Source organism: Macaca nemestrina, chromosome X (genome assembly GCF_043159975.1).
Source record: "Macaca nemestrina isolate mMacNem1 chromosome X, mMacNem.hap1, whole genome shotgun sequence".
Lineage (NCBI taxonomy): Eukaryota > Metazoa > Chordata > Mammalia > Primates > Cercopithecidae > Macaca > Macaca nemestrina.
Window position 1 is genome coordinate 597,860 of NC_092145.1, and position 562,627 is coordinate 1,160,486.

Sequence of the window (562,627 nt, forward strand, 5' to 3'; positions counted from 1 at the left end):
GTCTCTCTTTATCTTAATAGGCTGGAAGTGATGGAGAGAGTATTGGAAACTGTCCCTTTTGCCAACGCCTTTTCATGATCCTCTGGCTTAAAGGAGTTAAATTTAATGTGACAACGGTTGACATGACCAGGTAAGAGAAATCAGGACATGTTAAATTCTAGGAATTGAGATTGGTACATACCAATAAAATATTGGTGTTTATTTAATGTGTACTTTATCTAGAGACCTAACTCTGCTTATTTTTAATAATCATAGAAAGCCTGAAGAACTGAAGGACTTAGCCCCAGGTACCAATCCTCCATTCCTGGTGTATAACAAGGAGTTGAAAACAGACTTCATTAAAATTGAGGAGTTTCTAGAACAGACCCTGGCTCCTCCAAGGTACAGCACTTACAGGATACTATTTTGCTGAAGATAATCTATTTTACTGGCTTGTTTATTGCAGATTGAGTATTCTTACCAATTTAAGTACTTTTGGATTTCTGGGCCTACATGTCAAATGACACACATGCATAAACATCCCCCTCCAACTTCAAATACAAAAGGATGATATGTATAATATTTCAAATAATGTTTAAAAGCTGCATAACATACATAACACAAGAAGGTAAGTTCTCGGTGGTCTAGAAATAGAGTAGGAACATATAGTAAGATAGGAGTAGGGAGTGGGGTACTAACACTATGTTATGCATAAGGATTGGTCATGACTGGTCCTTAACACCACTGATGAAATGAAAGAACATACCCAACACAAGGGTTAGTGGCCAGGAAATAGACTTCAAGCAGTTAACCAGAGGCCAGAACTGTACTGCCTACACTTGAATGACAACCGCACATCTCTGTCTACCCAGGATAGGTCTAGAAACAAGAAGCATGCTGTATTAATTTTCTATTGCTGTGTAACAAATTACCACAAACTTAGTATCTTAAAATAACATCTATTTATTATCTCACAGCTTCCATTGGTCAGTTGTCTGGGTATGACCTGCTGAGGTCCTCTGCTCAGGGTATCAAAAAGCTGCATTCAAAGTGTTGGTCAGGAACACAGTTATCATTTGGGGCCCAGGTGACTCTTCCATCTTCATTCAAGTTTTTGGCCGAATTCAGTTCCTTGAAGCTATATGACTGAAGTCTTAGGTTATTGGGTAGCTGTTTGTTGGGGTTGGCATTCAGTTACTAGAGGCTACCCCTCTGTATAGGCATTTCACAACATAGCTGATTGTTCTCTTCCTCTAAAACCCACGGGAGAATGTCTCTCTGATGGTTCACCTTCTTTTAAAATGTTTTTATCAGCACAAATTATGGGACACATATGAAATTCTATTATGTGTATGTAATGCATAGTGATAAAGTCAGGGTATCTATGGTGTCCATGACGCAAGTACAATACATTTTTGTAACTATAGTCACCCTACTCTTCTATCAAACATTGAATTCATTCCTTCTATCTTATTTATGTGTGTACTTTTTAACACACTTCTCTTCATCTTCCCTTCTCCTCCCAATCACCTTCCCCAGCCTCTGTTATCTATCTCTCCATTCTCTATCTTCATGTGATCAACTTTTTTAACTCCGACATATAGGTGAGAACATGCTATTTTTTTCTTTTTGTGCCTGGCTTATTTCAGTTGACATAACAATTCCAGTTCCATCCATGTTGTTCCAAATGACAAGATTTCATTCTCTTTTATGGCTGAATGCTATTTCATTGTGTATGTGTGCCACACTTTCTTTATCCATTTATCTGTTGATGGACACTTAGGTTGATTCCATACCTTGTCTATTGTGAATAATGCAACAATAAACATGAGAGTGCAGGTATCCCTTTGACATACTGATTTCTCATGCTTTGGGTAAATGCTAATTAGTGAGATTTTTGGATCTTAGGGTAGTGCTACTTTTGGTTTTTTCAGAAATCTCCATGCTGTTTTCCATAGTGGCTATATTTATATTCCCAAAAACAGTGTATAAGAGTTCCTTTTTCTCCACATCCTTGCCAACGTCTGTTAATTTTTTCGTCTTTTTAATAATAACGATTCTGACTGAGGTGAGATGATATCTCATTTTGGTTTTGGTTTGCATTTCTCTGTTGATTAGTAAAGTTGAGCATTTCTTTGTGTACATTTTCGCCATGCCCTTTGCCCATATTTTATGAGATTTGTTTTATTGTTGAGTTGTTTGATTTCCTTGTATATTCTGGATATTAGTCCCCTGTTGAATAGTTTGCAAACATTTCCGCTCATTCAAAAGATTGTCTCTAACTAAGATCACAGCAGAACTGAAGGAGATAGAGACACAAAAAACTCTCCAAAAAATCAATGAATTCAGGAGTTGGTTTTTTGAAAAGATCAACAAAATTGACAGACCACTAGCAAGACTAATAAAGAAGAAAAGAGAGAAGAATCAAATCGACGCAATTAAAAATGATAAAGGGGATATCACCACCGACCCCACAGAAATACAAACTACCATCAGAGAATACTATAAACACCTCTACGCAAATAAACTAGAAAATCTAGAAGAAATGGATAATTTCCTGGACACTTACACTCTTCCAAGACTAAACCAGGAAGAAGTTGAATCCCTCAATAGACCAATAGCAGGCTCTGAAATTGAGGCAATAATTAATAGCCTACCAACCAAAAAAAGTCCAGGACCAGATGGATTCACAGCTGAATTCTACCAGAGGTACAAGGAGGAGTTGGTACCATTCCTTCTGAAACTATTCCAATCAATAAAAAAGAGGGAATCCTCCCTAACTCATTTTATGAGGCCAACATCATCCTGATACCAAAGCCTGGCAGAGACACAACAAAAAAAGAGAAATTTAGACCAATATCCCTGATGAACATCGATGCAAAAATCCTCAATAAAATACTGGCAAACCGGATTCAGCAACACATCAAAAAGCTTATCCACCATGATCAAGTGGGCTTCATCCCTGGGATGCAAGGCTGGTTCAACATTTGCAAATCAATAAACATAATCCAGCATATAAACAGAACCAAAGACAAGAACCACATGATTATCTCAATAGATGCAGAAAAGGCTTTTGACAAAATTCAACAGCCCTTCATGCTAAAAACGCTCAATAAATTCGGTATTGATGGAACGTACCTCAAAATAATAAGAGCTATTTATGACAAACCCACAGCCAATATCATACTGAATGGGCAAAAACTGGAAAAATTCCCTTTGAAAACTGGCACAAGACAGGGATGCCCTCTCTCACCACTCCTATTCAACATAGTGTTGGAAGTTCTGGCTAGGGCAATTAGGCAAGAGAAAGAAATCAAGGGTATTCAGTTAGGAAAAGAAGAAGTCAAACTGTCCCTGTTTGCAGATGACATGATTGTATATTTAGAAAACCCCATTGTCTCAGCCCAAAATCTCCTTAAGCTGATAAGCAACTTCAGCAAAGTCTCAGGATACAAAATTAATGTGCAAAAATCACAAGCATTCTTATACACCAGTAACAGACAAACAGAGAGCCAAATCAGGAATGAACTTCCATTCACAATTGCTTCAAAGAGAATCAAATACCTAGGAATCCAACTTACAAGGGATGTAAAGGACCTCTTCAAGGAGAACTACAAACCACTGCTCAGTGAAATAAAAGAGGACACAAACAAATGGAAGAACATACCATGCTCATGGATAGGAAGAATCAATATCGTGAAAATGGCCATACTGCCCAAGGTAATTTATAGATTCAATGCCATCCCCATCAAGCTACCAATGAGTTTCTTCACAGAATTGGAAAAAACTGCTTTAAAGTTCATATGGAACCAAAAAAGAGCCCGCATCTCCAAGACAATCCTAAGTCAAAAGAACAAAGCTGGAGGCATCACGCTACCTGACTTCAAACTATACTACAAGGCTACAGTAACCAAAACAGCATGGTACTGGTACCAAAACAGAGATATAGACCAATGGAACAGAACAGAGTCCTCAGAAATAATACCACACATCTACAGCCATCTGATCTTTGACAAACCTGAGAGAAACAAGAAATGGGGAAAGGATTCCCTATTTAATAAATGGTGCTGGGAAAATTGGCTAGCCATAAGTAGAAAGCTGAAACTGGATCCTTTCCTTACTCCTTATACGAAAATTAATTCAAGATGGATTAGAGACTTAAATGTTAGACCTAATACCATAAAAATCCTAGAGGAAAACCTAGGTAGTACCATTCAGGACATAGGCATGGGCAAAGACTTCATGTCTAAAACACCAAAAGCAACGGCAGCAAAAGCCAAAATTGACAAATGGGATCTCATTAAACTAAAGAGCTTCTGCACAGCAAAAGAAACTACCATCAGAGTGAACAGGCAACCTACAGAATGGGAGAAAATTTTTGCAATCTACTCATCTGACAAAGGGCTAATATCCAGAACCTACAAAGAACTCAAACAAATTTACAAGAAAAAATCAAACAACCCCATCAAAAAGTGGGCAAAGGATATGAACAGACATTTCTCAAAAGAAGACATTCATACAGCCAACAGACACATGAAAAAATGCTCATCATCACTGGCCATCAGAGAAATGCAAATCAAAACCACAATGAGATACCATCTCACACCAGTTAGAATGGCAATCATTAAAAAGTCAGGAAACAACAGGTGCTGGAGAGGATGTGGAGAAATAGGAACACTTTTACACTGTTGGTGGGATTGTAAACTAGTTCAACCATTATGGAAAACAGTGTGGCGATTCCTCAAGGATCTAGAACTAGATGTACCATATGACCCAGCCATCCCATTACTGGGTATATACCCAAAGGATTATAAATTATGCTGCTATAAAGACACATGCACACGTATGTTTATTGCAGCACTATTCACAATAGCAAAGACTTGGAATCAACCCAAATGTCCATCAGTGACAGATTGGATTAAGAAAATGTGGCACATATACACCATGGAATACTATGCAGCCATCAAAAAGGATGAGTTTGCATCCTTTGTAGGGACATGGATGCAGCTGGAAACCATCATTCTTAGCAAACTATCACAAGAACAGAAAACCAAACACCGCATGTTCTCACTCATAGGTGGGAACTGAACAATGAGATCACTTGGACTCAGGAAGGGGAACATCACACACAGGGGCCTATCATGGGGAGGGGGGAGGGGGGAGGGATTGCATTGGGAGTTATACCTGATGTAAATGATGAGTTGATGGGTGCAGCACACCAACATGGCACAAGTATACATATGTAACAAACCTGCACGTTATGCACATGTACCCTACAACTTAAAGTACAATAATAATAAATAAATAAATAAATAAAATAAATAAATAAATAAATAAACAAAAGGTTGTCTCTTCACTCATTTCCTTTGCCGGGCAGAAGCTTTTTAGTTTAATTGAGTCCTATTTGTCTATTTTTGTTTCTATTGCATGTGCTTTTGAGAATCATAAATTATTTGTCTAGACCAATGTCCAGAAGAGTTTTCCCTAGGTTTTCTCTTTTTATTTTTATAGTTTTGAGTATTATGTTTAAGTCTTCAGTCCATTTTGAGTTGATTTTTGTATATAGTGAGAGATAAGGATCAAGTTTCATTCTTCTGCATATGGCTATCCAATTTTCCCAGTACCATTTATTGAAAAAGGTGTCCGTTCCCCAATGTTCTTGTGAAATTTGTCAAAGATAAGCTGGCATTAAATATGTGAATTTATTGCTAGGTTCTCTATTCTGACCATTGGTCTATGTGTCTGTTTTTATACCAATAACATGCTATTTTGGTTACTATAGCCTTGTAATATATTTCAAAGTCAGGTACTGTGATGCCTCCAGCTTTGTTCTTTTGGCTTAGAATTGCTTTGGCTATATGGAATCTTTTTTGGTTACATGTGAATTTTAGTATTCTTTTTTTCTAATTCTGTGAAAAATGACATTGGTATTTTGACAGGGATTGCATTGAATCTGCAGGTTACTTTGGGAAAATTACAATGTTAACAATATTAATTTTTCTGAACCATGAGCATGAGATGTTTTTCCATATATTTTTCCATTTTCAATTTCTTTCATTAGCATTTTGTAGTTTTCATTGTAAAGATCTTCTACCTCCTTGTTTAAAATTATTCCCAGATATTTTAATTTTTAGCTATTGTAAATGGAATTGCCATCTTCATTTCTTTTGTGGATAGATCATTATTGGTGTATAGATGCTACATGTTTTTTAGTGTTGATGTTTTTAACCTGGAACTTTACTGAATTTACTTATCAAATGTAAGAATTTTTTGATGGAGTTTTTAGGTTTTACCAGATACAAGATAATGGCACCAGTAAAAAGAAACAGTTTTACTTCCTTTTTTCCAATTTGGATGCCTTTTATTTCTTTCTCTTGGCTGATTGCAATACCTAGGACTTTCAATACTATGTTGAATAGGAGTGGTGAAAGTGGGCATCCTTGTTTTTTTCCATTTCTTGGAGGAAAGGCTTTCAACTTTTCCCTATTCAGCATGATATCAGCTGTGGGTTTATCATATATAGCCTTTATTATTTTGACATATTTTCCTTCTATGCCCCATTTGTTGAGAGGTTTTATTATGAAGGGGTATTGAATTTGATCAAATGCTTTTTCTGTATCTATTGAGATGATGATATGTTTTTTGTTCTTTAGTCTATTGATGTCATATATTGAGGTTATTGATTTGCACATGTTGAACCATTCTTGTATCACTGGTATAAATCCCACTTGATCATGGTGTATTATCTTTCTGATATGCTATTGGATTCAGTTTGCTAGTATTTTGTCGAGAGTTTTTGTATCTATGTTCATCAGAAATATTGGCCTGTAGTTTTCTTCTATGTGTGTGTTCTTGTCTGGTTTTTGTATCAGGATGGTGCTGGCTTCATAGAATGAGTTAAGGAGAGTTCTCTCCTCTTCCATTTTTTAGAATAGTTTCAGGAGAATTGGTATTAGTTCTTCTGGTAGAATTTGTCAGTGAATTCATCCAGTCCTGTGCTTTTCTTCATTTGAGAGACTTTATTACTGACTCAATCTTGCTACTCATTATTGGTCTGTTCATGTTTTCCATTTCTTCTCAATTCAGTCTCAATACATTGTACATTTCCTGGAATTTATCCATTTCCTCTAGGTTTATCAGTTTGTCAGCATACAGTTGTTCATAATGGTCTCTGGTGATCTTTTGTGTTTCTTACATGTATGACTTAATGTGTCATTTTTCATTTCTAATTTTTTTGTTTGGGTCTTCTACTTTTTTGGTTAGTCTAGCTGGCAGTTTATCAATTTAACAAAAACCAACTTTTTGATTCGTGATGCTTTGTAGTTTTTAGTCCGTATTTCATTTAGTTCTGTTCTTTATTACTTCTTTTTTCTGCTAATTTGGTGTTTGGTTTGTTATTGCTTTTCTAGCAGCTTCACATATATTATTAGATTAATTTGTCATTTCCTACTTTTTTGATGTAGGCATTTATTGCTATAAACTTCCCTCTTAATGCTGCTTTTGCTGTATCTCACAGGTTTACGTATGTTGTGTTTCAATTTTTGTTTGTTTCAAGAATTTTTTTTCTTCTTAAATTCTTTATTGGTCACTGGTTGTTCAGGAGCATGTTGGTTAATTTTTATGTATTAATGCAGTTTCTAAAGTTCCTCTTGGTGTTTATTTATAGTTGATTTCATTGTGGCCCTAGAATATCCTTGCTATGATTTTGATTTTGTTAAATTTATTGAGACATTTTGTGGACTAACATGTGGTCCATCCTGGAGAATATTCCATGTGCTGATGAATGTATATTCTTTAGTTGTTGGATAGAGTGTTCTGTAAATGTCTGTTTCATTCATTTGGTCTAAAGTCCAGTTTAAGTCTAATGTTTATTAGCTGATTTTCTGTCTAGATTATCTATCTAATGGTGACAGTGAGATGTTAAAGTTTCTGCCTATTATTGCAGTGCAGTCTGTCTCTACCTTTAGATCTAGTAATGCTTGCTTTATGAATCTGGATGCTCCAGTATTGGGTGCATATATATTTAGGATTGTTATATCTTTTTTGCTGGGTTGATCTCTTTGTCATTATATAATGATAGTCTTAGTCCTTGTTTCCACTTTTTTTGATTTAATGTCTGTTTTACCTTATATGATTATAGCTAATCCTGCTCACTTTTGGTTTCCATTTGTGTGAAATATCTTTATCAACCCCTTTCAGTCTGTATGTGTCTTTACTAGTGAGGTGAGTCTCTTGTAAGTAATATGCAGTTGGATTATGTTTTTTAAGTTTAGTCATCCAGTGTATGTCTTTTAAGTGGAATATTTAATCTGTTTATGTTTATATGTGAAGACTTATTTCTGTCATTTTGTCATTTTTTTCTGATTGCTTTGTATATTCTTTTTTTTTTTTCTTTCTCTCTTATCATTTATCATTACAGTTTGGTGGTTTTGTGTACTGGTAACATTTGAGTCCTTTATTTTCTTTATATCCAGGCAAGAAGGATGGCCACTATTCTCACATTGGGAGCAGTGTGTAAGTGATTCAGCCTTTCCTTTCTTGTTGGACTCCTTACCCTTCAGAGAAATTCTACATATAGCATTTGGAATGACCTTTGGCTTGTACCCAGGAACTGACTTGGGCAGTACAGAATGTTTGGGACCATCTTTTCTTGGAGTGGCAGCTGTGTCTTTTGATTTCTGCCTTCCCTGGAAAGAGTCCTCCTGGCTGTCAGGAGAGCTTTCCCCTTCAGATTCATTGCCAGAGGAGCTGTCCGAAGTGCCTTTATTTTTCTGTTTCTCATCACCTCAACCATCTTCGCCATCATCTGAATCACCGTCACTGTCTAGAGCAGGGAGCTTGGGATCCAGAGTGGCCTCGTGCAGGGCTGTGTTTAATGGCAGATACCGCAGCGCATCTGGCGAGTACCTTTTAAAATATTCCTGGAACTGTCCGGGGATGAGAGCCGCTGGGTAAGAACTGACGTTTGTTCGCCCTGTTGGCAAAATTTCCTACTTCCCTTGAGGCAACTGGATAACGTGTATGCAAGTCAAAATAAGCTCTTCTTTCTTCCATGCGTTCCTGGTTTAAGTTGCTGCTTTTTTTTTTTTTTTTTTTTGGCAGCTTTCTTTCTTATTTATTTATTTATTTATTTATTGAGACGGAGTCTCGCTCTGTCGCCCAGGCTGGAGTGAGTGGCGCGATCTCGGCTCACTGCAAGCTCCGCCTCCCGGGTTCACGCCATTCTCCTGCCTCAGCCTCCCGAGTAGCTGAGACCACAGGCGCCGCCACCACACCCGGCTCATTTTTTGTATTTTTAGTAGAGACGGGGTTTCACCGTGTTAGCCAGCATTCCCCTTTAAAAGAGGCACAAGACAAGGATGCCCTTCTTACCACTCTTATTTAAAACAGTATTGGAAGTTCTAGCCAGAGCAATCAAGCAAGAGAAAGAAAGAAAGGGCATCCAAATACGAACATAGGAAGTCAAACTATCCCTGTTTGCAGACGACATGATTCTATATCTAGAAAACCGCATACTCGGCTGCACTCAGCATCGGAGCCAGGAGCTAGTGGCCGCCGCCATGTCCCACCAGACCCGCATCCAAGCAAGTGAAGATGTTAAAGAGATCTTGCCAGAGCCAGAAATGGAAAGTACAGACTTCTGAAAATATCTATTGAAAATGAGTAACTTGTGATTGGGTCATATAGTCAGGCTTCAGATTCCTGGGATAAGGATTATGATTCCTTTGTTTTACCCCTGTTGGAGGACAAACAACCGTGCTATATATTATTCAGGTAAGATTCTCAGAATGCCCAGGGACATGAATGAATATTCATTGCATGGTTTCCAGATCATTCTCATGTTCGTCAAAAAAGGTTGTATGCAGCAACAAGAGCAACTTTAACAGCCTTAGTAAATTATCTAAGGCTCTGTGAAGCCAAACATTTATGTTCAGATTGAAATTTAAAATAATATCATCCAAAAGGAAACAAAAAATGTTGAAAGAGTTTTAAAAATCAGGATTGACTTTTTTCTCCAAAACCATACTTTTATAGGCAAATTGTGTTCTTTGTCACTTCTGAATAAATATTCAGATTTAAAATTAAAGTCCTAGTGCTTGACAGGCTAACACAGATAAATACCTTAATAATCTCCTTTCAATTAATACTGTATTTCAAACCACATTTAACTGTCTTCTAATGCTTTGCATTTTCAGTTACAACCTAGAGAGATTTTGAGCCTCATATTTCTTTGACGCTTGAAATAGAGGAAGCTAGAACAGTTAGTGTTTACTCTGTTAAACCTGCTACAAGAACCATAACTTTGAGGCATTTTCTAAATGAACTGTGGGGATCCAGGATTTGTAATTTATTGATCTAAACTTTATGCTATGTAAATCAGTTATCAGAAATGCATATTTCAAAGGGTGAAGCACACTTTTTTTTTTTTTTTTTTGAGATGGAGTTTTGCTCTTGTTGCCCAGGCTGGAAAGCAATGGCACAATCTCAGCTCACTGCAACCTCTGCCTCCTGGGTTCAAGTGATTCTCATGCCTCAGCCTCCCAAGTAGCTGGGATTTACAGGCATGTGCCACATGCCCGGCTAATTTTGTATTTTTAGTAGAGATGGGGTTTCTCCATGTTGGTCGGGCTGGTCTCGAACTCCTGACCTCAGGTGATGCGCCTGCCTCTGCCTCCCAAAGTGCTGGGATTGCAGGCATGAGCCACTGCGCCTGGCCAAAGCACTCATTTCTAAACCTTATTATCTAAGGTAATATATGTACCCTTCAGAAATTTGTGTTCAAGTAAGTAAAGCATATTAGAATAATTATGGGTTAACAGACTTTTTATATAGAATTTAGAGTATTTTTGTGAGGTTTTGTTTGTTTACAAATAATCAGACTATAGTATTTAAACATGCAAAATAATTGACAATAATGTTGCACTTGTTTATTAAAGGTATAAGTTGTTCCATGGGTACACACAGAGACAGACACACATACACCCAAATTATTGCATTAAGAATCCTGGAGCTGTGTTGCAGACCATAGCTGAAGTAGTTATTTTCAGTCAGAAAGACTACCTGTCATGAAGGTATAAAATAATTTAGAAGTGAATGTTTTTCTGTACCATCTATGTGCAATTATACTCTAAATTCCACTACACTACATTAAAGTAAATGGACATTCCAGAATATAGATGTGATTATAGTCTTAAACTAATTATTATTAAACCTATGATTGCTGAAAATCAGTGATACATTTGTTATAGAGAATAACTCATCATTTACAATATGTTTTAGGTGGCATTATCATACCTAGACAGTGAATAACATATTCCCAATAGATTTATATAGCAGTGAAGAATTACATGCCTTCTGGTGGACATTTTATAAGTGCATTTTACATCACAACAAAAATTTTTTCTCAAAGAAAACCCCATACTCCCAACCCAACAGGTCCTTCAGCTGATAAAACAACTTTGGCAAAGTTTCAGGATGCAAAATCAATGTACAAAAATCACTAGCATTTCTATACATCAACAACAGCCAAGCTGAGAGCCCAATTGGGAAGGCAATCCCATTCAAAATTGCCACACAAAAAAATTTAAAACCTGAGAATACAGCTAACCCAGGAGGTGAAGGATATCTACAATGAGAATTACAAAACACAGGTCAAAGAAATAAAAGAAGACACAAACAAATGGAAAAATGTCCCATGCTCATGAATAGGAAGAATCAATATCAACAAAATGACCACACTGCCCAAAGCAATCTAAAGATTTAATGTTATTTCTAAAAACTAACAATGACATTCTTCACAGAACTAGAAAAAACTATTTTAAAATTCATATGAAACCAAAAAATAGCCCGAATAGCCAAGGCAATTCTAAGCAGAAAGAACAAAGCTAGAGGTATCGCATTAGCCAACTTGTAACTTTACTGCAGGGCTACCGTAAGCAAAACACAGAATGGTACTGATACAACACCTGTAATCCCTGCACTTTGGAGGCCGAGGCAGGTGGATCACCTGAGGTCAGCCATTCCAGAACAGCCTGGCCAACATGGTGAAACCCCATCTTTACTAAAAATACAAAAGTTGGCCAGGCTTGGTGGCACATGCCTGTAATCCCACCTACTTGGGAGACTAAGGCAGGAGAATTGCTTGAACCTGAGAGATGGAGGTTGCAGTGAGCCAAGATCATGTCATTGCACTCCAGCCTGGGCAACAGAGTGAAACTCCATCTCAAAAAAAGAAAAGAAAAGGAAAAAACAGGCACATAGACCAATGGGACATAGTAGAGAGCCCAGTAATAAGGCCGCACACCTACAACCGTGTGATTTTTGACAAAGTTGACAAAAACAAGCAATGGGGAAAGCACTCCCTAGTCAATAAATGATGCTAGGCTGGCTAGCCCTATGCAGACGATTGAAGCTGGACCTGTTCCTTATACCATATACAAAAATCAAGATGGATTAAAGACTTAAGTGTAAAATCCAAAACTACAAAAACCTAGAAGACAACCTAGGCAATGCCATCCTGGACATAGGAACAGGCAAAGATTTCATGACAAAGATGTCAAAAGCAATTGCCCAACAAAAGCAAAAATTGACAAATGGGTTTTAATTAAACAAAAGAGCTTCTACACAGCAAAAGAAACAATCAACAGAGTAAACAGACAACCTACAGAATGGAAGAAGATTTTTACAAACTATGCGTCTAACAAAGGTCTAATATCCAGCATCTATAAGGAGCTTAAACAAACTTACAAGAAAAAAATCGCATTCAAAAGTGGGCAAAGGACGTGAACAGATGAACAGACACACATGGGGCAAACAAGCATATGAAAAAAAAGCTCATAACTGATCATTGGAGAAATGCAAATCAAAACCACAATGAGATACCATCTCACATGAGTCAGAATGGCTAAAAATAAAAAGTCAAGAAATAACAGATGCTGGCAAGGTTGTGGAGAAAAGCAAACACTTATACACTGTTGGTGGGAGTGTAAACTAGTTCAACCATTGTTGAAGATAGTGTAGTGATTCTTCATAGAGCTAACAGCAGAACTACCATTTAATCCAGCAATCTCATTACTGGATATATGCCCAGAGGAATATAAATCATTCTACCATAAAGACACATGCATGAGAATGTTCATTGCAGCACTATTCACAATAACAAAAACATGGAATCAACCCAAATGCCCATCAATGACAGACTGAATAAAGAAAAGGTGGTACATATATACCATGGAATAGTATGCAGCCATAAAAAGAATGAGATCGTGTCTTTTGCAGGAACATGGATGGAGCTACAGGCTATTATTCTTAGCAAACTAACACAGGAACAGAAATCCAAATACTGCATGTTTGCACATATAAGTGGGAGCTAAATGATGAGAACTCATGAACACAAAGAAGGGAACAATACACACTGGGGTCTACTTGAGGGTGGAGGGTTGGAGGAGGGAAAGGAGCAGAAGAGATAACAATTGGGTACTGAACTTAGTACCTTGGTGATGAAATAATCTGTACAACAAATTCCCATGACATGAGTTCACCTATGTAACAAACCTTCACATGTATCCGAAACCTAAAATAAATTTTTTTAATGAATTTTGAGGGGCCTCCTCTTTCGGCTTTGGAGCCCTCCTCCCTCTGTCTCTGTACGGGGGAGCTTCTTCCTTCTGTCTTCTCCCTTCCTTCTTGCCTATTAAATTCTCAGCTCCTTAAAACCAAAAAAAAAAAAAAAACAAAGAAGAAAAGAGAGAAAGAAATATGGTTTTTGTTTTTCTCACATAAGAAACTCAGAATGAACCTGGGATGATAGCTCCGTAATTTCATTAGGGATTTCAACTCCTAATCTTTCTTCTCTGCCATCCTTTAAGTGAGGCTTCCAGTCTCAAAGTTAACTGATGGTGACAATATGTCTGCTGGAACTCCAGGCAACAGATCTAATATACAAGCCAGCTCTAAGGATTTTTCACAGAAGCCACACCCAAAAATTTCCATTTACATCTCATTGTCCAGAGGTAATTCATGTGGTCATATCTAAGGAGTGGTATATAAGTGTGTTATCTGCCATAGTTTGCCCCTCTGACCACCTAAATAAACGTATGTATCCTTCTTCTCATATATGGAACACACAGTTACTACAGTCAGCTCAAAGTCCAGGACCTTTGGATGATGTGCGATATCTCTATTAGATACTAATGGTCAAGCAGTCAAATATATTAAAAATTATCTCCACACACTCTTTGACACACCCATTTTTAAAAGTGAAGATTCGATAACACACAACAACCACTGGTTCATAATACTTCATAATAGTTACCATGACTTGAAAAAGGACTAAAATATTGTTTCTAAGTCAAAAAGGACTAAATATTGTTTCTCAGTTTTATTGTTACAAACACTGCTAAAAGGAATTGTCTATTTACAAGGCCCTCCACAGCGGTTGGTCTTCCATATTGCTGGATATGGGAACCCTTCCATATGAACTTTGTTTTATCTACTTTTTAAAACCTTGTAAACACCCACATTAATGGAAATGGTGGAGTAGGGAACTCCAGAACTCCATTCTTTCATAAAAGCAATGAATAGGCTGGCAAAAACGGTCAGAAACAACTTTTTCAGCACTCTGAAATCTAAGCAAAAATTACAGCAGCCAGGAGAACACTTAATGAATAAAAAAATCTAAATTTCAGTGAGAGTTCTGTGGCATTTTTGGTTACCTTGATACCATCCTCCAACCCTCAGTCCATCAATAGCCTTAAAAATGGCAGCTTATATTGCGGGTGCAGGTTACTGGTACCAGAGGAAGTGATATTGACCTTACTTTCAATGAACTGTGATTGTGTGGTTTGACCTATCTGGTGGTTCCCTGAAGGATTACTTCAATGGTTTACCTTTTTGTCACCTGCACTAGAGCTTCCCCAGGGCTGAGTCACCTTCCCTGGTGGTGTTTGTGGAAAGCATTTTAAAGCAAATATATTAGTCACAGCTACACAGGACAAGGAATAACATTTGGGAAAAGCAATAGGCAAATTGAAAAATCCCAGGAAGGGCCAGGCGCAGTGGCTCATGCCTGTAATCCTAGCACGTTGGCAGGCCGAGGCAGGCAGGTCACCTGAGGTCAGGAGTTCACCACCTGCCTGACCAACATAGAGAAATCCCGTCTCTACGAAAAACACAAAATTAGCTGGGCATGGTGGTGCATGCCTGTAATCCCAGCTACTCGGGAGGCTGAGAAAGGAGAATCACTTGAACGCAGGAGGCCGAGGTTGTGGTGAGCCAAGATCGCGCCATTGCACTCCAGCCTGGGCATGGACAACAAAAGCAAAACTCCATCTCAATTAAAAAAAAAAAAAAAATCCCAGGAAGAAAGAGGCTGGGATACTTGGGAGATGCTTAGGGAAATGATGGCTTCAAAACGTTTTATGTATTCTGAGGACTATAGAAGACTATGCATGGACCCATTTCTAGATGTGTGCCCACAAAAGAACTGACAAGATTCTAGGCTCTTGATTCTGGCTAAACTTCAGGTACCGCACAAGCAGAAAATGAAGGCTAAGGCAGAACTTTAAACTGTGTAGCTAAGCAATGAAGGAGAGCCCCAACACAGAACCAACCCTCAAAAACATAAAAAAGGATGAGTTTGTGTCCTTTGTAGAGACATGGATGCAGCTGGAAACCATCATTCTCAGCAAACTATCGTAAGGACAGAAAACCAAACACCGCATGTTCTCACTCATAGGTGGGAACTGAACAATGAGATCACTTGGACTCGGGAAGGGGAACATCATACACCGGGGCCTATCATGGGGGTGGGGGGGAGGGATTGCATTGGGAGTTATACCTGAGGTAAATGACGAGTTGATGGGTGCTGACGAGTTGATGGGTGCAGCACGCCAACATGGCACAAGTATACATATGTAACAAACCTGCAAGTTATGCACTTGTACCCTAGAACTTAAAGTATAATAATAATTTTTAAAAAAACTAAGAAAGCTTTTTCTTTTCATAGTTTGTTTCTTTGTTTTGCTTCCAGGAGTTTAATAAAATCTCTGTAAAATCGATAGCTGACTAAAGCTGATGGAATAAAGATTTCAGAGGCCACGCATACCAAAAAAAATATAGGCTTTACAAAATTAGTTAAGAAAATGCACTAAACCAACAACAACCACAATAAGCAGCAACAACAAGACCAGGGGAGTGGGAGAATCAATCAGATTTCCAGAGTTTCTACATTATAACATTCAAAACATCTGGTTTTCAAGAAAAAAAACTGAGGCATGTGAGGAAACAAGAAAGTATGGCCCATTCTCAAGGGGAAAAACAAATTAATAGAAATTGTCCCTGAGGAGACACGGACATGTGAATTAATAGACAACGACTTTTTTTTTTTATTATTATACTTTAAGTTGTAGGGTACATGTGCATAACGTGCAGGTTTGTTACATATGTATACTTGTGCCATGTTGGTGTGCTGCACCCATCAACTCGTCAATCAACTGTCTTGACTATGTTTTAAAAGCTATAGAAAGCCAGAAAAAAAGTCTCAACAAATAAAGAATATCAATAAAAATATAGAAATTATAAAAATAAGCCAAATAGAAATTCTGAAGCTGAAAAGTATAATAATGTTCAAAAAGTTCACTAGAAGTTTTCTTTTTTTTAATTTTATTTTAAGTTCAGGGGTATTTGTACAGGTTTGTTACATAGGTAAACTTGTATCATAAGGGTTTGTTGCACAGATTATTTCATCACTTTGGTATTAAGCCTAGTACTCATTAGTTATTTTTCCTAATTCTCTCCCTTCTCCCACTCTCCACCCTCTGATAGGCCCCAGTATGTGTAGTTCCCCTCTATGTGTCCGTGTTTTCTCATCATTTAACTCCCATTTATAAGTGAGAATATGCATTATTATTTGGATTTATCTTTCTGCATTAGTTTGCTAAGGATAACAGCTTCCAGCTCCATCCATGTCCCTGCAAAGGACATGATCTTGTTCTGTTTTATGGCTGCATAGTATTTCCTAGTGTATATGTACCACCTTTTCTTTTATCCAGTCTATCATTGTTGAGCATTTCGGCTGAATCCATGTCTTTGCTATTGTGAACAGTGCTACAGTGAACATACATGTGCCTCTGTCATTATAATAGAATGATTTATATTCCTTTGAGTATATACCCAGTTATGGGATTGCTGGGTCAAACTGTATTTGTTTTTAGATCTTTGATGAACCATCATACTGTCTTCCACAATGGTTGAACTAATTTACACTCCCACCAACAGTGTATAAGTGTTTGCTTTTCTCCACAACCTTGCAAGCATCTGTTATTTCTTGACTTTTTAGTGACAGCCATTCTAACTGGTGTCAGATGGCATCTCATTGTGGTTTTGATTTGCATTTCTCCAATGATCAGTAATGCACTTTTTTCACATGCTTATTTGTCGCATGTATGTCTTCTTTTGAAAAGTGTCTGTGCATATCCTTTGCCCACTTTTTAATGTGATTTTTTTCTTGTAAATTTGTTTAAGTTCCTTATAGATGCTGGATGTTAGACCTTTGTCAGATGCATAGTTTGGAAAAACTTTCTCCCATTCTGTAGGTTGTCTGTTTACTCTGTTGAGTTTCTTTTGCTGTGTAGAAGCTCTTTTGTTTAATTAAAACCCATTTGTCAATTTTTGCTTTAGTTGGGCAATTGCTTTTGGCATCTTTGTCATGAAATCTTTGCCTATTCCTATGTCCTGAATGGTATTGCCTATGTTGTCTTCTAGGGTTTTCATAGTTTTGGGTTGTACACTTAAGTTTTTAATCCATCTTGGGTTAATTTTTGTATATGATGTGAGGAAGGGGTCCAGTTTCAATCATCTGCATATGGCTAGCCTGTTATCCCAGTACCATTTATTGAACAGGGAATCCTTTCCCCATTGCTTGTTGGTTGCTGTCAGGTTTGTCAAAGATAAGATAGTTTTATGTATGTGGTGTTATTTCTGGGTTCTCTTCTGTTTCATTGGTCTCTGTGCCTGTTTTTGTACCAGTGCCATGCTATTTTGGTTACTATAACCCTGTAGTATAGTTTGAAGTCAGGTAGTGTGATGTCTCCAGCTTTGTGCTTTTTGCTTACAATTGCTTTGGCTATTTGGGCTCTTTTTTGGTTCCATATGAATTTTAAAATAGTTTTTTCTAGTTCTGTGAAGAATCTCAATGGGAGCTTAATAGGAATAGTATTGGATCTATAAATTGCTTTGGGTAGTATGGCCATTTTAACAACATTGATTCTTCTTATCCATGAGCATGGAATGTTTTTCCATTTGTTTGTGCCAAGTAGACTTTATCCCTGGAATGCAAGGTTGGTTCAACATACAAAAATCAATATATGTGATTCGTCACATAAACAGAACTAAAGACAAAAACCTCATGACTACCTCAATACATGCAGAAAAGGCTTTTGTTAAAGTTCAACATCCATTCATTTAAAAAAACTCTCAATAAACTAGGTATTGAAGAAACATACCTCAAAATAATAAGAGCCATATATGAAAATCCTACAACCAACATTATACTGAATGGGCAAAAGCTGGAAGCATTCCCCTTAAAGATGAGCACAAGACAAGTATGCCCTTTCCCACCACTCCTATTCAACGTAGTATTGGAAGGCCTGCCCAGGGCAATCAGGCAAAAGAAAGAAATAAAGAGCATTCAAATAGGAAGAGAGGAGAGGAAAGTATCCCTGTTTGCAGGTCACATGATCCTATATGTAGAAAACGCCGCGGTCTCAGCACAAAAGCTTATTAAGCTGATAAACATCTTCACTAAAGTCTCGGGATACAAAATCAATATGCAAAAATCACTAGCATTCCCATAAACCAAAAACAGTCAAGCCAAGAGCCAAATCAGGAAAAAAAAAAAAAAAACCATTCACAATTGCCACAAAAAGAATAAAATACCCAAGAATACAGCTAACTAGGAGGTGAAAGATCTCTACAAGGAGAACTGCAAACCACTGCTCAAAGAAATCGGAGATTACTAGAGGTTTTCTACAACAAACTTGAACAGAGAAAAAAAAATCAGCAAAATGAAACATAGGTCAGTTGAAATTATTTAGTCTGCAGAAAGGGAAGATAAAGAATAGAACTTGAAACCTGTGGAGCACCACCAAATTTACCAAGCTGTACATAATGAGAGTCCCAGAGGGAAGGGATGAGGAGAAAGAGGTAGAAAGAATATTTGAAAAAAATAATGGCTGACAATTTGATGAAGGAACTTGCTCTACACATCCAAGAAACTCAATGAACTCCAAGTAGAATAAACTCAAACTGATCCACAACAAGATGCACTATAATCAAATTATATAAAGCCAAAGCCAAAGAAAGGATTTTAAAAGCATCAAGGAAGAGGTAATTCATCACATAGAAGGGATCTTCAATGAGATTAACAGAAGATTTCTCATCAGAAACCATGGTGGCCAGAAGCAGAGAGAAGACATATTTAAAGTGCTAAAAGAAAAAAAAACTTGTCAACCAATAATTCTCTATTTGGCAAAAATGATCCTTCAAAAATAAAGGAGAAATTAAGACACTCTACATGAACAAAAATTGAGGAAATTTATTGCTAGTAGACCTGCCCTACAAGATGCTATAGAGAGTCCTCTAGACAGAAATGAGAGGACACCAGACAGAAATGTGAAGCCATATGAAGAAATAAATAATACCAGTAAAAGACAAAAAGTACATGATTATCTCAATTGATGCATAAAAAAGCATTTGACAAACTCTAACACCGTTTCATGATAAAAGTACTTAACAAACTAGGAATAGAAAATAGCTTCTACAATCTGATAAAGGCCATATATGAAAAGCCTGCATTGCCAAGACAATCCTAAGTCAAAAGAACAAAGCCGGAAGCATCATGCTACCTGACTTCAAACTATACTACAAGGCTACAGTAACCAAAACAGCATGGTACTGGTACCAAAACAGAGATATAGACCAATGGAACAGAACAGAGCCCTCAGAAATAATACCACACATCTACAACCATCTGATCTTTGACAAACCTGACAAAAACAAGATTTGGGGAAAGGATTCCCTATTTAATAAATGGTGCTAGGAAAACTGGATAGCCATATGTAGAAAGCTGAAACTGGATCCCTTCCTTACACCTAATTAATTAATTAATACAAAAATTAATTCAAGATGATTAAAGACTTAAATATTAGACCTAAAACCATAAAAACCCTAGAAGAAAGCCTAGGCAATACTATTCAGAACATAGGCATGGGCAAGAACTTCATGACTAAAACACCAAAAGCAATGTCAACAAAAGCCAAAATTGACAAACCAGATCTAATTAAACTAAAGAGCTTCTGCACAGCAAAAGAAACTACCATCAGAGTGAAGAGGCAACCTACAGAATCGGAGAAAATTTTTACAATCTACCCATCTGACAAAGGGCTAATATCCAGAACCTACAAAGAACTCAAACAAATTTACAAGAAAAAATCAAACAACCCCATCAAAAAGTGGGCAAAGGATATGAACAGACACTTCTCAAAAGAAGACATTTATGCAGCCAACAGACACATGAAAAAATGCTCATCACTCACCATCAGAGAAATGCAAATCAAAACTACAATGAGATACCATCTCATACCAGTTAGAATGGCAATCATTAAAAAGTCAGGAAACAACAGGTGCTGGAGAGGTTGTTCAGAAATAGGAACACTTTTACACTGTTCGTGGGACTGTAAACTAGTTCAACCATTGTGGAAGACAGTGTGGTGATTCCTCAAGGATCTAGAACTAGAAATACCATTTGACCCAGCCATCCCATTACTGGGTATATACCCAAAGGATTATAAATCATGCTGCTATAAAGAAACATGCACACGTATGTTTATGGCGGCACTCTTCACAATAGCAAAGACTTGGAACCAACCCAAATGTCCATCAATGATAGACTGGATTAAGAAAATGTGGCACATATACACCATGGAATACTATGCAGCCATAAAAAAGGATGAGTTCATGTCCTTTGTAGGGACATGAATGCAGCTGGAAACCATCATTCTCAGCAAACTATCACAAGGACAAAAAACCAAACACTGCATGTTCTCACTCATAGGTAGGAATTGAACAATGAGAACACTTGGACACAGGAAGGGGAACACCACACACGGGGGCCTGTTGTAGGGTGGGGTGAAGGGGGAGGGATAGCATTAGGAGATATACCTAATGTAAATGATGAGTTAATGGGTGCAGCACACCAACATGGCACATGTGTACATATGTAACAAACCTGCATGTTGTGCACATGTACCCTAGAACTTAAAGTATAATAAAAAAAGAAATGAAAAAAATACATTGCACAGATGAAATATGATCATGCATTTATAGCACTTAGCACATTTCCTGACATAATAAAATACCCAATAAAACAACAAAAAAAAAGAAAAACCCACAGCTGACATTGTACTCAATAGTGAAGGACTGAAGTTTTTCCCCTTAAGATCAGAAACAAGACAAGGATGTTCATTGTGGTTGGAAAAAATAATTGATATAATTTCAATCTTCTTAAGTGGTTAAGAATTGTTTTGTGGCCTAACATATGATCTATCCTGGTGAATATTCTGTATGCACTTGAAAATAATGTGTATTCTGCTACTGTTGCTCAAAGTCTGGGGTTGAAGAGGCCAGCTTAGTACTGGGTTGGACCTGAAGCCTAGGGCTGTGTGGGCCAGCCTTTTTTGGGCTGGGTTGGAGCCTGGTCTGGGCCTGAAGCCTGAGCTTGAATGGGCCAGCCTGAAATCTGGGGCCACCGGGGATGGCCTGGAGTCTGTACCCATAAGGGCTATATTGGAGGCTGAATCTTTGGGTGCTGACCTGGTACCTGAGGCCATGGGGGCCAGCCTGGAGCTGAGGTCCATGGGTGTCAATGTGGCACTGGGACAGACTCAAAGCCTGGGAGTGTGAAGGCCAGCCTGGAGCTGAGTTGGTCTGGATACTGGGTCTGTGGGTATTTGCCTTAAACTGGGGTCCAAACATGCTAGTCTTGTGATGGAGAGGGCCTAAAAGCTGAATCTGGGGGTACAGTGGCTGTCCTGAAGTGAAGGGGCTGTCTTGGAGGGGTGCAAGCCTGGAGGTATGACCTGCTGCTGAAGGAAGTCTGGAGTCTGGGGCTACTGGCCCAAGGATGGGAGACTACATCTGCAGGGATGGCCTGGACATTGGGGCTACAAGGGCTGGCCTAGTGCCCAAGTCTGTGGGGACCAGCCTAAAGTCTGGGGTAATCATGGCCTGTCCAGGGCTAGACTTTTTGGGCTCAGTGTTTGGGTCTAAGGCAAAGTCTGGTGTTCACTTACTTCTTCTTCTCCCAAAGAAAGGGCATCTCTCTCCATACTGTGTTGCCTGGGGTTGGGGAAGGCATAACACAGGTAATTTAAAACTGTCCTGCTAAAGAGAAAAATAAAGCAAAAGAGAGAAGTAGTGATATTATGGAAAGGAGTGACGTTGCAGTGTTACATTGAGCGTCCAGAGAAAGGCTTCACTAGAAAGAGATACCCTTGAAAAAGACCTGAAGGAAAAGTGGGAGCAAGGCATGCACATATGTGAGAGAAAATGCATATGTCTCCCTCATCTAAGGGCAGACCAAGTTAAAAGGCTCTGGGGCAGGAGCTTTCCAGGCCTATTTGAATGATAGCAAGAAAGTCTGTGTCATAATTGAGCGAGTGAGGGATATGAGAGAAGAGAGGTAAGGTGGGATCATATCATGTGGATCCTTATAGGCTACTGTAATGAATTAGGCTGTGACTCAATAAGATAAGACAATTGCAGAGTACTGAGTAGGGGAAAGCCATCACTCTGGCTTCTGGGTGGTTAATTGGGTGGGAAAGAAGGTGGCTCATATCATGTGGGTTCTTGTAGACCACTATGAGTACTTGGGCTCTAACTCTGAGATGAGGACATTGCAGGATAATGAGTAGGGGAAAGGCATGATATGACTTACATTTTAACATGATTGCTCTGTCTATGGGTGGAGAATATTCCAGGTGTATGAGGGACAAGTATGGGAGTAGGGATAATGGTCAGGAGGATGTTACAGTAATATAGGCTTTGAACTGGGCAGGGGCAGGGGAGGTGGACAGATTCTGGATACATTTTGAAAGGTAAGCTGACCAGAGTTGCTGATAGATCAAATGTCAAGTTAGAGGGAAAGAGAGGAATCAGGTTAGATACCTAAGTTTTTGACCTGACCACTTCTAGCTTGCAGTGAGTTTTTTGTGTTATGAAAAGGAATTGAGTGTTTTAGCCTTTGTTTGTATTGTATATATTTAAGGTATATCACATGATGTCTTGATATACATATACATAGTGCAATGATTACTACAGTCAAGCAAATTAACATATCCATCGCTTCATATAGTTACCCTTTTTATATGGTAAGAGCACCGAAAATCTATCCTTTGCAAATTTTCAGTATGCAATATTATTAGTCTTCATATTATACATTACATCTCTAGACTTACTCATTCTACATAACTGTAACTTTGTACCCTTCGACCTACATCTCCCTATTTCCTCCCCCCACTGTCCGTGGTAATCACTGCTCTATTCTTTTTTCTATATATTTGACCTTTTAAAGAAGCCACACGTAAGTGAGATCATAGAGTATTTGTCTTTCTGTGCCTGGCTTATTTCACTTACCACAATGTCATCCAGGTTCATCCATGTTGTTGCAAATGACAGGATTTCATTATTTTTAAGGCTGATTCATATTCTAGTATACATATATATATCACAATTTCTATATCCATTCATGTATTGATGGGAACTTAGGTTGTTTCTATATGTTGACTTTTGTGAGTAACGCTGCAGTGAACATGGGAGCACAGATATCTCCATGAGGTGCTGATTTTTTCTTGAATACTTTTCCACATCTAGTCATTATCATATAGGTTTTCTTATTGCATTTGTTAGTGTGGCGAATTATATTATTACATTATTTTATTTAATTATGCTAACTGAGCTTTGTATTACTAAGAGAGGATATCTTGGCTACTTTTTTCCCATTTTCTCCATCCAATTTATTCCATCATTTGTTTTATAAGTTGCAATATTTGAAATCATATTTTTCTTTTTCTTTTCTTTTTTATTGAGACTGAGTTTCACTTTTGTCCCCCAGGCTGGAGTGCAATGGCGCGATCTCAGCTCACTGCAACCTCCACCTGCCAACTTCAAGCAGTTCTCCTACCTCAGCCCCCTGAGTAGCTGGGACTACAGGCGCCCACTACCACGCCCAGCTAATGTTTGTGTTTTTAGTAGACGCGGGGTTTCACCATGTTAGCCAGACTGGTCTCAAACTCCTGACCTCAGGTGATCCAGCCACCTCAGCCTCCCAAAGTGCTGGGATTACAGGCGTGAGCCACTGCGCCCAGCCGAAATAGATAAATGAGCTTTGGATTCCAGACAACTGATTTCCCTGTGAACTTTAGAAACTAAAGTGTTCTGAGATTGGAAAAAAATATAAACTTCTACTGAGAGACTTCTAAGGGTGTTTAGTTTCCAGCGCAATTTTCCAGAACTTCCATTTTCAGTATAGTGCAAGCTAGGGCACCTGGTCTCTGTCATGTTATGTGCAAATGATAGTTGACTCGTGTTTCTTTTTAAGGTACCCTCACCTGAGTCCCAAGTACAAGGAGTCTTTTGATGTGGGCTGTAACCTCTTTGCCAAGTTTTCTGCATACATTAAGAATACACAAAAGGAGGCAAATAAGAGTAAGATACCTTTCTTTAAATCTCCATTTTTCCTCACTTTTCATACTCTCACTCAGCAAAAATAGAATTTTCCTGAATATATAGTATATTTGGGGGACTAGCCTAGTCTTCCCCTCATTGTCTGTTCTCTCCTCTGAAATTCCCTTGCATGAAGTTTTATTAGATTTAGAACTCAAGATTCAATATAGCAATTACCAGATGTGAACTAACTGCAAGACGGTGTACCTTTAAGGTTTCTTAAACTGTAGCACCTACCATTTCCCATGAACATTCTTAAATAGGTTTATTGTCCTCTGAGTCACAAGAACTGTGTTTTTTCTTTCACTTTCTAACTCTTCTGAGTTGGATAACATGTATCACTTTTCTTTCTTTTACTCTCCTGACAATGCACCTCCCTAAGAAAAGCCCAAAAGATTTACACTCACTATTTGATCTTACTTTGTCGTATCAGTGAGTAGTTGAGCATTCTAAATAGTTAACTAGATGTTGAAGAGCCAGTGTAAGCAGTATGTATAGATAGAGGTGTCTAAATGTGAGGAAAGCATATTTAGACTGTATTTAGTCAAAAGACAATACATTTACAAGTCCTTCATTGCCTCAGATTTTGAAAAATCTCTGCTCAAAGAATTCAAGCGTCTGGATGACTACTTAAACACACCACTTCTGGATGAAATTGATCCAGACAGTGCTGAGGAACCCACAGTTTCCAGAAGACTATTCTTGGATGGGGATCAGCTAACACTGGCTGATTGTAGCTTGTTACCCAAGCTGAACATTATTAAAGTAAGTCTTTATAGGGCAGGCTGAATGGGTGGGAGGGGTTTGCCAGTTGCCAGCACAAAGCACAGTGACCTTCCAGTGCAGTATTATTATATTATAGCTTTGTCATTATCATCATCATCATCATGTGTAGTATCTACATCTCTTTTTTCTCTTTAGACAGAAAATCCATAATGATCTCTTCTGGGAAGTATTAAAACTTGTTTCTTTTTTTTTTTTTCTTTTTTGAGATAGGATCTTGCTCTGTCACCCAGGTTGGAGTGCAGTGGCATGATCAAGGCTTATTGCAACCCCCACCTCCAAGGCTCAAGCAGTCTTCCCACCCCAGCCTCTTGAGTAGCTGAGACTACAGGTGCATGCCACTACACCTGGCTAATTTTTTGTACTTTTTGTAGAGACAGGGTTTCGCCATGTTGCGCAGGCTGGTCTTGAACTCCTGGGCTCAAGTGATCCGCCTGCCTTGGCCTCCCAAAGTGCTAGAATTACAGGCATGAGCCACCGCGCCCGGCCAAAACTTGTTTCTTTCTTTCTAAATCAGAAGGTATTTTCCACTGTCTTGTCTTTATTTTATAAAGGATAATAATATTACCTATTTTACAGAATTGTTAAGAGAATTAAATAAATTAAAGCATTTAAAATGCTTAGAACAGTGCCTAGATCATAATAGGGAATAACCAATTTGGGCTATTCATATTATGATGAATTAATCATAAATTTAACAAATATTTATTGCACAGACTTATGCAGAATTTACTCTCTGAGTCCTATGCCAAACACAGAGAATACATAAAGAAATAAGACAGGACTCTAAATAAACTCTTAGTCTAGTGGTGGTGGATATGTGCTCATTTTCTGTGCTTCCTTCCACTAAATAGAGTCATAATTAAATATAGAATCAATATAAACATGATTGTAAGCATATGGTTTTGTCAACATTTGTAGACAAAACATCAAAATAGTCCAAGATTCGAGTCTGCTTCATAGTTTATTTTATAGTGCTTTTTGTGTCGATAAGATGCCTTTGATAATCTTGACTTCTAAGATATATTTCTACATAGTAGACATATTACTGATGCCTTTCTTTTTCCTCTTTTTTTTTGCAAAATTCTAGGTTGCTGCCAAGAAATATCGTGACTTTGACATTCCAGCAGAATTCTCAGGAGTCTGGCGTTATCTCCACAATGCCTATGCCCGTGAAGAATTTACCCACACGTGTCCTGAAGACAAAGAAATTGAAAATACTTATGCAAGTGTAGCTAAACAGAAGAGTTAGGACAGCTCTTACAGGAGAAAAGGCTGTATTTGTGATCAGATTTTACTTAATGACATATTAGAAAAGTTTTTGCAAATAAGAATATGAAAAATACTGTTTCTTCTGTCCAACTCTCTTATGAAAAGGAACTCTGTATTTTCTGTTAGCCATAAACAATCTGTCCACTGTATTTTACAGGTCTTCCCACTTTTACTTAATTTTCTTTATTTGTATGGCAAACCACTGCAATCCTGAATGACATGGAAAGCATCACGATCTTTTGCCCTTTGCTTGAATTCCTGGAATGCATACATATAAGCTAAATAGATGTCTGCAGTTATAAATGTCATAAGTAGAGGTACAATCTCACCCTGCTCCTTAGAAACATTTCCATACAAATTGCTAAAATAATTCCACATTTTTGCTAGTTTAATATATACATGAGTTTATTTCTGATACAAATAACAAATTCAGAGTGAGCATATCAGAGAGGCAGATTCTAAAAGAATGATTTTTTAAAATCAGCTCTAGGAAGAGATCAAGATCAATTGGTCGTAGAACAGCATTTGACGCCTAGAACTATGACCATCTCATGGCCAGAGATGAGAATGTAGCCTTTGTGACCAGATTATATTATTTTTAAATGAAGAAGCACTCATTAAATAAAACATAATTTTAAAAAACCAGAAACAAAGTCAACTGAATCTTTTATTCATAAAAATGAAAAGGAAAATAAGAAATGTGACTGACCAAAAGGTCTTGTTGTTGTCCATAAAAGGATAAGGTAAACAGTCTTTAGATAATTATAAAACTTTCTGCAAAAGTTAAAATGTTACATTACTATACATATTCAGATTCACTTGTTAAAGTACTCTTAAATCATTCAAATCTGGAAACAAAAGCTGAACTAAACTACTGCTCCCTCAAAGGAGAAACACAAGCATAAGTGCAGCATCTAAAAAGGAAAATATGGGGTTATTTTAGGTTTTGGTGGAAAGGTGGAGTTTAGATAAAATTTAAATGAAGTAGCGTTTTAATAGGTTCAAAGAAAAGTAAGGCAATGAGCAAGTTCAAAGTACTGTCCTTGAAAACCACAGAGTCAAGATAAATGTATAGTGTATGGTTAGGTGGCAGAGAAATGCAATCATGTTGATAACCTTTGAGATACATCCTCTCATCAGCATATTTCAGAATACATGCAATATACTAGCAAGTTACAATTGATAGAATACATTTGAAATGTTAAATGAAATAAGCCAGGCACAGAAAGACAAACACCACATGATCTCACTCATATGTGGAATTTTAAAAAGTTGATGTCACACAAGTAGAGGGTAGAATCGTGGTTACCAGGGGCTGGGCAGAGAAAGAAGGCAGAGGCACTGAAAGATGTTGGTCAATGGGTATAAAGTTACACTTAGGAAGAATAAATTTTGGTATTCACCACAGTTGGGTGACTATAGCAAATAATAATGTAGCATATATTTCAAGATAGCTAGAAAAGCAGATTTTAAGTGTTGTCACCACAAAGAAATAACAAATGTTTATTATGATGGATATGGTCATCACACCTATTTGATCATGATACTGTGTATACATGCATTGAAACACCACATTGTATCCCATATATATGTACAATTATGTGCCCATTATACATTTTAAAATAAATTTTGGAAACCTTCAATTAAACAACTCTTGGTTTAAAGGAAAAATATAAACCAAAACTACAGTACCTCTAAAACAAATAATGATGATGTAAACACTTCATATCAGAATCCATGGGATAAATATAAAGCAGTGATCAGAGGAAATTTTATAACACTAAACACTGCTATTAGTAAAAATAAAAGATTGAAAATAAATTGATTAAATATTGAGCTAACAAAAATATTTAAAATGTGCACAACAATGTGAATATACTTAACACTTCTCAACTCTCTGCTTCAAAATAGTTAAGATGATGAGTTTTAAGCTATGTGTTTTTAACAGAACTTTAAAAAAAATGTCCAAAGGGATGTTGGTAGAGCACCAGCAAAAAACAAAAAGAAACTTATAATAAGTACAACAAATTAAGTAAAAGAACACAAGAAATTAACAAAAAAAGTAAGAATTAACAAAAGAGAATCGAAATAGCATACACCTAGTTAATGAATCAAAATCCTTATTTTTTAAAAGATTGATAATATAGACAAACCACTAGCTACATTAATCAAAATAAAACAGAGAAAGCAAAAATATGCAAATAAAGAATGGGGAAATAACTATTAGAAGAAATTTAAGACTTTATAAGAGACTACTTTGCACACCTCTATGCAAATAAATTTGAAAATCTAGATAATAGAGATAATTTCCTAGGAAAGTAATGATTACCACAAACAACTTTATTAGAGATATAAAAATTAAAGAGATCAATCTTCATAGAAGAAACAGAGAACATTTTTTAAAAAGTATCAAAGAAGAGAGTTTCACAGGGAAATTCTACCAAACTTTAAAAGACCATATAGTCTCAAAGTAACTTTGTGAAACAGTGTTTCTTCTGGAAAATATAAAACAAAATATAAAGAAACTATACATAAACATTACACTCTAATTGGCAAAGTTGTTTCTCAAGGAGATAGGTGTAGACAATTCTGAAACAGCCATACATGTATACTAAGATTGAAAAAATAAGTAAATGATCTATAGGTGGGAAGTACAAATAATCAAGAAAAGAAGGCTAGGATGAACTATGTGGTACTGGATTCGATTCAGAGACATCAGTATGTACTCACGTTTAACTTAATATTGACAGAAGTGAATAGATACAAAAATAATTACACATGTGTATGTACATGAGGCAGTATACATATGTATATTTCCTAGCCCTGTGTCCTGAGAGGGCCTGGAAGCAATAGTACCCTAGTAGCAACTAGCACACCCAGTGCTAAGACCTTGGATTCTAATATCATTCTCCAATAAAAGGAACTAGAGCTCCTTGGAGAAATAACTGATTCTACGACCAGGACAGGGGAAATATGAGATGGACCTGGAGAATCTCATAGTACCAGAAAGTAAGGAATTTAAAAAAAAAAAAAAAAGATGAGGGCATGGCAAAGGGATAGAGGAGTCATCCTGAAAGATTGCCAAATTTGGAAAAATTCCAGCAATAAGATATAGATACTCCTCACCTTCTGATGGGGCTATGACTTGATAAACCCATCATAAGTTAGAAATATTATAAGTTGAAAAGGCATTTAATACCCCAACAAACCCATCATAAAGTCAAAAAATCATAAGTCAAACCATAAGTCCAGATGCTCCTCAGCTTACCATGCAATTACATCCCAATAAACCCACCATAAACTTGAAAATTTGTAAGTAAGCCAAATGGTCATAAGCTGAGGTTTGTCTGTATTGCAGTATTAGAGTATAACACAAAGTATAAAATAGATAAGTCCATAGGGAAACAAATGACTAAATAAATAAATGGAGGAAAAGAGGTAAATCTCCCATTACAGAGGACTTCCAAATAGTGTATGTAGATCTTTCCCACTCAAGCTGGTGGAGCTTCAGTTCTTAAGCTTAGAGTATGAGCTGTACTTAATGACTTGCTTCTAAAGAGTAGAGTATGACAGTTTGTATGGGGATGAGTAACTTTGCAGTAGAGAAACCTGGCAAACACTACCTCAAAACACATGATCAAAGTCAATATCAACAGACAAGCCACATTGATAGTTTGTATCCTTGATATATGTGATGAAAATAGCAGTTTACCTCTGATCTTTACGAGAAAAACAAAGTGATTTGAGAATTCTTATCCCAAAGGACAGGTTTTAAAGAAATACTTTCTTCTTTGTAGTCAACTCTCAGTTATTTCCAGCACAGTACCTCCAATGAATTATTCTTCACTGTTACCATCATATTGTTTGTTTTGTGGCCATGTTCCTGCTAATTAAAACTTTCTAATCAATATCAGAAGGCTGGCAAAGAAAAAAAAAAAGAAGTAGAAACTAAGATTCGTGTTCATCGTGAGTTTATTCCTTTCTCCTTACTGTTGAAATGTTCAAATTCTGATCTAGAATACTTCTAAAATTACCCAATGTTCAAGTGTCATATACTTTTCAATTAACTGGCAAAATTAATCGAACACATATTATGAATGAGATGTGATGTAATGTTGTGAAGGAAACCAGAAAATGTTGAGACTTTGTTCTTGTCCTTTTGACATGATGAAACACTAGTAGAGAAGGTGTCAAAACATCTGCTTAAAATCGTGGTAACATTGGGCAAGTGACTTGACCAATCTAAGCCTCAGGTTCCATTTTTTATAATTTCAACTTTTATTTTCAATTCAGTGGTTACATGTGCATGTTTGTTACATGGGTATATGCATGATGCTCTGTTTTTAAGTATGAATGATCCCATCACCAGGTAGTGAGCATAGTAGCCAATAGGTAGTTTTTCAACCCTTGCCTCCCTTCCTTCCTGCCCACTCCAGTGGGTCCCAGTGTCTATTGTTCCCTTCATTGTGTCCATGTGTACCCACTATTTAGCTCCCACTTATAAGTGAGAACATGTGGTATTTTGTTTTCTGTTTCTGCGTTAATTCACGTACGATAACAGTCTCCAGCTGCATCCATGTTGCTGCAAAGGACATGATTTCATTCTTTTTTGTGGCAGCATAGTATTTGATGTAGGTATATACGTACCACATTTTATTTATCCAATCCTCTGTTGATGGATACTTAGGTTGATTTCATGTCTTTACTATTGTAGATAGTACTATCGTGAATATACAAGTGCAGTATCTTTTTGGTAAAATGATTAATTTTCCTTTGGGTAGATACCCAGTAATGGGTTTGCTGGGTCGAATGGTAGCTTGTTTTAGTTCTTTGATAAATCTTTAAGCTGCTTTCCACTGTGGCTGAACTAATTTACATTCCCATCAGCAGTGTATAAACATTCCCTTTTTTCCACAGCCTTGCCAGCATCTGTTATTTGACTTTTTAGTAATAGCCATTCTGACTGGTGTGAGATGGTATCTCATTGTGGTTTTGATTTTTCTCTAATGATCAGTGATGTTGAGCTTTTTTTCATATGATTGTTGGCCATATGTATCCTTTTTTTTTTTTTTTTTTTTTTTTTTTTTTTGAGACAGAGTCTTGCTCTATTACCCAGGCTGGAGTGCAATGGTGCAATCTCAGCTCACTGCAACCTCCACTTCCTGGGTTCAAGCGATTCTTCTGCCTCAGCCTCCCAAGTAGCTGGGACTATAGGAGCATGCCACCATGCCTGGCTAACTTTTGTATTTTTAGGAGAGATGGGGTTTCACCATATTGGCCATGCTGGTCTCAAACTCCTGACCTCGCGATCTACTTGCCTTAGCCTCACAAAGTGCTGGGATTACAGACATGAGCCACTGCGCCCAACCGTATGTCTTCTTTTGAGAAGTGTCTGTTCATATCGTTTGCCCACTTTTTAATTTGGTTATTTGGTTTTTGCTTGTTGAATCATGTAAGTTCCTTATAGATTACAGATATGAGACCATTATGAGATAGTTTGAAAATATTTTCTTCAATTCTGTAGGTCATCTGTTTAATCTCTCATTAATTTATTTATATTTCAATAGCTTTAGGGATACAAACGGTTTTTGGTTACATGGGTGAATTGTATAGCAGTGAAGTCTGGGCTTTAAGTGTATCTGTCACTTGAGTAGTGTGCATTGTACCCAACAGCTGGTATTTTTTATCCTTCACCTCCCTCCAGCCCTCCCTCACTTCTGAGACTCCAATGTCCGTTATACCATTGTGTAAACCTTTACATACCCATCGCTTAGCCCACACTTGCAAGTGAGAACATGTAGTATTTGATTTTCCATTCCTGAGTTACTTCACTTAGGATAATGGCCTCCAGTTTAATCCAAGTTGTTGCAAAACACATTATTTCATTTTTTTATGGCTGAGTAGTATTCCATGGTGATAGATAGATGATAGATAGATAGATAGATAGATAGATAGATAGATAGATAGATAGATAGAATCTCACATATATATATCACATATAATATATATATATACTATTTTCCTTATCTACTCATCAGCTGATAGACACTTAGGAACTTAGGTTGATTCCACATCTTTTTAATTGTAAATTCTGCTGTGATAAACATAAAAATGCAGGTATCTTTTTATATAGTGACTTCTTTTCCTTTGGGTAGATACCCAGTAGCAGGATTACTGGACTCACTGGCAGATCTACTTTTAGTTCTCTGAGAAATCTCCATACGGTCTTCTGTAGTGATTGTACTAGTTTACATTCCCACCAATAGTGTATTAAGTCCTCCCTTTTCACTGCATCCATGCCAGCATATATATATATATATATATATATATATATATATATATATATATATATATGTTATTTTTTGAGAGACGTTTATCATTCTTTAGGGATTGGCAACTCTGCAGGAGTTGGCAATCTTCTACAGAGAAATAAAGAATAATATTTTTAACTTGATGGGTCAAGAGACAAAATTAAGAATATTATGTAGATGCCTATATCATAAGAAAGTTTTAAAATTCCACAAAATTCTTATTGATGAAATTCAAAATATAATAACAATCAAACACAATCTTTTATAATATGGGTCTACTAATGAGAAAGCTACAATTCTTTCTTGGGAAAACATTAAGTTAGTGTTTCCTATCTTCAAAATCAATTCAAATGTTTATCTGTTAATGCTGATCTATAATGAGATTTCACAGATTTCATTTTTCAAAATATATTCCTTAATGAATGGGTACTGTCAAATACTGACATAAATCCACAAACACATCATTTTTATTAAAATAAACTTTATTTTGTAATATTTTTACATTTACAAAAAGTTGCAAAGATAGTACAGAGAGTTCTGTATCCCCCTCACCCAGTTTCTTTTATTGTTAACATCTTATATAATCTTGGCACATTTGTAAAAACTAAGGAAACAACATTGGTACATTACTATTAACTAAAGTCTCTACTTTAATCAAATTTAACTACTTTTTCCCTAATTCTTTGTTCTGGGACACCATCTAGGTACCACATTATTTTTAGTCATCGTGTTTCCTTAGCCTTCTCTGGTTTGTGACACTTTCTCAAATGTTCCATATTTTTAATGATCTTGACTATTTTCAGAAGTACTGGTCAATGATTTTGTAGAATATCTCTCAATTCGGATTATTCTGATTTTTTCTCATGTTTAGAGTGGTTAGGATTAGACTGGGGTCTGGGTTTTTAAAAGATCACGGAGACTTCAAACTATACTATAAGGCAACAGCAACCAAAACAGCATGGTACTGATACAAAAACAGACACATAGACTAATGGTACTATATATATGTAACCAGTTAGAGGATGTATAGTAGAGAAAACACCACTTACAATAACAGCAAAGAAGATAAAATATTTAAAAATAAACAACAGGAAATATATAAAACCTATACAAAAAGAAGCTTAAACACTCCTGAAAGGCACACATTAAAACTTAAGCATATGGAAAGGCCTCCTTTGGTTCTTGGACAGGATGACTCAACTACATAATACATCAGTTCTCCATAAGTTAACTTATAAATGTATTGCAAACACAACAAAAATACCAACAAGCTTCTTTATGGACTTATATATGCCAAAACTAAGTTCATATGAAAAAAGAAACATGAAAGAATAGCCAGGAAGACACTAAAAAAGAAAAATCATGAGGAGGAATTAGCCCTACCAGACATTAAAATATACAATAAAGTGTCTTTAAGTAAAACAGTGTAGTGCTAGTGTACAAATAGACAAATAGACTCGTGAAATAAATAGAAAGTTCCTAAGTAGGTCATTTGGTATGAAAATTTAGTTTAGGATAGACAGCATCTTCAATCTCTGGAGCAAATATGGGCCTTTTAAGAAATGGTGCTGAGACAAGAGAAAAGCTATTTGTAGATGATAAAATTGAGGCAAAGAGAGGTTAACAAACGATTCAAGGTCATTCATTTAGTAAGTGATATCAGTATAGCTGATATTTGAATCTAGGCAATCTGACTCCATAGTCTATGCTTTTGATCACTAGTCTATGATATTTTTGCTGTGCCACCCCTCTTATTCTTCAAAACTCAGATCAGAAGTTGCCCTGTTATAAATGTACCTGTATCCTCACATAGCATTACTCATCCATTCCTCAATATACCCTGTAATTGTACTTACTTATTTTGCTGAACCAGAGGGATAACTTGAACAATAACAGATATTGGGAAAGCAGATTGACTTCTGGCTAGTTTTGTTGGTGGCAGAGAGGGATAGAATATAGAGACCAGTTTTGGACATAGTAAGTTGAAGGTGATAGCTGAATATGCAAATACAAAAGACGAGGAATGCAAGGATGATTCAACATATGCAAATAAATAAATGTGATACATCATATCAACAGAATGAAAGATCAAAAACCATCTGATCATTTCAATTGATGCTGAAAACACATTCAATAAAATTTAACATCACTTTATAATAAAAACTCTCAAAAAACTGGGTGTACAAGGAACATACCTCAATATGATAATGCCTTATACAACAAACTCATAGCTAGTATATTGAACAGGGGAAAACTAAAAGCCTTTCTTCCTAAGATTGGGAACAAGACAAGGATACCCACTTTCACCACTGTTATTCAACACAGTGCTAAAAATCCTAGCCAAAGCAATTAGACAAGAGAAGGCAATAAAAGATATTCAAATTGGGAAAGAAGAAGTCAAATTATCCTTGTTTGCAGATGATATAATCTTATATTTACAAAAACCTAATGAGTCCACAAAAACTGTTAGAACTAATAAGCAAATTCAGTAAAGTTGCAGAATACAAAATAATACATACAAAAGTCAGTAGCATATGCCAAGAGCAAACAACCTGAAAAAGAAACCAAAACAGTAATCCCATTTATAATAGCTAAAAATAAAATAATAAACTTGACCAAAGGAATAAACTTGACCAAAGAAGTGAAAAATATCTACTATGAAAACTGTAAAACATTGACAAAACATTGATGAAAGAAAGAAAAAAAGAAAGGATATTGCATATTCATGGTTTGGAAGAATAAATATTGTTAAGATATCCATACTACCCAAAGCAATCTACAGATTCAATGCAATCACTATCAAAATTCCAGTAACATCTTCACAGAAATAGAAAAAATAATTCTAAAATTTATGTTAAACCATAAAAGACCCAGAATAACAAAAGCCATCCTGGGAAAAAGAACAACACTGGAGGAATCACAGTACCTGACTTCAAATTATACTGCAGAGCTATAGTAACCAAAATAGCAAGGTACTGTCATAAAAGCAGACACACTGACCAACAGAACAGAAAAGAAAATCCAGAAATAAATCCATGCATTTACAGTCAACTCATTTTTTATAAAAGTGCCAATAACATACATTGGGAAAAGGACAGTCTCTTCAATAAATGGTGTTGGGAAAACTGGATATCCATTTGCAGAAAAATGAAACTACCCCATATACAAGAATCAAATCAAAATAGGTTAAATAATTAAATCTGAGACCTGAAATTATGAAACTACTACAAGAAGACATTGGGGAAACATACCAGGGCATTGGTCTGGGCAAAGATTTCTTGAGTTAAGACCTCAAAAGCACAGGCAAGCAAAGCAAAAATGGACAAATGGGATCACATCGAACTAACGAGCTTCTGCACAGCAAAGGAAACAATCAGCAAAGTGACATAGAATGGGAGAAAGTATTTAAGAATACTCATTTGACAAGAGATTAACAACCAGAATATATAAGGAGCTCAAACAATTCAATAGGAAAAAAACAAATAGTCCAATTTAAAAATGGGTAAAAGATCTGAATAAATGTTTCTCAAAAGAAGACATATAAATGGCAAACAGGTATATGAAAAAAAGTGCTCAACATCACTAATCATCAGAGAAATGCAAATCAAAACTACAATGAGATATCATCTAACGCCAGTTAAAATGGCTTTTATGCAAAAGATGGGCAATAACAAATGCTGGTGAAGATGGTGAAAAAGGGGGAGCCTTCTACACTGTTGATAGGAATATAAATTAATACAACCACTATGGAGAACAGTATGGTGGTTCCTAAAAAAAAAAAAATAGAACTACCATATGATCCAGCAGTCTCACTGTTAGGTATATATCCAAAAGAAAGAAAATCAATATATTGAGGAAATATCTGCACTCCCATGTTCATTGCAACACTATTCACAATAGCCAAGATACAGAAGCAACCTAAGTGTTCATCAACAGATGAATGAATTTTTAAAATATCTGACAGGTACACAATGAAATATTATTTGGTTATAAGAAAGAATGAAATCTTGTCATTTGCAACAACATGAATAGAACTGGAGTATATTATATTAAGTGAAATAAGCCAGGCACAGAAAGACAAAAATCTCATGTTCTCACTCATATGTGAGCACTAAAACAAAATTGAACTAATGGAGATAGAGAGTGGAATGATGTTTTCCAGAGGGTGGGAAGGGTAGTGGGAAAAGAATAAAGTGGGGATGGTTAGATAGAATGAATAACATCTATTCTTCAGTAGCACAATAGGGTGACTACAGTTAACACTAATTTATTATGTATTTCAAAATAACTAAAATAGTAGAATTCTAATGTTCCTATCACAAAGAAATGATAAGGGCTTGAGGTGTTGGATACCCCAATTACCCTGATTCAATCATTAAACATTGGATGCCTGTATCAAAACACCACATGTAACCCATAAATATGTACAACTATTTTGTACCCATAATACTTAAAAATAAAAAATGAAAATTGGGAAAAAATGATTTATCACTTACAAGGGAACCCTAATAAGATTAACAAATGACTTCTCAGCAGAAACGATGGAGGCCAAAAACAATGAGGTAACATATTCAAAGTGATCAAAGAAAAAAAGTCACCCAAGAATTTTATATCCAACAAAGCTATCATTCAGAAAAAGAAAACAAGTAAAGACATTCCCAGATAAACAAACAAAAACTGAAGAATTTGTTGCTGGCATATCCACCTTACAAGAAATACTGAAGGAAGTTATTCAGACTGAAAGCAAGTGATCTCAGATGATCATTCAAATCCACAGAAACAAATAAAAAACCAGAACACCAGTAATTATGTAATTATAAAAGACTGCATAAACGTATATTTTTCCATTAATTGATTAACAAAGCAATTCCATAACATATGTATATAATGTATTATTCAGTCCATAACATAGAATGCAGTATATTTGCCAAAAGCAACACAAAAGAGGTGGCTGAGAGCAAAGCTATATTGGGATAAGGAAATATAGATGATAAAGCAATAATTATAACAATGTATTGATAGGTTTGTAACATTAATAGACATAATATGCATAATAATAGTACCATAAAAAGACAGAAAAGACAATCAAACTATATAGGAGTCTGGGCATGGTGGCTCATGCCTGTAATCCCAGCACTTTGGTAGGCCCAGGCAAGTGGATCATTTGAGGTCAGGAGTAGCCTGGCCAACATGGTAAAGCCCTGTCTCTACTAAAACTACAAAAATTGGCCAGGTGTGGTGGCGCACGCCAGTAGTCCCAGCTACTTGGGAGACTGAGGCAGGAGAATTGCTTGAACCTGGGATCTGGAGGTTGCAGTAAGCTAAGATTGCACCACTGCACTCCAGCGTGGGTGACAAAGCTAGACTCCATCTCAAAATAAATAAATAAATAAAAGAACTATATAGGAATAATGTTTCTATATGTCACTACAATAAAGCTAGTGTAAATCTGAAGGTGATTCTGATAAGTCAGGATATATATGGTAAGCTCTAAAGCAACCACTAAAAAATACTTCAAAATATAGTGAAAAAATTTTAATCAAGAATTAAGAAACTCAAATGGTTGCCTGTTCACTCTGATGGTAGTTTCTTTTGCTGTGCAGAAGCTCTTTAGTTTAATGAGATCCCGTTTGTCAATTTTGGCTTTTGCTGCCGTTGCTTTTGGTGTTTTAGACATGAAGTCTTTGCCCATGCCTACGTCCTGAATGGTACTAACTAGGTTTTCCTCTAGGGTTTTTATGGTATTAGGTCTAACATTTAAGTCTCTAATCCATCTTGAATTAATTTTCGTATAAGGAGTAAGGATCCAGTTTCAGCTTTCTACTTATGGCTAGCCAATTTTCCCAGCACCATTTATTAAATAGGGAATCCTTTCCCCAAATCTTGTTTCTCTCAGGTTTGTCAAAGATCAGATGGCTGTAGATGTGTGGTATTATTTCTGAGGACTCTGTTCTGTTCCGTTGGTCTATATCTCTGTTTTGGTACCAGTACCATGCTGTTTTGGTTATTGTAGCCTTGTAGTATAGTTTGAAGTCAGGTAGCGTGATGCCTCCAGCTTTGTTCTTTTGACTTAGGATTGTCTTGGAGATGCGGGCTCTTTTTTGGTTCCATATGAACTTTAAAGCAGTTTTTTCCAATTCTGTGAAGAAACTCGTTGGTAGCTTGATGGGAATGGCATTGAATCTATAAATAACCTTGGGCAGTATGGCCATTTTCACGATATTGATTCTTCCTATCCATGAGCATGGTATGTTCTTCCATTTGTTTGTGTCCTCTTTTATTTCACTGAGAAGTGGTTTGTAGTTCTCCTTGAAGAGGTCCTTTACATCCCTTGTAAGTTGGATTCCTAGGTATTTTATTCTCTTTGAAGCAATTGTGAATGGAAGTTCATTCATGATTTGGCTCTCTGTTTGTCTGTTACTGGTGTATATGAATGCTTGTGATTTTTGCACATTAATTTTGTATCCTGAGACTTTGCTGAAGTTGCTTATCAGCTTAAGGAGATTTTGGGCTGAGACAATGGGATTTTCTAAATATACAATCATACAGAATGGGAGAAAATTTTTGCAATCTACTCGTCTGACAAAGGGCTAATATCCAGAACCTACAAAGAACTCAAACAAATTTACAAGAAAAAAACAACCCCATCAAAAAGTGGGCAAAGGATATGAACAGACATTTCTCAAAAGAAGACATTCATACAGCCAACAGACACATGAAAAAAAGCTCATCATCACTGGTCATCAGAGAAATGCAAATCAAAACCACAATGAGATACCATCTCACACCAGTTAGAATGGCAATCATTAAAAAGTCAGGAAACAACAGGTGCTGGAGAGGATGTGGAGAAATAGGAACACTTTTACACTGTTGGTGGGATTGTAAACTAGTTCAACCATTATGAAAAACAGTATGGCGATTCCTCAAGGATCTAGAACTAGATGTACCATATGACCCAGCCATCCCATTACTGGGTATATACCCAAAGGATTATAAATCATGCTGCTATAAAGACACATGCACACATATGTTTATCGCGGCACTATTCACAATAGCAAAGACTTGGAATCAACCCAAATGTCCATCAGTGACAGACTGGATTAAGAAAATGTGGCACATATACACCATGGAATACTATGCAGCCATAAAAAAGGGTGAGTTTGTGTCCTTTGTAGGGACATGGATGCAGCTGGAAACCATCATTCTTAGCAAACTATCACAAGAACACAAAACCAAACACCGCATGTTCTCACTCATAGGTGGGAACTAAACAATGAGATCACTTGGACTCAGGAAGGGGAACATCACACACCGGGGCCTATCATGGGGAGGGGGGAGGGGGGAGGGATTGCATTGGGAGTTATACCTGATGTAAATGACGAGTTGATGGGTGCTGACGAGTTGATGGGTGCAGCACAGCAACATGGCACAAGTATACATATGTAACAAACCTGCACGTTATGCACATGTACCCTAGAACTTAAAGTATAATAATAATAAAAAATAAATTTAAAAAAAAGAAACTCAAATGGTACATCAAAAAATATTTGCTTAGTGCAAAAGAAAGCAATAAGAGAAGACTAGAGGAACAAAAATATTAAGACATACAGAAAAACAAATAAATGGCTGACATAAATCCCACTATATCAATAAATAACATTAAATGTGAACAGATTAAACAATCGGTTTAAAGAAAGACAAAGATTATATGGCTAGATGTTTCGAATGATACAACTATATGCTGTCTACAGCAGACACTTTATATTCAAAGATACAAAGTGATTGAAAGTAAAATGATGGAAAAATATATATCATGCAATCACCAACCACAAGAAAGCTGAAGTGACTACACTAATATCAGAAAAAATAGACCTCAAAACAAAAACAGCTACTAAAAAAGGACATTTCATAATGATAAAAGGGTCAATCTATCAGAAAGATACAACAATTACAAACATATGCATCTAACAATAGAGCTCCAAAATATATGAAGCAATAACTGACAGCTAAAGTGAAAAATCATTCTACAAGAATAGTTGGAGGCTTCATTCTCCATTTCCAATAATATGTAGAACAACCATACTGAAGATCAACAAGGAAACAGCAGACTTACATCTAAGTCTTTATAAACCAACTAGACATAACATATATATATAATATATGTTATATATATAATATATTAAATATATATGTTATATATATTATAACATATATTAATATATAATATAATAATATTATATATTAATATATAATATATTATATATATATAAAACAGCAGAAGATATATTCTTTTCAAGTGCACATAGAGCATTACCAGAATAGATGATACACTATGCCAAAAAAACAAATCTCAAGAAATTTAAAAGGATAGAAATAATACAAAGTATGTTTTCTGACCACATGGAATGAAACTAGAAATCAATAGTAGGAAAAAGATATGAGAAACTCACAAATATGTGAGAATCAAACAAAACACTCATAAATAACAAATGGGTCAAAGAAGAGATCAAAAGGAAAATCAGAAAATAGTTTCAGATAAATGAAAATGACACAAGAAAGATACCAAAACTTATGGGGTTCAGATAAAGCAGTGCTCAGAGGGAAATGTATAGCTGTAAGTGCCTGTATTAAGAAAAAAAAATCTCAAATCAATAACTCAACCTTACAACTTAAGAAACTGGAAAAAGATGAGCTAACTAAAAGAAAATCAAGCAAAAGGAAGGAAATAATAAATATTAGGGCAGAGATAAATGAAACAAAGGGAATAGATTAACAATAGAATCAATGAAACCAAAAGTTGGTTCTTTGAAAAGAACAACAAAACTGTCAAACCTCTTTTTTGGTTCCATGTGAAATTTAAGGTAGTTTTTTCTAATTCTGTGAAGAAAATCAATGGTAGCCTGACTGGTCATTAGAGAAATGCAAATCAAAACCACAATGAGATACCATCTCACGCCAGTTAGAATGGCAATCATTAAAAAGTCAGGAAACAGTGGCACGTGCCTGTAATCCCAGCTACTTGGGAGGCTGAGGCAGGATAACTGCTTGAGCCCAGGAGATGGAGGTTGCAGTGAGCTGAGATCATGCCACTGCACTTCAGCCTGGCCCATGGAGCAAGACTCTGTCTCAAAAAAAAAAAAAGGAAACAACAGATACTAGAGAGGATGTGGAGAAATAGGAACACTTTTACACTGTTGGTGGGTGTGTAAATTAGTTCATCCATTGTGGAAGACAGTGTGGTGATTCCTCAAAGATCTTGAATCAGAAATACCATTTGACCCAGCAATCCTATTCCTGGGTATATACCCAAAGAATCATAAATCATTCTACTATAAAGACACATACACACATATGTTTATTGCAACACTGTTCACAATAACAAAGACTTGGAACCAACCCAAATGCCCATCAATGATAGATTGGATAAAGAAAATGTGGCACATATACACCATGGAATACTATGCAGCCATAAAGAAGGTTGAGTGCATGTCCTTTGCAGGGACATGAATGAAGCTGGAAACCATCATTCTCAGCAAACTAACACAGGAACAGAAAACCAAACACCGCATGTTCTCATTCATAAGTGGAATTGAACAATGAGAATACATGGACACAGGGAGAGGAACATCATACACCAGGGCCTGTTGGGGAGTGGGGGTGTAGGGGAGGGATAGCATTAGAAAAAATACCTAATGTAGATAACAGGTTGATGGGTGCAGCAAATCACCATGGCATGTGTATACCTATGCAACAAACCTGCACGTTCTGCACATGTATCCCAGAACTTACTATTTAAAATAAATAAATAAAAACTATTAGGACTAATAAGCAAGTTCGGCAAGGTTGGAGGATATAAAATCAATATACAAAAATTAATTGCATTTTATAAACTTGCAAGGAGCAATCTAAAAATGAAAATAAGAAAACAATTCCATTCACAATAGCATCATAAATAACAAAACACTTGAAGTACAAAACTTATACACTGAACACTATGAAGCATTGTTAAAACAATTTTTAAAAACCTAAATAAATGGAATGATATCCATCTTGTGCTCATGGATGGAAACACTTAATTTTGTTAAGACAGCAATACTCTCCAAATTGATCTACAGAGTCAAATCAATACCTACCAACATTCCAACTGCTTTATTTGCAGAAACTGATAAGCTGTTCTTAAAATTCATATGAAATTGCAGAGGGCTCCAAATAACCAAAACAATCTTTGAAAAGATTGGATCCTCCACAGTAGGAGGACTCACACTTTCTGATTTCAGAACTTTCTACAAAGCTACAACAGTCAAGACAGTGTCATACTGGCATAAGGGAGACATATAGACCAATGTGTATTGGCCATTTCATTTCCTCTTCTGGGAATTGTCTCTTTACATACTTTGTATTTTTTATGTGTAATCTTCTATCACTGCCTTACTGTTTTTTTAAACAATCAGCTTTATTAACATAGAAATAGAAAGTCCAAAAATACATCCATACGTCCATGGTCAATTGATTTTCCAGAGTATCAAAATCATTCCATAGAGAAAGGATAGTATCCTCAATAGAGTGCTGGGATAGCTGGATATCCACATGCAAAGGAATGAATTTGAACCCCTTCCTCACACCATGCATAAAAATAAACACAAAATAGATCATAAACCTAAATGAATGAACGAAAACTATAAAACTCTTAGAAGAAAGCATGAGTAAATCTTCATGACCTTGGATTTGGCAAAGTATTCTTAGACATGACACCAGAAGCATGAGCAACAAAATGGAAACTCGATAAATTGTACTTCTTGAAAATCTAAAACTTTGTTTGGACACCCTCAAGAAAGTGAAAAAAAAAAGAACACACCGAATTGGAGAAAATATTTACAAATCATATATCTGATAAAGGACTTGTATCTAGCATATATAAAGAACTCTTACAACTCAATAATACAAAGACTAGTAATCCAGTTTAAAAATGGGCAAAAGATCTAAGAATATTTTTCCAAGGAAAATACACAAATGGCCAATAAGAATGTAAAAATATGCTTGAAGTCACCAGTCATCAGGGAAATGCAAATCAAACTAGAATAAGGTACCACTTCACATCCGTGTTAGATAGAATGTGGAGAAATTGGAACCACATACGCTGCCAGTGGGATGTAATATGGTACAGCCACTGTGAAAAAGTCAGGCATTTCATCAAAGGGTTAGACATAGAGTTGCCACAGGACTGAGGAATTCCACTCTTAGGTATAAATCCCAAAAAACTGAAAACAGATATTTTTGAAAAAGCTTGTACATGAATGTTCAACGGTAGGATTATTTAGAATAGCCAAAAGGTGGGAACAACCCAAATGTCCCTCAATGAATGAATGGATAAACAAGATGTGGTCTATCCATACAATGGAATAGTATTCAGCCACAAAAAGGAATGAAGTACTGATACTAGCTATAGTGTGAATGAACCTTGGAAACATTATGCTAAGTGAAAGCAGCCAGTCACAAAAATGCACATATTATGTGATTCCACGTATATGAAATGTTCAGAATAGGGAAATTTATAGAGACAGAAAGTACATTAATGGTTGCCAAAGGCTGGAGGAACATGGGATAGAGAGACGATAGCTAAAAGGTTCTGGGTTATTTTTTGAAGTGATAAAAATGTTCTAAAATTAACCGTGGTGATAGTTGTACATATCTGTGAGTATATTAAAAATCTATGCTAAGAATTTTTCACTTTAAATGGGTGAATTGTACAGTATGTGAATTTCCATGTTAATAAGGCTGAGTTTTTTAAAGAGTAAGGCAACGATAAAAGATTACACACAAAAAATACAAAGGATATGAAGAGACAATTCCCAGAAGAGGAAATGAAGTGGTCAATACACAAGACTTGTTATTGACCTCATCAGTAGTCAGAGAAATGTAAAATAAAGCAATGAGACATATTTTTATTTAACTACATTCTATTGACAAGAATTAAGAAAGAATAAAACATACATATGATGCTTGAAATAATGCAGAGCAATGACCTTTTCACACATTGTTGGGTAGAGTTTAAACTGCTAGTTTTGAAAGGTAGAATGGCCATGTCCATTAAATTTAAAGTACTCATACTCTTTGAATTCATGGCCTCTCTTTTAAGACTCTAGCTCATAGAAATAAAATACGTGTGACTACACTTTAAAGAATCTTTACTGCAGCATTGTTATGACAAAAGGGAAATTAGGTGGAAATGGAAAGATATTTATGATGCTTTATTAACTGCAGAAAGCAATTATTAATTGAAAGTAAGGCCTCAGTTTAATTTTTGTAAAAACAAACAGCAATAAATGTATATGGGAATACAAACACATATAATATTTGTGTGTTTACGTGAGCATGGAAACACTTGTAGACTAATATATAATTATGTACCTTCCCTTTCTTGAGTAGTTTTGTATTGCTTTGCTAGTTTCAATGAAAAGGTATGACATTTGCAGTTTGAACGACAGAAAACATTTTTAATTAACAGAGGGTGGGTGGGGTAATTAGAAAGGGAGGGAACGCGCTAATTTTGCAGCCATTTTGTGTGCGCTCCTCTTACAGACAGTGCGGCGGCCCAGGCGTCGCGTCTACGCTGGGGATTACAGTAACCCGGTTGTCAGTGATGAGTCAGAGTGCGTGGTGCTGATGCTGCTGCCATTTCATCACCTTTGCAAGCGCAGCATCCATCCCTCCGCTATCCGGGCGCCTGGGCCTACCCAGCTTCGGGTTCCCAGGTCAGCGATGCGCTCGCGGCTGAGCTAGATCCTGCCGAGCCGCGCTCTCTGAGGCGTCGGCGGGGCGCCCCCTCCCGCCGTCCCGGGTCCGAGCCAAGGAGACCTGCCGAGCCGCGGCCATGGAGGCCATCTGGCTGTACCAGTTCCGGCTCATTGTCATCGGGGATTCCACAGTGGGCAAGTCCTGCCTGATCCGCCGCTTCACCGAGGGTCGCTTTGCCCAGGTTTCTGACCCCACCGTGGGGGTGGATTTTTTCTCCCGCTTGGTGGAGATCGAGCCGGGAAAACGCATCAAGCTCCAGATCTGGGATACCGCGGGTCAAGAGAGGTTCAGGTGGGAGCGCAGTCCGGGCCCGCAAGCAGTGGGAGGGTCTTCGGGGTTTGCACAGCCTCTGGGGAGAGATAACTTCCTGGTCCTAGTCGCGGTCCAGGAGGGCAACACTAAGGGTCTTGGGGAGTCTACCGAAGCCCACCTTTGGCTAACCCGGAGCAGTGCAAGTAAAGAAGCGCCCTGGCAGGGAAGGCCGGTCAATAACACATATTGCTTGCACCACAACTCCACCAACCTGCCCCTTGGTGGCTAATAAACTAGCTGGAATTGATTTCTGTATCTGTAATTCATCAATCTCAGTCCCTATGTTACGTACTTTCAAAAATGTTCCCAGGTCATCCTAACATAACTGACAGAGATTTAGATACATAAATACATGTGTATTATGTTTTATTTCCATATCTGTGTGTGTGCACATATATATGCTAACATATGTTCTAACATAAAGGAAATACATAAGATTGATTCCTTCTTGCAACCAGCACACATTCAGTGATCATCTACTATGTGCCAGACTCCGGGCTTGTTTCTGGGAAAACAGTGTGAGGAAACTCATACAAGGGGATGCCATGTAATCAAAACAGACAAAGCCCCTTCACTCTTGGAACTTCTGTGCTAACATAGTTGAGGGAAATAATAGATAATCAGCAATTACAAAAATGTGTCTTGCTCATATTTGTATGCCCACTCCTTACTGTAACACTTGGCACATAATGAATATGCTTAATTTCAATGAATTCATTGAATAATCAATGAATATGTTTACTTTCACTCAAAACCCTTTGCTTTTCTTTTGTAGCATGTATTATTTGTAATTATATGTATGAACACAGAGGAGGAAAGGTTAACTGGAGAAGATGAGACCGGATGAGTATGACTGCCCAAGCAAAGACAGGAAACGCCCAGGGATAGGAAACAGGATGAATAAAGACAGAAGTGAGAGGGAACAGAGTGTACACAGAAAACTTTGCAGGGAACAATTTGAACTAAAGTAGAGCAGCAGGAACCAGATCAAGAAAACTCAATAGCCCAAGTTTATGATCATTTGCTCATTTATCTATTGAAAACTAACTAACCATAGAAGATACGGGTTGGATAATTGAAGAGTGGTAAGGAGAAATAATTACAAACTTAAGTTGCCTCCAGCTCCTCACTTCCACAAACAACACTGTGGAAAATATCCTTGTACAGGTTCACTTTGAACTTGTGATTACATTTCTCCTAAGCAAAGAAAGGTATCTTTTATGCGTTTGTTGGAATTTCTTTCTATATGAACAGCCTGTTCACATCCACTGCTTATTATTTATTGGGCAGTATGGACTTGTAAGAGTACTTTATAGATTAAGAATATTAACGCTTTCCTGTCATGTATGTTGTAACATATATTCCTAGTTTATCATTTGTCTTTTCACATTATTTAAGATTTTTTAATGTAGGGAGGAATTTAAGGTTTATGTAGCCTTATGTCCATGCTTAGAAGGCCTTTGTCACTTTCTTTGCTAAGTACTCACAAACAATTGATTTCTTGAATCAAGCTTTTCACAAATCAAAACCTTTGTTTGTTCATGTCTAATTTTCTGGTAAATCTACCATTCTCCATGAATATTCAAACCTAAGAGACAAGAAATGCTTTCAGTCCCCAGGGCTGATTTGCCTGATTCTGGAGACTTAAACTCATTTGTAAGTTTTACTTTTACCATCATCTAGCTTGGACTGTAGGTCCCTGGACAATGCTTGTTCTGTTAACACTGGGCCATTTCCCCTAAGCTATTGAGTCCTTCATTGTCTATCTTCTTTATCTGAGGAGACAGAAAACCTAAAAATAGACATAGATTTTAAAAATCACAGTAGTCTAAAGCAAGTGATTGCAGAGACAAATAGGTCTATACCCTGTAATAAGCTTTAATACACTGTAAGCAAAGTGCCATAATGTATATTTATAATGAGGCTCCTCAAGTCAAGAAGTTAAAACATGTGAAGTTTCATCTGATGGCTCCTGAGTTGGCCTCTCTGAAATGTGTCAGGAAATAGGGCTGGGAGGCACTTTGCCTGAACCCTTCACCATCTTTCTTTTTCCATTCCCACAGGCCTGGAAAATAAAAAATAAAATTGTGTTTCTCCTCACAGAAGAGATTGAGGATCCCTGTTAGCTAATAATAATAATAATTAATAATAATAATAATGGAAAGAGAAAAACATGGTAATGATAAATGGAAAAAATGGAGTATATAGCAAGATACCTACTTAAAATATTTTGTTAACTATCATAAATTCATTTCTATGTTTTAAAAATCCTGTTTCAACTACTAGCATTTGTAATGAACTCTCCACGTCACAGAACACTTTAATATCCATTGTTTCATTTTGCCTCATGGTGACACTGTGACTTAGGTATCCTATTTTGCAGAAAAGGAAGTCTCTGTCAGTTATTCAGATTTGGGGGGTGGGAGAGTTAGTTGTAGTTTTACCTGAAGGCAAGAAATAGAACTAAATTATGTCCCAGGGTCACTCTCCAGTGCTGAATCCATGGAAAATGCCTAAAAGTTCATGAGCATTCATTTCTAGAAGATACCCATCTCAAAGTTTTGCCCAATTGGAAACTCACATATTAGTATTACTATTGAGTGCCATTTGTATTCCCTTGTTTAAAAAAAAAAAGAAAATCACTTTTATCAAAGGACTGTGTCAATAACCAGGAACACTTGAATGTACTGAGTTCATTGACATGCAGAAGTTTGGGCACGGCCTTTATTCTTTACTTCTTTCTTGTGTTTTAGATCCATCACTCGCGCCTACTACAGGAACTCAGTAGGTGGTCTTCTCTTATTTGACATTACCAACCGCAGGTCCTTCCAGAATGTCCATGAGTGGTTAGAAGAGACCAAAGTACACGTTCAGCCCTACCAAATTGTATTTGTTCTGGTGGGTCACAAGTGTGACCTGGATACACAGAGGCAAGTGACTCGCCACGAGGCCGAGAAACTGGCTGCTGCATACGGCATGAAGTACATTGAAACGTCAGCCCGAGATGCCATTAATGTGGAGAAAGCCTTCACAGACCTGACAAGAGACATATATGAGCTGGTTAAAAGGGGGGAGATTACAATCCAGGAGGGCTGGGAAGGGGTGAAGAGTGGATTTGTACCAAATGTGGTTCACTCTTCAGAAGAGGTTGTCAAATCAGAGAGGAGATGTTTGTGCTAGTCAGCTCTTTTATTTCCAAAACATGCTCTCCTACTTGAACTGAAAAGTAAGAGAAATAAATAGAATCTTTGTGTAACTGACGAGAACTCAACCTCCATTTGGATACCAAGTGAGCCTCCTTCTCAGGGGGACTCTGACAGACTCATGTGCGGGTGGATGGGGGTGCCTGAGTGCTGTGACCAAGGGACTGAACTGTGGCCCATGCTAGGCAGTGGCTGCTCCATGAGCCCTTTGTGGACCACATGTTAAGGGCCTGGGGTTTAGGAAGCTAAGTCCCAGGAAAGCATACCTACAGACAGGACAACTATTACTTGGTATTTGAGCTCACTTATAGGCCATGAACATAAAGAAACACATAAAGGGGAAAAAAGTATCACATTGGGGACAAAGATTATGAGCTCTACTTATTCCATGAGAATACCCTGCACCAAAGGTGTTTGCTGGGTTTGGTTAAAAGGTACCAATTAGCTTTTAACAGCTCATCTGTAAAATGAGGAACATAGACCAAAAGGTCTGGTATTCAAGTAAAAATGATGTGAATATGAAAGAAAGGCTATCTACACAGTTATTAGCACATTTGAACACTCTTGTGGTAGAATTACCAGCTGTATGAAACAAATTGTCCCGTGCAAATTACCCTATAACTAGGAAAGGGACAAATAAAGCCCATTCAGGTATTATTGACAAGAGGGCTTTAAACAAGTGAATAATTGCATAACTAAAAAGACATTAGAACTGTGTGGGCTATAAGTGTTCTTATCACCGAGACACTGGATTTTTATTGAAAGGAACCACATACAGCAATGGCAATGGGGAGTGGGATAGGGATAAAATACTCACCCCAAAATGACCTTGGCCACCTGTCTGCCGTATACGTACACTGAGCTCCTGTCTACCCAACAGAGTCAGCCCTTAATTCTCAGGTGAACAAACAGCTAACTGCATCAGCAAATTGGAATGGCTGGCTTGAAGTTTCCATTATTTTCTTGAAGAGAGGTGATGCTTTAAATTACTTTTTGGATTGTAGCCAGTTCAGCTAGGCAAAAGCCATACTTTTCACAATTAAAAAAAACTATTCTGATTAGAGTCAGGTTTCTCATATCCATTGTGATAGGAAGGCCTAAGAATGGCAAATCGCTTTGAGATATAATATTGAACTTCTGTATGAATGTGACTGAATCTGAAAGTTTGGGAATTTGCTTCAGCCAGAATAAAGAAGCCAAATCATGAAAATTATGGAAGACTGTTCTGCCACCTGTGCCCCAAGTTGGATGAGCAAACCACTTTGGATCAATTCACAGCATTAATTACAAGTGAACTGATCATCTTCTCTATATTCATTTCACAAGAGCTGGCTTAGGTGGGGTAATTAAATTGCCACCTTTATGGTTGTAAAAGACAAATAAAACATGGCAAATTTGATTAACACAAAATTTCATCAACTGCTATACTTAAGTATATTTAGAAGATTCTGAAAGCAAGATTATCCAGTGGGTAAATGAGAGTTGAGTGGATTCTGTCAGTTCAAAAAAGGAAAGAAACAAAACTTCTCTACAATTTTCTTGACTAAAATTTATTGTATGTACACTATTCCCACTCCTGGCATTTTTTGGCAGGTTTAAAAATATTCAGCATAAATCCAGCAGAGGTGGCTGAGCTTAATTGCTTAAATAAGTTCTAGAAAATTTAAAAATCATTTTAGTAGAATTCAGTACCGTTGTCACTGCAATAAGTGGGTTTTAGAAAATAAGTGTGAAAAAAATCAGGTGTTAATATAATACTAAGGATAAAGCTTTAGAAGCTATTTTACTACATAGGTAAAGAAAAGATAAACTAACTTGTAACAAAGACCACAACTGCATGTTGGATTAGATTGTCTCATATTTCAGAATAAAATGTACTGTATACTTTTCCTCACTTTGTTGTGCACTGTAATGAAATGTGAACAATGCTTTATTTAGCTGTATGTGAATGAAAATATGCTTGTATTTAGTAAAATGATTGATTATGTGACTGTGAGATTCCAAGTGTGTGTTATAGCTATTTCCAGAATCTGTTACTACAGTGTAGCAACTCTACTACCAAGGATATCAATAAGATGTAACATATACCATACACAATCGTATTCACCATTATCTTAAAGTCAGAAAGAGAATGATTTTTGAAAGTTATCTGATCATTATATCAAAAGTCACTGGGACCTCAGTACTTCCTGGTGAGCCTAGGCAACTTTGAGAAAAGTTGGTTCCGTCAAGCCTAAATCTTCATCATGGTGATTTTAAATCAAGAGTCTTAATTCTGTTGCCAGGTAGTTGATTACAACTATTATATTCCCTGGAAAGTCGTCTTTTTTCCAGGCTAAGTTACCTCAGCTTTTTCAAATCCTACTATGGCATACTTTTTATGCCAGGATCACTTACAGTGTGGCACCAACATAAGAACACAATAGTTTAGCACATTTCCCTGGTGGACTGATAGTACACATGTGGGTGGGGGGAGGGTAAGAAAAAAAGGAAAGATAATAGATTCTGAGTCTGGGCATATAGATAGGTAGGCTAAGTTCTGTACAGCTTTATCACTTTTATAGTTAAGAGGGAATGGAAGGGAGGGAAGGGGAGAACAAGGAAAGAAGAAAGGAAAAAACAACAATGTAATATCCCCGTCTTAAAATGCTCCCCAGGGCTTGATCATTTTTTCTTCATTTATATTAATTCTCTTGGTGGCTTCATTCAGTCCCATGGCTATAAATTAAATCTATAAGCCAATGAGTCCTGGACTTTTATCTTCAACTTGTCTATTTCCCATGGACTCCAGACCCTTATAACCAACTGCTTGCCTGACATCCCCACTTGAATGTCTATCAGGCATCACAAATTTAACATGTCCCAAATCAGGCTCCTAATCTTCCTCCCCAAATATGTCCCTCTCATAGTCTTCCCCTCCTCAGTAAATGGCAACTTTGTCCTTTCATCTACCTTTGCCAAAAATCTTGGTATCACCCTTGACTCCTTTCTTTCATAGTCCACATCTGATCTATTGGGAAATTATGCTGGCTCTACCTTAAAAGTATAACCAGAATATGACAGCTTTTCACCATTCTCAATGCTAACGCACTGGTGCTGTCCACTATCATTTTTCTGAATTATTGTGATAGCTGGTCTCCCTGCTGCCACTCTTGTCATCTCCCTTTCCCCACCCCTGCCATGCTTGCAGTCTATTCTCTACATAGCAGCTAGAAGGAGCCTGATAAAACATTAGTTATAAGCAATCATCTCCTCATAATTCTCCAGTGGTTACACATTTTACTCAGCTTAAAACCCAAAGTCCTTCCAATGGCCTGCAGAAGAACCCTTGGAAATAAATTCTATCTATCTCCATCTCATCACCTCTGTAACCCTCTTTATTTTACTCCAGTTGCATGGGTTCCTTTCCTGTTCTTCAAACACACTAAGCACATTCCCACCTCAGGGACTTTGTATTTCCTTTTCCCTCTGTCTAGAATTCTTTTTCCTGAGATATCTGCATGGATTGCTCTCTCACCTTCATCAAGTTCTGGAGCCAGCAGCTTCCAAGAGTTGGAAGCAGTTTCCTCATCCTAGGGAAGACGTGGCTCCAAAAGCGATTGCTGACAGCTCAACCTAGAGTCTTACTCTTTAGTCTTCCCTGGGTAACAATAAAGTGTAGGGCACACAGAAAAGGGAAAGGAAACGTACAAGGAGACAATGAAATCCTGGAGAGTATAGTTTTACAGGATGGCATGAACAGTAGTATCAAAATGCAGCAGCGGATTCAGAAAGATAAAAACTAAAATGAATCCCCAGGATTTGAGAGAACAGGAAGTCATGAGTGGCCTTTGCCAGTACAGTATTGGTGGGATGATTGCTGCCTATATCAAGCCTCTCAGGAACTTGGTGTTCTCAGTTCTGTCAGAGGACCAATTCTCTTCTCTCTTTCTTCTCTCTATCCTCTCCTCTCCCTAGACAATCTTACCTACTCTTGTGACTTCAGTTACCATCTTTGCATTGCTGATTCCAAAATCAGGAACTCTAGCTCACTTTTCTGCACGTTATACCAATACAGCCAACTTGCCTACTAAACACAGCCACAAATTTCTCAAACTCAACATATCCAATACTAAAATCAGTGTCTATCAAAATGTGCTCCAACCACCCCAGTCTTCCTCAGCTCTATAAATGACACCACCTGACACCACCATTCACAGAAATTGGGAGTTATTCTTAAGTCCTCACTCCCCCTCACTTCTCATATCAAATCCATCATCTAGCACTGTCAACTCTAACTTCAAAATATGTGTCTGACCCTGGGCAACATAGTGAGACTCCATCTCTACTAAAAAAAAAAAATTAGCCCAGCATGGTAGCACATGCCTGTAGTCCCAGCTACAAGGGAGGGTGAGGTGGGAGGATCACTTCAGTGAGCTCTGATCACACCACTGGACTCCAGCCTGGGTGACAGAGCAAGACCCTGTCTCAAATATATATATATATATAATCTGTGCATATATATATGTGTATATATATGTCTGCCATTTTTTCTCCATCTCCACTGATATCACATTTGTCCAGGCCACTATCAACTCTTACCTGAACTACTTCATTATCTTCCTAACTAGTCTCCATACTCCTTGTTCCCATTCCCATGATACATTCTCAACATAACAGCCAGAGTGATCTTTTTACAACATAAGTCAGATCAAGTAATTCCTCTGCTTAAAACTCACTGGTGGTTTATTGTCACATTTAGAACAAAATCCAAATAAACCCTACGTTTCTTAACATGGCTATAAGGCCCTGCATGATCTGGCCTGGGTCTACCTCTCCAACTCTGAGGTCTACAAAAGCAGGAATCTTACTCATCTTGTTCACCAGTATTTCTCCAACTTGTTGCAAGTTAGGTGCTTGAATAATCTATACATACTTGAATGAATGATTGTTTTCTTGCTCTACTTTAATCCAATGACCTTGAGTCTTACTTCACATCAGTAAAATACACACATGTCCCTATCTTGAAGCATTACCAAATTTTATACAGCCTCTAGAGTTCTGATTATAAGTTCTGGTTGCTCACTGTCTCCTATGAGCCCTGCCTTTAAATGTCTTTAGGACGTTTTAGGCAATCAACCAGTCCCCATTGCCAGTCTATTAACGTACCCCTTGATTTTGTTTTCCTCCCCCGTTTTCCTGGCTCTTGTAGCCAACAGCATTCAACCATAAGTTCCTAAAGAAAATGACTGCTTAAAGCTTGGTCTATTTCTTTCTATATATTTTTATTTCAATTTTCAAAAGGTTGTTTAACATAGTGGTTAAGAGTATGGATTTTGGAATAAAACAGACATTGAGTTCAATTTCTGGCTGCCAGTTATGTGTGATTCAATCTCTCTGAGTCCCAGTTTACACATATATCAAATTGGATAATAACAGTATTTAATTCATAGAGTTGTTGTGAGGATGAAATGAGATAATCCATATAAAGTACTTATCACAGGCTCTGGCATTTGGTGAACATCACATAACAATCTTACTCAGAAAAGGTTACGTACTATAATATGTTTGCACCTAAATGAATCTTTTTCATAAAGGGTATCATGTAACACATACTATGCCATTACCTTTTTCACATATTGTATATTCTCTTCAAATACACAAGGACAGAAGCTATGTCTGTTTTTGCTAACCATTATATCTTTACAGTTTATCAGTACCTGTACACATTTGCTGAATGTGATCAAGAGTTAGTTGACATACTAAAGATGACAGAGCAAAGACAGACGAAAACTGGGTCCTTGATAATGTCATTGAGCTACAGATTTAACTACCCTAGAGTCACCCTATATTAACATTCCTTGTTACATGAGAAATAATCCCATTTTAGTTTGTGCAATTTTTTTTCCACCTATAGCTGAAAGTCTCCTGAAACGAAAGTATTCCACTGTATGGATATACAAGTTATTTAATCAATCCTCAGGTTATGTGCAAATTTTGCTGTTATAAAGCAATTCTAATTATGTCCTCAAGTCAAAATCCTAGAAGTAGAATTTATGAATCAAAGAAAATATACATTTAAAATTTTGATATATTGATTAGATCAGTATTTTTAAATGTGCATATCTTGGTTACTGGTTTTCTGTGGCTTGCAGCTGAAGCAGTCCTATTTATTAGTATGATCTCCTTATATATGTAAATTAGTTTTTTATTCATCACATATGTTGCAAATTTTTTTAGGTTTTTCTGATTTCTTAAACTTTCTGGTGGTTGTTAATACAGAAGTCTCTCATAAATAGGTGATTAAATCTGTTGTCTACAATAAACTGGAAACAGTCTTTGTCTCAGAATTGGGGAACTGATGCCTGGAAAACAAGCTGTGAGGAAGACTTAATTTCCATTGGATGACATTTGTATCTTTTGATTTTTGTGCCATGTAACTTATGTTCTCTTTCTTGTATAGTATGTTGTCTTAATGTTTTTTGGCAATAGTGTTAGGTTGAGATAGGCCTTCCCCACTCAAAATTAGAAAATGGTTTTCCTATGATTTCTTATAATGAATTTGGAATTGACTTAGGTATAGGAAGTAGAGATAGGGATAAGAACTATTTTCCCAAATGACTAGCTATTTGTCCCTCCACCATCTGACACTGATATATGGCAGGAACAAGTGTCTTTACAATATTTGCCCAAGAGTATGTCATTCAATCTTTGTCTTTTTCCTGCTGTTATATGTTTCTGGCATTTTGACCTTAAATTATCTTTAATAGGCTATGGAACTTTTCACTGCATTATTATTTTACTAGGTGCTTTTAGAAAGAATGCATATTGACTTTTTCAAATGTCTTTCTGGTACCCATTGAGGAAATCAAATGGTTTTCTTCCCTTAACCTGTTAATGTAATTAATTATATTAGTAAATCTGTTTATGTTAAACCATATTTATTTACATTCTTGGAATAAACTCTACTTGTTCATAGTGTATTTTTTAAATACTGCTTAATTTAATTTACTAACATTTTATTTAGGATCTTTGCATTTAAATTCATGTTTCAGACTGGTTCATAATACCATTTCCAGAAATGTATTCCATGGGGATTACAAAGAATCTAGGTGTGTGTTGGGGCACCTACAGTCAAACAAATTCAGAAAATTGTGGATTAAACAAAGAAAAATAGTATTCTGTAGGACTACTGAATACTATGGTATATTGGGACTCTCCATTGGGAGGTAATTTTATACAGCATCTCCTCAACTTATATGACAAAATAACTCACTTTCTGAAGTATCTTAACAGACATTTCAGTGAAAAACACATTGGCAAATGTTGATCTTTTGTGCTTTCTGTCAGGTTTTGGTATCATGGTTATGCTGGCCTCATGAAATGATGAAATGATTAGAAATCTGTCTTCTTCTATACCCTAGAATATTTTAAATAACGTGGAGTGGTCTGTTTCTTGAAGGTTTGATAGAATTCACTCATAAGAGCTTTTTGCTCCAGCATTCCTTTTTTGTGTGTGTGTGGAAAGGGATATAGATCTTTGACAATCCTTTCCATTTATTTCATGGTTATGGCTAGATTCCGTTTTCAACCATAATATTGACTGTTTTCATATATGTTCATTGCCCTTCCCTGAAACAGGATTATATTTCCCTCTAATGATGTAGGTTTGGCCATGTGACTGGCAATGTCTCAGCTAGAGGTTTTTCTACTAGTTTGGATTCAGGAGTAAAGTCAACATGGAGCAGAGCAATCCTTGACCTGTAATAGACATGTAGCCACCAGGACTGGGAATGACTACCACAGCATGTCATAGCCTATCTAGATTAACACCCACATCTGGCTGGGTGTGGTGGCTCGAACCTGTAATCTCAGCACTTTGGGAGGCCAAGGCAGGAGGATGGTTTGAGGCCAGGAGTTCGAGACCAGCCTGGGCAACATAGTGAAACCCTGTCTCTACAAAAACAAAAACAAAAACACCACATACATCCTCATGAGTAAATTTTGGTAATTTATGTTTTCCTTGAAAATTATCTATTTCATGTAGATTTTCGAATGCATTGACATACAGTTGTACTTAGTATAATTTAAAAATTTCTGTAATGGTGGATAGAAACCTCTCTATCATTTGTAGTCTTGTGTGTTTTCTCTTTCTATTGCTTATTTTGATCGGTATTTTCAAATAACCAGCACTTAGTTTTATCCATTTTACTTTCTCTGCATTCTAATTTATTGATTTTTAATGTTATCTACATAAAGTCATACTTTGTCCTTTTCTGTGTGAATGAATATTTCCCTGGTTCTTCATATGCCAACTAATTTTTTACTGTACTCTGAACATTTTGAATATTATGAGATTCTGGGTCTTGTTTAAGTCCTATGTAGGATTTTGATTTTTTGCTTTAGCAGGCAATCGACCTGAGTAAATTCAAGTCATACGTTCCAACCTGCAGTGGTCTATCCTTTTGTTCACTTCTTAGTCTTCAATATACTAATTAGGAACACATCCAAGCTTGTGCAGCTATGGGGTTGCTTTTCAGAGCTCCTCCCTCTCCTTGTCCTCCATCTCCAGCACTTTCCACTTCCCTGAAAATCCCCTTTTGGGTGCTCTAGGCAGAAATCTTGGGCTTTAGCTATCCTGCTCTGCTATGCTGTGTCAGGGGCCATGCGGCAGGAAAACTAAAGGAAAAACTTACCGGTTAACTCACTGTGGGTTCATTGGTACTCCAAATTCAGTTGTTCTTTCCTGATAGCCTACTAGTATTTTATTTTCCCTGTCTTTAAATAGCTGTTCCATGCATTCTGCAGTGAAGTGTGCTCCCTCTATCCTATCCACAAGTCAAATTTTACTCAATGCATTTTTACAAAGGTGCCAAGGTATTTATTAATTTAATGGGGAAAGGATAATATTTTTAACAAATAGTGTTGAAAGAATTGGACATACATATGCAAATAAATGAATCTGAACCCTTACTTCACACCATACACAAAAATAAACTAAAAGTAAATCACACACCTAAATATGGGGGCTAAAACTTTTTTTAATTTTTATTTTACTTTAATAAAGTAATAAGCATACTAATAAAAAAATTGGACTGCCTTATTGTGTATGCCTCATAGGGTTAGTTATAATGATAAACAAGATAAGCAAACAGCAGTAAATATATGTGCAGAACGTGCAGGTTTTTTACATAGGTATACTTGTGCCATGGTGGTTTGCTGCACCTATCACCTGGGTTTTAATGCCTGCATGCATTAGCTATTTGCCCTGATGCTCTCCCTCCCCTGCCCCCACCCCACAGGCCCTGGTGTGTGTTGTTCCCCTCCCTGTATCCATGTATTCTCATTGTTCAACTCCCACTTATGAATGACAACATGCAGTACTAAAACTAAACTTCTAGAAATTTAGGATGAAAACTTTAAAAGTTTTTAAAACTGATAATATGATTTTATCAAAATTGGAAACGTTTTGCTTTTCAAATGACAGTTAAGAAAATGAAAAGTCAAGCCACTGACCTGGAGGAAGAATCTGCAATATCTGATAAAAGACTTATATGTCTAGATTATCTGAAGAACTCTCAAAACTCAATAATACAAAGATAAACAACCCAATCACAGTACATGATGAGTATTAATAGGAAGGCCATAGAAGAGACAGGTATACTTCTTGCCATTCACTAAAAATGCAATTTTCTTTCACAGCTATATTAATATATATATAGCACTCCCTATGCCATCAAATGCTTTTCCCTTTCTAACATTTTAAGCAAATTGCTATTCAAACTATAATACTCAATTCAAGCACCACCTTCTTAGAAAATTTATCCACCTGATTTAAGTAACATTAAAAGGTCTCTGCTTTGTGGAGATACAAACACATATTTCTCTGTTAAAGCAAATATCACATTTTTTTACAATCGCATCTACTATACATCTGATTTTCTTACAAAAACACAAGTTCCTTGAAGGTAGAATCTTACTCTCAATTGGGGAAGTAATAGAGCTGAAACCTGAAAATACATCTGATTTCAAAGAGGCACTGACAAACCACAATGGAAATAATTAATTTTGATTTTTAAGAAGTCTCACCTTTTCCTTGGGACATAATGTAGTATCAATGAAGCATCACATCTCAGACCAATTATTGAACTTCTGCACTTTAAATCTCCACTAGTTTCCAACAGCAATTTCACAAATATGTTTTTTTCACACCAATAGCACTTTCGAAGACATCTGTCCTCATAAACTCTTCTTAAAGAGGTCAGACTTATTTTTAAACATCTGAGCATATTTTATCATGAAAGAACAGATTTTGCTGGGGGTGGTGGTTCACACCTATAATCCTAGCACTTTACAAGGCTGAGGTGGACAGATTGCTTGAGCTCAGGAGTTCAAGACCAGCCTGAGCAATATGATGAAACCCCTATCTCCACAAAACATACAAAAATTAGCTGGGCATGGTGGCATGTGCCTATGGTCCCAGCTACTTGGTAGGCTGAGGCAGGAGGATCACTTAAACCCAGGAGATGGAGGTTGCAGTGGGCCAAAATTGCACCAGCCTAGGTGACAGAGGAAGACTCTGTCTCCAAAGAAAAAAAAAAGAACAGATTTTTAAACAATGTTTCAAATTAGTATGCTTTATTAGTAATAAGCATACTAATAAGATGCATGCAATATATGAATCCTCACTGTATGCAAAGCACTGCTGTAGATACTAGGGATAGGTGAAGATTAGAACAAAAATTTCTGCCCTTATACAACTTCAAGTTCTAGGGTAGGGACACAGACAATGAGTAATATAAATATATACCATGTAAAATAGTGATGAGGAGACTAACCACATAGTTTATCATCCAAGCTGGGCTTCTACTGAAAGTACAAAGAGGAGCTAAAAATAATTAATAGTTGTGAACAACACAAATAAACCAGACTGTCCCATGGCATACAATTACCCTAGAGTTAAGCACTAAAGGGAAAACAAAGCAAGGAAGAAGGATAATGATATGCATTTGTGTGAGGGAGGGGGGTAGTAATGAAGCTCATATTTGAAGTTATATTTCAGTGAAGACCTGAAAGTGTTAAGGCGTAAACCGTGTAGATATCTGTACATTCCAGGAAAAGAGAGTAACAAGTAGAAAAGTCCTGTGGCAGGAGCAAAACAAGTATGTTTCAAAAACAGCAAAGGAACTGGTGTGCTAGAGCAGAATGAGCCAGGGAAGAATGAAAGGGGGGTAAATGAAGAGAGAGAGAGAGTGGGGGCAGGGGGCTGAGTCATGTAGATTAATTTAGAGAGGGGGTGTGGGACCCAGATCAGGTAGGGCTTGTACATCATTGTAAGGACTCTGGCTTTGCTCTGAGTAAGACAGAAGTCACTGAAAGGTTTTAAGCAAAGAGACACTTGATCTGACTTACAATATCAGAATTCCTCTGGCTTCTTGTAGAGACTGAAGAGGAGCGACTGTGGAAGCAGGCCAAATCAGGAGGCTGTTGCAGTGATCCACATGAGAGATGTTGGTGACTTGGACCAGGATGGTAGCTGAAGAGGTGATGAGAGGTGGTCAAATTTTGGATACACCATGAATTTAGTCAGGAATTGCTGATGAACTGAATATGACGTATAAGAGCATGGGTGGGATTTGAGGTGAGGGGAGGAAGGAGGAAGAATCAGTTTAGTTTTCAACACATTCAGTTTGAGATGCCTATTAAGTTTCACATATGGAGATGTCAAGTAAGCAGTAGGAAATGAGAGTCTAAAATTCTGAGGTTTAGAGGTCCAAGCTGGAGATAAAAATCTGGGCATTATCAGTGCAGGGAGGACAATCATTTACATGAGATCGGATGAGTTCCTCAAATACACAGAAAAGAGGTCTGAGGAGTAAACCTTTGGGAACACTAAAATTTAGAGGTCATAGAAGATAGAACTCCTACATGAAACTGAGAAGGAGCAGGCGGGGAGGTGGGAGGAAAACCAGGCAATATACTAGAAACCAAGGAGGCAGAGTTAAAAGGAGAGAACAATCAACTGTGTCAAATGCTGCTGATAGATCTAATAAGATGAAGATGAAGACTGACCATTGGATCTCACAATGTGCATGTCTGGAGACCCTGACAAGAGCAGTTTCTGTGGAGTATAGCATAGAAAACCCTGGTTAGAACAGGAAGGAAAAAAAGGAAAGTGAGTACAGAATACTTCCAAGGAATTTTCTGTGAAGAAGACAAGTAAGGATGACAGCTTGAGGGGATGTCAGGCCAAGAGAGTTTTGGTGGTGTTGTTTGTTTTTTGTTTTTAAGATAAGAAAGATTCAGTGGAGAAAGACTGAGGATTCAGGAGAGACAAGTTCATGGGAGAACCTTTCTTCTCTTTAAGATTGCAGGGACACTTTATCAATGCAAACAAAAAGTAAAGTACAGAGTGTTCCACTGTGTACTATAATGCAATGCATGTGCTCCTAAAACTTTAAAATTCTGCAAAATTGCACAGCAGCTAAGTAATTTTGAATTACCTTATTTGTATTCTTGAATTATATGTTGAATTATAAAAATTCAACATGTACAAAGAATGAATTCAATTATTTAGAATTTGTAATTCTAAATTCTAAATAATTTAGAAATAAATTATTTCTAAATTCTAAATAATTTTGTAATTATACTTTTATTCTGACCTAAAAGTTCTTTAACATAGTGCTTAATTTTGAAATGCTTCAATTTTTCTCATTTAAACTATTATTCATTCCAATTTTATCTGCGTAAGTTGAATTGTGTCCCCCAAAGATGTCAAAGTCCTTGCCCTCAGTACCTGTAAATGTGATCCTATTGTGGGGGTGTGGGGCAGTCAAATTGTAGATGTCATTAGTTAAAATGAGGTCATACTGGAGTAAGGTGGGCCCCAATCCAATGACTGGTGTCTTTATAAAAAGGGGAAATGTGCGCACAGGAAAAACACCAGGTGAAAATTGGAGTTCTGCTACCACAAGCCAAGAACTACCAGAAGTTAGGAGAGAGGCTTGGAACAAATCTTTCCATAGAGCCTTCAGAGGGAGCAGGGCTCTGCGAACACTTGACCTCAAACTTCAATTCTCCAGAACTATGAGGTGATAAATTTCTGTTTATTGTTTATCATACTTCGTAACAGCAGCTCTAGCAAACTAATATACTAACAGTAACAAGGCCTAAGGGAAAAATAGGTTTGGGGTGTATCACTTAAAATCAATACAATTTTGTGGCCAGAGCACTCAACAGAAAAAGTCATTGGTACTTAGGAAACAACATGTGCACTGCCAAGCCAGAGCTCCTCTAACTGGAGGCTGCGCCAGGCAATGTTAAAAATACACCATACATTGCCCTGGAAATGTTTATAATGCTTTGGTTAGGGCAAGACTGGGGGCTGAGATGAGGATGAAGCAAAGGTTTATGAATATGGGCAGATGGTGGGTAGATGTGGGGTGGAGTGCATGAAGAGTCCTCTGGTTGCTTCAGTCTTCTTGGCCAGCTAGAAAGCAGGAACATCAGCTGTGAGCAACAACCAGAGAGGGAGTGTCAGGGTTTGAGACCAGGAGAGGGTATGAAACTATCTTGTAGAGTAAGGGAATGAATGGATCACTGCACAGCATCACTGCCCTCTTGCGACTTGCAGTGGTGACCTTTTTTAGTTACATTAAGCTGCCTGGGAATTGGCACAGTTGGTCTGAACCAAGACAGTGACTCAGCTAAGTCAGTATAGCAAAGCTGGATGACAAGAACATTGACAACATGTACAAAGAATGAAACACAAAAGGAAGAGAAGTAAGGATGTGCAGGGCAGTGAAAACCTGAAAAGGTAGGAGGTGGTGGTCAGGGAGCAGAATGACTTGAGGCTGAAATTAGGAAGGAGCTGCAGTGGTTGGTAATGACAAGGATTCACATAAATACGACAGAGTTAAGACAGAAGACACACAGTATTATCCTAAGAGACAGATTATCCTTACTTTTAATGATGGAGGCAGCAAATGTTAGTGTTGGTCACTTGATTTGCTTTTTATTCTTTTGAGTTTAGCAACAAAGGCTTATATTTTAATCTGAATCCCCTGTTCTTAAGCTTTTTAGTGTTCTCATTGCACCAAATTCTAAATAATTTTGTAATTATACTTTTATTTTGACCTAAAAGTTCTTTAACATAGTGCTTAATTTTGAAATATTTCATATTTTTCTCATTTAAACTATTATTCATTCCAATTTTATCTGCATTATAGTCAGAAAATGTGGCCCAGATGATTTGCACTTTTGGAAATTTGGCCTTTTTTATTAGCTTAATATGTGCTCACTTTTTGTAAATGATTTTTGAGAACTGGGTTTGTAGGTGCCAACATTTATTAAATTAGCATTACTAGCAGTCTTGCCTAATTAACCTGTAAATGACTGCGATTAATATATTAGGACTCCTATTAATATTTCTGTCCATTTTCCTTGCATTTCTAACACTTTATACATTTTCACATAATGTTATCCACCAGATACATGTTCACGAAGATTTCATCTTTGTCATAAACGGTAGCCTTTACCAATGCAAATAAATAAATGAAAGGAAAAAGAAAAATTACCTTAAGAAAACAGCAACTTGAACTTCTACCACAAATTCTCAGGTGACCTGGCACTTTGGAACCCACAACAGAATGAAAGCTGGCAAGCTCTACACTTTAATAGAAGACCCAAAGATTGCTTGATTTTCCAAAATATCCAATTGCCATCTCATCCGAAGTTTTGAAAACATTTTTTAAAATGTATGTTGCTCTGAAATACTTCACATATACTAATTGTAATTCTGTAGAAATATTTTCTGGGGTTGGAAGACTTCCCTGAAGTAGGCAGGTTAACAAAAGTCATATTAAATCATGTTTATAATATTTAATATGGTTGATAATTGCCATAAGCAGTGTTCAGTAATTCAGTACAGCCTGCCACTTTTAAGTACTAAAATACTGGTATCTATTTGCCATTATTCAGTAATAATCTGAATAATTTTGTCTCATCACATATGTAGTCATGCATGAAAAGTTTGAGCTGCCCAGTACTCTGATCATATTCCTCTCCCTTAAAAAAAAAAAAACTTTTGAAGGTGTATTCTTATTATCAGCTTTTTAAATGATCCTTTCCTTGGTCATTAGTATCAGTAATCCGTTTTCCCTACGGTTACTGGATTTCTCCCAGAACTAATTTGGGCCCCATCTACTTTCAAAAATTCCTGATGTAACTAACTTTTCACCAAGGAGAAATGGGACAGGTGGAGGTTAGGGGCTGGGGTAGAGAGATGTGCCATTGGATATATAAGGAGGCGGGTGTGGTAGGGACCAGAGAAAAAGGGAAGGGGCTCAGTCCTTAGTTTCCAGCTTTCCTGCCTCTACCTATTTTCAGGGCCAGACTCCCATCTCTGCTTGCCTTTTGTCTTCCAGAGTCATCTTTGTTTTGGGACTTGCCCACTCCTTCCCTAGGATAAAATTTATTTTCTCTGGACCTTCTTCCCCCAACATCTGACCTGCACAAACTCTAGCCAGAAAAGTTAAAAGAGAAAGTCCTAGACCATGGTCATCTCTCAAATAACCAGAGTAATGACCCTTTCCTTGGTCATTAGTATGAGTAATCAGATTTCCCTATAGTTGCTAATTACCTGGATTTCTCCCAGAATCAGTTTGGGATCTGGTGGCTGAGGACCAAGTGGAGAAGAAAAAGGCAACTGCAGTCCACTTTTTATTTTTATTTTTAAAGGTTCAGAGGGTACACGTGCAGGTTTGTTACATAAATATATTGCATACTGGTGATGCCTGTGCACCACACTGTTTAATGCATCACTGGTATCAGTGTCTCAGTGTGACTCGAAATAAAAAAAAAGGCAGCACAGCCATTTTACTCTGGTATTGCAACCAATAGCTACAGTAAAGTTGAAAATTGGTTAAAAATCTAACACCAATGAAAATTTAAATACCTAGGAATACATTTAAGCAAGGAAGTGAACGATCTCTACAAGGAAACTACAAAACACTGATGAAAGAAATCAGAGAAGACACAAACAAATGAAAAAACATCCCATGCTCATGGATCAGGATAAATATCATTAAAATGACGATACTGCCCAAAGCAATTCACAGTTTCAATGCAATTCTTATCAAACTACCAACATCATTTTTCACAGAATTAGGAAAGACTCCTAAAATTCATATACAACCAAAAAAGAGCCTAAATAGCCAAAGCAATCCTAAGCAAAAGAACAAAGTTGGAGGCATCACATTACCTGACTTCAAGTTATACAAGGCTACAGTAACCAAATGAGCATGCTACTGGTACAAAAATAGACACATAGATCAGTAAAACAGAATAGAGAACCCAGAAATAAAGCCACATGCCTACAACCAGTTGATCTTCAACAAGTGCTATGGAAAATGGCTAACCATATGCAGAAGAATGAAAATGAAGCCCTCTCTCTTACCATAAACAAAAATTAACTCAAGATAGATTAAAGACTTAAATGTAAGACCTGAAACTATAAAAATCCTCAAAGAAAACCTAGGAAAAACTCTTCTGGATATTGGCCTAGGCAAAGAATTTATCACTAAGACTTCAAAATCAAATGCAGCAAAAACAAAAATAGACAAATGCAGCTTAAGTAAAAAGTATCTGCATAGAAGAAATAATCAACAGAGTAAACAGACAACCTACAGAATGAGAGAAAATATTAGTGAATTATGCATCCAACAAGACTAATATCCAGAATCTATGAGGAACTCAAATCAAAAAGAAAAAAACCAATGACATTCTTCATAGAAATAGAAAAAATAATCCTAAAATTTATATGGAACCACAAAAGACCCAGAATAGCCAAAGCTATCCTAACTAAAAAGAACAAACCTAGAAAAATAACATTATCTGACTTCAAATTATATTACAGAGCTATAGTAGCCAAACAGCATGGCACTGCCATAAAAAACAGACACATACACCAATAATTGGGAGTAGAATAGAGAACCCAGAAACAAACCCACACACCTACAGTGCAGTCAAATTTCTTGAGCAATACCCCAAAAGTACAGGCAACCAAAGCAAAAATGGACAAATAGGATCACATCAAGTTAAAAAAACAAAGTCTCCCATCAAAGGAAAGCTCCAGACCTTATGATTTCATGGGCTGAATTCTACCAAACATTTAAAGAACTAAAACCAATCCGTCTCAAACTCTTCCAAAAATACTGAAGAGTATATTTCCACACTCACTGTATGAGGCCAGCATTACCCTTCTCAAGAAAATACTAGCAAACTGACACCATTATCAAGTGAGGTTATCTCTGGGATGACAAGGATGGTTTAACATACGCACATCAACAAATATGATATACCACATTCACAGAATGAAGGACAAAACCCTATGATCATCTCAATGAATGCGGAAAAGGCATCTGACAAAATTCAACATCCTTTCATCATTAAAATTCTCAACAAATTAAGATGGAATGCATCTCAACACAATAGAGGCCATATTCAATAAGCCCACAGCTAACATTATGTTCAAGTGAAAAGCTGAAAGCTTTTCCTCTAAGATCAGGAACAAGACAAGGATGCCCATTCACCCCACTTCCATTCAACATTGTGGCAGAAGTGCTAGATAAAGCAATTAGTAAAGTAAAACAAATAAAAGGCATCCAAATCAGAAAGGAAGAAGTTAAACTGTCTCTGTTTACAGATGACATGATCTTACATATTGAAACTGTAAAGATCCCACCAAAAACTGTTAGAACTAATAAATAAGCTCAGGAAAGTTGCAGGATACAAAATCAACATACAAAATCAGTACTACTTCTATATGCTAACAATGAACTATGTGAAAAAGATATCAAGAAAACAATCACATCTACAATAGCCAAAAAGTACTTGGAAATAAATTGAACCAAGAAGGTAAAAGTCTATACACTGAAAACTGTAAAATACCAATGAAAGAAATTGAAGAAGACACAAATAAATGGATAGATACCCCATGTGCATGGACTGAATAATTAAAACTGTCAAACTGTTCATACTTCCCAAAGCAATCCATAGAATCAATACAATCCCTATCAAAATTCCAATGACATTTTGCACAGAAATAGAAAACTCATAAAATCACACTCTCTGATTTCAAAATCAACTACAAAGCTATAGTAATCAAAACAGCATGGTACTGGTATAAAAACAGACATGTAGACCAATGGAACAGAATAGAGAGCCCGGAAGTAAATCTACACATTACAGCTAACTCATTTTCAACAAAGGTGCCAAGAACACAAAATGGGGAAAGGGAACGTTCTTCAATTAATGATGCTCGGGGAACTGGATATTCACATACAGAAGAATGATACTAGACTCCTATCTCATTCCACATATGATAATCAACTCAAAATGGATTAGACTTAATCGTAAGGCCTGAACCTGTAAAAACTACTGGAAGAAAACATAGGGGAAAACCTTGATAACATTCATCTGGGCAACGATTTTTGGGGATGTGACTCTAAAAGCACAGATAATACAAGCAAAAATAGACAAATGCAAGAGATTGTTATCCACTGACCTTTTACTTTTAAATTTTTTACTTTTACTCTAGAATCCACAGCTTTGGTCTAGGGAAAATAAACTGATTCAGTCTAAGATGGGTGTACTTGGAAAATCTGGAAAAAAAATCCTATTTGGTCATTGCCTACCTGTATATCAAATATCCACGGAAGGCAAACAGAGTTGTCACACAATCAACTAACACATAAAATTATTTGAAAACCATAATCAAGAAGCATGATCCTTTATAAAGAAACTGCTCAAAAATACCATGCACACCAGGTCTATCCTTTTTGACATGGCTACACCTAAATCTGACATCAGACAAGAGAGGAACACAAATACAAGTATATCCTCTAGTTAAACTTCAGAGCACAATCCATGATTTTTCATGTGCAGATGAGATCCTGGGCCATCTTCTCCTAACCAAACAAGAAAAGTAACTCTGTGCACATAATACGTGAATCAATTTCTCCATCCTTGGACACTTCCAATCTCAAACTGGTACCTTCTCACAACTGGTCATACAAGCAGTTCTCCCTGAGTACAGAAAAGAGTATTAATATATAGGAAATATGGTTAATTAGCAGGCCTAACGATGACACTGGTCATAGTTACAACATTTCAAAATAAAAAGTGTGAAAATGAAAATTTTAGTTATTGCCTAGTTTGGGCCACAAGCCTTAAAAGCTTGCACTCTGCATTAACTTCATAGGTTCACTAAATTTATAACATCACTTGGTTTTGAGTTGAGAAAAACGTTTTCAGATCCATTTATTAAGGAACTTTGGAGATTAACTACTTGGACCGCCTGGCTGTCTTTCACCTAACCCAGACAGAAATGTTTCCATCTGACCCTTAAAATTTACTAAAGACAGTATTACTACATTTTCCGCAGCTATTAGCTAAGAGGCCTTACAAAAGGAACTGAAAAGGGAAGCAGGCCAATGACAAAAACTGGGCCATGATTATGCAAGATTCAACAGGTTATGACTGAGGTGTTTCAAATCCCTTTCTCCTCTGAGATTTGGCAGTGACGTTGGATAGCTTTCTAGCTTGGTTCCCCTGGAAACCTGATGAAGGTAGACCACCAGCTGTGTGACAAGAGACTGCTTCTGGTAAAACGCTCAGCGAAGCATCCTCTGTCCAAGCTAGGAAGGCTGCAAATGAATGTAAACACCTGCTAGGAGTCACAGCTTGGGCTCCAAGAGTGCAGTGTACAACTTCTTCCTGGGCCTTGTCCCTAGCCAGAACCCAAGGATGCTATATGCACAGGGAACTGTTAAAAAGAGGGTGGTCCCTTATGGCTTCTAAAGTCAAGGTGACTCCTACGTCCTTTTGTGCAGTCTGTGGGGACTGCCAAGATAATTCCCATAGAACTCTGCCTAAAGCCATCCTCTGGCATGCTGTCTTGCCTGCCCAATGTCCTTCAGAGCAAACTGGTAACAGAGGAGGCCCTTCCATGTCATGGGAGTTTGTGTAGTTGAACCCAACACCAGCTCTACGTCATGGCTATGACAATTTGGTGCTAATGTGGGATGGGGTTGCCTCTTAAGACACTCCTGAGTGCTAGGGCAGCCATGACTATCACAAGAGTATGGGATTAGAACCAATGAAGGCAAACCTTTAAAAAATGGTTTAAGATCTTTAAAGACATCACTGAAGTTTAAGGCTGAGAATAGCAAATATACAGAGAAAGGCAGATTGTTCATTCATTAAAAAATGGAACTTAACATTTTCCCCAAACTTAGCTATCACTAAGTAAAGGAGCAAGGCATCATGGTATAGAGGGGGAAATTTTCCCAGAAGCAAGGAAATGTGGCTCTCATTCTGACTGTGCACATAGCCGCTGTATGGCCTTGAATAAGGTGCTTCTCCCTACAGATGTCAGTGTCTTTATATGGAAGAGGATGGGTAGTGGGAGCAGGGGATGAAGGAAAGCACAATTGAAGTATGGGAAAAACATGAATTTAGAAAAATGTTACATTAATAACAGCTGGAACAAAGAAAACACAAATTTGGCTTGTGTGTTTTAATTGTAAAACCTGCAAACAAACACCTATGATTCTGGGCTTTTAAAGTGAGAACAAAAACAACTTCTTAAGTTTTTGCCTGTTGGTCTTAGTTAATAATGCTTCATTCAATTCTCAACATACCCGTTCGAAAACTCATCAGCCTCACAGCCTCTATGTCAAACAAGTTCTATCTAACTAAACAGTACTTTCAGTTAACCCCAGGTAATGAAATGCTATGATCATTGACTCCATAATTCCATTGGTAATCTAGTCTCAGGAAAAACCTTAAATATAGGAAGAAGTCTTATGTAAACATAAACTGCTCAGTTCTTTACTTACAATAGAGAAAAAGTTTCAAAAACAACCCACAAATTTCATGCTAAGAAAGTAGGATTAAATAAAGACAAAATCATTTCAGCTATGTTTTCAAAAAACCTATGCACATAAAAAGAAACAGAATACATAGAAATGTCAAGGGGGGACTGCAAATAGAACATCTTTTTTTCCAGTTTTCTAAATTTTCTTAAATGAACATCCATTTTATAATGAAAAACAGTTCAATTTAAGTTGCATTTCCAACACATTTCTCAGCATCAAGTTCTGTAGTCAATCTTTTGCCCATATCCTCTCCTAGTACGCTATACTAATATTAAACTTCAAAATATGTCAAATCAGGATGGTTATGTTATTCTGAAAATGTAAACCACTCTAACAGAAATTATCTGGCAGAGGTAAGATTTAAATATCTTTCATTTAATTAACAGAGCCTAACACAGTTCCTGACACATAATGGGTGTTTTTAAATACCTGTTAAATAATTACCTTAATTTTTGGCCTGTAATTCATATCTCAAAAGAGTTTTGTTTCTTCATAGTCCTTGTAATTACCTAAAAATCCATATTCATACTTTCAAAGACAAAATGAAGATCTTCAGAGCAAACCATTCCTGTTCTAATATTAACAGGAACATTTCATATCAATATATACTTACCATAATAAAGTTTGGGGGAAATGAGCACATACAATATCTCAAGATGCTTACAAACCTCAAATTCTAAAATACGAGAATTTAAAATTATGAAAGAAAAATTCAATCAAGGAACTTTTGTTATATTTTCAATGAACTTCTCAATTGTTTGCAGATCTGTACTCCTTCCAAAGGGATTTTATGTTGTTTCTAGAAATATAAGAAGTTATTAGAACATGCTAGTATATGTACAAGTAAACTTTACAAAAATGTGAAAAGACCCATGATAACTTTAAAAAGGTGTATTGTCTGAATCTCCGTGTCACCCCAAAATTGTTATGTTAAAATCTTAACCCCCTAGGTGATGGTATTAGGAGCTGGGGCCTTTGGGAGGTGAGTCTCATCACGATGAGATTAGTGCCATATTAAAGAGGCCCAAGGGAGCTCCTTGCCTCTTCTGCCACGTGAGGGCATAGTGAAAAGGTGCCATTTATGAACCAGGACACAGCCCTTACCAGATACCAAATCTGCCAGCACCTTGATCTTTGACTACCCAGCCTCCAGAACTGGGAGAGATAAATTTCTGCTGTTTATAAGCTCCCCAGTCTGTGGTATTCTGTTATAGCAGCCCAAACATAGTTAGACAAAGAGTAACATGAAAAAAGTGCTCTGCCATAGTTTTAGCATCACTGTTTTAATATCATGAAATACAAGTACAAAACATTGTATAAGTATACTTTTTACTACACGGAGATGAACTAATACATTTATGTTTTTATCAGAATCTATATCACCCAGCACTGACCAATGTACTAGGAGCTTTCCACAGGGATTTTTTTTTTTTTTACTATTCATATAAGGTTTTATCATGAATAAAAAAGCTCACAACTCTTTTCAGCCATTGCAGATTTACATTTATCTTAATATTCCTGTTTAAGATGCTTTGGAGAACTGTTAAGAACTACAAAATCACCTTAGGAAGAGTTTTGAATGAGTAATTTTATTTCACGTTGGCCAAATCTCCCTTATGTTGGCATTGCAAAGACACTGCACTTATCTGAGGTTAGAAAAAATGTTGTCTTAATAGCCCCCTTACTGTGTAACAAGGCAAATTACCATTTCCTGAAATGTCCAGAATATCAGAGTAGATAGTTATTTGTTAAGCAGTGAGTCATGAAACCCCACTTACAGAAGACAACAGCAACAGAGGACCACTAAGTCCTAAACACACCAAAGAAAAACAAGTTTACAAATATTCAAACTGTCTGTCTTCTCTACATCTAAAACGGTTTAACCATCAAGTGAGAGTAACATAAGCCAATTAGAAAGGGAAATAGCAAACTGTGCTAGTGTCCGACATTCAGCTTCCATAGCATGTCTCACAGTTTTCGGCCATTTCAGCTAAGAGTTTTCTTATAACAGGCAAAAATAATGATTAAAATACCATTAGCTTTGCTGAGAAATGTGAAAAAAAAAAAAAACCACAATGTCAAAAATATTTGAAACTAATTTTGTTTTTATAAATAAATAAAATGGTGCTTATCTTTTCTTAAAATTCTTGCTGTTAAAACATTCAAAGTTATGTCAACCTGTAAGGATAAAGGGGTATTTAAGATAACATGTTTGGAAAACTGAACCACATTTTTAATTGCCAGCATTATGCTTTATTCTTGGTAGAATCATCCTTGTTTCTTCTTTTTACATCCCAATTATAAACCCTGGCCATATCTGCAAGAATTGTCAAAGAAAATGCAAATGCAGTTCTAAAGATAATGCATGCAATGACTAACTATTCACTCCACTTGCACAATGAATCAAAGAAACAGAAATCACACATACACAAATACTGGTAACAAATAGTATTGTTAAGACATCCTGCTATAACGTCAATTGCTAGGAAAATACTGTAATTAAACTCTACCAAAACTAAGGACTCAAATCAACAACTGTTAACCAACTGTTTACTACGGTATTAGTCAACTGTCAACTAGTCAACTATGATATATTTAACAAATATGTACTAGACACTCTCAATAGTTTTAAAGACAGTCCCTCATCCAAGAAATTTCAAAGATTGCTCAACCTATATCCTGCCATGTAATATTTGTATTAGTACAATTATCAACAATTTTATCTCTTACCTTCCCTTTGGCTTAATAAGTTTGTTAAGCATCTACTGTGTTTCTGACTAGGCGCTGTACAAAGCCCTGAATAAGACAGGTGAAGTCCTTTCCCTCATGGAGCTTAGACTCCAGTAGAATAGTCAATATGACAGAGACTGTTCGCCCTAGCTCCCTCACTTGTCTGTACACCTTCCTTTCCTACCTTTTGCAGTACTAACAATAACAAATGGCATTTAACTAAACTTGTAGGACTCATCTGAGAGGATTTCCTCTCTTTTGGCTCCTGTACCCATCTAAGTCACTGGATCCTGTTTTTTCTCTAACGTTTAATATCTTTTCCTTTCCACAAGCACCACCGTCCTAGACCCTCATCATCTCACAGCTGGATGAAGTTTCCACACTACCCGTCAGATGATGATGATTAGTGCACTAGGCCCCAACAGGCCTGCCTTCCCTCAGCCAACCATGAACACCTGCCACATGCTGCACACTGGAAAAGAAGAGAAAGTGCAGCTCCTACATTTGAAGAGCTCATGGTTTGGCAAGGAAAAACTAAGCAGTATGTGTTAAGCAAGCACACAAGAAACACTCTGAGGATCAGAAAATGTTCAGGAATGCTGATGCTTGAACTGAGATATTTAGAGTAAAAGGGTAAAAAAAGAGCACCTCCTGTAAATATGTGAAAGCCATTCCAGTTAGGAGGAACAAAGGGTAGAAATACAAAGGGTGTGGCACATTTGGGGAGTGTGTACAATAACTGATTGGAGTTATCTGGAACCTGGAATGCACTGGGGAAAGTCAAGAGGAGGTCAGTGGCATGAGGTGAGACAGGCTGGGGTCACTTCACAAGAGTGCCTATATGTATATCTTGTAAGTAACAAGGAACTGTTGAAATATTGTAACCAGAGGAATAAAAATGAGTGACTTAGTAAATTCATACTAGAGATAGTGGGCAGGACAGATGGAATGAAAGGAACCTAAAAAGCTACTGAGTGCAGGTTTTGGAGTCCCAGAACGAGAACAGTAATGGTCAGAGAGATTTATGAGGGAAATTTGATGTGAATCTGGTGATCGATTTGTTATTGGTAGCGAAGAAGAGAGAAGTGTGAAAGGTGACTCCCGTGATTTTGTCTTGGGTGACTGTGACAGGAAGTAGGAGGAAAAGACAGGCCAGAGAAGAAAGGCAAAGAGCTTGCCTTCCCTCTTGACCAGAATACCCCACTCCCATCTCTTCTCTCTGCTGATCTTTAAATCCTACGCTGCCTTTAAAAAAGCAGCCTAACTTTTATCTTCTCAACAAAGCCTTCTTTGAACTAACTCCAGCCTACATCTATCTTTCCCAAAGTTTAAATTGCCTTGGTGTTGCATATGTTAACTTACTTATAGTTTGCTATGAATTATCATTCAGCTGTTTTACATGTACGATTCTAACAAACAGAGAAAGACACTGCCGCTCTTTTCTAAAATTGATTTTCATGCCCCATATGGCTTAACACAGTTGCAGGAACATAGAAGACCCTCAACAAATGCTTGTAAAATTAAACTACTTAACCAGTTACAAAGTTGTCTTGGGAAAATATTTGGAAGAAAAATACTCATTCACCTATGTGAATTTGCTGTTTCCACATCACATTTCAAAGTCACTAATCTATCTACAAACTTATTTAAGTACTAGTTCCAAATATCTTATTTATTATCTTATAAAATCTATAACCTTATGTTAGCCTAATAAGGAAATTCTTCCCACTAAAGCAATGTAAGAAAGAATGTGGGAGGTTTTTTGCATTCTAATTTTTTTTAGTTCTAGGGTACATGTGCAGGATGTGCAGGTTTGTTACAAAGGTAAACGTGTGCTGTGTGGTTTGCTGCACCTATCAACCCATCACCAAGGTATTAAGCCCAGCATGCATCAGCTATTTTTCCTAATGCTCTCCCTCTGCCCACGAAAGAATGTTTTTTTAAAAAAATCTTTCTCCTTTTTTTCCCTTGCTTTTTGTTTTAAGAAAGGATACTGACTTCTGTGGTAGTAAATTGATCTCGAAGAAAGTCAAGGTCTTCCTCAAGGGAATCAAGATTCTTTGTGGCAGTCGATAAATTCTTTTCCAACAATGCCTGAGCTTCATCAATATCATATTCAAGCATTACATTAGCCTGAAGAGAGAAAGTCATGACAATTACTCAATATTTACACAGAGCTTTATAGGTTAGAGTAAGTGTGGGCAAACTACAGCCCTCAGGTCAAATCTAGCCTGCTGCCTTTTGTTGCAAGTTAAGTTTCACTGGAGCCCAGCTATTCTCTACTCAGGCTTTCATACCACAGTGGCAAAACTGAGTGGTTGAGACAGAAACCATGTAATCTACAAAACCAAAAATATTTACTTGACCTTTTACAGAAAGTTTGCTGATCCCTTGGTTAAAGAATATATTTACATACATTGTATCATTTAATCCCCAACCCTGCTGAGGCCAAAGTTGTCTTCTTCACAGTTAAAGAAATGAAAGCTCAGGTTGCCTTGGCTGGCATAGCTAGTGAGAAAATGGGAGAATCAGGATAAGAAACCAGTATGTTTAGATACAAAATTCTATCTTTCTACTACCTCCATCGTGACACTAAACAGTGTTAAGTTTGTATCAATTTAAATAAATTCTGAGCTTCAGATACGGTATTAATTTAAAATTTTTCAAAGACATTTTTTATCATCTATATTTGACAAGGTAAGAAAGACAGCTAGCTTTTACTTGTCCCTTCCTACTACTTCCGACAGATATTAGGGATTAAGGCAAGGTAATGTGTCTGTCATTCTGAAGATCTAGTGTTACTGCCAATATTCAGGGATGCATGTACCCTGGAATTGGGAAGCCATACCTTTTACAGCTTTGAACTCCCCCATCACCTGACTGACCACTGGGCATTTGCTAAACCACTTTCCTCATCTCACAAATGCAATCTTAAAATTACTCAAAGAATTGTTGTAAGGATTAAACAGGACAACATGAAAGTATATGGCACAAAGTAAATGCCAAATAAATACTTATTGACTGAATAATCCAATCCATAATTAGAAAACTGTATTAAAGTTCAGATAGGACAAAAATATTCAACATAAGCAAAGACTGAACATAAATATAATAAGAATCCACAAAGAAAAAAACCAAAGCAGGGGACACAAAAATTTCTAAATCCTTCATTTCAATAAAATGTTCCTGAAATGTGACACATGCACATACTACACACACACACACACACGCACACACACACTGGGTGAAATGACACACAAAATGAAATGAAAGGGTACACTGTATACCTTGGGGAAATTGACCCAAAAGTCTTTGAGCATCCAGGCAAAAAGAACACATCACTCGGAAAGAAATCAGTTTGCCATTACACTTTTTGACAGTGATGCTTTACAATAAAAGAAAACGGAGCACTGTATAAGATGCTGAAGGAAATAAAATGTGAGTTTAAGATATTATATCCAGCAAAACTGAATCTCAAGTACAAAGGCCACAGACAAGTTGTCAGCAACATGAGATAACTCAGGGAATATCATTCCCATAAATCTTAAGGCAATCTACTTATCAGACGAATGAGTAACATACAATCAAAATGACTGGGGGGACATCAACATAAAGACTATGATGTGCATTCAATATTTACACGAAGAACAAAGATAAATGAAAGACACGAGAGAGAGCAAACGGTATATAATGGCTCTGTGCTCCAACAATATGGGAACAACCTTATAAAGAATGGGTAAGGACAGGAAGAACATAAGCAAAACTGTCAGTGGTAACAGTGTTGGGTGGTGTTATTCTAAGAATGCTTTGTGTGTGAATAGTAATGTTGTCTAGTTCAATTCTATCACCCTTGGTATTTCTGAAAACCAGGATTCTTGATATAGAAGAAACAGGGGGCCCGGGCGCGGTGGCTCATGCCTGTAATCCCAGCACTTGGCAGGCTGAGATCGTGTCACTGCGCTCCAGCCTGGGCGACAGAACAAGACTCCGTCTCAAAAAAAAAAAAAAAAAAACAGAGGAACAACTAAAGTGAAAACTCTATTGTCCTGAATTTGAATTGGAGGTAACAGTATGATTTCATGAGGTACACACATAGTAACCTGCACCTTTGTACACAAGTTTATGCAGGCTAGCTATATCCTACTGGTTCTATTTCTCTGGTTGAACCCTGACTGATAACAGATTCGTTCACTTACACTTTGCTTTATGCAGTTTTCTGATTTTTTTGTTTATATTTAACATTATATACATATAGAAAAGTATTCATATCATAAATATATAGTTTGATGTATTTTCACAAACTTAACACATTCATGGAACCAGCATTGAGATCAAGGACAGGTTATCACCAACACCCCAAAGCTTCCTTGTGAACGCTTCCAGTTACCACCAGCACCCCCACCCCAAAGGTAACCATTATCCTTAGAGCATAATTTTGCCTGCATTACAACTTTACATAAACAGAATGACACAGTATATGCGCTCTTTTGTGACTGACTTCTATAGTAGGCAAGAATTATGGCTCCCATAACAGCTGTCCCATTCTAATCTCTGGAACCTGTGACTCTGATGAGATATTTACATCATTTGTCAGAGTTGAACTTAATATACAGACTGCCTAGGTAGGCCTAATTTAGTTTTATGAGCACTTAAGAGCAGAGAACTTTTTCTGGCTGGAAGCAGAATGAGAAGTTTGAAAGATCTGAAGTGTAAGAAAGACTAGTCATATCACTGCTTTGAAAATAGAAAGGACCACAAGCCAAGGATTGCAAGTGGCCTCTAGAAGCTGAGACTGACTCCTGGACAACAGGCAGCAAGGAAACAGGGACCTCAATCACAGAGAACCGGATTTTGCCAACAACGTGAATAAGGCTGAAATCTAATTGTCCCCCAGAGCTGCTAGTAAGGAGTACAGCCCTGTTGACAATTTAATTCTGGCTTTGTGGGACCCTGAACAGAGGACCCAGCCAAGCCCATCTGGATTTCTGACCTATACAGCTAGGAGATAATGGATATTGTTTTAAGCCTCTAAGTTTGTGGTAATTTGCTATGCAGTTTCTTTCACTCAACCTTGTTTGTGAAAATCACCCTTGCAGTGCTGGTGTGTAGCAGAAGTTCATTCCTCGCCTGTACTGTATAGTATTCCATGGTCTGAACACATCATGATTTAGTCATCCATTTGACTGTGATGAACATTTGGGTTGTTTCCAGGTTTTGGTTACTACAGAGTTGATATGAACATTCTTACACCTTTCTCTTAGTTAATATTTATACACTTCTTATATATAGCAAGAGGCAGAAAGAGATGGAGACAGGCATGGAACTGCTATGGCGTAGGCAATGCATATCTTCTGCTTTAACAGACACTGCCAGTTTCCCCAGCAGCTGTGTCCATTTACACCTTCACCAACAGTAAATCAGTGTTTTCACTATTCCATGTCCTACCATCACTTAGTATCACCCTACCTTAGTGGGTACACAGTGAGATCACATTGTGCTTTTAATTTGCATTTCCCTGTTTACTAATGAAGTGGGACAACTTTTCATATGTTTACTGGCCATTGGGAGGCCCTCTTTTTGGAAGTCACTCACTCATTATCCTGAAGAGTTACTTATCTTTTTCCATGTTATCCTTAACAAAAAAGTTTTCTAAAAAATTTAAGTATATAAATATTAGGAAAAATAAAATGTTTGCAGATTTGGTGAAAGGAGTATATTGTTAAGATAAAATTATAAATATCTGATAAAGTTGATTACATTAAAATTTAAAACTTCCAAGAGGTACCACAAAAGACAAGTGACAGATGATGAGAAAAAGTATCAGCAATATTAAGAGAAGACTCTGCATCCAAAATACATAATATGTAAAGAAGACCTAAATGTCTGTCTGTCTGTCTGTCTGTCTATCTATCTATCTCTCTCTCTCTCTCTCTATATATATATATAAAGAATCCAACATCTATCTATCTATCTATCTATCTATCTATATATATATATATATAAAAAGAATCCAACAGAAAAATGGAGCAACAACACAATCAGGAAGGCAAACAGAAGAGGAAATACAAATGAGCATTTTTGTCATACAAAAACCTGTAAGATGATAATATTTTCACCTATAAAACTAGCAAAAATCTACATATGTGGGTGAGACTGTTAATAAAAGGGTATTTTTATATACTGTTGGAGAAAATGAAAATTGGTAGTCTTTTCTGGAGAGCAATTTGATGGTATTCATCAACATGTTAAATGTGCATACTCTTAGACGCAACAATTCCATTTCAAAGCAGCATACAAAAATATGCCTTTGTGTACAAGTCTAGATGTGCCAAAATATTTACTACAGCACTGCTCACTCTACAAGAAACTTTAAAACAATCTAAACACCCCTTGACTTGGGAATATTATCACATAGCCCTACCATAGAACAGTAAGCCAACAAAACCAAGAAGGCAAACTCTGTGTCTACTCACAAATAAAGACATCTGTGCTATTAAGTGAAAAGTCAGGTGCTGAACAATATATATCCCATTTTTGTAAAAACAATTAACAAAATCCCCAATATTTATGTACGTACAGATGTACAGACATGATTAAAAGTGGGTACATCTGGGGATGGAGGAGTAGCCTGCTGCTTTCTATTGTAAAACTTTTTGTCCTATTTGCTCTTTTAACCATTAGCATGTATGAACTCTGATAAAAAACCAACAAAAATGTCATTCACCCAAGAAAAATTTTTACTGAGCACTTATTATGTGTCAGGGAACTGGTAAATACACCAATCAATAACATATCAGGGAGTGCTAAGTACTTTGAAGGAAAACAGTACAAGATAAACAGGGTGAAACCAAGGAATGCTGACAGACAAGCCATAGCAGGTCCCTGGGGGAGCTAACAATTGGAACTGAGAACTCAAAGGATTGAGTGTGAAGAGCACAGAAGTAGAAATGTGGGGCCACACTGGCAGGTTCCAGGAACAGTTAGGGGGCCACCATGGCTACAGCAGAATGAGCAAAAGAATGAGCACAAATGAGTGCTGAGAGGGAGTAGGGCCGTCCTGTGGAAAGGATACCTCTGTATTCCACCCTTGGTGACAGGGAAACCACTGGGGTCTTGAGCAAAGTGGAATGATCCGACATGTTTTAAAAGCATTACTCTGGCAGCTTAAGCAGAGGAAAGAGCTAGAATAAAGGTTCTGAAGCAGAGCCATTCCCAGCATGCTCTAAGTCCGGCAAGAAGTCCAAGTGTGGTCAAGCAAGGAAGTAGGGCATTAGGTAAGAGAAGAACAGAGAGACTGGACACGGTGGCTCATACCTGTAATCCCAGCACTTTGGGAGGCCAAGGTGGGCAGATCACCTGAGGCCAGGAGTTCGAGATCAATCTAGCCAAAATGGCGAAACCTCGTCTCTACCAAAAAATTTAGCTGGGCGTGGTGGCACATGCCTGTGATCCCAGCTGCTCAGGAAGCTGAGGCACAAGAATTGCTTGAGCCCAGGAGACAGAGGTTGCAGTGAGCTGAGATCACACCACTGCACTCCAGCCTGGGTCACAGAGTGAGACTCTGTCTAAAAAAAAAAAAAAAAAAAAAAAAAAAACAGAGAGAGAAGTAACAGAGAGTACCAGGATGTGCAGGAACTTGTCAGCCACTCAAAGAACTTGGACTTTTCCTTGGAACATGATAAGAAACCATTCAAAGATTTTGGGCAGAATAATGGAATGACCTGATTGAGATTTCAAAGGATTAATCTGACCACTGTGCTGGAAAGGCTTTGGGAATTCCAGCAAGGGCAGAAGCAAGACAGTGAATTAGGGTATTATTACAGGTTAAAGAGTGTCGCCAAAAAAGATACATTTAAGTTTCAACCCCTTATACTAGTGAATGTGACCTTATGTGGAAGTAAGGTATTATGGATTGAATTCTGTCTCCCCAACAAAAAGTAAGTTGGACTCCTAACCCCCAATAGCTCAGCATGTGACTTTATTTGGAAATAGGGTCTTTCAAAAAGAGAAATTTGGACACATGCATGCACACATGTGAAGATGAAGGCACAGATCACAGTGATGCTTCTACACATCAACATGCCAAAGACTGTCCGCGAACACCGAAGCTAAGAGAGAAGGCTAGAACAGATTTTCCCTCACAGCCCTCAGAAGGAATTGACCCTGATTCTGGGGCTGATCACAGACTTCTGGCCTCCAGAACTGTGAGACAATCCATTTCAGTTGTTAAAGCCACCCAGTTTGTGGTACTTTTATTATGGCATCCCTAGAAAACTAATACAGACATTATTCCCACAGTCCTGGCAAGAGACAAAGGTGGCCTGGACCATGGTAATAGCGGTAAGGAAGTGAGAGATAGTTGGTTTCTCAATCTATTCAGAAGAAGGAACCAGTGGGGTTTGCTGAAGAACTGGTTGAGAGAGATAAAATAGAGAAGAGTCAAAGAAGACTCAAAGATTTTTGTTCTGAGCAACCAGGCAAAAGATTCTGCCATTTACTGAGATGGGGAAGATTGCGGGAAGTGGGAAGTGCCAGTCTATGAGTGATAAAATAAGGATTTAAGCATTCAAGAGGAATAAAAGAAGAAAAACATGAAAAGAGCAAGAAGAGCTCAGCAAAGAAAATGAAGAGAAAGAGAAACAGAAGAACAGTTACGAAAGACAGAGTAAAAGCAACAAAATAGAATAACTAAAAGGGAAAACACAAAGTCATGGGGAATCAGCCAGAGGAAATCACACAAAATGAAACAGATCAAATAACTGAAAACAGAGAACATGATAGGTACTGAAAATAGATAAAGGAGATCCAACATATGCATATTTATTATTCCCAAAAGATAATAAAAGAAATGGGGCAAAAGTCACATTCAAGTACACAACAGAAATTATCTTTCCTGAAATAAAGTAGCACTTGAATTTGTGAATCAAAAAGTCATGCAATTTCTACAAAAAAACTGAATACAGAAAAATCATTCAACCCTTAGACACTCAGGTATAGTTGCTATGCTTCAAAGTTATTTTTTAAAAAGCCTTAGTGATAAACACTGAATCCTTCCTTTCAATACAGAACTAAGTGTAGAAATTATGATTGTAGAGTGAAATGTAAACGTTGTACAAACTTTGAGCAAACCTCCTTGGGCTAATCTAGAGTGCCTCTCCGGAGTGATTCTACAGGACAGCAGCTAGGGGAAATCCTCCCAGTAGGACAGATGGTAGAAGTACACTCGGCTTGCTACTTTGTATGAGAACTCGCCTGAGGTAACAAGATCCATGGACAGGTAGCTGGATAGTCAGAGGACTGAGAAGAGCAAGACAGGTAAATCACAGATAAGCTCAATGAAATCATTGAAAACTGAAATATATGGTTTTAAAAAATAAACTCTAACCTCAAGCTTTTTGTAATACTTTTTCCCCTTAAATTCAGAGGGACCTTTCTAGAATTATTAAACTCTTATGGGAAGAAGCATTTATCCAAAGTTCAGCAGTACCTTCTATTTTACTTCTCTTGCTCTTCCTCCATTATATTTAAGAGAGATAAAGCATTAATTGGAAGAGAAGCAAGGTTTGTTTGATCAGTTTTATCTTGACTGGGAGAGACTTCAGTATGTTTTTGCTGCGATCTTCATCGCACTCCTGACTCTAGTCAGTTTCTAATATGAACCACTTGAACTCTGCCCCTGTGTCCCTTCCACAATCAAAAGGAGATGAACACTTTCACATCTCGAGCAATATTATTAAAATACTAGCAAATACTAGCAAAACCAGTGTGCTTGCTGGAGAAAACACACTGGTTTACAAATATATCAGCTGTGGCTATAACATTTACTTACCCCCAACCACAGACACACTTTATCAGTAGGAGGAACTGAAGCTTTGCAATACAAGTTATCTGCCAGTAAGAATCTGGTCTCCATTGAGTTGGTAGACTCCTTCAAAACAAAAAAAATGACACTACCATAAACAGGTCAGTTTGATATCAAGGTTATAAAAGAGAGATCACACAGTTGAACCTAGGACATTTAAAACAGTACCATCATGCAGGTTAAGTGTAGTGGTAGAAGAAATGAATGCTAGACCCAGGTGGCTGGGTATGGACTCTGGCTCAGCTACTAGCTGTACAAATCTGGTACCTCACTTAACTTTTGTGTCTCAGGTTCTTCATCTGTAAAATTAGGATTATAACAGTCCCTACACCTATGAAGTCAGTGATAAGCACTGAGTAACACGTACACACACACCCCATCGAGTGCCTGACATACAGAGAAAGCGTTATTATAAGAATTAGCCATTCTTCTATTATTTCACTGGTGCTTCATGCCCAATCAATCAGTTGCTGAAGTCTTACAAAGTTCACCACATATTAAAATGTACTAGAAATAGTTATTCTAACAGTCAAGCAAAATTGTAAGCGCACACACAATCTTTTAAATACAATATGCTTATGAGATTTAATCTTTACAACCTGCTTTTATTTAATGAATACTGGATTAAGACTTAGAAGACTCTCAAATTCAGTTCTGCCAGTAACTAACTACATAGACACTGGTCAAGTATAACCTCTCCGTAAGCATTTCCTCAACTATGAAATGAGAACCTGAAACAGATGATCTCTAAGATTTTTCCCAGTTCTATAAATCTTGGACTAACTCCTTATTTTTAGGGAGAAAGACAACAACAAAGAAAAAACCCTAGATGCTGCTAGCACAGAATAAGACATTTTCTTTGTACACCTAAAACAATTTCAAATTGCATTTAAGTTTCACAAGTACTAAAGATAAGCAAAATAATCCAAGTGTGGGCCCTAGAATTAAACCTGACTTTTGGGGGAAGGCTGCAAAGCCACATTTACTACAGAATCACATCATAACATTAGCGTATGTGCTTAAGAAGGCAGACTGGATTCCACAGCACAGATCAAATATCAGTGACCAAAGAGTCAAAGAAGACGAGTTTCTGCTGACATATCCTAGTTTGTTCATATTTACAAATAAAAATGCACTTACTTTTTTCTTCTGCATGTATTTTAGAATTTCCAAAGTCTGTTTAATTTCAGGAATCTGACCTTTTAGCCTGTGAACAAGAAAAAGACTAACTTAGTATTTTGCAGGCAAAAATAAACAACAGGGCATGGTCTTACTAACTTTGCATTTTCTACTAATGTGTTCTTGAGGACTATGTACAGATATAAAATACTTAAGATGTTTTTAGATATGAGATAAAATAAGATATATTTATAAAAATAAAATATTTAATGAAATATTTACTTAAAGAAAATACATTTAGTAAAATATTCATAAAATATTTAAAGTATAAATACTTAATAAAAATATTTAAAATATACAAGCAAATGTTTATGGAATGCCTATTCCATGAAGACAAAGCTCTGTTCTATTATGTCAAATACCCCATTGTTATTTAACATTTCTAGAGCAGACTATATTCCACAGAGGTGATTCATAGGTTCTACATTTGATTAGAATGACATTTTAAATAGATTAATTTAAAAACTAAATTTAAAAATAACATGGATTCAAAAGTTATATTCTAAAATTGAAGACACCAATCCCCTAACCAGTGATGCACATAGCTGCTCCTGGTGTGTGCATTCGGTATACACACATGCACATCACAGTCAGCTAAAAGCCAGGCAAAGCACAGTGACACCTTCTCAGTATATGCACTTGTCACACTGTAAAAAATGTACACCATCATCTGAATGCCAAACACACCACATTATGATACAGTATAATTTGGTGATTCTTTTTAAGCTTTGGGTACTTCTTCCTTAAATGCTCTTCTTTTCAAATTAGGTAACAATCATTCTTAAAATTATAAATAGATCACTGATTTAAACATAATAAATTAAAAAAAACAATGATGGACATGATCCGACTGATTCGACTTAATGGATAAGTTATATGATGGCTACTAGTAAAAGGCTGGTAAGTGACTCCCAAATGCAATCAACCTCACTGACAAGAACATAAAAGAAAAACATAGTATGCTAAAAACATTCAGTCAATTAAAGAGAGAAAACAATGACACCTTTTTTGTCACTGGGGTTTAGTTCTTTATGGTGATTAGATGCATGTGTTTTGCATGGCGATATATGCAAAACAGTTATAGGGTCTCTGTCAAATCACAATGTAATTTCTAGCAAAACAGACTAAGGATATAATAACAAAGCTCTGGTTCTTTCGAGGTAAATTTACTAAATATTATTAGAGACCAGAATGTAAACAAAATTTAAACACAACAATGAAAATGAACTTATTGCGTCACATAAAGGAAGTCACTCCATGTGTGCAGGAGGTTGGCAGGGCAAATTTACTACACCCTGTGCTACTGACCTGGCAAGAAATGTGTTAAACGAGCCTGCTGCTTAAAAAAAAATATAGTGTCATCATTTGATAATACAGTCCAGTGAATAACCTAGAAACACCTGGCATTCATTTTTTCACTACAATTCAATCTGGATGCCATAGATTGCTCAAGTTTGCTTATTTTTGTATGGTATGTTCATATAGGTAAACACCACAAAGATGTTATACATTTGTAAAATATGTGATACACATACAACATAAGGAGTATGTTCAGATCAAGATTTTTTGGTCATGTAAATGACTTTTAAGATGCATTTTGTATATATAAATATTATATGTAATACATTATAAAGCATATTAATCAATCAAGCAGCTGCAGCCCTAGCTAACTTAGGAACCAGACAACCAATGACATTGTACGTGCCCAAGAAATACACTCCTCCCTACCCTGCTTCACCTGAAGAGAAAGTAGCTTGGCTGGGCAGAGTGATTCACACCTGTAATCCTGGCACTTTAGGAGGCCGAAGCAGGTGCATCACCTGAGGCCAGGAGTTCCAGACCAGCCTGGCCAACATGGTGAAAACCAGCCTCTACTAAAAAAAATACAAAAAAATTAGCTGGGCATAGTGGTGCATACTTGTAATCCCAGCTACTTGGGAAGCTGAGGCGTGAGGATCCCTTGAACCCAGGAGGTGGAGGTTACAGTGATCCGAGATAGTGCCATTGCACTCCAGCTTGGAGTGCCAGAGCGACACTCCATCTCAAAAATAAAAAACAAATAAAAACCAAAAAGAAAGTAGCTTGCCTGAACTGTGTGTTTACAGTCCTGTTTTTTCTTTTTCAATTAGTTTCACCCTATTCGTGTGTATCCCTAAACAAAATATTCTTTAACATTGGTGGCTTCTGACCTTAATTCAAATGGTCTCATGCTGTATGCATTTTTCTGGGGTTTGCTTTTATATTATTATTATTTTATTTTTTTGAGATGGAGTTTCGCTCTTGTTGCCCAGGCTAGAGTGCAATGGCGTGATCTCGCTCACTGCAACCTCCGCCTTCTGGGTTCAAGCAATTCCCCTGCCTCAGTTTCCCGAGTAGCTGGGATTACAAGCATGCACCACCAGGCCCGGTTGATTTTGTATTTTTAGTAGAGATGGGGGGGGTGGTCTCTCCATGTTGATCAGGCTGGTCTCGAACTCCCGACCTCAGGTGATCTGCCCACCTCTGCCTCCCAAAGTGCTGGGATTACAGGTGTGAGCCACCGCGCCCGGCTGGGGTTTGCTTTTTAAACTCAATCAAGATCCTAAGATTTGTTCATTCATTTTCACTGCTGTGTACTATTCCATTACAAATATAACAAACACAACTTCTTTATCTACTCTTCTGTCAAAGGGCACTTCTGCCAGCTCCAGGTCATTGTTACTGTAACAACAATGGAAACCTCCAGGTTCTAGGAGGGGCTAGAGCTGTGAAAGGGGAGACAGTAGCTTAGAAGGAAAGTGAATCAAGCCTTCAAAAGAGGAATAAAGCTAAAAGAAAATGTTCTAGCTGTGTTCCTTTTCTCCCTCTGAACTGCCCCCAGGGAGTCCTACATTACCTACCTCATCACTGCTACACGGCAGAAAAATGGCAGAATTGGCTACTGGCAGGGGGAAGGCCAAGTTAGGAAGCTAAGAATTACAAGTACTAGTCCCCAGCAGCCCACCTCTCCCGACTCCCTTTCCCTCCTGTGATGATAATGAAGACAGCAGAAATGGAAAGAATCCCCCAGAGGTAGAATTATCTGGTTGGGGAGAAGTATTTGTCTGATGGCTATGCCCTTAGACTGGGATACCAGCAGCATTCCTCCCACCCCTACCCACCAGGAGTGACTTAAATTACCCCCACCTCCACATACATTACTGGCCAAAGTAGCTGATATCCCTGAGGGAATCTAAGCTGACAGGGAAAATAAATTAGAATTTGATCATTATAATAAATAAAGACAATAAATTCAACAGACTCTACGATATGAAACAAAATTAACAAATACCAAAAGATAAAATTATACATTAAATACTTGAAGATACCACAAGGAGAAAAGAAAGAATATTGGTAATATGAAGAAGAACCAACCAGAACTATTAGGTATAAAAATTGTAACAGCTGAAACAAAGAACTCATGGCTATCCATCTAATTGCCAAAAGATAAATGACAAAGACAGAAAAAAGGGAAATAATATAAAGAAATGGAAGGCAGAATTAGAAGTGTCAACATCTGTAAACAGGTATCTCAGAAAGAGGAAAAAAAATTAACAGATGATAAAAAAAAGAAGTGATAATCACAAAATTTCCAATTAAAGAAAGATAAAAGATCTCAGATTCAAGTGTCAAAAAAGAGATTAACACATGAAATACTAAGGAACTTTTACACAGCTTGAAGGTAAAGTTACATGACAGGCTGCAAGAAAAGATTTAAAACATATATAAAAAGGTTAGCATCTAAACTACAGAGCCATCTGCTGCAAAACAACTAGATCATGGCACAAAAATAGTTTTGTTGCACAGCTGACATCATAGGGATGAGAGAAATTCCAGAAAAATAAAAAGAGAAAAATAGCCCTCCAACTACTTGGGAGGCTGAGGTGGAAGAACTGCTTGAACTCAGGAGGTCAAGGCTACAGTGAGCTGTGATCATACCACTGCACTCTGGCCTGGGCAACAGAGAGAAAGCCTGTCTCAAAAAAATAACCAACCCACTATTAAAATAGGTAAAACTCAAGAAAGTTTTCCTAACTCACTATCTCCAACTCTACCATTCTCTTTTAAAACACTAGACAAACACTGTTCTCATCCAGAACACCAATGTTCACTGATGCTTCCTCAGTGCTTCGAATTTTTACCCCTTCTCCCCACATTTAGGCCTAGACCATATGTTAAGCTAGAGTGAGTATCCTGCTATATACCACAGTTGTAGAGTTAGCAATATAACTTTTTTCTTTTTTTTTTTTTTCGTCTATCATTAATTTACTAGTTAGAAGAGCAATGTAACTTTGATACACAAATTTCCCCCTCTCCCAGGACTCGGTACCAAGGCTCATTTTCTTTTCCTTTTTTTTTTTTATCTTGAGACAGGGTATCACTCTGTTGCCCAGGCTGGAGTGCAGTGGCACACTCACAGCTGACTGCAGCCTCAACCTCCCTGGCTTAAGCAATACTCTCACCTCAGCTTCCCTAGTAGCTGGAACTATAGGCATGCACCACCACACCTAGCTAATTTTTGTAGATATAGGGTTTTGCCACGTTGTCCACACTGGTCTTGAACTCCTGGGCTCAAGTGATCTGCCCACCTCAGCCTCCCAAAGTGCTGGGATTACAGGCATGAACCACTGCACCCCACCCCAAGGCACATTTTCTTCTCTATCTGTAACCTCCCTGTAGATGATCTCAAATCCAATGGCTTTTTCTTTTTCAAATAAACTTTTACTATCACAAAAGCAGTACATGTACATTGTAAAAAATTAAGAATACAGATAAGCAAAAACAAGAAAAATGCCATATTCTAACTACCCAGAGATTACCACTGTTAATATGCCTTTAGTGTGGACTTCTCCAGATACTCCTGTGCATATATACATTTTTTTCCAAAATAAGAGTATACTGTTCTTAATGATTTCTATCTTGCTTCTGTCCATTAACACCCTCCATCTTTCCATGTCAATGACTTTTCATCTCATCTAATACAAAGTACATATTCAAATTTCTACAACTGTCACCAAAATCAAATGAGAAAATACATCTACAAACTTCTGTACCTTTGCATAAATGGTGCCTTATGCCCAGACCACCCTTCCTCACTTTAGTCTGCCTCCAAACTCATAACTAATCTTTGAAATTCTACACAGGTATCTGTTCCTCTTAGAAGCTTCCTCTGAACCTCCTTGGCCCCTCCAGATTAATGAGGTGTTTTGGTACAAAGTAATGAGTTACCATCCCCTGTAACTCATTACTTTGTACCGAAGTACCTCCACTGCTCTACTTTGTGTGCTAATTTTATTTATATACCTATAATTTCCCCCAACCTGTGTCCCTGGTTTTTTGTGTGGTTTGTTTGCTTTTTAGACTGGATCTCGCACTGTTGCCCAGGCTGGAGTGCAGGGGCATGATCACATCTCACTGCAGCCTCAACGTCCTGGGTTCAGGTGATCCTCCCACCTTAGCCTCCAGAGTAGCTGTGACCACAGGTGCATGCCACCATACCCAGCTAATTATTATTATTATTATTATTTTTGAGACAGAGTCTCACTCTGTTGCCCAAGATGGAGTGCAGTGGCGCAATCTCGGCTCACTGCAACCTCCACCTCCCGGGCTCAAGGGATTCTCCCAACTCAGCCTCCCGAGTAGCTGGGATTACAAGCCCGTGCCACCATGCCTGGCTAATTTTTTTGTATTTTAGTAGAGACGGGGGTTTCACCATGTTGCCCAGGGTGGTTTCAAACTCCTGAGCTCAGGCAATCCGCCCACTTCAGCCTCCCAAAGTGCTGGGATTACAGGCACAAGCCACCACGCCCAGCCTAATTATTTTTTAATTATTTGTAGAGACAGGGTCTCCCTAAGTTGCCCAGGCTAGTCTTGAACTCCTGGACTCAAGAGATCCTCCCACCTCAGCCTCCCAAAGTGCTGGAATTACAGGTTTGAGCCACCATGCCCAGTCCTGTGTCCTTGTTGAAAGCAGATACTGGATGTTATTTCACCCAAAACAGTATGTGGCATCTAGCTGGCATTCCATAAATATTTATCTCACAGAAGAATGCTGGCACATGTACAAAACAGAGATCTATAAATATTTATTACAGTGAATTGACTTTATAAGCTATATAAAATTATGTAGGGAAATAAAGAGTTGAGAGTAAGGATACCTTTTTTCCTATGCCTATTAGTTATGAAATCTTGGGATTTCATAACTAATTAAGTCTTGTGCCCCAGACCCTGTGGGTCTCTAATCTTGTTGGCAAAATTAGAAGGATGAACTAGACATATAAGATGTTATGATTTTGAAAGCTTTGGAATACAGTCTTTAATAACCATTCTATTATGTTTTCAAAACCACATTTAGACTGGCAATACCAAGTGTTGGCAAGGATATGGAACAACTGGAACTCTTGTACATTGCTGGTGGGAATTTCATATGGTACAGCCACCTTGGAGGACTTGACATCTGAATATTTTATCATATGTAAATTATATCTCAATTTTTTTAAAGTTCAAGCCATATACGATTTTCAAAACTTAGAAAGTTTTACACTTACCTTCTTTTCTTTTGAGCAAGGTTGAGTTCCATAAACTTATACTTCTGGTACTGTTCATCCAACTTCTTTAATACTGTATCTGCAGTCTCATTCCCAGGCTGTTTCATGAAGGAATCTACATCTTCCTTTAATATCAGAAATAATACTTTACAAATTTTAGAATTCATGCCACTCATCAGATTTTTTGACTGCTTTGTTTTTAAAACATAAAAGAAAAACAGCTTTTCCTCCAAAGGTTTGTTTTTAACTAAAAGTACAGGTTAAGCATCCTTATCTAAAATGCCTGGGACCAGAATTGTTTTGGATTTTAGATTTTTTTTTTTGATTTTGGAATATTTACATTATACCAGTTGAGCATCCCCAAGCCAAACATCCAAAGTCAAACATGCTCCAATGAGCATTTCCTTTGAGCATTATATTGGTGTTCAAAAAGTTTTGGATTTTAGAGCATTCTGGATTTCAGATTTTCAGATTTAGGATGCTCAACTTGTAGTTATAAAAAGTTAGAGACAATTTCAGACCGTATATATATATTATATAGCTAACTTATTCTTTCACTTTCCTCTTCATTTTTTATTTATAAATAGGAAAAGAAGAATGACTTTGCCCACCATTTATGCATTTCCCATGCATCCCTAGTAGTAAATATGAAAATACTAACAATCAAATACATTGCCTATTCATGCATCCTATTCACAAAATGATTTTACAGGTTGTATGTCAAGATTATCAATTTTATTACTTATTTTTAATTCAACAAGTTTTGCCATAGAAATCATACTAAATATGGTTACTGGGTTCCCAAGGCAATCCACAAATGCTTCCTTCAGTATCAAATAACTGAAACAAAGTAAATCTAAAAGGCAAACAGAATAATCTTTTGTAACAGAAATAACTGATCAAAAGAAAAGCAGTAAAACTGACGTTAAAATATTTTTATACCACATGCTGATCCTTGAAGAAAGGCTAATTAGATAAGAATCAGAAACAAGATGAAAATATATGGAAACTTAAAAAGATGCTACAAGAGCTGTCTAGTACTTTACAGAAGTCTAGTTCTTTATTATAAGTAACTTCAATTATCTTATAGCTTTTAAGATCTTCAAATCATTATTCTCATCCATATTTATTAGCTACCAGAGAATATCTTAGCTGAAATAAGGAAGAAAAAGGAAGAGAAACACAGCAAGGGAGTGAACTACGAAGCCATCAAACTAGAGACAGTAAAGGAAATTGAAAAGGTGAGGCTGAGTTCTGTATCTAAAAGAGAGATGCCATCTTCCTAGAAGGGTCACTGGAGGGAAGAGAAAGAAGTGTAAGTTTCTAGCACATGATACATGTTATTAGGTGCTGGAGTTCAGCAAGAATTAACTATAGCAGCATAGGCTGTGGTTAAGAGACAGGAGGTGCCTGGTTTGAATCCTGGCTTCACCACTCACTAGATGAGTTGACCTTAGGGAAGTTAATTAACCTCTCTTTGCCTCAATCTCCTCATCATCTGTACAAGTACCTTTTCATCACCAGAAATTAGCATAGGTGAGATGCCTATAAGAGTACGTGACACCTATCTATAGCATAATGTGCCACAGGAACACAAAGTGCCAGGGATTTTGTTTTGGGGTAGAGGTCAGCAAAAACTACAGGGGGATGATAGCTGAACTAGATGTGGAAAGATGAAGAGGTCATGAAATGGACAAGGGTGAAAGAACAATTCAAGCAGAGAAAGAAAACAAATTACTGCCTCAGTGGGGTTGGGGAATGGACTAGGTCTGACTTCTAACCACTATGGTACATTGCCTCCTATCACCATGAACATTAATATCTATTTGACACCTACTACACTGCAATACTGCAAGCATGTCCTCTGTTTCCCATAACAACTCTCTAAGTATTGTCATCCCTATTTCAGTTAAAGAAACTCAGGGCCGATAATATTTCTACAATACCATGTCACTTCAATTATTAATAGTTTAGAAACAAAAACAGTTATATAAAATTTGGGTTGCTTATTACATTATGCAGGTAGAAATTTTAAGGTCTAGAAAAAAATAACCATGACATTGTAGGGAAAAAGCATTTTAAGACATTATAAAGCCCTCAGATAAAGTGTCTCCTCCCGAGTTAGATTTCTGAGGCCATCTCTAGCTGAGCACTATGAATGTAACATTTAAGGCACTATGGAAATTCAATTAGACACCCAGTTTGAACTTATACTATGTGTCAGGCACTGTGCTATGACCAGGAGGAGTGGGGCGATGCATGAGAACTCTCTGCTACTTACACTACCCAGTAGCAGAGCATGAGGGGTAAGCCGCCGGTCTGGACCTCCACAGATTGCCCAAGTTCAAATCCTGGATTCCTCACTTATATCCTGTGTGGCCTGGGCAAGTTACTCAAGGGCCAAGGGCCCCGTACCTCAGTTTTATCATCTAAAAAACGGGCATAACAGTAGCTACCACCTCGAGTTTTGTAAAATCATTAAGAAAGTGCCCGGCACTCAACAAATTTTATTCTTTGTTATGATTAGATAATAGGTCAATGTAGAGAAATAAATGACACAGCTCATAAAAACACAAAACAATAACCAAACAATTACGAAATTCAATCAGCAAATGCAAATATACAATATCAAGTGTGGTATAAATAAATGAGTCTTTAGGATATAAGACGTGGTTAGTGAAAAAGGCAGAGGTAAGGTAAGGTACAAAACAAACGGTTGAGAAACTTCCATGAAGATTTTATAGTAGCTAAGTGGGGACAGACTGATGACCTGGCCTGGAGGGCCAGTCAGACGTTTTCTCTCATTAGTCAGATAGTTTTCAACTACTATTTCTAAATTAAATAAACAAAACGAAAAATTTTTAAAGCCACCCAGAACAGGCAGCGCCCTCCAGAACGGCCTCTGGAGCGACCCGATCCCCTCTCGGACGCTAGCGAACCTGGGACCTAGCGCCATCACGAGGGTTCAGTCTCCTCTCTCAACAATTCATTCTCCACTAAGTTGTCAGAATGATGTACCTAAAACGAAAGGCCTTCTGCTGACAGCCCGTTGCCTACCGGAAAAACCTCAATTCTTTAGCAAAACACAGAAGGACTTTACACTCTCACCCCTATCATCCTACTTTCCCATCGGTCTCTTCTTCCATTTTCCCCGAGGCAACAGACCACTGCATTCCTTCAACAGACAAGGTGATATTCCGTTTTCACATCTTAGCATTGGCTGTTCTGCCTATTCATTGTACTGTCTCTCCAGCATCCATGCTGAGTCGAGCTCCTCACCACCTCCCCTTTTCCAACCAGCAGGGGGACGAAAACCGGCGGCAGCCCGGAGGTCCCTCAGGCCGCCCTGACCCGCCGCCCTCCGCCCCTCGCCCCTCGCTCCGGCCCCACACCCCGTTCTCTTCTAGGGCCTTCTCGAGCTACGTTTCTTCCGGGCGGGCCCCAGCAGAGCTCAATCTATCCAGGTGCGAAGAGTGAGAGCAGACCGAGCGCCCCCTCCCTGAACATTTAGCTCAGCTCCTTCCAACAATCGAGGCCTGGGTGGGAGCCGGGAAGAAAGGGGCAGTCCGCGGCCTCAAGCCAAGATGCCAGGTAACAGCGTGCCTCTTACCACAAAGACGGCCTCAGGAATCCCCAGGTGGAGCCGCCGCCCATTCCCTGTGGCCATTTCTCCTTTGCCACAACTGTCCTTAGCGGCCGCCATCTTGGGGATGCGAGCGCGCGACTGCCTCCCGGGCCGCCGGCCGCCGGGATTCCGTGATTGGCTTGTTAGCACTTGCAGGCCCGCCTCTCCATGCACATTCATTGGTGCGCAGGGAGGGTCCCCCATAAGCCCCCGTTCTCCTATGGCCGAAAGTAGCCCAACCTGTAGGTGCTCATTGGCTGCCCTCAGGTAAGTGACAAGCGTGGAAGGGCCGCGGAAGAGAAGCTAGAGCGACAGGAAAAACCCTTACGCCCTCCTGGGAAAAGGGGATTTGTGAGTGAGCGGTGCTAAAGCCCTAGGAATAGGGACCTAGCCTGACCCCACCCCGACCCTAGAACTGGCAGCAGCCTTCACAATGGCCTCTGGAGCGACCCAATCCCCCTCTCGGATGCTAGCGAACCTGGGACCTAGCGCCATCACGAGGGTTCAGCCTCTGTGCCTTTCTGGTCTCACCATCCCAGGGAGCTTTCTGCCCCTTGAAGGGAACTTACTTTGTGTCTGTTTCAGAGTGGTCACTGGCCTCATTCTAATAAATACCCTGCCTGTCGCACCAGCCTTTCCTGAAAGCCACCTTTGAACAGAATGTCTTCTCTCCAGCTCAAACGTTTCCAAAACTTCATAGTCTACATACAAAATCCTAAGAACTCCACCTAGGCTTCTAGGACCATGGACTTACCCAATGTCATCCTACACTACAACCCTTTAAAAGCACATGTGTCATACAGAACCAAGTAATTATTCCTCGGGCTGTTTTCTGTCCTTTCTCTTCTTTCACTGGAGTGTTTTCCAGTGAGGCAGTGCTTCATCCACTTGCACAAATTCTACCATGAGCCTAAGAATTATGCAACGGAAAGTCTCTCTTCTCAGAGGCAATCACTGTTACCGGTTTATCTACACAGATAATGTACGATCAAGCATATAGACATAGATATGTCCTTATATATAATATGAGGAAGAAATTGGTATCGTCATATTGTGAATGAGGAAACTAAAGCTCAGTGAACCTGTACAGCTTCTCCAAAATCCTACAACTACATAGTAGTGAAGCCGGAATTCCAAACTAGTTCTCCAGTGGCTTCTATGCGATTTGGCTTGGGAGGATGAAGACATGTTAACTAACCATGACTCTGACTTTTTCTGGTCAGCAGCTTTGTGAGATAATGTCTCTGTTCCTGGAGAGAAAAGTATATGGGAACTCTATTCTTCACCACTTTCCCCCACCTCAATGCCTTCCAAAAAATTTTTTTGTTTTTGAAAAGTAGGTAATGTTTCTACAGAAAAACATTGAAATATCAGACACACATGCAAATTTGGTTCAACTTCACTGATCCCTATCTATATTAATCATTATTAAAACTAATCAAGGACTTACTTCAAACTTTAGGAAATAGTTCTCCAAATTATCACTAATTCTAATCTGGAATAAATCCCTCTAAGAGATATGATTTGACACTTCGGGCCAGGTTTTTCTTTTGGAGCCAAAAGCCTTATCAACTTATCACTCGTGTTTTACTCCCTTAGAGGTACAAACAGAAGATTCCCTTATTTATACTGCTGAATGTATTTCCTTTCTAGTCTTCTCTTAATTAGAAAGTTGTATACCAATTCTTTCTAACTCCTCTATTTCCTTCCTGCCATGGCTACAGCAGCTTTTCCAAGAGTACACTAAGCTTATCAACTCTATAGGTGGTCATTTTCTTATCTCTTGGCAAAAAAAAAAAGAAAGAAAGAAAGAAAGAAAAGAAAAGAAAAGAAAAGAAAAGAAATTTCTTTTGCCAGATCCAAATCTAGCTATTACCTGATCTTAAATATGATTGATCTTTAGTAACCCTTCAGTAGGCCACACTTTTTACAGCTTATCTTTAGATTGCTTTAGTAAAAGCATTTTTTAAAACAGACTTTAAAAGGTTGTAGTTTTTCACCATGGACACTTTTGAAACAAAACAAAACAAAATGTAAAGAAAATATGCATACAGCAGGAAACAACAACTTTAAAAAAATCATTTCACATAGTGTTGTGCTGATAAATGTTCAACTAATTCTCTTTAGAAAGGGGGTAGGTATTTATTATAAATTGTATTGATATAAAAGGTGTATAGCACACAATTTCATAAATGATAATAAAATATACAATACTCTTTATCATAAATTCCGTATAACCAATTCTGGCAGGATGCTTTTGATTTTTGCCAAATACATATCTCCCTAGACAACCTATAGTTGCAATTGATGAACTAGTGTAGTTCTGACATAAATGTTGGTTGATATATTCATTTATGTTAAGTAATAAAAAAAGTAATTCAACAATTATTTTTATATTGGTACTTGGATCATTCATCAACAATGTGAGTGACTTACTTGCTGAATTGGATAATGGTTTTCAAATACCAGAAAAATATTGCCTCATTTTTTGGTGCTATTCACAATAATGGCTACAGACACAACTCACTTTTAAGCTGAATCTGCATTAGTAACATTTTCTCCATTGCTTTCAAGTCTAGAGTTACAAACATAGATCAAGCCGTAGTTTGTAGCATCTACCAATTTCTGTTGCGTAGATACTCTCACAATGGCTGATTTCAATCCATGTCGAGTTGGGAAGACATGCCCAGTAGCATACAGATAAAATCGACGTAAATAACCTCAAGAGCACAGGTAACATTCAAATGTCAAAAAATAATTAGAAGGTGATAAATTTTGAATATTTATTACCTTTGCTTTTAAAATAATTTAATTGTAAATTTTTATAATTTAATTTTGAATGATGACTGTGTTTAACAACCATCTTGCAGAATTTCTAGAAATTTAACAATTGGTTCTCACAAGCTGATACAAGCCAGCTCTAGTGCACCACTGGCTCATATTTTGGGAAGCCAGAGTTTAATGACTTCAGCGAATAGTACCTGCAAATGTCACACTAATGTGCTCTGCAGAGAAGGAAGAAAATGATATGATATGCAATCGGAGTTCCCTGGAAGAAGAGGGTGATATCCTTAGCAACTTCCATAACTCAGAGGACCAAGAGCTGACTTAAATTTGTACAGCTGGGAACCCACAACTCTCACTCCATGTTTGCTCTGTGCAGGTAACAGGTTCTGTCCCAATCTCCACAAGCCTCTGAAATTACTCCGAAGAGCTGCAAATCCTGAGGCTGGGGGAATGTGTCTCCTTTTTCCTGAGCCTGGTCACTGGGGTCATTTCCTCTCAGGAAGCCCACTGGGAAAGAGCCCAAGGCCTTCAGAGAGATGCCAAGCATTTCAGGATGTTCTGAGACAGCCTCTGCTCGACCTTCTGATTCAGTTTCTAATCCTGACTTCTGAGAGCAGAAAGTGCAGTTTCCCCTAGGTGCTTTGGAACTCCCCTGGAGGGCTCTCAATTGTGATAGTGCTCCTGCATGCTAAGCTGTCCCAGCCTCTTGGGGCTATTTCCTAGTAAGTCAGAATACATGTTTCTTCTATTTCCAGACATGCCAATGGGCCTCCATACTCACTACCCTGGGTTGCTGAATGTGCTGGTGGTGTTCTCACTGTGTATTGTTATTGTATCTTCCGTGTTTTTGTTCTGTTTATACAAGAGAGGACAAGGTAGGATTTTCCTAGACAAGGTAAAATGTGGCAATGTGATTTCCTTTTTCCTGGGACTGACGTTATTTATCCAAGGTGATGTGGAGAGGTCCTTTGTTCCAGGCAACTAACCCTTCTGCAACCTGACCCCACCACCTCATCAGCCAGAATGATGGCCCTGGGGACTCCCAGACATTACCCTGCTTTATTTCCAGAATCCATTCCTAGGCTTGCCACTGCGTAATAGGCCCTAGAACCTGGGTTCTAGTTTAACCCTGTCATTAACAGGCTGTGCCTCATTAGACAAGTGTCTTCACCTATCTAGCTCAGTGTCCTCACATGTGAAATGTGAGCTTTGGACTAGAGGATCTCCAGACTCACTTCTAGTGCTAATACATTTTGACTACGACCTCTGGTGAGTCATCAGGGCACTAGTATTAATTCTGCATCCCATGGTTGTCACTAAATCCCACTGGGTCCTCCGGGTTCCTTCCGTAACTATGCAGTTCTCAATTTAGAAAACCTGATCTTGGGCCCCAAGGTGAGTAATTACACCCCTCCAAATACCTCTGCCCCTATGTCCACCCAAGCTCTTCCTTTCCCACCAAACCCAATAAAAAGCATGGATGTAAAAAGGTTTGAACTCTGCTTTCATGTTCCTGAATCTTCTTTGGGCCGGACTCCTCAGGCTACACGAAGACCTTCAGTATAAGCCATGGTAAATTCCCAGTCACAAGGTTTCCTGGATAATAATTGGGAGAGATGGTGCATTCAGCATAATGGTTAAGGCTAAGAGCATGTACTTTGCAGTCAAGCTTGATTATTTATTGGCTATGGGATATTAGGTTAGTTACTTTAACAGTGTCTCAGTTTTCTCCATTGTAAAATAACCATAATAATGGGGCTTTGGGCACATATTATTAAGTAGATTGAATGGAATTACACATATAACATACTTGATACTGTGCCTAGTACCTAGTAAGCCCTCAATAAATTTCAGCTACTGTCCTGATAATTGAAAGGCATGGATATGGCACAGAATAAGAAACTCAGGGGTTTGAGACATGAGCCATAACATGTCATGATAAAGGCCTCATGATGGGGAGAAATCACACAGCCTCCTGATAGCATGGGAGATCTGCAGGATCCCTCAGATAGACATCTGTTTTAAATCCCTCACAGCCTCCTGGGGAGGAAGAAGGGCTATTCTTCACATATATAGATAAGAGAGGGCATTCAGTCTGGCTCAGGACCAAAGCTCCTAAAACATTGGAGCCCCATGATATTGCACAGCTCACTGGGCCTGCTATTTGTGGATATGTTGAAATGCCTTGAAATATGAAAGCCCAAAAATATGACCAACTCTTTTCAACTTGACTCTAAAATGTCTGATGTCAGTACCAAAGAAAAAGAGAAGCTGAGATGAGTGCCTCTATCAGCCTATAAATTATTAGGGGTAGGGACTTGTTTCTCTTGCCTTTGTTTCTCTGGGCCTCACACTGAGCCTGATACATAGCAGCTTCGTCATTATTTATTGACTGTGTGAATCAATCAAGCAACAAATGTTTGTGGAGCATGTACAATGTGCTCAACATTGAGGTAGTGAAGATAAGTTACACTAGAAGAATTCGATGCAGTGTATAACTGGAGATAATAAATCTAGTTAAGAAACTAAGACACTCACATGAAAAACCACCTAGCTGGGCAAGACAGTCAATGCTAAGTGCCAGAGACACTAAGTGTAGTGGGAATCCACCTTGCATGGAAGGCCTGCTTTTGCCCACACATTGGAAAAAATTATGGATTTGAAGCCAAGAAACCTTGGAAGTCATCTCTCTTAGGGCCTCCATTTCCTCTTCCTAAAGAGGATTTTGGAATTGCTAATCTCTAAAAAAATTCATCACCTTTCACATATTGTAGTCTCTGTTTACAGATGATGGCTCAAAAATAACGGTGTGTGGGCACATTATAGTTTCAAGAAAGCCAAGCCAGCAGAGACCAGAATATTTGATGAAATTTCCCATGCCAAGGTGAGCTTATGTTACTCAGGGATCACCCTCCCCGCCCAAGACAAGAAATCCTAGGCAACCATTGCTCTTGCTGTTGCCTAGAGAGCAGCTACAGCAATTACATGGTGGGAGTCTGGAGACTCTGCTCAGGAAATCCATTTTGGCAAAATGATGCCACCCAAAGGATTATAAATCATGCTGCTATAAAGACACATGCACATGTATGTTCATTGCGGCACTATTCACAATAGCAAAGACTTGGAATCAACCCAAATGTCCATCAGTGACAGACTGGATTAAGAAAATGTGGCACATATACACCATGGAATACTATGCAGCCATAAAAAAGGATGAGTTCGTGTCCTTTGTAGGGACATGGATGCAGCTGGAAACCATCATTCTCAGCAAACTATCGCAAGAACAGAAAACCACCGCATGTTCTCACTCATAGGTGGGAATTGAATAATGAGATCACTTGGACACAGGAAGGGGTCATCACACACCAGGTCCTATTGTGGGGAGTGGGGGAGGGGATAGCATTAGGAGACATACCTAATGTAAATGACGAGTTACTGGGTGCAGCACAGCAACATGGCACAAGTATACATATGTAACAAACCTGCACGTTGTGCACGTGTACCCTAGAACTTAAAGTATAATAATAATAATAATAATAAATAAACTTAAAATGAAAAAAAATGATGCCACCAGCCTTGCTATGAGAACAGGAAGGAAGTAAATTGTCACTCCATTTTTCTCATTATCTAACACCTGAAGCTTCGTCAGTCCTCCTAAAACAAATGTTCAGGTATCAGGGGGCTCAGCACATCAGTTGAAGACTGAAAGAAGAAACCTTGTAAAGTCTTCTAGAATACAATACTCTGAGACAGTGGACACCTGGATCATGACACTCTCCCATACACTTCAGCTATACTCCCTCACATTACCACTGCCTACTTCCACTTCTTTGTTCAACCTATTCTTCCTGCCTGTAATGCCAAACTTCTTCTATCCACTATACATCTACTATTTGAAATCTTCTTTATCATTTAGTACTTGCAAGCTTCCTTTACTAAATTAATCGTTCTCTTCTTTGAGTTCCCATGGTGCTTTGTACTTCCCTCTCTGCGTATATGTTTATCTGGAGCATCCTTTCTCACTCTGTTAACTCTGTCTATTTTTAAATATTATCATTAAACTTAAGTATCAGTTCTCTGGTAAGTCATCCTTGAAATCTCCAGACTGGGTTAGCCATTTCTCCAATACTAATTACAGTTGGGTTTGTCGAATGAATAAACAAATGAATGAATAAAAGGATGGCTGAATAAATATAAGAAGCAGTTGAGGCTTAACAACACAAGTTTATAAAGGTCTGTACCAGGTCTGCACAGTTCTGTGTCTTTCTATGATGATGAAAATGTTACAATTAGGCTTTCTTCTATGAGAGACCAACAGTACACAAAAGATGGCTATGTTGCAAAACTCCATTATAACACTGATCCTGCCTCCACTGATTGCCTATCTTTGCCAAGGCGCTTAGCAACAACAACCCAAATGTACCTGATGTTCTGGGGATGGAGTGGAAGGACTACTGGTCCTTAGGCCTTGCTGGGTATGAACAATGGGTTGAGGTGCCATTAGAGAAGAAGCTCCCAATGGAGTTGGAACCTATGAATTTTAAAAGAAAATAAACAGTTAAAAATTAATTAGTATTTAATTGCTCTCCTAACATAATAGTACCATGAGAACAAGTAGCCCCCTAAAGTAAATATTATATTAATATTTAATAAGCATCACCTGAAAGGAATGCGAAATGCCAGATGCAAAGAAAAAGAGGAAAATGTATTTGTGAAGGGGCTGCTAGTGATAAAGTATGACAGACCAAAGAGTGTGGAAAACCTAAAGAACAGTTATTGAAAAGCAGGGATGAATTAGCCACAAAGTAAGGCCTACAAAGGACTCTTTACAAGACAGAACTCCAACATCTCAAGGCCAATAATACTCATAGGAAAAAGAAAGGAAGTTTGTAGGTGGACATGGAACGTGTTAAATATATACTGGTATGTATGTATCTTTCATGAAATACTTTAGTATGAACATATGACTTGATATGGCGATCTACAGGTTAAATGTGAAGGATGTATAGAAATTTGCCAGATGAAAGTAGTGAAGAAAGGGCAAGCACATCAAGTCAAGGAGGTAGGTGGAACTAGAAAGGCATGTGACATCTCTTTAGTTTGTTTTACTTTTCTAGTTACTTTATGAGCTCACATTTTAAATTATATTCAAAAGATGAAAGAATGGCAATTAATGAAGAACAAACTAAGGAGGTTGCACAGACCCATTAATATAAGACTGTGACCATCTCCCTCCACTGTTTAAAACCATTAAATGGACCCTCATTGACTATACATAGTGTGTAAACTCCTTGGCATGGCTTACCAAACCTACTTCTTTCTCATCTTGATCTTTTCCCTCACTTCTCCCTCACTTATTGAGGAAATATGGGCTTACTTAAGAACAACTGGGTAAATTAGAAACTGTTCGAATGACTCATAACCAAAGGCTAAGGATTAATGTGTTGACCTGCTGGGAGGCTTCTGGTGATACGCTGCAGGGTTATATTCTTAATCTTCTTGTTCATCTTTATCTATCAATGAAAATGTTGTAGAGGACATGTTCACTGAGCACGTGAATAACATACCCATTGGAAAGGATAATGAATACATTAAATATAATCAGAAACATTAATTTTCTTGACAGACTAGAGATAGGGTCCCAAATGAATAAGATGAAGGTTAACAGAGTCTTGCACTTGGATCTTAAAAAAATACCCACATATATATATAGAATGGGTGAGAAGTGAAAATGAAGTTAAAAGAATTTTAGTTGATAGTAACATTTAAGTTTTCCAGTCCTTCCTCCTGTCTTAGCCCCATCCCAGCAATTTGGAAGCAGTTCCTAGCTATCTGCAGTGTGCAGGGATGCCACTTCTGCAGTATCAAACAAAGGGCCTAAGTGAGCAAGGTACCTCTTGCCTTACAAACCAGTGCTGCCTAGAAATCCTTGAAATTGCTCTTGCCTGAGGATGAAGATCTTGGTCCACTTCTGTGATGTTATCAGATAGTACACTCTGGAATAGCCCCATGTGGTGACTAGACCGAGCACCTAGTCCTTTTAGGAAACCTAGGTGAATATGCCTCCTTCAATTCACCTGGGTCCACAGTTATTCATGCCAGAGGAGTGGGAGTCTCATTCTGTAGTCAAGTCAATGCTAGGGTCTACTTTATACCTGATTCCTGTCAGCTTCTCTCCCTGGGAAATGGGCCCTGTTCTGTTCACCATTATTTGGAAAGAATCTGAAATAACCTGGCTCTTTACGTAGCCCTTCATAGTTTTCTCTGCAACCCATACTTTTTGCCTCAAGCCCTGTTATACTAATAAATAGACTTTGGTTACTGATGCCTAACCTGGAATCTACCACACTCCTTTGGCACTTGGACCCTGACCTGTGGAGTATCTCAGTTCTTCTCCTTCTACCTTAAATTCCTACTAAGTCTATTTTTTCTGGGCTTGGGTTCACTCATAGTTCTAGCATATATGCACACCTAGTGTCATATTATACTCTAATCCTCTTCTGGAAATTAACTGGCACATACAGTATATTATTATAGAGGATGTAGAGAAGTCCACAAACAGGACTCAAAAGAGATATGAGGTAGGAGGAAAACCAGGAGAAAATGGTGTTTCTAACTCTAGGAAGGGAGAGTGTTTCCTCCTCTCTCACTGGCCACTCCTGTTCTACCTCTTTTGCAGGTTCCTTCTCATTTCCCTGCCCCAATGACAGATGACCCTTGGGCTCAGTCTCCAGTCACCCCTAGGTGATTTCATCCATTCTTTCTCTCAGCACATTCTTACTTCAAGGCATTTGCACTGATTATTCCCTCTCCTGGAATGCTCTTCCACTTGACTTGCTCCTTCTCCTCTTTAAAATTTCTACTCAAGGCTGGGCGCGGTGGCTCACACCTGTAATCCTGCACTTTGGGAGGCTGAGGCAGGCGGATCACAAGGTCAGGAAATCGAGACCATCCTGGCTAACATGGTGAAACCCTGTCTCTATTAAAAGTATAAAAAAAATTAGCCGGGCATGGTGGCAGGTGCCTGTAGTCCCAGCTACTCGGGAGGCTGAGGCAGGAGAATGGCGTGAACTCGAGACGCGGAGCTTGCAGTAAGCCGAGATCGCGCCACTGCACTCCAGCCTGGGTGACAGAGCAACACTCTGTCTCAAAAAAAAAAAAAAAAAAAAAAAAAAAAATCTACTCAAGACTGAGTCACCTTTTCAATAGAGTTCCCACAGATCAGCCTATTTAAAATGGAAACCTACTCCAATACCCTTAATTCTTCTTCCCTGCTGCAATTTTCTCCATAGTACTTGTCACCTTGTTTATTTATTTCTTCCCCCCACTAGAATGTACATCCCGCAGAGACATAGGTTTTTCTTTCTTTTAATTACTTCCATATTTCTAGAATCAGAATATGTGCTAGTTGAGTGATAGGAGAGAAGGACTGAGTAAGACAAGGACAGAGAAGTAGCTATTCGATTAGGTCACATGAAAGTCATTAGAGACCTTTATGTTAGCAGTTTAGTGGAACAGTGAGGATAGAAGTCACATTAAAGTGAGTTGAAAAGTGAACTGGGGAGACAACCTCAATGTCCTTTAATACAAACATGGGTTGTTTCTGCCTTACTTCAAGAATATATACTGAGTAGCCCTATGCCTAGAAAGAACTAAGCAAGGCAAGAGTGTCAGGAGATGGGAGCAGAGAGGCAGCATGGAGGATCTTGGCTTTTGCTCTGGGAGAAATGGGGGCAATTGCAATGAAGTTGGTTGATCTGACTTACACTGTAAGCCAATCACTCTGGCTGCAGTGTGAAGAAAATTGTAGGGAGCAAGGGCAGAAGCAGGGAGCCCAGGTAGAAGGCTACTGCAGTGAACCAGGTGAGAGAAAATGGATTAGGAAAAAGTTAGGATGCATTCTGAAAATAGAGGCCATTGCATTTGCTCATGAATTGTATGTGGAGTGAGAGAAAGATGTATTAAGGAGGATTCCAAGGCTTTTGGCCTGAGCAACTGGAAGGATGGAGATGTCATCAGCTGTGATTGGGAAGGCTGCAAGTAGAACAGCTTTGGGGAGATCAAGGGTACAGTTTTGGACACGTGCAATTTGAGATGTGTCAGAAACATGGATATTTGTTATCCTCTGCATGTTCCTGTATATTTACCATTTTCTGGAATGGACCAACAGTAAAAACAACATGAGCAAATTGGTGTATGGCTGGAGCAACTAAATGTCTTCAGAGTTTCCATTACCTGTATTGTATTGCATAAAATATATGCAGTGCACTGAAGCTATAAATAGAACTAGTGATTACAAAAATATTTTAACTAAGAAAAATTTTAAACCATGAAAATATTGCCAAATAGGCAGAATATAAATAATAAACTAAAAATGAGTTAAAAGAAGGTTAGAATCAGAAAAATTCCAGATATTCTATCTGTATTAACAATTTCTCCCATTAGAAGTTTTATATGATAACAGCAAAATCAGTTCAAGTTTTTAAACCTGATTGATATAGACTAGAAGTGATCCCGAACAGCAAAATAGCAAATAAAACAAAACAAAATGAAACAACAATAAAATCCTTGCAGAAGGGGAAAAAAACCAGCAGCAAACAGTAGTTCATAACTCTTGGGATAAACCAAGAATGTAACCTAAACTAAATTATATTAATACTTGAATCTCTATTATGTGAATGTTGGTAATTCCTATTTTGGATTATCTATTAATTCTGAAACAGCTTTCTCTTGACTATTCCACTTCTGTACATCTCTTTTTATCCCCATTTCCAGGGTTCTTTTCTCTATTCCTGTTAGCCATCTCACAAGGCATGTGCTTATTATTTCTCAGACAGCTGCCATTTTTTCCAATGCAAGAAAAGAATGTGGATGGATTACTTTCCATTTAAAAATAACTGTATAATTTTTTTTTCTGTTAGTAGTTGTAACCATATATCCAACTCTTGATATCTTAAAAGAGGCTTTTCTGGCCAGGTGCGGTGGCTCACACCTGTAATTCTAGCACTTTGGGAGGCTGAGGCGGGCGGATCACCTGAGGTCAGGAGTTCGAGACCAGCCTGGCCAACATGGCAAAACCCCATCTCTATGAAAAATGCAAAAATTAGCCAGGCATGGTGGCAAACGCCTATAATCCCAGCTACCTGGGAGGCTGAGGCAAGAGATTCACTTGAACTCGGGGGGTGGAGATTGCAGTGAACCGAGATTGTGCCACTTCACTTCAGCCTGGGCAACAGAGTGAAACTCCATCTCAAAAAAAAAATTAATTGTTTTCAAAACCCTTCCTTATGGTTCTCTAGCAAACAGCTGCACAAGATAAACAAAGTGAATAATCATACAGTATAGATGCTCTGTGCAGAGCCTAAATAAAACAAGCTACAAAATTGACAAATTCCTTCACAAACCATTTCTAACATAATGCATAATCCATGTGTTACACCACAAGGTCCCATAGCTTTGCAAATCATTCGAATTTGATCTTGATCCCAGGGTGTTTCCAATCTTGTGATATAGTCTTTCCACTATATTACTCAAACTATCCTTGTGTTATATATTTTGTATACTATGTCCTCTTTGACTACTCAAGCAAGGTATAGCATGATAAATTGGAGAAATTTAATTGCAATTGGGTGTAATTGATTCAAAATTTTCTAATAATCTCATATGAATTATATAAAAAGAAAGAGCGTTTTTTCTTCCTATACATAGGCATTTGCTAGGGAGTCACTGGAGGTAGAACCTTGACAAAACGTGTCAGTGACCATATAGTAAATTTTCTACTAGTATTTAATAAGCAATATTAAAAGATACAGAAAATATTCTGCTGTATGTTTAACACTGAGAACAAATTCATAGTGAACTTTCTATAGCCAAGACAGTGATCATTCCTTAAGCAATTATCCTTCCTTAAGAGGTTTAAAGACATCTAATTATTGCTATGTTGTTTTAGAAGGCAGAGCAGAGTTCACAATAGCTCAAATTTCCTGAGGAACAGGAATTTGCTTGGAAAACATTCCACATCAGAGAGTAATGTGAACTTAGCTAAGAAAGAAAGAGTTGTGACTCTTTTCTGTACTGCATAAACAAAACAATAACAATAGACAAAAATAAAGAAACATTTGAACCATAATTGCATTACCTGCAACAACTAAAACTTTCTCAGTTTTTCAGTGTTCACTTCCAGTCTTCGTTTATAACATGTTTTAGATGTATACAATAATGTGAAAAATGATAAGTTGGCTTTCAACACAGCAGATGACAAGCGGAGTAATACCAGTCATAACTTTAATCCCTGTCTTAGTTTCTTTGTCCATTACTAGGTGATACAACATGAGACACAGTGACTTCTGACTTTAGAAGTACTCCAGAGAGCTAGTGATCAGCTACAGGGACTCGAATAAAGAGGCAGATATACATTTTTAATATCAGTCTTTCTGATCCTTCCCAAAGTATTCTTACACCCTTGCTTCCAATTCTGCTATAAGAAATTCGTTCATTCTTTATATATATCATGTGAGCTAAAATTGAATGTGCAGCATCACACCCAGCTAATTTTGTATTTTTAGTAGAGACAGGGTTTCGCCATGTTGGTCACACTGGTCTCGAACTCCTGACCTCAGGTGATCCACCCGCCTCAGCCTCCCAAAGTGCTGGGGTTGCAAGTGTGAGCCGCTGCAGCCAGCTGAATAATTTCTGTTCTTGGTGCTGGTGTCCTGTGCATACTGGGCAGTTGCCATTAGACATTGCTATTGAAAGTCTAATATATGAGAGCGTTCCCACTGACATCAGGTTGGTGCCCCTCTGGGACAGAGCTCCCAGAGAAAGGGGCAGGCAGCCATCTTTGCTGTTCTGCAGCCTCCATTGGTGATACCTCCATGTGCAGGAGGGACCCAGGTGACTAGGATCTGGAGTGGACCCCAAGCAAACTGCAGCAGCCCTATGGAAGAGTACCCTGACTGTTAAAAGAAAAACAAACAGGAAGCAACAGCAACAACAGCATCAACAAAAAAGTCCCCATAAAAACCCCATCTAAAGGTCAGCAGCCTCAAAGATCAAAGTTGATAAACTCATTAAGATGAGAAAGAATCAACAAAAAAATGCTGAAAGCTCAAAAAGCCAGAGTGCCTCTTCTCCTCCAAGTGATCACAACACTTCTTCAGCAAGGGCACAGAACTGGGCGGAGGCCAAGATGGATGAATTGACAGAAGTAGGCTTCAGAATGTGGGTAATGATGAACTTCACTGAGCTAAAGAACCATGTTCTAACCCAATGCAAAGAAGCTAAGAACCATGATAAAACATTACAGGAGCTGTTTACCAGAATAACCACGTTAGAGAGGAACATAAACGACCTGATGTGTTATGGGAAGTCAGGGACCCCGAACGGAGGAACCAGCTGGACCCGCAGCAGAGGAACATAAATTGTGAAGATTTCATTTTAATATGGACATTTATCAGTTCCCAAATAATACTTTTATAATTTCTTATGCCTGTCTTTAATTTAATCTCCTAATCCTGTTATCTTTGTAAACTGAGGATGTACATCACCTCAGGACCACTGTAATAATTGTGTTAACTGTACAAATTGATTGTAAAACATGTGTGTTTGAACAATATGAAATCAGTGCACCTTGAAAAAGAACAGAATAACAGCGATTTTTGGGGAACAAGGGAAGACAACCATAAGGTCTGACTGCCTGTGGGGTCAGGCAAAAAGAGTCATATTTTTCTTCTTGTAGACAGCCTATAAATGGACATGCAAGTAGGAGAGATATCGCTAAATTCTTTTCCTAGCAAGGAATATTAATATTAATACCCTGGGAAAGGAATGCATTCCTAGGGGGAGGTCTATAAATGGCCGCTCTGGGAATATCTGTCTTGTGCAGTTGAGATAAGGACTGAGATATGCCCTGGACTCCTGCAGTACCCTCAGGCTTACTAGGATTGGGAAAACTGCCCTGGTAAATTTGTGGTCGGACCGGTTCTCTGTTCTCGAACTCTGTTTTCTGTTGTTTAAGATGTTTATCAAGACAATATGTGCACTGCTGAAAATAGATCCTCATCAGTGGTTCTGCTTTTGCCCTTTGCCTTGTGATCTTTGTTGAACTCTTATCAGTAGTTCTGCTTTTGCCCTTTGCCTTGTGATCTTTGTTAGACCCTTATTAGTAGTTCTGCTTTTTGCCCTTTGAAGCATGTGATCTTTGTACCTACTCCCTGTTCTTACACCCCCTCCCCTTTTGAAACCCTTAATAAAAACTTGCTGGTCTGAGACTCAGGCGGGCATCACGGTCCTACTGATATGTGATGTCACCCCCTCAGGCCCAGCTGTAAAATTCCTCTCTTTGTACTGTCTTTCTTTATTTCTCAGCTCGCCAACACTTATGGAAAGTAGAAAGAATCTACGTTGAAATATTGGGGGCAGGTTCCCCCCATACTGATGGAGTTGAAAAACACAACATGAGAACTTCACAATGCAACCACAAGTACCAATAACCAAATAGACCAAGCAGAGGAAAGAATTTCAGAACTTGAAGACTATCTTGCTGAAATAAGACAGACAGACAAGATTAGAGCAAAAACAATGAAAGGAACAAACAAAAGCTCCAAGAACTATGGGATTATGTAAAAAGACTAAACTAATGAATAACTGTGATACCTGAAAGAGAGGGGGACAATGGAACCAAGTTGAAAAAACATACTTCAAGATATCATCCAACAGAACTACCCCAGCCTAACAAGATAGGCCCAACATTCAAATTCAGGAAATCCAGAGAACCCCAGTAAAATACTCCATGAAAAGATCAACCCCAAGACACATAACCATCTGATTCTCCAAGGTCAAAATGAAGGAAAAAATGTTAAGGGCAGCCAGAGACAAAGGCCAGGTCACCTACAAAGGGAAGCCCATCAGACTAACAGCAGACCTCTTTGCAGAAACCCTACAAGCCACAAGAGATTGGGGGCCAATATTCAACATTCTTAAAGAAAAGCATTTGTGGCCGGGCGCGGTGGCTCAAGCCTGTAATCCCAGCACTTTGGGAGGCTGAGACGGGCGGATCACGAGGTCAGGAGATCAAGACTATCCTGGCTAATACCGTGAAACCCCGTCTCTACTAAAAAAAAATACAAAAAAAACTAGCCGGGCGAGGTGGCAGGCGCCTGTAGTCCCAGCTACTCGGGAGGCTGAGGCAGGAGAATGGCGTAAACCCGGGAGGTGGAGCTTGCAGTGAGCTGAGATCCGGCCACTGCACTCCAGCCTGGGTGACAGAGCGAGACTCCATCTCAAAAAAAAAAAAAAAGAAAAAAAAAAAAGAAAAGCATTTGCAACCCAGAATTTCCTATCTGGCCAAACTAAACTTCATAAGTGAAGGAGAAATAAGATCCTTTTCAGACAAGCAAATACTGAAGGAATTTGTCACTACCAGGCCTGCCTTGCAAGAGCTCCTGAAGGAAGCACTAAATATGGAAAGGAAAAACTGTTAACAGCCACTACAAAAACACACTGAAGTACAAAGACCAATGACACTATGAAGCAATGACATAAACAAGTCTGTGAAATAACCAGCTAGCATCATGATGACAGAATCAAATTCACACCTAAAAATATTAACTTTAAACGTAAATGAGCTAAATGCCCCGATTAAAAGACACAGAACGGCAAGCTGGATAAACAGTCAAGAGCCAGTGGTGTGCTGTATTCAAGAGAACCATCTCATGTGCAAAGGCACATATAAGCTCAAAATAAAGGGATGGAAGAAAACTTACCAAGCAATGGAAAGCAGTAAAAAGCAGGGGTTGCATTTTATTTTATTTTTTTGATATGGAGTCTCACTCTGTCGCCCAGGCTGGAGTGCAGTGGCGTGATCTTGGCTCACTGCAAGCTCTGCCTCCTAGGTTCACACCATTCTCCTGCCTCAGCCTCCAGAGTAGTTGGAACTGCAGGCACCCACCACCATGCCTGGCTAATTTTTTGTATTTTTAGTAGAGACGGGGTTTCACAATGTTAGCCAGGATGGTCTCAATCTCTTGACCTCGTGATCCGCCCGCCTCAGCCTCCCAAAGTGTTGGGACTACATGCTTGAGCCACCGCGCCTGGCCGCAATTTTTAACAAAACAGACTTTAAACCAACAAACATCAAAAAATACAAAGAAGGACATTATATAATGGTAAAAGGATCAATTCAACAAGAAGAGCTAACTATCCTAAATATATATGCACCCAGTACCAGAGCACCCAGATTCATAAAACAAGTTCTTAGAGACCTACAAAGAGATTTAGATTCCCAGACAATAATAGTGGGAGACTTTATCACCCACTGTCAATATTAGATAGATCATTGAGACAGAAAATTAACAAGGATATTTAGGACTTGAACTCAGCTCTGGATCAAGTGAATCTGATAGATATCTACAGAACTCTCCACCCATAAACAACAGAATACACATTCTTCTCAGTGCCACATGGCACTTACTCTAAAATCAATCACATAACTGGAAGTAAAACAGTCCTCAGCAAAGGCAAAAGAACTGAAATCACAACCAACAGTCTCTCAGATCACAGCACAATCAAATAAGAACTCAAGATTAAGAAACTCACTCAAAACCACAGCAACTACATGGAAACTGAACAATGTGCTCCTCAATGACTCCTGGGCAAATCATGAAATTAAGGTAGAAATCAAGAAGTTCTTTGAAACCAGTGAGAAAAAAGAGACAATGAGCCAGAATATCTGGGACACAGCTAAAGCAGTGTTAAGAGGGAAATTTATAGCACTAAATGCCCACATCAAAAAGCCAGAAAGATCTCAAATTGACACCCTAATATCACAACTAAAAGAACTAGAGAACCAAGAGCAAACAAATCCCAAAGCTAGCAGAAAACAAGAAATAACCAAGGAGCTGGAACTGAAGGAGATAGATACACATACCAAAAAACTTTAGAAAATCAACAAATCCAGGAGCTGTTTTTTCAAAAGTTAATAAAATAGACTACTAGCTAAACTAATAAAGGATAAAAGGGAGAAGAATCAAATAGACACAATAAAAAATGACAAAGGGGATATCACCACTGGCCCCACAGAAATACAAACAACCATCAGAGAATACCTTACAGTATTATTTATAGACATATTATTTGTTATTTATAGACATCTCTATGCAAATAAATGAGAAAATCTAGAAGAAATGGATAAATTCCTAGACACATATACCCTCCCAAGACCGAACCAGGAAGAAGTTAAATTCATGAATAGATCAACAACAAGTTCTGAAATTGAGGCAGTATTAAATAGCCTACCAGCTGAACTCTACCAGAGGTACAAAGAGGAGCTGGTACCATTTCTTCTGAAACTATTGCAAATAATTGAAAAGGAGGGACTTCTCCCTAACTCGTTTTAGGAGGCCAGCATCATCCTGATACCGAAACCTGGCAGAGATACAACAACAAAAAAGAAAACATCAGGCCAACATCCCTGATGAACATCAATGCAAAAATCCTCAGTAAAATACTGGCAAACAGAATCCAGCAGCACATCAAAAAGCATATCCACCACAATCAAGTTCACTTCATCCCCAGGACACAAGCCTGGTTCAACATATACAAATCAATAAATGTAATTCATCACATAAACAGAACTAAAGACAAAAAACACATGATTATCTCAATAGACACAGAAAAGTCTTTTGATAAAATTCAACATCCCTTCATGTTAAAAGCTGAATAAACTAGGTATTGATGGAACATACCTCAAAATAATAAGAGTCATTTATGACAAACCCACAGCCAATATCATACTTTATGGGCAAAAAGCTGGAAGCATTTCCCTTGAAAACCAGCACAAGACAAGGATGCCCTCTCTCAGCACTTCTATTCAACACAGTATTAGAAGTTCTGGCCAGGCCAATCAGGCAAGAGAAAGAAATAAAGCCTATTCAAGTAGGAATAGAGGAAGTCAAACTGTTTCTGTTTATGACATGATCCTATATCTAGAAAACCCCATCATCTCGGCCTAAAAGCTTCATTAAGCTGATAAGCAACTTCAGCAAAGTCTCAGGATACAAAATCAATATGCCAAAATCACAAGTATTCCTATACACCAACAACAGACAAGCAGAGAGCCAAATCATGTGAATAAATTCCCATTTGCAATTGCTACAAAGAGAATAAAATACCCAGGAATACAGCTAACAAGGGAAGTGAAGGACCTCTTCAAGGAGAACTACAAACCACTGTTCAAGGAAGTTAAAGAGGACACAAGCAGATGGAAAAACATTCCATGCTTATGGATAGGAGGAATCAATATCGTGAAAATGGCCATACTGCCCAAAGTGATTTATAGATTTGATGCTATTCCCATTATGCTACCATTGACATTCTTCACAGAATTAGAAAAAACTATTTTAAAATTCGTATGGAATTTAAAAAGAGCCCATATAGCCAAGACAATCCTAAGCAAAAATACAAAGCTGGAGGCATCATACTACCTGACTTCCAACTACAGTACAAGTTTACAGTAACCAAAACAGCATGGTACTGGTACCAAAACAGACACATAGACCAATGGAACAGAATAGAGATCTCAGAAATAAAACTGCACATCCACAACCATCTGATCTTTGACAAACCTGACAAAAACAAGCAATGGGGAAAGGGTTCCCTATTTAATAAATGGTGCTGGGAAAACTGGCGAGCCATATGCAGAAAATTGAAACTGGACCCTTTCTTATACTTTATACAAAAATTAACTCAAAATGGATAAAATACTTAAATATAAAACCCAAAACTATAAAAACCCTAGAAGAAAATCTAGGCAATACCATTCAGGACATAGGCATGGGCAAAGATTTCATGACAAAAATGTCAAAAGCAATTGCAACAAAAGCCAAAATTGACAAATGGGGTCTAATTAAACTTAAGAGCTTCTGCACAGCAAAAGAAACTATCATCAGAATGAACAGACCACCTACAGAATGGGAGAAAATTTTTGCAAGCTATCCATTTGACAAAGGTCTAATATCCAGAATCTACAAGGAACTTAAATTTACAAGAAAAAAACAACCCCATAAAAAACTGTGCAAAGGACATGAACAGACACTTCTCAAAAGAAGACATTTATGTGGAGAACATATAAAAAAAAGCTCACCATCACTGATTGTTAGAGAAATGCAAATCAAAACCACAATGAAATACCATCTCACCCCAGTCAGAGTGCAGATTAAAAAGTCAAGAAACAACAGATGCTGGCAAGGCTGTGGAGAGATAGGAATGCTTTCACGCTGTTTCTGAGAATGCAAATTAGTTCAACCATTGTGGAAGACAGTGTGGTGATTCCTCAAAGACCAAGAACCACAAATACCATTTGACCCAGCAATCCCATTACTGGGTATATACTCAAAGGAATATAAATCATTATGTTATAAAGATACATGCACACGTATGTTCACTGCAGCACTATTCACAATAGCAAAGACATGGAATCAACCCAAATGCCCATCAATAATAGACTGGATAAAGAAAATGTGGTGTATATACACCACAAAATATTATGTGGCCACAAAAAGGAATGAGATCATGTCCTTTGCAGGGACATGGATGGAGCTGGAAGCCATTATCCTCAGCAAACTAATACAGGAACAGAAAACCAAACACCACATGTTCTCACTTATAAGTGGGAGCTGAACAATGAGGACACATGGACACAGAGAGGGGAACAACACATACTGGGGCCTGCAGGAAGTGTTAGGGGAGGGAGAGCATCAGGATAAATGGCTAGTGCATGAGGGGCTTAATACCTAGGTGATGGGTTGATAGGTGCAGCAAACCACCATTGCACACGTTTAGCTATGTAATGAGCCTGCACATCCTGCACACGTATCCCAGAACTTAAAATAAAATAAACATTTAAAACTAAATTTAAAAGTTTTTTCAAAAAAAGAAATGCAGAATCTCAATCTCCATCCCAAACCCGCTTCATTTTAAGAATTCTAGGTGAACCATATGAATTTTAAAGCTTGAGAATAATAAAGGATAGCAAGGTTCTAGAAAATTCTGTCAAGGGAGAACTATACCCAGTGTGTTCTCAATACCAACAGAGCTTCTTAATTGTTGTTAGGGGAAATGGTTATTCTCCTTGCCCTCTTATTTCCATATCCCTCCCTGAGGACTGAGGGGATTTAATTAATGGTTTATGTCTCATATTTTAGTGGGCAGGAGGACTGTGCCACACAATCTCCATCATCATTATCATCATCATCATCATCATCATCATCATCATCATATCACTAAAATTTTTTGAGCACTAACTGTGACCTAGACACTATTCTGAGCATTTTACATGTGTTACCTCATTTAATCCTCATAACAACCTATAAGATGGGTGACATATTAATCCCCATCTTACAGGTAAGAAAACTGAGGCATGGAGAGGTTCTGTACTTTGTCCAAGGTTGCACAGATATTAAGTAGGCTCTACCTGGTTTCCAAGTCAGGCAGTCTGGTGCCAAAGCCTGTACTCTTAACCACTATGCTACAGTATTACATAAAGTCCTCCTAGTCTAAAGCCTACTAGCCAGTAGCATGCATTGTTACTACCTCCTTCTTAAGAGGTTGGCTCATCTTTGCAGAACTTCCTGTTCCTTTGAAGTCTCCATCATCCAGTTCTACAGTTTTCACAAGAGTGACTGGGGGAGTCAGTTCAATTTGAAGTGGTAGGTAGAAGCCCTTGCTATCTTCTCTAATCTAGCTTTACTGCAAAGTTCTACATTTTAGGTCATAAAGCTAGATCTGAATTTTAACTCCCACCTGGCTCCTTTGTGTATTTCTTAAATTTCTGAGAACTCATATCAGGAAACATGATTAATCAAAAATGCTCCTAAACCACTAATTAATACTTTCTTGAAAAAGAAATGTCACAAAGAGAAAAAAATATGGGACATAGAAATAGCTGACAAAGGAATAGTATCCAGAATTTGTAGAGAACTCATAAAGCAATAAGAGAATGACAAATAACCCAACAAAAAACAGGTGAAAACTTAAGTAGGTATTTCATTAAAAAGTGAACTTAGTGGTTAATAAATATACGAAAAGATGCTCAAACAGATGTTTTGTTTTTCCTAGATGAGCAAAAACTGAGGGAATTTGTCACCAACAGACTGGCCTTACAAGAAATGCTCAAGGAAGTCCTGAATCTGGAAGTGAAAAGACAATCAGCATTATGAAAACACACAGAAGTATTAAAACTCATTAGTAGAGCAGATATAAAAAGAAACAAAGAATAATCAACCTTATTACTATAGAAAACCACCAAACCAGAATGACAAGCAGTAAGAAGGGAAGAAAGAAACAAAGGATATACAAAACAACCAGAAGACAACAAAATGACAGGAGTAAGTCCTCATTTATCAATAATAATCTTGATGAAACTGACTTCATCTGTAAAGACACATACAGACTGAAAGTGAAGGGATGGAAAAAAATATTTCACACAAATGGAAAACAAAAGTGAGCAAGAGTAGCTACACTTATATCAGAGAAAACAGACTTTAAGTAAAAAACTGTAAAAAGAGACAAATAAGGTTATTATGAAACTGAACAGGATGTTACGAAAAAGAACAGATCATAAGAATATATTCTTGGAAATTAAAAGCATAACTAATGAAATTAAAACTTTAATGGAAGGATTGAATTACAAGAACACAAACCTTCAATGGATGGGCTAAATTGCAAATTAGACATAGATGGAGACAGAATTCATAAAGCAGAATATAAATTTGGAGATAATATCCAAAATGAAGCACATAGAAGTAAAGAGATAGAATACATGAGAGAAGTCTTAAGAGATAAAAAGGAGAGTGAAAAGACATAAAAGAAGTCTAATTGGCTTGCCAGTGAAGGCACTAGAGCACAAGGAAGAAAGCCAATATTTACAGGTATAACAGCTAAGAATTTTTAGAACTGAGAAAAATCATAATTCTCAGATTCCAGAATCCCCAATAAATTTTAAGCAAGTTAAATCAGTCAATCAATCTATCAATAAACCAATCTACCTGTAGAAATATCAAGATAAACCTACTTATTAAAAAGGCAAAACTTTAAAAGCAGCAAAAAAAAAAAAAAAAAAAATTCAGAATCACTACATTAGTTTTCTACTGCTGCCATAGCAAATTACCTGAAACTTATGGGCTTAAATGATACAAATGTATTATCTCACAGTTCTGGAGCTCAGAAGTCTGACATGGATCTCATTGGGCTAAAACCAAAGTATTGGCAGGGCTTCATTCCTTCTAGAAGCTCCAGGGGAGAATCAGTTTCTTTGCTCCTTCCAGCTTCTGGAGGTCACCCATATCCCTTGGCTTGTGTCCCCCTTGCTCTATCTTCAAAGTCAGCAACTGCAGCATTAATCTTGCTTCCATTATCACATCTGTTTTTATGTCCCTCTTGTCCCCCTCTTTCACTTTTAAGGACTTTTGTGATTATATTGGGCCGGCCAAGATAATCTCCCGATTTTAAGGTCATTTGATTAGCAAACTTAATTCCACCTGCAACCTCAAGACCCCTTTGCCATGTAACCAAGCATATTCACAGATTCCATGGATTAGGGCATTGACTTCTGGGGCGGGAGGGGGGGCATTATTCTGCTTACAAAGCTAATATAATTAGACTGAAAGCTGTCTTATCAATGGTGGTGGTAGAAGCCAGAATATAGTAGAATGATATCTTCAGAGTACTAATAGAAAATAACTGTCAAACTAGAAGAGTATACAGAAATAAATGAAAATTGAGTTGACCACCAATACACTCTTCTCAGTGGAAATTTTAAGGATGTACTTCAAGTGATCCCATCCAGAAGGTCTAAGATAGAAGAAGGAATGATGAGAAACAAAATGGTAAATAATGTGTTTAAATCTAAACAAACACTGACTATATAAAACAATGATATTTATGTCTAATTTGTGGTGATCAAAAAAATAAGATACTGACTCATGAAGAAATAGAAAATCTGAATAGATCTATAATTAATAAAGAGGTTGAATCTGTAAACAAAAACTTCCCAAAGAGAAAAGCCTGGGACCAGATGAATTTTGAATTTGATGTTTGTCGAATTCTAACAAACATCAAAAGAAAAATTAATACCAAATCTTCTCAAAGTCTTCCAAAAAACTGAAGCGTAGAAAACATGTCCTAACTTATTCTATGAAACTACTATATTTTGATACCAAAGCCAAAGACAATAGAAGAAAACTGTAGAGCAATATTCTTTATGAACATTAATGCAAAAATCCTCAACAAAACACTAGCAAACTGAATCCAGCAGCTTATTAAAAGGATTATACACCATGACCAAGTAGGATTTATTCCTGGAATGCAATGATGACTCAACATACAAAACTCAATCAATGCAATACATGACATTAATAGCATGAGGGGAAAAACATATGATATATCAATTAATGCAGAAAAAGCATTTGACAAAACTCAATGCCCTTTAATGATAAAAGCACTCAATAAATTTAGAATAGAAGGGAACTTCCTCAGTATAAAAAAGGCCATATATGAAAAGACCACAGCTAACATCATAGTTAATGGTTAAAAACTGAAACATTTCCTCCTAATATCAGGAACAAGACAAGGATGCCTACTTTCACAACTTATATTGAACACAATATTGAAAGTCCTAGCTAGTACAATTAGGCAAGAGAAAGAAATTAAAGGCATCCAAATCAGAAAGGAAGAAGTAAAATTATCTGTTTGCAGATGACATGATCTTATATGTAGAAACCCTAAAAATCACACACACAAAAACCTGTTAGAGCTAATAAAGAAATTAGGCAAAGTTGCAGGATACAAATTTAACACAAAAAAATCAGTTGCATTGCTATATACTAGCGATGAACAGTCCAAGAAGAAATTAAGAGGCCGGGCGCGGTGGCTCAAGCCTGTAATCCCAGCACTTTGGGAGGCCGAGACGGGCGGATCACAAGGTCAGGAGATCGAGACCATCCTGGCTAACATGGTGAAACCCCGTCTCTACTAAAAATACAAAAAACTAGCCAGGCGAGGTGGCGGGCGCCTGTAGTCCCAGCTACTCGGGAGGCTGAGGCAGGAGAATGGCGTAAACCCAGGAGGCGGAGCTTGCAGTGAGCTGAGATCCGGCCACTGCACTCCAGCCTGGTCAACAGAGCGAGACTCCACCTCAAAAAAAAAAAAAAAAAAAAGAAATTAAGAAAACAATCACATTTAAAATAGCACCAAAAATAATAAAATACTTAGAAATAAATTTAACCAAAAAGATGAAAGACTTGTATACTGAAAACTATAAAACACTGCTAGAGAAAATTAAGGAAGGCTTAAGTCAATGGAAAGGCATCCTATGTTCATGGATGATAAGACTTAGTATTGTTAATATACCTTTACTACCCAAAGTGATCTACAGATGCAATGCAATTTCTATCAAAATCCTTAAAGTGGTTTTTTTGTAGAAATAGAAGAAACCATCTTAAAATGCATGTGGACTATTAAGGAACCCCAATTTGTCAAAATAATCTTGAAAAACATGAACAAAATTGGAAAACTCACACTTTCTGATTTCAAAATTTACTACAGGCTGGGCACAGTAGCTTACACCTGTAATCCCAACACTTTGAGAAGCTGAGGTGGGAGGATCACTTCAGGCCAGGAGTTTGAGACCAGCCTAGGCAACACTAAAAAAACAAACAAACAAACAAAAACAAAACAAAACAAAAGAAAAAAACTACCCAGGTATAGCAGTGTATGCTTGTAGTATGCCCAGCCCGGGCAACAGAATGAGACACTGTCAAAAGAAAAAAAAAAAGTTACTACAAAGCAACAATAATCAAAATAGTGTGGTACTGGCATAAGGACAGACATATAGTCCAGTGAAATAGAACAGAGAGCCCAGAAATAAACCCTCACATGTACAGTCAATTGATTTTTGACCAAGTCCATTCAATAAGGGAAAGGACAGTATTCTCAGTAAATAGTGCTGGGACAACTGAATATCGACATACAAAAGAATAAAGTTGGGCCCTTACCTCATACCAGGGACAAAAGTTAACTAAAAAGGAATCAAAGATCTAAACTTAAGAACTAAAACTACAAAAAATTTTCTAAGAAAACAAAGGGGAAAACTTTGATGACACTGGATTTGGCAATGAATTCTTGGATTTGAGACCAAAAGTACAGGCAACAAAAGGAAAAATAGATAAATTGGACTTTATATCAAAATTAAAAACCTTTGTGCATCAAAGGACACTATTAAGAGAGTAAAAAGATAACTCATAAAATAGGAGAAAATATTTGCTGATTATATATCTGATATAGGGTTAATATCCAAAATACACAAAGAACTTCTACAAGTCGACAACACCAAAGCAACCACATTAAAAAATGACCAAAGGATTTGAATAAAACTTTCTCCAAAGAAGACATACAAATGGCAAATAAGCACATGCAAAGATGCTCACCATTAATCTTTAGGGTAATACAAATCAAAACCAAAATAAGATACCACTTCACACCCATTAATATGACTATTGTTATGGACTGAATATTCCTGTCCACTCCCCCAAATTCATATGTTGAAATCCTAACCCCTAATGTGATGGTAATAGGAGATGGGGCCTTTGGGAGGTAATTAGGTTATGAGGGTGGGACCCTCATGAGTGGAATAAAAGGACCCCAGAGAGCACTCTTGCTCTCTTTCTGCCATGTGATGGATACAGCAAGAAGTCTGGAAACCAAGAAGAGGACCTTCACCAGACAACAAATCTACTAGTGCCTTAATATTGGACTTTCTAGCCTCTAGAACTGTGAGAAATAAATTTTTCTTGTTTAAGCCACCTAGTCTACGGCAATTTATTATACCAGCTCAAACTGACTAAGATAGCTGTCATCAAACAAACACCCACTCCCAAAAAACACAGAATATAACAAGTATTGAGGATGTGGAGAAGTTTGAACTTTCATATGTTGCTGGTGGAAATGTACAATGGTACAGTTGCTGTGATAAATGGTATGGTGGTTCCTCAAAAAATTAAATACGAAATTACCAGATGATCCAGCAATTCCACCTCAGGATACAGAATCAAAAGAATTGAAAGATTCAAACAGGTATTTGCTCACTAATATTCATAGCAGCATTATTCACAATTGCCAAAAGGTTGAAACAACCCAGATGTTCTTCAGCAGATGAATGGATAAACAAATGTGAGATATATATATATATGTATATATATGTATGTATCACAATTATATATATCACAATTATATAATATTCAATTATATATAAAGAATATTATATACAATAGAATATTATATATATAATATTATATATTATATATAGAGAGAATATTATGGAACCATTGTTTAAAACTCAAATATCCAAAGCAATCTTGTGCAAAAAGAACAAAGCTGGAATCATCACCCTGTCTGATTTCAAACTATATTATAAAGCTATGATAATCAAAACAGCATGGTACTGGCATAGAAGTAGACACATTGACCAATGGAACAGGATAAAAAGTCTACAAATAAACCCATGCATTTACAGTCAATTGATTTTCAACAAAGGTGCCAAGAACATTGATGTGGTTTGGATTTGTGTTACCACTCAAATCTCATGTCAAATTATAATCTCCAGTGTTGGAGGAAGGGCTTAGTGGGAGGTGACTGGATCATGGAGATGGATCTCCCCCTTGCTGTTCTCATGATAGTGAGTGAGTTTTCACGAGATCTGGTTGTTTAAAAGTGTGTAGCACCTCCCCCTCACTCTCTTCCTCTGGCTCCGGCCACGTAAGACGTATCTGCTTCCCCTTCACCTTCCAATATGATCGTAAGTTTCCTGAGGCCTCCCCAGCCATGCTACCTGTACAACCTGCAGAACTATGAGCCAATTAAGTCTCTTATCTTTATAAATTACCCAGTCTCAGGTATTTCTTTACAGAACTGTGGGAATGGACTAATACAAACATACAATGGGGAAAGGACAGTGCTTTCAATACATGGTGCTGGGAAAACTAGATATCCACATGCAGAAGAATAAAACTGGACCATTATCTCAAAATCTTGTCAACTGCAACAACCTGGATGAAACTGGAAGACATTAGGTTAAGCTAAATAAGCCAGGCACAGAAAGACAAACACTGTATGATCTCACTTACACGTGGAATCTAAAAATTTGTCAATCTCATAGAAACAGAGAGTAGAACACTGGTTTCCAGAGATGAAGGGTGGGGAGGGAAGGGAAAGGAGATATGTCGGTCAAAGGGTACAAATTTTGAGTTAGACAAGAGGAATAAGTTTTAGTGATCTACTGCACTGCATGGTGAGCATAGTTAATAATGTATTATATACTCCAAAATTGCTAAAAGGATATATTTCAAATGTTCTCACTGCAAAAAAAGTTAAAGAGGTGAAGTGATGAATATGCTAATTAGCTTGATTGAATCTTAAATGTGTACATACATCAAAACATTACATCGTACTCCATAAATATATACAATTATAGTCAATTTAATTAATTAATTTTGAAAAATGAAATTCTAATACATGCTACAACATGGATAAACCTTGAAGATATAATGCTGAGTAAAAGAAACAAAAGGACAAACACTGTTCTGAGGGAGAGAAATATTCATTTCCATTAGGTGGAGCTATGGCTCCATAAGGGCAGGGACAGAAAACTTCTCTTAATAAATCTATCTCTGTCCTAACACCCCTCAAAAGCTTGACTTGTCTTTATCACAGAAGTAGGTGGTTTCTGACCAGGAAACTGAAAAATACCAAAGGGAAACTTTACGACTCCTTGGCTCACTATCATTGCCCCCATGCATGGGTGGATTTAATCTTGAGCATAGCAAAGACTCTGATTACTAAACCAGTGAAGAAACCAATGTGCAGGTCCCCAGCTGACCACTGAGTAGTGCACATGCAGGACAGACCTGAAGAACAGCAAGAGGCTGTGGAAACTGGGCTGACATTAGAACCAGGGACCAGAGAAGCAGCTAAAACTTGCTGCTCAGACCTAATCAGGTGAAACACCTGTTAAAACACAGATATCAATATTTTCCATAAAATTTAATAAAAGATGGAGTCTTACAAAATAACGTCAATATGTACAAGATGCAATCCAAAATTACTTGGCACATGAAGAGCCACAAAAATCTCAATTTGCACAGAAAAAAACAATCAACAGATGCCAATGATGAGATGACACAAATATTGGAATTATCTGACAAAGACATTAAAGTGGTTGTTATAAAAATAATTGAATGAGCAATCATGAACACTTTTGCAACAAAAGTTAAAATAGAAAGCATTGGCCAGACGCGGTGGCTCACGCCTGTAATCCCAGCACTTTGGGAGGCTGAGGCGGGTGGATCACCTGAGGTCAGGAGTTCGAGACCAGCCTGACCAACATGGAGAAACCCCGTCTCTACTAAAAAAAAATTACAAAATTAGCCTGGCTTGGTTGTGTATGCCTGTAACCCTAGCTACTCGGGAGGCTGTGGCAGGAGAATCGCTTGAACCTGGGAAGCGGAGGTTGTAGTGAGCTGAGATCGCGCCATTGAACTCCACCCTGGGCAACAAGGCGAAACTCCATCTCAAAAAAAAAAAAGAAGAAAGAAAGAAAGAAAGAAAGAAAGCATTATCAAATAAATGGAAGATACAGAGAAAAACCAAATGGAAAGTTTAGAACTGGAAATACAATAACACAATTAAAATATTCCATGGAAGGACTCAATAACAGAATGGAGATGGCAGAGCAAAGATTCGGTGAACTTAAAGACAGACCAGTAGAAATCATTCATACTGAAGGACAGAAAAAAAGATTTGAAAGAACCATACAGAGCTTCAGGGACCACTGTTACAACATTTAAACGTCTAGTATTTGTGTTATTGGAGTCTGAGAATAAGGAGTGAATAAGCGCAGTGCTGAAAAAGTATTTGAAGACATAACAGTAGAAAATTTCCCAGTTATTCCCAAGTGTGGCAAAAGACATAGAAATGAAGATTCAAGCTGAATAGACTCCAAACAGCATATGCCCCCCCAAAACCCATGCCCAGACCTCATCGCCAAACTTCTGAAAACGAGAGACAAAGAAAAAGAAAAACATCTTGAAATCAGCCCCAGAAAAAAATGATATAGGCTATAGAAGAACAATGATTCAAATGATTGTAAATTTTTCATCAGAAACCACAGAGGCCAGAATAAAGTGGCACATTTTTCAAGCGCTGAAAGAAAAGAATTATCAATCCAGAATTTTATATCCAGTGAAAATTTGCTTTAGGAATAAAGGTGAAGTAAAGCCATCCTCAAGTGAAAGAAAAATAAGAGAAGTCATAGCTAGAATTGCTAACACCAGAACTTCCATTGCTAAGCTCTTCAGGTAGCAAGGGAAATTATACCAGAAGGAAACTTGAAATATCAAGAAAAAGGAAGAGCAACAGAAATGTCAATTACCTGGGTAATTATACCAGACTATTTGTCCACTCTTTTTTTTTTTGAGATGAAGTCTTGCTGTGTCGCCCAGGCTGGAATGCAGTGGCACAATCTCGGCTCACTGCAACCTGTGCCTCCCGGGTTCAAGTGATTCTCCTGCCTCAGTCTCCCAAGTAGCTGGGATTACAGGCACCCACCACCATGCCCAGCTAATTTTTGTATTTTTGTTAGAGACGGGGTTTTGCCACGTTGGCCAGGCTGGTCTGAACTTATGACCTCAAGTGATCCGCCCACCTTGGACTTCCAAAGTGCTGGGATTACAAACGTGAGCCATCGCGCCTGGCCACTCTTGAGTTCTATAAAACATGTTTGATGGTTGATAACAAAAAGTGTAAGATTGTCTGCATGGTTTTTCAATGTATGTAGATGTAATCAATAGACAGCTATAACATAAAGGGAAAAAGGTAAGCTGGACCCATATGGTGCTAATGTTTCTACATTCCAACTGAAGTGGTCAAATATTGATTCTAAACTCACTGTGAAATGTGTTTGGTAATGGCCAGAGTAAGCACTAAAGGAAACTACATGAAGATATAATTCAAATCACAATGTATAAATTAAAATGAAATACTGAAAAATATTGTGGGCTTCCCCAGTTCCCCGCAACTTTCTTTCTGAGTCTTGACAGAAAATCACAGAGTGGCTTGATCACTCTGTGACCCAGGCCACTCCAGGTTTTTGCCAGGAGGCCTGAACAAAAACTGGGGCCTTGAACAGGAGCAGAGGAGTTCCCACAATGGAGTGTCCCAAACTGTCCTGAGATGGGGCTGTTTGGGATTCCAAAGAAAGAAGTACTAAGTGCCAGGGTGATCAGTCCAAAGGCACCTAGGTTGTTATCCAACACAACTGCTCCTGCTTTTGAGGTGACTCCAGCCACAGGTCCTGTGGGACAAAACAAATGTTCAAAGAACCAGAAGGCAGGAAAAAGGAAACAGAGGAACAACAACAAAAATAGAGAGGATAAACAGAAAATAATAAAATGGTAGACCTAAATACAAACATCAATAATGAAATTAAGTGCAATTGCTCTAAATACACCAAATAAAAGACAGAGGTTGTTAGAATGGATTTTTTAAATAACCCAACTCTGCACTATAGACAAGACTCACTTCAAATACAATGATATAGGCAGCTTAAAAGTAAAAGAATGGAGAGAAGATATAACACACAAACACTATTCAAAAGAAAGCTGTTACATTAATATCAAAGTAGACTTCAGAGCAAAGAAAGTTGCCAGGAATAAAGGGGAACATTACTTATTGGTAAAAGGATCAATCCACCAAGAATACATAATAATCCTGAATGTGTATACACCAAATAACACAGCTTCAAATTATATGAAGCAAAAACTGACCAGACTGAAAGGAGAAATGAACAAATCCACAATAACTGGGTACTTAATACTCTATTCTGATGTATAGAAGGACTCTGCAGAAATCAGCAAAAAAAAGAACAATGCAATCAACCTACGGAATCTAATTGATGCTTACCTAACATTTCACCCAACAATAGCAGAATATAATTGTTTTCAAGTGCCCATGAAATGTTCACAAAAACAGACCATCTCCTGTGTCATAAATCAAAACTTACCAATTTAAAATAATTTAAAGCATACAAAATATTCTCTCTGGCCACAAATGAATTAAACTAGAAATCAATAATAGAAAGATAAGAAAATTGTCCAACACTTAGAAATTACACAACACAGCCAGGCGCTGTGGCTCACACCTGTAATCCCAGCACTTTGGGAGGCCAAGGCAAGTGGATCACTTGAGGTCAGGAGTTCCAGACCAGCCTGGCCAACATGGTGAAACCCCATCTTTACTAAAAATACAAAAACTAGCCGGGCATGGTGGTGGGCACCTGTAATCCCAGCTACTCAGGAGGCTGAGGCAGGAGAATTGCTTGAGCCCGGGAGGCAGAGGTTGCAGTGAGCTGAGATCATGCCATTGCACTCCAGCCTGGGTGACAAGAGCAAAACTCTGTCTCAAAAAAAAAAGAAAAAAGAAAAAAAGAAATTACACAACACATGTCTAAATAATGGGTCAAAGAGAAATTAGAAAATATTTTGAACTAAGTGAAAATGAAAATATAATAAAATGTTTGGTTTATACCTAAAGCAGGGCTTAGAGGGAATTTTATAGAGTTAAACACTTGTATTAGAAAAATATCAACCCGATAATCTAAATCTCCACCCCAGGAAACTAGAAAAAGAAGAGCAAAGCAAACCCAAATCAAGCAGAAGAAAGGAAACAACAAAGAGTAGAAATCAATAAAATTGAAAACAAAAAAATCAATAGAGAAAATTCACTGAAACTAAAATGTATAATCCTTGTATTAGTCTGTTCTCGTGCTGCTGATAAAGACATACCTGAAACTGGGTAATCTGCAAAGAAAAAGAGGTTTAATGGACTCACAGTTCCACGTGGCTGGGGAGGCCTCACAATCATGGTGGAAGGCAAATGGCAAGTCTTACATAGAGGCAGATAAGAGAGAATCTGAACCAAGCAAGAGGAGTTTCCTCTTATAAAATCATCAGATCTCATGAGACTTATTCACTACTGTGAGAACAGCATGGGGGAAACCATCTCCATGATTCAGTTATCTCCCACCAGGTCCCTCCCACAACACGTGGCAATTATGGGAGCTACAATTCAAGATGGGATTTAGGTGGAGACCCAGCCACACCATATCAATCCTCTAAGCCAGGCAAAGAAAAAAAAGAGAGAGAAGACATAAATCACTAATATCAAGAAATGAAAGAGTAGAGAACACTACAGATCACATAGACATTGATTAAAAGGAAAATAAGGGAATACTATTAACAGTTCTATGCATATAAATTTAAACCAAATTTTTATGTTATTTCTATATTTCATCTTCTTTACTGAAAACACATTTCTTTGCTATAGCTTTTCTAGTATTTCTTAGTCATCTGTGTCCTCTATTTTCTAAGCATCCATTTCCCTCAAACTGCCTTACCTTATTTTCAAATCTATTGCAGTAGCACAGTCACACCTTTCCTCAGTATGTTTCAAAGTTACTCCTTCCTTCTTCCCAAACCCTACCAAAATTTTCATTCCTAGACACATCTCAGTTGGATATTAGAAAAACAAAGTCACTATCTACTCAATAGTTAATGTACAGTTTGTTATATCTATGGAACAAGGAAGTTTTAAAGCAAAATCATACAAAAAAATAGCACAGGTCCACAATCCTATATTTTAAATCCTTGGGATCAAAAGTGTTTTGAAATTCACAATGTTCTGTATATTAGAAAGACAATTTGGAAAATACATATAAAACATATGATGTAACACCTCAGGGGGGGTGGGATAGTACCCTATAATCGAATGCATTAATATTTATGCAGCAAAATGCAAACAAGATCATAAATAATGACTATAGACTCATTACAGTTCAGGTAACATTTTGCAGCCAAAAGAGTTTATCACAAACCTTAACTAAGTAATTAAACTTGTTGTCCAGAACTTTTTGGATTTTAAAATTGCATAATTTATAGGAGACCTATCTTTCAACTTTCAATCTACTAGCAAGTCCCATTAATTCTATCTGTGTATCTCTGAAATCTTTCTTTCAATGTCCACTGTCACTACTCTAAACCGGGCCATTTGAGACCTCCTGCTTGGACAACTTGAAAAGACTTTCTAATTGACTTCTTCGCTCTGTCTTACTTGCCTACTATCCATCTTCCATACTCTTCCCAGACTAATCTTTCAAAAATGTAAATATGATCATGTTATAGCTTTGGCTCCCCACTGCCAATAAATAAACTTTTATACAAGTTCCTACGAGTTCTGGCCTCTATTAACCTCTCTACCTTTATCTCTTATTGCATCTGTCATATATTATGCTACAGCCATGTTAAGCTATTTACACTTTTCTGAATATCCCATTTGGTTTTCTGCTCCCTCTGCTTGTGATGCACTTGCCCTATTTGTCAACTGCTTGGAAAAGGAATTAAAAGAAATTGGCCAAGCGCAGTGGCTCACGCCTGTAATCCCAGCACTTTGGGAGGCCGAGGCGGGTGGATCACGAGGTCAGGAGTTCAAGACCAGCCTGGCCAAGATGGTGAAACCCCGTCTCTACTAAAAATACAAAAAATTAGCCAGGCGTGGTGGCACGCACCTGTAATCCCAGCTACTCCAGAGGCTGAGGCAGAGAACTGCTTAAACCTGGAGAGGCAGAGGTTGCAGTGAGCCGAGATGGCGCCGCTGCATTCCAGCCTGGGTGACAGAGTGAGACTCTGTCTCAAAAACAAAAAAAAAAAAAAAAAGAAAAGAAAAGAAAAAAAAAGAAATTAAAGAATTTGTAAGCAGAAACTCAGTTGTATGTAAGAAAACCCAATTCCCCTTAAGAAAGAGAAAGAGCTGGAGTCCTTTAAAAATTAACTGCTGCCTGTTTTTCTGTGGCTAGTGAGCCTTATCTCTCCTCCTTTCCCAGGCATTGTAAAGACCCTGTTTCTCTAGCTGTGCAGCTGCAAGGTCACTAAAAAGATAAACTCGAGTAGTAAAACATTTTTTTCCTTAAAAAGTAAGAAATGATGTAAAGCATGTCTCAATTAATTGAATAACTGTCATTGTTTCTTGCTCTGTAATATGCTTCCCCCTGCCCAGATCTCTCTCCATCCCCACAAAATGCTTAAAAGGTAACTTAACTCTTTGTTCAGGGCTCAGTCCTTTGGATGTTAATCCAAACTGGGCTGGTGCACCTAAATAATAAATATCCTCCTCAACCCCATTGGTCTGTCTAATTCCTTATCGATCCTGCTACATGGTGACTATCAATTTACCTCATCCCCTTTCTGAAAAAAATTTTTATTGATACATAACAAATGTACATATTTCGGGAATACATGTGATAACACATTCATGTAATTTGTAAAGATCAAATCAGGGCAATTGGGATATCCATCACCTTAAATATTTGTCTTTTCTTTATCTTAGAACCACTCAAATTATTATTTTCTAGCTATTTTGAAATATACAATAGATTCACCTCATCCCCTTTTACCTCATGTTCAGTTTCCTTGTAAAATTAATCAATATACCCTCTGAAGTGTTCCATCTTAGCACTTAAAATATTCAATGTCTTTATTTCATCTACCCTTACAGTAGCTCCTTGAGAGTAGAACCTAGTTCCTATTTGATTCTGTGTCTTTACCACTTAGCACAGTGCATGGTACCTAATAGGTGCACAATAAAAGTAGAGCAAAATAGTGGAAGTGTAGATTCTGTGATGAGAAGAGAACTGTAGGCCTTATAGAGGTCCTAATGTGAATTTTCACATTTCAATTTATGAAATAGTTTAATATACTTATAAGTATTAGTGCAATACATTAAAAATGATTAAAAAGAAAACATTTCTTGCTCTACTTACATCCTTAATACAATTTTCTATGTTATATGCATATATCAAAAAACTAGAGTAATAATACAGCACAAATGTTACTATGTAGGGAAGAGGAGCAGCAATGGAATTCCATATGGTTGATGTGCAGGTGAAGGTATTCAACTGCCAGTTTATTCCATCATTAATTTCCATCTCTGAAGGCTGACACCACTTCATGTCAGATGTAATGGGAAAAGAACACTCTCTTCAATAAACGGTGCTGGGAAAACGTAATATTCACATGCAGAAGAATGAAATCAAACCCTTATCTCACACCATATACAAAAATCAACTCAAAATGCATTAAAGACTTAAACATAAGGCTTGAAATTGTAAAACTACTGGAATAAAACACAGAGGAAAAACTATATGACATTAGTTGGGGCAATAATTTTTTGGATTTGACCCCAAAAGCACAGGCAACAAAAGCTAAAATAAACAAATAGGATTAAATCAGACTAAAAAGCTTCTGCATAGCAAAGGAAACAATTAACAGAGTAAAGACAAAACCTATAGATTGGGAGAAAATATCTGAAAGCAATACATCTGAAAAGGGGTTAATATCCAAAATACATAAGGAACTCAGACAACTCAATAACAAGAAAAGAGATAACCCAATTATGGGCAAAGGACCTGAACAGTCATTTTTCAAATAAAGACATACAAATGACCAACAGATATATGAAAAAATGCTCAACATCACTTATCATTAGGGAAGTGCAAATTAAAACCACAACAAGATATCAGCTCATATCTGTCAGAATGGCTATTATCAAAAAGATGAAAGGTAAGTGTTGGCAAGGATGTGGAGACAAGAAAACCTTTGTACACTGTTGGTGGGAATATAAATTAGTACAGCCATTATGGAAAACTGTGGTTTTCCTCAAAAAGTTAAGAATAGAACTGCCATATGATCCAGCAATCCTACTTCTGGGTATATATCCAAAAGACTTGAAATTAGTATATTGAGGAGATCTCTGCATTCCCATGTTCATTGCATCGCTATTCACAAGTCAAGATACAGAATCAACCTAAGTGTCCATCAGTGGATGAACTGATAAAGAAACTGTGGTATACACATAATGAAATACTATTTCATTATAAAAATAAAGAAATCCTTCCCCTTCAGTGGGGAACTGAAGCTATAACATGATCATGTTTACATTTTTGAAAGATTAGTCTGGGAGGAGTATGGAACATGAACAGTGGGCAAGTAAGATAGAGTGAAGAAGTCAGTTAGAAAGTCTTTTCAAGTCATCCAAGCAAGAGGTCTCAAGTGGCCTGGTCTAGAATAGTGACAGTGGACATTTGCAACAACCTAGATGAAACTGGAGGACATTATGCTAAGTGAAATAAGCCAGACACAGAAAGATAAATACTGTATGATATCACTTATATGTGGAATCTAAAAAAAGTTGAACTCATAGAAGCAGAGAGTAAAATTGTGGTTACCAGGGGCAGTGAGGCTTGGGGAGAAAAGGGATTGGGGAGATGTTGATCAAAGGATACAAAGCTTTGGCTAGACAGAGGAGTAAGTTCAGGAGATCTATTGTACAACACATTGATTGTAGTTAATAAGAGTGTATTGAATATTCAAAATTGCTGAAAGTAGATTTTACATGTTCACACCACAAAAAATGGTTTAAAATGGCCGGGGGTGGTGGCCCACGCCTGTAATCCCAGCACCTTGGGAGGCTGAGGTGGGTGGATCACCTGAGGTCAGGAGTTCGAGACCAACCTGACCAACATGGTGAAACGCCATCTCTACTAAATTTAAAAAAAAAAAAATTAGCCAGGTGTGGTGGCGCATGTCTGTAATCCCAGCTACTTGGGAGGCTGAGGCAGGAGAATCACTTGAACCTGGCAGGCGGAGGTTGCAGTGAGCCGAGATTGTGCCATTGCACTCTAGCCTGGGCAACAAGAGCGAGACTCCGTCTCAAAAAAAAAAAAAAAAAAAAAAAAAAAAGATTAAAAATATGAGGGAACTGACATGTTAATTCATTTAATCATTCCACAATGTATATTAAAACACCTGTTGTACAACATAAATATATAAATTTTGTCAATTAAAAATAAATAAATGTTCAAGACACATTTTTAAAAGAAAGGTTGTCATTGGTAAAATAAAAACTGGAATATCTTCAGAGTTGTCAGCATTAAATGTAATACAGGCATACAATTTTTTATACCCAGGTTTACTAGTCAATCAAGTTTATATTATCTTTACTAGATACTTAAGATTATAAAACTATATATTCTTGGATTTTATTTGTTAATATTTTTTGTAGGATTCTGCCAAATATAATGACTACATGAGACCAGTCAGCAGCTTCCTTTCTTTGTTAATTTTCAAAGACTTATGTGGTAATTGGTCTATGCATCTTTCTGCTTCTTCTTGGATGGTATATAGTAATTTATATTTTGCTTGGAAATCATCCATTTCCTCTAGATTTTCAAATAGGCTGTTGCCAAATGGTTGCACAATCATAATTATTTTAATCTCTCTTCTAGCTGTCAGCTCTTTTATTCCCAATGTTGTAAACTTTTGCATTCTCTTTTCTATTTAATCAGAGGAGCTTATTTTATTAGACTTTACAAGGAATTTTGTATCTGTTTTTGTTGGTAGTGTTATTAATTTAAGTTTTTATCTTTAAAAATTTTATCTTCCTAATTATTTTATTTTCTACTTTCTTAAGATAAAAATGAAATTTTCTTAAAATTTATCTTTTTTAAACAATAATGATATTTAAAGCCACACATTTTTATTTAAGTTTTAGCTCTCACAGTGCCCTATTAGCATTGGTATGAAGTTTTCTTCTTCATTGCCTTAGATAGTTAATAATTTTCCTTTGATTTCCTCTTGGGCAAAAGAACTATATTTTTAAATTTCTAAATAGTTAAAATTTTCATGGTCAAATTTTTATTAATTAGTTCTAATTTTATTGAATTACGAGAAAATATAGACTGTAAAATTCTTCAAAATTTTGTTACGGTTTTCTTTATGGCCAAGTATATTACTGCTTTAAAGAAAATGAACGTTCTCTCTGTGTGTGTGTGTGTGTGTGTGTGTGTGTGTTCTGGTTTATTACTGTTATTTATTTGTTACGTTTTATTTGAATTCCTTTGTCTTTACTTATGTTTTATCTACTAGACCTGTCTAATAATGAAAGAAGTGATTTGAAAATGCCATTATAATTATATTTTTCTCAAGTTCTCCATGTATTTCTAATAACTTTTGCTTTCTATATTTAGCTTAGTGCTACAGCATTAATACTGTTATGTCTTAATAAATAGTGCCTTTTATCATTATATGATATCCCTCCTCATCCTTAAAGGAGGAAGTTTTAGGTAGGCCTAAAACTCCAGGTAAGAAACATCCTTATGTCTGAAGGCAAAAGGTCACAGAGAAGAATCTGAAGAAACAGGCCATGCTGTTTCCCCCAGCTGATTAATATCAGATCATGCCCTTTTTGTCAGATAAGGCCTAAAAATCCTTATCCTTACCCTCTTTACCTGGCTTTTAGCCTTACATTCTATATTATTTGTTGTTAATATTATCACTTCTGCCTTCCTTTGGTTTCCATTTCCCTGTTATTTTTTTGGCTGAAATTTTAGGAGTTAACTCATTGAAGTTGACATTGGTTAACCATGGAGAATCGTAATACAGTATACTTTAACCAAGAACTTTACCTACAAAAGTTAGGATAGTGCATAATAAATAAATTTTCCACTTTAATTATTTAAGTTTAAAAAGTCCACATTATAGAGTTTCATAACAAGTAGTTATGATATCTAATTTGAAAATTATTTTCTAGTTCTTACTCTTACAAGCCCTTTCCTCTGGCATATATTTATTGGTTGTCCTTTTTTTTTTTCTTTCCTGCCCAGCCATCCCTCTCTGTCTTTTCTTAAATAATAAAAACTTACCTGTTGACTGGGATTTCTTCAAAGTTAAAATCTGTTTCATAAAACAAACACAAGTTTTACATTATTTTTGTGTAAATGCTTTTTCTTAAAATGCATTTTAAAATATATTTAAAATATTAATTTAAAAATAGATGTTTACTTCCTACAAGGCTAGCAGGTGAGCCATTTAGGTTGTTTGCTATAATCGTTCCACCTTGCTGTCTGGTTCCAACAGGTTCGTGGGCTTGCGAAGATAATGATGGTTGTAATGTATCATGTAGTCAAAATAATCTAAAAATAAGAGACAAAATGAGATGAAAACATAAACCTAGTTTATGTCAATACAGTAATGACATATGCGTACCCTCCCATTACAAACTAACAGGACCTCAAATTATTAGGTAAAAGAGGAGTGATTTTAAGTTATTTATTGAATAAATTTTAATTAAGCCCTCGTTATGTGCCAGACATTGTACTAGGTGCTAAACATACAGCAGTGAGGAAAAAAAGATAAAAATCCCTGCCTTCATGTGATTTACATTCTAATGGAGACAGTAAACAACAAAGATGAAGTATATGCTATGTCGGATACTGATAAATGCTAAGGATAAAACATCAGGGAAAGAGACATGACATGTCAGTGGGAGAGATATGTCCAATAATGAAAGAGATGGTTTGAAATTGCCCATTATAACAGTATTTTTCTCAAGTTCTCCATGTATTTCTAATAGTTTTTGCTTCATGTATTTAGCTTGGCACATGCAGTAATTTAAATTTTAAATAGGAATGGCTCACCAAGAAGGGTGCTTTTAAGTAATGACCTAAAGGATGTGAGAAAGTGAACCATGGTGATCCTGCAGGAGAAGTATGAGTAAAAGATCTGAGTAAAATTATAATTTGTTGAATATTATAAAAGAAGAAGTACAGAATATTACATGAATGTATCAAGGAAATTTAACTTCATCTAGGAAGTCAAGAATTAGTCTTCTGTGTTAGTTAATCTGTGACTTAAAGGATAAAATATAAATTATATAAGCCATGAGGATTAGGGCCAAGGGAAGGAGAGAAAAGGATTCCAGCCTGAGAATTAGAAAGACCCTAGGGGATGTGTAAATAAGTGAAACAACTCCAGTATCCCAGAAAGTTGAGCAAGAACAACACAAAATGAAGCTTGTAGGCTACATCCTTGGATAACTGAAATTCTCTTAAGGGTTTTGATCAAGGGAACAGCATGATTATATTTGACTTTCTAAAATATCACTCTGATTGCCATATTCAGAATGGGTTATAGGAGGGCAAATGGATGTAGGGGGGCCAGTTATGTAGTTATTATAGTAATCCAGGAGAAAAATGACAGTGGTTTTAGCTAAGGTTGAGGCAGTTTGGACAGATAGAAGTGGAGAGAACTGACACATCATTGAGCAGTAGAATGAATAGGATTTGGTAATGGGTTGCATATGGAAGTGAGGGAGAAGGAAGTGTCAAAAATAATTCCCTGGTATCAACTGAGCACCTGAATGGACAACAGTGCCATTTACTAAGCACACGCCAAAGGCAAAGGAGCAAGGTTTGGGAGATGGTAAGTGAGCCATTTCGTTTTGTATAAATTGAGTTTGAGATAATTGTAGAACATGCAAGCAGAAAAGTCCAGTAGACAGCTGGATATATAAGTTTGGAGCTGTAGACATAAATGTAAACAGAAATATAATCTCTCTCTTTCTCTCTCTCTCTCTCTCTCTCTCTCTCTCTCTCTGTCTCTCTCTCTCCAGAATATACATAGTAATTAAAACCCTAAGGGAAGTATCTCCAACCAAGGCCAGAGATAGAGAAAAATCATTCAGTTAAACTGCCAAGGATAGAGCTTTTGGTTTACCATGGAATAAGTTGGTAAGAGTGATAGAAGGATAGAAGTACAAAAACAACAATAACAGCACTTACTATGGGCCAGGCACTGTTCTAATCACTCTACGTATATCAACTCATTTAATTTTGCCAGCAATCTTAAAAGGATAAGGAAGCTGAGGTACAGAGAGGCTAAATGATCTGCCCAAAAACACAATCTATGAATGGCAGAGTGAAATTGGAATCCAAGCACTCTGGCTCCATGGCCAGCATTTTAAAATTACAGTAATTTAAGAGAAAAAGTGGTTTCAACTGGTCACAGGATTGTCAACAGAATTGGTTGAAGCAATGAGGGTGACACTACTGTGGAGATCACTAGTAGTCAGTATTGGTCTGTTGGTAATCACGCCTATAGGCCTTTAGAATACATGCACATCGAACTGAATCCATAGCTTATTTTCTTAACCACCGTATTAAACTGTCTTGTAACATCTGTTGTAAGCACTAATAATTCCCAAAGCACAGCGACTCAGAAAAGTGACAGTAGTTATTCTTTTGGAAATAAATCAAGTGTATAGTTTTTCTATACACATTGTTTTACTCAAAGAACTTATGTTCATCATAGCTTTGGTTGAACTCACCATTAAAAATGCAGAAGATTTGTCCATTGAAAATATATATATATCAGAAAAATAAAAACATTTAAAATACAGTCTAAATATTTAAGTTAAAATACGAACAAAATTTAATTCAAATGCATATAAACCCTATGATAATATTGCTATATAAGCCCTATGATAATATTGCTCATTATTACATGGATTTGTGTCTAGAGTAGAGATAACCAAAATATGGCTGCCTATGAGCAGTTGTGTGCCAGTAAATGTATAACAAACAGCTCTCAAGGAAAAGGCTGGGTTTAGTGGCTCATACCTGTAATCCCAGCACTTTGGAAGGCCAAGGCAGGCAGATCACAAGGTCAAGAGATTGAGACCATCCTGGCCAACATGGTGAAACCCCATCTCCACTAAAAATACAAAAATTAGCTGGGCGTGGTGGCGTGTCTGTAGTCCCAGCTACTCCGGAGGCTGAGGCAGGAGAATTGCTCGAACCTGGGAGGCAGAGGTTGCACTGCACTCCAGCCTGGTGACAGAGCAAGAGACTCCATCAAAAAAAAAAAAGGCTTAATTTGTAGTGTTTGCCCATTTCTGTAGTGTAAATACTCCCATCGTGACCAATTTCAAGTTGCCAATGTGACATCAACCAGCTAGAAAAATTCCTGGAAATTTATGGCTCCAGAACACCACTTAAGTATGAGGTAAACTAAATGTAAGAAATTACAAAGGATTTCCACAAAGTATCACACTGAATGTATGTATATTTTTGTTCCTCTGTAAACTTTATATATTAATCATAGGTAATTATTTTCATGGCATAATTTCAAAAGTTAGAAAATGGTATATGGTGGAGACTCACCCACCCATCTCTTTCCATGAACCACCACACTCTTTTTGGAAGCAGCCCATTTTAACTCATTTCTTATATATCCTTCCAGGCATTACATACATATTCTTTCTTTTTACTATCTTAAAAAACAAAAATGATAGTATACTATATTTTGTTTCACATCTTGCTCATTTGTCATTTAACAATATAACTTGGAGATTGTTCCATTTCAGTATAGAAAAACAAGCCTCTTATTAATTGTGCCATTGCCATTATAATGTTGCAATGAATATTCTTGATCATATATCATTTCACAATTGTGAATATATATGTGGAATAAATTCCTAGGAATGAAAATGCTGAGTCAAATACTGCTTCAGGAAGAGGCAGTAGACACAGTTGGTAGTTTAGCAGTGAAAAAAATTAAAGATTCTAATCCCATCTTCAGTTATTACTGACATAATTATGTAATAATGCCATATTACCTGCAAACCAAGCTCTGCTTGCTGAAGCTGTCACAACTGGACTATTTGGGAAGGATGGAGTCAATGCAGGTTGGAGACTTAAAAGATCACAATAAATATGAGGCACACTGGAGAACAAATAGAATTACATATATTCTACCTAGCTAAACTTACATTTCTTTGATTTATCCATCTATCCATCCATCTCTCCAACTATATACTAACTATATGTCAATCTGTGATAAAGATAATTAAGAAATAGTCAATGGGCTTGTGGTCTAAGAGAAGGTGATAATATAAATAGATTACAATCAATACAACCTTAAAAAGTCTAATGAATTAATATTACATGACCTTTGTAGTGATTGTGGACAATATAGAAAAATACAAACAAGAAAACTGAAATCAGCCATAATTGTTACACTCACAAATAGCTAAGCCTGGGTGCAGTGGTTCACGCCTGCAATCCCAGCACTTTGTGAAGCTGAGGGCAGCGGATCACCTGAGATCAGGAGTTTGAGACCAGCCTGACCAACATGGTGAAACCCCGTCTCTACTAAAAATACAAAAATTAGCAGGGTGTGGTGGCGTGTGCCTGTAATTCCAGCTACTGGGGAGGCTAAGGCAGGAGAATCACTTGAACCCAGGTGGTGGAGATTGCAGTGAGCCGAGATCACGCCACTCCACTACAGCCTGGGTGACAGAGTGAGACTCTGTCTAAAAAAAAAAGAAAGAAAAAGAAAAAAGAAATAGCTAATGTGAACAGTTTGGGGTGACATACTTCAAATTTTGTATTATTCAGTTTATATGTATATGCACATATAGCAGAGTACATGTATGTGTATGTGTAGATAGATGCGTGTATCTGTACACATGTCTTGAATGTTACTATGTGTTCTATTTAATGAATGAGCACTTTGACATGTCATTAAATAATTTTCTACAATAATAGTTATTCTCACTAGAGGAGCCCCTAGGGGAAGGAATCAAATTCTTGAATATTCCCATCCCAATCTCTGACTTTGCAAATCATTCAGTGTAATAAAAGATGTTCCTTTGTGAAGCATATCATCCTGTGAAGAATGTGGAATCCCACGAAAGACTGAAAACTTCGGTCCCATATCATCATTTAAAATAGCTGAATAGTATTCCATCATATTCATAGCCCATAATTTATTTAGTTGATCACATATTATTTAAGATGCAGAAAATTATCTAGAGGGAAACAAAATTAACCTACATTAAGACATTATTAACTTACCAGTAAGGAGGTAAAGTGTCATTTTTCTCTTCCAAAGAAGCTAAATGTTGTTTTAGTACTTCAAGTAAACCGTGGGGTACCTAAAAAAGTTATTATGAGCAAAAATTAAGGTGCCTCATTAAAGCTAAAATTGCTACATGTAAATTCATTATTAAAAGTAGCATCTTGGTATCAAATCAGATTTTCAAACTATGATCTAAAACACATTGTTAGGCTAGGTGCAGTGGTTCACACTTGTAATCCCAACACTTTGGGAGGCCAAGGCAGGAGGATTGTTTGAGTCCAGGAGTTTGAGACTAGTCTGGGCAACAGTGAGACCTCATCTCTACAAAAAATAGAAAAATTATCCGGGCATGATGATGCACACCTGTAGTCCCAACTACTTGGAAGGCTGAGGTGGGAGAATCACCTAAGTCCGCAGAAGTCAAGGTTGCAGTGATTGACCCACTGCACTGTAGCCTGGGCCACTGAGTGAAACCCTCTCTCAAAAAAATAAAATACGTTTTTAAAAACAAAAAAAAAAAAGTTTCTTAAAATGATCAAAAAACTGCTAAAATATTTATCTCCTCAGAAGGCATTGGGCTTCCAACGATCTCATTAACAATAAGCTTTATTTTCACCAAGGCACTAATTTTCATTAACATAACGGATTTCATTCCTGTATATGTTTATGTCTGTTTCCCTGCAATAGACTACAAGCTCCATGAAGACAGGGATTTTGTCTGTTTTGTCCACTGATGAATCTTAAGTGCCTGGCACATAGTAAGTGCTTAATTAATATTTGCTGAATGAATGTGGATGTATATTTTTATTCTGTTTCCATTAAAAATAGACTAGAGGACTAGATTGCAGCTCCCAGGTGGACAGACAGAGCAGTGTGAGACTCTGCATTGTGAACTTTTGCTCCAGAACTACTGAAGGAATCAATTAGAAAAGCCGAGAGAACCCGCAGACCCTCTGAAGGAAGTGGATTGCTCCTGCAGGACCCAGGAGACACCCTGAATACTGTGACTGCCCAAGCTGAACACACACCCTCACTGGGGAACCTGAAGGTCTAGATCACAGGAGAAGATTCTGACTTTACTGGAAGCTGAGTCAATTTAGAGAGCTGAACAAAATACAGGGGTAGAGGAAACAGCAGAAAAAACCCTACGAGCTCACTGGGTTCCCTGGGAAACCATTTCTGCTTTGTCTCATATGGATCCTTGGGGAGGACTAGCAGAGGTACTGGGAAAAGGAAACCTCCAGCTGAACTTTGTAAAAATTCCAACTGATCGTGAAGTCTCCTGGCCAGAACTCAGGGGAGGGCATAAATCCAGTGTACACACTCCACAGGCGGGGAGGCACAAAAGCCATCCTTGCTGTCGTAGCTGGGAGGCTGGTAGCCTGGGGCAAGTTCTCAGCCCTGCTCGCCCACTCCCTGGAAACAGACTTGGTGCCTTTGGTGGGGGCACAGTGGGAGTTAGATGGGCGTTTGGGGTTGCTTGGGAGCTGGGTAAGGTCTGTGACTGCCAGCTCTCCCCCACTTCCCTGACAACCTACATGACACAGCAGAGGCAGCCATAATCCTCCTGGGAAGATAACTCCATTGACCTGAGAACCACACCCCCATCCCCCACATAGCCGCAGCAAGACTCGCCCAAGGAGAGTCTGAGCTTAGACACACCTAATCCTGCCCCCAACTGATAGTCCTTCCCTACCCACCCTGGTAGCTGAAGACAAAGGTCATATTCTCTTGGGAGTCCTAGGTCCTCGCCCACCACCTATTCCTCCCTATACTACCATAGCTGATGCACTCTTAAAAGCACCACTTCCTGGCAGAAGGCCAACCAGCACAAAAACAGTGCATGAAACAACCAAAACTAAGGACCCCCACAGAGTCCATTTTTCCCCGCTGCCACCTCCACTGGAGCAGGCGCTGGTATCCACAGCTGAGAGACCTGCAGACAGTTCATATCACAGGACTCTGTGCAGACAACCCCCAGTACCAGCCCAGAGTCTGGTAGACATGCTGGGTGGCTAGATCCAGAAGAGAGAACAATCACTATAGCCTGGCTCTCAGGAAGCCACATCCCTAAGAAAAGAGGGGGAGTACTAACTACATCAAGGGAACACCCCGTGGGACAAAAGAATCTTAACAGTAGCCTTGAGCCCCTCTGACATAGCCTACCCAAATGAGAAGAAACCAGAAAAACAATTCTGGTAATATGACAAAACAAGGTCCTTCAACACCCCCTAAAAAAATCACACTAGTTCACCAGCAATGGATCCAAACCAAGAAGAAATCCCTGATTTACTTGAAAAAGAATTCAGAAGGTCAGTTATTAAGCTAATTAGGGAGGCACCAGAGAAAGGTGAAGTCCAATTTAAGGAAATCAAAAAATGCTACAAGAAATGAGGGGAGAAATCTTCAGTGAAATAGATAGCATAAATAAAAAATAATCAAAACTTCAGGAAATAATGAATGCACTTAGAGAAATGCAAAATGCTCTGGAAAGTCTCAGCAACAGAATTGAATAAGCAGAAGAAAGAACTTCAGAGCTCAAAGACAAGGTTTTCAAATTAACCCAATCCAACAAAGACAAAGAAAAAAAGAATAAGAAAATATGAACAAAGCCTCCAAGAAGTCTGGGATTATGTTAAATAACCAAACCTAAGAATAATTGGCATTCATGAGGAAGAAGAGAAATCTAAAAGTTTGGAAAATGTATTTGGGGGGTCTCTAGCAAGGTCTCTGACCTTGCTAGAGACCTAGACATCCAAATACAAAAAGCTCAAAGAACACCTGGGAAATTCATCACAAAAAGATAATCGCCTAGGCACATTATCATCAGGTTATCTAAAGTTAAGATGAAGGAAACAATCTTAAGAGCTGTGAGGCAAAAGCACCAGGTAACATAGAAAGGAAAACTTGTCAGATCAACAGCAGATTTCTTGGCAGAAACCCTACAAGCTAAAAGGGATTGGGGCCCTATATTCAGTCTCCTTAAACAAAACAATTATCAACCAAGAATTTTGTATCCAGTGAAACTAAGCTTCATAAATGAAGGAAAAATACAGTTATTTTCAGACAAACAAATGCTGAGAGAATTTGCCACTACTAAGCCAGCACTACAAGAACTGCTAAAAGGAGCTCTAAATCTTGAAACGAATCCTGGGAACACCTCAAAACAGAACTTCTTTAAAGCATAAATCCCACAGGACCTATAAAACAAAAATGCAATTAAAAAAAACATATACACACAACAAATAGCACGATGAGTAGAATAGTACCTTGCATCTCAATACTAACGTTAAATGTAAATGGCCTAAATGTTCCACTTAAAAGATACAGAATTGCAGAGTGAATAAGAATTCACCAACCACCTATCTGCTGCCTTCAAGAGACCCACCTAACACGTAAGGACTCACATAAACTTAAGGTAAAGAGGTGGAAAAAGACATTCCATGCAAATGGACACCAAAAGCAAGCAGGAGTAGCTATTCTTATAAAAAACAAAACAAACTTTAAAGCAAGAGCAGTTAAAAAAGACAAAGAGGGACATTATATAATGATAAAAGGACTAGTTCAACAGGAAAATATCACAATCCTACATATATAGGCACCTGACACTGGAGCTCCCAAATTTAGAAAACAATTACCACTAAACCTAAGAAATGAGATAGACAGTAACACGATAATAGTGGGGGACTTCAATATTCCACTAACAGCACTAGACAGGTCATCAAGACAGAAAGTCAACAAAGAAACAAGAGGTTTAAACTATACCCTGGAACAAACGGACTTAACAGATATTTACAGAACATTCTACCCAACAACTGCAGAATATACATTCTATTCATCAGCTCATGGAACTTTCTCCAAGATAGACCATATGACATGCCACAAAACAAGTCTCAATAAATTTAAGAAAATTGAAATTAGATCAAGTAGTCTCTCAGGCCACAGTGGAATAAAGCTGGAAATCAACTCCAAAAATGAACCTTCAAAATCATGCAAATACATGAAAATTAAATAACCTGTTCCTGAATGATCATTGAGTCAACAACGAAATCAAGATTGAAATTTAAAAATTCTTTGAACTGAAAGACAATAGCGACACAACCTATCCAAACCTCTGGGATACAGCAAATGCAGTGCTAAGAGGAAAGTTCATAGACCTAAATGCCTGCATCAAAAAGCCCGAAAGAGCACAAATAGACAATCTAAGGTCACACCTTAAGGAACTAGAGAAACAAGAACAATCCAAACCCAACTCCAGCAGCAGAAAGGAAATAACCAAGATCAGAGCAGAACTAAATGAAATTGACACCAAAAAAATGCAAAAGATAAATGAAACAAAAAGCTTGTTCTGGAAAAGATAAATAAAATTGATAGACCATTAGCAAGACTAACCAAGAAAACAAGAAAGAAAATCCAAATAAGCTCAATTAGAAACAAAATGGGAGACATTACAACTGACACCACAGAAATACAAAAGATAATTCAAGGCTACTATGAACACCTTTACACTTATAAACTAGAAAACATAGAGAAGATGGATAAATTCCTGGAAAGATACAACCCTCCTTGCTTAAATCAGGAAGAATTAGATACCCTGAACAGACTAATAACAAGCAGCAAGATTGAAATGGTAATTTTAAAAAATTACCAACAAAAAAAGTCCAGGACCAGATAAATTCACAGCTGAATTCTACTAGACACTCAAAAAAGAATTGGTACCAATGCTATTGACACTATTCCACAAGATAGAGAAAGAGGGAATCCTCCCTAAATCATTCTATGAAGCCAGTATCACCTTAATACCAAAACCAAGAAAGGACATAACCAAAAAAGAAAACTACACACCAATATCCTTGATGAACATAGATGCAAAAATCATTAGCAAAATACTAGCCAACTGAATCCAACAACATATCAAAAAGATAATCTACCATGATCAAGTGGGTTTCATACCAGGGATGCAGGGATGGTTTAACATATGCAAGTCAATAAATGTGATACAGCACATAAACAGAATTAAAAACAAAAATCATTTTATTTTATTTATTTTTTTTTTTTTTGAGACGGAGTTTCGCTCTGTCGCCCAGGCTGGAGTGCAGTGGCCGGATCTCAGCTCACTGCAAGCTCCGCCTCCTGGGTTCACGCCATTCTCCTGCCTCAGCCTCCCGAGTAGCTGGGACTACAGGCGCCCGCCACCTCGCCCGGCTAATTTTTTTTTTTGTATTTTTTAGTAGAGATGGGGTTTCACCGTGTTAGCCAGCATGGTCTCGATCTCCTGACCTCGTGATCCGCCCATCTCGGCCTCCCAAAGTGCTGGGATTACAGGCTTATGATCATCTCAATAGATGCAGAAAAAGCATTTGACAAAATCCAGCATCACTTTATGATAAAAACCCTCAGCAAAATCGGCAAACAAGGGACACACCTCAATGTAATAAAAGCCATCTATGACAAACCCACAGCCAACATAGTACTGAATGGGGAAAAGCTGAAAGCACTCCCTCTGAGAACCAGAACAAGACAAGGATGCCCACTCTCACCACTTCTATTCAACATAGTACTGGAAGTTCTAGCCAGAGCAATCAGACAAGAGAAAAAAATAAAGAGCATCCAAATTGGTAAAGAGGAAGTCAAACTGTTGCTATCTGCTAATGATATGTTGGTATAATGAGAAAACCCTAAAACTCCTCCAAAAAGCTCCTAGAACTGATAAAAGAATTCAGCAAAGTTTCAGGATACAAAATTAATGTACACAAATCAGTAGCTCCCCCATACACCAACAGTGACCAAGCTGAGAATCAAATCAAGAACTCAACTCCTTTTATAATAGCTGCAAAAATATAAAATACTTAGGAATATACCTAACCAAGCAGGTGAAAGACCTCTACAAGGAAAACTACAAAACACTCCTGAAAGAAATCACAGATGACACAAACAAATGGAAACACATCTCATGCTCATGGATGGGTATAATCAATATTGTGAAAATGACCATACTGCCAAAAGCAATCTACAAGTTCAATACAATTCCCATCAAAATGCTACCATCATTCTTCACAGAACTAGAAAAAAAAAATCCTAAAATTCATATGGAACCAAAAAAGAGCCTGCATAGCCAAAACAAGACCAAGCAAAAAGAACAAATCTGGAGGCATCACATTACCTGACTTCAAACTATACTATAAGGCCATAGTCACCAAAACAGTATGGTACCGGTATAAAAATACACGCATAGACCAATGGAACAGAACAGAGAACCCAGAAATAAAGCCAAATGCTTACAGTCAACTGATCTTTGACAAAGCAAACAAAAGCATAAAGTGGGGAAAGGACACCCTTTTCAAAAAATGGTGCTGGGATAACTGGCTAGCCACATGTAGGAGAATGAAACCGGATGCTCCTCTCTCACCTTATATAAAAATCAATGCAAGATGGATCAAAGACTTACACCTAGGACCTGAGTCTATAAAAATTCTAGAAGATAACGTCAGAAAAACCCTTCTAGACATCAGCTTAAGCAAGGATTTCATGACCAAGAACCCAAAAGCAAATGCAATAAAAACAAAGATAAATATCTGGGACTTAATCAAATGAAAGAGCTTTCGAACGGTAACGGTAAAAGGAACAGTCAGCAGAGTAAACAGACAACCCACAGAGTGGGAGAAAATCTTCACAATCTATACATCTGACAAAGGACTAATATCCAGAATCTGCAATGAACTCAAACGAATTATCAAGAAAAAAAAAAAAAAACAATCCCATCAAAAAGTTGTCTAGGGACATGAATAAACAATTCTCAAAAGAAGATATACAAATGGACAACAAACATATGGAAAAATGCTCAACATCACTAATTATCAGGGAAATGTCCATCAAAACCATAATGAAATACCACCTTACTCCTGTAAGAATGGCCATAATAAAAAAATAATAGATGTTGGCATGGATGCGGTGAAAAGGGAACACTTCTACACTGCTGGTGGGAATGTAAACTAGTACAACCACTATGGAAAACAGTGTGGAGATTCCTTAATGAACTAAAAGAACTATCATCTGATCCAGCAATCCCACTACGGGGCATCTACCCAGAGGAAAAGAAGTCATTATACGAAAAAGATACTTGCTCATGCATGTTTATAGCAGCACAATTCGCAACTGCAAAAATGTGGATCCAACCCAAATGCCCATCAATCAACAAGCGGATAAAGAAACTGTGGTATAGATATACGATGGAATACTACTCAGCCATAAAAAGGAATAAATTAACAGCATTTGCAGTGACCTGGATGGGATTGGAGACCATTATTCTAAGTGAAGCAACTCAGGAATGTAAAACCAAACATCGTATGTTCTCACTAACAAGTGGAGTTAAGCTATCAGGATGCAAAGGCATAAAAATGATACAGTGGACTTTGGGGACTTGAGAGAAAGGGTGGGAAGGAGGTGAGGGATAAAAGACTACAAACTGGGTTCAGTGTATACTGCTTGGGAGAGAGGTGCACTAAAATCTCACAAATCACCACTAAAGAACTTACTCATGTAACCAAATACCACCTCTTCCCCAAAAACCTATGAGGAAAAAAAATTTTTTAAATAGAAACAGTAGACTCCCTCTTATATAAGACGAATTCCTCACCAGGATTCTATATTCCACCAACTTCTGTGAACCATTCACTGATTCTTTGTTCAAGAAATATTTATGATAATTTACCATAAGAAATTGGGATATAACCATAAGCACAAACAACTTGATCCCAAGCTTCATAAGATTACAGTCTACAGATAAGGAGAAGATATATCAAACAATCACACAAATAAATGTAAAGTCATTTTAAGTTATAAACGGTAGCATGAAAGAGAGGTACACAATACTCAGTGTTGAAGCAGGGGAATCTAACCAAGTCAGGGAAGTCTGGGAAGCAAGCCCTCCTGAAGAAAGTAATAGTTTGTGCTGTGTATACTTATCCTTATGAAGGATAGTTCAGGAATAAGTAGTAGGTCAGTATGGAAAGAAAGAGCATTGTAGACAGAGGAATAACATGTGCAAAGGCCCTGGGGAAGGCATATGGCACAGATGAACCCTGTTGCTAGAGCAGAAAGAGCAGAGGGGAGAGTAAGGGAGATGAAGCTGGAGAGTAGGCAAGGATTCAACAATGCAGGAGCTTAAATTAAAAGCAATGGTGAGGAGCTTGCACTTTGTCCTAAGAATCCTGGGAGACCTTCGAGGGCTTTTAAGTGAGAAGTGAAATGACTAGATCTCTATTTTGGATGTTATCAGATCTGCATTCTGGATGCACTGCGTAAAACAAACAGCAGGGGGCAGAGTATATGGAGACAGACTGGTTGGAAGGTGAGAGAGGATGGAAGTTGAAGCTAAAATGCAGAAAAGAGGAGGCATTGCAGACAAAGTCGTTAGGATTCAGTGTTGGATTGTAAGGGGAGTTGAGGGAGAGAGTATCAAGGATGAGAAGGGTACACAGAATGAGAAGCAGATCTGGGGGGAAGATGGGTTATATAAACTGCTGAGCTAGCAGTGGGAGAAGCGTTTAATGAACTACTTACAGAGGTGTGGACAGAGCTAAGGAACAATTCTGAGAGAATAAATAACAAAAGGTGTCAGTATTTGAATAATGTTGGAAACATTTTATTCCGTCTGATTTGCTTTGGGACAATTCACTGCCAGCTATAAATTTGTGGAAACACTGCCCCACAATCTTAGCAGACAAGATTGGCAGAAAATCGCTTAGAAACACTGAAAACATGTGACAAAGGGCTTTCCGTGAAAAGGGTGGATGTAAAGCAGTAAGGACCCCCTTCGTGAAGCACGCAGTCACCCTCCAGCCACCAGAACCACAGGAACGAGGTGGTAACTGAGGGAAAACACATCTAGGCACACGTCACGGTGGCACCTTCCAGCAGGTCCCCAGGGTTGTGCCCCTGGAGCTCTGACAAAGAGTGTGGCCCAGAAATGTCATGTTTGGACTGCGAGTTTTGGTGAAAAATAACAATGCATCAGGTTGCAGACAAAGCAGACCCTGCTATGTGCGTTTATGGGAGCCACGCCCAACAGGAACCACAGGGAATGATCCAGAGGAGAGCGATGGACAGACACAAAGAGACACACCAGAGAGAGGCTCTCAGGAGGAGGCTCTGTGGCCTCCAGACCATGTCAAAGCCAAGACAGAAAGGATGAACTGAGGAAAGGAGGAAAATTTCCCCTTAAGGAAGGTAAAATCCAGAAGGGATCCCTAAAATGGTGAGCAGTTTAAACCTAGCAGTTTTGCATTAATTCACATAAAGTGTAATGAAAACTGTTAAGACACACAAGGAGAGACTGGCCAATCTACAGTCACAGAGGAAGACCCTTCACACCCCTTCACAGGATCTCGCAGCAGATTGGCTGAAAAGTATCCTTGAAACTGCAAACCTCTCTCAAGGAGACCCACTGAGTTGGGCAAAGGTGGGGCTGACTTAATTCTCGCCTCCCTGCTCTCCCACGTAGCCCTGCATTTCACTCCATTCCAGGGTTTCTGGGACACCCGAGAAAGCGTGTAGTCCAGGGAGCACGTCTGCCAACTGAAGGCCTTGACAAATGACTTTCTGTACTGGCTGAAGGCCAGGGCCCAGCGTACTGATAAGGAAGCTCTTCCAGAAAAAGAGTTGATTTACAGAGGAGTGAATCTGCATGAAAGTTTACCAACAAGATCCCTGCCTGCCTTTTGCAGGCTCTCCTGCAGCCATCTACTTCATTTTTGATCTCAGGGAGACCAGAGCTGAGGTAAGGAGGAGGGTGGACTGGTGGGAAATGTGGCCCTCCACTCAGGTACTCCTCCTGGCAAATGTCCCTTACAGCGCAAGCCACAGGTGCTGGTCAATTAATGCTCATCTGTATCCTGACAAAGGCTGAGACTGTGGTTCCTAGCAAAGGTCCCCTCGCTGCCCCCACCACTTCCCTTAGGGAAGAAATGTCAATGTAGAAAAAAATCAGAGGGCTACATATAATGTAGATATCTAGTGATTCTTCATGTGTAATTTTTGTTCAGTCTTTTTCGGGAACTCAGGGGCCGGAATTGTGTCTCATTCATTATAACTGAAAAGGAGTCAAGCATGTTTATGAATGCATGTTGATTGAAATCAACCGGTTATGTCGCCATGAGGCAATGAAACTCTACTCACCTACTAACCCAGATATTCTCATTGTCTCTCTCTCTTCCCACCACTGGTCATCTGAAACTTCTCATTCAGGAAGCCATGCATTATTTCACCCAACAGTGGTTCCCATTGTGGACCACTTTGTGGGATTTCAGGGCTACGTGCAAGCTGCCTTTGTACTTGTCTGCACATGAAGGAATATTTGTGCTGTGTATACTTGAGAGAACACATTCCTTTCCTTCAAAGACTTATAAGCCATCAGCCAAAACCTCCCTCTTTCTCTGCCACTAAACTTAACATTTTATTTGCATCTGCAACCATCCTCTCTCCCCTACATCTTCATCTTCTCTCTCTTCACAGGCTTCTTCACATACACATGACTGCCACATGAACCAGACTGTCTGAGCATTCCACATGTGTTATCTCAGATAATCCTTCATTCTTCTAGTCCCAACCAAGAGAGGTCTGCCACACCAGTCCCTGATATATAGGATGGGGACAGCTGGGGGATGGCTGTGAAAGTCCTGAGTCTCCAGATTTTCCAGAAACCTCTGAGCCTCCTTTGTTGCAGATGATACAGAGGCCTCTACTCCACAAGTTACAAGCCCCATCAGGATCTGCTCCCACCTCCATTCCTGTCCTCTAGGCCTATGACTATAGTTAAGTCACAGCAAAACTCAGCTAGGGGCATGCCTCTGATATAGCCCCCAATCACCCTCCAAGCAAAATAGTAGATTCAAAAACAAAACAAAACAAAACAAAAACAAACAACAACAACAACAACAACAACAAAAACCACAGGACTACCTCCCAAGAGGATGGCAGAAATTAGCACAAATCTAAATAGTAGAAAGGATTATATTAGTGGTGATAGTCCCCATTCCCCATCAAAACCAGTTGGGTTCTGGAGATTAACAATTACAGCAAAATCAATCAAGTCGTAGCCCAATTGTAGCCACTATGCCAGCCATGATAGTTTCTTTGGTAGAGGTAGAGTTAATGCAGCTTTAGGTACATGGTATGTGGCTGCTGGTTTGGTGACTGTATTGCTTTCTATCACCATCAGAAGTGTGACTTAGAAAGAGTACACAGGCACATGGAATGAACAGCACTTTATATTTTCAGTTTTGTACCCATAGCTGTGTTAACTCTCTCATCTTCTGTCATAATAAAGTTAGAAGTCTAGACCATCTGGTCACTCCTCAGAACATGAAATTGATCCACCGTATCCATGATGTCACGCTCACAGGATCAGATGAGCAGGCAGTAGGCAATATAGTGAAAGATACATGCAGTCTACATTCTTTTCACACTGATAAAATTTGGGGGGTTCCAGTGGTCAGAGGCATACCAGGACATCACATCCAAAATAAAAGATAAAGTATTGTATCTTGTACCTCCCACAACAAAAAAGGATACATGATACCTCGTAGGCTTCTTTGGGCTCTGTAGACAGCATATTCCCAAAGGAGGGAAAACAGCTCTCACCCATACCCCAGGTGGCCTAAATTTTAGACCTGCCACCTAAATTTGGGGGCCCAGAGCAGGAAAGCACTCTGTAGTAGGTCCAGGCTGGGTCAGAAGCCCTGCTGCTCAGGCCCCATGGTACGTCTGGGTTGGAGCACAGGCAGGTCCAGAGGGCTAAGTAGGATGCACAAGCAGGTTGCCTGAGGCCCATCTTGTCCACACCTCCAGCACTGCCACTTCTACCTCAGGTCACACCTGTGCCCCTGAGGGGATCCCTGACAACTAGTTGCTGAGGAAGAAAAAAGCCTGAGCTCATTTGATTCTTACAACACTACTATGAGCCAGGTGGTGCATCACACCCATTTTGCAGTTGCAGAAATGAGGAACAGAGAATGGAAATGAGTTGCTTGAGACCATATACCTGAAAGGTGGACAAGGCAGCCATCAAACCTAAGTTCATTATTCCAAATACCTTGCTGTTTCTACTGATAATATTACAAGCATGGTCTAGTAGTTATACACACACACACACACACACACACAATAAGCACACATATATATGTTACTTATGGAGAAATGAAAATGCACACACATAAGTATATCGCAAAGGATGGAGAGTCTCAGATGATGATTAATATAATAAACACATAAACAAAGACAAAAACATCACTTAAATACATAGGAGAGATACACTGACCTGAGTAATACATGGAATGTTGCTCTGGTCAATTCCAACTTGCTGAAATAAAAAATGCGGGTGAAAGTACACATTACAGCAGAGAGTGGCAACAACAAAAATGTAACTGAGAGACCATTGTGTGCATGAAAGAGAAAATACCCCAAGAGTATGATGTCTTCCTGGGCTGGTACTTTGCCAGGCTAAAGTATGCCTTGCACACTTAAGTACACCCTTATATTTGTCCTAAGGATAGACTTTGTTATTATTATTATTATTTTATTATTATTATTATACTTTAAGCTCTGGGATACATGTGCAGAAAGTGCAGGTTTGTTACATAGGTATACACGTGCCATGGTGGTTTGTTGCACCCATCAACCCGTCATCTACATTAGGTATTTCTCCTAATGCTGTCCCTCCCCTAACCCCTCACACCCTGACAGGCCCCAGCATGTGATGTCCCCCTCCCTGTGTCCATGTGTTCTCATTGTTCAACTCCCACTTATGAGTGAGAATATGCGGTGTTTGGTTTTCTCTTCTTGTGTTAGTTTGCTGAGAATGATGGTTTCCAGCTTACTGAGTTTTTGCTGATTTGAGAAGAGCTAAGCTGTATTTTGGATATCATACAAATGTGTTCTGATTTTTCAAGTAGTCAGAAGTCAGCCGTTATTCATATTGTCATTCTCCCATGGATAATATGTCTTTGTTCTCTTTGGTTTTCAGAAGCTTGACTATCACTCGCCTCCGTGTGGTTCTCCTTGTATTTATCCTGCTTGGGTTCCTCTGAGTGTCAGAGAGAACATAGGGCTCACCTCAAGTGTTTCTCTCACTGACCACAAACCTACCTATTGTTCACTACCTAAAAAGACTTATGTCATATATATTTTGGTCTACTTTTAGAGTTGTTTCTGGTGGGAGGGTAAGCTTGGTACTGGTTATCTTTATGGCTGCAAACAGAAGTCCTTGTAAGATTGCTTTTGAGTGCAAGTCCATTGGATAATACATTTGAAGTACCTAACTTTAGCTTTAGTTTTACTGTTTACAAAGTAGTTAAAACAACTACCAATTACTGTGTGTTTGTGTGGTTATGGTGGTGGAGGGAAGAGGTATAGTTTCAACTGATACTAAATTATTGCAAAAAAAGAAACACCGTAAGTAGAAATGGATTTCTGTACCTCTGCAACTTTCAGAAACTGTGTCAATTTGGTTGTTCCTCCAAGGAACTTGATGTAAATATCCAAACTTTCCCTGCATTGGTTCTTCCTCATGTCAAAATATTTGTCTAAAAATAGAAAAAAATTACCATAAAGGAGCCAATATCTTAGCAATTTTCAAGTTTTACTCCATTCTGATTATTCTATTTTAAGCTAATTCTGGATATGAATTTAACCTGTTCAAAACAATTATAATTTTAATCAAGTTATTTTCTGTTTTAATAACAAAGAAATAGCACTGCTCAATCCCCATAATCAACAAATTTTTATGGAGTAACTACCGTATACCAAATACTGGTGCTGGGTATGTGGAATTTAATAGCATGCACAGATAGTTTAGATTTTAATTTCAACGACTTCTAGTCTATAGTCTTTTTGATTAATACAAAGCTCTGCAACCCTCTGAGGGAAAGGGCTGTGTTTCCTACTCTCTTATAACTCTACAAACGTATAATACTATGTATTTCTTCAGTATAAGAAAAGTTATCAAATTCCCGTCAATAAAGTTTAGAGAATAATTGCAGCTAAATGAATCATTCATTAGGGCTAAATGATGACAGCAATTTCCTGAAAAGTCTAAAAATATATGCTTGTATATCATCAATAACAATTACTTATGTTATAGGCTTTACCTTCTTAGGAAAGTCAAAACTGTGTTATTTGACCTTGGTGGAAATGGACCTTATTAACATATAATGAATAAACATGACAACCTAGGTTGATTCCCTGACAAATTTCCCAGAAATATCAGTTAGCACTTACATAAAAGTGGAAAAGTTTTGTGGCTAACTAGCCAAATAATGTTTAACCAATGAAGCAATATGATATCTGTATTTAAAAGTATACATGACCCTGCAAAGATTTTCTATTTTGTATCTAAAGCAAATGTGAGTCTAAATGTAGAGATAAGGGATTTTTACAAATAAATTATTTTACCATCTTACGCTTTAAAAAGTAATCATTTAAAAAGTTTATTCTTTATCCTACCTAGCAGATTAAGGATCCCTTCATTATAAGCTGCAAAGAGACGAAGAGAATCTTTTTTTTTTTTTTTTTTTTTTTTTTTTTTTTTGAGACGGAGTCTCGCTCTGTCGCCCAGGCTGGAGTGCAGTGGCCGGATCTCAGCTCACTGCAAGCTCCACCTTCTGGGTTCCCACCATTCTCCTGCCTCAGCCTCCCGAGTAGCTGGGACTACAGGCGCCCGCCACCTCGCCCGGCTAGGTTTTTGTATTTTTTAGTAGAGACGGGGTTTCACCATGTTAGCCAGGATGGTCTCGATCTCCTGACCTTGTGATCCGCCCGCCTCGGCCTCCCAAAGTGCTGGGATTACAGGCGTGAGCCACCGCGCCCGGCCGAGAATCTTTAAAGAGGAGCATAAAAGCAGCATGTATTATACCATTAGTGAGTTCATCAGGATTTGCCTGAAAATTAAATAAAAAGAGTAACCAATTAACACCACAGCTAGAAAATTATTTCTCCCACCTGGAGTTACAGGATGCTATTTACTATATTTTTAAACAAAATTTATAAAGCTCTTACGTTAAAACTAAAAAGAGCATTAAACTGGGTTTGAATAACTGGAAGTGTGTTTAGCAGTTCTTCACTATTCATAGTTCTTATCACACCATCTGTCCTATAAAAGATAAAAGAAAATCATGAACCTCAATAACTAAGAGTTTGAGGAGCACTGTGACATCAGCATCTTGAAATAGGGCTGTTTTTGACAAACTACAAAGCAGACCACATGTAAGTCCAGTACTTCTTGCTTACAAACTAATGATATTTACTGACCCTCTCTTGGTTTTTGTGATGTCAGATGAGATCATTCTATATGCAAGTGACTTTTCATTCAAGTACCTGCTGTATCGTCTGATGAAGGTTGACATAGTATAGCCTAAAAATGAGATATTTTTATTATTTCCAATTAAACCAACAGTAGCTTTTTACAATACGTCAATAAATGCAAAGACTTATTCCATATTCACCTGTATACCTCAATAATATCTTTGAAGCACAAAAGCTAGAATGGCCTTTATTAATCACCTATTCCAACATTCTTCAAGCTTTCTGTTAAAGTTTAATTTTTATTTCCTTAGAGCCTAGATATCATCCCTTAATGGGGTATTGATGGTGATATTCCTGAACAGATGAAATAATTGAACTGTATCAGCTCCTTTGACATTTTCACAGAAACTATTATAAATTGTTAGCATTTTCCTTACTCTCCTCATCCCACTGCCACCATCCCACCTCCTCTCTCCCTCCACTCAGCAAATGACCTGCCGCCTACTTCACAGAGAAAAAGGAGAAGAAGGCCATGGTAGAAACTCAACTAATGTCTACTCAACCTCCAAATGTATGCTGATTCCCCTTCAATTTATTCATTCATTAAACAATCACTGAGTGCCTACTATAAGCCAGGCGATGTACTAAGTGCGGGAAGTTCAGCAGTGAAAAACAACAGACAAATATTCCTGCCCTCATAGGGCTTACATTTCAATGGGAAATGACAGACAATTACGTTAAAAAAAAAAAAAAAAAAAAAAAAGGGAACACAGAGACAGTCAGTGAGAAGGGGAAATAATAAACCCAGTCAGAGAACTGGTGTAAAGGTGCTGCAATTTTTGGTAGGCTGGACAAGGCTTCGCTGAGTAAAGACCTGTAGCTCTCATTAACTTTTCTGTCTCTAGCACATGACATATTCTGTTATTCTTAGTAAGCTCCAAAATATATGTTGTATCAATGAATTTGGGGATTATTTACATTCTTAAAATGTATAACACATCGCAGCCTTCATAATTTAGAACCCTTTTTTAACTAGGCATGATTTTCAGAATTTTTCCCTCCTTGGCATACGGAAATATTTCCATCAAAGAATCATCTTACCTTCTATGACACTTTTATCCAGGAAATTGTGTAAAGTGAACAAAGAGTTCCGACATGAAACATGTTTAATGAAACGCTGTCAAACAAATGTGTCAAATTCTAAAATTAGTTTCTGTACACACAAAAAGTTCATTAATGATTGTCATTATGAACGTATACTTAATTCTATCACACACCTTGTATCTATTTCAGGAGCATTGATTAAGTTGCACACAATCATATCCTGTGCTGGCCAACATAAGGATTTGCAGTGCTGCCGACTCTCCTCTGTTTATATACTCCCCAAATAAACAAGGAGTTAAACATTAAAGCTCATGTGAATACACACTGTTTCCCTCTAAGACTTTCTATCTAGCCATGCCCCACGCTTGATTTTGAGTAATTTTAAGTTACAGAAGTATGCAAATAATAATATGATACATCTGTGGACCCCACTACCTAGAAATGATAACTGCTAACTTTCTGACATACCTGCTTCAAGTCTATTTTTAAAATAAGAGAAAATAAATGGTTACAGATAAAGCTGCATCCCCAAGATCTATTTCCTGCTTCTACCTAGAAGTAACTGGTATCATAATTTTAATGTGTTATCTTTACAGTCTATTTTCCTTATAGTTTCACATGTATTTGTTCCATGGACAAGTACTGTGTGTATTTTAAAATTTTTTACATAAGTAGTTTTGCACTCTGTCATTCTACAATTTGCTTCCTCTATTAGCATTGTTTTTGAGATCTAGCCTTGTTGGTATACAATCCCATTTAATGTAATACAGCATTTCATTGTATAACCACACTAAATTTTATCTGTTCTCTACTGATGGAAATTTAGGTGATTTCTAGTTTTTCATTATTATAAACATGATGTAAGAAGTGGATTTGCTGAGTCACTGGGATGGGCATTTTCAACTTTTTAAATGTGTCTCAATGTTCTCCTCTCCACAGTGATAAACTGCAGCAGCTACATGTATCCACAGAGTATGTGAATTCCCATTACCTCAATGTCCTCCCAACTATTCATACTGTCAGAAATTTTAATTTTTGCTAATATGAGCATGTTTGCAGATGGTTATTAGACATTCTGGTTTCCTTTTGTATAAATCCTCTGTTCATTTCTTTTGCTCATTAGTCTATTGTAGTGCCTTTTTCTTACTAATTATGTATTCTGAATATTAACCTTTGGTCTATAGTATATATGTTGCAAATATCTTCTTTTAACTATGGTGCCTTTGCTACCCAAATGTCATAAGCATATTCTCCTACATTTTCTTCAATTTTATCTATTTTTTGAATTTAGATATTTCATCCACGTGGAATTTATTTTTGTATATGGAGTAATATAAGCATCTCATTCTATTTTTTCCATAGGGATGTTGTTTGTGCCAATAGGCTTTATTTTAAATTCTTTCCCCCATACTTTTCCCCACATGCTTACAGTCCTTTGTACTAAGGAAGGAAACGACTACCATTGGAATATACATCATGCTCACCTCATTTCCATGCACCATGAGGTGGTGTACAGTAACCAGGGCTTTGAACACCACCACCCAGCTACTGCTCCGAGTTTTTTCAGAAAGAATATTAGCCAGATGTTCAACACTCATGTTAGTTTCATTGATGTACTGTATTAGATCTAAATGAGAGACAATGATAAGCATTAGAATACAGACTGAGAAATACTTTTCAAAACCAAAATTGGTAATTTTAACTTAAGTACAGATGCAATCAAATGTTGGAGAAATGACATAGGGAACCCTCAAAAATATTTTCTTCGTTACATGTATTACAATTTGCACTGTTATATGTTACATGATATTTAATGCTTTTAATTATCTTGCATACTTGATGAGGGCAGGGAATGAATCCATTTTGGTCCTCAAGGCCCAGCAAAGCAGATGGCACATAACAGGTTCTGGTCAATACTTATTAAATGAATGAACAGTACTGAAGAAGGTGACATACCCAAGATCATACAGGTAGTTAAATGGCAGGGCTGGGATTTGAAATTAGATTTGTTTGACCCTAGAGATCAAGCTATTAACCACTGTCACTGCTTCTCTCAAGAAAACTGTCATTCCATGAAGGTTCAGTTAGGAACTTTCTTTGTACTGTCACCCCATCTCTGACCCTTTTATCTGCATCCTGTATCCTTTTATTTATTGCTTCTATTTCTTGAGTTCAGTAGCTCATAGCTTTGTACCTAGTTTATTGTGACAGCTTTTAAATTTCTGGTCTCATGCCTATAACCATTCATGAATTCATTTCATACAGCCCCTCAAAAGTTAAGTTTCATAATTCGATTTTCACATTCAAGAACAAGCAATGATTCCCTCCTTTTTACCAGTTCAAAATCTTCTTTGCTTTCAAAACTGTCTACAAACTATCATTATGCAACAACTTCATCCATGGTACTTATTAATTAATGAGCATTTCTTTAGGTTTTCAGAAGCCAATTCTGGCATATATTACATAAGTACCCAGGACTGTGTAATATATACAGAGACTCTAGTATGTGACCTGCTGAGAATAATGCTTAGCAAACATATATATATGAAATTAATCTCTGTTTAACTTAGTAACTTGCTGTAACACATGCACATTATCATGATGATAAGAAGATAAAACTTCAGAAGGCAAATACAGATTAAGTCAATGAATAGTTTAAGCAAAATACCAAAATAAAGGGGTGATCAAAAGAATGAGTTAGCTATGAAGGTTTCAATAGCAGTAAAATTTAATTATATTACCAATAACACACATTGTTTGTGAAGTCACTGCTCACTATAAGCTCAAACAACAGGGAGTGGGGCTAGACTGGATAGATTGGGAGTCTATCCTTTGAGCAACGGGTCACTCTAGGAATCAAAAATCTTCCTCCTAGAAACATACACAGGGCACAAAAATTATGCCATGGACACTCTAAAGCCTATTCATGGACGTTAGGTTAGGAATACCTAAGGGAGAATCTATTCAATAGACTTTCCTTCAGAAGACTCGCTGAATGTTATAATTTATAAGAGCACTGCGGTGAACTTGGGAAAAGAAACCTTTCTAAGAAGCCTGGGTTATTATTCCACCCTCTTTGTCTCCTATCTTAGTTGAATAATTTCTAAATATTTTGGAATTTGGAGTTAAAAACACCAGAGGTCGCTTTGGGAGGCCGAGGCGGGCGGATCACCTGAGGTCAGGAGTTCAAGACCAGCCTGACCAACATGGAGAAACCCCGTCTCTACTGAAAATACCAAATTAGCTGGGCGTGGTGGCGGGCTCCTGTAGTCCCAGCTAATCGCGAGGCTGAGGCAGGAGAATCGCTCGAATCCGGGAGGCAGAGGTTACAGTGAGCAGAGATCACCACTGCACTCCAGCCTGGGCAACACAGCGAGACTCTGTCTCAAATAAAAAAAGAAAACCACCAGAGGTTCCCTTCTGTGCTCAATCAAAGATTACTAGAAATGACAGTTCAAACTCCCCCTCCTGCAGGGACGTGGAAAAGGGGAGGGCATTGAGGTGAGTGGGAGGGGAGTAGCGGAAGGGGAGGGGAACAAGGTGCCGTCATTAGGAGGTTCTTCCCCACTCAGACTGCACTAGCGGTGTGGGCTGCCCATACCCGGCCTCCTACTCACCAGCCAGTTGTTTCGGCTCAGGCTCCGTGGGCTCATCGTTGGTTGCCCTGAGGGCAGCCTTGGATGCAGATAACCCCATGGGCGAGTCGCAGACTGCCAGTCACAAGGGTGATGGCGACAGAGTCCAGCCCCACCTCTTCCAGACCACAGAGGACCGCATCCCTGAGCAGGGTACTGGCACCCCTGGTGTTGGACGAGGAGCCCCAGGTGATGGAAGAAATGCCTGACCCTGCAGGGAGCCCTCACCAGGCGACCTTACTTCATGCAGCCTGACGCAGACATCCAGCATTATGAGGTGGGATTTGAACTTACGAGGAGCTCGGGCTCTGCAAGAATGCTGGGAAAGATGGCTGCCCGGCCCAAGAAGGCATGTACCACGAACTTGCTTGGTTTCTGAGGGCAAGTCCAGGTTTGGGGCAGGGCATCTCTAGAGGAGCTAGGGCACTTTGCATACTACATGGCACAGTAACAAAATAAACAACAACCATTAATGAACATTATGAGGAAGGGGGACATGTTGGGGACTCCACATGCAAGGTCACGAGATCTTCAGGTCTTGGAAAGTTAGGTGATCCTGTGACAATACCTTGGAAATTCTTGATATGGCATTGTTAGGGAAGCTTCAGTCACACATTATCAGGGCTGTAGCCTGCATGAGGTCATGTCTTCCTACTCTTCAGGCAGCATCAAATCCACAAGTCCATAGAGTTGTTCATAGTATTTCTTTATTATCCTTTCAATATCTGTAGACTCTTTAGTGATGTTACTTCTCTCACTCTTCATATTGGTAATGTATGTCTTTTTTTTCTCTTGATTGGTCTGCCTAAAGAGTTAATTGTGCTTTGGGAGGCCGAGATGGGCAGATCACGAGGTCAGGAGATGGAGACCATCCTGGCTAACACAGTGAAACCCCGTCTCTACTAAAAATACAAAAAATGAGCCGGGCGAGGTGGCGGCGCCTGTGGTCCCAGCTCCTCGGGAGGCTGAGGCAGGAGAATGGCGGGAACCCGGGAGGCGGAGCTTGCAGTAAGCCGCAATCGCGCCACTCACTCCAGCCTGGGCCACAGAGTAAAACTGTCTCAAAAAAATGAATAAATAAATAAATAAACCAACTTTTGGTTTCATGAGGTTTCTCTGTTTTCTGTTTCTATTTCATTAACTTGTGCTTTTTTTTTTTTATAGAAAGATTTTTATTTATTTATTTATTTTTAATTTATTTATTATTATTATACTTTAAGTTGTAGGGTACATGTGCATAACGTGCAGGTTTGTTACATATGTATACTTGTGCCATGTTGCTGTGCTGCACCCATCAACTCGTCATTTACATCAGGTATAACTTCCAATGCAATCCCTCCCCCCTCCCCCCTCCCCATGATAGGCCCCGGTGTGTGATGTTCCCCTTCCTGAGTCCCAGTGATCTCATTGTTCAGTTCCCACCTATGAGTGAGAACATGCGGTGTTTGGTTTTCTGTTCTTGTGATAGTTTGCTAAGAATGATGGATTCCACCTGCATCCAAGTCCCTACAAAGGACTCAAACTCATCCTTTTTTATGGCTGCATAGTATTCCATGGTGTATATGTGCCACATTTTCTTAATCCAATCTGTCACTGATGGACATTTGGGTTGATTCCAAGTCTTTGCTATTGTGAATAGTGCTGCAATAAACATACGTGTGCATGTGTCTTTATAGCAGCATAATTTATAATCCTTTGGGTATATACCCAGTAATGGGATGGCTGGGTCATATGGTACATCTAGTTCTAGATCCTTGAGGAATCGCCATACTGTTTTCCATAATGGTTGAACTAGTTTACAATCCCACCAACAGTGTAAAAGTGTTCCTATTTCTCCACATCCTCTCCAGCACCTGTTGTTTCCTGACTTTTTAATGATTGCCATTCTAACTGGTGTGAGATGGTATCTCACTGTGGTTTTGATTTGCATTTCTCTGATGGCCAGTGATGATGAGCATTTTTTCATGTGTCTGTTGGCTGTATGAATGTCTTCTTTTGAGAAATGTCTGTTCATATCCTTTGCCCACTTTTTGATGGGGTTGTTTGTTTTTTTCTTGTAAATTTGTTTGAGTTCTTTATAGGTTCTGGATATTAGCCCTTTGTCAGATGAGTAGATTGCAAAAATTTTCTCCCATTCTGTAGGTTGCCTGTTCACTCTGATGGTAGTTTCTTTTGCTGTGCAGAAGCTCTTTAGTTTAATGAGATCCCGTTTGTCAATTTTGGCTTTTGCTGCCGTTGCTTTTGGTGTTTTAGACATGAAGTCTTTGCCCATGCCTATGTCCTGAATGGTACTACCTAGGTTTTCCTCTAGGATTTTTATGGTATTAGGTCTAACATTTAAGTCTCTAATCCATCTTGAATTAATTTTCGTATAAGGAGTAAGGAAAGGATCCAGTTTCAGCTTTCTACTTATGGCTAGCCAATTTTCCCAGCACCATTTATTAAATAGGGAATCCTTTCCCCGTTTCTTGTTTCTCTCAGGTTTGTCAAAGATCAAATGGCTGTAGATGTGTGGTATTATTTCTGAGGACTCTGTTCTGTTCCATTGGTCTATATCTCTGTTTTGGTACCAGTACCATGCTGTTTTGGTTACTGTAGCCTTGTAGTATAGTTTGAAGTCAGGTAGCGTGATGCCTCCAGCTTTGTTCTTTTGACTTAGGATTGTCTTGGAGATGCGGGCTCTTTTTTGGTTCCATATGAACTTTAAAGCAGTTTTTTCCAATTCTGTGAAGAAACTCATTGGTAGCTTGATGGGGATGGCATTGAATCTATAAATTACCTTGGGCAGTATGGCCATTTTCACGATATTGATTCTTCCTATCCATGAGCATGGTATGTTCTTCCATTTGTTTGTGTCCTCTTTTATTTCACTGAGCAGTGGTTTGTAGTTCTCCTTGAAGAGGTCCTTTACATCCCTTGTAAGTTGGATTCCTAGGTATTTGATTCTCTTTGAAGCAATTGTGAATGGAAGTTCATTCCTGATTTGGCTCTCTGTTTGTCTGTTACTGGTGTATAAGAATGCTTGTGATTTTTGCACATTAATTTTGTATCCTGAGACTTTGCTGAAGTTGCTTATCAGCTTAAGGAGATTTTGGGCTGAGACAATGGGGTTTTCTAAATATACAATCATGTCATCTGCAAACAGGGACAATTTGACTTCTTCTTTTCCTAACTGAATACCCTTGATTTCTTTCTCTTGCCTGATTGCCCTAGCCAGAACTTCCAACACTATGTTGAATAGGAGTGGTGAGAGAGGGCATCCCTGTCTTGTGCCAGTTTTCAAAGGGAATTTTTCCAGTTTTTGCCCATTCAGTATGATATTGGCTGTGGGTTTGTCATAAATAGCTCTTATTATTTTGAGGTACGTTCCATCAATACCGAATTTATTGAGCGTTTTTAGCATGAAGGGCTGTTGAATTTTGTCAAAAGCCTTTTCTGCATCAATTGAGATAATCATGTGGTTCTTGTCTTTGGTTCTGTTTATATGCTGGATTATGTTTATTGATTTGCGAATGTTGAACCAGCCTTGCATCCCAGGGATGAAGCCCACTTGATCATGGTGGATAAGCTTTTTGATGTGCTGCTGAATCCAGTTTGCCAATATTTTATTGAGGATTTTTGCATCGATGTTCATCAGGGATATTGGTCTAAAATTCTCTTTTTTTGTTGTGTCTCTGCCAGGCTTTGGTATCAGGATGATGTTGGCCTCATAAAATGAGTTAGGGAGGATTCCCTCTTTTTCTATTGATTGGAATAGTTTCAGAAGGAATGGTACCAGCTCCTCCTTGTACCTCTGGTAGAATTCAGCTGTGAATCCATCTGGTCCTGGACTTTTTTTGGTTGGTAGGCTATTAATTGTTGCCTCAATTTCAGAGCCTGCTATTGGTCTATTCAGGGATTCAACTTCTTCCTGGTTTAGTCTTGGAAGAGTGTAAGTGTCCAGGAAATTATCCATTTCTTCTAGATTTTCCAGTTTATTTGCGTAGAGGTGTTTATAGTATTCTCTGATGGTAGTTTGTATTTCTGTGGGGTCGGTGGTGATATCCCCTTTATCATTTTTAATTGCGTCGATTTGATTCTTCTCTCTTTTCTTCTTTATTAGTCTGGCTAGTGGTCTGTCAATTTTGTTGATCTTTTCAAAAAACCAACTCCTGGATTCATTGATTTTTTGGAGGGTTTTTTGTGTCTCTATCTCCTTCAGTTCTGCTCTGATCTTAGTTATTTCTTGCCTTCTGCTAGCTTTCGAATGTGTTTACTCTTGCTTCTCTAGTTCTTTTAATTGCGATGTTAGAGTGTCAATTTTAGATCTTTCCTGCTTTCTCTTGTGGGCGTTTAGTGCTATAAATTTCCCTCTACACACTGCTTTAAATGTGTCCCAGAGATTCTGGTATGTTGTATCTTTGTTCTCATTGGTTTCAAAGAACATCTTTATTTCTGCCTTCATTTCGTTATGTACCCAGTAGTCATTCAGGAGCAGGTTGTTCAGTTTCCATGTAGTTGAGCAGTTTTGATTGAGTTTCTTAGTCCTGAGTTCTAGTTTGATTGCACTGTGGTCTGAGAGACAGTTTGTTATAATTTCTGTTCTTGTACATTTGCTGAGGAGTGCTTTACTTCCAATTACGTGGTCAATTTTGGAGTAAGTATGATGTGGTGCTGAGAAGAATGTATATTCTGTTGATTTGGGGTGGAGAGTTCTATAGATGTCTATTAGGTCTGCTTGCTGCAGAGATGAGTTCAATTCCTGGATATCCTTGTTAATTTTCTGTCTCGTTGATCTGTCTAATGTTGACAGTGGAGTGTTGAAGTCTCCCATTATTATTGTATGGGAGTCTAAGTCTCTTTGTAAGTCTCTAAGGACTTGCTTTATGAATCTGGGTGCTCCTGTATTGGGTGCATATATATTTAGGATAGTTAGCTCTTCCTGTTGAATTGATCCCTTTACCATTATGTAATGGCCTTCTTTGTCTCTTTTGATCTTTGATGGTTTAAAGTCTGTTTTATCAGAGACTAGTATTGCAACCCCTGCTTTTTTTTGTTCTCCATTTGCTTGGTAAATCTTCCTCCATCCCTTTATTTTGAGCCTATGTATGTCTCTGCGTGTGAGATGGGTCTCCTGAATACAGCAGACTGATGGGTCTTGACTCTTTATCCAGTTTGCCAGTCTGTGTCTTTTAATTGGAGCATTTAGTCCATTTACATTTAAGGTTAATATTGTTATGTGTGAACTTGATCCTGCCATTATGATATTAACTGGTTATTTTGCTCGTTAGTTGATGCAGTTTCTTCCTAGCCTCAATGGTCTTTACATTTTGGCATGTTTTTGCGATGGCTGGTACCGGTTGTTCCTTTCCATGTTTAGTGCTTCCTTCAGGGTCTCTTGTAAGGCAGGCCTAGTGGTGACAAAATCTCTAAGCATTTGCTTATCTGTAAAGGATTTTATTTCTCCTTCACTTATGAAACTTAGTTTGGCTGGATATGAAATTCTGGGTTTAAAATTCTTTTCTTTAAGAATGTTGAATATTGGCCCCCACTCTCTTCTGGCTTGGAGAGTTTCTGCCGAGAGATCTGCTGTTAGTCTGATGGGCTTCCCTTTGTGGGTAACCCGACCTTTCTCTCTGGCTGCCCTTAAGATTTTTTCCTTCATTTCAACTTTGGTGAATCTGGCAATTATGTGTCTTGGAGTTGCTCTTCTCGAGGAGTATCTTTGTGGCGTTCTCTGTATTTCCTGGATTTGAATGTTGGCCTGCCCTACTAGGTTGGGGAAGTTCTCCTGGATGATATCCTGAAGAGTGTTTTCCAACCTGGTTCCATTTTCCCCCTCACTTTCAGGCACCCCAATCAGACATAGATTTGGTCTTTTTACATAATCCCATACTTCTTGCAGGCTTTGTTCATTTCTTTTTCTTCTTTTTTCTTTTGGTTTCTCTTCTCGCTTCATTTCATTCATTTGATCCTCAATCACTGATACTCTTTCTTCCAGTTGATTGAGTCGGTTACTGAAGCTTGTGCATTTGTCACGTATTTCTCGTGTCATGGTTTTCATTTCTTTCATTTCGTTTAGGACCTTCTCTGCATTAATTACTCTAGCCATCAATTCTTCCACTTTTTTTTCAAGATTTTTAGTTTCTTTGCGCTGGGTACGTAATTCCTTCTTTAGCTCTGAGAAGTTTGATGGACTGAAGCCTTCTTCTCTCATCTCATCAAAGTTATTCTCCATCAAGCTTTGATCCGTTGCTGGCGACGAGCTGCGCTCCTTTGCCGGGGGAGATGTGCTCTTATTTTTTGAATTTCCAGCTTTTCTGCTCTGCTTCTTCCCCATCTTTGTGGTTTTATCTGCCTCTGGTCTTTGATGATAATGGTGACGTACTGATGGGGTTTTGGTATAGGTGTCCTTCCTGTTTGATAGTTTTCCTTCTAACAGTCAGGACCCTCAGCTGTAGGTCTGTTGGAGATTGCTTGAGGTCCACTCCAGACCCTGTTTGCCTGGGTGTCAGCAGCAGAGGCTGCAGAAGATAGAATATTGCTGAACAGCGAGTGTACCTGTCTGATTCTTGCTTTGGAGGCTTCCTCTCAGGGGTGTACTCCACCCTGTGAGGTGTGGGGTGTCAGACTGCCCCTAGTGGGGGATGTCTCCCAGTTAGGCTACTCAGGGGTCAGGGACCCACTTGAGCAGGCAGTCTGTCCCTTCTCAGATCTCAACCTCCGTGTTGGGAGATCCACTGCTCTCTTCAAAGCTGTCAGACAGAGTCGTTTGCATCTGCAGAGGTTTCTGCTGCTTTTGTGGTTGTTTACTATGCCCTGTCCCCAGAGGTGGAGTCTACAGAGACAGGCAGGTTCCCTTGAGCTGCTGTGAGCTCCACCCAGTTCGAGCTTCCCAGTGGCTTTGTTTACCTACTTAAGCCTCAGCAATGGCGGGCGCCCCTCCCCCAGCCTCGCTGCTGCCTTGCAGCAAGATCACAGACTGCTGTGCTAGCAATGAGGGAGGCTCCGTGGGCGTGGGACCCTCCCGGTGTGGGATATAATCTCCTGGTGTGCCTGTTTGCTTAAAGCGCAGTATTGGGGTGGGAGTTACCCAATTTTCCAGGTGTTTTGTGTCTCAGTTCCCCTGGCTAGGAAAAGGGATTCCCTTTCCCCTTGCACTTCCCAGGTGAGGCGATGCCTCGCCCTGCTTCAGCTCTGGCTGGCCGGGCTGCAGCAGCTGACCAGCACCGATTGTCCGGCACTCCCTAGTGAGATTAACCCAGTACCTCAGTTGAAAATGCAGAAATCACTGGTCTTCTGTGTCGCTCGCGCTGGGAGTTGGAGACTGGAGCTGTTCCTATTCGGCCATCTTGCTCCACCCCTGGCTTTAGACATTTTGACTATGAAGTGTCTAGGTGTGGGTTTATCCCACTCAGAATACTTAGAGTTTCTTGAATATGTAGATTCATAGCTTTCATCAAATTTGGGGAGTTTTTGACCATGACTTCTTTACGCCCCTTCTTTAGTTAGAACTCCCATTGTGGGTGCATTGTTATGCTTAATGGTGTCCCACAGGTCTCTGAGGATGTTTGTTTTTCTTCATTCTTTTTTCTTTGATACTTGGGTCTCTGATAATTGACCTATCTTCAAGTTCACTGATTCTTTCTTCTGTCTGCTCAAATCTGTTAAGTCTCTCTCATGAATCATTCATTTCAGTTATTATAGTTTTTAGCTCCTGAATTTCTATTTTGGTCCTTTAAAAATTTTTATCTTTGTTATCTCTATTTGGTGAGATATCCTTTTCCTGATTTAATTGTTTATTCATGGTTTCCTTTTGCTCTTTGAGCATATTTACAACTGTTGACTTAAGTTATTTGTCTGGTAAATCCAAGACCTGGGCTTTGTCTGGGACAGTTTCTACTTTTTCTTTTTCCTGTCAGTAGGCCATACTTTGTTTCCTTGCATGCCTCGTAATTTTTTGTTTAAAACTGGACATTTTGTTATAATGTGGTGGCTCTGGAAATAAGATGTCCCTCTCCCCAGGGTTTGCTGCTGTTGTTGTTGATTTAGTGAATCATTAAATCATGGTATTGCCACCAGATAGGAGAGTAAGCTACAATTATAAATTATGAAACCTATACAACATATTAAATTTTTAGAATTTAAATGAAGAATTATGAATTTAGAATTATGTTAAATGAAGAATTTAGAATTATGTTAAATGAAGAAATCCACATGCAAAACTATAAGATGCATTAATACTAGAAATGAATAACAAATAAAATAAGAGAAAAGCAAAAGGACTATTAAAAATGATAGTTATTTTGAGGAAATTATAGGTTTCTCTTCACATTTTTCAAGTTTCCTTTATTATATTTTGTGATTTTAAAAATTGGACATTTTAATTTTATATTAAGAAAGTAATAAATAGTCATTGTAGAAATTCAAAAAACAATTTACAGAAGAGTTCAAAGTGAAAAATAAGACTCCCCCCTGGCCTTAAGCTCAGTCACCAGGGGTAATGAGCTAGTTAGCATTTTCTCATGTAGCCTTTCAGACATTGTACATTATATGTAGATTTTAAAAAGTAACTTGTTATGAACTTACCAAAAAGTTGGAGGAATAGTACAAAGAACTCCCATGTTCACTTCATCCAGATTGTTCAATTGATAACACTTCACATTTCTGCAGTGTGCATGCCTACGTGTGTGTACCACCATTATCATATGGCTTTTTCTTAACCATTTGAGACCAAGTTGCAGACATATTCCATCACTCCTAAACACTCCAGTGTGCAAGTCTCAAAAACAAAGACACTCTTGTACATAACTACCACATTGTCAAAAAAAGGCCAAGCCCAAGAGTGATTGATTTGGCTTCTAAAGTAATGACATGTCCTTTTAAGATTGTTACCTACATAGACAGCAAGAGGAAGATGGGCCAAAGGTGCCAGCTCCCCATATCCTTGTTCCCTGCACCAAACAGGACAACTTCTGAAAGTTGCTGCACCAGTTATGGGACACCCCATTGCTGAGGAGCCCCTTTTAGACTGCAGCTAGCAGTTTTATATTCTGTAGCTATACCCTGAATGGGGCAGGGCAGATAGCCTCAGACCTCAACAGTACTCAGGAGATGAGAAATTGTCTGTCTCAGTGAGTTTAGGAGGTTAGAGATAGCCTTGAAACAGCACCTCATCACCCTCCCATCCTCTTGTGTTCTGGGAGGACCACAATACATCCTGCCAAGACTCAGATAACTTGCAATTCAAGCCTAGCTTGCATAGATATACGCATGCCAGGTCACAAGGGCACCATGGCAGATCCACTCTCTACAACTCCATCCTTCACTTTTCAAATAGCTAGTTAAGAATTCTCAGGAGCACAGGCCACCCCATCAAATATACTCTAACTAATCATGCTTATAGGGGCTTTAACCAAATTCTGATTATTTTGGGCAACATATACAAGAATGCTTCTCTAATTAGGCCCACTTGGAGGATACACTGAAGCTAGGCTCCGCAACTGGAGCCAAGCCAGTTAAATATTTCATTAACCCAGGTGCAGTAAGGGATGCTGACAGTTGCACATATCCTGCCTTGACTGACCAGCAGGAAGTCCTGGGTAATGTGTTATTGTCCCATTACCATGTACATTAGAGAAAATAGACCAGTTTGTGTGTGGCACGCTACTATAGGTAGCTTCTTATTCACATAAGAAGTTGTAGTGACCTCAGCAGTGCCATTGTGCTAAGTTGGGATCAGGGTCCAATTCTATTAAGCTCTTGTACAAAAGAGTTTTGTCAGTTTCCAGAAAGTTAATCTCATTCTATCATTTTGAATTGAGGTTACTTGAGTCAGAAGTTCCTGGGAAGTTTCTGAGAGTCCTTAGATTAAGATTTGTTGGCCAGCCATTGAGTTGAAAGTGGTGATGGCAGTCTGGGCTAAATTGTCCAGAGGCTCTGCAGACAAGTAGCTGAGATGTTAGCGGCCCCTCCCTCCACCTCTGCCTTCACAGAGTTTAAAGTGTGCTCTCTCCAACCGTCAGGACTGTTGCCCTCCTTTCACAGCCATGTGATTGATGTTATCAGTCCTTGCAGCAGTCACTTCACCCTTTTCCAGTCCTCTCCTTGTCTTACCTACACCTTGCTCCTAAATTGTGTATTAGTCTATTTTTGCATTGCTACAAAGGAATACCTGAGGGTGGATAATTTATAAAGAGGTTTAAATGGCTCACAGTTCTGCAGGCTGTACAGGAAACATGGCATCAGCATCTGCATCTGATGAAGGCCTCAGGAGGCTTACAATCATGGTGGAAGGCAAAGGGGGAACTGATGTATTACATCATGAGTGGGAGCAAAGCGGCAAGGATGTGCTACTCTTTTAAACAACCAGATCTCACATGAACTCAGAGCAAGAACTCACTCATCATCGTGAGGACAGCACCAAGGTATCCATGAGGGATCCGCCCTGATGACCCAAATGCTTCTCACGAGGCCCACCTTCAACACTGGAGATCACATTTCAACATGAGATTTGGAGGGGACACACATGCAAACCATATCAACTTGTCCCTGATGGCCCAGCAGTTCTTTCTTTGTATCCCTTGTACCTGTAACATCTCTAATCTCTGATGCATGGAGCACCATCATCTCAGGATCATTATCGTCAATGTCTGTAACTATCCAAATCCAGCAAGCATACCCAGGTGGTAAAAGGAGTACCAGGTTAGAATCACTAACCCCTGGCTCCTTTTTGCTACCCCAAATCCCAGTGGCCCATGGTCCTAGAGGTAGGCAGGAAGGAACAAAGGTAGAGTGAGAAGGATTAATTATGCAGTGCTAATTACACTTGTTTCATTTGGTCTCTTACAGCCATCTAAGCTTCTTCCTCCTTCCCCACTTCATAATTAAACATTACATTTTGACAGGTATCCTTCTGTCACATTTATAGCCCAAACTGACTGTCATACGTGTGTGTTACACTGGAGGCTGAGCCTTGGCCATCCAACTGTCCTTTCAGTTTTTCCTTTGAGTCCATGCCATCTTTCAATAGTGCCTGCTGCCTGGGCAGCACAGATCTGATGAGTGTGTGGATTCCAGTGACGTTCATCCCCAGGCTCCTGGGTCTTGTGCCATCTGCTGCTGTAACGTTTGTCTCACAGAGGCTGAAACATGATCATCCAGTCATCTTGCTGAAAACTTCCTAAGTCTAGTAAGAGATTTAGACATCCAGATACAGGAAACTCAGAGATCCCCAAATAGATACAATTCAAACGGTATAAGGAGTTGAGTCTTTTTTCCTTTTAAACAAAAGCAGACATTACAATAACCAATAGCTGTTGCAGACCAGGAGCTCATTTTATCTCCTTCGCAGGGAGCTTAGGGAGCACAGGTCAGAGTGGAAGAGGCCAGCCTGCAGGGTCAGCTGGAGCTGCAGGAAAGTTTCTTTTGTGTCTTTTAAAAAAAAAAAGTTTTATTGAGACATAATTTACATACAACACAATTCGCCCATTTAAAGTGAACAATTTAATGGCTTTTAGTATAGTCATTGACCTGTACAACCATCGCTGCACTCAACTTAGAATATTTTCATCACCTCAAAAAGAAACCTCATCCCTCTTAGCCATCAACCCTCTATTCCTGCTCCTCCTACCCCTCATTCCTTTTTATGGCCAAATAAAATTCCATTAAAGAACAGACCACATTTTGTTTACCCATTCATTGGTTGATAGACATTTGGGTTGTCTAGTTTTTATTTAAATTTCTGTCTTCAGTTCTGTGGGATATACACCTAGAAATGCAATTGCTAGGTCTTATGGTAATTCTCTGTTTAACTTTTGGAGGAACCATCAGCCAATTTTCCAAATTGACTATACCATTTTATATTCCTACCTGTAGTGTACAAGAGTTCCAATTTCTCCACACCCTCACCAACACTTGTTATTCTCTTACATTTTTATTCTGGTTAGTATAAAGTTGTATCCCATGATTTTTATTTCCCTGGTGACTAGTAATGTCAAGCATCTTTTCATGTGCTGCTTCGCAATTTGTAGGTCTTCTTTGGAAAATTTCTATTTCGGTCCTTTGCCCATTTTTGAATTGTGCTGTTTGGTTTTTGTTGTTTTCAGTGTTCTTTATATATTTTGCATACTAGACTCTTATACATAGGATTTGCAAATATTTTCTGCCATTGTCCTGATGTCTTTGGATGCACAAAATTTTCTAACTTTCATAAATTCCAATTTGCCTATTTTTTATTTGTTGATTGCACTTTTGGTGTCATATCTAAGAATCCATTGCAAAAACCAAGATCATAAAGATTTACTACTGTTTTCTTATAAAGTTTTTATTGTTTAGGCTCTTGAATTTAAGTCTTCAATACATTTTGAGTCAATATTCATATATTGTGTGGGGTCTCGGTCCAACTTCATTATTTTGCAGGTGGATATCCACTTGTCCACTCACCAGTTGTTGAAGACTATTCTCTCCTATAGTCTTGTACCCTTGTTGAAAATCAGTTGACTGTAGATGTGTGGGCTTATTTCTGGACTCTCAATTCAATTCCATTTTTAGTGGAGGATTTGAAAATCAGCATCTTGGTGCTAGGTGTGCTCAAAGACACTGGATGTCACTTTTAGTTTGTCTTGGTGGACACAGCTGAGAAAGGTATGCACAAATACACATACACATACCTTTCTCAGCTCTGAGATATATATGTATAGGGTTTGTGTGCATATATATATACACACACACGTATATGTGTGTATATATATATACACACACACACACACATACACACACACATACACACATACTCTTTTTCCTTTGAAAAATAGTTCATATTAATGAACTCTTTTCCAATTTTAATCCAATACCATGAGATTCATTTTACCCTTCCTCTTTTCCATGCTTTCTTTTTTTTTTTTTTTTTTTTTTTTGAGACAGTCTCGCTCTGTCGCCCAGGCTGGAGTGCAGTGGTGAGATCTTGGCTCACTGCGAGCTGCACCTCCCGGGTTCATGCCATGCTCCTGCCTCAGCTTCCCAAGTAGCTGGGACTACATGCGCCCACCACCACGCCCAGCTAATTTTTTTTTTTTTTTTGTATTTTTAGTAAAGACAGGGTTTCACTGTGTTAGCCAGGATGGTCTCTATCTCCCGACCTCGCGATCCACCCGTCTCGGCCTCCCAAAGTGCTGGGATTACAGGCATGATCCACTGCGCCTGGCCTTTCCATGTTTTCAAATAATTTCTCTGACACTGAGAAACCTAGCTCCCATTTTCCTCAACAGATTTACTTCTTCGCTCAATCAATTTAGTTATTTGCCTAATGTAGCACATTGCTGGCTGCCTCCTCACCCTGAGGGCACTGGCACAACATGGCTTCCACTGGATCTCTCCCCCTGCCCCTCCACCCGACCACGGAGCCACAAAGCTGGAAACTTTGATACCTCCACGCAGTAATCCCAGCCTGCTTCCTCAGCCATCAGGCACTGACACCTCCATGTACCTGCCCCTCCCCTGACATGCTTATCCTACAAATTACTCAGATTACTAGGTTAGAAAAAGAATTTCAAATTGCTATAACTCTATCAATATAAGTAGTTTAGAAGGTAATGGAGAGAGGTGTTAAGAATGTCTATTTGGTTTCCGGTTTGTGCAAATAGATGTTACATTCACTATTCACTGAGGTAAGAAATGTTGGAAGGGAATATAGTTTAGATTGAAAACTATGATTTCAGATTTAGATATATTAATTTTTATGTGCCATTAAGGCAGCCAAGTGGAGGCCAGGCACGTGCTCGTGCCTGTAATCCTAGCACTTTGGGAGGCCGAGGCAGGTGGATTGCTTGAGCCCAGTAGTTTGCCACCAGCCTGGGCAATGTGGTGGAACCCTGTCACTTCAAAAAAATACAAAAAAAAATGAGTGAGGCATGGTGGTGCATGCCTGTAGTCCCAGCTACTTGGGAGGCTGAGGTCAGGAGGTCGAAGCTGCAGTGAGCCATGATCATGCCACTGCACTCTAGCCTGGGCAACAGAGTGAGACCCTGCCTCAAAAAAAAAAAAAATTTAGAAATTTAAAAACACAACCAAGTGAAATGTCCAGTAGAGAGGTGGAAATGTAGGTCTGGAGTTCAGATAGAGGCGTGGACAAATACAGATTTGTATGTCAACTGCATATAGGTAAGCAAAGATAGAGAAGTCTATGAATGAATTTGAGAAGGAACAGCTAGAGAAGAAAAGAACAACAGGAAGACTAGCCAGAGAAGAAAATAAGAGAAGCCAAGGAAGTAGATTTCAGGGAGGAGTGACCAACTGTGTCAATACTGAGAGGTTCATTAAGGATGGGAGAAGCAACTATTGACTTTCACTGTGTAGAGATCATTGGTGACTTTGGCAGGAGTAGTTTCAGTGAAGTGCTGTGGGCAGAGGTCACAAGGCAATGAGCTGAAATTATAGGAGATAAGAAAACAGAACAAGTATATGCAGTTACCATGAGACCCTTGGATGTGATTGAATATAGAGAATCTAGTGTTCATAAGGGGATACAGGGTTGTGTAAAGGTAAGCCAGATTGGTGCAGCTGGGAAAATAATGATACATCTTGTTCACACCACTGTTTTTTGTGATGCTCAACACTTTTAAAGACTGGACACTGAGCTAAAAGAAACCTTGGTGGTCAACTACTCTAATCTCATTCTATTCCTAAAGAAAATGAAACCCAGAAAAGGAAAAGGACTTGTGCGAAAGGTTGGCCTGTAAAAATATTCCAATTGTTTTATTCCCCTCAAATTTTCTATCACCCTTTTCTTACTTCATAAAATAGGTACCATACGTCCCAGTTTCTTACTTAAAACTTACAACTTTTCATTTTGCAATAATTATATACTTATAGTTGCAAAAATAGTACAGAGTCCCACGTATCCGTTACCCAGTTTCCTCCAGTGGTACAGTTTTGTAACTATAGCACAACTTCATATCCAAGATATTGACAATGATATTATAGTGCTATCTAGACTACAGACTTTATTCAGTATCACCAGATTTTACATGCATTCATTTGTGTGTATGTAGGTCCATACAACTTCAGCACAGGTATAGATTCATGTGCTTAACTTCATAATCAAATGCTATAATCATCATCACAATCATCATAATCACACAGAACTGTTCCATCAGCACAAAGGAACTCCTTGTGTCATCTCTTTACAGTCATACATATCCCACACCCCCTCCAATTCCTATCCCTGGCAACCATTAATCTGTTCTTCATTTCAATAATTTTGTCACCTCAAGAATATTATATAAATGCAATCATACAGTATGTGACCATTTGAGACTGGCTTTTTTGTTCACCATAATACCCCTGAGGTACAACCATGTTCTTGTATCAACAGTTAGTTCCTTTTCATTCCAGAGTAGTATTGCAAGTTAGGGATGGTTTGTTTAACCATGTACCTGTTGTAGGACATCTGGGTTGTTTCCAGTTTGGGGTAATTACAAATAAAGCTCCTATGAATGTTTGGGTACAAGTACAATATAGATTTTCATTTCTCTGGAATGAATGTCCAGGAGCACAACTGTGGGGTCTTATGTTTAACTTGATTAAAAAATTATGTTTAACTTGATAAGAAATTTATAAACTCTTTTCCAGAGTGGCTGTACCATTTTACATTCCTGTTAGCAATGTATAAAATATTCAGTTTGTATCCTCATTGGTATTTGGTATTTTCACTATTGTTTCTTTAGCCATTCAGATAAGTAAGTCATAGCCTCACTGTGGTTTCAATTTGCATTCCCTCATGACTTATGGAGTTTAACAGCTTTTCATATGCTTACTTGCCATCTATAGATCCTCTTCAGTGAAACATCTATTCATGTCTTTTGCCCATTTTCTAATTGGACTGCTTGTTTTTATTGTTGAGCTTTTGTGGCTTTTTTTGAGACAAGGCCTCACTCTGTTATACAGGTTGGAGTGTGGTGGTGTGATCATAGCTCAATGCAGCCTCAAACTCCTGGGCTCAAGTGATCCTCCTGTCTCCCTAGTAGCTGGGACTACTGGTGTGTGTCATGGTGCCCAGCTAATTTAAAAAAAAAATTTTTTTGTAGAGACAGAGTCTCACTGTCTTGCCCAGGCTGGTCTGGAACCCCTGACCTCAAGCACGCCTCCTAAAGTGGTGAGATTATAAGCATGGGCTACCATGCCTGACTACAGTTGAGTTTTTAGCACACTTTATATGTGCCAAATTGATCAGATATATGGTTTGCAAATTCATCTCAATCTGTAGCTTATCTTTTCCTCTTCTTAAATCACAAGTTTTTAAATTTTTAAGAAGTCCAATATATCAGTTTTTGTCTTTTATGGATGTGCTTTTGGGGCAAAGTCCAAGAACTTGTCACCTAGCCCAAGATCCTGAAGCTTTTTCTCCCGTGGCTTTTTTCCAAGTTATATAGTTTTATGTATTACATTTAAGTCCATTATACATTTTGAGTTAAATTTATATAAGATGTGAGGTTTAAGTAGAGGTTCTTTTTTCTCCTCGCTATGGGTGTCTAATTGCTCCAGCATAATTTGTCAGAAAGGCTATTCTTCCTCCATTGAATTGCTTTTGCACTTTTTCAAAATCAGTTGAGCATATTTATATGGGTTTATTTCTGGGTTCTCTCATCTGTTCCATTGATTTATGTGTCTGTTCCTCTGCCAATACCATCTATCTTGATTACTATAGCTTTTTAGTAAGTCTTGAAGTCAGGTAATGTGAGTCCTCCAAGTTTTTCTTCTTCAAAATTGATTTAGCTTAAGTAACTTTATACTGGATATTTTCATCTTTCCTATAGGGAAATAAAAAGAATAGAGAAGAACAGTGGCTGTGGGAAATTCGGGACAATATAGTATATACATTCCATATGCTCAAGGCTAGTGGTTTTCAAATGTGAGTATGCCCCAGAATCAGCTAAGGAGTTCATGCAGATTTCTGGGTTTTATCCCTAGAGATAGGGTTTGACCTTCAAGTGATTCTGATGTAGGTGCTTCTGGACAACACTTTGAAATTTGAAAAATAAGAAGGATAAACAAAAACCAAAATCAGCCTTTATCACTTAACTTCCAGTATCCAACAAGCATACTTTGTTTCCAGTATGCAACAAGCACACAGAAAAGTATGTCTTTTCTGAAGACACATTTATCATTTGTGCTTTTACATGATAAGAGTAATGCAACCAAACTTTTTAAAAGCATGATTTTTATTACATCCTAAATCCTAAATGTTTCTGGAGAAACACATTTATACTATAATGGAAATTCCTAGGCAGATAGAATCTGCTCAGTAGGAATTTACTTCAGAGTCAAATATGCTAGAACTCATGTTTGTTTAAAGAGTACCTTCAGAGATTCAATGTTTGATAGGTATCTCGGAACATATATTTTAGAAATTAAGAAGGAAGACACTGCCCTCTCAATGAGGGCATAGAGGTGGGGTGCTTCCTTCCACTGACACTAGATTTATTATTTGCTTGTCCAACATAAGCATCATACCTACAAAATTGAAACATAAAATATTCTAGCGAGTGAATGTATTTGAAAATGAAGACTTCCAAGTTAAAAGAAAGGGAAATATGTTTAAAATATACTCCCCAGACATTTTATTCTAAGATATTCCTTGCCGATGTACCACCTATGCCCTTTTTAAAAATAACTTTCATATTCTACTTAAATTCTCTTGCATAAGCTCCTTATAGGTCAGTTATAGGTAGGAGGGTTCAGTGAACTCTAATTAAACTGTCAGGAAGACATCCTGTGCTGATTGCATGTGAAAACTTATCTACTGGGATATAAAAAGAACTACTCTATTGTCTGCCTGGATGTGAGCTGTGTGCATTTTCAGACTGTGTTTAGTACACAAATTGAAAAAGAAGTTTTTTACCCCATTTTGTCTCCTGATTTATTCTAGAGAAGAAAGTTCTTGCATAAGCTCTTCCTTTTCTTGTTGCAATTCCTGCAAATGCTGTTGGTTTTGCTCCAGTCTGTCCTCCAGCCACTGTAGGAGAGGCCCGCTGACTGCTGACATCTGACTGCACAGATTCTTGGTAAACACTTCAATAGGAAAAATAAAGATGAGAATAATTGTGGAAAAGCACCATCCACTAGCATGTCCCCACTCCATCACCAGCAGACCCCCAACCATGAGCACAGAAAGAAGGGGTTGGAGAAGGAAGTAGAAAAAGTGTAATAAGTAGGACTGGTAAACAATTTTTCTGGGCCCAGCCAGGGGAAAAACAGAAGAGCTGAGCATAGAAAATACCCATTCTGAGGCTATCTTGAATCCATAAGCCAGACGGAAGCCTGGCAGAAAGATGGCCAGCTCTTTACTCCCTTAGGCAAAAGGGCTAAGAGCCACGAAAGGGTTCCTTTCCCCAGCCTTTCAGACCTTCCCTTGCTATAAACCATCAAAACCTCCTAATGGGCCAGAAGTCTGCCTTCTGCAACTTACGTTTCCAGAGCGCCCTGTAGGCATATAAACTGTTATGTATATTGCAGAAATGTACATTAATTGAATACGCCTGAGAGCTCCTCTTTTAAAATGAAGAACAGAGGAATGAAGAGTAAGGGAGTTACCATCTTTTATGCTTTACTGTGAATGTTCAGCTTCATGGTAAGACAAAGATTCTAAGGTACTCTTTTAAAACAAATTCCATCTAATGTAAGTATCTTTTTCTCTCTCATAATATGTGACTGTCACTGAAATGACCACTGTCCAGTTTTTTGCTATTTTAAAGACTGCAGTTAAGTGAAATTGCTAGATCTAAGTACACGTACACTTTAAAACTAATTATCCAGTATTTTCCAGATTGTACCAAATTATATCTCCAGGAACAGTGAGACTGTTCACTTCCCTCACATCCTCACCTAATAGTCTCTCAATTTAATCTTTGAAAGGTGAAAAACTGATCATCTTATCTTAATCCGTACTTCTTTTAAAGATAATAATTAACATTTTTATTTTTGTAGGGGCCTATAAAAGTCTTTAATTTTTATTTAGTCAGTCTTTCCTTTTGTGAGTTCAGGTTTTCACATTATACTTAGGCCATCATCTTCCTAGAGTCTGAAAAAAATTCTTTTTTTTTTTTTGAGACAGAGTCTCGCTCTGTCGCCCGGGCTGGAGTGCAGTGGCCGGATCTCAGCTCACTGCAAGCTCTGCCTCCCGGGTTCACGCCATTCTCCTGCCTCAGCCTCCCGAGTAGCTGGGACTACAGGCGCCCACCACCGCGCCCGGCTAATTTTTTGTATTTTTTAGTAGAGACGGGGTTTCACCGTGTTAACCAGGATGGTCTCGATCTCCTGACCTCGTGATCCGCCCGTCTCGGCCTCCCAAAGTGCTGGGATTACAGGCTTGAGCCACCGCACCCGGCCGAAAAAAATTCTTATATTTTCCTCCTATATTTCTTTAACTTATAAAATGAGCTTTTGTGGGTATAATTTACAGACAGTAAAATGAACCAATTTAAAGTATACAGTTCTATGAGTTTTGACAAATGTATACCCCATGCTATAATTTGGATATTTGGCCCCCCAAACCTCATGTTAAAATTTGACCCCCAATGTTGGAGGCGGGGCCTCATGTGAGGTGTTTGGGTCATGGGGGTGGGTCCTTCATTAATAGATTAATGCCCTCCCTCAGGGGTGAGTTCTTTCTCTGTTGGTTCCCACAAGAACTGGCTGTTAAAAAGAGCCTGGCCCTTCTCCCATTCTCTTGTTTCCTGTTGCCACATGGTATCTGAATACATAGGCTCCCCTTTGCCTTCTGTAACGAGTAGAAGCAGCCTGAAGCCCTCACCAAATGCAGGTGCCAGCACCATGCTTCTTGTTCAGTCTGCAAAACTGTAAAGCCAAATAAACCTCTTTTCTTTATAAATTACCCAGCCTCAGGTATTCCTTCATAACAACACAAAATGAACTAAGACATCCCATGTAACCAGTGCTAGTCAAGATATATACCATTTCCACCACCCTCAAACAATCCCCTCTGCAGTTCCCTTTGCATCCAATGCCCCTTTATCCCTGGGCCCAGGCAGCTACCACATCATGGATTAGTTTTGCTTATTCTTGAATTTGGAACCATAGAGTATGTAGCCTTTCGTGTAATGCTTCCTTCACCTGGCACAATGTTCTTGAGACTCATCCTGTTTGTTCATGTTTCAGTAGTTTGTTCTTTTTATTGTTGAGTTGTACTCCATTACACGGATATATCACAGTTTATCCATTCACCCACTGATGCACATTTGTGTTGTTTCTACCTTTTGGCTATTGTGAATAATGCTGCTGTAAACATTTGTGTACAGGTTTTTCTTTGAGCAGCTGTTTTCAATTCTTTGAGGTATATACCTAGGAAAGGAACTAGTATGACATATGGCAGATATAATTGCCAACCTCTTTTCTAAAGTGGTTGTACCACAATAGTAAAAGTTTAAATATATCTGGAATTTATTTTTTGTGTAGGGTATTAGGTAGGAATCCATTTTCCCCCAAATGGAAATAAAAGAATGTTAACTCCATGAAGGTTAAGACTGTCTCTTTTGTTCAGCACTGTACCTCAGTGCCTAGAATAGCACTCAAATGTTTCCTGAATGAACAAAGGAGTGAACTGTCCCAATCCTATTTAATAAATAATTCATGCTTTTTTCATTTATTTAAAGTAATATCTTTGTTAAATATAAATTCTTATATATACATAGGCCTATCTCTGGACTCTGTTCAGTTCCACTGATCTATTTGTTTATTTTGAGCTATTATTTATACTTTTTTAAATTACTGTGGCTTTAGAATATGGTTATATATCATACATTACCAACTTTTAGCTTTGTCATGTTTTATCCTGAGACCAAAATTATGGGACAGATAGACCAAGCCATTTCTCCTTTTCTTTGAAAAGTAACTGCCTATAACACTCAAAAGCCTCCCTTTCTTCCTCACTGGTGACTTTGCAAGTAACTGGGGAAGAGTGCACAGAATGACCCAGAAGTCAGGGTTACTCAGACAGAAAGTGAGGCTGGGGAAATGTGTATGTTAGGAACAAGTGAATTAGTATAAATATTGTATTCAGCTTTTTGTTCCTTTGCCTTGTATAAAAATTACTTTTATATTTATTGACATCAAAAGATTTTCTCCCTCATGCCTTCCCTTTTATCTGTCTATCTGTCTATCCATCCATCTCTTTCAATTCCCACCATGACAGGCCCTGGTAGTGTTATGCTGGAACCAATTCATGCCAGCTCACAAAAGCCAACTATTAAAATTCCAAGAAGCTTGTAAGCTAGTTGATGCCATGTTAGTTGCTTGAAACCAGCCATGCCAGGGGCATTACACCACAGAAACCGCCAAACACAACAAACCAGGAACAAACCTCTTGCTCCTTGAGAACTGGTTGTTAAACGTGTGCCAGTATATCACTGAGTAGGTCTATCATAAAGCTCTTTCCTGTCTTTCCTCCTGTCTTACTCTAAGCTGTATTTATAGTATTCATGGATCCCCAGAGTTCAAAAGAAATGTTGGGATCAGGATCAGGATCAGGAAAACCCTTGGGAAAGGAAATCTGAGGACAACTTGTACCCATCACTTCACTCACTTAAACTAAATTTGCTTCTGTCAGCTGAGTATTTCAGGGAAATACTCAGAAAAAATGCTGAGTACTCAAGAAAAAATTCTTACCCGAGCCATTATGGATCTTGGTTACTGAGTCCAGATGTGTAAGGCTAAAAGAAAATAGAGTAGTTTAGTGGCAAAGCAGCACTGAAGGGAAAGCAAAATGGCCATGGACTATACCAACCATAAACTGCATCACACCGTTGCCAACTGTATTAGATGAATATGTAGTATTTAAATCCCCAATATTAACTTCCTGACGATTTGGGGGATGTGATTTTATTCAAAGATAATTCAAAGCGATAATTTTGAAATTGCTGTCTCTCACCAAAGCTCTGACTTAGTACAAATTTATTGGGCAAAACCTAGCGCTTGGCAACAGGATTAAGATGTTGTGGATTATCTTCTTTTCTTAACCAAAAAAGAAAGTATCCTTGCCCTTGAAACATCCAAAGTAAGCAGGAGAAAAACAAATGTTGAAGAAATTATCATACAATGTGAGAAACATTATGATTGGAGACTGCTAGAAAGCTTTCCCAGAGAGGCAAAAGGAAAGGGGCCTCAAGAGTTGAGCTGCTAAAGACAAAAGGACAGAAGAAGAAAAGAGAGACTAGGTCCTGAGAAGTAGAGAAGAGGAGTGAAGAGGGTCTCTACCTGTGGATCCTCCTATATGCATCCTGCTCCTCCTGGCACAGGATCTTGGGCAGCTCTACTGCTGATTCAAGGCACACTTTCCCGATAGTGACATGAGGTACAATATGGATTGGGATTTCGATTCTCTCATACCTGTGAGGCAATCAGTTCAGGTCAGTTTTTAAACCCTGAGTTGTCATAATCAGAAGTTCTCTACAGTTTTAATTGAAAGTTTGGAATATGGCGTACTTCAAAGATTAAGCATTGTGTAATTCGTTTAGTGACGCAACTTCAAAGTGGATAGAGTTCAAACCGGGTTTGTCTGGAGAACAAACTAAAAGCCCGTTTGCAGAGCCAGTATTCCCTAGTCCCATAGAGAATGTAAGGCCACTTCTATAAATTTAAGAGAAGCCTTGAGAGCTCAAGGTCCTTAGGTCTGCTCCGCAGTCAGGGGAAATAGCTAATTAATACTGTTTTCAGTCAAGAAGTTGCCAGTGAGGTTGAACAAATTAATCACAAAAGTCTGGAGAAGAGGAACTACAGACTCTTCAATGGCTCCATCACATTCATTATGTAGGTGGGATTACTCACTTGTTCTAACTCAGTGTTTACCAGTGGCCCTCACTTCCCATTTTCTCCCCTGGGGGGAAATAGGTAAGAAATTCACAAATATTCACATGTTCATGCTAGAGTGGGAGAAACAGAAATGTTTGTTACTAAGGCCAACCAGTCTACCTCTACCCACTTATCACCCCAAATACACCTAAACTCTACCTACCAGCGGGTTCAGTGGAGAATTCAGGTTGAAGGCCCCTGGCACTGTGAGGCCGCACTGGCACATGGTGGTAAGGCAGCTTAAGATCTAGCTTCCCCATCCCAGCAGAACATGCCTAGTCCCCAGACCACAACCTAGATGGCACACAAATGATGGGGCATTACAAGCCCTCCCCTCCCCACACCCAAGTAGTCAGGGTATGCTTCCATCTAAAATCATATATTTTCAGTCTGAAGAACTTTTAATATTTCTTGTAGTGAATTCTCCAGATTCTGCCTGCTTTTTTCCATAAAAATGTCCGGTTTGTCTTAATATAAAATTCTGGGATTGATAGCTTTTTTCTTCATGCACATTAAAGATGTCACCCCATCATCTTCCAGCCTCCCAGGGTTCTGACGAGAAGTCAGTCATCATTCTTATCGTTTTATTGCTCCACTATTTGTAATATATCTTTTATTCCTTTAGCTGCTATAATGTACCTATTTTAGTTTGCTTGTATTCGTATTGCTTTTGATTGGCTGAGATTCATGAATCTATGGGTATGAATCAGTTTTTAGAGAATTCTTAGCCACTATCTCTTTAGGCATTCTTTGTCTACTTCTGGTGCTCCAATTACATGTAAATTAAAATGGTTCATACTGCCTCACAGTTCTGTCACACACCATTCTGCTAGTTCATTCTCTCTTTTTTTTTTTTTTTTAACTCTTTGCTTCACTTAGGGTATATTTTATCAACATTTGTGCTCACTGATCCCTTCTGCTATACCTGAGTCTGCTGCTAGTCCCTACGATGATTTCTGAATTTTAGGTATTTTCCACTTTTACAATGTCCATTTGGGTTTGTTTTTCTTTTTAATTTAATTGTGCTTAAAAAATAAAATTTACTATCTTAACCATTTTAAGTATACAGTTCAGTAATGTAAATATATTAACATTGTTATGAAACAGATCTTCAAAACATTCTCATCTTGCAGAACTGAAACTCTATACCCATTAAACAACTTCCCCTTTCTCCCTTCTCCCAGCCCCTAGTGACCACCATTCTACTTCGTATATCTATGATCATTAGACACCTTATATAAATAGAAAAATGCTGCATTTGTTCTTTTGTGAATAACTTATTTCACTTAGCATAATATTCTCAGGGTTCCTTCATGCTGCAGGTTGTAACAGGTTTTCCTTTATTTTTAAGTTTGGATAGTATTCCATTATATGTTACATTGCATTTTGTTGGTCCATTCATCCATTAATGGACATGTGGGTTGCTTTTACCTCTAGACTATTATGAATAATGCTGTGAACATAGGTATGTAAATAGCTATTTGAGGTCTTGCTTTTAATTCTTTTGGATATACACCCAAGAAGTGAGACTGGTGGATCATATAGTAGATCTATTTTTTAGTTTTTAAAGAAACCACATGCTTATTGCACCACTTTACAATCTCAACAATAATGTGCAAGGGTTCCAACTCCTCCATATTCCCAACACTTGTTATTTTCTGATTTTGTTAGATAGTTGCTGTCATAATGGGTGTGAGGTGATATCTCATTGTGGTTTTGATTTGCATTTCTCTGACAATTAGTGATATTGAGCACTCTTTCATATGCTTATTGGCCAAGAGAAATATCACTTTAAGTCCTTTGCCCATTTTAAAGTCAGGTTTTTTTTGTTGTTGAGTGTTGGAGTTTTCTATATATTCTAGATATTAACCACTTATTAAATATACGATTTGCAAATATTTTCTCCCATTCCATAGGTTGCCTTTTCACTCATTTCATTGTTTCTTTTTATGCACAGAAGTTTTAAAGTTTGATGTAGTCCATTTGTCTATTTTTGCTTTTGTTAGCTGTGCTTTTGGTGTCATATTCAAGAAATTATTGTCAAATCCAGTGTCATGAAGCTTTTTCCCTATGTTTTCTGCTAGTTTTGTAGTTTGGGGTCTTATGTTTTGGTCTTTAATTCATTTAAGTTTTATATATGGTGTAAGATAAGGGTCCAGCTTTTTTCTTTTGCATGTGAATATTCCATTTTTCCAATATCATTTATTAAAGAGACTGTCTTTTTCCAATTTAGTGGTGTTGGCATCCTTGTTGAAGTTTGCTTGACCATATATGCAAGGGTTTAAATCTGGGCTCACCATTCTGTTTCACTGATAGCACACTGTTTTGATTACTGTAGCTTTGTAGTTACTTTTGAAATCAGGCAGCGTGAATTGTCCAAATTTGTTCTTTTTTGAAATTGTTTTGGCTATTCAAGGTCCCCTGAGAGTCCATGTCAACTTTAGGATAGATTCTTCTGTTTTTAAAATGGCCAGCCTGGGTGACAGAGTGAGACTCCTTAAAAAAAAAAAAAAAAAAAAAGCAAACCATTGGGATGTTTACAGTGATTGCATTAAATCTATAAATCACTTTGAGTAGTATGATATCTTAACAACATCATTATCCAATCCATGAACGTGAGATGTCTCTCCATTTATTTGTATCTGTAACTTCTTTCAGCAACATTTTGTAGTTTTGAATATATAAGTCTTTCACCTCCTTGGTTAAGTTTATGCCTAATTATTTTATTCTTTTTGACATTATTGTAAATGAGACTTTCTAAATTTCCTTTTCGGATTATTTGCTGTTAGTATATGCAAATAAAATAGATTTTGGTTTGTTGATTTTTGTATCCTGCGACTTTCTTTTTGCTTATTAGTTCTAACAGTTTTGTGAGTTTTTCACATATATTTCATGTGTGAACAGAGAGATAAACTTACATCTTCCTTTCCAATGTGGATGCCTTTTATTTCTTGTTCTTGCCTAATCGTTTTGGCTAGGAATTCCAGTCCTGTGTTGAATGCTTATTTTTAAATGGAAGTGTATGCCCTTTTATTTTTGAGTTGTAAGAATTATTTACCTATTCTGGATGCTATACCATTATCATATGTGTAGTCCTCCCTTATCCTTTGTTTTACTTTCTATGGTTTCAGTTATCTGTGGTCAACCACAGTCCAAAAATATTAGATGAAAAATTCTAGAAATAAACAATTCATATGCTTTAAGTTACAGACCTTTCTGAGTAGCATGATGAAATCTTACGCCATCCTGCTCTAACCTGCCCAGGATATGAATCAGCCCTTTATCCATCTGATCCACCTTGTATATGCTACCTGCCCATTAGTCACTTGGTAACCATCTTGGTTTCAGATTGACTGTCATGGTATTGTAGTTCTTACGTTCAAATAACCCTTATTTTACTTAATAATGGCCCCAGAACATATGAGTAGCAATGTTAGCAGTTCTGCTATGCCAAAGAGAAGCCCTAAAGTGCTTCCTTTAAGTGAAATGATGAAAGTATACAACTTAACTTAAAAAAAAAAGCAAAAACATCATATGCTAATGCTGCTAAGACCTATAGTAAGAACAAATCTTCTATCTTTGAAATTGTGAACAATATATTGTTATAATTGTTCCATTTTATTATTGGTGTTGTTAATCTCATACTGTGCCTAATTATACTAAACTTTATCACAGCTGTGTATGTATAAGAAAACATGGGGTAATAGGGGTTGGTACTATCTGTGGTTTCAGGCCTCCACTGGGGTTCTTGGAACATATTCCCCAAAGATAAGGAGAGACTGCTTTTTGTAATTTGTCACTATTTTTCTGATTCTGTAGGTTGTTTTTTTCACCTTCTTGATAATGTGCTGTGATGCACTAAAGTTTTTAATTTTTATCAAATCCAATTTATCTGGTTTTTTCTTCCTTTCTCCCTTGTGCATTTGATGTCATATTTAAGAAACTAGTGCCAAATTGAAGGTCATGAAGATGTACCCCTACGTTTTCTTCTAAAGTTTTATTGTTTTAGCTCTTCTATTTAGATCTTTGATCCATTTTAATTTTTGTATATTGGGTGAGGATAGTGGTCCAGCTTTATTCTTTTTGCATGTGGTTATCTAGCTGTCCCAGCACCATTTGTTGAATTGCCTCTTCTTTCCCTGTTGAATCATCATGGCACAGTTGTTGAAGATCAACTGACGAGAAATGTACAGGTTGACTTATGGACTCACAGTTCTACTGCACTGATTTTTATATCTATCCTTTCTGAAACTCTGTCCCTTTTTTTCCAGTCTTTTCTATCTGTTATCCAGCTTGGATAATTCTGTTAATCTATCTTCAAGTTACTGACTCTTTCCTCTGGCATTTCCATTACATTCTCACTTTTAATCTAGAGTTTAAAAATTTTGGTTATTATATTTTTTCAGTTGTAAAATTTACATTTGCTTCTTTTTTATCTTCTATTTCTTATCTGATGCTTTCTTTTTAAATATTTGTTGCAACATTTTTGGGACTGATAGCTTGAACATTTTCATAATGGCAGCTTTTAAAGTCTTGTCAGATATTTCCAGTATAAGTGTCATCTTGCCTTTTGTATCTGTTGATTATCTTCTCCCATACAAAATGAGATTTCTGTGGTTCTTAATATGTTAAATAATTTTGGTTTATGTCCTGGTTATTTTGGATATTAAGTTATGAGACTTTGGATCTTGTTTATATCCCCACTTCTGTGGTATTTTAAGCTTTGGGGCCCTTCTCCAAACTGCCTGTTATTTACATTCCAGAGTTCACAAATAGCTAGGCTTGGCATTCTTTCCAGAGTATATAGTTGAGTTCAGTGAGATATAGGGGCAGCATGTGCTGATGTCATCTTATGTGTGAAATCATCCAATGCTTTGAAATTTAATAATATATTTCTAAGTAACACCTGCATCAAAGTAAATCACAAAGGTAATAATATCACAAGGGAAATACTTTGAACTGAAGGATAGTTCTTTTAAAAAATAAAAATTATGGATGTACCCAAAGCAGTGCTTAAAGGGATATTTATGGCTCTTTTGAAAAGACTGATACGTTTATTAATAAACCCCCACCAAGACTGATCAAGGTAAAAACAGAGGACACAAAAATTACTAATATAAGGAATAAAAAAGGGGAAATCACTTCGGATCCTACAAACTTTAAAAGGATAGTAAGAAGATATTGTGAACCATGTAAACTAAAGTTCTAGGATAAATTCCTAGAAAAGCACAACTTGCCAAAACTAAAAAGATACAGAAAATCAGAATAATCCTACATATTTTAAAGAAACTGAACTTATAATTTAAAACTTTTCACAAAGAAAACTCCACACTGACATTGCTAATCTGTTACATTCTATCAAACATTTAAAGAAAAAATCCAAACTTACACAAAACATTTCAGAAAATCGAGATGTGGGAACATTTTCTACTTTGTACTATGCAGCCAGCATAACCATGATATCAAAATCTAGCAAAGGTGTTTAAAGAAAAGAAAATTATGGATCAATCTTATTTATGAACAAAGATATAGAATTCCTAAAAAGGGTAGCCTAGTGAATACACTAAAGAGATAATATACAGTGACTAACAAATGCAAAGCTGGGTTAAGATTCAGAAATCAGTTTATGAGACTTACCACATTAAGGCAAATAATCACATGATTATCTTAATAAATGCAGAAGAAGCATTTGATAAAATTCAACATTCAGTCATAAAAAAGAGGCTTAGAATACTAGGAATACAAGGGAACTTCCTTAATATAATAGAGGCTAACTACAGAAAAGCTAAATTAAACACCAGCGATAACTGGGAAATTTTGAAGCATTCTCTTTACATTTTATGTATAAATTTTACTGGAAGACTGAGCCAGTATAATAAGGCATGAAAGAGAAATAAAAATGTGTAAAGATTGGAAAGGGTGAAATTAAATTGCCCTTGTCTATGTAAGACATGACTGTTTACACAGAAAATCCCAAGGAAATAAAATCTGCAGATAAATCATTAGAATTAATAAGTACATTTATATCCATAAGGCTGCTGGATATAAAGCCAATATACATATATCAATTTGCTATCTAAATAACCAGTACCAACTGCAAAATTATGAAAAGATACTAATTACAATAACATAAAACACCAAATTCCCAAGAATAATTTAAATGAAAAATGTGCACAATCTTTTCAGATGTTTCACAGAAAAATACAAAAGATAGAGAAATTAAAATCTAAATAAATGGAGGAATACATCAAATGGATGAACGGATTCAATTCTATTCCAATCAAATCTCAGCTGACATGTTTCAGCAAGTTTTCTTGTGGAAATCAACAAGCCGATTTTAAAATTTATATGGGTTTACAAAGGGCCAAGAATAGCCAAGATGGTCTTGAAGAATAACAACAAAGGGGAGAACAAACATTACCACATATCATCAAGACTTATTATAAAGCTACAGCAATTAATAAAGTGTGTTACTGACACAAGGATAGACACATAGACAAAACAGAATTGCCTAGAGTTCAGAAACATAACCATATATATATGGACAATCGGTTTAAGGCAAAGTGGCAGGGCAGCAATAAATTGACTGAGCTGGACACTTGTAATTTGTGTACTTTTCTGTGTGTTACACTTCAATTGAAAAGCTAACACCAACCAACCAACCAAAGTTTATGACAAAGAAGTTCTAGAGTATGCTAGAGCTCACAGGTCAGAATGTATGTATTAAAATACTAGTTTTGAAATCTACAGCTGAAGGGACACTAAACAAATATTTACTGAACACCACAGGAAAAGTAATAAAAAGCCATACCTTCTTTCAAGGATCTTACAATGTTAGTAGAAGAACAAAATATTAAAATATAATATGTATTACAAAAAGGAAATATATGATTTTATTAAGTTTCCAGGAGGAATGCTTAACTGGGATGGTATCGGGAGTTGAGAATTATCAGAGAAGGATTCCTAAATTTGATCTTCATCTTCAAAAATGACTAGACATTGGCCAGGTAGAGTGAGCATATGACAGAGAGAGAACATGGCTGGAGAAATAAGCAAACCATGAAGGGCTGCAGGTTGAGGGCTTTATTCTGAGGGCATTAGGGAGCAGGATCATTTTAGAATAGCTACACCATGATACCAAATTGAAAGGAAGCAAAATGGGTGAGTGCTAAAATTAAATAACTTTTAAAAAAATAATAAAAACGAAAATACTACTTAGCATCTATGGGATATATTTAAAGCAAAGATCAGTGGAAAATTCATAGCCTTAAGCATTTATATCAATAATAATGAAAGATTTAAAAAAATACTCATTAAATTCCAAACTCCAAATGCTAAGATAAAGCACAACAAAATGACCAAAATGAAACATAAGGAAGGAAATAATGAACATAAAAGCAAAAGTAGTAAGGTTGGGAATAGAAAACAAATAACTAAATAAAAATCAGTGTTTCAGGGAAAAATAACAAAATTGACACACCACTGGCTAACATAACCAAGGGAAAAAAGAAATAGTACAAATATACAAAATATGAAATGACAAGGGGGAGATAACTACTGAAATACAAGACATTTAAAATATGACAGACTATCCGGCAGAGAGATCTCTGTGTAAATACATTTGCAAACCATACAAAATGAATAATTTCTTAGGAAACTGTACCAAAATTGACCCCATTACAGAAAGAAAGCATAAACAGATGAATTCTCAGAGGAGAAAGAGAAATTTATCAAGGAACTATCCCACAGAGAAAGGCCTAGTTGATTTCATAGAGGAATTGTCAAAGAACTGATGGTCTCACTGCTACATACATTTCTGTCATAGCCTACACAATGAAAGAAAACTCCAAACAATTCCTCTGAAGCAAGTGTAATATACATACCTAAACCTGATAAAGACAGTACAAAAAATTAATATTTCTGATAGCACTTATGATTTTTGATGAAAAAGTACTAAACAAAATATTAGCAAACATAATCCTGTCTTTTTGAGGAACACAAAGTTGGTTAAATAGTAGGAAATCTATAAATAGAACATACCATATTAATAGGACTAAGGAAAACCATAATTGCCTCTGTAGATACTGAAAAACTTGACAAAATCTAATACCTATTCCTGATGAAAACAGAATACAAGGGCAAAAGTAGGAATTTATGTATACTTTCTTAATATGAAAAGGATATATACTTTATTCCTGAATACAGAATCTTTCTTAATGAAGAAATGCTACAGGAATTTCCATAAGGATCAGAAACAAAACAAGATTATCTACTATTTCCACTACTATTTCATGTTCTAAAGAAATATTAGGCAATGCAGTTATATTTAAGGAATCAATTAGAGGTTTAGGAATTGGGAAATAAGTAAAACTATTTGTAGATGGGGTGTGATACTTATCTGGAAAGCTCTAGGGAAATAAAGGTATAATTAACTCAAAGAACAAAAGAATTCAGCAAGATAAAAATTTACATACAGAAATAATAGCCTTCAAATATACAAGCAAAAAACAGAGGATGTAATAGAAAAAAAAAACATTCACAAAGCAAAAAAGAAGATAAATGCTTAAGAATAAATTTCAGTAAGACATATGCAAAACCTATATGAGAAAAACAACACTCCTGAAAGACACAAAAGTAGACTACAGCAAATAGAAAGACAGCCAGTGCTCTTGGATAGGATGATGCAACATCACAATTAATTTATAAATTTAACACAATCTCAATGGAAATATCAAAAAGATTTTATTTGGAGCTAGACAAGTTGATAGTAAGGTTCACATGAAAAACCAAACATGTAAGAATAGTCAGGGTCTTAGACGGGCGTGGTGGCTCAAGCCTGGGCTCACGCCTGTAATCCTAGCACTTTGGGAGGCCGAGATGGGCAGATCACCCAAGGTTGGGAGTTTGAGACCAGCTTGGGAGTTCAAGACCAGCTTGGGCAACATGGTGAAACCCTGTCTCCACTAAAAATACAAAAATTAGCCAGGCATGATGGCGCGTGCCTGTAATCCCAGCTACTCAGGAGTCTGAGACAGAATAGCTTGATCCCGGGAGGCAGGGGCTGCTGTGAGCCAAGATCGCACCACTGCACTCCAGCCTGGACGACTGGACGAGACGCTGTCTCAAAAAAATAAATAAAAATAAAAAATAAAAAATAAAAATAAAAAAAAGAATAGTCAGGGAAACACTGAAACACTGAGAAAAGAAAAGCTACAATGGAGACTAGCCTTACGGATAATAAAACATACAGTAAAGCCACTATAATTAATGCGATGGTAACTAAACGGACAGACAGAATAGAAAGTTAAGAAACAGATCCAAGTGAATAGGGAGCTTTCCTATATGGTAAAAGGTGCCATGTAAAATTGCTGACATGAAGATAAGCTTTTTTTATTATTATTATTATTTTTCCTCGCTCTGTCGCCCAGGCTGAAGGGCAGTGGCACGATCTCGGCTCACTGCAACCTACACCTCCCAGGTTCAAGCAATTCTACTGCCTCAGCCTCCCAAGTAGCTGGGATTACAGGTAAACCATGCCTGGCTAATTTTTGTATTTTTAGTAGAGATGCGGTTTCACCATGTTGGCTAGGCTGCTCTCAAACTCCTGACCTCAAGTGATCCGCGTGCCTCGGCCTCCCAAAGTGCTGGGATTACAGACATGAGCCACTGTGCCCACCTAACATAAACTTCTTAAACAATAGTTTTGGAACAGGTGGATTGCCATTTAGAAAGAGATAAAATTAGATTCATATCTTAGTCTATACAAAATTAACTCTATATAGTTCTGACTTTTGACTTTTTGAACAATGTTGATGTTTCATATACTCTAAAAGGGAAAATAGTATGGGTTAAAAGAAAATCCTAAAATGGAAAACAAGCAAACAAGAAAAACCTGTCTTTCGAATAAATCATATAACCTCACTGAAGTGGTCAGGGGGGGAAATAGACTGAATCCAACTAAGTATTTTGAGTATATACTCTTAGGCATATGTCCAAACTCATCAAAATGTGTACATTAAATATGTACAATTCTGCATGTTAATTATACCTCAATAAAGCTTAATAAAAAGAACTGTAAACAAATTTTGATCTCTAGTTAGCAGGTTTGTCTTTCACAGTGATACAGATTAGCAATTCTGAAACTACTTTCTGTATATTCTAGGGATGAGTAACAAACAAATTGTGGCTAGCAGAAGCAAGGCATCTCTCTTTTGAAGGAAAAAGTTGCAAACATGGAAAAGGAGAATGCTGGAATGAACCTTAAAGTATGGAAATAGAATTGGAGTTATCAGGTTGAACTCAGAGGTAAGCTGGAGAAAGTTTCCAAGCCGAAGCTCAGGGAGAATCCCCAGGTAGAGCTTGACAGATGCCAAGTTGAGAAAATATAGCTGAGACTCTGGGAAGGCCAAGACAGCTTGTGTTTGCAAGGTAAAGTACTGTGGAGGAAAGAGCTGGCACGGGAAGAGAACTCTAGAGATCTTTGGAGGGTCCTCTTCAAGTGTTCAGTTGATGACTGGTCTGGACATGTGTGTGAGCAAACTACCCAGTCAGAGAAACAACAACCTAAAGGGATTAAAGGGAGCGAACTCCAAAGTATACACAGGGCCAGGAATAGCATCTATTTCCAACAGTCCGAATGGAAAATCTCATAATATTAGAGGCATCAGAGTATTAAAAAGGGTCTTGCCTCAGTAGTGGGGAAAAAATGAACCTTATATTAAACACTGCTTTGTTTCTGCCTAACAAAGCTTAAAAGCAAGATCCAAAGGGATAGGACTGTTTCCTAATAACTTTAACAGTATCTTGAAACAAAACTCAAGAATATTTTTATGAATACAAATATATCTAGTACTCAATAAGGTAAAATTCACAATGTCTGTATCCAATCAAAAATTATCAGGCATGAAAAGCAGCAGAAGAGTCCAACCTATAAGGAGAGGAAATCAATTGGAATTGGCCCAGAATGATGCTGATTTAGTGACAAAATTGGAGGACAAAACATTAAAATGAATATTATAACTATTTTGTATGTTCAAGAAGCTAGAAGATTAAACATGTTAAGTATAGAAAAGAAAAAATTTTAAAGATCCAAATGAGACTTTTAGACACGAATATTACAATGCCTCAGATATAAAGTACAGTAGAGTATTGGCACATGCCCATAGTTCCAGCTACTTGGGAGGCTGAGGCAAGAGGATCACTTGAGCCCAGAAGTTGATGGCTGCAGTGAGCTGAGATCATGCCACTGCACTCCAGCCTAGGTGACAGAGCAGGACCTTGTCTCTAAAAAAAAAAATAAATAAAAATTAAAATGTACAGTGGACAGGATTAATGGTAAACCCAACATTGCAGAAAGAAAGATGAGTAAACTAGAAGACAGTAATAGAAACTATACAGAACAAATCACAGATAGAAAAAAAAGACTGAAAAACAACGAATAGAGCGTCGGTGAACTGTGAGGTAACGTTAAGTGGCCAAAAATATGGTTAGTTGAAATACCTAAAGGAGAGGAGAAAGTGGGACATAAAAAACTAGTGGAAATAATGGCTGAAGTTTTTCTAAATTTGATGAAAAAAATACATAAATCCACAGATCCAAGCAGCCCAATGAAACCCAAGCATAGGGCACATGGAAACAATTACACTATGATACACTGATACTCAAATGGTTTAAAGCCAATGATAAAAACAAAATCTTAAAAGAAGTCTTAAAAAGGGATACATTAAGTAGAGTGGGCAAAGGTAAAAATGTCAGCCACTTTCTTGTTGAACGGTGGAGAAATATCTTTATAGTTCTAAATGTAAAAAAGGCAACCTAGAGTTCTTTATCCATTGAAAATATCTTTCAAAAAATGAAGGCAAAGACTTTTTTCAGACATACCAAAGTCAAAAGAATATAGCACCAGCAGAGCTACCTACACTACAAGACACATTAAAGGATGTCTTTCAAGAAGAGAAAAAATGATGCCAGATGTAAACAAAGAAACTAAGAGCACTAGAAATGGCTAACCATATGGTTAAATACAAAGACTTTTCTTACTTAAATTTCCTAAAAAGATAATAAACTGTTTAAAGTAAAACTTATACATACAAGTAAAATGTATGACCACAATAGCACAAAGGCCAGGAGGGGAGAAATGAAAGTATGATGTTGCAAGATTCTTATACTACATATGAACTAATAAAATGTCACTCAAAGACAGACTGTGATACGTAAAACATGTATACTATAAACTAGTGGTTTTCAACCAGGGGTAATTTTTCCCTGCAGAAAACATTTGGCTGTGTCTGGAGATGTTTCTGATTATGACAACTGAAGAGGTGCTATTGGCATTTAGCAGGTGGAGGTCGGAGATGCTGCTAAACATTCGACAATGCACAGAATGCCACCACCCCCCACCACACACACACACACACACACACACACACACACACAAAACTATGTGACCCAAAATGTCAATAGTGCCAATGTTGACAGACCCTGTGAAAAACCCTAAGGCAATCACCGAAATAACAAAAGACTACAGCTAATTAGTCTATAAAAGAGATAAACATTTGACAAAATACAACATCTATTTTTGTTGAAAACATTTTCTTATCAATCTAGGAATTGAAGAAACTTCCTCAAACTGATTAAGGGAATCTATAAAAAATCTTCAGGTAACATCATACTTAATGGTAAGAGAGTAAATGATTTCTCCAAAGATTAGGAAAAAAGTTACCATGACCGCTCTTACCAGCTGTATTCAACAGTTTATTAGAGGTTCTAACAATGCAATAAGGCAAAAATAAATAAATAAATAAATAAATAAATAAATAAACAGAAGGCATCCACATTGGAAAGAAAGAAGTGAAACTACCTTTATTCACAGATGACATAATCGCCTGTAGATAATCCAATGGACCCTTCAAAAAAGCTATTAAAATTAATTGAATTGAGCAAGGTTGTAGGATATAAACTCAATATACAAAAATGAATTATATTTTTATATAGTAGCAATGAATAGGAAATTGAAATACAATCACATTTACAATAATATAAATACATGAAATGTATAGGGATAAATATGACAAAAGATATGGAAGACCTGTATATTGAAAACCACAAGCCATTACTGAGATAATTATAGACCTAAATAAATGGAGAGATATACCATGTCCATACTTTGGAAGACTCAATATTATTAAGATGTTAGTTCTCCCCAAAATGAATCTATAGATTCAACAAAATCCCAATTAAAATCCTTGCAGGCAGTTTTGGGAAACAGCCTATCAGTTTCTTAAAAGAAATCAAACACACATCTACCATATGTTCAGCCAGTGTGAACCTAGGTATTTCCCCAAGGAAAGAAAAGGCATATATCCACACCAAGACCTATATACAAATGTTCTAAGCAGCTTTATTTGTAATAGAGAAAAACTATAAATAACTCAAATATCCATCAACAGGTGAATGGATAAACATATTGTGGTAATATTTACACAATTTAATATTATTCTGTAATAAAAGGGACAAACTACTGATACATGCTACGACATGGCTGAATCTCAGAATAATTATGATATATGAAAAGAGACAGACAAAAAAGTACATACTCTATGATTCCATATACAAAAAATTCTAGAAAATGAAGACCAATCTGTAGTAATAGTAGATCAGGGTTTTCCATGGTTAGAGAAGTGATAAGGCGTGATGGAAGAAAAGAATTACAAAGAACCAAGGCTCCTTGGAGAAATAATGAATCCAGGCTGGATAGAGGAAAGAATGAGACAAACCTAGAACATCTACTTGTGCTAGAAAATCAAAGAAAGATTGGAGTAGGTCAAAATAACACAGGAAAAGCTTCCACTAGCCAATTCTGAAACATTGGGTGCCTCAAAATAACTAATGACAGTAATGGATTAAATCCCATTGAATAAAATAAGGATCCAGGTGTTTACATTAATATAAATAAATAAATGAACAATGAAATTGGCAGAAGAGAAAACTGTTTCTTAGAGTAGAATACCAACTAGTAAATGTTGAAGGAATGATGGAATTAGAACACTGCCATGTGACAAACATCTGAGTAACACATAATTTAGGAAATACTAATTGATGAATACTAAAACTCCACACAAGATACAGTCATCCCTTTGTATCTGTTGGGGACTGGTTCCAGGACCTCCCACGGACACTGAAGTCCATAGATGTTCATGTCCCTGATAGAAAAGGGTGCAGTATTTGCATATAACCTCATCCTCCTATATACTTTAAATTCTCTCTAGATTACTTGTCATCTCTAGATTATTTATAATACCTCATACAGGCTGGGTGCACTGGTGCATACCTGTAGTCCCAGTAGTTTGGGAGGCTGAGATGGGCAGATCGCTTGAGCCCAGGAGTTTGAGACCAGCCTGGGCAACATGGCGAAACCCCACCTCTGTATTAAAAAAAAAAAAGTCAAGCCTGGTGGCACATGCCTGTAGTCCCAGCTACTTGGGAAGCTGACAAGGGAGGATCCCTCGTCATGGAGACCATCCTGGCTAACACATCTCTCTCAGATATCGATAATCAAAACCACAATGAAGGATATAAGGATTGGTATAACACAGCTTAAGCTTATTCTAACAGGGATATAAGGAACTTATATCCAAGAGAAAATATACATATTTTCAACCGAAATGAAAAAGCTGTGAAAACTGACTATGTTTAAGTCAGGGATCAGCAAACTCTTGAAGTAAAGACATATTTTAAGCTGTGTGGGCCACAGGGTCTCTATTACAACACTCACCTCTACAATCATAGCTGGAAAGGGGTCATAGACAATATGTAAATAAAGGGATGTGGCTATATTCCAATAAAACTTGATTTACAAATATAGGCCCCAGGCCAACCTGGCCTACAAGTTATAGTTTGTGGACCCCTGTTCTAGGTAACAGAGGAAATATTTTAAAAATCCATAAGGCTGATATCACACAGGCCACAATCAGTTAGCATAACGTAGTGTTAAAAATTAACATACTAGGCCTGGCGCAGTGGCTCACACCTGTAATCCCAGCACTTTGGGAGGCCGAGACGGGCGGATCACGAGGTCAGGAGATCGAGACCCTCCTGGTTAACATGGTGAAACCCCGTCTCTACTAAAAATACAAAAAATCATCCGGGCGTGGTGGCGGTGCCTGTAGTCCCAGCGACTCGGGAGGCTGAGGCGGGAGAATGGCAGGAACCCGGGAGGCGGAGCTTGCAGGGAGCTGAGATCGCGCCACTGCACTCCAGCCTGGGCCACAGAGCAAGACTCCGTCTCAAAAAAAAAAAAAAAAAAAAAAAAAAATTAACATACTAGTCCCTCCCTCAAATCTAAACAACTGGAAATTTCAAAATTTTAAATTTTTAAATGCACTTCTAAATAATCCTAGGGTTGAAGAGAAAATAAAAATGGAAAGTACAAATTATTTACAAGTAAACAAACAAAAAACATCGGAACTACTGTACTATATATACATCAAAACCTGTGGGCCCAAAGTGAAGAGGAAAATTTCTGACCTCAAATGTATTTATTAGAAAACCAGGAAGATAGAAAATAAACCTGGTTTTCATCTCAAGAATTGAGAACAATACAACAATAAAATGCAAAGAAAATAGAACAAATTAATAAAGAGAAATGCAGAATTTTTCTTAAAGGCTAAGAAACTGAGTGTAAATAATGCTGCTGTGAGCATGGGTGCACAACTAGCTCTTAAAGACCCTGCTTCCTTTTTTTTTTTGTTTTTGAGATGGAGTTTCGCACTGGAGCGATCTCGGCTCACTGCAAGCTCTGCCTCCCGGGTTCCCGTCATTCTCCTGCCTCAGCCTCCCGAGTAGCTGGGACTACAGGTGCCACCACCACGCCAGGCTAATGTTTTGTATTTTTAGTAGAGACAGGGTTTCACCGTGTTAGCCAGGATGGAGAGACCCTGCTTTCAATTCATTTGGGTATATACCAAAAAGTAGAACTGCTGAATCACGTGGTAATAATATTCTTGATTTGAGAAACTACCATACCATTTTCCACAGTGGCTGTACCATTTTACATTTCTACCAACAGTGTACAAGGGTTCCAACTTCTCCGTGTCTTTGCCAACACTTGTTATTTTCTGTTTTTTAAAACACCTTTTTGAGATACGGATTTCAATTTTATTGGATATGCTCCTGGAAATAGGACTGCTGAATCATATGAGAGTTCTATTTTTTGTTTTTTGAGGAATCTCTATACTGTTTTCTTTTACTTTTTGATAATAGCCATCCTAACTCATCATGGCTTTTATTTGCATTTCTCGGATTAGTGATGTTGAGTAACTTTACATGTACTTACTGGCCATTTATATGTCTTCTTTGGAAAAATGTCTATTCAGGATCTTTGCCCATTTATAAATCATATTATTTGGGTTTTTTGCTATTGAGCTATATGAGTTCTTCGTATTATTTTGGATGTCAGCCCCCTTATCAGATATATGGGTTGCAAATATTTTTCTCCCATTCTGTAGGTGGCCTTCTCATTTTGTTCAGTTTCTTTTGCTGTGTAGACATTTTAGTTTGATGTAGTCCCACCCGTTTATTTTTTCCTTTGTTGCCTGTGCTTTTGGAGTCATATTCATAAAATCTTTGCCAAGACCAATGTCAAGGAGTGTTTCCTCTGCTTTCCACTAGTAGTTTTACACTTTCAGGTCTTATGTTTAAGTCTTTAATTCATTTTAAGTTGATTTTTATATATATGTGTGATAAGGATCCACTTTCATTCTTTCGCATGTGGGTATCTTGTTTCCCCAACACTATTTATTGAAGAGACTATCCTTTTCCTGTTGAATATTCCTGACATCTTTGTTGAAGGTTACTTGACTGCATAAGCATGGGTTTATTTCTGGGCTCTCTATTGTCCTATTAGTCTATGTGTCTATTTTTATGCCAGTACCATATTGCATTGATTATTATAGCTTTATAATATACTGTGAAATCACATAGTGTGATTTCTCCAACTTTGTTCTTCTTTCTCAAGATTGCTTCGGCTATTCAGGAACTTTTGTAGTTTCATATGAATTTTATGATTTTATTTCTATTTCTGTGAAAAATGTTATTGGAATTTTGATAGGGATTGCATTGGATCTGTAGACAACATTGGGTAGTAGTGGGTGGAAAGTAGTGTCTCATTGTGGTTTTTATTTGCATTTCCCTAAAGACTAATGATTTGGGGCAATTTTTCACATGTTTATTGACCACTTGTATATCTTCCTTGAAAAAGCATCCATTCAAATCCTTTTACATCTTTTTTAAAATTTAGGTGAAATTCACATAACATAAAATTAACCATTTTAAAGTGAACAATTCAGCGGCATTTAGTACCTTCACAATATTGTACAACTACCACCTCTATCTGGTTCAAAAACATTTTCATCACTCCAAAATAAAACCCTGTACCCATTAAACAGTTACTTGACATTCTTCCTTCCCACCAGCCCATTGTGTTATAGCTGCCTATAGTATTCCATATGGTAACATGCTCTATAGGTTTATAGCATAGGAGCAATAGGCTATACCATATAGCCTGGGCATGCAGTAGGCTGTACCATCTAGTTTGGTATAAGTACACTCTATGATGTTTGCATGACAATGAAATTGCCTAATGATGCATGACAAGTATTTGTGTATCTAAACACAGAAAAGGTACAGTAGAAATACAGAATAAAAAACCAAAAAAAAAAGTACACCTGTATAGGGCACTTACCATGAATGGAGTTTGCAGGACCAGAAGTTGCTCTGGGTGAGTAATTGAGTGAGTGGTGAGGGAATGTTAAGGCCTAAGATATTACTGTACACTAATGGAGACTTTACAACACTGAACACTTAGGCTACAGTATATTTAAAATTGTTTCTTTCTTGGCTGGGCACCATGGCTCATGCCTATAATCCCAGTGCTTTGGGAGGCCGAGGCGGGTGGATCCCCTTAGGTCAGGAGTTCAAGACCAGCCTGGTCAACATGGTGAAACTCCATCTCTACTAAAAATACAAAAATTAGCCAGGCGTGGTGGCACACACCTGTAATCCCAGCTACCTGGGAGGCTGAGGCAGGAGAATTGCTTGAACCCAGGAGGCGGAGGTTGAAGTGAGCCAAGATCCTGCTGTTGCACTCCAGTCTGGGTGATAAGAGCAAAACTCCATCTCAAAAAATAAATACATAAAAATAAAAACAAAATTTTTTCTTTCTTCAATAATTAACCTTAGCTTACTGTAACTTTTTTACTTTATAAACTTTTTAATATTTTGACTCTGATAACACTTAGCTTAAAACACACTGTACAGCTATACAAAAATATTCTCATTCTGTAAGAGTCAACATTACACTCAAAGAAAATGATCATTGGAGCACTGTGGAATTCATATTTCAGATTAGGGATGCTGAACCAGTAAATATAATGCAAATATTCTAAAATCTTAAAAAATCTAAAATCTGAAAGTATTTCACATAAAGGATACTCAACCTGTGTTTGCTTTAAAGTCTTTATTACACAATTCCTACATGGGTGTCAGCTCATTGTTGGCATCTGTTAATGTCCTTTTCTATGCAAGTTGAAATTTTCTCAGTTCTTCACATACCAAGTAATTCTGAATTGGATTCCCAGTATTTGGAATATTATGTTGACACACTGGATCTTGTTTATATTCTATGGAGAATGTTGTTACTTTTGTTTCAGCACACAATCCACCTAGTTAGAGTCAAGTTCAATTTTCCACAGCCTTCTGTAGGCAGTGGTTCTAATTTTTCAGAGCCTTTGTAGTGGTCTTCGGTTCATACCTGCATGTGCACCACCTAGTGGTCAGTATAGGATATATGCGGTGGTCTATTGGTTAATTCTGTTCTAAATTATGCTAATTAGGATCAGATCCATGCATACATTGCTCAAGTATTAGCCCAGAAATTTATAAACAACTTTATGAAGTTGCTTTATCATGTTCCTCCCTTTATGTGATTTCTTGGACCCCTTTTGTTCCTCCTATCAGAAACATGAGACTCTAGCTACTCCTCTCTTGTTTTCCTCCATGATTTGGCCTGTGTATACACCAAATGTTTAATAACCAAGCTTTCATTCTTACATCAAAATAATAATAATAATAACCATTATCATTTGCAGTAACAGCAGCATCAAGAATTCTTCTACTTAATAGTTAATAATAACAATAATAATGATAAACTGTCTGGGAGGAAGTATGACAGCAATTGCTAAGACTCGTGTCCCAGAGCAAGATATCTCAGGTCTAGCACTGATACCTGAACAAAACAGCTGGCTCCCAACCTATTCACCCTAAAGTGAAGCCTCATGTTGACAAGCCAAGGCCACAAATAATGAGCTACCACTTCACTGTTTGTTGCTTTATTCTTAAAAAGGGATAGACAAGAAAGATTTTAAAAACTAAGCCAAAAAAAAATTATCAGAGGAAGCAGGTAACTGTAAAAAACAGAAGACAATCTAACATTTCAATATCATATCGATAAAATAAAAAGGGATGCTGTCAAATGGGAATAACCACCAAATGTAGAAAAAATTCTTGAAAATTAAAAATATAAAATTGCCAAAAAAAACAGTTGGAAGATAAAATTTTAAAAATCCGAAACTAGAACAAAATAAAAGACACAGAAAATTTGGGTAAAAAGAGTCATTAGGTCAATTTAGGACCTTTAAATTGTGACTGATAGGAGAGTTCTAGAAAGAAAAAGGGAAAACAATAGGGAGGAATTATCAAAGAATAGAGAAAAGGTTATGATATCTCTGTCCTATTAACTTAGTGGGAAAAGGAAGGAGAGAGCTGTGAGAGAGGAAGCTGGTGATACATCTCCTTCTGCTAGGAATTCAAGTCCATGAGACAGGATTATATTGGATAAATTAAGGAGAACACTGACCATGAGAACAAGGACCACCATAACCAGCATGAGACCAGAAAGCCTCCTTTCCTTACAGTGTAGGTTTATTTAAGTCATCTTCCCAATACTTCTGATGCCATCTTAGAGTGAACATGGGGAGTAACGGAAGTAACTGAAGGAATGAGAAGTCGTTCCCCAAAGACCAATATAAACTTGAAGAAACTGTTTAAATTATGGAATTGGACTGAGTTACAAATAAGATTTCCTCTCTCCAGGAACTAGGTAGGTTGTGGATTGTTTTATCTGGGGATACAAAACACACAAACAAACAAACAAACAAAAAACAATAGAGAATTGCCCAGAGCTGAAAGACAAGTACTTTCTGATTGAAGTGTACAGCAGTTTGAATAAAATATCCACATTCTAACTATATCATAGTTAGAAAATCATAGAAAATTTCACATCAAGAATAAAGAGAGATATCTAAAAGCTGTCAGAGAGAGAGGGGAAAAAAATGTCCTACAAAGGCTTATCATCAGTAACACTGGATGTTTAAAAACTTAGGAAGTTACTAGAAAGTCTTTTCCAGCAAAATGACACAGTGAACCAAGAAAGGTAACACAAAATCCAGACCACAATGGATCCAATCCAGGAGAATAATGAAGGAAAGTCCCAGGATGTCAGCTGTGCAGTAAGCCTAGAGAAGATACCAGATTAGGGTAAGAGGATAGTGGGTTTCAAGGGAGCAATCCTAGGAAAAGCAAGGATTCCAAATATTTTAATATTACTTCTGAGGATGTAGAGCTCTGGGAGATGATAAAGGCAGAAAAATAAGGGGAAAAAGCCACTCGAAACCCCATGTAAAAAACAAAAAGCTATATAAGAAAGGAAGTGGAATCATAGTACACTACACTGCTTGGCTGTACAGGGAATAATCTTTACATAATAATAACAATATAAACACTTTATTTTCTACTCTCAGAATCAACCATAGACAAAGCACAGAAAATGCAATTATGGTTACAACACAGAACACAGATGCTTACAACTGTGAAAATATAAATGCTTAGGGTAAAACTACAAGTGGCGGCAGGGAGCCAAAAAATATTGTCTACCGTCAATTGTTAATAGAAGAAATAAGCAAACTTTAAGATTAGAAAAGTAACCAACAGAAGAACAAAAAATAGTAACATAACTACATTGAGGAGAATGGAGATGGGGTAGTGTAAGTGAGCTAAATCCTCATTTGTGAGAGCAATATAACACAATAATAAAGAAGAATAGAAAACACCCAAAATTGGTAAATCAAGAAAGAACATCATAAGTATATTATTTGGAGATATCAAAGTAACAGAAGAACTAAAAGGAAAATTAGGAGAAAGAAGTGGTTCCATTTGAGGAGTGAAACTATTTATTATAAGCACTTCTGTACCATTCAATATTTTTACGCATATGCATGTAATAGTGTGGTGAAAATTTTTAAATTTTTTAAATTAATATTTCTTGACTAGGTATTTATCTATTTCTCTTCCACATCTTTACACAAATCGTAGCATACTGTTCTTCTACCCTGCATTTTCCATTTAACAAAATATCTTGGAGATATTTATGTACTACTATCAAGCTTCCTCGTTTTTGTTTTTGTTTTTTTAATGGCTGCACTTTATTCCATTATATGAATGTATTATAATTGAGTTAATCAGTTCTGTACTGATGAGCATCTGATTTTTCCCAATTCTTTGACATTTCAAACAATGCTATAATAATAAATTGATAAATATTACAAGAAAAAAGGTAACAGTATTTGCTTCTATCTCCCAATTAGACAATGAATTAACATGGCATATAGTAGGTACTCAATTAAGATTTGCTAGTGGCCAGGTGCAGTGGCTGACACCTGTAATCCCAGTATTTGGGAGGCCGAGGCGGGCGCATCACCTGAGGTCAGGAGTTCGAGACCATCCTGGCCAACATGGTGAAACCCCATCTCTCTTAAAAATACAAAAATTAGCCGCATATGGTGGCACATGCCTGTAGTCCCAGCTACTCAGGAGGCTGAGGCAGGAGAACTGCATGAACCCGGGAGGTGGAGGTTACACTGAGCCGAGATCACACCACTGCACTCCAGCCTGGGTGACAGAGTGAGACTCTGTCTCAAACAAAAAAAAAAAAAAGATTTGCTAATTTCGATTAAGTTAGATTTCAATAAGGAAATGGATCTATGCAAACATTTAAATCAAGTTTATGACACAGCAAAGACAAGATACAGCCCTCCAATACACACATAAGTCTCTCTAATACTTACTCTGAACTCTTTTGGGCCTGTATGGATTGGAAGCAAGTGTAGAGTACCCGGCCAGTCTATCAAAGGAAAAAAGAAAGAAAGAAATATCACAGAAAGAAAGATTAATATTGAGAAAGACCCCAAAAGCCCCTCTAGAAGTAGAAGGTTAAAAGAGATTCCTAAGATGGACTATGCCATAAATCAATTTCTGAAAAAGGATCATATGCTCAGTCAACATAAGATGGTCACAACCAAACATCTGCTCATGTAACAGCAGGGAATTGTTAACAAATACAAGAACCAGGAACCTAAGAACCTGAACATTCAAACTGCTATACTGAAAGCTGACAAACTTATTCAACAACTACTTATGATGACAATAAATAAATAAATGTATGATTACAAAGTTGAAAGCATATCAAATGATGTATAAAGTTCAAAGTACTGAACTGTAGTGTTTCTGGAAAACTGATTTTATGGAAAATATTCATTATTAACACAGATTCTGAGAATATAACTAATGCACTAAATAAGACACTATTGGTATTCTTAGCAGAATTCATACCTACAATGTTAAGTAGTAATTTTCTTTTTGTTTGAACTGACACATATTATAACCTCTTGAACATAAAATTCAAACAGAATTCAAATACAGAATGGCAAGACTGGCCACTGATCAAACTGCTTAAGCTCTATGAGCTTCTGGGTTGTCAGGGTTACAGCATATTTATATAAAGCACCTAATAAGTACATGCCATACAATAGGTGATAAATGGTAGTTGTTACTATTACTAGTCATCAAACTACATTCAGCATCCAACCACTTCTCATTATCTTCACTCTTACCACCATAACCAAACCTCCATCATCTCTTGTCTAGATTACAGCAATATCTTCCTAACAGGTTTCACTGATGCCATGGATTCCACCCCCACCCTCTGCCCACTGTTCAGTCTACACAGAAGCCAGAGAGATCCCATTAAAACATAAAGTCATCCTCCAGTTACTTCCCAAGTCAGAGTCAAAGTCAAGGCCTTACAAGATCTGGACCTCGTTTAGGACAACTAAATGAGTTATCATTCAAACTGGGACACTTCCAAGAGGGAAGGACAGTAGGATAATAGGGTAAAACTGGGACTGACAGAGGCAAACTGGGATGTATGGTCATGGTCTTCCTCACTCTGCTGCAGCCACACCAACTTCCTTGATGTTTCCTGAACATGCCACACTCACCTTAGGGTCTTTGCACTGGCTATTTCCTCTGCCTGGAACGTTCTTTCCCCAAGAAATCCACCAGACTTGTTCCCTCACCTTCTTCAGGTCCTGACTCAATGACCCTTTTCATTGAAACCTTTCCTGGCCATCCTATTAAAATTGCAAAGAGATTTTTCTCTACTCTGTGTGTACACACACACACACACACACACACACACACGCACACACAATACCTTCGTGTTCTTATCTTCTATGAAACAGGAAAAAATAAGTCCTACAAAGCCTTGATCCATCATCTGGTACATGGCTTGTGTGCGAACATCTGAAAATAAATGAAAATTTAAAAATCTTCTGTCAATAAACTGTGTCTCACAGACTTGACGATTTAAAGATAACAGTGACATATAATCTCCCTAGGATTCAGATTGTATAGGCAAAACAGGAATATATCCTAAGGACAATGTCAAAGTATAAATATTTTGCTAGGTTAGGGTAATACTATCGAAAGTCTGCCATTAAATAATAAAACTCATTAATAACTCTAGCCTGCCTAGCCCAAGAGTAGCTCTGCTATGGAATGTGGTATAGAAAGAGAAGTTAAAAATTTCAGTTACCCCAAAACTTGATAATTTCCTCCATGGAGACTCAAAGAAAGGCCCTGGAAGGAGAGAAAGTATTTCCTAGAAAAAGCCTTTTGATGGACAGCTTCTAGGAAAGTGAACATATTTATTAGGCTTGCACCAAAGAACAACATTAGAAAGGATTAAAATATTAAATGCCAAAAATGGCCAGGCGTGGTGACTCATGCCTGTAATCCTAGCACTTTGGGAGTCCGAAGCAGGCAGATCACCTAAGGTCGGGAGTTTGAGACTAGCCTGACCAACATGGAGAAACCCCTTCTCTACTAAAAATTCAAAATTAGCTGGGCATGGTGGTGCATGCCTGTAATCCCAGGTACTTGGGAGGCTGAGGCAGGAAAATCGCTTGAACCTAGGAGGCAGAGGTTGCAGTGAGCCAAGATCGTGCCATTGCACTCCAGCCTGGGCAATGAGAGTGAAACTCCAAAGGCTAAATTTAGTCTTCAGACCATTGTTTATAAAGGATACAAAAGATCACATGTCACCATGAAACACTGCCGATTACAGTTTTGCCCAATGGCTTACATTCAACATTCTTTGTGTGTATACCTTTTTGATCTGGATTTTGACTTCTCCCCAGTGTCTTCCTAAGTAAAGACTGACACCAAACAGTACTCAGCAATGAGTACAAAGGGAATTGGCTGAAAATACTGCTAAACATGCATAGCATTGTAAAAATGGTCTCTGTACTGCTATATGACCTTGGTAAAATTCTTGGTACTGTTAAGCCTATTTCCTTATCAGTTAAATGAGAATAAACATCATGCCTTCTCTCATAGGGTTTCTGTAATTTTTAAATTGCAAAATTTTTAACACACATCAAAGGTGCTTCATAAACGTCACTTCCATTCAATTTTATCTATAACCACTGAAAACAACTAGTGTCCCCATCATGTCACCCAAACTGCTTTTTGTGAAGGTCACCAATGATTTATTCTTGGTCTTCAATTTACCTGATCTCAGCTGATCACTCTCTTCTTGAAACAGTCTTCACTTTGCCTCACGTTCTCACTCTTTCTACTTGTCTCTAACTTCCTGTCTCTGTTGCTGGATCCTTCTCATGTTCCCAGTCTCCAAATATTGGTGTGGCCCAGGGTCAGTGTTCAGTCCTTTTGTCTCTCTACCGTCACTCTTTGGGGGATTTCATCTAGTTTCGTGGCTTTGAAGCCACTCTCAACTCCTGCCCAACAATCTCCAGTCCCAGACTTCTACTCTGAACTCCAGAACTATAGTTGTCTACCCTGACGCTTCAACTTGGTTGTGTGTTTGTTTTTTTTTTTTTTTTTTTTTTTGAGACGGAGTCTGCCAAAGCGAGTCAGCCCTGCCCGTCCACTGGCTACCAAGAGTCCCCGATCTTGGGCCCCCAGAGGCTCAGACTGGCCTTGGTCACCCTCCCAGGGGAGACCCTTGTACCGCCATCTTCCCCCGTGGGAAAGCATACTCTTCTCGCCAGCGAACCTTCTCTGGGAGGGATCGTTCTGGCACCCCATCGTAATGGATGTACCCGCTCTGAGCATTGGCTACCCCTTGGGAGACCACCTGAGCTCAGAGGGACCCACTCCAGCCACTGCTGCCCCTGAAGAGCTGTCATCCTATGGACGCTCATTCTCATCTCAGCAGCCTCGGACCCTGCACCACTCACCCTTGCCCCTCAGTATCCGCTCAGATATTCTCTCAGGCATTCTGCTTCCGGTCCAGACGCAAATCTACTTCTGTTCTCTGAGTGAAAAGCCTATTGGTGCTCTCAGAACAGCCAAAGACTTATTTCAGAAGCCTCCAACAGAGGTATGAGATGCTTTAATGACATCGGAGCATTCGCCTGGCCCTCTTTGGGATATACTAGATGAGAACAGCTGCTGCTTGCTGTATGTTTTTGAGGATCGGCTATATAAAGTGGACTGAACCTTCAGAGCCGATTATTTGGCCAACACTAGGGTAATTCGAGAACAGGGATGGGCGTGCTTTGCAAGAGGCTGCCTGGTTTGAATAGACGACCGCCTATTCAAGGGGGCAGGCCCATTCAGAGAGGAAGCCGAGAGACTGGGAACGCCTTTCCTCTGGACTTTACAAGCGCTTTAATCCAGTTCTTACACAAGGATCCACCAGATGGTGCTGTGAGCAGGGGCTTCTCTCGGTTTCCTAAAGAAGGGGCCGGCCAGGTGCGGTGGTTCATGCCTGTAATCCCAGCACTTTGGGAGGCCAAGGCGGGCGGATCACCTGAGGTCACGAGTTTGAGACCAGCCTGGCCAATGTGGTGAAACCCCATCTCTACTCAAAATGAACAAAAATTAGCCGGGCATGGTGGCATGCGCCTGTAATCCCAGCTACTTGGGAGGCTGAGACAGGAGAATTGCTTGAGCCCAGGAGACGGAGGTTGCAGTAACCTGAGATCACGGCACTGCACTCCAGCCTGGGCAAGGAAGGGAGGGAGGGAAGAGAGGGAGGGAAGGGAGAGAGGGAGGAGTGGAGGAAGGAAGGGAGGGCAGGCGGGCAGGTGGGGTTCTCTACAAGATTGGGTACACAATGCGGACATCCCATGCATGTTGCTGGGAAAAGTCACTCCAGACACTGTTTTCTCTCGGACATGCCTTCTGACCAGATATGGCCTCCTTAAAGGATGCAGATGCCATTGTGACCAGCATGAAGTTTCCCAGTGGGGCAGCTGTTAGCTTGGACATCAGCCAGCACTAGACAGACAGCTGTGACCACAGATGGGAGGTTCATGATTCCCAAGGTGTGTTGTGGATGAATAATCAGAATCCCTTGGGCATGACCACGCAGGGTACGTCCTATCCCTCTGCTCCCAGACCCAGGCTGGCCGCTACCAAAACTCATATTGAGAGCACTTCAGACATTTTGTCTGAAGAACCCTTAAATGGAAAGAACCTCCTGAAATTACCAAAGAGCAGTTCCTCAGAGTCATGGCAAAGCAGTCTTGGGGGAACCAGGCAGCCATGGACCTACCCAGCAAATTGGTAAAGATCTCCGTGGTCAAGACTGAAACTCTGTAAACTGCCCCAAGGCTCAAGCCAAGACCCTGCATGAGATCCGATTGCCTGTTTCACTTCTCCCTGTTACTGAGAGAGGGAGATGGAACCTTCTGGTGACATTATCCTCACCGGAAATTAAGAAGGGAGATCAAGAAGGGAAAGCAATAGGAAACCATGTATGTTTCATTACTGGTGTAACCAAACCCTTCAGGATGTGACTTCAGACCCAGGGACAAAAAGTTGGAGGTTGTTTATCTGTTTTCTGTTGAACTCCAGCCTGGTACACAAGAGATGCTCTTTTGGTCAGAGTTTCCTCTGGTTGGGTCTCTCAGGAAGAAAGTAGGTCAGGGATTGGACCACGTAAACTGACCCGGAAACCAGCGGTTTCAGCTTTTCTGTATGGCAAGTACAGCAGAGGGCTAGTTAAGCTGTTAGACTAAATGTCACAGGCATGCAGCAGGCTGCAGGTTGTACTGGGCCCCTTTGTGGGTATTTAAGAACCAGTTTTCTTGAAGAATCTGTGATTTTGTGCACTGTGATATTACACAGCACCATTCCTAAGAAATATGATGAAATAACCATATGTAGTATTAAAAACCCATTTTATTATTCTTGCCTGAAATAGACATTCTCTTTTAATGTCTCTTTAATGTCCCCAAGGGGACATGGAAACATTTCAGAAATAGGCCTTCTCATTTCCTTTTAGGAGCTACGTGGTGAAAATGTTTAAGAGACAAGGTCTTGCTTTGTCGTTCAGGCTGGCTCATGGTGGTGCAATCACAGCTCACTGCCACCTCCAACTCCTGAGCTCAAGGGTTCCTCCCACCTTAGCCTCCTGAGTAGGTGGAAATACATGCATGCATTACTACACCTGGCTAATTAAAACAAAAAATTTAAGTGACAGAGGCTCACCATCTTGCCCAGGATGGACTTGAACTCCCAGGCTGAAGCAATCCTCCCAGCTCAACCTCCCAAAGTGCTGCAATTATAGGCATGAGCCACCACACCTGGCCTATCCTACTTTAAAAAAACTTTTTAGGGCCTGGCGTGGTGGTTCACACCTGTAATCCCAGCACTTTGGAAGGCTGAGGCGGGTGGATCACAAGGTCAAGAGATCAAGACCATCCTGGCTAACACGGTGAAACCCCATCTCTACTAAAAATGCAAAAAATTAGCCAGGTGTGGTGGCGAGTGCCTGTAGTCCCAGCTACTCGGGAGGCTGAGGCAGGAGAACGGTGTGAACCCGGGAGGTGGAGCTTGTAGTGAGCCGAGATCGCGCCACTGCATTCCAGCCTGGGCAGCAGAGCGAGACTCCATCTCAAAACAAAAACAAAAACAAAAAAACAACTTCCTGTTTTCTCTATTAAAGTGGGAAGCAATGTTAGATAACATTGCTGAACGTGAAAGCAGAAATGGGGAATTCAGAGGTTTGAAATGCAGAAAGTAGGAGCATACTGATCAGACACACCATGGAACATGCACAGCTTCCCAATTGTGGAATTGGCTTTGCAGATATTATTACAAATTGGCATGGGCAAGTCCTCAGTATCTGTTCAACAAATGGACAAGCTGAGAAGAGGCTTGTTATCACCTCTTCCCATTTGACTCACATTTGTTAATTCTGCCTCATCAGCGGCATGAAAATGTTAGTGTGAGGCAGAGAAATCACACATGTCCTGATGGGAGACGCTGAGAAAGGCCTAGCACCACATGCCAAAAGTGTGTAACCTATCCTAGTCATAAGCAAACAGCAGACATGGAGCAATAGTCCATCTCCTAAAATGTCTATGTCATGAAAGAGGAAAACAAGTCTAAGGAGCTGGTCCAGAGGAAAGGAGACTAAAGTGACGTGAAGGCTAAATGTCATGCATGATCTGAGATTGGATCCTGGATCGGAGAGAAAAAAACTGCCATAAAGGACAATATTGAGTTAACTGGCAAAATGTGAATAAGCTCTGTGTAGTCTGCACAATAAGATTGTATTTATTAAATGTGCTTATTTTGACAATTGCACTGTGGTTATGGAAATAAATAACCTTAATCTTGAGAAATACACAATCAAGTATTTAAAGGTAAAGGAACATCATGTCTGCAACTCACTCTCAAATAGCATGTGTGCACATGTGCACGTGTGTATGCTGGAGAGGGAGGGAGAATATAATCAAGCAAATGCGACCAAAGGTTAACAACTGTTGCATCTAGTTCTTCATACTATTCTTGAAATTTTTCTGTAAGACTAAAATTCTTTTAATATGAAATTTTAAAGTCTTTGTATGTGTGCTTGTCCTACCTTACCCTTGCTTTTGTTCATTCTCCCCTCCGCTGCCAACCTCAACCCAAGGCCAACTCACTTTATGTTCTTTTGAAGGAATGAATACATTCTGAAAGTGGATTATCAAGTTCTTCTATTTCAACTAGTTTCCCTTCCTTACATGTAAAACTTTATCCTGTGTACATGAGTGTTGCTATGGTAAGGCACATAATTCAGTCTCATTAGTTTCCTTAGCTACTGTGCCTTTTGTTATAGAATGAATAACCTATCTTCTCTCACTTACCCTTTAGCTTATGATGGCAGGTCTTTATTTTCCCCATATGGCTTAACCTAGCTTGTTAGTTTCTCTTCAAGTCTTTAGGTTTGCAGCTTGTCTTTAATAAAAGACAATCTTATTCTTCTTTTTTCCTAATCCCAAGGCTTTATTTTTATAGGTGCTTCCCCTGTTAATACTTACAAGCACTAATGTTCTATATGGACGACATCTCATTTCTTCTTTATCATGTTACTCATTGTTTTCCCCTCAACAAAATCATTAAGGTCTAGGACAGCAGGAGCCATGACCTTATTATTCCATACAAGTATCCAGTAAATTTCCTGAAGAATCGTTTTATGGAATGATCCCTTTAAATTATGTTCAAAGCAGTGTTACCTAGCCCACTGGAACTTAACCTAATTGCACTAATTACCTTATCATAAAAAGCACTGAAATGGTCACATCACTCTCCCTCGCCAACTAAAATTATACCTTTCTTTTAACAGAAAAAAAAGATTTCACTCTTTCTCAGTTGCCATTCTTTACCACAGCTTGGAATTCTTTTCCTGTTAAAGGTAGTTAAAGTTTTTATTCATTGCTCACTTTTTCTGAGGTTTGCAATACAGTGGCTCTGTTAGACTCAATTCTTTTTATTCCCATTTGTTTACTTTCTTAAATATTAGTTTTAATTGACAAATCATAATTGCATACATTTATAAGGTACTACTTCTTAAAAGGCTGTTTGGAGATGAGTGTGAATGCCAGCTCAGTTGGGCAATTATTTTTCTTTAGTTGTACCCATAGTTTCATTACTGTACTTTTTTTTTTTGAGACAGAATCTCGCTCTGTCGCCCAGGCTGGAGTGCAGTTGTACAATCTCAGCTCACTGCAACCTCCATCTCCCAGGTTCAAGTGAATTCTCCTGCCTTAGCCTCCCCAGTAACTTAGATTACAAGCACCTGCCACCATGCCTGGCTAATTTTTACATTTTTAATAGAAATAGGGTTTCACCTTGTTGGCCAGGCTGGTCTCCAACTTCTGACCTCAAGTGATCTTCCTACCTCATCCTGCCAAAGTGCTGGGATTACAGGCATGAACCACTATGCCCAGCCTGTAAATATTTTTGAGATCTCAGGTGAGAGACCTGATGTGTCCTCATTGTTAATCCTTTGAATATTGTCTGCCCTTCAATATAGATATTTCATACACTCTCTCCATGTCCTTGAGAGTTTTACAAATAAATCTTTTGGCATCTTTCTTTTCTTGTTCATTTTATAGGTGAACAGCTACCATGGTAAGTGTTGGACAAGGTGTCGTATACATGATTTCATACACTGCTCCTAACAACTCTGAGACTATGTTCTTTTCTGACAGAGAGGAAACTAGAGAGGCACAGACAAGTTAAAATATTTTCTCAACTGGTAAGTGACTGAAACAAGATGCTAACACAGACCTAGTCCCCAACTAAATCAAAGCTGGTATTCCCAACCCTCATGCTGTGGTAACTCTCTAAATTTTCTATACACATAGCCTTTATTGCATATTCTAATACTTGTTCAGGTAGGATCTCTACACTCTGGACTCCAAATCTATTTTGTCTTAAATTATGGAGCACATGGCTCCTTAATCATTTCATAATTTAGAGTTGATTTTTTTCAGTTACGTTCTGCAATATCCTTTTTTTTTTTTCCTAACTGCTATAAAGATTGAAATGTTCCCACTACTGCTGCATTACAAACACCTACCTGGGTTCTTGTTTAATGGCTCAGATCTTCTCCCCTGAGAGAATTCAATTGTTCTCTGAACTCTGAAACTTTCTGGGTGCTCTGCTTCAGATACTTATAAGGTTTTTTTCCTTAAATTCGTAGGGAATTTCTTTTTACCACCAAATTTTATGTATTTATTTCTCACTGTAACTTATTACTATAGTGAAAATAATTGTTCAGTAATATATGTGTCAAACTTTTCTTCATTAGTGGTTGGTACTTCATTCTTTCTGGCTGATGGCACTACCATGGGAAAAATTTTAGGCCAATCTGATTTCAGTGTTGACAGTGACAGGAAAACAAATCAGACACTGAATTTTTTCAGTGACATTAAGGCTTTACAGGAACATATTAATAGCTATAAAAACAACTTTATTGGGACATCAGTGAGCCAATTAAAGAATCTGAATAACGTCTGTAATTAAATAATAGTATTATATGAATGTTAATTTCCCAGTTTTTATAAATGTACCATGGTTATGTAAGAGAATTTCTTTGTGTTTAGGAAATTCATAGTGCAGAGTAGGGGTAAAAGGTACCATGTCTGCAACTTAGTCTAATACTTCAGGAATATACATATATGTATATACATATATGTAAAAGAGAATGATACAGCAAATGTTGCAAAATGTTAAAATTTGGCAAATCTGGGAGAAGGTAGATCTGTCATCTCCCTTATTCTAAATCAGTATTTAACTGGGGGTGTTCAACAATATCCCCACCTAACACCTACTCCCAGAGGTTGTCACAGTAGGTCTGAGTTACGGTCTAGGAAAGATTAATTTGGGGCAGGTACATTTTATAAAAGCTTTCTCAGGTGATTCTGAGAAACATCCTCACCCACCCAAGACTGAGAATTAATACTGTATTTCTTAGGACCACTCGTGTTTCATTAAAGTCTGGGACTGTACCACTGATGATTTTTTGCCATTCGTATCACAGCATAAACGAATTTAGAACTTGCTATCAAGTCAAACCCATATGACTAGTACTAGCACAGTGGGAAGAGCAGGCTGGGCAGTCAGACCTGGGTTCTAACCTCAGCTCTGCCACTTAATTCATGTGAGTCTTTGTTTACCTTTCTGTACAATGGGGGTAAGATCTCTAACTCACAGGTTGCCACAAGGATTGGAGAAGAAAACATTTGTAAACCATTAGCACATAGTTAAGTGCTCGTGAATATTAGTTCACTCTCCCCAAGTTACTTTTCTCCTTTCTGGAGAGGAAGATACGGACAAAAAAAAAATCATGATTCTCAAAAAGGGGTAAAGGTAGAGAGAAAGCAATTTAGTTACATTACACCGATTAGAAGGGTAAAGATGTATATTGAGAGCTCCAATGGACTATACGTAAACAGCAACTGTAAAAATCAATTTTGCAAATTTTGCCCTTTAAGTCTGCAGAATGGGAGTATCCTGGACAGTAATGATATTCAGCAATCAGCAATTTTCAGTTAACAGTTTAATTTTTTTATATCAACTGACAGACTTATTAAAAACAATCAACATGACATAAATAATTACTTTTAATACATAACAAAATAAATCAAAATAGTGACGTCTGCTTAAGGACAGTCGAATTTTGGTTTAAAATAACCATACCCTATGTAATGGAGAAGGAAACATGATATTAATTTCTGAGAACAATAAACATTGCAACCCCATGATACTCACCAACATGTGAAGGCCAAACAGTTATATGAGGATGGGAATGATACCAGCCCACAACTCTCATGGGGCGGCCTGTCAGTTCAGCCAACCTGTGTGTCTGTCAAGGTACTTTCAAAATGTGGGAACAAAATTTTCTAATGCCAATAAGGGCTCAGAAAGCACCCTGAAGTTTAAAATAAGCTTATTGCAATTTAATGGCAACAAAAGAATGAAATAAGGTTAATGCTGAGTTTCCCATAACACCCATTTAAAGCCAAAATTTTTTAAACTAGAAACCATATGGTTTCCAATGCCGTATATAGTTACATCCTCAAGTTTCATTTAGCTGATGTTTGATCACTCGAATCATTACCAATGTGCTATCTGAAAAGCTTTTCTAAATCGTCAGAAGTTGTCACTTTCAAGACTGCTGCTGTTATCCTGTAAAATGCTGATTAGTTTTCCTGCAAATTATTTATATTAAAATAATCCTTTTTATACATATTTCTAAGATATATTTTCAAGTTTTCAAATGACAAGAGAAACTACTTAACTTCTCTTAGCCCATTTCTTCAGCTGCAGACTGAGGCAGGGGAATAATGTTTCAGAGCAGTGAAGAGTAAATGCAATAATCCACACACGGTGTTTAGCGTAGTGCCTGGCAAACACCTAGTAAGTGCTTAACAAATAGTAATTGCAGCTGAAGTTTGCAGGGCAGAGGACCACAGAGGAGAGCTGCAGAGACAGCCTGCATATCCGCACTTGAGGGTCCCACTTGAGCATTCAGCAGATCACTGAAGCGGAAGGATGTGAGGAAACTACCAGAACTTCTGACGGCATTCCTCAAGAAAACAAAAGCGGGATGGGGATCAGCTTCATATACACTCACGAGGCGCCAGTCAGGGCACTCAGTAACATACTGAAACAAATCACAGGAAACAAATGCCCCATTTGATCATTTTGGGGTTATATTTAACATGAAACATTGCATTCAGTTCCTAGCATTGCATTTTTTGAAAGGAAGTCACAAAGGAGAATCTCTCAAGAGGATAGAGACCAAGGTAGCAAATGGCCTAGAAATTAAATGATACTAGGAAAACTGGAAGGAGGGGCAGGGAGGAATGGAGAGAAGACTAGGGAGGAAGATGGAGGGGACTCCACACAGAGTTCATTGTCACAGTGATGGACCCTGACATCTTTTGGCACTTAGGAGCAGGAATGTCAGAAAATTTCTAATTCTTCCAATAAAACCCACTCAAAAGAAGAAAGAGAAATTCTAATAACCAAACAATTGGATCTAAGGGAAGAAAATTTGTGAAACCACCTAAAGTAGGATGATTGCAGCAAGCAAGCAGCAATGTGGCCCAGGAACCCCAGAGCACATAAAAGCTTCTATCGACCAGTAAGGATATCTCTGCCTCTGTTGAAGCTGCAGACAGCTGCTCTGGAGAAATTTCTACTCGGTCCTTCCTCTTATCAGAACGTCGTAAGATGATGACAGAATGAATGTGAACAATTCTGACGGCATCAACCTAAAGGAAAATCCACAGAAATGGTTACTTATGGCTCTCTCCAATAACACATCCCCCTTCAACTATAGGATTTCATTTTATTATAATATCAGATAAAATATTCCATTTTAGAAAACTGACACTTTTCTCATGAATGAAATGTTTCAAATAAAAGACACCCAACCTCAATATATACATTTCAGACACAAAAATTTAAAATATATATGCTAATATTTAGATCAAGGAAGGACTTTTGGAATGATCGACCAGTAATTATTTGACTTACAACTATGTACAAAACACTGTGTCACACAAAGGAATATAAATCAGGGTGCTGACAAAGGGTTCAATGTGCTAACGACATGGTTGAGTGGCAAGTTGTCATTCATGAAAGTCCACTAAGATAATGTAGTAAGTCAATGCCATAGGAGCTGATATGGCTGGGCTCTATGTCCCCACCCAAATTTCACCTCAAATTGTAAACCCCACGTATCACAGAAGACACCTGGTGAAAGGTGATTGGACTGTAGGGTTAGATTTCCCTCACACTGTTCTCATAATAGTGTGAGAGTGAGTTCTCAGGAGATCTGATGGTTTAAAAGTGTGGCACTTCCCCCCTTTACTCTCTCTCTCTCTCTCCTACCACCATGTAAGATGTGCCTTGCTTCTCCTTCACCTTCCGCCATGATTATAAGTTTCTTGAAGCGTCCCCAGCCATGTGGAACTGTGAATCAATTAAACCTCTTTTCTTTATAAATTCCCAGTCTCAGGGAGTTTTTGTTTGTTTGTTTGTTTTTTGACACAGTCTCACTCTGTTGCCCAGGCCGGAGTGCAGCAGTGCAATCTCAGCTCACTGGAACATCTGCCTCCTGGGTTCAAGCGATTCTCCCACCTCAGCCTCCCCAGCAGCTGGGATTACAGGCACATGCCACCACGCCTGGCTTTTTGTATTTTTTGGTAGCCAAATTGGCTAGGCTGGTCTCAAACACCTGACTTCAGGCCCGCCTCGACCTCAGGACCTTACAAGCATAACCCACCGCACCCGGCCTCAGAGAGTTCTTTATAGTGTGATAACAGACTAATACAGGAGCTCAGAGGAAAGAACTCACTTACATTAGAAAAGTAATCTTTTACATAAGCAGGATATGAATCTAAAAAAGAAAAAAATCTTCACAGAAAAGGCAGACAAGTGTATCTATTCCTTGATTACTGTGGGAAGTGGGGGGAACACATTTCTACAGGTGCCAAATGGAAGTAGTAAAGTGTGAATGAGGTGTCTGGGAGACAACTTGGCCAACTGATTTAGACACAGAGCTTGAGGTGAAATGGCAGATGGCAAGGCTAAGAAAGTTGGAGTGAGAATGTACAAGACCTGAAATGCCAAGCCATAATTTGCAGGATGAACTCAAAGGAAAAAAAATTATTTCAGATAAACTGTAGATGAAGTAACAATGAAGTACTGGGCTAAGCAGATGGCAGAGATGGAAGAAACAGATTTGAGACCCATTAAAAAGAATGAATCTACAACATTTGGTAGCTTATGGACCATGGGTGATGGTAGACAGGAAACGGTCAAAGATGATTCTAAAGTTTCAAGGTTGAAACTAGGTAGAAGATGTGAGGCAGATCTAAGTTTAGAAAGGGTCAGGAAGGAAAGAAGAGCTTGTTTTCAGATGAGATAATCTGGGATGAGAGATATACAATATGGCAATTTTTAGCAGGCAAGTGGGATTATAGCTTAGACTCAAACAGAATCAATGCAGAAATCAATAAAGCGTTTATGAGTGGACAAAAAAGGTGTGGAGTCAGGGAGCGGAGGTCTTGGCCTGAATCAAGGGGAGTGGCCACATTTAGTGTGGGGAAGAACAAGAAGGGCCAGGGAAGAAGACAAAGAAGGCAAAACCAGAACAATGAAATGGTAGAAGACAAAGAAGGCAAAGCCAGAACAATGAAATGGTACAAGAGTTTCAGGGGAAAGAGTGGGCTTAACATTATCAGATGTTGAAGGGACAAGGGTGAAATCTGAGAGGAGGCCTTTGAAATCAGCTATAGATTTTCACTGTGCAACAGGTCTGATTTCAGATGTGCAGCAAGTATGAAATACACATGGACTTCAAAGACAACACAAAAGAGAAAAAAGGAATATAAAATATCTCAACATTTCTTAATATTCACTACATATTAAAATAATAATCCTTCACATACTTAGGTTAAATAAAATACACCCTTCAAATTAATTTCATTTATTCCTTTTTACTGTGATTACTAAAAAATTTAAAATTATGCATATGGCTCACATTCGAGGCTCACATTATATTTCTTTTTTTTTGTGGTTTATTTTTGTTTTGCTTTTCAACTAAATACTCCACTTAAAAAGATGATCACACTGGATTTTTTTTTAAAGTTTTTACCGCTAATAAGACACATTTTATATATTAGTACATAGAAAGGCTACAAATAAAAGGATAAAAAATACACTATGCAATACTAAAAAGGCAGCTTAACTAATAAAGTTTAATATCTAATTTAGACAGTAAAAACTGACATAAAACTCAAGACGAGGGCATGAAATCTTGAATAATAAAATTACATTATTAAGATTTGGAATGTATCATAGTAACTGATGCCTAGGGTGAATTGTTTCTTTCTCTCTTTCTTACTTTAGTCAGAGATTTCAGTGCCTAAGAGGAATGAGTAATATTTAATGCATAGACAGAGGAGGAAGAGAAGTCCACAAATGATTGTGGGAAGGGGGAAACAGGAATAAAAGGAATACAGCAAAACCAACAGAAACCCATGAAAGTTCAGAGATTCAAGGAGAAAGACTAAGATAAGCACCAGGAAATAATCCACCGAAGGTAGAATTAGAAACCAAACCTCAGTGGGTTTGACTGGGGAAGGTGAAGGAGTAGTAATTGTAGCCCATTCTTTTAAGAAGTCTGGCTATTAAAGGAAGGATATAAGAGTAGTGACTACAGGAAGATACAGGATTAAGAAGTAGCTTTCCTTTCTGAAAACGAGAGTAATTTAAGCATATTTTTATTCTAAGAGAAAAGAACCAGGTGACAGGGAAAAGACCCAGAAAAGAGACAGAACATTGATAAACAGGGTCTCTGAAGAAGCTGCAGCTTTGGATAGGAAGAGGACTTATTTCTTTGATATGCGAAGAGATGCAAAGTGATTAAGGTGAAGTTTGTATAAGTAGACGAAGCTGTGGCCTGATAACCTGGTGGGAGGAGGGGGAAATAATTCATTTTTATTGTATTTTACAAAAGCATCAGTCTGTGACAGATTGGGGAAAACAATAACCAGTCCTATACCACGATTAAGTGAGAAGCATTACGCTAGACCATCAAGGCTAGAGCATGCCAAAAAAGGTGGTGTAGGAGTGCAGACAAGAAAAAAGTCAAGGTAGACTAAGAACTATGATGCTATGGTTAGTTTGCCTGTTTAAGAAGAGAGGGTTGCATGAGTAGATGTTGGAATTCGGGATAAAGAGGTAATAGTGATGTGAACCACATGCCAAAGTCTCAAGGAAAGTGGAAGAAGGGCCAGAAAACAGGCAGTGACAGCAAGGAGAGCAGCAAGAGGGTGGTACTGACAGTGATTATTAATCTTGATCAAGTAGAGACAATTTGCTACAAAGAACAGAAAATTAGGTCCCATTCCTAGTGAGCAGATTCTGATTTTACTAGAAAGAATATCTCATCCAGCCAGAAACCACATACTCTGGCTGAGATCACTGGATTACAGAAATCTTTCCCCAACTGCAAGTTTCCATCATGCAAAATTTTAGCACACATACCTTTTCAGCAACTGTGCGCATTTCAGTTCCAGTATATGCAAATTTGGAGTCACTCCTACTGGGAATAAATTAGAAAAAAAAAAAAAGGAAGTGGGGTTTGGAATATAAAAAGGAATTAAAGCAAAATAACAGGATTAACTGTTTTCGCAATGAAATCTTAGCAGAGACCAAAGAAGAGGAGGGAAACTGAATTGAGACTAGAGCTGCACTCTATATCTGTTAGAAGCAATCTGGGACACATGCACAAGTGGCTGAGTATATAAAGTTATCATAAACAAAGCTAAATTCCTGGAATCCTGGGAATTAAGGAGGTGGGCTTGAGAAGTACACTAAGTTATGATGTGAAGTTTAAATTAAAACGTTACTAAAAGGTTTCACAACGTCAAGCATTGAAGCTACTGGGGATCACTGAGATCACTGAGGTCCATCAGGAGGAAAGGCAATGTAACTGTCAATTTACGTGAAGGAATGGATCAACAGGGGGAAATGCCTCTAAACGTATATGCTCTCTGTCACAAAGAAAATTCCTGATATCTCACTGGCATTTAACGGGAGACAGAACATGAAATACACTGAGCAAGGCCAGGCGAGGTGGCTCACGCCTGTAATCCCAGCACTTTGGGAGGTCGAGGTGGGCAGATTGCTTGAGCCCAGGAGTTCGAGGCCAGCCTGGTCAACATGGTGAAACCCCGTCTGTAAAAAAAAAAAAAAAAAAAAAAAAAAAAAAAAAAAAAAGCCGGGTGTGGTGGCGGGCACCTGTAATCTCAGCTATTCGAGAGGCTGAGGCATGAGAATCGCCTGAACCTGGGAGGCAGAGGTTGCAGTGAGCCGAGATCACGCCATTGCACTCCAGCCTGGGCGACAGAGCGAGACCCTGTCTCATCCCTAAAACCCAACAATTATGATAATGCTTATTAAGATGTTTATCCCATATCTCAACTCAATAGGAGGTAAGGCAGAAACCAAAGTTCAAGGTTGGGGTGGAACTCAAATTGCATCGAGAGAGCCCCGGAGCGATAATGGTAATTAATTTAAGACACGATCCGGACACAATACTGTCAAAGTCGCCATAATTTTGAGTTAACAATGACTTAGAGATTATAAGATATGAGTAAACAGATACGGTCTTACCTTGGATCATCGTTCAACTAGAGTGGGAAAAAGCAGAAAACATTATTGATCACATTACGTTTGTTTGACGTATATATATGCAGATTATATGACAATTAGGTCATGTGTTCATGCACACGGTATGAAAGACTGGAGAATTACTTTAGACCCGTAAACAGCTAAACTGTATTTCCTCATCCTCTTTGGCCCCTCCTCAACACAATGCAGCGGAAACTTTTGCTTCCTTCAAGCCCCGCACCTTCTGTTAGGCTCTTCGATACCCTTCAAATGCTTTGGTTGTTATCTCTGCTCCCTAGACGGAAGACTAGGCGAGGCAAGGGGCTCTAACCGTGGTCAGCTGCTGCATCGTAATACCCGGACGTCCTTAATATACTCCAGTGTCTTTCTGACCTGCCTTGCAGTTTTGGTCAACGGGGCGAAAAGCGCAGATCTAAAGAGAAGCCCCAGGCTACAGGAGAAAGGGCAAGGCTCCCGGGGCCTGTACATACCGCCGGGGACTCGCAGGAGACTAAACAACTGTCAGGCGGCCAGAAGAAACGGGGATCCCCACGACAGAGCTATGTAAAGGGTGTCCAAGGATCTAAATCGAGTATGCCTGTGGCCTCCGCAGCCCTGGCAGCTGCTGGCACCCACCGCTGGGACACACTGGGACTGCTTAGCAGGGTTCCGGACAGGCTAACAGAGCTACTCACCTCCCCTATGCACAGCCCCATCACTTCCTCCTTCTCTGTGCTCAGAGCGTGGTTGAGACAAACGAGGAAAGCGTCAGACTCGAGATGAACCGCCTGCACCGCCTGCACCACCTGCACCGCCATCTTGGCCCGACCCTTCTCACGTCCGCCTCGGGCCCACTTAGTCCTGACCAACCGGGTGCTGCGGCGCAGCCTCCCCAGCGCCCCGCGCTCTGCGCTCCGCCCAGGCCTGGCCTTCGGCGCGCGGGTTCCTCGGGGGCGGGGCTTAGGGAGCGGGCGGGGCTGTGGGGGCGGGGCTGTGGGGGCGAGGAGGGGGTAGCGGGCGCGAGGCTGGCGCGCGGGGGCGGGCCTTGGCGCGCGGGGGCGGGGCCCGCCCAGCAGCACCTGGGAAACGCCCGCGGGGTTTGGGGCAGGCGTGGCCGTCGGGGCGGAGGGCGGTGGCCGGCCGCGGTCCGGGCGTCAGGCCGGGCGGCGGGGGCGGCAGGGAGGCGGCGCTCTGGGGCCGCAGGCGGACGTACTCTGTGAGCCGCGCCCGGGCGCCTGGGCAGGCGCCTCCCGAGTACCGGCGCCCATTTTGCCCGCCCGCTAAGGAGACCCGTGCGCGGCCTACACGCTTGGGGGACAGCCCTTTAAGACGACATCTCCGCGAACGCCGGCCTCTTGAGCCAGGGGGACGCTCTTTTGAAAGTCAGTCCCAAAACAGTTAAGGTTTTATTTTATTTTGTTTTATTTCCAAGTCACAGCCCCCGAATCTCGTACAACTCTCCCTGGACCACTTCCGGTTGCCGGCCCGCGCCTCATAACTTCGGTTCGAGTGACCTCGGCCCGGGATGCCCCTCGGCTCACCCCGGGCTCACGTCGCGATCCTGGCTTGAGTGGCCCAGGGTGGGAGACCTGGAAGTTTTAGCCTAGCTGTTCTCAAGGCGGATTAATTAGCCCAAGAAACATTATATTCATGTGAGTAACCTTTTGCAGAAACAGTGTTATACTGTATCTGAAAAAGTATCACTCTTAAGCTTGGCTGCTGCTACTTTCTACAAAGGCTTTTAGGTAGCTATTTGTTGGATACAGGGAAGGGGAAATGGAGAACTTCAGTTTTTATTCAAGTTCGGATGTATCACATTAGGTATCCAGAATGCAAGTTTCCTCGGGTCTCCTTGTCTCGATGATATCAGACAGTGAAAATATATGTAAAAGTAATTTTATTTCGAGGTTTGTGAAACGTGCCAAGGATAAAAGTACAGATCTTCCAACTCACAAGTCTAGGAATCACACGTGGATTTTGGAAGCGATTCTAAATCAAAGCACAATATATGCCGTGCCGCCTCCACAGCCCGTCCGTGTTCGTGTCTTTGATTTGGTTTTCTACTTTGTGTAGTTTTGAAGCCAGGCAGGTATGGCAGTACTGGAAAGGGAACATTCCCAAGGTGCTACTTCAAGTGTTGATGCTTTGCTCTTTTCTCCCAAGTCAGTTCCAACCCAAGTCTCCCCACACATAGGGTCCCCATCCAGTGCAACGATCTGTAATGTGCACGCCAGCAGCCTCCGTTTTTACCTAACGATCTGTAAGGATCACGTGGCACATCTTTCTATAATTAATTTGATCATGATGAAGGTTGGAAAATTTTCGTGTGCAGTTACATTGGACCTGTCTAAATTTTCTCTTGTTTCAATTTTATATCATATGTTATTTTCAGTTACTGTTTGTGGCTAGTATGCCCCGTCCTGATGGAGCAGGAACGGCTGTTCTTATTATTATGATATTAATATTTGGTGATGGGATATAGTGCCTTTAGGCACTTTCAAGAAGAAAAATACCTTTTGTTTGTTATCGGCGGTAGTCAATCTCATATTCCAGAATGAGGTTCACTAACTTTTCTAATGCTCATGGCTGCCTTTTACAGCTCCAGGCATTTAATTGGAGTAGACCAAAATTATTAACATTTATGGCAAGCTTATTATATGCTACATACTAAGCATTTATATGCCTGGTACATGTAAACTGCCCCAGTTGAAGTCAAGCTCAACAACTTCCCCACTGTGTGACCTTGAGCAAGTTACCTAACTTCTCTGTGCCTTACTTTTCCTCACCTTTAAGTGGGGATGATAATAATACTGCCCACCTCATAGCGCCCTATGAAGATTGTGAAAATTAAATGAGTCAATATATGTAAACATATAGGAATGCTAAATAAAGACTATCGTGATTAATATGTTCTTTAATTCTCATTTTACACCTCAGGAAACTGAGGTGGAGAGACGTTAACTTGTCCAAGGTCACAAAGCTAGTAAGTGACAGACTCAGGACTCATACACAGGCCTGGGCCTGTGGTCTTGGTAATTTCACTCATTGTAATTGGACGAGTTTATTAATTGACTTCTAATAAAATAAGCGTATTCAACTGATCAATGTTTAAAAACTGTTCATCAACCTGGCAATTAAAGCAAACTATACTTATTTTAAAAAGACACAAAAGAATTTATTCTGTAAAGGAAAAATGATAGTTTTACTTAGATTACTACCTAAGAGCCCTTCTATCTTGTATGTCACCCATTTAAAACCTAATTTACAAAATGCCTTACTAAGAAATTGTCTGTCTGGGCCAGTGTGCTCTCTGGCCCCGAAATCAAGGTGACCCTCATGGGGACAATCTCTTCTAGTGGATGATAAAGTTATGCAGTTATCTAAACATTTTTGGAACTCATTTGTATTTGCAGCTGGCAGTATTCCTTGAGTTGAGTTGCACAAGTTTATATTCCATGTATTGTATTGCACCTTGTACCTAAGTCTATGTTGAGGTTTTAAAAGATTCGTCTTAGTTCGAGAAGTCCTGAATTTTGTAAACAAGTATCATGTGCAAATAAAATGTTCTCTAGTCAAATAAATTTGGGAAATGTTAACATAAAGTTTCTTTACTGCATAACTTGCCAGAACAGTTACTACACTAATGTGCTTTATGACTCTTCAAGATTCCCAAACTTATTTGACCAAGGAAAATGTTGGGAGCAAGTTTTCTAAGAATCACATTTTTCCACTCATAAAACCTGTGATTTTATAGGCTTTGATCTGAATCCCTCTCCCTCAGCCTTTGCATTTCTGTGCTGAGGATTTTGTTCGTGCTCATATGGTGACTTCTCTGTCCCTTGGTCACTGCAGTTGTCTTTCTCTGGGCCTGCCTGCCCTCTGAATGGTAGCACACACAAATCCAGGATACTGCTGAGAGGTGGTTCCCAGGCTCATCCCTCTGATGCCCAGCATATTGACCTTCGGGTCACAGCAGCACATCACACTGCCTTTCTTCTGAGAATATTTTGTGGTAACTCAGGCCTCTTTGTAGTGACTCAGTAACTCAGACCATCATCTCCAATCTCTTTGCCCTCTATTCCACTGGCATTATTTCCTTTTAATGTCAGTATAACCAATGCAATTTTGCTTTCCATTCAAAACAAATTTAAATGTCAACATGTTGGTTGTTGCTAGGACTTATCTATGAAGTTGAGATGGTCCTGAAACCCTTAACACATGGTTTCCACTTTTTTAAAACAGTTATTGGCCACATTTAAGTCTTTTGTGCTTGAAATCCGAATTTAATATATTTTATTTTGACGTTAGTACTTACCAGGTTTTTGTTTGTATTTCTCTTTTCCAAAGCTCTGGGAAGGAGGAGAGGCAAAACAACTGTATCTGCAAATGGGAAAAAAGGGGGGGGCTTTGGAAAAAAATTATGTATAGCCAGAGGCTTATGCCTAGAGAATCAATCTCTACCCACATATACGTAGCCAATCATGACAACCACTGTGGCGTTCCTTTGTTTCCCTTCCCTACCCACCATACATATACACCTGTTCACAGAAACATTGCTTGACCAGTATCTGAGACTTGGGGTGCCCAGAACTGTGTCATTCCTGCTGTTGAGCAGTATACAGTACTGTGCTTTCGGGAAGACAGGACTTGCGAAATAAGCAAAGCAAATGTGTAAGGTGGTTTTGTTTAAATATAAATGTTACAGTAGTCAAAAGAGGCAAGAATTTTCTAAAGTTTTCATAGAGGAGGCAGGCACCTGGACTCTGCTATAATAGCACTTAAGATAGGCAGAGAGGCCCAGGGAGACATTTTAGGCAAATGGAAAGCAAGAGCAAGGGTATGGAGCTAGAAATGAGCCTGGTATTTGGGGAAAGTTGATCTCAACTGCAGTGGTAGTTGTAGTGCCTGCTGGAATTGGTGACATATAGGATGTAGCAACTGAATAAGAGGGAGAAATCCAAGATAACTCAAAAGTTTTGAGTCTGCAGGATCAGGAATGGTGGTGTTGCCATTGAGAGAAATCAGGATTTGGTTAAGGAGAAAGTTTAGATGAGTTTGAAATGAGAGAGCACATATGTATGAAAACTAAGACAGGAGCTTGCACCAGGCTCAGAGTCAGATGCACTCAGGGTGTAATGGGTGAAGCATCTGGTTGCTCTTGACAGTCTCACTTTGAGGACTCTAACAACCACCCTCCCACGCTGCATTTCCTTTCCCACCTAATGAGAATAGGAGGTCTTTGTTTTGTGGGGCAGCTCCCCCAATGCCGTATCTATACTCTGGCCAAAGGTAGAAATACAGTACAACTGCGCTATAATGCTGTGAGTAAAGTCTAGAAGATTCACTCATGCAAATGCACATCAAGTTATTGTGAGGTCCTAAAATGAGATCTGGGGCTTGGGCAGAGGATCATTATAGAGAGAGTTTGCCCTACCACTCAAATGCTTCAGGAGGTATGCTTGCTTTACAACTCTCAAATGTGCTTCTGGTCTTCTGGCTTAGGAAGTCAAAATTTAAACCTAGTCCTCTATGGAAACATGGGCTCCTGTAACATCCTGCAGAATTACTAAAATAAAACAAGGACCTAGATGGATAACTTTCATTTGCACTCACTCAGCTCCAAATCACTGTGATCCCCAAAATCTCTTGCAGCTCAGAAATTCCATGAAGCTAGCTTACTTTTCCTAACAAGAAAATCCCCTTCTAGAAATGCCCATCCGCTATTTATAAACTTTCTTAGTACACTGATAAATAGATCCTTTGCCCTTAAAACAAACTTTCAATTTCAACTCTGAAAGCCATGCATATATGTCCTTCAGAATCTTACCTTTTAAAATGGAAACTGCTTGGAAGTGGCTTTTACCTGGGGAATATGGCATGCATGTGTCTGTTATACTGCCTTCCTGCCAAAATAAGTGTGTCCTTAGGCACGCTCTTTGCATATTCTATTGCTAACTACATTTTGCCAGACACCGCTTGTGAATGCAGTACGTGTGAGACCACTGCCCCGCTTCCTGTAGTGCTAGTCCTACATTTCCACAGAACTCCTCACCTAGCCAAATTCTTGAGCGCTTTGCAGTCAGCAGCACTACCTGAGGCTCTGCCTGAGTGTCACTTCAGTTGTCTTGCAGAAAGCTTCAGATGTCCTTGGTTCTATTTAGGTTGTGCAAATAGACATATATGAGGTTTGGTTCTGGTTAGTGGTTGCTACTACCAGATCACCTTGCTTACTGGTGAGTTCATTCAAACCCAAAAAGTCACACCTGTGTCCTGTGCGCGGGTGCTGCAGGCTTAGGTGGAGAAAAGCAGGGCTAGAATTGGAACCCAAAGCCCAGAATGGCAGGAGAGGATGTGGGGGCTCCACCCGATCACCTCTGGGTTCACCAAGAGGGTATCTACCGCGACGAATACCAGCGCACGTGGGTGGCCGTCGTGGAAGAGGTAACTGTTTACATTTTGCTTATTTCTTTGATTTTGCTTTCAAGTAACTTGGTTTCTATTCCAGTCTCAATATTCTGAAGTCTTTGGTTTTATTTTTGATCATTCCTTTCCATTAGGAGACGAGTTTCCTAAGGGCACGAGTCCAGCAAATTCAGGTTCCCTTAGGTGACGCAGCTAGGCCAAGTCACCTTCTTACCTCCCAGCTACCTCTCATGTGGCAACTCTACCCGGAGGAGCGCTACATGGATAACAACTCTCGCTTGTGGCAGATACAGCATCATTTAATGGTACACATGTTGCTTAATTATTTTCCATTGTATTGAGACTCTCGTAACAGAGTACTCCATAAATTTTTCTTTTTCTGACAGGTCAGGGGAGTACAGGAGCTGTTGCTTAAGCTTTTGCCTGATGACTAACCTGGTATGTATTTCTATTTCTCCTCCGTCCTCCCCCTCTTTGTTTTGGCTCTATTCAGTTGTGGTGATTTTAATGATTTTTTTTTCCAGGTGCTGGGATTCTACGAAGATATGCTCCTTTGTTCTGTTCAGTATTTGGCAATCACTTCATCCACTACTGCAGTGCACCCACCCTTGGGCCTGGGGGGAGGGAGTGGGTTGAAAAACTGCTCAAGAAACAGAAGTTTAGGAAGGGTCATGAAGAATACTGCAAGTGAAACTGCAGAGAGAGGTTACGTAGGCAGAAAGCAAGTCAACAAAAGCACTTAGTCAGGATCCGTAACTTGAAATTGACTCCTTTGGAAATTGCCATAGAACCCTTAATGGACATCATCGGCTGGACCTGGGATCTGATGAATCCCACAAAAGTCAGCACCTTCTACAGAACAGATGCCCTGATCACCAAGGACTTGGTACTGATTTAGAGAGAAGAGAGCAGCTCCTAGCAGCATCAACATCTATTTGTCGCTTATTTGCCCTGCAGCAATTCACCTGCCTTTCCTTCTCCCATCCTGTAAATATCCTAGGTTTTGCTCCAGTGTTTCCCATCCCAGTACTGACCTAATTTGGATCTACTGAGTATTTAGAGGGCTCTGAAAAGAGATATGCATTGATGAAATTAGCTACAAAGGCTTCTGGGCCTTTTTTTCTATCTGAAATCGTGTCTTCAAATTACTGGAAGTTGCTGATCAAAATTGTGGGTTCTTAAATTCATTCTCTGATTACAGATATTTTAAATAAGCTGGTTTCTATAAGAACTTCAAGAAAAACCATTTTAGCTGCTTAACTGGCACCTTTCTCAGGAAGTAATAACACCAAATATTGCTGATTCCTAGGAAAACATTTACTACTTGTAAAAAAATTTCCTGAGTTAAAGTAGTCATAACAGTTTATATACATTAAAAGTAAGGTTTTACTTTAAAAAAAAAAAAAAGTCTTGGGAATAATAGCTACCATGTATTGAGTCCTTTCTGCCTTCCAGGCACTATTGTATGTACCTTATATACTTTATCACATTTAATCCTCCTGTCAATGCTTTGAGGTAGGTATGATTCCCATTTTATATATGAGTAATAAAAAAAGCTCAAGGAGTTTAATCATTTATCAAGGGTTTCTTCTGCAAATGATAGAGCCAGGCTGCGCCGTCGGCTCCTCTAGCCTAACGTTGGTTTACAGTATTCAAAAAGAGTTGATTGAATTCAAGGTTTTTTTCTTCCATGTAAAGCTATTTATATCTTCCAAGCCTAATGAAATGGATATTATAAAAATACAGTTGATTCATCCTGTGTTTGGGAAGAGTATTTTTAGTGTAATTATTTTCCAGCAATTGTAAGGGCATACTGCTTGTCTCAGAAGAAAATTCCACGTAGAGGGGCTTTAAAGTCTTTATGGAAAAAAGGAAAATAAAAATCATTTTTCTTGTTTTAGTTTTCTGGATATGCCGCAGAAGGATCCGTGCCAGAAGCAAGCCTGTGAGATACAGAAATGTTTACAAGGTAGTAAAATGCTTTAAAAATATTTTTCCACTGTGAACTAACTATAAGAGACCAATTATTCTTTTATCTGTATTAACTCTTTTTTAAGAATGTAACATATATGTAATTATCCTGAAGATTCTCTTCATTGTATCATCAAAGATGGAGAAAAAAAAAATGTGATCAAAGCTAGGGGTTTTCACTCCAGGTGATTAGCATCACCTGGAGATCTTTAAAAACTTACCTAGAACAATTCAGACTTCCTGGGGCTAGGGTCTGGCTGGGAATCAGGCGAGAAAACTAACCAGGTGATTTTAATGCACAGCCAGAGTTGAGAATTACTGAGCTAAGCAAAAGGGTTTTTTTGTTTGTTTTTACTAAAAGGCTAGTTTTAAATTGGTTGGTTATACTTCACTGCAGCTGACAATTCACTTTTTAAAAGCAATCTGGAAGAGGTGGGGTTGAAATAACAATTGGAATTCAGGCTGCCAAAGCCATCAGCTAACTCTTAAAGGCAGAAGTGAATCTCAACTAAAGCATATTTGAGGTGATTTGTCCATTTGTCCAACTACTAAGTTTGACCAAATGTTGGAGGATTTTAGTTTTCTAATCAGTAAATGATTATTGCCAGAAGAGCAAATAGAAAAAGCTATAAGGCTATCTGAATTTGAAAAATTTTTAGTAAGTTTTCCCCACTAGTAAAGTAATAGATAGAGATGGACAGTCATGAAAATATAGAAAGGTATGAAGGAAAAATGTTCAGAGTTCCCCCAAAGATTCACCACCAAAGAAATCCTTTGTGTATTTCCTTGGACTTTTAGCTTTCATTCTTGGACTTTTCATTTTTTGATGTAAGCAATATTTTATAAAATCTTTTAGATTAAAATCTGGATGTATAATAATGCCATTTTAGTTAAACTTTTCTTCCCTCCAACTTTAAGGAAAAGGAAAAAGTTTTTTGCATTGAATTCCTTCTCCCAAATAAATCCTTACCTTGTTTGAAATAACCCATGGCTAAGGGAAAAAATAAGTTAAAAAGAGCTGGTGACACCCCCTTAGCACAGTGTGGGAGGATTGAGAACTGGAAAGACTAAGAGTTAGCATTAAGCACTCACTAGATGACAAGCACCGTTATAAGGACATTATACATATTAAGCCTTTCATCCATGAGGTAGGTGCTACTATGACCCCCATTTCATAAAGGGGAAAACAGACACAGAAGTTATGTAATTTGACTAGGGTCACATAGCTAGTAAGAGGTATGGTGACAATTTGAACATCCCACAACCCCACCCTTGGTCTAGCTCCAAATCTGGACTGTTACCCACCCTGCTATACTGCCTTTCTAATCAGAATTGTCTTTCCTATCCTGAGCTAACTACTATGTACCCCATTTTAGTACTGGGGGACTCATTAACTTCAGCTGACCTAGAGCTTTTAGGTCAGGTCCTTCTTAACTTAGTGTTTATGTATGGTAGGGATCTGTAAATGTTTTATGAAAAAGGCCAAACAAGTAATATTTTAGGCTTTGGAGGCCAAAGGCCTTTGTTGTATATATTGTGTATGTGTTGTGTGTTTACAACCCTTTAAAAATCTAAAATCCATTCTTAGCTCCCAGCTGTAAAAACGGGCTGAATTTGACCCTAAGGCTGTAGTTTGCCAATTCCTGATGCACAGCCTTAGTAGGGGAGGTCTAACAATCAGCTTAAACTGTATGCAAAATAATGTGTGGTTTAGGTGCATTTTCCTAATTCATCAAATTAGTGACCAGTAATAATAATGATGTTAAAAACCAATGTCCTGGAAAAAGGTGCATGCTATCAACTCAACCTTGAAGGAAATTATATATTAAAATCGCTTTCAACCACTTTGTAAATCATACTTTTCTTCCTAATGAACCTGTTGACAGGTCTCTAAATTGGAAAGAATTCAGTGGATTTTGGTATATCTTCAGTGAAAAGGGGTGGAAGCACTGATCTAAACTTCCCTGTACCTTAGTCCTATGAGATCATGACTAGACTCTGCCTGTATGTTTTTCAGCCAACAACTACATGGAATCAAAGTGTCAGGCTGTCATCCAAGAACTGCGTAAGTGTTGTGCTCAGTATCCCAAGGGAAGATCTGTCGTCTGTTCAGGATTTGAAAAAGAAGAGGAAGAAAACCTAACACTGAAGTCTGCATCAAAGTAAAGTTCTGCTGAAGTGCTGCTCCATGTTTCCACCAAATGAATTTTTTTTATCCTCCTGACTTTCTTCAGGTCAGGTAGCAGCAAATAGCAAATGAAAAAGTCAGTTATAAAAGTTAATGAATATGCCATCTATGCAGAACAGGCAGAAATATAAACACATTAAAAGACAAATATGTAGAATGTAATATACTGAGCTGCTAAAATAAACCTGTTTAAGAGAAAAAGTTTGGTTTTGTACTAAATGTATTTTAAGACTATTAGATATAGGGTATTAATGAATTCTCTTGAAGTTCAGACCACTAGTGCCATTCATCAAACTTAAGTCCTGTGAGGTATGTTAGGTGAAAGGACTCACTTCCAGCATCACAATTTTGATGCCTTTTTTTTTCTTGAGATGGAGTCTCACTCTGTCACCCAGGCTAGAGTGCAATGGTGCGATCTCAGCCCACCGCAACCTCGGCCTACCGGGTTCAAGCCATTCTCCTGCCTCAGCCTCCCGAGTAGCTGGGATTATAGGCATGCACCACTACGCCTGGCTAATTTTTGTGTTTTTAATAGATGGGGTTTCACCATGTTGGTCAGGCTGGTCTTGAACTCCTGACCTCATGACCTGCCCACCTCGGCCTCCCAAAGTGCTGGGATTACAGGTGTGAGCCAATGTTGATACCTTTTATAGATTACATGCTAAATTAATTCAAAGTTTCCTTTAAACTAACTCATTACCTTTTGCACTTCCAAAAATACAGAGCAAAAAGTGTCTTTCCAGATGCCAGTAAGAGCATTTCTTTCTGCTTTTGCATCCCCACCCCAGCAACTAACCAGAAGTGCTTAATATTCAGTCAGTGGTAAGAAAGGCATAGAAATGATGCTTGTAATGTTTAATGATCCTTAATTTATCATGAAGGAACTGAAGAAAAAATTTTCATTGGAAGTCAGGTAGGCAGCAAGATAATTCAAACTTAGTTGGTTTATCTATTCTTCATATCGTAATAATAAAAACCTGTTACAGAGGATCCAGACAATATTAATACAAAGCTGCTGAATGAAGCCTATTGACAGTTGTCAGTCACTTTATGAAGTAGGAGGAGGCAGCATGCAACAGGCCATTTGCTTTCCTCAAATGGATGCTTGAACCACCAAAGTCCGTCCTCTAAAAAAGAAAAAGATGACTAAAAGCAGGAACAATTTCTGCTAGGTTCCTGATGTTAAAATACCATGATTATTTGAGACCAACTGTTTTCCTTAAAGCAGCATTCCTCAGAGTGTTTCTAGGAATTGCTGTAACCAGAAGAAAAAAAAAAGCTTCTGTGTTCAGGTAAGTTTGGGGAATGCTAGGTTGCATACAAGTAAACAGGTTAATTTCCTGTCAGACTTCAGAGCTTTCAAAAAGCCTAAGTGAACCTGTTTTGCATCTGTGTGTGTGAATGCTCTCCAGAGAGACTTAGAAAAATGCTGCCTTAGAGACGTTTGGTTCACAAACCAGAGTAACAGAGCTAAATCCCCATGAAATTTAAATGAAGTCTTGTGTTAATAATAAAACAATAAAACATTATACAACTTTAATGTTACACCATCTACAAATCTAAATTACATTTAAAATTATCAGTTGATAGTGGTACTAGGATTTACTTTAGGAATCACTGCATGATCAAATAGATTGTTTTTCTGTGTTTTATTGCTTATTTTTACTGAGTTAACTACTCCAGTTTCAGACTCTTTTAAATGTTTTTACGCTAAAGTATATGTATTAGTCCATTGTTGCATTGCTATAAAAAATGCCTGAGACTGGATAATTTATAAAGAAGGGGTTTAGTTGGCTCACAGTTCCATGGGCTGTACAGGAAGCATTGCACTGGTATCTGATGGGCTTCTAGGGATGCAAGTGCAAGGAAACTTAACAGTCATGGCAGAAGGCAAAAGGGGAGTGAGCACTCCACATGGCCAAAGCAGGAGCAAGAGAGAGTGAGGGGTGAAGTGCCACACACTTTTAAATGACCAGATCTCATGAGAACTCACTATCATGAGTAAAGTACCAAGAGGGGATGGTGCTAAACCATCCATGAGAAACCCACCCCCATGATCCAATCACCTGTCACCAGGATGCACCTCCATTAGGGAACACAGTTCAACATGAGACTCAGTAGATCCAAACTGTATCAGTATACTACTTTCTTTCGGTTTTGAAAGGTTCAAATCAGTTCTTTCCTTTAAAGGATTGTCTCAGTGTAAGTCAACAAATCTATTTGAAGACATTAATTTAACTCTTATTATTCTTAGCTACTACTATGATATACAAAAAAATAAAATAGCCATTATAAAAGGCTTAACATTTACTGAGTGCTTCTTATTGCTAGGGATCAACATTAACACTGAATGTCAGTCTTAAGGAAAGAACTCTAGGAAGGTGAAAACTATGATCTCCCAGTTTAGAAACCGCCCCCCCCCCAAAAAAAAAACAACCGTTAAGTTGGCTATTAGTGATGCTACATTTAATCACTTGGTTAGTGACTGACCTTTTAGCTAGAAAAAGCCCTTGCTCTTCCACTTTGCCACAGTGCAACAACTCCTTTCCTTGCATTCACTCCATACGATTCCTAAGACATTTAATGAACTATAATATTACACTTGTGTTCAGTGTTCAGAAGGCATCTGAAGTTGTATGGCACTTAATATAAAAGGCCTTAAAGCCCTGTTAAGCAAAACTCTTCATTTTTTCAGCACCAGCTTCCAACTCTGTACTTCAGTGGTTCTCAGTCTCAGCTGCTCATTAGAAAAAGCTAAGACTTTAAAACCTTGGGATGCCTGAACAGCACCCCAGACCAGTGAAATCAGAATCTGTAGGATGAGAGCCAGGCATTAGTAGTTTTTAAAATTTCACAGGTGATTGCCAAGTGCAAGCAAGGATGAAAACCACTGCTCTCAATAATGTCATTTCTTACCATCTTAAAATTTAAAAAGACAGTTTTGACAAGTCAATAAGCTGACTTTAAAGCTTTATACAAATGTGAAAAAGTGCAACACTGTTTTCTTTTTAAAAAGAAGTATTAAGATTCATGACCCTTAAAAAGAATACAAGCATCAGAAATATAAGCTACACCATATGACTTCTAGAAAAATCAGGCTCAGAACTAAAATAGGTTTTCTGCCCAATTACTCAAATGTTAGTGTGACCTCTTAGAGAATTGGGCAGAAAATGTATTTTAGTTCTGGGCCTGATTTCCGAGAAATCATACTGGATTTCATGACAGATAAATGAAGCTGATAATTTGGTGGAGGGAGCAGAGGGCAGCAGTCAAATTTTTATCTGGGGTCCAAAACTGGCTGTGAGCTTCCCTCTGAGAAGAAATTGACATCATCATGAAACATTGATGATACTCAGAAATTTCAAATCCATCAGTGTACCATTTTTTTTTTCAAGCAGATTCCCAAACTGTTCCAAATAAGAGCCCAGCCATTAGTTATGCCCACCTTTCTGGCAACCATCAAACGAAAGAATGATGGAGAGACTATTCTTACAATAGTTAACCACACAATAACTCTGCTTTCCAAAACCAGAAGCACCCACCCCAAGAGTATGTTGGCTAGAATTATGCAAGAGTTCATTCCTTGTAGAATCTGGTCCTCCAACTTGAATCGTCTTCTGCCAGCATCCATGAGACAGTAACTGCCCAGATCCAGTAGCAAGGACTGTCATCCCAGTGGTGGGGGAGTCAAGAACCCCACTGTCCTGTTAATGAATATCTGGAGGCTGAATGGCAGGAGATGGCAGCAAACAAGTGGCCATTTGGGAGGAGAGTCATGCTAATAGATTATCACAATAACAGTAACACGACAATGGGCTGCTCAGGCAAGGGTCCCCACCACCACATCCCTCCCCCGACCCAGCTCCCGTGTCAGCAATGAGGATACACATCCTTGGGGGAGACTGAAACATTGGACTCCATCTGTTGAGCCCGAGCAGGCAGCCGCCAGGAAGTGCCCCTGGATCTGTCTCTGCTACCTCTCCTGTAGCATACTCCAAGTCCCCATCCCACCAGGTCCCATTGCAGGAGAGACGCTGGGTCAAAGGGTGGCTCAAAGTGGCGAGGACGCAGGGCGGACCCACAGTAGCCTGGAAGGGGACAGAAGGGGTCCCTGATGCCATCCTATTGGTTGACAAGTTGGAAGCCTTGAGTGCGGTGTTACCACGTCGCCGCCACAAGGGGGCGATGAAACTCCGAACACATTCCAAGTCAAGTTTCTCTGGGCCATACACAGCGACAACGCTCTTCCCAAGGAAAAACTTCTGCCCCACCACCACTAATTAGGAACGTTATTGGACTCTGCTACTGGAGAAAATACGTGCCTAGCTCAGCAGGCCTCTCCAGTCAAATGAAAATAGTGCACTGAAAGGTGGAGCTGCCTGGTCCTTGAATCATCTCGGTTTTGCATGGAGGAGTGGTAGCTGTTCTTTTGGGGGAAACCTTAACTCCCACTTCACCACCTGAAACAAAGATGCTGGCACAATAGGGCCTTGATTCACAGGTACCCCTAAATGCCTGAGCCTACTTCACTGATGGTTCAGCTAAACTGAAAACAAGGTGTGCAGCTGTGCGTGTTCAACCTCCATGCCAGCTCTGTACAATCCCAAGTGGGCGCTGTGGACTCACATAGTGGGCAGAACTCACAGCCATTCTCATACTAGCAGGATGAGGCCAACCTGCAATACTGACCTCAACCATGACCCTCACAGTCCTAGAGACAACCAGCTGGGAAAAAACTTCAGGAGAGACCTACCTACAGATCTTAATTCAGACAATCAGGATAGAGTCTGAGGCCAGACTATTACAGCCTACTCAGGGTAATTTAGAACCGCCTGCTAATCTTTGCTGTACTCACCAATAATCACAGGAAAAACAGATGCACCAAAAGACAACCCCTACCCCACTGGAGAGGCACTGGGTGGCCAGTCTCCCCACATGCAACCCAAAGGGGCACAGAGCATTTTGGTTAGCTTTGCTGTTACCATCCCATTGCTGTGGGTAAGTCACACAGCTAAAGTGGCTGCAGTCACTATCACCATATATGGCATAACCCAAGAGACCCAGATGTCAGGAGAGGCAGAGTATGGGGAAGCAGGAAACAGATGACTCAGTGTCACTACATATATCCATATCAATATATATAGATATAAATATATAGCAAACAAAAATTTAGAGGAGGATATATAAGGTTAAGAGACTTATTCAAATCATGCAAATACAATGTGAACCTTGCATGAATTTTGATTCAAACAAACTAAATGTAAAATACTTGAGACAAGGAAATTTTGAACACTGATCAGATTTTGGATATTATGTAATTACTGTTAATGTTTGATATGATGAGGTACTATATTTATGATTTTTAGAAATAATTTTTACCTTTTAGAGATACATACGGAAATATGATCAAATGACATTTTGATATTTGTTTCACAATAATTGGTAAAAATGAGCATAGCTATAATTTTGTTGTAGGTGAGTGATAGATACATGGGGGGATTATTGCACTATATTCTCTACTTTTATATATTCCTGAAAGCATCCATAATAAAAAGTGAAAAAAAAAAGTTCTTATAGAAAAATACGCAGCAAAGAGGCTCATACCATAATGGTTTTGAGATGATTCATACATATTGCAAACAAAATGGCTTATGTTTCCTTAAATGTAAGGAGAAAAACACAAATAGGTGATTTCTGTAAAGTTCCACACATCCACTGGTAGTTTTGATTTTCAAATTCAATACATCATTCTCAAGACGGGTTAAAATGCAAACATTTTTAAATGTATGGCCTTAGAAACACACTCATATTTCACAAGAGATCATCTCCAAGATTAATGATTAATTCTGAGTAAAACTAACCTTGAATAGTGAGTTTTCTTTCTATAAAGTCATTATTCATACATTCCACAAATACTCAGCACCTATTAAGTGCTAAGCCCTGTGAGTATAATGGTGAAGACAGAAGTCTTACCCTCTGAAAGCTGACTGATATTCTGGTTGGGACTGTAGACATGGTAACATGCCACTACAGCAAAATATGCTAAGATTCTGTGTGTGTGCATGTGTGTGTGTGCGTGTGTGTGCATGTGTAAGCTTTTAAAGAATTCTAGAGGTTGTGGTCGTCATGAGATGGTAGATTACACTTGACGGAAATTTATTTCACATGTATCACAAGAAAGATACAATATGTATCTTTCTTAATTCGGAATCCCTGGAAAGCTACTTCTTTAAAATTCTGGTTTAAATGTTATATTTCAAACTAACTAGATAAAAAAAAAAAAATAGAAGTGGCACAGAGGAGTTATGGCCACCCCTAATGTTTTGATAAGAATACTTCATTCACATTTCAAAGCTTAAAACCTTTTCTACGAAATAAAAATCCAAGATCTTCCCTTTCCCACCTAAATCACTCGTTTTACAATAAATAAACCCTTTGGAAACAGCCATGAGATACATTATCCTGTATGGTAGAAAACATTCCTGGACAACATCGGATTTTTCAATTATAATAATTATGCTGCCAATTTTGTCGGCATAATTATAACAGATTTAAATAGCTCTTTCTGTAATGTAAAGCCAACTAAAAAAGAAAGTAGACACCAAGATACCAAAATCTTTCATGCTTAAAGGCAAATGTATTCAGTTCCTTTCCATGCAGCACACAATAAGGTTATCTATGTGCTTATTTCTTTTCCAAATCAACAGTTCGGGACAACCTTTCAGGATCTACTCATCCTCCACAGTCAGCCATCTTGCAACGTGTTCTCATAAGCGTCTTGCATGGGGGTAAAGGAACTTTCTTGTTGACCTACAGACTGACCAAGTAGGGGGTGTACTGGGAGGAGAGCTAAGGACTATTGTCTCTTCTGCCACCATCAGGCTCATGGTGCCACATTAACTTGTACCAGCAGACGCTTATAGAAGCCACTCGGATTTGCCATGGCAGGGAGGAAGGAGAAGAGGAGGAGGGACTCGATGTCCTATGATGGAGTGTAGAGGTTGCTGGCTGGAAAAAAACAGGAACAATGAACATGAAGTCATCTTCCTTAGGATGCCATGCCAAGCAGAAAGCCTCCGAAAAATCCCCCAGTCACTAGAACATTCTTCTTCACAAATGACACCACCTGAAAACAGAAGATAGTACAATGGGTTGTTTTGCTAAGGATGTTAATAATATTAAGAATCATCTCTATTATACCTATGCCTGCTCCCAGGTAGATGCTATAAATTCTCATTCTCACACTTCACCACATCTAAGATGATTAACAGGTGAGGTTCTTATTTCCTTAAGTTCCCAAAGCTTCCCACCTCCCCTCTACCCTTCTGGAAAAGCTCCCAGTCATCTGAGACTCAGTGCATACATTCAGACACTCTTTACGGCTCCTTAGTCTGTCTTCTACCAATCTCCTGACCACTCCCCACCCTTCCAAATTCAGAGACAATTTTGGTAACTGGCTCAGACTTCCTCTTTCTCCTAAGTATGATCACCACCTTAGAAAGTGTTCATATGAACAAGACATCCAACATCCTGGCCTGATCATTTCTTGAACTCAAATACAGTGACTTCATCTCCAAACCAACTAAGCTACTCACACCCTGACATTCCCCTAACATTTTTCACACTACCACCCCATCCTCCTAGGACCACTGTCTCCTAACCCTCCAGTAAGCCCTTACTCCAACTATGCCTATGTCTTCCTGCCTCATTTCCACTCTTCCCCCAACTCTCCTGGACCTCTACATTTCCTTAAATGAAGCACTTTTGTCATCTGCCATTGGGGTAAAGAAAAAAAATCATACAACTTCCTGAAAAAATTGGTTTAGTTTATTATTTTTACTACTCTTTCTTCAACCTTGCTAATTTGGCTTTCAACTGCACCACCCCACTAAGCTGTTCTCACTGAAGTCATCTTGTTGCTAAATACTGAACTAAATCTTCATCCTATTTCTCAAATCAGACCACCAGCTCTATGAGTAAGAAAACCAGCCACTACATCCCCAGGGCCTGTGACAGTGCCAGGCCAGGAACAGGAACACACAAATTTGTGAAATTCCAAATCATCTGGTTACTTTATAACAAACTCCCTCTGTGAGTCAACAGTTGGTTCCAATCAAATATTAACTTTATACTTTTTATTATTTTAGAAGTTTTCAGCACGGCGCCGTGGCTCACACCTGTAATGCACTTTGGGAGGCCGAGGTGGGAATACTGCTTGAGCCCAGAAGTTTGAGACCAGCCAGGACAACACAGGGAGACCCTGTCTCTCCAAAAAATTTCAAACTTCACCGGGTGTGGTGGTACACACCTACAGACCCAGCTACTCAGAAGGCTGAGGTCAGAGGATCGCTTGGTTGAGGCTACAGTGAGCCATGACTGTGCCACTGCACTCCAGCCTGGGTGACAGAGTGAGACCTCTCTTAAAAATTTTTTTTTTTACTCACTGTGGTGAGTCACTGTGCCCAGCCATGTATTATTTTTATAAACATTTGAATAATAAAGTTTTCATGAAATAAAGTATAACTTTCATAACTTTGAGGAGAGACAGAAGGAAGAAAGGAAAGAGGAACCATCTGGGCTCTGGGCTCCTGTAGATACCCACCTCTGTCACCCTCCCACTCTGGGTAAAGGCACCAGCTTTGACCAGCCACTTGCCAATCACCAGGATGAAGAGCCACTCACAACATGAGAAGCCTGAGGCACACACAGGGTATTTCTTCTGCCCTGCACTCAATCTGTCTGTTTTCCCTGTGAGGCTAGAGTGAGATAATGGGAGAATCTCTCATCACTCCAGGCTATAGAAAGTACCAGCTATCTTCTTGACACCCTGATCCTTGCTTATTTCTCCCCAGTTCAGTGTACTTATTTATTTGGGACATCTGACATATTTCTAAAGGTAATAACGAAGCAGCAAAAAATATCCTTTTAAAAAGTAAGAACTTCTCCTGTCCCTACAGTGCCAGGTTATAATCTAACTTGGCTTTAATGAACAAGATCAGGGGTTAGCAAACTACAGCCCATGGGCCAAATCCAATATGAACCTCTTTTTAGATAAAGTTTTATTGCAACACAGCCACATCCACTTATTTAACATATCATCTATGGCTATTTTCATGATATACAGTGGAGCTGAATACTTGTGACATTTCCACTAGTTATATGCAGAACAAGCGGAGTATAAATGTTTCAGAGATACGTGTGTATGGGGACAAAATCATACTATGCTGCCCTACATTCCTACAAGAACTGGTTAAAGGGATAATCACTCCACAAATGTACACAGACAAAGGTTACCAAACACTTTAATTATCCAGCTTTTAAAAATGCTCTGAAGTGATGATATTCCAAGTTAGTTTTGTCTCATTACTCTAAGTTCTTTGTAATGCTTAAGCCCTGTCCATCACTGAGATATGGTGCAACAGGGTTAAGCCTTGTTTTTGTACACACAAAATTGTCTGCACTGTTCACACACTACACATGAACAATGCGAGTCTCACCTCCTCAGCTTTGCTCCTGACCTCAGTAGGTATCTGATTGCTCTTACGGATCTTCAGCTGCTCTTTGGCTTTCTTCATGTCCTTCTCCACTCGTTGCCAGTCAACTTTGATGTACCCAGTATGGTTTGCAAGCTACAGTATCAACAATAATGACAACAAGAAATGAGAAACAGATTTGTTATTTCTTTTCATCAGGATAAATCCTGAAGTAGACTCTCGAAACCCTCTGACTTTCCATTTTTGGAGACATCTGCCATTTGATTATTTGTATCATGATGACATCTACTCAGCATCCCCCCAATATGTGAAGCCATATGCCTGGCACTAGAAATAACTACTGGCAATTCTTTTATTTATACTCTTACAACCCTTTTACAAAGAGTTATGTAAGATGAAAATCAAGGTGGGGGATCAAGATGTAGGGTGAAGAGATGGATCTTACAGCCAATACAAATGTTTCCAGAGAATGACCCTGACAATGTGCCCATGAGTGTCAGTTTCCTGACAACGTGAACAGAATAAAGCATTCCGGCAGTAATTACTGTTGCTTAACAGGAAGAAATATAGCATCCAGCCCCACAGAGATTTCTCATGAGCAACTTCATATAAACGGGTATTAAGAGAAGCACATCCAAAGACACCTACAGCATATACCTATTTCCCTTGATAAAAAAACAGCAGGCAGAAACACTAAAACTCAGTGTAAATCTGATTCAAGCATGTAGTTTTTTGATGACGGATTAATATCATCCAAGGAATGAAGAGAATGACTATAGCCGACAAATCAATGGCCTATCAATATCACTTCTCTCTACCTGGATATCTCAAAATATCCCAAACTAAAAGTCGTCACTTTGCTAGAGTCTCCTCCTGCATTGTTGCTCTTCCTCTAGTCCCTATTTTAGCTAATGGCACCACCAGTCACCCAAACAGACTACAGAAAATACTTGTGATGTGTATCATAAACAAAACATTGAGACTCAAAAAAAGTGAACTTCTTATAGAGATCAGTAAGAAAGAAAATTCACTTTAAAAATGGGTAAGGGCAATTCACAGAGGAAGGTGTCCACGAAAAGGAAAAAGTTCAACCTCACAAGTAATCAAGCCATAGTAGCTCTACTTATGAGTTTATAACTAGAAATTCACAAAAGTCTATCAATACATGAATGGATAAACAAATTGTATCATGTTTACACAATAGAATATTACTTAGTACTAAAAAGAACAAATTACTTATAGCAACCACATAGTTGAGTATCAATGTTTGTATCTAAAAGGTGGTTCTGGTTCATTTACTCTGTTTATCCCACAAAATCCTGCTATTAAACTGAGAGAATACATGGACTAGCTATTTGAAGGCTCTTACATAAAAACAGCAGCATGCAGATTGGAAAAGACCAGAAAACCAAAGCACCACCAAACTGGCGGCGTGTTTCCTGCTTTTCCTGCAGTATCGCCTGGCTTAACCTCAAGGCAGGACTCAAGAAACATCTGACGAAATTCAACGCAAATTCATGATAAAACTCTCAGAGAAAGAGGATTAGAGGGGAACTTCCTCAATTTGATAAAGAACATCTACCAAAAAAAACCCTGCAGTGAACTCAGAGTCAGCACAACATGGCAAGAAAAAGAATTAGGAGGCATCCTGATTGACAAGGAAGAGGTCAAACTGTCTCCAATCATAGACATCTTTGTCTACATAGAAAATTTCATAGACTTCAACAAAAAAACAAAAACTCCTAGACTAAAAAAGTGAGTTTAGCAGGGTCACAGGATACAAATTCACACAAAACCAACTGAATTTCTAAATGCTAGCAATTTGAACTGGAAATGAAAAATGTTTAAATGATTTACAACAATAGGTGCTAAAAATAATTCAATATTGGGTACAAATCAAATAAAACATACAGGATCTGTATACTGAGAACTACAAAATGCTGAAGAAAGAACTCAAAGACAACCTAAATAAATGGAGAGACGACATGTACATGGAATGGAATGCTCAACACAGAAATGAGATGCCCAATTCTCTCCAAATTGTCTATAGATCCCAGCAGGATTTCTTATAGATACATAAATAAGCTGGTTCTAAAATTTATATGGAAAGGCAAAGGAACTGGAATCACCAAAATGATTCTGAAAAAACACAGAGTTGGGGGAATCACACTACCTGATTTAAGATTTACTATAATGCTACAGCAGTCAAGACAGCATGTGATACTGAAGAAGACAGACACAGACCAACGAACAGAATAAAAAGTACAGAAGCAGACTTGGACAACTACAACTGATTTTTTACAAGGGTGCAAAAGTAGTCACCCAGGGGACTTCACCACCACCATTACTACTTCCTGCTCTCCTTGGCATTACTGGGGGACTGCACTGCAGGGGCAAAGCAACACCAGAACTGGGAAAAGCAGCCTCTCCCGCTGCAAGGTCCCTCCAGCGTCCTCTACTGACAAAGCTCAACATCCTACTTCCATTGCAGCACAACAAGTAGAGGGAGCCGAATAAACTGACAACTGGCAAGCGTTGTTGCTGGGCTCTGAAAGCTGCAAAAAGTGCTGGAAATGATCTACAGCTTGGTAAGAAAAAGCAACTATATTCATAAAGACGTGAAGGAAAAATTTCACTGTTCACAGATGGCATAAAAAGATTTTATAGACAAAACCCAAAAGAATCCCAGACAAGTCAGAAATAAGAGACTTTTTTAACAAGGTGGCTGGCTGAAACAACATCATAAAATATCAACTGTATTTCAACACATTAGCATGAATCAGAATGTGTAGTTTTAAAAATTGTATCATCCACAAGAGCAACTAAAGTTATAAGGTATCCAGTAATAAAACTGAATCACAGATGTACAAGATCTATATGGAAAAATAATAAAAGTCTATTCAAAGGCATTAAAGAAAACCTAAATAATTGGAGAGAAAACCCATGTTCACAGATAGAATACTCAATATCATAAGAGATATCTACATGGTTCCAATGCAATTCCGATAAAAATTTCAACACGATTTTTGAAAATAACTGACAAGTCTGATCTAAAATTTAGATGAACAAGCAGGAACACAAAAGTAGCTGCAACACTCCTGAAGAATAAGGTGGAAAAATTTGCATTACCAAATATTAAGCTTTAGTACTGTCATAAAGATAGAAAGTTGACTAGTGGAATAGAACACAGAAACCAGAGTCACAGCCACACATACATGGATTTTGATATATGAAAGAGACAATGCTGCAAATGTTGGGAATGGGAAGAATTATTCACTAAATTCTGCTCAATTATCAGTATGGAAAAAAGGAAACTGTATCCCTATGTCAAACTATAACTCGTGATATAACTGATCTCCCAACATTATGCTTGCCTCCTGCTCTCACTCCTCTGGTGACAGATAACATGAGTGCCTGCCACCAATTCTCCACGTTTCACCTCTGCAGCAAAGCAGTGTCCCTGTACCCCTTGAATATTGGAATTATCCAACACCAAAATCTCATTTTGAGGTGCCTTTCTGGAGACACTTTCAATACCAATTATTTCTGTCAGGGCCCCAAAAAGAAAGAGAGGACACACTCAAATTAAGACATTTCAAAGCAATATTAAGATGTTTATGAAGTTTGGGGCAGCATATAAGGGAAACAACAGGGACAGAGATGTTACTGCACTTCCACCTGAAGGGTCAAGGGGAAGGAGAGAGAGGTGTAAGGAGAGGCCCCACCTTGCAGGGCGTCTGACCTGTCCAGCAACAGAGCCAGCACCTAACAAGCCTACAGGGAAGCAGCCAACAAAAGTGAGGCTACATGACTTTTGAGGCTTGGGCAACAAAGGAGATGCAATTTGCACCACGTTTCTGGAGCACTGTGCTTGGGAGTCCTGAGGTCAAGGTGGTGTGAGGAAGCCTATGCCGGCACAGGGACCACATGGAAGAGCACTGAGACTATGGACATGGGGGAAGTAAGGAGAGGAGGAGGGAAGACAAACAGAGACAGAGAGACAAAGAGGCCCCACAAGTCCAGACCTACCCCAATCCTCTGATCATCTGGCCTGTAACCACATGAGACTCTGATCCACAAGCCCCTACCTTAACCCTCCCCAAACTCCTGTAACCATGAGAGAGAATAAAGTGATCATTATTTGAAGCCATTAGGTTTGGGGGAATTTGTCATGCAGCAATACCACACTCAACCCAGATACAGCCAATTACCAGCTTCCCTCTTCAATACATTTGATTTTCACCTGACCTATCTGCAAAACTCACTCCAATCAAGGTGCTAATGCAGAACTTACCTTGCAAAAGTGAGGGTTGCCAACTGTGGGAAGAGACAAAGGGCTGTGAATTCAGAGACTCTGGCATGATTCAGCAAGTTATGGCTCCCACAACACAGCAGCTCTATGCACCGCTGCATGACAGAATCACGTCAGGAGTTTTAAGTTTTCCAATGAAATCACACTGTGGGTCAGGGGTGGCACAGGTTGGCTCTTTTAAAAACTCCTAGGTGATTCCAATGCGGAGCCAGGTTTGAATATCAATGCCGCAGAGCTAAGAAATGTATGCTTAATACAATCAAACGTCAGTTTTCTTTTGTTTTTGGAGAAACTGCTCCCCTTTTCTTTTTCAAGTCTTGCTTGTAAGTCTCTCCTAAGCAGTCTCAAAAGAACTGGCAACCACTGGTTCTGAAACTATGGGTCAAGGAGACAGCAGACAACATCTGAGTGTACTGTCACTTAGCTCCCATTTCTCATCACATGCTCCACGTCCCCTCTGTAAAAGCTAGCTATATTAGCATATGAGACTAAATCATCACAGCACACTTATATTTTTGAAATCACATCTGCTTAATATTTGAGCTGGTCTTAAAAACTCTTTCAAGGGAGCTATGATAAGGAATTTGCACTTCTGTCCCCACATGAGGAAATAAAATGTGACTGGATAAATAACATTTACTAGTACAATGGATAAAATCTGACTCAAACGGTCACTAGCATTTAAAATAGTACACAGACAGGACTGTATTACAACTCCCCACACCACATTCCTTAATGGGCAGGTGGAATTTCCAAACATCTGAGAACATTTCACATACAGACCTGAAGGAGAAAAAATCCACCTCCCACAGCTGTTGCAGCCAACTTTCCAACCTTCTGGAATATGAAACCCGTGCACCTACAAAAACAAATCAACATCAGACAAATTGATGAGCTGTCAGTTTTGCATAAACAATGCATTTCTGGCAATGTTCATATCTTATGTAGCTTAAGATGATCTAGCTCCTTCCTATCCCCTACATAAAGCCCAGCCCCAAGAGGAGCATGCCATAAGGAAATAAAATCTTGGCTCTATGAATGTTGTGGTCTTGAGTAAGTCCCTTAAAACTCTCAGGTTATATTTTTAAAAGACGACTCTGGCTACATTGTGGAGAAATGATTAAACGGGGAGGATGAAGTCAGAGACTCTAATTAAGAGGGTAAAGTAGCAATCCAGAAGAGAAATGAATGCCATGGGCCGAGGTAGAGATTGCAAGGAAGGAGGAGACCTGAGAACTGTTTGTGAAGAAAAAAATAAAACACGCCTGAGTTTGAGGACAGGACAGTTGCAAGGGATAAGTCACAAGATTCTGTCCTGAATGTGGCATTTTTTACAATATAAAAACAAGGAAGAGAAACAGAGGAAAAGGTGGGGGAAGGGAGGGGAAGAGATAATGTCATTTTGAATGTGTTGAATGCAAAATGTCCACATGATATCTGAGTGGCAACATCTCGTAGCCAGTTTAATATAATTATGCGTTTATTATTGTCTATCTTCCTGCCCCCACCCGATACATAGCTTCATGAAGGCAGAGATTTGTTGTGTTCATTGCTGAACACGTATCAGCTGTAATCATTAACCACTGTTGAAAAAATCCTCCCTAGACTCCAATTATCCAGCCACCTTCCCTTTTCTCTGCTCTCCTGTACAGCAAAACTACTTTGAGGCCATCTCTTTTGTCCTGTGTCCATATTCTCTCACACCTACTCCATTCAGGCTTTTGTCCCATGACTTCAATGAAACCATTCCTATCAAGGTTACCACTGATCTTGACCTCACCAAATGCTAGTGTTCACTTCTCAGCTTTAATCTCATCTGACCTACAACAGCTTTTGACACAGTCAATTACTCTCCCCTTCTTAAAAAAAAGAAATTTTATTGTGTATATTTGAGGTTTACAACATGATGTTATGGGATACATATAGACAAGTAAAGTGGTTACTATAATGAAGCAGATTAATATATCTATCATCTCACAGTTACTTTTTTGTGGTAAGAGCAGCTAAAATCCACTTATTTCATGGAAATCCCTAAGGCAATACAATTGCCTGAATGGAGTAGGTGTGAGAGAATATGGACACAGGACAAAAGAGATGGCCTCAAAGTAGTTTTGCTGTACAGGAGAGCAGAGAAAAGGGACAGTCGATTACTCTCCCCTTCTTAAAAAAAAGAATACAATAAAATTGTATTAGCTGCAGTCCTCATGCTGTACATTGGATCTCTAGACTTGCTCCTCTTACATATTTGCTACTTTGTATCCTTTGACCTACATCTTCCCATTTCCTCCCATCCTATCCCTGGTAACCAGTTTTATTTCTTTATATTTATATTTATTACATTATAGCACTGTCTGTATATATGACTTTTTCCCCACACATATGAGATCGTGCAGTATTTTGTCTTTCTGTGTCTTATTTCACTTAGCATAATGTCCTCCCAAATCTATGCTATGGCAAACAGCACAATCTCCTTTTTTAAGGCTAAATAGTATCCCATTGTATACACATTTTCTCTATCCATTCATCCATTGATGGACACTTAGGATGTGTCCTTATCTTGGCTACCGTAAACTAATGCTGCACTGAACATGAGAGGGCAGATATCTTTATGAGGTGGTGATTTCATTTCCTTGGGGTATATACTCAGAAGAGGAATTGCTGGGTTGCATGGTAGTTCTAATTTTAATTTCTTTAGGAACCTCCATACTGTTTTCCATAATGGTTGTAGCAATTTACATTCCCGCCAACAGTGTACTAGGGTTCCTTTTTCTCCACACCCTCATCAACAATTATCTTTCTTTTTGATAACAGCCATTCTAACAGGTGTCAGGTGATATCTCATTGTGGTTTTAATTTGCATTTCCCTGATCACTGGTGATGCTAAGCATCATATACCTCTGGTGGCCATTTCCATGCCTTCCTTGGGGAAATGTCTGTTCAGGTCTTTTGCCCATGTTTTATCAGGTTATTTGTTATTCTGCTATTGTACTCTCCTTCTTGACATCTTTCTGCTCTGGAATACCATTCTCTCTTGGTTTTCCTCATATATCACTGGCCATTCCTTATCAGACAATTTTGCTTCCTCTTTCTGACTTTTGAATGTTAGGTTGTCCCAAGACTCAGTCCTAGAACCTCTTTGCTCTGTGTATTCACTTTCTATCTGCTGGGTGTATACCATGATCTCTGATGTAGGTTACTGTTACAGCTCCTCATCTGGACTCCTTACCTCCACTTTTGCCCCCTAGAATCTACTCTCAATATAGCAGACCATACAATCCTAAAACAGGGGACGACAAACCGCAGCCTGGGAGCCAAATCCTGCCAGACATCTCTTTGTAAATCAAGTTGCAACGGAGACTGTGTGACCCATAAAGCCTACAATATTTACCATATGGGCTCTTTTCAGAAAAATTTCGCTGACCCCTGCTCTAAAATGTAAGATCAAGGTACACTTCTGCTCATAACCTTCCAGTAGCTTCCCTCCTCACTAAGAGAGAAAGTTAAAGCCTTACACTTAACATCTTGTCTCCCATTACCTCACTACCCTCATTGTCTACTGTTCTCCCCTTATTACATTTCAGCTCAGTAAGAGAAAGAACTACAAATACAACAATGCATGGAGAACCTCATAAGACTTAATCTTTTTTAAACAAAAGTTAGATGTCAGGCAGTATACTTCTGAAGCAACTCTGAAATTGGAAGGTTGGTAGGACCAGTAAATAAATCATAAGGGTCCATTTTAAGAGCGTTCCACTGTTCAGACTTACTAAAGTATAATCAGAGTCACTGATACATATTTAGAATGGTTACAGATTTTTGCTGTTACAAAAAATGTTGCACTGTTTATAACACCTGGCTTTTTCTCTTTTTAAAACAAAACATGCATTTTTAATAAAGCCTAATAATAAAGCTAGACCCAAAAAGATCAAGCAATTTCTAAGTAACTGGATCCAAGAACAAGAATCAAGCACATCTATAAGAATAAAAAATATCTAGCACCCAATGAAATAAAATTCATAATATCTACCATCTAATTAAAAACTACCAGGCTTGCAAGGCAGAAAAATATGAACCATGATAAAAAAAAAATCAACTAAAAGAAACCCAGAAATGATACTGATGACAAAATTAGTAGACAAAAGCATTAAAAGTTATTATAATTATATTCAATATGTTCAAGAAGCTAGAGAAAAGACTGCACATAATAAGTAGAGGCAAGGAAGCTCTTTTAAAAACATGCAAATCTTGGCTGGGTACAGTGGCTCATGCCTGTAATCCCAGTACTTTAGGAGGCCAAGGCAAGAGGATTGCTTGAGCCCAGGTGTTTAAGGCCAGCCTGGGCAACATAGTGAGTCCTCATCTCTCTAAAAATAACTTTTTTTAATTAGCCAGGCATGGTGGCATGCACCTGCAGTTCCACCATTCGGGAGGCTGAGGTGGGAGGATCTCTTGAGCCCAGGAGGTAGAAGTTGCAGTGAGCTGTGATTGTGCCACTGCACTCCAGCCTAAGCAACAGAGCAAGACAGTCTCAAAAAAAAGATGCAGATCAAACTTCTAGAAATAAAAACTACAATGTCTGAGATGAAATATATAGCAGTTTAGACACTGTAGAAGATTAATAAACTTCATGAAATAGCAATAAAAACTATCGAAAATGAAATAGAAAAGAGATAAAAAAATGAAAGTGGTTATGATACTGAACTATAGTTATACAAGATGTTACCACGGGGGGAATTGGGGAATGGGCATAAGACCTCTCTGGATTATTTTTAACTGCATGTGAATCTACAATTATCTCAAAATAAAGTTTTAAAAAAGTAAACAGTATTAATGAATTGTGGAAAAACTTCACACAGCCTAATAAATGTGTAATTGGAATCACTGAAGGAGGACAGAAAAAAATATTTGAAGGACAGAAAATATTCCAAGCTTCAAGAAAACTATATATCTACAGATCCAAAAAGCTCAATGAAATCTAAGCAAAAGAGACAAAGAAGGCCAGGCATGGTGGCTCACACCTGTAATCGCAGCACTTTGGAAGGTTGAGGCAAGAGGATCACCTGAGGTCAGGAGTTTGAGACCAGCCTGGCCAACATGGTGAAACCTCATCTCTACTAAAAATACAAAACTTAGCCAGGTGCAGTGGCGCATGTCTGTAATCCCAGCTACTCTGGAGGCTGAGGCACGAGAATCACCTGAACCTCGGAGGTGGAGGTTGCAGTGAGCTGAGAGATCATGCCACTGTACTCCAGCCTGGGTGACAGAGAAAGAGTCTGTCAAGAAAGAAAGAAAGAGAGAAAGAGAGAAAGAGGGAAAGAGGGAAAGAAAGAAAGAAGAAAGAGAGAAAGAGAGAAAGAGAGAAAGAGAGAAAGAGAGAAAGAAAAGAAAGAAAGAAAGAAAGAAAGAAAGAAAGAAAGAAAGAAAGAAAGAAAGAAAGAAAGAAAGAAAACTCTAGCAAGGTACAACCTAATCAAACTGCTTAAAATAAATGGTAAAGAGAAAATCTTTTTTTTTATTTTTTTATTTTTTACTTTTTATTTTTTTTTGGAGACGGAGTCTCGCTCTGTCACCCAGGCTGGAGTGCAGTGGCGGATTTCGGCTCACTGCAAGCTCTGCCTCCCGGGTTCCCGCCATTCTCCTGCCTCAGCCTCTCGAGTAGCTGGGACTACAGGCGCCTGCCACCAAGCTCGGCTAATTTTTTGTATTTTTAGTAGAGACGGGGTTTCACTGTGTTAGTCAGGATGGTCTCGATCTCCTGACCTCGTGATCTGCCCGCCTTGGCCTCCCAAAGTGCTGGGATTACAGGCGTAAGCCACCGCGCCCGGCCTAGAGAACATCTTAAAAGGAGCCTGAAGGGGGAAAAAAGAGGTATTAGGTAAAGAGGAATAAAGTTTGGAGTAAACACATTTCCCACAGAAAATAATACAAAGCTAAAAGACAATGAAGTAACATTTTCAATGTACTGAAAAAAAAAAAAAAACCCATCACTCTAGAATTCTATACTAAGTGATCTTGCAAAAACAGAGATGAAATAAAGACCTTTTTCACAGATACAAAAACTGGAAAAAAAAATATCCCCAGCAGACCAGCAATACAAGAAATGTTAAAGGAAGTTTTCAGGCAGGGGAAAATGATATCATATAGAAATCAGGATCCACACAAAGGCATGAAGAGCACAAGAAATGGAAATTATGGAGAGAAATATGAAAGGCTTCCTTCTTGTTATTAAAAACTATAAAAATTCAGTATTTAATGCAAAAATAATAAGAATGTATTATGGATTTATAAGACATGTAAAGGTAAGATCTATAGCAATGAAAACAAAGGGGGAAGGGGAAAATGGAAGCATACTGTTATATCATATATGAAGCGGTAGATTTCTTGAAGGCAGACTATAAGTAGAAGATGTCTCCTATAAACCCTAAAGCAACCACTAAAATTACACAATGAACAACTGTAGCGAATAAGCTAACAAAGGATGTAAATGTAATTATGAAAATATCCATGAAAATGAAATTATGAAAATGGAATTGAAAATATTTGATTGAAGCAACAAAATAAATAAATTGGACCTCATCAAAATTAAAAATAAATTGGACTTCATCAAAATTAAAAACTTTCTTGTATCAAAGAACATTATCAAAACAGTGAAAAAACAAGTTAGAGAACAGGACAAAATATTTGCAAATCGTGTCTGGTAAGGGTCTAGAATCCAGAACATATAAAGAACTCTTACAACTCAATAACAAAAAGACAAATCCAATTAAAAATGGGCAAAGGACTTGAGTTGACATTTATACGGAGAAGATATACAAATGGCCAGCAAGTACATGAAAAGATGCCCAAAAGTTAGGTGAGTCATCAAAAAAGTAAACATAGAATTATCGTATGACCCAACAATTCCACTCCTGGGTAAATACAAAAAAAAAGAAGACCTAAAAATAGGTATTCAAAAAATACTTCTACCCAATGTTCATAGCAGCATTATTCACAACAGTCAAAAGAGGTGGAAACACCCCAAATGTCCACCAACAGATGAATGGATGAACAAATTGTGGCATATACATACAGTGGAATCCTACTGAGCTATAAAAAGGAATGAAGTAGCAACATATATACACTATAACATGGATGAACCTCAAAAGCATTATGCTAAGTGAAAGAAGCCAAATACAAAAGTTCACCCGTTGCATAATTCAATCTATATGAAATGTTCAGAATAGGTCAGTCCATAAGGACAGGAAGCACACTGTGGTTGCCAGGAGTTGAAGGAGGGAAGAATTAGGAGTAACTGCTCAATGGGTACTCAGTTTTATTTGGAGGTGATAAAAGCATTTTAAAACTATATAGAGATAGTGGTCGTACAATATTGTGAATGTACTAAGTTGTACTGAACTATAAACTTTAAAATGGTTAGTTTTATGTTATGTGAATTTCATCTCAGTATATATGCACACACATATATAACATATATACTTATATTATGCACATACACACACACAAATACTTGATCCAAAAGAAACCAAAAAATGAAAACAAAGAACAGATTAAATACCAAGATGGTAATTTTGAACCCAATAATAACAAAAACAAACATCCCACTTGCAATCTACAGATTCAATGCAATCCACATCAAAATTCCAATGATACTTTTCACAGAAAGAGAAAAAAAATCCTAAAATTCACAGGGAAGTACAAAAGACCCCTAATAGCCAAAGCAATCTTCAGTAAAAAGAACAAAGTTGGAGGCATCATCATACTACCTGATCTCAAAATATACTACAAAGCTATAGTAACCAAAACAACATGGTCCTGGCATTAAAAACAAACACATAGACCAACGGATCAGAATAGAGAGCCCAGAAATAAATCCATGTATTTACAGCCAACTGATTTTTGACAAAGATGCCAAGAACACACAACAGGGAAAGGACAGTCTCTTCAAAAAATGGTCCTAGGCAAACTGTTTATCCACACGCAAAAGAGACCCTCATCTCAAACCGTTGCAAAAATCAACTGGAAACAGGTTAAATACTTAAATATAAGACCTGAAACTGTAAAACTACTAGAAGAAACCAGGGAGAAAACTCCATGACACTGGTCTGCACAAAGATTTTTTGGATATGACCCGAAAAGCAAAGGCAACAAAAGGCAAAAATAGATAAATGGGATTACATCAAACTAAAAAGCTTCTGTACAGCAAAGGAATCAACAGAGTGAAGAGACAGCCTAAAGAATGGAAGAAAATATTTGCAAACCATACATCTGATAAGAGGTTAATATAAAAGATATACAAGGGATTAAACGACTCAATTGTAAAAATATAACCTGATTAAAAAATGGGCAAAGGACCTGAATAGACATTTCTCAAAAGAAGACATACAAACATACAAATGGCCAATAAATAAGGTATATGAAAAAAATGCTCAACATCACTAATCATGAGAAAAATGCAAACCACAATGAGTTATCACCTCACACCTGTTAGGATGGCTATCATCAAAAAGACAAGAGATAGCAAGTGTTAGTGAGGATGCAGAGAAAAGGAAATTTTTGTACACTGTTGGTAGGAATGTGAATTAGTAGAGCCATTACGGAAAACTGTATGGACACTCCTCAATAAATTAAAAATAGTAGAACTAATAACATATGATTCAGCAATCACACTACTGGGTATACAGCCAAAGGATATGAAGTCAGTACATTAAAGAGGTATCTGCATTCCCATGTTCACTGCAACTATTCACAATATCCAAGATACATACAACTTAAGCGTCCATCAACAGATGGATAATGAAAATGTGGTATATTACATAATGGAATACTGTTCAACCCTTAAAAAGGAAATCTTGACATTGTGACAACATGGATTAACCTGTAGGACATTATGCTAAGTAAAATAAGTCAGGCAAAGAAAGACAAATACCAAATGGTCTTACTTATATGTGGAATCTAAAAATGTCAAATTCATTGAAATAGAGAATGGTGGTGACCAAAGGTTGTGGGGTGGGCGGTTGGGGAAATGTTGGTCAAGGACACAAAAATTCCAGTTAGGAGAAAGAAGTGTAGGATATCTACTGTATATCGTGGTGACTACAGTTAATAGCAACATATTATATATTTGAAAATAGGTACAAGAGTAGATTTTAAGTGTTCTCACCACAAAAACATGGTAAGTATGTGAGGTAATACATGTTAAATCGCTTGATTTAGCCATTCCACAATGTATACATATATCAAAACATCATGTATATACAATTATATACAATTTTTGTGTTGTTTTGTTTCATTTTTGAGACTGGGTCTCATTCTGTCACCCAGGCTGGATGGAGTGCAGTGGCACGATCTTGGCTTACTATAACCTCTGCCTCCCAGGTTCAAGCCGTCCTCCCACTTCAGCCTCCCAAGTAGCTAGCACCACAGGTGCACACCACCACGCCCAGGTAATTTTTGTATTTTTTGTAGAGATGGGGTTTCACCATGTTGCCCAGGCTAGTCTCAAACTCCCGAGCTCAAACGATCCACCCGCCTCGGCCTCCCAAAGTGCTGATATTAAAGGTGTGAGCCACTGCACACAGCCTAAATTTTTACTAGTCAATTAAAAGAATTTTTAAAATAAACTTAAATGTAAATAGTCTAAGCACCCTAATTTAAAGGAAGAGATTGTCAAATTGGATTCTAAAAAATTAACAACCACCTATATGGAAACTACAAGAAACCTACTTTACATGTAAAGACTCAGCTGGGTGTGGAGGCTTATGCCTGTAATCCCAACACTTTGGAAGGCCAAGACAGGCAGATCATTTGAGGTCAGGAGTTCGAGACCAGCTTGGACAATATGGCAAAACCCTGACTCTACTAAAAATACAAAAATTAGCCTGGGGTGACAGTTCACACCTGTAGTCCCAGCTACTTGGGAGGCTGAAGCAGGAGAATTGCTTGAACCCAGAGGGCAGAGGTTGCAGTAAGCCGAGATCACACCACTGCACTCTAGCCTGGGTGAGAGAGCAAGACTATGTCTCAAAAAAAAAAAAGAAAGAAAGAAATATAAAGACTCCACAGGACCCTATTCCATGTGCCTCTTCCCTTGGCTGAGTTAATTTGTATCTTTTTACTGTTAAAAAATTTTTAAAATATGAAATACTTAGGGATAAATCTGATATAAGATGTGCAAGATCTATAAGCATTGCTGAGAGAAATTAAAGAAAACCTAAACAAACTGGAGAGAGACACCAATGTTTATGGATCAACGCAATCCCAGTCAAAATCTCATCAGGTGTCTGGCAGAAACTGGCACCAAGCTAATTCTAAAATTCACATGGAAATGCTAAATACCTAGAATACTCAAAATAGCTTTGATGAAAAACAATTTGGCAGTACAAAGAGCTCAAAAACATACAGTCAACTGATTTTCAACATAGGTGTAAAGGCAATTCAGTGGAGAAAAAGATAGTCTTTTTTACAAATGTGGGCACAACTAGATATCCATATGCAAAAAAAGCTTGGATTCCTACCTTATACCATATACAAAAAGTAAATCAAAATTGATCACAGAACTAAATATAAAATCTGAACCTATATACCATCTAGAAAAAGCGAGAGAAAATCTTGGTGACCCTGGATTAAGCAAATATTCTCAGACATGACACCAAAAGCTGGAGCTACAAAAGAGTTGCACTTCAAGATTAAGAACTTCTGCTCTTTTAAAGGTACAGTTCAGATAATGAAAAGCTACACAGAAGTAATGTATTTGCAAATCACATATGTAAGACTTCTATCTAGAATATTTAAAGAACTCTCACAATTCAGCAATGAAAGAAAACCAACAACCCAATAAAAATATGTGGAAAAGATTTGAACAAATAAGTCACCAAAGATATACGAATGGCAAAAAATAAGCCCATGAAAATGTTCAACATCATTAGTCATTAGAGAAATACAAATTCAAACCACAATGAGATCCAACTTCATACCCACTAAGATGGCTGTAATCAAAAAGATAATACCAAGTGTTAGTGAGGATGCAGAGGAACTGGAACCCTCACACATTGCTGGTGGAGATGTAAGATGATACAGGCACTTTAAAAACTGGCAGGTACTTGTAAATTTAGAACATTCACTTACTACGTGACTCAGCCATACTATTCCTAGATATTTACCAAAAAGAAATGAAAGCATATGTTCATACAAAGACTCGGACACAAACTTGAAGTTTTATTTGTAATAGCCAAACAATGAAAAAAAAAATACTCAAATGTGCATCAAAGGTGGATGGAGAAACAGATTGTTGTACATCCATACAACAGAGTACTACTTAGCAATAAAAAGGAATGAACTATTGATAAACAGAAAAGTACAGATTATCTCAAAATTATTATGGCGAAGGCTGACGCAGGAGAATTGCTTGAACCCAGGAGGCAGTGAGCCAAGATCGCGCCACTGCACTCCAGTCTGGGCAACAAAGCAAGACTCCATCTCAAAACAAAAAAATGTATTATTATGGTGAATAAAAGAAGCCAGGCAAAAAAGGATATATACTATGTAATTCCACTTCTAAAAAGAATCTAGAAAACGTCAAGTAATCTATAGTAATAGAAAGCAGATCAGTGGTGGGAGCATGGCATGAAGGAAAGAGCGTGGGATTACAAAGAGGTACAAAGCAGCTTTTGAAGTGATAGATATGTTCATTATCTTGACTGTGGTGATGGTTTTATGGGCATGTACATATGTAAAAATGTATCAAATTGCATACTTTAAATATGTGCAACTTATAATATACCTATTTATTAAACTTAAAAACTAAGAGATAAAGAAAATAGCCAAGATGTTCCTAAAGAATAAGATAGCAGACACACAAATATGCATGCACACACACACTCACATAAAGCAACGGGGAAAGGGATAGCTTTTGCAATAAATTAATTTGGGACAAATGGGTATTCCACATGGGGAAGAAAAGAGGAATCTACCACATACTGAGCACAAAAACAATTCCAGGTGGATAATAAATCTAAATGTGAAAGGTCAAATAATAAAAGTTCTGAAACATGGGGTAGGCAAAGATTACTTAAATAAGTCATAAAAATCACTAACCATTAAGGTTAAGATTGATAAAATTGACTATATTAAAAATAAGATCTTCAGTTCATCAAAAGATACCATAAAATGAAAAGATAACCACAGAATGAGTGAAAATATCTGTAATACACACAACTAACAAAGGACTGAGAATATTCAGAATATATAAAGAACTCTTACAGCTTAACAAGGGAAAGAGTGACAACTTCAGAGGAAAAAGACTAAAGTGGAACTGAAAGAGGAGATCCAAATGGTCACAAACATACGTAAAAGTTGATCAATGTCACTCCTACTCAGGGAAATGTAAATGAAGCCACCATGAAATACTACTACCTAACTACCAGACTTGGCAAAATGTTAACAGTCTGGATTTAATTGGATTACCTTGCTAAGGAAAAATTAACTAATTTTTAAAAAATTTAATAACCTGGCAAAATCAAGTGCCGCCATGTACAACAACAGGTTCATTCAGTCCTTGTTGGGACTGTAAACTGTTAAAAACAGTTTTGGAAGGTGGTTTGACATTATTTAGTGAAGCTAAAGATACCTATACCCATTACCTGGCAATTTCTAGGTACAGACCCTACAGAAATGTATGCATATATACACCGGGAAATCTAATACTCATATCAGCATAGTATTAGCCAAAAATGGAAGCAACTCAAATATCAGTCATCAACTCGATCAATATACTATGGTATAGTCATATAATGGAACTCAAAATACAAATGAAAGTGAAGAAACTACAACTATACACAAAGTAGTTGAACATATGAAACATCAGGTTGAGCAAAAAAAGCAAGACTCAAAAGAATACATACTGATTGCATTTACTTTAATCTGGAAACCAGGTAAACCACAGTATGTTATTTAGTGACATAACTGGTGTTAAAACTACAAAGAAAAGCAATGAAATAACTGCATAACAACCTCTTGAGTTTCTAGGGTGCACCACATTTTTTTTAACCTGAGCAGTTGTTACATAGGTGTTCACTCTATTTGCTAAAATGTACATCTGTTATATGCGCTGTTCTATATTTGCTATATGGTGCTATAAAATTTTTCAAATGTAAAGAGTCTATGAGATTAATGGATTCAATATTCACCTATGAAATTTGCTATTAACATTTTTTGAATTTATTACAAATGAAACCATAAGCTGTATCATATTAAGTTATCATCTGACATAGCTAATAAGTAGTTAGCTCTTTATTCTACCAGTTACCAGCTATGTGACCTTGGGCAAACTAATCTTTCTGAGCCTCAGTTTCTATAAAATGAGGATAGAAAATAACAGTACTAATTCCAGAGTTATGAGAAGGAAATGAGATATCTATGTAAATGCTTCAAACAGAACCTGGCATATAGCAAACAATCATTATGTATAACCATTAAATGGCACTTTAAGATGATGTTTAGACACACGCTACACATTAAGTGACCAATTTCACAAAAGCCAATGTGTTTTCATTGGTTAAAGGAGATGATGGTACCTATAACTGCAATACTAAATCATGCACAAAAGACAATGGACATCTTTCACATCACTTACCATCCAGTGACACCTCCAATGAACAGCTGGGTTGCCACGCTATACTTTTCTGCTGAAGGTCCAGATTCCTGCCCGAATAGCTTACGCCACCATGGCTGCTTCTTAGCAAATTCCGCAAGGTCCAGTGACTCAAAATTTCCGTCAAAGTTTCCTACAAGAAATAATATGTTAAATAAGAAAATACTTACTTTTATAAGAAATCACTACCATACCTAACTAGATTAAAATATATTTAAAGAAACAGAGATAGATATAATACGAAACCTCCAAATATTGTATTTTAAATAGTAAATTTATTCTAAGTTACAATTTTGGAAAATCAGACTAAAATCAGCAAATGCTAATGTCTATATTAGAGGGAAAAACCTAGAAAATCTAGAATTAGTCCTCTAGTTTGTCCTCTCAAATTTAAAAATAACAAAAAAGGCTGGGAATGGTGGCTCACGCCTGTAATCCCAGCGCTTTGGGAGGCCGAGGTGGGCGAATCACCTGTGGTCTGGAGTTCGAAACCAGTCTGGCCAAAATGGCGAAACCCCATCTCTACTAAAAATACAAAAATTAGCCAGGCGTGGTGGCGGGTGCCTGTAATCCCAGCTACTCGGGAGGCTGACGCACGAGGATTGCTTGAACCCAGGAAGCAAAGGTTGCAGTGAGCCGAGATAGCGCCGCTACACTCCGGTCTGGGCAACAGAGCAAGACTCCATCTCAAATAAATAAATCAATCCAAGAAGACCTACAAAAAACTGCCAGTAATGCATCCCAAATGAAACAAATTTGCCCCTTCTCTTCAGGAGTAACTCAATGCTATTCAGTAATCCACAAATTTTCTAAGTACTACGTAGATCTCCAGTGATAATGAAGATGAGAGGTAATGTTTAATTGAGCTCTTACTATTTACTAGGCAATGTGCTAAACATTAATCATGTATATCTAATTAAATCCAAAGAATAAGGTAGGTACTACTTATTAACTCAATTTTATAATTAAGAAATGAAAGCCAGGAACGGTGGCTCACGCCTGTAATCCCAGCACTTTGGGAGGCTGGAGGCAGACAGATCACCTGAGGTCAGGAGTTCAAGACCAGTCTGACTAACATGGAGAAACCCCACCTCTATTAAAAATACATAATTAGCCGGAGGTGGTGGCACACGCCTGTAATCCTAGCTACTCGGGAGGCTGAGGCAGGAGAATCTCTTGAACCTGAGGGGTGGAGGTTGTGGTGAGCCAAGATCACACCATTGCACTGTAGCTTGGGCAACAAGAATGAGACTCCACCTAAAAAAAAAAAAAAAAAAGGCGCCGGGCACAGTGGCTTACGCCTGTAATCCCAGCACCTTGGGAAGCCGAGGTGGGCAGATCACCTGAGGTCAGGAGTTCAAGACCAGCCTGGCCAACACTGCGAAACCCCGTCTCTACTAAAACTACAAAAATTAGCTGGGCGTGGTGGCACGCGCCTGTAATCACAGCTATTCGGGAGGCTGAGGCAGGAGAATCACTGGAACCGGGGAGGCAGAGGTTGCAGTGAGGTGAGATTGCGCCATTTCACCCCAGCCTGGGCAACAAGAGTGAAACTCTGTGTCAGAAAAAAAAAAAAAAAAAATGAAATGAAGGTTCCAAAGTTAAGTGATTTGCCCAAGCTTGGAGAAAGAATTAACAAAATGTCAATCCCTTTCTCTGTGGGAAGATAATGTCAGGCTCCCCTACTATACCCAGCCCTGTTTCCCTGGAAACACCGCACTAAGAAACGTCTGATATGAAATGTCAGCAATGTACTATTCAAAGCTGTTTACTGTAAAATTGACCTCAAATGATCAACTTCATTTGGCATGGAGTCTGTACAATCTTTTCACACATAATACAATAAACAATAGAAAATTACTACTACCCATGCAAAGGCAAAGCCATATAAAGAAACAAAATTTGTTTAAATAAACGAAATAGAAGCAGGCCAGGCATGGTGGCTCACACCTGTATCCCAGCACTTTGGAAAGCCCAGGGGGCGGATCACTCGAAGTCAGGAGTTCAAGACCAGCCTGGCCAACATAGTGAAACCCTGTTTCTACTAAAAATACAAAAATTAGCTGGGCGTGGTGGTGCGCGCCTGTAGTCCCAGCTACCCGGGAGGCTGAGACAGGAAAATCACTTGAACGCAGGTAGCGAAGGTTGTAATGAGCCAAGATTACACACAGCGAGACCCAGCCTCAAAAAAAAAAAAGAAATAGAACAGTGACGATCAAGATGCTGAAGTAAGCAAATAACAATGTTCGAAAACTGCTCAAAAGATTAAACATATATGTAATCGGAGTTCCAGAAGATTAGAAAGAATGGGATAGAAGTAACATTCGGCCTGACAACAAATGATGCCACATGGAAGTCTGGAAATGCAGAAAGGAATGACGGACACTGGAATGGGTAAATAGCTGGATAAATCTAAATGAATACTTACTGTACAAAATAATAATTACAGAAATTTTATACTTCAAAATCAAAGAAAAAAACAGAATAAAAAGTAGAACACAGGAATAGAAGGGAATTTCTTCAATCTGATATAGGACATCTATGAAAAATATACAACTAACATCATACTTGATGGTGAAATATGGAACACTTTCCTTTCCCTAAAATTTATTCAACTGCTTTTTGTTTTGTTTTGTTTTGAGACAGGGTGTCACTCTATCACCCACATCGGAGTGCAGTGGCACTATCACAGATTACTGCAATTTCAAACTTCTGGGCTCAAGCAATCCTCCCACCTCAGCCTCCCCAGTAGCTGGACTACAGCTGTGCACCACTGTGACCAACTGATTTTTTTTTTTTTTTTGTAGACAGGAGGTCTCACTTTGTTGCCTAAGCTGGTCTGGAACTCCTGGCCCCGAGTGATCCTCCCTCCTCAGCCTCCCAAAGTGCTGGGATTACAGGTGTGAGCCACCTCGCCCAGCACTGTACTGGAGTTCCTAGCCAGTACAATAGAAGAAAAGAAATAAAAGTCAAAGAGATTAGAAAGGAGGTACAATAATAATTCTGTCTTCATTGGCAGATAATACAACTGTGTATATAGAAAACCCAGAAAAATCTACAAAAAGGTACCAGAAGCAAGGTCACAGATTATAAGACCAATATTAAAAAGTCATTTGAATTTTTACATATTAGAAATGATGAACTGGAAAACAAAATAATTTTAATTGCAAAAATTATGTTGGAATAAATTCAATGAAAGATGCACAAGACCTCTTCACTGTAAACTACAAAACACTGCAAAGAAATTGAAGATGACCTAAAATAACAGGGATATACTATGTTTATGTTTTGCAAGACTCAATATTTTTAAGATGTTCATTCTCTCCATATATTGATCTATATATTCAATACAATCCCAATTGAAAAGTAGGCTTTTTTCTTGTTTTTTTGTTTTTTGTTTTTGAGATGGAGTTTTGCTCTTTTTGCCCAGGCTGGAGTGCAATGGCGCAATCTCGGCTCACCGCAACCTCCTCCTCCCAGGTTCAAGTGATTCTCCTGCCTCAGCCTCCCAAGTAGCTGGGATTACAGGCATGCACCACCACGCCCAGCTAATTTTTTGTATTTTCAGTAGAGACGGGGTTTCTCCATGTTGGTTAGGCTGGTCTCGAACTCCCGACCTCAGCTGATACACCTGCCTCGGCCTCCCAAAGTGCTGGGATTACAGGCGTGAGCCACCGCACCCAACAAAAAAGTAAGTTTTATGTAATTGACAAACTGGTTCTAAAATTCATATGAAGATACAAAAAAACCCAGCTGTGTTCCAGTTACTTCGGCTGTACAACCAATTACTCCAAAACTTCATGAAGCAAAACAATCATATATTATGCTCTCAGATTCTATCAGGAATTCAGTCACGGCACTGTGGTTTGTCTTTGTTTCATGATGTCTGAGGCTTTATCCAGAAGATTTACAGGCTGGGTCTGAAGACTCTACACTTATTCAGATAGACAGGCAGCTACTCTTTGTGAATCAGTCTAGGCTTCCTCACAGCATAGGAGCAGAGTTCAGGAGGTGAAAGTCCCAAGAAAGGGAGAGAGCAAATGCAGTTATTACTTCCACTACATTCTGTAGGAACAGGCAGTCAGTCACAAGCTCCCATCCAGATTCATGAAGAGGGAATATAGACCCCACCCCTGGGTGGGAGGAGTGTCAAAGTCACTAGGAAAAAGACCACGAGGAATCGTAAATATTGCTGCAATCAGGAAAATACAAACTGCCACAAACGGCCAGAATAATCCTGGGGGCGGGGGCGGGCAGGGGAAAGAGGAGGGTTCAAGGAATTTCAAGGCTTATTATAAAGCTACAGTATAATATACAACTACCTTAATTTCAAGACTTATAAAGCGATGACATTCAATACTGTCAAACTGACCCAAGGATACCCAAATATAGCAATGGAAGAGAATCAAGAATCCAGAAATAGATCCACACATATAGTCATTTGATTTTTAATAACATAGCAGCAAGGTAATTCAATGAAGGAAACAACAAGTGATGTTACAACTACTACATATTTAAAAACAAAAAAAAACTACTCTCAACCTCTACCTTAAACTATACACAAAATATTCAAGAATTCATTCAGGATACATCACAGATGCCCATTTAGCAGACAAAATATGGATGTTTGAGTACCCCATGGCCTCACAAGTAGTTAAATAATTTATTTTTCTAAAAAATAGTTTTCTAAAAAAATAATTTTTCTAATGTAACAGCAAAACATTACAGTTTTGTTTTAATGTAATTTGACCAAGCCCCTTAGATCAACAGGTGGCTCCAGTCAAAAGGGGGAATTAGAGGCTGAGGTGGGAGGATCGCTTGAGCCCAGTTGTGGCTGCAGTGAGCTGTGATTGTGCCACTGTGCTGTAGCCTGAATGACAGATCTAGTCCCTAAAAAAGAGAGTAGGGGGGAAGGTGGATTAAATGCGAGATATTTGGTCAGTCATTGGTCAAACACTGCTAAGCACTATGAGAGACAAAGTCAGCCACTAGCCACGTTTATGAGCCCACAAAATCAATGATCACAGTATTATGTGATCATCACTGTGATAACAATTAAAATTCATCTTAACCTCAAAATTTCTCACAACAATTTCCTAGGTGCAAATACCTAATCGACCTATACGTTTAAAGTCAATAAGAGAAGTCTGCTCTGCAGGTAAATACATAATTATCACATTGCACATTCCACCTTCCCAGAGTCATCTAAAATTTAGCGGTGCGCTGGTAAAATGTTTAACAGTTGGCTTTAGGCAAGGGCTGATTTGTAGTGTAGCCAATTTCCATTGTGTATTCATTCATCGTGAGCATGACATTACTGAATTGTGACACCACTGAACCGAGTTGGGAAGAGATGCACAGTAGAGCACCATAGTATAGTATCTCCTCCACAGAGATACAATAGATGTATAAATAACCCCAAAAGCAAAGTAACAATAAAAGATGGTAAATAATAAAAGTGATGAGTTTTTAGTATTTCCACTGCCTTTAACATACTTTATGTAATTTTACTTTTATATAATTGAGTTTTCGATCATGGCTCTGTTTAGCAATGGGATCCTGTGAGTCAGTACTAAATTAAATACAACCTAAGCATTCAAAATAGGGTAAGAAGTATAACTTAAAGACGTGCTCCACTGCGAATTACACGGAATCTTTGACTACGCCGACTAAACAGAAGGCTATTCTTAAGTACCATCCCATATGTGCTAGTTTTTCAAAACCAACAATAAAGCAATTGGGGAGGTGCCTTGTACACGGAACGACGCCATGAGGCATTTGAGATGAACGTCCAAAGGGACAAAGAAGCCAGACCGCTTCCGAGAACAGGGACAGAACGTTTCCGTGCTTCAGCTGCCGGGGGCGGCGCCGGAAGGCTGGGTGAGCTCCACTGGAGACGACACACCGGGGTGGTTAGGCCCCAGACACGCGCGTGACCTTGGCTGGACCCTGGGAGCGGATGGGCCAGGGGCGAGCCCCAAGCGCCCTCCCCGTCCCCGCGCCGCTTTGGCTCCCGGGGGAGCTCGGTCGGGACTGGCGGGCGCTGAGCCCTTCCCCTTCCGGAGCCCAGGAAGGCGGCTCCCCGCGGCGCCGGCCGCGCGCGCGCCCGCCCTTACCTTGAGTGGACGCGGCCATTTCGGTGAGCTTGTCTCGCGAGGACACACGCAGAGGATCTGCGCGGCAGGCCGCGGAGTGGCGCTCAGTTGTCGCCACCACTTGGCTTCCGGCACGTGGGGCAGATGTTTCCATTCCCACAGCGGCAGCGGAAGAGGGCGGGCCGGGCGCGCCGCTCCTGCTTCCAGTCTCCGCAAGCGGCTACATCACAGAGCTCAGCGAGCGGTGTCACAGGCCCCGCAGCCCCGCCCAACAGATGCACCGAGATGCGCGTGCGCAGAAAGCTTCCCGGGGGTGGGGCTCCCTCCCTAGTTCTCCCCCTACTCCCCACCTCAGTCTCCCCAAACCACCCCCCACTGTCCCCCATTTTCCCCCCTCCACCAACCGCGGCCGTCGGGGCTCGCTCGCTAAGTACGTGGAGGCGAGTTCCTGACGCGACTGCGACTCAATCCTCACCTGGTGAAGAATATTTTACCTATGACTCACTGAAAATAAAGGCGGCTGAGTGACCGTGTTTGCTCATGTAAACATTGAACAAATATTTATCGGCTCCTGCGATGTGCCCTACTCTTTTAGTGGAGGAAGACACATTTTATTTGTGTATTTAATTTTTCTTTTGAATTTTACATGTGAGTTATACTTAATAAAACTGACTTCAAAATATATCTTCAACAGAAAATTCAGCAAGTTTCTATTATGTTAGTTGAAACAGCCAGTCTTTTCCTTTACTTTTAAAAATTATTCATAAATGTAATTAGTGAATGATAATAAACAGTGATATCTGATCCACTACTTTAGGAGTGACACAATCAAGCTATTTTCTTTATAATCACTGTGCTATTGTTTTCTTTTTCTTTTCAATTATACTGCTTAATCTAGGATTTTGTAGCACCATAGGAGTTGAGTAAAAATAAATCGGTAGTTGTGTGGCTGTAGGCAAGCCATTTAACCTCTCTGTACCTCAGTTACCTTATCTGTATCCACATTGCCGTGTTGTCATGAGGATTAAATCAGATAGCCTATGTAGCACCTGGCAGAGAATTTATCACCCTGTACTGTAACTGTCTACTTTTCTGTCTCCTCCATTGCACTGGTATTCCCAGAGGATTGGGAACTGGGATTTCTTCAGTTCTGAGGCATAGAAGTATAACATAGTGGTTAGGAGCATGACTTCTGGAGCCAGAGTCCATGGGTTTGAATGCTACCACTCACAAGCTGTGTGACCACGAGGAAGTTGCCTAACCTCTCCGTGCTTCAGTTAAAATGAAGGTAAGAGTAGTACCTGTATTTAAAAGCACCTAGAATAGTTCCTGGCATGTAGTATCAGCTGTCATCTCTGCATCCTTGTACCTGTTGGAGAGGAGTGTTTATCAAAGGGACTTCTTGCCGCCTGTTTCCAAACCAGTCAACAGTATACCAATTGCTCCCGAACACATTCTTGTTTGTGCAGAACTGAGCTCAATGATAACGTTTTTATAGCAACCCTGATCAAGTTTCTTCTCATAAGCTTTTACACTTTGAGGCCCCTGTGGGAGACCTCACTCTCCCTAATACACATTAACCTGCGTAGGGTGTTTGAGCTCACCATGGCTACATTCTGATGTAAAGATTCTATACCTGGGCCAAATGTAAACAACCCGGAAAAGTGTTAGGTTAAAAACAAGACAAAATAAATAAATGAATAAATGCCAGGTGGTTATGAGTGCTATTGAGAAAAATATCAGTAATGCAGGTAGGGTAAAGAGCTTACAACATAAATGTGGTGTTCCATATTTAAACCTCATTCAACAGGCAAGATTTGAGCTGAAATGCGAAGGAGTTGTGGGAGAGGAACTACGTGGAAATCTAGGGGAAAAGAAATAGCAAGTATTGAGGTCCAGGGGCATGAGTGTGCTTGGTATTTTAGGGAAGAGTAAGGAGACCAGTATAACCAGAGTGAGATGAGACTACAGAGGTCAGGAGAAAGGGCATGCCAACCATGTGGGATGCTCTAGTACTTAGGCCATGGTAAAGATGTAGGGTTTTACCCTGATGGAGGTCAGAAGCCATTGGAGGATTCTGAGAAGAGGAGTGGTAGGATTTGCTTTATAGTTTTAAATTATAACTATAAATTATAGTTTTTAAAACAATAGTTGCCTAACCTCATGTTTTATGTAAAACTATAGTTTTAAAAACTATAAATTACTCACACTAGCAGCAGTGTGGGGGGCAAGTGCAGAAGCAGAGAGACTAACAGGTTGCTGGTTACTCTTGCTAGTGCAAGTGAATTCTAGAATCTTCGACAACATCCAGAACTTCTCTTGCTGCTGCCAATCAGGAAGAGGGTTGTAGTAGGCTAGGAATAGGAGCACAAATTAAAGCTCCTGTTCACTTTGACTTATCCATCCCTCTCCTCCTTTCCTTAAAGGTTCTGATTAAAGCAGACTTCTCATGCCCCAACTGCTCTCAGAAGTGAATGGGTTAAGTTTAGCAGCCTCCCTTTTCCTACTTCAGTTCTGCCTGTGGCTACTTCCCACTGATAAAAAGGAAGCAATCCTGTCGGTTACTGCTTAGTGCTAAGCACATCCAGTGTGTAAAGTTCCTTAAAATGCTCTGCAAAGAAATTGGCACTTTTCATTAAATCAGAAATTTTACTTTTTTCCCCTCCTGAGAGCTAAAGATATTTTAAAGAAGAATTAACCTTTTGCTTCTTCAGTTGAACATTTGTGGCAATAAGTCATGCAAATAGAGCTCTCCACCTACTTCTTTCTGTGCCTTTTGCGATTCTGCTTTAGTGCCACCAGAAGATACTACCTGGGTGCAGTGGAACTGTCATGGGACTATATGCAAAGTGATCTCGGTGAGCTACCTGTGGACACAAGGTAAAGGCATGTTCTGTGGGGTCTGATGAGGGGCCAGGATTGTGGGGGTGTAAGTCTGCTTGGAGGAAGGTGCAGACATCGGGTTAGGATGGTTGTGATGCTACCTGGGCCCCAAAGAAACATTTCTGAGTAAGTTGTGCTCACATCTGTGTTATTAGCACAAATGCTAATTGCCAGTTCTTTTCATAGGTCTGACCTATTTGTTGATATTTTGTTCTGTTTTGTCCATTGCTCCTCTTTGTCACATGCTGCTCCTCCAGAATCTAGAGACTGGGGTATAGGGAGGTTGAAGAGACAAAGACAAAACTTCCCTCTGCCTGCCCAAGCTTCCATAGAGAGAAGGCAATGAAATCCAATCAATATCACACACGAGTTTCATGTCTGGTTCTCTTGTGTGTACATGCGATGTGTGTTTTTTAAATATCTTTTCTACTTTGGGTGTAAGGATAATATGAGCCATGAGTTCAGAAGCTTTTCATGTTTGGGGCTTTCTGGTGCATTTAGGGAGAGTACTAAATAACTATCAATATTGTCTATGGTCACCAGTTGATTCAGATTTTTCCACCTCTTCAGTAAATATTGGTATATTTTTGTCTATATTTTTGTCTATATTTTCATAGAAAGAAATCTACTATCCCTAGATTTGATAATGTATTGGTATCAAGTTACATGTGAGTCTCTTGTGATTTTGTTAAACTGTTCTGTGTCTGTAGTTATATTTCCTTTTTCATTTCTTATGTTGTATATGTTCTCTTCTCTCTTTTAAAAATAATATTTCCAGGAGTTTTCTTGATTTTATTGGTCTTGTCAAGAATTTTCTTTTGGTTTGATTTATCAAATCTCTTTTTTCTTTGTGTTGCATCAGTTTCTGCTTCTACTTTCATTAGTTCATTCCTTCCTTCTAATTTCCTTTGGTTCATTTTGTTGTTCAATTTTTGCTTATTGAGTTGAATGTTGAAATCATTTATTTTATATTTTGTTTTGTCTTCTTTAAATGTGTATTATAAAGATTTAAATATAATACATAGTGGCTACGTAAACATTAAATGTGGTCATATTGTACATACTTTATAGTCTTTTTGGTTCTTTCTGTTTGGCTCCCCACCCTCTTTCCACATCAGTCCCCTTTTCCCCCACCTCAACTGGGTAACCCCGGTATGGTCATATATATTCACATACACATACACACAGACCAAGGTTTTCTTGGACACTATTTGTTTTATAAAATTAGGACATTGTACACACATTTCTCACTCATTAACACCTGCTAGAACTGTAAGTCAATTGGCATAGCCTTAATTCATTATATTTATTGGCTATATAAGATTCTATGGTATGGCTGTATCTACATTCACTTTATTCCAGTTTTTGGCTACTATATCCTATATCATTGCATACTGGTGCTTTTACTTCTGTCGAACTAATTTGCAAGAGGAATATTAATGGAACGAAGGGAATGTTTCCTTCTAAGTTTTAATTTCCAAAGAAGCCAGAACTTTTCACACATTTCTACCATCGAAGTATGAAAATGGCCTTCTCTCTGCACTCACGTAGTGATAAGTTTTATCCTGTTTTTAAAATTTGCCAATTTTACAGGTGTGGAGTGATATTACATCATTACTTTCATTGTGTTATTTTTATTTCTAGTAACTTGAGCATCTTTTTAAATGCTTGTTGGCTATTGAATTTATTTGGGGGATTTAATTAGTCATATGCTTTGCCCATTATTCTTTGGACTCTTTCATTTAAAAGAAAATTAGGAGAACTCTTTTATTATTACAAGTATTAACTCTTTGTCATGTATATTGCAGTTTCCCCCAAGATCTATTGTTTGTCTGTTGACTTTGTTATAACTTTTACCAAAACAGTTTTTAATTTTTATAAGCAGAAATATATTTTCTTTCATGTCTTCAGAGTTGGCAAGGTTGGTTAAAAATGTTTCCCACACCTCAAGATTGTACGTGTAGTCTCCCAGATTTTCTTGGCAAAATGTTTACTGTTTTGCTTTTTATATGCATCGCTTCAATTATCTGCTAATTACTTTTGTCATATGGCATGAGAGAGGGATTTGTCTAGTTTTATTTCCATCCAGATCAATAGCCTATTATGATGGCACCTTTTGCCACTGATTTGAATCAACACATTCATCATATAAAGTTCTCATATATATTAGCATATATTTCTGGATTCATTAGGCTGTTTCACTAATCTAGTATTATCTTGCTATGCCAATACCATAGTGATTTGATTACAGTGAGCCTATGATATCTTCTGATATCTAGTGGGTGAAAGCAATCTTCACTATTCTTTTTGTACCCTTCTTAGCTATTCTTAGACACTTTATTCTTCCACATAAAACTGTTAAGATATTTTTCAAATTAAAAAGATCCAAGCCCTGTTGTGATTCTAACTGAAATTTCATTAAACTCATACCTTAATTTTATTAATATAATAAATTTAAATATTTTTCTTATTACATTTATCTCTATGTATTTTATAAGTGTGATGCTATTTTTTTTTTTTTTTTTTTTTTTTGAGACGGAGTCTCACGCTGTTGCCCAGGCTGGAGTGCAGTGGCGCGATCTCGGCTCACTGCAAGCTCCGCCTCCCGGGTTCCCGCCATTCTCCTGCCTCAGCCTCCTGAGTAGCTGGGACTACAGGCGCCCGCCACCGCGCCCGGCTAATTTTTTGTATTTTTAGTAGAGACGGGGTTTCACTGTGGTCTCGATCTCCTGACCTTGTGATCCGCCCGCCTCGGCCTCCCAAAGTGCTGGGATTACAGGCTTGAGCCACCGCGCCCGGCTGATGCTATTGTTAATAAGATAGTTTTCTCCTGTTTCCATTTATGAGTGCTTAGTACCAGAATAGAGATAAGCTATTGGTTTGTGTTTATTCAGCTTTTTCTTTTGAGGCAGGGTCTCATTTTGTCACCCAGGCTGAAGTGCAGTGGAGTGATCTCACCTCACTGCAGCCTTGACCTCCTGGATTCAAGCAATTCTCCTGTCTCAGCCCCGCAAGTAGCTGGGATTACAGGAGCAGGCCACCATGGCCGGAAAATTTTTGTATATTTTTTAGAGATGGGTTTTTGCCATGTTACCCAGGCTGGTTTTCAGCTCCTGAGCTCAAGCAATCTGCCCACCTCAGCCTCCCAAACAGCTAGGATTACAGGTTTGAGCCACTGCACCCAGCCATTGTATATTCATCTTAAATCTAGCTACCTTGCCAAATTCGCCTATTAACTCTAGTAATTTTACCCTAAAGTCTCTATGAGTATTGAATCATATCATCAGTGAAATGAGACAGATTTTAGCTCATTTCCAATGTTTATAGCCAGTTATTTCATTTTCTTATCTTACTGAATTTATTAGAAAACAGGAGAAAATGTTAAATAATAACAATGAAAGTGAACATTCCTTCTACTCTATGTTTACTTGAAATAATTTTTGTATTTTGCTATTTAGAGTAACATTTGCTGTTTTGGTTTTTGCAAATGGTGCTTGTTACTTCTATTCTCATTTGCCACAAAATATTTATCATAAATAACTTTTCAGTAGCTGGTATCATCTGAACTGTCTTCTTTGATATGTTGATAAATTATGTTAATAGATGTCCTGACACTAAATACACTTACATTCTTGGAGTAAAATCTGCTATTCATGTAATTTGATTATTAGTGGGTTCTATGTGCTACTATTTCTTTAGACACTGTGTGCCTTTGAATGTGGGATTGATCTATAACTTTTTTCTTTTTTTACTATTATTAGTGGATTTTCACTGCTCAGCCTACTAATAATAGTAAACAAAGTTTTGTTGGCTTTATCAAATGAATTGATGAGTACTCCATCTTTTTCTATTGCTTAGAATAGCTTAAGTAACATTATAATTATCCATTGTCTAAAAGTTAGGCGAGACTCACTTATGAATCCATTTGGTCCTAGTGACATTTGCAATGTCTTTAATCACCCCTCCAGGCTCTTCTATGATAATCAGTCAATTCAAGTTTCAACTTCTAATAATTATATACCTTTCTAGGAAGTAACTTTATTTATTTTTTCAATTTTGTTGTGACAGTGTTGCATGTAGCACTCACTCATGATTCTTTTACTCCACATTATTTGTAGTTATGTGCCCTTTCTTATTCCTAAATTCCTCTATCTTTGCTATTTATCTTTTCTCCTTGAATAAGTTTGCCAGTGATTTGTCTATTTTGTTGCTGGTGGTGCTCTTTTCGAAGAATGAGCTTTTGGATTTATTTTTTTTTCTAGTTGGTATAAAGCATTTTTATTTTCACTGAGCAGGAAAAAAAGCTATTGATTCATTAACCGCGTTGCTTTATTGGCATGTAGCTATGCACTGTTCACACATTAATATATAACTCCTCAGTCTGTTTTATTTTGTCCGATGGGAAAACATGAACAGTGAGATTTCTTATGCAAAAAGTGAACAGCTCAACTACACTAACTCCATATACTTTTATTAACATTCCAGAGACTTGTCCTCTCAACATGATCTGACCTCTGCTGGATAACTTTTCAGGAAAAGTATTTTCTAATCAGTGGAGCCTGGAGATATAAATAAGCAATCGGCCAAGTATGGTGGCTCATGCCTGTAATCCCAGCACTTTGGGAGGCCGAGGTGGGCAGATCACCTGAGGTCGGGAGTTCGACACCAGCCTAGCCAACATGGTGAAACCCCATCTCTACCAAAAAAAAAAAAAAAAAATTAGCTGGGCATGGGGGTGCTCGCCTGTAATCCCAGCTACTCAGGAGGCTGAGGCAGGAGAATCACTTGAACCCAGGAGGCGGAGGTTGCAGTGAGCTAAGATCACACCACTGCACTCCAGCCTGGGCAACACAGTGAGACTCCATTTCAAAAAAAAAAAAAGCAATATCTCTCATATACATTAACTGGACCCCAACTTTCCTAAAGTTCATCCCAAAGCTGAAGTTCATGAAGGCACTTGTTGTCAAACTAGTTCATGAATCACTCGAGAAGCTTATTAAAATTTAGATTCCTAGGCCCCATCCTCAGCAAACTATTCCATGTAGTGGAAACCAGCAATGGTGCATCAACACTCTCTCATGCTTGGAATTGCTCTGACTTCAATTTTCCGTGCATATCTCTGGCCTTTTTTGCCTCTCTCTTTTACTTTTAAGGACCCATGTGATTACATTGGGCTGACCTGGATAATTCAGATTACTCTCCCCATCTCAAGGTCAGCTGATCAGCACCCTTAATTCCATCTTCAAAGTTTTAGTTTGCCACATAATGTATTTTTGGTCATCACACCAAGGAGCAAAGGTGATGTGGGCCAAATTTTTACCTGCCACAGGTATAGTTTACATACAATGCAGCACATCAGTTTTAAATGTGCAGTTTGATGAGTTTTGACAAATGCATACACTTGCATAACCACCACCCTAATCAACATGCATTTACATCAACCCTCCTGCAACTTTTTAATGAGTCTCTCCCACTGACCTGGCCTCAGGCAGTAAACTGCTATCTGGAAATTACCGATTTGTTTTCACATGTTCTAGAATTTTACATCAGTGGAATCATACGGTATGCATTCTTCTATGGCTTTTTTTCTTCAGCATCATGATTTGGAAATTCATGCAGGTTGTTGTATAAAGTATTTCTATCCTTTTTATTGCTGATTACTGCTCCATTATGGGATTATATCACAATTTGGGGTTATTTCCAGTTAGGGGCAAATACAAATAAACCTGCTGTGAACAGTGTTCCACCTGTTTTGTGTGAACATCTATTTTCATTTATCTTAGTTAACTATCTAGGAGTGGAATTGCTGGATCATATGGTAAGTGCATGTTTAACTTTAAAAGAAACTGCCAGACAGATTTCTTGAATGTACCATTTTATACTTCCACCTGCAATGCATGAGAGTTCTAGTTGCAATATATCCTGGACGACATTTGATGTTGCCAGTACTTAATGACTGCATAGTGGTATCTCACTATACTTTTTTTTGAGATGGAGTCTCATTCCATCACACAGGCTGGAGTGCAGTGGCGCAATGTCAGCTCAACATCTGCCTCCTAAACTCAAGCAATTCTCATGCCTCAGCCTCCTGAGTAGCTAGGACTACGGTCACACGCCACCACGCCCAGCTAATTTTTGTATTTTTAGTAAAGACGGGGTTTTGCCATGTTGGCCAAGCTGGTCTCAAACTCCTCGCCTCAAGTGATCCACCCGCCTCAGCCTCCCAAAGTGCTGGGATCACAGGCTTGAGTCACCGTGCCTGGTTATAGTTTTAATTTGCATATCTCTGATAACTAAAGATGTTGCATGTGCTAATTAGCCACTCCTATATCTTCTTGGAAGTGTCTATTCAAATCTTTCATCCTTTTTTTTAAACGTAGTTTCAACTTTTATTTTAGACTGAAGAGGTACATGTGCAGGTTTGTTACATGAGTATGTTGCGTGATGCTGAAGTTTGGGTTACAAATGAATGATCCTGTCACCGAGGTAGTGAACATAGTACCCAATAGGTGGTTTTTCACTCCTTGCTACCCTTCCTCTTCCCTCTTTCCTCTAGTAGTCCCCAGTGTCTATGATTCTATGTCCATGTGTTCTCATCATTTAGCTCCCACTTATAAGTGAGAACATATGGGGTATTTAGTTTTCAATTCCTGTGTTAAATCACTTAGGATAATGGTTTGGCCAGTTTTTAATTGGGTTGTCTGTCTTGTTATTGTTGAGTTTTGATAATTCTTTATATATAATTCTTTATATATATACTTTTCAGATGTACTTGTTTTGAATATTTTTTTCTAATCTATGGCTTGCATTTTCATTTTCCAAATGGTGTCTTTCAAATAGTGGAAATTTATAGTTGTAGTTAAGTCCAATTTAGCTTTTTTTCTTCTATGTTTCATGCTTTTTTTCCCCTGTCCTAGGAAATCTTTGCCTACCTCAAGTTCACAAAGCCTTTCTTCTGTTTTCTTCTAGAACTTTTATCATTTTAGGATTAGTATTTAGGTTTATAATACATTTTGAGTTAAATTTTCGGTATGGTGTGAAAAGCTTTTCTTTCTCTGTTGAATTCCATTGGCACCTTTGTAGAAAATTAAATGACTGTATATAGGCAAATCTGTTTGTGGATTCTCTAGTTCCATAGATGTGTGTGTCTGTGCTTTGTTTCTTTAAATTTTCTTTAATTTCCCTCTAGGATATTTTGTAGCCTACAGAGTACTTCTTGGAAGAATTTTATTAATTGTATCCCTAAGTATTTTGAGGGATTTGATGCTATTGTTAATTGTATCATTTTTATTTGTTTTCATTTTTCAATCATTTGTTACTAAAATGTAGAAATTCAGTTGATTTTTGTATATTGACCTTGTTCACTCTAATCTTGTTAATTTGCATTTCAGCTCTAGTAGCATTTTGCACTTCTTTTAGAATTTCTACATATACAATAACGTTGTCTGCAAATGAAGACAGTTTGCTTCTTCCTTTCCAAACTGGATGCTTTTTATTTTTATTTTTTTCATGCCTTACTGCACTGGCAAGAGCTTCCAGTACAATGTTAGATAGAACTGATGATAGCAGAATCCTTGTCTTGTTCCTGATTTCAGAGGGAAAATATTATTTTACCATTAAGTACAGTTACTTGTTATTTTTTCACAGATGCTCTTTGTCACATTGAGGACGTTTCCTTCTGTTCTTGGTGTGAGAGTTTTTATCAAGATTTGATGTTGGATTTTGTCAAATGCTTTTTCTGCATCTATTCAAATGGTCATATGGTTTATCTTGTTTATTCTGTTACGGTGAATTACCTTGATTGATTTTTTAATGAGGAACCAGGTATATATTCCCAGGGAAAAAATCCACCTGGTTGTGACATATTATATTGGTAATATTTTCGCTATGGACTGAATTGTCTCCACCTCCTCCCGCCCCAAATTCATATGTTGAAGTCCTAACTCTTGATGTAACTATATTTGGAGATAGGGCTTTTAGGAGGTAAACAAGGTTAAATGAGGTCATAAGGATGGAGTCCTAATCTGATAGGATTGGTGGCCTCATAAGAAGAGAGAAAGTTCTCTCTCCATACTCATGCACTGAGGAAAAGCCATGTGAACATACAGCAAGAAGGCAACCATCTACCAGCTGGGAAGAGGGCTCTCACTAGAAACTGACCACGCTGGCACCCTGATGTTGGATTTCCAGCCTCCAGAACTGTGAGAAAATAAGTTTCTGTTATTTAAGTCACCCAATCTCTGGTATTTTGTTATGGAAGACCTGGCCAACTAAAACTGTTTTGTTAAGAGTTTTGGTGGTGGTGATGGTGGTTTTTTAGTTTTTGCGTCTGTGTTCATGATGGATATTTGACTGTGATTTTCTTATAATGTCATTGTCTGGTTTTGGTATAAGAGTGGTATTAGTCCGTTCTAATGCTGCTATAAGAACATACCGGAGACTGGGTAATTTATAAATGAAAGAGATTTAATGGACTCACATTTCCATATAGCTGGGGAGGCCTCACAAACATGGTTGAAGGCAAAGGAGGAGCAAAGGCACATCTTATGTGGCATGGTGGCAGACAAAAGAGCATTGTACAAGGGAACTGCCCTTTATAAAACCATCAGATCTCTTGAGACTTATTCACTATCATGTGAACAGCATGGGAATAAATTCCATCTAAGCTGTTGAATTTAATAGTATAAAGTTCAGAATATTTCCTTATCATTTTTTCACTCCTTCGAGGTATGATTTACGTACTGTAAAAATCACCTATTTTCAGTGTGGAGACTTTTTTCCTTTCCTAAATCTTTACTGTGGTTTTGCCTATTCGGAATATTTCATGTAAATGAAGGGATAAAATATGTGGCCTTTTATGTCTGGCATCTTTTGCTTAGCATGTTTTCAGGATTCTTCCACTTTTGCAGAATGACAGAGGAGTTAAAATAAGAAAAGAAAGATATAGTAAGAATGAAACTATTTTCATTTTTTAATTAAAAAACTCTTCCATGTTGTAGTATGTAGCAGAATTTAACTCCTTTTTATGGCTGAATAATACTCCATTGTATGGATAGACCACATTCTGTTTATCCATTCGTCTGTTGATGGACTTTTGGATTGTTTCCCCTTTTGGCAATTATGAATAATGATGCTATAGAACATTCATGTACAAGTCTTTGTGTACATGTGCTTTTATTTCTCTTCAGAATATACTTAGGCATATAATTGCTAGGTCACATGGTAATTCTATGAAGTAGAGGCCCAGATTATCAGTAGCCTGGCATCTAACTAAACAACCATTTATCCATTAAAGTTAGTCTTGTTAACAATTAATATTGAGATAATTTTACTTCATACACTGTGTATATTTTAATGTCCATCTAGCATGCAGCCTGAGGCCAGAGAATAATAGTTTGAGTTGAATTGAATAGAATACATCATTAATTTATTATCTAGCTTTCTATTGTTGTATAGGCAGTCACATGTATTTACCAGAAAAAAGTTGATAGAATTTTTATTTTGATGAAACCCGTTTTTACACTTTAGATTATTTTGATACTGATTAACAGGATAAGCTGACTCTGGACACATCCTGACAGCCTCTGCCAAGGTTTGAAATAAACAGCTGGGAAAATTCAGTTTTATATTATCTGTTCCTGCAGCTGCTCAGTTTCTTCTAACCATGGGTCAGGGAATATAATAGGTTTTCTGATTAGTTTTAGATAAAATGTAAAAGAACAGTTCATGTCAAGGACAATGGTTGCCAAATATATTTGGCAGGATTTCTATATTGAATCCCAAGGGAAATACACAAACAAAACCCCACAAAAGTTAGGAAGGAGTAAAACCCAGGAATCCTGGAACATTTTGTCACTTACTATGCAGATTAGCCTGAAAGTGTGAGACAGGCAAATAAATCACATGTTTCTGCCACAGTGGAAAATATTCACTCAGATGGCAAAGGTCTCAGGCTGGGGAGCTGGATATTGTCCTGTAATAGTTTCATCTCAGAACTGAACCACACACTTGGAGGGTGTTAATGCTCTTAGGAACGTCTAGTAATTCCGTTTGAATAGAGTCCTGTCCTGAATCACATACTGTCTCACAATCTTGTTTCTCTATCAATTATGTGTTTTCACTCTTCCCTCAGAGAGGGAAAAAGTGTTTCTGTGTGCTCTTGATCCTGTTCCCTTTCTGATCTTCCAATCTCTTGCTCTAGAACATATTTTATATGTGTCTTATATCTTCATTTTAGTCAGAAGCATTTTATTTATTTGTTTATTTATTTATTCATTTATTTTTTTTTTGAGACAGAGTCTCACTCTGTCCCCCAGGCTGGAGTGCAGTGGTGTGATCTTGGCTGACTGCAACCTCCGCCTCCTGGGTTCAAGCGATTCTCCTGCCTCAGCCTCCTGAGTAGCTGGGATTACAGGCACGCCCCACCACGCCCGGCTGATTTTTGTATTTTTAGTAGACAGGGTTTCATCATGTTGCTCAGGCTGGTGTCGAACTCCTGACCTCATGTGATACTCCTGCCTTGGCCTTCCAAAGTGTTAGGTTTACAGATGTGAGCCATTGCGTCTGGCCTTTAATCAGAAACATTTAAAGTGAAAGCACTGTGGTAACTTATGTTGAAATACCTTAGAAACCAATGGAAACTGCACAGAGAGGGGGTAGGATAGACTCAGTGGAACCAAGGATATAATGTGGAAAAAGGAGAAAGGTAGCAAACTAGGGATGAGTTGGTGAATGTGAAAGGGCATAATAATGTTAAATGACTAAAAAGTACATAGGCTTATGTTAAGACTAGTGCCGTGGAAATGTTTAGAAGTAGATGACATTAAAGTGTGTTTAAATATAAATTAATGTTACAGGTTGTGTTCCCTAGATGTAGACTCTGAGATGAAGATTAACGTGCAGGAATTTTATTTGGAGTGTTCTTGGGATCAACACCTGAGGAATCAGGGATAGGCAGAGGGAGAAGCACGCTGCCGGGTAGGCTCCAGGACAGCCTTGTTGGACCTTACAGGGAGCTCTGGAGCTGGAATGAACCTTCCAGGTTGGACCAACATGTCCAGGCCTCTGTGTCCCTGCACTGAGCACTCGTGAAGTACTGTCCATCCTGGGACACGGCAGAGTCGGCCCTGGGAAGAGGCGTGGTCTGCCCAGAGAGGGGGTGGGGCCTGTCCTGGAAATGGGCGGGGCATGCCCTGGTAGAGGGGCGTGGTCTGTCTTGGGAAGGAAGGTGTGCGGCCCCCACAGGCAACATTCCTCTGGGGCAGTCCCTGCGCACACCTCAGCGGAGGTGAAGGCTGACTTCCCACATTCAGCGGCTGGGACTGGGGAGTTCTCTCCTAGGCTGCCATCTGGGCGCCCCTCACCCTCGGTGCTGCTCAGCTCCAGGTCGTCGTGGGTTCAGGGCTCAGCTGCACGCTCCTGCCCGCGCCCGGGCGTGATGGCACCCCCAGCCCCTGCCATTCTTCCCCCTCGCCTCGTCTCCCCACCATTGCTCTGCATTGCCCTGGGTTAGCCCAGCGGGGCCAGGTGGCTCCCCGCCCTACACTCTAAACCGCCGGTCCCAGAGCTGCAGGGAGGGGCGGCACAGACTCCCCACGTGGCTCATTAGGGATGGTGGTAATCAGAGTTCTTTTGCTGCCACTCTTTGATACCCAAACCCTATGTAATCTTCTTACTGGGGACACAGTATCATCTTTGAATTCATACATATACAGCACCTTGGAGGCTGGCCCTCCATCCTCACAGAGACCTGCCTCCAAGCTGGAGTTTTACCTGTGCCTGGTTGAGGACCCACTCCCTCATCTCTTTTGCTGTACAGTGATTCCCCAGGTCTACACGGTGTTATATGGAATTCCCTATCACTGAATCAAATCCTCTGTAAGATTTCAGATAGTGGTGCTGGCTAAGGCCCTGCAGGGAGGAAAGGCTAAGCTATGCCAAGATTAGGTATGTCAATGAAGTCCTGTCCTTTCTAGGAGGGAAGGAGTCCAGTGTGTCTGGCCACCGAAAAGCTGGAGGGAAGGAGTCCAGTGTGTCTGGCCACCGAAAAGCTGGTTTGTCTCTGTGATGCAGAAGTCCCCAACCTTTTTGGCACCAGGGACTGGTTCCGTGGAAGACAATTTTTCCAGAGACTGGTGGGGGGATTGGGAATGGTTACGGGATGAAACTGTCCACCTCAGATCATCAGGCATCAGTTAGGTTCTCATAAGGAGCACAAAACCTAGATCCCTTGCATATGCAGTTCACAGTAGCATTCGCACTCCTATGAGAATCTAATGCGGCAGCTGATCTCACAGGAGGCAGAGCCCAGGCGCTAATGCAAGTGATCAGGAGCCGCTGTAAATACAGATGAAGCTTTGCTCCCTGCCTGTTGCTCACCTCCTGCTATGTGGCCCCATTCCTAACAGACCACGGACTAGTACGGGTCAGCGGCCCAGGGGTTGGGCCCAATATGGCATATTGGGAGCTCAGCGTTGGTTTTTGTTGCTGGCAGGTTGGACTTTGGTGGCAACAGTAGCTAAATCAGTTTTAGTCAGTGGGAAGCCACACTTTTGTGTCCGTGCATAAATTCTCTCCCTGATGCTATAGCCACTTAGCTCACATCTTGCCAGTACTGGGATGGCCTATGCAGAGGCTGGCTGATGTTAATTGCCAGAGTCATTTTTATCTGTGTTGTTGGTTAGTGCTTCCTTCATGGTGGATGCTTTCTGTTGGCATTAACATATTACGTGGAGACTTTTCTAGTTTGTGTCCACTCACTAATATGCTTTTTGTCCCAACTTTTTACTGGAAGAGCTTCCTTATCAGTACGCTGGGCCCTGGCCTTCAGCCAGTACAGAAAGTCATTTGTCAAGGCCTTCAGTTGGCAGACGTGCTCCCTGGACTACACGCTTTCTCGGGTGTCCCAGAAACCCTGGAATGGAGTGAAATGCAGGGCTACGTGGGAGAGCAGGGAGGCGAGAATTAAGTCAGCCCCACCTTTGCCCAACTCAGTGGGTCTCCTTGAGAGAGGTTTGCAGTTTCAAGGATACTTTTCAGCCAATCTGCTGCGAGATCCTGTGAAGGGGTGTGAAGGGTCTTCCTCTGTGACTGTAGATTGGCCAGTCTCTCCTTGTGTGTCTTAACAGTTTTCATTACACTTTATGTGAATTAATGCAAAACTGCTAGGTTTAAACTGCTCACCATTTTAGGGATCCCTTCTGGATTTTACCTTCCTTAAGAGGAAATTTTCCTCCTTTCCTTAGTTCATCCTTTCTGCCTTGGCTTTGACATGGTCTGGAGGCCACAGAGCCTCCTCCTGAGAGCCTCTCTCTGGTGTGTCTCTTTGTGTCTGTCCATCGCTCTCCTCTGGATCATTCCCTGTGGTTCCTGTTGGGCGTGGCTCCCATAAACGCACATAGCAGGGTCTGCTTTGTCTGCAACCTGATGCATTGTTATTTTTCACCAAAACTCGCAGTCCAAACATGACATTTCTGGGCCACACTCTTTGTCAGAGCTCCAGGGGCACAACCCTGGGGACCTGCTGGAAGGTGCCACCGTGACGTGTGCCTAGATGTGTTTTCCCTCAGTTACCACCTCGTTCCTGTGGTTCTGGTGGCTGGAGGGTGACTGCGTGCTTCACGAAGGGGGTCCTTACTGCTTTACATCCACCCTTTTCACGGAAAGCCCTTTGTCACATGTTTTCAGTGTTTCTAAGCGATTTTCTGCCAATCTTGTCTGCTAAGATTGTGGGGCAGTGTTTCCACAAATTTATAGCTGGCAGTGAATTGTCCCAAAGCAAATCAGACAGAATAAGATACTTCCAACATTGTTCAAATGCTGACAACTTATGTGCTTCCTTGGGCGATTTTACAACTTTTTAAACACACGAATAAAAATTATTGTCTGCTTCTTTCTCCTTTTTCTTTCTTTTTTTTCTTGCATACAGAAAGTTTATAGGAGGGGGATCCTCTGAATCAACACCCATCGGGGAGTGAAGGAAGCAGCATTGGGTAAAAGAAGTTGAGGTGATACAGTCTGAACAAAGGTCAATCCCACAGGCAGCTCAAGCTAGGATGGCTCTGCAGAGATGTTCTCTATTGAGGCAAGTTGTCTGAACCTATAGAGTCCCACATTTACCAGGAATAAGGCATGAGTTTAGGTGTGGTGACTGACTTCAGCCAAAATTGGTTCCCGGAGAGGAATTCAGATTAGAGTTGTTAGCTGTCAGCACACCCAGCAGCTTAGGGAATAAGTGCTTTAGTCCTGAAGCAGTGAATCTGGACACCAGCCTCCACTATGGTCCACCCTTTCTGCTGCTCAGATTCTTTTGCTTCATAAGTTCTGGAATGGTTCCTTCAGGATTCTGATGGACTCCATTTCCTGGGGAAACAAAAGAGAAAGGTTTGGAACAGAGCACAACTCCTGCTGCTTTAGCTTTTCTTGAGTCTGCAACTGGTACTCATCATCCTCCCCTTCTACTCCCCATTCTAGATCCCTCCCCCCACCACCCTCTCAATATGTACTTCTGCTGGTCCAAATAGGTTACCAGATAAGGTACCTGGTCATCATGCCCTTTGTAAGCCATGACTGTACTTGTCCATTTATCATCAACATTGAACAAGGGAATACTAAGAGATACCCAAGCAGATGACCTGGCTGCCAAATATATTCTCCTCTGTCTCCATTGTGTAATGTCAGCCCTTCCTCCTGATGATCAGGGTTGGTTACTCTTGCCAGAATAGTGACTCTTTTCCTTACCTCTTGGTCTCTTAATAGTGATCTGAAGTAATATGATGGAAACCATAGTTTCAAGTTTAATGAGACTCTTGATGTGTCCATTGGTGGGCGTATTCCCCTTTTAAGAACCAGTACTTCTAAACTCTCAGAGCCCAGAGTTGGGATAAGAGGCATAGTTTCCCTAATTGGGTCACTGGGAGTGATGGTAGTGTGAGGCTTGTCCTACTTCCAGTCCTTGTTTCCCAAAACCATATATTTTACTTAGGAACACATGGCACTAAATGATGGCCGTTGATGTAGAGTACATACTGCATCCTGGAGGATGGTGCCTTATTCTTAAGGGTATTATGTCTAAGCTAGTGCCTCAGCTGTGCCCTCAACAAGCTGTCCTACTACTCTATCAGGTGGGTAGCTTCTGGGTAGTGGATTCCATGGTCATGTATCTTCTTGCTTTAAAGTAGTTCTCTTGGTGTGATGCAATGTTATGTAAGATGAAATATTCTGTGAGGCCTTGAATGGTGGTGTTTATTGAGGCTCACCAAGCGACTGAATGATTTTCTTGAGAAATGGTGACATATCAGAGTCTTAGCTTTGGTCTCTGTTACTGACAAGTTGAATGTTAACATCAGTAGCTAGATCTGTATTGATGAGTCCATGATGTTGGGCCCATGCATAGCCTCTGCCATGGCTCCTCCATTCATACATCCATTTTGCAATAATTGGGGTACCAACAGCAGAGGCTGGTGAGCATCAAGTGGCTAAGTCATTCAGTCTACTTGGTTGTTTAGTGCTGTTTCTGTGGCTGATGTTCTTTATTCATTCTGTAATGCATGTCCTTTGTAGATTCAATTTCCTTCTCTCTGAACAACTTCTTTGGATATTTATTGAAAGGCAGGTCTACTGGCAATAAATTCCTTCAATTTTTGTTGTCTGAGAAAGTTTTTATTTCTCCTTCATTTTTGAAGGATACTTTCACAGAGTTCAGAATGTTAGGTTGGTTGTTTTTTTCTTTCCCTCAACACTTTAATGTGTCACTGCACTCTTTTTGTTTTTACGGTTTCTGAGGCGAAGTTGGATGTAATTTTTATCTTTGCTCCTCTGTAGATAAAGTATTTTTCCCCATCTGGTTTCTTACAACATGTTTTGTCTTTGATTTTCTGGAGTTCGAATATAATATGCCTAGGTGTAGGGGTTTTTTATTTGTTTGTTCATTTGCATCCATCTTTTTTTTTTTTTTTTTTTTTTTTGAGATGGAGCCTCACTCTCTTGCCCAGGATGGAGTGCAGTGGCACGAACTCGGCTCACTGCAATCTCCGTCTTCCGGGTTCACACCATTCTCCTGCCTCAGCCTCCCAAATAGCTGGGACTACAGGCACCTGCTACCACGTCCGGCTAACTTTTTTTGGATTTTTTAGTAGAGACGGGGTTTCACTGTGTTAGCCAGGATGGTCTCGATCTCCTGACCTCGTGATCCACCCACCTCGGCCTCCCAAAGTGCTGAGATTACAGACATGAGCCACTGCGCCCAGCTGCATCCATATTCTTTGGTATTCTCTGAGCTTCCTGAATCTGTGGTATGGTGTCTTGTGTCTGCCATTAATTTGGGGGAACTTCTCAGTCATTACTGCTTTAAAAATTTGCTTGTATTCATTTCTGCAGTCTTCTTCTGGCGTTTCCATTTGTAACATGTGTATGTTACAACTTTTGTAGTTGCTGTTCCACAGTTTTTGGACATTCTGGACCCATGCATAGCCTCTTCCATGGGTTTTTTTGTTTGTTTGTTTTGTTTTGTTTTTTTTTTTTTGGTGTGTTTTCGTTTTTGTTTTTGTTTTTTCAGTCTTATTCTCTTTGCTTTTCAGTTTTGGAAGTTTCTATTGTCATATCCTCAAGCTCAGAGATTCTTTCCTCAGTCATGTCTTGTCTACCAATGAGCCCATCAAAGACATTCTTCATCTCTGTTGCAGTGTTTTTGATCTGTAGCCTTTCTTTTTTATTCTGTCTTAGAATTTCCATCTTTTTCCTTACAATATACATCTGTCATTGCACATTGTCTACTTTTTACATTAAAACCCTTAGCATATTAATCATAGTTTAAAAAATTCCTGGTCTGATAATTATGACATTCCTGCCATATTTGACTCTGGTTCTGATGCTTGCTTGTTCAGTCTCTTCAAATTTTGTAGGTTTTGCCCTTTAGTATGCCATGTAATTTCTTGTTAAAAGGTGGACATGATGTGCTGGGTAAGAAGAACTTCAGTAAATAGGCCTGTAGTGATGTGGTGGTATTGTAGTGGGAGGGAAAGTGTTCTATAATCCTATGGATTAGGTTTCAGTCTTTGGGTGAGCCTGTGCCCCTGAACTATGCCCTTCATCGGTGCTTCTCTGATTTCCCAAACCCCCGTAGGTTGTACAAGATAGCTAGAAGGGGATGGAGTTGGATATTTGCTTTTCCCTAAGTAGGTTAGGCTCTGATATAAGAGCAGAATGTTTTGGCATATTTCAAATGGTTACTTCTCCCTTGTTCCTGCCAGAAACACAGGGATTTTTCTTCAGTATTTATTATGAGGACCTGGTAGAGCTCCTAGAGGTAAAACTCACAACAGCATGGGAACCCATCTATTACTGGGTCCCCTGAGGGTTTTTTTTTTTTCAGTCCATAGCAGCTGGTTTAGTTGTTGAATAGGTAATACACTTCCATGGTTTAAAAATAGAAAAACATACAGAAGGTGTCTAGTGATAAGCTCCTCCCAGCTCCTGTTCCTGTTGTTATGTTGTCAGACCCCAAAATATAACCACTGTTATGGATTCCCTGTGCATTTTTCTAGAGTTTTTTTCTTTCTTTCTTTTCTTTTTTTTTAAATTATACTTTAAACTCTAGGGTATATGTGCACAACGTGCAGGTTTGTTATGTATGTATACATGTGCCATGTTGGTGTGCTGCACCCATTAACTTGTCATTTACATTAGGTATATCTCCTAATGCTATCCCTCCCCCCTCTCCCCACCCCACAACAGGCCCTGGTGTGTGATGTTCCCCTTCCTATGTCCAAGTGATCTCATTGTTCAGTTCCCGCCTATGAGTGAGAACATGTGGTGTGTGGTTTTCTGTCCTTGTGATAGTTTGCTGAGAATGATGGTTTCCAGCTGCATCCATGTCCCTCCCTACAAAGGACATGAACTCATCCTTTTTTATGGCTGCATAGTATTCCATGGTGTATATGTGCCACATTTTCTTAATCCAGTCTATCATTGATGGACATTTGGGCTGGTTCCAAGTCTTTGCTATTGTGAATAGTGCCGCAATAAACATACGTGTGCATGTGTTTTTATAGCAGCATGATTTATAATCCTTTGGGTATATACCCAGTAATGGGATGGCTGGGTCAAATGGTATTTCTAGTTCTAGATCCTTGAGGAATCGCCACACTGTCTTCCACAATGCTTGAACTGGTTTACAGTCCCACCAACAGTGTTCCTATTTCTCCACATCCTCTCCAGCACCTGTTGTTTCCTGACTTTTTAATGACCGCCATTCTAACTGGTGTGAGATGGTATCTCATTGTGGTTTTGATTTGCATTTCTCTAATGACCAGTGATGTGAGCATTTTTTTATGTGTCTGTTGGCTGCATAAATGTCTTCTTTTGAGAAGTGTCTGTTCATATCCTTTGCCCACTTTTTGATGGGGTTGTTTTTTTCTTGTAAATTTATTTGAGTTCTTTGTAGGTTCTGGATATTAGCCCTTTGTCAGATGAGTAGATTGCAAAAATTTTCTCCCATTCTGTAGGTTGCCTGCTCACTCTGATGGTAGTTTCTTTTGCTGTGCACAAACTCTTTAGTTTAATGAGATCCCATTTGTCAATTTTGGCTTTTGTTGCCATTGCTTTTGGTGTTTTAGACATGAAGTCCTTGCCCATGCCTATGTCCTGAATGGTATATTGCCTAGGTTTTCTTCTAGGGTTTTTATGGTTTTAGGTCTAACATTTAAGTCTCTAATCCATCTTGAATTAATTTTTGTATAAGGTGTAAAGAAGGGATCCAATTTGAGCTATCTACATATGACTAGCCAGTTTTCCCAGCACCATTTATTAAATAGGAAATCCTTTCCCCATTTCTTGTTTTTGTCAGGTTTGTCAAAGATCAGATGACTGTAGATGTGTGGTATTATTTCTGAGGGCTTTGTTCTGTTCCATTGGTCTATATCTCTGTTTTGGTACCAGTACCATGCTGTTTTGATTACTGTAGCCTTGTAGTATAGTTTGAAGTCAGGTAGTGTGATACCTCCAGCTTTATTCTTTTGGATTAGGATTGTCTTGGCAATGTAGGCTCTTTTTTGGTTCCATATGAACTTTAAAGTAGTTTTTTCCAATTCTGTGAAGAAAGTCATTGGTAGCTTAATGGGGATGGCATTGAATCTATAAATTACCTTGGACAGTATGGCCATTTTCACGATATTGATTCTTCCTATTCATGAGCATGGAATGTTCTTCCATTTGTTTGTGTCCTCTTTTATTTCATTGAGCAGGGGTTTGTAGTTCTCCTTGAAGAGGTCCTTCACATCCCTTGTAAGTTGGATTCCTAGTATTTTATTCTCTTTGAAGCAATTGTGAATGGGAGTTCACTCATGATTTGACTCTCTGTTTGTCTGTTATTGGTGTATAAGAATGCTTGTGTATTTTGCACATTAATTTTGTATCCTGAGACTTTGCTGAAGTTGCTTATCAGATTAAGGAGATTTTGGACTGAGACGATTGTAAATATACAATCATGTCATCTGCAAAGAGGGAAAATTTGACTTCCTCTTTTCCTAATTGAATATTCTTTATTTCTTTCTCCTGCCTGATTGCCCTGGGCAGAACTTTCAACACTGTGTTGAATAGGAGTGGTGAGAGAGGGCATCCCTGTCTTGTGCCAGTTTTCAAAGGGAATGCTTCCAGTTTTTGCCCATTCAGTATGATATTGGCTGTGGGTTTGTCATAAATAGCTCTTATTATTTTGAGATACGTTCCATCAATACCAAATTTATTGAGAGTTTTTAGCATGAAGGCCTGTTGAATTTTTTCAAAGGCCTTTTCTGCATCTATTGAGATAATCATGTGGTTTTTGTCTTTGGTTCTGTTTATGCTGCATTTTGTTTATTGATTTGCATATGTTGAACCAACCTTGCATCCCAGAGATGAAGCCCACTTGATCGTGGTGGATAAGCTTTTTGATGTGCTGCTGGATTCGGTTTGCCAGTATTTTATTGAGGATTTTTGCATCAATGATCATCAGGGATATTCTCTTTTTTGTTTTATCTTTGCCAGACTTTGGTATCAGGATGATGTTGGCCTCATAAAATGAGTTAGGGAGGATTCCCTCTTTTTCTATTGATTGGAATAGTTTCAGAAGGAATGGTACCAGCTCCTCCTTGTACCTCTGGTAGAATTCGGCTGTGAATCTGTCTGGTCCTGGACTTTTTTTGGTTGGTAGACTATTAATTATTGCCTCAATTTCAGAGCCTGCTATTGGTCTATTCAGGGATTCAACTTCTTCCTGGTTTAGTCTTGGGAGAGTGTAAGTGTCCAGGAATTTATCCGTTTCTTCTAGATTTTCTAGTTTATTTGCGTAGAGGTGTTTATAGTATTCTCTGATGGTAGTTTGTATTTCTGTGGGGTTGGTGATATCCCGTTTATCATTTTTTATTGCGTCTATTTGATTCTTCTCTCTTTTCTTCTTTATTAGTCTTGCTAGCGGTCTATCAATTTTGTTGATCTTTTCAAAAAACCAGCTCCTGGATTCATTGATTTTTTTGAAGAGTTTTTGTGTCTCTATCTCCTTCAGTTCTGCTCTGATCTTAGTTATTTCTTGCCTTCTGCTAGCTTTTGAATGTGTTTGCTCTTGCTTCCCTAGTTCTTTTAATTGTGATGTTAGGGTGTCAGTTTTAGATCTTTCCTGCTTTCTCTTGTGGGCGTTTAGTGCTGTAAATTTCCCTCGACACATTGCTTTAAGTGTGTCCCAGAGATTCTGGTATGTTGTATCTCTGTTCTCCTTGGTTTCAAAGAACATCTTTATTTCTGCCTTCATTTTGTTATGTACCCAGTAGTCAATTCACGAGCAGGTTGTTCAGTTTCCATGTAGTTGAGTGGTTTTGAGTGAGTTTTTAAATCCTGAGTTCTAGTTTGATTGCATTGTGGCCTGAGAGACAGTTTGTTATAATTTCTGTTCTTTACATTTGCTGAGGAGTGCTTTACTTCCAACTATGTGGTCAATTTTGGAATAAGTGCGATGTGGTGCTGAGAAGAATGTATGTTCTGTTGATTTGGGGTGGAGAGTTCTGTAGATGTCTATTAGGTCTGCTTGGTGCAGAGCTGAGTTCAATTCCTGGATATCCTTTTTAACATTCTGTCTCGTTGATCTGTCTAATGTTAACAGTGGGGTGTTAAAGTCTCCCCTTATTATTGTGTGGGAGTCTAAGTCGCTTTGTAAGTCTCTAAGGACTTGCTTTATGAATCGGGGTGCTCCTGTATTGGGTGCATATATATTTAGGATAGTTAGCTCTTCTTGTGGAATTGATCCCTTTACCCTTATGTAATGGCCTTCTTTGTCTCTTTTGATCTTTGTTGGTTTAAAGTCTGTTTTATCTGAGACTAGGATTGCAACCTGTGCCTTTTTTTGTTTTCCATTTGCTTGGTAGATCTTCCTCTATCCCTTGAGCCTATGTGTGTCTCTGCATGTGAGATGGGTCTCCTGAATACAGCACACTGATGGGTCTTGATTCTTTATCCAATTTGCCAGTCTGTGTCTTTTAATTGGAGCATTTAGCCCATTTACTTTTAAGTTTAATATTGTTATGTCTGAATTTGGTCCCATCATTATGATGTTAGCTGGTTATTTTGCTTGTTAGTTGACGCAGTTTCTTCCTAGCATTGGTTACTGAAGCTTGTGCATTTGTCATATAGTTCTCATGCCATGGTTTTCAGCTCTATCAGGTCATTTAAGGACTTCTCTACATTGGTTATTCTAGTTAGCCATTTATCTAATCTTTTTTCAAGGTTTTTAGCTTCTTTGCAATGGGTTTGAACTTCCTCCTTTAGCTCGGAGAAGTTTGATTGTCTGAAGCTTTCTTCTCTCAACTGGTCAAAGTCATTCTCCATCCAGCTTTGTTCCATTGCTGGCGAGGAGCGGCATTCCTTTGGAGGGACAGAGGCACTCTGATTTTTAGAATTTTGGGCTTTTCTGCACTGCTTTTTCCCTATCTTTGTGGTTTTATCCGCCTTTGGTCTTTGATGATGGTGACATACAGATGGGGTTTTGGTGTGGATGTCCTTTCTGTTTGTTAGGTTTCCTTCTAACAGTCAGGACCGTCAGCTGCAGGTCTGTTGGAGTTTTCTTGAGGTCCACTCCAGACCCTGTTTGCCTGGGTATCGGTGGAGGCTGCAGAAGAGGGAATATTGCTGAACAGCAATTGTTGCTGCCTGATCATTCCTCTGGAAGCTTCATCTCAGAGGGGTATCCGGCCATTTGAGGTGTGTTGTGTCCGTCTGCCCCTAATTGGGGGTGTCTCCCAGTTAGGCTACTTGGGTGTCAGGGACCCACTTGAGCAGGCAGTCTGTCCATTCTCAGATCTCAAACTCTGTGCTGGAAGAACCACTACTCTCTTCAAAGCTGTTAGACAGGAACATTTACATCTGCAGAGGTTTCTGCTGCCTTTTGTTTGGCTATGCCCTGTCCCCAGAGATGGAGTCTACAGAGGCAGGCAGGCCTCCTTGAGCTGTGGTGGGCTCCACCCAGATCGAGCTTCCAGGCCGCTTTGTTTACCTACTTAAGCCTCAGAAATGGCGGGCACCCCTCCCCCAACATCCCTGCCGCCTTGCTGTTAGATCTCAGACTGCTGTGCTAGCAATGAGGGAGGCTCCATGGGCATGGGACCCTCCGAGCCAGGCGCAGGATATAATCTCCTGGTGTGCCATTTGCTAAGACCCTTGGAAAAGCACAGTATTAGGGTGGGAGTGACCCGATTTTCCAGGTGCTGTGTGTCACGGTTTCTGTTGGCTAGGAAAGGGAATTCCCTTCCCCCTTGCGATTGCTGGGTGAGGCTATGCCTTGCCCTGCTTCGGCTCTCACTCGTTGGGCTGCACCCACTGTCCTGCACCCACTGTCCGACACACCCCAGTGAGATGAACCTGGTACCTCAGTTGGAAATGCAGAAATCGCCTGTCTTCTGTGTTGCTCACACTGGGAGCTGTAGCCAGGAGCCGTTCCTATTTGGCCATCTTGGAACCTTTTCTTTCTTTCTTTTTTTTTTTAAATGGATTCTTGCTCTGTCACCCAGGCTGGAGTGCAGTTGTGTGATCTCAGCTCACTACAACCTCTGCCTCCCAGGCTCAAGCAATTCTCCTGCCTCAGACTCCCAAATAGCTGGGATTATAAACACATGCCACCACTCCCCACTAATTTTTGTACTTTTGGTGGAGACAGGGTATCACCATGTTGGCCAGGCTGGTCTTGAACTCCTGACCTCAAGTGATTGAGCTGCCTCCCAAAGTGCTGGGATTACAGGCATGAGCCACCATGCCCGCCCCCCTCCTCAATGGAGTTTTAAACTCTCAGACTTGTCCACACTGAGCTTGCAGCAATTTGTCAATTACAGTTCAGGTTTTCCTACCCTGATGCTGGTTCCCATGGAAGTTTCTGTGCTTAGGTTTTGGCTTCAGTAAGTTGTGATTCTCTGTATTCACCTGTCTTTCCAATGTGTGGGGGCAGCAGATTGACCTGTGACCTCACTTCTCTGGCTTATCTGAAGAAGAGTTGTTGATTTTTCAGTTTATTCAGCTTTTTACTTGTTAAGACGGAGTAGCACCTTCTAAGCTCCTTACATGCCAGACTGGAAACCAGAAGTCTGATTGTCTACTTTTTAAGTATGTTGCCTTTTCAAAATTAAAAATTACTCACACCAATCGTTCTCAAACTTTTCCAAAAAATGTAAGAGGGAACATCTCTCAACTCATTCTATGAGGTCAGCACTACCCTGATCCCAAAGCCAGACAGAGACATTATGAGAAAACAAAAACAAAAACAAAACAAACAAACAAAAACTACAGGCCGGTATCTCTTATCATGCAAAAATCCTCAACAAAATACTAGCAAATCAAGTCCAGGAGCATATTAAAAGGATTATGCAGCATGACTACATGGGATTTACTCCTGGAATGCAAGGATGTTTTAATATACAAAAATCAGTCAATGTGATCCTACCACATTAACAGAACGAAGGACAAAATGTGATTATCTCAATTGATGCAGAAAAATCTTTTGACAAAATTCAATACCCTTTCATGATGATAACACTCAACAAACTAGGAATAAAAGGAAACTATATCAACATAGTACGAACCATATGTGAAAAACCCACAGCGAACATCATACTCAATGGTGAAAAACTGAAAGCTTTTCCTCTAAGATCAGGAACAAGACAAGGATGACCCCTTTCACCACTTCTACTCAACATAGTGCTGGAAGTCCTAGTCAGAGCAATTAGGGAAGAAAAAGAAATAAAATACATCCAAACTGGAAAGGAAGAAGCAAAATTATCTCTGTTCACAGATGATGTAATCATTTTTGTAGAAAACCCTAACAATCACACATACAGACAGAAACACACACATACACACATACCACTGTTAGAACTAGTCAATCAATTCAACAGAGTAGCAGGATACAAAGTCAACACAAAAAAATAAATTGTGGCTGGGCATGGTGGCTCACACCTGTAATCCTGCACTTTGGGAGGTCAAGGCAGGAAGTTTGTTTGAGGCCAAGAGTTGGAGATCAGCCTGGGCAACATAGCAAGACCCTGTCTCAAAAAATTTAAAAAAAGATTAGCCAGAGGTGGTGGTGCAAGTCTGTAGTCCCAGTTACTTGGGAGGCTAAGGTGGGAGGATCACTTGAGCTCAAGAGTTCAAGGCTGCAGTAAAGCTATGATTGTGCCACTGCACTCCAGTGACAGACCATGACCCTCTATCCTAAAAAAAGTAAATAAAAATTTAAAACATCAGTTGCATTTATATGCACCAAAAATGAACACTTCAAAGGAAATTAAGGAAATAATTCCACCTACAATAGCATATAAAAGAATAAAATACTTAGGAATTAACCTAACCAAGGAGGTGAAACACTTGTGCAATGAAAACAACAAAATATTCCTGAAGGAAATTAAAGGAAACATAAATGAATTGAAAGACATCCTGTGTTAATGGATTGGAAGACAGTATTGTTAAGGTGTCAATATTGTTAAGATGTCAATTTATAGATTTAATGCAATCTCTATCAAAATTCCTGTGACATTTCTTGCAGAAATAGAAAAACTCACGCAAAAATTCATATAGAATCTCAAGGGGCCGGGCATGGTGGTTCATGCCTATAATCCTAGCACTTTCGGAGGCCAAGGCGGGTGGATCACGAGGTCAGGAGATCGAAACCATCCTGGCTAACACAGTGAAACCCTGTCTCTACTAAAAACACAAAACATTAGCCGGGTGTGGTGGTGGGAGGAGGCTGAGGCAGGAGAAGGGCATGAACCCAGGAGGTGGAGCTTGCAGTGAGCCGAGATCACGCCATTGCACTCCAACCTGGGTGACAGAGCAAGACTCTGTCTCAAAAAAAAAAAAAGAAAAGAAAAGAAAAAGGACACTGAATAGCCAAAATAACTCTAAAAAGAACAAAGTTAAAGGACTCATATTTCTTGATTTCAAAACTTACTACAAAGCTACAGTAATCAAAACAGTGTGGTACTGGCATAAAGATAGACATATAGACCAATGGAATAGAATAAGGAGTCCAGAAATAAGCCCTTTTGTATATGGCCAAATGATCTTCTACAAGGGTGCCAAGACCATTCAATAGGAAAACAATAGTCTTCAACAAACAGTGCTGGGAAAACTGGTTATCTACATGAAAAAGAATGAAGTTGAACCCTTATCTAACACCATATAAAAATTAACTCAAAATGGATCCATTACCTAAATGTAAGACCTAAAATTATAAAACTGTCAGGAGAAAACATAGGGCAAAACTTTGTGACATTGGATTTGGCAATGACTGTTTGGATATGACACCAAAGGCATAGGCAATGAAAGAAAAACACAAATTGGACTTCATGAAAAAATTTTAAATTTGTTCATCAAAAGACACCATCAGCAGAGTTAAAAGACAACCCATAGAATGGGAGAAAATCTTTGCAAATCATATAAGAGATTACTATCCAGAATATATGGAGAACTCCTAAAACTCGACAACAAGAAAGCAGACAACCTGATTTAAAAATGGGCAAAGGACTTGAGTAGGCATTCCTCCAAAGAAGATATACAAATGGCCAATAAGTACATGAAAAGATGCTCAACATCACCAATCATTAGAGAAATATAAATCAAAACTACAAAGAGATACCGCCTCACACCCATTAGGATGGCTACTACCAAAACTAAAACAGAAAATAATGAGTGTTGGTGAGGATGTGGAGAAATTGGAACCTTTGTGCACTGTTGGGAATGTAAAAATGGTACAGCTGCTGTGGAAAACAATAGGGCAGTTTCTCAAAAAATTAAACAGAATTACCATATGATCCAGCAACTGGACTTCTGGCTATATATGCAAAAGAACTGAAATGGGGTCTTAAAGAGATATTTATACATCAATTGTATTAGGGTTCTTCAATGAAACAGATCCAAGAGTGTGTGTGTGGGTGTGTGTGTGTATATATATATGTGTGTGTGTGTGTCTGTGTGTGTGTGTGGTAAAAATACAGGGTTCAAGTCAGAAGGCAGAACCAAGAATGCTTATGTCCAAGGGCAGAAGATAGATGTCCCAGTTCAAACAGGGAAAGTGAATTTGCCCTTCCTCTGTCTTTTTGTTCTATTCAGGCCCTCAGTGGAATGGATAATGCCCACCCACATTGGTGAGAGTGATCTTCTTTACAAATTCAAATGCTATTCTCTTCTGGAAACATCGTCACAGACATACCTAGAAATACTGTTTTACCATGTATCTGAGCATGTCTTAGCCCAGTCAAGTTGACATATAAAATTAACCATCATATCCATGTTCATAAGCAGCATTATTCACAATAGCTAAAATGTAGAAGTCCTGCAAGTGTCTATTGACAGATGAATGGATACACACAAAGCATTACAAAAGAAGGAAATTCTGACACATGCTACGACATAGATGAACCTTGAGTATATTATGCTAAGTGAAATAAGCCAGTCACAAAAAGACAAATGCTGTATGATTCCACTTATATTGGGTACTTTGAGTAGTCACAATCATACAGAAAGTAGAATGGTAGATGCCAGAGACTGGGGGAGGTGAGAGTTATTATTTAATGTTTATACAGTTTCAGTTTGCAACATAAAATTAATTCTGGAGGTGAATGGGAGAATATTACACATGTTTTCTTTTTTGAGATGGGATCTCACTCTGTTGCCCAGGCTGGAGTACAGTTTTGCGATCATAGCTCACTGCAGCCTCAACCATCTGAGAGCTCAAGTGATCCTCCCACCACAGGCGCCAAAGTAGCTAAGACCACAGGTGCACACCACCACGCCTGGCTAATATTATTTGTAGAGGCCAGGTATTGCTATGTTGCCCAGGCTGGTGTTGAACTCCTGGGCTCAAGTGATCCTTCTGCCCTGGCCTCCCAAAGTACTGGGATTACAGGTGTGTGCCACCACACCTGGCCAGAATATTTAATACTACTGAACTGTACATTTAAACATGGTTAGGCTGGGCGTGGTGCCTCACGCCTATAGTCCCAGCACTTTGGGAGGCCAAGGAGGGTGAATTGCTTGAGCCCAGGAGTTTGACACCAGCCTGGGCAACATGGTGAAACCCTGTCTCTACAAAAAAATTAGCTAGGCATGGTGGCGCACGCCTGTAGTCCCAGCTACTCTGGCGGCTGAGGCGGGAGGATCGCTCGAACCTGGGAGGCGGATCTCGCCACTGCACTCCAGCCTGAGCGACCAAGTGAGACCCTGTCAAAAAAAAAAAAAAAAAAGATTAAGATAGTAAATTTTATGTGTATTTTACCACGATTATTAAAACTGAAATCCCCATGGGTCACTGATTTACCAATTTAGCTATTTTCACCATTTTTAGATTGTATTTTCCTTCTCTATCTCAGCATTCTGACTAAAGGAAAAGCAAACTTTCTTACAAGAATGAATGATTCTCCAGTGTGGCTGCTCCTGAAAGGAACAATGAGACTTTTGTTATTTCACCACAAGATTGAGAAAGAAATAAACAAGTGATAAATGCCCAGACCCCTTCTTACTCATTTCACATCCTGATGATCTGAGGCATGGTATGGCTTTTATTCCAAGCATGTGAATACTTACAATCAGAAACTCCCTCTCCTTTCCCTCACTTTATCATTATTGCCGTCATTTATGACAATGGAGGGAGTGTCTCGCTGGATGATATTTGGGGTTCTTTCTTCAGTAGTCCACCATACCGAGCGTTTATTTGTGCTGTTCTCCATCTTTCACATCTACCACTTTTCAAAAGCCCCTGAGAGTCAGTAAGACACGAGACTCAAAACAACTGCTTCACATCTAAGTGTATGTCTTTAAAAATCTCTCCTTTTCCATATTTATGTCTGATGTGTTTTGTTATGGCACAGTGGCATGTAGTATGTGGTTCATAAGTGAATCAATGTACATCTGTGGAGGGCGAATGCTCAATTTTAGATCTACACATGAAAGCTTTTTTTCCAGGGCAGGAGCCTTGCTTTCTCCGACTAAGCCCTTAATTACCCAAATGCCCGTGTGTTGTGCCTTTGGCTTGTTGAAATGATACCAATTGGTAAAATCCGATGGGAGATAAAAGTTAGATGTCCAGAAGCATAAAAGTCAGGAAGAGAGGCTCTTTGTGGCATAGAGAAAGCTGCAGAACTGCTCCATGGTGTGCAAAACTCATCAGCACATGAAACTAGTGAGTGGAGATAGTCACCTTCAACCACTTTGTAATTTCTACCAATTCACTTGGGGCCAGTGTCCCTTATTCACCAAGATTCACATTGGTCCTTTTGATTATTTGGCTTGAGGAGGCCCCTGACATGCTAAACTGTCACACAGGGAGAGAGGAAAAGTTGGGAACCAGCTTTCACTTAAAACGGCTTTGACAATGGAGGCAAATAATAACATTTTGGGAACATTTATATAAGTAATTATATAATTTCTGATTCAGTGGCTGGTTCATGAATAAATGAGTAATTGGGAGTATCTGAGTGGAGACAAGAATGAGCATTAATGTAGGACTGATTCTGAATTACAGCTCCTGGCACTAGTAGGTTTCAAGATACATAGTCTGCTGAAAGGTAATTCTCTCTGTGATATTCCTGGTATCCCTAAGGAGGGAAGTATAATTTTAGGTACATACTGACAAAATTTGAATACAGAGTACTTAGATGAAAGTTATAGCCTGTTTTAGAGATGAAATTGAAGGATGCAGTAGCTATTGCTTTGGCAAAGGATTTTTGGCTGATGCAGTGTATGGTTACCGATTTTATGATTCTTATCACATGACACCTAATGTGTCAGTTGACTTGTGAAAACAGTGTTTCAGTTTAATGGATGTTAGGGATTTATATACAACTTCAAATTTACCTCCTTGTTAATAGCAGAAAAGAGTAGTATGGAAGCATTACTTCCAGCTGCTTTTTGAAGCGTCCACCAAAATGAACGACTTTTTCCTTTCTTCACAGATTTCCTCCTAGAGTGCCAAGATCTTTTCCATTCAACACCTCAGTCATGTACAAAAAGACTGTGTTTGTAGAATTCACGGATCACCTTTTCAACATCGCTAAGCCAAGGCCACCTTGGATGGGTAATAAAAACAATGTTGAATGCTAATTATGAAATTGGGTATCTTATTTTCTATCACAGATTCCCCAATCTTGAGGTTGCAGTTAAAAAGTGCAGCTGCCAAAGAGAATGTTTCCCTAACTGCTACCTATAGGGAAATACACTGACTGCATTTTCTGTCTTTTTACTGGGCCATCTTCCTCTGCTTGGTCTATGCCAACTGCTTACCTCTACTTAGATGTCAAATAAAATATGTAACAGCATGTTATGATAGGATATTTTCTGTCCTAGAATTGTTGCTGAGAATTACAGGTGGGAAGTATCCCCTTATTCTAAAGAGAGGTATCAGCCTATCGATTTAGAACTTGTTCAGGTAATAGTCCAAAATTGGTTCTGCAACCCTTAGCCCCTGACTCACCTCCAACCTTGTATTTAAAAAAAGGCTGTGAACTTATGAAAAACTTTAGATTTGAATATTTCTTTGGAGAGCCTCTTTGGTGTTTTATGTGTTGCTTACCCCGTGGGGGATGGGAGGCCTGTCCCTCATGTCAAGTTATAATCAAGGAGACCTCGGGAGAACCACTTAGAAGACTGGACAAGGTACCTATGGAACTTGGGAGACACTGACTACTGCCTGGTTTTTATCTGGACAAATTTTCAAGGTCAGAGGCCAAAAGGGCTTCTGATGGAATAGCAGGGGGAGTGGGCTGTAGTGGGAGCTAACTGCACTACCACTGTTAGGTGTAAGGCCAGGAAGGTCACTGAATGGGACTTGTCTTACAAAGACTCTGTCTGAGAGGTCTTCCTGCCGGGGTTAGATAACCTCAACAGAAAAAGCCTGTGTGGGTTGTACTGCCAGAAGCAGAATCTGAGAGGAGAGATACAAGTGACCAGCAGGAGAAGGTATATCCCATGCTAAGATCAGGTGCAGTGGGGTGTCTCCATGTTGGCAGGGAGAGGTCTCCCAAGAACTCATAAGTTCCCTAAGAAAGAAAGGCAGAATTTTGGTATGTGTCACAACTAGGGAGTACTAATGCCACATTATCAAGAAAGAGTTTGTTGTTGTGCCTATTTTTTTTTACCTCCCCCCACCCTCCGTCCAGCCATCCTTCCCACTTGCTCCTACCATGGAGGGTCCAGAGGCAGAAAGGTGAGTTGGGGCGGAAGATGGGAAAGCAGCGAAGCTGCCAAAAAAATTAATTTTACATATTGCAAATTTCTGGGGCTGTCAGAACGTAGCTGCAGAAGGAAGGGGACTTGCAATTGCAGAAGACATCAAAAATTTGGTATTAGACTGGACTGGACTTGTTAGAACCTAAAAGTGATACTGTTGGTTAATATCTGAAGGTTACTGGAAAAGATTTGGGATCAGCCAAAGTGCAGGAAAAGGGAGATCTCACATAATGTAATTAAAAACAGTGGTCTAAGAAAAATAAGGCTATTTTATGTTTTTATCCCACTAAATCCAGTTCATTCAATACACTGTTTATAGGCATTTTATATTTAGTGTATTCATAAAGTAGAGCTCTTAATTTTCCTCTTGATTTTCTGTCATGGCCTTACTAACAACCCAGTTGCACAAGCCAAAATCATAGGAGTTTTCTTTGACTACTCTCTCTTTTTTTCTATCTCCAGCATCATATTTATGAGCAAGTCCTGTTGACTGTTACTCCAAAACAAGTTCCAAGTCTTCTTATTTCACTTCTTGTAAAATCCAAATTCATCCAAATTCCTGTGGCCTGCAAGGTCCTACATGTTATGTTTCCTTTTTGACCATATTTTCTGTTACTCCCCTGCTGATTCACTGTGCTTCAGCCACATTTTACTCGACTAGACCAAGCTTATTTCTGCCTCTGGACTTTTGCATTTGTTTTATCTGCTTGCAATGCTCTTCCACTAAATCTTTGAAAATCTTACTTCTTTTTCATTAGTCAGATCTCTACTCAAATGTCACCTCCTCAGAGATGCCCTTCCTGACTACTACACTGAAAGTATCCTCTACCTCCTGCCTCATCATTTTCTAGCAGACCACTATCTTTTATAATATTTATAACAACTTGAATTTTTCTTTTTCATTTTTTTATGTGATTAATATCTTGAGAATATGATCTCCATGATCTGTCCTGTTTGCTACTGCACCTCCAGTGCATAAGACAGTTCCTAGAATATAGTAGGAACTCTAGATGAATGAATGAATGAATTGAATGATTGCCAGAAATCTTTCCTCAGAGCAACCATAAGGTTAGGCTGATGTTGGCAAGCAAATACTACCTTTTATCAATAATTACAGGGGCATGCTTCTCCACTGTGACCTTGACTTTAACTTTTGTGATAACAGGTTTTCTGGAGTACTATCCCCAAGTGACCTTTGCTGGACATCTCATTCTTACAGGTCTGCTGGGTCCTACTATCCAGGCTGAGGTTTATGACACAGTGGTCATTACACTTAAGAACATGGCTTCCCATCCTGTCAGTCTTCATGCTGTTGGTGTATCCTACTGGAAAGCTTCTGAGGGTGAGTTAAATACCCTCCTATTGTCCTGTCATTCTAGGAATAGAACAGTGAGATGTGTGTGCTTTGTAATGGTGGCACACCTGGAGTTGGATCCATTCTCTTAAATACAAACTTACTGAAAAATAATAATAACAACAATAATGACTAATATGTATTGAGTTGAAGGTTGTACAGCTAATAAGTGGTGGAATCAGGATTCAAACCTAACTCCATCTAACTCCAGAACTTATACTTGGAACCACTGTGCTACAGTGCAGGCATTCATATAAATAATGTTGAATTTGGTTCATGTAACTGAAAAGTTCCATGGAGTCAGTCAAGTATGGCTGGATCCAAGGATTCAAGTGATACTCTCAGCATTGTGACCATTTTTCTCCCACCATCTCAGCTGGGCTGTCCTTTTTGTTTTCATTCTAAGGCAGGCTTTTCTAATATGATGGCAAAGATAGCCACTGGGAGCTCAAGGCTTATCTCATTCTTACAGATTGTGATCCAGGAGTGGGAAGCAAGCCTCTATCCCAGTATTTCTTGATGTTGAGTGGTATGGAAGAGTTAGAAAGCAAGAGGCAGCATCAGTCTCACCCAGTCCAATGACAATGGCCAGGATGATGGAGTTCTTCAGCACTCTCTTGAGAAAGGGTTCTGATAGAAGGAGCTGAAAACCATAATTCTCAGCAAACTATCGCAAGAACAGAAAACCAAACACCCCATGTTCTCACTCATAGGCGGGAATTGAACAATGAGAACACTTGGACACAGGAAGGGGAACATCACGCACCGGGGACTGTGGTGGAGTTGGGGGAGGGATAGCATTAGGAGATATAACTAATGTAAATGACAAGTTAATGGATGTAGCACACCAACATGACACACGTATACATATGTAACAAACTGAGAGACCTAGTGGTCTCCACACCAAGGACATATTGTTTTACGAAGCCCAATAGAGTTGCAGTGTTAGTTATTTGAGAGGTAGTTAAAGTTAATTTGCTTGTAGGGCATCTTGATTTGAGACAGACAACTATATTTTCCACCTCTATGAAAATATCTCCCTGAATTTCCAAATCTCCAAATTTTCTGCTTTACCTGGTCACACAGACCTCTTTGATACAAATGAACATGGTCTGGAGATTGATGTGGGCAAGCTAGAGTGCAAAAAGTGGGCAAAGGAAATGAACAGACACTTCTCAAAAGAAGACATTTATGCAGCCAACAGACACATGAAAAAATGCTCATCATCACTGGTCATCAGAGAAATGCAAATCAAAACCACAATGAGATACCATCTCACACCAGTTAGAATGGCGATCATTAAAAAAATCAGGAAACAACAGGTGCTGGAGAGGATGTGGAGAAATAGGAACGCTTTTACACTGTTGGTAGGACTGTAAACTAGTTCAACCATTGTGGAAGACAGTGTGGCGATTCCTCAAGGATCTAAAACTAGAAATACCATTTGACCCAGCCATCCCATTACTGGGTATATACCCAAAGGATTATAAATCATGCTGCTATAAAAACACATGCACACATATGTTTATTGCGGCACTATTCACAATAGCAAAGACTTGGAACCAAATTCTTTCAACTCTTTTAAGGTCCTAACTGAACATTATGTGTGTTTCTTAACATTTACTAGATCATAAATATCTCAAGATAGGGAAATTCGTCTTATTTATTGCTGTGTCCTTAGCATATAACATACTGCCTACCCTATAGTGGATACTCAATGCAAGAATGAGGGTGCAGTGGGCACCAGTCACTTTTTCTTCCTAAAATTAAACATTTCTCACCTGTGTACCCCCTCAGAATTGCTTTTCTGAATGTACTTCAAACAGAACCTGCCATTTTCTTAAAGCCCATGCCTCCCTGACCATAGCAATTAATCTAGGGGTGAGCAGTTGACACTGGTATCCCACCTCCTTGGCCACAGTTGATCAGTCCAGAGATGGGCACCTTACCCAAACTAGGCCAATGAGAGTACTTCCGCCAGCATTTTGAAATTTGTGAGAAAAAGGACCTACTATTACCAGGTAATCCTATACTTAGTGGATGGAGCCCAAATATATAATAAAATCAAGATTCTACTACTTCATATCTTGTGGGCCATGGATCTTATAGGAGTCTTAAGGGGGTGTTGGTCTTGTCCTTTTCATAGTTGCAGGCATGGTGCAAAGGCAGGACAACCTACCTTTATCTGCTCCTTCTATACTACTGATCCTACCCTAAACATGTAGGTGTATAATCAGAGACAGGAAGCCATGGCAAATCTGGAGGGTCTGGACTTGGCTATATCTTAAAGAGTTACATATAATCGTGGTTCAACATTGGTGAAATTTTCCAAAAATTGGTGGAGGGAAGAGTGGCCAATGCAATTTTATCTTTCTCTTTTCTGCTGACATCAGGGAGAGAGATAAGAGCTTTTAAAATCATAATTATGGGGAAATAATATTTTAAAGTCTAGCTCAAGTTAAACCCATCAGAAAAGGTAACACCTTTCAGGACCCCCAAATGGCCACATCTTATCCAATGAGGGGACACCAGCCATAGAGTCTATACTGCACACTTCAAATGGTAGCCACGAGCTATCAGGCACTTGAAATGTGGTGAGTCCTACTTGAGACATACTGTAAAATACACACCAGATATCAAAGGCTAAGTACAAAAAAGATGAAAAATATCTCATTCACTGTTTATAAATACGAGTTGAAATGCTTATATTTGGATATACTAGGTTAAATGAAATACATTATTAAAATAATTTCACCTATTTCTTTTTACTTTTCTTGATGTGACTACCAGAAAATTTAAAATTACATATGTGGTTTGCATTATATTTCTATTGAACAGCACTCATCTGTACATTTCCAGTGAAATGTTTAGCATATGTTGAAGTTACTGCTCCTGATGCAGTGGCTCATCTCAGATATGGCCAAGTTCTTCTGTCCAAGGAAAACTAGGTTCAACCCATTCCTGGAGAGGAAGAGACTCAAATCTTTCTGAGCTGGGTCACTTACCTTGGTTACATCTGTTCTCCACCTATTCTACCAACAACCAAACGGATGGACATAGCTGAAATAAAATCATGCAATCACACTGAATGATGTCTCACCTCAGGTGGGCCTTCAGCATTGAAGCATTCTACTGCTACATTTCATTCGACTGCTACATTTCCCCTAATCCACACATTCTTAGCTTCTTAGCTTTCACACATTCTTAGCTTCTCATCGAACCTCCAGCATGCGCTCCCGCCCCTGCCCCCACCACAATCTGAGCCTTAGGACAAAGGGTATTTTTTTCCTAATGAAATATTTCAAACAAAGATAGATACAGAAAATAATATAACAAACAAACAAACATGTGCCCATCACCTCACTTTGCCGGATGTTAACATTTTGTCATCTTTGCTTAATGTATTTTACAAAATTAAACATTTTACATACAGTCTGTAACCCTCCATGGGGCTGGCAGGAAAGGGTTCTCATTGTCAAAGTTCAAAGTAATTGATCATTGAAAAAATAATGATCGCATTAAAAGGAGCCCTTATATAATAGAGATATATATTGAAATACTCATAAATGAAATGACATCCTATCTAGGATTGACTTCAAACACATCCAGCTGATGTTACAATCATTGGGTGAATTGCTGATGTGGAATTTGACATTTGTATGGTGCCAAAATAATATCTCAGAGATTTCTTTTTGATTGCTACTGGAAATGTTAACTTTAGAATGGAGGTATCAGGCTAATCCACGGGTCAAATTTAGTGTCACTAAGGATGGGATGGCCAGATATTATCTGCCCCTGATATGGCACAATATGAAGGACTCAGCATCATCTTTGATGTATTTTAGCCAAAAAACTTACTTAACTTGAATCTAATCGGAACTTAGGTATATTCAATAACATGAGATATTCTACAGGACTGCAAGCCAACTTTCTTTCACTAAATGAGTGTCAGGAAAAAAGGGACTACTCCGTGTGGGCCTAAACAACCAGATGCAATGTGCAGTCTTAGGTTGAATTCTGATTTGGACCAACTAGCTACAAAGGATGCCTTTGAAGCAATTAAGACAATTTGAGGCGCGCCCACCGGCGGGAGCGCGGCGGCCCGGCTCCCGCAGGGCCGCGCCGAGCCAGGCGAGCCCCTGGGGCGCTCAGGCGCGGGCCTGCGCCGCAGCCGCGGGGCGCGGCGTTTTTATTCCGGCGACGCTTAAGGGAGCCCGGCCACGCCCGGTGCATTGTGGGAGCGGCCCGCGGCCCGTTTTCGGGAGGCGGCGGAGGGCGCAAAGTGAGCCGGTGGATCCATAAAGAACCCAGCCAACCCGCAGAGGTAGGGGAGGGGCTGAGCTGTGAGGAGAGCGGGGCCCAAGAACCATGTCTATGCGGGAGTCGTTTAACCCGAAAAGTTACGAATTGGACAAAAGCTTCCGGCTAACCAGATTCACTGAACTGAAGGGCACAGGCTGCAAAGTGCCCCAAGATGTCCTGCAAAAATTGCTGGAATCTTTACAAGAGAACCACTTCCAAGAAGATGAGCAGTTTCTGGGAGCCGTTATGCCAAGGCTTGGCATTGGAATGGATACTTGTGTCATTCCTTTGAGGCACGGTGGGCTTTCCTTGGTTCAAACCACAGATTACATTTACCCGATCGTAGACGACCCTTACATGATGGGCAGGATAGCATGTGCCAATGTCCTCAGTGACCTCTACACAACGGGGGTCACGGAATGTGACAATATGCTGATGCTCCTTGGAGTCGGTAATAAAATGACCGACAGGGAAAGGAATAAAGTGATGCCTCTGATTATCGAAGGTTTTAAAGACGCAGCTGAGGAAGCAGAAACGTCTGTAACAGGTGGCCAAACAGTACTAAACCCCTGGATTGTCCTGGGAGGAGTTGCTACCACTGTCTGTCAGCCCAATGAATTTATCATGCCAGACAATGCAGTGCCAGGGGACGTGTTGGTGTTGACAAAACCCCTGGGGACACAGGTGGCAGTGGCTGTGCACCAGTGGCTGGATATTCCTGAGAAATGGAATGAGATTAAACTAGTGATCACCCAAGAAGATGTAGAGCTGGCCTACCAGGAGGCAATGATGAACATGGCGAGGCTCAACAAGACAGCTGCAGGACTTATGCACACGTTCAGTGCCCACCCGGCCACTGACATCACGGGCTTCGGGATTTGGGGCCATGTGCAGAACCTGGTCAAGCAGCAGAGGAACGAGGTGTCGTTTGTAATTCACAGCCTCCCGGTGCTGGCCAAGATGGCTGCGGTGAGCAAAGCCTGTGGAAACATGTTCGGCCTCATGCACGGGACCTGCCCAGCGACCTCAGGCGGCCTTCTGATCTGTTTACCACGTGAGCAAGCAGCTCGGTTCTATGCAGAGATAAAGTCCCCCAAATATGGTGAAGGCCACCAAGCATGGATTATTGGGATTGTAGACAAGGACAACCGCACAACAAGAATGATAGACAAACCCCGGATCATCGAGGTCGCACCACAAGTGGCCACTCAAAAGGTGAATCCCACACCTGGGGCCACCTCTTAATCTAGACAGAAATAGTTGTTTGGTTTTGATTTTAAATAGATCTGTTTCCCTTACCACTTCAATTAAAGACTATAAACAACAAAAATCTCATTGTGTCTACACATCGGGGTGACCTTAGGTCTGTTTGTAAGTGGATACAATTAATAAAATCCATTGCCTTTTTTCCTGTTACATTAACTGAAGATGCACCTAATCTTGAGGCAGCCTCTGAGTTGAGAATTATATTGTTATCCAATACTGTTGATTCATTTTGAATCTTTAGACACTTATCTCTTGCCGCATAGGCTCTTTTTAAAGGTGCTTTCACATAGCACAGACATTACCAGTAGTCATGTCAAATAGCAGTTGGTGTCTTCATTTTATGTATATTTATCATATAAGTCTGATTTTTTTTTTTTTTAAGCGTCTTGAATGGTTTTCTGGAGAGCCAGCACTGGTAAGTGGCACATGATGGTATCCCAGTCATATCCTAGTCATAGGAGGGTTGCATGATTCCTTTGAGTGTTTGGTTTGAAAAGCCTAGTCTTGTCTCTCAAGAGCATCTTGAACCCAGAACATTCTCCAGTAGTGCATTCAGTTCAACATGGCAAGTGCTTCACTGCATGGAAAACCCTTTGAAGACAAAAAAGAAATCTTACTTCTTTTTTTGTAGCCTTCCTGATATTTACAGTAATATTAACTGTTTTATCAATAGCAAAAAAGGATACTTTTTGCAATGTAATTAGATGTTCTATAGTGCTACAAGGAATTGCCTTCCGAATGGAGGTTGATGTATAATACTCATTTATAATTCAATATATAATTATGCAAATAATTTTTAAATATAATCAATAATAAAGACTGTTCTGTGGATGGTAGTGTTTAATACATTTTATATTTTGTATAGTGATTTCAGGCCTTTTGTTTTCTTAAAATCAGCAGCTGTTTAGCCTAATTCTTAGCATTATTTTGTCCTTTGCGCCAGTACTTTTTTGTGCACCCTTTTCGTGATCTGTGTTAAAAACCTGCACTGCCAACGTTGCAGCTCAAACTTAAAACTTGTTATTCAAATAAATATTTAATTTTTTAAATTGCTCTTGTATAATCAGATGCCCCTTTTAGTATTATTTTAGAAGCATTGGGAGGGTTTTGCCTAAAGTACAATTTATGAGGAAAAACTAGATTTTAGTTTTATAAAACTTTTAAGTCTTTCATGGGACCTATATTTTCTTGAATTAAATTTTGTAGTTCTAGAATAAATAGGCAACCTAAAAAGGTGTTATCTGTGTTTCGTAAAGTGGAGGCTTCCTTATATTTTAACCTACTGAGCAAAGAGGAGGGATTCCTGTCACTAAGCACGAGGGCACTGGATCCTCGAGTGCCCACCTTCATGAGAGAAAAAGCAGCACATCCTGCATGTTTCTGGTGCTTCCAGCTCACAGGCATCAAAGCCGCACGTGTAAACTGACTTCTTGCCAAAGGAAATGACCCCTGGGAAGATCAAGCTCCTGGAAGGGGCTTTAACTCCGACGCGACCTCCTCTGGGAACCAGCGGGCAGGGCAGCCTTTATGCATGTGTAACTGGACCTCCACCCATAAGCATAGTGTGCAGTTTGGAAGAGCCTGCTATGGAACTGAAATTGGTTGGACATTTTATAGGAATTGATATACAGATGTTGGTCCTCAAAAGCTACAAACCAGTGGTCTGCAAAATAAAATGTGTTGGAAACCTCTGAGTAAAAACAAAAAAATTTTTGAATATTGCATTGATATTAGGTGATATTAACTGGATCGGGTGTGCTAGTGTCATTTTGTGTATGTGGGAAAATTTTTTTTAAAGATGACTTCTAAAGTATATAGGAGTGGACTGTCATGAAATTTGTAATGTACATTAAAATGCATCATCATAAAAAGTGTGTTGAAAGAAAAAAGTGAAAGTAGCAATGCAATTCCAAGAATAATTTTCTAATATCCACTCACAAAAACATTAAATTCTTTATATTAAACACATGAAAAATAACGCAAATATATCTATCTTTTAAGATTCATCTCAAATTCCGCCTCCATCAAGCATTACTGAAGAGTAGGAAGCTTGTTTACTGCTTTTTTTATCCACTGGGTTGCTCGCTCCATAAGCAGAGACTTCTATCTCGATCTTTATATTTTCAGCTTGTAACTGAGTCTGGTAAAGAATAAGAACTCAATAAATATTTGTGAATAAATAGGTGAATATTTCCACATGGTATTATAATTATATCTTTATATGTCTATGTCCCCCACCAAACATAGTGTTGTACCACTAGGAAAGAACAAAGTTTAAGAAATTTTCTTAAATCTCTCTTTCTTACCCTTTCCTGACCCTCACTAGTGCCTACCAAAGAGTCTGTGACAAAGTGTATTTGTTGTTGAATTGAATTAGGCAAAAAGATGCAATAATGGAAGCAATTTTATTATTTAACAGAATGTGGAGATCTCAACCAGAACCTAGTTTTTACTACTCATACTACGGTTAGTGATCTCAAGATCCTCTGGAATATATGAGGCTTCTCCCCATTTGTGGCTGCTACTTGTTAGTTTTTCAAATTAAGATGCAGAAAGTAGGCCAGAGGTGGCGGCTCACACCTGTAATCCCAGCACTTTGGGAGGCTGAAGTGGGTGGATCACAAGGTCAGGAGTTCAAGACCAGCCTGACCAATATGATGAAATTCTGTCTCTACTAAAAACACAAAATTAACCAGGCATGGTAGTGTGTGCCTGTAATCCTAGCTACTCGGGAGTCTGAGGCAGGAGAATCACTTGAATCTGGGAGGCGGAGGTTGCTGTGAGCCGAGATCGTGCCACAGCACTCCATCCTGGGCAACAGAGTGAGACTCCGTCTCAAAACAACAACAACAACAACAAAGATGCAAAAAGTCTGTTTCTTATGTAGAACCTATTGGTGACAGTAAACTTGACATGTTTCTTTAAGTGGACAATGGGTATAGAAAGGACAATTTTATTTCTTCCTGCTATAGGAGCTGAATATGATGATCAGACCAGTCAAAGGGAGAAAGAAGATGATAAAGTCTTTCCTGGTGGAAGCCATACATATGTCTGGCAGGTCCTGAAAGAGAATGGTCCGATGGCCTCTGACCCGCTGTGCCTTACCTACTCGTATCTTTCTCATGTGGACCTGGTAAAAGACTTGAATTCGGGCCTCATTGGAGCCCTACTAGTATGTAGAGAAGGTAAGTGTATGAAAGTGTATGATTGAGCTGAAATAAGCAGAGAAGTACAAAGAACTGAATCTATTTGTGTCCTTAACCTGAAAGAGGTTTCTTTACTCTAGCATCATGCTCATAGAAAGGAGAATAACCCAGTTTCTGAGAGAAGCAGATATGCATTCTATATAACCACAATAAATTCTAAGCTGGGATCAGGAGCAGCTGAGTTCCAGACTTCAATCTCTCTCCTCAAAGCATTGCTGTTTCCCTCTTCAAATCTGTGGGCTTTATCAGTAGTGATTTCTACCGTCCTCTGCCTTTTGCAAACATTGAGCTATGTTCCTCGAAAGCTTCATGAAGGTGAACACATATAGACTGGTTCAGGTGGTTAGTTTGTCATTTGCAGACCAAAAGTATATAAAAATCTAAGAAAAGTCAGCATTTATTTATATATGTTATTGAAAATTAATTAATTTGGATTGAATTAATATATTCTAAAATAATTCTAATCAAACCTGTTTTTAATTTATACCTTAGCATAAATTAAATTAGGGAAGTAAATTTTGCATAATTTGTTTTTCACCCTATTTTTTTATGGTGAAATCAGCTTCACTGTACCTTTTTCTTATTCCAGTTATATTTTACTGCATAACTCCACAATTTAGTGGCTTAAAACAACAACAATCACTTATTATCGCTCATGGTTTCTGTGGGTCTCATGGAATTTGGGAGTGTTTTGACTTGGTCTATCTAAGTGTGTCTCATGAGGGCTATAGTCAAACAGTGGCCAGAGCTGAAATCATCCCAGAGTTGACTTTATTCACATGTCTTTAACCTTGGCTTGATGGTACTGTCCACATGGTCTCTCTCACATGGGTCTTACAGGGTAGCCAGACTTCTTATATGGTCCTGAGAGAGCCCATTAGAAACTGTTTCATGTTTTCTAATGTAACCTTGGAAATCACTCACATAACATACATTCTATTAGTTAGAATGCATCACTAAGACCAGTCTATAGAGGGGGCCTCCACCTTTTGATGGGGAATAGGCAAAGAATTTATTAACAGGAATCACCATAGTCTTTCTGAATGGTGATGAATGTGATTCAAAAAAAAGATGGGAGTGGGGAGTGGAGAACATGAGAAAGGTTTGTAGTTTATAATAGTTTCAGGTGAAAGTATGATTTTTCATATACTAAGTTCAGTTTCATAGTCATAATTAATGAGAAAGTGCCAAAACCACAGTGTGTTATTTATGAGATGTAAAGGCTAATTGAACAAGGACATAATCAAAACATTAGTGTTTACATATGACATATAAAGAAATAAGTTAAAAACCCAAATAATTCTTTGACACAGAGTTGAATTAAAGAATCAACAGAGGTTCTAGCTCCGGGTAAAATGGATAAACACACTCCACCCTTTATTTCCCATTGAACTTATCTATAAAACCTTGACAAAATGCAAAGCCCAGATATTTAAAAATTTCTAAAAGGCAAATAGAACAAGTAAATAGAGAAAAGGCACTAAAATTCAAAGTGTTACCAAACTTGTGGGGGAGTATACGTTTTTCCCCACTCTAGTATTCCTTAACCTGAATTAAAACATAACTGGAGACTTGGAAGTGAGTACTATGTTGCAAAGAGAGCTCCAGGAGAAACCCTCTAGGGTTTCAAGGAGTGGGAAAGGTAACTCTAAATGCACAAAGAGCATGGAAGGGGAAATCCCCTAGGGTTTTTGTCCTCTTTTCCACCATTCTCTCAAGCTTCAGTCCAAGGTTGCCTGTGCCAGTGACAGTGGCTGGCAACAGAAGCCTGCACGAGTAAAAACTTAGGGAGGGGAACATTATCCTTCATTCAGTACAGCTACAGATCTAAGACCCTGGGGCAAAAGCACATTACTTTTCTCTCTGTCTTTCCCCTTCCGTTGCTTGACCTTAGCTATGATGTAGTTGTGGAAGTTGGAAGCTTCTGGTTACAAAACCAAAAAAAGGAGCTCACAGAACTGGAAAGTTTATAGATGACAGAGAGAAGAGATCCCAGGAAAGTAAACCCATAAAGTTGTGCATTAACTCCTGGATTTACCCCCAACCTACACATATCTGGATGGAATCCTAATTAGCATGCTGAAGACTGTGAAACTGAGATTTCCCCTCACGTACCAGACTGGCCACTGTGTTGGAGTCAATGGCACAGCAAAGGGTTTAAAACTGATCTGACACTGAAACCACAGACCACATAATAATAATAAATGTTTGGTTTATATCTGAAGCAGGGCTTAGAGGGAATTTTATAGAATTAAACACTTGTATTAGAAAAATATCAACTCGATAATCTAAATTTCCACCCCAGGACACTAGAAAAAGAAGAGCAAAGCAAACCCAAATCAAGCAGAAGAAAGGAAACAACAAACTATAGAGTGGGAGAAAATATTTGCCAATGACATAACTGGCAAACCCAGTCCTAGAATAGGAACTAAGTTTTCTCGGTTCAGTGGGGGAATCTGAAATATCCCCAAGATTTCCATTAGCCAGTATCTCCAAAATTCCATTCTAGGGTGTGATTTGCTAGATAGAGAATAGTGAACACATCCTTTGTTTAATCAACCAATGATCACAAGGGACAGCAAAGATCACTATAGTTCAACAAAGTCAGATTTATTGGCTCATGGCAACAAGAGACTGTGGACACCTCCCTAAACAAAGGAAAATACTATATAGAGTTAGTAAAGAATTTGGGGGAAGGGTGGAGGTTAGGTAATATTTAGATGAAGCACAGTAGAGTTGTGTGTAAAGAAATAACCATGAGGTCTAGACTGTGAAGTGTCCTGGTTAAGTAAAAAGTTAACATAGACATGAAATGTTAAGTCAAGGCATCCCTTACCTGAAGCTTGAGCTTTAAATTGAGCTGCTTCTTCATGTCAAAGTAATTTAGATGACCTAGGAAAGAATGAGATGTTTCATTCTTATTGCTATTAGTTCAGACATTTCTGGTAGGCTGTGAATTCCAAGAACAAACAATTCAATTGAGTAAGAAATCAAGAGATAATCAAAGCAAATAGTTGGTATTCAGTGAGTTTGTACAGTGGCAATGTGTCCTTGGGAGAAATGGTGTTGTTAACTCTGTAGTTAGCTTTACCTATGTCTTTTACCCAGCCTGATGAGTAGCAGCACACATACTGTTACCTTCTTAGTTCAAGCTAATTTTTATTTCTAAGCATTAAGGGTGCAAGAGAGAGAAAGAAAGGCAAAATGTCATAAACAAAAATCTTTCTACTCAAAATAAGCCTGCAAACAAAAGTTCCCAAATTTAAAAAATATATAAGGCTAAGAAAGATAGCCAACAAGCTCAACAGTTAAAGCATGAAACAAGCTAGTTTGTTCCATTAAAAACTTTAGCTATTGATATACACGGTATTCATTTAAAATGTGAGTATAATTAAAAGCACTGTGGGCTATTGAAAAAAATATGAGTATAGATGTTTAATATGGACAATTATTATTTTACTCAAAACTTTTAATTTACAATTGCAGAAATATAAAAAGTTATAAGAGTAACAGAAATTATGTATATTAATTGCTTATACACACCTTTTTTCAGAAGCAATGTGTACTGTTGCTGTAATTTTTCTTTTTCTCTGTGATGTGTGTGTATGAGGGCTTGTATTTTGTAAATGTTTTAAATTTTTTTCTTTAGTAATTCATTTTTATCATATTTTACGCAAGTAGTGGTCTTCATCAAAGTTGAAATAAAAAAACTCTTTGTTCCAGATAGTTTTAGAAATACTGGTGTAGGAGACCTAACAACAAAGCAAAGTTAACAAGAGACAGAAGACTACATTTGTTCTTACTCTCAAGTAACTGATGAAGAAATGTCTCCTGCTAGTGACAATTTCCTACATGAGATTTTAAAATAGAAGATAAATGTTCTCACTTCTTTTTCAGGGAGTCTGGCCAAGGAAAAGACACAGACCTTGCACAAATTTGTACTACTTTTTGCTGTATTTGATGAAGGTTAGTGAGTCTTAATCTGAATTTTGGATTCCTGAAAGAAATCTTCTGCTACTATTAAGAGGAGGTGATTATAGAAAGGTCATAAATTACATTACTGTTCAGGAATGAAGGAGATGGGGTTAAAAATGAATTCCAAGAAAACAAAATGTAACCTCAGTTCCATTGGCAGCTATGAGGTAAGAAGATAGAGGAGTTGGATAATGGATTGACCTCATCCGCCTCATTAAGACCATCAACAAATACTTTGGGCTCTACTTTCTAAATGCTTTCTCTTATCTTCATCTATTATTAAGTGCGCAACGTTTGGCAAGTTATTTAACCTCTCTGTGTCTCGGTTTCCTAAATTGAAATAATAGTACGTCTTTCATAAGATTGTTGTGAGCGCTGAGTGTTTTCACTTAAGTAACCTAGAGCAATGTGTGGCATAGAGTAGGCCCTCGATAGTGTTAGTACCTCCGCCTCCACCTCCTCCTAATGTAATCATTATGTAATCAATAACAATAACATAATCTTCTTCTTACCCCCTTATCAATTTACATTGCCATCTTCTTAATTGAGACCCTTATGATCTGTCTCGTAACTCCCAAAGGAAGTTTACTGAAGTGAGTATCTGATCTTGTCACTCCAGCCTCTAAAATACTTCAGTTTGCCAAGTGTGGTGGCTCATGTCTGTAATCCCAGCACTTTGGGAGGCTGAGGTGGGTGGATTGCTTGAGCCCAGGAGTTTGAGACCAGCCTGGGCAACAGGGTGAAACCACATCTCTACAAAAAAATTAAAAAATCAGCTGGTCATGGTGGCAGGTACCTGTACTCCAGCTACTTGGGAGGCTGAGGTGGGAGGATCACTTGAGCCCAGGAGGTGAAGGTTGCAGTGAACTGTGATTGCACTACTGCACTCCAGCCTGGGTGATAAAGCCAGACCCTATCTCAAAAAACAAAACAAAACAAAACAACAAAACAAATAAAATAATTCAATTTCAAGGTAAAGTGCAAAATGCATTATTTATTCCCTGGTGACGTTTCCAGCCTTGTTGTGTTCCATTTCCTGCCTTATCTTCCATGTTACCCAAACATGTAATGCTTTTTCTTACATGAGACCTCTGCTTATGCAGTTCCCTCTGCCTAGAAAAATCTGTCTCCCTCTTTACACTAAGCAAGCTTCTCCTTTTTCTTTAAGTCTGACTTACTTCGGTTATCTCCTTCCTTAACTCCTTCTCCCAGAATGACCTCTAGTCTGGATTAGATGCCTGCTTATATTTCCACAGCATCTTGAGCTTACTCCTTATCATACTATATCAGTATTTTCTACTTTATTTATTTAATATTTATCTTCTTTGATCTCATATCTTTTTCCCTTCAAGCAAAATGAAATTTCTTCTCTCTGCTCCCTATAACACCCTACTCTCATCTTTATTATATCACTCTTTACTCTTTATTATAATTATCAGGTTCTCTGACTATTTCAGCTAGAGTGTAAGCACCTTGAAAGCACAGGCTGTATCTTCCTCTCTATCATCAGTGCCTACAATCAGTAGTGCTCAATAAATATGTGTTTGAATGAATGAACAAATGAATGGCTGCCTCATAAAGTTTCAATAGTATTTCCAGTGCTTCAGCCCTTATCAATTTCAGAGACAGTGTTAGGGAGCTTTCAGGTTCCTGTGGTTTCATAAATATAAGCTGGGATGAGACAATTATAACAGAGACAGGGACCAACAGACAGCCTTTTTCCTAGGACAATTTTCTTTTTTCTTTTTTTTTTTTTTTGAGATCGAGTCTCACTATGTTGCCCAGGCTGGAGTGCAGTGGCAGAATCTCGGCTCACTGCAACGTCCACCTTCCAGGTTCAAGTGATTCTCCTGCCTCAGCCTCCTGAGTAGCTGAGATTACAGGCACATGCCACCATGCCCACCTAATCTGTGTATTTTTAGTAGAGATAGGGTTTCACTATGTTGGCCAGGGTACTCTCAAATGCCTGACCTGAAGTGATCCACCTGCCTCAGCCTCCCAAAGTGCTAGGATTACAGGCATGAGCCACCGCGCCCAGCCCCTAGGATGATTTTCATAAGATTCCTTTTAGATAAGTCAGCTAATAAAAAGAATCGAATCCTTATGCCTCAAGCTAACTAATATTCTGTCTTCTATTATTGTCTGTTCCCACTTATTGTCATGGACAAATAGAGGGAGAGAAAATCAGTTCGAGCAAGAGATGTCTGCCTTTAGATAATTATCTTCTCCCTCCCTCACACTGACTTTGTGAGGATAAGTGCTCTGTGCCTACTTTGCTGACAAAAATGCTTAGGGTGTGAGCACACTGGGAGTGGGGAAGGAGAAAGGGGAGGGGCGTCATTCATGAGACACATGCTTAGCTGACTTTATTTTTGCCTTCTCTCTCATCAGGGAAAAGTTGGCACTCAGAAACAAAGAACTCCTTGATGCAGGATAGGGATGATGCATCTGCTCGGGCCTGGCCTAAAATGCACACAGTCAATGGTTATGTAAACAGGTCTCTACCAGGTATGTACACATCTGCTCAACAATCCTTAGGGTCTTCCATATTCAGCACCAGAGTTCTGTACTTCAGTTCACAAACAGCTCTGCATCCCAGAGGATATAACCCACTGAATACTTTAAGATCTCTGGCCTCTGGGGATCTTAATGTATAGTAGGCAATTCCTCTTTTGGTCACCTGAAAATGAAGGCTTACCCATGTACATACAGCCCACAGTCAGATTTTTCTTTCCTTTTCTTAAATGTGAGTGGGCAACCAAGGACGAACACACATTCAAAAAGAGCCTAAAATATTGAAGGGATATGCAAAGATGAACAAAGAAAACAATAATCCCAGAATAAAAAGAGCTATTGCTCAGAACAGAACTCATCAGAAGCTCTTATTACTATTTTCATGATTCAAGAAGATACTGCATCAATAAAGTAACAATAAAATGATTTCCAGTTTTAAAATAGGGGCATAGAGGCAGGCTCGCTTTACTCCCTCCCAGAGAAAACCAAAACCAAACGTACAGTACCAATATCTACACCAACAACAACCCAGAGCTCACATGTGAGGATGAGACAGTTCCCGGAACCACAGAGAAATTCAAAAACTTTGACAATCAGACTTCCACATCCATGACTCTCCGTCTTCCTATTCTGCCTGGCACCAAGTGTATAGAAAATCTCCCCCAACTCATGGTTTCTACACTGGAAAAAGTGACATTGAGGTGTTCAACCAGCTTCTCCACCTTCTTGGGTTCCCTGGGAGGAGATTTGTCCTTGCCTTAACCCACAGAAAGCATCATGACTGTCTGAAGGCAGAAATATCCCAGAGTACAGGCAGAGACAAATGAGGAAGGAAGGACTACCATCCCCAGCCCTGGAAATTCTACTCTATAACTTGACCAAAGGACATGCAAATTCAGAATGGCCGTTCAGCAGCACCATGCTGTAGCAGGTTTATCCTGCAGGTCACCTTGGCATGAATGCCTAGCCGGCCTTCCAATACTGCTAAGATAATACCTTTGGGACCTCACCCACTTGGGACAAGCAGGGCTCTGACCACTTACTAGAGCTGAGTTGGCCAGGCGCGGTGGCTCACGCCTGTAATCCCAGCACATTTGCGAGGCCGAGGCGGGTGGATCACGAGGTCAGGAGATCAAGACCATCCTAGCTAACACGGTGAAACCCTGTCTCTACCAAAACTACAAAAAATTAGCCGGGTATGGTGGCAGGAGCCTGTAGTCCCAGCTACTCAGGAGGCTGAGGCAGGAGAATGGCGTGAACCCAGGAGGCGGAGCTTGCAGTGAGCCCAGATCAGGCCACTGCACTCCAGCCTGGGCGACAGAGCCAGACTCCATCTCAAAAAAAAAAAAAAAAACAAAAAAAAACAAAAAAAAAAACACAAAACAAAACAAAAACAAAAAAAAAACTAGAGCTGAGGTGAACCTGGACTTAGGTGCCACCTAGAGCCAAAATAAAGGACAGTGAACTAGCAGTGAAGATTCACTAAGCAAATGTATCCAATAAAACAAAAACAAGTCAGAGAAAACTGAAATAAATAGCTAATTCTTCAATGTAAACACATAGATGTATATCCACAAGAAACAATAGCAAACAGGCAACCATGAGCTTCCCAAAAAGACAAAGCAAAAACCCAGTGACTAACCCTAATGAGATGGCAATTTGTGAACTCTCTGATCAATAATTCAAAGTAGCAATTTTAAGGAAATTCAAAGATACCTAAGATAACACAGAAAATTGATTCAAAAATTTCTCAGAGAAATTTAACATAGAGATTGAAACAATAAAAAAAACACATCTTGAAACTGATGACTGCATTTGATGAACTGAGTAGATCATTAGAGGATCAAGCAGAGGAAAGAATCAGTGAACTCAAACACTGGACTCATCTTGCAAGAAATGCTAGAGAGTTCTACAATCTGAAAAAAAAAAGAATACTAATGTGCAAAAGAAAACTTTTCAAGTATAAAACCTGGTTTAATTTAATTTTACCAACTAGTAAAATTAAATACATGGGCACACTCAGAATACTCTATTACTGTATTTGTGGTGTGCAATCCACTCATAACTGCAGTATGAAGCCCAAAGTACACATCTATCAACAACTGTAATAGCTACAGCAGCCTGTTAGGATATAGGTAATATAAAAATATGTAAATTTTTGTATTTTTAGTAGAGATGGGGTTTCACCTTATTAGCCAGGATGGTCTCGATCTCCTGACCTTGTGATCTGTCCGCCTCAGCCTCCCAAAGTGCTGGAATTACAGGCATGGGCCACCACGTCTGGCCAAGAGGATATAATAGTTATAAATATCTATACACCCAAAACAGGAACTCCCAAGTATATAAAGCAATCATTAATAGATCTAAAGGGAGAGACAGATTGCAATACAATAATAGTATGGGACTTTAACACCCCAGTCTCACTAATGGGCAGATCATCCGTACAGAAAATCAATAAAGAAACAATGGAGTTAAACTACACACTAGATCTAATAGTCCTAACTGACATTTACTGAACATTTTACTTAACTGCTGCAGAATACACATTCTTTTCATCAGGACATAAAACATTTTCCAGAATACACCATACCCAAGGCCCCAAAACAAGTCTGTACAAATTCAAAAAACAGAAATTGTATCAAGTATCTTTTCTGACCACAATGGAATAAAACTAAAAATTAATAACAAGAGGAACCTCAGAAAATACATAAAAACACAGAAATTAAACAACATGCTCTTAAACGGCCAATGGGTCAATGAAGAAATTAAGAAGTAAATTTTATTATTATTATTATTATTATTATTATAATACTTAAAGTTCTGGGTTACATGTGCAGAATGTGCAATTTTGTTACATAGGTATACACGTGTCATGGTGGTTTCCTGCACCCATCAACCTGTCACCTACATTAGGTATTTCTCCTAATGTTATCCCTCCCCTAGCCCCCCAACACCCACAGACCCCAGTGTATGCTCTTCCCCTCCCTGTGTCCATGTGTTCTTATTGTTCAACTCCCACTTATGAGTTAGAAAATGCAGTGTTTGGTTTTCTGATCTTGTGATAGTTTGCTGAGAATGATGGTTTCCAGCTTCGTCCATGTCCCTGCAAAGGACATGAACTCATCCTTTTTTATGGCTGTATAGTATTCCATGGTGTATATGTGTCACATTTTCTTAATCCAGTCTATCATTGATGGTCATTTGGGTTGGTTCCAAGTCTTTGCTATTGTGAATAGTGCCACAATAAACATACGTGTGCATGTGTCTTTATTGTAGAACGATTTCTAATCCTTTGGGTATATGCCCAGTAATGGGATTACTGGGTCAAATGGTATTTCTAGTTCTGGATCCTTGAGGAATTGCCACACTGTCTCCCACAATGGTTGAATTAATTTACACTCCCACCAACAGTATAAAAGTGTTCCTATTTTTCCACAACCTCTCTAGCATCTGTTGTTTCCTGACTTTTTAGCAATTGCCATTCTAACTGGTGTGAGATGGTATCTCATTGTGGTTTTGATTTGCATTTCTCTAATGACCAGTGATGATGAGCATTTTTTCATATGTCTGTTGGCTGCATAAATGTCTTCTTTTGAGAAGTGTCTGTTCATATCTTTTGCCCATTTTTTGATGGGGTTGTTTTTTTTTTCTTGTAAAGGTTGTTTAAGTTCTTTGTAGATTCTGGATATTAGCCCTTTGTCAGATGGATAGATTGCAAAAATTTTCTCCCATTCTGTAGGTTGCCTGTTCACTCTGATGATGGTTTCTTTTGCTGTGCAGAAGCTCCTTAGTTTGATTAGATCCCATTTGTCCATTTTAGCTTTTGTTGCCATTACTTTTGTTGTTTTAGACATGAAGTCTTTGCCCATGCCTATGTCCTGAATGGTATTACCCAGGTTTCCTTCTAGGATTTTTATGGTCCTAGGTCTTACATTTAAATATTTGATCCATCTTGAGTTGATTTTTGTATAAGGTATAAGGAAAGGGTCCAGTTTCAGTTTTCTGCCTATGGCTAGCCAGTTTTTCCAACACCATTTATTAAATAGGGAATCTTTTCCCCATTGCTTGTTTGTGTCAGGTTTGTCAAAGAAAAGATGGTTGTAGCTGTGTGGTGTTATTTCTGAGGCCTCCGTTCTGTTCCATTGGTCTATATCTCTGTTTTGGTACCAGTACCATGCTGTTTTGGTTATTGTAGTCTTGTACTGTAGTTTGAAGTCAGGTAGCATGATGCCTCCAGCTTTGTCCTTCTTGCCCAGGATTGTCTTGGCTATGTGGGCTCTTTTTTGGTTCCATCTGAAGTTTAAAGTAGTTTTTTCCAATTCTGTGAAGAAAGTCAGTGGTAGCTTGATGGGGATAGCATTGAATCTATAAATTACTTTGGGCAGTATGGCCATTTTCATGATACTGATTCTTCCTATCCATGAGCATAGAATGCTCTTCCATTTGCTTGTGTCCTCTTTTATTTCATTGAGCAGTGGTTTGTAGTTCTCCTTGAAGAGGTCCTTCACATCCCTTGTAAGTTGTATTCCTAGGTATTTTATTGTCTTTGTAGCAATTGTGAATGGGAGTTCACTCATGATTTGGCTCTCTGTTTGTCTGTTATTGGTGTATAGGGATGCTTATGATTTTTGCACATTGATTTTGTATCCTGAGACTTTGCTGAAGTTTCTTATCAGCTTAAGGAGATTTTGGGCTGAGATGATGGGGTTTTCTAAATATACAATCGTGTCATCTGCAAAGAGAGACAATTTGACTTCCTCTTTTCCCATTTGAATACCCTTTATTTCTTTCTCTTACCTGATTGCCCTGGCCAGAACTTCTAATACTATGTTGAATAGGAGTGGTGAGAGAGGGCATCCTTGTCTGGTGCTGGTTTTCAAAGAGAATGCTTCCAGTTTTTGCCCATTCAGCATGATATTGGCTGTGAGTTTGTCATAAACAGCTCTTATTATTTTGAGGTATATTCCATCGATACCTAGTTTATTGAGAGTTTTTAGCATGAAGGGGTGTTGAATTTTATCGAAGGCCTTTTCTGCATCTATTGAGATAATCATGTGGTTTTTGTCATTTGTTCTCTTTATGTGATGGATTACGTTTATTGATTTGCGTATGTTGAACCAGTCTTGCATTCCATGGATGAAGCAGACTTGATTGTTGTGGATAAGCTTTTTGATGTGCTGCTGGATTCGGTTTGCCAGTATTTTATTGAGAATTTTCGCTTCGCTGTTCATCAGGGATCTTCTCGTACCTCAGCCTCCCGAGTAGCTGGAATTACAGGTGTGTGAGCCACCATGCCCAGCTAATTTTTGTATTTTTAGTAGAGACAGGGTTTCACCATGTTGGCCAGGCTGGTCTTGAACTCCTGACCTCAAGTGATCCACCCGCCTCTGCCTCCCTAAGTGTTGGGATTACAAGCTGATTATTTCATTCGATTCTAAAAAGCCATTTGATAAAATTCAATATCCCTTTATGATAAAAACCTTCATCAACATGGATATAGAGGGAACACACCTCAAAATAATAAAGGCCATTAATGACAGACCCATGGCTAACATACTGAATGTGGAAAAAATCAAAAGCCTTTCCTCTAAAGACTTATACAACAGAAGGATGCCTACTTTCACCATACTCAGCATAATAGTGGAAGTCCTGGACAGAGCAGTTAGGCAAGAGAAAGAAATAAAGGGCATCCGAATTGGAAAGGAAGAAGTCAAATTTTAGCCTTGCTTGCAGACATGATCTAGAAAAACCTAAAGACTCCACCAAAAAACTGTTCAAAATGATAAATTTAGTAAAGTTGCAGGATACAAAATCAATACACCAAAATCAGTAGCATTTATATATGCCAGCAGCCAATATCTGAAAAAGAAATCAATAAAACTATTTATTGGCTATAAAAATATAAAATACCTGGGAATCAATCTAACCAAAGACATAAAAGATCTATTCAAGGAAAACTACAAAGCTCTGATGAAAGAAATAGAAGAGGACATACACAAAATTTAAATATATTCCATGCTCATGGATTGGAATAATTAATATTGTTAAAATGACAATACTACCCAAAGCAATTTACAGATTCAGTGCAATCCTTGTCAAAATACCAATGACATTCTTCATAGAAAAAAAGATCCTAAGACTTATATGGAACCACAAAAGACCCCAAATAGCTAAAGCAATCCTGAGCAAAAAGAGCGAAGCTGGACGTATCACACTACCTGATATCAAAATTTACTACTCAGCTATGGTAGTCAAAATAGCATGGTATTGGCATAAAAATAGATACATAGACCAGTGGAACAGAATAGAGAACACAGATATAAGTCCACACATTTACAACTAACTCATGTTCAACAAAGGCGCAAAGAACATATATTAAGGAAAGAACAATCTTTTCAATAAATAGTGCTGGAAAAATTGAATAACTATATGCAGAATAAAACTAGACCTTTATATCTTACCATACACAAAATCAAATAAAAATGGATTAAAGACTTAAATCTAAGACATGAAACTATTAGAAGAAAACACTGGGGAAATGCTCTAGGCCACTGACCTGGCCAAGGATTTTTTTGGGTAAGACCTCAAAAGCACGGACAATCAAAGCAAATATTGGAATTATATCAAGCTAAAAATCTTCTGCACAGTAAAAGAAACAATGAACAAAGTAAAGAGACAACCCACAGAATGGGAAAAATATTTTCAAACCATCTATCTGACAAGGGATTAATAACCAGAATATATGAAGAGCTCAAACAACTCAATGGCAATACAACAAATACTCTGATTAAAAATGGGTAAAAGATCTAAACAGATATGTTTCAAAAGAGATATACTAATGGCCAACAGGTATATGAAAACACGCTCAACATCATTAACCATCAAAGAAATACAAACCAAAACCACAATTCGATATCATCTCATCTCAGTTAAAATGGCTTGCATCAAAAAGACAGGCAATAACAGATGCTGGTAAGGATGTGGAGAAAGGGGAACCCTCGTACACAGTTAATGGGAATATAAATCAGTATAGTCACTAATGCCGTACTCAATACTATAGACAATAGTATTGAGGTTCCAAAAAAAAGAGAACTACCATATGATCCAGCAATTCCACTACCGGGTATATATTCAAAAGAAATGATATCAATATATCAAAGAGATATCTTCACTCCCATGTTTATTGCAGCACTATTTACAATAGCCAAAATATGGAATCAAACTAAGTAATCAATGGATGACTGGATAAAGAAAACATGGTATATATACACAATGGAATACTATTTGGCCATAAAAAAGAATGAAATATTTTCATCTGCATCAACATAGGTGGCACTGGAGGGCAATACCACATGTTCTCACTCATATGTGGGAGCTAAAAGAGTGGATCTCACGAAAATAGAGAGTAGAATCATGGTTACCATAGTCTGGGGTGGGGAGGGTGGGGATGATGAAGGGAAAAAGAGAATATAAATGTATTTATTACCACTGAACTGTACACTTAAAAATGGTAAAGATGGCAAATTATATATGTATATTTTACATCAATAAAAAGAAATTTAAAAATAAAGTAACAATATAGTTGACCCTTGAACAATGTGGGGGTTGGGGTACTGACCCCCTGCACAGTCAAAAATCCATGTATAACTTTTGATTCCCCCCAAATTCAAGTACTAATGACCTATTGTTGATCAGAAGCCTTATCAATAACATAAACAACAAATATTTTGTATATGTATTATATACTGTATTTTTTCAATAAAGTAAGCTAGAGAAAAGACAATGTTATTTTAAAAAGCATGGGGAAAATACATTTACAATACTGTACTGTATTTGTAGACAACGTAAGTTTATCATCTATAAGTTGAATCATTAGTCTGAGATGGTGGGCAACCACAGCTGCAGACCTCAATCTATGGTACATATCAAGCAAGTCAGTGTTTTCTTGTACGGTCATGACCTTTCTCTGCTTCTTGGGAGCACTTCCAGCATCACTAGTGGCACTTTATATGGGTCCCAAGTATCATTCAAAGTTTATGGAGAGATTATTAGCATCATGCAGAGTTTTAAGTGGATGCCTGCAACACTTGAGCTCACCACAATAACAGTAGGAGATGGCTACTACTGTTAATTTTATGCAGTTATGATTTAATACTGGATCTTTACATTTGTTTACATTTGTCCCAACTGGGAATGGTGCCATGTATGGTTGTAAGGGTTTGTGTACGTAAGTTTTTATAAATTTTGACTTTTTTATAATAGATTTTTATATATTTTATGGTAATAAATGATAAAATAGTCCAGTATCAACATATATATATACATACATATATACATATATTTGAGACGGAGTCTTGCTCTGTTGCCCAGGCTGGAGTGCAGTGGCATGATCTCAGCTCGCTGCAACCTCCACCTCCTGGGTTCAAGTGATTCTCCTGCCCCAGCCTCCCAAGTAGCTGGGATTACAGGTATGCACCATCACGCCCACCTAATTTTTGTAGTTTTAGTAGAGATGGGGTTTCACCACGTTTGCCAGGCAGGTCTTGAATTCCTGACCTCATGATCCACCCATCTCGGCCTCCCAAGGTGCTGGGATTATAAGTGTGAGCCACCTCAACCGGCCATCTACATATATTTTTTGCATTCATAACATACCTTTTTCTTAATTTTTTTGATATTTTTCCCCTATGTGGTTCATCTGAAAGTTTTTTCAAATTATCACAAATTTCCAAAAAAAATTTCAGTATATTTATTGAAAAAAAACTGCATATAAGTGGACTCATGCAGTTCAAACCTGTGTTGTTCAGGAGTCAACTGTATATTTTAAAGCAGATTTTAACATCAAGAAATGATAGAAAAATGATAAGAATTTAAAGATATTCATATTAAAATTGCCCATCAGGAGCTTCTGAGTAGCTGAACACATGGAGGTTCCTGGAGAGTGGCTGGTCCCACGCCCCTTCCCACATACCCTTCCTTATATATGCATCTCTTCCATGTGGCGTTTATCAGAAAAGGTGCTGACTACTGAATTATAAGGACACTGTGGTCTACTAGATAAAGGTTGGGGAGAGGGGTTTGGGCTTCTATTGTCTTCTTTCCAGGACTTCATCTCCAGATGTCTAAAGTAAATAATGCATGCTGGGTAGAGCAAAGTGGTGGAGTAGGACTCTTCAGCAATCATCTCCTCACAGAAACATCAAGTTAACAACTTGATGCGTGAAATTACCATCAGAAGAGTTAAGAAAACCCGAACCCATGAGCAAGACTGTGAAGCCCTTTTGGACTGCAAAGACGAGCAAAACCATAGTTGGAAGTTAAGGGGATTGGTTCTTTATGACTGAGACCCCACCCCCAAGCCACTGCAGTACCACAGGCGGAAAGTCACCATGGACCCATGGTTTTTACACCGGAAAAAAAGTGAGCCGGAGGCAGACATTTGGCTTCTCCACCATCCTAGGTCCTTCTGTAGGAGACTCACTCCTGCACCAGTTCATGGGGAGCACTGCGAGTATCAACTGGGTTGAACCACCTGAGACCAGCTATGTACAAAGAAAGGGGGCGGGGCTAGTGGTAGCAAGCAAGCAGAACTTGGCAGTGGCTCTCCATCCCTGCCAGAGGAGATACCATACCAGGCCATGGGAAGCATGGTTCCCAGATCCTCTGGACTTGAGAGCCTGACGGGCTCTCCGGTATGGCCTGGGTGCCCTCTGTGGATTCCCATGGGCCCATCCAGGCTGGACACTGCATTAGTAGCAAAGCCAGCATGAGACTTGCGTCTAACCTGGGCTTAGAGTGCCCTCTAGTGTCTAGTGCTAAAAGGAAATACAACAGCCAGTCCACTTTCTTTTTGATATGGTCTCACTCTGTTGCCTAGGTTGAAGTGCAGTGGTGCGATCATAGCTCACTGCAGTCTCGAACTCCTGGGCTCACGCGGTCTCCCCACCTCAGCCTCCAGAGTGGGACTACAGGTGTGTGCCACTATGCCTAGCTAAATTTTGGTTGTGTGTGTGTGTGTGTATGGAGATTGGGGTATTGCTGTGTTGCTCAGGCTGGTCTTGAACTCCTGACCTAAAGCAATCCTCCAGCCTCAGCCTCCTAAAGTGCTAGATTACAAGTATGAGCCACCACAGTCAGCCCCACTCAATTTCTAAACGAGCTTACTGAAATAGAGCAGTCACAAACAAACCCAGAATGAACATGAGAATAAATACCTAATTCTTCAATGTGTAGACAGGGACACACGTCTACAAAGAATAAGAATAACCTAAGAAAGATGGCCTCACCAAATGAACAAAAAATCGTGCCAGTGACTAATCCTAAAGACATGCAAGTGAATGATCTTGTAGACAAAGAATTCAAAATAGCTATTTTAAGAAAACTCAACAAACTTTAATAAAACACAGAGAAACAATTCAGAAATTTGTCAAAGAAATTTAACAGAGAAATTGAAGGAATAAAAAAAGTAAGAGAGAAATCCTGGAACTGAAAAGTATAATAAAAAATGACACACGCAATACAGGACATCAACAACAGAATTGATCAGGCAGAAGAAAGAATCAGCAAGCTCAAAGACAGGCTATCCAAAAATACAATCAGGAGGGGCTCCAGGATGGTTGACTAGATGCATCTAGTGTTCATCCCTTCCATGGAGAGGAACCAAAGTAGCAAGTAGATAATTATACTTTGAATAGGTCATCTAAGAGAGAACACTGGAATTCAACAGAGATAGGAAGCATTGAAAGCAAGGGAGGAGAGAGAAATACGGCCTGTTTGCCTGGGATTGGCTGGGAGTCTGGAACACCTTCCTAATGTGGGAAAAGGGTAAGAGACCCTTAGTGTTCCTCATTTTCACCAAGGACTCTTGCAGTCCTAGCCGCAGGAGAGCCCCTTATTCCTTGACAGCGCAGAGACTAGCATAGGAAGTTGCCTAAAGACCATGTGAAGGCATTGCAACAGAGAGCTCACGCTGGGTTCTGCAAATCTCCCAAGCAGCTGCAGCACAGCACCATTTTGAGAGCACAGCCCACACATCCTGCCCTGCTATAATGGCCGTGACTTAGGCAGGAGCCCTGAGCAGTGATCCTGCCCCACCCAGCAGAGGAGTGCCCATGCATTTTCACATATTCCAAGAACACATTCCACTACCTACAACACTGCTGCTGCAGGCTGTTGTGGGGCCAAAACACCAGTGAAGCTTGTGCTTCCAAGCTGCCTGCCTACAGCTGCTCCCAGAGAAAGCAACCCTACCTTCACCAAGAGCAGGGCCATAGCACAGCTGCTGCTGCACGCCAACCTGAGCATTTTGCTCGTGACCTGGGTATCACCCCACCCCTGCATAGCACAACCAGCACCTCACACACCACCAAGGAGCCTGAGGGCAGGTTCACCTAGCCCAGCTCTTCCTGCCCCTAGTACCCAAGCATATCATCCAGGGGCCTAGGGATCACTTAGCCCTGTCCACCACTGGTAGCTTCTGAGAACCTCCTGGGGTCTGAGGCCAGGCCCACCCAACCTGCCACTACTGCCACAGTTAGCACTCATTTAATGCACCACTTGAGGGTCTGGAGACTGGCCCATGCAATCCATAGCAGCCACCACCAATGCCAGCACAGACCACTTGAGATTCAGAAGGTTGTTTCATTACTATGATTGCCATCGACCATGCCACTTTGCTGCCCAGGAACTTGAGAACCCACCCACCCACGTGATCCATCAATACCATTTCTGGCACCCAAGTAAACCACTGGGAGACCCACAAATCAACCTGCCTGGACCTAAAACCAGTGCAATCATATGCCACCATGGTACACCAAAGAAAAGCACGCTCAGCCCACTGCTGCCACCACTGGGGCCTGAAGACAGGCCTACCTGGCATCCCAGTTCTCAGTAAAACTTCACCACAGCCTCCACTAATAACCATACCCTAAGCCATTGAGAAAATCACAAATATCACTAATGCTGTTTAGAGTCTTATACAGAGACTACTGCATTCACTCAGAATCAAAACCAAAGTGCTCTACCCAAGCAACACTATAGATACATCTTCAGGAAAAAGTTCTTTCCTATAAAAGCAAATTTTAAAAATTGGAAAAAGTGATTATTATACCAGATGTGCAGATATCAATGTAAGGACACAGAAAACATGAAAAATCAAGGAAATATGACACTCCAAAGGAGCACAATAATTCTGTAGCAATAGATCCAAATAAAAAAATTTTAAGATGGGTGCAAAAAAATAGTTAGAAAGAATGAATAAGACCTGCTATTTTATAGCGCAACACAGTGACTATAGTTAATAATAACTTAATTGTACATTTTAAATTAACTTAAAGAGTGTAATTGGATTGTTAATAACTCAAAGGATAAGTGCTTGAGGGTGTAGATACCTCATTCTCCATAATGTGTTTGTTTCACATCACATGCCTGTATCAAAACATCTCATGTGTTCCCTAAATATATACACCTACTATGTATCCACAAAATAAAAAAATCATAGTTTACAAACAGAACAGTATATGTGACCTTTGGTTTTTAAGTAAACTGGCCAACATCTCTTTAAAAATTTATGAAATCCTGGAAAAATAATTCCAAAATTTGATACTAAAGAAACTCAGTGAGATACAAGAGAATTCTGAACAAAAAAAAAATACAAAGAACACAGAAAAACAATTAAGGATATGAAACGGAAATTTACCAAAGACATAGATATCAAAAAAGAACCAAACAAAATTCTGGAACCAAAGAATTCATTGAATGAAATATAAAATACATTTGAAAGGTTCAACAATAGACTGAACCAAGCAGAAGAATATCAGAACTGAAATACAGATCTTTTGAAATAGCCCAATCAGACAAAAATAAAGAAAAAAAGAATAAAAAATAATGACCAAAGATTTCATGACATGTTAGGCACTATAAAGAGAAAATGAAGAGGTTAGAAATCCTATTTAATGAAATATTAGATGAAAAAATTTCCAAGTCTACCAAGAGATTTACACATCCAGATAAAGAAGGCTCAAAAATACCCAAATAAATACAATGCAAAAAGGTCTTCTGCAGGGCACATTATAGTCAAACTATCAAAAGTCAAAGAGAAAAATTTAAAAACAGCAAGAGAAAAGCATATAGTCACCTATAAAGGAGCTGCTATCAGACTAACAGTGAATTTCTCAGCAGAAACTTTATAAGCCAGGAGAGAATGAGAGAAAAAAAAAACACCTGACAGCCAAGGATACTGTACACAGCAAAATTATCCTTCATAAATGAAAGAGAGATAAAAACATTTTCAGACAAAAAAAAAAAGAAAAAAACTGAGGAAATTCATTGCAACCTGATCTGCTTTACAGGAAATGCTAAAGGGAGTTTTTCAAACTGAAAGAAAAAGGTCCTAATGTGTAACATGAAAACATATGAAGGTATAAAACCCATGGGTAAAAGTAAGTATCCCAACAAATTCAGAATTCTCTAACACGGTAATTGTAGAACATAAATCACTTATATCCTTAGTAGGAAGATTAAAAAACAAAACATATAAAAATAATTACCATAACCTGTTAAAGAATAAGCAATATAAAAAGATGTAAATGATGACATCAAAAACACAAAATTTGGGAGTAGATTTTTAAAAAAAATTTTCTTGCAATCAAAATTAAGTTGTTATCAGTTCAAACTAACTTGTTGTAACTATAAGGTATTCTGTGTAAGCCTCATGGTAATTACAAAGCAAAAAAAAATTTATAATAGATACACTAAAAATAAAAAGCAAGGGATTAAAACATACTGATAGAAAAATCACTTAACCACAAGGGAAGATATTAAGAGAGGAAGAAAGGAACAAAGGATCTACACAACTAGAAAACAAGTAAAAACATGGTACTACCAAGTTCTTACCTATCAAAAATTACCTTGAATACAAATGGGTTAAATTCTCCAACTAAAAGACATAGAGTGGCTGAATGATTTTTTTTAAAAAGAAGATCTAACTATATACTGCCTACGAGAAAGACTTTACCTGTAAGGACACACATAGACTGAAAGTGAAGGGATAGAAACAGATATTCCATGCAAATGTAAACAAAAAGAAAGCAGGAATAGCTATACTTATATCTGATAAAATAGACTTCACGTCAGAAACTATAAAAAGAGACAAACGGCCAGACGTGGTGGCTCATGCCTGTAATTTCAGCACTTTGGGAGGCTGAGGTGGGTGGATCACCTGAAGTCAGGAGTTCGAGACCAACCTGGCCAACATGGTGAAACCTCATCTCTACTAAAAATACAAAAATTAGGCGAGCATGGTGGCAGGTGCCTGTAGTCCCAGCTACTCAGGAGGCTGAGGCAGGAGAATCATTTGAACCCGGGTGGCAAAGCTTGCAGTGAGCCAAGATTGCACCACTGCACTCCAGCCTGGGCAACAGAGCGAGACTCCATCAAAAAAAAAAAAAAATGACAGACAAGGCCATTATATAATAGTAAAGAAATTAATACAACAGGAGAATGTAACAAGCATAAATATATATACACTCAACATTGGAGCATCTAAATATATTAATGTTTGATCTTTGTATTTTCTAGTCTCATTAAAAATAACGGCAAAAACTACAATTACTTTTGCACTGACCTAATATAAAGCAAACATTAATAGACCAAGGGGGAAATGAAGACAGCAATGAAATAATAGTAGGAGACTTTAACACCCCACTTTCACCAACGGACAGATCATCCAGACAAAATATCAACAAACACACACTGGACTTAAGCTGCACTGTAGACCAAATGGAGCAAACAGACACAGAACATTCCTTCCAACAGCTACACAATTCACATTCTTTTCAACTGCACATGGAACATTGTCCAGGAGATGATACATTAGGCCACAAAGCAAGTCTTAACTAACTTTTTAAAAATAAGTATTTTTTTCCTGCCAATAATGGAATAAAACTATAAATCAACAACAGGAGGAACAACTGTACAAATACATGGAAATTAAAGAACATGCCCCTAAACAAACAATGGGTCAATGAAGAAATTAAAGGAGAAATTAAAAAATTTCTTGAGACAAATGAAAATGGAAACATAACATGCCAGAACCTATGGGATACAGCAAAAGTAGTCCTTAAAGAAAAGTTTATGGCAATAAATGTCTACATCCAAAAAAAATCAAATAAACAACCTAATGATGCATCTCATGGAACTAGAAAAACAAGAACAAACAAAACTCCAAATTATTAGAAGAAATGAATGAATACAGATGAGAGCACAAATAATCAAAATAGAAACTAAAAAATACAAAAGATCAGTATAATGAGTTACTTAGTTCTTTGAAAGGATAAACAAAGTCAGTAAACTTCTAGCCAGATTAAGTGATTATAAAGAAGAAAAACAGAAATAAATCAGACATGAAAAAGGAGACATTACAACTGATAACACAGAAATACAAAGAACTATAAGAAACTGCTATGAACAACTATATGCCAACCAATTGAAAAGCCTTGAAGAAATGGATAAACTCCTGGACACATACAACCTACCAAGGTTGAATCAAGAAAAAATGGAAAATTTGAACAAATCAACAATGAGTAACGAGATTGAAGCAAAAATAAAAAGTCTCCCATCAAAGAAAAGTTCACTACCTGATGGCTTCACTGCTGAATTCTACCAAACATCTAAAGAACTAATACCAATTCTTCACAAACTATTCAAAAAATTGAAATGGAAGAAACTCTTCCAAAATTATTTTAGGAGGCCATCATTATCCTGATCCCAAAACCAGACAAGGGCGCAATAACAACAAACAACTACAGGCCAATATCCTCAACAAAATACTAGAAATAGAATTCAACAGCACATTAAAAAGATCATTTACCATGATCAGGTGGGATTTATCCCAGTGATGTAAGGATGGTTTAACATATGCAAATTAAAAATGAAGGATAAAAATTATATTATCATTTTAATAGACACAGTAAAAGCATTTGATAAAATTCAATATCCCTTCATGATAAAAATTCTCAACAAAGTATAGAAGGAACATACCTGTATGATAAACCTGCAAACAAAATGATACTGAGTGAGGAAAAGTTGAAAGCTTTCCCTTTAAGAACTGGAATAAGACAAGGATATCCACTCTCACCACTTCTATTCAACACAGTACTGGAAGTCCTAGCCAGAGCAATTAGGTAAGACATCCAAATTGGAAAGAAGGAAGTCAAATTGTCCCTGTTTGGCCAGGCTCAATGGCGCATGCCTGTAATCCCAGCACTTTGGGAGGCCAAGGCAGGCAGATCACTTGATGTCCAGAGTTCGAGACCAGCCAGGCCAATATGGTGAAACCCCATCTCTACTAAAAATACACATACACACACACACACACACACACACACACACACACACACACACACAGAGAGAGATTAGCCAGGCATGGTGGTGCACTCCTGTAGTCCCAGCTACTCGGGAGGCTGAGGCAGGGGAATCACTAGAACCCCGGAGGCGGAGGTTGTGGTGAGCCAAGATTGCACTCCAACCTGGGCAACAGAGTGAAACACTGTCTCAAAACAAAAACAAGCCGAGACGGGCGGATCACGAGGTCAGGAGATCGAGACCATCCTGGCTAACACGGTGAAACCCCGTCTCTACTAAAAAAATACAAAAAACTAGCCGGGCGAGGTGGCGGGCGCCTGTAGTCCCAGCTACTCGGGAGGCTGAGGCAGGAGAATGGCGTGAACCCGGAAGGCGGAGCTTGCAGTGAGGGGGAGATCCTGCCACTGCACTCCAGCCTGGGTAACAGAGAGAGACTCCGTCTCAAAAAAAAAAAAAAAAAAAAAAAAAAAAATTGTCCCTGTTTACAGATGACATGATCTTATATATAGAAAACCGCCAAAACTACACCAAAAAACTGTTAGAGCTAATAAATGGATGTAGTAAAGTTGTAGTCTACAAAATCAACATACAATAATTGATAGCGTGTCTGTATGCCGACAGTGAACAATCTGAAAAAGCAATCAAGAAAGCAATCACGTTTACAATAGCTACAAAAAATATCCGGAAATAAATTAACCAAGGAAGTGAAATATCTCTATAATGAAAACTATAAAATATTGATGAAAGAAATTGAATAAGACACAAATAAATGAAAAGATATTTCATGTTCATCGATTGAAGAATTAATATTATTAAAGCCAAAGCAATCTACAGATTCAATACAATTCCTATCAAAATTCCAATGTCATTCTTCACAGCAATACAAAAACAATCCTAAGATTTGTGTGGAACCACAAAAAATCCCAAATAGCCAAAGTAGTCTTGAGCAAAAAGAATAAGCCTGGAGGCATCACACTACCTGATTTCAAATTATACTACAAAGCTATAGTAACCAAAACAGCATTGTGTTGACTTAAAAACAGACAAATAGACCAATAGAACAAAATAGAGAGCCCAGAAATACACCCACACATTTAAAGCCAACTGATATTCTACATAGTTGACAAGAACACATGATGGGTAAAGGGCAGTCTTTTCAATAAATGGTGCTGGGAAAACTGGATATCCATATGCAAAAGAATGAACCTAGACCCCCTATCTCTCACCATGTATGAAAATCAAATAGGCCAGGCACAGTGGCTCATGCCTGTAATCCCAGCACTTTGGGAGGCCAAGGCGGGCAGATCACTTGAGGTCAGGAGTTTGAGACCAGCCTGGCCAACATGGTGAAACCCCATCTTTACTAAAAATACGAAATTAGCCAGGTGTGGTGGCATGCCTACAGTCCCAGCAACTTGGGAGGCTGAGGCAGGAGAATCACTTGAACCCCGGAGGTGGAGGTTGCAGTGAGCCTAGATCGTGCTATTGCACTCCAGCCTGGGTAACGGAGTGAGACTCTGTCTCAAAAGAAGAAAAGAGAAGAGAGACAAGAGAGGGGAGGAGAGGAGAGGGAACAAGACAGGGGAAGGGAGAGAAGGGAAGGGAAGGGAAGGGAACAAGACAGGAGGGGAGGGGAGGGAAGGAAAGGAAAATAGATTAAGGAGTTAAATTTGAAACATAGTGTAAACATTTCATGACATCACTTTGGGCAAGAATGTGTTAGACAATTTGGGCAAGAATTTGTTAGACAAGACCTCAAAATCATGAGTAACAAAAGCAAAAATAAATTGGATTACATCAAACTAGAAAGCTTCTGCACAGCAAAGGAAACAATCAACAGAGTGAAGAGACAACCTATAGAATGGGAGAAAATATTTGCAGATTATACATCTGACAAGGGATTTATATCTATAATGTATAAGGAACTCAAACAACTCAATAGCAAAAATCCAAATAATCCTACTAAAAATGAGCAAAAGACCTGAATAGACATTTCTCCAAAGGAGACATACAAATGGCCAACAGGTATATGAAAAATGCTCAACATCACTAACCATCAGGAAAATTAAAATCAAAACTACAATGAGATATCACTTACCTCTGTTAGAATGACTATTATAAAAAAGACAACAAAATAACAAATGCTAGCAAGGATGTGGAGACAAAGAAACTCCTATACACTGTTGGTGGGAATATAAATTAGTTAAGTCGTTAGAGATAACGGTATAGAGATGCCTCAAAAATTAAAAATAGATCTATCATATTTTCTAGCAATCCCACTAGTAGGTATATACCAAAAAGAAATGAAATCAGTATGTTGAAAAAACATCTGCATCCCCATGTTTATGACAGCATTATTCACAATAGTCAAGATATAAAATCAACTTAAATGCCCATCAATGGATGAATGGATAAAGAAACTGTGGTATATATACACAATGGAATACTATTCATCCATTTAAAAAAGATGAAATCCTGTCATTTGCAACAATGTGGATGAGCCTGAAGGACATTATGTTAAGTGAAATAAGTCAGACAGAGAATGACAAATATTGCATGATATCACTCCTATGTACAATCTTTAAAATTTGATCTCATAGTAGTTGAAATTAGTGATTCTGGGAAGATTAGGGGGAAGTGGGAGATGGGGAGAGGTTGGTCAATGGGTACAATGTTACAGGTAGATAGAAGGAATAAGTTCTGGTACTCTATTGCACAGTAGGGTGACAATAGCCAACAATAATATATTGTATATTTCAAATAGAAGAGAGGATTTTGAATGTTCTCACAACAAAGAAATGACAAACATTTAAGGTGATGGATATGATAATTACCCTAATTTGAATAATTACACAATGTATACATGTATCAAAACATCACATTGTACCCATAAATGTGTACAATTATTTATGTGTCAATAAAAAGTAATACAGTTTAAAAAATAAAATTGCCCATTAGGATAAATAAAAAGACCCCCACACAAAATTATCATTGTAGCATTTCAGAGCACAAAGAGAAGATACTTAAAGCTTCTTGTGGCCAGGTGCGGTGGCTCAGGCCTGTAATCCCAGCACTTTGGGAGGCTGAGACGGGAGGATCACGAGGTCGGGAGATGGAGACCATTCCAGCTAACACAGTGAAACCCCGTCTCTACTAAAAATACAAAAAACTAGCCGGGCATGGTGGCGGCTCCTGTAGCCCCAGCTACTCGGAAGGCTGAGGCAGGAGAATGGCGTGAACCCGGGAGGCAGAGCTTGCAGTGAGCCAAGATCGTGCCACTGCACTCCAGCCTGGGCGACAGAGCAAGACTCCGTCTCAAAAAAACAAACAAACAAACAAACAACAAAAAAAGCTTCTTCTGAGAGAAACAGGATGCATACAAAAGAATGGGAATTAGACTGACAATATAATTAAGCAATATTGTAAAAGATCTAAGGGAAAAATTATTTTGAACCTAGAATTTTTAGTCAAACTTTGAATCAATTTTGGGGGAAGAAAAAAGACATTTTCAGATATAGAGGGCCTTAATAGTCACTGAATGTGTACTATAGTAAAACCAGAAACTACAGAAAGGAGGAATTTGGGAGATTCAGCAACCCAAGAGAATAATGAAGTATGAGGGGGATGTTTTCTCCTTAGTTCTTTACTGTATTTTCCAGTAATTTGATAATAAACATGCATAATTTTATAATTAAAAAAGAAATTAGTTTTGACAACATGCAAGTTCCTGTTCTCACATACCTTATAGTGGAGAGACGGGTTGTAGTCAAATAAGCATAATAATACATGCAAAATTACAAACTGACCATTACTCTGAAGGAAAATTACATAATTCTATGTAAGCCTATAATAAAAGAATCTGACCTAGACTGGGGAATCAGAGAAGGCTTCCCTAAGCAAGTACCCCTTGAATTTAGCTTTGAAACTGGGAAAATGAGGCAATGTGAGATGAAGCTGTTAGAGGTATTAGGAATCAAACCTACTGGGGCCTTCTAGTCCTTAGTAGACAGTCTGGACTTTATTCTATGTGAAATGACAGCCTGCGATGGGTTTTAGGCTGGTGGATACTACAATCAGATCTGGAATGCAGAAATATTACACCAGTTTCTTTGTGGGTAAAAGTCTTAGAGGGGAATATGACCAGTTACAGGGAGACCTGTAAAACAAGTTTATCAGTAGCTCAGACGAGATAATGGTAAGTTGGATTAAGATAGTGGTAGTAGTAATAGTGAAAAAATAGATACATTTGAAAGCTTTTAGAGCCAAAGTAGGAGGCAGCTGTGCCCTTGTAGTTACCAGTGTGGGATCTGAACACTTAGGTTCAAATACTGAGAAAATTAATCAACCTCTCTGGGCATCCAGGATGATAATGGTTTCTACATTCATAGGGTTGTTATGAGGAATGAATGAATTAAAACTTGTAAAATACTTCGGACAGTGCTTGACATTAAACAAGTGCTCAATAAATATTAGCTATTATTGATTATATTGCCCTGGTCAGTGTCAAATTGCATATGGGAGATGAGAATGGTAAAAAGGATAATTCTTGCTTGCATATTCGAATGCAGGATGCTGCCATTCACTGTTATAAAAAAACTCTGGAAGAGAAGGAAGTGATGAAAAGTATAAATTTAGTTTTGAACATGTGGGTTTTTTGAGATATCTAGGTGGAGATGTTGAGAAAGTGATTGGCTGTATGAGCCTGAAGTTCCAGAAGAGTTCAGGAGAGGAGACAGAAGGAGCAGTCTGAGAAGTAGGAGAAAAAAACCCAGAAAGATGTTGGCACAGAGGCCAAGGGAAGAGAGAGTTTTAAGAAGGAATGAATGGTCAACAGATGCAAATAAAGACTGAAAAATGTCCATTGGATTTAGCAGCATGATAGTGATTGATGACCTTGGCAAGAGCTGTTGGTTTGATAGTAGCCCAATATTCTAGATAAATTTGTTTACAAGTCAAGGTAGCAATCAAGTGTCTAAGATCAATTTGTCCATTCTGTCCTAGCAAGTGTTTTCCATTTCAAATTCTCTACTTCTTAGCCATACGTGTCTTATTCCTACTTTACAGGTCTGATTGGATGCCACAGGAAGTCAGTCTATTGGCATGTGATTGGAATGGGCACCACTCCTGAAGTGCACTCAATATTCCTCGAAGGTCACACATTTCTTGTGAGGAACCATCGCCAGGCCTCCTTGGAAATCTCACCAATAACTTTCCTTACTGCTCAAACACTCTTGATGGACCTTGGACAGTTTCTACTGTTTTGTCATATCTCTTCCCACCAACATGGTAATATCTTGGATCTTTAAAATGAGTATTATAAATATCCAGTCCTACTTTTAATACAATTTACTGGACAATGTACAGGAATATAGTGTGTTGCTGAAGGGGGCATTTTAGAGTTACTGTGTTAGACCTCAACCAAGATCCCCTAGTTTCTAGCTTCCAGTGTAAAGTTTTTACCTTGACTATAAAAGGGCTTGAGTATTAGTAGGACTCATGGATTTTTAGTTAAATGTCTGTGATGGAGAAAAGATGGCTTATGGATGACTGAGGTGGGAAAATGAGGAGAATAGTATGCCCTTGGTTTCTCAGCCTTCTCCCATTAACTACGCTCCAATATTGAGAGAGGAACTGCAGGTTGTAGCTGAAGAGATTTTTTTTTTTTTTTTGAGAAATCTAGGGAAATGGAAGAAAGGCATTGCCCAGGTTGCAACTGTAAGGGCTCCAGTATATCAGTAGTAATGCCCAGAGCAGTAAATAGCAAATATGACAGGCTATTGTAGAGCAAGCTTGACTTCAGGCACCAGACAGCTAGAGGCACTCTGTAGATACCTGGCAGTATATGAGAGACACCTGTGAAACTGAGGGCAGGTAAGGAGCTAGTGATTTTTAGGACAAGTAACATGGGATTGAAAGCTGGTCAGCATATGTGAAGCACCACATGAGGTTTTCAAGGACTATTGGGTGGGAACTTTGCAAAGGGTCAAAGGTTCTGTGTAAGCAAACTAGGATGATGGTAACTACAGTTTTAAATTATTGTTAATGTAACTTTATTTGTAACTGCTAGTTGTGCAAATTCAGATTGCATCATCATTTCACCCCAATTTTCCTTACTTTTGTATTTATTCTGCTAACTCTTAATCTTGGATCAACCTAATAACCCTCTTTCTCTACCCCTCTTGTGGCCATTGAAGGCTTAGTCAGTTTGTGCTGCAATAACAGAATACCACAGAATGAGTAATTTATAATGGACAGAAACTTATTGGCTCACAGTTCTGGGGGCTGGGAGGTCCAATATCAAGTTGCCAGCAACTAGCAAAGGCCTTCTTGCTGCGTCTTAACATGGTGGAAGGCATTACATGACAAAACGGCAAAGAAAGGGTGAGAGAGAGAGAGAGCAAAAGGAGGGTGAACTCACTCCTGTGATAATGAATCCACTCCCATGAACCCTTTCCCCAGATAACTGCATTAGTCCATTCATGAGGGTGGAACCCTTGTGACCTAAACACCTTTATATGTTCACCTCTCAACACCATCACAATGATAATTAAATTTCAATGTGAGTTTTGGAGGGGACAGACATTCAAACCATAGCAAGAGCTGTTGGAGAAAAATGTCAGAGAGGCCTAATCTTTTATATTTAACAGCATTTCTTTCTTCCTAGTACTCTCATATTAACATTCTCCTCAGGTTCCTTGGTTGACTTAGAAAAGAGATTTGATCTTGCCATGTATCCACCATTTTCCTCCTTATGTTCCATTAGTGACCTTGTTTATAGTCCTCTGTAGTGATTAAGAATAGAAATCTCTTTTCCCCATCCATCACATAATATTTATGGAATTTTGACAAGACCTTAGTGGACAAAAAGTGTCATACTGAATGAGTAACAGGAAGTTGATGCACAAACAAAATTCTTGCAGGCACAGAGGAATAGGTCATTTACTTGTATATGATCATTGTCAATCGATCATTGTCCAGTTGGAGCCTGATTCAGTTTAACAGTTTATTTTTTTGTTTTGTTTTTTTACTTTCACAGATTCTATCCACTGATTTTAATCTTTATTTTTCAGAAAAATAATGCTTTATCTTATTGAACCTCAGACAAAACACTTCGTTTTTAGATGCAGACTGAATTATGTTTAAGGCTACATGAACCTCAGACTAGTTGTTTGCTGCTCCTAAAACCTGCCCTGTTCCTCATAATCAAGTAAACAGGTCTCCCTTCTTAGAAGTATTTGATCTTCAAAATTGCCCTATGTTATAAATACAGCAGGAATTATTATTATCCATTTTACAAACCATAAAGATGAGACTGAGAATGTTGAATAGATTTGCTGTAGGGTTTACAACTAGTCACAGGCAGACATGCTCTTAAAATACATATCTCCTTGATTTTAAGTTGTATCTTGTCATGTTTTTATGAACTTGGAAGATGTCTTAAAGTTTATATCTACACTAACATTTTTCCCAATAAGCTGTTATTAAATCAATGATTTGTATTATAATCCAATAGGGTAAATATAGAAATCATTAGGTGACTATGGGGATGGGGAGCTGGTCTGGTCTAGGCTTCGAAATGCTGAAAATACGCAGTTCTTCAAGTCTCTTTGTTTATCATTTGGCTGTAGGGCAATGATAGGCTCAAAACCAGTTCCAGAAGGGAAATAGTAATACATATTATAAGAGCAAATGAATAACTTTTGAAAAGGAGGTAAAACATATATAGAGAAGGATCAGGCAGAAGGGAAATGGTGAGTGCAAAGACCAGAGGAAGAAACAAGCAAGTACCAGATAATCCATATAGAAATAAGTATATATAGGAAAGTGGCAAGAAGGGAAAGTGATGTGGAAAGGGGGGTGCTTAGGGGAGAGCCTGGAAGGTCTAATAAGAGAGAAAGAGTCCTAAAAGTTAAGGTAAGTGATATAGTTTGGATATTTGTCTTCACTGAAATCTCATGTTGAATTGTAATTTCCAGTGCTGGAGGTGGGGTCTGGTGGCAGATGTTTGGATCATGGGGGTGAATCCCTCATGGCTTGATGCTGTCTTCATAATAGTGAGTTCTCATGATATTTGGTCATTCAGAAATGTGTGACAACTTGCACTCTCTGTCTTGCTCCTGCTTTCACCATGTGACATGTCTCCTCCCCCTTCACCTACCCCCATGATTATAAGCTTCCTGAGACCTCCCTGAAGTCAAGCAGATGCCAGCACCATGCTTCCCATATAGCCTGCAGAACTATGAGCCAATTCAATCTCTTCTTTATAAATTACCCAGTCTCTGGTATTTCTTTATAGCAATGCAAGAACAGCCTAATACAGCGGGACACTCTGACATTGTTTGGTTTGTCTGACTCCAGATGGCATGGAAGCTTATGTCAAAGTAGACAGTTGCCCAGAGGAACCCCAACTACGAATGAAAAATAATGAAGAAGCGGAAGACTATGATGATGATCTTGCTGATTCTGAAATGGATGTGGTCAGGTTTGATGATGACAACTCTCCTTCCTTTATCCAAATTCGCTCAGTTGCCAAGAAGCATCCTAAAACTTGGGTACATTACATTGCTGCTGAAGAGGAGGTCTGGGACTATGCTCCCTCAGTCCTCGCCCCTGATGACAGGTAAGCATTTTTTGACTATTGGTACTCTCTCTTCCCCATACTCAAAAAGTTCTTACCAGTTATTCAAACCAACAAATCCTGAAGCCATGTTTAAGGTTAGGTATGGGTATGGAATCAAATGGCAAGAGTATTTTTTTTTTATTATACTTTAAGTTCTAGGGTACATGTGCACAACGTGCAGGTTTGTTACATATGTATACTTGTGCCATGTTGGTGTGCTGCACCCATCAACTCATCAGCACCCATCAACTCGTCATTTACATCAGGTATAACTCCAGTGCAATCCCTCCCCCCTCCCCATAATAGGCCGCGGTGTGTGATGTTACCCTTCCCGAGTCCAAGTGATCTCATTGTTCAGTTCCCACCTATGAGTGAGAACATGCGATGTTTGGTTTTCTGTTCTTGCAATAGTTTGCCGAGAATGATGGTTTCCAGCTGCATCCATGTCCCTACAAAGGACACAAACTCATCCTTTTTTATGGCTGCATAGTATTCCATGGTGTATATGTGCCACATTTTCTTAATCCAGTCTGTCACTGATGGACATTTGGGTTGATTCCAAGTCTTTGCTATTGTGAAGAGTGCCGCAATGAACATACGTGTGCATGTGTCTTCATAGCAGCATGATTTATAATCCTTTGGATATATACCCAGTAATGGGATGGCTGGGTCATATGGTACTTCTAGATCTAGATCCTTGAGGAATTGCCATACTGTTTTCCATAATGGTTGAACTAGTTTACAATCCCACCAACAGTGTAAAAGTGTTCCTATTTCTCCACATCCTCTCCAGCACCTGTTGTTTCCTGACTTTTTAATGATTGCCATTCTAACTGGTGTGAGATGGTATCTCATTGTGGTTTTGATTTGCATTTCTCTGATGGCCAGTGATGACAAGCATTTTTTCATGTGTCTGTTGGCTGTATGCATGTCTTCTTTTGAGAAATGTCTGTTCATATCCTTTGCCCACTTTTTGATGGGGTTGTTTGTTATTTTCTTGTAAATTTGTTTGAGTTCCTTGTAGATTCTGGATATTAGCCCTTTGTCAGATGGATAGATTGCAAAAATTTTCTCCCATTCTGTAGGTTGCCTGCTCACTCTGATGGTAGTTTCTTTTGCTGTGCAGAAGCTCTTTAGTTTAATTAGATCCCATTTGTCAATTTTGGCTTTTGTTGCCATTGCTTTTGTTGTTTTAGACATGAAGTCCTTGCCCATGCCTATGTCCTGAATGGTATTACCTAGGTTTTCTTCTAGGGTTTTTACGGCATTAGGTCTGCATTTGGAAACTAACATAGCAGAGCATCAGAGAAGCTTGTATTTTTCTCATTCCTTGCCTTGATTGAATCATATAAGCTGTTTTAGAGTTGGATTTGAGCATACCTAGAATTTTTCTTCCCAACCTCGCATCTTTTTTTTCTCGTATACAGAAGTTATAAAAGTCAGTATTTGAACAATGGCTCTCAGCGGATTGGTAGGAAGTACAAAAAAGTCCGATTTATGGCATACACAGATGAAACCTTTAAGACTCGTGAAGCTATTCAGTATGAATCAGGAATCTTGGGACCTTTACTTTATGGGGAAGTTGGAGACACACTGTTGGTAAGTTGAGGAAAAGATTTAAGGTCTGGTAAGAAGAAAAAGTCTAGAAAGTTTTGAGTTTCTAAAATACTTCATAATTCAGCCTTGTCTCCAATGGACATGATCTTTTAAAAGCTGTAAATGTTACACAAATAATAGCTGATTGCACATATTTGAAGTATGAGTATATAGAATAAAAATTTAATGTCACCCATTAAACTCGACACTCCTTTGAAATACTGCTTAGACTTTGATACATATCCTTCCAGATCTTTCCCCATTAATTATGTCATATAGGAGTCAGCAGACTATGGCCTATGAACCAAATTTGGCTTGTGGTCTGCTTTTGAATAGTCTATGAGCTTAGGTGAGATTTTACATTTTTGAAATATTGTAAAGAAAAGAAATGAGCATGGGAGGAAGGGGAGGAGAAGGTGGAGGAGGAAGAGAATATGTGACAGAGGCTAAATAGGGCTCACAATTTTAGAGTATTTACTATCCAGCCTTTTCCAAAAAATGCTTGCTTGCGCCTGATCTAGGATATTAAGAATGAGTATGGTGTAAGTAACAGAATACTCAATGGACAGTGGTTTAAATAAATAAGGGTTTATTTTCTTCACAAGAAATTTGAAGATAGGTCGTCGGTTGCATAAATTCAGTTGCTCAAGAATGTCATGAAGAACACTGGTTTTTAGATGTGGAGTTTTTTTAGATACTGCCAAACTGACTTTCAGCAATTTTGTACCAATTTATATCCCCTACCATAAGTATATGACTGCCCTTTTCCCCACACCATTGCCAACAACATATATTATAAACCTTCAGAAAAAGTTTTCAATTTGGTGAGCAAAATGTTTATATGTTGTCTTCATTTGCATTTCCCTGGTTAGTAGTCAAATTGTATATTGTTTCATGTTTGTTGGCTATTTGTATAACTCCCTCTGTGAATTGCCTGCTTGTAAATTTTGTCCAGTTTTCTATTTGGGTAGTCATCTTTTGCTTATGTATTTGTAAAAGGCCTTTATAGATTACGGATATTGACACATTGTGATTTATCTTTCAAATGGTTTCCTCACATTGTCACTTGTACTTTTTGTCACTCCTTTATGATATTTTTTTGTCCTTCAAAGATTTTTTATCTTTATATAGTCAAAACCTCCTATCTTTTATCAATCTTTTCATTTAACTTTCTCTGGATCTTTTTCACTTTTATTTTCTGCCTAAGAATGTCTTTGCCAGCTCCAAGAAATTATAAAAATAGTCTCTATTTTATTCTCTTACTTATATAGCTTTATTTTTACAGTGAACAATCTAATTGCCCTGGAAGTTACTTTTGGATATAGTGCATAATTCAAATAGAAATTTTCCCAAATGGCAGCTCACATAACCAATCCTTTTTTCATTAATTTGAAAATGTCTTCTTTATCATATACTAAATTGCTAAAATCTGGGATTTTTAATTCTCCTTAACTAATCTGTTGCCACACTGTTTTAATGACTTCAACTTTGTAATATGTTTGATATCTGTATGACATCTTCTTTCATTGTACTTCTTCAAAAATTTTATTAGCTATTCTTGTACAATTTTTCTTCATAAATTTTGTTTACATATTTTTCTTTTATTGATGTTTTTGAAGATTGTATACTTTTATTTTTATTCATTAATTTTAAAAATGTATAATGACACAATAATTGTACATACTTATAGGTGTGTATTTTGAGTTACTTTTACTGGCTAATTTAAAAATGGGTAAACAAGAGCATACAATAAAATGTAAATTTTCCTCCCTCTTGGACTTCCAACCCCATAGTCTGACAGACAGTCATTGCTGTGGGTTTGTATACTCCCCTCCAGAAATAGTGCATACATGTATGAATGTGTGTGTGTGTGTGTGTGTGTGAGGGTGTTTCACACAAAAACAAGAGCAGTGTAAATTAGTCTGTACCTTGATTTTTAAAAAGTAACAATATATTTTGAATTAGCCGGGCATGGTGGTGCATGCCTGTAGTCCCAGCTACTCTGGAGGCTGAGGCAGGAGAATCACTTGAATCTGGGAGGCGGAGGTTGCATTGAGCTGAGATCACACCACTGCACTCCACCCTGGGCAACAGAGCAAGACTCTGTCTAAAAATAATAGTAATAATAAAAAGTAACAATATATTTTGGATATCATTTCATGTCAACATATAAAGATCTACCTCATTCTTTGATTTATTCAGGTTATGCTCTGGATACCTTGCTGAATCCTACACTTAAACATTAACTCAAAATGGATCCAAGATAAAATGTAAGAGCTAAAACTACAAAATTATAAGAAAATAACAAAATAAATCTTTGTGATCCTGAATTAGACAATGGTTTATTGGATATGACACCAAAACCAACAAGCAACAAAAGAAAAACATAGATAATTGTGCTTCATCATACTCAAAAACTTTTGTGCTTCAAAGGACGCCCATAAAATGCAAAGACAATGCATAGAACTGGAGAAAATGCTTGCAAATTTTTTATCTGATAAGGATGTAGTATTCAAAATATATAAAGGACTCTTTCAACTCAATAATAAATAGGCAAATGACCCAAATGGAAAAATGAGCAAAGGGTTTATACAGACATTTCTCCAAAGGTTATATACAAAGTGTCCAATAAGCAGTTGAAAAAATGCTGCATGTCAGGGAAATGAAAATTCAAACCACAGTGCAATACCACTTCACGACCACTAGAATAAGTATAATCAAGAAGACAGATGTTAAGTGTTGGTGAGGACATGGAGAAATTGTAGCCCTCATCAATTTATGAAGGGAATGCAAAATAGTAAAGCCACTTTGGAAAACAGCTTGGCTATTCCTCAAAATGTTCAAAATGGAGTTATTATATGACCTGGCACTTCCACTCCTAGAGATATACCTAAGGGAAATGGAAACATAGGTACCCACAAAGACTTGTATGCAAATGTTCGTAGCCCCACACTGAAAACCATTCAAACATTCACCAAATGGTGAATGGATAAATAAAATATGGTATATACATATAATTGGAATTCTATTCAGCAATTAAAAGAAAAGAACTAATTATACACGATAAATATAGATGAAACTCAAAACATTGTAAGTTAAAGAAGTCAGACAAAAGACTTACATATTGCATGATTTAACTTATATAAAATATACAGAAAAGACCAATTTATAGAGCAGAAATCTCTTCAGTGATTGCCAGGGGCTGGGAGTGGAAGCAGGGAATGCCTGCAAGCCAGCATGCAGAATCTTTCTGGGGTGATGGAAATATTCTAATTCTGGATTGTGGCAATGATTGCACAACTCCATACGTTTACTAAAAACCATTTAATTGTATACTTATAATGTGTGAATTTTGCAGCATATAAATTATTCTTCAATAAACATATTTTTAAGTGGACAAATAATCAGAAAAAGCAGACTATATTCAAAGAAATGATAATTAAACTGTTATGATTATTAATGTAGTATACTTAATTACCTCTACATTTAATGGTTAAAACAACAGCTGTTTTATTATTCTTATAGATTATTTGTGTCAGGAGTTCAGGCTCAGCTGGGCAGTTATTTATCATTGACCAAGGTCACTTGATGTTGATCAGTGGATCTTGAGGGACCAAGACCACTTCACTCATATATCTGGTACCTGAGTAGCAATGACTTGACAATTAGAACTACCAACCAGAGCACCTACATGTTGTCTGTCCATGTTGTTTGGCTTCTTCACACTGTGGCAGCCTCAGGGTAGTGGGACTTCTTATATGGTGACTCAAGGCTCTAACTGTGTATTCTAGTTAATAAAGCAGAAAATGCCTCACTTTTTGCAATCAGCATCAGAAGTCACACAGCACTTTATGCCATAATCTGTTAGTTGAAAGCAGCCAAAACCCACCTCGAATCAAGAAGAGGGAAAATTTGATCTACTTCTTGATGAGAGAAGAGCCAAAGAATTGCAGACCATGTTTTAAATTGCCACATAGACTGATAGCTTACTTCTCTAGAGCAAAAAAGAAAGTAAGAAGACAATTAAATCATATCTTTCATGTGTTAAAAGAAAATATCAACCTAGCAAGAATTGCCATTTTATTGGCAATTTATATCAATATTCAATAAATAAATAACTTTATATTAAAATTTAAAATGTAGAGTATAAAAAATGAAAGATCAATTATTTTTATTAGGCTAGTATAACATTTGGTTATAAACCTGACTATGTCACCATGAGAAAGGAAAATTAAAAATTATAGACCAATTTCATTATAAACATGGGTTCAAAAAATCCTAAACAAAATTTTATAAACCTAATACAGCAATATATTAAAAAGATAATACATATTATGAAGTTGACTTATCCCAGGAGTACTAGATTAACATTAGAAAATCAAATGTGGCAATCTACCATATTAACACATAAAAGGAAAAATATAATTTGATAATTCCAATAGCTTCTGAAAAAGCATTTGTCAAAATTCAACATCCATTCATAATAAAAACTCACGGGAAATTGGGATTACAAGGAAATAATTATCATTATCCTGATAAAGATCTGCAAAAAACTTGTAACCATTGTACTTGGTGGTGACAGTCAGAAATCCTTCTGTTTAAGATCAGGACAAGACACAGGTGACAGATATCACCATCTCTACTTAATATTATATTGGAAATCCTAGTGAGTATTCTTAGGGCGAAAAAAATGGAAAAAAAGCATTTTAATATTGGAAAGAAGCAAAACTGCTGTTATTCGAAGTATCATTCTGCTGCTTAGATGCAGGTAAGGAATCAGCTGCTTCGTGGGCTTAACAAATGACTGGGTTTTAAGACAAGAGCAGAAGTGGAAGTTGTATTTTTATCCTCATATCACACAGCTCAGATCTGGAGGTGGGATTGATATTTTAAGGGTTCTTCACTGCAGCTTTCCTCTCTCTCTCTCTCTCTCTCTCTCTCTCTCTCTCTCTCTCGATAGGGTCTCATTCTGTCACCCAGGCTGGAGTGCTGTGGTGTGATCACAGCTCACTACTGCAGCCTCGACTTCCTGGGCTCAAGTGATCCTCCCACCTCAGCCTCCCAAATTGCTGGGACTACAAGCATGCACCACCATGCCCAGCTAATTTTTAAATTTTTTGTAGAGATGAGGTCTCACTATGTTACCCAGGCTGGTCTTGAAATCCTGGGCTCAAACGATCCTCCTGCCAAAGTACTGGCACAAGCCACTGCACGTAGGCCTTTGTTTTCTTTTACAGCTGGTGCAATCAGGCAATACCACCTGCCACCCTTGCTTAATACTGTAATCAACTGTCCTCTTGGTCATGCCTGCTCATTCACTGAAGATTTTATCTCCTGAAACACTGTCTCTTTCTCTATTATCAGTGAATTTAATGCCCAAATAGTGAAAAAGGCTGAAAGGAAGCAGTGTCCTCAGCAGACATCCAAATTTCAATTAGTGTGAGAAGGTGCAGAGAACACTTCCTGAAGCAATTGAAACAATTTTTAAAGAAATGGAAAGGGGCCTTTAGAGAGAAACCTAAGTACTGTCGCCCTCCACATTGTCAACTGAAGAATCATAAGTTTGTAAATTTGGAGTGGAAAGGGTTGCAGGCTGGGAAGTGTAGCCTCTGGCAGCAACTGGAAGCAAGCACTTTGAAGAAGGAAGGATGAGTTAGGGATTTATGCTGAATGAGTTGGCTAAGTATACATATTTAACAGGTTCCAGGAAGAGCTGTGAATATTTATGATGGGGCACATGCAAACATGCATATTACATACATTCCATGTTCACTTTGGGGTGGAGACTTAACATTTAGTTGCATGAAAATTAGGCTGTGTATGTCAAAAGATGAAACAGAGGACACAGAGGCAGCCTCTGTAAAGTGGCCAGAGCCAGTCCATGGTCAGTGGTCTCTCATCAGGAAGGAATGCTGCTCAGTCGTTGTGTCAAAACTGCACAAAGGTAGGGGAATCCAGCACGTCTTTGGAAAGGACTGGTTTACGTTTAACCCTTAAGAAAGAAAGTCTAACAGCAGATTAGGGAGGGAGGGAATGTAACAAGGCATGCCTGATCTCCCATCCCATCATGGTCAGAAACTCAGCTTTTAAGCCATCTCTGGGGTCTCCTCGGTCAAGAAAGGGGTCTCTTCAGTTGTTTGGGGATGTTTAAGATTTTATTTTTATTTTTCAGTATCATTGGGTTTCTAGTCTCATACTCAAACAACCATCAATTGAAAGTATTCAAAAAACAACCCAAAACAATAAAAGATAATAATACAACAATAAATAATAATACAAAGAAACAATACAGTATAACAACTATTTACATAGCATTTACATTATATTATGTACTATAAGAAATCTAGACATGAGTTAAAGTGCATGAGAGGATGTGCATAGGTTATATGCAAATACTACATCATTTTACATTAGAGACTTGAGCATCACAGAGTTTGGTATCTGCGGGGGTCCTGGAACCAATCCCCCATGCATGCCAAGGGACAATTTCATGAAAAGACCAAATATTTTGAGTTTTATCTAGCCTCAAATTACTATAATGTAGATAGAGGCCGCTTTTATTTATCTGGAGTTAGACCACAGTTTTCTTGTTGATCCTAGTTGTTTTAGGATTTGATCTTAGATCTCACTTATACTTTCAGATTATATTTAAGAATCAAGCAAGCAGACCATATAACATCTACCCTCACGGAATCACTGATGTCCGTCCTTTGTATTCAAGGAGATTACCAAAAGGTAAGTAAGTATTCCCTCGATTTATAGCTCTTTTTTACCTGTAGATACAGATTAAATCAATATCATCAATAACAGCTAAAATCATGTTGGTCCTTTCTCCAACTATTGGCTGGACCTCAAGCTCCAGTCTAAAGTTATAAAAATCAATTATAGGAATCCTCAGGTGATGTTTCATGTAAATTAGTGAAGAGTCACCTGATGTGTTTTTCCTATTACCTAGTGGTGATGTTCAAATATTGCACAGCCAATTAGATTGTCTCTTTTCCACTGCAACTACTATAAATGCCCTAAAATCTTGAAGCTGATTCTTCTGGCACTTAAGATAATTTTTTTTTTCTGAGTACAGTTTTCAGCTACATTCCACACTTTTGGTATCTAGTGTGGTATTCCACACTTTGGGTATCTAGTTTGATATTTTCAGGATTCTTTGCTGCAGCTTCCATGTTATTGCTCTTCCTTGTTCTCTCTCTCTCTCTCACTCTCTCTCTCTCTCTCTCTCTCTCTCGACAGGGTTTCACTCTCACTTTTGGTATCTAGTTTGATATTTTCAGGGTTCTTCGCATATTCATTTCTAAACAGTTCATAACTCCAGTTTTTATTTACTATATTGTTTGTTGTTTAAAGATTTATTTTTTCTTTTAGTAGATTGGATGTTATATGTATTCTTTCTATTATTTAATTTTGGATGAATATTTATCAAAATAATAGATGTGTATGCTTAAAACTACAAAAGGACTGCCTCCCTAGAGGATTCCATTTTTAAGAATTTCTGTTTTGATTTTTGGTGGTTATCTCTACATCTCTAAAAAGTTACTTATACTGCTAACTCTTTGTTTTTCAACTTTAGACACTATATAGTTACTTTGTTTTGTGCTTCTTTCCATTCAAGTTATTTCAGTTTTATCAGTGTTTTCAGTTCCATTGGCTATCATTAGAACTTCAAAAATATACTAAACATCAACTTTTAGTAATATATTTTCAATCCATGATTGGATTTTTCCAATCATGATTGGAAAATATCTTTTGACTCCATACTTCATAAATTAAGGATATTAAAAACTGTACCCCTCACTTTTCCTTTCCCCAAACCTTTCTTTTCTCCACTGCTGCTAGCCATTCCTTTACTTTTACAAAACTAAACTTGATAACATTTACATTTTATACCGTAATTTGAAATAACTCTTCCTTGCTTTGTCTATATATTTTTTCTAAAGCTTAAAAAATTAAAAAACAGCATTGTATTATTTTAGTATGCAAGTTTCTTTTTATGAATGTTAACTGCAGAACTAGGTAATATGCTATGATTGCTCTCTTTTCTACAGCTCAGGTGATTTTACTATTAAGATAAAATAATATGTGGAAGGAAAAAAGTTGATCTCACAGAAGTAGAGATAAAATAGTGGTTACTAGAGGCTAAAGAGGGGAAGGGGAGGGGGAAATAAGGAGACATTGGTTAATGAATGCTAAATTCCAGCTAGATAGGAGGCGTAAGTCTTAATGTTCTATAGCACTGTAGGGTGACTGTAGTCAACAATGACATATATTTTCAGATAGCTAGATGAGAGGATTTGGAACGTTCCCAACACAAAGAAATGATAAATGTTTAAGATGATGGGTATGTACTAATTACCCTGGTTTAATCATTACACATGTATACATGTATTGAAATATTACTCTGTACCCCATAAATATGTGCAATTATCATGTGTCAATTTAAAAATAAAAAGATCAAATAGATTCTCCTTCATTATTCCTCATCAGTAGTTTGATATCATGCTCAATTTTAGCTTTTGTATTAGGACCATATTGATCTTATAATTTTTGTGTCTGTATCCTGAAGTAAGACTTTGTTTCCTTTTATTAGGAAAAGAAATGTATGCTTCTTCAACCCTATTTCTTAGGCCCTTCAGCTTCTTAATCATTCTGTTTATTGCTTAGTATCCAAATCTTTTATTTTTTTTTTTGAGACAGGGTCTCGCTCTGTCACCCAGGCTGGAGTACAGTGACACGATCTTGGCTCACTGCAACCTCCACCTCCCAGGCTCAGGCTATCCTCCCACCTCAGCCTCCTGAGTAGCTGGGACCATAGGCACACACCACCATGCCCAGCTAATTTTTTAATTTTTTTTTAATTTTTTGTAGAAATGGGGTGTTACCTTGTTGCCCAGGCTGGTCTCGAACTCCTGAGCTCGAGTGATCTGCCTACCTTAGCCTCCCAAAGTGCTGGAACCAAATATTTTTCTTTTTAAAGACATTCTTGCAGTTAATAGCATTAACTTCTTTTCTCTTGTACATTTCTATTTTTTGATTTCTTCTTTTGTTTTTCTGGAAGTATATTCTCAAGTAACTTCTAAATATGTGGTACACAGAGGGTGAACTTTCTGAATCCTTCAGTATCACATCATGGGCAGAAAGACTGGTTATAAAAATTTTCCCGCTGGGTGCAGTGGCTCATGCCTGTAATCCCAGCACTTTGGGAGGCCAAGGCGGGTGGATCACTTGAGGTCAGGAGTTCAAGACCAGCCTGGCCAATATGGTGAAAACCCATCTCTACTAAAAATACAAAACAAAAATTAGTCGGGTACTGTGGCGTGTGCCTGTAATCCCAGATACTCAGGAGGCTGAGGCAGGAGAATTGCTTGAAACTGGGAGGTAAAGGTTGCAGTGAGCCAAGATCATACCACTGCACTCTAGCCTGGGCAACAGAGCAAGACTGCATCTCAAAAAAAAAAAAAAAAAAAAAAAATCCTTCCCCTGTTTTCTAATATTCCTTATTGCTGATAAGAATTCTTTATTTGCATTTCTTTATAGAAGAAGGCATAGTACAGAGTACTGGGGAGATTTTGAATGTGTATCCTGAAATTTGGAGGCATACATGGATACAGTTACTGGTAAACTGCTTTTTCCATGGAGAATTTTGAAGGCTGCAATGCCCATAATAGTGGGCAAGAAGAGAGGGCAAGAGTGGAGCAGTTTACCTTTCTGCTGTTTGACATGAGTTTCTTCTGTAACAAGTGAATGCTGTTGAAAGTAGCTGGGCTTTACCCTTTTTGAAGATATTCTGCCCAAGAAGGCAGTTAGGCACGCTAAAGGGATAGCAGAACCAATGGAGTATTGGATGTATCACTGGAAGTAAGAAGAGCTGATGGGGAAAGGAGAGTTGCAGAAGGATAGCTGAAAGAAACATCTCTCATGTCATGGAACTATGTAGTGCTGAGGTCCCCATGGTAACTCTAAAGAAACCATACATGGGTCCTATGAAAAGACCAGCATTTGGGCACCTCCCACACAGAGAACTTTGATGACCAAATAGTGTTATCAAAGATAGAGCAGCAGGACCTGTTAAACAAGAGTCTGTTTGCCCTTTCTTTTATTACCTACCCTCCCTCACCCCCAGCTCCTGAAAAAGGGAAGAGAAGGCTGAGAAATATTGAAAGAACATACTACACCATTCTCTTTCTTTTTTTTTTTTTTTTTCGAGACAGGGTCTCACTCTATCCCACAGGCTGGAGTGCATTGGTGTGATATCGGCTCACTGCAACCTCTGTCTCCCGGGTTCAAGCGATTCTCATGCCTCAGCCTCCCAAGTAGCTGGGATTACAAGTGCCTGCCACCACACCTGGCTAATTTTTGTATTTTCAGTAGAGATGGGGTTTCACCATGTTGACCAGGCTGGTCTCAAACTCCTGACCTCAACACCGTTCCCTTTCTATGGGTTCTCTAACCATAGGTCAGGCATAACTTAGTGAGGTGAGGAAGAGCTTAGAATGAATATAAAATTAAAATTTTGATTTAGATTGGATCTTCAGGTATTAAACATACCCAGAATGAGACTTAATTACTAAAATTAGTTCTTGTCCTGAGGACCCATTACCCTGAGGGCAGATCTCAGTTCTTGCTCCCTTTCCTCACAGAAGTCAGAGACTGTGTCCTAAAACTCCAGTGCCAAGCTCTTTGACATATATTCAGGCCTGAAACTTTCACAGTCGACTGGATAATCAATTATAGCTTTTTTACTTTTCTGAAAAATTGTGTGAATCTTAAAATTATAATAGGCGCAACTTTAGCTTCCACTTCCTGAGAAACTTCATATGTACATACAGATTTGTAGAACTCTTGCAACAACAACATGATTACCGATATGTGGCTTGTTGTACTCTAATTGAGCTATTTCTGGGTTTGCTTGTGGATAGGTGTAAAACATTTGAAGGATTTTCCAATTCTGCCAGGAGAAATATTCAAATATAAATGGACAGTGACTGTAGAAGATGGGCCAACTAAATCAGATCCTCGGTGCCTGACCCGTTATTACTCTAGTTTCATTAATATGGAGAGAGATCTAGCTTCAGGACTCATTGGCCCTCTCCTCATCTGCTACAAAGAATCTGTAGATCAAAGAGGAAACCAGGTGAGTTCTTGCCTTTCCAAGTGCTGGATTTGAAGCTAAAAATGAGGCGAGATGCACATAAATTCTCAGTGTATGTCCCCTTATAACCTGAAGAAAATATAATGGTTTGCAATATAGGTCAGTAAAAGAAATGAGCTTAGCTTTTACTGAATTTGAGTTTGGTGTAGTAAACATGCCTGCTGGATGGATAGGCCATAGAATGTAGGCCCTAGATTTTTCCTAGTCTGGGATTTAGCTCTCTCTAGGTGATCCTCCCCATTTTTACATGTCTACTTTCAGATGACCCACAAATTTGTATCTACAGCCTAGATTTCTTCCATGGGCATCTCATTATGGGTGATTCAAAAGCACCTCAAAATTAACATGTCTGCAGCATGTAGCACAGTGTATGGCACTTAGTAAGAGCCTAATAGGCTAGGTACAGTGGCTCACGCCTGTAATCTCAGCACTTTGGGAGGCCGAGGCGGGAGAATTGCTTGAGCTCAGGATTTGGAGACCATCCTAGACTTTGTCTCTACAAAAAAAAAAATTTAGCTGGGCATAGTGGCATGTGCCTGTAGTCCCACCTACTCAGGAGGCTGAGGTGGGAAGATAGCTTGAGCCCAGGAGGTCAAGGCTGCAGTGAGCCTGGGTGACAAAGCCACACCCTGTCTCAGAGAAAAAAAAAAAAAAAAAAAAAAAGCTTAATAAATACTTTTGGGCAAAACATCAGGAAAGATATAAAATATTTCAAAATATGGCTAGAATTTGGATCATTTCTACTGCTTTAAAAAATAAAACTACATTCTCTGAACAAGAAAAACTTAGTTCTTCACAAAAACTCATTGCTTGGCCCCAGAATAACTCGTTGCCATATTGCTGAGGCTTGACTATGTGTCCATTTGATTATATTTATGATACATAAGATCCCTACTAGTCTGAAAACATTTCATTTGTTTAGAGAGTAAAGTATATGAACTTTGGTGCCAATAAAACACGTGGCACATAAACTCAGAGAAGTATAAATTTTGCCAAGTACTTGTCCTGACCAATTTTTCCTAATTTTAGTTTTTTCATCACTTTTGGGAAGATAACTGAAATATTATTCTATATTCTCCAATCTCCTCTCTTCAGTATTTTGGTTTATATAGCTATAGGTTATAAAAAATAAAGTTTATACGTATTAGTGAGGTTTACATATGAAATCTTAGCAGATCCAATTAGCAATTCATAAATCTAATTCATAAATCTGGTTCATATACAAACTGCTCTTCTGAAAAAAATTTGAATGTTTTAAACAGAAAATTTAAGGTATTAGTGTTGTTCGACATTTTTGTGGTTCACCTTATCTTTCTTATTTGATTTCTGTTTTTCTATTTTTAATTTTTTATAGCCTTGTGGAAGGTCAGTTGCTAGATGGAAGTTTAGGAAAGTCAGTATCTCATTTGACTTAACTAACTTAAGAAAGGCACTGAATAATCACTTGATTCTTTAAGGAGTTAAATCTTCTAATCTGAACATGAGGAGAATAAGGCTACAGACTGTACCAAAAAAATCAAGCAGCATATGTCCTTGGGTGCAGAAAAACTAAGTTCAGTGGGTCAGTCACCCTTTTGTCCTGGGGACACATTTGTTGTAAGCATATACTCACTGCTCATAGCACCCACCCCCAACTCCCAAGCCCTGGTACATGCCTAAGAGGAAATGGAATTAAACCAACGGATTAGATATATCACATGCATGCCATCGCTTTCATCATAGACTGCTAGCTCCTACGTGACAACATCAGCAGCATTTCTTTACCCTTTTCAATATATGTAATTAACAGATAATGTCAGACAAGAGGAATGTCATCCTGTTTTCTGTTTTTGATGAGAACCAAAGCTGGTACCTCACAGAGAATATACAACGCTTTCTCCCCAATCCAGTTGGAGTGCAGCTTGAGGATCCAGAGTTCCAAGCCTCCAACATCATGCACAGTGAGTAAAGCAGCACTTAAGTCCAGTGGGTGGTGAATAAAGAAAAATCGATGTAATCAAAGTGATGTCCAGATAATGAATGAATTGTATGTGTATATAAATTTAACAATTGTGTTACCTATAAATTATAATTTTTACTCAAATACACGTGATCATATAATCCATATTTTAAAAATCCAGTCACCATTTTTTCCTTTCAATGTTTACTTGGTTTCCCCTCCCTTTTAATTCCCCATCTCCTTCTATATTATGTCTTTTCACCAACCATTCCATGCCCAGGTAATATTTTAAGACATATTTTCTCTATAATTATATAATCATATATAAACACATACATACATTGCATTAGTCTTCTAATGCTGCCATAACAAAGTACTGCAGACTGGGTGGCGTAACCAGCAGATATCTATTGTCTTACAACTCTGGAGGCTTGAGATCAGGATGTGGGCAGCATTGGTTTCTTCTGAGGCTTCTCTCCTTGTCTTGTAGATGGCTTTCTCCCTTGTCTTCACATGGTTTCTCCTTTATATATCTTTGTCCTAATCTCCTCTTCTAATAAAGATGCCCGTAATGTTGGGCTAGTGCCCACCGTAATGACCTTATTTTAACTAACTACCTATTTAAAGACACTATCTCCAAGTATAGTCACATGCTGAGGTACTGGGGTTTAGGACTGCAAGGTATAAGTATGGGATGGGGGAACACAATTCAGCCCATTGTGTACATACACATGTGTATATGTTTATATATACCCACAAATCTGAATGGTCAAAAATATGGTGAAAAATTCCAATTGCACTATATGCTACAGGGAAATGCGAAATAGGATAACAATGAGATAGCACTTTATACCCATCAAACTGCCAAAATTATAATTACTAGTGGGCTTGTGGATAAAAGAATGTTCTCATGCTATATTAGTGGATAAGTAGTATAGTCTTTTCAAAACCAATATATGCCTTTCGAAATTCTGATTATTAAGATGTTTAAGATGGAGTGAGCACACATTTCCCTGTGTGTCCCACTGGATGCAACTAAAAATCCTGAAGAGGCCAGGTGCAGTGGCTCACTCCTGTAATCCCAGCACTTTGGGAGGCCGAGGCGGGCGGATCATGAGGTCAGGAGATCAAGACCATCCTGGCTAACACAGTGAAACCCTGTGTCTACTAAAAATACAAAAAATTATCCAGGTGTGGTGGCGGGCGCCTGTAGTCCCAGCTACTCGGGAGGCTGAGGCAGGAGAATGGCGTGAACCCGGGAGGTGGAGCTTGCAATGAGCTGAGACTGTGCCACTGCACTCCAGCCTGGGCGACAGAGCGAGACTGTCTCAAAAAAAAAAAAAAAAAAAAAAAAAAAAAAAAAAAAATCCTGAACAAAATGCATGGGAACCTTGAAAAGTTGTAATGTGGGTTATACTCACCTACCAGAATGTGGCATATGTTACAATTCTATTCCCCTCATCTCAAAGCTTTAGCCCTTTAACTTTGGGTTGAGCCTCATATTTAGTTTGAATTTCTAGTAATAGTGATATATTATTCTCCAGAGTTAAAGTCCTTTACTATCCATTATTCTAAAAATTTTAAGGTTGTTTAGTCCTTTGAGTTGCATTTTTATTTTTTACATAGTGCAGGGTATTGTTCTTTTATTTTATTTTATTTTTTCTATTCATAATTGCTCCCTTTCCCACCACATATTTTTCCAAGTAGGATGTGCACCTGTCACAGTATCTAGACAGTTAAACCATCTCATTTTCATGGAGACAGTGATTAAAACAAAAGAGATATAGTGACATAAGTAGAGCCAAAAAACATTTTCACTGAAAATGATATATAGGTATTGGGAGAAAACAAATTTTTTTTCCTCTGGGATTTCTAATATAGCTTTTGGTGGAGATAAGAGTCTGAAATCGAGAGAGAAGAGATTGGAGTTGAGAAAAAGAGTCTGGGAAAGCACAGGGAGAAACACAAAGGCAGAGACCAAGAGACACGGGGGAAGGATCTTCAGAGGAAGAGTCCAGGGAGAAAGATGCTAAGACAGAGGTATAAGAAAAGAAGAACAAAAAAAGGACCAGGAGGAGAGAGACCCAAACCATAAACCACTCCTATTTCCATTAGCAGTAAAATGGATAATCTATTTTCATACAATGAAATACTATGTGACAATGAAGATTCACAAAAATAAAGCTATACACAACAATATGAATAAGTATCACAAAGACAATTTTTAGTAAAATGGTAAGTCTCAAAAGAATATATACAGTATTATATTATTTACATAAAGTTCAACAATGGGCAAAATGAACTTACATAGTTTAGGGATACAGAGGAAGAAAAGTATAAAGGTTAGTAAGGACATGATTATCATAAAAGATGGGATAGTGGCTACCTCTTAGAAGAGTTCATTTGAGAATAAACACATGTGTTTTGTGGGGATACCAGTAATATTGTATTTCATGACCTAGACGTTTGTTTTATAATTTTGTGTTTTAAAAAAATTGTAGGATTTATTTTGTAGATGGATCCTACAAATGACAGGGAAATTTCAGTAGGAATGAAGAGGAAGGGACAAGTTTAGAAGATAGAATGCACATGATTTGGTAAATAATTAGCTATGTTTGGTAAAGGACTAAGAGGATTCAAGGATGATTACCAAATTTCTGATGTGGGTAACTAGGAGAAGAGACAGACAAAATGGAAGAAAGTGTATTTAAAGAAATGATAGCAAAAAACTTTCCAAATCTGGGGAAAGATGTAAATATCCACATACAAGAAGATCAAGGATCGCTAGTCAGATTAGATTCAAACAAGACTATATGAGGACACATTACAATCAAACTGTCAAATATCAAAGACAAAGAGAGAATCCTGAAAGCAACAACAAAAAAGGAGCAAACCACATATAAGGAAATTCCAATAAGGCAGAAATTTTACAGGTCAGAAGAGGGTGGGATGATATATTCCAAGTATTGAGAAAACTTTATTCAGAAAATGTGTCCTTCAGAAATGCAGAGAGATAAAGACTTTGCCACACAATTCCAGTTAGACAAGAGGAATAAATTAAAGACATCTATTGAACACTATGGTGACTACAGTTAATAAGTTACCCATTCCAATATAAAAATATATAAACATTGTGATGTACATCATAACATATTCTATTTTTCCCTGTCAATTAAAAAATAAATTTAAAAAGATTGGATAGAGAAGAATCAGCCATTCTAGTAATTAAGCCTGATTTCAGATAACCATTATGCAAGTTAAAGAATAAACTGGATAGTATGATATTAAAAAAAAACAAAACCACCAATGAGATACATCAGAATGGCTAAAATTAAAAAGACTGTCCATACCAAGTATTGGTAAAGATGTGGAGTAATCAGAACTCTCATACATTTCTGGTCAGGATGGAAATTTGTGCACTTACTTTGGGAGTATCTAAAGCCAAACATAGGCATACCCTATTGACTCAGGAAATCTACTCCTAGTATATACCTGAATCATGTCCCCTAGAATTCATATGCTGAAGCCCTAACACTGATATTTCAGAATGTGACTGTATTTGGAGATAGGGTCTTTAAGGGGTTTATTAAGTTAAAATGAGGTTGTTATGATGGGCCCCAATCCAATATGACTAGTGGCCTTATAAGAAGAGGAAATGTGGGCCAGGCGCGGTGGCTCACGCCTGTAATCCCAGCACTTTGGGAGGCCAAGGCGGGCAGATCACGAGGTAAAGAGATCAAGACCATCCTGGCTAACACAGTGAAACCCCGTCTCTACTGAAAATACAAAAATTAGCTGGACATGGTGGCAAGCTCCTGTAGTCCCAGCTACTCGAGAGACTGAGGCAGGAGATCGCTTGAACCCAGGAGGCAGAGGTTGCAGTGAGCTGAGATCACGCCACTGCACTCCAGCCTGGTGGACAGACCAAGACTCCATCTCAAAAAAGAAGGAGGAGGAGGAGGAGGAAGCGGAGGAGGAGGAGGAGGAGGAGGAAGCGGAGGAGGAGGAGGAGGAGGAGGAGGAGGAAGCGGAGGAGGAGGAGGAGGAGGAGGAAGCGGAGGAGGAGGAGGAGGAGGAGGAGGAGGAAGCGGAGGAGGAGGAGGAGGAGGAGGAAGCGGAGGAGGAGGAGGAGGAGGAGGAGGAGGAAGCGGAGGAGGAGGAGGAGGAGGAAGCGGAGGAGGAGGAGGAGGAGGAGGAAGCGGAGGAGGAGGAAGCGGAGGAGGAGGAGGAGGAGGAGGAAGCGGAGGAGGAGGAGGAGGAGGAGGAAGCGGAGGAGGAGGAGGAGGAGGAGGAGGAGGAAGCGGAGGAGGAGGAGGAGGAGGAGGAGGAAGCGGAGGAGGAGGAGGAGGAGGAGGAGGAAGCGGAGGAGGAGGAGGAGGAGGAGGAAGCGGAGGAGGAGGAGGAGGAGGAGGAGGAGGAAGCGGAGGAGGAGGAGGAGGAGGAGGAGGAAGCGGAGGAGGAGGAGGAGGAGGAGGAGGAAGCGGAGGAGGAGGAGGAGGAGGAGGAGGAGGAGGAGGAAGCGGAGGAGGAGGAGGAGGAGGAGGAAGCGGAGGAGGAGGAGGAGGAAGCGGAGGAGGAGGAGGAGGAGGAAGCGGAGGAGGAGGAGGAGGAGGAGGAGGAAGCGGAGGAGGAGGAGGAGGAGGAAGCGGAGGAGGAGGAGGAGGAGGAGGAGGAAGCGGAGGAGGAGGAGGAGGAGGAGGAGGAAGCGGAGGAGGAGGAGGAGGAGGAGGAAGCGGAGGAGGAGGAGGAGGAGGAGGAGAAGGAGGAGGAAGCGGAGGAGGAGGAGGAGGAGGAGGAGGAAGCGGAGGAGGAGGAGGAGGAAGCGGAGGAGGAGGAGGAGGAAGCGGAGGAGGAGGAGGAGGAGGAAGCGGAGGAGGAGGAGGAGGAGGAAGCGGAGGAGGAGGAGGAGGAAGCGGAGGAGGAGGAGGAGGAGGAGGAGGAGGAGGAGGAAGCGGAGGAGGAGGAGGAGGAGGAGGAGGAGGAGGAGGAAGCGGAGGAGGAGGAGGAGGAGGAGGAGGAAGCGGAGGAGGAGGAGGAGGAGGAGGAAGCGGAGGAGGAGGAGGAGGAGGAGGAGGAGGAGGAAGCGGAGGAGGAGGAGGAGGAGGAGGAAGCGGAGGAGGAGGAAGCGGAGGAGGAGGAAGCGGAGGAGGAGGAGGAGGAGGAGGAGGAGGAAATGTGTACACACAGAGACACCAGGGATGCATATGCACAGAGGAAAGACCAAGCCAAGGAGAGGCCTCAGTAAAAACCAAACCTGCCAACACCTTGATCTTGGAATTTTAGTGTTCAAAACTGTGAGAAAACACATTCCTGTTATTTAAGCCTCCCAGTCTGTGGTGTATTGTTATGGCAGCCCTAGCAGACTAGTACAGCAGCCAAAAGTAGTGTGTACATATTTTACAAAAGACATGTAATTATTTAATCCATGTGGAGTGTCAAAAGGCAAAAATACAACAAACGTACTTTAAAGATTATAATTGGCTTTTATACATGGTTCTAGAATCAGATAGCCCTCAGAACCAAATACAGAACAGCAACCAGCAACGTAGTATGGATAGAAATTGGAAGTGAGGTTTAGAGACATCTTAAGTGATTACAGTTGGGCATTTTTGCCTTATTTGAAGGTGTTGGTCGCCTGCAATTGATGGAAGTTCAGCTGCTATAGTCGGTTGAGACTGAGCTGTTTGTTATAAAAGCATATTCCTAAGTTAGGCTTTCAGTTAGTTCATCAACCAAACCAGGCTGCAACTTTGCTGTGCAAGGACTCAAGTGCAAAGGTACCCTTAGGCCAAATTCAGATTAATTTAAAAGGAGTTTATTTTTGTTAGCTATGTGAAACGAAGAGGAATCTATTTTTTCCAAGTGGATAGTCATATATTCTATTATCATTTACCAAATAGCTCATTTTTTTACTGTACTGGTTGGAGATGCTGCCTTTATTATATATTAAGTTTCCACTTATATCTTGTCAGTTTCTGGACTCTATATTCTGTTTGATATATTTATCTATTCTGCATTAAGACTGCATCTTTAATTATAATATCTTTATAATATCTCTTAATGCTGTATAGGAAAAAACTTCAATTATTAATTAGTTATACTAAGCCAATGTCTGAGTATTGCTTAGTGGTTTGTGGGCAACCATCTTACACAGTACCTAGTAACAGAGTAGACAAGTGTTTATTGAATGGATGGATGGATGGATGTGTGGAAGAGGCTTTCAGAAACAATTCCCTTTATAGTCTAAGGCCAATGTTACTTTTGCTTAGCTCTTTAGTTTGAAATAATTTAAAATGTACAGAAAAGTTACAAGAATAATACAGGGAACTTGCATACACCCTTTACCCAGATTCACAAATGTTTAACATTTTGCAATTTTGTTTTTGATTTTCTTTTCTTTATATACACACTTCTGTTACTTATTTTCCATTTGAAAATGGGTTACAGACATCACACCCCTTTACCTCTCAATACTTTAATGCACATTTCCTGTGAATAAAGATATTCTTTTACATAAACAGAATGATGTTATGAAATTACAGACACTTCAAAATGATAAAACACATTTCTGTAATTTACAGCTGGTATTCCAGTTGTATCAACCAATGCTGTCATTTATGGCATTTCTTCCTTGAGGTACAGGGATCTAGTACAAGTAACTACTTGTCCTGCTTCTTTAATTTCCTTGAATCTGGACCTTGATAACTTTAAGGTAACTTTAAGCACCCAAAGGTTTTTTTTCTGGTTTCTCCTCTGTGTAGTTACCATTTTCACCCTTGCAATTAATAAATGGTTTGAAGGGATATACTTTAAGACCATGCAAACATCCTGCTACTCATCAAAATGCCTCCCATAAAACATCCAAATTAATCTTTATCATGATGGTTTATGACTATCTCCTCACATTGGGATTGTGGCCCAACTGATTATTAACAATCTACTTTTTTTGAAGACATAATATCTCTTCCTGGGAATAAGATAATGGGCATAACATACAATAATTCCTAATTGTATCATGACAATCACAATCCAAAATACTAAATCTGTGATATGACTAAATCTCTTTTTCCCCATTGTTTTTGCAGGCATCAATGGCTATGTTTTTGATAGTCTGCAGTTGTCAGTTTGTTTGCATGAGGTGGCATACTGGTACATTCTAAGCATTGGAGCACAGACTGACTTCCTTTCTGTCTTCTTCTCTGGATATACCTTCAAACACAAAATGGTCTATGAAGACACACTTACCCTATTCCCATTCTCAGGAGAAACTGTCTTCATGTCGATGGAAAACCCAGGTTAGTTATGTATATTATTCTTGTACCAACAGCTGTGAATGCTTCACTAGTCATTCATATGCTCTTTTGCCCAGTAACTCACATGTTCAAGTGATTCTGGTAATTGCCAGGCATTTTAATGACAGCACCCACTCAAGTACTTAACTTAAGAGTCTTTGCTCTAAAAAGTGCCTTCACATGCCAAGGGCTAATTTTTACAATTTTTATGGATACATAATAGTTGTGCCTATTTAGGGGGTACATGTGGTATTTTCATACAAGCATACAATGTGTAATGATCAAATTAGGGTAACTGGGATATTCATCACCTCAAAAACTTATTATTTCTGTTAGGAACATTCCAATTCCACTCTTCTAGCTATTTTGAATTACACAATAAATTATTGTTAACTATAGTCACCCTACTGTAATATCGAACACTACAACTTATTCCTTCTATTTAAGTGTAATTTTATACCTATTAATCAACCTTTCTTCATTCTACCCCATCCAACGTACCCTTCCCAAACTCTGTTAAGCACCATTCTACTCTCTATCTCTGTGAGATCCACTTTTTAAGCTCTCATATGTAAGTGAAAACATGTGATATTTGTCTTTCTATGCCTGGCTTATTTCACTTAATATAATGACATCCAAGCTCACACATGTTGCCACAAATGACAGGATTTCATTCTTTTTAATGGCTGAGTAATATTCTATTGTGTACATATACCACACTGTCTTTATCCATTCATCTGTTGATGTATACTTAGGTTGATTTTATATCCTAGCTATTGTGAATGGTGCTGTAGTAAGTGTTGGTGTGCAGCTCTCTCTTTGATACCTTGATTTCCTGTCTTTGGATATATATCCAGCAGTGGGATTGCTGGATCACATAGTAGTTCTATTTTTAGTTTTTAGTTTTTTGAGGAAATTCCTTACTCTTTTCCACAGTATTTGTACTTATTTACACTCCCACCAACAGTGTACAAGCATTCCCCTTTTGCCACATCCTCAGCAGCATTCATTAATTTTTTTTGTCTTTTTGATAAAAGCCATTTAACTGAAGTGAAATATCTCATTGTGCCTTTGGTTTGCATTTCTCTGGTAATTATTGATGTTGAGCACTTTTTCATATACCTGTTGACCATGTGTATGTCTTCTTCTTGTTTTTTTTTTTTTTTTGTTTTGAGATGGAATCTCACTCTGTTGCCCAGGCTGGAGTGCAGTGGTGCGATCTCGGCTCACTGCAAGCTCCACCTCCTGGGTTCACGCCATTCTCCTGCCTCAGCCTCCCGAGTAGCTGAGACTACAGGTGCCCACCACTACACCCAGCTAATTTTTTATATTTTTAGTAGAGACGGGGTTTCACTGTGTTAGCCAGGATGGTCTCAATTTCCTGACCTCGTGATCCACCGGCCTCAGTCTCCCAAAGTGCTGGGATTACAGGCGTGAGCCACTGTGCCCGGCCTGTATGTCTTCTTTTGAGAAATGTCTATTCAGATCGTTGTCCATTTTTAATAGGGTTCTTTGTTTTTTTGCTATTGACTAGAATTTCTTATATATTGTGGTTATTAACGTCCTCTCAGTTGTATAGTTTGCAAATATTTCATCCCATCCTAAGATTATCTCTTCACTTTGTTAATTGTTTCTTTTGCTGTGCAGAAGCTTATGGCTTGATATAATCCCATTTGTCTACTTTTGCTTTAGTTCCCTGTGCTTTTGAGGTCTTACCTGCAAAATCTTTCCCACACCAATGTCCTGGCACATGCCCCCAATGTTTTCTTCCAGTAGTCTCATACTTTCAGGTTTTATATTTAAGTCTCTAAGCCATTTTTATTTTATTTTTGTATATAGTGAGAAATAGGGGTCTAGTTTCATTCTTCTGCATGTGTATATCCAGTTTTCCCACACCATTTATTGAAGAGACTACTCTTTCACCGGTGCATGTTTTTGGTACTTTGTCAAAAATGAGTTTGGCTATAAATGTGTGGATTTATTTCTAGGTTCTCTGTTGTGTTCCACTGGCATATGTTTCTGGTTTTATGCCAGTACCATGCTGTTTTAGTTACTACAGCTTTGTAGTATAGTTTGAAGTCAAGTAGTGTCATGCCTCCAGCTTTGTTCATTTTGCTCAGGTTTGCTTTGGCTGTTTGGAGTCTTTTGTGGTTCCATACAAATTTTAAGATTCTTTTTTCTATTTCTGTGAAAAACTTCATTGGTATTTGGATAGGTATTACATTAAGTGTGGTAGCATTGCTACTTTAACAATATGAGTTTTTCCAGCCCATTAACATGGGATAGATACCTTTTCATTTTTTTGTGTGTTCTTCAATTCCCTTTATCAGTATTTTAGTTTTCATTATAGAGATATCTAGTTTTATTGTAGCTATTGTAAATGATTTTTTTAAAATTTCTTTTTCAGGTTGTTAGCTCTTGATATATAGAAATGCTACTGCTTTTGCATGTTGGTTTTGTATCCTGCAACTTTACTGAATTTGCTTATCAGTTCTAATAGCTTTTTGATGGAGTCTTTAGTTTTTTTATGTGAAATACAAGATTATGTCATCTATAAACAAGGAGAATTTGACTTCTTCCTTTCCAATTTGGATACCCTTTATTTCTTTATCTTGATTACTTGCTCTGGCTTGGACTTCCAGGACTACGTTTAATAGAATTGGTGAAAGTGGGCATCCTTATCTTGTTTCAGATCTTAGAGAAAAGGCTTTCAGTTTTCCACATTTGGTATGATATTAGCCATAGTTTGTCATATATGGCCTTTATTGTTTTGAGGTATGCTTTCTGTACCTGGTTTGTTGAGAGTTTTATCCTGAAGGGATGTTGAATTTAATCTTTTTGGCATCAATTGAAATGATCATATGTTTTTTGTCCTTCATTCTGTTGATATGATGTATCACATTGATTCATTTCCATATGTTGAACCATCCTTGCATCCCTGGGATGAATCCCCCTTGATCATGATGAATGATCTTTTACTGTGTTGTTGAATATGGTTTGCTAGTATTTCGTTGAGGATTTTTGCATCAATGTTCATCAGAGATATTGGCCTGTAGTTTCTTTTTGTGTATGTGTGTGTCTTTGTCTGGTTTGGTTTCAGGGTAATACTGGCCTGTAGAATCAGTTTGGAAGTATTTACTCCTCCTTGATTTTTGGGATAGTTTGTGGAGAGTTGGTATTTGTTCTTTTAAAAAAAAAAATGTTCAGTAGAATTCAGCAATGAAGCCATCAGGTCCTGAGCTTTTCTTTGTTGGGAGACTTTTTTTTTACTATTTCTAGCTCATCACTGTTATTAATCTATTCAAGTTCCTTCCTTCTTTCTTTCTTTCTTTCTTTCTTTCTTTCTTTCTTTCTTTCTTTCTTTCTTTCTTTCTTTTTCTTTCTTTCTCTCTCTCTCTTCTTTTCTTTTCCTTTCTTTTCTTTTCTTTTCTTCTCTTTTCTTTTTTTTAAAAATCTTGTTCTTCACCCAGACTGGAGTGCATTCAATCTAAGCTCACTGCAACCTCTGCCTCCCAGGTTCAAGTTATTCTTGTGCCTGAGCTTCCCACGTAGCTGGGATTACAGGTGTGCACCACCACACCTGGCTAATTTTTGTATTTTTAGTAGAGATGGGGTTTTGCCATGATGGCCAGGCTGGTCTCGAACTCCTGGCCTCAAGCGATCCACCCGCCTTGGCCTCCCAAAGTACTGAGATTACAGGCATGAGCCATTGTGCCTGGCCCAAGTTTTGTATTTCTTATGTTCAATCTTGGTAAGTTGTATATGTATAGTAATTTATCCATTTCGTCTATGTTTTCCAATTTATTGGCATATATTTCCTCATAGTAGCTTCTAATGATCCTTTGAATTTCCGTGATATCATTTGTAATGTCTACTTTTTTGTCTATGATTTTAATTATTTCTGTCTTATCTTTTTCTTTTCTTAGTCTAGCTAGAGGTTTCTCAATTTTGTTTATCTTTTCTAAAAACCAACTTTTCATTTCACCGATCTTTTTACTGTTATTTTAGTTTCGATTTCATTTATTTCTGCTCTCATTTTTATTATTTCTTTCCTTGTACTAATTGTGGGTTTGGTTTGCTCTTGCTTTTCTAGTTCTTTAAAATATATCATTGTGCTGTTTATTTGAGGTTCTTTTACTTTTTTGATGTAGGCATTTATTGTTAACAATTTTCCTTTAGTCCTGCTTTTACTATATTTCATAGGTTTTGATATGTTGTATTTCCATTTTCACTTGTTTAAAAATTTTTTTAATTTTCTTCCTAATTTCTGTTTTTTTGTTTGTTTGTTTGTTTTGTTTTTTGTTTTTTGTTTTTTTGTTTTTTTTGATATGGAGTCTCACTCTCGCCCAGGCTCGAGTGCAGTGGCGCGATCTTGGCTCACTTCAAGCTCCACCTCCCGGGTTCACGCCATTCTCCTGCCTCAGCCTCCCGAGTAGCTAGGACTACAGGCGCCTGCCACCACACCCAGCTAATTTTTTGTATTTTAGTGGAGATGGGGTTTCACCATGTTAGCCAAGATGGCCCCGATCTCCTGACCTCATGATCCACCCGCTTCGGCCTCCCAAAATGCTGGAATTACAGGCATGAGCTACCGCTCCTGGCCAATTTTCTTCCTAATTTCTTCATTGACCCAATGGTCATTCAGAATCATGTTGTTAATTTCCATGTATTCGTATAGTTTCCAAAGTTCCTCTTGTTATTGATTTCTAGTTTTATTCCATTAAGATCAGTAAAGATACTGGATATGATTTCATTTTGGGGGAATATTTTTAATTGTTTTGTGGCCTAATATGTAATCTGTCTTTGAGAATGTTTCATATGCTGAGGAGAAAAAAAAATGTGTATTCTGTGGCTATTGGATGAAATATTCTGTAAGTGTCTATTAGGTCCATTTGGTGTATAGTGCATATTAAGTGTGATGTTTCTTTGTTGATTTTCTATCTAGTAATCTGTCTAGTGCTGAAAGTGGGTATTGAAATGCCCAATTATTGTAATGGGGTCTATCTCTCTTTTTAGTTCTAATAATATTTGCTTTATGTATCTCAGTGCTCCAGTGTTGGGTGCATATACATTTAGAATTATTATCTCATCTTGCTGAATTGACCCCTTTATCATTATATAATGACCTTCTTTGTCTCTTTTCACTGTTTTTGGATTGAAGTCTATTTTATCTGATATAGCTACTCCTGCTTTTTTGTTTCTATTTGCATGGAATATCTTTTTCCATGCCTTCATTTTCAGTCTGCATTTCTTTATAAGGTAAAGTGAGTTTCTTGCAGGCAGCATACGGTTGAATCTTGTTTTCATCCATTCAGCCACTCTTTGTCTTTTCATTCAATAATTTAGTTCATTTACACTCAATGTTACTATTGTTAGGTAAGCAGTTACTAGTGCCACTTGGTTATTTGATTCATGGTTGTTTTATTAGTCCTCTCTTCTTCCTTTCCTGTCTGTCTTTCTATAAAAGTGATTTCCTCTAGTAGTATGTTTTAATCTCTTATTTTTTGTGTGTGTATCTATTATAGGTTTCTGCTTTGTAGTTATCATGAGGCTTGTAACATTTTATAACCAACTATTTTAAACTGCTGACAACTTAACTCTGAGTCACAATTCAAAGAAAAAAAAACAAAGATAAAACTAAAAACTATCTTTTTAAGTCCATCCCCTGCCTCTTTTTGACTTTTTGTTGTCTCAATTTATGTCTTTTTACATTGTCTCTTAACAAAATTTTGTATTATAGTTACTCTTATTTTTGTTAGGCTTTTCTTTTAGTCTTCATACTAAAGATATGAGTAGTTTACACACTGCAATTACAGTGCTAGCGTATTCTGTATTTGTCTGTGTACTTACTATTGCCAGTGAGTTTTGTGCCTTCAGATCATTTCTTCTTACTCTTTGCCATCCTTTTCTTTCAGATTGAAGAACTCTCTTTACCATTTCTTATAAGATAGGTCCAGTGTTGATTAAATTCCTTAGCTTTTATTTGTCTGGAAAAGTCTTTATTTCTCCTTAATGTTTGAAGAATTACTTTTCTGGATATAATATTCTAGTTTGGAAGTCTTTTACCTTCAACATTTTGAATAGGTTATCCCATTTACCCCTGGCCTATAAGGTTTCTGTTATTATGACTGTTGCTAGACATATTGGAGTTCCTTTACATGGTATTTGCTTCTTTTCCCTTACTGCATTTAGATACTTTTTTTGACCTCTAAGATTTCATTACTATATGCCTTGAGGTAGTCTTATTTGGGTTGAATCTTCTTGATGTTCTTTGAACTTCTTGTGCCTGGATATTCATATCTTTCTCTAGGTTTGGAAAGTTCTGTCATTCTTTCTTTTTTTTCTTTCCAACTTTATTTTAGCTTCAGGGGGTACGCGTGCAGGTTTGTTACATGGGTAAATTGCATTTCATGGGGGTTTGGTGTCCCGATTATTTTGTCACCCAGGTAACAAGCATAGTACTGAATAGGTAGTTTTTTCATCCTCACCCCTCAACCCTCAAGTAGACCCCAGCATCTTATTGTTCTCTTCTTTGTGTCCATGTGTACTCAATGTTTAGCATCCACTTATAAGTGAGATCATGCAGTATTTGGTTTTCTGTTCCTGCATTAATTCGCTTAGGATAATGGCCTCCAACTCCATCCATGTTGCTGTAAAGGACATGATCTTGTTTTTTGTGGCTGTGTAATATTCCATGGTGTATATGTACCACAATATCTTTATCTAGTTCATCATTGATGGGAATTTAGGTTGAAACCATGTCTTTGGTAGTGTGAATAGTGCTGCAATGAACATATACATGCATGTGTCTTTATAGTAGAATGATTTATATTCCTCTGGGTATGTAATGAGTAATGAGATTGCTCAGTCAAATGGTAATTCTCTTATAAGTTCTTTGAGAAATCTCCAGACTGCTTTCTACAGTGGCTGAATTAATCTACATTCCCACCAGCGGTGTGTAAGTGTTCCCTTTTCTCCAAAACCTGACCAGCATCTGTTATTTTTTGACTTTGTAATAACAGGCATTCTGACTGGTAGATGGTATCTCATTGTGGTTTTCTTTTTTTTTTTTTTTTTTTTTTTTTTTTTTTTTTTTTTAATTTATTTATTATTATTATACTTTAAGTTGTAGGGTACATGTGCATAACGTGCAGGTTTGTTACATATGTATACTTGTGCCTTGTTGGTGTGCTGCACCCATCAACTCGTCATTTACATCAGGTATAACTCCCAATGAAATCCCTCCCCCCTCCCCCCTCCCCCCTCCCCATGATAGGCCCCGGTGTGTGATGTTCCCCTTCCTGAGTCCGAGTGATCTCATTGTTCAGTTCCCACCTATGAGTGAGAACATGCGGTGTTTGGTTTTCTGTTCTTGTGATAGTTTGCTAAGAATGATGGTTTCCAGCTGCATCCATGTCCCTACAAAGGACACGAACTCATCCTTTTTTATGGCTGCATAGTATTCCATGGTGTATATGTGCCACATTTTCTTAATCCAATCTGTCACTGATGGACATTTGGGTTGATTCCAAGTCTTTGCTATTGTGAATAGTGCCGCAATAAACATACGTGTGCATGTGTCTTTATAGCAGCATAATTTATAATCCTTTGGGTATATACCCAGTAATGGGATGGCTGGGTCATATGGTACATCTAGTTCTAGATCCTTGAGGAATCGCCATACTGTTTTCCATAATGGTTGAACTAGTTTACAATCCCACCAACAGTGTAAAAGTGTTCCTATTTCTCCACATCCTCTCCAGCACCTGTTGTTTCCTGACTTTTTAATGATCGCCATTCTAACTGGTGTGAGATGGTATCTCATTGTGGTTTTGATTTGCATTTCTCTGATGGCCAGTGATGATGAGCATTTTTTCATGTGTCTGTTGGCTGTCTGAATGTCTTCTTTTGAGAAATGTCTGTTCATATCCTTTGCCCACTTTTTGATGGGGTTGTTTTTTTTTTTCTTGTAAATTTGTTTGAGTTCTTTGTAGGTTCTGGATATTAGCCCTTTGTCAGATGAGTAGATTGCAAAAATTTTCTCCCATTCTGTAGGTTGCCTGTTCACTCTGATGGTAGTTTCTTTTGCTGTGCAGAAGCTCTTTAGTTTAATTAGATCCCATTTGTCAATTTTGGCTTTTGCTGCCGTTGCTTTTGGTGTTTTAGACATGAAGTCTTTGCCCATGCCTATGTCCTGAATGGTACTACCTAGGTTTTCCTCTAGGATTTTTATGGTATTAGGTCTAACATTTAAGTCTCTAATCCATCTTGAATTAATTTTCGTATAAGGAGTAAGGAAAGGATCCAGTTTCAGCTTTCTACTTACGGCTAGCCAATTTTCCCAGCACCATTTATTAAATAGGGAATCCTTTCCCCATTTCTTGTTTCTCTCAGGTTTGTCAAAGATCAGATGGTTGTAGATGTGTGGTATTATTTCTGAGGACTCTGTTCTGTTCCATTGGTCTATATCTCTGTTTTGGTACCAGTACCATGCTGTTTTGGTTACTGTAGCTTTGTAGTATAGTTTGAAGTCAGGTAGCGTGATGCCTCCAGCTTTGTTCTTTTGACTTAGGATTGTCTTGGAGATGCGGGCTCTTTTTTGGTTCCATATGAACTTTAAAGCAGTTTTTTCCAATTCTGTGAAGAAATTCGTTGGTAGCTTGATGGGGATGGCATTGAATCTATAAATAACCTTGGGCAGTATGGCCATTTTCACGATATTGATTCTTCCTATCCATGAGCATGGTATGTTCTTCCAATTGTTTGTGTCCTCTTTGATTTCACTGAGCAGTGGTTTGTAGTTCTCCTTGAAGAGGTCCTTTACATCCCTTGTAAGTTGGATTCCTAGGTATTTGATTCTCTTTGAAGCAATTGTGAATGGAAGTTCATTCCTGATTTGGCTCTCTGTTTGTCTGTTACTGGTGTATAAGAATGCTTGTGATTTTTGCACATTAATTTTGTATCCTGAGACTTTGCTGAAATTGCTTATCAGCTTAAGGAGATTTTGGGCTGAGACAATGGGGTTTTCTAAATATACAATCATGTCATCCGCAAACAGGGACAATTTGACTTCTTCTTTTCCTAACTGAATACCCTTGATTTCTTTCTCTTGCCTAATTGCCCTAGCCAGAACTTCCAACACTATGTTGAATAGGAGTGGTGAGAGAGGGCATCCCTGTCTTGTGCCAGTTTTCAAAGGGAATTTTTCCAGTTTTTGCCCATTCAGTATGATATTGGCTGTGGGTTTGTCATAGATAGCTCTTATTATTTTGAGGTACGTTCCATCAATACCGAATTTATTGAGCGTTTTTAGCATGAAGGGCTGTTGAATTTTGTCAAAAGCCTTTTCTGCATCTATTGAGATAATCATGTGGTTCTTGTCTTTGGTTCTGTTTATATGCTGGATTATGTTTATTGATTTGCGAATGTTGAACCAGCCTTGCATCCCAGGGATGAAGCCCACTTGATCATGGTGGATAAGCTTTTTGATGTGTTGCTGAACCCGGTTTGCCAGTATTTTATTGAGGATTTTTGCATCGATGTTCATCAGGGATATTGGTCTAAAATTCTCTTTTTTTGTTGTGTCTCTGCCAGGCTTTGGTATCAGAATGATGTTGGCCTCATAAAATGAGTTAGGGAGGATTCCCTCTTTTTCTATTGATTGGAATAGTTTCAGAAGGAATGGTACCAACTCCTCCTTGTACCTCTGGTAGAATTCAGCTGTGAATCCATCTGGTCCTGGACTTTTTTTGGTTGGTAGGCTATTAATTATTGCCTCAATTTCAGAGCCTGCTATTGGTCTATTCAGGGATTCAACTTCTTCCTGGTTTAGTCTTGGAAGAGTGTAAGTGTCCAGGAAATTATCCATTTCTTCTAGATTTTCCAGTTTGTTTGCGTAGAGGTGTTTATAGTATTCTCTGATGGTAGTTTGTATTTCTGTGGGGTCGGTGGTGATATCCCCTTTATCATTTTTAATTGCGTCTATTTGATTCTTCTCTCTTTTCTTCTTTATTAGTCTGGCTAGTGGTCTGTCAATTTTGTTGATCTTTTCAAAAAACCAACTCCTAGATTCATTGATTTTTTGGAGAGTTTTTTGTGTCTCTATCTCCTTCAGTTCTGCTCTGATCTTAGTTATTTCTTGCCTTCTGCTAGCTTTCGAATGTGTTTGCTCTTGCTTCTCTAACTCTTTTAATTGTGATGTTAGAGTGTCAATTTTAGATCTTTCCTGCTTTCTCTTGTGGGCATTTAGTGCTATAAATTTCCCTCTACACACTGCTTTAAATGTGTCCCAGAGATTCTGGTATGTTGTATCTTTGTTCTCATTGGTTTCAAAGAACATCTTTATTTCTGCCTTCATTTCGTTATGTACCCAGTAGTCATTCAGGAGCAGGTTGTTCAGTTTCCATGTAGTTGAGCAGTTTTGATTGAGTTTCTTAGTCCTGAGTTCTAGTTTGATTGCACTGTGGTCTGAGAGACAGTTTGTTATAATTTCTGTTCTTGTACATTTGCTGAGGAGTGCTTTACTTCCAATTACGTGGTCAATTTTGGAGTAAGTACGATGTGGTGCTGAGAAGAATGTATATTCTGTTGATTTGGGGTGGAGAGTTCTGTAGATGTCTATTAGGTCTGCTTGCTGCAGAGATGAGTTCAATTCCTGGATATCCTTGTTAACTTTCTGTCTCGTTGATCTGTCTAATATTGATAGTGGAGTGTTGAAGTCTCCCATTATTATTGTATGGGAGTCTAAGTCTCTTTGTAAGTCTCTAAGGACTTGCTTTATGAATCTGGGTGCTCCTGTATTGGGTGCATATATATTTAGGATAGTTAGCTCTTCCTGTTGAATTGATCCCTTTACCATTATGTAATGGCCTTCTTTGTCTCTTTTGATCTTTGATGGTTTAAAGTCTGTTTTATCAGAGACTAGTATTGCAACCCCCGCTTTTTTTTGTTCTCCATTTGCTTGGTAAATCTTCCTCCATCCCTTTATTTTGAGCCTATGTATGTCTCTGCGTGTGAGATGGGTCTCCTGAATACAGCAGACTGATGGGTCTTGACTCTTTATCCAGTTTGCCAGTCTGTGTCTTTTAATTGGAGCATTTAGTCCATTTACATTTAAGGTTAAGATTGTTATGTGTGAACTTGATCCTGCCATTATGATATTAACTGGTTATTTTGCTCGTTAGTTGATGCAGTTTCTTCCTAGCCTCGATGGTCTTTACATTTTGGCATGTTTTTGCAATGGCTGGTACCGGTTGTTCCTTTCCATGTTTAGTGCTTCCTTCAGGATCTCTTGTAAGGCAGGCCTAGTGGTGACAAAATCTCTAAGCATTTGCTTATCTGTAAAGGATTTTATTTCTCCTTCATTTATGAAACTTAGTTTGGCTGGATATGAAATTCTGGGTTTAAAATTCTTTTCTTTAAGAATGTTGAATATTGGCCCCCACTCTCTTCTGGCTTGTAGAGTTTCTGCCGAGAGATCTGCTGTTAGTCTGATGGGCTTCCCTTTGTGGGTAACCCGACCTTTCTCTCTGGCTGCCCTTAAGATTTTTTCCTTCATTTCAACTTTGGTGAATCTGGCAATTATGTGTCTTGGAGTTGCTCTTCTCGAGGAGTATCTTTGTGGCGTTCTCTGTATTTCCTGGATTTGAATGTTGGCCTGCCCTACTAGGTTGGGGAAGTTCTCCTGGATGATATCCTGAAGAGTGTTTTCCAACTTGGTTCCATTTTCCCCCTCACTTTCAGGCACCCCAATCAGACGTAGATTTGGTCTTTTTACATAATCCCATACTTCTTGCAGGCTTTGTTCATTTCTTTTTCTTCTTTTTTCTTTTGGTTTCTCTTCTCGCTTCATTTCATTCATTTGATCCTCAATCGCTGATACTCTTTCTTCCAGTTGATCGAGTCGGTTACTGAAGCTTGTGCATTTGTCACGTATTTCTCGTGTCATGGTTTTCATCTCTTTCATTTCGTTTATGACCTTCTCTGCATTAATTACTCTAGCCATCAATTCTTCCACTTTTTTTTCAAGATTTTTAGTTTCTTTGCGCTGGGTACGTAATTCCTCCTTTAGCTCTGAGAAGTTTGATGGACTGAAGCCTTCTTCTCTCATCTCGTCAAAGTCATTCTCCGTCCAGCTTTGATCCGTTGCTGGCGATGAGCTGCGCTCCTTTGCCGGGGGAGATGCGCTCTTATTTTTTGAATTTCCAGCTTTTCTGCCCTGCTTTTTCCCCATCTTTGTGGTTTTATCTGCCTCTGGTCTTTGATGATGGTGATGTACTGATGGGGTTTTGGTGTAGGTGTCCTTCCTGTTTGATAGTTTTCCTTCTAACAGTCAGGACCCTCAGCTGTAGGTCTGTTGGAGATTGCTTGAGGTCCACTCCAGACCCTGTTTGCCTGGGTATCAGCAGCAGAGGCTGCAGAAGATAGAATATTTCTGAACAGCGAGTGTACCTGTCTGATTCTTGCTTTGGAAGCTTCCTCTCAGGGGTGTACTCCACCCTGTGAGGTGTGGGGTATCAGACTGCCCCTAGTGGGGGATGTCTCCCAGTTAGGCTGCTCAGGGGTCAGGGACCCACTTGAGCAGGGAGTCTGTCCCTTCTCAGATCTCAACCTCCGTGTTGGGAGATCCACTGCTCTCTTCAAAGCTGTCAGACAGAGTCGTTTGCGTCTGCAGAGGTTTCGGCTGCTTTTGTTGTTGTATAGTTGTGCCCTGTCCCCAGAGGTGGAGTCTACAGAGACAGGCAGGTTTCCTTGAGCTGCTGTGAGCTCCACCCAGTTCGAGCTTCCCAGCGGCTATGTTTACCTACTTAAGCCTCGGCAATGGCGGGCGCCCCTCCCCCAGCCTCGCTGCTGCCTTGCTGGTAGATCACAGACTGCTGTGCTAGCAATGAGGGAGGCTCCGTGGGTGTGGGACCCTCCCGGCCAGGCGTGGGATATGATCTCCTGGTGTGCCTGTTTGCTTAAAGCGCAGTATTGGGGTGGGAGTTACCCGATTTTCCAGGTGTTGTGTGTCTCAGTTCCCCTGGCTAGGAAAAGGGATTCCCTTCCCCCTTGCGCTTCCCAGGTGAGGCAATGCCTCGCCCTGCTTCAGCTCTCGCTGGTCGGGCTGCAGCAGCTGACCAGCACCGATCGTCCGGCACTCCCCAGTGAGATGAACCCAGTACCTCAGTTGAAAATGCAGAAATCACCGGTCTTCTGTGTCGCTCGCGCTGGGAGTTGGAGACTGGAGCTGTTCCTATTCGGCCATCTTGCTCCGCCCCGATTCGGAATTCATTGTGGTTTTCATTTGCATTTCTCAAATGATTAGTGATGTTGAGCAATTTTACATATATTTGTTGGCCACATGCGTTATCTTCTTTGAGAAGTGTCTGTTCATGTCCTATGCCCTTTGTAAAAATTTTTGTTTGCTTGTTAATTTAAGTTTTTCATAGATTCTGGATATTCGACCTTTATCAGATACTTAGTTTGCAAATATTTTCTCCCATTCTATTGGTTTGTTGTTTATTCTGTTGATATTGATAATTTCTTTTACTGTGCAGAAGTTCTGTAGTTTAATTAGGCCCCACTTTTCAATTTTTGGTTTTGTTGCAATTGCTTCTGGGGTCTTTGCCATGAAATCTTTGTCAGGGACTTTGCCCAGAATGGTATTTTCTAGGCTTTCTTCTAGGATTTTTATAGTTTTAGGTTTTACATTTAAGTCTTTAATCCATCTGGAGTTGATTTTTGTATATGGTATAAGGAAGAGGTCCAGTTTCAATCTTCTGCATACAACTAGCCATTTATCCTAGCATCACTTATTGCATAGAAAGTCCTTTCCCCATTGCTTGTTTTTGTTGACTTTGTCAAAGATAAGATGGTTGTAGGTGTGTAGCTTTATTTCTGGGTTCTCTAATCTGTTCCATTGGTCTATGCATCTGTTTTTGTACCAGTACCATACTGTTTTGGTTACTGTAGTCTTGTAGTGTAGTTTGAAGTTGGGTAGCACGATGCTTCTGGCTTTGTTCTTTTTCTTGGGATTGCTTCAGTTATCCTATATTTCTCAGAGGTTTTGTTCATTCTTTTTAAAATTTTTGTCTGACTGAGTTGATTCAATAAACCAGTCTTCGAGTTCTGAGATTCTTTCGTCAGCTTCATCTATTCTGCTGTTAATACTTCTGATTTTATTACTGGAATTCTTGTAGTGAGTTTTTCAACTCTATCAGATCGGTTTGGTTCTTTTTTAAATTGCTATTTCATCTTTCATCTCTTGTATCGTTTTATTGGATTCCTTAGATTCCTTGCATTAGGTTTCCACTTTCTCCTGAATCTTGATGATCTTTGTTCCTATCCAGGTTCTGAATTCTATGCCTGTCATTTCAGCCATTTCAACCTGGTTAAGAGCCATTGCTGGGGAGCTAGTGCAGTTATTTGGATATAAGAAGACATTCTGGCTTTTTTAGTTGCCAGAATTACTGAACAGGTTTTTTTCTCATCTGTGTGGGCTAATGTTCCTTTAATCTTTGAAGTTTCTGTTTTTGCTTTCATATTCTTTGAGGCCAGTGAGGGTTTGACTGTGATATAAATTGGGTTCAGCTGACTGGCTTCGTTTCTGGAAAATTTCAGGGGGCCAAGGCTCAGTTCAGCACACCTGGGCTATGTGCTCTATCCCAGGGGTGCTGGTACCAGGCCCACAGCTTTGTTCTCTGGCCCTTTGAGGTTAAGCACCTGCTGCACTGGAGGAGTTGAGGTGTTCCCAGTCCACTGGCGAGAACACTCCAATGGTGGGGGGGAGGGGGACGGTGCCAGCCAAATTGCTTCATTGGGGCAGTGGCAGTGGGCTATATGCTTGTGTGTATTCTGATGGTAGTGTGGCAGGGTGCATGTGTGCCAATCACAGCAGGGTGTGTGTGTGCACATGCTGGTGAGGGAAAAGGAGTGGTAGCAACATTCACATGCACGTGCACTGGTGGCAACAGGATGATAAGGTCCACATGCCCTGCGCATCAGCAAAGCAGTGGAGGGAGGCTGTGGCCGAGTTTATGCCGGCAAAGTGGTGAGGGGAGGCTGCAGGTGAGTGGGTGTGAGTTGGCAGAGGCCCATCTACCGAAGCTCTCCAATGATTAGGCAGGGTCTGCCAGTAAAGGAGCTATGGTGGTGGCCACCAGGAAGTGCCCTGGTTGAGCATCCAAGGCTGCACTGCAAGTGGGTGCAGCCACGTAGGGACCCCAACAGAGGCTGGCAGACAGAGGGTGCTCAGATCAGACTGGCCCCATCCCACAGGCAAGACTGCCCTGCTCTGTCCAGGTCTGATAGTCAACAAAGGCCGAAGCCACCTAGAAGAACATGGTGAGCCTTGGGGGATGGGCATCCCTGGCCGTGCTCCACTGCAACCCTTCCCATGCCAAACCCTCTAGGCTCCGCAAAGGCTGGAATTCTGTCCTGTCCACCTCTCCAAGCAGCTCTCCCTGTCAGTTGAAATGCCCATGGGGGTCAAGGAGTCTTCTTCAGCTAGGATTCTGGGGGTCCGTGGTGAGAATGAGCCACTCCTTGCCTATTTAACTCATCCATTCACCAGGAGCTACTTGGGGCCAGGAATGAGTCCTGGTGCTTGGCAGCCCCCATGCAGGGTTCCAAGATTCCTTCCCCTTCAGCCCAGGGTCTGTATCCTCCCTCAGTCCACTCTCAATGCCTTCCTTCCCATAGATCTGCTTGGAGTGTCTTCTCGATAATCTGGTTTCTTGTTGGGAGATCCTCTTCCTGACTATGTCTAGTTGGCCATCTTGGAAGAGCTCTATTATTATTTCTTTTAATAAACTTTCTACCATGATCTTTTTCTCTACATCCTCTTTAAGGCCAATAGCTCTTAGATTTGCCCTTGTGGGCTATTTTCTAGATCTCGTAGGCATGCTTTCTTCCTTTTTAACTTTTTTTCTTTTTTCTCCTCTATGTATTTTCATATAGCCTGTCTTCAAACTCACTAATTCTTTCTTCTGCTTGATCAATTCTGCTGTTGAGAGACTCATTCATTTTTCAGTTTGTCTAGTAAATGTTTCAGCTCTAGAATTTCTTCTTGATTTTTAAAATCATTTCAATGTCTTTGTTAAGTTTCTGTGGTAGATTTCTGAATTCCTCCTTTGTGTTATCTTGAAGTTCATTGAACTTCCTCAAGACAGCTATATATATATATACACACACACATATATATGTCTTACTATATATATGTCTTACTATATATACACATATATATATGTCTTACTCTGTAACCTGCAGCCGCGACTTCCCTGGCTCAGGTGATTTGGTGATTCTCTCACCTCGGCCTCCCAGGTAGTTGGGACTATAGGTGTGTGCCACCACACCCAGTATATGGATGGATGGATAGATAGATAGATAGATAGATAGATAGATAGATAGATAGATAATAGTAGAGACAGGGTTTTGCCCTATTGTTCAGGCTGGTTTCAAACTCCTGGGCTCAAGTGATCCACCTGTCTTGGCCTCCCAAAGTTTTGGGATTACAGGCATGAGCCACCATGCCCAGCCAAGACAGCTACTTTGAATTCCCTGTCTGACAGGTCACATATCTCCATCACTCCAGGATTGGTCATTGGTGCCTTATTTAGTCCATTTGGTGAGGTCATATTTTCTTTGTTGTTTTTTATACTTGTGGGTGTTCATTCATGTCTGGTCATTGAAGAGTTATGTATTTATTCCAAACTTCACAGGCTGGGCTTATTTGTACCCATCCTTGAGAGGGCTTTCCAAAAATTCAAAGGGGATTGAGTGTTGTTATTTAGATGACTATGGTCATTTCAGCACTTGGGGGTACTCTAAGCCCAGGAATGCTGCAACTTTTGCAGACTCCTAGATATACAGACTTGGTGGAATTGGGGAAGATAAGGGAGAATTCCTTGGATTCCCAGGAAAGGTCTCTTACTCTCTTCCCTCACTTTCCTCCAGGCAGGAGTCTCTCTCCATGCTGGCTTGCCTGAAGTTGGGGGAGGGGTGATGCAAGCATTCCCATGGTCACCACAGCTGGCATTGTGGTGGGTTGCACCTGAATCCCATAGTCTCTCAGGCCAGTGCAATACCTAGGCTCCCCAAGGCCCATGACTGCTACTGCCCAGTTACTGCTGCTGTTTATTCAAGGCCCAAGGCCACTTTAGCTATCAGGTGGTAAATCTTGCCTGGACTTGGTCTATCCCTCCAGGGCAGTGAATCCCCTTCTGGCCCAGGGTGGGTCTAGAAATGCCATCCAGAAGCAAAGGCCTAGGATTGGGGGTTTCAAAAGTCTGCCTGGTGCTTTATTTTACTGTAGTTGAGCTGGTACCCAAGTTGCGAGACAAAGTCCTCTGTATTCTTCCCCCTCCTTCTCCCAAGTGGAAGCTGTGTTTCCCTGCACTGCATCACCTGGAGTTCAGGAAGGAGTGGCACAGGCACTCCCATGGCCACTACAGCTGGTGTCACACTGGAGTATACCTCAAGCCCACTGAAAAGCCTAATTTTCAAATGTGTTTGCTAAACTATAGTTGTAAACATATATTTAAATATGCAATGAACATGTGAACCTCATTTTCACAAGGCTTGTGAATATTTGTATGTGCCTTGTGAACATTGGTATTGCTGGATAAATACCACCTAGAAGACCTTGGGAAATGCATAGTAATCTTCTGCACATATATCCCCAAACCACTGTGAGGCCTCCAGAACAAATGTGGCTTTCAGCATCTCTTCCTCTCTCTCCCTCAATAACCACTGCAAGGCTTTTGAGACTATCAACCCTAAGTCCAACACAGACTTCTATGTTCACACAGCTTACTAACAAGCACTAGGCCACTGCATGCTTCCTGGCCCCTCCAACCCCCACCATCTACAGAGGGAAGAACATAGAACTACCTGCAGATTGTAGTTACTGTCTTACTCTTACAGCATTTCTGGAGATAAGTGCTCATGGGGAAGTTTCTAGAGAATAAAAACTAATGTCATCGTACATAATCACACATTTACTTTCATACCTGGAAACTTATATTACTTCAAGTGATATATTTTTGTGGGAAGTGAGTGAGGAACCTGGAAGAACCCCAGTAACATCTCTGAAAGTATCTTGCTTATTTATGTTTGTGTGTTTATGTCTTTATCTGTCTCCCAACTAAGTTGTAAGCTCTCTGAGAGCAGAGACCTAGTCTATCTTGTTAATCACCATATCCCCAATATCTATGGTGCCTGGCATATAGTAGATACTTTAAAAATATGTAAAAATAAATGAATGGGCCGGACACAGTGGCTCACGCCTATAATCCCAGCACTTTGGGAGGCCGAGGCGAGCGGGTCACCTGAGGTCAGGAGTTTGAGACCAGCCTGGCCAACATGGGAGAACCCTGTCTCTACTAAAAATACAAAAAAAATTAGCTTGGCGAGGTGGCAGGCGCCTGTAATCCCAGCTACTCAGGAGGCTGAGGCAGGAGAATTGCTTGAGCCCAGGAGACGGAGGTTGCAGTGAGCTGAGATCATGCCACTGCACTCCAGCCTGGGCGACAGAGTGAGACTTTGTCTCTAAATAAATAAACAAATAAATAAATGCAAAAAGATTGTATACAAGGGTATATATGGCAGAACTACCTATAAAGGGACTAGTAAACACTTGGAGGAAATGTAAATGTCCAACAATAGGGGATTAGTTAAGTGTGGCTTGTCCATATTGTAAGAATCCTGTGAAGCCATTAAAAATGATTAAATGGAAGAATATCTAATGACATTGAAAATATTCACAACTAGGTGGAAAAACATATATACAATATAATAAACCTATTATAGAATGATATGTATAATATGGTTGTAATTGTCTAAAACAAAGAGAGAAAATGTGTGTGTGTTTGTGTAGGCAGAGAAAAATATTAGATATCAATAATTTGAGAAACATTTAAGCTACTTTGGTGATCACTTACTTCTAAAGACAAATTAAAACTCTGTTTTATATTCTTTGATGGGAAATTTTAATATAGTATCATTGATTACAAAGCTCAAACTAAACAAAATGCCTAAAGAAGATTTCCTGTGTTTAATATGGTAAAGTCTGGTCCCTTTTATTTGTTTATTTTATTGAAACCCCATACCCATTATGAAGTCACTCCCTATTTCCTCCTCTCCCAGCCCCTGGCAACTGCTGATCTACTTTCTGTCTGTAGATTTCTCTATTCTGGACATTTCATATAAATGGAACCATATAATATTTGCCCTCTGTATCTGATTTATTTCACTTAGCATATTGTTTTCAAGATTCATTCACACTGTAGCATGTATCAGTACATCATTCTTTTTATGGATGAATAGTAGTCCATTGTATGGATAGAAAACATTTTGCTTATCCACTCATCTATCGATGAATAGTTGGGTCATTTTCACCTTTCGGCTATTGTGAGTAGTGCTATTATGAAAATTCATGTACAAGTATTTGTTTAAACACTTGTTTTCAATTATTTGAGGTATGTACTCAGGAGTAGAATTTCTGAGTCACATGGCAATTCTATGTTTAACTTTTTCAGGAACTAACTGCCAGAATGTTTTCCACAACAGCTGCCCCTTTTTATGGTTGTATTGAAATGATATGTATGTAGGGGAGGTGGGTGGCTGCAAAATGAAGAGCAGGGCATTGTATGCAACAATGAGAAAATGGATTAGAAAAAACTATTTAGAGTTCTGCTTTTTTCTCTTCCCCCTTTTTGTTCTGGGATGATCATTGCCTGCCACTTCTCTACAAAATGCCACTTCTCTACAAAACTTGTCAGCAAACTCTGAAAAATTTATCTCCTGTGCAATTTTTATATTCTTGGGAAAATACTAGAGGATGTACTCTACCAAGATGATAAAGCAAATCAATGAAAAGGAAAATCTTGGGATCCAGGATTCAGGGTATGCAACACAATAGACAGGCAAAGCGAATTCCCAGGAGGAGGGTCAATGAAGATCCCAGACTAACACCTGTGTAGCAGGCTTATTGAACAACCAGTCTATATGGGAGAAGCAAAACAAAGTCTAAAGGCGATGAAAATACAGGAGACATTGAGCTGATTTGGCAGATGATAAGATAATTGTGTTGAAAGGAGTTTCATGGTTCTGTCAGTTTAAGGGTGAAGTAGTAATAAGTATACAGAAAAACTAGTAAAACAAAAAATGAGCCAATTATTAACCCCAGTATAAACAAAATTTTACAAGAAAAATATTTAAGCATAGTACACTACATGGCTCATCCGTGAACAAATGTTTACATAGTTATAATGATATGAATACCAGAAATTGATTTAACCAAAACTTGTGATATAATATTGAGAGAATGGGTGGAAGAGAGGTATATATATTTAACAATATTTCTCCTTTCTAAAAAAGCAAATCAAACCTTGTCTTCTGAGAATTATCTTAGAATATGAGCTAAGGGTATATTACTCTTTTAATATATTGTTAAGCACTATTTTTATATTTTATTTAGAATAATGTACATCTATATTAATAAATGAGATTAACTCCTTTGCCTTTTTGTGCCATTTTAATATTTTTAATATTAGAATTATACTAGCTTTGTACAGAAATCACAAGCATACCATTTTTTCTATGTTCCAAAACAGTTTAAATAATCCAGGAACCATGGATTTCTTGAAGGTTTGAGAAAACTTGCCCATAAGAATCATAATTTTGGCCAGGCATGGTGGCTCACACCTGTAATCCCAGCACTTTGGGAGGCCAAGGCAGGCGAATCACCTGAGGTCAGGAGTTCGAGACCAGCTTGACCAACATGGAGAAACCCAGTCTCTACTAAAAATACAAAATTAGCTGGGCGTGGTGGTGTGTGCCTGTAATCCCAGCTATTCTGGAGGCTGAGGCAGGAGAATCACTTGAACCCGGGAGGCAGAGGTTGCAGTGAGCTGATATCATGCCATTGCCCTCCAACCTGGGCGACAAGAGCAAGACTCCATCTCAAAATAAAATAAAATAAAAATCATAATTTTATGTCCTAGTGTACTTGAGGGTACAGTTGAGGCTTTCATTTGCACCATTCCACTGAACAAGTTCTTTTCAAGGAAGAAGTCAAAATTGACCTCTAACTTGCCAATTTCAACAATTCCCAAACCTTGACCTACCAGACCTCTCAGCATCAGTTGATGGAGTTGGTCACTTTCTTCTTGAAACCTTCTTCACTTGACTTCTAGAAAATCACTGTCTTTGGTTCAGTAAGAAAGGAGAACCAAAGACAGTGATTTTCTACATAAAAATTCCAATTAAGTTTTGTTTCTTCTATCAGTTAGAGTGATGTGTTAATATCTCCTACTATATTGTGATTTTGTCTATCTAATTCTGTCAATTTTAAAATATATTTTGAGACTGTATTACTAGTATGTACAAATGTATAATTGTTATATCCTTTGGGGTACGCCCCTTTTGTCATTATAAAATCCTCCTCTTTAAATCTACTAATGTTCATCATCTTAAAATCTACTTTGTCTGATATTATTACATATGCTTTATTTTAGTTTGTGTACAGTATTTCTTTTTTCCTTACTTTTATTTGCAGTCTTTCCCCATTCTTACAGTTGCATGCGTCTCTTGTAAACAACAAATAATTGGTTTTTATTTTATTATCCAGTCTGATAATATTGATCTTTTAGTTGATGTAATTGATCCTTTACGCTCAGTGGATTTACTGATATATTTGGATTTAAATCTCGCATCTTATTTGCTTTCTAGTTGTCCCACCTGTTTTATTATCGTTTTTCTCTGCTTTCTTTCCTTTGGAATTGAGTCTTTATTATTATTTATTATTATTTTATTATTTCATTTTCACTCTATTCATTTGTTAGTTTACATTCTTCTACTGTTTCATATGGGATATCTTAAAGGTTACGGCATGCATTCTTGACTTACTAAAGTCTAATTTAATTTGTTACCATTTCCCAGACAATGCAAAGACTTTCAAACAACATGACGCCATTTCTTACTCCTACCTTTTGTACTCTTGTCATTTATTTGAATTCTACATCTATTTTAAACCCCATAAGACATTATTATTGTTTTATGTAATCAATATCATTTGTGTGTGTGTATGTGTGTATATATATATATATATTTACACCTTTCATTTCTTTCATTCTTTTCTGCATTTCTTGCTTCCATCTATGATCATTTTCTTTTTGTCTGAAGAAACTTCTTTGGAACTTCCTTCAGTGTGAGTTGGCTGGTAAAATTTCCCTGTCAGTTTTTGGTCAGAATGGTCTTTATTTTGCCTAGATACAAGTCCTTGGTTGGATTTATGTATTGTGAATGTTTTCTCCCAGTCTGTGGTTTGTCTTTTCACTCCTTTAAGGGTGCATTATGGTTAATAGAAGTTCTTACATTTAATTAATTCTTATTTTTCAGTTTTTATGGTTAGTGCATTTTGTATTCTGTTTCAGAAATTTTTGCCTATCCTAAGAACATGATGCCATCCTTCTATATATTCTTTCTACATATTTTAAATATTTTCTTCTAGAAGTCTGATTGTTCTATTGTTCACAATTAAGTTTATGATTCATTTTTAATGAATTTTGATGGAGCAATGCAGATAAAAGTTCATTTTTCCATATGGATATTCAATTGCTTTAGCACCAATTGTTGGAAAAAAATAATTTCCTCACTGAATTGCACTGTTGTCTTTGCCATGAATCTGATGACCATATCACTATAGCTTTGTTTCTGTACTCTATTTTAGGGGTAGGTTATGTTCCACAAGCCAAATTTGCAGCCTGCTTTTATATGGCATTGAGCTAAGAATTTTTTTTACATTTTTAAAGAATTGTCACACAAAACAAAAAAACAGCAAAAAAACAAATAATATGTATCATGGACCATATGTATCTACAAACCTAAAATATTTACTATGTTGCTTTTTACAGAAAAAGTTTGCCAACCCCTGATCTCTTATATTCCATTGACTTATTGGTCTGTCTTTGTACCAGTAACATATTATCTTATAGTAAGTTTTAATATTTGTTAGTATAATTCCTCCAACTTTGCTCTCTTTGATTTTTATATAAATTTTAGAATCATCTTGTCAATTTTATCAACAAAAATATCTTCTGAGGTTTTGATAGGAATTACATTGACTCTATAGATCCATTTGGGGGAGCATACATCTTAACAATATTGAGCATTCCTGTCCATGAGCATAGTTTGTTTGTTTGTTTGTTTATTTATTTATTTATTTATTTATTTAGATCTTTTAAATTTTCTCTTGGCAATATTTTTGTAAAATTTTAGTGTACAGGTCTTGCACATTTTTGTAAAATTTATTCTTTCGTATTTAATGTTATTTTCTATTTCTTCTGGCATCAGTTTTTATCAGTTGTGTTTTTCTAGAAATATGTCCATTTCAACTAAGTTGTTTAATTTACTTGAAGTAAGTTATTTGTAATGTTCTTTTGTCATCCTTATAATGTCTGTGCTGATGCCTCCCTTTTCATACCTGATATTTTAATTTATATTTTAACTATTTTAAGTTTATCAGCTTTGTTATAGGTTCATCAAATTTACTAATCCTACCATAGGATCAAGTTTTTGCTTTGTTCAGCAGGTCATGGAATTTTAAAACATTTTTTTACTTTGTTTATTTTCTATGTTGAATTTTTATTTTTATTTTGCTTTTCATTTCATTTATTTCTGGTCTTTTGTTATTATTCCAATACTTTCTTTGGATTCAGTTTTCTTCTTGACTTCTTCAGATTAAAACTTGGTTCATCGATTTTCAACATTTCTTACTTTTTAAAAGTGCTATACATTTATCTTTATATACTGCTCTAACCCCATATCACAAATTTTGATGAGTCATATTTTTACTATCATTGAGTTTAAAATATTTTATAATTTTTACGTTATTTCTTGTTTTATTCACAGTTATTTTACAGTGTTTTAATTTCCCAACATATGGAGATTTTCTGGCTCTCTCTCTGTTGCTGATTTACTTGTTTTACTGTGATCACATAACATACTCTGTATTATCTCAATCATTTGAAATTTGTTGAGACTTGCTGTATGCCCAGTAAATAATTTAATTTGATAAATGGCCCACTGCATTTGAAACAAATATGTCTCTGCTGTTGTTGGGTAGAGTGTCATATATTTGTCTATTATGTCAAGTTGCTTTATCATGTTTTTAAAATCCTTATAAACTTCCTGATATTTTGTCGTTTCTGACAGACATGGAGGAAACTGTGACATCTCTATGATTGTTGAGTTTGTTATTTTGCTGTTTGTATTTGTTAGTAAGATGTTTCAAAATAAATAAGGCAAAATAAAATCAGGTGCTTACAAATTTAAGATTGTATTATTATTAGATCAATTCTTTCATCTTTGTGAAATGTCCTTTTTGTCTGAAGTACTACTTGTTGCCTTAAATGTCTGCATTGTCTAAAATTTATGCACCTGCACTATCATCTTTATTTTGGTTAATGTTTGTGTGGTATATGTTTCCCATTCTTTTCTTTTCAACCTATCTGTATCCTTATATTTACAGTGTGTCTTTTTTTTTAACATTTTCTGTAGTGCAAGTCTGTTGGTTAATTAATTTTGTCAGGTTTTGCTTCTCTGAAAAGTCTTTATTTATGTTTTTGAATTATATATTCACCTTGTATAGAATTCTGGGTTTGTGGTTGTTGTTTTTGTTTTATTACATTTTGTTTTATTGGTTTTCCCTCAGCACTTTAAAAATGCCACTCCATTGTTTCTGCTTGCATAGTTTTTCACAATAAGTTTGCTGTAATTCCCATTTGTGTTCAACTGTATATAATGTATCTGTTTTTAAAAATCTGGATGCCTTCAAGCTCTTTACTTTGATTTTCGTGTGTGTGTGTGTGTGTGTGTGTGTGTGTGTGTGTGTGTGTGTTCTACTTTGGCATTCTCTAGGCTTCTTCAATCTGTGATTTGGTATCTCATTAATTTTGAAAAATATTTATCATCTGTGTCTTCAAATATTGTTTCTAATTTTTTCTCTTCTTCTGGTATCGCATTTACATATGTTATACTGTTCAATTTGTCACACAGTTCTTGAGTACACTGTTCTAGTTTGTTTTCTCACTATTTTTCCTTCTAGTTGTTCAGTTTTGTTCCCATTTATTGACCTATTTTTACTTCAATAATTGTTTCCTGGGTTGTTGAGTTAACTGATGAACTCATAGATGGCGTACGATTTATCTTTTTATTCTTGTGTCACTTGTACTTTTGATGTCACATCTAGGAAGGCTTTGCCTCGCCCAAGGCCACATTTACTTCCATATTTTCTTCTAAGAGTTTGACAGTTTTAGCTGTTACATATATGTCTATGATCTAGTTTGAATAAATTTTTGTGTATGGTGTGAAGAAGAGGTCTAACCTCTTTTTTATCTTTTGCATGTAAATATCCAGTTGTCCTGGCACCATTTGTTGAAAATATGATTCTTTTCCCATTAAGTCATCTTGACACCCTTGTTGAAAATCAATTGACCATAAATGTGAGAACTTGTTTCTGAACTCTCCATTCTGTTCCAGTGACCCATATGTCTTCTATAAATTCTTATAGCTAATTCTACATTAGACTTTGGTTTTCAGATGTGGTAATCTCATTAGATTATGGTGACATGTTTGGTTACAAGTTTTATCTTCTCCTTGGCAACATTTTTTTGATTACTGCTCTTCTTTTATTTGTTTTTGTTGTTCCTTTCTCTTTTTTTGAGACAAGGTCTTACTCTGTTGCCCAGGGTGGAGTAAGTGGTATCATCATGGCTCACTGTAGCCTCAATCTCCTGAGCTCAAGCAATCCTCCCACCTCAGCCTCCCACGTAGTGGGACTACAGGCATGCACCATCATGCCAGGCTAAGTTTTTTATTTTTTGTAGAGACAGGGTCTTGCTTTGTTGCCTGGGCTGGTCTTGAACTCCTGGGCTCAAGCAATCCTCCAACCTCAGCTTCCCAAAGTGCTGGGATTACCAGTATGAGCTACTGCACCTGGCCTTGTTGTTCCTTTCTTCCTTTTATCTTGTAGTATCTTGATCCTTTTTGCTTATTATTTATCATTGAGGTGAGTTTGTCCTAAATAAACTTTTTGTGGAAAGTTTATGTGGATATATTAATATTAATGAGGCATTAGGAGTGAGTTTTAGATTAGCAGGAATTCTCTTATGAAAGGTATTGATTGTATGTGTGAGTTTTCAGCCTTTACTTCTCTCTAGCCCATCAAGATCAAAGCTGCAGAGTTGTTTACACTTCAGAATTTCTTTCCTCCCCTCCCCACCTTACAAAACAGACTTTCACTGCAAAAATGGCTTGTCAGTGTGATTATTTGTTCTGGTCCCATCTTTCCTACCTTTTGAGACTTGTGTTGAAAGGAGTCCAGTAAAACCACCGATGCCAGCTTGTAGACCCTGATCCCATTGTTATAATGAATGACTAACTGTTTTTCATATCAAAGTGTCATACTTACACCTTGACAGAAGAAAGAAACAAGGCCTGGAGCAGTGGCTCACGCCTGTAATTCCAGCACTTTGGGAGGCTGAAGTAGGAGGAATAATTAGACTTTGATATAAAAAATGGGGAAGATATGGAGGTATAAGATATGAAGAAGTATGTCTTCTTGGACTTTTCTGAAATCTGCCAGCCATGAGCCTCCACTCTTTGTATCTTTTGATACCCATTTTATATTAACTATACTTCTATTTTGTGGTTTCATGGCTTCAGATATCTTCCAGCTTAATTGTGCTCTGTCTTTAATTATTTGCAGCAATTTCTGAAAGGAGCAAGAAGAAAGACCAGACCTTTCTTTGCCACTTTAAAAACTGGTCATCTTTTGAAACCCCATGAAAGGCATAGTGGGTGACCATCTACCTCAGGAGTGGGCAAACTATGGGCCTTGGGTAGTCTGGTCTCCTGTCTGTTTTTGTAAGGCTTTATTGGAACCCATACACACATAAACTGATCATCTCTTGTTTTGTGTTAAGTTTTCTTATAATTATTCTTTTCTATTTTGTCTAGTTGAACTACCATTTCATCTTGTGTATGCCCTTTCCAGTCTTAAATTATAGAAGCTATGTCTTTGTGGTTTTAAATTATGGAAGCTGTGTCTTCTTGTGTTTTAGCATGGCAAGATATTTGTTCTTACTTTTCCTCTAGAATCTGCAGTGGATTACTTTCAAAAGTAGGTATTGCTTCTAAGTTTCCTGACTCCTGTTTCCTTCTCCCTGTTCTGTAGTATCTTTATAGATTGCATGTCTTCTCTTATCCTTAAACAAGGTACAAAAATGTTCTGATCAAGGTTTGCTAGCAGAGAGGATAAGTGGCTTGCTCTTAGCTTAACTCTCTATCTACTTAATGGATGTTGAATTCCCTTCTCAACTCAACAACTAGAAGAAAGGTTAAGATAAACTAACCCCAGTCCAATATCTAGTTTCTACTGGACTTTTATATGTCTTCTATGGTGGCTTCTCTCCTCTTACTTCCTTTACTGTCTGTGCAGGATGTGATCAGCTGGGCTCTGTCTCTCTGAGTTGCTTTGGTAGTATTACTAGTTTCAAGATCAGATAATAGCTTACAGAATTAATTAGTTCAGTGAAAGCCCTGGTTTGATCACAGAGGCAGAGACTGAGCTATATTTGTAGTGCTGACTAGACCCCAAACTTGGCCAGGTAGCTTGTACCTGTGTCAAAAGTTGGAGGAGGAGATTGACAGCTGAGGTGTCTCCAAGGGAATTACAATTATTTTCATTTTCTTTGTGTCTGTAATTATGTCCCTTTTATTCAAATTTTGTATATGTGAAATTTCTTAATTTTTGTTTGGCTATTTATTTTATTGACTTTTTCATCAAACAACCAACTCTTCTTTAAGCACTTGGATTGAAATGTGTTAATTAATTATATTGTTTTAAATTTACCATTAGTCACACATACAATACAAAAAGATATTTTCATTACAAAATTTTAACCCAAGCAGTTAAAACTAAACTCCAGCTTGATCACCATTCCTAATACCAGGCCCTTCTCAGAGGGGAGGGTAAGTAAAAGTCCATTTTGGTAACTAGTTTAACCAGAATCTTTCATTGTTTCCCTGTTTTTCTTATAATGTCTTCCTTTGAATTATCCTCTTTTTTTCAAGAGTTCCATCATATGATGTATTCCTTTTTGCTTACAGATTGACCTCCTAGAGGCATGCATCCCCCTACTCCAGTCTGAGCTGGTTCTCTCTAGGCCTGAGGCTCAGTTATCAACTTGGGACTTTTATTTATCCTCCCTCAGGATAGGTACCTGGTTCTTGGATACCAGGTCTTTCTCTTGTTTGATATACTCCTTTATTTTGGTGGCAAACATTCCGTAATCACTTCCTGAGAATGGTGACATTTGAGGTAGATTTTCTGAGTCTTTATATGTTAGAATATGTTTTTATTCTCCTTTGCCACTTGATTGATAATTTGGCTGCACATAGAATGTAGGCATTCACAGGGCTTTTGGGAGCAGCTTCCCTTGAGGAGAAGATAGATACAGTTAAGATCTTCCCAGCAAAGACTGTGTGAAATGACAAGGCTGTTGAGGTACCCAACGGGTAGCTTGGTAAAGGTATATCTTGTCTCTTACGTTTATGCATCTACTTTACCACCATGGAATTAGCCTATTATAATTTATTGCATTCCTTCAGTCAGCTAATCTTGTTCATGGTAGAAATTTTATTTTTTATTTTTTATTTTTATTTTTATTTTATTTTATTTTTTGAGACGGAGTCTTGCTCTGTCACCCAGGCTGGAGTGCAGTGGCGTGCAATCTGGGCTCACTGCAAGCTCCGCCTCTGGGTTCACGCCATTCTCCTGCCTCAGCCACCCAAGTAGCTGGGACTACAGGCATGCACCACCATGCCCGGCTAATGTTTTGTATTTTTAGTAGAGACAGGGTTTCACTGCATTAGCCAGGATGGTCTCCATCTCCTGACCACCCGCCTCAGCCTCCCAAAGTACTGGGATTACAGGCGTGAGCCACCATGCCCAGCCATGGTAGAAATTAGTATTGCTAGTATCATGGTAGAATTTTATATTAGCTGGATCCTAGACCTAAATGCTTCTTCCTTGTGCTTACGTATTCTGCAAGTAGGTGACGGTGGATGCTAGGTATTGTGTTATGTGATTTCATTGTATTATATGATGGGGTAGATACTATTAGCCTCATTTGCAAATTAGAAACCTATTGTTCAGAAAGCTTAAGTAACTTTCTCAAAGTCACATGGCTGGTGAATGGTAGAACTGGGATTTGAATCCAGGCAATCTGATGGATTCAAGAGGAACCTGTGCCACTATGTGATATAGCAATAACATCTAGCTAATATACTTTCCTGAATTAAATCACTGTCATATTCAGAGTTCTGTGTCACTATTAAGACCCTCCACTATTGTGTATATTAATTACATTTCCCCATTTTAATCCCAATATCTATTCATTTTTATCACAGTCTTTTCTTATGGTCAGAAATAGGCATAGAACAACAGCAGCAATGCAAAAACCACTTTTATATTACATGTTCCAGGGATTTAACCCAATGACCTGTGATATAATGATACTGACTAGTATTTTTTTCATTTATCTGGGAATGGGAGAGAACCTCTAACAGAACGTTTTAGAATCTGTGTTATGAGTAACCAGAGTCTTATTCTTCCTCATCTCCAGGCCTATGGATTCTGGGGTGCCACAACTCAGACTTTCGGAACAGAGGCATGACCGCCTTACTGAAGGTTTCTAGTTGTGACAAGAACACTGGTGATTATTACGAGGACAGTTATGAAGATATTTCAACATACTTGCTGAGTAAAAACAATGCCATTGAGCCAAGAAGTTTCTCCCAGAATTCAAGACACCCTAGCCCTAGGCAAAAGCAATTTAATGCCACCACAATTCCCAAAAATGACATAGAGAAGACTGACCCTTGGTTTGCACACAGAACACCAATGCCTAAAGTACAGAATGTCTCCTCTAGTGATTTGCTGATGCTCTTGCGACAGAGTCCTACTCCACATGGGCTATCCTTATCTGATCTCCAAGAAGCCGAATATGAGACTTTTTCTGATGATCCATCACCTGGAGCAATAGACACTAATAACAACCTTTCTAAAATGACACACCTCAGGCCACAGCCCCATCACAGTGGGGACATGGTATTTACCCCTGAGCCAGACCTCCAATTAAGATTAAATGAGAAACTGGGGACAACTGTAGCAACAGAGTTGAAAAAATTTGATTTTAAAGTTTCTAGTTCATCAAATAATCTGATTTCAACAATTCCGTCAGACAATTTGGCAGCAGGTAATGATAATACAAGTTCCTTAGGACCCCCAAATATACCAGTTCATTATGAGAGTCAATTAGATACCACTCTGTCTGGCAAAAAGTCATCTCCCCTTATTGAGTCTGGTGGACCTCTGAGTTTGAGTGAAGAAAATAATGATTCAAAGTTGTTAGAATCAGGTTTAATGAATAGCCAAGAAAGTTCATGGGGAAAAAATGTATGGTCAACAGAGAGTGGTAGGTTATTTAAAGAGAAAAGAGCTCATGGACCTGCTTTGTTGACTAAAGATAATGCCTTATTCAAAGTTAGCATCTCTTTGTTAAAGATAAACAAAACTTCCAATAATTCAGCAACTAATAGAAAGACTCACATTGATGGCCCATCATTATTAGTTGAGAATAGTCCATCAGTCTGGCAAAATATATTAGAAAGTGATACTGAGTTTCAAAAAGTGACACCTTTGATTCATGACAGAATGCTTACAGACAAAAATACTACAGCTTTGAGGCTAAATCATATGTCAAATAAAACTACTTCATCGAAAAACATGGAAATGGTCCAACAAAAAATAGAGGGCCCCATACTACCAGATGCAGAAAATCCAGATATGTCATTCTTTAAGATGCTATTCTTACCAGAATCAGCAAATTGGATACAAAGGACTCATGGAAAGAACTCCCTGAACTCGGGGCAAGGCCCCAGTGCAAAACTATTCATATCCTTAGGACCAGAAAACTCTGTGGAAGGTCAGAATTTCTTGTCTGAGAAAAATAAAGTGGTAGTAGGAAAGGGTGAACTTACAAAGGATATAGGACTCAAAGAGATAGTTTTTCCAAGCAGCAGAAACCTATTTCTTACTAACTTGGATAATTTACATGAAAATAATACACACAATCAAGAAAAAAAAATTCAGGAAGAAATAGAAAGAAAGGAAACATTAATCCAAGATAATATAGTTTTGCCTCAGATACACACAGTGACTGGCACTAAGAATTTCATGAAGAACCTTTTCTTACTGAGCACTAGGCAAAATGTAGAAGGTTCGTATGAGGGGGCATATGCTCCAGTACTTCAAGATTTTAGGTCATTAAGTGATTCAACAAATAGAACAAAGAACCACATGGCTCATTTCTCAGAAAAAGGGGAGGAAGAAAACTTGGAAGGTTTGGGAAATCAAACCAAGCAAATTGTAGAGAAATATCCACACACCACAAGGATATCTCCTAATCCAAACCAGCAAAATTTTGTCACGCAACGTGGTAAGAGAGCTTTGAAACAATTCAGACTCCCACTAGAAGAAACAGAACTTGAAAAAAGGCTAATTGTGGAGGAGACCTCAACCCAGTGGTCCAAAAACATAAAACATTTGACCCCAAGCACCCTCACACAGATAGACTACAATGAGAAGGAGAAAGGAGCCATTACTCAGTCTCCCTTATCAGATTGTCTTACGAGGAGTCATAGCATCACTCAAGCAAATAGATCTCCATTACCCATTGCAAAGGTATCATCATTTCCATCTATTAGACCTATGGATCTGACCAGGGTCCTATTCCAAGACAACTTTTCTCATCTTCCAGCACCATCTTACAGAAAGAAAGATTCTGGGGTCCAAGAAAGCAGTCATTTCTTACAAGGAGTAAAAAAAAATAACCTTTCTTTAGCTATTCTAACCTTGGAGATGATTGGTGATCAAAGAGAGGTTGGCTCCCTGGTGACAAGTGCTACAAATTCAGTCACGTACAAGAAAGTTGAGAACACTGTTTTCTTGAAACCAGGCTTGCCCGAAACATCTGGCAAAGTTGAATTGCTTCCAAAAGTTCGCATTTATCAGAAGGACCTTTTCCCTACAGAAACTAGCAGTGGGTCTCCTGGCCATCTGGATCTCATGGAAGGGAGCCTTCTTCAGGAAACAGAGGGAGCAATTAAGTGGAAGGAAGCAAATAGACCTGGAAAAATTCCCTTTCTGAGAGGAGCAACAGAAAGCTCTGCAAAGACTCCTTCCAAGCTATTGGATCCTCTTGCTTGGGATAACCACTATGGTACTCAGATACCAAAAGAAGAGTGGAAATCCCAAGAGAAGTCACCAGAAAACACAGCTTTTAAGAAAAAGGATACCATTTTGCCCCTGAACCCTTGTGAAAGCAATCATACAATAGCAGCAATAAATGAGGAACAAAATGAGCCCCAAATAGAAGTCACCTGGGCAAAGCAAGGTGGGACTGAAAGGCTGTGCTCTCAAAACCCACCAGTCTTGAAACATCATCAAAGGGAAATAACTCTTAATACTCTTCAGTCAGATCAAGAGGAAATTGACTATGATGATACCATCTCAGTTGAAATGAAGAAGGAAGATTTTGACATTTATGGTGAGGATGAAAATCAGAGCCCCCGCAGCTTTCAAAAGAAAACACGACACTATTTTATTGCTGCAGTGGAGCGGCTCTGGGATTATGGGATGAGTAGTTCCCCGCATGTTCTAAGAAACAGGTATGAATTCATTGGTTACTCCTTTGCTCTGCTCTTGTGACATTTGACTTTACCAGATGATGATACCAACAATGAGAGTTAGAGGATGAAAAATCAAGGTGGCTTGAAACTCTTAACTCTGGTGAGATAGAAGAGAGGTTTACAAGAGGGTAGAGGAATCAGGGTCAAGAAGGAGCAATGTGGAGCAGGAAGAAAGTCAACCTCACCTATCAACCTTATGAGCTGCAGGGGAGATCTTAGTCTCATCAGAGAACTTTAAGCGAGGCAGAAGAAGTGAGTTCATGTTAAAGAGGTTAAGGACTTGTGGAGGATTGGTTTTCATGATACTGGGGATCCAGAGGGCAAAGTAGGAGGATTTTATTTTTAGGTGAGTAGAGGGAGGTTGAGCGGTCAAGTACCACAGAGAAATGTGGAATATAAACATAAGGAGAGTCAGTCAGTCAGCAAATATTTATGGAGCACCTGCTACATGCCAGACACTTTTGTACACATTGGAGTGCAGCACAGCAGGAGCTTATATTCTGTTGGAAAGAGCAAGAGACAAGTTAGTACAAAACTAAATAAGGCAATCTCAATGGTGTTATTCAGAAGATAGAATAGAATAATATGGTAGAGAGAATAATATGATGGAGTAATATGGTAGAGTGTTACATTAGCTGTGGTGGTCACAGAAATAATCTTTGAGGAGTTGAGACCTAAATGATGATAAGAGGCCAGCTGATGGAGCCCTGAGAGAAGACGTTTCCAGACAGAGGGAACAGAAAATGCAAAGGCCCTGAGAATGGAAAAAGTTTAGCATGTTTGAGGAACAAGAAGGGACAAGCATGACTTGTCACTTTCCCACCTTGCTTTCTAGCTCAACTAAGCCCTTATTGCTGCACAGCAACCATAGAATATTTCCCTAGTCCACTGACTTTCTCATTCTCCTGGACCTCTATCTTAGATTTTCTGTTTTCCTTACATCTAAAACACCTTTTTTCCATTCTCCAATGCCCATTTTCACTCTTAGCTGATGCTGTGCAATGAACCTCCATAGACTCCCAGCATCACATTTACTGGCATTTGTACCCATATACTCTGCCTGCACACTTATTACAATAAATAGAATATATGTGCTCCTAAGGCCAACCTCTCCAGTTTTGTACTTGATTCCCATCTCTTCTCCCTTCATAAAAAATGTTGCTCCAGCAATTTCTCCGTTTCTCCCTTACATCATCAATTTCTCTCTCCACTAGATTAATCTCATCAACATCAATTATGCTATTATTTCCTCCCCTATCTTTACAGAAACCATCTTAAAATAATTGTCCCTGCTTGCAGCCTTTGCATCTTTTCCTGCCATTCTCTCCTCTTTAACCTACCCCAAAGAAGCTGTTATCGCTATTATTTTATAAGAACTACATTTTCAAGGTCATTATTGATCTTTACATTACTAATTCCTAGTCCTCATCTTATTTGAATTCTCAGTAGTATTTGAGAGGGGATTACTCCATCCTTGATACAGGTTCTCACTTGGTTTCTCTAACACCACTTTTCTTCACTTTTCTACTAAACTCACTGCCAATCTTTGTCAACTTTGTGAGTCCTTCTTCATCCCCCTAATCTTTAAAGGTTAGAGTGCTCCAGGGATTAGTTGTCCAACTTCTCCTTTATTGTGTTTTTACTCACTCTGTGATGATATTGTTTAGCCTCATGATTTTAAGTACTATCTATCTGCAGATAATTCCAGTTGAATATCTGGAGATATTCTCAGATCTCTCTCCTGAAGTCAAAATTTACATATCAACTCCCTACCTTAACATGTACACAATTAGACTCTTAATTCCTACCCCTTCCCCAAACCTGCTGATTGCCCAGCCTTCTCCATGGCAATCAAAAACCATTCCTGGCTAGGCATAGTGGCTCACTCCTGTAATCCCAGCAGTTGGGGAAGCTGAGGCAAGTGGATTGGTTGAGCCTGGGAGTTCAAGATCAGCCTGGGCAACATGGCGAAACCTCATCTCTATTAAAAATACAAAAATTAGCCAGGCATGGTGGTACACACCTGTAGTCCCAGCTACTCGGGAGGCTGAGGCACGAGAATCGCTTGAACTGGGGAGGCGGAGGTTGCAGTGAGCTGAGATGGCCTCACTGCACTCCAGCCTGGGCGACAGAGTCAGACTTGGTCTCAAATAAATAAATAAATAAATAAATAAATAAAACCATTTCCTATTTCAGTTATTCAGTTCACAGACCTTGAAGTTCTCCAACTTTTTTTTTCTTACATTAACATCTAATCTGTAAAGGATCCTGTATTAGTCCATTTTCACACTGCTGATAAAGACTTACCTGAGACTGGGCAATTTACAAAAGAAAAAAGTTTAATGGACTCACAGTTCCACATGGCTGGGGAGGCCTCACAATCATGGCAGAAGGCAGGGAGGAGCAAGTCATGTCTTACACGGATGGCACAGGCAAAGAGAGAGAGCTTGTGCAGGGAAACTCCTCTTTTTAAAACCATCAGATCTTGTGAGACTTATTCACTATCACAAGAACAGCAAGGGAAAGACCAGCTGCCATGATTCAATTACCTCTTATCAGGTCCCCCCGACAAAACGTGGGAATTTAAGATGAGATTTGGGTAGGGACACAGCCAAACCATATCATTCCACCCTGTCCCCTCCCAAAATGAATCATGCCTTCCCAACAGTCCCCCAAAGTCATAACTCATTTCAGCATTAACTCAAAAGTCCACAGTCCAGTGTCTCATCTGAGACAAGGCAAGTCCCTTCCACCTACGAGCATGTAAAGTCAAAAGCAAGTTAGTTACTTCCTAGATACAATGGGGTATAGGCATTGGGTAAATACAGCCATTCCAAATGGGAGAAATTTGCCAAAACAAAGGGCCTACAGGCCCCATGCAAGTCTGAAATTCTATGGGGCAGTCAAATCTTAAATCTCTAAAATGATCTCCTTTGACTCCATGTCTTGCATCTGGGTCATGCTGATGCAAGAGGTGGGTGCCCATGGTCTTGGGCAGCTCCACCCCTGTGGCTTTGCAGGGTACAGCCTCCCTCGTGTCTGCCTTCATGGGCTAGCATTGTCTGTAGCTTTTCCGGATGCTGGTGCAAGCTTTTGGTGGATCTACCGTTCTGGCGTCTGGAGGACGGTGGCCCTCTTCTCACAGCTCCACTAGGTGGTACCCCAGTAGGGACTCTGTGTGGGTGCTCTGAGCCCACATTTCCCTTCAGCACTGCCCTAGCAGAGGTTCTACATGAGGGCCAACCCCCACAGCAAACTTCTGCTTAGGCATCCAGGCATTTTCATACATCTTCTGAAATCTAGGCAGACGTTCCCAAACCCTAATTCTTGACTTCTGTGCACTCACAGGCTCAACATCATGTGGAAGCTGCCAAGGCTTGGGACTTGCAGCCTCTGAAGCCATGGCTGGAGCTCTGCATTGGCCCCTTTCAGCCATGGCTGTAGCAGGTGGGACACAGGGCACCAAGTCCCTAGGCTGCACACAGCACAGGGACCCTGGGCCCGGCCCGTGAAACAACTTTTTCCTCTTAGGCCTCTGGGCCTGTGATGGGAGGGGCTGCTGTGAAGACCTCTGACATGCCCTGGAGACATTTTCCCCATTGTCTTGGGGATTAACATTCAGCTCCTCATTGCTTATGCAAATTTCTGCAGCTGGCTTGAATTTCTCCTCAGAAAATGGAATTTTTTTTTTCTATAACATTGTCAGGCTGCAAATTTTCCAGACTTTTGTGCTCTGCTTCCCTTATGAAAATGAATGCCCTTAATAGCACCCAAGTTGCCTCTTGAATGCTTTGCTGCTTAAAAATTTCTTCTACCAGATAACCTAAATCATCTCTTTCAAATTTGAAGTTCCACAAATCTCTAGGGCAGGGGCAAAATGCCACCAGTCTCTTTGCTAAAACATGACAAGAGTTACCTTTGCTCCAGTTCCCAAGAACTTCCTCATCTCTATCTGAGACCACCTCAGCCTGGATTTCATTGTCCATATTATTATCAGCATTTTGGTCAAAGCCATTCAACAAGTCTCTAGGGAGTTTCAAACTTTCCCACATTTTCCTGTCTTCTTCTGAGCCCTCCAAACTGTTCCAACCTCTGCCTGTTACCCAGTTCCAAAGTCGCTTCCACATTTTCGGGTATCTTTTCAGCAGCACCCCACTCTACTGGTACCAACTTACTGTATTAGTCTGTCCTCACACTGCTGATAAAAATATGCCTGAGACTGGGAAATTTACAAAGGAAAGAGGTTTTATGGACTTACTGTTCCACATGGCTGGGGAGGCCTCAAAATTATGGCAGACGGCAAGGAGGAGCAAGTCATGTCTTACATGGATGGCAGCAGGCAAAGAGAGAACACTTGTGCAGGAAAACTCCTCTTTTTTTTTTTTTTTTCTTTTTAAATGGAGTCTTGCTCTGTCACCCAGGCTGGAGTCAGTGGCGTGATCTCAGCTCACTGCAACCTCCACCTCCCAGGTTCAAGTGATTCTCCTGCCTCAGCCTTCCAAGTAATTGGTACTACAGGCATGTGCCACCATGCCCAGCTAATTTTTGTATTTTTAGTAGAGATGGGGTTTCACCATATTGGCCAGACTGGTCTCTAACTCCTGACCTTATGATCCACCCACCTCAGCCTCACAAAGTGCTGGGATTACAGGTGAGAACCACCGTGCCCGGCCAAAAACTCTTATTTTTAAAACCATCAGCTCTCATGAAACGTATTCACTATCACAAGAACAGCACAGGAAAGACCTGCCCCCATGATTCAATTACCTCCCACCAGGTCCCTCCCACAACACATGGGAATTCAAGATGAGATTTGGGTGGGGACACAGCCAAACCATATCAGATCCTGTTGGCTATAATTTCAAAAAATAATCAGGGTTGATTATGGACTTAGTATTGAATAAGATGAAAATGTACCAAAATGGAACGATGAAGATAATTGACCAGGGAAAGCAGGTTACAAGCCAAGAGAGGATACAGTGTCACTTCGGATGCCATAAAAGTGATGTTTTTATTTTTTGAATGTTATTTGCCTATATTTTCAAATTATCTACACTGCATATGCACTGCTTCTGTAATAATAAAAGGGTACTAAAATAATAAAATCAAGTCTATAAATCACACACACACACACACACACACACACACACACACACACACACACCCCAGCCTCTTCTCTACACCTCAGTGACTACCATCCAGATCTAAACTATCATCAACTCTCATCTGAATTATTGCAGGAAGCCATTGCAGTAATTCAGATGAGAGTTGATAGAAAGCCTTCCTGCTTCCAACCTTACCCTCATATAGTCTTTTCCCAACATTGCATCTAAAGTAGTTTTTCAAATTGCAATTCTGATCACTGTTCTCTGCTTCAAATCCTCCAGTGGATTTTCATCTCACTCAGTAAATTCCAAAGACTTCACCATGGCCTTCAAGACCCTGTGAAATTTGACCCTCTGCAACCTCTCTGCCCTCATCTGTTACCATTGTCTCCTGTTAATCCTGCCCCAGCCACACTGACCTCCTTGTTCTTCTCAAATGGACCAGATATGCTCCTGTCTCTAGACCATTACAATTTCTGTTCTCTATATTTAAAATTATGTCCCCTGATACTCTAATGCTAGTTCTCTTACTTCCTTCAAGACGCTGCTCAAATTTCATTTTATCAGTGAGGCTTTCCCTAAACACTGTGTGTAAATATTACTCCCATCATTTTTTTTCAATGCACTTAACAGTGCCTGAAATATTATATATTTATTTCTTTATTGTCTATCTTCTCTGACTATAAGTTAAGCTCATTAAGAACACAAACTTTGGAGGTATTGTTTAATAGTGTGTCCCCAGAACTTTGAACAGTGCCTGGCACATGGTAGATGTTCAAATAAATGTATGTTGAATGAATTAGTAAATGATAAATGTAGGGAGACAAAAGCAGGTCTCCCATTTATGTCCAAACTCTAGGACTCTAGGAAAGACCAATTATATGGAACACAGCATCCATGGGCAAGAATGGAGGCAGAGATACCAGTTAAGATGCTATTGCAGTCATACAGATAAAAGAAGACAGTTATTTAGACCAGTGTGGTGGTGATAGAAATGGAAAGAAATGGAAGGATGTTGGGTATAATTTAAGATAAGCATATAAGACTGGCTGTTAATTGAGTGTGGGAAGAATGAGGAGAGAGGATGTAAAGAACATTTTTAAGTTTTGTCCTGAGCAAGTAGGTGAATGATGGTGTCATTTAGTGAGATATGGAAGGCTTGAGGTAGAACAGATTTATTTGAGGAAACACTGAAGGGTCTGTTTTTTGCATATTAGGTTTGAGATGCCAATTAGATATCTAAATTGAGATGTTTAGTAGGCAGCTTGATGTATGAGTCTGGATAGTTAAGGAAGAGGTCTGTGCTAAAGATATAAATTTAGGAGTCATAAGCACATAGATAGCATTCAAATAACACTTAATGGGGTAAGCAAGGAAATACAAATAGATGTAAACCACTCTAACTTTAAGCTTGGTCCCTGTATTAGTTCATTTTCACACTGCTGATAAAGACATACCCAAGACTGGGCAATTTACCAGAGAAAGAGATTTAATGGACTTACAGTTCCACATGGCTGGGAAAGCCTCACAATCATGCTGGAAGGCAAGGAGGAGCAAGTCACATCTTACATGGATGGCAGCAGGCAAGAAGAGAGCTTGTGCAAGGAAAGTCTCCCTTATAAAACCATCAGATCTCATGATAGTGGATAAGTGGAGACTTATCCACTATCATGAGAACAGCACGGGAAAGATCTGCCCCCGTGATTCAATTACCTCCCAACGGGTCCCTCCCAAGACACGTGGGAATTGTGGGAGTTACAATTCAAGATGAGATTTGGGTGGGGACACAGCTAAACCATATCAGTCCCTAAAGAGAAATATCCTCAAGATAATGGTGAATCAGTTAACTTTCACTTCATTAACTTACAGTCCAGTTTTCTATCATCTGTGTTGTCTGTTAAACCTCTATTCTTTTTTTGTGTGTGGTTATTCCAGCCACTATGGTGACTTTCCAAAACAGCTCACTTTATTTTTTGGATTGTGCTAATTGTGGATCCCTGGACGTACCCCCCCCCCCGCACCCGCCCCACATCCTACACAGCACAGACCCAATATCTCCTCCACATAACAGCTTTTCAGATACTTCTATCTTAGGTAACTCTTCTGTCCCAGCAAAATAGCTCCTATTCCTTCAAATCTTGCTCACTGGACCTTTTGTTTTGTTTTGTTTTCTTGCCCTTCTGGCCTTTCCAAATTTTTCTGGCCCTCTCTAAAGGGGTGTCAGACCCTCAGATTGAATTGCAGGGCTGATGTTCTGGACAATAGTTGTCTGATACAGCTATTGTCTGGGCTGGTGGAATACTTCCTGAGCTTCTTCTCAATCATTTTCTTTCATTCTGTGATTCTCAGAGGCAAGAATGGTCCATGTGTTTGGGAACTGGTGTCTGTTCGCAGTTTATAATACTGATCTGAGTTTTCCCCAAGTGGAGCATATGATCAGGAAGTCGCTAAGGTCTGGGAATTTTTTTCGAACTTTTATTTTAAGTTCAGAGGTACAAGTGCAGGTTTCTTACATAGGTAAACTTACATCATGGGGGTTTGTTGAACAGATTATTCATTACCCAGGAATTAAGCCTAGTGCCCATCAGTTATTTTTCCTGATCCTCTCCCTCCTTGCACCCTCCACCTTCCAACAGGCCCCAATATGTGTTGTTCCCCTCTATGTGTCCATGTGTTCGCATCATTTAGCTCCCACCTATAAGTGAGAACATGTGGAATTTGAAACCTCTATTCTTGATCATAATTTAAGCCAGTTTCTGATTGGCAGTGTTCCCAGGCATCTGGCAGAAGAAAATATAAAATTTAAAGAAGAAATCAACTTTCTAGAACTCAAATTATTTTCATAAATGTTTCAAATACAATACCCAGAACAGAACGATATTAGGTACAAAAACAAATAAGAAAAAATAAGCAAGACATAACAGAAACAACAGAGAACCAAAATAAACTCACAGACCTAAGATCTTGGAATCATCAGATACCATTATTAAAACATGAAGAAAGAATTGGTGGGTTGGTAGGTAAGTAAAAAAGAAATACTGTGAAATGCAGCATGTAGAGTTTTTTTAAGTGGAAAAATACAAAAGATATAATGAGATACTATGGCTAATTGTATTTTCTAAAAATTGATGTGGCAATAAAGCCTGTCCTACATGCTCTTGTACAATGTGACCTTGCCACTCTGTCATTCAAGGAGTAGAGTATAATTCTCCTCCCCTTGATCTGGCCTGGCATTACAACTCCTGTGTGACCAATAGAATGGAACAAAAAATTGCAACCTGTGGATGTGGTGGAAGTGATGTTGTGTGATCCCTGAAGCTAGGCCAGAAAATACCATGCAGCCTATACCTGGTTCTCTTGGGATTTTCTCTCTGGAAAAATGTAGCCACCACATGAAAAGTCTGACCCTGGTGCCACAGTTCACATGTAGGCCCTTTGGTCAAGAGTCCCAGCTGAGCCCAGCTTTCTAGCATTCTCTACTAAGACACCAGACATGTGAATGAAGCCATTTTAGACCCTCCATACTAGCCCAGATGCCAGCTGTATATTACTGAGTGACTTCATTTCACACCATGAGGAGCAAAACTATTACCTAGCCAACCCCTGTTGGAATTCCTGACTCACAAAAAATCAGTACTATAATAAAATGGTTGCTGTTTTAAGCAACTAATGTTTAGAGGTAGTTTTTGATACAGCAACAGATAACCAGAAGAGACACATGGAGGACAGAGTGAGGAGGACTAAACTGTGTTTAATTGAAATCTCAGGAGGAAAGGAAAGAGGGATTAGAAAAGAAGCAATATTTGCAGAGGCAATGGCTTAATATTTTCCAGAATTTAAAAAATATATCAATACACAGGTTCAGGGAGCTCAACAAATCCCAACCAGGATAAATAAAAAATAAACACAAAGGCATATTCCATCAGAGTGAAACTGCAGAAACCCAAGAGAAAACTCTTCAAAGTAACCAAAGAAAAAAGACACACTCTCAAATGAGATGCAGACAGGCAAGTTTTCAATAGTACTAATTAAAGATAGAAGCTGGGTGCAGTGGCACATGCTTGTATTCCCAGCTATTTGGAAGGCTGAGACAGGAGGATTGTTTGAGCCCAGGAATTCAAGACCAGCCTGGGCAACATAGCAAGGTCCCATCTCAAAAAAAAAAAAAAGAAGAAGAAGAAGAAAAGAAAAAAAAAGAAAGATAGAAGAACATGGTGGAATAGAAGGCTCCTGACTCTCCCTCCACCCACGGATGTACCAAATAAACATCTATTCACAGATCATTTCCTTCTGAGGGAAAGTCAGAAATCAGTCAAGGGACTTCTACCCACTGGGCAACTGAGCAAAATTCTACATCAAATGGGTAGGAAAAGCTGAGGCATGAGCCCTGCCCCAGGCACTGCACCATACAATTGGGAAAAGAATCCCCAGCACCCAGATTCCCTCTGTGGAGAGGAGGGTTTGGACATTACATATAAGTCCCTAACTCTGAGGCTACCCACGGTTTGGCTCTTAAATCACCAACTCTGAGAACAGAGGATATTAAGCATATACAATTCTCTCTATACTATAAGAAAAATGTGGTGGTTTTGTGTGAGTCTGTAAGCACTCCCAGGGGCCTCATCCCCAGGGAGCAGTACAGAGAAGGGCCATAGAAAAAAAATGTGGCTCCCTATTTCTGTCCAGAAAGAGTTTATGACACATTCTTCCAGTAGCTACTTTGTGGCCTGGCTTCTAATTAACTTGCATCAAGGAGCTGAAGACAGACAAATAGTAGCCTGCTGGCAGCCTGAGGAGAAAATTGGTACTTCCCAAACCTTCTCCTTCAGCTCATCCCAATGATAACTCCAGATCTGTTAATCCCTCCTGAAAGAATTTGTCCATACATCCAGTGTCCGAACTTTTGCTTTACAGCTTCCACCTGAGGGACTGCATCCTAACTCTCCTAGCTTTGAGAGCAGAAGAGACTAGGCAAACATGACTTTCTCAATACCACAGGGAAAAAAAGCAGCAATTTTATACAGACTCACCAGTACTTCCAGGGGCTTCATCCCCTGGGAGTAGTGTATAAAAATACAACTTCCTATTTTTCCCTGGAAGGGGTTTATGGCACATGTTGAGCACCCAAACGTTTACAGCTATTACCTGAGGAATGCATCCTAAATCTGGCTCTGGGAGGGAAAAGGACTAGGCATATGCAAGTCTTCCTAGATCACAGAAAGAGATGGTTTTAAATGGGCATGCAAACACTTCCAGAGGCTATACCCACTGAGAACTGTGCAGAAAAGAGACTGGAAAACACAACTCCCATTTTCTTTCCAGAAGGGGTTTACTTCACACTATTCCGGTGACTACTTGACAACCTAGATTCTAATGAAATTGCATCAGGGAGCTAAAAGGGCAGAAGAACAGTAGCCCTCAGGCAGCCTGAGCAGAAACTCAGCAATTCCTGAGCCTTTCCTCTGGCTCACCCCAGTGATAAATTAAAGTCCTCATTCTACCTGGAAGAAATTTGTCCATGCACAAGCACAACTTCTATAGCTTCCACCCAAAAGACTGTCTCCTATACAACCAAGCTCTGGGAGTCAATGAGGCTTTGTGCTCCCAAGTGGCCATAGACCACAGAAAAAAAAAAGAGGTGAACATACAACAGGCCAAATTCCAGCAGCCATCTCCCCAGGATCAGAAGGTACAGCCTGAATATACAGGCATTTGCCACAGATTTTCTCTCCAGCTTAGTACAGAGAGTTGGAGATAAACCCTGCACTCAGCTTCACCATGAGGATAGAAGGAACTGGAATACATATCCAATGCCCCGGCCTTTCCAGTCACATCTAGAGGGTCTGCCTTCTACTTTACTGGTCACAGGGTACTGACAGGACGTGGCAAATTCTAATCTCCAGGGGACCACCAAAAACAGAGACAGCACTTTGGCCAAACACAAAGATTTGTGAGGCACCTTAAAGTCTCCAGCTGGACCAACTGGTGAGATCCTTCTCCTACATGAGGCATGTCTGACACGACTGGGAGAGGCAGTTTTCTTATCTTATGTGCAGACACCAACACAGGGAGCCAAGGAAAATGAAGAAACAAATAAATACATTCAAAATGAAAACAAGATAAACCTACAAAAACCTACCCGAGTGAAGTAGGGATATGTGATTTACCCAAAAGGGAATTTGAAACAATGGTCATAAAGATGTTCCCTAAAATCAGGAGAGAAATGCAAGAAAAAAATTTAGAATTTCATCAAAAAGATAAAAAGTATTAAAAAGTACCAAACAGAAATCACAGAGTTAAAGAATACTATAACTAAACAGAAAAATTCAGTAGAGAGGTTCAAAGCAGACTAGATCAAGCAGAAGAAAGGATCAGTTAACTCAAAGACAGGTCACTGAAAATCATTTAATCCAAAGATCAAAAGAAACAAAGAACAAAAGAGCAAAGATAGCTTAAGAGACTTATGGGACACCATCAAATGGAACAGCGTATGTATTCTCAGTGTACCTGAAAAAGAAAACTACAGGCCAACATCACTGATGAATATAGATGCAAAAATCCTCAACAAACTACTAGCAAACTAAATTCAACAACACATTAAAATGAGTATTTGTCATGCTCAAGGGGGATTCATCCTAGGAATACAAAGATAGTTCAACATATGGAAATCAATAAATGTGATATACCACATTAACAGAAGGAAAGACAAAAACCATATCTTTATTTCAATAAATGTCAAGAAAGCATCGAATAAAATTCAACATCCCTTCATGATAAAAACTCTCAACAAACTTGATTTAAAAGGAGCATATCTCAAAACAGTAAATGTTATATATGACAAACGCACAGCTAACATTATACTGAATGGGAAAAAATTGAAAGCCTTTCCTCTAATATCTGGAACAAGACAAGTATGCCCACTTTTATCAATTCTATTAAATGTAGTCCTAGAAGTCCAAGATGCAGGAATTAAGCAAAAGGCCTTCAAATTAGAAAAAAAGAAATCAAATTCCCCTTGTTTGCAGAAGATACAATGTTATATTTAGAAAAACCTAAACACTCCACCAAAAAACTGTTAGAACTGATAACAAATTCAGTAAAGTTGCAAGATGCAAAACCAACATATAAAAATCAGTAGCATTTCTATATACCAAGAGCTAACAATCTGAGAGAGAAATCATAAAAGCATTTTCATTTATAATAGCTACAATAAAAATAAATATCTAGGAATAAATTTAACCAAAGAGGTGAAATATCTCTATCCTGACAACTGTAAAACATTGATGAAAGGAATTGAAGAAGACACACACAAAATGAAAAGGTATCTATCCCATGTTCATAGAATGGAAGAATTCATATTGTTAAAATATCAGTACTACCAGATTTAATGTATTACCTATCAAAATGCCAATAACATTTTTCACAGAAATAGAAAAAGCAATCTTAAAATTTGTACAGAACCACAAAAGACCCAGATATGGTTTGGCTGTGTCCCCACCCAAATCTCATCTTGAATTGTAGTTCCCATAATCCCCACATGTCATGGGAGGGACCCAGTGGGAAGTGATTGGGTCATGGGGGCAGTTTCATTGTCCATATCACTATCAGCATTTTGGTGAAAGCTATTCAACAAATAGCCTGATGATGCAGTGGAAAAGACAAACCCATTTTCTGGGGAGAAATTCAATCCAGCTACAAGAATTTGTATAAGTAACAAGGAGCCAAATGTTATTCGCCAAGATAATGGGGAAAATGTGTCCAGGGCATGTTAGAGATCTTCGCATCAGACCCTCCCGTCACAAGCCTGGAGGCCTAGGAGGGAAAAATGCTTCCGTGGGATGAGTCCAGGGCCCCCCTGCAGTGTTCAGCCTGGGACTTGGTGCCCTGTGTCCTAGCCACCCCAGTTAAAAGAGGCCAAAGTACAGCTTGGGCTATGGCTTCAGAGGGTGCAAGCCCCCAGCCTTTGTTCTGTGGGTGCACAGAAGACAAAAATTGAGGTTTGGGAACATCCGCCTAGATTTCAGAGGATGTATGGAAACGCCTGGATATCCAGGCGGAGGTGTGCTGCAGAGGCAGAGCCCTCATGGAGAACCTCTCCTAGGGCAGCGAGGAAAAGAAATGTGGGGTGGGAGCCCCCAACAGTCGCCACTGGGGCACTGCCTAGTGGAGCTGTGAGAAGAGGGCCACTGTCCTCCAGACCCCAGAATGGTAGATCCACTGACAGCTTGCACCATGCACCTGGAAAAGCCATAGGCACTCAATGCCAGCCCATGAAAGCAGCCAGGAGCAGGGCTGTACCCTGCAAAGCTACAGGGGCAGAGCTGCCCAAGGCTGTGGGAGCCTGCCTTTTGTATCAGGGTGACCTAAATGTGAGACATGGAGTCAAAGGAGAATATTTTGCAACTTTCAGGTTTAATGACTGCCCTATTGGATTTCAGATTTGCATGGGGCCTGTAGCCCCTTTGTTTTGGCCAATTCCTCTCATTTGGAATGACTGTATTTACCCAACACCTGTACCCCTATTGTATCTAGGAAGTAACTAACTTGCTTTTGATTTTACAGTCTTATAAGCGGAAGGGACTTACCTTGTCTCAGATGAGACTTTGGACTTGGACTTTTGGGTTAATGCTGGAATGTGCTAACACTTTGGGGAACTGTTGGAAAGGCATGATTCTGTTTTTAAATGTGAGGACATGAGATTTAGGAGGGACCATGGGTGGAATGATATGGTTTGGCTCTGTGTCCCCACCCAAGTCTCATCTTGAATTGTAGTATATTGTTTGTAAAAATTCCTGCTTATCCAGAGGTTTTTTTTAAAAAAACACCTATGCTTTCTCTGAAGCCCACATTGCCAAGATGTTCATCATGGCAATATGGCTTGTGACAGCAAAAATGACTCACCAACTGAAGTAGCTGGCTTCACTGCTCAAGTGATTATCCTGAACCATCCAGGCCAAATCAGTGCTGGCTCTCCACCTGTGTTGGATTGTCACACAGCTCACATTGCTTGCAGGTTTGCTGAGCTGAAGGTGGTTGATTTCCTTCTGGTTAGAAGCTGGAAGATGACCCCCATTGTGATTTTTATTTCTATGGTTTCTTTCTAGTTTAGTCTTGAGGTCTCTCCCTTGAGAATGGTCATAAGCCAAGACAGCCACTTTCTAGGAGAGTCCTGACCAGGGGGAAGGTTAAGTTTGAGTGTGTCAGCTAGGTGAGACACAATGATGAAGTAAAAACAAAATAAACAGTGGAATAAAATACTAACAAGTACCTAGAAATAAGTCTAGCTAAAAATATGCAAGATGTCTATGGAAAAAAAACTATGGAAATTTACTGAGAAACTTTAAAGAGTACCTAAATAACTTTCAAGATACACCACATACATGAATTGGAAAACATGATATTTGAAACTGTCAGTTATTCCCAAACTGATTTATAGATTCAGTGCAACCTGAATGAAAATCCCAAGCCTTTCCTTTTGTAGAGCTCAACAAGCTGATTCTAAAATTAATATGACAATGTAAAGGTTTATGAATAGCCAAGTCCTTCTTGAAGAGGAAGAATAAGATGAGAGTAATTGTTGTATAATATATTGAGACTTATTTTAAAACTATAATAATTAAAACAGTGTAGCAATTGGTATAGGGATAATCAAACAGGTAAATGAAATTGAATAGAAAATTCAAAACTAGTCTAACGCACATAGACACTTAATTTATGACAAAGGTGTCACAGAAGAAGAGTTTCAATAAAAGATGCTGAAAAATGTTGGTATCTATATAGACAAAACATTACACTGGATTCCTAACTCACACCATACACAAAAATCCATTCATGTTGCATTACAAGTCTAAAAGTGAAATATAAAATCATAAACATTTTAGAAAGAAAAAGTAAAAGAATATATTAATAACCACAGGGTAGGGAAAGAAAGAGAATTGACATCAAGATACAAAAGCACTAGCCAATAAGGATTTTTAAAATAAATTCCACACATTAAAATTACAAACTTATGCTCATCAAAAGATAACATAAAAAGAATGAAAAGAGTAGCCACAGAATGGTAAATGTTTGCAATACATAACACAAAGGAAACTTATATAATAGATTTTAACAGGATTCTCTGTGTCCTCCTTCTCCAGCAATCAAGGATATATAGGGTACTATTTTGATTCAAAAAGAAAAAAGCAGATTATTCAAGAGAAAACTTAGCAGAAAAAAACTTGGATAGGTGCTCCACAAAAGAGGAAATCCAAATGACTGCTACTCATAAGAAAAGATGCTCAACCTGACAGAACATCAAAAAATGTAAAAACACAGTCAATACCAGGTATTTGTAATAATTTGGAGCAAATGGAACTCTCATACATTGCTAATGAAAATGGAAAATGGTGCAGCTGCTTTGGAAAACAGTGTGGCAATACCTACCAAAGTCGAACACATGCATACCTAGCAATTCCACCACTGTGTATGTGCCCAACAGAAATGCACATATATGTTCACCAAAAGATATGCACCAGAAGGTTCTAGCAGGCCCGTTTGAAAGCACCAAAGATTATAACGACTCAAATGTCCGTGATTAGGGTATATTCATATAATACTATACAACAATAGGAATGAACAAACTATAGCTACATACAATAATATAGATGAATCTCACAACCAGAATGCTAAGTGAAAGAAGAAACAAAAGAATATATGTAGTATGTTTTATTTACACACTTCAAAACAGGCAAAACTAAACTATATTTTTAAAGGATGTACGATTATCATAAAGATCAGAATGGTGGATACCTTCAGTGGGAAGGGAGAAAGTATGATTGAAAAGGGACATTCAGTGAGTCTTGTGGGTTACTGGCAATGTTACTGATCTGGGTGATGATTGCATTTTTGTACCAAAGGCATTTGTGTTTTATGCACTTTATTGTACATGTTTTAGTTCACAATTTTTTTTAGTTCACAATTTTAATAGGATTTTTAAAAGTAAAAAGAAAAGAGGTCCAAGGGCTTGACCATGGGACTCTCTTATATTTGGAGTATGTTTATAAACTCTACATTCATTCAACATTCAACAAATATTTTTTGAGCTACTACTTTGTGCCAAGCACCATTACAGGTGCTGGGAATACAACAGTGAACAAAATAGACAAAACCCCAGTTTTCATGGAACTTACATACTAATAAAGCTTGGCAAAAGTATATTTCAAGGAAGATAAAGTGGTTAACTATGCAAAATGCTTCTCAGACACCTAGGAAAATGAGGATGTGAGGCATTTCTACCCACTTGGTACATAAAATTATTGCTTTTCCTCTGCTTTCTTTTCTCCAGGGCTCAGAGTGGCAGTGTCCCTCAGTTCAAGAAAGTTGTTTTCCAGGAATTTACTGATGGCTCCTTTACTCAGCCCTTATACCGTGGAGAACTAAATGAACATTTGGGACTCCTGGGGCCATATATAAGAGCAGAAGTTGAAGATAATATCATGGTGAGTTAAGGATAATGGAATTACAAGAAAATTAATTTTATATATTTATTTTCTTGCTGACTATAATGTATTCCCACTTTTTGAAATGTTTAAGTATAGAAAAATAATTCCATAATTATCATGTTTGTGTATGTTCTTATATTTTTCCTGTGTATTTTTCTCCTTATATATTCAAATTATACCATACAGAATTCTGATTCTTGTTTTTTAACTAAATATCACATCATAAACATTTCTTATGTCATTAAAAACACTTCCTATGTATGTTTTTAAAATACTGCATAATAGTCTATTATATGAATTTTTGGAACCATAGTTTATGTAACCATTTATTTGAACAACCTTTTAGACAGTTTCTTTTTTCACTATATAAATAACGCTGTAATCACAACAGTTTTTCTAAGATTAAAATTCCAGAAGTGCAATGTATTTGAGCATCTTAAGAGTTTTTCTTATTAATTATTTGGTAACGTCCCTTGCACATTTGTCTTTCATGGAGGAAGTGCTTTTCTTATTAATTACGTTGCCTTATATATTAGATAGTAAACCACTGAACATTTTAATGAAAAGTACTTTTTCAAGTTTTTGTTTTCTCTTAATTTTATAAACGATGGTTTTTGAAATAAAACAAGTTTTAATTTTTAGATAATAATCCATCAATTTTTACTTTTTGACACTTTGATTGCTTTTATGTTTATAAAAATTCATGCCTATCCAGAGACTTTTTTAAAAACAGCTATACTTTCTTCAGTTTTTCTCTTACAGTTTAATTTTTTACATTTAACTTTTTAATACTTCCTGTAGACTAAAATTTATTTTGGTGCATTGTGTGAACCAAAGATCAAAGTAGTTTTATTTTTTCCTGAAAATATCTATTCATTGTTTCAATTAATTGATTGTTTATATTAAGGATGTAGAAGGATCTAAAATTATGGAATTGTGGGCAATTTTTGCCTTACATTTTATTTGACTTTCCATATATTCTATGATAAATATGTATAATTTTTAATCTGGAAAATAAACCTTTTTAAAAAGATAATATGCATTCATTCTAGAATTTGTCATGAAGAACCTTAACTTACATATCAACTCCTGGCGTTATGGTCTCTTATAACCCCTGCAGTGACATTTTCCCTTTTACTCTGGAATTGCCTTTAAGTGTTTAGGAGTTTTCTCCTTTGCAACTTTGAGTTCATGCCTTAAATTTAGAATACAAAACCTCCTCAGGATTAGGTTTGGGTTCTAACAGCATCCATCTGTACCACTTCTTCCAGGGTATTAAAAACTTTGATAAAGACCAAAAGACAGGTATTTCTTTTAGGGATGTAAACCCTAAGGACTTTAAGATCCTAGAAGATTATTCTTGCTTTTTTTTTTTTTTTTGTCGTTATTGTTCTGCAGGTAACTTTCAAAAATCAGGCCTCTCGTCCCTATTCCTTCTATTCTAGCCTTATTTCTTATGAGGAAGATCAGAGGCAAGGAGCAGAACCTAGAAAAAATTTTGTCAAGCCTAATGAAACCAAAACTTACTTTTGGAAAGTGCAACATCATATGGCGCCCACTAAAGATGAGTTTGACTGCAAAGCCTGGGCTTATTTCTCTGATGTTGACCTGGTAAGCAGGTGTCTATTGTACTGACCACTTTTTGGTTTAAAAGAAATGGTCTTTGTGTGCTAAGAATTTTGGTTTTTATCCTACATGCAATGAGAAGCTTTAAATAGGGAGTTGATCACTATATTTGTGTTTTAGAAATGTCATTCTGGAATCTACTGAAGAGGATGGATTATATTTTTGGAAGATGGGAGGCAGGTTGGAGTGGCATAAAAATTGATGAGAAATCCACTCTGGTTCATAGGTGAGAGAGCTTATACTCATAGGATTGATGTCTTCCCTCCCTAGGAAAAAGATGTGCACTCAGGCCTGATTGGACCCCTTCTGGTCTGCCACACTAACACACTGAACCCTGCTCATGGGAGACAAGTGACAGTACAGGAATTTGCTCTGTTTTTCACTATCTTTGATGAGACCAAAAGCTGGTACTTCACTGAAAACACAGAAAGAAACTGCAGGGCTCCCTGCAATATCCAGATGGAAGATCCCACTTTTAAAGAGAATTATCGCTTCCATGGTAATATATCCCACATCCAAACATTATCACTGTGAAATGCAGATTGCACTTTGACAAATGAGACTTGATCCAGTGCCTTAAACATTGTATTTATTTAGAGTATATCTGTGGGAGTGGAATCCTGATAGATGTCAGTTTTTTTGGTGGAGTGGAGGGAAAGAAACTTATATAATAGATTTTAACAGGCTTCTCTGTGTCCTTCTCCAGCAATCAATGGCTACATAATGGATACACTACCTGGCTTAGTAATGGCTCAGGATCAAAGGATTCGATGGTATCTGCTCAGCATGGGCAGCAATGAAAACATCCATTCTATTCATTTTAGTGGACATGTGTTCACTGTACGAAAAAAAGAGGAGTATAAAATGGCAGTGTACAATCTCTATCCAGGTATGAGCTCGTTTGCGTTCTTTCTTCTACCTACTCTATTTGTTGAGTACTTACTTTAAATGGTCTAGGCACTGGGAACACAATCAGTGAACAAAGCAGACAAGCTCCATGCTCTCAGGTAACACTTCTTCATGCTCTCAGGTAACACTTTTTCAAACCTACAGGGAGATAAATAAATTAGCAAATGAACAAGATAATTTCACATATAGAAAAATTGCTAAAAAGGAAATAGAACATAATAAATGGATAATTAATGTCATAGTACTTTCCTAGGGAAAAGGAATTTATTCCTTTATCATTTACCATCTCAAATCCCATAGGGCACCAGTAGTCATCCAAAGAGTGATTTGTTTATGTATGTAACCAATATATTGATTAAGCACTACTCATAATGTTGATCACAACACAATTCTATTTTGCTTCTCCACTGTCCCTTTAAAATAGGTTTGGCCAGGTGCAGTGGCTCACACTTGTAATCCCAGCACTTTGGGAGGCCAAGGTGGGAGGATTGCTGCAGTGAGCTATGAAAGACAGCAGCTATAAAGGGGCTTTGGGGAAGCATGATCATCACAAGGTACAGAAACAGAGGACTCAGCCATGTCTCCCTTTTCCAATGCAATTGGATGAAATGGCTCCTTCCTCTCAGTTTAGAAAAGTATTGACATATTTTAAATCATAAAAATCAATCAAAACTTTGTGATCTCACATCCCCCAGAGCTATGTCTCTCTTCATCTTTGTAATAAAGAATAGTCCACATTTGTTTTCTTTGCTTGTTCACTTTCTACTTTCTCCTTAATCCATTGCAATCTGACTCTAAATTCTACCATACCACTATCTAAAGTCACAGGCCACAGTTTTCATCTTACTTTGCCCCTTAACACTACTAGGTAAGGTTGATCACAGATGACTACACAACTCTATGTATATACTAACAATTATTGAATTTTTATTTTATTTTATTTTATTTTAAATTTTTTATTATACTTTAAGTTCTAGGGTACATGTACACAACATGCAGGTTTGTTACATATGTTGGCATGCTGCATGCACCCATTAACTCGTCATTTACATTAGGTATATCTCCTAATGCTATTCCTCCCTGCTACCCCCACCCCATGACAGGCCCTGGTGTGTGATGTTTCCCTTCCTGTGTCCAAGTGTTCTCATTGTTCAGTTCCCACCTATGAGTGAGAACATGCAGTGTTTGGTTTTCTGTTCTTGCGATAGTTTGCTGAGAATGATGGTTTCCAGCTGCATCCATGTCCCTACAAAGGACATGAACTCATCCTTTTTATGGCTGCATAGTATTCAATGGTATATATGTGCCACATTTTTTAGTTCAACCATTGTGGAAGACAGTGTGGCCATTCCTTAAGGATCTAGAACTAGAAGTACCATATGACCCAGCCATCCCATTACTGGGTATATACCCAAAGGATTATAAATCATGCTGCTATAAACACACATGCACACATATGTTTACTGTAGCACTATTCACAATAGCAAAGACTTGGAACCAACCCAAATGTCCATCAATGACAGACTGGATTTAGACCCTGTCTCTAAAAAAAAAAAAATCTGGTTTAAGAGTGGGGGTAAACTTACCCTATTTCTTCATAAAAATTCTGATAAGCCCTGTAACTTTCTCCTCGCCCTTAAGTAATAAACAGGACTAAAGTCACTTTATATCACAAATACAGTTCAAATCAGAAATTACAATGTCCATCTCAAGATATTAATCAAAGTTCTGAACTTGATTTAACTTCAATCTCCCCTCCAACTTGAGCCTGCATCAGGCTGGAAGTCTGCACTGGAAAAGGGAGACATGGTTGAGTCCTCTGTGTCTGTACCTTGTGATGATCATGCTTTGCAACAGCCCCTTTATAGCTGCTGTTTTGAACTCCAACATGGATAGGTTAAAGGTAAGGGGATAAGATAGTTCTTACCTATTTACAGCTGGCACCATTGTTGTAAACTAGCTTAACACTGTTTGTGCCTGGCAATACTTAAAGTTGACTCTTTCTCCTGCAGGGCACTTTCAGGGAACTCTTTAGAGACTCCCTTACATGACTGTCATGAAATCCCCTTGACATGGTTTCTTCCACCTTTATTCTGGGTGGTCACTTGTGACTCATTTCTCAGCCCTCAGTGTTCACCTGCAGCTTCTTGTTGCTGGGGTAACTTTACCCTTGTAGGCAGCCCTAGTGGACTGGATCCAGTGGGAACTCACCCTGACTTATCTCTTTCACAGAGTCCACATCTGGCCAATGGGAAACACATCTTTTGCTCAGAAAAACCCTGGGGATGTAGGTCAATCATAATGCAGTAGCATTCTCCTGTCCCTATCATCAAAGAATTCAGTCACCCTGTTTCTCATTTCCTGGGGGGAGGGGAGTAGTCAGAACTCAATCTCCATGACCCCCAGCTGTAAGGGTCACCTAGCAAGCACTTTGGGTTTGAGGGGTCCAAGAATAGTGGAACTACCCAATTTGGTAGGTCTACCCTGATATTTCACATAAACCAATGTATCTTATGCTCATTTTTTAGTGAAAAGAAATAATTTGTGTTCCTTTTGGTTTTTATAAGGTGTTTTTGAGACAGTTGAAATGTTACCATCCAAAGCTGGAATTTGGCGGGTGGAATGCCTTATTGGCGAGCACCTGCACGCTGGGATGAGCACACTTTTTCTGGTGTACAGCCACAGTGAGTTCCCTACCCGCTCAGCCTACTGCTTTACAGCTTTCCTCCTTTCTCGCATGGTTGCTTGTGTCAGGAAATAAGTACAAGCTTACATCATTATCAAATTTAAAAAGAATATTGCTGGCAGAAATCATCAGAGTTCTCAGAGGAGGGCAGATATACTTGAAGCTTTGAACACTTTGAACCTGAAGCTCTAAATAATTGACCAGAAAAACACCTCATTTTCACAACTTGGTAAAGCTCTAAGATCTCCAGTAGCAGATTTTGGAATTTAATGTTGATTTAGTTACCAGATAATTTAGAAATATTACTTGGAAGAGTTTGGAGATTTAACCCTAAACAAGTAAGAGAACCACTGGTCTATTTATGCATGGACCCCAGTTTTTTCAGCTGTAAAATGTGAATCATTCTAGCACCCGTTAGGATTAATTAAATGAACTAATACAGTAAAACATTTAGTACAGTTCTTGGCACATTTAAACACTAAAAAATATTAGCATTTGTTGACATTCTCCCATTTTCATTGACTTACATTTGAGAAGCTGAATTTTCTGCACTTCTAGTTACTGTGTTCCACCTGTTTCATTTCAGAGTGTCAGACTCCCCTGGGAATGGCTTCTGGACGCATTAGAGATTTTCAGATTACAGCTTCAGGACAATATGGTAAATACTATTATTTTTGCTCCAAGAACCTGGGCTGATTATATCTTTTTTAATAATCTGTTGGAGAATCTCAGATAATGAATCCATCTCCATGCTATTTGCTCTATTCCATAAGTGCCTCTCAAATACATCTCCTCCTCTCCACTTCCCACTGTGGCCATCTTAACTCTGGTCACTATCATTTCTTACCTGGGCAATGACACTGCCTCCTTAAACATCCTCCCTACCTTCACTATTCCTTCCTTGAGTCCATTCTTTTCACTGTAGCAGGAAGCTACACTTTCCTGTGAGCAGTAATGGTAACGTTTGACTAGGGTCTATAGAGAATTATCAAAAATTGTTTTAGAGCACTACTGCCCACAGGCAAAATGCAGCACACTGCCTGTTTTTGTATGGCATGTGAGCTATGAACAGATTTTCCATTTTTAAATAATTGTCAAAAAGATGAAGACTATTTCACGACGTGAAATTATAAAATTCAAATTTCAGCATCCATAATAAAGTCTTATTTTGGAACACAGCCATGTCCATTAATTTACATCTATGGCTACAGCAGCAGTAACATAGTTGCAACAGAGACCATATAATATGCAAAGCCTAAATGATTTACTATCTGGCCCTTTACAAAAAAAGTTTGCCAACCTATGTTTTTGTGGGGTAAAAAATCCCCTTGAAAAAGAGGCTTAAGAGTTGTATACCAAAATAGTAACATTTTTCACTAGGTGGAAGGGTTACATTTTAAAATTTCTTTTATTTGTATTTTTACTTATTTTTATTTTTACTTTTCATTTTCTGATTTTTCTACAATGAATATAAATTGTATAATAAATAATAGGCCAGGCATGTTGGCTCACGCCTGTAATCCCAGCACTTTGTGAGGCTGAGGCAGGCAGATCACCTGAGGTCAGGAGTTCAAGACCAGCCTGGCCAACATAGTGAAACCCTATCTCTACTAAAAATACAAAAATTAGTCGGGCATGGTGGTGCGCAATTGTAGTCCCAGCTATCCGGGAGACTGAGGCAGGAGAATTGCTTGAACTCAGGAGGTGGAGGTTGCAGTGAGCCAAGATCACGCCATTGCATTCCAGCCTGAGCGAGACTAAGCAACAGAGCAAGACTCTATCTCAAAAAAAGAAAAAAAAGAAAAGAAAAGAAATAATAATATTATTATTTGGTAGTGTCGGTAACAAATTGCAGTATCAGCTAATTAGCGGTGCTAACAATTAACAAAATTATAAATTTTAGAAAATAAAATGGACAACAAGGATAAGCAGTATCCTTAGATAGTAATTGATACTGGTATGCCATAAAGCCTTTATGTTTTTCTCTATTTTCACCACAGCTTAGATTAATCTTTCTCAAGACAATAATTTTATTCTCAAGTGTGTAGGACCAACCCAGCTGATTTAATCTCTGTTTCTTTACTTCGGCAAAGGACAGTGGGCCCCAAAGCTGGCCAGACTTCATTATTCCGGATCAATCAATGCCTGGAGCACCAAGGAGCCCTTTTCTTGGATCAAGGTTAGAAAATTTAATCAATGGTGGGAAATGTATCACATTCAGTCAATTGCATTACTTATTCCTCCTGTAAGCTCAAAGGATTCTATGAATATGAGAAAACTAAAGAACAGAATGCCTTATGATTTGTATGAAAGCAGTCATGAACAAAGAGATATGGGGATAGAATTGAGTATACTGATATGTTGTATTTCTGTATTTTAGTCCTTCTACTGAATATTTTCTGAATATTTTCTATAATATTGAACTCATCATCTCTCAATACAGTATATGTTATTATTAGATGCTGCCAACCGCCCAGGTGTCCTTAAGTACTCCAATCCCCTTTATTTTAACATAAAACAATGGTTCACAAATGCAAACCACATGTGTAATTTTACATTTTCTAGCAGCCACGTTTTCAAAAATGTGAAATTCACTTTAATAATACATTTTATTTAACTCAACATATCTGAAAATACGATCATTTCAACATTTGATCAATCGGGCCCCTTCAAAGGCAGACAGATGATGGAAACTTCTGGGTCTCTTCCATGCCTCACAAAAGCTGAGGGCAGCTTGGCAGTGCCTACTCAGCCTCTCCACCTAAACAGGAAATGGAGAAAACATTTTGGTTTCCATCTTTGTAAATAGCATGTCTATTAATGCCACGGCATTGTTTTGTAGACACTGTCAATTTTGACTCAATCTGAGCTGCTGTTCACTAATCCCTAAGTATTTTTTGTTTGTTTGTGCTTCTGCCAAACAACATGTTATGTTCTTCACCTTGTATTTCTATGGTTATTTTCAACCTTAAATGTATCCCTATATAGAGGACATATTTATCTATTTGGCCGCCCTGTGTCTGTGCTATTTAATTTTTTGTAATAACATTCTTATTTGGGAGGGGGGAATTATATCTTCCTCCCTAGATACAACCTGATAAGACTAGTAAATAGAGTGTCCTGTCTGTGCCTAGCCAATGAACCCTGAACAATATACCCTGTTGTTTCCACTTACTAGATTTGGCCCATTGTTTCAGTTTGCCAATCTTCAGTATCCCAAAGTGTTTCCTAGTTTTTCCAGTTACTGATTTGATCAGTAAACTTTGTAATACTGCAGCAAAGTCATGATCAAAGTATTGAAGTAGATAAGACTTCCTTAGTATGTGCACAATACTAAGCAAGCTAGATGTTACTATCATCTTCATTTCAGATAATGAAATTGAAGCATAGAGAGGTCCAAGTCACATTGAAGCATAGAGAGGCCCAAGTCACATGGCTAGTAAGTGACTGAGCCAAAATTCAAATTCTGATGGTTGGGCTCCAGAACCCTAGTTGGTAACCATTGTACTACACTGTTTCCAGAATGCTCCCTTTAAGTTGATAACCATCTATTAACTGTCACTGTTTACTTATGGAAATTAAACCAGTTACAAATCCACCTAGTTATGTTATCATCTACCACTATTAAATCACCTTATCTTCAAGGTGGTTTTTGCCATCTGTCCTACTAAGGTCCAGCTAGACTTTTTATATATCTTGTAACTTTAAAATAAACCATGGAGATGGAGTTGAAAGGCGTGCTGACAAGGAAGGGAGTTGGAGAAGGCATCTATTCTCGTGAGAAGGCCTGAAGAGTGCACAACAGCCTGGCCACAAGAGCACTGGGCTGGCTTGAGGAGCACCAGGTGACCAAGACCAGGCAATGCACAGGGGGAAGTCAGCAGGCTCCATGGAGATACGCAGCTGCAATATTTGTACTTTTATACAATGAAACTCATTACCCCCTTGCTTACTTCCTAGTAGACAGATGTGTCTTGTAGTTACACTGAAACACCCAGCTGGTGCACATAGGTGAAGCTATTGAGTCTGTAATTGTCAAACTGCTCCCAGGTGCCAATTATAATGTAGAAGAGGCACAAGAAGATGAAGTAGATAAGCCTGGCAGTTTGTCAAGCATTCATCAGTTGCCAAGCATTCGTCAGTTGCAGAATGTAGGTAGGCTGCCAAGGCTTTATTGTAGCCTGGTTCTATTGCAGCTTTATTCTAGCAAGGCTGCTAGAAAATACAATAATCACTGGTCCAAGAAAAAACTCTTATACTCTATCTATATGAAGAAACAGTAAAAGTCAATTCAGTAAAAATCATGATTTTTGTGCCTGTTGCTTTCACTTTTTTATGCCATAATACCAAGATGTTAAAATGAAGTGTCTTTGAATGGGAATACCATCTAATCTGGAAAAAGACAGTGCTGCAACTTCTGAAGACCTTGACACTCTGTCCTGTTACCCTGCTTCATTTTTCTCCTGCATTTATCACTACTTGAGGCTATAAACAAATAAAAACATATATGATATAAGGTCTATTTCCCCTACTCAACTGTAAGTTCCATGAGGGCAGGGCTTTGTTTCTTGTTTACTACTCTATTCCCTGTACCTAAAACAGTGCTTGGCACATAGCAAGTGCTAAAAAATATTCTTTGGATGAGTGTATGAATGGAACTTACAGTGAGCTGAAGGAGGCAGTTATTAAGCACAAGAGTCATGACCAGTCCAATTTGTGTGTGTCAGGCATCTGTGAAAACATGCTAAATTTGACTTGCTTGTTAGGACAGTAACTGATACTTCTAATGTTCTTGTAGTCCACGACCTCTTCTTTAAGAAGTGTCCATTCTATACTACTTTTCCATTATTCACTCATTCATTCCAAAGCATTTGCTATATAGCAGTATTACACCAGATACCATATTAGGTGCTGGGGCTAGAGAGAATATAAAAGCTAACATTGATCAAGTGTTTAGTATGCACTAGGCACTGAACTCAGCACATTACATGTATTAACTCTTTAACCCTTATGGCAGCCCTTTGAGATAAAAACTAATATTATCTTCACTTTACAGATAAATTGAGACACAGAAAGTTTAGGTTCATTGCCTTAAGGGTCTCAGTCTAATAAGAAAAGCAGAAAAGCAAAGCAACCTTATAATATGGTGCAATAATTTGCTATAATAAAGTTATATACAAAGTGAAGTAGAAGCATAGAAGAAGCAGCACTAAATTTGTCTGGGTGAGTCAGAGCAGGCTAACCAGGAAAAATAGTTTCTGAACTAACACTCGAAGGAGGTGTAGCAGTTCATCACTGACAGTGATGTTGGGCTGGGTCTGGTTTGGGAAGAGGGCAGGAAATTGGCTTTAGTCTGAGACTGAGGTGTGGGCAAAGCATTAGCTTATGTGGGTCCATTAGCTTATGTGAGTCCACAAAAGGGGTGTGTGTGTGTGTGTGTGTGTGTGTGTGTGTGTGTAGGAAATGGGGACTCAATGATTTGGTAGTGATTTGGTTTGTCAAGAAGCAGGCTGGGAACTCAATAAGCATTTTTCTATTCATTTCTATTGTTTATCCCACAGCTTCACACACACATGCACATTTCAACATTGGTGACTGCTTCACTTGCACATGTCAGGTAATGATGGACACATCTGTAGCAATGTAGATTCTTCCTAAGCTAATAATTAGTTTCAGGAGGTAGTACATACATTTAAAAATAGGTTGAAATAAAGTATTGTTTTAATTGGTAGGTGGATCTGTTGGCACCAATGATTATTCACGGCATCAAGACCCAGGGTGCCCGTCAGAAGTTCTCCAGCCTCTACATCTCTCAGTTTATCATCATGTATAGTCTTGATGGGAAAAAGTGGCAGACTTATCGAGGAAATTCCACTGGAACCTTAATGGTATGTAATTAGTCATGTAAAAGGAATGCCTGAATACTTTAAAGAATTTTGGCAGATTTCAGATATTGGACAAACACTCTTAGCTTCTACAAACTTAACTCCAAAAAATACTTTTTCACTTATGAACAATAGGAGTTATTACGGACATATCAGCAAAAATGTAGTAGTGTCAAGGCTCATAGATGATAGAAATGAAAAGATGCTGTATTGACAGAATTATGTGATTCAGGATTGTGTGGATTGATAATTGTGAGCTTGCTTATTGATATCCTAGGTTTGAGGTTATAGTAGGACAATCAGGTTGAAATGTCCAGCAGGCAGTAGGTGAAAGACAAGTTTAGGGGGCAAAACCATGGATGGAGATGAAGATTTATGACTTCCACATAAAAGGATGGGTGAAACTTTGGGAATTGATGAATTCTCTAGAGGTGAGCTCAAGACCCTTAAAGGCTTAAAACCTCAGCGTTATTGTCTACTCTTCCCTCATTTTTATGCCCACAAATCTGGTCAATCCTTTATTTGTAATGCCTCTCACATCTTTCTTCTGTTTCCATTTATACCACTGTTGCCACAGCCGAGGGTCCCATCACCTCACACTTGATCTATTGTTTTACATTCCTAACTAGTCTTCCCCTGTTTCTAATCTATTCTCCAACAAAGGCTGCACATCATTTTCAGAATAAGCATCAGTTGCCTGTCTAAAACTTTTCAATATCTTCCCATTGTCTTCAGAATAAAGTTCAAAGTCTTCAAATGACCCCAAGCAAGATAACTTTTGTTTGCCCCTTTAGATCCATTTTCCTGCTTCTCTATCCTGCTTCTTGTTCTGTGAGGTGAGCTTGTATAGAATACATCAACAGGCTACCTTGTCCTCCAGCTTTTGGTTGGATTTCACCAACAGGGAGCACTGGCAAAAGATTGTCATATTTATTCTTCCGACTTTCCCCTTGTAGAGGAGTTCACTCTCTCTCTCCACTTAAGGTCACTGTTTCCCTCAGAGTGGCTTTTTCAACCTGTACTAGTTACTATTGCTGTGTACCAACCCACTTCAAAACTTAGTGTCATAACAAAAACCATTATGTTTTACTCACAGATTCTGTAGATAAAGACTTTGGGACACAGTGGGGATGGGTGGTTTCTGGAGCCTCAGTTAGGAATATTTAACAGCTGGGTGCTAGAATCATCTGGAAGTTCCTTCTCTTGCTTTTCTGGTGGTTGGTGCTGACTGTCAGCTAGGACAGAATCTGGGGTTATTGACTGATGTAACTTTACATGGATTTTCCCTGAGGCCTGGGCTTCCTTACAGCGTGTTTCAAGGTAGTTGGACTTCTTTTTTGTGGGGCAGGGAGGGTGGGAGGAGGACAGAGTCTCACTCTGTTGCCCAGGCTGGAGTGCAGTGGTGTGATCTCGGCTCACTGCAGTCTCTGCCTCCCGGGTTCAAGTGATTCTCCTGCCTCAGCCTCCTGAGTAGCTGGGACTACAGGTTCATGCCACCACACCCAGCTAATTTTTGTATTTTTAGTAGAGACGGGGTTTGCCATGTTGACCAGGCTGGTCTTGAACTCCTGACCTCAGGTGATCCGCCTGCCTCAGCCTCCCAAAGTGCTGGGATTACAGGCGTGAGCCACCGTGCCCAGCCTGTAGTTGGACTTCTTACACATCATTTTAGGGCCTCCAAGTGTGAGTGTTACAGTTAACAAGGTGAAGACTACATAACCTTTTCTGCCCTAGTCTTTAAGTTATGTAGCATCACTTTTGTCAACAAAAAGAGTTGAACTCTGTAAAATATTTTAAGAGATTTATTCTGAGCCAAATATGAGTGAGTATGGCCCATGACACGGCCCTCAGGAGGTCCTAAGAACATGTGCCCAAGATGGTCGGGGCACAGCTTGGTTTTATACATTTTAGAGAGGCTTGAGACATCAATCAAATACATTTAAGAAATACATTGATTTGGTCCAGAAGGCGGGACAACTCAATCTGGGGGCTTCCGGGCTACAGGTGAATTTAAACATTTTCTAGTTGACAATTGGTTGAGTTTGTCTAAAGACCTGGGATTGATAGAAAGGGAATGTTCAGGTTAAGATAAACATTGTGGAGACCAAAGTTCTTTTGAAGTCTTATAGTGGCTGCCCTTAGAGACAATAGATGACAAATGTTTTGTATTCAGATCTTAGTTAATCTCTTTAGGATTGGGAGGGGCTGGAAGAAAAAGATCTAGCTATGTTAATAGAGATTCTTTACAGATGCAAATTTCCCCCCACAAAGAACAGCTTTGCAGGGCCATTTAAAAATATGGCAAAGAAACATGTTTTGGGGCAAAATATTTTTATTTTCTTCCTTGTCTCACAATGTTATTCCAGAGTCAGGTTGGAAAGTAAATCTTGATATATAAAGGTTAAATAAAACCCATCTGATGAGAATTTATGATTTGTAGGGCATGACTCCCCAGGCCCCTTAGATAGGAATTTGGGCAAGATAAAAAAAAAATCAGAGTTTAGTCCTCACTTTCAATACATTCTATTGGTTATAAGCAAATCACATATCCACCTAGATTCAAGGGGAAGAGACATAGACCCTAATTTTTAATGGGAGAAATGTTAAATAATTGATGGTCATTTTTAAAAGCCACTACAATAATCTATCCAATTCTCTCTTTCAGGATGTTTCTGTCTCTTCTGATCCTTTCAGGTTTAGGGATTGTCAACAAACAAAAAGTTAAACCCTGTAAAATACCTGAAGAGATTTATTATGAGCCAAATATGAGAGACCAGTGGCCTGTGACACAGCCCTCAGGAGATCCTGAGAACACGTACTCAACGTGGTCTGGCTACAACTTGGTTTTACACATTTTAGGGAGACGTAAGACATAAATCAATAGATGTAAGATGTATATTCATTGAGTTTGGAAAGGCAGGACAACTGGAAGCGAGGCGGGGCTTCCAGGTCGTAGGTAGATTCAAAGATTTTCTGATTGGCAATTAGTTGAAAGAGTTAAGTTATTGTGTAAAGACTTAGAATCAATAGAGAGGAACATCTGGGTTAAGATAAGGGATTGTGAAGACCAAGGTTTTGTCATGCAGATGAAGCCTCCGGGTAGCAGGCTTCAGAGAGAATACATTGTAAATGTTTCTTATCAGACTTAAAGAGTCTTTTCTATCCGTCTTAAGGTCTGTGTTGATGTTAATGCTGGTCAGATTTTTCTGAATTCCAAAAGGGAGGAGGGTATAATGAGGCATGTTTGATCCCCACCTTCTCATCATGGCCTGAACTAGTTTTTCAGGTTAACTTTGGAATGCCCTTTGCTGAAAGGAAGGGTTCATTCAGATGGTTGGGGGGATTAGAATTTTATTTTGGGTTTACGGGATGGTAATACTCTGTTCCCACCCTCCTAACTAGTATATTTATTAAATCTTCCACAAATTATCCTAATTTCCATGTTTTCTGTTCCTTGCTGGATCCCTTGTTTCATACAGTAATTGGTGCTAGAAGAAACCCCAGGAAACAGATTTTCAAAATGCAATTCTAAGGTTACATTGCTAATATATTCAAGAAACACAGAGATAACATATTTGCCTAGGAAGAAAATAAGCAGTTAGGGAATCCATGACATGTGTTAGTATTATAGTTTCTCAGATTATCACCAGTGATACTATGGGATGAGTTGCAGATGGCAAGTAAGACACTGGGGAGATTAAATGACAGTGGCATTTAGTCACTGTGGCAACAAACATAGCCATTACCTGATTGTAGAATGGTCTGTCTTCTTACAGCCCTAGAGGACATACACATGGAAAAAGAAATGAAATGTGACTATATACTGTTATGCCCAGACCGTTTATTCCCCAAAGAAGACCACCAGAGTCCAGAGTCAAAGCTAAGCAGCAAGGATCTTTATTACAGGTTTGAACCTGGAACTCTCACTCGCTCGCAAAACGAGACGGGCAGGAGAGCTCCCCCACTGAGCTCCGAGCAGTGTTATATAGTCTAAGAAAAGTGGGCATAGAGTTATTATACAAATCAGATATATGATTGGCTAGTGTTTGAACAAGGCGATTTGGCTAACTATGATTGGTTCCCGCCATTTCTGATATTTCGGTTCAACCTTTGAGGCGGGAGAGCAGGTTTATGGCAGCAAGAGTTTATCTTACTTAAACACGTCTTGTGACCTTGCCTCAGAACTTACAAAATCTCAGAACGTGCAGAAAAACAGGTACTCACAGAACTTACGAAATCTCTGGTATGTGCAAAACAAAATCTCTGGTACGTGCAGAAAAACAGGTACTCACAGAACTTACGAAATCTCTGGTATGTGCAAAGATTAGAGAGCAGAACAAAGGGTGTAGCGGGGGGGGGGCGGGTACACATCTATCTTTGTGTCCTTTCAATACAAAATAAGAACACTGATGAACATACATGGAAAATCAGGATGCATACATAGAGCTTTTGAGGAATCCTCCACATCCTGTGGTTGTAGGCAGATACGACTTAAGGGCTGAGCATAAGTTGCAGAGCTGCAGTGACAATTAAATGCTCAACTCTACCAGATCTACTGTGCTGTGGTAAGAGTACTGGTGGGAAGGAGTGAAACTCTGAGGCCTCCATTGAAACTCCACCTCCATTTGAGATGGAGGCATTTAGGCAGACATGGATGAGGCTGAGAATTGCAAACCTCCAAATTCCCCTGAACCTCCTTTGCCTGAGGAGGCAACCACTCACCAGTCTCTGAAGCAGTCATCCCTCTTTTGCATAAAAGCCTTTCAGTGGCTATAACTGGGATAGGTGCCTCACAAACCAGTGACTGTTCTCCTTAGAGAGCCTGTTTGGCCACTACAAAAGCCAGGCGAGTCACGGAATATGACAGCAGAGCATCACAAATTTAATCAGGTGGTGATGCCAAAAAAAAATTGCAATTCCAGATATCATATCTCTGTTGAAGCAAATTTACACAGGCCCAGGGGCCTGATATAGAAGTATTTACCTAGAAAATGCTTTTTCTTCATTTCCATACATTAGTAAAATCAGAATACATTTGAATTTACCAAGTAGGAACAAGAGTATTAAGTTTACTGTCCATGCATCAGGGCAATGTTAGCTCTTTTGTTTTCTATCATAATATAGACTCAAGTGACCTCAAACATCTTTACATCCCACAAGCACCATGCCTGTCCATTACACTGATGACATTACACTGACAGGACCTGGTAAACATATAACAAATAAGCCTATCTTGTTCCTGACTTTAATGAGAATGTAACCTGTGTTTCATTGTTTAATATAATGTTCACTGTTAGTTTCAAATACTGTTTATGACGTCTAAAAAGTTTTCTTCTATTCCTATTTTATTTGCAGTGGCAACTGAATTTTATCAAATGCTTTTCCAGCATCTTTGACATGGTCACATTTCTCTTTTGTATTGTCAGATTATACTTAACATTCAGTAGTGTGCTGACAATAAATTAGCAACCCACAGGGGAGCAAAGTGAGAGGAGGTTAGGAAGTAAAGGCCTTGATTTATAGCATTGGCAGATTTCCTTGACATAAATACTACTCCCATCATGCCTGGCCCCAGGGGTGGGAAGAGATGCTTACTTACAATTGGCTCTCACAGACCAGTGCAAGAGAACTACTGTGCTCCATTCCTGGGAAAACTTTCATCAGTCATAGTGTGTTACTCATTTAAAACTTAGCTGGATCCAATTTGCCAACATTTTATTTATAATTTCTATATCTATATTCATGGATGAAATGGGTTTAACTTCTTCAGTAGCTCTACTTATCAGGTTTTGGCATGAGAGTTATATTAAACTTGAAAATAAAATGGGAAAGCTTCCATTTTTTCCATGAAACTATTGCTCTAGAATAGCTTATTTAATGTAGAAATCCAGTATTTAATGAGAGTAAACGAAAAAGCCATGTGAGCCATGTGCTTTATTTAGTGAGGGATACTAGGCTATATTTTCTAATCCTTATGTGATTATTGCTATTCTCATTTGTGTTGCCTTGAGTTAATGTCTGCAAATGTGCACATTAGAGTCATATATCCCTTCCTGTGCCATACATCTATATCTGTATACATACATATGTCTTTTCTCCTTTTTTCCCCTCTGTAGCAAGAGTTGGCAAGTGTTTGTCTATTCTATTAATTTGTCAAAGAATCAGCTCAGTTTTAAACTCAAACCTGGTTTTGAAAGACGTGTTTCTAGTTCATCAATCTCTGTTCAAAACTTTAAAAATTCTATTTTCCTTTCTTTTGGTTTATTTTGTTTGTTCTCTACAATCTGGAGGTGAATGCTTAGTTCACTTATTCTTCAATCTTTGTCCTTTAATGATAAGGATAAATTAGTTATAGTTATTAACTACTCTCGTGAGGTTCATTCCTTGAACAGCCACTGAGCAACTACTATGTTCTGGGTTCCAATTCAGGGGTGGGCAAACTATAGCCCCAGAATTTGGCCCACAGCCTGCTTTTGTACGGACTGAGAGTTAAGAATAGTTTTTACACGTTTAAAGGATTGCAAAGACAAACATACAAAGAAACAAAGAAGACTGTGCAACAGAGATCATCTGCGGTCTGTAAAGACTAACACATTTCTATCTGGCCCTTGACAGAAAGAGTCTGTGGGCTGCTGGTCTCCTCTAACGGTGATAGAGATGCCTACACGGTTAACATTAATCCTTGGCACCAGAATCCTCAGCACCTAGGAACCAGATCTTGCCTAATACACTAATTTCAGTCTTGATCACCTTCCTCCGGCGTAGCGGTTCTCAAACGTCTTTGTCTTTGTGCTATTCGCGTATAAAATATTCTTTCATAAGCAACACTTCTCCTTTTAGGAGTGCCTCATAATGGGGAGAAGGGGAACCCCAACACCCTTTAAGGGTTCACTGCTTCGCTGCCACCATTTCCGACGGTTTACACTGTTTTAAATGTGGATCTGGAATTGTTTTCAAGTTAAAAAGCAAAGGAATCATGTCCTCTGAAAATATTTGCTTTTGGCATGCTATAAATCAGTGTTGACTTTTGATATTGATGTGGTACATTAGGAGGGAATTCTCAAAAATGCTGAAATCTGGCCCCGGCCCAGTTATCACTGCTCTTAAGTTTCTGAGGGAGATACATGAATGAGCCCACGGCAAATGGAAAATGAGGAGTTTCAGTGTTTCCTAGAATTATGCTCAGCTACCCAGTACCTGACTGTCTGGTTATCCTTCCCTTCACCTCCCTGATGCAAGGAGTTTGGACCAGAGGCCTAAGGGGGCTTCTCCTGAAGCCCAAATCCCAAACTGGTCACCAGTCATGCTCCGTAACTCCTAAACCTGACAATAAGCCAGCCGGCCAGGTCTGCAGCCCGGGTTAAGAGGAGCACACCAGGAAACAGCCAAAGAGCAAAGGACCATGAGCCCTTCAACCGCTTTTACAATAATTTGGGCTAGGCGTTCAGGGCTCCGTAGGACCCTTCCTGGCAGCCAAGTGAGAGTGAGAGAAAGAGGAATGACGGTGCTTCCCGTTACTTCCACACTGTTGAAATAGAAGTAGAAGCAGAAAAGAACACCCTACAAGTCCCACCCATTTTGAGGCACTCAACTCACAGTGACAACCCTCCACACCTCTCCCCCGCAAAAAGACGCATAACAAAAACACCTACTCCAAACTGTGTCCTTATATCTCAGCCCTGAAGATCAGTATTGTGTGCCACTTCGGCCCAAAGGATGCATTTCCCCAGGGTTGAAAGTCTGAGAAAGAGGCTATATTCCGAAGGGTTCTTGGTGTCACCATCAAAAGGATCAAAAAGACGCAATAAATAAGAAAACAGCTTAGTTGGGTTGCATGCTCCATTTGAGCCAGTAAGCCTTGGAAACTTAAGTGTTTTCAAATGGAACGCCATCCTGCTTTTGGGGAACACGGAGGCTGCCTTGCAGTCACATGATCGCACACCACCAAAGGGCCACGCACTCTGATTTCACCCACTTAACTAAAAGTTGCAGCAAAATCCCTATTACAGGCCAGGCGTGGTGGCTCATGCCTGTAATCCCAGCACTTTGGGACCCCGAGGAGGGTGGCTCATTTGAGGTCAGGAGTTGGAGACCAGCTTGGCCAACATGGTGAGACCCCGTCTCTATTAAAAATACAAAAATTAGCCTAGCATGGTGGTGCGCGCCTGTAATCCCAGGTACTCTGGAGGCCGAGGTAGGAGAATCGCTTGAACCCAGGAGGCGGAGGTTGCAGTGAGCCGAGATCACGCCACTGTGCTCCAGCCTGGGTGACAGAGTGAGACTCCATCTCGGGGATGGGGGGCGGGGGGAATCCCTATTACAAATAAAAGCTGTTGTGATCCACACTGCATATACCTCTGGGAAAAGAACCGGAACCGTGAATTCCAATGCAAATTGATGCATCGGCACCGGACCCGCTGCATTGGACACGTTTGCATTGCAGTCACCCCAGTACGGAGCACATCACAGATGATCTCTGCAGGTTCTTTGCCCTGAGGCAGGTTCGTTGCCCACATAGGAGGCAGGCATAGTGCAAATTTCAAAGGAACGAACACATCCTGGAGCCCAAAGAGCTATCTGGTTCTGCTTCTGGCCTCCTGACAAGTAGGGAAGAGAGTCACATTTTATAGACGAGGGACACCAAAACCACACATGAGGAGTGCAAGAGTAGCTTTATCATGGATTTAGGGCTGTGGTTACAAGGAAGCTGTAAGGAATAAAATGACTCCCCTGCCACGAAGACGTACTGTGCCGACGAGTGGAAGGAGAAATGTGGCCATTACAAAGACACAGAAGTACGTTCAGAAATGAGGGGCAGGATGAAATCATCGAGGGTAGGTATTTAGAGGGAGAGTGCCGTGCAAAATAAAATCCTCACTATGAAACAAAGGCGGAGGCAGGAGGCTGCGTTGGGTGGAAGAAGCAGAGGAAGGAGACGAAAGGGACTGTCATTTTCATGTCGTGGCTTTTTAGAAGACGGCGGTGTCCTCTACTCTGATTCTATCAAAGTGTGTTCTTGGGATGCAGGTAACGTTCAGCCAACGAAATAATTCCTATGGCGGCAACAGGAATAACAAAACGCAGAAGCGGGAACGATGTCTTTTTTATTCCTCCCCAGATGCAAACGTGGATGTGTGAGGTTTGGTAACAGGCAAAGTCATCTGGTTCACGTGACTGATGGGAATCCCCTGCGGTCTGGGCAAAAAGTCACTGGGTGAATGGGATGGATCAGACTCCCTGTCCTGAGGGGGAGACGGTTTCTTGCAGAACGAGGTGAAGGAGGTGGTTCTGCTCAGCAGTCAACAGTGGCCACATCTCCACCTGCAGCGACTTGATGGCTTCCGTGTCCTTTTCGTGGGCAGCCATGACCAAAGACTGGAGCAGCAGAAAGAGCTCCTCGGGAAGCTGGCCGCTGCTCTCCTGCCCGTGGCTGTCAAAAGCCTCCCAGGAGTACTTCTCCAGGGTCTGGGCGTGCTCCGGCAGCAGCTTGGCCGGCGGTGGTTGTAGGAGGAGCAGCAGCAGCACGCGGGACACCTCGCAGCGGACCAGCACGTCCGAGAAGGCGCCCAGGGCGGCGGGAGAGGGCGCCGCCGAGCCGGAGTTTGGAGGAAGCAGCGCGGCCGGTAGGGCGGGGGTCGCCCCGGTCCCGGGCCCGGGCTGGGGCCCCGGCGGCGGGGGCGGCGGCAGTGACTGCACCGGGTGGCTGCCGTGCTCCCGCGCCAGGCGCTGCATGCGCGTGAAGACCGCCAGGGCGCCGGTGTAGTCGCGCGCCAGCAGCTGGCAGGAGGCGGCCTCGCCCAGCGCCTGCAGCGCGGCCAGGGGCAGCTGGGGCAGCTGGAGCTGGGCGGCGCGCTGGAAGTGACCGGCGGCGGCGGCCGGCTGGCCCAGGTCGCGCAGGGCGGCGGCCAGCTCGAGGCAGAGGGCGGCGGCGGCGGCCGGCTGGCCCAGCTCGAGGTGCAGACGCACCGCGGCGCCCAGGGCGCTGGCGGCGGCCTGCAGCGGCTCCCCGTAGGCGGCGGGGCAGACCAGGCGCTGGCGCGCGTCGCGCTCCTGCCGCAGGAAGAGGCGGGCGGCCTCGGTGAGGGCCAGCGCCTCCCCGGGCCCGTGGAAGAGCGCCTGCTGGCAGCGCGCCACCGCCAGCTGGCACCAGGCCGCGTACGGCAGACACTCCTGGGCGCGCAGCTCCCGGCCCAGCTGTCCGAACTGCTCGCCGGCCTCCGCCACGTTCGGCTTCCGCAGGAACCGCTTCTTCAACTTGTTCGATACCAGCCGGTAGCGGGCCAGGAAGTCCCCGGCCTCGGGTCCCGGGCCGGCGCCGCCGCCCAGGCCGGCCGCCGCCGCCGCCATGCTCGCCGCCCCAGGCACTTCCGGACGCGCTGCCGCAGCTGGCGGACGGGCGGGACGGGGCGGGGCGGGGCGGGGCGGGGCGGGGCGACGTGCCCTGCGTCCCCCTTGGCGGGCTGCCGGCGTGCCGGCGCCCGCTCCCCAGCCCGAGCGTGCCCCTTGCCCTGGTGATGTGCAAAGAGCGGGATCGGAGGCGGGGCCTGGCCGGGCTGTGAGCGGCGCATGCAAATCCAGGGTCTCGGGGATGCGGAGCCAAGACCCTGGGAAGGTACGCGGGGCCTGGCCGGGCGCCAGCTGCTGCTAGCTCGGCTGCAATGCAGATGGTCTCGCTTGCTGAAGGCCTCCCACAGCCTCTCCATCTGAACATGACCCAAACTAAACTCGTGACCCTAATTCCGTGTCCGTGCATTTCTCGACTGTTTTCCCCCCACCGCTCACTCCTCCATCTTCCTGTCCAGGGCCCCTTGCCAAGCGCCGGGTCCACCTCTCCGTCCCCAGCCCGGTTGCCTTTAGGAGTCCATCCTGTCGCAACGCTGCAGTCATGGTCTTGAGGCCCACCCGCCCCAACGAACGCCATCATGCTGAGGACTTTCCCGGGCAGGCCCTGACTTGCTCGGAACCAGCGGGGGTGTCCCCTTCCCACCCAGGGCCAGTCCCCTGCACTGTCACCGGGAGGGACCGCTCCTCTGTGCCATCCCTGACTCCCACCCAACCCCAGACCCCCACCACCTCTCCATCCCTCCAGCTGTGGAGGTCTCACAACCCCCCACCCCACTCACCGCCCACGCCCCCAACACACCCCATGTCACCGCCCAGCCCCCCCCACCCCATGTCACCACCCACCCCCCCCACCCATCTCACCGCCCACGCCCCCCCCACCCCAAGGCAAAGTGACTGAAGCAGGCAGGTGGGTTCCTTTAAACATTTTATTGACAGAATTAATGAAGACCCAAGACTTTGGAGCCCGGGTGGTGGGGGTTGATTTAAGGCCGGGGGTTCGGGCCGGGGGATTTGAGGCCGGGGAGTTTGGGGCTGGGTGGGTGGACGAGTGGACCTGCCAGGTCCCAGGGGCCGGGCGTCAGAAGCTAGTCCCCGCCGGGGGCCACTTGAGAGATGGTGGTTGTGTCAAAAAGGGTGCTCAGCAGCCTGTTGTTGTGAACCGCCATGTCCAGCAGCAGTGGAGTGATGTTCCTCTCTCCGTTGTTCTGGGCCTCGTTGCCCGCCAGCTCCAGGACCTTGGCCGTCAGGTACTCGATCACCGCAGCGAGGTAGACCGGCGCCGTGGGACTCAGGCGCTGAGCGTAGTGGCCCTCCCGTAGACCGCGCTCCACCTGGCTCACCGAAAACGAAAGCTCCGCTCGGACGGTGCGAGAGCGGGTCCGCCCCCGGCCACCAGCCCTGGAGGACCGGCGATGGCTCCTCCTCTCCGACATGCTGGGCGTTGAGTGTGCTATCTCGGCTTGCCCTAGCTAGACAAGATGGCTCTCAAGATGACAGTTACCGCGTCCAGTACTGTGTATCCTAGCGACCAGGGCCCAGCCCCTCATTGGCTGGGGAGCCGAAACCAATGGGCACGCACGTCCGGTGAGGGGCACGCACGCGGTGAGGGGCACGCACGTCCGGTGAGGGGCACGCACGTCCGGTGAGGGGCACGCACGTCCGGTGAGGGGCACGCACGTCCGGTGAGGGGCACGCACGTCCGGTGAGGGGCACGCACGCGGTGACGGGCACGCACGCGGTGACGGCCTCACAAGGGACACGTCCATCAGGTGACCTCAGCGCTTTCCCATTGGCCTCGAGGGAGCAGGCCTGGGCCTAGAAGTGACTGGAGGGCCATGGTGGGGGGAGGGGAATCCCGCTCGTGACCCTCTCTCTGCCAGTGGGGACTCTCCCTTTCTACTGGATGGGAACATTGTGGGAAAGACAGAGGGGTGGGCGAGGGGAGAGTGGGTACCACGCCTTCACAATGTTGCACATCCGTCACAACCACCTAGTTCCAAAACATTTTCGACACCCTCAAAAGAAACTGAAACCCCTGCACCTATAAGCAGTCACTTGCCACACGCCTCCTTCCACGCCGCCACTACCAACCCCCACACCCCGCCACACACAGCCCTCTCCCCCCGCCCATACGCACGTTCCCGATAGTCCCTGGCAACCACTTGTCAATCTGCTTTCTGTCGGTAGAGGTTAGCCTGTTTTGGAGATTTCCTATAGATGGAATCGTACGACCAAATGTGAGGCCTGGTGTGTCTGGCTGCTTTCACTTAGCATAATGGTTTCATCAGGGTTCATCCATGTTATTCACTGCTAGAGTATGGAAATACCACTGATTGTTGCAGATTGATCTTGGGTACTGCAGCTTTGCTGAGCATACTCAGATAGGGTTGGCGTATTAGTCCGTTTCTACACTGCTATAAAGAACTGCCTGAGAATGAGTAATTCATAAAGAAAAGAGGTTGAATTGCCTCATGGTTCTGCAGGCTGGACAGGCTTCTGCTTCTGGGCAGGCCTCAGGAAACGTGCAATCATGGCGGAAGGCGAAGGGGAAGCAAGCACCTTCTTCACATATTGGAGCAGGAGGAAGAGAGAGAGAACGTGCGCGAAGGGGGAAGGGCTGCACATTTTCAAACGATCAGATCTTGTGAGAACTCTATCACAAGAATGGCAAGGGGGAAGTCCGCCCCCGTGATTCTGTCACCTCCCACCAGGCCCCTCCTTCAACAGGTGGGGATTACAATTCGACATGAGATTTGGGTGGGGACGCAGAGCCAAACCATCTCGGGTTTTTCTTTTTTTTCCTTTTGATGGACTCTTTAGTGTCCTCTATATAAGAACATGCCATCTATGCACGTATGAATAGAGATGGTTTTACTTGTTCCTTTCCAATCTGGATGCCTTTTATTTCTTTTTCTCGACTAATTGCCCAGACTAGAACTTTGAGTACGATGTTGAATTAGAAGTGGCAAGAGAAGACATCCTTTTCTCATTCCTGATCTTAGGGGGAAGTCAACCAGTCTTTCGCCATTAAGTATGATATTATCTCTGGGTTTTTCATGGATGCCCTCTACCAGGTTGAAGAAATTTCTTTCTATTCCTGGTTTGTTGAATGTACTTTCATGAAAGGGTATTGCGTTTTGTCAGATGATCCTTTTTGTACATGATTAAGATGACCATGAGTCTCCCCCCCCCCCCGCGCCCCCCGCCGCTCCACCATGCATTCTGTTAATACGGTGTATTATATAAGTTGATTTTCACATGTTGAACCAACCATTAATATGGTGTATTATATAAACTGATTTTCACATGTTGAACCAACCTTACATTTGTGGGATAAATCCTGTTTGGTCATAGTGTATAAAGAGTGGTCAATAAACATTTCGTTGAAAGAATAGGAGTGGATCTGGCAAGCTTCTTGGAGGACAGTGCGTGTGTTAAAGAATCTGTAGCATGATGAGAAGCCAAGGCACTGGTGGGAGGAGGGGAGTTGCAACCAATTCATTAAGGCTGGAGAGTAGGATGCCAGTGGAGTAGTAGTGGTTGATGTGGCTGGGAAAGAGGTAGGCAGGAGCCAAGACATGGAGGCTCTATTATACCATGCTCAGGGTTTAGAATACCCTGTAGGCTACACTGAACCCACTGTGGTCTTTCAGCTTGGGAGTGACATGGTCTGATTTGCCTCTAGAAGGATCACTCTGGAAGCTGCATGGAGAATTGAACAGAGAGGATTGTGTGTGGAGAATAGAACAGAGAGGACTGAGATTGGAATTAGAAAGCTGCTGTATTATACCAGTCTAGAAATGACAGATATCTCAACTAAGACAATGGCATTGGTAGATAAGATTAGGGGACAGAGTCCATGCAAAGTTTAGGTAGTAAAATGGCACACAGTAGGCACTCACTACATATTACTCATACTGGCGAACCTAGCTGGAGACATGATAATTCATTGTCTCATTCTTCAAAAAATATTGAAGGGTAGCGCCAGGCATACTGTGTTAAGCATTGAGACAACACCAATGAGAAATACTCTGTTGTTTAAATAGGCCAGATTTTGTTTATCTACTCATCAGTTGATGAACAGTTCATTAAGTGATTTCCATGGCAGAGGAGGTAAATGTTGCCCTCTATCTTCTTAGATTCTCCAGCTAGGACTTAAATAAGACAGATTAACAAAAGAAAAGCATACAAAATTTTTTTACACGTACATGGGAGCCCTCGTAAGAAATACGAAGACTCAAATGAGCAATTACAGCTGAATACTTACATACTAGGGTGGAAAAAGTGTGTTAAATTGTGAAAACATAACAAGACAATGGGGTTTGGGCTAGGAGAGTTAATTGTGGAAAAGTCACTAAGAAGGTAAGAGTTGTTTAACAAGGTTTTTTTGGAGCAGCTTTCCCTCAAACCTGGACTCCCCATCTGGGGCAATAAGAATGTGTTTCTTCTTCCTGGTATACAGATAATACCTTTCACATCAGAGTTTCATCTCTTCCTTTCATGAAAAAAAAAGGAAGGTCAGCATGCTCTTCTTGCATCTGCTATTTTCAAGTGCCTTTAAACTCAAAATAATCAATATGCCAAAGTGGCATATTTTGAGGTGGCATTTGATCCCCTACATTACTGATTGGATAGTGTGAATAGTGTTGCCATGAACGCTCCTGTACAAGTGTTTGAACAGCTGTTTTAAATTACAGATGCTCCTCAACTTGGAATGGTATTACATCCTGATAAACCCATTGTTAGTTAAAACCATTATTAGTGTAAATTCATTTAATACAGCTATATTAGTCCATTCTCACACTGCTATAAATAACTACCTGAGACTTGGTAATTTATGAAGCATTTATTAATGGACTCACAGTTCTGCAGGCTTAACAGGAAGCATAACTGCAAGGCGTCAGGAAACTTACAGTCACAGCAGCAGGTGAAGGGGAAGCAAGCACGCCTTACTATGGTGGAGCAGAAGAGAGAGTGAGTGAAGTGGGGAAATGTCATACACTTTTAAACCATCAGATCTCATGAGAACTCACTCACTGTCTCAAGAACAGCAAGGGGAAATCCACCCCCATGATCCAATGACATCCCACCAGGCCTCTCCTCTGACACATGGGGATTACAATTTGACATGAGATTTGGGTGGGGATACAGAGTCAAACCATATCAACAGCTAACCTACCAATCATCATAGTTTAGCCCAGCCTACCTTAAACATGCTCAGAACACTTACAGTTAGGCTACAGTTGGGCAAAATCATATAATACAAAGTCAAATTTATAATGAAGTATTGACTATCTCATGTAATTTATTAAACATTGCACTGAAAGTGAAATACAGAATGGTTGTATGTGGTTGTATGTGTATTTTAAGTACTTTTATGTGTATACATTCTACTGAATGCATGTTGCTTTCATACCATCATAAAGTCAAAACATTGTAAGTCCAACCATTATAAGCTGGAAACCATTCATATTTGAGGTACATACCCATGAATACATTTACGGGTTTATTTCTTGCTTCCTAATTCTATTCCATTTATATATATATATATGTCTGTCCTTACACCTGTACCACAAAGTGTTGATAACTGTAGCCTTATAAGAAGTTTTGAATTTGGGAAATGTGAGTTCTCCAGCTTTGTTATTTTCCAAGATTATTTTGGCTATTTGAGGTCCCACACAATCACACATGAATTTTAAGACTGGCTTTTCCATTTCTGCCAAAAAAAAAAAAAGGTCACTGGGATTTTGATGCAGATTGTATTAAATCTGTAGATCACTTTGGGTAGTACCATCATCATAATAATATTGTCTTCTAATTCATGAACACAGGATATATTTCCACTTCTTTATGCTGTCTCTAATATCTTTCAGCAATGTTTTGTAGTTTTCAATGTACAAGTCTTGTACCTCCTTGGCCGAATTTATTCCTAAGTATTTTCTTCTTTTTGATGCTATTTTAAATAGAATTATTTTTTATTTTGTTAATTTCATCACAGATTGTTCATTGCTAGTGTGTAGAAATACAACTGATTTTTGCGTGTTGATCTTATATCCTGCAACTTTGCTGAATTCATTTATTAGCTCTATAGTGTTTTGTGGATTCTTTGGGGTTTTCCATATATAAGCTCATGTTCATCTGAGAATAAGATAGCTTTACTTATTCCTTTTCAATTTGGAAGGCTTTTATTTCTTTTTTTCCTAATTGCTCTGGCTAAGACTTCCAATACAATTTTGAATAGAAGTCATAACAGCAGGCATTCTTGTCTCATTTCTGATGTTAGGGAAATATCTTTCAGTCTTCTACCATTGAGTGTGATGTTAGTTTTGGGTATTTTATGAATGCTCTTTATCATGTTGTGGATTTTCTCTTCTATTTCTAGTTTGCTTACTGGTTTTTTTTTTTTTTCTTGTCATGAAAAAGTGTTCAGCTTTATCAAGTGATTTTTCTGCATCAACCAGAATAAACTTGCAGGATTTTTTTCCCCTATATTTTATTAATGTGGAGTTGACTGGTGGATTGATTGTCTTATGCTGAACCACTCTTGCATTATTGGGATAATTTCCACTTGAGCATGGGATATAACCTTTATAACATGCTGCTGGATTTGGTTTGCTAATATTTTGTTGAAGATTTTTGCATCTATATGCCTAAGGGAATATTATATTCACATATTCAATTGCATGCAATTTGTAATTTTCTTTTCTTGTGATATATTTGTCTGGCTTTGATGTCAAGATAATGGTGGCCTCATAGTATGAGTTGTAAAGTTTACTCTCCTTTTCTATCTCTTGGAAGAGTTTAAGAAGGATTAATGTTAATCCTTCCTCAAACATTTAGTAGAATTTACCAGTGAGGCCTTCTAGCACAATGCCTGGTACATAATATATGGAATCTAGGATTTATGTAGTCAGTCATTAACTATTTGTTGAATTAATAAATTGTCTCCCCAAGCAGGTTTCTAATCAAGGCACAAAGATTGAGTAATGAATGAAAGCAAAGTCAATGTATGTAGGGTATTAGTTTTCTAATACTGGGGTGGCAAATTACCACAAACTTACTATGGCTTAAAACAACACAAGTTTATTATCTTACAGTTCTATAGGGCAGAAGACTGACCCAAGTCTCAGTGGGCTAAAATCAAGGTGTCATCAGGGCTGCATTTCTTTCTGGAAGCTCTAGGAAAGGATCCTTTTTCGGGAGCCTGTAGTCCCAGCTACTTGGGAGGCTGAGTCAGGAGAATGGTGTGAACCTGGGAGGCAGAGCTTGCAGTGAGCCGAGATCGCACCACTGCACTCCAGCCTGGGCGACAGAGTGAGACTCTGTCTCAAAAAAGAAAGAATCCTTTTTCCTTTCTTTTCCAGCTTCTAGAGGCCACACACATTCATTAACTCATGGTCTCCTTCCTCCATCTTCGAAGCCAGTAACATTGCACCTTTCTGACTATTCTTAAGTAGTCACATCTCCCTTCGACTCTCCTCTTCTACCTCTCTCTTTCACTTTCAAGGCCTCTTGTGATTACATTGGGCAGACCTGGATAATCCAGGATATTCTCCCTATTTTGACATCAGCTAATTGGCAAACTTAATTCCATCTGCAACCTTAAGTCCCTCTTGCCATGCAACATAACATAGTCAAATGTTCTGGGGATTAAAATGTGGACATCACTGGGAGATCATATTCTTCCTAGCACATACAGTTTAGTCACAAGTTAATGATCAACATTTATTAGCTATATAATACTCTTAAGTTCAACATAAACTTTTCAGATGCTGATAAAACGGAATGGCATTTTACATTGATATATATTTCATTTCAAAACTTTTTCTACTTCTCAATGATTATTCTGTAGCAACAAATTTCTTTTAAATCAGAAATTTGGAAACACAACGAGACCTATCTCAAATCAAAGATGACTATCCCCTTTTGGAGTCAGACTACACATTCATTATTTTAGTCAAAATGAGACATAAAATTCAGGCCCCCAAGAGCTGCCAGTACCCACTTATGCAGGAGGTAGCTAGACGAAACAGGTGGCTTTCTACAAATAATTTTGCACCATCCCACCCCAGAGAGGTGGGTTGGAGTGTTTACTTATTACCTGGGATTTAATTATACTAGCTCTTGCAAGAGCCAAGTCTTGCAAGCTCTTGCAAGGCCATAAAATAGAAGGTCAAATCTTCTCCTATATAGAGAGGAGAGCAGCAGAGAAAACAAAATCCTTGGTAAATCTTTAAATAAAGTTCTATGATTTGAATATTTTATTCATTCTATTTTAACCCCCCAATACAGACATATTTATAAAAAAGAATGTTGTGATTTCTGGTGTAACTTGTTTAGGAACAAAGCCACAAATTTATTAATATTTTCTATTCCATGGGAAGAAAAAATGCTACATGGCAGAATAATTTTTAAAAATTTCCCATGATACTAAACTCTGATGTGTGATCATATAATAGACTTACATTGATTCCTATTTTAGTGTATTCAAGCAGATAAAAAAATCCCAAGTGTTCTGCGAGTTATATCATTTTCAGTATTTCTTATGCTGTATGCTATGGTTTAAATCTAGGCCTTTCAAATTGGCATTACTACCATATTTCTCAAACTGTATTCCCTTTCCCTTGAATATGTTATATAATTTTGTCCAGAACCCAGACATGTCAAGGTACGAAATCCCATGTTTTGGATACTAATATGTGTCTCATTAATTCATACAGTGGGATCATTCATTAATGCCCACATTGTAGACTCTCTCTCTGTCTCTCTACACACACACACACGTACACACTACATTCTTAGAAGATCATTCTGAGACCAGTGTGGAGGATAGGCTGTGCATTCCCAGTACTCTTTCACAGCTGTCTCTTTCCTCTGCCAGTGTTTTTCAAACTTTAGTGTGCTTATGAAACACCTAAGGATCTTATTAAAATTTAGATTCTGATTCAGTAGACCTGACTTGGTGCCCAAGAAACTGCATCTCTTTTTAAAAATCTTTACTTAGATATAATTGACAAATAAAAGTTGCATATATTTAAGAGGTACATATATTTAAGATGTTTCGATTTATGTTGTTTTTGATATATGATGTTTGATACATTGTGAAATGGTCACCACAAGCAAGCTAATTAAGATATATCTATCTCTTTGCCTAGCTACCTTTTTTGTGGTGAGAACATTTATGACTTTCTGTTTTAGCAAATTTCAAGTATACAATATAGTATTGTTTACTATAGTTACTATATCGTACATTAGATCTCCAGAACTAATTTATCTTGCATAAGTGAAATTTTGTACCCTTTGATCAACATCTTCCTGTTTCCCCCACACCACGGTCCCTAGCACCTAACATTCTACTGTCTGCTTTTAGGAGTTTGACCATCTTAGATTCCACATATGAGGTCATGAAGTATTTTTCTTTCTGTGTCTGGCTTATTACACTTAGCATAATATTTTCCAGCTTCATCCATGTTATCACAAGTGGCAGGATTTTCTTCTATTTTAAGTCTGAATAATATTTTATAATTGTGGGCATATTCCATCAGATATATATATATATATATATATATATATATATATATATATGATATATGATATATATCAGATTTTCTTTATCCCTCTATCCATCAATGAACACACTTAGGTTGTTTGCATATCTTGGCTATTGTGAATACTGTTACAGTGAACATGGGAGTGCAGATATTCAACATACTGATTTTATATCCTTTGGATATATACCAGAAGTGAGATTGCCAGATCATATGGTATTCTAGTTTTAGTTTTTTGAGGAAACTCTATGATGTTTTTCATAATGGCTGTACCAATTTATTTTTGCAGCAACAGCATACAAGGGTTTCCTTTTCTTCACATTACCACCATTTGTCATCTTTTTATCATTTTGATAATAGCTATTTGCTCTGGTTTGAGTGTTTTCCCCAAAAAAACATGTGTTGGAAACTTAATTCCCAATGCAACAGTGTTGGAAGGTAGGGCCGAATGGGAGGTGTTTAGGTTATGAGGACTCCACCCTCATGAATGGATTAATGCCAGTTACAAAAGCACCTAAGGCTGTGAATTTGAACTCTTGCTGTCTCTTGCCCTCTTTTTGCCCTTCTGCCATGTTATGATACAGAAAGAAAGCCTCTGCCAGATGTTGGCCTCTTGATCTTGGACTGCCCAGCCTCCAGAACTGTGAGCCAAATACATTTCTGTTCACTACAAATTACTCAGTCTGTGGTATTCTGTCATATCAGCATAATAAATTATAGTCCATAATAAGTTATAGTCCATAATAACAGACTAAGACACTATTCTAATAGATGTGAGGGAATATCTCATTGTGTTTTGATTTGCATTTCCCTGTGGGTTAGTGATGCTGAGCATCATTTATCTGTTGGCCTTTTATATTTCTTCTTTTGAAAAATTCTATTTGGGTCCTTTGCCCATTTTTAATTGGGTTGTTTGTTTCTTTTTTTTATTATTATTATACTTTAAGTTCTAGGGTACATGTGCACAACATGCAGGTTTGTTACATATGTATACATGTGCCATGTTGGTGTGCTGTACCCATTACCTCATCATTTACATTAGGTATATCTCCTAATGCTATCCCTCCTCCCTCCCCACTCCCCACAATAGGACCCGGTGTGTGATGCTCCCTTTCCTGTGTCCAGGTGATCTCATTGTTCAATTCCCACCTATAAATGAGAACACGAGGTATTTGGTTTTCTGTTCTTGCAATAGTTTGCTGAGAATGATGGTTTCCAGCTGCATCCATGTCCCTACAAAGGACACGAACTCATCCTTTTTATGGCTGCATAGTATTCCATGGTGTATATGTGCCACATTTTCTTAATCCAGTCTGTCACTGATGGACATTTGGGTTGATTCCAAGTCTTTACTATTGTGAATAGTGCCGCAGTAAACATACGTGTGCATGTGTCTTTATAGCAGCATGACTTATAATCCTTTGGGTATATCCCCAGTAATGGGATGGCTGGGTCAAATGGTATTTCTAGTTCTAGATCCTTGAGGAATCGCCACACTGTTTTCTACAATGGTTGAACTAGTTTACAGTCCCACCAACAGTGTAAAACTGTTCCTATTTCTCCACATCCTCTCCAGCACCTGTTGTTTCCTGATTTTTTAATGATTGCCATTCTAACTGATGTGAGATGGTATCTCATTGTGGTTTTGATTTGCATTTCTCTGATGGCGAGTGATGATGAGCATTTTTTCATGTGTCTGTTGGCTGTATGAATGTCTTCTTTTGAGAAGTGTCTGTAGTTTGTTTCTTACTAATGAGTTGTTTGAGTTTCTTACCCATTATCAGATATACAGTTTGCAAATATTTTCATCCATTCCATAGGTTGCCTTTTCACTCTGTTGATTATTTCTTTTGCTGTGTAGAAAGTTTTTAGTTTGATGCAATCCCAGTTGTCTGTTTTTGTTTTTGTTGCCTGTGATTTTGGTGTCATATAAAAAAAGTATTGCCCAAATCAATATCAGGAAGTTTTTTTCCTGTTTTCTTCTAGGAGTTTTATAGTTTCAGGTCTTATATACAAGTGTTTAATCAATTTTGAGTTGAATTTTATGTATAGTTTGAGAAAAGGGCCCAATTTCTTTCTTCTGCATGTGGAAATTCCGTTTTCCCAATATCATTTATTGAAGAGACTCTCTTTTTCCTGTTGTGTGTTCTTGGCACCCTTGTCAAAAATCTGTTGACAGTAAATGTGTGAATTTATTTCTGGGCTTTTCTATTCTGTTCCCTTGGTCGATGTGTCTATTTTTATGCCAGCACCATACTATTTTGATTACTGGAGACTTGTAGTATATTTTGAAATCAGGAAGTATGATTCCTCTAGCTTTGTTCTTCTTAAGATTGCTTTGCCTGGCTGCATGTGGTGGCTCACACCTGTAATCCCAGCACTTTGGGAGGCTGAGATGGGTTGATCACTTGAGGTCAGGAGTTTAAGAGCAGCCTCACTAACATGGTAAAACCCCGTCTCTACTGAAAAAATACAAAAATTAGCCAGGTGTGGTAGCTGAGGCAGGAGAATCACTTGAACCTGGGAGGCAGAGGTTGTGGTGAGCCGAGATTGTACCACTGCACTCCAGCCTGGGTGACAGAGCAATACTCTGTCTCAAAAAAAAAAAATTGCTTTGCCCTCTTGGGGTCTTTTGTGATTTCATATTAATTTAAATTTTTTTTTTATTTCTGTGAAGAACACCATTGAGATTTTGAGATTTTGATACAGATCACATCAAATCTATAGATTACTTTGGGTATTGTGGACATTTTAACAATACTAATTCTTTCAATCTAGGAATATGGAATATCTTTTATTTATCTGTGTCTTCTTTAATTTCCTTCATAAATGTTTTCTATATTTTCATTGTACAAGTCTTTCATTTCTTTGGTGAAGTCTATTCATAAGTATTTTATTCTTTTGTTGCTATTGTAAATAAGATTATTTTCTAATTTCCTTTGGGATAGTTTATAGTGTATAGAAACACCACTGACTTCTGTATGTTGATTTTGTATCCTGCAACTTTACAGAATTCGTGTATTAGTTCTAATAATTTTTTGTTGAGTCTTTAGAGTTTTCTACGTGTACGATCGTGTCATCTGCAAAAAGAGATGATTTTACTATTCTCTCCTATTTGGATGCTTATTTTATTTATTTATTTTTTTAAATTATATTTGAAGTTCTGGGGTACATGTGCAGAACGTGCAGTTTTGTTACATAGGTATACATGTGCCCTGGTGGTTTGGTGCACCCATCAACCCGTCACCTACATCAGGTATTTCTTCTAATGTTATCCCTCTCCTAACCCCCCACCCCCCAACAGGCCCTGGTGTGCGATGTTCCCCTCCCTGCTTCTATATGTTCTTATTGTTCAACTCCCACTTATGAGTGAGAACATGCAGTGTTTGGTTTTCTGATTTTGTGATAGTTTGCTGAGAATGATGGTTTCCAGCTTCATCCATGTCCCTGCAAAGGACATGAACTCATCCTTTTTAATGGCGGTATAGTATTCCATGGTGTATATGTGCTACATTTTCTTAATCCAGTCTATCATTGATGGACATTTGGGTTGGTTCCAAGTCTTCTGCTATTGTGAATAGTGCCACAATAAACATACATGTGCATGTGTCTTTATCGTAGAATGATTTATAATCCTTTGGGCATATGCCCAGTAATGGGATTGCTGGGTCAAATGGTATTTCCAGTTCTAGATCCTTTAGGAATCGCCAAACTGTCTTCCACAATGGTTGAATTAATTTACACTCCCATCAACAGTGTAAAAGCGTTGCTATTTTTCCACAACCTCTCTAGCATCTGTTGTTTCCTGACTTTTTAATGATCACCATTCTAACTGGCATGAAATGGTATCTCTTTTTTTTTTTTTAATGGTACATAAAGCTTTATTGTGGTATAATTTACATATCATAAAATGTGCCCATTGTAACTGTATACATTATTTTTTAGTAAATTTATGGTTTTAGAGCATTTTCATCATCTCAAAAACTTCCCTCAGCCCATATGCAGTAAATTCCCACTACCACCCCTAATTCCAAGCAACTATTGCTTTCATTTCAGTCTTTCTTTTAACATAACTTTTTTTTTTAATACTTTAAGTTCTAGGGTACATGTGCATAACGTGCAGGTTTGTTACATATGTATACTTGTGCCATGTTGGCTAATATCCAGAACCTACAAAGAACTCAAACAAATTTACAAGAAAAAAACAAACAACCCCATCAAAAAGTGGGCAAAGGATATGAATAGACATTTCTCAAAAGAAGACATTCATACAGCCAACAGACACATGAAAAAATGCTCATCATCACTGGCCATCAGAGAAATGCAAATCTAAACCACAATGAGATACCATCTCACACCAGTTAGAATGGCGATCATTAAAAAGTCAGGAAACAGCAGGTGCTGGAGAGGATGTGGAGAAATAGGAACACTTTTACACTGTTGGTAGGATTGTAAACTAGTTCAACCATTATGGAAAACAGTGTGGTGATTCCTCAAGGATCTAGATCTAGAAGTACCATATGACCCAGCCATCCCATTACTGGGTATATACCCAAAGAATTATAAATCATGCTGCTATAAAGACACATGTACACGTATGTTTATTGCGGCACTATTCACAGTAGCAAAGACTTGGAATCAACCCAAATATCCATCAGTGACAGACTGGATTAAGAAAATGTGGCACATATACACCATGGAATGCTATGCAGCCAAAAAAAAAGGATGAGTTCGTGTCCTTTGTAGGGACATGGATGCAGCTGGAAACCATCATTCTCAGCAAACTATCTCAAGAACAGAAAACCAAACACCGCATGTTCTCACTCATAGGTGGGAACTGAACAATGAGATCACTTGGACTCAGGAAGGGGAACATCACACACCGGGGCCTATCATGGGGAGGGGGGAGCGGGGAGGGATTGCATTGGGAGTTATACCTGATGTAAATGACGAGTTGATGGGTGCTGACGAGTTGATGGGTGCAGCACACCAACATGGCACAAGTATACATATGTAACAAACCTGCATGAAATGGTATCTCATTGTGGTTTTGATTTGCATTTCTCTAATACCCAGTCATGATGAGCATTTTTTCATATGTCTGTTGGCTGCATAAATGTCTTCTTTTGAGAAGTATCTATTCATATCTTTTGCCCATTTTTTGATGGGGTTGTTTTTTTCTTGTAAATTTGTTTTAAGTTCTTTGTAGATTCTGGATATTAGCCCTTTGTCAGATGGATAGATTGCAAAAATTTTCTCCCATTCTGTAGGTTGCCTGTTCACTCTGATGATAGTTTCTTTTGCTGTGCAGAAGCTCCTTAGTTTGATTAGATCCCATTTGTCAATTCTGGCTTTTGTTGTCATTGCTTTTGGTGTTTTAGATATGAAGTCTTTGCCCATGCCTATGTCCTGAATGGTATTACCCAGGTTTCCCTCTAGGATTTTTATGGTCCTAGGTCTTACATTTAAGTCTTTGATCCATCTTGAGTTGATTTTTGTAAAAGGTGTAAGGAAGGGGTCCAGTTTCAGTTTTCTGCCTATGGCTAGCCAGTTTTTCCAACACCATTTATTAAATAGGGAATCTTTTCCCCATTGCTTGTTTGTGTCAGGTTTGTCAAAGAAAAGATGGTTGTAGCTGTGTGGTGTTATTTCTGAGGCCTCCGTTCTGTTCCATTGGTCTATATCTCTGTTTTGGTACCAGTACCATGCTGTTTTAGTTACTGTAGTCTTGTACTGTAGTTTGAAGTCAGGTAGCATGATGCCTCCAGCTTTGTCCTTCTTGCCCAGGATTGTCTTGGCTATGTGGGCTCTTTTTTGGTTCCATCTGAAGTTTAAAGTAGTTTTTTCCAATTTTGTGAAGAAAGTCAGTGGTAGCTTGATGGAGATAGCATTGAATCTATAAATTACTTTGGGCAGTATGGCCATTTTCACGATATTGATTCTTCCTATCCATGAGTATGGAATGCTCTTCCATTTGTTTGTGTCCTCTTTTATTTCGTTGAGCAGTGGTGTGTAGTTCTCCTTGAAGAGGTCCTTCACATCCCTTGTAAGTTGTATTCCTAGGTATTTTATTCTCTGTAGCAATTGTGAATGGGAGTTCACTCATGATTTGGCTATCCGTTTGTCTGTTATTGGTGTGTAGGAATGCTTGTGATTTTTGCACATTGACTTTGTATCCTGAGAATTTGCTGAAGTTGCTTATCAGCTTAAGGAGGTTTTTGGCTGAGATGATGGGATTTTCTAAATATACAATCATGTCATCTGCAAAGAGAGACAATTTGACTTCCTTTTTTCCTATTTGAGTACGCTTTATTGCTTTCTCTTGCCTGATTGCCCTGGCCAGAACTTCCAATACTATGTTGAATAGGAGTGGTATGAGAGGGCATCATTGTCTTGTGCCAGTTTTCAAAGGGAATGCTTCCAGTTTTTGCCCATTCCGTGTGATATTGGCTGTGGATTTGTCATAAATAGCTCTTATTATTTTGAGGTATGTTCCATCGATACCTAGTTTATTGAGAGTTTTTAGCATGAAGAGGTATTGAATTTTATCGAAGGCCTTTTCTGCATCTATTGAGATAATCATGTGGTTTTTGTCTTTGGGTCTCTTTATGTGATGGATTATGTTTATTGATTTGCATATGTTGAACCAGCCTTGCATCCCAGGGATGAAGCCAACTTGATTGTGGAGGATAAGCTTTTTGATGTGCTGCTGAATTCAGTTAACCAGTATTTTATTGAGGATTTTCGCACTGATGTTCATCAGGGATATTGGCCTGAAATTTTCTTTTTTTGTTGTGTCTCTGCCAGGTTTTGGTATCAGGATTATGCTGGCTTCATAAAATGAGTTAGGGAGGATTCCCTCTTTTTCTATTGTTTGGAATAGTTTCAGAAGGAATGGTACCACCTCCTCTTTGTACCTCTGGTAGAATTCAGCTGTGAATCTGTCTGGTCCTGGATTTTTTTTTGGTTGGTAGGCTATTAATTACTGCCTCAATTTCAGAACTTGTTATAGGTCTATTCAGTAATTTGACTTCTTCCTGGCTAAGACTTGGGAGAGTGTATGTGTCCAGGAATTTATCTATTTCTTCTGGATTTTCTAGTTTATTTTCATAGATGTGTTTATAGTATTCTCTGATGGTAGTTTGTATTTCTGTGGGATCAGTGGTGATATCACCAATATCATTTTTTATTGCATCTACTTGATTCTTTTCTTCTTTATTAGTCTGGCTAGCAGTCTATCTATTTTGTTGAAGAAATTCCCATTTAAAAAAGGTTATATCTCTGATTAGTGCCACAACATGATGAACTTTGAAAATATGCTAAGTGAAGGCCAGGCGCGGTGGCTCACGCCTGTAATCCCAGCACTTTGGGAGGCCAAGGCGGGCAGATCACGATCCTGGATTCATTGATTTTTTGAAGAGTTTTTCGTGTCTCTATCTCTTTCAGTTCTGCTCTGATCTTAGTTATTTCATGTCTTCTGCTAGCTTTTGAATTTGTTTGCTGTTACTTCTCTAATTCTTTAATTTTGATGTTAGGGTGTCAATTTTCAATATTTCCTGCTTTCTCTTGTGGGCATTTAGTGCTATAAATTTCCCTGTAAACACTGGTTTAAATGTGTCCTAGAGATTCTGGTACGTTGTGTCTTCGTTCTCCTTGGTTTCAAAGAACAGCTTTACATCTGCCTTCATTTCATTATTTACCTGGTAGTCATTCAGGAGCAGGTTGTTCAGTTTGCAGTAGAAAATGACTTCACTTGCCCCAGACCTAATAATTTCCCTTGTTCCCACTTCTTCTTGGTGCTTTCCTCCTTTGTGTCTACCATCGTAACATTCATCTAACCATAGTTATCTTATGTAGATGTTGGGTGCTGTTGAGAAATGCACAAAGCAAATTAGAAGGAAGATGTGATTGACAGGAATTGTTTTTTACTGTGTATTCACTTTCCATGTATTTGTGCTAATCTCTCCATACAGGTCTTCTTTGGCAATGTGGATTCATCTGGGATAAAACACAATATTTTTAACCCTCCAATTATTGCTCGATACATCCGTTTGCACCCAACTCATTATAGCATTCGCAGCACTCTTCGCATGGAGTTGATGGGCTGTGATTTAAATAGTAAGTGCCAAGTCATCCTATATCCTTCTTCCCTCAACTGTGGGTAGGGCGACTAACTGTTCTAGTTATCCTGAGACTGGGGGAGGGTTCCCAGTATCAGGACACAAAATTGTCAGTGCTAAAACCAGCGCAGTCCTGGGCAAACCCAGAAATACCATTCAACCCAGCAACGCCATAACTGGGTGTATACTCAAAGGAATATAAATCATTCTGTCATAAAGACACATGTATACATATATTCATTTCCGCACGATTCACAATAGCAAAGGCATGGAATCAACCTAAATGCCCATCAACAACAGACTGGATAAAGAAAATGTGGTACATACATACCATGGAATACTATGCAGCCATAAAAAAGAATGAGTTCATGTCCTTTTCAGCAACATAGATGCAGCTAGAGGCCATTATCATAAATGAACTAATGCAAGAACAGAAAACCAAATATCACCTGTTCTCATAAATGGGAGCTAAACATTAAATGCACATGGACACAATAATGGAAACTCAGGAGGGGAGAGGTTGGGAGGGGGGTGTGGGTTCGAAGGTTACGTATTGGGTACTACACTCACTACCTGGGTGAGGGGATCATTCATACACCAAGCCTCAGTGACATGCAATTTACCCATGCAACAAACCTACCCATATACCCCCTAGAACCTAAAATAAAAGTAGAAGAAGAAAAGAAACAAGGAAAATTAAAGAGTCACACAAAGTGGGAAGAGCTGGCCAGAAAACAGATAACAATAACAGAATTGGCTGGGCGTGGTGGCTCACACCTGTAATCCCAGCACTTTGGGAGGCCAAGGTGGGCAGATCACGAGGTCAGGAGATCAAGACCATCCTGGCTAACACGGTGAAACCCCATCTGTACTAAAAATACAAAAAATTAGCTGGTCATGGTGGCGTGCGCCTGTAGTCCCAGCTACTCTGGAGGCTGAGGCAAGAGAATCACTTGAACCCGGGAGGTGGAGGTTGCAGTGAGCCGAGATCATGCCACTGCACTCCAGCCTGGGTAACAAAGCGAGACTCCATCTCAAAAAACAAAACAAAACAAAAAACCAATAACAGAATCTATGCAAAAGTTAACACCTGAGAAATGATATTATGATGACAGTAGCCCTAGAATATCAGTGGAGGCTGCTCAGTATAACTGATGCTGAAGCATGTCCTTGTGATAACCTTCTTTTTTCTTTTCTTTGAGGTTGCAGCATGCCGTTGGGAATGGAGAGTAAAGCAATATCAGATGCACAGATTACTGCTTCATCCTACTTCACCAATATGTTTGCCACCTGGTCTCCTTCAAAAGCTCGACTTAACCTCCAAGGAAGGAGTAATGCCTGGAGACCTCAGGTAAGAGGCAACAGATTTACTCTTTAACTGACTCAAAGCAGTGGTTGGGGAAAAAATGGGGGAAGCCCTTGACTGTTTCTTCCGAGGTATTTCTGTCAACTGTTAGTCCTAAAAAGAGTGTCAAGGAAGTTTGATTATGGGCTAATATCTGTCAAAGAATTGTAGAAGCTAAAGTCCATTTTACATATAAATATCAACAATTAGCTTTCTTTCCAGGTTTCTCATTACATCAATGGAAAGTAAACATTTACTGTGCATCTTAGTATCCCCAGGATGCGTCTAGGGATACAAAGGTGAATTGTGAAAAATTTTGGCCCTGAAGTTGCTTAGAGTTGAATAAGAGAGACTGATTAGCCAATAGAAAGTAGAGGCCTGGCAGCGCGGTGGCTCATGCCTGTAATCCCAGCACTTTGGGAGGCTGAGGCGGGCTGATCACAAGGTCAGGAGTTCGAGACCAGTCTTTTGCTGAGGCAGGATAATCACATGAACCTGGGAGGCGGACGTTGCAGTGAGCTGAGATCACGCTATTGTACTCTGGCCCAGGTGACCGTGCCTGACTCCGTCTCAAAAAAAAAAAAAAAAGAAAGAAAGAAAGAAAGAGTGAGGCTGGGCACAGTGGCTCACTCCTGTAATCCTAGCACTTTGGGAGGCCTAGGTGGCAGATCACCTGAAGTCAGGAGTTCAAGACCAGCCTGGCCAACCTGGTGAAACCTCATCTCTACTAAAAATAGAAAATTATCCGGGCATGGTGGTGGGTACCTGTAACCACAGGTACTCGGGAGGCTGAGGCAGGAGAATCGCTTGAACTTGGGAGGCAGAGGTTCAGTGAGCTGAGATCGTGCCATTGCACTCCCGCCCGGGTGACAAAGCGAGACTCCATCTCCAAAAAAGAAAGTAGAGTGAGAAATGCTGTGGTATGGTTAAGAGGGATTTGGGAATTTCTGGGAGTAAATGGTTACCAAGAGGCTACTAATCCAACTCTATTGCCCTCAGGTGAATAATCCAAAAGAGTGGCTGCAAGTGGACTTCCAGAAGACAATGAAAGTCACAGGAATAACTACTCAGGGAGTAAAATCTCTACTTACCAGCATGTATGTGAAGGAGTTCCTCATCTCCAGCAGTCAAGATGGCCATCACTGGACTCTCTTCTTTCAGAATGGCAAAGTAAAGGTATGCTGGTCTCCTTGGAAAGAAAGGAAAAAAAAAAAAACCACCTCTCCTAGAGCTTAGCATAACATAACAAGGTTGATATATGATCAAACTTTCAGGGCAACATTTATTAAGTACCTAAGGTAGCAAGACATTGTAAAAGGCATTCTGAGAGAACACGGTGACTTTAAGAAAAAGGTAAAGTACTGAGAAAAGGGCAGAGTAGATCCAAGAGTTGATTCTCCTCATCAGCACCTTGATTCCCAAGCCTTTTTGACCTTTAACTTTAGTGGTCCAGGAAGTCTTCATTCTTAATCTGGGTTTACTGGATAATTCAACAAATTGTGCTGATGAAAAGACATGACATAAACTCTTATCATCCCATGAGTAATGGGGGAAGGAATAGTTCCTCTCTTTGGTATTTTCTATATTCTTTGTTCACTAAGAGTTAACCATGATGTGGTCCTTACCAATCTCTCTAATATAGTCTCTTGCCACTTGGCTCTTTAAGCTCCATCCATACTAAGAAGTTCGGCCGGGCGCGGTGGCTCAGGCCTGTAATCCCAGCACTTTGGGAGGCCGAGACGGGCGGATCACGAGGTCAGGAGATCGAGACCATCCTGGCTAACGCGGTGAAACCCCGTCTCTACTAAAAAATACAAAAAATTAGCCGGGCGAGGTGGCGGCGCCTGTAGTCCCAGCTACTTGGGAGGCTGAGGCAGGAGAATGGCGTGAACCCGGGGGGCGGAGCTTACAGTGAGCTGAGATCCGGCCACTGCACTCCAGCCTGGGCGACAGACCAAGACTCTGTCTCAAAAAAAAAAAAAAAAAAAAAAGAAATTCTCAGGTCACTAAACACAGCACATTGTATCTCATATCAGGCTTTTAAATAGATACTATTTCTTCTACCTGGAACATTTTTCTAGCTGCGCACTACTGCCACTTTCACCTGACTCATTCTTTAAGTCTCAGATAAACATCATGTTCAAGAAGAATTCCCTTATCCATCAAGGCTGGATTAAAGACTTCACCAAACTGGCAGTTTGGTGAACTAAAGTCTAGACATTGGACATTCTAGAAGAAATTCCCATTTAAAAAAGGTTATATCTCTGATTAGTGCCACAACATGACGAACTTTGAAAATATGCTAAGCGAAGGCCGGGCGCGGTGGCTCATGCCTGTAATCCCAGCACTTTGGGAAGCCGAGGAGGGTGGATCACGAGGTCAGGAGATCGAGACCATCCTGGCTAACACAGTACAACCCTGTCTCTTCTAAAAATACAAAAAATTAGCCGGGCGTGGCGGCGGGCGCCTGTAGTCCCAGGTACTCAGGAGGCTGAGGCAGGAGAATGGCGTGAACCCGGGAGGCGGAGCTTGCAGTGAGCTGAGATTGCGCCACTGCACTCCAACCTGGGCCACAGAGTGAAACTCAGTCTAAAAAAAAAAGAAGAAAATATGCTAAGTGAATAGGCCAGACATAAAAGGATATAGATATTGTATGATTCTACTTATATGAGTGTGTTAGTCAGGGATATCCAAAGAAACAGAACCAATAGGAGATTCTGTCTGTCTGTCTGCCTTCTCTCTCTGGATGAGCTAAACTCTTTTAGTTCAAGACTGAAAGCAGGAAAAAGCAGATGTTCCAGTCCAAAGGCAGTCAGGCAGCAAAAATACTTTCTTACTTGGGGAAGACTCAGCCTTTTTGTTCTATTCAGGCCTTCAACTAATTGGATGATGCCTGTCCACATTAGGGAGGGCAATCTGCTTTACTCAGTCTACTGACTTCAGTGTTAATCTAATTCAAAAACACCCTCGGAGAAATACTCAGAATAATGTTTGAGTAAATATCTGGGCACCTTATAACCAAGTAAAGTAGATACATAAAAATAACCATCACAAGTCCACCCCTTGTCAATGTAGCACCCACCATACACATCTCCTTTATCTCTAAATAGAGACAGAAATGAGGTCCTAATTCCACCTAACATGAGATGACAAAACTTGACTGGTATTGATAACTACCTTCTTCTACTACCCATTCTGTGTTGACTTTGCCTTCAGCAAGCATCTCAGCTGATTGTGGTTCTTTACCTGATGGGGTGACCCGAACCTTTATTCCTGAAGAGCGTGGGCCATTAGTAGTCCTGCATGGATTGGGTTGCTGTAGTTTCCCATTGACCAGAATCATAGGGTGTGGTAATAGTAAGAGATACTCTAAGGGATCTATTATATTCTAGACACACTCTTCCATACCTCCATTGTGAAGTAGTAGTCCAGTTTCCTTCCAGGAAGGACAAAACGCTGCCCCTTCCATGATTAACATATTCTAGTGTAATCAGCCTGCTGCCAGATAGCTGGCTGATCATCCTGGGAAATACTGCCATACTGGGGACTCTGTGTTTGTCTCTACTGCTATCAGATTGGGCCCTTAGCAGTGGCCATAGACAGGTCAGCCTTGTTGAATAGAAGTCCATGTTGCTGAGCCCACGCATAACCTCTATCCCTGCCACCATGGCTACTTTGTTCATGAGCCCATCAGGCAGTGACATAGGTGGCTAAGTAAAGAGGATGACTGGTATCCACAGAACAGGTCATCATATCTACTTTTTTTTTTTTTTTTTTTTTTTTTTTTTTTTTGAGATGGAGTCTTGCTCTGTCACCCAGGCTGGAGTGCAATGGCACGATCTCGGCTCACTGCAACCTCTGCCTCCCGGGTTCAAGCATTTCTCATGCCTCAGCCTCCCAAGTAGCTGGGACTACAGGTGCACATCACCACACCTGGCTAATTTTTGTATTTTTAGTAGAGACAGAGTTTCACCATGTTGGCCAGGCTGGTCTTGAACTCCTGACCTCAGGTGATCTTCCTGCCTTTGCCTCCCAAAGTGCTGGGATTACAGGTGTGAGCCACTGCACCCGGCTCATCATATTTACTTGATTACTGAAATCCTTATCTGCTGAGGTCACCCTTTGTTGAGCACTCACATGGGACATAAATATCTTCACATCCTTCGCCCATTCAGAGAGATCTGTCTGCATACCTCTTCCCCAAATTTCTTTGTCACCTGTTTTCTAATCATGTTCCTTCCAAGTCCATATCTGGACAAAGCACTGACTACAGCCCATAATTTGACATACAATTGCACACCTGGCCATTTCTTCTTCTAAGCAAAGTCCACAACCAGGTACACTGCCTAAAATTCTGCCCACTGTCCTTCATGGATATCTCAGATAGAGACTGCCCACTTTTGTGTAGTACCTGCATCTCATGCAAAACCATTGGTAAACCAGGCCCGAGACTCCTCTTCCTCTGTAAACTGATCATAGGGAACTCCCAATGAGGCCATAAGTGCAGGCTGGGAGAGAGAAGGCAGGGTAGCAGAAACAGGCACCATGGACATTTGGGCTACTTCTTAATGTAATTTACATGTGCCTTCAGGACCTGCTCAGACCTAACCATGTATATACCACTTCCATTTGATGATGGAGTGCCATTATTCATACCCAACTTTATGGCTTGGTAGATCAGATAACACCTAGTTCATGATGGGCAGTTCAGGTCACATGGCAACTTGGTGGTCTGTGGCTAAGCATTCAGTATCTACTAAGGCCCAGTTGTAGGCCAAGAGCTACTCACAAAAGGAGAATAGCTATTCACAGAGGATTACAGGAGGATTTCTCACTATAATAGCCCCTGCTCCATAAGTCAGGGAACCAATGTGAAGATCCTGCTAGCTGCTCAATGTATCTGTTCCAATTACGCATTCCAGGACTGGGGAAATAACCACAAGATAGGCTCACAGATCCTCTGCATCCACTTTGAGATGGACTTGAGCTAAAATTCCATTGATCATTTGACCCTCCATAAGCCCATACTCTTGACTGGTGGACCACAGTGACATTTTGGGTCTCCAGAAATTAGTGCCAGTTCAGAGCCATTGTCCAGTAGTCCCTAAAAGGTCTGATTAAGTATTTTTCTTCAATGCACAGTTATTCTGATAGAAAGGCCATATGTCCCTTTGGGGAAGGCTGAGAGAAAGTAACAGTATTCTTGGCAGTGTACCAGAGTCCTTCCTCAAGGAGACTGAGCCTCCCCTTCATTCAAGTAGTGCTGGATCTGTAAACTTGCTCAAGTCTGGGAATTGATTGAGAGGCCGTAACTCTGTTTTTATTATTCAAGTTAGACTTTTTTCACTTGACCTAGAACTTTTCCGCTTATACAGATCAAGTATTTGGTAGGCATTCTATCTATATCTTATCTAGGAACACTATAATCTACTAGCCAACACCATAGTCATACTATTCTAATTGCTGCTTTGACTCTGCTATCCCTTATGGTAACCACACTTACCTTGCCTTTGGCAGTTGAGTGCTGCCCCTTTTCCCCTGTCACCCCAGGATCCAATTTTTCCCATCGTATTTAGGTTTTCTAATTCAGTGAATGCAGGTCCCGCTGTAAGGTGTCACCTACAGAGAAGAGTGATCACAGAGCCCTTCGAGGATGCTGAGGTTCCTCTGACAAATTTATTTCTCAAAGTAATGGTGAGATCTGTGTCTTCTGAACTCTCCCAGTGTTGGTGAGTAGGTCTTAAATGACAAATTAACTCAAGCATTTCAATCTCCTTTCTTCTACGTTAAACCAGGGCAAGTTTGAAATTTCTAGTTTGCTCACTGTGGGCCATCTTTTGGTCTGTGTTTCAGTCAACCAATTAAACCGTTAGAGGCCTTCCTAATTCCCTGAGATGCAACATTAAATCCAGAATGTCTGCTTAGTGGGCCCATGTCAATAAATTTGGCCTAATCCAACTTTATGTGCCTTCCACTATTATCTCACATCCTTAGTACCCATTCCTATACATATCCTCTGGATTCCTGTTTGTGTAAATTAGAAAACTCAAGTCATTCTTTTGCAGTGTAGTGCATCTTGTCATGGGTCACCTTCATACCTCACCTCGCCTGCTGGGACTTGAGTGTAGTTAGAGATCTAATAACAAAGAGGGGTGGTAGGGTGGGTCCTGAAGGCAATCAGCATTATCTTGCATGGCAGTTGCCTCAGGGGAGGCCATTACAGTTTCCACAGGCAGTGCAGGGTTAATCCACTTAGACTGGAGTGGAGACACTGCCACCACAGGGATGGAGAGACAACTTTCACTGGCAAAGAAGACTCATCAATATTTAGTAGCTCAATGTCCCCAGCTTAATCAGGGTCTTCCACACATACCTAATCCAACTTATAGTGCCCCATTCTTTCCCAATCAATGCCCTTGCTTGAACAGTAGAAACCCTGCAAAGCTGGAAGTTTGACTTGCTTTGTAATTCAGTTAGTCACGGGATGAGATTTGGCATTTGATTTTCAGCAATCTCAGCTCTGTGGCTACAGTAGATAAGGGTCTCCTTCAGGGCATACATAGAATCTGTCAGGTCATTTATGCAGCTCTTGAGCTGGGAATTCAAATTTCTGAGCTCCTCCTTTTCTTTCATCACTTTTTCCAGCAACATTAGCAGCAACCGACTAATCTCATCATTTCATTAGTTTGACAAATATGTTCATAAATGTCAATATACATAGTCACCAAGACCCTTGCTTCTTATAAGTAGTTATTAGGAGTATCCAATGGAGATATTTTGCATATACATATATTTTGAGATGGAGTCTCACTCTGTCGCCCAGGCCAGAGTGCAGTGGCGTGATCTCAGCTCACTACAACCTCCATCTACCAGGTTCAAGGGATTCTCATGCCTCAGCCTCCCGAGTAGCTGGGATTACAGGCACCTGCCTAATTTTTGTGTTTTTAGTAGAGACAGGGTTTTGTCATGTTGGCCAGGCTGCTCTCGAACTCCTGACCTCAGGTGATCCATCCGCCTCGGCCTCCCAAAGCGCTGGGATTACAGGCGTGAGCCACTGCGCCCAGCCTGGCCTGCATATTTCTATTACCAGATCATGCCGTGGACAATTTTTACTACTGAAAATAGTCAGTAGTGTCTTTAAATTTCATCAGATTACAGAACCAATTCCAGAAATCCAATAACAAATGTATAAAATTTATCCTTGAAGTTCTGTTCCTTTAGAATCACTCTTGGTGTGAAAATCTATATTAGTCATGGTTCCCAAAGAAACAGAACCAAGAGGAGACACACGCGCGCACGCGCGCGCGCACACACACACACTTATAAGGAATTAGCTCATGTGATTATGGAGTCTGACAAGTCTCAAGATCTGCAGGATGAGTTGGCAACCTAGAGACCCCTGAGAGCTGATTTGTAGTTCCAGTTCAAAGATCAGCAGGCTGCAGACCTAGAAAGAGTTAAAATGTTTTAGTTTGAGGCCAAAGGCAGAAAAAAAACAAAACCGAAGTCCCAGTTTAAAGGTAGTCAAATAGAAGGAACTGTCTCTTACTAAGAGGACAGTCAGCCTTTTTGTTATATTTAGCCCTTCAACTGATTGGATAAGTTCCACCTACACTGGGGAGGACAATCTGCTTTACTTAGTCTATCAACTCAAATGTTAATCTCACCACAAAACACTCTCACAGACACACATAAAATAAAGTTTAATCAAATATATGGGCACCCCATGACCCAGTCAAGTTGACACATAAAATTAACCACCATAATGAGGTATCTAGAGTAGGCAAATTCATAAAGACAGAAAGTAGAAAAGAGGTTACCAGGGGCTTGGAATGGGGAGGAAATGGAGAGTTATTTTTAATGAGTACAGAGTTTCTGTTTGGGGTGATGAAAAAGTTCTGGAAATGGATAGTGGTAATGGGTGCACAATATTGTGAATATACTTAATACCACTAAATTGTACACTTAAAATGATTAAAATGGTAAATTTTATGTATATTGTACAACAACAAAAAAGGCTATATCACTGACAATACATTGTTGTATTTGGCAAAGAAAGGGGAATCTCCAGCCCCCTCATCAAAAAAAACCCCACAAACTTCCATTTTAAAATAATGAGCTGAAATCATAGCAGAGAGAGGTGAATAATGAGCAAATATAAAAAGGAAGACCTGAAACTCTAAACAGCTCCTCATTACCCGCTCCCCTCCAGGCCCTGGTAACCACATTCTACTTTTTGTTTCTATGAATTTGACTACTTTAGATACCAAATATAATAAATTTCTATATATCTATATATTTTTAACTCCATAATATATATATATTTTTATATATATTATATATATTATATATAATATATATTTTATATATTCAAGTAACAAACTTTTATATTGTTTAAAAGGTAAATGTTTGTTTAGATTTACACACATAGTAACCTCTTTTTTGTCTTTATTATTGTGTTTCAACCTCTGGTTGACAGAGTGAGACTCCATTTCTAAAAAATAAAAATAAAATTGTATCCTATTTAAAAAAAAAAAAAGCAAAAGCAAATCGTGTGCATTTTATAAAAGGCATATCTAAAACATTAGATACAGAAAAGTTGCAAGACAAAGATAGGAAAAGAAGTTATGCAAATATCTAAAAGATTGATTGCAGCTCTATTGATAGCAGAAAAATAGACTTTAAAGCAAGAAAGTATTACTGGAGATTAAGAATGTGATTTCATGGCCAGATGTGGTGGCTCACGCCTGTAATCCCAGCACTTTGGGAACCCAACGCGGGCAGATCACGAGGTCAGGAGATCAAGACCATCCTGGCTAACAAGGTGAAACCCCATCTGTACTAAAAAAAAAAAAATACAAAAAATTAGCCGGGCATGGTGGTGGGTGCCTGTAGTCCCAGCTACTCAGGAGGCTGAGGCAAGAGAATGGCATGAACCCAGGAGGTGGAGCTTGCTGTGAGCAGAGATGACGCCACTGCACTCCAGCCTGGGCGACAGAGTGAGACTCCGTCTCAAAAAAAAAAAAAAAAAAAAAGTGATTTCATAATAATCAAAGGTCTCTGAGAAAATAAAATTTGAATTTATATTACGTAATTACATAGCTTCAAAATATTTAAAGCAGAAACTGATAGAAAAAGGAAAATGGACAAATTCACAATTTAGAGTGCTAGATTTTAACACATTTCTCATCAAGTGATGGAACAATGTATAGAAATAGAACAGTTAACAATTCACAAGTTTGATCTTATAGACATATTTAGAAAATAGCACCTTGAAATTGCAGAATTACACATTCTTTGGAAGTACACAAAGGAAACATGTTAGAATTTTCCATTTTAAGCTACAAATAAAGTAGTCTCAAATTTCAGATAATATAAAACATGTTTTCTGGTCACAATACAATTAAAGTAGATATAAGTAAGAAAGAGATAACTGTAAAATCTTCCTATGTTAGAAATCAAGAAATATACTTTTAAACCCATATGTCAAAGAAGAAATCATAAATTAGAAAATATTTTAAACTGAATGATAACAAGGCATGACATATTAAAATGTGGGAATCAGCTAAAGCAATACTTAGAAGGAAATGTATAGCCTTAAAAACATATATTAGAAAAGAAGAAAGCCTGAAAATTCATGAGCTAAGGTATGTCTCAAGAAGCTAGGGGAACAGCAAAATAAACCAAAAGGAAGTAGAAGCAAGGAAATAATAAAGATATGAAGTAAATGAAGTAAAAAAGAAACATACAATAGAGAGAATAAACAAAACCAAAAGTTGGTTCCTTGAAATTGACAAACTTCTGGCAAGAGCAATCAAGATGAAAAGAAGGCACAAATGATATCAGAAACTTTAAAAAATTGGACATCAATAAAGATCCCACAAAAATTTCTGCCAATATAAAAAATGAGAATACTTATTAATCTTTTAACAGTAAGTTTGGAAAATTAGGTAAAATGGATTAATCCCTGGTAAATACAACAAGAATGAATAAAAACCTTGAAACTCCTAAAACCTTTGAGAAACTGAATTTGTATTCAAAATTCTTCCCGCAAAAAAAAAATCCAGATCCAGATGGCTACATTAACTACATTCTACCAGTTTTTCAAGGGAGAAATAATATTAACCTTACAAAACTTCTTCCAGAAAATGGAAAAAGATGGTATGTTATTCAATTCTCTTATAATAATAGCATAACATTGACAACCAAACCCAACATGAACAGTATTAGAAAGGAAGATAATAGGCCCATTTTATTCATAAATATAAATCCCAAACAAAATGTTAGCAATATGGATCCAAATTGGATTTATGTTAGGAATGCAAGGTTGGCTTATACATTAGAAAACTGATATAATTTATCACAGTGATAGACTGAAGGATTATACATATTGGATATCCTAAACAGTGCAATAAGATGAGAAAAAGAAGGAAAATATGTAAGGATTGAATATGATGAAAGGGGAAAACTCATTGTATATGGAAGATATGATGGCATAGATAGAAAATCCAAAGGAATTTATATATAAATTATTAGAATTTAAAAAATTTTTCAAGCTTGCTGAAAACAAAATAAATACCAAAATTAATTGTATTTCTGTATACCAGAAACAGTTGGAAAAATAGTTTTAAATAGCATTTTAAAATTCCAAGCACGAGTCACACATTCCTGTCAGATAATGGCAGCTGCCTAAATCTCTCCACACAGTCTTCAAAAACCATACATACACATACACACACACAATTTTAAATTATGACTAAAACCACCCATAACCCATCTACAGAATAACCAGAAGATAAAAAGTACTGAAAGTTTATATTTACAAGTAGAAAATAAATCTACAAATCTAGACAACCTTGCTCCAGAGAGAAACCCTGTCTCAAAAAAAAAAAAAAAAAAAAAAGAAAGGAAGAAAGAAGAAAGCAAATGTTGGAACTTAACTGTCCTATAAAAACAAAAGTGAATCACGAAATCACAAGACCCACAGACCTCTTTGGTCCCATCTGTTAAATAAATTGCACTTCCATTTATCAACAGTAGAGCGTACTCCTGGCTCAGAAACCTAGTAAGGCACCCAGCCCTCATGTCTGCCTACATAAATCACCTCTTTTGCTGAAACAAGAAAATGTAAGGAATTTCTAAATGAATAGAAAATAGCACATGAGGCAGATGGTATTAATGTTCTTGAGTTTTTATTCCCTCTTTCCTTGAAAACCTCATCAACTTTAGGCATGGCCATGTGACTCATTTTGATCAATAGAATGTGATTGGACATGACATATACCACTTCCAAACAGAAGCTTTAAATGTGATTTTGTGTTTGACACTCTTGTGCCACTGCTCCAGGCTCCAGACTTTGAGCCTCTAGAATGATGAGTGAATAAATTTATTTTGTTTTAAAGGCACCAAGTGTGTAGTGAATTTGTTACAGTAGCCCTAGAAATCTAATACTAACAAAAACAATGTTAGAGTTGAATTAGAAGTGTCAGTGAGAACTTAGGAATTAAAAAAGCATATTCTTAGCACTGTTCGCTGAAGGAATCTAGAAGTAATTACACTGCAGTAATAACAAGCCCATCGCATGCCCAAATCTTGGTCTCTAACTGCCATTTTCCATTCAAAAGAATCTGAGCTCCCTAGAGAAATGACTTTTTCAAGGCTGGATCAAGGAAACTGCCAGGTGATCTTAGATGATCTTGGTGATCTTGATGTGCCAGAAGATAAATGGGATCATGGGAAAAGAACACAGCAACTGGCCCGAAGGGCTTCCTGTTGGCTAGATTTGAGACAATTTGAGCATCAAAAGGAATAATGAGGGTAATGGATCATAATTGGAAAATCAGTTTGCAACCATCAATATACTATTGAATACTTGTAAAGAACTTTAAGGGTTGCTAATACCATTGGATAAAAGCTTGTTGTGAAACAGAATATTTGCATGATCTCAAAGTCTCACTCCACAAATTGTTAGGAAAAGTCAGGAGATTGAGACCATCCTGGCTAACACAGTGAAACCCCGTCTCTACTAAAAATACAAAAAAAAAAAAAAATTAGCAGGGCCTGGTGGGGGGCACCTGTAGTCCCAGCTACTCGGGAAGCTGAGGCAGGAGAATGGTGTGAACCCAGGGGGGCGGAGCTCGCAGTGAGCTGAGATTGTGCCACTGCACTCCAGCCTGGGCGACAGAGCGAGACTCCGTCTCAAAAAAAGAAAAAAAAATTGAGGCAGAATTTCGCTATGTTGCCTGGGCTTGTCTCAAACTACTGGGCTCAAGCAATCCTCCTGCCTCAGCCTCCTGAGTAGCTGAGACTATAGGGGCATGCCACTATGCCTAGTTTAAGAGGTAGTATTTAAACTGAGACCCGAAGGGTAAAAAAACATGGATAAAAGAAGAAACAGAAGGGGTAAGAGCCTTCCAAGCAGAGGGAATCACATATACAAAGGCTCTCATGTTAAATAAAACAAGAGTTGACATTGTTGAGAAACTAAAAGATTAGTTTATCTGCGATGCAGTAGAATAGGAGGAATGCAGTGGGAGAATAGATCAGAGACTTGGGCTGGGGCTATATTAGGCAGAGCTTGGAGACCAGAATAAGGGGGCCAAGGTGGGAACAAACCAATTAAATTGGCATTTCTCCCCGGGGGGTGGGGGCAGGGAGCTAGCCCATGCATCATTTTTTAAAAGCTCCAAAGGCGATTCCAATAAGCAGCCAGGGTTGGGAACCTAGGGGGGACATGTAGCTAGATTAATGAAGATGGCCCAAACTTCTTTTGTTCTGATACCTAAACTCTCTGTAGGAACACAGTGCTACTTTACAGTGCATTCGCCAGGAAAAGTCTCTTCCCATTTGGAATCTGAAGTTAAACCGACACCACACTTGAAGATGCCAGGATTGTTAGAGGAAAATGTCACCCAATAGTCCCAGGAAGCAGGAGCCCTTTTGTTGCTATTTAACCACTTCTTTCCGGTATGGTGGCAAGTTGCCTCCTTACACACAAACTGCCTCAGGAGATCCTAAGGATATCATGGTGTCTGTCCTTGCAAGAGCATGCACTATGGTAGGACATTACCTTCATTCTGTTCCTTTTTCTCCAAGACTCTTGCGTATTCTCACCATTTGGCTGGACTTTCTTCTGTAGGTTTACCTCGGAATCCACACAAAACCCACAGGGTTTTAGAGTTGCCTTGAATTACACACTTGAACATTCGGATCTTCATTTTCCCAAACATCCACCCAGTTATAGGTGGCCTTTGCTCCAAAGTCCTGGAGTAGCAAGATGCCTTGAGTCTTAGACTGTCTTCCCACTTCTTTCTCTCTGTATTCCCTCCTGCCAAGGTTGCCCAGCCACATTAAATTGCATGCCTTGCTGTGTTGCATTCGTTATCATTCTAAAGTTGTCACCAACATGTGGGAAACCAGTTTATCTAACTAATAATGATAGCTACCATTTTCTGAGCTCTTACTGTGTACTCTTCTTGCCACAGCAAATGCATTGACAAGGGAGTCTGCTGGCCAAAGCCTGACTCTCATCTCCAGATGATCCAACACAGGTGCTGTGTGTGACCCGGGACAAAGCACTTAATATCACCGAGGTTTGGAAAGTGGGTGAGAACATTCTAGATATAAGGCCTAGCTAGAGTGAAGGCCTCCAAAGCAGGGTGCTCTTAATTCTAGATGTCCCAGATGCATGGGACAGAGTAATCTAGTCATCTTCCAGGATTTAATCCTGGACTACTGGAAACAACTAGAAGTGAGAAAAGCATCTGTGCTTTGCAGTGACCACTGTCCTGTCAGACAATCAATAAATGCTATCTTTCCTCTTTCAGGTTTTTCAGGGAAATCAAGACTCCTTCACACCTGTGGTGAACTCTCTAGACTCACCGTTACTGACTCGCTACCTTCGAATTCATCCCCAGAGTTGGGTGCACCAGATTGCCCTGAGGATAGAGGTTCTGGGCTGCGAGGCACAGGAGCTCTACTGAGAGTGGCCACAGCAGCACCTGCCAGTGCCCGCACCCCTCCCTCCTCAGCTCCAGGGCAGTGTCCCTTCCTGGCTTGCCTTCTACCTTTGTGCTGACCTTCGGTTTACTTCCTGCCCCACATTGTCCATGGCCCCATTATTTTGCTATGTATTTAAACTATACAGTCCTAGCAGACACTGCCTTGAAGCCTCCCGAATTAACTATCATTAATCCTGCATTTATTTGGTGGGGGGCCAGGAGGGTGCATCCAATTTAACTTAACTCTTACCTATTTTCTGCAGCTGCTCCCAGATTATTCCTTCCTTCCAATGTAACTAGGCAAAAAGTTGTTTTTGCTTCCTTACACATAGACATAATTATGTTATTTAGTCATGAGGGGCACATTCTTATCTCCAAAACTAGCAGTCTTAAACTAAGAATTATAGATAGGGTTCAAGAATCCCTAAGTTTCCTGAAATTATATGGGACATTCTGTATAAATGCAAATGTGCATTTTTCTGACGAGTGTCCATAGATTTAATCTCAGAAAGATGTAGACATAAAACCATTTGGTCTTAACTCTGACCAATAAAAAATAAGTCAGGAGGATGGAATTGTTGAAAGCTTTGAAACAAAATAACTATGTCTTCTTGAAATTTGTGATGGCCAAGAAAGAAAATGATGATGATGATAGGCTTCTAAGGACATATATTTAATATTTCTGTTAAAATATGAGGAAAATCCATGGTTATCTGGGATAGGAGATACAAACTTTGTATTTTGTATTTGGCCTACTTTGTAATAAATGCAGATGGATTTTTTAAATCTTTGAGGTAGTGCCACATAAAGTCCTAAAGATCTAGCAAATTCTTTGAAAAATCATAAATTTCCATAATGAATCCTGGGGGGACAGGAAGAAAAGGAACTGATAGCAAACAGTTCAAAATTTTGTTGACATCTGCTGTACTAAGAGGCACATGCCCTGAGATAGGAGTTCAACAGACTCTGCAGATAAAACAGGATGCAGTAAAGAAGCTGGCCAAACCTGCCAAAACCAAGATGGCAGCAAAAGCTTCCTCTGGTGGTCCTCACTGCTCGTTATACACTAATCATAACGCATTAGCATGCTAAAAGACATTACCACCAGCACCACGACAGTTTACAAATGCCATGGCAACATCCAGAAGTTACTGTACATGGTCTGAAAGGAAGAGGAACCCTCAGTTCCAGGAATTCCACACCCCATTCCTGGAAAACTCATAAATAATCCACCCCTTGTCTAGCAGGTGATCAAGAAATAATCATAAAAATAGCCAACCAGCCTATGGAGTAGCCAACCTTTCATTCTTTTATGTCTTAATAATTTGCTGTCACTTAAGTCTGTCAGCTCGCTCTTGAGTTCCTTCCTGTGCAAAGCCAATAACCTATGTGACTTCTCAAGTTGAACCCCAGCTTTGAGGTTCGCCCTGTGACACAACACAACAACAGCATAGTCTGCCCTATGAGTGCTTACTGTGCTATAATAATGCACTCAGTTTACTCTCTCCCTCTACTAATTTCCTGCTGAAAATAACACAACAAAAATGTAATGGGAAATTTTATACCATGACTGAAAACTAGAGTCCCACTTACATAGTTGAAGTATCAAGGAGGTCAGAAGAAAATTGGACTGGTGAAAACTGAAAAAACACTCCAGCCTGCCATGTCACCACACAGTAGGATTCCCCATCTTGCCCTCCACCCCAATAATATTGCGAAGGGTTTACTGCTCCTTCCATCTGCCTGACCCCATCACTAAGACTACACAGAATCTCCTGATTTAGTAAAGGGGACTGGAGGCAAGGATAAGTTATAGAGCAGTTGGAGGAAGCATCTGAAGATTGCAACCCAGGGCAATTTGAAAATAGGAGATCCTAATATGAAAGAAAAATGGATCCCAATCTGAGAAAAGGCAAAAGAATGGCTACTTATTTTCTATGCTGGAGTATTTTCTAATAATCCTGCTTGACCCTGAGCTGACTGCTTTGGAAACTATAACATAGCTGTCACAGTATGGTCACAATCCACAAATGATAAAGGTGAAAATGGTTTATAGCCCTGTGAAGTTCTTAACATTTAGAGGCTAACTTACAGAAATGAATAAGTTGTTTTGTTTTATAGCCCGGTAGAAGAGTTAACCCCAAAGGTGATATGGTTTTATTTCCTGTTATGTTTAACTTGGCAATCTTGTTTTGGCATTCTTTTCCCATTGACTATATACATCTCTATTTCTCAAATGTTAATGGAACTAGTTCTTTTATTTTCCTGCTGGTTTCTTCAGTAATGAGTTAAATAAAACATTGACACATACAAACAAATGCCTTTGAGAATTGTGTTTTTACACTGGAAATAAAAATGTGAGCACTGATATTTGTAAAACAAATAGGGGCACTGAATAGCAAGATGGACAATCTAGAAAACCAAATTAGTGAGTTAGAAAACCAGATTAAATTGAACTCAGAGTAAAAATGATTTAATTCATGAGAGGCTGAATAAAATAAATCAGAAATGGAGTCTCAATCCAGGCGAACAGCTTATATGGAGAGAGAAAGAGACTGAGAGAGAAATGGGAGTTTCTGTTCAATGGGCATAACGTTTCAGTTATGCTGCTGGGCATGGTGGCTCACACCTGTAATCCCAGCATTTTGGGAGGCCAAGGCAGGCGGATCACCTGAGGTCAGGAGTTCGGGACCGGCCTAGCCAACATGGCGAAATCCCATCTCTACTAAAAATATAAAAATTAGCTGGGCATTGTGGCACACGCCTGTAGTCCCAGCTACTTGGGAGGTTGAGGCACAAGAATTGCTTGAACCCAGGAGGCGGGTGGAGGTTGCAGTGAGCCGAGATCATGCCATTGCATTCCATCAGCCTGGGCAACAGAGTGAGACTCCATCTCAAAAAAAAAAAAAAAAAAGTTTCAGTTATGCAAGATGAATTAAGTTCTACAGATCTAATGTACAACATTGTGCATATAGCTAACAATACCATACTGGGCACTGAAAAATGTGTCAAGAGAGCAGATACCATGTTGTGTTCTTACTACAATTTTACCACAATGTAAAAATGCATTGTAAACACTATGTGCAAATAGAATAGCAAAGAATGTACACAATGCCCATGAGCATAACATTCCAGTGGACCCACAATGCATTGGAGTTCAGTGAGACTCAAAGGGAGAAGAATGTTAACAAAGTCAGTGGGGAGGGGAAAACGAATGTGATGAAATAGGCGGTCTCATTAAACTTCCCTTACAAAACACAAGATCAAAGATAAAATTATTAAGAATTTCAAGACAGTGACATCAGAGCAAACAAAACATAGGGCCCCTCAGGGTGTGAGGCCCTGTGGACCGGCATAGATCAAACTCCCATGAAGCCAATCCTGAGTCCCAGGCAAGCTGGGACTTTTGGTCATCTAGCAATAGTCATGTGAGTGCACCATCTTGGAAGTAGATCCTCCAGTTTTTTTCAGTGTTTTGGGTCACAACCTAGATACCTTTATCAGTGCCTGGGAATGTTCAAGGTCCCAATTTTCATTCAGGCCTGCTGGCTGGGTCACAGAATGGTCAAGCCACTCCATGATTTTCTATCATGACATAGCAAGAAACTGGGAGAGACTGGAGGACTCTACAAAAACTTTCATTTTATGTATTTCCTGGGAGCCCTGTTTTCTGATAGACCCCTAACTGAGATACCATTTTTGCCGTTCTTCTATGGATAACTATTATTTTTTAAATTTTTAAAATATTTTATATTTTGTAGAGACAGGCTCCTGCTATGTTGCCTAGACTTGATTTGCATTTTTTTAAACTTTAAGTTCTGGGATACATGTGCAGAACATGCAGGTTTGTTACATAGGTATACATATGCCATGATGGTTGGGTGCACCCATCAACCCGTCATCTAGGTTATAAGCCCCACATGTCACCCAGGCTGGAGTGCAGTGGCATGATCATAGCTCACTGCAGCCTCAATCTCCCAGGCTCAAGGCAGGCTACTGCCTCAGCCTCCAGAGTAACTGGAACTACAGGCGTGCACCACCACACCTGGCTAATTTTTAAATGTCTTGTAGAGACAGGATCTCGCTATGTTGCTCAGGCTGGTCTCAAACTCCTGAGCTCAAGCTATCCTTCTGCCTCAGCCTCCCAAAGTGCTGGGATGACAGGCGTCAGCCAGAACTATTTTTTTTTAAATTAGTTTATAAGAGTTCTTTGTACATTAACAATCTTAATTGAATGTCTGTCGTATATGCTGTGAAATTACTTAATTTGTCATTAATCTTTTATCTTTTTTAAACAATGTTTTGCTATATGAAAGCTTTACATTTTTATGTTATAAATTTATCAGTATTTTCATTTATGGCTTTGGGTTTTATGACATGCTTAGAGTAGCTTATTCTGCACCAAGATTATAAAAATATCCACTCATAGAATTTTCTATCATAAAAGTATGACAGAAAATGTCATATTTTATATATGATTTTATTTTTGTTTAGTCCTTGATCCATCTAGAATTTCTATTTTGCATAGCATGGCAAAGGGCTCACACCCAACATCACATTAAATAATGTCTTTTTCCCAATATGAAATGCCATATTTACCATCTATTGAAGTTCTATATATATGTTATTATAAGGCATAGTTAGATACCATGTGGTGAATAAAATATCTTAGAATTCTTCAAGCCTAAGAGGATACAACTACTGTAAGGATGGGTTTTGGTATAACACAGATGTTTATACATAGACAGAAATTGATGTCTGTGTGCTTAGCTGTCGAATAAGGAGACTGGGGGAGAGTTAAATGTAATCGATGATATCATAAGGAGTCGTGGAATTCTATTTGGAACTTCAGAGACCTAAGGAGAAGACTGACCAGCTTCTTCTGAAGACTTCTGCTCTCTAAAGACTAAGGCCTAATTCCACTGGTTTCTTTGAATTCCGTGGTGCTAAGTCCATCTTCAGGTAAGTGGTTTCCCACTGGATGTGGGTCTCTTTAAGCCCTAGCAAACAGTAGGTGAGTGTATCAGTTATAAATGTCTTAAGTAATAGGAGGCCCAAATTATAATGGCTCAAATAAGAGTATATTTTTCTCATACCATGTAGTCCAGAGGTGAGGAGCTACAGGTGTTAGTTTAGTGGCTTGAAATTGTCAGAGCAACTTCAGGCAACATTTCTTAAACAACATTCAAGGCAGCATCATCTCTTTTATCAAGACAGCAAAAAGCCTTCCCAAAAGCTACCCATCAGATTGCCCTTATGTTTCATTATCTAGAGCTATGTCACATAGCCAAGCCTAACTTCAAGGATGGCTGAGAACGGGAGGATTCAGCTTTTTCAGCTTATCTAGTTGGACGTAGTAAATGAAAAACGGGTGGGAACAATATCCGCCAAAAGTCACCATTCATTCAAAAAATATTTATTGAGCACCTGGATACCCTATGTGCTAGGTACTGTTTAGCAGTGAACAAAACAGACAAAAATCCCTGCACTCATACAGCTTACATTATATTCAGGAGATACATATAATAAAGTAAAGTAAAATATATTCTACTAGGTTCTAATGAGGTTTTGGAGAAAAATCAAGCAGGTAAGACAATTAGGAAGTTTGTAGGAGGGTGGTACAATTTTAACAATGGGATCTAAGGAAAATCCTCATTGAGAAGGTGATATTTGAGTAATCAAAGGAGGTGAGGGAATAAATTCTGAGAATACCTGGGGGAAAGGCATTCCCTGGAAAGGGAAAAGCAAGTGAAAAAGCCCCAAGGTAGGAACACGCCTAGCTTGTTCAAAATGAAATGAGGCTAAGTTGGAGTGATGATCAAGAGGAGACTGGTAGGATATGTGGTCAGCAGTAACTAGGACATAATCTGACCTACAACTTACCAAGATCTCTTTGACCACTCACTGGAGAAGAGGCTTAAGGGAGGCAAGGATGGAAGCAGAAAGACAGAGATGATGGTAGGTAGCAGTGGAGGTGGTGTGAAGTGGCAGGATTCTGGATACGTTTTGTGAGTAAAGGTGACTAGACACTTCTGATGGATAAAGTGTATGAAAGAAAAAGAAGAGTCATTATATGTAAACCTAAACAAACATTTACTTTTTAAAGCAATATAAAAGTTTGTTACTTGAATATATAAAATATATTATGGAGTTAAAAATATATGGATATATAGAAATTTATTATATTTGGTATCTAAAGTAGTCAAATTCATAGAAACAAAAAGTAGAATGGTGGTTACCAGGACCTGAAGGGGAGGGGTTAATGAGGAGCTGTTTACAGTTTCAGTTTTCCAAGTTGAAAAAGTTCTAGAGATCTGTTGCACAACAATGTGAATATACTTTTTTTGGCCTGAACAGATGAAACAGTTTCTACTAATTGACTTGGGGACGATTGAAAAGGTATCAGGGGTGGGAGGGAATGTGAGGTATCTGACCTGATAGAGGTTTTGTTTTGTTTTCTTGGAGGGGATACATTTTGCTTTGGAAACTGACCATTTTCAGGAGTTCATAATGGTGAGAAGATTTTTGGAATATGAACTAAACCATCATTGTCTAACTTTTCAGACAAAGTTTCTGTGGAAAGAGCTACGGACAAAGACATCTCTCCTTGGCGGAGTGAGCTAGGATTACCATCTCCTCAGCCGCAGCTGAAGGCGGGCGTCCATGGAACCCCAGAAGCTGCTGCTAACTGGATTTCTGCTATGCTCTCTAACTTGCCTCTTGTTGGAGACAGTAGCTTCCTCTCCTTCGCCTTTGTCTGCCTTGGGAATACAAGAAAAAACAGGATCGAAACCACGCTCAGGGGGTGTGTTTGCTGTTAGGATGAATGTTCCTTTCTTCATAGGACTTAAGATTCATGTTTCAGGTCAGGTAAAATGAATTTCATGTTTAAAAAGAATGTTCATAGGAAAGCAAACTATTCTGGTTTGGTTCAATTTAGTTCAACAAGCATTAACCTACCTACTATGTACCAAGTCCTTTTCTGAACTACATGGATTAGGAATTGAACAGCCTCTGTTATGAAGGAGCTCACGGATAGGCAGACAAAGCCATAGATGCCAACCTTCCGTGGAGCATGATCAATGTCCCAGCGGACAAGGGGATAATTTAAACTGTTTTTGGGGAGGGGTCAGGAAAGACTTGACAAAGGAGGTGAAATTGACAATAAACCTGATGGTCCACTGATCCACAATCTAGGTTCCAACATGCTATTCAAGTGTCTTGCTGGTTAGTGGTGAATCCTCTCAACTCCATGCTGCAGACACTTTCATTTTCCCCTACTTCTTTCTTTAGGGTCAAAGCACTGTACTTTCCTCCCCCAGTTGCTAATGAAAAGACCCAACAGCCCGAGCCTTACATTGATCAGCAAACTCCCCCTAGAGGTCCTTATTCCAGTTTCCCTGGCCCCTTCCTCCTCTGCTCTTAGGGCTGGTGGCCTTCTCCTTTCTCTTCCTGGGATACTCCCTCCCCTTAGCCTCCTGCAGGACTCCCAGAGATATACTCTAGGCAGCAACACTTTAGTAAAGACTTTCTTGTTATCAATTCATGCTTCTCTTTCAAAAAGTACCCAATATACTCGAAACAACCCTTAAGGTATCTGAAACAACAATTATTGATCCTATTTGACTTACAAGGAGGCAAAAAATTATATCCATCTAAGGATACTTTAAAAACAAAATGTTTGCCCTTTGAACATCTTACAGCCAGCACAGCAAAGTAGTTTAGGATATGGGCTCTGGACAACTATAAGAACATGATATCTGGGACAACTATTTGAACTTGAATTTGGATTCAAACGCCAGCCCTATCATTTACTTGACCTCTCCTCAATGAACATCTATGCTCTTTCTGCAGGTAATGACAGGTCCTGGCTGAACAACTTCAGGGATTACTTATGGCAACTTATCAAGAGTGCCTTACCTCCAGCAGCCATTGTTGCTTTTCTTCTCACCTCAGCACTAATGGGGATCCTCTGCTGCTTCACGTAAGCTTCTGCGGGAAGAAGAGACGAGGAGGAGAGAGGGAATGTGAAGGGGGGCGGGAACAGAAACAGGTTGCTCACCAGCCTGCATATCTGTAATTAAGGGAAAGTTTTAAGAAATTCAATTCTGGGAGGAAAACTGTGAAAGGTCATGCAACCCCTTTTTAAAATGTCTTCTCTACTTTCTCTTTCATTTCCTCCAACTTGCTCCATTTGTTACCAATGACTGACAGGTCACATTTAATGACCAGTGTTTACAACTGGTCATTTCTTTTATCAACTTTATTAACTCCTAATTTTTCTTCCCTGTGGCTCAAGAACTATACATAGAAAATATATAATTAGCTGTGCTCTCAATTTCCTCAAAATTTACCATAATATTTATCTACATAAGTCATATGAAGCCAAAAGAATCCTGAGGAAAACAAAATAGTTGAGCTAAATTTTGTTAATTCAGTCAGTATTTACCGACAAATGACTACTTGCCTGTCTGTGTGCTGGTTGCTAGAAAGACAGAGAAAGAAAGCAATTAAAAGAGCTCAAAAATCTAAGGAAAGTGGCTGAGGATAAAGATCAGATCAAGGGTGTGGCATCACCTATGGCTCCTGTAACCTCGAAATGATCACAGGATCAAGAACTGTGTCTAGGAAGCAACCTTGGATGTGGTTACTGGCACATGGAACTGATTGGAGGCAAATAGATTAGATATCAGCTAAGCTTTTGAGAGAAGCTTATTGCCAGAGAAACCATAAGCCAGAACTAAATGAGCCATCAGTTGTGAACAATAGTTAGGCCTCCAACCTTCCATGAAAAAGAAGGACACCAGCTTTGAAGGTCCCAACATTTGCTTCAGAAGAATAATGGATCAGAAGAGCCTCCCAGAGAACGGACAAAGGGCCACAGAGCCACCCTTTGAAAGCAGGATTTGGGTCTAATCGATGCCTACCCACCAGGACTCCAGGATTGCCACAGAGCAATGACTGCTGTGTGTCTCTCGTTCTTCCTCTTTTCAAATAGGAATGTTTATGGTGCTTATCCTCTTCCTGTTCCATCGTTATTCTGGGTTGTAGAGATCAGGAGCAGATCACTTAACCAAGCAGAGCCACCCCCAGACTTGAGAGAACTCAGCATCACCAGATACTCTGGACTTTGAGCTGGACACAGTGATAAATGAGATTTAGTCCTGAGGAAAGGGTTTGCCACAAGTCAGGTATTCTGAAAGTAGACAGGGAGACCAGAATTTGGCATTCAGGGTATTATTAATGATCAACGCCTGTGGAAGATATGGGGTGGAAGGGAGAAATCAAACTGTCTTGCAAGCCCAACAAAGACTCAGTCAGCCCCATCAGAGTTGTCCCACATGGCTGAAATGGCTGGACCTCTCTAACCCCACCTAGATCATTCACTGGATGTGGGCTGTTCCCAGAAAGTACATGGAAGCTCTCTGCAGCTGAGGCAGCCTCTGAATGAGCTAACAGGTAGAGGCTCTCTGCTGACAACACTCTCAGCAGCTAGGGAAATAAGGCCTTTCTCAAGCAGAAATATGGGTGGAATATTTCCATATGCATGACAGGGTGGCTGTGTTCCACATATGAAAAGAAAAGTGAAACAGATACTGGATGATCAGAAAGACAGACTGTAACAGAGACTGGCTATTTGTTCAGCAATCCTGTTCCTTCTTCCCCAAGCACAGAGTAACATTATATTCCCAACCTTCCTTCCAACTAGGCTGGGACCACAGTACTGAGATTTGGCCAGTAAAATACGAGCAAAAGGAATGTATGACATAAAATGTCTTGCACATGTGTCCATGCTACCTCTCTCTTTCGCATATGCATGGCTTCAACTGAAGGACTCTAAGGTGGTGAAGTCACATGATGGAAGGAGCTGGGATCCCTGAATCACCTCATGGAGGAGAACTTAACCTACATCAGAATGAGTCATGAGTGAAGGATCAATTTTATTGTGTTAAGCTACTAAGACCTCAGGACCGTTATAGCAGCTGAATATCCCTGAATAGCATACCTAGTAACCAACCAAGGAAGCTGGAACTCAAATAAGATATGTCTGGTTCCACATCTTTGAAGTCACTGTTACTCAAACTGTGGTCGGCAGGTAAGCTGCATCAAAAGCATCAGAAGTATTGGTTAACCATGCACATTCAGAGGGACTTCTGTGAAGATAAGGCAGACTATATGCCAACAAAAATAATTCCTTCTTTGAAGTAGATGGCTTAACCTGAAGAGAAAAGCCAATAAGCCCTTACTGGGAACAAGCAAGCTAACTAGTGAAAGAAACATTTCTGGACCCAAATGGGCACCAAGTAGAAGCCTAACAGATAAATTTGAATGAATAAGCATATAGGCAAGCCATATTTTTAAGAAGCAGTCTGTTGAGGCAAGAAGGTGAAGTCTGAAACTTCTTTATGCTCAGACCTACAGCTGCTGCTCTCACTTGGCTGGAAAGAAGTAAAGGCTATAAGAGCTTACACATACCTCAGCATCATGAAGATAATTTGTTAGTCTAAAGTATAGCGCTGGTGACTTGTGCAAATCTCCTGTAAATCACTGGTCCAGTAAGAGTTTATCTCATTCAACAGGAAACAGCACCAGATCTATACTGAGTTACTGTATGGAAAAGACAAGAAACATATAAGCAAGAAATGGCAGATGAGGAATACTCACTAGAAAAATATCTCAGGGCAGATAAAAACTGTGTACTAACATATTGCCATAAATTCAAAACATTTGATACAAAATATAAAATAATAGCTAAGGTCGGGCATGGTGGCACATGCCTGTAATCCCAGCACTTTGAGAGGCTGAGGCGGGAGGATTGCTTAAGGCCAGGAGTTCGAGACCAGCCTGGGAACACAGCAAGACCTCAATAATAATAATAATAATAATAATAAAAGCTATATGCAGAAATAAAACAGGGCAGATAAGGTATACTAAAACAAAAGGAGAAGATGAAAATTAGATGGAAAATCCCAAGAAAAATGTAAAAGACAAAAAGTAAAACTATCACCAAAATGAGGAACCATGAAGAAAGAGAGACATTGGTACAAAATATGAAAGAAAATATGCAAAACAGGATTACATAGGCAAGCAGTATTAAACGGTTTGGTGAAAGTAAGATTAGAGAAGAAATGGTAGATATAGGAGGCACAGAATGATTTCTTTGATTAAGAGAACCAAAATAATCCAACAGAAGAAAAAGTTATAATTTTTTCTTTTTTTTTTTTTTTTTTTTTTTTGAGATTAAGTCTCAGTGTGTCACACATGCTGGAGTGCAGTGGCGCCATCTCAGCTCACTGCAACCTCTGCCTCCCGTGTTCAAGCGATTCTCCTGCCTCAGCCTCCTGAGTAGCTGGGATTACAGGCACGCGCCACCACGCCTGGCTAATTTTTGTCTTTTTTGTAGAGATGGGGTTTCACCATGTTGGTCAGGCTGGTCTCCAACTCCTGACCTCGTGATCCACCCGCCTCGGCCTCCCATAGTGCTGGGATTACAGGCGTGAGTCACAGAGTCTGGTCAAGTTATAATTTTTTAAGTGTTGCAGGAATTAAAGAAGACTGAAGTCTGTGGTCATAAAGGACACATCAATTCCCAGGAAAAATTGGGACTTGGTACTGGGCACATAGTAGACTCTCAGTAATACTTGTTGATTTTTAATTAAGACATTTCACAGTGAGGATTGCAGTCTTTCTGTGCCTCATTCTTCCTCCTCTATACTCACCTGTATATACCATTAGCTGCAGCTGTAATGAAGGCTTAAGCTAGCTGCTTATTACCTGAGGCACATGAAAGCTTGGCTAATCTCCCAGCATTCCAGAAGCAGAGGTGGCAATCAGGAGGACTGACGGGCTCTAACAAGTCCACAAAGATATGTGTACAAGGAATTTTTAGTATGGTTTTCAATAGTGAAGAAATGAAAACTTAAATGTCCATCAGTCTGGGGCTGGCTAAAGAAAGCATTGCACATTCATACAATGAGTACTAAGAATAATTACACGGAAAGATATTCATGAAATATCATTGAGTGGAAAAAACAGATTATAACAGAAGATACATAGTTTAGTCTAATTTCTTTTTAAAAACTAATCATATAGGGGGAAAGCCTCTAAGAACCTTACCGAAGTATTAGACATTGGTTATCTCCTTGTGGTAGTGAGTAGATTGTTTTATTATTATTGGTGGTGGTGTTAACTTTTTTTTCCCCATCTAATTGCACTTTCTGATCTTTCTACAACGAGCTATCTTGTTTGGTCAGTTCATTTTTAAAAAGATACTTTAAAAACGAAAGAAGAAAAACTACCTAACCATACTTATACCACTACCTCCAAGCCCCACTGTACTGGAAACACATTCTGCTTTTTCATCAAAGCATTTTGTTTGTATGGAATTATTTGGTTCATATTAAGAGAAAAAGTGGTGAAAAATCCAATCTTTGAAAAAGGGATATAATTACATAGTAACTCTGTGCAGAGCATTTACCATTTTATCTTCTTTTCCCAGCATTCTTGTAGTTGACCCAGTCCAGTGAAGAACTAGAAGATTCAACAGGGCACATGTGGTCTCTCCGGTTGGACTCCAAAAGAGTGGGGTATTTGCTATCTGCTTAAAATGAGGAAGTATCTATCAGTTAAAATTAAATTGTCTTCCAACTTGAATTATCTTTGCCTTCATTTTCTCCTTCAAAAGTTGCAATTTTAAAATGTGAATATCCTTATTACTGTTTTGATTATAATAGTAACACATATTTATTGCAAAAAAAAGTTGAGAAATACAGAGAAAAGAGTAAGTTTTCATAATTCTAGCACCCAGAAATAAACATCATTAACATCTTGATGTACCTCCCTTCAATTTTTTTCTATATATGTATTACAAGTTTTCCAAAGTCTGTTCTGTGAAACAATAGTTCGTTTTAATAAAAGTCACAAAACAGTGAGGGCCCTGTGGTCAGTTATGTTTGGGAAATGCTGGATTAAACACATTTAAACACATTAAACCTATTTTTCTTTGCTCCAGGACTTCTAAGAACTTTTAACAGGCTAATATTAATCTCCACAAGTGAGTATAATATATAGCATTTCCCAAACTAATTTAAACATGAGATTTTTTTAATGTAGTGGATATGACATGAGTCATTTAACCACCTCCCTATGTAATAATTATTTAAGGTGTTTCTATTTATTCAGTATTATAAATGTAATACAGGTAATATTATTAAAAATTATTGGCCAGGTGCAGTGGCTCACGCCTGTAATCCCAGCACTTTGGAAGGCTGAGACAGGTGGATCACCTGAGGTCAGGAGTTGGAGACCAGCCTGGCCAACATGGTGAAACCCCATCTCTACTAAAAATGCAAAAATTAGCTGGCCGTGGTGGCGCACCCCTGTGATCCCAGCTACCCAGGAGGCTGAGGTGGGAGACTTGCTTGAACCTGGGAGGTGGAGGCTGCGGTGAGCTGAGATACTGCCATTGCACTGCAGCCTGGGTGACAGAGCAAGACCCTGTCTCAAAAAATAGATATATTAATTTGCTTTTCCTTTTTGCTGTTCTGAGTTTGAAATCATTCATTCAACAGACACTTGTTGATCACCTACTGTGAGACAGATACTGGACAGGTAACAAACAGATGGGGTCTTGCTCTGTCACCCAGGCTGGAGTGCAATGGCACTATCTAACCCCCCCTCCCCCCTCCGCCCAGCTCTTGTGGAGCCACCATGCTAATGTGAGGATTCAGATCCTTCAAACAGCCACATGGTGCTGAGGCAAGAGCATCCCTAGCATATTTGAGTGGTAGCAGAAAAACCAGATTAAGCGAGGGGCAGAGCAGATATTGTGAGCCATTGAAAGGATTTAGGCTCTTCCTGGGGGCCATAGCAGGGGCCAACAGAAGGTTTAGATCAGAGGAGGGATGTGAAGGGAGAGCAGATGGGATTTGATTAGGATTTGGATGAGATGAGAGAGAGAGAGTGAGGCTTCAAGGATGCCTCCCAGGTTTTTGGCCTGAGCAAATGAAAGAATGGGGTTGTCATTTGTTGAGCTAGAGAAAACTGCAGGAGATTAGGAATTTACTACAGAGAAAGCCAAGGTGAACTCAGAAAAGACTTCGAGTTTTGTTTAAGTCCAATGTTTCCTTATTGACTGTCTTTCTGGATGATGTGTCCACTGTTGAGAGTGGGGTGTTGAAGTCTCCGTGTTGCTGTCAATTTCTCCCTTGGGTTCTGTAAATATTTGCTTTATATATTTAGCTACTCCAATGTTGGGTGCATACATATATATATATATATATATATATATATATATATATATATATACACACACACATATATATATTTACAGTTGTTATGTCTTCTTGATGGATTGAAAGGAAAATAAATCTCCCCCAAATGACCAAGCCAAAGGGAAAAGTCAAGCTGGGAAGTGCATTAGGCAAACCTGCCTCCTATATAAAATAACTACAAATATATTTTTTTAAAGCTACATACCTTCCTCACAATTTGCCCATGAAGAAATTCCTTGTAAACAAAGGACAGGCAGAACTCAAAGTTATCCCTCTGCTCACATGAGACAAATGCATATCTGATTGCTTCCTTTGCCCTATTGTTTCACAAAGTCAGACTAAAACATAAGTGACTATTCCTGCTCTCACATGTAAATTGTGTATTCAGTGAAAGGCTAATCAGAAACTCAAAAGAATGCAACCATTTGTTTCTTATCTACCTATGACCTGGAAGCCCCCTCCCCACTTCAAGTTGTCCTACCTTTCTGGACCAAACCATTGCATATCTTACATATACTGATTGATGTCTCATGTCTCCCTAAAATGTATAAAACCAAGCCTTAGGCACATGGCATCAGGACCTCCTGAGGCTGTGTCATGTGCATGTCCTTAACCCTGGCAAAATAAACTTTCTAAATTCACTGAGACGTGTCTCAGATATTCGAGGTACACATTTGGTGACCACAAAGAGACTGAGTGGAGGTGGCCCTGACCTTTGACAAATCTCCTATCAGTACTTGGTACCAACTTGAGCTCAAACCAATAGAACAATTTGCTGAGGCCTGGGAGCTCCTCTCCCTCCAGAGAATCCCTCATCTCCCAAAATTTGGTTGAGATCTAAAGTTCATTTTGCTGTACAACTACTTTTCTGGAGTTTTGCTTGCTTCCAACAAGGAAGGCAAGTTTTCCTGCTTCCATGACAATGAAAGGCAGATAACTGCATTCTGGAATTTGAGCTCACTTCCAACAGGGAAGGTGAGTTAGAGTTTTTTCCTGCTTCTGGGATGGTAGAGAGCAGTCTTCAGCCTGAGACCCACTCCTAGGTAAGAAGCTGAATTGGAGTTTTGTCTTGGCTAAAGTTACGGTTAACAGTCAGCTGGTCTTAATTTCTCCTTACCATTAGAGGACTCAGTAATCATATTGTTGGGGTTCTTTTGTTGTTTGTTCCAGTATTTCTCCCATCACATTTGGCCAATTCTACTGGACTTGGTAAAATCCGAATGAGAATTCCAAATAAGGGTAACAAGGTATCTCTGAATTGGCTAAAATTCCTTGCAGCTGCAAAAGAGAAAAAAATGACCAAACATGCACTTGCTTTGTGTGTTTGCTCCCTGTCTTAAAAAAATAATTGTTCTTTCATTTACTTTTCTTCCACCCTATTCCTCCTTCTCCTCTCGCCATCTTTGGTACCAAGAAGAATCTAAAGAAGGCATCTAATGACTTTAACCCTTTAAAGAACTCAGGACAAAGACACCATTCACTCCTCTGGGGGTGTTCTGTTTTCTTTGTGGAGTTTCAAGAGTCATGGGCAGAGTCTTGTTAGGTCTAAAGCTCTCCTCTCCTGTATTGCATTACCTGATCTCTTCGGCTTTTGGGGGTGAAGTGGCTACGTTGTCTGGGGTATACACCCTGGGGTTCGTTGTCATGCACCAGGAAAATTTAGGACATGGACACACACAAGGAGTTTAGGAGCAGAGGTTTAACGAGCAAAAGAGAAGAGAAAGAGAGCAGCTTTCTCTATACAGAAAGGGGTCTCCCAGTGGAAAGGACCAGCAGGTGGTGGATGCGCCAAATTTTAGTCAGGTTTGAGGAGGCGGTGTCTGATTTACATAGGGCTCACAGATTGGTTCGATCAGGTATGATGTTTACATGGTGCATGGGGAAGGCTGGTGGCCCCAGCTGAATATTATTATGCAAATAGACTTTCCAGTTGATTAGAGCCATCTTGCCTCTCTATGTCTGCAGCTGGACTTTACAGGCTGCTCTTTGTTAGAAAATTATTTGGGGCTGCTTTTCATTAAACACAAAAACCTTACCCCATACCCTTACTATCTGCCCAAGTGATTTCTTCTTAAGTCCTGTATCAGGGGTACCAGAGATTACCTTGTGCTGTGAGAGGATTTGACCTTGGCATGTGTAATAGCAGACAAGAGCTACAGTTAAAGGTGGCCGAGGACAGTTTACAGAAGGTGGTCTTGGCTGGGGTTTTTTCCTCCTAGGAAGTTGTTTAGGATCTCAATTCTAATTCAGAGGTACATTCTAAAGAGTCTTCTCTGTTGCCTTTCCTCCCCAAATTAATGTCCATTGGCTTGTCTGCATATTTGCATGAGGAACTGCACTGTCACTTTCATAGATAAATGAGACTGAGTTTCCTCAACTCCAAAGAGAAAGGGCATTTTGCTCCTCCCAGTCAAAAAAGGTGCTCCTCAGTGACTGGAGGCCAAGTGGGAGTGTCTGGGGGTTGCCTCCCTTTGATGTGCAGTAGACCTACAGGGAACTGCCAACAAAATTAGTTTTAGGAAGGGCGGATCACGAGGTCAGGAGATCGAGACCATCCCAGCTAACACGGTGAAACCCCGTCTCTACTAAAAATACAAAAAATTAGCCGGGCGCGGTTGTGGGCGCCTGTAGTCCCAGCTACTCGGGAGGCTGAGGCAGGAGAATGGTGTGAACCCGGGAGGGGGAGCTTGCAGTGAGCCGAGATCGCGCCACTGCACTCCAGCCTGGGTGACAGAGAGAGACTCCGTCTCAAAAAAAAAAAAAAAATTAGTTTTAAAAGGTTCATCCAGGGAGCACATATAGGAGCTGCTCACCCCAAGCTTTGAGCCCTCCCAGGGGTGCTAGACCTCTGGAGAGAGAAACTGAGACACAGAAGAGGACCGAAGCGATTCAGTGGTGATGCACTGGGGAGTCCTGTCCACAACCAGCACACTTTGACCCACCACATTAAACCCTAGGCCACAGCTCAGTTCCTCCTTTCAAGAAAAAAAAAATGTGGGAAACACATCATCTAAGAATGAGGAAAGGCAAGGAGAACAACCCCCCCCGCCCTTGGAACCCCATTTGGTTTTATGGCTCCTCGACTTGCAAGTAGCTGTGTAAATAGAAGGGCATGCCAGATTTTCCAATACTCCAGCTGGTTACATGTTAGGTCTGTTCTTGTGCACATTTTAAACTGACAAGCAAATTACATCAAGGAAAATTCAGAGCCTGAAGGTCGATTGCAACTATAAAGCTCCTAAGTTCTCTATCTCTTTGCTTTCTTTTCTGCCTGCTTTAAGTCTGTTGTTACTTTTCTACTGAGATAAAATCCACTGTTTGCACCTAACCATTTCTTTTTGTTATTGTTTTTGCAAACCAATGAGTTGTTATTAATATCTCATGGCTAGAGTTCTGAAGTAAATGCTCTAGGATATTTGTTTATATGAGTGTGTATGTGTGTGTTTATGTGTATGTAGACGTATTTTGTTATATGTTTTCTGCCACAAGGTACCAAATTTGGCTTAAAGAGTACTCATAAATTAAATAATAAGCCCAAATGCTTTTCAAGCTCACATGACTTAAGTAGAACTTTTAATAAGCTAGCTTTAAAATTATTGGTAGAGTAATATTACAAATATCTTCAGAAATGTCAGCATACATTTTTGTTTGCATTTATTGATCAAGAGATTTCATACTTATCCCTGCCAAATATTATAAGGTGTCAAAACTTGTCGGAAGGAGGGGCACAGGAAGATGGCCGAATAGGAACAGCTCCAGTCTCCAACTCCCAGCGCGAGTGACACAGAAGACCGGTGATTTCTGCATTTTCAACTGAGGTACTGGGTTAATCTCACTACGGAGTGCCGGACAATCGGTGCTGGTCAGCTGCTGCAGCCCGACCAGCGAGAGCTGAAGCAGGGTGAGGCATTGCCTCACCTGGGAAGCGCAAGGGGAAAGGGAATCCCTTTTCCTAGCCAGGGGAACTGAGACACACAACACCTGGAAAATCGGGTAACTCCCACCCCAATACTGCGCTTTAAGCAAACAGGCACACCAGGAGATTATATCCCACACCTGGCCAGGAGGGTCCCACGCCCACGGAGCCTCCCTCATTGCTAGCACAGCAGTATGTGATCTCCCGGCAAGGCAGCAGCAAGGCTGGGGGAGGGGCGCCCGCCATTGCTGAGGCTTAAGTAGGTAAACAAAGCCACTGGGAAGCTCGAACTGGGTGGAGCTCACAGCAGCTCAAGGGAACCTGCCTGTCTCTGTAGACTCCACCTCTGGGGACAGGGCACAGTAAACAACAACAGAAGCAGCAGAAACCTCTGCAGACGCAAACGACTCTGTCTGACAGCTTTGAAGAGAGCAGTGGATCTCCCAACACGGAGGTTGAGATCTGAGAAGGGACAGACTGCCTGCTCAAGTGGGTCCCTGACCCCTGAGTAGCCTAACTGGGAGACATCCCCCACTAGGGGCAGTCTGACACCCCACACCTCACAGGGTGGAGTACACCCCTGAGAGGAAGCTTCCAAAGCAAGAATCAGACAGGTACACTCGCTGTTCAGCAATATTCTATCTTCGGCAGCCTCTGCTGCTGATACCCAGGCAAACAGGGTCTGGAGTGGACCTCAAACAATCTCCAACAGACCTACAGCTGAGGGCCCTGATTGTTAGAAGGAAAACTATCAAACAGGAAGGACACCTACACCAAAACCCCATCAGTACGTCACCATCATCATCAAAGACCAGAGGCAGATAAAACCACAAAGATGGGGAAAAAGCAGGGCAGAAAAGCTGGAAATTCAAAAAATAAGAGCGCATCTCCCCCGGCAAAGGAGCGCAGCTCATCGCCAGTAACGGATCAAAGCTTGATGGAGAATGACTTTGACGAGATGAGAGAAGAAGGCTTCAGTCCATCAAACTTCTCAGAGCTAAAGGAGGAATTACGTACCCAGCGCAAAGAAACTAAAAATCTTGAAAAAAAAAGTGGAAGAATTGATGGCTAGAGTAATTAATGCAGAGAAGGTCATAAACGAAATGAAAGAGATGAAAACCATGACACGAGAAATACGTGACAAATGCACAAGCTTCAGTAACCGACTCAATCAACTGGAAGAAAGAGTATCAGCGATTGAGGATCAAATGAATGAAATGAAGCGAGAAGAGAAACCAAAAGAAAAAAGAAGAAAAAGAAATGAACAAAGCCTGCAAGAAGTATGGGATTATGTAAAAAGACCAAATCTACGTCTGATTGGGGTGCCTGAGAGTGAGGGGGAAAATGGAACCAAGTTGGAAAACACTCTTCAGGATATCATCCAGGAGAACTTCCCCAACCTAGTAGGGCAGGCCAACATTCAAATCCAGGAAATACAGAGAACGCCACAAAGATACTCCTCGAGAAGAGCAACTCCAAGACACATAATTGCCAGATTCACCAAAGTTGAAATGAAGGAAAAAATCTTAAGGGCAGCCAGAGAGAAAGGTCGTGTTACCGACAAAGGGAAGCCCATCAGACTAACAGCAGATCTCTCGGCAGAAACTCTGCAAGCCAGAAGAGAGTGGGGGCCAATATTCAACATTCTTAAAGAAAAGAATTTTAAACCCAGAATTTCATATCCAGCCAAACTAAGTTTCATAAGTGAAGGAGAAATAAAATCCTTTACAGATAAGCAAATGCTTAGAGATTTTGTCACCACTAGGCCTGCCTTACAAGAGACCCTGAAGGAAGCACTAAACATGGAAAGGAACAACCGGTACCAGCCATTGCAAAAACATGCCAAAATGTAAAGACCATCGAGGCTAGGAAGAAACTGCATCAACTAACGAGCAAAATAACCAGTTAATATCATAATGGCAGGATCAAGTTCACACATAACAATCTTAACCTTAAATGTAAATGGACTAAATGCTCCAATTAAAAGACACAGACTGGCAAACTGGATAAACAGTCAAGACCCATCAGTCTGCTGTATTCAGGAGACCCATCTCACACGCAGAGACATACATAGGCTCAAAATAAAGGGATGGAGGAAGATTTACCAAGCAAATGGAGAACAAAAAAAAGCGGGGGTTGCAATACTAGTCTCTGATAAAACAGACTTTAAACCATTAAAGATCAAAAGAGACAAAGAAGGCCATTACATAATGGTAAAGGGATCAATTCAACAGGAAGAGCTAACTATCCTAAATATATATGCACCCAATACAGGAGCACCCAGATTCATAAAGCAAGTCCTTAGAGACTTACAAAGAGACTTAGACTCCCATACAATAATAATGGGAGACTTCAACACTCCACTGTCAACATTAGACAGATCAACGAGACAGAAAGTTAACAAGGATATCCAGGAATTGAACTCATCTCTGCAGCAAGCAGACCTAATAGACATCTATAGAACTCTCCACCCCAAATCAACAGAATATACATTCTTCTCAGCACCACATCGTACTTACTCCAAAATCGACCACGTAATTGGAAGTAAAGCACTCCTCAGCAAATGTACAAGAACAGAAATTGTAACAAACTGTCTCTCAGACCACAGTGCAATCAAACTAGAACTCAGGACTAAGAAACTCAATCAAAACCGCTCAACTACATGGAAACCGAACAACCTGCTCCTGAATGACTACTGGGTACAAAACGAAATGAAGGCAGAAATAAAGATGTTCTTTGAAACCAATGAGAACAAAGATACAACATACCAGAATCTCTGGGACACATTTAAAGCAGTGTGTAGAGGGAAATTTATAGCACTAAACGCCCACAAGAGAAAGCAGGAAAGATCTAAAATTGACACTCTAACATTGCAATTAAAAGAACTAGAGAAGCAAGAGCAAACACATTCGAAAGCTAGCAGAAGGCAAGAAATAACCAAGATCAGAGCAGAACTGAAGGAGATAGAGACACAAAAAACCCTCCAAAAAAATCAATGAATCCAGGAGTTTGTTTTTTGAAAAGATCAACAAAATTGACAGACCACTAGCAAGACTAATAAAGAAGAAAAGAGAGAAGAATCAAATCGATGCAATTAAAAATGATAAAGGGGATATCACCACCGACCCCACAGAAATACAAACTACCATCAGAGAATACTATAAACAACTCTATGCAAATAAACTAGAAAATCTAGAAGAAATGGATAATTTCCTGGACACTTACACTCTTCCAAGACTAAACCAGGAAGAATTTGAATCCCTGAATAGACCAATAGCAGGCTCTGAAATTGAGGCAATAATTAATAGCCTACCAACCAAAAAAAGTCCAGGACCAGATGGATTCACAGCTGAATTCTACCAGAGGTACAAGGAGGAGCTGGTACCATTCCTTCTGAAACTATTCCAATCAATAGAAAAAGAGGGAATCCTCCCTAACTCATTTTATGAGGCCAACATCATCCTGATACCAAAGCCTGGCAGAGACACAACAAAAAAAGAGAATTTTAGACCAATATCCCTGATGAACATCGATGCAAAAATCCTCAATAAAATATTGGCAAACTGGATTCAGCAGCACATCAAAAAGCTTATCCACCATGATCAAGTGGGCTTCATCCCTGGGATGCAAGGCTGGTTCAACATTCGCAAATCAATAAACATAATCCAGCATATAAACAGAACCAAAGACAAGAACCACATGATTATCTCAATTGATGCAGAAAAGGCTTTTGACAAAATTCAACAGCCCTTCATGCTAAAAACGCTCAAAAATTTCGATATTGATGGAACGTATCTCAAAATAATAAGAGCTATTTATGACAAACCCACAGCCAATATCATACCGAATGGGCAAAAACTGGAAACATTCCCTTTGAAAACCGGCACAAGACAGGGATGCCCTCTCTCACCACTCCTATTCAACATAGTGTTGGAAGTTCTGGCCAGGGCAATCAGGCAAGAGAAAGAAATCAAGGGTATTCAGTTAGGAAAAGAAGAAGTCAAATTGTCCCTGTTTGCAGATGACATGATTGTATATTTAGAAAATCCCATTGTCTCAGCCCAAAATCTCCTTAAGCTGATAAGCAACTTCAACAAAGTCTCAGGATACAAAATTAATGTGCAAAAATCACAAGCATTCTTATACACCAGTAACAGACAAACAGAGAGCCAAATCATGAATGAACTTCCATTCACAATTGCTTCAAAGAGAATAAAATACCTAGGAATCCAACTTACAAGGGATGTAAAGGACCTCTTCAAGGAGAAATACAAGCCACTGCTCAGTGAAATAAAAGAGGACACAAACAAATGGAAAAACATACCATGCTCATGGATAGGAAGAATCAATATCGTGAAAATGGCCATACTGCCCAAGGTTATTTATAGATTCAATGCCATTCCCATCAAGCTACCAACGAGTTTCTTCACAGAATTGGAAAAAACTGCTTTAAAGTTCATATGGAACCAAAAAAGAGCCCGCATCTCCAAGACAATCCTAAGTCAAAAGAACAAAGCTGGAGGCATCACGCTACCTGACTTCAAACTATACTACAAGGCTACAGTAACCAAAACTGCATGGTACTGGTACCAAAACAGAGATATAGACCAACGGAACAGAACAGAGTCCTCAGAAACAATACCACACATCTCCAGCCATCTGATCTTTGACAAACCTGAGAGAAACAAGAAATGGGGAAAGGATTCCCTATTTAATAAATGGTGCTGGGAAAATTGGCTAGCCGTAAGTAGAAAGCTGAAACTGGATCCTTTCCTTACTCCTTACACAAAAATTAATTCAAGATGGATTAGAGACTTAAATGTTAGACCTAATACCATAAAAACCCTAGAGGAAAACCTAGGTAGTACCATTCAGGACATAGGCATGGGCAAAGACTTCATGTCTAAAACACCAAAAGCAACGGTAGCAAAAGCCAAAATTGACAAATGGGATCTCATTAAACTAAAGAGCTTCTGCACAGCAATAGAAACTACCATCAGAGTGAACAGGCAACCTACAGAATGGGAGAAAATTTTTGCAATCTACTCATCTGACAAAGGGCTAATATCCAGAACCTACAAAGAACTCAAACAAATTTACAAGAAAAAAACAAACAACCCCATCAAAAAGTGGGCAAAGGATATGAACAGACATTTCTCAAAAGAAGACATTCATACAGCCAACAGACACATGAAAAAATGCTCATCATCACTGGCCATCAGAGAAATGCAAATCAAAACCACAATGAGATACCATCTCACACCAGTTAGAATGGCGATCATTAAAAAGTCAGGAAACAGCAGGTGCTGGAGAGGATGTGGAGAAATAGGAACACTTTTACACTGTTGGTGGGATTGTAAACTAGTTCAACCATTATGGAAAACAGTATGACGATTCCTCAAGGGTCTAGAACTAGATGTACCATATGACCCAGCCATCCCATTACTGGGTATATACCCAAAGGATTATAAATCATGCTGTTATAAAGACACATGCACACGTATGTTTATTGTGGCACTATTCACAATAGCAAAGACTTGGAATCAACCCAAATGTCCATCAGTGACAGATTGGATTAAGAAAATGTGGCACATATACACCATGGAATACTATGCAGCCATAAAAAAGGATGAGTTTGTGTCCTTTGTAGGGACATGGATGCAGCTGGAAACCATCATTCTTAGCAAACTATCACAAGAACACAAAACCAAACACCGCATGTTCTCACTCATAGGTGGGAACTGAACAATGAGATCACTTGGACTCAGGAAGGGGAACATCACACACCGGGGCCTATCATGGGGAGGAGGGAGGGGGGAGGGATTGCATTGGGAGTTATACCTGATGTAAATGACGAGTTGATGGGTGCTGATGAGTTGATGGGTGCAGCACAGCAACATGGCACAAGTATACATATGTAACAAACCTGCACATTATGCACATGTACCCTAGAACTTAAAGTATAATAATAATAATTAATTAATTAATTTTTTAAAAAAAGAAAAAAAGAAAAAAAAAAACTTGTCATAAAGTTTATTTTACTTTATTTTTTTTTTGAGGCGGAGTCTCGCTCTGTCGCCCAGGCTGGAGTGAGTGGCGCCATCTCGGCTCACTGCAAGCTCTGCCTCCCAGGTTCCCGCCATTCTCCTGCCTCAGCCTCCCGAGTAGCTGGGACTACAGGTGCCCGCCACCCACCCAGCTAATGTTTTGCATTTTTAGTAGAGACGGGGTTTCACCGTGTTAGCCAGGATCGTCTCATCTCCTGACCTCGTGATCCGCCCGCCTAAGCCTCCCAAAGTCCTGGGATTACAGGCCTGAGCCACTGTGCCCAGCCGTCATAAAGGTTATTAAACAATAAACCCAACCCAAAACAGAATGATCTTTGCCTGTGTAATCTTTCACAAAAAAGACATTATTATTGGTTTAATGAAAACAGCTATATCCTGAATTATTTGATAAAATAACCATATATTCAATCTTAAGATTCTAACTCAGATAAATGCCTGAAATTCACAAGCTATAAAATGGTTGACAGGAAAATAACTTTGGTGACTATTGCAGTTCTCATAAATAATCTAGGTAAACTATTAAAATAAAATAATTAGGTAAATGTGATGGGATAAATACTTGTAGATAAACTTGCCATAATTTAGAATCTAAAGTTAAATAATAGATACTTCATTAAATGGGTATTTTCTAATTAAAAAAAATATATTGTAGGAAAACATTTTTTCTAAAAAACATGTGTGTTCTTATTAAAAGGTGAATAATTTTTGTCTAATTCAAAGCTTATTTAAAGGTTATGTATAAAACAAGTAAAAAGAATGGGGAAATAAGAGATACGTAAAGAAAGGTATAGAAATAAAGAAGTATTCTTGGTAAAACAGCTTAAAAATAATTTTATATGATAAAGAATCTTATATGGTATTTTTTTGTGTGCCAGAATAAAATGATTGGTTATTTAAGAAAGAGGGAAGGTCAAGACAAACCAGAAAGTTCAAGCATGTCATGAATGGTCTGGCCACAGCTCAGTTCCTCCTTTTAAGAAAAAAAAAATGTGGGATCAAATCTTGTATGATCAAGTTGTCTATAATTAAAGGGAAATCATTTATAATGGTCTTGCTAGAGATCGGGTTTTGATATTTAAAGAAAAAACACTTATACACTAAAGGATCGATTAGAAAAATGGTATTTTCTTAAGGTATTTGCTTTACCCTTAATAAAATCATAAGACATTATGATTTTTTTAATGCAGAGTTCAACTTTAATTGTGTCTCACTTTTTCAGCTTTCTCTCCCCTTTTAAAAGTCTGAAATAATAACTCTCCTTCAACTCATTTTCAGCTCCTGTACATTTCTTTTTTTTCCCTCCTTTGGTTTCTGTTTGTTGTGGTCTGATGCTAAAAGTGTTTTATCTTAAAGGTCTAAAGAAAATGTTTCCTTCCAACATAATATTCAGTGCTCTTGGCTTTAAATTGTTTTATGAATCTGAAAATTTGCATTTATGATCCAGAAAACATTCTTCCTATGTCTAACTAATTCAAGTACCCATTTCATTAGTTTTGACTTGAAGTTATGTAAATGAAACTCCCCATAGGGAACAGCAGTCACACTGCAGAAGATGTCTTTTGCCTTTGGGTAACTGGCCTGATAAACAGATTTTACGCTTTATCAAAATAATTTCTATGTCATTATTACTAAGTTTTGATTTGCTTAGGGAAAAAACTGAGATTAAAACTTTTTTTAAAATTAAGGTTATTACATCCATATGACTCTCTATATGTGCTTTTAAAATTCTTGTGCCACTAAGTTACAGGGCTATGACTACTGGGTCTAAAAAGAACCCCAAGTCCTGCTAAATATTAAACACTGACGGCAATTAAATCCTCATCTCCAGACCCCATAGAAGATGCCAATCAAAATAAACTTTGTTCATGAGACACATGGCCAGAAATTAAAGCTATTTAACTCCTCAAGGTCCAGGGACTATCGTGGAAGAGGTGAGCACATGAGATTCTAAGGGCTGATTTTGAGAGATAAAGTAAGTTCAGTTTCTCTATAAATTAACCATTAATGTTGAAGGCACACTGATGTAGCGTATGGGTCCCTGTGTCAGATTAACAAGGTTTTCTTGGAGCATTAAACCACTCCTTAATAAAAGATTATAAAGGTTATAAAAAGGCTATGGAAATTATATCTTAGGGTCAAGATGGTTAACATTTTATAGATTGTTTATAAAATTTTGAAAAAAATTTAATTGGCCTCATGCTGTCTTTATTAGGGCTTATTGTTTGGAAAATTAAGTCTCCTCTCTCAAAGACTAAAGATTTTTACCTTTAAAAAAAAACTTTGAGTTATCACTTTGGCTAAATGAATGACTTATTTTACAATGACCTGTGATCCTATTTTGTGATATCAAGTGTTTTAAACTTTTTATATTTGACAGACTTTCCCAAATCAAATTTTAACTTCAGTACTCATTAATGTTTTATGTTAGTCCTCTGAAGTTCAGAAGAGACATATTCAGCTTATTTGATATAATAAAATCAAACAGGAAGTATTGTCAAATATGAAACAGTGTTTAAGCTTCTTTGGATTATGTTTATATAACCGTGTTATTAGTGAATGTTCCAGAATTGTATGAAATTCCTGTGATTCTGATGTCTTAGCATATGTTATCAGCAGTAATTATGTTTATTATGTAAAACTGTTGTATGCCACAGAAATAACCAAATTTTCTTGTCAATTGTGTGTTTAACTATGACTATTCTAAGACTTTTGTTATCCACAGTTGTTTTATTTTTATCCTTTTCAAAAGGTGGTTTTATAATCAACATAGGACTCTGACAGGTGCTCTTGAGTGCAGGTTTCTGATAACATTGGAGATAGTGACACTACAATAGAGGAAAAACTTCCCAAGACTCCCATAGAGAGCTGAAATATTCACGAATATCAAGCAGAACAGGAGTTAACTGCATGGACTAAACTAATAGAAGACTGAAATAAATCCTTTTATGACTTTTTGCTTAAAACATTGCTGATCTTTTGTTTGTTTTTCAGAGCCAAAGACACTTTTTGAAGCTTTTGACAATTGAGTAAAATATATTCCTATAAACAAAATTTGGAGCACATTTCTCTCTACCTGATTTCTCCAAAATTTGGAAAGTAGTTGTGAGTATTCTCAACTTATGGCAATATTGTTATTTGCCTAAGTATAATAAGAACCTGCTTTCTTTTGTAACAGGACACAATTGGAGACACACTGGTTCTTTTAGCAAGGTTTTGACTGGAATAACATGCTTTCAAATACAGATTCCTTCATGTAATCAAAGTTGACTTATAGAGCCAATAAAAGCCCCTTGGGAAAACTGGCCTCACACCTTGTCTGTGCAGTCCCTATACAGGTTCCTGACCTGTGGTAAGTAAAAAATGTCACTTTCTGACTGGCCCAGGATCCCCAAGTTTTCTTGGAACCTCAAGGTAAGGAATTCACCCAATTAACATAGGTACTTGCAGACATAGGCTGGGCTTAAGACATTAAATTCAAATCCGAGATTGCTTATGGAATAAAGTTCCAGCAAAGCCAATTTAAAAAAAGAGGAGCCTATATGGCAAATAATTATTAATTAGATTCTGGTCTTGCCTAACATTTTTCATTTTTTATTATTTTCTGCAGTTTGGGCTGAATTCTAAAATTTTTTCTGGCTACAAGTCTCCTTTTTTCCCATTTTTCCTGATTTGAAATTTAAAAATTAAGCTGTGCTTTCTTAAAGCTCTGTAAACTAAAGCTAGACAACTTAAACTTCAGAAGATAGAAAATAACAGCAACCTATTTACATATTATACATAAACCAATTTCATACCTGCCTACTGATGTATGGACTTCAGAGGAATATGGCCTATATCGATTTTCCAGGATTGTTCTTCAATTTATGTCTGTTTGTTGTTGTTTTTCTCCCTTCCTACCCCTATTTTCCCTTTGTAGGACATGAGACTTCACAACCTGCTAAAAATGAGCTTTCCTAATAATGTGGGATCTATCTGTCTGGGAATAAAGCATCCTAGCCATGACAGATCAGACAAAAGCTGAGACCAGTGACTCATTTTCTTCTAAAATGCTTTCTCTGAAAGATTTTAAAAGGAAAAGGGGAGAATATGAAAGGAAAATAAATCTCTCCAAAATCACCAAGCCAAAGGGAAAAGTCAAGCAGGGAACTGCATTAGGTAAATGTCCCCCCCCCCCATTCTATTCCTAAATAAGATAGCTATAAAGATAAATAAATAAACAAACAAACAAACAAATAAATAAGCTACATGCCTCCCTCACAATTTGCCCACAAGGAAATTCCTTGTGAAACAAATGGCAGGCAGGACTCAAAGTCATCCCTCTACTCACATGATACAAATGCATATCTGATTACTTCTTTTGCCCTACTGTGGCACTGAGCCAGACTAAGGCATAATTGACTATTCCTGTAAATTGTGTATCCAGTGAAAGGCTAATCAGAAACTCAAAAGAATGCAACCATTTTTCTCTTATCTACCTATGACCTGGAAGCTCCCTCCTCTATTGCAGTTGTCCCACCTTGCTGGATGAAACCAATGTACATCTTACATATATTGATTGATGTCTCCTGTCTCCCTAAAATGTATAAAACCAAGCTGTGCCCCAACCACCTTGGGCACATGTCGTCAGAACCTTCTGAGACTGTGTCATGGGTGTCTCCTTAACCTTGGCAAAACAAATTATCTAAACTGACAGAGACCTGTCTCAGATATTTGGGATTCACAATCCCTTTATCATTATATAAAGACCTTCTTTGTCTCTTGTGACAGATTTTGACTGAAAGTCTATTTTGTCTGATATAAATATAGCCACCCTGCTCTCTTTGGGTTACCATTTGCATGGAGTATGGCGAGAGAAGATCTTAAATGTTCTTACCACAAAAATGTGGTAACTATATGAGGTGATGCATGTGTTAACTAACTTCGTCGTGATGATCATTTCACAATATACATGTATATCAATCGTCACAATGTGTACCTTATATATATAAAATTTTGTCAATTATATCTCAACAAAATTGGAGGCGAAAACTTTTTTTAAAAGACTAGGAGTGGTCAGTTAGGGGGAGGACCTGACAGAAGCTTAAGGTACTGCTGCCAGTTGGGAGCTACTGAGAGCATTGCTCAAACCAAAATATGATGGGCCGCATTCGAGACCAACAGAGAGAAAGACTGGGGAACAGGAGACATCCCTGTGGACACCAGTGGGTGCCAGGTCGCATTTGCAAGCTGATGTGAGGGGACCAATTTCCCCATAGCATATTAGCCACACACCCTTTGTCCCGTACATCCAGATGGTAGAAAGAGACTATCATTCTTATCAGAGACTATCTGCAATGACTGTTTAATTTATCAATTTACACTAAACTTTAAATCAGAGTGATATTTACTTAAATTCTTTTTCACTAACCAACAGGTGGGAGCTTGTGGGGGAAGTCAATAAGTTATAATAAAACAGAAGAGTTGCACTTTCTGTGAACATCTGAGTTTTGGTGTTAGGGGCATTTGGAACCCTGCTACTCACACAGCAATTTGTTGAGTAACCTTACACATAGCTTTATAGTCTTTATACTCTTGTCCAAGTTGTTCCTTACTACAAATTGCTGAATGTGGAATTGTTGGGTTATAGACTATCACCATATTAAGGTTTTTATATTGTTCCACATAATGGTTATACCAATTTACATTCCACACTCACAGCCCTCCTCCCTCTGTCCCTAATATTATTTCCTTGTTTTTCTTTACATTTTTTGCTAATATGTTTGGCAATATATTATTTAATTTTGCCTGTATTTTAAAAAATTCTTGAAGTGTTCCTCTGCTTGGTGCCCCAGAACTTTTAAATTTATTTTTGAAATATACATACAGGAAAGAATGCAGATCATATGTATGTAGCTCAAAGAGTTACCACAAAGATAATAAATTCCTCCTCCCCTCCCCCTCCATGTCACCAGCCCCTCCTAACCCCCAAAGCAGCCCTTATCCTTTCATCTAACACATAACCTTTCCCATTTTAAAATTTTATAAAAACTAAGCTATACATATGTATTCTGTGATTTTCTTGCTTTATTCATACAACGTTTTGATATTCTTCCATGTTGATGCTCGTAGTTGCAGTTAGTCCATTTTCACTCATTCTGCATAATGTCCCATAGTATGAAGAGAACGCTACTCATTTAGACTATCAACTGCAGAAGGATATTTGTATTGATCCTATGGTTTTTTTCTATTCTAAGTAAAGCTTCCATAAATATTCTTGCACGTGTCTCACAGTGCACATGTGCAAGTTTCTGCAAGGAATATACCCTGTGATTGAATAGCTGGGTCAAAGGGTAAGCAAATGTTCCATTTTATGATACAATGCCAGCTTCCCAAAGACATTGCATCAATTTACACTCCTACCAGCAGTATGTGAATGTTGCCATTATCCCATATCCTTGATAATATGCAATATCATCAGCCTTTTAATTGTTTGTCAATCTGGTGAATGAGAAATTATGTCCCATTGTTTTCTTAATTTATATTTCCCTGATAACTGATGAGATTGAAGACTTTTTCTTGTGTTTATAGATCATTTGTCTATCTTCTATGAAAATCATGTTAATGGATTTTGCCCATTTTTCTAATTAGTAGTTTTGCTTATTCTTTATTGATGATAGGAATTCTTTATATACCTGATACACTAATGTTTTGTAGGCTATGTGTGTGGAAAATACTTTCTTCCAGTTTGAGGATTGTATTTGTCTTCCAAAAGTTTTGGAAGACAAAACTTTTATATTGCCTTTATATTTAGCTCCTTAAGCTACTTGGAATTGATTTTTTATATGGTGTGAGGTAGAGTCCAATGTCATTTTTTTATATTGTGAAAAGTTGTAACTTTCCACTCATGAACTTCGAACTGAACTGCTGTACCTAAAGGCAGTTCTAGGAACTGTGAATAGCAGATAGTTGCAATAAATTCCAAGAAGCAATAAATTCGAAGGAGCAAAATCAGATTTTGAACATGATCACCTTGAACCACAGCTGGCTGACCATAAAAAGGCATCGGAATGTTGAAAAAAGACAAGCTGTATGACCACCCAGCCTCTGAGGCAACCGACTTGCTGTTGCAGTACTTTTCTACTCTGAGCTTTGCCTCAGTAAAAACCAAGTTTCGCTCAAGGAGTCACTCCCTCTTCTGTTCTTCTGACTACAGTAGTTTAGGTAAAGTGCTTACCTTCCTTCACCTCTATCTAGTTTCGGTTTCCATTTTGATGCTATGAATACCCAGTACGCCCAGTACCACTTGGTGTAAGTCTGTCCTTTCCTACTGATTTACCTGTCATATTATCAAGTGTCTAAATATGCATAACTCTGTTTCTAGCCTCTTCTTTCTAGTCCATTGGTCTATTTCTGTGCCTATACCACACTCTTAATTACCATAGCTTTATTAAGGTCTTGCTATCTGCAAGACAGGTCCCCCACTTTGTTCTTCTTTGGCTAGTCTTACTGTTGACAACTCTACACATATTTTGAAATTAGATTGTCAAGTTTCACAAAACATACCTATTGAGATTTTTATCAGGATTGCATTGAATCTTTAGGCCAATTTCAGGAGAACCTACATCTTAATAAAATTAAGCCTTCCAAACCATGAACATGATTTCTCTTTCAATTTTTAGCTCTTCTTCAATGTATGCGGACAGAATTTTATAATTCTCTCCATACAGTACCTATATATGGTTTGATTTGTTCCTAGGTATTTGATCATGTTAGATGTCATAACGAAATGGAGTCTTTTAAAATTATATTTTCTGTGTGTCATTGGTGTATAGAAATACAATTGATTATATGACTGTAGCTAACAACCTTGGTAATAGCATTTATTAATTTTAGTAATTTATCTGTAGGTTTTTAAATATTCTACATAGACAATAATATATCCATTGATAACAACAATTTTGTTTCTGCCCTCCCAGTCTTTATACCATGATACATTTATTTTTGCCTTATTCTGCCGGATAGAACTTATAATACAACACAGAGAAAAGTGGTTATAGAGGCATCTTTGTCTTGTTCAAAATGTTAAAGGAAATACATTCAGCTTTTCAATACTATATTTGTTGTAGGTGTTTTAGATGTTTTACAAATAGTTTTTAAAAATCAGATTAAAGAGGGAATTTTTGTTTGTTTGTTTTGAGACAGAATCTCACTGTCACCCAGGCTGAAGGCTGAAGTACAGTGGCATGATCTCAGCTCACTCCAACCTCCGCCTCCTGGGTTCAAGCGATTCTCTTGCCTCAGTCTCCCAAAGAGCTGGGACTACAGGTGCTTGCCACCTCGTCCAGCTAATTTTTGTATTTTTCATAGAGATCGTTTTTAACCATGTTGGCCAGGCTGTCTCAAACTCCTGACCTCAAGCAATACACCCATCTCGGCCTCCCAAAGTGCTGGGATTACAGGTGTGAGCCACCACGCCCGACTAAAGATGGTTCTTTCTATGCCTAATTTGATAAAAGATTTTTTTTATCATTAATGGATATTGAATTACATTGAATATTTTCCACCTACTGAGATAATATGAGTTTCTCCATAAATATGGTAAATTGGATTAATAAATTTTCTAATGTTAACTAATCTTGAATTTCAGTATCTGAAGTTTTTGGTCCAGTTTGGTTATCTGTAGTTTCTGCTGGATCTCACTCACAGGACTTTGTTTCCTTGATTATTTAGTGATTTATTCGTCTATGGATATGTATGGAATTTAAGGTCTGGTATCAATGAGGACTCCTTCAAAAAGACATGTTTTGCTTTGCCAGGCACCTCGGGGCTCTATCAGTCAAGAAAACACTTGAAGTTAAATTCTCTACTTAAGGTTTGTCAGGTTACTCAGGTAGTGCAACTTTGAGCTGCCAACCAGAGCAAGGGCCAACTTGTACTTATGAATTCTCAGGGCAGGGTTTTCATTAGTCCCTTGTGGTAGATTCAGTTAGTGGTCCCACAGAAAGTAGATTAGTGGTTGCCAGGGACTAGGAATGGGGAGTGACTACTAATGGGGCTGGGGTCTCCGTGGGTAATGAATCTGTTCTGGAATTATGCTACAGTCTGGATATTTGTGTTCCCCCAAATTCCTATGCCGAAACCTAATTATCAATGTAATGGTATTCAGAAGTGGGGCTTTTTAGAGGTGGGGCCTTTGGGATTGAAGAGGCCCACGCAAGCTTGTTTTCCCCCTTCCACCATGTGAGAATTCAGCAAGAGGCCACCTTCTATGAGGAACAGGCCCTCAGCAGACACAGAATCTGCTGGCATCTTAATCTTGCACTTCCAGCCTCTAGAACTGTGAGCCATAAATGCCTGTTGTTTATGAGCTATCCCATTTGTGGTATTTTGTTATGGCAGCCCAAACAGACTAAGACCAATTAGATAGTAGCAATGGTTGCACAATTCTGTGAATATACTAAAAACCACTGAATTTTTCACTTTAAGAGTCTTATGCTCTGATGACTGAGCTAGCTGCACCTGCGAGTTGTTCACTTTAAATGGATGAATTTCACGGTATGCAACTGTTATCTCAATTTTTTAAAAAGTACTTGTTTCATAGGATTGTCATAAAACTAAATGAAAGTATGTAAAATGCACAGTGACTGTATTCAATGAACAGAAGGAAAAAAAAAAGCTAGTGGTCTAATTCTTGACTACTGTAATAGAATTTTAAGTGCATACCCTTGCCCTGGCCTTGTGGTAGGTAGAAAATACTTTCTCGGCCGGGCGCGGTGGCTCAAGCCTGTAATCCCAGCACTTTGGGAGGCCGAGACGGGTGGATCACGACGTCAGGAGATCGAGACCATCCTGGCTAACACAGTGAAACCCTGTCTCTACTAAAAAATACAAAAAAACTAGCCAGGCGAGGTGGCGGGTGCCTGTAGTCCCAGCTACTCGGGAGGTTGAGGCAGGAAAATGGCATAAACCCGGGAGGTGGAGCTTGCAGTGAGCCAAGATCCGGTCACTGCACTCCAGAGCGAGACTCCGTCTCAAAAAAAAAAAAAAAAAAGAAAGAAAAAGAAAATACTGTTTTTTGGCGGAGCAAGATGGCCGAATAGGAACAGCTCCAGTCTCCAACTCCCAGCGCGAGCGACACAGAAGACCGGTGATTTCTGCATTTTCAACTGAGCCTCTGCTGCTGATACCCAGGCAAACAGGGTCTGGAGTGGACCTCAAGCAATCTCCAACAGACCTACAGCTGAGGGTCCTGACTGTTAGAAGGAAAACTATCAAACAGGAAGGACACCTACACCAAAACCCCATCAGTACATCACCATCATCAAAGACCAGAGGCAGATAAAACCACAAAGATGGGGAAAAAGCAGGGCAGAAAAGCTGGAAATTCAAAAAATAAGAGCGCATCTCCCCCGGCAAAGGAGCGCAGCTCATCGCCAGCAATGGATCAAAGCTGGACGGAGAATGACTTTGACGAGATGAGAGAAGAAGGCTTCAGTCCATCAAATTTCTCAGAGCTAAAGGAGGAATTACGTACCCAGCACAAAGAAACTAAAAATCTTGAAAAAAAAAGTGGAAGAATTGATGGCTAGAGTAATTAATGCAGAGAAGGTCATAAACGAAATGAAAGAGATGAAAACCATGACACGAGAAATACGTGACAAATGCACAAGCTTCAGTAACCGACTCAATCAACTGGAAGAAAGAGTATCAGCGATTGAGGATCAAATGAATGAAATGAAGCGAGAAGAGAAACCAAAAGAAAAAAGAAGAAAAAGAAATGAACAAAGCCTGCAAGAAGTATGGGATTATGTAAAAAGACCAAATCTACGTCTGATTGGGGTGCCTGAGAGTGAGGGGGAAAATGGAACCAAGTTGGAAAACACTCTTCAGGATATCATCCAGGAGAACTTCCCCAACCTAGTAGGGCAGGCCAACATTCAAATCCAGGAAATACAGAGAACGCCACAAAGATACTCCTCGAGAAGAGCAACTCCAAGACACATAATTGCCAGATTCACCAAAGTTGAAATGAAGGAAAAAATCTTAAGGGCAGCCAGAGAGAAAGGTCGTGTTACCGACAAAGGGAAGCCCATCAGACTAACAGCAGATCTCTCGGCAGAAACTCTGCAAGCCAGAAGAGAGTGGGGGCCAATATTCAACATTCTTAAAGAAAAGAATTTTAAACCCAGAATTTCATATCCAGCCAAACTAAGTTTCATAAGTGAAGGAGAAATAAAATCCTTTACAGATAAGCAAATGCTTAGAGATTTTGTCACCACTAGGCCTGCCTTACAAGAGACCCTGAAGGAAGCACTAAACATGGAAAGGAACAACCGGTACCAGCCATTGCAAAAACATGCCAAAATGTAAAGACCATCGAGGCTAGGAAGAAACTGCATCAACTAACGAGCAAAATAACCAGTTAATATCATAATGGCAGGATCAAGTTCACACATAACAATCTTAACCTTAAATGTAAATGGACTAAATGCTCCAATTAAAAGACACAGACTGGCAAACTGGATAAACAGTCAAGACCCATCAGTCTGCTGTATTCAGGAGACCCATCTCACACGCAGAGACATACATAGGCTCAAAATAAAGGGATGGAGGAAGATTTACCAAGCAAATGGAGAACAAAAAAAAGCGGGGGTTGCAATACTAGTCTCTGATAAAACAGACTTTAAACCATTAAAGATCAAAAGAGACAAAGAAGGCCATTACATAATGGTAAAGGGATCAATTCAACAGGAAGAGCTAACTATCCTAAATATATATGCACCCAATACAGGAGCACCCAGATTCATAAAGCAAGTCCTTAGAGACTTACAAAGAGACTTAGACTCCCATACAATAATAATGGGAGACTTCAACACTCCACTGTCAACATTAGACAGATCAACGAGACAGAAAGTTAACAAGGATATCCAGGAATTGAACTCATCTCTGCAGCAAGCAGACCTAATAGACATCTATAGAACTCTCCACCCCAAATCAACAGAATATACATTCTTCTCAGCACCACATCGTACTTACTCCAAAATCGACCACGTAATTGGAAGTAAAGCACTCCTCAGCAAATGTACAAGAACAGAAATTGTAACAAACTGTCTCTCAGACCACAGTGCAATCAAACTAGAACTCAGGACTAAGAAACTCAATCAAAACCGCTCAACTACATGGAAACCGAACAACCTGCTCCTGAATGACTACTGGGTACAAAACGAAATGAAGGCAGAAATAAAGATGTTCTTTGAAACCAATGAGAACAAAGATACAACATACCAGAATCTCTGGGACACATTTAAAGCAGTGTGTAGAGGGAAATTTATAGCACTAAACGCCCACAAGAGAAAGCAGGAAAGATCTAAAATTGACACTCTAACATTGCAATTAAAAGAACTAGAGAAGCAAGAGCAAACACATTCGAAAGCTAGCAGAAGGCAAGAAATAACCAAGATCAGAGCAGAACTGAAGGAGATAGAGACACAAAAAACCCTCCAAAAAAATCAATGAATCCAGGAGTTTGTTTTTTGAAAAGATCAACAAAATTGACAGACCACTAGCAAGACTAATAAAGAAGAAAAGAGAGAAGAATCAAATCGATGCAATTAAAAATGATAAAGGGGATATCACCACCGACCCCACAGAAATACAAACTACCATCCGAGAATACTATAAACACCTCTATGCAAATAAACTGGAAAATCTAGAAGAAATGGATAATTTCCTGGACACTTACACTCTTCCAAGACTAAACCAGGAAGAAGTTGAATCCCTGAATAGACCAATAGCAGGCTCTGAAATTGAGGCAATAATTAATAGCCTACCAACCAAAAAAAGTCCAGGACCAGATGGATTCACAGCTGAATTCTACCAGAGGTACAAGGAGGAGTTGGTACCATTCCTTCTGAAACTATTCCAATCAATAGAAAAAGAGGGAATCCTCCCTAACTCATTTTATGAGGCCAACATCATCCTGATACCAAAGCCTGGCAGAGACACAACAAAAAAAGAGAATTTTAGACCAATATCCCTGATGAACATCGATGCAAAAATCCTCAATAAAATACTGGCAAACCGGATTCAGCAACACATCAAAAAGCTTATCCACCATGCTCAAGTGGGCTTCATCCCTGGGATGCAAGGCTGGTTCAACATTCGCAAATCAATAAACATAATCCGGCATATAAACAGAACCAAAGACAAGAACCACATGATTATCTCAATAGATGCAGAAAAGGCTTTTGACAAAATTCAACAGCCCTTCATGCTAAAAACGCTCAATAAATTCGGTATTGATGGAACGTACCTCAAAATAATAAGAGCTATTTATGACAAACCCACAGCCAATATCATACTGAATGGGCAAAAACTGGAAACATTCCCTTTGAAAACTGGCACAAGACAGGGATGCCCTCTCTCACCACTCCTATTCAACATAGTGTTGGAAGTTCTGGCTAGGGCAATTAGGCAAGAGAAAGAAATCAAGGGTATTCAGTTAGGAAAAGAAGAAGTCAAATTGTCCCTGTTTGCAGATGACATGATTGTATATTTAGAAAACCCCATTGTCTCAGCCCAAAATCTCCTTAAGCTGATAAGCAACTTCAGCAAAGTCTCAGGATACAAAATTAATGTGCAAAAATCGCAAGCATTCTTATACACCAGTAACAGACAAACAGAGAGCCAAATCAGGAATGAACTTCCATTCACAATTGCTTCAAAGAGAATAAAATACCTAGGAATCCAACTTACAAGGGATGTAAAGGACCTCTTCAAGGAGAACTACAAACCACTGCTCAGTGAAATAAAAGAGGACACAAACAAATGGAAGAACATACCATGCTCATGGATAGGAAGAATCAATATCGTGAAAATGGCCATACTGCCCAAGGTAATTTATAGATTCAATGCCATCCCCATCAAGCTACAAATGAGTTTCTTCACAGAATTGGAAAAAACTGCTTTAAAGTTCATATGGAACCAAAAAAGAGCCCGCATCTCCAAGACAATCCTAAGTCAAAAGAACAAAGCTGGAGGCATCACGCTACCTGACTTCAAACTATACTACAAGGCTACAGTAACCAAAACAGCATGGTACTGGTACCAAAACAGAGATATAGACCAACGGAACAGAACAGAGTCCTCAGAAATAATACCACACATCTCCAGCCATCTGATCTTTGACAAACCTGAGAGAAACAAGAAATGGGGAAAGGATTCCCTATTTAATAAATGGTGCTGGGAAAATTGGCTAGCCATAAGTAGAAAGCTGAAACTGGATCCTTTCCTTACTCCTTATACGAAAATTAATTCAAGATGGATTAGAGACTTAAATGTTAGACCTAATACCATAAAAATCCTAGAGGAAAACCTAGGTAGTACCATTCAGGACATAGGCATGGGCAAAGACTTCATGTCTAAAACACCAAAAGCAACGGCAGCAAAAGCCAAAATTGACAAATGGGATCTCATTAAACTAAAGAGCTTCTGCACAGCAAAAGAAACTACCATCAGAGTGAACAGGCAACCTACAGAATGGGAGAAAATTTTTGCAATCTACTCATCTGACAAAGGGCTAATATCCAGAACCTACAAAGAACTCAAACAAATTTACAAGAAAAAAACAAACAACCCCATCAAAAAGTGGGCAAAGGATATGAACAGACATTTCTCAAAAGAAGACATTCATACAGCCAACAGACACATGAAAAAATGCTCATCATCACTGGCCATCAGAGAAATGCAAATCAAAACCACAATGAGATACCATCTCACACCAGTTAGAATGGCGATCATTAAAAAGTCAGGAAACAACAGGTGCTGGAGAGGATGTGGAGAAGTAGGAACACTTTTACACTGTGGGTGGGATTGTAAACTAGTTCAACCATTATGGAAAACAGTATGACGATTCCTCAAGGATCTAGAACTAGATGTACCATATGACCCAGCCATCCCATTACTGGGTATATACCCAAAGGATTATAAATTATGCTGCTATAAAGACACATGCACACGTATGTTTATTGCGGCACTATTCACAATAGCAAAGACTTGGAACCAACCCAAATGTCCATCAGTGACAGACTGGATTAAGAAAACGTGGCACATATACACCATGGAATACTATGCAGCCATAAAAAAAGGATGAGTTTGTGTCCTTTGTAGGGACATGGATGCAGCTGGAAACCATCATTCTTAGCAAACTATCACAAGAACACAAAACCAAACACCGCATGTTCTCACTCATAGGTGGGAACTGAACAATGAGATCACTTGGACTCAGGAAGGGGAACATCACACACTGGGGCCTATCATGGGGAGGAGGGAGGGGGGAGGGATTGCATTGGGAGTTATACCTGATGTAAATGACGAGTTGATGGGTGCTGATGAGTTGATGGGTGCAGCACAGCAACATGGCACAAGTATACATATGTAACAAACCTGCACATTATGCACATGTACCCTACAACTTAAAGTATAATAATAATAAATAAATTTAAAAAAAAAAAACTTTCTCACTCCTTGACGGTGGGCTTAGTCATGTGACTTCCTTTGGCCATGACTGTATTCAAGAATGTGTTAATATATTTTAACTAGCATTTTCAGTTGTTTTCACCAACAAAGTCATCCAGGTACCTGGTCTGCCATGGTGCCAGAAATTGCCTTTTTTTTTTTTTTTTTTTTTTTTTTGCATTATTTCAATCTGTATTTCAAATTACCAGTGTGGTATCTTTTTCTGTACTTTTATTTGTATTCCTTTCTATTTCTCATTTTTTATATTGCCTGTTCATAAGTCTGTTGGTGCTTTTCATTATTTATTTTAAAGAGTTCTTTTAAAATATTTTTATTTTTTATTTCAAAATTATTTGGGTAGAGGTGGTTTTTAGTTACATGGATAAGTTCTTTAGTGGTAATTTCTGAGATTTTGGTGCACCCATCACCTCAGCAGTGTACACTGCACCCAATGTGTAGTCTTTTGTCCCTCATCTCCCTCCCACCCTTTCCCCTGAGTCTCCAAAGTCCATTGTATAATTCTTATGCCATTTGTCCTCATAGCTTAGCTCCCACTTATAAGTGAGAACATACGATATTTGGTTTTCCATTCCTAAGTTATTTCACTTAGAATAATGGTCTCCAACTCCATCTGTGGGTTGCCATTATTTTGTTCTTTTTTATGGCTGAATAGTATTCCATAGTATAATATATATATACCACACTTTCTTTATCCACTCATTGGTTGATGGGCATTTGACTGGTTCCACATCTTTGCAATTGCAAATTGTGCTGCTATAAATATGCGTGTGCAAGTGTCTTTTTCACATAATGACTTATTTTCCTCTGGGTAGATATCCAGTAGTGGAACTGCTGGATTAAATGGTAGTTCTACCTCTAGTTCTTTAAGGAATCTTGGTACTGTTTTCCACAGTGGTTGTACTAGTTTACATTCCCACCAGCAATGTAAAAGTCTTCTCTTTTCACCACATTCACACCAATATCTATTCTTTTTTTATTTTTTTATTATGGCCATTCTTGCAGGAGTAAGGTGGTATCTCATCATGGTTTTAATTTGCATTTCACTGATAATTGGTGATGTTGAACAGTTTTTCATATGTTTATTGGCCATTTGTATATTTTCTTTTGAGAATTGTCTATTCATTCCTTTGCCCACTTTTTGATGGGGTTATTTTTTTCTTGCTAATTTGTTTGAGTTCCTTGTAGATTCTGGATATTAGTCCTTTGTCGTTAGATGTATTGTTTGCAAATATTTTCTCTCATTCTGTGGGTTGTCTGTTTACTCTGCTGATTATTTCTTTTGCTGTGCAGAGGCTTTTCAGTTTAATCAGGTCCCACCTATTTATTTTTGTTTTTGTTGCATTTGCTTTTGGGTTCTTGGTCACGAACTCTTTGCCTAAGCCAATGTCTAGAAGAGCCTTACCAATGTTATCTCCTAGAATTTTTATGGTTTCAGGTGTTAGATTTAAATCTTAGATCCATCTGGAGTTGATTTTTGTACAAGGCAAGGGATGAGGATCCAGTTTCAATTGTCTACATGTGGCTTGCCAATTTTCCCAGCACCATTCATTGAACAGGGTGTCCTTTCCCCATTTTATGTTTTTGTTTGTTAGGTCAGAGATCAGTTGTTTGTATTTGGCTTTATTTCTGGGTTCTCTATTTTGTTCCATTGGTCTACATGCCTATTTTTATAGCAGTACCACGCTGCTTTGGTAACTATGGCCTTGTAGTATAGTTTGAAGTCAGGTAATGTGACCTTAGATTATCTATTTGTGCTGTTTTAGACTTTTTGATTTGGCATTTAATGCTATGAACCTTCCTCTTAGTGCTGCTTTTGCTGTATCCCAGAGGTTTTGATAAGTTGTGTCCCTGTTACTGTTCAGTTCAAATACATTTTTAATTTCTATCTTGATCTCATTGTTGACCCAAAGATCATTCAAGAGCAGATTATTTAATGTCCATGTATTTGTATAGAAAAAGTCCTATCCTGAGGGTCCGTTTTCTGAGGCCACCCCATTTCTGACACCTGTTTTCTTAGCCTACGTTCAGCAGAAAGCAAAGCCTGGAGCAAAACATATGTGGTAAAGCTTTAGTGAAGGATGCAATCCCATGGGTGTAAGAGTGAAGGAATAAATGAAGTGAGGTAGGGAAGGATGGAAATAAAATATACTTTGGTGTGCTACTGAGTTCGCCACTGTTACTCAAGAAAACACACCTTGTTTCACAGTCTTCCTGAATGCTTCTAGACGAGTTGTATAGAATCACAGCATCTTGAAATGGTTGAGGAAAGGAATTGATCTGCCTACAGGTGTTTGTCTCATTTCTGTCAGTGGTCAAAGTTCACCCTATTGGGTGTTTGTTAGTTTCCTCACACCTCTGAGTTGTTGTGTTACCTTGGTCCTGGTAGTCAGTAGGAAAGCCAGATCCCACACACCACAGTTCAATCCTGAGTCCAAAAGTGGTAGGAGTCATCAGAGCCTCCATGGATCTGGTCAGGATGAGCTTGAGTGCAGAAGCTTCTGCTGCAGTGAGTGCAGTAGAGGACATTTCAGAACCCAGCCCTCACTTTAGAAAAGTGAAGGAGTCAGAAATGTCAGGAGATGTGAAAAAGGCAGTGGCAGTCAGGGATTTCCATTGATCAAGTGCCTGATGGCCTGGGAAGTAGATAAGGCTGAGAAAATATGGAAGGAGTATAAATTGGAGCAAGGTCATGCATACTATGGTTTTCATACCTGGACAAACAAGGCAACTCTAGTCCTGAATATTTTGCAGATGCACAGAGGGAGACCTTACAGACCAAACTGGGAATAGTTGTTCCCTCTAGGAGTAGAATTGCTGGCTCAGAGGGTAGATGTATGTTCAACTGTAAGAGATAATGGAAACCCATTTTCCTTACAACTGGTACCAGTTTAGACTCCCACCAGCAGTATTCAACAAATCATATGGATTTACATCTTCCCCAACACTTGATACTGTTAGACTTTTAAATTTTTGACAACTGAATGGGTGAACAGTGGTATTTCATTGTAGTTTTGCTTTGCATTTTCCTGATCACTAATGATGTCGAACATCTCTTTATATGTTTATTGGCCATATGTGTCTCTCCGTTGGTGAAATGTCTATTCATGTGTTTTGCCCACTTCTTTACTGGATTGTGTTTTTCTTAATAATTTGTAGTCCTTTATATATTCACAATTGGAATTCCTTGCCACTTATCTGTATTGAAAATATTTTCCCCCAATGCACAGCTGTGTTTTTTGCTCTTTATGGTGTCTTCATAAATTAAAATTCTTAAAGTCAAAGTTACCACTGTTCCATTCTATGGTCAATGGTTTGTCCACATTGTTTAGAAATCTGTATCCCAAAGTCTAAAAGTTTCTTGATTATGTTTCCTGTCAAGAGCTTTAAGGGTATGTTTTTGACATTTAATTCCTTAATCCATCTGGAATAGATTATTATTATTTTCCATATCACATGAATGAGGGTTCGAATTTCATCTTTTCCAATATAAATAACCATTTTCCACCATCAGTTAATAAAATGTCCCTGTTTACTTACCTAACATGCCACTTCTATCATATACCACATTTCTATACTGGCATGGATGGGTTTCTGGGTTCTCTATTCTACGCCATTGCTCAGTTAGTCTATCCGTGCATCAATATCACAGTGTTAACTTCAATCTCTACCCCGCCCCCGCCTCGTTCGTTTAGCGTGATCTTGTGGAAGGGAACCGTCATTCACATGAGTTCAGCCTCTTTGTGGAGAAAACTGGGCAATGCAGCTCTAAACTGTTGCCCTTGGATTTTCTCCTCTTGGCTATGAGCTCCTCCTTCCCAGGAAGCTTTGAGGAAGGTCAGAATAAGATTACATGTAGTGATGAACTGCTTCTAATACTGTGAGGCTACTAGCTTGGGGTAGGGGACCAAGAGCCCTACAAGTCCATTACATGTTTGTTTTGTTCAGAAAGCCTTCCATCACTGTGACTGGTGTTTGAATGTCTCCAACGCGTTAGGATGCTAAGGAATTCTCCTCTACGGTTCCTAAGGAATGTTTGCTCCCTTTGCTTTCGCTGAGCCGGAAAAATTTTGTGGCATTTACAGCAGGAGATCTGCCCTAAGTAAAAACAGTTTGGTTTTGAAGGCAGTAAGATGTTTCATCATCGAACAGCATACAGCAATTAAATGACAGGGTGCAGCAGCACAGGAGCCTTAAAGGCATTTTCGCAATGTCCAGATCTCAAAGGGTAATGCTGCGCCCGCATCAATTTATGGGAAGAGTCTAGAGTTCACCTACATCCTTCAGACTCCTCTAAGCCGGCCGATTCCGACTTCCCTTGTTGCCTTTCTGCAATCCCCACGAATTTGGCCGGGCACCCGGGCGGCTCAGGCCCAACGGGGCGTGGGCCGTGTGCTCAACCAGCCAGAAACTGGGGGCCCCCTCCCCGTTCTTATCTTTCGGGGATTCGTCTCACGCGGCCACTTACAGCTACGACTTCCTCAGGCCCTTTAAGGGCCGCTTCCCAGAGCGCAGGGCGCTGCGCAGTCCGGGGCGTGGGAGGGTTCCATGGGCGGAGCGAGGGCAGGAGTGGGTGGAGCGTGGGCGGAGCTCCGTCCACGCCCGCCCGGCGCACCGCCTGCTGGGCGGTGACTGGCCCAGCCGCACCGCGTCTCCCGCGGTCTCTGCAGCCCCGCAGGCCCCGGGCCCTCTCATTCTCAGCGCTGCCCTGTCTTGGGTTCCAGTGTTCCAGCTTCTGCGAGATGACGCTCAAGGCGAGCGAGGGCGAGAGTGGGGGCAGCATGCACACGGCGCTCTCCGACCTCTACCTGGAGCACTTGCTGCAGAAGCGTAGTCGGCCAGAGGTGAGCGGGCTCCGCGAGTCCCAAGGGTACTGGGCCGGGGCTCGGCTATTCATCTCGGGACTTTCCCTGTCTGGGGCCGTGTCCTCGGGGGGCCTGACCTTGCGGATCCTGGCCATAGGCCGGAGGCCGCGATAGCCAGCGGGGTGGGGACAAGGCCAGCGCGCGGCCGGGTTCGTACCGGGCTGCTGGTGCAGTGGATCCTTGCCCCCAGCAGTCCTTCTAGTTGGAAATCAGGAGAGACAGCGGCCTGGACAATGAGCTTATTAAGGTCAAGGAAAACTTCCTCGTGGACGGAAGTCAGAGTAACAGAAAGTCTTTAAGGAACACATCAAGGAGTAGGTCTGCCTGGTTGTTGTTGAAGTACTTGTGTTTGGATCCGCACAAATGATTGTAAAAGCCAGCTTCTGGTTCTAAACAGCTCACTCACTGTTCCTCTTCATTTAGGCAGGTCCCCTTGTGCTGTGGTGCAAAGAGGGTGGCCAGTGTGTATTTGCGGGTGGAACAAGGAATCCAGATTCCAGGGATGGATGGCTGGTAAATAGCTATTAACTTGTGTCCTCAAAGATGCCCTAAGGGTAGGTTGTGCTTATCTGTTGCTGGCAAATCTCTCCCAAACTCGCTGGTTTACAACACTGAGCATTTTCTTGTCTCTCATAGTTCGTTTTGGTTGGGCCCAGCAAGGTGGTCGTCATTCAGGGTCTGTCAGGTGGGGACACGGCTCACTTACTCATCTGGAGGTTGATGCTGGCTCTCATTTGGAGCCATGAGCCGGAAAATCAACCAGCAGCCTCTCCCTGTGGCTTGGCCTTCCTCACAGCATGCTGGCCAGGTCCCAAGGGGAAAATGTCCAGAGAGAACCAGAGAGCCAGGCAGAAGCTTAGAAGTCACAGCATGAACATCCTTCCTAGACTGCAAGGCCTCAATTACTAAATGACTGAAGAGGTGGACATTTGGGATTTAGAGTAACCCTCCAATTTCACAGATGAGAAAACTGAAGATCCCTGCAACGTAAGGCAAACAGTAGAGCTGTAGACTCTTTGGGCTGAGTGGCATTAACTCAAGGAAACAAGTAATGGGCATCAGAACTGAGGCTAGATTTTGTGTCTGCGGAGTCAAAGGTCAGTGTACTTTCTGCTGCGCCGCATTGCCTTTCCCTTTATATTCCACTCGGAGTGAGGCATTCACACCTGCCTGTCATTTCAAATCCGGATTGCAACAGCCTGGATTTAAATGAGTGCAGAAATAATACAGGCGTGAAAGATGCTATTGTTATACAGATGACAAGACAAAATTACAAGTTCTGTTACCTGATTCCCCATGAACTTGGACTTGTAATTTTTTTTCTTCCCCACAGTCAGTACTCACTTGGCTGAGCCTCAACTATTTTTTTAAAATCTCTTTATTTATTTTTGGAAGTCTTATTGAGGTACAGTTAGCATACAGTAGAATTCATGAAATTTAATTGTGCAGTTTGATGACATTTCACAAATGTATACAGTCGTGTAACGACAATCACAATCATGACAAAGAATAAACATTTTCAGGGTTCCAGAAAGTTCGCCTGTGGCCCTTGGCAATCAGTCACTTTCCTCCACCTGGAACCTGGCAACCACTGATCTATCACTATAGATTTGCCTTTTCTGGAATTTCATATAAATAGAATCCTACAGTATGATGTATTTTGTGTCGGGGTTCTTATGTAAACCTATGTGTTCTCTTATGGGCATGCTTGAAAGATTGCCTTTTCGAAAAGAGGCCCTGTCACCACCAGTGTTATGTTGTGGGCACACCCCCTGAGTAAACAGCATGTTTTGTGGGGCTTTGAGTTTATACTATAATATTGGAGATAGTCTACCAGTTAGCTAATTTGTTTGGTCTTTATTAAAGGATTTGAAGAAGACCAAATAAGAAAACTTACTAAATCCCTGAATGAAATAGCATCCAGCTGTGCCAAAGTGAGCATCTGAGGGAGAATCTTCACATGATGAAGTGTGGCTTGACTCCACAAACCTGCAGCTTCTTATTTCTTTAGGTTCACCTTCCCTTTGGGGCTCTTACCAGTCTTTGCTGCAGCTCCAAGCTCTGCCTTTCACTTGCTACGTGGCTTTGGGCAAGCTGCTGAAGCTCTCTGTACCTTAGGTTTCTCTCCTTTGTGAAACTGGCAAGTCTGGAAGGTTGTGGCAACATTTACGTGAGGTAATACTTGACAAGGACCTTGAGCCACACTGGGACATCCAGGGTAATGACTCAGTATCCCCTAGGAGCTGCCTGCCCAGTAGTAGCAGTCAGAAAGGTTTTCTATAGTGGCAAGAGTTGAAGCAGGAAAACCTGTGAGGAAGTTGTTGGCTTCAATAGAAATTATAAAATTATTTTGCTGAAAGTTTCATTAAAGGTGTCACTTTATGGAAAAAGGCTACCAATTCAAAACACAAAGTTTCACTTCCAATTATAATCCACATTTAATACTGAAAAAATATTGTCTAAAGATAATTTTGCAATAGGTTTGAATGTAGCCTGTCTCCCCTATTTAAGTACATCTCCTTCCTTAGATAAACTATTTTTTTTTCAATGTGGTCTAGGCAGGTTGATGGAGAAACTAATTTTATTAGCTCTCTCTGGCCTTGTTCTTCACAGTAGCGCCCATTAATGCACATAAAAGCAGTTGTAAAATTCCTGTTACTGCTTTCCTCTTTGGGCCTGTTTGAAGCAACACTTTCCCCAGGACCTGAAGCAATAGGTTGCGAATCCCTGAAAATTCACTTAGGCCTATCCCACATCAAAAAAATCACCTAACAGATAAGTCAGGCTCCAGGCAAATTTCCACTAAGAAAACCTGTTTCTTGGCTCTTAGGGCCATCACATGCAGCATTACTCCCTGCTGGTGGTTGGTCATTGAGTGTGACGCAGTGTTGTTTGTTGCCTACTCCAGGTCTGCTGCTGGAACTAGGAGGCAAATAAGGAAGGACACAGACATAGAAACAAATACAGAGTAGTGTGGTGGTGATGTGATAGAGGCAGGCGTGGAGCGCTGTGGAGCAAGGAGGGGCACCCAGCACGGTGGGGCTCTTGCATTTCCCAGTACCTAGGCTGTAACTGGCAAGTAGCACTCGGGCAGAGGGAATAGCCTGTGCACAGACACCAAGGTGCATGCCAGGTGTGGCACCTTCTGCGATGGGAGGAGGTCGAGTCTATGGTGTGCATGATCACTGACTCTGCTTCTGACTAGTTATAATTTCACCTGAGAAAGAACTTTTGCTCCAGACTTGGATCTTGCTGTTTCATTTGCAAAGGAAATGTTTCTGTTCAAGGTTTCTCTTTTCACAGAACTGATACTAGAAAGTAAAGTGTAATTTTCAAATTATGCAATCCTCTGCCCAGTTTCCCCAGTATGTGGTGTGGTCTCAGCCAGTCTGCCTTTCCTATCCTTCAGTTCCAGGAACTTCATGACTTTTCTTCTGTTCTTTTTTTTTTTTTTTTTCTTTTTTGAGACACAGCCTTGCTCTGTCGCCCAGGCTGGAGTGTAGTGACGTGGTCTTGGCTCACTGCAACCTCTGTCTCCTACTTTCAAACGATTCTCCTGCCTCAGTCTCCCAGCTAGCTGGGATTACAGGTACCTGCCAGCACACCCAGCTAATTTTTGATTTTTGGTAGAGATGGGTTTTCGCCATGTTGGCCGGGCTGGTCACAAACTTCTGATCTCAGGTGATCCGCCTGCCTTGGCCTCCCAAAGTGCTGGGATTACAGGTATAAGCCAGCGTCCCTGGCCTTTCATGACTTTTTTTTCAACACCAGAAGGGCTTAGGATACCTTGTAGATAAGAATCTGCTTTTATTGTGGCTAAGTAGATTCGAGTTTCATCATGAACATTCTATTCTTTTCTAACTCATTTGTTCTCCCTACTCAAGACACTGAAGTATAATAGAATATCAGGAACAGATATTTCAGGTTAAGATCAATTCCCTTAAATTGGAGTTTGCCAACCTGGGCACTGTTAACATTTTGGGTCTGATAATTCTGTTGTAAAAAGTAATATCTCGCCGCTAAGTTGTGACCATCAAAAATGTCCTGAGACAGTGTCAGGAGGGGAGACAAAATTAGTCGATGCAGAGAGTTTTCTCAGAAGCAGTGAATTGCCTCTAACCTTTCAACGTTGCTAAAAAAGAACTCTGAGTGTGGAGCGTAGAAAGGCAAAAATAAATAGCCATATTTCCAAGATTGGCTGGGGTAGGGGAAGTGACGCCAGAGGAGGGGAAGAGGAACTTTCATAACATAGAGTTTTGCTTTTCTTTTTTTTCTTTCATATGAAGAAATATACATGAACAAAACTCATAATAGGTTTTCCCTCAAAAGTTATCTTCCTTGCGAGGCCTTTTCTGCTTTATTTTCCTCCTTAGCACCTGTCATCATCTCTGAATATTCTGCACAGTGCAGAGGCAGCCTTTATGTGAGCAACACAGCACCTGCATTCTCTCCTTGTACCTGCACAAACTCCAAAGTCCATGCTTATAGTTTAACTTCTGGAGTCTGAGGCTTACTCATCCTTTAAGCTCAGACAGGTTTCTGAACCATTTCATGTCTTCAAATATTGACCATAGAATGGGGATGAGCATTTGATTTAACGAGTGTTGTTATTTGCACACAGCTCTGGCACTGGTTTAATGGCGGACTCAGCACCAGGTATCTGCAGCCTTGTGTTTCTTCTGTGTGGACCGGTGCTACTTGAGTTTCCTGTTGTTTCCCCACCTCCGTCCCGGCCCGGTGAAAGCAAAAGCCTTTGCATGTGTACTGAAAGCATGGGGTAGATAAAGCTCGTTGGAAAGGGATCTCTAGAGACTTGGCCTTTAGGTTGATGTGTGTGTTCCCAGATGGATTTAGTACCTGAGAAGCAAAGCACCTGGTTAATGTATGATTTTACAGTACCTGCAAGAATATCCTGGCTCTTAGGCCTTCCTCTCTCCCCAGTTCCTCTCATTTGTGGTTAAACATTGCTAATCCTTTTCTAATACTTCAGAATACCCTTGGCTTTCTCAGTTTCTCTTGTTTTTTTCCCAAAGTGGAATAGGATACTGCCCATGCAAAGAGAGGGAATTTGCGGGCACCTGGGGCCAGGGCTTGCTGGGCAGCTGTCTGGCATCCTCTCGCCGTCTTGGACTTGGCTTTCTAAGTCTCCACGTGGGAGCAGTTGGCAAAAAGCCTAACAGTAGGCTGAGCAAATGTTTGTTCTTTCCTATGTTCACTGTCACTTAATCTAATTGTTTGGATTAGAAAGCCAACTTCAGTTGCCCCTGCTCTATTTACCCCCACTACCACCTGCCCCCACCCAGTTTGTTTTTCATCTCTTTTTAAATTCCAACTTCCTTTGAGCAACTGCCTCTGCCCTTTGAACCCTGCAGATGTTTCCTCCGCAGGGGCTTTCAGAGCGGCAGGCATTGCCACTCCAGCACTTTGTCTGATTAAAGGCCAGATGCGGCAGAACAAAGGCCAGACATGGAGTCATGGGTGGGTGTTTATTCCCTGGCTCCTCCTGAATCCCAGCAGTCATCCTTAACAGAGCCACTTCCGCCCTGCCTTGTCACTGGTCAGGGGCAGGCCTGCCATAGCTCTGTGGCCTCCTGTATCCAGTAGAGATGATGGTGGCTGCTTTGAGGGGATGATGTGGAGGTTGTGAAGTGACCTCTGAGAAATAGAATCTAGTACCTTTGACCTTTATTATTTGTTCAGCATTACTCATGTCACTTACAGTATATGTCTGCATATCTTTTCTCCTATGATACGTCAGTAATGAGGAGACGTGGGGAACTAGTTGAAGGAGTTCTGTAAGATGAGGTCTCAGAGAAGCTGACCCTCCCTTTCTGAGAGTCTCATGAAGACAGGGTGGCTCAGGGACAAGTTGATGGGGGAGAAAATTGTGCTTTGCTTTTGGAAAACTTATTGTTGCAAGTGTGTACTTTAGTTACCACGTTGAAAGTTTCCGTTTTTCTTAGTCATCGTTTGCAACTTCTGGGTAAGCGTGATAATGACTCTTAGTCATCGCAAAGAGGAACATCTTGATGGATAAGCACATCTGAAAGACCAACCTTTGGGATAGCAACTCTTGAACTTTTCTAGCTGGAATGTGTTCTGCCTTTACTAAGCTTTGCTGAGTCTTTAATTTAATTTAAAGGCTGACATGTAAAAAGCAATCACTGTAATAAAGCTGGATAAGAAGAATATAACATAGTTGGGCATGGTGGCTCACACCTGTAATCTCAGCACTTTGGGAGGCTGAGGTGGGTGGATCACCTGAGGTTGGGAGTTTGAGACCAGCCTGACCAACATGGAGAAACCCCGTCTCTACTAAAAATACAGAATTAACTGGGTGTGGTGGTGCATGCCTGTAATCCCAGCTACTCGGGAGGCTGAGGCAGGAGAATTGATTGAATTCTGCATATCTTTTCTCCTATGATACGTCAGTAATGAGGAGACGTGGGGACTAGTTGAAGGAGTTCAACTAGTTACAGTGAGCTGAGGTTACAGTGAGCTGAGATCGTGTCATTGCCCTCCAGCCTGGGCAACAAAAGCAAGACTCCGCCTCAAAAAATAAATAAAATAAAATAAAATAAAATTCCTCTACCCACCACCACAATGAAGATACAGAACTGTTCTATCACCACAAAGACCTCCCTCCTGCTGTCGCTTCATACTCACACTTGTCCTCCTCCCTACTCCATCCCCGCAACCCCTTGCAGCCACTACTCTGTTCAATGTCTCTATGATTTTGTCATTTCAGGACTGTTATATAAGTGGAATCATATAGTATGTGATGTTTTGAGATAGATTAGCTTGCTTTCAGTCAGGATAATGCCTTTGAGATGGATCCCAAGTTGTTTTACTATCAATAGTGTTTTTTGTTTTAATTGCTGAGAGGTGTTCTATGGTATGGATGTACTACAGTTTAACTGTTCACCTATATTTTGGTTCTTTATAGGTTTTGGCTGTTGTAAATAAAGCTGTTATGAGCATTCATGTATAGGCTTTTGAGCGGACATGAATTTCCATTTCTCTAGGTGCCATCCCTGGGTTGTATGGTAGTTATGTGTTTGGTTTTTTAATAAAGTGTTCAACTATTTTCTAAGGAAGCCATATCACTTACATTCCCACCAGCAATGTATGAGATGCCCAATTTCCCCTCAGCTTCACCAGTTATGAGTATTGTCACTATTTTTTATTTCAGCTGTTCTGGTAGATGTGTAGTGACATATCATTGTTTTTTTAATTTGCATTTCTCCCTGATGGCTAATGATGTTGAATATCTTTTTATATCCTCATTTGCCATCTTTATATATCCTCTTTGGTGAAATATCTGTTCATGTTTTTTGCCCATTTTCTAATTAGATTGTTTTTACTGTTGAGTATTGAGTACTCTCTTTTTATATTCTATATACCGGTCTTTTATTGGATATGTGCTTTGTAAATGTTTCTGCCAGTCTGTAGCTTGTTGTATTTTCATAATCTTCACATGGGCTTTCACAGAACAAGAGTTTTTCATTTTGATGCGGTCCAATTTACCAATTTTCCCTTTTATGGATCTTGCTTTTGGTGTCATGTATAGGAACTGTTTGCCTAGCTCTGGATCCTGACAAGTTTCTTCTATTTTTTCCAAAAATATTTTCTAGTTTTGCACTTTACATGTAAGTCCATATCCATTTGAGAAGGTAGGGTTCAGGTCAGCATTTCCCTTTTTGGCAATGAGTTTCCAATTGCTGCAGCACCATTGAGTTGCTTTTGCATCTTTGTTAAAAATCAACTGGGCATATCTCTGTGGATCTGTTTCTGGGTTCCCTGTCCTGTTCCATTGATCTGCGTGTCTATACCATGTAGTCTTTATTGAGACTATACTACAGTCAGTTTCAAAACTGTGCAGACTGGGTCTTCCTACTGTCTTGTTTTTCAAAATTGTTTTAGCTTTTCATGGGCCTGTACCTTTCCATCATGTATATGATTTTTAAAGGGGCAAGTCTAGACGTGCTTTTAGTGTAACCTACATGGACCAAGTGAGTGAAAACTCTTATGTATAAGAAAAATAGCACCCCAAGTGTAGGGTGATCGGTAGCCAACACTGGCTTCTGGATGAGGCATCAGTAGGGAATGTGAGAGCTGGGGCCACCTGGAGAGCGGTGCCAGATTTTCCGGTACTTTAAAAAGAAGTTATAGTCCCCTGATTTTTACTAAACAAAACAGAGACATGTGGTTGAAATAAAACAGTTTGCAACTTCTGCTTTGGTGGTTACCCTTGGAGCTTTTTCTTTTCTTTTTCTGGAAATAGGGTCTCACTCTGTTGCCCAGGCTAGAGTGCAGTGGTGCTATCATAGCTCACTGCAGCCTTGACCTCCTGGGCTCAAACGATCCTCCTGCTTCAGCCTCACAAGTAACTAGGACTACAGGCACACGCCACCACACCTGGCTTGGAACTTTAAATTATGCATTCATTCCTTCATTTATTGTCCAACCAATGCAGATACTACTTCTTGAATCCCCACTTTGTAACAGAACAAGATTACAGGCCTCTTCCCTTCATTTTTTTCTCCCCTTTTTACCTGCCAACTTCCTATCATGTACATATGTACCTTAATATTGTCATGGTGGTGATATTTACAGTCTGTTATTTGTTTCATGATTTGTTTCTAAGTGAGTTCTAAAAAGTAAAAATCAGTAAGTGGTTTTTATATTGTTATAACTGGTTGCCGATCCAACATCCCACTTCTCACTTATAGATCCCTGATCTTGTTTGGGATGGCAAGATGCTCAACTAAACTAATCTTCCCAGCCTCTTTTTTAGCTGGGACGGCCGTGTTCCACAGTTCTGGCCAATGAGACAAGAACCACAAGCCTCACTTCTTTTGGGGGCCTCTGAGCCCTGAATCTGTTGTTTTCTGCAGAGGGCACAGTTATCCCCTTGGCTGGTGCCTCCGGTATGCACATTCTAGGCTCTAGCTGTCTCAACTCTCCTTGGTCGTTCCTCCATCTGCTTTCTGTCTTCTAGAAAGCTATTGAAATCCTGGCCAGGCGCGGTGGCTCATGCCTGTAACCCCAGTAGATTTGGGAGGCCGAGGCAGGCAGATTACCTGAGGTCAGGAGTTGGAGACCAGCCTGGCCAACATGGTGAAACCCCGTCTCTACTAAAAATACAAAAATTAGCCAGGTATGGTGGTACATGCCTGTGATCCCAGCTACTCTGGAGGCTGAGGCAGGAGAATCGCTTGAACCCGGAAGGTGGAGGTTGCAGTGAGCCAAGATCACGCCACTGCACTCCAGCCTGGGCGACAGAGTGAGACTCTTTCTCAAAAAAAATAAAAAAGAAAAGAAAGAAAGAAAAGTAAAGAAGAGAAAGAAATCCTTCAACCCCGATGACTTTTTGTGGGTTTCTATTTCCCTCCTCACCTTAAACAGGGTCAAGGCTGAGGCAGAACAAGATCCATACAAGTACTTGAACCTGAGTCCCAATCACTTTGGAAACTTCTTTTACTAATTTCTTTTATTAAAGTAACACAAGCACATAATACATAATTTGAAAGGTATAACTTGATACACAGTGAAAACAATTTCCTTCTCACCCCATCTTATAGCCACCCAGTTCCTCTCCCTAGAAGTAACCACTGTTTCTTATGTCTCCTTCCAGACATAGTTTATGTATTTTCATTTATTTTATTTTATTTATTTTATTTTTTGAGACAGGGTCTCACTCTGTCACCCAGGCTAGAGTGCAGTGGCATAATCACAGCTCACTGCAGCCTTGACCTCCTGGGCTCAAGCAATCCTTCCGCCTCAGCTTCCCGAGTAGCTAGGATTACAGGTGCACACCACCATGCCCGGCTAATTTTTTTATTTTTTGTAGAGACAAGGTTTTACTATGTTGCCTAGGCTTGTCTCAAACTCCTGGGCTCAAGTGATCCTCCCACCTCAGCCTCCCAAAGTGCTGGGATTACAGGTGTGAGCCACTGCGCCTGGCCAGTTTATGAATTTTTAAGCAAATATGAATATAATCATTCTTTCACTCTTTATGATGAAGCTAATATACCCTTCATCACATTATTATTATTTTTTGCTTAACAATAAATCTTCAAGATTACCCTCAGAACCTCCTTTTCATACCTGCATGGTGTATCCCAGGTATCATAAGTCAATTTTTTAATATAAGCCTATCTTAGACAATTTTGTTATAACAGCAATGCCATATGACTTGGTGTCATGTGAGTTTTTTGAAGTTCTAGTTGCTAGACAAGGCAGTTTCTCTTTCTCAGTACTTCCCTCATTGAGGTCACCTGATAGTGAACATTACTTCAAACCTCACCATGTTGTGTTTTTTTTGTTTGTTTGTTTTTGTTTTTTTTTTTTTTTCTGAGACAGGGTCTTCCTCTGTTGCCCAGGTTGGAGTGTAGTGGTATGATCATGGCTCACTGCTGCCTTCAACTCCTGAGCTCAAGCAATCCTCCTGCGTCAGCCTCCCGAGTAGCTGGGACCACAGGCTTGCACCACTACACTCGGCTAATTTTAAAATTTCTTATAGAGGCAGGAGTTTCACCATGTTGCCCAGGCTGGTCTCAAACTCCTGGGCTTAAGCGATCTCCCCACCTTGGCCTCCCAAAGTGCTGGGATTACAGGTGTTAACCACTGCACCTGGCCCAAACCTCACTATCTTATCAAAGTTTCTACGTAGAAATCAGAGTCCCTTAGAAATGATGTAAGCCTCTACTCCAGACTTCCTTGTCTCTCGTCTTCTAGTCCTTTTCTAGGCTTTGGGCAGGCCAGTGGACACTGCTCAGGAATACATGTATTCCCTTCTAGGGACCCTTCTCCTTCCCCACGCAGTGAATGGCACACTCCTCACAGTTCTGCCTATTGGGAAGATCTTCCCTCCTTACTGTTTTGAGGGTCACCTCTGGGTATGACTGGAATGCAGCTATCCTCTATTTTCAGCAGATCCTTCCATAAGCCCACTTCAGGCATATACCTCCTCCTCCTCCTCCTCCTCCTCCAGGTGGCTATATTATTTTTGATTTAATATTTTATCTGGGGTGGGAAGGGAGTGTTTTCAGAGGTTTCCATAGTTTTTCCCCATTGTGATTGCTCTTACCCCAGGCCCTGGGCTTCTTAGACATGAACAGATCAGTAAGATGAGGAAAGACCAGCAAAGCAAACTGAGAAGGAGTGTTTTAAGGAGAAGAGAGCAATCACCTGTGAGTGATCCACAGGTGATCCACCATGTTGTGGTGTAGCAGTAGCCATTCATTCCCATTGATGTGGGATATCCACTGGATATGCCACAGTTTATCCATTCTACTGTTGATGGACTTTTGGGGTATTTTCAGGTTTGGGCTTTTAAGAATAGTGTTGTTCTGGAAAGGGCACACCACTACTTTCCTGGAATTCCTGCCAAAAATGCAAAATCCCAATCTAATCTTTAAAAAAACATCAGATGATAAACCCAAACTGAGAGACATCTACAAAATAACAGGTGTGTACTCTGCAAGAATGTCAAGGTCATGAAAGAAGAAATTTTCCAATATGAACTGAGGACCAGATGACAATATTGTGTCAATGTTAAATTTTCAGTTTTGAAAATGCTCATTCCTAACATGTAGAGACACTTATGGGTAAAGGAAAATAAAGTCTTCAGATTAAGCTCAAATGGTTCAAAATTGAATTTTATAACATTTTTAAAGGGTACTGGCTGCTCTTGGAATGGCGCCAAAAAGATGAAAGAATTTTATAGTAACACCCATATAGCCACACCTCCTAGATTCTACAATTAACATGTTGCTATGTTTGCTTTATCACATTTCTATCCAAAAACTGCCCATCTGTCCACCTTTTTTTCCTGGTATTTCAAATAATTTTCAGATATCAGAGCACTTTACCCCTGAAAGCTTCAGCATGCACGTCATTGGCTTGAGTTCACTGCAGAGTCACCTGACTATAAATGTGTGGCTCTGTTTTTGCACTTTCTGTTCTGTTACATTGGTCTTTTATCTTTCTTCTTACCACAGTGCCTTAAATCACTTTAGATTTATAATGAAGAGGTCTTGCTGCCTGGTAGAGTAACTCATTTAGCTTTGCTGTCTTTGAGATTAGGGGAAGGAGTCACAGTGGCAATGTATTATTGTCATCACCGTGGTTTGGGGCCCAGTCCTAAGCACCTAATTCTACAGGTAGAAGTTCTTTGTAGCCTAAGAGGTGATTCATGAGAAACTGATGTTAACCTGAATTACCTTTGCTGCTGTGTGACTGAGAGCATCAGGTTGTTCAAGGAAATACAGAGGAGAAGGGGACATGCCAGAAACCCTTGGAGCCTGAGGTGCTGCAGGATTCAGAATCTTTCTAATTTTGTTATATATTATGTAATCTCCCAAGTAGGATCCAGGGGAGCACCATGTAAATCAAGGCACATTAATATTTCTGCAGCAACCTAGATAAACATGTCTGTTTTACTTATTTTTAGAGACAGGGTCTCGCTCTGTTGCCCTGGGACTATAGCTGGGACTACAGGTGCATACTACCACACTTGGCTAACATGTCTATTAAGTTGGAGAAATAAAGCTTACAAACAGCTTCATGTTAATTCAAATAAGAATGAGGCCAAACTTCTGAAATAAGTTTTCAGAGCCTCTTGAATGTTAGAATTGCAGATTGTGGACTGACTGTGGGCCTTGCTCCTGATTTCATACATTGCTTTGTTGTTTTGACTTGACAGGCTGTATCGCATCCATTGAATACTGTGACCGAGGACATGTACACCAACGGGTCTCCTGCCCCAGGTAGCCCTGCCCAAGTCAAGGGACAGGAGGTGCGGAAAGTGCGACTCATACAGATTGAGAAGGTCACAGAGGAGCCCATGGTAATCCCTCATCCTATTGTTGCCCACCAGTGACTCTTCTGGCCCAGTGAAGGAGGCTGCTCATGGAGTTAGGGAATTGGCCAACCCCAATATTGTCTTTTCATCCTCATCTCAAATTCCTCCTCAAAGCAGGCTTCATGCCTGTTCTAGCTGAGGACTATCCTGGGTATAAATAGAAAATGCTTTTCCTGCGAAATTGCCATAAGTTATTTCTAAAGTAACCTCAGAAAGACCTTAAAATAAAGCTTATCATGCCATTATCTTTATTTCAGGGAATCACTCTGAAGCTGAATGAAAAACAGTCCTGTACAGTGGCCAGAATTCTTCACGGTGGCATGATCCATAGACAAGGTGCTCTGTGGGAGCTCTGGGTGGGGTTTTATTCAGGGATTAATAATTTACTCCCTGTTCAGTGGTGTGGGGCATGAAGCTTACAATCCTCCAAACTGGTAGCATTTTTGTGAGTGTGCCAAGAGACTTTTTGTGGCTTAATATCTGGCTCTGTAGAATCACTACATGATAAGATCTCTATGTGAATTGCCCAGTGCGACCATCTCTCTATCTGAGCCTTCTTTCACACCTATTTATACCAATATTTTTCTAGTAGTTAATATTTGAACAATTGCCACATGCCACCCATTGCATTAGACTCGGAAAGGACAGCAGTACCATTTGCTAGCATTTTGGGGTTTGAGCTAAACGACAAAGAAACACGGAGCTTGCTGGTGAAAGAGGAGTACTGAGTTCTTTGCCTTGCTTTGTTATTCTTTTTAGTATATACATCTGTATCATAGTCTGGAGTCAGTAGCCACTCTAGTTCCAGGAATTTGAGGACAAGGTGTTTTACTGTGCTGTTGGACTGCTGAGGCCAAGGAGGATGAGACCATCTTAAACTGTCAAGTCAAATGTTTTCAATCCTGAGTATTTGACGCAATCTGTTTCATAACATGCTGTAAATCCTGGTTTCTCTTCTGTGGTATCTTGAGTTACATCAACAGCTCCTGTTTGAACCTTTGTTCTTTTGTGGATTGATTTTTCATTTCATGGCAGGCTCTCTTCACGTGGGGGATGAGATCCTAGAAATCAATGGCACAAATGTGACTAATCATTCAGTGGATCAGCTGCAGAAGGCGATGGTGGGTATCAGTGACCTTGTCTTTCTGTCAAAGTATTTGTACCTTCTTGAGGGGGCTCTTTTCACTGCTAGTCTTTATTTTGTGTAAGAAATGATAATTTTCTGCCTTTATTTCATAAAATTCTAAAGCAGGGCAAATAACCCGGAGCATCAATCTGGTATTCCATGAAGTAATGCCAAGTGAAGTAAAGCAAGTTATCATGTGTATAGTAGAATCCCATTTTTGTTAAAAACAAACAATACATATGTATGTATATGTATAATGTATGTAAATATTTGTAATGCTTTTATTGGTATGGGGAAAGGCTTGGATATATATGTGCCATAGTTCATTTTTAGGAACTTCTTCGGGACTTTTTGGGGAGGAAAAGTTTTTATTTATTTATTTATTTATTTATTTATTTTTTGAGATGGAGTTTCGCTCTGTCACCCAGGCTGGAGTGCAATGGCGCGATCTCGGCTCACTGCAACCTCCGCTTCCTGGGTTCAAGCGATTCTCCTGCCTCATCCTCCCGAGTAGCTGGGATTACAGGTACCCACCATCACGCCTGGCTAATTTTTGCATTTTTAGTAGAGACGGGGTTTCACCATGTTGGCCAGGCTAGTCTCGAACTCCTGATCTTAGACGATGCACCCACCTCAGCCTCCCAAAGAGCTGGGATTACAACAGGCGTAAGCCACCGTGCCCAGCTCGGAAAAGTCTTTAGTTAGCTTTTCTTTGTTACTCTTTGCATGTCTTCATATTGTTATGCTGCTTTATGGGGCACATGATACTTTTGTATTAAAGGAGGAATTGTCCTACAGAATCTCAAAATGTAAAGATGGTTGTTGGGGAAAAAAACCTGGGACTTTGAATGAATGATCACATCATTCAACTGAGTTTTCTGTACAATTTTATGTCCATTTTTTTAAATAGAAAGAAACCAAAGGAATGATCTCATTAAAAGTAATTCCCAACCAGCAAAGCCGTCTTCCTGCACTACAGGTGGGTGGGCACCGTTTTCTCTGTTGTCATGATGGCAGGAGTTGGGCCATTTGTCTTGTATTCTTTGAAATTTGATTATAAGGGATAAGTTCTAAGTATCTCACAAGTGTGTAGCTGCTTGGCTCAGGGTCCCATTATTCCCTGCCCGGTATAAAATACAGGAGCTCATTCCCCTTTCCTCAAGGGAGAACATAGTGACGACAGTAGTAGAGAATGAATGAGCCTTTGCTGCTAGTGATCAGGTAGGAAGGGAGAGGGTAATCTTATTCTACAGATGGTAAGGAATCAATACAACTCCAAGAGGAAAATGGGTAAAGGGAATGAAGAGATCATTCACAGGACGAAAACTACAAATGAGCGTTGAACATATGAAAAAAATATTTTATCTTACCTGTCGTCAAAGAAATGCAAATTGAAATATGCATGGGATACCAGTTTTCACCAAGCAAATTGGCAAATAACTTTTAAAATAGCAATAATAAAGCCCTGTGATTGATAGTGGCGAAGTAAAGAAAGAAAGAAGATAGAATCTGTTGAGCACTCATTGACAATTTATTGAGGATCTACCATGTACAAAGTACTGTGCTAGAACATGGAGGTGACATAAAGAGAAATGGTTCCCAGTTTGCACACAGCTCATCAGCCAGTAGAGGAATAGATTGGACAGGGCCATGGCAAGTCAATGTGGAAGAAGGAGATATTTAAAAGAATACATCTGAAGTTTCTATTGCAGGTTACTTGTAGTATGATGGTATAATTTTCTTAAGTAAACTTTTAAATTGAAGTTTTGGCATATATGGATATATATTCAACAAAGGGCACACATCACAAGTATAAAACTGGATGAATTTTTCACAAACTGAACACACCCATGCAACCAGCACCCAGCTCAAGAGACAGAATATGCCAGCAGCCTAAGACCACCGCCCCCAGCCCCACCATGCCTGTTTCCTCAAGGCCCACCATAACCCTGACTTCTAACAGCAGGGATGAGTTTTGCCCCTTTTTGAAATGTATTAACATTGAATTATACAGTATGAATTCTTTGGTGTCTCATTTTATTCACTTAGTATTATGTTTATGAGAATCGCCTATATTGCTTCATTCTCATTCATTCATTGTATGAACATGCTACAATTTATTCAGTCAGCTTTTTTGGTCTTACGTAGTGCTGCCATTAACCAAACAGGATCTAATTCAGCAATACGAGAAGATTTACTGCCTGAAGGGCAATGAATTCACCACGTTAACAGAAAAATGGAGAAAAATCATATGATTTTTATGCATGTGTTTTGTGCATACATCTATGCCTTTCTTTTGAGAGTAGAATTGCCAGGTTGTAGTATATGTGTGTCTTCATCTTTAGATGATATTGCCAAATAGTATTCCAAAGTAGCTGAACCATGTGACATCCCCAGCTGCATAGTATGACAGTTCTGGTTATTCTATATTCTCACCAATACTTACCATTGTCTGATTTGTTTGGGTTTTTTTTTTTTTTTTTGCCCTTTGGCCATCCTGATGGTGGTATCACATTGTGATTCTAAAAATTCTCTAATGACTAGTGAGGGTAAACTCCTTTTTATATGTTTTTTTTCCACTTGGGTATCCTCTTTTGTAAGATACCAATTCAAGGCTTTTCACTGATTTGTAGGAGTTCCTCATATATTCTGGATAAGAGTCCTTTGTCATATGCATCCCAAGTATGTTCTCTTCTTCTGTGGCTTATTTTCTTCATGGTTCCTGTTAATGACTAGAAACTCTCAATTTTAATGAAATCCAATCTACCACTTTTTTCTGATTAGCACTTTTTACGTCTTGTTTTAAAAGTTTTTACTTACTACAAGGTTAAGATATTCTCCTATGTTTTCTTCTAAATGCTTACTTGTTTGATTTTTCACATTTGGATCCACAACCCATCTGGGATTGATTGTTATACATATTGTAAGGTAAGAGGTCAAGATTCCAGTTTTTCCATATGGATACCAATTGAACCAGTATCATTTACTGTACACCATCACTTTTGTCATGAGTGATATTTACAGGCCTATTTATTCTTTTCCATTGTACTGTTTGTTTATCCCTATGCCAAACCTGCATGTCAATTTGGATAAAAGAGGCATCTGCACCATATCTCAGTGGAAGTGATGATAGCAGGCATTTTTGTTTATTTTTCCATCTTAAAGGGAAAGCTGGCCAGGTGTGGTGGCTCACGCCTGTAATCCTAGCACTTTGGGAGGCCAAGGCGGGTGGATTGCTTGAGCCCAGGAGTTCGAGACCAACCTGGGTAACATAGCAAGACCCATGTCCTTTAAAAAAAAAAAGGGGGGTAAAGCTTTTAATCTTTCACTGAGAAGTATGATGCTGGATGTAGGGTTTTTGTAGGTATTCTTTCTCACAATAAAGAACTTCCCTTCTATTCCAAGTTTGCTAAGAATTTTAATCTTGAATGGGTTTTGAATGTTATCATAGGCTTTTTCTGCATCTGTTGAGGGGATCATATGATCTTTTTCCATTTTTATGTTAATGTGGTGAATTTATTGGCCTTCAGGTAGTAAACCTTCTTATATTGCTGAACTAGATCCTGTTTGGGTATGATTTATTATACTTTTTATACATAGCTAAATTTGACTTGCTAATATTTTGTTTGGCGTTTTTACATCTCTGTTGCAGAGAGAAATTGTAAGATTCTTGTCAGATTTGTGTATCTTGACCCAATTTGTTTACAGCAGGACATGCTCTGATGCTGGTGTTTCTTTTGAAGCTGCCGCCTGCAGTTCCTTTTGCCTTATTTTTAGATGTTCATGAGAGCGCAGTTTGACTATGATCCCAAAAAGGACAACCTGATCCCTTGCAAGGAGGCGGGACTGAAGTTTGCTACTGGGGACATTATCCAGATTATCAACAAGGATGACAGCAATTGGTGGCAGGGACGGGTGGAAGGCTCCTCCAAGGAGTCAGCAGGATTGATCCCTTCCCCTGAACTGCAGGAATGGTGAGCCATTTTTGTGCAGGCGGAAGGGCCATGTGCCTGCCACAAATAACTTAGCTTCAGAAAATCTGTCATTTTGTTTGTAGTTTCTGTTTCTCGACCAAGGAGACCTCCTAGATTTCCTGGCATAATGGGTGGGGGAGGGTTAAAGAGGCAACTACAGGCAAGGGAGCCCAAATAGCTCTTCATTCCTATGTGGGCCTCTTGCTTCCTTAAACGTTTTCCCCATAGTTACAAAGCACGTGACAGTGCTGGGACGGAGCCCTCCCTGGTCTCCTATCTCCCAAGCTAGTGCGCTTCTACCAGCCATACTGTTTCTGAGATTTCCTTGGAGTCCTGCAGAAAACAGTCACATTTAAGTATGTGTCCTTTAGGCACATTTCTGGTACATAGAAAAAATAATTCCTGTCCCTGAGTCAGATTGCTCCCAAAAAAATTCACAAAACAGTTCCAACCTATAACATATCCAACACTGAGCCTCCCTCTGCCTGTGCAAAATTACCCCGGTGTAAAGATTACAACCCTTGTGGGGTTGACATTGAATAGAAATATTAGAATCTATTACATGTAGTAATACAAGTTATTGTTTTGTGAAGCAGTTGTTTTAGATATATATATGTGGGGTGTGTGTATGTGTTTTGTTTATAGATGTATGTATAATACTGGCTTGCAATGTACAGTGTATTTCTTAGGGTCATAAAGGTTTGAGACCTTGATGGTCTAGACCAAAGAAAGCACGTTGTTTGTGCGTTGTGTCCAGAATGTGCTGACAGGTACTGGATGACACAGACTCAAGGGGCCAGGTCCCTGACTGAGGGCAGGGCACAGTGCAAGATGCACCAAACAGCGTATGGGGCGCTTTGCACACATTATGTCCCACTGTAACGGACACTCAGAGAGTGAAGGGGATTAGGGAATGAGTGACTAGGGGGTTATGAGGGGAGGGGGAGGAAAGCTGACCCCTTGATTGTCTTTTCCTACCAGGCGAGTGGCAAGTATAGCTCAGTCAGCTCCTAGCGAAGCCCCGAGCTGCAGTCCCTTTGGGAAGAAGAAGAAGTACAAAGACAAATATCTGGCCAAGCACAGCTCGAGTAAGCTTTCTGAGCCTTCTTGCCCCAGGCTCCTCCAGCATTCGTGTGTTTCCCAGTCTCTGTAACCAGCAGAAAAGGGGAGGTGGTGCAGTGTGCAGCGGAAGGGCACATTCTACATAAAGCATATAATTTCTTCTGGCTTCTTTTTCTTGAATCCGTCTTCACAAGCTTGCCGCAGTCAGACCAGTGGAGGTAAAGGAGGACTAGTGGTCTGCCTACACCTACTCATCACCCCACCCCTCACACAGAAGTAGATGTGGCCAGAACATCTGTGGTGGGAGAGGAGAAGTGGGGCAAGAACACAGGCCAGAGGGAGAGGCCAGGACCAGGTCATAGGAGCTTCGTGCACCCTCCCTAGCGTTTTCAATTTTGTACTACAGACTGTGGAGCTAGTGAAGGGTTTTGAGCAGAGAATTCACACGGTCAGCTTTCCATCTGCATTTCTCTTTCTGAGATGTCACATGCACACCACCAGCCAGGGAATGACCGTGGCAGTCTTGGGTTGTGAGCAGGTGAGGGGGTGGAGAGTCAGGATGACACCAGGTCTCCATCTTGAGCAGCTGGGTCAATAGCCTCATCTCTAGTCACTTCCTCCCTGCTTGTTGAGATATCGTGAGGTTCTTTCCCACTTCAGAGTGTGGAACACTGTTCTTCCCAGCTCTGGAAATGAACACTGCTTGGTTTTCTTTGTCTCTAGTTTTTGATCAGTTGGATGTTGTTTCCTACGAGGAAGTCGTTCGGCTCCCTGCATTCAAGAGGAAGACCCTGGTGCTGATCGGTATCTTCTCATTTGCACATTTCTCTCTTCATTTTCCTGCCTGCATCATGTGCCCACCCCAGAAAAAGGCAGTGAGGAAGAAAATAAGTGAGGTCCCTTGGGTTCTCCACATAGAGCAGGTGTAAGGAATTTTCTGAATCCTCACATGCACCCCATCTGGGTCCACCTCACAAGTGAAACTAAACCTTATAAGTTTCTCGACTATTTAGCAACGAATTCTCTTTGGTTAGGTTTCATGCTGGCAGGTCCGAAACAAGGTTTTGCTCTTTGTTCATCTGTCCACTGGCAGTGATATGCTTTTTAAAGCAAATATGTTGGAGAGCTTCGCTAGCATTTTGTTAGTATTCTGAACTGTCGGTCACCCATATAAGCCTTGGAAGCTTCCCCCAAGCAGTGACTCTGACCTGAAACAGAGTAAGTCCTTGCTTCAAACCCAGGTATGTAGGCTTTGCCTCTGGCGGGCTGCTCACCTTCCTGTCTTTAGAGTTGAAACTTTAGTTGGTTAGAGGATCTACATTAAGGTTTTGGTAAAATTTCTAGTAAAAACACTGGCTTAAATTCAGTTCCATTAATTTTGAAGAAATTTTAGAAAATAACCAGAAAGCCTCATGTGTTCGCTGGCTCCTCTGCAGAAGTGACAGTTACATTCTGAGTCCCAACCCTTAGTCCTCAGAAAGAGCCTTCTCCCCGAAATGGAAAAAAGGACCTGAAGCCCCTTGGTGGCCCCAAATCTTCTGACAGCTTAAAGGCCCTGACTCCAGCCCACATGTTCACCTGTTGGCAGCTTTGAGTGCCAAGAGAGGAAAATCTGTATCTTATCCCCGATCCCTGCTCCTCTCCCCGCTTTCCAAAAGATGTTCTCTCTCTACACAGGAGCCAGTGGGGTGGGTCGCAGCCACATTAAGAATGCCCTGCTCAGCCAGAATCCGGAGAAGTTTGTGTACCCTGCCCCATGTAAGTAGCTCATAGGCACTGTGGAGGGGAGGTGACAGGCGGACAGGGCATCAGTAGCACTTTTTATCACAGTACCACTCTCCATCTGAAATACCATAGTGTTATTTTATTTTTTAAAATTATTTTATTTTAAATGTTTGATTATTAAAACTAAACAAAATATGGAAAGATAAAAATTTGTGCCCACAATTCCTCCACCTAACAGAATAACTGTTTTCTTATTGTTATTCGTGCTGTTTGTCTACATAACAGAAGCTGTAGTAAACATTTTATACCGCCTTAAAAATTACTAAGTATTAAAGTTTATACATATAACTTTGTCGTTTTACTTTTTAAACATTTTCTCATGTTCCCCTGCAATTTGCCTAATTCTCTTTGAGAATGGTTTTATAGTCCACTGAGTGGATGTCCTTGGTAGATTTCCTTGGCTATCCCACTCTTCATATTCAGGCTGCCTCTCATTTTCATGGAATGTCTTCTAAATCAAAGCAGTGCCTAGGAAAGGCCCAAACTATCTCAACAGCAGTCCTAGATATGGAGAAGAGCAGCGCCAGTGATCAGGTGAATTTGATAACTCTTCCATTCCCAGAAGTGATGCTGCATGGTCTAGTTGTGTATGTTCCCAGAAAGAAATACAGTCATTCCTCGCTTAATATTGTCAATAGGCTCTTCGAAGACTGTGACTTTAAGTGAAATGACATATAACAAGAAACAGTTTTTTTACTCATCAACAATACAATGAAATGAAGTTGAACTAAACCGTGTTATTCAAGGACCAACTGCATGTGATTTCACTTAAACTCACATTTTCTAAGAACCTACTGATAATAATATTAAGTGAGGAATTACTGTACTGCTAAGCAAAATAGAAAACCAGATTCTAAACCTCATATTAGGTTTTTTTTTTATTATTCTTTCTTCATTTTGCTTTTTTACACATGGATCATTGAAAGTTGTCTCCTTGCCGGACGGACGTAGACTTATTCCAGGTTCGCATTAGGAGCAGAAAGCAAATGGCCCCAGGAGTGAGTGGGGAAGCAGAAATAACCAGTACAGGCTCCTCCTTCAAGAGAATCACACGTGGTTGTAGATTGAGGAGAAGGGGCCAGGTGAGAGACAAGTGTGATCTGGGAGGCAAGGTAGACAGTCAATGGAAGATGGAAAGAGGGGAGGTTGGGAGGATTGTGTTTCAAACTACAATATCTGGAGCATATTTTACTGATTAGACAATTTATACGAGTAATAGAAAATAGTCCAATTTTTAACAACATGAGCTGAGAGTAAACCAAAGTACTCTTCTTTCCAAGTCATGAAAAGGAAACCTTAAATATATTTCCAAGAGATCCTGAGCATAGTCTATAGATCTGTTTTAAAAATATTTTCTGCTGTTTTCATTTCTGAGTTTCAATATTCCTAGATTTGGAAGTGTGAGAGATGTAACTTCATCTAGGGAAAATGATAATAGGAATTTTCTATGTTAGGCTTTGCCCCTTAAAAATTGAATGTGTCCTGGGCAGATGGAGGGATTTCCTGGTGTACATCACTTTCGAGCATCAGCTCTTCAGGAACCCCTGTATTAAAGTCAGTGCACCAAAGGCAGCTAGGGTTTCAATACAGACAACCATGGTCCAAGCCCTCATGAAAGGGTGAGGACCTGGAGTTTGTCAGGGATCTGGGCTCTTGTACACAGATACAACACGGCCGCCAAGGAAGAGTGAGGAAGATGGGAAGGAGTACCACTTTATCTCAACAGAGGAGATGACAAGGAACATCTCTGCCAATGAGTTCTTGGAGTTTGGCAGCTACCAAGGCAACATGTTTGGCACCAAATTTGAAACAGTGCACCAGATTCATAAGCAAGACAAGATTGCCATCCTTGACATTGAGCCCCAGGTGGGTAGGCATGGAAGGGCAGGGACGGATGGGCTCAGCCACACAAGGGATGGCAAACAGAGTGCTGAAAAAGATAGTGCTCCTTGGGATTGCTTCAGCACTTTTAATGGGGTCAGCCCGGAACAAGAACAGTAGTACTGGGAAAGCTGGAAAGTAGTATTGGGGTAAAGCTCAAAGCTGCTTATTTAGAAGGAATCCATTACGACAGCTATGTAGGTTTTTTGTTTTGTTTTGTTTTTTGTTTTCACTTTCCTTTTCTTCCTTCCTCCCCTTCTTTTTTTTTTTTTTTTTTTTTTTTTTTTTCCTAGACCCTGAAAATTGTTCGGACAGCAGAACTTTCACCTTTCATTGTATTCATTGCACCTACTGACCAGGGCACTCAGGTGAGGAGAGGTTGTGCGGGTTGGGTAGGAATTCACTTTCTCCGGGCCTGCCCAGACTAGGACCTCAGTCCAGGTCATTGGCCAGAGTGCTGGCTGGAGGTCACAGCTCCAGCTGGGCTTCTTCTCCAGGGCCAAGAAGCCAAAGGGCATGCACATTCATTCGAGCTCTTAAACCACTAGCTAGGCCGGTGCCCATGACGGGTAATGGGGACAAAACAAACCAGACCCAGTCATTGTCCCAGAGGCACACAGTTCCAGGGGTAGAGATGGACAGTTGAGCAGATCCTGATACTGGTGGGATGCAGGCTCTGGCAGGGGAAGCTGTGATGGACAGAGGTGGCACTGAACCTGCCCTGGGGTGCAGTATGGCTGTGAGGAAAGACAGAGGGGCCAGGAATATATTGAAAAGCCTACCCTGCTCCTCTGCCCAGCCCTACCCATGCACTTTGCTACACTGTGCTTTTTCATTGAACAATGGACACCCTTCCCTATCAGGGTGTGAGGAACTATTTTTCTCAATAGCTGCATGGTCTTCTACTGCATGCATGTGTAATTACTTAACCATTCACCTGTTGATGGCCATTTGGGTTGCTTTCAAACACTGATTATAAAGAATACTGCAATCAGTAGCCCTGTGCATATAGCATATGTGTGCAAATATATCTGTAGGAAAAACTCCCAAGTAGGATCACTGGGTCCAAGAGCACATGCACTTAGAATTTGGACAGGGACTGCCAAACTACACTCCTTCAGGATTTGTAGTCCCTCCAACCACCTGTGAGAGTGCTTGTTTCTCTTTGCCTGTAGCATGTTGTCTTTTCTTTTTTTGCCAGGCTACTGGCGGGAAAAATGGTATCTCATTTTTTTTTACTAAAAGAGATGATTGGGTACTTTTTCATATGAAGAGCAATTTGTATTGCCTTTTCTGAGAATTATCTGGTCATGTCCTTAGCTCATTTTTCTGCTGAGTTATTGGCCTTTGATGTATAGGAAGTCTGTATTAGGGTAATTAGCCCTTTGTAATATCAGCTGTAATTTTTTTTTCCCAATTTGGCATGTCTTTTTGCTATGCAGACATTTTTACTTTTATGTAGTTACATGATTTGTCTTTCATGGCTGCTTGGTTTTAGGTCAAAGAAAGAGTCGTGAGATATATACACACACATTTTTAAATTTTGTTTGTTTTTTGTAGAAATGGGGTCTCACTGTGTTGTCCAGGCTGGTCTTGAACTCCTGTGCTCATGCAATCATCTTGCCTCGGCCTTCCAAAGTGCTGGGATTACAGGTGTGCTCTGGGATTAGAAATCGCCTTTATCTGACTGGGTGCAGTGGCTCACGCCTGTAATCCCAGCACTTTAAGAGGCCGAGGTGGGTGGATCACCTGAGGTCCGAAGTTCGAGACCAGCCTGGCCAACATGGCAAAACCCTGTCTCTACTAAAAATACAAAAATTAGCCAGATGTGGTGGCGCATGCCTGTAATCCCAGCTACTCGGGAGGCTGAGGCACGAGAATTGCTTGAACCCAGCAGGCAGAGGTTGCAGTGAGCCAAGATTGTGCCACTGTACTCCAGCCTGGGCCACAGAGCAAGACTCTATCTCAAAACAAAACGAAACAAAATCACCTCTATCTTTGTTTTAGTCTTGCAGCTCTGGTGCTTGTTGAAATGGCTCTTCCATGTTCAAAGGGCATTAATAGGAGATGCTGGTGAAGTCCATGCTGTCTCTGCATAGCTATTGGTTCTCCAGAGGGCTCTGATTGGTCAGGGTTAGCTTGAGATCCTCTGAGAATTGCCATGGTCTTTTGAGATTGCCTCTTCGTGCCCTATATTAACATTCTTTCACAATGTCTTCCAAGTTTGACTCTTCAAGTATGATGCACAGCTGAGCAGCGCTAACAATTGCTCTTTAAAATCTGTCACTGGCCTCTCTGGGCTGGGGGTGGTGCAGCTTGCTTCATCTGTGGCTTTCTTCTTTGCAGACAGAAGCCCTGCAGCAGCTGCAGAAGGACTCTGAGGCCATCCGCAGCCAGTACGCTCACTACTTTGACCTCTCACTGGTCAATAATAGTGTTGATGAAACCCTTAAGAAATTACAAGAAGCCTTCGACCAAGCGTGCAGTTCTCCACAGTGGGTGCCTGTCTCCTGGGTTTACTGAGCTCATAGAATGGGGGAACCCACTGTATGCCCCTCTCCAGCATTTGGAACTCCACCCCCCTTGCTTTAAGACAAACAGGGCTGCTCCAACTAGTTTTGTGTCAGCTTCCAGCTCTCTGCAGCTATCCTAATTAAGCCAGTAGGGTTCAGTCTTCTTGCTCAGGCTCCTGAAGGGTTGGGATTTGATTTTCCTGATAGATGGGGCCCCAGTAATCTGGATTTCAAAAGGATTTCTAGAAATTGGGGGTAAGCAGTACTACCAAAACGTAACTGCTAGATCAAGGATGATGCACAGCAAAAGCAACGACCCCATCCCTCTAAAGCCTGCCCTCCTTTGCCTTCAACTGTATCTCGTTTGTCTTTTTATTTTGGAGAAAGCGTTTTTAACTGCAACTTTCTATAATGCCAAAATGACACATCTGTGCAATAGAATGACGTCTGCTCTAGGAAAACCTTCAAAAGCAATAAAAATGCTGTGTTAAAATGCCAATGACCTTGTAACTCTGGGTTTCTACACAAAGAAATGTGGTCCATTTCACTTAAGCTCCTGGACAACGGCATTAACACAAGATGATAAACACCAGTGCCCTGGAAGAATCCCCATTCTCTGTGCCCCCACTGCAGGTCTCTACTGGCTAGTGCCCATGTAGAAAAACACCCTAAGGTTGTCATATCTGGAGGAAAGCCCATTGTGGGCACATATTTAGAGAAAATCCTAGCCTGGGGTCCCGTGGTACAGTGGAGGCTGGTCACTGAGCCAGGGCTGGGGTCCACTCTGCACGCCTGGCTCATAATGTGGCTACAGCTCAGGGCCTCTCCTCACTGCATCCAAGGACTCCCCCAGGAAGCGACACTTTTTTTTTTTTTTTTTTTTGAGACAGTCTCACTGCTTTGCCCAGGCTGGAGTGCAGTGGCAGGATCTCGGCTCACTGCAACCTCCACCTCCCAGGTTCAAGGGACTCTCCTGCCTCAGCCTCCCAAGTAGCTGGGATTACAGGTGCACACCACCACACCTGGCTAATTTTTGTATTTTTAGTAGAGATGGGTTTTGCCATGTTAACCAGGCTGGTCTCAAACTCCTGACCTCAGGTGATCTGCCCACCTCAGCCTCCCAAAGTTGATGGGATTACAGGTGTAAGCCACCACACCCGGCCTCTTTCTTGGCTCTTAATACCAAATTGGAAGCAACCCTAGACCTTTCTTCCACTAATCTGTCACCAAGGCCTTCAGATTCCTGAATGTCCCTAACTTTCAGCTTCCTTCTCCCGACTCACCCTGCCTCCCTCCTGCCAGGCCCACTATGTATAAATACATCAACCCTCTCCTCTGTTCTTCTACAGATCACTGGTTTTGTGGTAATCACTGCCTCTGAGTACTCACATCAGATGACAGGGCCCAAGGTGAACTGTGTAAGATACAGAACGAAAATGTAAAAACCAGAAAACATAAAAGCATCACACTTCAAATAGAACATAAAGGTCCCTAGATTTTTAATCAAAATATTTTACAATTTTTGCTCTGCTAGCATGAGATCACCAACAAGAAAACCCAACAGGAATACATTAAAAACTTAACAAATTGACTTTAATAAGTAAAAATTACAACATTCTTCTCCCAGCAATGAACAATTTCATTCTTTAAAAGTAAACGAGGCCTAAAACAAGACGGCACAGGAACAAGTAGTCAGATGGATTTAGGTGAACACTGTACAGAAGCTTTGAGGAAGTGCAAAGGACTGACCTCTAGGCCAGAACAAGATGGAAAACTACCAGGCCCGTCAGACACCAGCATGGACAAAACTCAGTTATACTGAATTCAGAGACAAAATTCAGTGACACTCTTCTATCACTTATTTACGGTTCTACACCATTTCACTGAGCAGACTTAGTTTTTTGTTTTGTTTTGTTTTACAAACCTTATAAACAGAGGGGATAAAAAAATGCAAACTAGGACTATGATGTTAAGACAACCACTAGCAGACAGCTGCGGACAGTTACTGGGTCTGAAGGTGAGGCTCAAACCGAGAAGTCATTGGGATAAACTCTGCCTCTTTCATCACCCATATCCTTAAAACAGGACAAGATGGGATGACCACACCAGGTAACATCACCGAGGTCTCAAAGTAGCAGCTAAAATGTGCCGGAACTCTTCACCCTGTCTAGGACCTATGTTCCACTCTCTCAGCAACAAAAGGATCTATAACATGTTTTCTTAATAAGGCTTTAGTTTCTCCTCCAGCTGGACACAATGCTTCAAGTGGCCTTCACTACTCAGAAACCAATTCTACCTCTTTTGCTTTCTTCTTCTTCTTCTTCTTCTTGGTGGTATCACTGTCCTAGAAAGAAAGAGAATGAAAGCTTATACATACCGTGGGATCCACTAACAAAGCTATCACTCTCCCAGAAGGAAATCTGGTAAAGGTCCACAGTCAAGCAAGCCTTTTTTCAGGACCTGTAAGGATATTTTGGGTTAAATACTACATGTGACACAAAGTTCTGCGAACCTTTCAGTGACACCCTAGTGGTCTACTTTTGGAAGTAGAAACATTCAGATCACCATCCTACACATCCTCTCCACCCCACCATCAATAGAGCTGTAAGTGTAAGTGGTAGATGCCGAGTACCTCTATCTGTCCATTCCACAGGGAGGGCAAAAGCAGTCCAGGAACATGGGGAAGCACTAAAGGCACTCAGTCGCATGCCACCCCCAGGCCACAGCTCCTCCAAGAAGAGTAACAAAGCTGGTACCACCTGGGTAATTCTTTCCCCATGGAGCGACTAAGCCAGCCCAAGGAACCTGAACATATCTCCACACACCCCATCTCCAGGCTCGGCCCCGCTCTCCAGACCAGCCTTGGCCTTCTTGTCCTTCTTACTCTTCTTCTTTTCCTTCTTGATCAACTGAGGAGCTGCTGGAGGGGTCTCGTCACTTTCACTCTCACTCTCTCGCTTCCGCTGAGATGAAAGCAATTGGTTAAGTGTTAGATATTGGGCAATAATGGACAAGAAAGGTTCAGTGAGTCAAAAGGTAGTGAGGCACCGAGAAAGATCCCAACTGAATCCAACAGGACGTTTTGTGACTACAAACCCGGACAGGGCTTTAGTTTACTGAGGATTTGAAGACAGTCTCATCCCCCAAATCCAAGAAGCCTTGAGGCAGGCAGAGAGGAGCAGCACAGCAGCAGCATGGGGCTTGGGGATGGAAAGGCCCAGAGAAGCTGTTTCTTTCACGACTGCAAGGACCTCTCACAGAAAGCAGGCAAAGCAGGAATTCACATCTGACAAGTCAGAAGCTCCTCCCACACAGCCTTGTGCAGGATACTCAGTACCACCCCCCGTTTCTGAGTACAGACCTGTCATTCTGTGCGCTAATGCCAGCAGCAACATGGGGTGGAGTTGCCACCCCATGCTTGACTGACTCTTTCAACACCAGGTGGTGCCGAGTTAAAATGCAATTCTGTTCTCTGCTGAATTTCGTATGGCCTCGAGTGTCCAACAGCCATGGCCTCTGATTTCAACACATGTGTCTTACCATTTGACCCAGGGCGGGGGCCAGAATGACACACACACCAGCACCCATTCTATCCCTGTGTTGCTGCCATAGCTGAGGTAGGAGTCGAGGCCGATCTGATTCCTGAGCCCACATTCCTCCTCCCAGCAGATACGACAGGGAATACAAATCAGAGGAGCCTGCAGAGCCCAAACAAGCACCCCAGGGTATAAGGCAGCATTACCTGTGTATGCACTACACCTCTGACGCCAGGGTATATGGCTAGACTGCAGACAGTCACAAAGTAAGACGAATGCCAGTGCCTCTTAGGATTATCTCCCTAAGCACATTCCAAACTGATTACAGCATGTGCCACTCACCTTCGCAGTTTTTGCTGCTTCGGCAACTACCTGCGGGGCTTTTACCACTTCAGCAACCACCTCTTTTTTGGCAGTCTCACTGAAAGAGAAGACGTAGCAATAGGTCAAATGCACTGAATGGCTTTCCAGGGCAGTACTGATGTTATGTAGTGTTATCTGGCAAGTCTCAAACCACCATCAAAATACTGACGCTGGACAGAAGAACTCACCACTTACTGTTGCAGACTGACTCCCTCTAGAGTCCCACGAGCCAGACTAGAAAGGGGTAACTGTCTGCCGTGCAGGCCCACACCCCTAACTGGCCTGGGCAGCCAAGACTTCATGGGAGCCAAAGAGCTGGTTCCTGTGGTCCTGCATTTAGCAAGTTTGCCCCAAACCAAGTGACTCCCCCTCCCCTGGGCTCTACAACCTCCGTGCTCACCTGTCCCTCACCTGTCGTCTATGTACTCCTGCATCCAAATGGCAAGTGGGCACTCTCTACCCTCCCATCCTCACCTGTTGTTGACGTACTCCTGCATCAAGGCAGCATGTGTGCTGTCTCTACCCACCCCTGGCTCTGAAACATCCTGCCCTCACCTGTAGTCAACATACTCCTGCTTCCAGGTGGCAGGCGTACTCTCTGTGGGCTTCCCGTACTTGTCCAGAAGGCCCTGCTTGATCATCAGCTTCTTCTGACTTGCCTGGTGGAACATCAAGGTGTCAACATTAGAATGGTGTCAATGCGGAAGCGGGCATGGTGACTGCAAAGAATAGAACAAGGTTCCTCCCTGGTGTATTCTCAGCAGGGCGTCAAACTCCTCTCCAGAGCATTCAGAATTCGCCCACTAACTCCAACACACACAGGACTTGTTGAAGGTCACAAAGCTTATTAGTGAGAGCCTCTGCAGACATATGTCCCCACCACAGCCACTCTACTCTTTTGCCTTTGCACATGCTGCTTGCTGCCTCCCACTGCCCTGAACTCTCCCCTCCCCTCTTCACTTCATCAACACCTAATCCACTCTTCACACTGGTGTGGCTTAACAGATGATCTCCTGCCCAGACTCCTTGAGCACTGTGGACACTCCAGGTGACAGCCACCTCTCTGCACTTCTTGGTAGCCACTAACATGAATGAAATTTGCCATTCCACTGTGTGATTACGTAAGTAATGCCCAACTGTTTCCCCTCAGACTGAAATCTCTAAGGCCCAAGACAGGGCCTGTTTCCACTCATCAACAATCCAGAGCCCAGCACAATACAAGGCTGTGGTGGTGAAATACACCAATAGCTGCCCAAGTATTCAACAATGCCAAACAAAAGAACCTGGCAGAGCACGCAACCCAGTACCACTTACCTTTGGACCTAAACCCCACTTCCGAGGGTAAGTGTCTCTCTCCATGATCACTCTCTTGATCTTTGCTACTATACCATGATCGCAGGTAGAGATGACCGCTGTGGTCATTAACGCAATAGCTACAGGCATTGAATAAAGAAAAGAATTATTTGAAGGGGGAAAGAATTGATAATTGATGAGCCCCAACTCTACTGTTGTATGCCACTTTTAAAACTCTGAGCTCTACTACTTTAATTGGGGTTTCCTTTGCTCAGGATATGCATATGGAAGAAATCCCCCATTATGAGAAGGAGGCTTCTGAAATGATGTTAAACTTCTCAAGTTAAAAAACACCTAACCAAAGCACCTAACGATACACATAACAGGCTTGCAGCTCAAGACATCTATAGGAATGGCATGCACACTCCCTTTGCGGCCACAGAACCTTTGAAGTTTTAAGGATTCCTTTTCTGCTGCTGTCCATAGGCCATGGCTGGCCTGCCTGCTCAGAGCTAAGGAATCCTGATGACATGCTTACTTCTGGTACATATTGGACCCATTAAATGAACAGCTCTAAGGTTCATTCGCTAAGAGGGTGCAGAGCATTTAAAGTCTTAAGAGACAATCCAACAGTAGCTAAGCTTTCACGAGTTAAAAAACACTGGTACTTTACATGGAACCACAAAAGACTCAAACTAGCCAAAGTGATCCTAAGCAAAAAGAACAAACCTAGAGGAATCACATTACCTCACTTCACATTATACTATAGAGCTATAGTAACCACAATAGTATGGTACTGGCATAAAAACAGGCACATAAACCAATGGAACAGAATAGGGAACCCAGAAACAAATCCACACAGCCACATTGAACTCATTTTTGACAAAGGTACCAACAACATACACTGGGTAAAAACCAGTCTCTTCAATAAATGGTGCTGGGAAAACTAGATATCCATATGCATAAGAACGGGACAAAATATCCGCAAACTACCCATCTGACAAGGGATTTATAACCAGAATATATAACGAACTCGGCGCTATAGGAAAAAAATCTAATAATCCAATCAAAAAACAGGCAAAATATTTGAATAGACACTTCTCAAAAGAAGATAAATAAATGGCAAACAGGCATATGAAAAGGTGCTCAACGCTGATCACCAGAGAAATGCAAATCAAAACTACAATGAAATATCATTTCACTCCAGTTAAAATGGTTTATATCCAAAAGACAGACAATGACAAATGCTGGAAAGGATGTGGAGAAAAGGGAACCTTTGTACATTGTTGGTGGGAAGGTAAATTGATACAACCACTATGGAGAACAGTTAGGAGGTTCCTCGAAAAACTAAACTGAGCTACCATAGGATCCAGCAATCCCACTGCTGGGTATATACCCCAAATAAAGGAAATTAGTGTTATCAAAGAGATCACAATAGCCAAGATTTGGAAGCAACCGAGGTGCCCATCAACAGATAAATGGATAAAGAAAATGTGGGCCGGGCGCGGTGGCTCAAGCCTGTAATCCCAGCACTTTGGGAGGCCGAGACGGGCGGATCACGAGGTCAGGAGATCGAGACCATCCTGGCTAACACGGTGAAACCCCGTCTCTACTAAAAAATACAAAAAACTAGCCGGGCGAGGTGGCGGGCGCCTGTAGTCCCAGCTACTCGGGAGGCTGAGACAGGAGAATGGCATAAACCCGGGAGGCGGAGCTTGCAGTGAGCCGAGATCGCGCCACTGCACTCCAGCCTGGGTGACAGAGCCAGACTCCGTCTCAAAAAAAAAAAAAAAAAAAGAAAATGTGGTACATATACACGATGGAATACTATTCAGCCTTAAAAAAAAAATGAGATCCTGTCATTTCCAACAACATGGATGGAACTGAAGATCATGTTAAGTGTAATCAGTCAGGCATAGAAAGACAAACATTGCATGTTCTCACTTATTTGTGGGAGCTAAGAATCGAAACAATTGAACTCATGGACAGAGAAGAGTAAAAGAATGGTTACCAGAGACTGGGAGGGTAGTTGGAGGCTGGCAGGGAGGTAGGGATGGTTAATGGGTACAAAAAAAAAATAAAGGCAGATCACCTGAGGTCAGGAGTTCAAGACTAGCCTGACCAACATGGCAAAACCCCATTTCTACTAAAAATACAAAAAATTAGCCAAGTGTCATGGTGTGCACCTGTAATCCTAGCTACTCGGAAGGCTGAGTCACGAGAATTGCTTGAACCTGGGAAGCAGAGGTTGCAGCGAGCCAAAGTCACGTCACTGCACTCCAGTCTGGGCGAAAGAGCAAGACTCTTGTCTTCTTAAAAAGCAAAAACAAAAACAAAACACCAACAACAAAAACAAAAAAATCAAATGAATGAACAAGACGAGTAAGACCTACTATTTGATAGCCTACTATTTGATAGATTATAGTCACAGGGTGACTATAATCAATAGCTTAAGTGTATATTTTAAAATAACTAAGGTGATAGATAAATAACTAACAGTAAAATAGGATTGTTAGTAACACAAAGGAGAAATGCTTAAGATGGACGCCCCATTCTCCACGATGTGATTATTATGTATTGCATGCCTGTGTCAAAACATCTCATGAACCCCATAAATATATACACCTACTATGTAACCACAAACATTTACAATTTAAAAAATAAACATCCCCTCTTACCCATGCAGATTGCTTCTCCTTTGGTGGTGATAACCACAATCTCCTGATTGACCTCAATGCCATCCTCATATCGAAGAACACCTGGAAGCATGATCTTGGCCCCATAGCAGATAGCATTTACCTGCAGAGATGGCACCATGTGTGAGGGGCCCAGCTGCTGCCTTCCACCCCACTCCCACACCAGAGTAAAGGAAGACAACAAAGGGGTGGGGTCTGACACCATGAAACAGGGATGGCACTGATAGCCCACTAGCTGCAAGGGGCATGAAGGGACTCAGAAGAGCAACAGCCACCTCACTGTGCTAGGCACCACTCTCTGCACTTTACACACACGACTTAAAAGTCGTAAAGAAGACTTTCAGGTTTTCAGGTTCTAGAGACTCACAGGTATTTTCATTTTATTTTTTTATTTTTTGTTTTCCGGCAGAACCTCCCTCTGTCGTCCAGGGTGGAGTGCAGTGGCACGTTCTCAGCTCACTGCAACCTCCACCTACAGAGTTCAAGTGATTCTCGTGCCTCAGCCTCCCAAGTAGCTGGGATTACAGGCATGCGCCACCACGCCCAGCTAATTTTTGTATTTTTAATAGAGACAGGGTTTCACCATATTGCCCAGGCTGGTCTCAGACTCCTGAGCTCAAGCAATTTGCCTGGCCTGGCCTCCCAAAGTGCTGGGATTACAAGTGTGAGTCACTGCACCTGGTTGGTATTTTCATTTTAAACATAAAAATAGCCTTGGCATTCCTTAACTGCTCCTCTCTCCTCCTTATCAGGAGAAAGAATAGATTTACTAGAGATCCAGGCAATAACAGGCTCCTAAAGAACTTGAAAACAAGATTACTGAGGCCTGTTGAACCAATCACACAAAAGTCTTGGTGCAGAATTTATAGATCAGTAGGTACAACTTAAGGCTTCCTCTCCAGAAGTTCAATGGTGCCCAAGGCACCCATCTGCCTCATGCCATCTCCACTCACCTAGATCTCTTTTGCTGATCACATTTGACCCTCCCTTTACATTCACCCAGAAGCCAATGGTTTGATAAGGAGAGGTTATCACATTTATGTTGTCCACTGTTTTGTGACTGAGTTTTTTCAACTATTATGGTGCCATCTTTCAGTATTTATTACAGCGTATACACATACAAAATATGCAAACATCTGTACAAGATTTGAATATAAATAATTACCAACTACAAACATTTTAAATATCCAGAAATTTTTATCCCTCAAGTTAGAGAAAAGAGAGTATGCTTTAATTTATAAAAGGCCAACTCTCTGATCATCATAAAAACACAGCTCACAGCCTTGATCTCCTGGGCTCAAGCGATTCTCCCACTTCAGCCTCCCAAGTAGATGGGAATATAGACATGTGCCACTACACCTGGCTATTTTTTATTTTTGTGACGACAGGGTCTTACTATGTTGCTCAGGCTGGTCTCAAACTCCTTCCTGGGCTCAAGTGATCCTCTTGTCTTAGCCTGCCAAAGTGCTGGGATTACAGGCATCAGCCACTGTGCCCAGCCTAATGTGCCTTATTTTTAAGTATTCCTACCATTAAACTTTTACTTTAAATTAGTATACTTGGTTTGGACTTGAAAAAATAAATAAATAAAACCCAAGGAAAACAATAAAAAGAGCAAGCCTCATCTTTGGAGTATGTTCTGTCCAAATATAAACTCCTAACCCGGAACTTACTGCACTGTCTTTCATAACCAGCCGTTTATGAGATGTCAACAACTTTTCCAAAGGGTAAACAACTCGCCGCAGGTAACTCTCATCCTTGTGGTTATCATATAGCCACTGAGCATCAAGCACATCGTGCATTGTCACCATGTGGTCCTGAAAAGCAGCCATGTATGAAAATAATTCAGTTTTTTTGCATCTCGGCCCATCAGATCCCAAACTTCCTAAAACTGAATGTAACTTGTCTACTAGTCCAAGCTCATTATGTCTTCAGCCTCTTCAGTCCTGGCTCTTCCAGGCATCTTTAACCACTGAAGTATTAGATCCCAAGCAGGCATTTTTGTAGGCTGGGAGGCAAATGAATAGAATAATACTTCCTACCCAATCATCTCCCTTAGTCCATTTTAATGTCCCAAAGTTTAATTAACAGAACAGGGAAGCTGCCCTGGACTGAACTCAACACTTTGGAAAGCGCCTTTCCCACAACATGAAGCAAGTGGAGTGCCACCAAAGGCTGGCAGATGTTAAGAACAAGCTCTAAAACTTCTAGCCCCGTAACACATACCTTTTCACTCATGACTCCAGAACGAACCCTCCGAAGCTCCTGCATCTGACCACCAACTCCCAATAACAAACCAAGGTGCACACATAATGTCCGAATGTAGGTGCCGGCCTCACAACTCACCCAAAAGATTCCTAAGATATACACACAAAAGAAAAGCAGCACCTACTATAAATACATCACTGGTTGAGAAATGGTTATCCTTCATCTGAGCCATCAAGACTAGAGGTGACAGACAGAGGGCATGACTAACACAATATGCCAAGGGCAACCACTTCTTAAAATATAAGTATTTGTTGTATTTAAAGATCTGTAATTCTGATATTAACAGAATTTTTAACACTTAGTTGCAGGTATATTCAGCATGGTATGTTTCATGGATGGGCGGAAAATAGGCATTGTCTTAAATTTACTTCTGACAACTTAATCTGACCAGCCCTGCTAAGTATTGCTATGTTTAAAAGAAAAGTACAATCCAACTGTTTATTGTTGCTTTTTGCCATTTGGTAGCATTTTACACGTAGGCTTCAATCTGGAGAATACTCTGGATTCAACAGAAAAACCTTTTAAATGATGTTTTGTACAACAGAAACTTCTAAGCAGTCAAAATTGCAACAAGTAAAAAGCACATGCAAAACATACTTTGCTGAAAACACCTTTGAACAAAGCACCGAACTACACAATGAAAATATTTCAATTCCAGCAGAAGCAGCCATCATAAAAAGTACAAAAGCCATCTCACTTTACTAGGCACTGTTCACTTTTTAACAAAAGATAATAAAAACTATTGCCCACAGACAATATCCCAGCTGTAGCGCAGGTTTCAGAAAGTCTTCAACTTCAAGGGCATCTACTTTTAACAAGAGAACAGAATCCTGAAGAATGTGTTCATACCCACTCACAGACCTAATGACCCACCTAATCTTCTTTCAGGATCGTATTCAATCATTTTGCTCTCGTAGATGGTCCTCACTCGGAGCTGCCTCTTTACTGCAGCAATAAGTGGGGGTCGCTGGAATAGGGCACCTGTCAGAGTTTCTAGGGCCTAAGAACAAACACAAAGCAAAACAAACACCCTCATCAGAATGTAAATGTGCAGTCACTGGTCCAGGCTGGCTGTGGCAGCTGACTGAAAAGGGCACAAAAGGAGTCAGCCAGGACAGCTAACCCATCTCCAGATGTTTAGGGGCTCAGAGATCCAAATCAACAAAGGGTGTCCTCCCTACAATTGCAGACTTACCCTAGAAAGCTGGGTCCCCCCTTCAATAGCATTGTGCAGCCGGACAATCCCCACATACTCTTTGCCTGAAAAATGACAAGAGTAGTCAGGTTTGGCCACTGAGTTTTTTGTTTTTCATATTTCTTATATGCTCAGTCACTCCCATTTTGCACAACAGGAAAAGCAGGCAGCTTGACCTTGTGTTTCTATAAAATCTGCATGAAGACAGATTTCATGGTGCTGATGTAGGAAAGAATGAAGATACTCTCTCACTGGGAATTCAATGTACTGACAGGGACAGTTGGGAGTACCCAGTGTAGAACCTGCCTGGAAAAAGCCTTGCAAGATAAGCAGGCTTTTCTCAGATAAAAATGAAGGAAGGATACTTTAGGCAGAAGCAGTGGCACAGAGTGAGAAGCCTAGAGTGACAAGCTGAGAGCTGAACCTGGACAGAGTTCTGCCTCCAGGCTACAAATGGATCCCGTCAGCTTGATGAATACATGCTTAGTATGTGGAATTCCAAAAAGGGTGGACCACCAAGATCTGGCAGGGGACAGAAGGTACACAGAAACCAACAGTATCTCTGCTTTAGGATTTTTTTTTTCCCTAACGAAGAAATAGTTTCCAGCAGACAAAACATAGAAGGGAAATACAGAAAGCTTTCCACTCTAGCCAGTCCTTCCCTCCCTCTCCCAAATACCTGCACTCTGTTGTGACTTCACCAAGCGAGTGGCTCGTTCTATGCACACGATTAAACACCCAGTCACCTTGGGATCCAGAGTACCACTGTGCCCTGTCTTCTCCACCCTAAGTATCCGTCGAATCCAGGCTACCACCTCATGGGAAGAGGGGTTAGAGGGCTTGTCAAGATTAATGAAACCTGTCCTAGAATGAAAAAAAAAAATTAATGTATAACCCACTCCTGTGTGCCAATGAAACAACACATCTAGAGTTAAAAGAAAAAGAATTCACTGTGGGTACAGGTTATATATTCAAGACAAAGCTATTCTGGCATGTCACTGCCTTCTTGAATAGCTAGTGTGAAAGCATTTTCAAAAGAAAGTAAGTTTGCACGGTGCCTCCTCCCAACACTTACCTGATATAGTCCCCAATCTCTCTCTTCAGAGGATTTGAACCACATGCAAGAGGTGTATAGTGTGTTGTCCTTACATTCAGCTTATCAAAATTCTACAAAGCAACGACACAACACAAAACAAAATACCATGTCGTGAGCACATGTAAAAAAAGAGTCAGTACCACTATGTGGCCCACAAACTGGCATAGGTCTGCAGGATGGACTAAATACAAAAACTGAGAACTGTTTACAAACTTAGCAATTTAACATTGTGGGGACATTTATTCTACAACAGTGTCAAGTGCACTGCAAATTTTTTTAAAAACTTGGTTCTTCATTTCAGATACCTTAAGGAATCCTGCTTTAAACTGTATCAGTGGGCATTTCCTAAAGTCAAGGATGCCAGCAGTAAGCATTCTCAATCAATTGCTTAACACTTGGAAATAACATAAAAGCAGGCATTCACCTGATGCACGATTTTAACCACATACCTTTAGCAGAAGGGGCCACTGAGACGTGTCCAACTTAGCAACTTTGGATTCGGGTTTGATAAGAAATTCTTCAGCGTGTTGTATTTCCTTCGACAGGACAGAAACATAACCTATTAAACTTCCCACCCGATTTTGAACAATTCCATTACTGCCATGGAAATGTATGCCTTTTAAATAGAAAATAAGGCTTCCTATGTATTTTCACTGGGACCTCCAAGGGAAAGAGAGAGAAGAAATGAACCAGGAGTACAGAGGGGAAGTGAAATGCCACTAAGATAGGTCCAAACATTTAAAGAGAAAGGGGGATGGTGGGTCTGTGGGTGGCATAAAGAAGAGAAATTCAGAGAGAGCAGTTGGTTAAGGCCGGCACCACTTAGTAAGCTATGCCTGAAGGACACTTGGACTGTCTGGGGCTCTCATTTCAATGCTTTTTCAAATCTACACAATGACCACCAATGCTGGCCCATTCCTTGGAAACCTTTAAAAACACCTCTTTCTTTTAGTTTGTTATTTAAGTAAACCTTTTTAGTCAAAGTGAAGTCAAACACATTACTACTCACAGCTACATCTTCTTCTGGCAATGACTTCCGCTCCTTTTTCTTCTTATGTTTCTTTGGCAAAATAATTACTAAAAAAACAAACACAGGATTCGGGAATTTTCCCCAAGAATAAATGAAACAAGAGTTTAAAATAAAGACCGAAATTAGGTCAGGTAGGAAATGTATTTTAGGTCTACGATTACAGTTACATGTCACATAATGTTTTGCAAGGACAGACTGCATATGTGACGGTGGCCCCTATAAGATTATAACAGAGCTGAAAAATTCCTATCTCCTAGTGATGTCTTGATGATCCCGACCCTGTGTAGGTCAAGGCTACCGTGTGTGTTGTGTGTGTTTGTGCCTTAGTTAACAACAAAAAAAATTTTTTTTTAAGAAAAAAATTAAAAAATATTTAAATAGAAAACTTATAAGGATATAAACAGAGAAAATATTTATGTACAGCTGAATAATGTGTTTGTTTTAAGCTAAGTACTATTACAATAGTCGAAGTAAAAAGTTTATGAAGCTACAGTAAGCTAAGGTTGATTTATTCTGAAGAAAAATATATTTTTATAAATTTAGTGTAGCCTAGGTATACAGATTACAAAGTCTTCAGTAGTCTTCAGTCTGAGGCCTTCACATTCAGTCACCGACTCAGCCAGGGCAACTTCTAGCCCAGCAAGCTCTATTCATGGTAAGTGCCCTCCGGTGCACCACTTATAACCTTGTGTACTATATGTGTGTGTGTGTGTGTGTGTGTATATATATATATATATATATTTTTTTTTTTTTTTTTTTTTTTTTTGAGTGGGGGGACCCTCTTTCCCCAGGCTCGGTCTCCCGGTTCTTAAGCAATTCTCCTGCCTCAGCCTCCCAAGTAGCTGGGATTACAGGCGTGTACCACCACGCCCACCTAATTTTTTTGTAATTTTAGTAGAGACGGGGTTTCACCATGTTAGCCAGGCTGGTCTTGAACTCCTGACCTCAGGTGATCCGCCCGCCTGGGCTTGCCAAAGTGCTGGGATTACAGGCCTGAGCCACCGCGCCCAGCCCTGTGCTATATATTTTCACTGTCCTTTTTCTGCTTAGACATGTTTAAATACACAAACTCTCGATGCTGTGTTCCAACTGCCTACAGCATTCCGCACAGTACAATGCTGTCCAGGTTTGTAGCCTAGGAGCCATACGCTACACCATATACAGCCCAGGTGTGTAGTAGCCTATGCCATCAAGGTTTGTGTAAGAGTCCTCTGATGTTCATACAATGATGAAATCGCCTAACGACCCATTTCTCAGAACGTATATCCGTAGGTAAGCGAGAAAACAAAGTGTGTAAGGCCAAATATATGGGTCGCATGGCTGGGTAACTGACTGCAGGCTACTGCACGTGTCTGCTTCCCTTCCGGTTCACCACGTGGCTATGGCAGGGCTTAAATACCCAACAGAAGCACTCAGGCAGCGGGCCGGAAAGTTCCACAAGCGACCACTCGACTGTCCCCACGGGCTTGTGGCCTCTAGAACTTTCTTGCAACTTGGAGCTCTATCCCTGCTCCGAGGTCCCTCGGCTCCTTTTCTTCTCGGCCCGTTTCCACTACCCTTGCCCCCCTAGTCGCATGGAGCTGTAACGGCGGTGTCCGGGCTGGCAGCAGCACAGACACTGCCACGTCCCCCGCCACCACAGGGTGGGCAGCACGGCAGAGGTCCTTCGACGGCGACCCGGACCCCAGAGAGGTGAAAGAGCCGAGCCCCATCATACTAAGTCACCACGAGGGGCTTCCACTCTCGCGCCCTTGCCATGGAGCCAGTACCCAGCGACAAGGCCGGCTTAAGGCCCGGCGGAGAAGAGGCCGACACGCCGGCGGGAACCAGAAGGAGGCGTGCGCGGGCCCCGATACCATCCCCCCACCCCCAGCTCCCCGAGTCGCCCGGAGTTAGCACGGCCCGGACGCCTGCAGCCCTTACCTTCCGCATCCGCCATGTTATCCTGCACCGCGTGCGTGCAGCCCGGACCACAGCTGAGAGACCGACCGCAGACTCCCGCCGCCTCGGTCCCGTCAGGCCGCGCTGCTAGGACCCACCCACCCGCGCACCGCCCTGTGCGTGCCTTGCCGCGGGGCGGGAGGGGGCGGGGCCATCCCGGGGGCGGAATCCGAGGCGCGCGCTGGTAGTCCGCGCAATGCGATTTGTTGGCTTGGCCAGTACGGAGGGCGCGACCGCGCGTGCGCATCGAGCCTCAACCAGCCCGGTTGGCCCAGGCTGGAAGCGCGACTGCCGCCCGCCCCGGCAGCCTGGAGTCGGTGGGCGTGGCCTCAGCTGTAACTGGTTCACCTCCGGTTTTAGCTCCGCGCCTGCGCCTGGGCTCACGGCTGAACGCTCCGTAAACAGTACCTCTTTCTTTGCTTTCTCACACCGACCCTTTCAGGTTGGTGTTGGATCAGTCCTGATTAATAAGTGAACATGTTAAAGCTCGGAGAGGTTGAAAGCCCTTTGCTGCTTGCAGTTCCCATCCAGCTAGAGCAGATGGCCAATAGGAGTAGAGTGCGTGCTGCATGTTGACTTTTAAATTTTCCAGCAGCAACATGAAAGAAGAGTAAAAAGAAAAAGGTGAAAATGATTTTTATAATGAATTTTTTTTAACCCAGCGTATCCGAAATATTATCATTTCCACATATAGGCAAAACACAACAGTATGAATAGGATATTTTACATTTTTTTTTTTTGTCCCCTCACGAAGACTTTCCGGAGTGTGCGTTTATGCTCACAGCACACTTCAATTCGAACTCCACGACCGGGCTTCACGCCAAACAGCAGAGACAAAGCACTGGCACTAAATCTCATAGAAACAGGATGAGCCTGGGTATCATGATAGGCAGCAGGGCTGGAAGCTGGAACCAAACTGATTTCTCCCCAGGGATCTTTGATGGTGTCTAATTGATCACAGTGTCCTGTAGTAAGCCATCATGATCTGTATAACCCCGGTAACTCTAGGTCTGGCTAAAGGCATCCTGCCTTGAATCACCACAATGGAAAATCATAGCGCCTCATCTAATTCCCAGATCTAGTCAGTCCACAGGCCAGAGCCTGTGAGGTGAACCTGTAAAGGTGAGGCCAGGCATATGTAACGCTACAAGTGTGTACTTTAAGCCTGCCTCCTGCCTTCTCCTGGGACCCATGGCCATTTCCTAGGGGCTTGCACTAGCCTGTGTTAATCGCTGGGGAAGTAGAATGCCACTGTGGTCCAATGGTCAGAAGTGGAGTCAGCCCACGTCCCTTTCACTATCAGCCACCCTGTGGCTCTCTCCCCAGTTCTTGAATCCGTACTTGTAATAAACAGTAAATTGGTAGCTGGAAAAATTCCCACAGGGGCTTCCTGACTCAAGGACTGAGGGTGATAATGGAAGGAAAGATCAAAGGAAGCCTCTGGCACATTATCATAATTGATTCCCTGGAAACTGATTTGATAATCTCACTGTACCCCAAGACATCATGCAGAGCGGACCTGATGCTTAGGAAGTAGCAAATATTTCACCACAGGGTGAGAGATAAGCCCCTTGAAAATTCAGGGAGGTGACACCTCAGTGAGCTTCCTGGGCATCCAGTGGGCTGAGGCATGTTGAGACAGTCCCTCCAAAGAGAAAGACAAGTTGCCTTACTTGGAACCCTCTGCTTACTAAACAAGAAGCATGACCCTCAGTGGGCCATTTTCTGGAGATGGCATATCCCATTAGGATGCTACACAGAGCCTTTTCCAAGCTTTAGTAAGAGACTCACAGTTCAGCCCTCTGGAATTTGAAATAAACTTAAAGCTAAAACCTCCACACACAAAAAATAATAATTTGCCAGGAGGAAAAGCTCCTGGCTTACTGTAATTATTTACTGAAACGGAATGACTGTGATACACGTGGTCTTAAGACCTGAGCTGCCCATGATAAACTGGGTGTTGTCTGACCAAACCATAAAGTTGGGCATGTGAAGCAGCACTCCATCCTCAAATACAATGATGCAGCCACTTTAGAAAATGGTCTGGTAATTCCTTGAAAGGTTAAACATAGAATTACCATATGACTCACCAATTCTACTCCTAGGTATAGACCCAAGAGAATTGAAAATGGATTTTTAGACAGATGGTTCTACACATATGTTCATAGCAGAACTATTCACAATAGCCAAAAGGTAGAAACAACCAAAATGAACAGATGAACAAAATGTGGTCTATTCATACAATGGAATATTATTAGCCATAAAAAGGGATGTAGTACTGATCCATGCTACAACATGGATACAACATTGAAAACATTCTGCTTAGTGAAAGAAGCCATACACCAAAGACCACATTTTGTATGATTCCATTTATAGGAAATATCCAGACTAGGCAAATCTAGAGACAAAAAGCAGATTAGTGGTAGCCTTGGCCTAGGAATTTAGGGGAACATGGGGAATGACTGCTAATGGGCACAGAGTTTCTTTTTGAGGTGATAAAAAAGGTTCTAAAATTACATTTTGGTGATGATTGCACAAGATTTCAAGAATTGTGGGATAGGATGGCCACTCATGACTGTTTGGGATCATTTAAATGACAGCCAAATTCCTCGAATTTTTGGTTTGGGTCACAGACAGAAATCCAGGGAATTTCTGTAACAATGCTTAAGGAAGTACTTATCTTTTACAGGCACAAGAATAAAACAACTAAAAACCAAACTTTAAAATTTTGACCCATCACCTTTCCAAATTACAAAACTCAGTGAATTCACAGCCTTCTCAGTTCCCTTAGTAAAGGTTGGGGCCATGATCAGAAAAGCATAGAACACTGGGATTGGAAATGGGAGTAAATTGGAGAATTGGGAGTCCCCAGAATCCCCAACTCTTACTGAGCCTCCATTGTTAAACAACCCCCACGTTTATCTGATTGCAGGTTCCCTTACTCTCTCCTGAGGGAATTAGCAGGGAAGCAAAAGCACTTCCCTCCTACTCTCCCACCCCAACGTCTCCAGGCCTGTGACTAGAGTTAACCTCTACATTGCCTCAACTGAACAATTTAAGTCATGCAGCAGGACAAAACTTGCATATGAAAACAGTAGTAGAAGTTTGCAAACATGTACCAGGAAATAGGTAATATTTATGTAAATAATATGTGAAGGTTCTTGACCCAAAAAGGGAGATCATTTTAAATCGGGCTGAATTCTTGGTATAGATGCTGGAATAGAGGTTCATGTGGAGGTGATGCCTGGACCAAGAAGCCTATCCCAGAACTTTAACTGCAATGGACGATGGAGTTCAGGTGAGAACGTACAAGGATTGAAGGAGGTGTTTTGCTAATAAATGCTGTAAGCTATTAGATTCCCATACCAGATTATTTTTCACCACATTGTTTTCACTACATCTAGCCAGATAACCAAAACAAAATTCTTGCATTTGTCTGAATGCAAGATTCATGGAAGACTTTGCTTCTAGTACCAAATCTTGTGCCAGAAATGTTTTGTTTGGAAGTAAAAGAAACAGACTGTTATTATTGGAAGGGTATTATAGACTGTGGGACTCAATAAAGAACAGGTTTAAAGAGTGGGGTGAGTGAACATTTAGGGTAGGCCTCAAAATTGTTTATCTCTCATCTCTCACCTTCACAGCACCACACCACACCAAGTTATACAATTAAATAAGACTTTAGTGGATGTTTGCAGAAGTAAAAACAGAAAATCAAATGTAAAGAAGGGAATGTAAAACAATAGCTCTAGCCTGTAATCCCAGCACTTTGGGAGGCCGAGACGGGCGGATCACGAGGTCAGGAGATCGAGACCATCCTGGCTAATATGGTGAAACCCCGTCTCTACTAAAAAATACAAAAAACTAGCCGGGCGAGGTGGCGGGCGCCTGTAGTCCCAGCTACTAGGGAGGCTGAGGCAGGAGAATGGCGTGAACCCGGGAGGCGGAGCTTGCAGTGAGCTGAGATCCGGCCACCGCACTCCAGCCTGGGTGACAGAGCGAGACTCCGTCTCAAAAAAAAAAAAAAAAAAATAGCTCTAAATATCTTTTTGTACTCTAAGAGAAAAGCCCCTAACAATGCCCAGCATGGATGCTCTTTAGTTCCCAGCCTGCTCTCTTGCCCTCAGGTCCTGTAGGGTTATATTGCTTCTACAATGTTTCACTAGGTCATGTGTGGTAAGCACTGTTAGTTGGCTGCCTAACAGCTATCCCTTTCCCCTTCTTTCTCCATAAAAGAGCCCCAGTTTTGGCCAGGACAGCACTGTGCCCAGCAGCGGGGGATGTATCACAGTCGCTCTAAGCCAATCAGATCCTTTATCACATCATTTACTGGCCTCTCTTGCTGTTCGGGTGGCCATGTGGCACAGTGCTGGCCAACGAGTTGTAACTGGAAGTCAGCTGGAGAGGGGAGGATTGGGTAATGGCATGAGGAGCCAGAAGTGGCCAAGTGGCTCTGTTTCCAGATTAGTGGCGTGATTCTCATAAGTGGAAGCATGTTTTTCTTGGGTACTAGAATCTAAACCAGCCAGGTACAAAGTCATTAGGTTGAGAAGCAAAAATTCTGAAGGCAGATTATTCAGCATATCTGTGAGATATGCCATTCCCCACCTCAACTCTGTTTTCCAGACCTCTTATATTCTGACCATGAGAAAAACTGCACCATTTAATGGTTTCTAGTTCAGCGTATGGTCCAGATCCTCACAAGAGTGTTGTGTCCCAGCTAGCAACACAGCAGAATCTTCAACAGGCCACTTTATCATTGCCCAGATCAACAGCTGCATACAGAATGTTGGAAGAGGTATGGAATTGTTTTAGCAAATAGATCACATCTGGAACCGTAGCAGCAATTGAAATAACCATCTGATTATGCTTTCAGTAATCCACAGCCGTTTAATGTCCACAGTTTAGGTTTCTACTGCTGCATAACAAACCATCCCCAAACTTAGTGCCATTAAACAGCCATTTCATTGTGCTGACAGGTTCTTCAGGTTAGAAATTAAGACAGGACACAGTGAGAATAGTTTCTCTTTGTTCTGTAATGTCTGAGGTCTTGGCTGAGATGACTTGATGGATAGGGGTGACAGGATGGCTGGAGGCTATAATCTTCTGGAAGCTTCTTCAGCCTGTTGCCTATACTAGGATGGCTGGAAGGCTGGGTTCCTCTGGAACTGGAGCACCTACTACACACAGCCTCTCTTTATGGCAGCCTTAGACTAGCTGGAGTCTGTACTTGGTGGCTCAGGACCTCCAAAGCAAGGATTAGAGTGAAAAAGGCAAAAAGCTGCATCACCTTTTATGACTTAGCCTTGGAAGTCTCATCATGCCATTTTTGTTGCAGTCTATGGTTGAAGCAGCTACAAGCCTGCTCAGGTTCAAGGGGAGGGAACAATAACCCCACTTCTCAATGGGAGGAGTGTCAAGAATTTGGGAGTCCTGGTTTAGAACTGCCACGTTCACCAAGACCTAACCAACTGCTGTGCAGGCCAAACAGATGAATTAAATGAGGGTGTGATAGGAATTTTCTTCTCTGCATTTTTCAAGTCTTTGGTGAGGGAACTAATTTCTGAAATTGCTCCTAAGTATGTGGTATTATTTGTTTTGATTTACACTTTGTGAGAAGGGGAAACTCTAGGGGTTTCCACTTGGGCCTTTCTGCCAGGATGGCCTCATTCTGTAGGTCAGGAAATCATTGTGGGAATTTTGTTTTGTTTTCTTTTGAGACAGGGTCTCACACTCTGTCACCCAGGCTGGAGTGCATTGGTGTGATCACATCTCACTGCAGCCTCAACCTCCTGGGCTCAAGTCATCCTCCCTTGTCAGCCTCCCAAGTAGCTGAGACTACAGACGTGCACCATCATGCCCAGCAAATTTTTGTGTTTTGTGTAGACACGCAGTCTCACTATGTTGCCCAGGCTGATCTTGAGCTCCTAGGTTCAAGCAGTCCTTCTGCCCCGGCCTCCCAAAGTGCTAGGATTACAGACATGAGCCACTACGCCTGGCCCAATGTGGGGATTTTGCTGACCTTTTTTTTTTTTTTTTTTTTTTTTGAGACGGAGTCTTGCTCTGTCACCCAGGCTGGAGTGCAATGACTCGATCTTGGCTCACTGCAACCTCCGCCTCCCAGGTTCAAGCAATTCTCCTGCCTCATCCTCCGTAGTAGCTGGGATTACAGGCATGCACCACCATGCCTGGCTAATTTTTGTATTTTTAGCAGAGATGAGGCTTCACCATGTTGGCCAGGTTGGTCTCAAACTCCTGACCTCAGGTGATCTGCCCGCTTCAGCCTCCCAACGTGCTGGGATTACAGGCATGAGCCACCGCGACTGGCCAGCTAACTTTTTTTATTTTTTTCCATTTAGATGTGTAGGTAATGGTGGATTTAATATGCACTTCTCTAATAGCTAATGATGCTGAACCTCTTTCTATGGGCTTATTTGCTACCTGTATATCCTCTTCAGTGAAATGTCTCTTCATATCTTTTGTTTATTTTATAATTGGATTTTTTTTTACTGTTTATTTTTGGGAATTCTTTATATATTCTTGATATGAATCCTTTGTTAGATACATGATTTGTAAATATTTTCTCCCAGTCTGTAGCTTGTCTTTTTACACCTTTTTTTTTTTTTTTTTTTTTTTTGAGACAGTTTCGCTTTTGTTGCCCAGGCTTGAGCGCAGTGGCATGATCTGGGCTCACTGCAACCTCTGTCTCCCAGGTTCAAGTAATTCTCTTGCCTCAGCCTCCCGAGTAGCTGGGATTACAAGGGCCCACCACCACGCCCAACTAATTTTTGTAATTTTAGTAGAGACGAGGTTTCACCATGTTGGCCAAGCTGGTCTCGAACTCCTGACCTCAGGTGATTCACCAGCCTTGGTCTCCCAAAGTGCTGGGATTACAGGTGTGAGCCACCATGCCTGGCTGTCTTTTTATACTTCTTAACAAGGTATTTTGTAGAGCACAAGTCTTAATTTTGATGCAGTCGAATTTATCACTTTTTTCTCTCCTTTTTTTTTGGTGGGGGGGCAAGATCTCGCTCTGTGACTCACTGTTGCCTCAATCTCCTGGGCTGAAGCCATCTTCCCGCATCAATCTCCTGAGTAGCAGGGACTACAGGTGTGCACCACCACACCTGGCTAATTAAAAAAAAAAAAAAAATTGGTGTAGAGACGCTGTCTATCTTTGTTGCTCAGGCGGGTCTCAGACTGTTGGGCTCAAGTGATCTTCCTGTTTTGGACTCCCAAAGTGCTGGGATTACAGGCATAAGCCAGTGCACTTGGCCTCAGGTTTTTCTTTTATGGATTGTATTTTTGGTGCCATGTCTAAGAACTCATCACCAGGTCGTAGGTCCCAAAGATTTTCTCCTATTTTATCTTCTAAAAGTTTTGTAGTTTTACATTTTATATTTAAATCTCGGATCCATTTTGAGTTCATTTTTGTATCAGGTGTGAGGATTGGGTTGAGGTATTTTGTTTGGTTTTGGCCTATGGACGTCCAGTTGCTACAGTCTGTCGAAAAGACTATCCTTCCTCCATTGAATTGCTTTTGCACCTTTGTCAAAAACCAGTTGGACGAATTTATGTGAGCCTATCTCCAGGCTCTCTATTCCATACCATTTATCTATATGTCTATCCTTTCACCAATACAAAAAGTTTTGATTACTGTAGCTTTATAATAAGCCTTGAAATTGTATAAAGAGATTTATATGTTGACCTTCTATCCTGCAACCTTGCAAAACTCACTTATTAGTTTGGGGAGTTGTTTTTGCATGTTCCTTGAGATTTTCTGTGGAGACAATTATGTTCTGCAAATTGAGACATTTTCTTCCCAATCTTTATGCAATTTGTTTCTTTTTATTATCTTATTGTACTGAACTAGGACTTCTAGTACTATGTTGAATACAAGTGGGGAGAGTGGATATCCTTGCCTTGTTCCCAGTCTTAGGGGGAAAGTGTCCAGGTTTTCACCAGTAAGTATGATGTTACCTGTAGGTCTTCTGCAGATGTTCTTTAATAAATTGAGGAAATTCCCCCATTTTCTGAGAGTTTTCTGAGAGTTTTTGTCATGAATTCTGTCAAATGCTTGTTCTGCATCAACTGATAAATCATGTGATTTTTCTTCTTTTGTCTGTTAATGTACTGTATTGCATTAATTGGTTTTCAAATATTGAACAAGCCTTGCATCTTGAGACGCATGGTGTATAATTCTTTTTATGTATTTGTGGATTCTATTTGCTAATATTTTTCTAAGGATTTTTGTGTCTATATTCATGAGGCATATTGGCATATAGCCTTCTTTCTTTAACTTTTTCTGGTTTTGGAAGTATCAGAGTAATACTGGCTTTGTGGAATCAATTGAGAAGTGTTTGATTTGGACTTATGACAACAATTTTGTGCAATCTTTTATTTATTTATTTGTTTGTTTGTTTAGCGATGGAGTCTTCCTATGTTGCTCGGGCTGGTCTCAAACTCCTGAGCTCAAGGGATCCTCCTGCCTCATCCTCCCACAGGGCTGGGATTACAGGTGTGAATCACCATACCTGACCAATTTGGGGCAATTTTAAATACAACAATAATGGATATGATGAAAGACTATCATTGATAATGATAAAGTCAAATTTCATATTCCAGATGAAAATTAGATGATTTTAACTCTTAGAGAAGTCCTTTATGGATGCCTATCTAGGCAAAAGAGTGTTCCCCTATCTGAACTTGTGCCATGGCACTCCAGGCCTTTAATTCACATACTTCTTCGATTTATTAAATCAAGAGGTGGGTGGGAGGTGGGAGATATAGGAAGGTGCAGTCCTTTCCCTCATTATTGACTTTCACACACATGTGAAACTGTTTCCCATGCCTGTCTGTGATCCAGAATTTTCTTTTCAAATTTTCTTTTCATAGCGAATAAGTTAGATGCATAGCCACTTTGACTCATCATGATGTAATTGAGATAGAAACTCTTCTGTAATAGTGGGCATTTATTTTCACAAGTTTGTAGTTATAAGATTTACAGAAGTTAATGAACTGTGAAACAAAGTCTATTTTAAATAAAAAATAAATGGGGAAGCCACAAAGGGAATTCAGGTGCCAAAAATTACTTGCTATTCAAATTCTCTCCTCTTCCCAGGCTAGAGTGCAGAGAAACTGGGATGGGTTTCCATGAAGGAACAATTTCAATTTCTCCGGCAGGGAGAACAGTGTACCCTAAAAGATACAGGAATAATTACTCATATCACATCTTTATTTAACCCATCTGGCTAGTTTGGAGATTAATAGTGGGTAATTGTAGAATTAATCAGGTTGTGATTCGAACTGAAGCTGCTATTCCAGATGATGCTGTTTTCCTACAGCAAATCAACACAGGCCCCTGGCACCTGGGATACAACTATCCATCTGCCAAATGTTATTTTTTCCCATTCAGCAGAGAACACTAGAAGCAGCTTACTTTCATCTGGCAGGAACAGAAGTACAACTTTAGGGCTGTATCTATTCTCTGGCTCACTGTCATAATCCACGTTGAATGGAATTTGATTGTTGTGAATGTCGTGCTGGTTTATTACACTGATGACATATGTACTGGACCTGATGATCAAGAGGTAGCGAATACTCTAGATGCTTTATTAAGATACAAGTACACCACAGGGCGGGTGATAAGCCCCATGAAAACTCAAGAGCCTGAACCTCAGCAAAGTTTTTAGATGGTCTGGACCATGTTGGGTATTCAACATGTTGTTGTACCTCATACCACCTACCACTCAGAAAGAGGCACAGCATTTGGTGTGGGTGTTTGAATTTTGTAGGCAACATATGCTACACTTAATTGTGCCGCACCAATGCACTCAGCAAGTAATCTGTAGGGTTGTATGTTTTCAGGGAGAGACCCACGGCAAAAAAAGGCTCTGTGACAGGTCCAGGCCACTTGACCCTTATGACTATGTAGATTCAACAGGTATAGAACCTTTGACACATTGGGAGGCTACATGAAGCCTCTGGCAAGTCCCAATAAGAGAAACATACAGCAAACCCCTAGAGTTTTGAAGTAAACCATGCCCTCAACCACAAAAGAAGTATTTTCCTTTTGACCAACAGCTTCCAGCTTGCTCCTGGGCTGTGGCAAAGTCTGAATGCTTGACCGTGGGGCACCAAAGAACCATGTAACTTCAGCTGCCCCTGATACATTTGGTGCTACTTGGTCTTCTATTGGAAGTGGAATATTTGAGACCAGACTCAAGCAGGTCTGGAAGGTACAGGAAAGTTGCTTGAGCAGGTGGCTCACATCTCTGTGGCCCCTGCTGCTGCATGATCACCATTCCCTGGACTCACACCTAGAATGTCATAGGGAGTTCCTCATGACCAGGTCTATTGGTCAAGGTTTCAAAAGGAAGCAAATGGTAGACTCAAGGGGTTGAAATGAGGAAAGTATAATTAAGGGATTTTTTTTTTTAACACAGGTGTGAGCAAGACTTAGATAATTAGCAATGCATAGCGGGGCTCTCAGGGACTGGCAACAGTTGATATGGCCACAGCCACTGCTAAGTGCTCAAGCTGCCCACAGGCAGAGACAAACAATGAGCCCCTAATAACATAGCATTCCCTGGAGGGACCAGCCAGCCACCTGGACTGCCATCTGGAAGGGGCAGCAATTTGTTCTCACTTGAACAGGTATAATTTTGTACATGGATTCGCTTTTTAAAAATTCACATTTCTGCTGGCACTCCCACCCATTGACTTACTGAACCCATTATTCACAGACATTATCTCACACAAGAAAATCATTATAAGCCAGTGTGCGCATGCTGATGGACTCCACTAGTGTTACCATGTTAGCTCATCACCCTGAAGCACCTGGCCTGATAGGATGGTAGGATGGTCGTTTTGTTGAAGATGCTAGCAAACGTCACACACATGATGCCCACAAAAAGCAGAGGGTGGTGCTTAAGTGGGTGGGCTCTTGGCACAGCTCCGGCTTCCTATG

General features: G+C 39.5%; 14 protein-coding genes, 2 non-coding genes and 2 pseudogenes across 35 annotated transcripts in view; 8 read left to right on the plus strand and 10 right to left on the minus strand.

The window, feature by feature from the left end:
• LOC105468345 (chloride intracellular channel 2) overlaps positions 1-31,384 on the plus strand; it is an 84,252-nt gene extending 52,868 nt beyond the window's left edge. Inside the window, exons 2-6 of one of the 2 annotated variants that reach the window (XM_071088685.1) lie at positions 21-130; positions 256-381; positions 24,635-24,741; positions 25,343-25,524; positions 26,633-31,384. In XM_071088685.1, coding sequence (XP_070944786.1) covers positions 75-130; positions 256-381; positions 24,635-24,741; positions 25,343-25,524; positions 26,633-26,794 — 633 coding nt within the window. In that variant the 5' untranslated portion in view covers positions 21-74 and the 3' untranslated portion in view covers positions 26,795-31,384. The remainder of the gene's footprint in view (positions 1-20; positions 131-255; positions 382-24,634; positions 24,742-25,342; positions 25,525-26,632) is intronic. The other variant, XM_071088684.1, reaches the window with a different exon arrangement.
• LOC139360779 (PHD finger protein 10-like) lies at positions 2,164-9,469 on the minus strand (annotated as a pseudogene).
• Positions 31,385-45,765: 14,381 nt separating the features above from the next.
• On the plus strand, positions 45,766-51,426 carry LOC105468346 (RAB39B, member RAS oncogene family). The gene is made up of 2 exons (XM_011718439.2): positions 45,766-46,211; positions 48,986-51,426. The coding sequence occupies exons 1-2, from the start codon at positions 45,997-45,999 to the stop codon at positions 49,410-49,412; spliced, it is 642 nt and encodes a 213-aa protein (XP_011716741.1). The 5' UTR covers positions 45,766-45,996; the 3' UTR covers positions 49,413-51,426.
• Positions 51,427-71,617: 20,191 nt separating this feature from the next.
• LOC105468347 (VHL binding protein 1) lies at positions 71,618-94,597 on the minus strand. Of its 2 annotated transcripts, none has more exons than XM_011718440.2 (6): positions 94,301-94,597; positions 90,691-90,815; positions 84,086-84,152; positions 82,913-83,011; positions 75,078-75,216; positions 71,618-72,670 (listed from the first exon to the last, which is right to left on the minus strand). In XM_011718440.2, the coding sequence occupies exons 1-6, from the start codon at positions 94,517-94,519 to the stop codon at positions 72,600-72,602; spliced, it is 720 nt and encodes a 239-aa protein (XP_011716742.1). In that variant the 5' UTR covers positions 94,520-94,597; the 3' UTR covers positions 71,618-72,599. The 2 variants fall into 2 exon arrangements, with proteins under 2 accessions (XP_011716742.1, XP_011716743.1); XM_011718441.3 differs by having other exon boundaries at positions 90,691-90,835; positions 94,301-94,403.
• A 3,957-nt stretch (positions 94,598-98,554) lies between these two features.
• On the minus strand, positions 98,555-159,680 carry LOC105468363 (phosphatidylinositol-binding clathrin assembly protein-like). Of its 7 annotated transcripts, none has more exons than XR_011618359.1 (10): positions 155,353-155,380; positions 154,258-154,360; positions 152,428-152,534; positions 151,271-151,312; positions 138,951-139,030; positions 137,711-137,787; positions 134,098-134,228; positions 133,959-133,989; positions 101,526-101,633; positions 98,555-98,698 (listed from the first exon to the last, which is right to left on the minus strand). XR_011618359.1 is itself a non-coding variant. In XM_024788664.2 (5 exons), exons 1-5 carry the CDS (start codon positions 159,049-159,051, stop codon positions 153,991-153,993), a joined length of 510 nt encoding a protein of 169 aa, XP_024644432.2. In that variant the 5' UTR covers positions 159,052-159,680; the 3' UTR covers positions 153,408-153,990. The 7 variants fall into 7 exon arrangements, 1 of the variants encoding a protein (XP_024644432.2); XR_003015142.2 differs by having other exon boundaries at positions 137,711-137,817; XR_011618356.1 differs by lacking the exons at positions 98,555-98,698; positions 101,526-101,633; positions 133,959-133,989; positions 137,711-137,787 and adding exons at positions 156,840-156,982; positions 158,973-159,668 and having other exon boundaries at positions 155,353-155,428.
• Positions 159,681-173,956: 14,276 nt separating this feature from the next.
• On the minus strand, positions 173,957-222,119 carry LOC105468349 (BRCA1/BRCA2-containing complex subunit 3). The gene is made up of 11 exons (XM_011718442.3): positions 221,915-222,119; positions 221,223-221,239; positions 220,092-220,149; positions 216,188-216,307; positions 214,800-214,887; positions 205,438-205,526; positions 204,011-204,066; positions 181,239-181,370; positions 180,651-180,694; positions 176,869-177,038; positions 173,957-175,777 (listed from the first exon to the last, which is right to left on the minus strand). The coding sequence occupies exons 1-10, from the start codon at positions 222,035-222,037 to the stop codon at positions 176,887-176,889; spliced, it is 879 nt and encodes a 292-aa protein (XP_011716744.1). The 5' UTR covers positions 222,038-222,119; the 3' UTR covers positions 173,957-175,777; positions 176,869-176,886.
• A 249-nt stretch (positions 222,120-222,368) lies between these two features.
• On the plus strand, positions 222,369-233,346 carry LOC105468350 (C-X9-C motif containing 4). 4 transcript variants are annotated; one of them, XM_011718449.3, is made up of 3 exons: positions 222,369-222,616; positions 229,544-229,611; positions 231,631-233,346. In XM_011718449.3, exons 2-3 carry the CDS (start codon positions 229,554-229,556, stop codon positions 231,777-231,779), a joined length of 207 nt encoding a protein of 68 aa, XP_011716751.1. In that variant the 5' UTR covers positions 222,369-222,616; positions 229,544-229,553; the 3' UTR covers positions 231,780-233,346. The 4 variants fall into 4 exon arrangements, with proteins under 4 accessions (XP_011716751.1, XP_011716750.1, XP_011716748.1 ...); XM_011718448.3 differs by having other exon boundaries at positions 222,370-222,601; XM_011718446.2 differs by having other exon boundaries at positions 222,374-222,871.
• LOC105468352 (mature T cell proliferation 1) lies at positions 222,878-228,287 on the plus strand. The gene is made up of 4 exons (XM_011718450.2): positions 222,878-227,660; positions 227,777-227,947; positions 228,029-228,080; positions 228,167-228,287. Exons 1-3 carry the CDS (start codon positions 227,556-227,558, stop codon positions 228,074-228,076), a joined length of 324 nt encoding a protein of 107 aa, XP_011716752.1. The 5' UTR covers positions 222,878-227,555; the 3' UTR covers positions 228,077-228,080; positions 228,167-228,287.
• Positions 233,347-238,418: 5,072 nt separating the features above from the next.
• LOC105468353 (FUN14 domain containing 2) lies at positions 238,419-265,591 on the minus strand. The gene is made up of 5 exons (XM_011718451.3): positions 265,372-265,591; positions 259,238-259,388; positions 246,391-246,466; positions 241,299-241,430; positions 238,419-238,927 (listed from the first exon to the last, which is right to left on the minus strand). Exons 1-5 carry the CDS (start codon positions 265,502-265,504, stop codon positions 238,850-238,852), a joined length of 570 nt encoding a protein of 189 aa, XP_011716753.1. The 5' UTR covers positions 265,505-265,591; the 3' UTR covers positions 238,419-238,849.
• Positions 265,592-267,761: 2,170 nt separating this feature from the next.
• On the plus strand, positions 267,762-468,714 carry LOC105468354 (coagulation factor VIII). 7 transcript variants are annotated; one of them, XM_011718454.3, is made up of 26 exons: positions 267,881-268,230; positions 297,690-297,811; positions 300,182-300,304; positions 308,857-309,069; positions 312,988-313,056; positions 315,457-315,573; positions 337,006-337,227; positions 340,300-340,561; positions 341,989-342,160; positions 348,799-348,892; positions 353,086-353,300; positions 355,108-355,258; positions 362,343-362,552; positions 392,219-395,324; positions 411,777-411,930; positions 413,332-413,544; positions 413,830-414,058; positions 414,266-414,448; positions 417,036-417,152; positions 417,741-417,812; positions 419,248-419,333; positions 422,887-423,042; positions 450,905-451,049; positions 452,254-452,402; positions 453,396-453,572; positions 457,973-460,679. In XM_011718454.3, the coding sequence occupies exons 1-26, from the start codon at positions 268,088-268,090 to the stop codon at positions 457,979-457,981; spliced, it is 6,909 nt and encodes a 2,302-aa protein (XP_011716756.2). In that variant the 5' UTR covers positions 267,881-268,087; the 3' UTR covers positions 457,982-460,679. The 7 variants fall into 7 exon arrangements, 6 of the variants coding, with proteins under 6 accessions (XP_011716756.2, XP_011716755.2, XP_011716754.2 ...); XM_011718453.3 differs by lacking the exon at positions 457,973-460,679 and adding an exon at positions 466,223-468,714 and having other exon boundaries at positions 267,885-268,230; positions 353,122-353,300; XM_011718452.3 differs by lacking the exon at positions 457,973-460,679 and adding an exon at positions 466,223-468,714 and having other exon boundaries at positions 267,886-268,230.
• LOC105468355 (selenide, water dikinase 1 pseudogene) lies at positions 304,546-308,798 on the plus strand (annotated as a pseudogene).
• Positions 426,914-433,408, minus strand: LOC139360651 (coagulation factor VIII associated 1). The gene has a single exon (XM_071088506.1). The coding sequence runs from the start codon at positions 433,384-433,386 to the stop codon at positions 432,268-432,270; it is 1,119 nt and encodes a 372-aa protein (XP_070944607.1). The 5' UTR covers positions 433,387-433,408; the 3' UTR covers positions 426,914-432,267.
• On the minus strand, positions 434,353-434,983 carry LOC139360652 (H2A.B variant histone 1). The gene has a single exon (XM_071088507.1). It carries the CDS (start codon positions 434,814-434,816, stop codon positions 434,469-434,471), a length of 348 nt encoding a protein of 115 aa, XP_070944608.1. The 5' UTR covers positions 434,817-434,983; the 3' UTR covers positions 434,353-434,468.
• A 2,505-nt stretch (positions 468,715-471,219) lies between the features above and the next one.
• Positions 471,220-479,050, plus strand: LOC105468356 (small integral membrane protein 9). The gene is made up of 4 exons (XM_011718458.3): positions 471,220-471,358; positions 472,961-473,201; positions 474,251-474,380; positions 478,896-479,050. Exons 2-4 carry the CDS (start codon positions 473,060-473,062, stop codon positions 478,921-478,923), a joined length of 300 nt encoding a protein of 99 aa, XP_011716760.1. The 5' UTR covers positions 471,220-471,358; positions 472,961-473,059; the 3' UTR covers positions 478,924-479,050.
• A 31,740-nt stretch (positions 479,051-510,790) lies between these two features.
• On the plus strand, positions 510,791-536,739 carry LOC105468358 (MAGUK p55 scaffold protein 1). Of its 2 annotated transcripts, XM_011718459.3 has the most exons (12): positions 510,793-511,010; positions 523,741-523,884; positions 524,157-524,235; positions 524,935-525,020; positions 525,936-526,004; positions 528,803-528,999; positions 529,981-530,087; positions 530,785-530,865; positions 531,739-531,819; positions 533,510-533,712; positions 534,021-534,095; positions 536,074-536,739. In XM_011718459.3, the coding sequence occupies exons 1-12, from the start codon at positions 510,909-510,911 to the stop codon at positions 536,248-536,250; spliced, it is 1,401 nt and encodes a 466-aa protein (XP_011716761.1). In that variant the 5' UTR covers positions 510,793-510,908; the 3' UTR covers positions 536,251-536,739. The 2 variants fall into 2 exon arrangements, with proteins under 2 accessions (XP_011716762.1, XP_011716761.1); XM_011718460.3 differs by lacking the exon at positions 525,936-526,004 and having other exon boundaries at positions 510,791-511,010.
• A 1,072-nt stretch (positions 536,740-537,811) lies between these two features.
• LOC105468359 (dyskerin pseudouridine synthase 1) lies at positions 537,812-551,762 on the minus strand. 2 transcript variants are annotated; one of them, XM_011718462.2, is made up of 15 exons: positions 551,641-551,761; positions 549,697-549,764; positions 549,137-549,223; positions 548,667-548,758; positions 548,271-548,455; positions 547,592-547,656; positions 547,270-547,396; positions 546,355-546,485; positions 545,802-545,945; positions 544,111-544,231; positions 541,454-541,572; positions 540,695-540,798; positions 540,119-540,197; positions 539,066-539,203; positions 537,812-538,584 (listed from the first exon to the last, which is right to left on the minus strand). In XM_011718462.2, the coding sequence occupies exons 1-15, from the start codon at positions 551,654-551,656 to the stop codon at positions 538,516-538,518; spliced, it is 1,545 nt and encodes a 514-aa protein (XP_011716764.1). In that variant the 5' UTR covers positions 551,657-551,761; the 3' UTR covers positions 537,812-538,515. The 2 variants fall into 2 exon arrangements, with proteins under 2 accessions (XP_011716764.1, XP_011716766.1); XM_011718464.2 differs by lacking the exon at positions 537,812-538,584 and adding an exon at positions 538,591-538,700 and having other exon boundaries at positions 551,641-551,762.
• LOC112424397 (small nucleolar RNA SNORA56) lies at positions 540,269-540,397 on the minus strand. The gene has a single exon (XR_003015145.1). It is a non-coding gene; the product is annotated as a small nucleolar RNA SNORA56 (small nucleolar RNA).
• LOC112424396 (small nucleolar RNA SNORA36 family) lies at positions 546,128-546,259 on the minus strand. Its single transcript, XR_003015144.1, has one exon. It is a non-coding gene; the product is annotated as a small nucleolar RNA SNORA36 family (small nucleolar RNA).
• Positions 551,763-562,627: the final 10,865 nt, after the last annotated feature.

Bases quoted from the DNA above. Each gene is read 5' to 3' on its own strand.
- LOC105468346 (XM_011718439.2), top strand. From the start codon at position 45,997: ATGGAGGCCATCTGGCTGTACCAGTTCCGGCTCATTGTCATCGGGGAT. The intron at 46,212-48,985 runs GTGGGAGCGCAG...CTTGTGTTTTAG, and splicing joins GCGGGTCAAGAGAGGTTCAG to ATCCATCACTCGCGCCTACT.
- LOC105468347 (XM_011718440.2), bottom strand. From the start codon at position 94,519: ATGGGGGACCCTCCCTGCGCACCAATGAATGTGCATGGAGAGGCGGGC. The intron at 90,816-94,300 runs GTAAGAGGCACG...CTGATATTAAAG, and splicing joins TTCCTGAGGCCGTCTTTGTG to GAAGATGTAGATTCCTTCAT. The intron at 83,012-84,085 runs GTAAGTGCATTT...TTTGTTTTGAAG, and splicing joins AATACATGCAGAAGAAAAAA to GAGTCTACCAACTCAATGGA.
- LOC105468363 (XM_024788664.2), bottom strand. From the start codon at position 159,051: ATGGGGTTATCTGCATCCAAGGCTGCCCTCAGGGCAACCAACGATGAG. The intron at 155,429-156,839 runs GTGAGCATGATG...TTTGTTTGACAG, and splicing joins TCATGGTGCATGGAAATGAG to CGTTTCATTAAACATGTTTC. The intron at 154,361-155,352 runs GTAAGATGATTC...TCTCATTTTTAG, and splicing joins GGATAAAAGTGTCATAGAAG to GCTATACTATGTCAACCTTC.
- LOC105468349 (XM_011718442.3), bottom strand. From the start codon at position 222,037: ATGGCGGTGCAGGTGGTGCAGGCGGTGCAGGCGGTTCATCTCGAGTCT. The intron at 204,067-205,437 runs GTATTGTGTGTG...TTCCTTTGATAG, and splicing joins TAGAAGATAAGAACACGAAG to ACTGGCCGGGTACTCTACAC. The intron at 181,371-204,010 runs GTAAGTATTAGA...ATTGCCTCACAG, and splicing joins CAGGCCCAAAAGAGTTCAGA to GTATGAGAGAATCGAAATCC.
- LOC105468352 (XM_011718450.2), top strand. From the start codon at position 227,556: ATGGCAGGAGAGGATGTGGGGGCTCCACCCGATCACCTCTGGGTTCAC. The intron at 227,661-227,776 runs GTAACTGTTTAC...CCTTTCCATTAG, and splicing joins GGGTGGCCGTCGTGGAAGAG to GAGACGAGTTTCCTAAGGGC. The intron at 227,948-228,028 runs GTACACATGTTG...TTTTTCTGACAG, and splicing joins AGATACAGCATCATTTAATG to GTCAGGGGAGTACAGGAGCT.
- LOC105468350 (XM_011718449.3), top strand. From the start codon at position 229,554: ATGCCGCAGAAGGATCCGTGCCAGAAGCAAGCCTGTGAGATACAGAAA. The intron at 229,612-231,630 runs GTAGTAAAATGC...TATGTTTTTCAG, and splicing joins GATACAGAAATGTTTACAAG to CCAACAACTACATGGAATCA.
- LOC105468353 (XM_011718451.3), bottom strand. From the start codon at position 265,504: ATGGAAACATCTGCCCCACGTGCCGGAAGCCAAGTGGTGGCGACAACT. The intron at 246,467-259,237 runs GTAAGTGATGTG...TTGTTTTTGTAG, and splicing joins ATTGGAGGTGTCACTGGATG to GTGCACGGGTTTCATATTCC. The intron at 241,431-246,390 runs GTCTGTATGTGA...TTGATACTGTAG, and splicing joins GTGGATTTTTTCTCCTTCAG to CTTGCAAACCATACTGGGTA.
- LOC105468354 (XM_011718452.3), top strand. From the start codon at position 268,088: ATGCAAATAGAGCTCTCCACCTACTTCTTTCTGTGCCTTTTGCGATTC. The intron at 348,893-353,085 runs GTAAGTAAGTAT...GCTTGTGGATAG, and splicing joins TTCAAGGAGATTACCAAAAG to GTGTAAAACATTTGAAGGAT. The intron at 419,334-422,886 runs GTTAGAAAATTT...TTTAATTGGTAG, and splicing joins AGCCCTTTTCTTGGATCAAG to GTGGATCTGTTGGCACCAAT.
- LOC139360651 (XM_071088506.1), bottom strand. From the start codon at position 433,386: ATGGCGGCGGCGGCGGCCGGCCTGGGCGGCGGCGCCGGCCCGGGACCC.
- LOC139360652 (XM_071088507.1), bottom strand. From the start codon at position 434,816: ATGTCGGAGAGGAGGAGCCATCGCCGGTCCTCCAGGGCTGGTGGCCGG.
- LOC105468356 (XM_011718458.3), top strand. From the start codon at position 473,060: ATGGAACCCCAGAAGCTGCTGCTAACTGGATTTCTGCTATGCTCTCTA. The intron at 473,202-474,250 runs GTGTGTTTGCTG...CTCTTTCTGCAG, and splicing joins ATCGAAACCACGCTCAGGGG to GTAATGACAGGTCCTGGCTG. The intron at 474,381-478,895 runs GTAAGCTTCTGC...TTCTTTTCCCAG, and splicing joins GGGATCCTCTGCTGCTTCAC to CATTCTTGTAGTTGACCCAG.
- LOC105468358 (XM_011718459.3), top strand. From the start codon at position 510,909: ATGACGCTCAAGGCGAGCGAGGGCGAGAGTGGGGGCAGCATGCACACG. The intron at 526,005-528,802 runs GTGGGTGGGCAC...CCTTATTTTTAG, and splicing joins GCCGTCTTCCTGCACTACAG to ATGTTCATGAGAGCGCAGTT. The intron at 530,866-531,738 runs GTATCTTCTCAT...CTCTCTACACAG, and splicing joins GAAGACCCTGGTGCTGATCG to GAGCCAGTGGGGTGGGTCGC.
- LOC105468359 (XM_011718462.2), bottom strand. The intron at 545,946-546,354 runs GTATGTGTTACG...GCTGCTTTTCAG, and splicing joins CTGGAGTCATGAGTGAAAAG to GACCACATGGTGACAATGCA. The intron at 540,198-540,694 runs GTGAGGGCAGGA...CTTCTCTTTCAG, and splicing joins CAGGAGTATGTTGACTACAG to TGAGACTGCCAAAAAAGAGG.